This window comes from Fusarium proliferatum, assembly GCF_900067095.1.
Source record: "Fusarium proliferatum ET1 genome assembly, contig: FPRO_scaffold008, whole genome shotgun sequence".
In the NCBI taxonomy this organism is placed as follows: domain Eukaryota; kingdom Fungi; phylum Ascomycota; class Sordariomycetes; order Hypocreales; family Nectriaceae; genus Fusarium; species Fusarium proliferatum.
Window position 1 is genome coordinate 2,162,247 of NW_022194797.1, and position 460,403 is coordinate 2,622,649.

General features: G+C 47.1%; 204 protein-coding genes and 2 non-coding genes across 206 annotated transcripts; 115 read left to right on the forward strand and 91 right to left on the reverse strand.

Moving 5' to 3' along the window:
• Window positions 1-1,316: 1,316 nt before the first annotated feature.
• FPRO_14549 (uncharacterized protein) lies at window positions 1,317-1,775 on the reverse strand (the record flags this gene model as incomplete). Its single annotated transcript, XM_031219588.1, has 1 exon — window positions 1,317-1,775. The coding sequence occupies one exon, from the start codon at window positions 1,773-1,775 to the stop codon at window positions 1,317-1,319; it is 459 nt and encodes a 152-aa protein (XP_031085331.1).
• Window positions 1,776-2,509: 734 nt separating this feature from the next.
• Window positions 2,510-3,871, reverse strand: FPRO_14550 (uncharacterized protein; the record flags this gene model as incomplete). The annotated part of the gene is made up of 5 exons (XM_031219589.1): window positions 2,510-2,710; window positions 2,774-2,913; window positions 2,979-3,226; window positions 3,284-3,600; window positions 3,653-3,871. 5 exons carry the CDS (start codon window positions 3,869-3,871, stop codon window positions 2,510-2,512), a joined length of 1,125 nt encoding a protein of 374 aa, XP_031085332.1.
• Window positions 3,872-5,238: 1,367 nt separating this feature from the next.
• On the forward strand, window positions 5,239-6,823 carry FPRO_14551 (uncharacterized protein; the record flags this gene model as incomplete). The annotated part of the gene is made up of 3 exons (XM_031219590.1): window positions 5,239-5,551; window positions 5,601-6,164; window positions 6,231-6,823. 3 exons carry the CDS (start codon window positions 5,239-5,241, stop codon window positions 6,821-6,823), a joined length of 1,470 nt encoding a protein of 489 aa, XP_031085333.1.
• Window positions 6,824-6,845: 22 nt separating this feature from the next.
• FPRO_14552 (uncharacterized protein) lies at window positions 6,846-9,129 on the reverse strand (the record flags this gene model as incomplete). The annotated part of the gene is made up of 3 exons (XM_031219591.1): window positions 6,846-7,285; window positions 7,359-7,702; window positions 7,757-9,129. 3 exons carry the CDS (start codon window positions 9,127-9,129, stop codon window positions 6,846-6,848), a joined length of 2,157 nt encoding a protein of 718 aa, XP_031085334.1.
• A 1,110-nt stretch (window positions 9,130-10,239) lies between these two features.
• On the forward strand, window positions 10,240-10,758 carry FPRO_14553 (uncharacterized protein; the record flags this gene model as incomplete). The annotated part of the gene is made up of 3 exons (XM_031219592.1): window positions 10,240-10,470; window positions 10,519-10,593; window positions 10,651-10,758. The coding sequence occupies 3 exons, from the start codon at window positions 10,240-10,242 to the stop codon at window positions 10,756-10,758; spliced, it is 414 nt and encodes a 137-aa protein (XP_031085335.1).
• A 1,510-nt stretch (window positions 10,759-12,268) lies between these two features.
• Window positions 12,269-14,014, reverse strand: FPRO_14554 (uncharacterized protein; the record flags this gene model as incomplete). The annotated part of the gene is made up of 2 exons (XM_031219594.1): window positions 12,269-12,617; window positions 12,666-14,014. The coding sequence occupies 2 exons, from the start codon at window positions 14,012-14,014 to the stop codon at window positions 12,269-12,271; spliced, it is 1,698 nt and encodes a 565-aa protein (XP_031085336.1).
• A 1,241-nt stretch (window positions 14,015-15,255) lies between these two features.
• FPRO_14555 (uncharacterized protein) lies at window positions 15,256-15,914 on the reverse strand (the record flags this gene model as incomplete). The annotated part of the gene is made up of 2 exons (XM_031219595.1): window positions 15,256-15,600; window positions 15,651-15,914. 2 exons carry the CDS (start codon window positions 15,912-15,914, stop codon window positions 15,256-15,258), a joined length of 609 nt encoding a protein of 202 aa, XP_031085337.1.
• Window positions 15,915-16,793: 879 nt separating this feature from the next.
• On the forward strand, window positions 16,794-17,495 carry FPRO_14556 (uncharacterized protein; the record flags this gene model as incomplete). Its single annotated transcript, XM_031219596.1, has 3 exons — window positions 16,794-16,902; window positions 16,959-17,083; window positions 17,130-17,495. 3 exons carry the CDS (start codon window positions 16,794-16,796, stop codon window positions 17,493-17,495), a joined length of 600 nt encoding a protein of 199 aa, XP_031085338.1.
• Window positions 17,496-18,307: 812 nt separating this feature from the next.
• FPRO_14557 (uncharacterized protein) lies at window positions 18,308-19,340 on the forward strand (the record flags this gene model as incomplete). The annotated part of the gene is made up of 5 exons (XM_031219597.1): window positions 18,308-18,349; window positions 18,400-18,564; window positions 18,625-18,731; window positions 18,786-19,102; window positions 19,150-19,340. 5 exons carry the CDS (start codon window positions 18,308-18,310, stop codon window positions 19,338-19,340), a joined length of 822 nt encoding a protein of 273 aa, XP_031085339.1.
• Window positions 19,341-19,504: 164 nt separating this feature from the next.
• Window positions 19,505-21,250, reverse strand: FPRO_14558 (uncharacterized protein; the record flags this gene model as incomplete). Its single annotated transcript, XM_031219598.1, has 5 exons — window positions 19,505-19,769; window positions 19,818-20,188; window positions 20,243-20,643; window positions 20,703-20,893; window positions 20,946-21,250. The coding sequence occupies 5 exons, from the start codon at window positions 21,248-21,250 to the stop codon at window positions 19,505-19,507; spliced, it is 1,533 nt and encodes a 510-aa protein (XP_031085340.1).
• A 540-nt stretch (window positions 21,251-21,790) lies between these two features.
• Window positions 21,791-23,667, reverse strand: FPRO_14559 (uncharacterized protein; the record flags this gene model as incomplete). Its single annotated transcript, XM_031219599.1, has 6 exons — window positions 21,791-22,244; window positions 22,309-22,682; window positions 22,732-22,890; window positions 22,947-22,982; window positions 23,032-23,274; window positions 23,326-23,667. 6 exons carry the CDS (start codon window positions 23,665-23,667, stop codon window positions 21,791-21,793), a joined length of 1,608 nt encoding a protein of 535 aa, XP_031085341.1.
• Window positions 23,668-24,675: 1,008 nt separating this feature from the next.
• Window positions 24,676-25,761, forward strand: FPRO_14560 (uncharacterized protein; the record flags this gene model as incomplete). Its single annotated transcript, XM_031219600.1, has 2 exons — window positions 24,676-25,583; window positions 25,641-25,761. 2 exons carry the CDS (start codon window positions 24,676-24,678, stop codon window positions 25,759-25,761), a joined length of 1,029 nt encoding a protein of 342 aa, XP_031085342.1.
• Window positions 25,762-26,234: 473 nt separating this feature from the next.
• FPRO_14561 (uncharacterized protein) lies at window positions 26,235-26,955 on the forward strand (the record flags this gene model as incomplete). Its single annotated transcript, XM_031219601.1, has 2 exons — window positions 26,235-26,431; window positions 26,487-26,955. The coding sequence occupies 2 exons, from the start codon at window positions 26,235-26,237 to the stop codon at window positions 26,953-26,955; spliced, it is 666 nt and encodes a 221-aa protein (XP_031085343.1).
• A 1,114-nt stretch (window positions 26,956-28,069) lies between these two features.
• Window positions 28,070-29,464, forward strand: FPRO_14562 (uncharacterized protein; the record flags this gene model as incomplete). Its single annotated transcript, XM_031219602.1, has 5 exons — window positions 28,070-28,271; window positions 28,331-28,716; window positions 28,765-28,920; window positions 29,038-29,141; window positions 29,203-29,464. The coding sequence occupies 5 exons, from the start codon at window positions 28,070-28,072 to the stop codon at window positions 29,462-29,464; spliced, it is 1,110 nt and encodes a 369-aa protein (XP_031085344.1).
• Window positions 29,465-29,922: 458 nt separating this feature from the next.
• Window positions 29,923-30,976, forward strand: FPRO_14563 (uncharacterized protein; the record flags this gene model as incomplete). The annotated part of the gene is made up of 2 exons (XM_031219603.1): window positions 29,923-30,821; window positions 30,865-30,976. The coding sequence occupies 2 exons, from the start codon at window positions 29,923-29,925 to the stop codon at window positions 30,974-30,976; spliced, it is 1,011 nt and encodes a 336-aa protein (XP_031085345.1).
• A 763-nt stretch (window positions 30,977-31,739) lies between these two features.
• Window positions 31,740-32,913, forward strand: FPRO_14564 (uncharacterized protein; the record flags this gene model as incomplete). The annotated part of the gene is made up of 8 exons (XM_031219605.1): window positions 31,740-31,771; window positions 31,825-32,046; window positions 32,099-32,280; window positions 32,329-32,401; window positions 32,452-32,467; window positions 32,528-32,591; window positions 32,648-32,704; window positions 32,756-32,913. The coding sequence occupies 8 exons, from the start codon at window positions 31,740-31,742 to the stop codon at window positions 32,911-32,913; spliced, it is 804 nt and encodes a 267-aa protein (XP_031085346.1).
• Window positions 32,914-33,612: 699 nt separating this feature from the next.
• On the reverse strand, window positions 33,613-34,598 carry FPRO_14565 (uncharacterized protein; the record flags this gene model as incomplete). Its single annotated transcript, XM_031219606.1, has 4 exons — window positions 33,613-33,869; window positions 33,923-34,193; window positions 34,260-34,507; window positions 34,562-34,598. The coding sequence occupies 4 exons, from the start codon at window positions 34,596-34,598 to the stop codon at window positions 33,613-33,615; spliced, it is 813 nt and encodes a 270-aa protein (XP_031085347.1).
• A 946-nt stretch (window positions 34,599-35,544) lies between these two features.
• FPRO_14566 (putative polyketide synthase) lies at window positions 35,545-43,271 on the forward strand (the record flags this gene model as incomplete). Its single annotated transcript, XM_031219607.1, has 9 exons — window positions 35,545-35,683; window positions 35,752-36,223; window positions 36,277-36,585; window positions 36,633-36,843; window positions 36,902-37,025; window positions 37,088-40,092; window positions 40,141-40,353; window positions 40,403-41,995; window positions 42,048-43,271. The coding sequence occupies 9 exons, from the start codon at window positions 35,545-35,547 to the stop codon at window positions 43,269-43,271; spliced, it is 7,290 nt and encodes a 2,429-aa protein (XP_031085348.1).
• A 301-nt stretch (window positions 43,272-43,572) lies between these two features.
• On the reverse strand, window positions 43,573-44,986 carry FPRO_14567 (uncharacterized protein; the record flags this gene model as incomplete). Its single annotated transcript, XM_031219608.1, has 6 exons — window positions 43,573-43,653; window positions 43,704-44,076; window positions 44,125-44,578; window positions 44,630-44,666; window positions 44,715-44,740; window positions 44,797-44,986. The coding sequence occupies 6 exons, from the start codon at window positions 44,984-44,986 to the stop codon at window positions 43,573-43,575; spliced, it is 1,161 nt and encodes a 386-aa protein (XP_031085349.1).
• A 1,466-nt stretch (window positions 44,987-46,452) lies between these two features.
• Window positions 46,453-48,540, forward strand: FPRO_14568 (uncharacterized protein; the record flags this gene model as incomplete). Its single annotated transcript, XM_031219609.1, has 4 exons — window positions 46,453-46,898; window positions 46,949-47,426; window positions 47,477-48,000; window positions 48,054-48,540. 4 exons carry the CDS (start codon window positions 46,453-46,455, stop codon window positions 48,538-48,540), a joined length of 1,935 nt encoding a protein of 644 aa, XP_031085350.1.
• Window positions 48,541-49,121: 581 nt separating this feature from the next.
• FPRO_14569 (uncharacterized protein) lies at window positions 49,122-50,087 on the forward strand (the record flags this gene model as incomplete). The annotated part of the gene is made up of 1 exon (XM_031219610.1): window positions 49,122-50,087. One exon carries the CDS (start codon window positions 49,122-49,124, stop codon window positions 50,085-50,087), a length of 966 nt encoding a protein of 321 aa, XP_031085351.1.
• Window positions 50,088-50,260: 173 nt separating this feature from the next.
• On the reverse strand, window positions 50,261-50,350 carry tRNA. Its single transcript is given in 2 exon segments — window positions 50,261-50,296; window positions 50,314-50,350. It is a non-coding gene; the product is annotated as a tRNA-Arg (tRNA).
• Window positions 50,351-50,773: 423 nt separating this feature from the next.
• On the reverse strand, window positions 50,774-51,436 carry FPRO_14570 (uncharacterized protein; the record flags this gene model as incomplete). Its single annotated transcript, XM_031219611.1, has 1 exon — window positions 50,774-51,436. One exon carries the CDS (start codon window positions 51,434-51,436, stop codon window positions 50,774-50,776), a length of 663 nt encoding a protein of 220 aa, XP_031085352.1.
• A 953-nt stretch (window positions 51,437-52,389) lies between these two features.
• Window positions 52,390-53,268, forward strand: FPRO_14571 (uncharacterized protein; the record flags this gene model as incomplete). The annotated part of the gene is made up of 1 exon (XM_031219612.1): window positions 52,390-53,268. The coding sequence occupies one exon, from the start codon at window positions 52,390-52,392 to the stop codon at window positions 53,266-53,268; it is 879 nt and encodes a 292-aa protein (XP_031085353.1).
• Window positions 53,269-53,720: 452 nt separating this feature from the next.
• On the forward strand, window positions 53,721-55,116 carry FPRO_14572 (uncharacterized protein; the record flags this gene model as incomplete). The annotated part of the gene is made up of 2 exons (XM_031219613.1): window positions 53,721-54,348; window positions 54,407-55,116. The coding sequence occupies 2 exons, from the start codon at window positions 53,721-53,723 to the stop codon at window positions 55,114-55,116; spliced, it is 1,338 nt and encodes a 445-aa protein (XP_031085354.1).
• Window positions 55,117-55,378: 262 nt separating this feature from the next.
• FPRO_14573 (uncharacterized protein) lies at window positions 55,379-57,607 on the forward strand (the record flags this gene model as incomplete). The annotated part of the gene is made up of 8 exons (XM_031219614.1): window positions 55,379-55,474; window positions 55,524-55,633; window positions 55,681-56,442; window positions 56,488-56,574; window positions 56,620-56,906; window positions 56,955-57,159; window positions 57,205-57,357; window positions 57,409-57,607. 8 exons carry the CDS (start codon window positions 55,379-55,381, stop codon window positions 57,605-57,607), a joined length of 1,899 nt encoding a protein of 632 aa, XP_031085355.1.
• A 361-nt stretch (window positions 57,608-57,968) lies between these two features.
• On the forward strand, window positions 57,969-58,760 carry FPRO_14574 (uncharacterized protein; the record flags this gene model as incomplete). The annotated part of the gene is made up of 1 exon (XM_031219616.1): window positions 57,969-58,760. The coding sequence occupies one exon, from the start codon at window positions 57,969-57,971 to the stop codon at window positions 58,758-58,760; it is 792 nt and encodes a 263-aa protein (XP_031085356.1).
• A 655-nt stretch (window positions 58,761-59,415) lies between these two features.
• FPRO_14575 (uncharacterized protein) lies at window positions 59,416-59,757 on the reverse strand (the record flags this gene model as incomplete). Its single annotated transcript, XM_031219617.1, has 1 exon — window positions 59,416-59,757. The coding sequence occupies one exon, from the start codon at window positions 59,755-59,757 to the stop codon at window positions 59,416-59,418; it is 342 nt and encodes a 113-aa protein (XP_031085357.1).
• A 1,258-nt stretch (window positions 59,758-61,015) lies between these two features.
• FPRO_14576 (uncharacterized protein) lies at window positions 61,016-62,440 on the forward strand (the record flags this gene model as incomplete). The annotated part of the gene is made up of 2 exons (XM_031219618.1): window positions 61,016-61,578; window positions 61,633-62,440. The coding sequence occupies 2 exons, from the start codon at window positions 61,016-61,018 to the stop codon at window positions 62,438-62,440; spliced, it is 1,371 nt and encodes a 456-aa protein (XP_031085358.1).
• A 461-nt stretch (window positions 62,441-62,901) lies between these two features.
• Window positions 62,902-65,098, forward strand: FPRO_14577 (uncharacterized protein; the record flags this gene model as incomplete). Its single annotated transcript, XM_031219619.1, has 2 exons — window positions 62,902-64,893; window positions 64,937-65,098. 2 exons carry the CDS (start codon window positions 62,902-62,904, stop codon window positions 65,096-65,098), a joined length of 2,154 nt encoding a protein of 717 aa, XP_031085359.1.
• Window positions 65,099-65,527: 429 nt separating this feature from the next.
• Window positions 65,528-66,484, forward strand: FPRO_14578 (uncharacterized protein; the record flags this gene model as incomplete). The annotated part of the gene is made up of 2 exons (XM_031219620.1): window positions 65,528-66,181; window positions 66,236-66,484. The coding sequence occupies 2 exons, from the start codon at window positions 65,528-65,530 to the stop codon at window positions 66,482-66,484; spliced, it is 903 nt and encodes a 300-aa protein (XP_031085360.1).
• A 161-nt stretch (window positions 66,485-66,645) lies between these two features.
• FPRO_14579 (uncharacterized protein) lies at window positions 66,646-68,344 on the reverse strand (the record flags this gene model as incomplete). Its single annotated transcript, XM_031219621.1, has 5 exons — window positions 66,646-67,389; window positions 67,441-67,608; window positions 67,662-68,065; window positions 68,116-68,210; window positions 68,271-68,344. The coding sequence occupies 5 exons, from the start codon at window positions 68,342-68,344 to the stop codon at window positions 66,646-66,648; spliced, it is 1,485 nt and encodes a 494-aa protein (XP_031085361.1).
• A 331-nt stretch (window positions 68,345-68,675) lies between these two features.
• Window positions 68,676-72,851, reverse strand: FPRO_14580 (uncharacterized protein; the record flags this gene model as incomplete). The annotated part of the gene is made up of 7 exons (XM_031219622.1): window positions 68,676-70,908; window positions 70,961-71,560; window positions 71,610-71,634; window positions 71,691-71,864; window positions 71,913-72,176; window positions 72,231-72,423; window positions 72,480-72,851. 7 exons carry the CDS (start codon window positions 72,849-72,851, stop codon window positions 68,676-68,678), a joined length of 3,861 nt encoding a protein of 1,286 aa, XP_031085362.1.
• Window positions 72,852-73,201: 350 nt separating this feature from the next.
• FPRO_14581 (uncharacterized protein) lies at window positions 73,202-76,381 on the reverse strand (the record flags this gene model as incomplete). The annotated part of the gene is made up of 1 exon (XM_031219623.1): window positions 73,202-76,381. The coding sequence occupies one exon, from the start codon at window positions 76,379-76,381 to the stop codon at window positions 73,202-73,204; it is 3,180 nt and encodes a 1,059-aa protein (XP_031085363.1).
• Window positions 76,382-77,705: 1,324 nt separating this feature from the next.
• Window positions 77,706-79,676, reverse strand: FPRO_14582 (uncharacterized protein; the record flags this gene model as incomplete). Its single annotated transcript, XM_031219624.1, has 1 exon — window positions 77,706-79,676. One exon carries the CDS (start codon window positions 79,674-79,676, stop codon window positions 77,706-77,708), a length of 1,971 nt encoding a protein of 656 aa, XP_031085364.1.
• Window positions 79,677-80,073: 397 nt separating this feature from the next.
• On the forward strand, window positions 80,074-81,271 carry FPRO_14583 (uncharacterized protein; the record flags this gene model as incomplete). Its single annotated transcript, XM_031219625.1, has 5 exons — window positions 80,074-80,260; window positions 80,313-80,573; window positions 80,619-80,857; window positions 80,915-81,168; window positions 81,217-81,271. 5 exons carry the CDS (start codon window positions 80,074-80,076, stop codon window positions 81,269-81,271), a joined length of 996 nt encoding a protein of 331 aa, XP_031085365.1.
• An 861-nt stretch (window positions 81,272-82,132) lies between these two features.
• Window positions 82,133-83,256, forward strand: FPRO_14584 (uncharacterized protein; the record flags this gene model as incomplete). Its single annotated transcript, XM_031219627.1, has 2 exons — window positions 82,133-82,235; window positions 82,286-83,256. The coding sequence occupies 2 exons, from the start codon at window positions 82,133-82,135 to the stop codon at window positions 83,254-83,256; spliced, it is 1,074 nt and encodes a 357-aa protein (XP_031085366.1).
• A 464-nt stretch (window positions 83,257-83,720) lies between these two features.
• FPRO_14585 (uncharacterized protein) lies at window positions 83,721-85,182 on the reverse strand (the record flags this gene model as incomplete). The annotated part of the gene is made up of 2 exons (XM_031219628.1): window positions 83,721-84,811; window positions 84,873-85,182. 2 exons carry the CDS (start codon window positions 85,180-85,182, stop codon window positions 83,721-83,723), a joined length of 1,401 nt encoding a protein of 466 aa, XP_031085367.1.
• A 590-nt stretch (window positions 85,183-85,772) lies between these two features.
• On the reverse strand, window positions 85,773-86,013 carry FPRO_14586 (uncharacterized protein; the record flags this gene model as incomplete). The annotated part of the gene is made up of 2 exons (XM_031219629.1): window positions 85,773-85,803; window positions 85,859-86,013. 2 exons carry the CDS (start codon window positions 86,011-86,013, stop codon window positions 85,773-85,775), a joined length of 186 nt encoding a protein of 61 aa, XP_031085368.1.
• A 551-nt stretch (window positions 86,014-86,564) lies between these two features.
• Window positions 86,565-87,895, reverse strand: FPRO_14587 (uncharacterized protein; the record flags this gene model as incomplete). Its single annotated transcript, XM_031219630.1, has 2 exons — window positions 86,565-87,672; window positions 87,726-87,895. The coding sequence occupies 2 exons, from the start codon at window positions 87,893-87,895 to the stop codon at window positions 86,565-86,567; spliced, it is 1,278 nt and encodes a 425-aa protein (XP_031085369.1).
• A 263-nt stretch (window positions 87,896-88,158) lies between these two features.
• FPRO_14588 (uncharacterized protein) lies at window positions 88,159-89,931 on the reverse strand (the record flags this gene model as incomplete). The annotated part of the gene is made up of 2 exons (XM_031219631.1): window positions 88,159-88,602; window positions 88,663-89,931. 2 exons carry the CDS (start codon window positions 89,929-89,931, stop codon window positions 88,159-88,161), a joined length of 1,713 nt encoding a protein of 570 aa, XP_031085370.1.
• A 463-nt stretch (window positions 89,932-90,394) lies between these two features.
• On the reverse strand, window positions 90,395-92,551 carry FPRO_14589 (uncharacterized protein; the record flags this gene model as incomplete). The annotated part of the gene is made up of 11 exons (XM_031219632.1): window positions 90,395-90,524; window positions 90,578-90,720; window positions 90,775-90,863; window positions 90,919-90,963; window positions 91,018-91,109; window positions 91,163-91,266; window positions 91,321-91,458; window positions 91,508-91,925; window positions 92,030-92,130; window positions 92,186-92,266; window positions 92,330-92,551. The coding sequence occupies 11 exons, from the start codon at window positions 92,549-92,551 to the stop codon at window positions 90,395-90,397; spliced, it is 1,563 nt and encodes a 520-aa protein (XP_031085371.1).
• A 542-nt stretch (window positions 92,552-93,093) lies between these two features.
• Window positions 93,094-94,418, reverse strand: FPRO_14590 (uncharacterized protein; the record flags this gene model as incomplete). The annotated part of the gene is made up of 3 exons (XM_031219633.1): window positions 93,094-93,857; window positions 93,912-94,087; window positions 94,135-94,418. The coding sequence occupies 3 exons, from the start codon at window positions 94,416-94,418 to the stop codon at window positions 93,094-93,096; spliced, it is 1,224 nt and encodes a 407-aa protein (XP_031085372.1).
• Window positions 94,419-94,855: 437 nt separating this feature from the next.
• FPRO_14591 (putative aspartic proteinase precursor) lies at window positions 94,856-96,089 on the forward strand (the record flags this gene model as incomplete). Its single annotated transcript, XM_031219634.1, has 2 exons — window positions 94,856-95,172; window positions 95,228-96,089. 2 exons carry the CDS (start codon window positions 94,856-94,858, stop codon window positions 96,087-96,089), a joined length of 1,179 nt encoding a protein of 392 aa, XP_031085373.1.
• Window positions 96,090-96,690: 601 nt separating this feature from the next.
• Window positions 96,691-99,948, reverse strand: FPRO_14592 (uncharacterized protein; the record flags this gene model as incomplete). Its single annotated transcript, XM_031219635.1, has 5 exons — window positions 96,691-98,201; window positions 98,260-98,453; window positions 98,502-98,638; window positions 98,698-99,457; window positions 99,509-99,948. The coding sequence occupies 5 exons, from the start codon at window positions 99,946-99,948 to the stop codon at window positions 96,691-96,693; spliced, it is 3,042 nt and encodes a 1,013-aa protein (XP_031085374.1).
• A 679-nt stretch (window positions 99,949-100,627) lies between these two features.
• FPRO_14593 (uncharacterized protein) lies at window positions 100,628-102,721 on the reverse strand (the record flags this gene model as incomplete). Its single annotated transcript, XM_031219636.1, has 2 exons — window positions 100,628-102,641; window positions 102,693-102,721. The coding sequence occupies 2 exons, from the start codon at window positions 102,719-102,721 to the stop codon at window positions 100,628-100,630; spliced, it is 2,043 nt and encodes a 680-aa protein (XP_031085375.1).
• A 442-nt stretch (window positions 102,722-103,163) lies between these two features.
• On the reverse strand, window positions 103,164-105,623 carry FPRO_14594 (putative isp4 protein; the record flags this gene model as incomplete). Its single annotated transcript, XM_031219638.1, has 4 exons — window positions 103,164-103,361; window positions 103,415-104,676; window positions 104,728-104,794; window positions 104,844-105,623. The coding sequence occupies 4 exons, from the start codon at window positions 105,621-105,623 to the stop codon at window positions 103,164-103,166; spliced, it is 2,307 nt and encodes a 768-aa protein (XP_031085376.1).
• Window positions 105,624-106,322: 699 nt separating this feature from the next.
• FPRO_14595 (uncharacterized protein) lies at window positions 106,323-107,799 on the forward strand (the record flags this gene model as incomplete). The annotated part of the gene is made up of 4 exons (XM_031219639.1): window positions 106,323-106,378; window positions 106,432-106,651; window positions 106,704-107,253; window positions 107,309-107,799. The coding sequence occupies 4 exons, from the start codon at window positions 106,323-106,325 to the stop codon at window positions 107,797-107,799; spliced, it is 1,317 nt and encodes a 438-aa protein (XP_031085377.1).
• Window positions 107,800-107,888: 89 nt separating this feature from the next.
• Window positions 107,889-108,841, reverse strand: FPRO_14596 (uncharacterized protein; the record flags this gene model as incomplete). The annotated part of the gene is made up of 2 exons (XM_031219640.1): window positions 107,889-108,270; window positions 108,318-108,841. 2 exons carry the CDS (start codon window positions 108,839-108,841, stop codon window positions 107,889-107,891), a joined length of 906 nt encoding a protein of 301 aa, XP_031085378.1.
• Window positions 108,842-109,940: 1,099 nt separating this feature from the next.
• Window positions 109,941-111,290, forward strand: FPRO_14597 (uncharacterized protein; the record flags this gene model as incomplete). The annotated part of the gene is made up of 1 exon (XM_031219641.1): window positions 109,941-111,290. One exon carries the CDS (start codon window positions 109,941-109,943, stop codon window positions 111,288-111,290), a length of 1,350 nt encoding a protein of 449 aa, XP_031085379.1.
• Window positions 111,291-111,827: 537 nt separating this feature from the next.
• FPRO_14598 (uncharacterized protein) lies at window positions 111,828-112,580 on the reverse strand (the record flags this gene model as incomplete). The annotated part of the gene is made up of 1 exon (XM_031219642.1): window positions 111,828-112,580. The coding sequence occupies one exon, from the start codon at window positions 112,578-112,580 to the stop codon at window positions 111,828-111,830; it is 753 nt and encodes a 250-aa protein (XP_031085380.1).
• Window positions 112,581-114,840: 2,260 nt separating this feature from the next.
• On the forward strand, window positions 114,841-115,179 carry FPRO_14599 (uncharacterized protein; the record flags this gene model as incomplete). The annotated part of the gene is made up of 1 exon (XM_031219643.1): window positions 114,841-115,179. The coding sequence occupies one exon, from the start codon at window positions 114,841-114,843 to the stop codon at window positions 115,177-115,179; it is 339 nt and encodes a 112-aa protein (XP_031085381.1).
• Window positions 115,180-115,410: 231 nt separating this feature from the next.
• On the forward strand, window positions 115,411-117,023 carry FPRO_14600 (uncharacterized protein; the record flags this gene model as incomplete). Its single annotated transcript, XM_031219644.1, has 3 exons — window positions 115,411-115,630; window positions 115,679-115,779; window positions 115,830-117,023. 3 exons carry the CDS (start codon window positions 115,411-115,413, stop codon window positions 117,021-117,023), a joined length of 1,515 nt encoding a protein of 504 aa, XP_031085382.1.
• A 347-nt stretch (window positions 117,024-117,370) lies between these two features.
• Window positions 117,371-117,453, forward strand: tRNA. The gene is given in 2 exon segments: window positions 117,371-117,407; window positions 117,418-117,453. It is a non-coding gene; the product is annotated as a tRNA-Lys (tRNA).
• Window positions 117,454-118,143: 690 nt separating this feature from the next.
• On the forward strand, window positions 118,144-119,089 carry FPRO_14601 (uncharacterized protein; the record flags this gene model as incomplete). The annotated part of the gene is made up of 2 exons (XM_031219645.1): window positions 118,144-118,275; window positions 118,346-119,089. The coding sequence occupies 2 exons, from the start codon at window positions 118,144-118,146 to the stop codon at window positions 119,087-119,089; spliced, it is 876 nt and encodes a 291-aa protein (XP_031085383.1).
• Window positions 119,090-119,730: 641 nt separating this feature from the next.
• FPRO_14602 (uncharacterized protein) lies at window positions 119,731-120,241 on the reverse strand (the record flags this gene model as incomplete). Its single annotated transcript, XM_031219646.1, has 2 exons — window positions 119,731-120,180; window positions 120,233-120,241. 2 exons carry the CDS (start codon window positions 120,239-120,241, stop codon window positions 119,731-119,733), a joined length of 459 nt encoding a protein of 152 aa, XP_031085384.1.
• Window positions 120,242-122,186: 1,945 nt separating this feature from the next.
• FPRO_14603 (uncharacterized protein) lies at window positions 122,187-123,495 on the reverse strand (the record flags this gene model as incomplete). The annotated part of the gene is made up of 5 exons (XM_031219647.1): window positions 122,187-122,401; window positions 122,513-122,621; window positions 122,677-122,811; window positions 122,870-123,086; window positions 123,179-123,495. 5 exons carry the CDS (start codon window positions 123,493-123,495, stop codon window positions 122,187-122,189), a joined length of 993 nt encoding a protein of 330 aa, XP_031085385.1.
• A 569-nt stretch (window positions 123,496-124,064) lies between these two features.
• FPRO_14604 (uncharacterized protein) lies at window positions 124,065-124,580 on the reverse strand (the record flags this gene model as incomplete). Its single annotated transcript, XM_031219649.1, has 1 exon — window positions 124,065-124,580. The coding sequence occupies one exon, from the start codon at window positions 124,578-124,580 to the stop codon at window positions 124,065-124,067; it is 516 nt and encodes a 171-aa protein (XP_031085386.1).
• An 871-nt stretch (window positions 124,581-125,451) lies between these two features.
• On the reverse strand, window positions 125,452-126,867 carry FPRO_14605 (putative D-lactate dehydrogenase (cytochrome); the record flags this gene model as incomplete). Its single annotated transcript, XM_031219650.1, has 1 exon — window positions 125,452-126,867. One exon carries the CDS (start codon window positions 126,865-126,867, stop codon window positions 125,452-125,454), a length of 1,416 nt encoding a protein of 471 aa, XP_031085387.1.
• An 828-nt stretch (window positions 126,868-127,695) lies between these two features.
• On the forward strand, window positions 127,696-129,494 carry FPRO_14606 (uncharacterized protein; the record flags this gene model as incomplete). Its single annotated transcript, XM_031219651.1, has 4 exons — window positions 127,696-127,905; window positions 128,015-128,170; window positions 128,258-129,219; window positions 129,293-129,494. 4 exons carry the CDS (start codon window positions 127,696-127,698, stop codon window positions 129,492-129,494), a joined length of 1,530 nt encoding a protein of 509 aa, XP_031085388.1.
• Window positions 129,495-130,205: 711 nt separating this feature from the next.
• FPRO_14607 (uncharacterized protein) lies at window positions 130,206-132,098 on the forward strand (the record flags this gene model as incomplete). The annotated part of the gene is made up of 1 exon (XM_031219652.1): window positions 130,206-132,098. One exon carries the CDS (start codon window positions 130,206-130,208, stop codon window positions 132,096-132,098), a length of 1,893 nt encoding a protein of 630 aa, XP_031085389.1.
• A 597-nt stretch (window positions 132,099-132,695) lies between these two features.
• FPRO_14608 (uncharacterized protein) lies at window positions 132,696-133,970 on the forward strand (the record flags this gene model as incomplete). Its single annotated transcript, XM_031219653.1, has 1 exon — window positions 132,696-133,970. One exon carries the CDS (start codon window positions 132,696-132,698, stop codon window positions 133,968-133,970), a length of 1,275 nt encoding a protein of 424 aa, XP_031085390.1.
• A 1,629-nt stretch (window positions 133,971-135,599) lies between these two features.
• On the reverse strand, window positions 135,600-135,903 carry FPRO_14609 (uncharacterized protein; the record flags this gene model as incomplete). The annotated part of the gene is made up of 2 exons (XM_031219654.1): window positions 135,600-135,759; window positions 135,827-135,903. 2 exons carry the CDS (start codon window positions 135,901-135,903, stop codon window positions 135,600-135,602), a joined length of 237 nt encoding a protein of 78 aa, XP_031085391.1.
• Window positions 135,904-136,244: 341 nt separating this feature from the next.
• FPRO_14610 (uncharacterized protein) lies at window positions 136,245-136,508 on the reverse strand (the record flags this gene model as incomplete). The annotated part of the gene is made up of 2 exons (XM_031219655.1): window positions 136,245-136,375; window positions 136,430-136,508. 2 exons carry the CDS (start codon window positions 136,506-136,508, stop codon window positions 136,245-136,247), a joined length of 210 nt encoding a protein of 69 aa, XP_031085392.1.
• Window positions 136,509-137,496: 988 nt separating this feature from the next.
• Window positions 137,497-138,945, forward strand: FPRO_14611 (uncharacterized protein; the record flags this gene model as incomplete). The annotated part of the gene is made up of 1 exon (XM_031219656.1): window positions 137,497-138,945. One exon carries the CDS (start codon window positions 137,497-137,499, stop codon window positions 138,943-138,945), a length of 1,449 nt encoding a protein of 482 aa, XP_031085393.1.
• Window positions 138,946-139,596: 651 nt separating this feature from the next.
• FPRO_14612 (putative thiol-specific antioxidant) lies at window positions 139,597-140,378 on the forward strand (the record flags this gene model as incomplete). Its single annotated transcript, XM_031219657.1, has 3 exons — window positions 139,597-139,703; window positions 139,770-140,263; window positions 140,365-140,378. The coding sequence occupies 3 exons, from the start codon at window positions 139,597-139,599 to the stop codon at window positions 140,376-140,378; spliced, it is 615 nt and encodes a 204-aa protein (XP_031085394.1).
• Window positions 140,379-141,198: 820 nt separating this feature from the next.
• On the reverse strand, window positions 141,199-142,782 carry FPRO_14613 (uncharacterized protein; the record flags this gene model as incomplete). Its single annotated transcript, XM_031219658.1, has 1 exon — window positions 141,199-142,782. One exon carries the CDS (start codon window positions 142,780-142,782, stop codon window positions 141,199-141,201), a length of 1,584 nt encoding a protein of 527 aa, XP_031085395.1.
• A 1,247-nt stretch (window positions 142,783-144,029) lies between these two features.
• Window positions 144,030-145,706, forward strand: FPRO_14614 (uncharacterized protein; the record flags this gene model as incomplete). Its single annotated transcript, XM_031219660.1, has 1 exon — window positions 144,030-145,706. One exon carries the CDS (start codon window positions 144,030-144,032, stop codon window positions 145,704-145,706), a length of 1,677 nt encoding a protein of 558 aa, XP_031085396.1.
• Window positions 145,707-147,235: 1,529 nt separating this feature from the next.
• Window positions 147,236-148,544, forward strand: FPRO_14615 (putative histone acetyltransferase GCN5; the record flags this gene model as incomplete). The annotated part of the gene is made up of 2 exons (XM_031219661.1): window positions 147,236-147,427; window positions 147,480-148,544. 2 exons carry the CDS (start codon window positions 147,236-147,238, stop codon window positions 148,542-148,544), a joined length of 1,257 nt encoding a protein of 418 aa, XP_031085397.1.
• A 549-nt stretch (window positions 148,545-149,093) lies between these two features.
• On the reverse strand, window positions 149,094-149,711 carry FPRO_14616 (uncharacterized protein; the record flags this gene model as incomplete). Its single annotated transcript, XM_031219662.1, has 5 exons — window positions 149,094-149,181; window positions 149,303-149,361; window positions 149,421-149,461; window positions 149,593-149,646; window positions 149,708-149,711. The coding sequence occupies 5 exons, from the start codon at window positions 149,709-149,711 to the stop codon at window positions 149,094-149,096; spliced, it is 246 nt and encodes an 81-aa protein (XP_031085398.1).
• Window positions 149,712-151,403: 1,692 nt separating this feature from the next.
• Window positions 151,404-152,855, reverse strand: FPRO_14617 (uncharacterized protein; the record flags this gene model as incomplete). The annotated part of the gene is made up of 1 exon (XM_031219663.1): window positions 151,404-152,855. The coding sequence occupies one exon, from the start codon at window positions 152,853-152,855 to the stop codon at window positions 151,404-151,406; it is 1,452 nt and encodes a 483-aa protein (XP_031085399.1).
• Window positions 152,856-153,874: 1,019 nt separating this feature from the next.
• On the reverse strand, window positions 153,875-157,855 carry FPRO_14618 (uncharacterized protein; the record flags this gene model as incomplete). The annotated part of the gene is made up of 4 exons (XM_031219664.1): window positions 153,875-157,239; window positions 157,290-157,412; window positions 157,457-157,668; window positions 157,719-157,855. The coding sequence occupies 4 exons, from the start codon at window positions 157,853-157,855 to the stop codon at window positions 153,875-153,877; spliced, it is 3,837 nt and encodes a 1,278-aa protein (XP_031085400.1).
• A 2,804-nt stretch (window positions 157,856-160,659) lies between these two features.
• FPRO_14619 (uncharacterized protein) lies at window positions 160,660-161,740 on the forward strand (the record flags this gene model as incomplete). The annotated part of the gene is made up of 3 exons (XM_031219665.1): window positions 160,660-160,965; window positions 161,016-161,136; window positions 161,187-161,740. 3 exons carry the CDS (start codon window positions 160,660-160,662, stop codon window positions 161,738-161,740), a joined length of 981 nt encoding a protein of 326 aa, XP_031085401.1.
• Window positions 161,741-162,593: 853 nt separating this feature from the next.
• FPRO_14620 (uncharacterized protein) lies at window positions 162,594-164,268 on the reverse strand (the record flags this gene model as incomplete). The annotated part of the gene is made up of 4 exons (XM_031219666.1): window positions 162,594-163,158; window positions 163,209-163,411; window positions 163,462-163,965; window positions 164,011-164,268. The coding sequence occupies 4 exons, from the start codon at window positions 164,266-164,268 to the stop codon at window positions 162,594-162,596; spliced, it is 1,530 nt and encodes a 509-aa protein (XP_031085402.1).
• Window positions 164,269-164,657: 389 nt separating this feature from the next.
• On the forward strand, window positions 164,658-165,698 carry FPRO_14621 (uncharacterized protein; the record flags this gene model as incomplete). Its single annotated transcript, XM_031219667.1, has 5 exons — window positions 164,658-164,760; window positions 164,808-165,092; window positions 165,145-165,360; window positions 165,408-165,518; window positions 165,568-165,698. The coding sequence occupies 5 exons, from the start codon at window positions 164,658-164,660 to the stop codon at window positions 165,696-165,698; spliced, it is 846 nt and encodes a 281-aa protein (XP_031085403.1).
• Window positions 165,699-166,168: 470 nt separating this feature from the next.
• FPRO_14622 (uncharacterized protein) lies at window positions 166,169-170,139 on the forward strand (the record flags this gene model as incomplete). Its single annotated transcript, XM_031219668.1, has 3 exons — window positions 166,169-166,382; window positions 166,435-169,658; window positions 169,717-170,139. 3 exons carry the CDS (start codon window positions 166,169-166,171, stop codon window positions 170,137-170,139), a joined length of 3,861 nt encoding a protein of 1,286 aa, XP_031085404.1.
• A 591-nt stretch (window positions 170,140-170,730) lies between these two features.
• On the forward strand, window positions 170,731-172,388 carry FPRO_14623 (uncharacterized protein; the record flags this gene model as incomplete). Its single annotated transcript, XM_031219669.1, has 4 exons — window positions 170,731-170,970; window positions 171,021-171,072; window positions 171,128-171,388; window positions 171,439-172,388. 4 exons carry the CDS (start codon window positions 170,731-170,733, stop codon window positions 172,386-172,388), a joined length of 1,503 nt encoding a protein of 500 aa, XP_031085405.1.
• A 415-nt stretch (window positions 172,389-172,803) lies between these two features.
• Window positions 172,804-173,943, forward strand: FPRO_14624 (uncharacterized protein; the record flags this gene model as incomplete). Its single annotated transcript, XM_031219671.1, has 1 exon — window positions 172,804-173,943. One exon carries the CDS (start codon window positions 172,804-172,806, stop codon window positions 173,941-173,943), a length of 1,140 nt encoding a protein of 379 aa, XP_031085406.1.
• Window positions 173,944-174,531: 588 nt separating this feature from the next.
• Window positions 174,532-175,020, forward strand: FPRO_14625 (uncharacterized protein; the record flags this gene model as incomplete). The annotated part of the gene is made up of 1 exon (XM_031219672.1): window positions 174,532-175,020. The coding sequence occupies one exon, from the start codon at window positions 174,532-174,534 to the stop codon at window positions 175,018-175,020; it is 489 nt and encodes a 162-aa protein (XP_031085407.1).
• Window positions 175,021-175,246: 226 nt separating this feature from the next.
• FPRO_14626 (uncharacterized protein) lies at window positions 175,247-176,802 on the reverse strand (the record flags this gene model as incomplete). The annotated part of the gene is made up of 4 exons (XM_031219673.1): window positions 175,247-175,527; window positions 175,576-176,146; window positions 176,221-176,510; window positions 176,559-176,802. 4 exons carry the CDS (start codon window positions 176,800-176,802, stop codon window positions 175,247-175,249), a joined length of 1,386 nt encoding a protein of 461 aa, XP_031085408.1.
• A 1,208-nt stretch (window positions 176,803-178,010) lies between these two features.
• Window positions 178,011-179,171, forward strand: FPRO_14627 (uncharacterized protein; the record flags this gene model as incomplete). Its single annotated transcript, XM_031219674.1, has 1 exon — window positions 178,011-179,171. The coding sequence occupies one exon, from the start codon at window positions 178,011-178,013 to the stop codon at window positions 179,169-179,171; it is 1,161 nt and encodes a 386-aa protein (XP_031085409.1).
• A 532-nt stretch (window positions 179,172-179,703) lies between these two features.
• FPRO_14628 (uncharacterized protein) lies at window positions 179,704-180,276 on the forward strand (the record flags this gene model as incomplete). Its single annotated transcript, XM_031219675.1, has 1 exon — window positions 179,704-180,276. One exon carries the CDS (start codon window positions 179,704-179,706, stop codon window positions 180,274-180,276), a length of 573 nt encoding a protein of 190 aa, XP_031085410.1.
• A 232-nt stretch (window positions 180,277-180,508) lies between these two features.
• On the forward strand, window positions 180,509-181,906 carry FPRO_14629 (uncharacterized protein; the record flags this gene model as incomplete). The annotated part of the gene is made up of 1 exon (XM_031219676.1): window positions 180,509-181,906. One exon carries the CDS (start codon window positions 180,509-180,511, stop codon window positions 181,904-181,906), a length of 1,398 nt encoding a protein of 465 aa, XP_031085411.1.
• A 506-nt stretch (window positions 181,907-182,412) lies between these two features.
• FPRO_14630 (uncharacterized protein) lies at window positions 182,413-183,231 on the forward strand (the record flags this gene model as incomplete). The annotated part of the gene is made up of 1 exon (XM_031219677.1): window positions 182,413-183,231. The coding sequence occupies one exon, from the start codon at window positions 182,413-182,415 to the stop codon at window positions 183,229-183,231; it is 819 nt and encodes a 272-aa protein (XP_031085412.1).
• A 489-nt stretch (window positions 183,232-183,720) lies between these two features.
• FPRO_14631 (uncharacterized protein) lies at window positions 183,721-184,089 on the forward strand (the record flags this gene model as incomplete). The annotated part of the gene is made up of 1 exon (XM_031219678.1): window positions 183,721-184,089. One exon carries the CDS (start codon window positions 183,721-183,723, stop codon window positions 184,087-184,089), a length of 369 nt encoding a protein of 122 aa, XP_031085413.1.
• Window positions 184,090-185,313: 1,224 nt separating this feature from the next.
• On the forward strand, window positions 185,314-185,783 carry FPRO_14632 (uncharacterized protein; the record flags this gene model as incomplete). Its single annotated transcript, XM_031219679.1, has 2 exons — window positions 185,314-185,490; window positions 185,637-185,783. The coding sequence occupies 2 exons, from the start codon at window positions 185,314-185,316 to the stop codon at window positions 185,781-185,783; spliced, it is 324 nt and encodes a 107-aa protein (XP_031085414.1).
• A 105-nt stretch (window positions 185,784-185,888) lies between these two features.
• On the reverse strand, window positions 185,889-187,787 carry FPRO_14633 (uncharacterized protein; the record flags this gene model as incomplete). Its single annotated transcript, XM_031219680.1, has 1 exon — window positions 185,889-187,787. The coding sequence occupies one exon, from the start codon at window positions 187,785-187,787 to the stop codon at window positions 185,889-185,891; it is 1,899 nt and encodes a 632-aa protein (XP_031085415.1).
• A 1,044-nt stretch (window positions 187,788-188,831) lies between these two features.
• FPRO_14634 (uncharacterized protein) lies at window positions 188,832-190,166 on the forward strand (the record flags this gene model as incomplete). The annotated part of the gene is made up of 3 exons (XM_031219683.1): window positions 188,832-189,810; window positions 189,856-190,006; window positions 190,073-190,166. The coding sequence occupies 3 exons, from the start codon at window positions 188,832-188,834 to the stop codon at window positions 190,164-190,166; spliced, it is 1,224 nt and encodes a 407-aa protein (XP_031085416.1).
• A 256-nt stretch (window positions 190,167-190,422) lies between these two features.
• Window positions 190,423-191,205, reverse strand: FPRO_14635 (uncharacterized protein; the record flags this gene model as incomplete). The annotated part of the gene is made up of 1 exon (XM_031219684.1): window positions 190,423-191,205. One exon carries the CDS (start codon window positions 191,203-191,205, stop codon window positions 190,423-190,425), a length of 783 nt encoding a protein of 260 aa, XP_031085417.1.
• A 2,457-nt stretch (window positions 191,206-193,662) lies between these two features.
• On the forward strand, window positions 193,663-194,328 carry FPRO_14636 (uncharacterized protein; the record flags this gene model as incomplete). The annotated part of the gene is made up of 2 exons (XM_031219685.1): window positions 193,663-194,060; window positions 194,109-194,328. 2 exons carry the CDS (start codon window positions 193,663-193,665, stop codon window positions 194,326-194,328), a joined length of 618 nt encoding a protein of 205 aa, XP_031085418.1.
• Window positions 194,329-194,960: 632 nt separating this feature from the next.
• On the forward strand, window positions 194,961-195,907 carry FPRO_14637 (uncharacterized protein; the record flags this gene model as incomplete). The annotated part of the gene is made up of 5 exons (XM_031219686.1): window positions 194,961-194,991; window positions 195,059-195,425; window positions 195,480-195,582; window positions 195,683-195,789; window positions 195,844-195,907. 5 exons carry the CDS (start codon window positions 194,961-194,963, stop codon window positions 195,905-195,907), a joined length of 672 nt encoding a protein of 223 aa, XP_031085419.1.
• Window positions 195,908-196,505: 598 nt separating this feature from the next.
• Window positions 196,506-198,196, reverse strand: FPRO_14638 (uncharacterized protein; the record flags this gene model as incomplete). Its single annotated transcript, XM_031219687.1, has 3 exons — window positions 196,506-197,647; window positions 197,703-197,882; window positions 197,941-198,196. 3 exons carry the CDS (start codon window positions 198,194-198,196, stop codon window positions 196,506-196,508), a joined length of 1,578 nt encoding a protein of 525 aa, XP_031085420.1.
• A 528-nt stretch (window positions 198,197-198,724) lies between these two features.
• Window positions 198,725-201,220, forward strand: FPRO_14639 (uncharacterized protein; the record flags this gene model as incomplete). The annotated part of the gene is made up of 1 exon (XM_031219688.1): window positions 198,725-201,220. One exon carries the CDS (start codon window positions 198,725-198,727, stop codon window positions 201,218-201,220), a length of 2,496 nt encoding a protein of 831 aa, XP_031085421.1.
• Window positions 201,221-201,260: 40 nt separating this feature from the next.
• Window positions 201,261-203,611, reverse strand: FPRO_14640 (uncharacterized protein; the record flags this gene model as incomplete). Its single annotated transcript, XM_031219689.1, has 5 exons — window positions 201,261-201,502; window positions 201,555-201,758; window positions 201,815-202,437; window positions 202,490-203,347; window positions 203,400-203,611. 5 exons carry the CDS (start codon window positions 203,609-203,611, stop codon window positions 201,261-201,263), a joined length of 2,139 nt encoding a protein of 712 aa, XP_031085422.1.
• Window positions 203,612-203,883: 272 nt separating this feature from the next.
• FPRO_14641 (putative D-lactate dehydrogenase (cytochrome)) lies at window positions 203,884-205,911 on the forward strand (the record flags this gene model as incomplete). The annotated part of the gene is made up of 7 exons (XM_031219690.1): window positions 203,884-204,427; window positions 204,478-204,586; window positions 204,637-204,733; window positions 204,783-204,817; window positions 204,866-205,485; window positions 205,540-205,712; window positions 205,765-205,911. 7 exons carry the CDS (start codon window positions 203,884-203,886, stop codon window positions 205,909-205,911), a joined length of 1,725 nt encoding a protein of 574 aa, XP_031085423.1.
• Window positions 205,912-206,376: 465 nt separating this feature from the next.
• On the forward strand, window positions 206,377-206,862 carry FPRO_14642 (uncharacterized protein; the record flags this gene model as incomplete). The annotated part of the gene is made up of 1 exon (XM_031219691.1): window positions 206,377-206,862. One exon carries the CDS (start codon window positions 206,377-206,379, stop codon window positions 206,860-206,862), a length of 486 nt encoding a protein of 161 aa, XP_031085424.1.
• A 421-nt stretch (window positions 206,863-207,283) lies between these two features.
• Window positions 207,284-208,324, forward strand: FPRO_14643 (uncharacterized protein; the record flags this gene model as incomplete). The annotated part of the gene is made up of 1 exon (XM_031219692.1): window positions 207,284-208,324. The coding sequence occupies one exon, from the start codon at window positions 207,284-207,286 to the stop codon at window positions 208,322-208,324; it is 1,041 nt and encodes a 346-aa protein (XP_031085425.1).
• A 118-nt stretch (window positions 208,325-208,442) lies between these two features.
• Window positions 208,443-210,351, reverse strand: FPRO_14644 (uncharacterized protein; the record flags this gene model as incomplete). Its single annotated transcript, XM_031219694.1, has 3 exons — window positions 208,443-209,826; window positions 209,874-210,239; window positions 210,287-210,351. The coding sequence occupies 3 exons, from the start codon at window positions 210,349-210,351 to the stop codon at window positions 208,443-208,445; spliced, it is 1,815 nt and encodes a 604-aa protein (XP_031085426.1).
• A 1,087-nt stretch (window positions 210,352-211,438) lies between these two features.
• Window positions 211,439-213,173, forward strand: FPRO_14645 (uncharacterized protein; the record flags this gene model as incomplete). The annotated part of the gene is made up of 6 exons (XM_031219695.1): window positions 211,439-211,622; window positions 211,691-211,776; window positions 211,831-211,915; window positions 211,968-212,223; window positions 212,272-212,530; window positions 212,583-213,173. 6 exons carry the CDS (start codon window positions 211,439-211,441, stop codon window positions 213,171-213,173), a joined length of 1,461 nt encoding a protein of 486 aa, XP_031085427.1.
• Window positions 213,174-213,494: 321 nt separating this feature from the next.
• Window positions 213,495-215,030, forward strand: FPRO_14646 (uncharacterized protein; the record flags this gene model as incomplete). Its single annotated transcript, XM_031219696.1, has 1 exon — window positions 213,495-215,030. The coding sequence occupies one exon, from the start codon at window positions 213,495-213,497 to the stop codon at window positions 215,028-215,030; it is 1,536 nt and encodes a 511-aa protein (XP_031085428.1).
• A 550-nt stretch (window positions 215,031-215,580) lies between these two features.
• FPRO_14647 (putative Maltose permease) lies at window positions 215,581-217,489 on the forward strand (the record flags this gene model as incomplete). Its single annotated transcript, XM_031219697.1, has 6 exons — window positions 215,581-215,796; window positions 215,853-216,152; window positions 216,206-216,631; window positions 216,684-217,146; window positions 217,198-217,368; window positions 217,425-217,489. The coding sequence occupies 6 exons, from the start codon at window positions 215,581-215,583 to the stop codon at window positions 217,487-217,489; spliced, it is 1,641 nt and encodes a 546-aa protein (XP_031085429.1).
• Window positions 217,490-218,175: 686 nt separating this feature from the next.
• FPRO_14648 (uncharacterized protein) lies at window positions 218,176-219,632 on the forward strand (the record flags this gene model as incomplete). The annotated part of the gene is made up of 4 exons (XM_031219698.1): window positions 218,176-218,331; window positions 218,388-218,715; window positions 218,766-218,939; window positions 218,992-219,632. 4 exons carry the CDS (start codon window positions 218,176-218,178, stop codon window positions 219,630-219,632), a joined length of 1,299 nt encoding a protein of 432 aa, XP_031085430.1.
• Window positions 219,633-221,551: 1,919 nt separating this feature from the next.
• On the reverse strand, window positions 221,552-224,012 carry FPRO_14649 (uncharacterized protein; the record flags this gene model as incomplete). Its single annotated transcript, XM_031219699.1, has 2 exons — window positions 221,552-223,690; window positions 223,743-224,012. The coding sequence occupies 2 exons, from the start codon at window positions 224,010-224,012 to the stop codon at window positions 221,552-221,554; spliced, it is 2,409 nt and encodes an 802-aa protein (XP_031085431.1).
• A 929-nt stretch (window positions 224,013-224,941) lies between these two features.
• FPRO_14650 (uncharacterized protein) lies at window positions 224,942-227,873 on the forward strand (the record flags this gene model as incomplete). The annotated part of the gene is made up of 11 exons (XM_031219700.1): window positions 224,942-225,086; window positions 225,142-225,312; window positions 225,359-225,510; window positions 225,564-225,922; window positions 225,973-226,133; window positions 226,187-226,447; window positions 226,501-226,609; window positions 226,663-227,028; window positions 227,080-227,443; window positions 227,493-227,631; window positions 227,689-227,873. The coding sequence occupies 11 exons, from the start codon at window positions 224,942-224,944 to the stop codon at window positions 227,871-227,873; spliced, it is 2,412 nt and encodes an 803-aa protein (XP_031085432.1).
• Window positions 227,874-228,442: 569 nt separating this feature from the next.
• On the reverse strand, window positions 228,443-230,055 carry FPRO_14651 (uncharacterized protein; the record flags this gene model as incomplete). Its single annotated transcript, XM_031219701.1, has 2 exons — window positions 228,443-229,859; window positions 229,919-230,055. The coding sequence occupies 2 exons, from the start codon at window positions 230,053-230,055 to the stop codon at window positions 228,443-228,445; spliced, it is 1,554 nt and encodes a 517-aa protein (XP_031085433.1).
• A 413-nt stretch (window positions 230,056-230,468) lies between these two features.
• Window positions 230,469-232,437, forward strand: FPRO_14652 (uncharacterized protein; the record flags this gene model as incomplete). The annotated part of the gene is made up of 3 exons (XM_031219702.1): window positions 230,469-230,486; window positions 230,543-230,636; window positions 230,714-232,437. 3 exons carry the CDS (start codon window positions 230,469-230,471, stop codon window positions 232,435-232,437), a joined length of 1,836 nt encoding a protein of 611 aa, XP_031085434.1.
• Window positions 232,438-232,493: 56 nt separating this feature from the next.
• On the reverse strand, window positions 232,494-234,938 carry FPRO_14653 (uncharacterized protein; the record flags this gene model as incomplete). Its single annotated transcript, XM_031219703.1, has 1 exon — window positions 232,494-234,938. The coding sequence occupies one exon, from the start codon at window positions 234,936-234,938 to the stop codon at window positions 232,494-232,496; it is 2,445 nt and encodes an 814-aa protein (XP_031085435.1).
• A 360-nt stretch (window positions 234,939-235,298) lies between these two features.
• Window positions 235,299-237,224, reverse strand: FPRO_14654 (uncharacterized protein; the record flags this gene model as incomplete). The annotated part of the gene is made up of 1 exon (XM_031219705.1): window positions 235,299-237,224. One exon carries the CDS (start codon window positions 237,222-237,224, stop codon window positions 235,299-235,301), a length of 1,926 nt encoding a protein of 641 aa, XP_031085436.1.
• A 305-nt stretch (window positions 237,225-237,529) lies between these two features.
• On the reverse strand, window positions 237,530-238,144 carry FPRO_14655 (uncharacterized protein; the record flags this gene model as incomplete). The annotated part of the gene is made up of 2 exons (XM_031219706.1): window positions 237,530-238,072; window positions 238,133-238,144. The coding sequence occupies 2 exons, from the start codon at window positions 238,142-238,144 to the stop codon at window positions 237,530-237,532; spliced, it is 555 nt and encodes a 184-aa protein (XP_031085437.1).
• Window positions 238,145-238,742: 598 nt separating this feature from the next.
• On the reverse strand, window positions 238,743-240,058 carry FPRO_14656 (uncharacterized protein; the record flags this gene model as incomplete). The annotated part of the gene is made up of 6 exons (XM_031219707.1): window positions 238,743-239,154; window positions 239,202-239,373; window positions 239,415-239,486; window positions 239,547-239,724; window positions 239,772-239,974; window positions 240,010-240,058. 6 exons carry the CDS (start codon window positions 240,056-240,058, stop codon window positions 238,743-238,745), a joined length of 1,086 nt encoding a protein of 361 aa, XP_031085438.1.
• A 671-nt stretch (window positions 240,059-240,729) lies between these two features.
• FPRO_14657 (uncharacterized protein) lies at window positions 240,730-242,166 on the forward strand (the record flags this gene model as incomplete). Its single annotated transcript, XM_031219708.1, has 1 exon — window positions 240,730-242,166. The coding sequence occupies one exon, from the start codon at window positions 240,730-240,732 to the stop codon at window positions 242,164-242,166; it is 1,437 nt and encodes a 478-aa protein (XP_031085439.1).
• Window positions 242,167-242,762: 596 nt separating this feature from the next.
• On the forward strand, window positions 242,763-244,148 carry FPRO_14658 (uncharacterized protein; the record flags this gene model as incomplete). Its single annotated transcript, XM_031219709.1, has 2 exons — window positions 242,763-243,357; window positions 243,424-244,148. 2 exons carry the CDS (start codon window positions 242,763-242,765, stop codon window positions 244,146-244,148), a joined length of 1,320 nt encoding a protein of 439 aa, XP_031085440.1.
• Window positions 244,149-244,273: 125 nt separating this feature from the next.
• FPRO_14659 (uncharacterized protein) lies at window positions 244,274-245,894 on the reverse strand (the record flags this gene model as incomplete). The annotated part of the gene is made up of 4 exons (XM_031219710.1): window positions 244,274-245,050; window positions 245,104-245,314; window positions 245,365-245,576; window positions 245,634-245,894. The coding sequence occupies 4 exons, from the start codon at window positions 245,892-245,894 to the stop codon at window positions 244,274-244,276; spliced, it is 1,461 nt and encodes a 486-aa protein (XP_031085441.1).
• A 1,954-nt stretch (window positions 245,895-247,848) lies between these two features.
• Window positions 247,849-248,722, forward strand: FPRO_14660 (related to glutathione-S-transferases; the record flags this gene model as incomplete). Its single annotated transcript, XM_031219711.1, has 4 exons — window positions 247,849-247,927; window positions 247,977-248,023; window positions 248,070-248,107; window positions 248,161-248,722. The coding sequence occupies 4 exons, from the start codon at window positions 247,849-247,851 to the stop codon at window positions 248,720-248,722; spliced, it is 726 nt and encodes a 241-aa protein (XP_031085442.1).
• Window positions 248,723-251,229: 2,507 nt separating this feature from the next.
• FPRO_14661 (uncharacterized protein) lies at window positions 251,230-253,007 on the forward strand (the record flags this gene model as incomplete). Its single annotated transcript, XM_031219712.1, has 3 exons — window positions 251,230-251,399; window positions 251,460-251,956; window positions 252,013-253,007. 3 exons carry the CDS (start codon window positions 251,230-251,232, stop codon window positions 253,005-253,007), a joined length of 1,662 nt encoding a protein of 553 aa, XP_031085443.1.
• Window positions 253,008-253,255: 248 nt separating this feature from the next.
• On the reverse strand, window positions 253,256-255,425 carry FPRO_14662 (uncharacterized protein; the record flags this gene model as incomplete). The annotated part of the gene is made up of 5 exons (XM_031219713.1): window positions 253,256-253,293; window positions 253,576-254,777; window positions 254,829-255,204; window positions 255,261-255,274; window positions 255,334-255,425. 5 exons carry the CDS (start codon window positions 255,423-255,425, stop codon window positions 253,256-253,258), a joined length of 1,722 nt encoding a protein of 573 aa, XP_031085444.1.
• A 431-nt stretch (window positions 255,426-255,856) lies between these two features.
• Window positions 255,857-256,936, forward strand: FPRO_14663 (uncharacterized protein; the record flags this gene model as incomplete). Its single annotated transcript, XM_031219714.1, has 5 exons — window positions 255,857-256,033; window positions 256,103-256,183; window positions 256,238-256,351; window positions 256,406-256,730; window positions 256,782-256,936. The coding sequence occupies 5 exons, from the start codon at window positions 255,857-255,859 to the stop codon at window positions 256,934-256,936; spliced, it is 852 nt and encodes a 283-aa protein (XP_031085445.1).
• A 606-nt stretch (window positions 256,937-257,542) lies between these two features.
• Window positions 257,543-259,606, reverse strand: FPRO_14664 (uncharacterized protein; the record flags this gene model as incomplete). Its single annotated transcript, XM_031219716.1, has 4 exons — window positions 257,543-259,077; window positions 259,139-259,267; window positions 259,335-259,455; window positions 259,523-259,606. The coding sequence occupies 4 exons, from the start codon at window positions 259,604-259,606 to the stop codon at window positions 257,543-257,545; spliced, it is 1,869 nt and encodes a 622-aa protein (XP_031085446.1).
• A 1,215-nt stretch (window positions 259,607-260,821) lies between these two features.
• On the forward strand, window positions 260,822-262,226 carry FPRO_14665 (uncharacterized protein; the record flags this gene model as incomplete). Its single annotated transcript, XM_031219717.1, has 5 exons — window positions 260,822-261,025; window positions 261,072-261,543; window positions 261,598-261,936; window positions 261,987-262,112; window positions 262,177-262,226. 5 exons carry the CDS (start codon window positions 260,822-260,824, stop codon window positions 262,224-262,226), a joined length of 1,191 nt encoding a protein of 396 aa, XP_031085447.1.
• Window positions 262,227-262,807: 581 nt separating this feature from the next.
• On the reverse strand, window positions 262,808-263,735 carry FPRO_14666 (uncharacterized protein; the record flags this gene model as incomplete). Its single annotated transcript, XM_031219718.1, has 2 exons — window positions 262,808-263,490; window positions 263,543-263,735. 2 exons carry the CDS (start codon window positions 263,733-263,735, stop codon window positions 262,808-262,810), a joined length of 876 nt encoding a protein of 291 aa, XP_031085448.1.
• A 512-nt stretch (window positions 263,736-264,247) lies between these two features.
• On the forward strand, window positions 264,248-265,376 carry FPRO_14667 (uncharacterized protein; the record flags this gene model as incomplete). Its single annotated transcript, XM_031219719.1, has 4 exons — window positions 264,248-264,331; window positions 264,382-264,516; window positions 264,564-265,179; window positions 265,243-265,376. 4 exons carry the CDS (start codon window positions 264,248-264,250, stop codon window positions 265,374-265,376), a joined length of 969 nt encoding a protein of 322 aa, XP_031085449.1.
• Window positions 265,377-266,186: 810 nt separating this feature from the next.
• On the forward strand, window positions 266,187-268,338 carry FPRO_14668 (uncharacterized protein; the record flags this gene model as incomplete). Its single annotated transcript, XM_031219720.1, has 2 exons — window positions 266,187-266,442; window positions 266,468-268,338. 2 exons carry the CDS (start codon window positions 266,187-266,189, stop codon window positions 268,336-268,338), a joined length of 2,127 nt encoding a protein of 708 aa, XP_031085450.1.
• A 457-nt stretch (window positions 268,339-268,795) lies between these two features.
• FPRO_14669 (putative general amino acid permease) lies at window positions 268,796-270,771 on the reverse strand (the record flags this gene model as incomplete). The annotated part of the gene is made up of 6 exons (XM_031219721.1): window positions 268,796-269,251; window positions 269,306-269,439; window positions 269,491-269,549; window positions 269,607-269,918; window positions 269,982-270,255; window positions 270,315-270,771. The coding sequence occupies 6 exons, from the start codon at window positions 270,769-270,771 to the stop codon at window positions 268,796-268,798; spliced, it is 1,692 nt and encodes a 563-aa protein (XP_031085451.1).
• Window positions 270,772-271,293: 522 nt separating this feature from the next.
• On the forward strand, window positions 271,294-272,291 carry FPRO_14670 (uncharacterized protein; the record flags this gene model as incomplete). The annotated part of the gene is made up of 3 exons (XM_031219722.1): window positions 271,294-271,571; window positions 271,626-272,142; window positions 272,205-272,291. 3 exons carry the CDS (start codon window positions 271,294-271,296, stop codon window positions 272,289-272,291), a joined length of 882 nt encoding a protein of 293 aa, XP_031085452.1.
• A 103-nt stretch (window positions 272,292-272,394) lies between these two features.
• FPRO_14671 (uncharacterized protein) lies at window positions 272,395-273,003 on the reverse strand (the record flags this gene model as incomplete). The annotated part of the gene is made up of 1 exon (XM_031219723.1): window positions 272,395-273,003. One exon carries the CDS (start codon window positions 273,001-273,003, stop codon window positions 272,395-272,397), a length of 609 nt encoding a protein of 202 aa, XP_031085453.1.
• Window positions 273,004-273,574: 571 nt separating this feature from the next.
• On the reverse strand, window positions 273,575-274,531 carry FPRO_14672 (putative gEgh 16 protein; the record flags this gene model as incomplete). The annotated part of the gene is made up of 2 exons (XM_031219724.1): window positions 273,575-274,197; window positions 274,252-274,531. The coding sequence occupies 2 exons, from the start codon at window positions 274,529-274,531 to the stop codon at window positions 273,575-273,577; spliced, it is 903 nt and encodes a 300-aa protein (XP_031085454.1).
• A 1,248-nt stretch (window positions 274,532-275,779) lies between these two features.
• FPRO_14673 (uncharacterized protein) lies at window positions 275,780-277,238 on the forward strand (the record flags this gene model as incomplete). The annotated part of the gene is made up of 5 exons (XM_031219725.1): window positions 275,780-275,951; window positions 276,011-276,149; window positions 276,219-276,466; window positions 276,522-277,147; window positions 277,206-277,238. The coding sequence occupies 5 exons, from the start codon at window positions 275,780-275,782 to the stop codon at window positions 277,236-277,238; spliced, it is 1,218 nt and encodes a 405-aa protein (XP_031085455.1).
• A 917-nt stretch (window positions 277,239-278,155) lies between these two features.
• On the reverse strand, window positions 278,156-278,509 carry FPRO_14674 (uncharacterized protein; the record flags this gene model as incomplete). The annotated part of the gene is made up of 1 exon (XM_031219727.1): window positions 278,156-278,509. The coding sequence occupies one exon, from the start codon at window positions 278,507-278,509 to the stop codon at window positions 278,156-278,158; it is 354 nt and encodes a 117-aa protein (XP_031085456.1).
• A 579-nt stretch (window positions 278,510-279,088) lies between these two features.
• On the reverse strand, window positions 279,089-280,049 carry FPRO_14675 (uncharacterized protein; the record flags this gene model as incomplete). Its single annotated transcript, XM_031219728.1, has 3 exons — window positions 279,089-279,136; window positions 279,186-279,473; window positions 279,543-280,049. 3 exons carry the CDS (start codon window positions 280,047-280,049, stop codon window positions 279,089-279,091), a joined length of 843 nt encoding a protein of 280 aa, XP_031085457.1.
• A 1,595-nt stretch (window positions 280,050-281,644) lies between these two features.
• FPRO_14676 (uncharacterized protein) lies at window positions 281,645-282,277 on the forward strand (the record flags this gene model as incomplete). Its single annotated transcript, XM_031219729.1, has 1 exon — window positions 281,645-282,277. One exon carries the CDS (start codon window positions 281,645-281,647, stop codon window positions 282,275-282,277), a length of 633 nt encoding a protein of 210 aa, XP_031085458.1.
• A 395-nt stretch (window positions 282,278-282,672) lies between these two features.
• FPRO_14677 (uncharacterized protein) lies at window positions 282,673-283,738 on the forward strand (the record flags this gene model as incomplete). The annotated part of the gene is made up of 2 exons (XM_031219730.1): window positions 282,673-283,150; window positions 283,203-283,738. 2 exons carry the CDS (start codon window positions 282,673-282,675, stop codon window positions 283,736-283,738), a joined length of 1,014 nt encoding a protein of 337 aa, XP_031085459.1.
• Window positions 283,739-283,844: 106 nt separating this feature from the next.
• On the reverse strand, window positions 283,845-285,754 carry FPRO_14678 (putative general amino acid permease; the record flags this gene model as incomplete). Its single annotated transcript, XM_031219731.1, has 7 exons — window positions 283,845-283,975; window positions 284,030-284,107; window positions 284,172-284,252; window positions 284,300-284,730; window positions 284,791-285,295; window positions 285,348-285,561; window positions 285,608-285,754. 7 exons carry the CDS (start codon window positions 285,752-285,754, stop codon window positions 283,845-283,847), a joined length of 1,587 nt encoding a protein of 528 aa, XP_031085460.1.
• Window positions 285,755-286,187: 433 nt separating this feature from the next.
• On the forward strand, window positions 286,188-286,612 carry FPRO_14679 (uncharacterized protein; the record flags this gene model as incomplete). The annotated part of the gene is made up of 2 exons (XM_031219732.1): window positions 286,188-286,371; window positions 286,422-286,612. The coding sequence occupies 2 exons, from the start codon at window positions 286,188-286,190 to the stop codon at window positions 286,610-286,612; spliced, it is 375 nt and encodes a 124-aa protein (XP_031085461.1).
• A 35-nt stretch (window positions 286,613-286,647) lies between these two features.
• Window positions 286,648-288,732, reverse strand: FPRO_14680 (uncharacterized protein; the record flags this gene model as incomplete). The annotated part of the gene is made up of 5 exons (XM_031219733.1): window positions 286,648-287,082; window positions 287,136-287,667; window positions 287,751-288,176; window positions 288,227-288,514; window positions 288,566-288,732. The coding sequence occupies 5 exons, from the start codon at window positions 288,730-288,732 to the stop codon at window positions 286,648-286,650; spliced, it is 1,848 nt and encodes a 615-aa protein (XP_031085462.1).
• A 444-nt stretch (window positions 288,733-289,176) lies between these two features.
• FPRO_14681 (uncharacterized protein) lies at window positions 289,177-291,078 on the forward strand (the record flags this gene model as incomplete). The annotated part of the gene is made up of 6 exons (XM_031219734.1): window positions 289,177-290,019; window positions 290,074-290,244; window positions 290,296-290,439; window positions 290,488-290,574; window positions 290,630-290,713; window positions 290,764-291,078. 6 exons carry the CDS (start codon window positions 289,177-289,179, stop codon window positions 291,076-291,078), a joined length of 1,644 nt encoding a protein of 547 aa, XP_031085463.1.
• Window positions 291,079-292,327: 1,249 nt separating this feature from the next.
• On the forward strand, window positions 292,328-293,603 carry FPRO_14682 (uncharacterized protein; the record flags this gene model as incomplete). The annotated part of the gene is made up of 3 exons (XM_031219735.1): window positions 292,328-292,749; window positions 292,808-293,456; window positions 293,505-293,603. 3 exons carry the CDS (start codon window positions 292,328-292,330, stop codon window positions 293,601-293,603), a joined length of 1,170 nt encoding a protein of 389 aa, XP_031085464.1.
• A 1,729-nt stretch (window positions 293,604-295,332) lies between these two features.
• On the forward strand, window positions 295,333-297,176 carry FPRO_14683 (uncharacterized protein; the record flags this gene model as incomplete). Its single annotated transcript, XM_031219736.1, has 6 exons — window positions 295,333-295,735; window positions 295,786-295,987; window positions 296,044-296,589; window positions 296,643-296,806; window positions 296,859-296,927; window positions 296,980-297,176. The coding sequence occupies 6 exons, from the start codon at window positions 295,333-295,335 to the stop codon at window positions 297,174-297,176; spliced, it is 1,581 nt and encodes a 526-aa protein (XP_031085465.1).
• A 247-nt stretch (window positions 297,177-297,423) lies between these two features.
• Window positions 297,424-298,773, reverse strand: FPRO_14684 (putative endo-1,4-beta-xylanase; the record flags this gene model as incomplete). Its single annotated transcript, XM_031219738.1, has 1 exon — window positions 297,424-298,773. The coding sequence occupies one exon, from the start codon at window positions 298,771-298,773 to the stop codon at window positions 297,424-297,426; it is 1,350 nt and encodes a 449-aa protein (XP_031085466.1).
• A 1,019-nt stretch (window positions 298,774-299,792) lies between these two features.
• FPRO_14685 (uncharacterized protein) lies at window positions 299,793-301,328 on the forward strand (the record flags this gene model as incomplete). Its single annotated transcript, XM_031219739.1, has 1 exon — window positions 299,793-301,328. One exon carries the CDS (start codon window positions 299,793-299,795, stop codon window positions 301,326-301,328), a length of 1,536 nt encoding a protein of 511 aa, XP_031085467.1.
• Window positions 301,329-301,886: 558 nt separating this feature from the next.
• Window positions 301,887-305,982, forward strand: FPRO_14686 (uncharacterized protein; the record flags this gene model as incomplete). Its single annotated transcript, XM_031219740.1, has 3 exons — window positions 301,887-302,928; window positions 302,978-303,812; window positions 303,861-305,982. The coding sequence occupies 3 exons, from the start codon at window positions 301,887-301,889 to the stop codon at window positions 305,980-305,982; spliced, it is 3,999 nt and encodes a 1,332-aa protein (XP_031085468.1).
• A 248-nt stretch (window positions 305,983-306,230) lies between these two features.
• Window positions 306,231-306,789, reverse strand: FPRO_14687 (uncharacterized protein; the record flags this gene model as incomplete). Its single annotated transcript, XM_031219741.1, has 3 exons — window positions 306,231-306,251; window positions 306,315-306,494; window positions 306,544-306,789. The coding sequence occupies 3 exons, from the start codon at window positions 306,787-306,789 to the stop codon at window positions 306,231-306,233; spliced, it is 447 nt and encodes a 148-aa protein (XP_031085469.1).
• A 1,070-nt stretch (window positions 306,790-307,859) lies between these two features.
• Window positions 307,860-308,573, forward strand: FPRO_14688 (uncharacterized protein; the record flags this gene model as incomplete). Its single annotated transcript, XM_031219742.1, has 2 exons — window positions 307,860-308,031; window positions 308,083-308,573. The coding sequence occupies 2 exons, from the start codon at window positions 307,860-307,862 to the stop codon at window positions 308,571-308,573; spliced, it is 663 nt and encodes a 220-aa protein (XP_031085470.1).
• Window positions 308,574-309,076: 503 nt separating this feature from the next.
• Window positions 309,077-309,727, forward strand: FPRO_14689 (uncharacterized protein; the record flags this gene model as incomplete). The annotated part of the gene is made up of 1 exon (XM_031219743.1): window positions 309,077-309,727. One exon carries the CDS (start codon window positions 309,077-309,079, stop codon window positions 309,725-309,727), a length of 651 nt encoding a protein of 216 aa, XP_031085471.1.
• Window positions 309,728-310,643: 916 nt separating this feature from the next.
• Window positions 310,644-311,768, forward strand: FPRO_14690 (AAD14-Putative aryl-alcohol dehydrogenase; the record flags this gene model as incomplete). The annotated part of the gene is made up of 1 exon (XM_031219744.1): window positions 310,644-311,768. The coding sequence occupies one exon, from the start codon at window positions 310,644-310,646 to the stop codon at window positions 311,766-311,768; it is 1,125 nt and encodes a 374-aa protein (XP_031085472.1).
• Window positions 311,769-313,631: 1,863 nt separating this feature from the next.
• On the forward strand, window positions 313,632-314,168 carry FPRO_14691 (uncharacterized protein; the record flags this gene model as incomplete). The annotated part of the gene is made up of 1 exon (XM_031219745.1): window positions 313,632-314,168. One exon carries the CDS (start codon window positions 313,632-313,634, stop codon window positions 314,166-314,168), a length of 537 nt encoding a protein of 178 aa, XP_031085473.1.
• A 260-nt stretch (window positions 314,169-314,428) lies between these two features.
• Window positions 314,429-314,977, reverse strand: FPRO_14692 (uncharacterized protein; the record flags this gene model as incomplete). The annotated part of the gene is made up of 1 exon (XM_031219746.1): window positions 314,429-314,977. The coding sequence occupies one exon, from the start codon at window positions 314,975-314,977 to the stop codon at window positions 314,429-314,431; it is 549 nt and encodes a 182-aa protein (XP_031085474.1).
• A 432-nt stretch (window positions 314,978-315,409) lies between these two features.
• Window positions 315,410-316,245, reverse strand: FPRO_14693 (uncharacterized protein; the record flags this gene model as incomplete). The annotated part of the gene is made up of 2 exons (XM_031219747.1): window positions 315,410-315,978; window positions 316,032-316,245. 2 exons carry the CDS (start codon window positions 316,243-316,245, stop codon window positions 315,410-315,412), a joined length of 783 nt encoding a protein of 260 aa, XP_031085475.1.
• Window positions 316,246-318,503: 2,258 nt separating this feature from the next.
• Window positions 318,504-319,567, forward strand: FPRO_14694 (uncharacterized protein; the record flags this gene model as incomplete). Its single annotated transcript, XM_031219749.1, has 4 exons — window positions 318,504-318,606; window positions 318,676-318,986; window positions 319,042-319,152; window positions 319,208-319,567. The coding sequence occupies 4 exons, from the start codon at window positions 318,504-318,506 to the stop codon at window positions 319,565-319,567; spliced, it is 885 nt and encodes a 294-aa protein (XP_031085476.1).
• A 64-nt stretch (window positions 319,568-319,631) lies between these two features.
• On the reverse strand, window positions 319,632-322,194 carry FPRO_14695 (uncharacterized protein; the record flags this gene model as incomplete). The annotated part of the gene is made up of 5 exons (XM_031219750.1): window positions 319,632-320,958; window positions 321,007-321,117; window positions 321,181-321,411; window positions 321,465-321,671; window positions 321,725-322,194. 5 exons carry the CDS (start codon window positions 322,192-322,194, stop codon window positions 319,632-319,634), a joined length of 2,346 nt encoding a protein of 781 aa, XP_031085477.1.
• Window positions 322,195-322,812: 618 nt separating this feature from the next.
• FPRO_14696 (uncharacterized protein) lies at window positions 322,813-323,350 on the forward strand (the record flags this gene model as incomplete). The annotated part of the gene is made up of 2 exons (XM_031219751.1): window positions 322,813-323,193; window positions 323,234-323,350. 2 exons carry the CDS (start codon window positions 322,813-322,815, stop codon window positions 323,348-323,350), a joined length of 498 nt encoding a protein of 165 aa, XP_031085478.1.
• A 208-nt stretch (window positions 323,351-323,558) lies between these two features.
• FPRO_14697 (uncharacterized protein) lies at window positions 323,559-324,938 on the forward strand (the record flags this gene model as incomplete). The annotated part of the gene is made up of 1 exon (XM_031219752.1): window positions 323,559-324,938. The coding sequence occupies one exon, from the start codon at window positions 323,559-323,561 to the stop codon at window positions 324,936-324,938; it is 1,380 nt and encodes a 459-aa protein (XP_031085479.1).
• A 750-nt stretch (window positions 324,939-325,688) lies between these two features.
• Window positions 325,689-327,356, forward strand: FPRO_14698 (uncharacterized protein; the record flags this gene model as incomplete). Its single annotated transcript, XM_031219753.1, has 4 exons — window positions 325,689-325,912; window positions 325,970-326,137; window positions 326,196-326,547; window positions 326,616-327,356. The coding sequence occupies 4 exons, from the start codon at window positions 325,689-325,691 to the stop codon at window positions 327,354-327,356; spliced, it is 1,485 nt and encodes a 494-aa protein (XP_031085480.1).
• Window positions 327,357-327,510: 154 nt separating this feature from the next.
• Window positions 327,511-328,208, reverse strand: FPRO_14699 (GLO1-Glyoxalase I; the record flags this gene model as incomplete). Its single annotated transcript, XM_031219754.1, has 2 exons — window positions 327,511-327,558; window positions 327,630-328,208. 2 exons carry the CDS (start codon window positions 328,206-328,208, stop codon window positions 327,511-327,513), a joined length of 627 nt encoding a protein of 208 aa, XP_031085481.1.
• A 1,008-nt stretch (window positions 328,209-329,216) lies between these two features.
• On the reverse strand, window positions 329,217-330,406 carry FPRO_14700 (uncharacterized protein; the record flags this gene model as incomplete). The annotated part of the gene is made up of 4 exons (XM_031219755.1): window positions 329,217-329,484; window positions 329,544-329,626; window positions 329,680-330,255; window positions 330,311-330,406. 4 exons carry the CDS (start codon window positions 330,404-330,406, stop codon window positions 329,217-329,219), a joined length of 1,023 nt encoding a protein of 340 aa, XP_031085482.1.
• A 1,825-nt stretch (window positions 330,407-332,231) lies between these two features.
• Window positions 332,232-332,954, forward strand: FPRO_14701 (uncharacterized protein; the record flags this gene model as incomplete). Its single annotated transcript, XM_031219756.1, has 1 exon — window positions 332,232-332,954. The coding sequence occupies one exon, from the start codon at window positions 332,232-332,234 to the stop codon at window positions 332,952-332,954; it is 723 nt and encodes a 240-aa protein (XP_031085483.1).
• Window positions 332,955-334,971: 2,017 nt separating this feature from the next.
• On the reverse strand, window positions 334,972-336,674 carry FPRO_14702 (uncharacterized protein; the record flags this gene model as incomplete). Its single annotated transcript, XM_031219757.1, has 2 exons — window positions 334,972-336,358; window positions 336,415-336,674. 2 exons carry the CDS (start codon window positions 336,672-336,674, stop codon window positions 334,972-334,974), a joined length of 1,647 nt encoding a protein of 548 aa, XP_031085484.1.
• Window positions 336,675-337,622: 948 nt separating this feature from the next.
• Window positions 337,623-338,088, forward strand: FPRO_14703 (uncharacterized protein; the record flags this gene model as incomplete). Its single annotated transcript, XM_031219758.1, has 2 exons — window positions 337,623-338,018; window positions 338,074-338,088. 2 exons carry the CDS (start codon window positions 337,623-337,625, stop codon window positions 338,086-338,088), a joined length of 411 nt encoding a protein of 136 aa, XP_031085485.1.
• A 1,056-nt stretch (window positions 338,089-339,144) lies between these two features.
• FPRO_14704 (uncharacterized protein) lies at window positions 339,145-341,707 on the forward strand (the record flags this gene model as incomplete). The annotated part of the gene is made up of 5 exons (XM_031219760.1): window positions 339,145-339,888; window positions 339,942-340,145; window positions 340,197-340,723; window positions 340,793-341,304; window positions 341,364-341,707. 5 exons carry the CDS (start codon window positions 339,145-339,147, stop codon window positions 341,705-341,707), a joined length of 2,331 nt encoding a protein of 776 aa, XP_031085486.1.
• A 2,176-nt stretch (window positions 341,708-343,883) lies between these two features.
• Window positions 343,884-345,526, forward strand: FPRO_14705 (uncharacterized protein; the record flags this gene model as incomplete). The annotated part of the gene is made up of 4 exons (XM_031219761.1): window positions 343,884-343,934; window positions 343,986-344,211; window positions 344,264-344,616; window positions 344,675-345,526. 4 exons carry the CDS (start codon window positions 343,884-343,886, stop codon window positions 345,524-345,526), a joined length of 1,482 nt encoding a protein of 493 aa, XP_031085487.1.
• A 17-nt stretch (window positions 345,527-345,543) lies between these two features.
• FPRO_14706 (uncharacterized protein) lies at window positions 345,544-346,131 on the reverse strand (the record flags this gene model as incomplete). The annotated part of the gene is made up of 1 exon (XM_031219762.1): window positions 345,544-346,131. One exon carries the CDS (start codon window positions 346,129-346,131, stop codon window positions 345,544-345,546), a length of 588 nt encoding a protein of 195 aa, XP_031085488.1.
• Window positions 346,132-346,757: 626 nt separating this feature from the next.
• On the forward strand, window positions 346,758-347,675 carry FPRO_14707 (uncharacterized protein; the record flags this gene model as incomplete). The annotated part of the gene is made up of 1 exon (XM_031219763.1): window positions 346,758-347,675. One exon carries the CDS (start codon window positions 346,758-346,760, stop codon window positions 347,673-347,675), a length of 918 nt encoding a protein of 305 aa, XP_031085489.1.
• A 453-nt stretch (window positions 347,676-348,128) lies between these two features.
• Window positions 348,129-348,623, forward strand: FPRO_14708 (uncharacterized protein; the record flags this gene model as incomplete). The annotated part of the gene is made up of 1 exon (XM_031219764.1): window positions 348,129-348,623. The coding sequence occupies one exon, from the start codon at window positions 348,129-348,131 to the stop codon at window positions 348,621-348,623; it is 495 nt and encodes a 164-aa protein (XP_031085490.1).
• A 523-nt stretch (window positions 348,624-349,146) lies between these two features.
• On the reverse strand, window positions 349,147-350,351 carry FPRO_14709 (uncharacterized protein; the record flags this gene model as incomplete). The annotated part of the gene is made up of 3 exons (XM_031219765.1): window positions 349,147-349,647; window positions 349,702-350,277; window positions 350,343-350,351. The coding sequence occupies 3 exons, from the start codon at window positions 350,349-350,351 to the stop codon at window positions 349,147-349,149; spliced, it is 1,086 nt and encodes a 361-aa protein (XP_031085491.1).
• Window positions 350,352-351,304: 953 nt separating this feature from the next.
• On the reverse strand, window positions 351,305-353,342 carry FPRO_14710 (uncharacterized protein; the record flags this gene model as incomplete). Its single annotated transcript, XM_031219766.1, has 3 exons — window positions 351,305-352,918; window positions 352,979-353,058; window positions 353,114-353,342. 3 exons carry the CDS (start codon window positions 353,340-353,342, stop codon window positions 351,305-351,307), a joined length of 1,923 nt encoding a protein of 640 aa, XP_031085492.1.
• Window positions 353,343-353,711: 369 nt separating this feature from the next.
• FPRO_14711 (uncharacterized protein) lies at window positions 353,712-354,777 on the forward strand (the record flags this gene model as incomplete). Its single annotated transcript, XM_031219767.1, has 4 exons — window positions 353,712-353,900; window positions 353,966-354,040; window positions 354,110-354,404; window positions 354,473-354,777. 4 exons carry the CDS (start codon window positions 353,712-353,714, stop codon window positions 354,775-354,777), a joined length of 864 nt encoding a protein of 287 aa, XP_031085493.1.
• A 775-nt stretch (window positions 354,778-355,552) lies between these two features.
• FPRO_14712 (uncharacterized protein) lies at window positions 355,553-358,205 on the forward strand (the record flags this gene model as incomplete). Its single annotated transcript, XM_031219768.1, has 8 exons — window positions 355,553-355,866; window positions 355,923-356,131; window positions 356,200-356,694; window positions 356,772-356,964; window positions 357,016-357,174; window positions 357,232-357,704; window positions 357,756-357,959; window positions 358,012-358,205. The coding sequence occupies 8 exons, from the start codon at window positions 355,553-355,555 to the stop codon at window positions 358,203-358,205; spliced, it is 2,241 nt and encodes a 746-aa protein (XP_031085494.1).
• A 178-nt stretch (window positions 358,206-358,383) lies between these two features.
• On the reverse strand, window positions 358,384-359,796 carry FPRO_14713 (related to cytosine deaminase and related metal-dependent hydrolases; the record flags this gene model as incomplete). The annotated part of the gene is made up of 1 exon (XM_031219769.1): window positions 358,384-359,796. One exon carries the CDS (start codon window positions 359,794-359,796, stop codon window positions 358,384-358,386), a length of 1,413 nt encoding a protein of 470 aa, XP_031085495.1.
• A 643-nt stretch (window positions 359,797-360,439) lies between these two features.
• Window positions 360,440-362,493, forward strand: FPRO_14714 (uncharacterized protein; the record flags this gene model as incomplete). Its single annotated transcript, XM_031219771.1, has 6 exons — window positions 360,440-360,725; window positions 360,787-360,952; window positions 361,006-361,265; window positions 361,321-361,510; window positions 361,568-361,721; window positions 361,783-362,493. The coding sequence occupies 6 exons, from the start codon at window positions 360,440-360,442 to the stop codon at window positions 362,491-362,493; spliced, it is 1,767 nt and encodes a 588-aa protein (XP_031085496.1).
• Window positions 362,494-363,010: 517 nt separating this feature from the next.
• Window positions 363,011-363,514, reverse strand: FPRO_14715 (uncharacterized protein; the record flags this gene model as incomplete). Its single annotated transcript, XM_031219772.1, has 1 exon — window positions 363,011-363,514. The coding sequence occupies one exon, from the start codon at window positions 363,512-363,514 to the stop codon at window positions 363,011-363,013; it is 504 nt and encodes a 167-aa protein (XP_031085497.1).
• Window positions 363,515-364,194: 680 nt separating this feature from the next.
• On the forward strand, window positions 364,195-365,096 carry FPRO_14716 (uncharacterized protein; the record flags this gene model as incomplete). The annotated part of the gene is made up of 4 exons (XM_031219773.1): window positions 364,195-364,281; window positions 364,336-364,556; window positions 364,612-364,745; window positions 364,801-365,096. The coding sequence occupies 4 exons, from the start codon at window positions 364,195-364,197 to the stop codon at window positions 365,094-365,096; spliced, it is 738 nt and encodes a 245-aa protein (XP_031085498.1).
• Window positions 365,097-365,288: 192 nt separating this feature from the next.
• On the reverse strand, window positions 365,289-367,207 carry FPRO_14717 (uncharacterized protein; the record flags this gene model as incomplete). The annotated part of the gene is made up of 6 exons (XM_031219774.1): window positions 365,289-365,501; window positions 365,598-365,855; window positions 365,916-366,095; window positions 366,169-366,775; window positions 366,847-366,942; window positions 367,005-367,207. The coding sequence occupies 6 exons, from the start codon at window positions 367,205-367,207 to the stop codon at window positions 365,289-365,291; spliced, it is 1,557 nt and encodes a 518-aa protein (XP_031085499.1).
• Window positions 367,208-368,714: 1,507 nt separating this feature from the next.
• FPRO_14718 (uncharacterized protein) lies at window positions 368,715-370,763 on the forward strand (the record flags this gene model as incomplete). Its single annotated transcript, XM_031219775.1, has 3 exons — window positions 368,715-369,305; window positions 369,370-369,570; window positions 369,627-370,763. The coding sequence occupies 3 exons, from the start codon at window positions 368,715-368,717 to the stop codon at window positions 370,761-370,763; spliced, it is 1,929 nt and encodes a 642-aa protein (XP_031085500.1).
• A 98-nt stretch (window positions 370,764-370,861) lies between these two features.
• Window positions 370,862-372,832, reverse strand: FPRO_14719 (uncharacterized protein; the record flags this gene model as incomplete). Its single annotated transcript, XM_031219776.1, has 2 exons — window positions 370,862-372,655; window positions 372,743-372,832. 2 exons carry the CDS (start codon window positions 372,830-372,832, stop codon window positions 370,862-370,864), a joined length of 1,884 nt encoding a protein of 627 aa, XP_031085501.1.
• A 396-nt stretch (window positions 372,833-373,228) lies between these two features.
• Window positions 373,229-374,942, forward strand: FPRO_14720 (uncharacterized protein; the record flags this gene model as incomplete). The annotated part of the gene is made up of 2 exons (XM_031219777.1): window positions 373,229-374,162; window positions 374,215-374,942. The coding sequence occupies 2 exons, from the start codon at window positions 373,229-373,231 to the stop codon at window positions 374,940-374,942; spliced, it is 1,662 nt and encodes a 553-aa protein (XP_031085502.1).
• Window positions 374,943-375,093: 151 nt separating this feature from the next.
• Window positions 375,094-375,930, reverse strand: FPRO_14721 (uncharacterized protein; the record flags this gene model as incomplete). Its single annotated transcript, XM_031219778.1, has 1 exon — window positions 375,094-375,930. One exon carries the CDS (start codon window positions 375,928-375,930, stop codon window positions 375,094-375,096), a length of 837 nt encoding a protein of 278 aa, XP_031085503.1.
• A 780-nt stretch (window positions 375,931-376,710) lies between these two features.
• Window positions 376,711-377,269, forward strand: FPRO_14722 (uncharacterized protein; the record flags this gene model as incomplete). Its single annotated transcript, XM_031219779.1, has 2 exons — window positions 376,711-376,776; window positions 376,823-377,269. The coding sequence occupies 2 exons, from the start codon at window positions 376,711-376,713 to the stop codon at window positions 377,267-377,269; spliced, it is 513 nt and encodes a 170-aa protein (XP_031085504.1).
• An 861-nt stretch (window positions 377,270-378,130) lies between these two features.
• On the forward strand, window positions 378,131-380,242 carry FPRO_14723 (uncharacterized protein; the record flags this gene model as incomplete). Its single annotated transcript, XM_031219780.1, has 1 exon — window positions 378,131-380,242. One exon carries the CDS (start codon window positions 378,131-378,133, stop codon window positions 380,240-380,242), a length of 2,112 nt encoding a protein of 703 aa, XP_031085505.1.
• Window positions 380,243-382,469: 2,227 nt separating this feature from the next.
• FPRO_14724 (uncharacterized protein) lies at window positions 382,470-383,514 on the forward strand (the record flags this gene model as incomplete). Its single annotated transcript, XM_031219782.1, has 4 exons — window positions 382,470-382,616; window positions 383,053-383,130; window positions 383,183-383,222; window positions 383,285-383,514. 4 exons carry the CDS (start codon window positions 382,470-382,472, stop codon window positions 383,512-383,514), a joined length of 495 nt encoding a protein of 164 aa, XP_031085506.1.
• Window positions 383,515-383,763: 249 nt separating this feature from the next.
• On the reverse strand, window positions 383,764-384,435 carry FPRO_14725 (uncharacterized protein; the record flags this gene model as incomplete). The annotated part of the gene is made up of 2 exons (XM_031219783.1): window positions 383,764-383,907; window positions 383,971-384,435. The coding sequence occupies 2 exons, from the start codon at window positions 384,433-384,435 to the stop codon at window positions 383,764-383,766; spliced, it is 609 nt and encodes a 202-aa protein (XP_031085507.1).
• A 652-nt stretch (window positions 384,436-385,087) lies between these two features.
• Window positions 385,088-386,822, forward strand: FPRO_14726 (uncharacterized protein; the record flags this gene model as incomplete). The annotated part of the gene is made up of 4 exons (XM_031219784.1): window positions 385,088-385,393; window positions 385,450-385,821; window positions 385,878-386,654; window positions 386,718-386,822. 4 exons carry the CDS (start codon window positions 385,088-385,090, stop codon window positions 386,820-386,822), a joined length of 1,560 nt encoding a protein of 519 aa, XP_031085508.1.
• A 230-nt stretch (window positions 386,823-387,052) lies between these two features.
• On the reverse strand, window positions 387,053-390,007 carry FPRO_14727 (uncharacterized protein; the record flags this gene model as incomplete). The annotated part of the gene is made up of 5 exons (XM_031219785.1): window positions 387,053-387,985; window positions 388,042-388,635; window positions 388,688-389,426; window positions 389,647-389,733; window positions 389,790-390,007. The coding sequence occupies 5 exons, from the start codon at window positions 390,005-390,007 to the stop codon at window positions 387,053-387,055; spliced, it is 2,571 nt and encodes an 856-aa protein (XP_031085509.1).
• Window positions 390,008-390,701: 694 nt separating this feature from the next.
• FPRO_14728 (uncharacterized protein) lies at window positions 390,702-391,902 on the reverse strand (the record flags this gene model as incomplete). The annotated part of the gene is made up of 6 exons (XM_031219786.1): window positions 390,702-390,913; window positions 390,968-391,120; window positions 391,177-391,370; window positions 391,419-391,546; window positions 391,593-391,798; window positions 391,860-391,902. The coding sequence occupies 6 exons, from the start codon at window positions 391,900-391,902 to the stop codon at window positions 390,702-390,704; spliced, it is 936 nt and encodes a 311-aa protein (XP_031085510.1).
• Window positions 391,903-392,286: 384 nt separating this feature from the next.
• Window positions 392,287-392,951, forward strand: FPRO_14729 (uncharacterized protein; the record flags this gene model as incomplete). The annotated part of the gene is made up of 2 exons (XM_031219787.1): window positions 392,287-392,571; window positions 392,631-392,951. The coding sequence occupies 2 exons, from the start codon at window positions 392,287-392,289 to the stop codon at window positions 392,949-392,951; spliced, it is 606 nt and encodes a 201-aa protein (XP_031085511.1).
• Window positions 392,952-393,102: 151 nt separating this feature from the next.
• Window positions 393,103-396,057, reverse strand: FPRO_14730 (uncharacterized protein; the record flags this gene model as incomplete). Its single annotated transcript, XM_031219788.1, has 7 exons — window positions 393,103-394,150; window positions 394,197-394,321; window positions 394,383-394,433; window positions 394,485-394,607; window positions 394,719-395,802; window positions 395,865-395,913; window positions 395,967-396,057. 7 exons carry the CDS (start codon window positions 396,055-396,057, stop codon window positions 393,103-393,105), a joined length of 2,571 nt encoding a protein of 856 aa, XP_031085512.1.
• Window positions 396,058-396,374: 317 nt separating this feature from the next.
• On the forward strand, window positions 396,375-397,297 carry FPRO_14731 (uncharacterized protein; the record flags this gene model as incomplete). The annotated part of the gene is made up of 3 exons (XM_031219789.1): window positions 396,375-396,542; window positions 396,601-396,949; window positions 397,008-397,297. The coding sequence occupies 3 exons, from the start codon at window positions 396,375-396,377 to the stop codon at window positions 397,295-397,297; spliced, it is 807 nt and encodes a 268-aa protein (XP_031085513.1).
• A 463-nt stretch (window positions 397,298-397,760) lies between these two features.
• On the forward strand, window positions 397,761-398,788 carry FPRO_14732 (uncharacterized protein; the record flags this gene model as incomplete). The annotated part of the gene is made up of 4 exons (XM_031219790.1): window positions 397,761-398,016; window positions 398,075-398,211; window positions 398,262-398,462; window positions 398,513-398,788. The coding sequence occupies 4 exons, from the start codon at window positions 397,761-397,763 to the stop codon at window positions 398,786-398,788; spliced, it is 870 nt and encodes a 289-aa protein (XP_031085514.1).
• A 339-nt stretch (window positions 398,789-399,127) lies between these two features.
• Window positions 399,128-400,643, reverse strand: FPRO_14733 (putative glutaryl-CoA dehydrogenase; the record flags this gene model as incomplete). Its single annotated transcript, XM_031219791.1, has 6 exons — window positions 399,128-399,174; window positions 399,222-399,281; window positions 399,335-399,363; window positions 399,415-399,435; window positions 399,484-400,398; window positions 400,441-400,643. 6 exons carry the CDS (start codon window positions 400,641-400,643, stop codon window positions 399,128-399,130), a joined length of 1,275 nt encoding a protein of 424 aa, XP_031085515.1.
• A 999-nt stretch (window positions 400,644-401,642) lies between these two features.
• FPRO_14734 (uncharacterized protein) lies at window positions 401,643-403,489 on the reverse strand (the record flags this gene model as incomplete). The annotated part of the gene is made up of 2 exons (XM_031219794.1): window positions 401,643-403,419; window positions 403,473-403,489. 2 exons carry the CDS (start codon window positions 403,487-403,489, stop codon window positions 401,643-401,645), a joined length of 1,794 nt encoding a protein of 597 aa, XP_031085516.1.
• Window positions 403,490-404,681: 1,192 nt separating this feature from the next.
• On the forward strand, window positions 404,682-405,594 carry FPRO_14735 (uncharacterized protein; the record flags this gene model as incomplete). Its single annotated transcript, XM_031219795.1, has 3 exons — window positions 404,682-404,793; window positions 404,841-405,078; window positions 405,132-405,594. The coding sequence occupies 3 exons, from the start codon at window positions 404,682-404,684 to the stop codon at window positions 405,592-405,594; spliced, it is 813 nt and encodes a 270-aa protein (XP_031085517.1).
• Window positions 405,595-406,147: 553 nt separating this feature from the next.
• On the forward strand, window positions 406,148-407,694 carry FPRO_14736 (uncharacterized protein; the record flags this gene model as incomplete). Its single annotated transcript, XM_031219796.1, has 5 exons — window positions 406,148-406,248; window positions 406,303-406,591; window positions 406,645-406,825; window positions 406,881-407,143; window positions 407,194-407,694. The coding sequence occupies 5 exons, from the start codon at window positions 406,148-406,150 to the stop codon at window positions 407,692-407,694; spliced, it is 1,335 nt and encodes a 444-aa protein (XP_031085518.1).
• A 1,128-nt stretch (window positions 407,695-408,822) lies between these two features.
• Window positions 408,823-410,562, forward strand: FPRO_14737 (uncharacterized protein; the record flags this gene model as incomplete). Its single annotated transcript, XM_031219797.1, has 4 exons — window positions 408,823-408,981; window positions 409,037-409,251; window positions 409,305-409,889; window positions 409,947-410,562. 4 exons carry the CDS (start codon window positions 408,823-408,825, stop codon window positions 410,560-410,562), a joined length of 1,575 nt encoding a protein of 524 aa, XP_031085519.1.
• Window positions 410,563-410,999: 437 nt separating this feature from the next.
• Window positions 411,000-411,908, forward strand: FPRO_14738 (uncharacterized protein; the record flags this gene model as incomplete). The annotated part of the gene is made up of 1 exon (XM_031219798.1): window positions 411,000-411,908. One exon carries the CDS (start codon window positions 411,000-411,002, stop codon window positions 411,906-411,908), a length of 909 nt encoding a protein of 302 aa, XP_031085520.1.
• A 781-nt stretch (window positions 411,909-412,689) lies between these two features.
• On the forward strand, window positions 412,690-413,949 carry FPRO_14739 (uncharacterized protein; the record flags this gene model as incomplete). Its single annotated transcript, XM_031219799.1, has 1 exon — window positions 412,690-413,949. The coding sequence occupies one exon, from the start codon at window positions 412,690-412,692 to the stop codon at window positions 413,947-413,949; it is 1,260 nt and encodes a 419-aa protein (XP_031085521.1).
• Window positions 413,950-414,532: 583 nt separating this feature from the next.
• FPRO_14740 (uncharacterized protein) lies at window positions 414,533-415,821 on the reverse strand (the record flags this gene model as incomplete). The annotated part of the gene is made up of 3 exons (XM_031219800.1): window positions 414,533-414,559; window positions 414,616-414,830; window positions 414,879-415,821. 3 exons carry the CDS (start codon window positions 415,819-415,821, stop codon window positions 414,533-414,535), a joined length of 1,185 nt encoding a protein of 394 aa, XP_031085522.1.
• A 1,583-nt stretch (window positions 415,822-417,404) lies between these two features.
• Window positions 417,405-418,850, forward strand: FPRO_14741 (uncharacterized protein; the record flags this gene model as incomplete). Its single annotated transcript, XM_031219801.1, has 8 exons — window positions 417,405-417,701; window positions 417,753-417,779; window positions 417,827-417,904; window positions 417,956-418,115; window positions 418,165-418,235; window positions 418,284-418,532; window positions 418,580-418,697; window positions 418,753-418,850. 8 exons carry the CDS (start codon window positions 417,405-417,407, stop codon window positions 418,848-418,850), a joined length of 1,098 nt encoding a protein of 365 aa, XP_031085523.1.
• Window positions 418,851-419,032: 182 nt separating this feature from the next.
• On the reverse strand, window positions 419,033-421,078 carry FPRO_14742 (uncharacterized protein; the record flags this gene model as incomplete). The annotated part of the gene is made up of 8 exons (XM_031219802.1): window positions 419,033-419,359; window positions 419,413-419,626; window positions 419,681-419,827; window positions 419,888-420,127; window positions 420,187-420,524; window positions 420,604-420,692; window positions 420,750-420,760; window positions 420,813-421,078. 8 exons carry the CDS (start codon window positions 421,076-421,078, stop codon window positions 419,033-419,035), a joined length of 1,632 nt encoding a protein of 543 aa, XP_031085524.1.
• A 506-nt stretch (window positions 421,079-421,584) lies between these two features.
• On the reverse strand, window positions 421,585-424,007 carry FPRO_14743 (uncharacterized protein; the record flags this gene model as incomplete). Its single annotated transcript, XM_031219803.1, has 4 exons — window positions 421,585-423,054; window positions 423,107-423,687; window positions 423,737-423,817; window positions 423,872-424,007. 4 exons carry the CDS (start codon window positions 424,005-424,007, stop codon window positions 421,585-421,587), a joined length of 2,268 nt encoding a protein of 755 aa, XP_031085525.1.
• A 318-nt stretch (window positions 424,008-424,325) lies between these two features.
• On the forward strand, window positions 424,326-426,500 carry FPRO_14744 (uncharacterized protein; the record flags this gene model as incomplete). The annotated part of the gene is made up of 1 exon (XM_031219805.1): window positions 424,326-426,500. One exon carries the CDS (start codon window positions 424,326-424,328, stop codon window positions 426,498-426,500), a length of 2,175 nt encoding a protein of 724 aa, XP_031085526.1.
• A 1,512-nt stretch (window positions 426,501-428,012) lies between these two features.
• FPRO_14745 (uncharacterized protein) lies at window positions 428,013-429,327 on the forward strand (the record flags this gene model as incomplete). Its single annotated transcript, XM_031219806.1, has 3 exons — window positions 428,013-428,338; window positions 428,390-428,749; window positions 428,802-429,327. The coding sequence occupies 3 exons, from the start codon at window positions 428,013-428,015 to the stop codon at window positions 429,325-429,327; spliced, it is 1,212 nt and encodes a 403-aa protein (XP_031085527.1).
• A 206-nt stretch (window positions 429,328-429,533) lies between these two features.
• FPRO_14746 (uncharacterized protein) lies at window positions 429,534-431,132 on the reverse strand (the record flags this gene model as incomplete). The annotated part of the gene is made up of 1 exon (XM_031219807.1): window positions 429,534-431,132. One exon carries the CDS (start codon window positions 431,130-431,132, stop codon window positions 429,534-429,536), a length of 1,599 nt encoding a protein of 532 aa, XP_031085528.1.
• A 997-nt stretch (window positions 431,133-432,129) lies between these two features.
• On the reverse strand, window positions 432,130-432,486 carry FPRO_14747 (uncharacterized protein; the record flags this gene model as incomplete). The annotated part of the gene is made up of 1 exon (XM_031219808.1): window positions 432,130-432,486. One exon carries the CDS (start codon window positions 432,484-432,486, stop codon window positions 432,130-432,132), a length of 357 nt encoding a protein of 118 aa, XP_031085529.1.
• Window positions 432,487-436,295: 3,809 nt separating this feature from the next.
• FPRO_14748 (uncharacterized protein) lies at window positions 436,296-437,240 on the reverse strand (the record flags this gene model as incomplete). The annotated part of the gene is made up of 3 exons (XM_031219809.1): window positions 436,296-436,738; window positions 436,787-437,035; window positions 437,096-437,240. 3 exons carry the CDS (start codon window positions 437,238-437,240, stop codon window positions 436,296-436,298), a joined length of 837 nt encoding a protein of 278 aa, XP_031085530.1.
• Window positions 437,241-439,831: 2,591 nt separating this feature from the next.
• FPRO_14749 (uncharacterized protein) lies at window positions 439,832-440,242 on the reverse strand (the record flags this gene model as incomplete). Its single annotated transcript, XM_031219810.1, has 1 exon — window positions 439,832-440,242. One exon carries the CDS (start codon window positions 440,240-440,242, stop codon window positions 439,832-439,834), a length of 411 nt encoding a protein of 136 aa, XP_031085531.1.
• Window positions 440,243-442,205: 1,963 nt separating this feature from the next.
• FPRO_14750 (uncharacterized protein) lies at window positions 442,206-442,924 on the forward strand (the record flags this gene model as incomplete). Its single annotated transcript, XM_031219811.1, has 3 exons — window positions 442,206-442,422; window positions 442,514-442,759; window positions 442,824-442,924. The coding sequence occupies 3 exons, from the start codon at window positions 442,206-442,208 to the stop codon at window positions 442,922-442,924; spliced, it is 564 nt and encodes a 187-aa protein (XP_031085532.1).
• Window positions 442,925-443,853: 929 nt separating this feature from the next.
• On the forward strand, window positions 443,854-446,694 carry FPRO_14751 (uncharacterized protein; the record flags this gene model as incomplete). Its single annotated transcript, XM_031219812.1, has 1 exon — window positions 443,854-446,694. One exon carries the CDS (start codon window positions 443,854-443,856, stop codon window positions 446,692-446,694), a length of 2,841 nt encoding a protein of 946 aa, XP_031085533.1.
• Window positions 446,695-448,723: 2,029 nt separating this feature from the next.
• FPRO_14752 (uncharacterized protein) lies at window positions 448,724-449,173 on the reverse strand (the record flags this gene model as incomplete). Its single annotated transcript, XM_031219813.1, has 2 exons — window positions 448,724-448,800; window positions 449,140-449,173. 2 exons carry the CDS (start codon window positions 449,171-449,173, stop codon window positions 448,724-448,726), a joined length of 111 nt encoding a protein of 36 aa, XP_031085534.1.
• Between the last annotated feature and the right edge of the window lie 11,230 nt (window positions 449,174-460,403).

Consider the following 460,403-nt stretch of genomic DNA (forward strand, 5'->3'; position numbering starts at 1 on the left):
TAGAGGACCGACGTTGGCGTGAAGAAGCTGGAATAAATACTCCTAGCGTGGTATGATCATGACTTTTCTGCCAAAGTGTTACGAGATGTCGGAGATGCAGATACCTGGAAAGCATAAGGCAGTGCCAAGTCGAACGCTTTGATATTCCCATGCCAAGATGGGATCTCGTGGTAGACTAGGCTGATTGAATGAAAGCGGCCGCTGAAGCGAGCACTAGAGTGTTTGCGATCTCGCCATGATTCAGCCGCATCTCTTGGCTGTCTGTCAATTAGTAGTAACATGACGATGCCTCACTGTGAGAAAGCTACCCTAGGCCTAACCAAGGGATCTCATGTTTTGGCTCCAATTGGCCGCTTACGAATCATCGCAATGCAACACAACTAATGTCAATTAAACTTTTATTTCTTGATCTAGACCTTTTGTCGTGAGATGTTATGATTTGCTACCGGAGAATCGGCATCATCAACAGCAGTCGCGTATTGTAAAATACCGCGCCCAACGTCCCCCATCCAATTGCACCGCAAACCCACAAATCAACCTTAACACTTCCCCATGGCGAAAGTCCATGCGGAGACGTAGGTATGTATTCACCACGCTCTGTCTCCATCTCCAGGGTAAGAACCTTGGATAACCGACTCTGCTCGTTTCGACTGTCGGCCCGTTGCCCCAAGCAGATGACTCCAAAAACTCCACCATCTCCAACATCGCGGAAAGATACGGACCTAGATGTAGCTTCTTCGCGTGGTAGACAACGCGATTTGGGTAGAACGAGGATATCACGGGGGCGCTATGACCCCCGCGATTCTGGGTAAAGGGCCGAATTCCTCCACAGAACAGAACCCCAATTTTTGCAATGGCAGGGATTATCAGGCAGACGTTTAACAGGAACTCAAAGTGGTGATCACATTTGCACTCGATTGCCAGGAGAGTAATCGAGTCATGGGCCTTGCGGATCCGCGTGAAATTCCTGCTTGGGCAGCGAAAGAGTTGGGATTTATACCGCTTTAGGAATTAACGAGTCTCCACTTGTAATCAAACCAGAAAAAGAACACTGATATCTTGTGCCAGGGCGGAAGAATGAAACAGTAGCAGAGAGAAAAAATCCAGTCATTAGTGGGGTCCTGTACAACACTGGAAAACTCTTCCGATCCAGGAACTGGTGTCTTGAGGTCATCGTGAGTCTGCGGCGCCAGCAGAGCCTCAAACTCCCGCTTGCTAACCCAACCCACGAACACGAATTTAGCCATTCTCATTCCCATCCGCCACCAAAATCTCATCTCCCTCAGCCCTACCGGCTGTGCCTTTTCTTGGCTGAACTAGGCCCTCTTGGCTCTGCCCCTCGTATCCTTGACCCCAACGCTCAGCACAAACGCGATTCTGAGAACTGTACAAATACCCGTGACTACAATACTGAACCAATCTTCCCAGCGCCAATCCGCAAGTGCTAGATTCCCTGAGATACGCATGCCAATGTATATAGCCGTGAGCATGGTAAAGTCAGCTGGCAAGATAGCTAGCTGCACTGTCTTCCAGATGAAGATGTCGTGCGTGTAGCGGAGGAGTACGACGAGGATGATTAGATATGACGTGCCCATGCCGCCGATCTGGTAGATGAAACAGCGGAAGTGGTCGGTTGGTGGGTAATTTGTGAAGAAGGCCTGCATGGCGAGATCGTGGTCGATAAAGTTGCCATACATCCCGACAAGAGTCAGGATGGGGTCGACCCAGAGGAACCAGAAGCTGTAGATCGGGTGGATTTTATCCGTGATTGCCATTTTGATGATGTTATAATCATGCGACAAGTGTTTTGCAGAACTGGCATGGTCGCAAAAATTGACCTGTCGAGGTTCTTATACTCGTTGAGAAAGATGTCAGCAGTGTCAGCGCAGTAAGCTTATCCTCAACCCCGCGTCAGCATCATCGGCAATGGCTGCCATTGGTTTCCCTTCGTTGTATTGACATGTTTGATTGGTATGCCAGAGAGAAATAAGTATAATTGGTGTGATGCAATGATTATCCGGCTTGGTAATCGCAAACATTCGCGGGAGATCGCTAAACAAATTTTGGGGGGATCTGGAGGAGTGTTAGATAAAGATACTGTACTAACAGATATTGGTGTATTTCAGGCACAATCATGTTAAGATGGTAACTAAATCAATCCTATCAGGTCAAATGCAACAGCCTGGGGAGGAAAGGAACCCAGGACCTTGATCCCAAATGACAGGAAGACATGTGTAACTTAGTATAAGTTTAAGATACCTCTGCTCAGTTGAATTTAACATTCTATACCAAGGTCTGATGTTTTCTTGCTCCTTGAGGGTTAGGTATTCATTTCAGACACTCACTGGGCCCAAAACGATATCTAGGGACACTTAATTTCTATTTTCGCATTTATTCTATTTACGTATTTCTATGAATTCTCTAAACTTGAGCCGATAATATCGTATAACGTCAGTTTTGGCCAGCATCATACGTTCTCATAGCGAAGGTCGCGCAAAATAATTTCAGGTTACGAGTTAAACCTCGATGAGCTGACTCTGACCTCCGTCTTCCTTATGATTCCTTTACTGCTCGAATTATCATCGTCTGTCTCATGGTCTCGAGCCCGTGACGGAACACGTTGGGCGGAGGCGTGGAATGTCCCTTTTCGACCAGCATTGATTGAATCCAGCCTGATGCCCTGACCGGAATTCTGAAGGATGTTCTCGCTCTGCGACAATTAGCAACTGCATGCAGATACTGATGTGTAACATAGTGGATTTGAGGAACCTACTTCGCCTGTGTACTGATAGTTGGCCTCGTTGGAGGAACCGTAATAGAAATTAAACAATTTCCGCAGCGGGGGCAGAGAACATGCGATGATGCCGAGACAGCATTCGACGTTGGAGGTGATACTGACGACGCCGAGATGATCTAGAGAGCAAAGTTAGCAAATGCATTTATAGATCAAAGGAAGGGATCAAGGTGGTCGAACGTACATGCAATCTCATTTGGATATTTCACCGTGTCGTAGTATTTTAGGTAGGGCATCCGAATACAAGTTGCAATACTCGCTGAGACACCGAGACCCAGAATAGCGATGACGGATATCTTTCTTCGTCGAGACATTTGTAGTCCTGCTACAATAAAGAACGGAATGATGGCACACGCCCAATCAGTCGCCATCTGGATTGCCGAAACGATATAGCTCACGGTCTGCAAGCTGATAACCTTCTGGCACGTTCCTCTAACACTCCCATTAGCTAATAAAACATTGACGGTGGCTCAGGGGATTGTAACCCACAAAGCTGGATTCCATGTCGCATTAAAAGGCTTGCAGTTGGCGAACACGAATGCCAACGCCAGAACGGTAACGATGACCATGATGGACATGTTGACGCATATCGGGAAAACAACTCGCTTCCGACGATCGAGGCGTATACATGTAAACCCGATTGCGCACTTAATAATAGTCGATGAAACAAAGTATAAAAGCTCCCAGTAGGTTTGGTACTCCACGGCGCGAATAAGGTACATCTGGTTCGGAATATTCGCATCGCGAGAACCGACTCCATAGCGCGCTGCAAGGATAGCGAAGACGACGGCTGGTATTAAGAGTATCTTTGATCGAGTTAGTCAATTTCAGGTGAATCAGAAAAAGAGGGCGACTCACTGTCGCAAGAACAGCTAGGTAATCTTCGAACCCAAGAAGGCGAGGCGATACGCCAGATAGACCGGCGCGCACGTAAATCCTGAGACACACGACGATGACGCTTATAACTCCGAAGGCGATTGCGAAGCCTTGAACAGCTGGTCCAAGGTTTTTCGGCGTCAGAGGTTCAAGTGCGTCAGCGAGAGCTTGAATCTGCTCTCCTGTCATGGAAGCCGCCATCTTGAAATCGTCAAATTACGAACACCCAAAAGATGCGAGAATTGAACCTAGCACACGCCGTTTATTTGAAAGGGGCGGGATCTCTTTATTGCCGTGCATGATGGATCTGGTCTAACCCTGGCAGCGGCTTGTTGCCACGCAAGGTGTCGATTCCTCCATGGCTGTCGGTTGTAGACCCCCAGGAGGGGACGGGAAAACTTATGGCGAGTGATGAAAAAGCTTAGGTTAACTTAGTCTCAATTACCAGGACTTTCGACCGGTTTATTCTTGACACCGCAGAATATTTCTTGCTCCCCTCAGGGCTCCCCATGTCTAGGTTACTTCTGGATCATGCACACGGGACGTTTTACCTCGCTAGTCTTGATCTGTTTTCAGCTGTTAGGGGTCTGGTAGGGCCAAGACACTCATGTCGCTTTTGTTTCGAGTACGTGGGGTTCTGATTGGAGTGATTTATGTGGTGGGAGGGGGGAAGAAGCAAGTTCTTGGTATTAAAATACGACCTTGAAGACCTCGGCATACAATGCCGTGGCTTTTTGTCCCAAAATTATACGAGAATGCGAGCCGTCCTACGGAGTAGTCTTCCGTGTAATGCAAGTCATCACCTGTCAGCCCGAGTGTAGAGTAATAATACATCATCTCACTGCCTCATGCGCTTTTCTCCTTATAAACGGAAATGCCATATCAGGACCTCAGGCAAGAAATGTCTGATCTGAACAACACGTCCACTTCCAGTGGTAAGAGGGAAGAGACGACAACTGGGGACCGTGTTGGTCCCCTGCTCCGGGGAACCCATTCCCCTGGACCTGAACGTTGCGCTAGAGCTTCATATCCAATAAAAGCAGCGCGAATTGGAAATAGCGTTTGAGCTACTGCAAGAGCCAAGGAAGAACATGATATGAGGGTTCAGGGACGAGAATTTTAAGCGAATAAACACTCGTGAGCAATTACCTCAGGTCTTGTCCTAAAGTCTTTTGTGAAGAATGCCCGAGTTGGGAGGGCAGAAGTTCATATACATAGACTGGGCCAATAATGAAGAAGACAGCACAAAATGGCCGCAGTTTCAGCAGACAGGGCGGTTCCAAATACATGATACCTATTTTGATGAAAAATTCTTCCTGTTTCATTTGCGCTGGCCCTGGCTTGAGTGCCCACCTGCAGCGCAACGCCGCTAAGGATCGTTTTTACGACCAGGGATGATGCAGAAACGACCCCTAGGGACTCTATGATGTTGGTTACCTGTCAGTTTTCCGACAAGCCAGTAGCCGCCAGTCACCGCCCTCGCCCAAGATTCCTTCTTCAATTACCTCTCTCTCCTCCTCGGCATTTGCTTTTTCCTCTCGCTACAAAGGCCTATTGTCGCGTCCACAATGGGACCTATTCTCGCATTCATAGCCATTCTGGGCTTGTATCTTCTCGGCAATGCAATTTATTATGTCACGCTGCATCCGCTAGCCAACATCCCCGGCCCAAAGATCTGCGGGATCACCCGCATTCCCTACTGGTTGGCTTCGCTCAAGGGCGAGGATGTCAAGTGGATGAAGAGCTTGCACGATCGGTATGGACCGGTTGTTCGCTTTGGCCCGACGGATGTGAGCTATACGGCTAGCGAGGCTTGGAATGATATACATGGTCCTAAAGTCACGGAGAAGGCGCAGGAGTTTTCTGTGCAGCCTGTCAACGGTAAGCCATTGATATGAAAGTAATCGAGCTTAGCTTATACAGATGTTAGGCGTTCCTAGTATGCTTACTACTAATACTGAGAACCATACTCGCGTGCGACGGCTATTCTCACCGGCCTTCTCAGAGCGCGCCTTGAAACAGCAAGAACCTCTCTTCAAGAAGTACTCAGAACTCCTCATGTATAAAATCTCCGAAGTTGGAAACGACGGTGCCAAACCAGTTGAGATGACGCAGCTGCTTAACTTCACAACCTTTGACGTGATGGCTGAGTTATGCTTCGGCCATCCTCTCAATCTTCTAGCACAGAACGAATACTCCCCTTGGGTGAGGTCTATTTTCGAATCGCTCAAGATGTTGCCTATTGCGTCTATGATTAACTACTACCCGATTCTCAATGCCATATTCACACGTTTTGAACCAAAGTCAGTTACACAACAGCGCGTCACGCATTGCAAACACTCAGAAGATCGTGTGAATCACCGTTTGGAGAATGGTTCTGATCAGCCTGATGTTTGGAACTTGGTCATGTCGGCAAAGGAGGGCAAGGGACTTACACTTCAGGAGATGCACTCTAATGCGGAGCTGTTTATGCTTGCTGGATCTGAGACGACGGGTATGTAATAGAGGTGGACATCCGGCAGACTTGAGAAAAGACAACTAACATGATCAAACTCTCCAGCGACATTACTAAGCGGTTGTCTCTATAACTTGCTTACGTACCCTGAGAAGATGAAGACACTACTTGAAGAGATTCGCGGCAAGTTCACGAATACCGACGACCTTACGTTCGAACGCCTAGCCGAGCTAAAGTACATGAATGCCTGTCTGAAGGAAGCTCTGCGCGTCTACCCCCCAGTCCCCATCGGAAGCCCACGAGTCGTCCAACCAGGCGGCCAGCAGATCCTGGGCAAGTATATCCCACCAGAGACGCGTGTATCAGTCCACCATTACTCCACCTACCACTCTGAATCAAACTTTAAGGACGCCGATACCTTTGCACCAGAGAGATGGCTCAAGACGGATTCGAAGTATGCTGGAGATATGTGGGAGGCTCACCAACCCTTTGGATTTGGGCCTCGGAATTGTCTGGGTCAGAACATGGCTATGCATGAGATGAGGCTCATTTTGGCGACGTTGCTGTTCAAGTATGATCTTGAGTTGTGTAAGGAGAGTCGGAATTGGGCGGATCAGAAGTCTTTTGCGTTGTGGATCAAGACTCCGTTGATGATGCGGGCGAAACCTGTCGCTACGCATACTAGGCTTAATATTTGAGCATCGCTGGAGGGAATAAATATCAAGAATCACAACCTCCTCCACTGTATTGTTTCCCCTCAATCGGTTCAGTGACGCCCTGCTCCTCAACTCCAAACGCAAGATGGCCAGTCTCACTATCTGCGTTTGTTGTTGATACCTCTCCCCATCTCAGTTTCATCGTCGCCATTCGATCCAATGGGCCGGCTCCGCTTTCCGATATCTCCAAGGGATGGACAGTAACCGCGCCAGCCTTTCCAGTTGTGTGGCTCGAGCTGATGGGAATACAGTGACAAGCAGCCGAGATGACCTTGGAGTTGCTTCCTCCTAGAACCATCTGGCCCGGCAAACTGCGCTTTGCCAGAAGCATCGGACTGAGAGCAATTACCACTGATATCGAGAAACCGATCAAAATGGCCACGGACGAGAATTGAAGGCCGCGATCAATTTCCGCGATTTCATAAGGAATCATGGGGTCATAGACTAATTAGAGTTTGTCAATGATCGAATCCAAGCACTTATTGCCAGCTCCCTGGCACAGCATAAAACCACTTACATTCGTAGTTACTCAAATAAAAGCAGTTCGAATAAACCCAGTGTAATATACTGCTAATTGCAAGAAGTGGAATGGACCAGCGATAAGGGAGTTGCAGTCGATACGTTGAACGTTGGCTACCCTCAGGGTTCGTCACTCTTAAAGCCTTGAATTTAATCCCATAGCTAGCCCATTCCAACTCAGCAAGCATTCGAGTTATCAGCCCATTTAACGTCATGTAGCATAGAGATAATAGGAGTTGCGGTGTATTGGATATCATCGTAAGGCCAAGCAGCGATGCTGACTTGAGCCCCGCATCGTTGACGTCGGCGTTCTTCTGATGATGTGCGAATCGTGACTCTCGCCTACATACCGACGTGTTAGACTTTTGACAAGAGTCGAGTTGAGTAGTGACCTACAAAGACTGCGTTTGCAGTGCAGGTGCAAGGAGGAGCCCACTAAGAACCAACAGACTTCCGATAAGCATATAAGAAAGGATCCAAATTCCCGGATTTACTGCATTGCCAGCTACCAACAGTTTCTTCTTCCAGGGCCGTGAACTGCCGAGTCCCCTGTCTGGATCGAGCTTCATATGCAAGTCCTCAGCGTTGAGCGTGCACATTCCCTTTGTGCAGGCATCTGGCTTGGAGATGAAGGATGAAACCGCATCCCCGACAGTCATGAGAGGATTTTCAGTACTCCAAGACCTGACCTTCAAGGTATAAGCGCATAGTAGGCACTTGGAGATACACATGATGCAGACAATAAGAAGAAGAGGATTTGCAATGCTCAGGCGACAGGGAGCATCAAATCGTTCGGAGAGACAGTAGTCAAGCTTCATCGTTTGAAACGCGGGCTTATACTTTGTTTCGTTCATGTGAATGATTCCAGTGTCTGGATCGAGTTGCATATAGTAACCAGGTACCGTATTATTATTAGTAGAGTTGGTGATGAGCCCGCGTGAATCTCTCAACCGTTGATACTGGCCTGCGAACCAGAGGGAATTTGGTTCATCGAAATCGTACCAGCCATTATTTTCTTTAACGACATTGGCTCGAGTCCATTGAGAGCTAGGCGTGTTATTCTGACTGCTCATGATCATAACGACATGCCGATGATTTAGCATAAGAACGTCAAGGTCATTATATCGTCGCATACAGTCTTGAAATTCCAAGCGCTCCCAAGACTCTTCATCTAGAGAGCTCTTTACACTCCTGATAGTTTTGTTGGGGGCGCTGTCGCTGTTCATAAGATATGTGTAGTTGGACCAAGTCGTCACAGACGGAAGGGTGAATCTTGCACCGTCCAGGAAATCCTCCGAAACCATGATGGCCACAAATCCATTCGTCGCCTTGGACTCCAGAACAGAACCGTTGAAGACCAAATGTAGAGGAATACTGGTCAGTGAGAAGAGCACCCAAAGGAAGATCCGACGCTTCGAAATAAAGCGAAAGTTGTGAAGAGAGTGAACGCCTATTTCTACCCAGCGCTTTGAAGCATGAGCGCGATCGACATCTTGCCTCGTTGGAGCAACGAGGACTTGCATGAAGAAATTCGATGAGCCGAGGACGCCTGTTCCGATGACGTTGATGGCGAGATGGATCCAGAGATTTGCACGGGAAATTTTATCGCATGAACCGTTCAAGATGGCCGTTTCTCCAAATATAGATGCTCCGCCGCCGTTGGCTACATGGAGGGATACGATGAGTGCTGTGACTAGGAAGACTGTGAGGATTGAAGCGAGAATGGTAAGGTAAAGAGCCGTCGTTCTCCAGCCAGAGAGCTTCTTCATGACGTCCATGAGTTTCAATCAAGCTGCATATTGGATTTGTAAAAGAGCAGAAGAAGCATGAATTAATAAGAAGATATAAATGCTAAGGGTAAAAAAAGACAAAGAAAAGGGAGCATCTCAAGAGTCTGGCATGAGTTGGCATCTCCAGATTTGGTGGCGTTCCAGCTGAGCCTCTAGTCTATCAGCCTCAGCGTCGTGACCCAATAGCAAACGGAGAGTTTCGCCATCGAACGCAAGGCCGTCAAGAGTGTCCAATTACAAGGAGGAATTTCTGAATCGGTTATAAATGCCAAGTTACAAGGCATACTTGAATCTCAAAACATCAAGATGCGCATGTCTTGCCTGGTCTACCTGATTGACAGTTTACCCAGTGCGAACATTTGAAGTGGAAATGGCTGATTGAGGGCAAAGCTGGAAGACAGGTGTTTAATACATACTTAATGATGCTATTGACATTGGATCGCCGATGACAGCCAATGAAGGCATGCCGACCGCGGCTGGCTGTACCCACTGCTAGAATCTAGCGACAACATGACTGCGCTCACAATCTCCGGACCCAAATGACTGTAGGTAAAGAGCCGATGCCTCAGTAAGCAAGAAAAGTTAAGACTGCAAGAGAGGATATATACTTATCTTGATGGGGGATTGATAGGCTCAGTTCCTCTCGGCCGTAATGACAGTTTTCCGATCACGTGGGGGAGACATCCCGAGTCTTGTCCGGGCGGCTACGCTAACCCCAGAGCCAGGAGAGTTCATCGGTCGGCATTTGATGTCAACAAAGGCCAAAGGAGCATGAAGAGAATAGGTAAGATTTATTTCTAGATAGAGATACTGAAGTGGCCGTATGAATAAAGACTATGTCTTCACCATTTATCTTAGCTGTCTTGTCAGAAATCGAACAACAAAGACAGCTTCAAGTCAAGATCAAGTTCACCTCCGCGCCGAAGTGGAGACCGGGAGTACATCCGTTCCCCACAAATCATCCCCAGCATCGGGGCAGTTACCGAAGTGTCTTACACGTGGAACTCTCAAGGTATAAAAAGCCCGTCCTTATCTTTCCGTATCTCTCCTCTCAGTTCCATACTCTTCATACCCCATAAACCACCAAAAATGTCTAAACTCGTCCCTCTCACCGTCATCAAGGGCGCCGGCCACGAATTCATCCCTCTGCCCAAGGGCGAGAACGCCACTGTCGCCGACTTCCATACCATCCGCACAAAGACCGATGCCCCCGCTCACATCACATCTGGCTTCTACAAGATCGAGGCCGGCCCTGCTCGCCCTGCGCACTATGACTTCGAGGAGAGCAAGTATGTGTTGAGTGGTCAGATTGACGTCTTGGTATGTTACCTGTAGAACCTTTCGCGAGGTGATACTAACGATTTGCAGGATGAGGCTACTGGTATCACTCATCATCTGGTTCCCGGTGATTTTGCTTTCTTCCACGTTGGCTCCAAGGTCAAGGTAAGTACTCATCCGTCCATCCCGCTTCCAGGAGACGCAATATTGACGCATATGCAGTTCTCTACGCAATCTCAGGGCTTTGCGTTCTACGCTGTGACTCGACCTGTTCGTGCGCCTCATCCCAACCTCAAGGGACGTGAGGAGGACACCAAGTCCCGCCTGTAAGATGTCTAACAAGGAAAATGGAAACGGAGTGTTTACGTTTATGACAAACGTCTAGTATGATAAAATAGACGATAATAGAGTTTTTTTCCCTCCCTGAATTATTACCTCGTTTGATGCAACTGTTGGTCTTTGGCCATCAGTCTGACCAAAGATCATCCCTGATACAGTGCAAGGCCTGATTTGCCCTGATACTTGAACATCTAACCACAGCAGAGAGGCACATCGAGGCGCACTGCAAGTATCGTCATAGCATCTATGACAATCTGAGACGTGACGCGAGCTGGGCTGAGCCGCGGATAACAAACACTGTCCATGTCGATGAGGTTGCGACAAACAGATATTCAGCTCGCACCAGCCCTCTCACATTCATAGCTCGAGGCTCAAAGGGAGCCATTCACAATGCATCGGGCGACACCTAAAGGAAATAAACCACGCTCGGTAACCCGATATCCTAACGTCGCACCAGAAATTCCAACGACAAACAGATATCCAATTAAGAACCTTCACCGAAACAACATATCATCAGAATGGCCACTTGCATCGGATATTCCTATCTTCTACCCAAGATCGAGATTTTTAACCTCGACTACCTTGACGTCGCCTTGGAAATAATCTACGGAGAGAATAAGGCATCATGGCACAGGGCTGACGACTTGATCATTTTTACATCTGAAACTGTTAATCTGGTTGGTTTGAGAGAAATGATTGGAGATTTGGGAGTCACGTTGACGTGGCCCGAGTTCGTGGCCAAGGAGCTAGACTGATCGCCCTATAAACAAAATCCCAATGACGTTTCACCTTCACTAAGTCTGTGTGAGAACATATGTAATAACGATATCTCGAAGCTCTGTGGTCTCAAGCAATTGTGTAGTTTGTACGCTTGACTTATCGTGAACTGTCACAGTTCTCTCCTGCGAATGTAACTGAGGTGTGAGTTTCAGAGGTGATTCAAGGCCAATGATTCATGTGTCGAAGACTGTTGGGATTGACACACATTCATAGCTCCTAAACACTCTGCTTCACGGCTATCAAAAGGCAGCTACACACTGCCCTTGAGCCAACTGAGCCAGCTGCGGGATACATAACCCTCCCTTTGTTCCGCCACTATACCTTTACAGCCCATTACGTTTGAACTTTATACCTCAATTGTCACAATGGCAGCACCTGAAGAGCCAGGAATTGTGCAGGTCGTTGGCGAGCCAAAGCAGTTCAAGCTTGAAACGCTAACCCGTGATCTTGAAAGGATTCATGGTAAAGGAAACGCTGGATGGAAATTGGTCCAAGCTCACAAAGTCAAACTCGTCTCAATTACGATTGAAACAGAAGACATTGCTGCGTTGGTAGAGCATTACGAGAGTCTTGGCGTGGATGTTGAATGGGAGCAAAAGAAAGGAGGCAGTCCTCAATACATCAAGTATTAAAGACAGTGGAAATTTTAGGTCCCGGAGTGAGGAACATGATGGCTCTATTAAATCTACTCTATAAGCAAGCCTAACCTCTAAAACACCATTTATGTCTGACAAGCAGAAAGGAAAACATCATCCATAAGAAGCGTAAAAGCAGCAGGGTTATTCTTGCAAGTGAGAACAAACGACAGCTCAACAGTAGAATGCGTGGGCGTGACATAGTTCATGCGGTTGCGGTACTGCCACCAAGCATTAGGGTCGTAGAAAGGATCAAAGTCATCAAAGTTGACACCGTCAAACTTGACGAGGATGTCACACTCGTAGTAAGGGAGATGGGCGCCGTTGCCCGTGTGGTGGCCGTAGCCGAGATAGTAGGTCTGGCCGGGCATGAGGCCTGTGATGGTTCGCTTGAAACCGGCTTTGACGCCATTCTTTTGGGGCCATTGCAGAGCCCTGAAGATCGTTAGTTTGGTGAAGCGGATAGCAGATGGGGGGACTTACATGGCGAGGTTTCCGCTGTTGGCACGAGCTTGAGGACCGTACTGGCCGTTGTAAGTGATACCAGCGTTTCCGGAGATCTCCCAACCACTTGATGCAGACTCAAAGTCGCCGTTGGGAATAAGGTTGGTGCCGACGCAGTTGTCTTGAGGAGGCTGGGCGCTATTGAGAGGGCCGATGGTAGCATCGGGGTCGAACGCAGTGACGGTTTGGGAGCCGACGGGAGTAGGAGTGGAAGGCTGGGTGTCGGGACGAGTAGTGGTGGAAGCAAAGTTGGCTTCAGTCGAGGCACCGCCGTTTGCAGAGGTGCTGGTCTGGAAGCCAGGATTGACTGTCTGAGTGGTGGCGTCGTTGGGGTTGGCAGGAGCAGAAGTAGACTCGGTGCCTTGGTTTTGAGACGCGGTAGAAGGGCCTTGGGTAGGAACGTTGGTGGCAGTAGAAGGGCCATTCTGAGTAGCAGGCTCAGACTCGGTAGCAGGTCCATTCTGGGTGGCGGGAAGAGTCTGAGTAGCAGGGCCGTTCTGGGTAGCAGGTTGAGATTGGGTAGCAGGAGGGGTTTGTGTAGAAGGGCCATCCTGAGTAGCAGGGAAAGTCTGGGTAGCAGGTCCACGCTGAGTAGTTGGAGCAATCCGAGTAGTAGGGAGGCTATTCCCAGGCTCACGAATATCACCGCCTCCAAAGTCAAGTCTAAAGTCATTGATGTTCTCCGGAGTGACCTGGTTAGAGATAAAGATCGAATCAACAAGCACCATGGCAGAACCTCCACCAGAGCAGGTAGTCTGGATGTTCAAGAAGCCCTGGCTAGCAGGCGCAGAAGTCGAGACCAGGACCTCGTTGTAGCTAACGCTAGCACCATTGGAGAAAATGCCAGTGGTGAAGAACTTCTGAGAACCGATGAATGCCTCGAGAACACAAGATGTTGTCGCCTGGGGAGGAGTGAAGACGAGGTAGAAGAACTGAACGGTGTACTGAGTTCGCACATTTAGACCAGTGAGCAACTGCTTCAGCGACGCAATCTCTCCGAGAGTCTGACGCTTGCGCGTTCCAGCAGACTGGGCACTAAGCGCAGCGCAGCTCTTTTCTGAGCTCCCACCGCCGGGATTATAACCATCGTTAGTGTTCAGGGTGACATCGCCGTCAATGACGAAAGGATCGAGGCTTGTAAGGCCACCACCGGTACAAGTGTTGGTAATGATGGAATCGACCGGAGGCGCAGGAAGAGTCGTAGCTTCAACAGCAGCAGACGAAGTCTCTGAAGCAACAGATGTCGAAGTCTCAGTGGTTCGAGGCTTGCAAGGCCCAGCGACGGCGCCAGAAATGGCTAGTGCCGCGATGGCGATGAAGGAGCGCATAATGAGCGTTGGGGTAAAGAGTGAATGGCGGATAGACCGAGTTGGACGGTTGAAGGTTCAGAGGAAAGTTCAAGAAAGCGGTATGGGAATCTCATCTTGTATTGTAGGTATTTTTCGGGTGCTTGGACCCCTATCGCGGAATTGGCCATGCGAAAGGTTTTCGATAGTGTACTGTGGCGTTGTCCATGTTGAGACGTTCAGCCTGCGCCGTTTGGGTCCGGTAGTTGAACTATCGGTGTTTAGTGTTTTGGTGCCTGGATTGGTGTTAGATGTGGACCCTGAAATTTGACGTCAACAACATGATCATGTCATGAGGGGAACCAACATGACGACAAGTCAATCACAAATTGAGAGACAGACTATGATTGGCTGAATGTTGATACATAGAACATGTTGTCTCAATTGATTCAAATGACATACTATCACTACAATAACTTGGATAATCAGAATTTCGGCATTTATCCGCTTCCCATGCCAGCATCACGATCCTACTCGATAGCGGGACCTCGTCAAGCATCTTTTGCTTCCACTTTCTAGTGCCGACCATGCATAAAAGGAACTTACCGAGATTTCCTCCTCATTCGACTTCTTTTCCGCTCTTTAATCTCAAATACGGTCACTAGCGCCACAGCGACAACTTTCCCGAGAGTCTGGAACTGAGTCGCCCACTAACGCGATTCAATAGCGTCAACGGTAGCGTCTTCACCTTTCAGCCCTTATTTTGCAGTTCCCAGTGTTATGCAGAATTATCTATTAGGACCGATGCCTGTCGTATCAATTAATTGTCGTGGCCATTGCCATTTGTTTCGATCGAGCTTATTGCCAGTGGTCTCCTCACTCAACTACTAGACCAGTAGCCACTACAACGTAACTGCATAGCAGGGTCTCGATCACTGGCAATTACGTTGCTAATCTCGGGATCGGCCATAAACTATCTGAAAGCTCTGCGATAAGAGCCTGATCATCATTGTCCAAATGAGAAGCCACAGAATAATGTAGCGCCGACCGTGGATCCTCAGTCGCCATTGTTAACTGAAGCTGAATAGCCTCTATCTCTATCCCTCCCTGAGACGGGAGGGGAATCTAGAGGGGACGTATTATCTCTATGCTAGCGGTACTTTACTATCGAAAAGAGCGAGAGCGTGGTCTTTCTGATGGCAGGATGATTCATAATCCATTTCTCGGTGCAGATTTAAATTCACAAGTATCAATTGAAGATAACACCAATGATATATGTTAGGTTAATAGTGGCCCCGACCCTGATACTCCTTCTCCAAAGTACCAAGATACCCCTCCACCTTGTTCCCACCTACACTAAGCTCTTCAGCATCAAGTAAAATCCACATCATTCGCCCTGGCATGGTCTCATTGCCGGTAATGTTCTTCCATTTATGTGCTGTAGCCCTTTGGACACAGACATCTCCCTGACGCATGATACGCATCTCTCCAGAGTCGAGCGTCAATTCGAAGACTCCCTCAATGACGATGCCGTAGTCAATAGTCAGAGACCGATGGAACGGCGACTCTACACCAGGACCAAAGTCGATCATGCGAACAATAGACCCGTTGCGGTAGTGGAAGGGAGGCTATGTTACGAATCAGTGGACTAAGTTTGTAAAAGCTTTGGGAGGCTTACCTCCTCTTTCTTGGCTCTGGCGACATCAACGTCTCCATTGAGATTGACGGGTGTTTCTCGAGTGGAGTAAATGATGTTGGCCACGGCTTTGTTCTCACCCATGAAGCGATAGTGCTCGCCATGGTCTGAACTCAAGAAGTGGGCTTTGCCATCTCCGCGGTGGCCAGTGATATGTCTGACAATCTGGCGTAGGCCGGCGGCAGGAAAGCTCCCGACATAGTACTCAGGAGTCTGTGGTGAAGCTGAAGAACTACTGTCTGCCATTTTGCAACGGATGTGCCTTTCGTGTGAGATGCTAAATGGCGATGGAGATTGAGCGCTGGAGGATGATGTGCCCGAGAGCTTAATGAAGAGCGGGGTTGTCAAAGATGTATTCTACTTACTTGCCCCTACTCTTGGTTTACTGCTTCTATCGCTGCTCTAGTAGAGCATGAAAATGGCGAAGTTGCAGACCGATCATGCTTCACGCCGTCAGATTGGTAATCAACGGATTGCAATTGCTCCTTGTGTAGCTGTTCTAGATAATTCATCACTCGTGACGCTGTCGACAGGATGACTATTAGGGACGCGTTTGGCGACATATCCACTATGTCATTGCCAAAGAGGTCTCACTACTTACTAGATGGCCTGTTACCAAACTATGGCATCGGTACTCGGATAGATTAAATGCCCGTTTCTGAGGAATCAGGTTGTGGAAAAAATACACTACCGACAATTCCACACCGCTAGAGGTAAGCTGATTGTTGCATCAACAGAGCGCAAGACACGCGCGAGATGCTGTACGAGGATTGCCAGTCAGCAAAGACATCGCTTGTGTTTTGATACCTGAGTTCAAGCGCGATGCTGTGGATGTAAGCAGTTACTCATGTACTGCTGAGAAACAAGTTCGCACCTCCTGCGTGTTATGGAGTGAGATCTTAGTAGATGGCACAAACTCACTACTGTGCTTGATGTAACCTGGTTTATGACAACAGTTCCGGACATGAACTGGTCTTCCTGATATCTGGTGGATCGCCAACCAGTGTTTTATTGTGAGCGAATATTATATCAGACTTCTCGCTACAACAGCCACGTTGTTTATGCTGCCTCCTGAATCAAAAACTACCTCATTTTATTCACATAGCCTGCTTCCAGTGAATCAACATGACAACTTCCAATCGATGCACCGAGTTTCCTGCCCCAGGACTTCGAAACCCGTTCCGCTATGTGACTGGCCATGATAGTAACGGCGAGCCAACATTCCTACTGGCAAGTATTACTCTCCAGATAAAATATGTCAAAGATCCCCACTCATGCCCTCCAAGACAGATCATGGAGACCACCGCGCTGTTATGTTAAACGGCGAAGGCGCTCAAAGCATCATGTACAGCAGCAACAGCAACCCAGTGGAGCTCACTAACGATGTCGACCTAGAATTTGCCAGACTTAACAGAGTATGTCTCCGGACCTCGCATTGATCATATAGCTAACTACTCTCAGCCTTCTCTCCACATCCCAAAAGGCTGTGTCGTCCGCATGGTAGACTTTGCGCCAGGTGGGGAGTCCAACATGCACCGCGCTTTGTCTCTTGGGATAGGGACTGTCTGCGAGGGCGAAGTTGAGCTCAGTCTGAGTACAGACGGAAAAGTCAACCGGATTCTTCGTCCTGGGGATGTTATCATCAATCGCTGTGCTATGCATCGCTGGAGAAACACATCCAAGGAGAAGCCGGCCCGCGTGCTCTTTGTTATGCTGGACGTTGAGCCGGTTTTTGTTAATGGCAAACCGCTGGAATTTGATATGGGTGAGCTTATGAAGGAGTATGGTGATTATAAGGAGGGCGAAGGCGCAAATAAGAAACCGTAGGATAATGGGGTTTCTTTGAGGTTTATTTCACATCCTTTGTTTTCCGCCATCAAACTGGCTGACGGGTAGTTCAGAGAGTAGTCTCGTCAAGGATGGTTCATGCCCCCCAGAGAGAATTATCTTTACATCTAGTCCTGTCATTTCGGAGAGATTACACTTATGTGTGCCAGAATCACAGTTATCAAAGTAGAACTGCCTCGATTTGAACCAGCAATTCATTGCTTCTTCTTAAATCATGGCAAGATTGAACAGGTGAGTGAAAGGCCGGCAATTTCCCATTAGGTTCTGCGAGTTATTCAGATCCAGTGGAAAACGCCAGCTGAAGCGTATGGTGCAAAAGACGTCGGCGCCTCCGGGCGTCGGAATAGACACAGACAAGAAGACACATCCCTCATACTACCAGTCGCACCATAAGAGTACCTGTGATACAGAAGCAAATGGAAAAATGGGCTTGGGTGATGACGCGTGCATTCGTATTCGTGCAACGCGACCAACACTCGTGTAGCCATAAATAAGACAAAGGATGCTTACCAATGTGAAAGTATCAAGCCACCAACACACAAGAGAAAGTACGTCACTTCCAGCATGGCAAGAGGGGCGCAAAGAGAAATAGCATTTGTCATGTCAAAACGCCATGCGGATTACGAATCACTCCGCTATCCATAGCAACAAGATCTCAGGGTGTTGAGAGAAAGCAATATTATAAAGGGTTAGCAATCTAATATACAGATGGGAGGTTGTGACAACGTAGAGCACGAAGAAAGTAGACGTTCCCAATCTCACTACCAACCAACACAATTTCCAAGCAAACGATGACGATTTACGTGATCACTGGTATCTCCAGAGGCCTCGGGGTAGGTATACCAATAAAGCTGCAAAGACAGCGCTAATCAGTTCACAACAGTACGAGCTCGCTCGTCAGCTTTCCAACGACCATAGCAACACCGTTGTCGGCATCGTGCGCGACAAGTCTGCAACCATCACCAAGATCTCGCGGGATGCAGAGCTCAACCGACGCTCCAATATCCACGTTATTGAAGCCGACTTGACCAACTACAACGCACTCAAAGTAAGCACCAGATATGAAGCAACTCGTTTTGTATCAACAGAAAACTAACGGGCAGTGTAGGACGCCGTGAACGAAACTGCTAAGATTACTGGCGGGAGCATCGACTACCTTATTGCCAACGCAGCATACGTCTCGAAATTCGATACCTTTGACCCCATGGGAGCCCTGTGAGTATTACCACGATATACACATACACTGTACAGCACTACTGACTCCATCAGGGGCAATACCCCCAAGGAGCTGGAAGATGATGTCAAGATGCTCTTTGACGTCAACGTCGTGGCCAACATTCACCTATTTAACCTCTTCATTCCCCTTATCCTCAGAGGCAAGGAAAAGAAAGTCGTGACTATCTCCACTGGCCTTGCTGACCTGGAGTTTACCAATAACTTCGAGCATGAGTTTACCCCACTGTACTCCATCAGCAAAGCCGCCATGAACATGGCGGTCGCCAAGTTTAACGCCCAGTACAAGAAGAAAGGCGTTTTGTTCATGAGTGTATGCCCCGGAATGGTTGATGTTGGACAGTTCAATCACGGTATGTTAGTGTCTCCCGACGCATTACAGTGTACTAACAGCCGACAGCGACCCCACAGCAGATGGAGGCGATGGGGGATATGATGGCCAAGTTTAAAGAGTATGCTCCGCATTTTACTGGCCCAGCGACAGCAGAAGCTGCGGTTAAAGACATGAGAGCAGTATGGGAAAACGCGACGATTGAGGGGGGTTATGGCGGTGCCTATCTTTCTCAGTTCGGAAACAAACAGTGGCTGTAACGAAATATGATAGCTGCAAGATTGGGGGTGTCGATTCTGCGAAACCAAGAGCTAGATTGCCACTTCTGTCTACTCGCTGGAATTCTACCGACGTCTTATCGCATGTCGTTTACTGAATCATAAGAAGACAAATTTGCCAGCCTCTGTAAAAATGCCAAGTCCCGTTAATCCGACAGAATCGGAACATAGAAACGGAACCGATTGTGCGGGTCATATTTAGCCTTCAGCTTTCGAAGCCTGGCCAAGCGCCACGACTCGTAGCCATAGATTGACTGGAGGCTCTCGTATTTGTTCCCAGAAGCGTAGTTGACATACGTCGCCGGTTTACGCGTAGGAGCTCCCGCATACCACATATCACGAGCTTCTCGAGCCCATTTCTCGGCGGGACCCAATAAATCGGACCCCTCAGGGACCACGGTCGCGAAAAATCTCATTCCTTTGTCAGTATCGGTGGTTAAGAGCTAGAGGGACACATACGCTATATGATACTCATCACGATGAGAATAAGCGGTGGACGCAGAATCAACGGCCTGCACTCCTCGATGGGCATATCCTTCATAGTATAAGCGAGCAGTCACCGCTAAGTCTGGGTATAATGCGACATTGCGCATGAAATGATTGTAGAGCGCTCGTTCTGTCGTGATGTTCCAAGTCTGCAGCATGACGCTGGCCAAAGAGAAGGGAGCAGAAATGCAATTAGATAGGTCTGTGTTTTGGCGCACGGGAATCTCGGGATACGGGACGTCGCCCATTTCATCCTTGATGGCATCGATGGCGTTGAAAGGGCGCAGGAGTCTTTCTGCCTCAGAGGCTGGGCCAGCATAGGCAAATGTGAACCAGAGGATGGCCTAAGTGCGCGTCAGATCTCGGACCTTGCTTCAACATAAAAGGACAGCACTCACCTCGTCACGTCGGATGGATGGGTCTATATAGATCTGTCCAAAAACCACGCCCAGCAGGGGGGGCGTCCTCCCATCATCTTGAAGCTTATTCAGTTCCCTAAAAACCCTTTCGAGCTTATCCTGACGCCAGTAGTAATTATGGTAGTGCCAGGTCTTTATCTTGGCGGGGTAGATCTTGAACTTCAGGTTTGTAACAATACCAAAATTGTGCCCTGCGCCTCGCATCGCCCAGAACAGATCTTTATTGCTCTTGTCGCTGACCGTAATACTCGATCCATCTGCTAGAACAACCTTCATCTCAACGATGTTGTCGCCAGCTAGGCCGTAAAGGCCCTCGTATCGACCGTGGCCTCCACCCAAAGCAGGGCCCGTGAGGCCGACGCATTGATTCGAGCCGGTACCTGCGTAGCGCTATGATTAGCCTCACAAGGCAGAGAAATAAATTGAGATGTGTGCTCACTCGTGACATAGCCGCGATCCCATAAGAATGGTATGACCTCATATGCATATGCACCGCCCTGAAACCAAGCAGACTTTCCATCTCGAGTAATGTTCATGGACCTGAGTTGTTTCATGTCAATCTGCATTCCCTTGAACGCACCAAGCGATTTAGTAAGCCCATGTCCGCGATTAACAACGAGAAAGTTAATACTATTCCGATTGCAGTATTTTACCTAAACAGTCAATAAAAACGGATATTTACGTCGTACACCATGCACTAACGATTTTGGGAATGTCAACTTCGTTTGCAGGCTGGACCACCACTTTGATATCTGGAGGTGCCATAGTATTCCATCTTTTCGTTGTATTCAGCCAAAGAGGATTACTTGGGAGAAGAATAAGAGAGTTTTCAGAGAGTAGTGCGCCTAGCTCTTGTTGGATTTGGAAGACTGGTACTTCGCGGCGAGTGAGATGGTATGGTTGGAAGTATGGGGGTACAGATAGTGGTGAGCTGACTGCAAGCGTTGTGAGGAGCATGAAACTAAAGATTAAATGAAGAGTCATCATTTTCAGCTGCGAATAAAGTTCTTGTGGGACTGGAAGGCTGTGAAAAGATGTCGCAAGCGCTGTAGATCTGAATGGATTTGGCCAGAACATTGCAGAGTCCTTGCAAATGTGTAGATATGATACAGCTTCGTGGAAAAGGTAGAATAAGAAGCTATAAAGCCATCCAGATGCAAGTTCTACAGTGTCTCCTTCATATAAAATCCTGCGCAGAGTCCTCCTAACTATTCTGGATCTGACACCCGTTCCAGTCCAGCCAAGACCACATTGAACAAACAGCCCCCAATACCTCGTTTGATGAGACTCAGCACGTTAAACCGTTTCAGCTCTGTTGTAGACATCCTGTCGGAGTCTGAGTCCTTGGGTCAGACTTTGGATGGCTGTCTCAGCTCTTTCAGCTTGTCAGCTGTGTTACACATCACATCTGACGCAGCCCCCACCAACAGCACAGAGCATGGGAATGATGACAGAGTAATGAAGTAGGCTAAATACAAACTTGGAAGGAATCTTGAGGCGCATAGTGGTCTTGTATGCTTTCGAGCACTACGATTCCGATATCGTCCAGAGAAGATCTTCGGGGACTGCTTTCCATTCTCCGCGCTCATCAAGCAGATCAGAAGCTTGGCTCCATGCAGAAGCCACAGTCTCTGCTCTCTCGGTGCTCCGCGGAACTATCCGGACAGGGAACGGGGATGGTATGGACATTATACCTTCTGTGACGTCCTCTGCATCGGGTATAATGTCCCTGCCCATCTCGGCGCTGACGACCCTGTCAAAGTCGAATGCCCACAAAAGGCGTGAAATAGCCAGGAATAATGACCGGTCAGCTATGTGCATGCCCTGACATCTGCGCCTTCCCGCCCCGAACACGTAGTGGTCTCGCTTGGTAGGGTCTGGGTTATTTGCGGCTTCGATGGATGTTTGCTGATCATCGATATAGCGCATGGGATCGAACTGTCGTGGTGACGGATGTCTTTTTGGGTTATTGTGAATGGCCCTGTGTATACGTCAGTGGGGGAAGGATGGATAGGGCTCGCTGTGAGGTTCAGGTCTTTACTGACCAGACGTTAATGATGACTGTTGCTCCCTTGGGAATGTAGTATCCGAGATAATTATCATGTTGAGCCGTTGCATGGGGTATACCCAACATGAACCCAGGCATCCAACGTAAGCTTTCCTTCATACAAGCATGGATATAAGGCAGATCAGGCATATCATCAAGACTTGGGAGGCGATCTCCACATACACGATCAAGTTCCATTTGTGCAGCCTTTGCGACTTCGGGAAATATGACCATAGCTTGGAAGAAACCGATGAGGATACTGGCCGTTGTTTCAGAGCCTGCCTGAAGCAATGAGCCACTGAGGTACGAGGCAAAAGTGTCCGAGAACCCTTCTTCTTTCTGTAGTTTGACGAGGTCGACACAGACACAAGGCTGGTAGGGAGGAATCAGTATTGAAACTGCCGTTGATGTGGGGAGCTACCTTTGCTGAGCCGTCTTCCAGACCCTTCTTGGCTGCAAGGTAGAACCGAAGAAAGAGGTTTTGTTCTCGTTTATGGATCTTGCGCCCTTCCTTCTTGATCGGCATGAGAAATTCAGGGATCCGTCTCAAAGCGGGTATGAGATCTAGAAGGGCCGCTGTCTGGTAAAGTTACATGGTTAGGATATATCAAACTGACGAGAGAAAAGGCAGCACACTCTTGAACCGATCATCTCAGAACTGCGATCAAATATCTGAACATAGATTAGTAAGTCTAATACTTAATCACAGTATGAAACAGACATCAAATGCTTCTTTGAATCGTTCATCTTTAATGCTTGTGGTACGAGACCCGAATGTTATTTGGGTAGTCAATGAAGCTGTATATCGACGCAAGTGGTCGACAAAATGATCCGGGCTCTTTAGAAAGTCGAACAGCATTGCTTTGCTCTCTAGGTCCTGGTACGGTACGTAGCTTCGAGCTGCCGTCGCTCCCAGGATGCGATGGACAAGCTTCCGGGCCATTTTCCAGACTTCATTATCCGGCTATTCTCTGTTAGTGATACCAAGCAGTCATGAAGCATCTTAGATATATACCATAAATAGTATACGGAAGCCTCCGCTGAGAACATCTTGACCTATGTATGACTCTGGTCGACTTGAATAGATCCCACCTCGTTTATCCACAAGTTCTTTAACAGTCTGATCTGTGTTTAGGACTATCATGACCTTTGTTCCTAGTATCAGTGAGTATATAGAGCCATACTCTTGAGCCCATTTTTGGAACTGAATATGGCGCTTTCGGTTTGGGATCTGGTGTAGGTTGCCGATTATAGGAAGGGTTGGTGGGCCGGGGGGATAACCCGCTGGCCGACGTCCGACCTTGCTCAGTCGCCAGAAGCCAAAAATCAAGATTGGAATCAAGAGATAGATGAGCATATCTGATTATGGTCAAGAGCTAGATTATGCGATTGATACGACTGGAATTTGACGTGATAGAGGATTGAGGTCGATACGATACGATGACTGTTTCCTTACAATACCGAAGTTACGGGATCTACACCTAATCATTGCAGGATGCATATTCAATGAGTGGAGTTTGCCTCCTCACACAACCTTCAAGGTACACCTCCCGCTACTAAAACACTCCCATTTCAAGTGAAGCACACCAACTGGCAACTACAGGACGATAATGACTGCAAGGCAATGCATATGATTTTCCCATGTTTGTAATCAGCGCATAATACTCCAGCTTCTCTCCATTCTTTCCTCGCCAATGACGCACAATTCTCTCTAAACCAGAGGAAAGCAGCACTTGGCGTACAGATGGGCATAAAAAAAAGTCGTACAGTAGATAAGGTAGAGTTACCGAAGAACTAGTATCGATGATGAATCAGAGACATTCGTGCTGTACGCCGTTGCACCATAGAAACGAGCGTTGTTGCAGTCGCAAAACTACTCAGATTGAAGGGAATTGTATCAATAATCAGTGTGCTGAGGTTACGAGTCATTTCAACCGACGAGAGTGCTACGGAGGCACAAAATATGAACCTCAACTGAATTTTCTTCCCGTTATAGTAGCAGTATTCAGTCAATCACGTCTTCGTACATAAACCTTAACCTTGCAGGCAGAAGTCAACTAAATAGACCACAAAGTTACATCGTATTACCATCCCGAGTACGTCGAAAAGCAACAACAAGGTACAAGCTTAGCAATCAGATGCGTAGGCAGTGATTCGTATTACCTTTCTCACACGGGATGAGCTCTTGCCTGTATAACAGCTCGCAAGTGCTAACCATCGTGGCCGAAGTATTTTAAACTATGTCTGTTTCATAGACGCGAGCTGATTATGTTACATTGTTTTCTCAAACTGCCCTTACCACGAATCAACTCTCTCTCTATTACTTGGCTTCCCCATAGTTGATTAAAACGAAACCTCAGGCATCATGACGTATGCATTCGACATCTCACCTGGGAAACGTGCCAGTCGCGCCAGCTTCGTCTGGCGGCAGCTCTTTGTCACACCACCGCCCGTCTCATCCGATGAAGTCAACCTGGCGGGGAGAACAGCACTTGTTACTGGCGCTACCGGTGGAATAGGTCTCGAGATAACACGCCAGCTACTGGGCCTTGGATGCAAGGTCATCATGGGTGTTCGAGATGAGCACAAAGGCGAGGCAGTCCGTCAAGATCTAATCAAGGAAGGCAACCTCACCGATGACATGGTTCAGGTTTGGAAGCTAGATCTCTCATCATACCAATCCATTACCGCCTTTGCTGCCAATGCAAAGAACTTGGACAATCTAAAGATCGCCATCCTCAACGCAGGTATCTACAAAGTATCAGAGGCTTTTAGCCCAACAGGGTACGAGGAAGGGATGCAGATCAACTACCTATCAAACATTCTTCTGCTCATCTCACTGTTGCCCATCATCAAGAAGAATGCACCCGCGGGTGAGACTGGTCACATCTGCCTTGTGTCATCCGACACAGCCGCCTGGGCTAAATTCGAGGAGAGAACCTCGACACCTCTCCTACCCGTATTCAAGAAACCTATGAAAACATGGGATATGGGAGAACGCTATGGTACGACAAAACTGCTCGGCCAGCTATTCCTCACCGCCTTATCGAAACGCGTGTCGTCAGTTGCACTGTCCTGCGCGAACCCAGGGCTTTGCGGCGGTGGCTCAGACCTTGCTCGTGAAGCAAAAGGTATACTTCGATTTGCACACAAGATACAGTGTCTTGTTCTCTGTCGGACATGTGCTATTGGTGCTCGTACAATTGTGCACTCGGTTACGACGCTGCATAAGCAAGCACATGGTCACTACATCGAGGGTGATAAGATACAGCCGTGAGTAACCAAAATTCTTTCTGTGTTAGGCCAATGCTAATCACCTTTTGGTAACAGCATGGCACCGATTGTGTATCAAGATGAGGGGAAAGAGATTGCTGAGCGACTGTATGCAGAGACACTGGAGGAGCTGTCATTTGCTGGGGTGAGACAGATTATAGATGGTCTACCAGAGTAAAGATTATTTACCTGGTGCCTAAATTTGTCTACTGTGTATGGTCATCCGGGATCCGAATCTTTGTGGAACAAGAGGCCTTGAGGCCCCTTCACTTAGGACTAATGCGGTGCTAACACCCAACAATGTCCTGCGTCGAACTTTTTCCAGGCTGCTGATTTGACAAACTGTATCTCGATACATCCTTAACTTAGGTGTGCCTTGTGTAACAGTGTGCGATTGTATCAAAGCCTGGTAACTTACACATGAATAAGCAATCGTCAGCATTACCAAGACATAGTCCTGTGTAAACAAAGTAAGTCCGTAACACATTGAGCGAGTTACAATAGCTTACGACCAAGAAAGAGTGCCACTTGAAGTATAAGACGCCCCATAGTCCCATTATTGGCGGTGTGATAGAACGAACATACACATATCCCCGGACCGTCTTTTCAATCACACAGCAAGACATCTCGTCTCACCCACCATTGTATAGTATGGTACGTACGTGGCAACTATGGCTCTCCCCCCGACCCGTGAGACGCACCGAAACGCCATCGGAGCCACGTATGCTCTCTCAAAATGGCGCAGCACTGTTTGAGTTCCACTACGAGCACGATGATCAGCTTGTGGTACGGGAGACGCATTATGCGGAGAACAAGCTTGTTCAGGATGGTCGTTCAGGCCCGCCACTGTACGTTGCTCGCCCCTCCTCGCTGAACATGCCCTTTATAGCTGGAATAATGAAGGCACATTCACTGTGGCCAAACAGAGTACTTCCAGGTTGAGAGCGGAACCTTGGCTGTCATCAGGAATGGAAAGAAGAGTATTCTTGCCAAAGGTGGTGGCATCATCAAAATCCTTCCCGGAACCCGGTACCGATCCCCTCATCTATTAACACAGATCCGTAAGATTGACAAAAGCCGCTGCAGTCATAGATTCTGGGCCGAAGCCCCTGTTGCGGAGGATCTGGTGTTCCGAGTCTGGGCAGAGCCACAGAACTTGGACAGAGGTTTTGATGAGGCCTTCCTGCGTAACTATCTAGGCTACCTTCGAGACTGCGAAGATCAGAACATACAACCCTCTGTCTTTCAGCTCGCATTACTTGGCTGGAGCGGCGACACCCTCTTATCGCCGTCATGGTGGGTGCCCCTGTGGATGCTGAGGCTGTTTCACTTTCTACTTGCTCATATGGTGGGAAGGTTTTTCTTAGGGTAAGCTGATTCTCCACAGTCACATCTGCCACTAGAACTTGATGCAATTATAGATACCAAGCAAGCTATGAAGAGTATAGTCCAAGAATGACTGGGGGTAGGGGAACATTGAAGAAAATGGCCTGAAAACGCGTCATTTTGACCCTGTCTATCGGAACGCATGGCTTGATCTGGTGTAGATGACTATTTGGAAGTATTTGTCTCTTGCAACGTCAAGATCTCTTAGTTCAGTAGCTCTTTCGAACATTGATCAACATTGCCATTTGAAGCTATCAGCTTTAAGAGAAAAGGATTATGCGTATTCCCCAAGGAGCTCAGAACTGCTCGCGATCTGTCTCTGCTAATCATCCTGCCGACCCCATCCACATATCAAGCAATTCCGGGTTCGAGAGTACAGTAATGATGGATTCCTTAACGGCCCTTGCGCCTCTCCAGTTGCATCTTTCCTCTTTCCTCCATTCTCATTTTCGTGATGACTACGATGGAGGCTCAGCCCCGCTAAGAAAAAGCCATTGTTTCATCCACGACAATGCTATTCTCAGCCAGCCCCAAAGGTTGGTGGAGGGGGGTAGCTGATTTTCCATCAGCTTTGAGATTCGTTTACTCATTGTGTCGGAAGCCGGCTCTAAATAGAAGAAATGAAGTTAGAAGAAATCTCGACATTTTGAAATGTGATGAGAAAATAAATTTATAGTGACTCGCAGCACTAGCTGCAATTAGCTGTGTATATGCCTTCAAAATGGTTTCCTATACTCAAATCTATACTTTCCACTCATCAATGACTCTTATGAGATTGGTCTGGCTAACAGGCTGGCTAACGGCCCTTTTCTACAGTAGTCCTATCAACGCCATTGCTCTTAACATATCACGATCTCACAGCGCCAACCTTCGCTATCTTTTGACTAATGAAGAGCACAGGTGGTCATTCAACACGTCGATCAACTTCGCTGGATCAAGTGACTTCTTCGCTTCTACGGAGAGATGGACAACATTCAGTGCGCCAACATATGCAGCTGTGATCAGTCCAGGAACAGAGGAAGATGTTGCCAAAATTGTATGTGTCTACCAGTTTTTATATACTTGGGAAGCTCATGTTGTCACAGATTAAACTTGCAACGATGCATAATATTCCCTTCCTTGCTACAGGTGCTCGTCATGGGTATACAACAACCCTGGGAGAGCTACATAATGGCCTCGCGATAGATCTCAGTCATTTTAAAGAATTCGAACTAGACGCGGATGTAAAAACTTTGACTGTCGGTCCTGGTGTTACCGTTGGCGAAATATTCGACCCGCTGTTCAGTGCTGGGTTTGAAATCCGTGAGTGATAATACCTATCAGCCTTAAACCACTATCATTGACATATATCCTGGATTTAGAGACCGGCAGCGCCCCTTGTCCCAGTTTCATCGGTGTCACACTTGGCGGCGGTGTTGGTCGCTTTCAAGGCGTCTACGGCCTACTCTCTGATGCGCTCATCTCGGTTCGTCTCATCACTGCCAACGGCGAAGTTTTAGAGGTTTCAAGAAATAGGTACCCCGATTTATTCTGGGCGATTCGTGGTGCGGGTGCAAACTTTGGCGTTGTAACCTCTGCCACTTACAGCGTTTATCCACTGACAAACAACGGCGACATGTTTATTGCAGAATTTATCGTTCCACCTCGAAGGTGGTCCGAGTACCTCCGAAAGATGGAGTCTATGTCACCGCTACCCGCTGAGCTATCTTCTCTATTACTGAATAGCTTTAACACGACCACGAACCAGGTATGACTTCAGTATTCTTTTGATGCCACTGCTGATCGATGTCGACAGACTCAATTGTATGCGCACTGGGCTTACAAAGGCACTGAAACTGATGCCCGGAAGCACTTGTCACCAATCTTGAACATGAACCTCACAGCAACTCAAATAAGGGTGCTTCCCTGGAACAGACTCGTGGAGAACACATTCGCTGGAGCTGCCGTTACTGTTTGTGAGCCCAACACCAACCGAAATCTGTACACCTTGAGCATGAGAAATTACTCAGCCTCGACTTGGGAAGCTTTGTCTTCCAAGTTGGCCACTTTCTACACACAGTATCCTCAGGCGCGCAGTTCCTCTCTTCTTTATGAATTCTTCCCAAATCAAGCTATGGCTGCTATTCCCCAAGACGATACTGCGTTTCCGCGCAGGGATACAACGGCATACATGTACGTCTACAAGCAATACTTGAGCCCCGCTCTTCATGACTGACGTGATATTTGCGAGCAGAAATCTTATCTTGACTTCGAGCATTCATAACAGTGAAATAGACAATGCTCTGGCAAGGTTTGGTGAAGAGATTCGACGTGATGTGGCCGCAACGTCAGGGTATCCAGAAATTACAACGTTTGTCAATTATGCCCACGGTGACGAGACACTGGATCAAATCTATGGCAAGAATAAACTGGCACGCTTAGCAGCGCTGAAGAAGATATGGGATCCTAAGGAAGTCTTCAGCTTCAACAATGGCTTGCCTACTAGGTATCCTTGAAGAATGGTTTAAATGCCCTTTTAGATATTTTCTAGGGATTTAGGAAATGGCATAGATACTCGGTCGCATACAAGGGTATCTTATTCATATGTCCTTGATATATACGAAGCAGGTCCACTACCAGCAATGTCCACGCACCATGCGTAGGTCTGGCCCATCACTTATATAACCAAGTGAGTGACTCTTCATGAAATAGTGCAAGAGCATAAGGTACAATCACATCATCTTCATATTTCTACAGTGTTAAGCCCTCTCCTCTGAATCTTGCTCAAAAGAATTGATTGCAATTGAGATGGCCCGCGAGACCAAGCCATATTTACAGAGTTTGTGGAACTTGGAGGAATAACGTCGGCAATAAAGGCTTATTAATGCATATTGTCTCCCCCCTCACTCATAAATCGACGCTTAAATAGTCAAATACATCTTACAGTGCATCTAATATGATTATAATTGCAAAAATGTCCGCTGAGCTCGAACATCTAGCTGCCTTCGAGGCCACCTTTCGAGGCTGGCTATCCCGCCAATTCACCACCCCAAAGCCCTTACCAACCACTCTTGAACTGGTAGAAAAGACCGCAATTATCACCGGGAGCAATACTGGCCTGGGCTTTGAAGCAAGTCGACAGCTCCTCAAGCTAGGCCTTTCCCACCTCATCATGGCTGTGCGCTCTCAAACGAAAGGCGACGCAGCAGCTAGCATCTTACGAGATGAATTCCCCCAAGCTACTGTATCTGTCTGGATTCTTGATATGGAGTCTTACGATTCTGTCACGGCATTTGCGGCCCGATGTGCCACGCTTCCACGTATCGACATTGTCATTCTCAACGCGGCGCTGATCAAACCATCTTTCACCAGAGCATCTACCGGACATGAGCTCACCATGCAAGTTGTTTACCTTTCCACGGCGCTCCTTACTATTTTGCTACTACCCATTTTGAAGTCGAAAAGGACTGCCTCTGGCACACGTCCCCCAGTCATCACAGTTGTTGGATCCGACCTCGCATATCGTGCTGACATGCACACAATGGGCCCTGTACTGGAACAGTTGGACAAAGATCAAGGTTACAGTCAATTCGTATGGTATGCGAGGTCGAAATTTCTGCTCACATTCTTTGTATCAACGCTTGCCGAGTCTGTCAACCCGAATCATGTAATCGTGAACATGGTTAATCCAGGGACAACGCGAGGAACGGCATTCCTCCGGGAATTCTCCCCCCTACTTGAGAGGCTTGCAGGATTACTGCAATTAATATTTGCCAGACCTGTGGATATCGCTGCTACTATTTATCTCGATGCTTGCCTTTTGCGTGGTATGGAGAGCCATGGATCATTTATTAGTGATTGGAGTATCAAGCCGTAAGTATTGCCTTTTTACCATCATAAAAACTGACGGCGATAGGTACCCCAGCATATGGTATAATTCTGTGGGTAAAGACTTTGGGAAAACGTTGTGGGAAGAGACAATGCGTGAGTTTGAGCCCTTTGGAGTGGCAAAGATCATTGAGGATTGAAGAAAACCCAGTTTGGAGACAGGGAGGCCAGTAAACCTAGGACCTCTATCCCTACTGAAAGAAGAGCTTAGGTAAACTTGACATAGTTCTTTGTAGACTTGGTAGATCTAGAATTTGACATTTCTGACACATTTATATCAGAAGTCTCCTTACTCCCTTGGGTGAGCTAGGTGCCGATATCTAGTTTTGTTCATTACGTTAACTAAGTACTTTCTATTGTTAAAGTCTTTCCTACTGTCTTTCTCTATTATCATGAATCTTGCTTTAACATCATATTGATACAATCAGTCAATCGACTCGCAATAGAAAGGACAACTGCTCTATCAAGGTGTTTGGGCTTACACCATGCTAAGACGCGCGTCGTTTTAACTCTTGGACATCGCAATGTCATGCTGTGCCATTCTTACTGGCCTGATGCCCCCACCGATTCATCCTTTACATTTGTCGTTCAATTCAAGTCTTGGGGAGCACCGCATATTACTCATTGACACCAAACAGTATGGTAAGCATCCTTTACCACTGTATAGTCCAGTCAAATGTGGAGTTTATGTCATTGTATTGCATATGTGGCTTACGTGAGATGATTAACGTTGTATCACCATCGATAGCCATGGCCGAAAGAAGTCTTCCACTCCTGCAAGATAAGGTAGGCTTGACAAGAGAGAAATGGGCACCCACATACTTTCAATGTCCTCAACTCTTCTGAGAACCTTTCGCTCATCTTTCTCACTTTTACCAACATTTTCCCCACTGAAATTCTATGATGGCTCGCCCTAAGTTCGCTCTCGTTACTGGGTACTGATTTAATCGCCTCAAAGCTCTACTGTATTATCACTGATACTATGCAGATGCGGCCAAGGTGGAATCGGAGAGGCCCTTGTTATGGAGTACAAGCGGCTTTCAATGCATGCCATCGCGACTGTTCTTCCCCACGAGTCAACTGTTCATCTATCGCAGGCTGGCATCACCTGCTTCCCTCTGGACGTAACAGTTGAAGATTCCGTCTCAGAGCTCAAACTCAAAGTCCAAGACATCACCGGTGGATATCTCCATATCCTCGTGAACTGCGCGTACGCATCAGTCCCTCCCAAATTGCATCGTTCAAACCTGACGATGTGTCAGAGGAATTGCATACACTATGACCGCTATAGACACAGACGTGATTGCTGTACAGCGTATGTTTGACGTGAATGTCTTTGGCCCCATGCGTATGGTGCATCATTTCCATGACATGATTATTGAAGGATCTGGCACCATAGTTAATATTGGTTCCATTGGGGGAACCATACCATTTGTATACGGATGTGGGTGTCCATGGCAATCGACGAATTTTTGTGCTGACAAACTCGCAGCGTCATATAATGCTTCTAAGGCAGCTCTGCAGCATTGGTCTAACACCCTGAGGGTCGAAATGGCTCCGTTCAGGTATGTGACTCCTCCTATAAACACTATCGCTAACGCCCATCTTTTTTAAGAGTCAAAGTAATCACGGTATACGACTCCTAGCACCATCCGTGACTCTACTTTTGGCTGATACAGATGTCTCACTAGGTTATCTCGGGAGAAGTAAACACCAATATCCTAAAGGCCGACGCCCAGAGAAGACTTCCAGAAGGTTGGTATATGGAATTAACTTGATAGAAAAGGACTCACTAATATTGTACTCTCAAGGGTCTTACTACTCCGCCCTTGAGAAGCAATTTGAACAGCATGTCTTGCGAAAGCCGAGTAAGATGAATATTACCATAATTTTCTGTTCTTGCCTACTCATATCTCTAGAAAATGCCACCGACCGTTTGGAATTAGCTGAGAACGTTGTCAAGGAAAGTCTGAAGAGCCGCCCGTCTGCTTGGTTTTGGTTCGGAAGCTTCAGCACCTTGACCAGATTTCTCGACACGTTTGCTTGGCGAACCATATGGGTCGGTTCTATCCGATAGATCTCATACTGCCTCAGCTATTATTGACTGCTTATTAGGACTCAATCCTTTGGAGAATGTTTGACATGAAAAAGTTGCAACGAGCTCACGCAGCTAGGCTTCGGGAGGAGGGAACAGGATGACTCTGTGGTATTTCTGGGAATACTACTGGCCTTTCCCATATCGTCAATTTCATCCTTGGTGTTTATCTAAGTTAGTAATTATCATTGATTGCTATCGATGGCCGAATCTTGGAATCTGCTATAGCTTCTTCGCTTCTCCATTAGTGCTCTCAACAATGATTATGCTTCTCTTCAAGTGTATCTCTTAACAATCGAGAGGTTTTTTTATTACACTTGCTGGCTATAGCTAAGAAATTGTCATCGACGCATAGAAAACGGTTTAGCCTTGGTAAACCAATTGAAGTTTCCAAGACTGGGCTTACCTATTCAGCCACGCTAGAAACAACGTTGCTTGTAACTTTCGTTCGACTTAGGTATCTTCATAGCTCTTGTTTATCACTCACTGACATACCTATACCAGTAATGTTTACAAATAGGGGGCTCCAAATTTAGTGTACCACGGGTCACCAAGCACAATGGCGGAACATCGTAAGCTTAAGGAACAAAAGCAGACAGTTTATATAAGGTAGACATGAAGTTACATTGAATCCAGTATCCTTTTTCTGCCAAAAGATCGAGTTCCAATCATGCCCATATCTTATCTCATGGCCGTCAAAGTTGTTCCACCATCAACAATCAAGGCTGTGCCAGTAATGTAGCTAGATCTCGAACTACACAAGAAGATAACAGCATCTGCCACTTCCTCTGGCGCTGCAATTCTGCCCATCGGCACCGCAGCATGTACAAACTCGGCAAGACCCTGCACGCCTTCCAGGGCCTGTCGTGTCATCGGGGTATCTGTCCAGGAAGGACAAACGCAGTTGACTCTTATTCCATGTGACGCGTTGTCAAGAGCTATCAAGATATCAGCTGGTTGTTGTTAGAAAGGGTTCTCGTTATCGACTGACCGCTATTCTTCGTCAATCCGAGGGCAGCGTGCTTCGACGTGGTGTACGGTAGGACACCTGGACTTGCAACCATGGAAGATGCAGAGCCAAGATTCACAATCGCCCCGCGCGATACCCCTCTACCAGCTGAGACTGCGACTGGCTCTTGAGCCCGCATGGTGATGGAAGCTTCTCGCGTGACAAGAAACATTCCTGTAGTGTTAACTCGAAGAAATCTCTCAAAGTCGGACAGAGATGTGCTGGCAATATCGACCGCTTGCCGAACTCCGATCTAGATACAACTCGTCAGCTATGCATGTCAGATCTTGAGGTACATTAGCATCCAATGATGACTCACGCCAGCCGAGTTGACGCAGTAATCAATGCGTCCGAAGGTCTGTACGGCATGGCTCATCATGTTCTGCACTGAATCTTCGCGAGTCACGTCGACGTGAATGGCTTCACAGCGGAATTCCTTGTTTACTGCTGCGGCTTTGCACTCGCTGACAGCATCTTTCGCCAGGCGGACGGTGATGTCAGCTATCAGAACACCAAGAGCCCCCTCGTTTGCGAAGGATATGGCACAAGCGAGACCAATACCACTCCCTGAAGTAATTCTCTTAGTTTTCGAGGAGTAGCCGGGGTAATGTCGTTACTTACCCCCTCCAACTACCAGAGCATATCCAGAAAGGTCCATAATTGTGATGTTGTCTTTTTATTGAAGCAGAATGCCGTGGCCTTTACAGGGGAGAGGATAACCGGCAATGCACTGAAATTAATACACAAATTGACTGCCAGTTGGATTACAAATCCAATTCGGATGAGAAAGCCCACCATTCAACAGGACCATGCACAAGGCAACGCCATATCTGTGTCTATTCTTAGAATTGTCATATGATTACTTTGGCCGCGGAGGTGAAAAGTTCTGACAGGCCATCGACGTGCCACGAAACCAATCGCTGCATCGCGGGGGTTATACTAGGACGGTTCGCCGATACTCGCACAAATATATCGTCTTGTGCTGTGGTCGTTCAAAAGGTCTTCGGACAAGATTTCTGTGATATAGTAACTCATCTCTCCAACCCCGCTCTATCGTATGACGGGTCATGTCGGGCTGTAATCAATGGCCCATCTGGATTCCATTGATGACATGCATATTGTGTAGTCCAAGATGTGGTATCTTGACCGCTATTGTTGTAGCTCAGAATACCTGGCGATGTGTTGAATTTTCCAATCCATAGAATGTATCCATGCCAGGTATTGATGTTCAAGAAGGCGGATAGCTTCAACTCTCCAGACTTGAATCATCTATCACTAGTCCTGTATACAGAACAACCTAGACTCGAAACTGGGAGACATTGCCTCACAATGTAAGCAGGCAGTGTAATGATTTCAGCTGATGTGAGGAAAGAGGAGAGAGTGTAAACGTGATACATGGACATGAAACTGAAATGCATGGTCCCTTCCATCAAGGAAATGGTGAATCGGAGCAGGTCTTCCCATTCTATAGCGACCGAGCCAGAGTGGTAGATTAAAGAAACTAAAAGTACTATAAAGTCAGCTCATGAATCTATCGCCGATTCCATCACGATTTGCATCTGCAAACCATCATTGCAAACAGAAGCAAATCAAGGCCAACCAACATGACCAAGTCCGAGACTATCACCATAGCTTCCACCTCTCAGACCCGTGGTAACGGTCGGGGATCTCAGACCGAGCAAAACATGATCCCTGTCGATACAGCAACCCCAGATGAAGATCCTCTATGCATTGTTGGAATGGGTTAGTATACTCAGAGGCCTTAATACCCCATTCCCATCCTATTCCACCGCCCGCTAACTCTGAGGTAGCATGCCGACTGCCCGGTGGTATACGCTCCCCAGATGATCTCTGGGATTTCCTAATGCAAAAGAAATCAGCCTACGCCCCTGTCCCAGCTGATCGATACAACATCGACGGCTTCTACCACCCTCAAAGCAACCGAAGCGGCGCAACAAACGTCCCCGGTGGATATTTCATCAACGAGGACGTCAGACAGTTTGACAATGCCTTCTTTGACATCAACAACCTTGAGGCCACATACATGGATCCTCAGCAACGCAAGATTCTCGAGGTCGTGTACGAGTGTCTTGTGAGCTCGGGCACTTCTATGGAAGCTGTCGCTGGCTCCAATACGGGAGTGTATGTGGCAAACTTCACGGTGGACTATCAGCCTCTACAGCTGAGGGATCCTGATTATCTGCATAGATATGTAACAACCGGATCAGGTGCCACTATCATGTCAAACCGGATTAGCCATGTTTTCAACCTCCATGGACCAAGGTATGTGTACTTCTTCATGATAGGTGGATACTTAGGTGTTGACTATTGAACAGTCTGTCAGTAGATACTGCCTGCTCTTCGTCGATCTACGCCTTCCACCAAGCTATCAAGGCTATCAAGGCGGGAGATTGTGACAGCGCAATCGTGGCTAGCGCCAATCTGATCTTATCACCAGAGCCTCATATTGCTGCTGCCAAGAGCGGAGTACTTTCATCGACAGGCATGTGTCTTACGTTCGACAAATCCGCCAATGGCTATGGTCGAGCTGAAGGTGTTAATTCTATCTATATCAAGCGCCTATCCGCTGCAGTCAAGGACGGAAATCCCATTCGTGCAGTCATCAGGGGGAGTGCACTGAATGCGTAAGTACTCCCCAAATTCCTCGGAACCGATCCTAATACTCCTGTAGGAATGGGAGGACGCCTGGAATATCCCTCCCAGATAGTGATTTCCAAGAGCTGGCGATGCGTAAAGCATACAAAGATGCCAATTTGGATGTTTCAGGAACTGATTACGTCGAATGCCATGGTACTGGAACTGCTGTTGGTGATCCTATAGAGGTGGAGGCCATTGGGAGAGTCTTTGATCGAGGCTCTGGCAGTCAACTTATGCTTGGATCGGTGAGCATCTCATTATCCAGTATAGTAGTGTTATTGCACGGCACTAACAGGATAATAGGTCAAAACAAACGTCGGACATAGTGAAGCAGCGAGTGGCCTCACATCCGTGTTAAAGGTTGTCCAATCCTTTGAGAAGGGTCAGATTCCTCCAACTCGAGGCATTCTTAACCTCAATCCTAAATGTGCGAAGCTATACATCTCTCCGCTGATGCGACATCCCGCTAACATAAACTCACACTTATAGTGGTTCTTGCTGAACGTAATTTAATGATTGCGCAGGATGCCCACGACTGGCCACGAAATCTTCGTCGTGCAAGCATCAACTCCTTTGGCTACGGCGGTGCCAATGCTCATATCATTCTTGAATCAGCCGAGAGCTATCTCGGCAGCAAAAAATCGACGGGGCCATCCATGAACAATGCGACGATATCAAGACAGCAGAGAGCTGTACTGTTGCCTCTATCGGCTAGCTCGCCGTTCTCTTTGAAAGCGCTAGTCGATGATATCTCCTCAAGGCTCCCTCGGCTGGGTCTTGCTGACGAAATTGACTCGTTGGCTTATACTCTTACCAAAGGGCGCGATCACCTCAGTTACAGAACATTTATTCTGGCAGATCTTGACAAGAGCGGCAAGATCGTACGATCAATGCGAGCAACGACGGGTGATGGTGACTTTCAAACTATGAAGCCACTGCCCCTTGGTTTTGTATTCACAGGGCAGGGTGCACAGTATCCAGGCATGGCGAAAGAGCTACTTACTAGCTCTGAGTCTTTCTGCTCAACAATCCGCCGCCTCGACTCTGTGCTTCAAGCTCTGGCTCCTGAACACGCTCCAGATTGGACGCTGGAAGAGACCATCTTAGACTCCAGCACAACGCTTATCAACGAGGTTGAGCGTAGCCAGCCAGTCTGCACAGCCGTTCAAATTGCCATTGTCGAGCTACTTCACAGCTGGGGTGTCCAGTGCAACGCAGTCGTCGGACATTCCTCCGGCGAGATAGCAGCAGCTTACTGTGCCGGCATAATCAGTGCCTCTCAAGCCATCACTGTAGCTTACTTCCGAGGGTACGCTGCAGGGAAAATGACGACCAGTGGGTCTATGATGGCAGTTGGACTGAGTGATGCAGCTGCTGAGCTTTTGATCGAGAGCAAGGGACTCGCAGATGAGATCCGTGTGGCATGCATCAATGCACCCGAGAGTGTCACATTGAGTGGTTCTGATCAAGGGATTCAAATACTCAAGCAGGCACTGGAGAATGACAACAGGTTTTGCCGTCTGTTGCAAACAGGCGGACGTGCTTATCATTCCTCCATGATGGAAGAAGTAGGTGGTTTATACGAAGATTTGCTCGTCCCTCTTTTCAGTGGGAAGGTTGTGAGGGATGGCATTTGTTGCCGACCTTCAAATACAGTCACAATGTTTTCGTCCGTGAGCCCCGGTACCCGGAAGAAGACACCCGATATGCCAGTATATTGGAGAATGAACTTGGAGCAGCCTGTCCAGTTTAGCTCCGCCATCTCAGGCATGATCTCAGACGAGGGCAATTTACATCTTATCGAGATCGGTCCACACTCAGCCCTTGAAGGGCCAATAAAGCAAATCCGAAAGAATCTTCAACTTACTGAAGCATCACTTCCCTATTCATCTGCTCTAGTCAGAAAGCAAGATGCCGACCAGTGCGTCAAGACGCTTGCCGGAAAGCTCTTTTCCCACGGTTATTCTGTAAACTGGGATGCCATCAACACTCTGCCTAGCACGGGGCTAAGGATCCTTCATGAACTCGCTCCTTACCCGTGGGACTACACTCGGAATCAAGGTGTACTCTGGAGTGAGCCTCGAGCCAGCTACGAAATGCGAAACAGAAAGTTTCTACGACATGAACTCCTTGGTACCCGTGCTCTTACAGGTAATGATATTGACTACACGTGGCGGAATCTGTTGCGTCTTGGCGAAATACCTTGGCTGAAGGACCACTGCCTAGAAGATCAGATTGTCTTCCCTGCAACAGGTTATATGGCCATGGCTATTGAGGCCCTTTCTCAGATCCTCGAAGCAAAGGACAAGCCAGCAGAAGAGGTATCTTTCGAGTTCCGCAACGTCAATATCAGTGCCGCGCTGCAGATCCCCAGTCAGGAGAGAGATGTCTATTCGAGGGACACTGACCTGGAACTCCATACCACCATGTCTGGCATTAAGATCTCCAACACTACTAGCTCAGTTGACTGGCATGAGTTTTCTATCTCGTCCTGGCAGGCTGGGAAAACCATGCTTCACTGCATGGGGAGCATTTGTTTGACCAAACCTCTGACAGCTCGAGATAAGCAAAGTGTTACGTTATCTGAGATCGATGGTTTTGACAAATGGTCCATGAACAAGTGGTATGTCAAATGGCATGAGGAAGGTCTGTGTTTTGGTCCTCACTTCAGGTCTCTTCACAGCTTACAGACTGATGGGGGACGAAGTCGACGGGAGGCAATTGGGATCACAAAACTTGAGCCTCCTCTTGACGGACACGGCGGCACGCCTTACACTCTTCACCCCATCACCATGGACGCAGCTATTCAAGCAGCTGCTTTGAGCACCGCGGCAGGTCATGTCGATTCTTTGAGGGCATGGTTGCCAGTCTTCATCTCGGAGTGTAGAATACAGGCTCCGTCAAGTAGTGTCGATGTTGACGTTGAGATTCAAGCCAGTTCAGAAGAAACCGGCTTATCCAGCAGATCTATCTCGGCTACAGTACGAGATTCGACTGGGAAACCTGTTATAGACTACACCGGACTACGAGTTTCTTTGTACACCGGAAAGACTGCAACTACGGTTGATCAGTCCACCATAAGCCAAGGCGGCAATAACCCTCCAACCGACTTGTATACACAGCGAAACCCAACTCTGAGAGTGACGTGGAAACCTGACATTCAACGTCTCGATCCGAGTAGAGAGGATAGTTTGAAGAGCTACATCGCCGCTTTCGTGGATCAACAAACGGAGGATGTGCGTGATGACGAGAGTCTATCCGTAATGAGCGCACTTCTTGATCTCGCTGGACATAAGAACCCACGGATGCGTGTTCTTGAGCTAGGTGGCGACGAGCTGGGCTACAAGGCAAGGCACTGGCAATCAGCCTTATCCAAAGATACGGCCTTTTCAAGGTGTCGGTCCTGGCATGTTGGAACCTTGACTGCGGATGGAGACGTATCGCTGGAACCAGAGGATGGAAAGGATCCATTTGATGTATTACTACTGCCTAGAGTATGGAACTCCACCCGTTGTCGAATATTCTCTAACAATATTCCATAGCACGATACTTCGAAGCAATTCTGGGATCGGTTGCCCAGACGGCTCAGTGATCTACTCTCAGATCAGGGCATCATTATCACTCGTACGACAAGTGTCACCGCGACCGAGTTCAAAGCGTCTGGCTTCGATCTCTTGGATGCCGGGAACCAGATCTCACTAGGGGTGCGTCCTCTTCAGATGCCAGGCACCGCGGCCAGAAATGTTTTCATCGTGGTAAGTCCGCACCTATAGCCAGCTATGACCTAATTACTAAATCTTCAAGCGTGCCGAAAATGCTTCCGCCACTGTTATAGAACTTGGCGAGGCTATATCAGCAACACTGTCGGGACAAGTCGGTATATCTCATGTCACCAGCATCAAGTTCCACGAGGTAGACACTGCCGAGATCACCGAAGTTGACATATGTATCTCCCTGCTCGAAATGGAAAACGAGTTCCTAGCTACTATGAACTCAGAGGACATGGAAAGACTACGCTCCATAACATCTACGACGACGGATCTCTTATGGATTACTGGCGCAAACATGCTCGGCCCTACCCCAAATCCCAACTTGACGCTTTCGAACGGTCTCTCCCGCGCGCTTATGCTTGAACAACCTGCACTGTGCTTCTCTATCCTGGACGTTGGGTCACTCGCTGATCTTAACACGGAGTTGATATGCTCAGATGTTATTAAAGTCCTTGGCCGTGTGCATGATAGAGATGACTGCGAGTTCATACAAAAAGATGGACTTCTGCATATTAGCAGATACTGTCCCGATAATCAGCTCAATTCACTCTTCCGGCGACGCCTTGGGCTTCATGCTGGTAGGGATTTGGAACCACTAGCGAACTCACATCCAGCACGACTATCGATTGATCGCATTGGCGCTATGGATTCGCTCTTTTTCCAGACGTTGTCTGAGCCTACTACTCATGCCGCTTTGGACCCTGGTTATGTCGATGTTGACGTGAGAGCCATCAGTCTCAACGCCAAAGATGTCTACACCATGAGCGGACGCGTGGATACTCGGAATATGACTACGGCATTTGACTTCTCAGGCCTCGTCACATCAGTTGGCCCAGATGTGAGCCATGTCGCAGTCGGCGATCGTGTTGTTGCATCAGCTCCCCACCATCTTGGGACATCAGTTCGTGTACCAGCCGGATGTGCACACAAGATGACATCGGAGGAAGAATTTACGGTGATGCCTTCCATGATGGTTATATATCCCACTGCGTTGTACGCCCTGAACGACCGTGCCTACTTACGTGCAGGAGAGTCCATACTCATACACGCTGGTTCCGGAGGTCTTGGCATCGCTGCTATCACTCTAGCCCGCAGGATAGGCGCTACTGTGTATACCACTGTTGGCTCTGACGTCAAGCGCGAGTATCTTATCAACGAGTTGTCCGTGCCTTCTTCACATATCTTCAACTCCCGCGACTCGACCTTTGTCCAAGGCATCATGAACGCAACCGGCGGCCGTGGAGTCGACGTCATCCTCAACTCCCTGGTGGGCGATCTGATGCATGACAGCTGGCGTTGTCTAGCTGACTTTGGACGGTTTGTCGAAGTTGGGAAGCGTGAGCTTGTTGATGCCGGAAGATTAGATATGAGCATGTTTCTTCGCAACGCCACTTTCACCGCATTCGATCTTTCCGAGCTGTTCTACTCTCAGGACCAGTTCTATAGATCTGTCTGGGACAGACTCATAAGCGAGACATTAAAGCTCTATCGTGACGGAGAGATTCAGCCGCCTCCGATCAAGGTCTTTGATGTTAGTCAGATAGCACAGGCATATCGAAGTTTCTTGGGTAAGGATCGGGTGGGCAAGATTGTGATTTCGATGGAGGACCAGCAAGCTCGAGTGCCGGTGAGTATAACCCATACCCTAGTAATATGAGACGAGCTGACGGAACTCATAGGTCGCCCCACCTCTGTATCTGAGTGTCTTTGACCCTGAGAAGGTATACCTTCTCGTCGGGTGCCTTGGTGGACTGGGACGTAGTTTAAGTCGATGGATGATGACACGCGGCGCTCGCAGGTTTGTGTTCCTGGGTCGTTCAGGTGCCGACCGACCGAGTGCACGCCAGCTTATCTCCAGGCTCAAACAAGCCGGTGCTACGGTGGAGGTAGTTCGAGGCGACGTCTGTAACTTGTCTGATGTCACGAAAGCAGTTGAAGCTTGCGTCAGTGCGGGCAGACGCATAGGTGGTATAGTCCAAGCAGCTATGGGACTTTCCGAGTCTCTCTTCACCAGCATGTCCAATGAGGCTTGGCACACCGGCATCGATCCCAAGTGGCAAGGAACATGGAACCTTCACAACGCACTCCAGGTCCATGTCGATAAAGACCAAACCAACGAGCCAGACTTCTTCCTCCTCACCTCCTCTGTTTCAGGGACTGTTGGCACAGCTACCGAAAGCAACTACTGCTCGGCCAACGGCTTTCTCGATGCTTTTGCTCGATGGCGTCGATCTCGCGGACAAGCCTGTGTTTCGGTTGGTCTAGGTATGATCTCGGAAGTGGGCTATCTGCACGAGAACCCTGAGATCGAGAGCTTGCTTCTGCGCAAAGGGATTCAGCCTCTCAACGAAGATGCGTTCTTGCAGATCGTCGATCTTGCGCTGAATAGCGAGCGAGATGGTCGAATTTATGACTCGCATCTACTAACAGGCCTGGAGTCTGCTGCAATCCGCGAGCTGAGTGCTCAAGGGTTCGATGTCACCAGCCACGGTGTCCTAAACGAAGCACGCTCCTCTATCCTACTAGCCTCCGTTTTAGCTGAAAAAGAGGCTCAGGATGTAGTTCCTCAGGATGGTCACGTAGCTGTTGTAACAGCTGCAGAGTGGTTCAAAAGCATTCCCTCGGCTCTGTCACCCGTCTTCGCCTCGGTTGCAGACTCTGCTACCTTGCGCATCGCAATCATGCAGCTGATCAAGACGCGCTTCTCTAACCTGATCCTAGTTCCTACAGACCAGATCAGTGAGGACAAGCCGCTGCCTAACTTTGGTGTTGATAGCATGATTGCGTCGGAGTTTCGCTCGTGGTTCTGGGCAGTTTTACGGATAGACATTCCCTTCTTGGACATTATGAGCACGAAAACGGCTTTGGGTACGTTGGCAGAGTTCGTAGAAGGGAAGCTTTAGCTAGATACGTCATACTACAGATCGCTTTAAGACAGAATGATTTGTATTCCAACTCAAACCCATTTCCCTGTGAAGCTTCTCAGAATCACTAAGCTGATGCTGGTGGCAAGTGCTTGGGGCGTCTCGCCAGTTTGATCGGCCACGAGATGATAAAATTATCAGAAGGTATAAAGCTTGATCCTAAAGTGGCCCGAAGCACTTTATATCACATTAAATATACTATACATAGTTGAACTCCCATTTACCCTTCACAGTTAACCAAGACACTGTGTGTACCCATGAGCTCTTTTCCCCAGACTTTTCACGGTGGCGTAGGTCCTCTCACGACTTTGTCCACTTGGTCAGTGTCTGTCGAATGTGCATCGCCATATTTAATATCCACCTGTACAAAGTCAGTGAACAAACGGTACGGTGTGCATAAGGGAGACTCACAGCAGTCGTCCGGAGAATGCCATTATATGTCATAATCTCCTCTTCACTTCCATTAGGTGAATATCCACGAATCTCAGTCTGTGTTCTGCTTCGATGCATATCCTTGAGATGAAAAGATGAGACGCCAGCGGTGCCATTTCCATAGCGACTTGGCGTGTTATATTTCCCAGTATCATTAGTACTTTTTCCGGAAAATAGACGAGGAAACATTCTGCGAAACAGTGGGCGCAGAGCAGGGCCACAACAAGCAATGATGGCGAGATTGACTTCGATACTGCTCAGAGTGTCACCAAGCGAGTGTCTAGAGTCGTATCCTTTGACGTAGAACTTCTTATGTAATTCGATCACACGAAGGATAGCGACAATTGTCACGCTGACGAAGGGTTAGTAATTGCGAATTAGGTGCTAGTTGCGTACTTACACGCCGCCCATGAGAAATACCACTATTAAACCAACTTTTGCAGCGATCCGCATCTTGAGACCCAGGAAAATCCAAAACGGAATCAAGAGAACAAGAAAATCCGTAATAATTGTGATGATAGCCGATGAGATGTAGAACGCTGGTCCATCGATCTGACGCTCTGGCTTTACAGACAGGTCCCAGAACGCATTGATAGGAATGGTTTGGAATACCACAGTCAAGAAGATCGCAATCATCAACGCCACATTAAATGCGTTTAGGCCGTAGATGGTCCATCTGATACCACGATTATGGCCTCCAAGTCGAAGAAGGAAGAAAAGAATCGATGACTTTACTAGAGCCAGGATAGGATTGTAAAGGACCTGCATTATCCAGTTGTAAAATAAGACAGGCTCGATGTCATAAGACTTGGGAAGATCTTTAGTATGGAAGCCGATGTATTCGTATCTGAAGACTATGGAGGATGAGTGCCCGCTCTTGGGGATGTGTTGCACATCGCACTTACAATAGTAATACGGAACATGTAGGCCGATAGAAAACAGCTACCTTGGTTAGTCATCAGGTTGATCCCATCGGCGCGGTAACATTACCATTGCGACTGTGACGAACCAGTCATCTATAGCTAGTCAGTCAAACTAACAGATCTCACATGCAGCGTTGCCGCGAACTCACCGATACCGATTTGCTTCTTACTAAATCGGGAGTACATGCGGGCAATCCATGTGACGAAAGCAAGAGACGTCATGAGAAAAATAATCGCAATTCCAGTTTGCTGAGTCGCATTCGTTGGTATTTCCGAGACCGGCACATAACCACGTCGGAAGACCATGTTGGCAGCTGTGCCGCTGTCATTTTGGTCCATTTTGGAGTCAATTGAGGGAGAGAATGCCATCGTCAGCGGTGGGGAAATTACTATATAAGTCGAGACATCGAGTGCATGGAAGCAGCCACTTCGTCAGTAATCTGGGCATTCCAAACGCCTTCCAGGCGAAGTGCGAGAACATTACCAGGGGTCTGCTTCATCATCAACAAGGGCCAAACTCTAAAATCAAAAGGTCATCTGCCAGCGTAAGCCCTAGTCGGTCATTGTAGGGATCCTACAGGCTTGGACTTTTCTAGTGTTCTTTAGCGACCTCCGGGGCAGCCACAGCTGGAACTGGGATGAGGGGTAAACCCTGCGTCGTAGGGTCGTATTATTGATTCCAGAGGCCAATTCCCCCATATTTTACAACAGGGAAATTGATCCGGAGCAGGGGACAGATTCTAGGCCTTCGTTGTGGCGTCGAGAGAATCCCTTTTTGTGTGTGTCTTGCGCAGCTTTGCAATTAAAAGTTGGAATCGTTAGCTCTTAAGAGCATTAAACTCGCGGCTAATGCCCAAAAACCGAAAGGCCACTAATTACGGAGTATACCATCGGTAATTCACGACTCTTGAACTACCGGCCGGCCCCTCCTCATCTTCAGTGTGGCTGTTTCTCCACCTCTTTAACCGATGTCTACAACGGGATCTGGCGGCCGGCTCCAGGATTTCATTGTTAGATCCCTGATCCAGCTACTTTAGCCCCGCCAACCGGATGAGATTCCAGTGCCTTGGCTGCTTGGCATCATGACCAACGACCAACAACCAACACTCTGCAGGTTTGAGCACTAAATCTCTTAAGGGAGGTGGTAGCGCCCTCCGGCCTCAGGGTTCAAGCAATGTCTGGACGACGAACATGTTCGTCTCGTCCTTCTGCACGATTAGCTTCACGATAGATTAAACCATCGGATGACATCTTGAAGCCTAATCCATCTCAGGATACGACTTATATATCCTATGCCAAGACCGTTATGAGTTCTATGCGTGCAATTTCTCGGGGAAGGCTAGGTTCTTATTGCACATCCTGGTCTATATTCCTGACTCGCTTTTTGTCGCCGACTTGTCGGATAAGCTGCATGACGCAGGGGTTTTTCGTGCCGCGATATCCAGCTCAGGGTTTTCTTTAGTCCTTTACCCCAGCTGCATAAGCTCAAAGACCGAACGACGGTGATAATTAATAGTTCTGGAGAGTATTCCAATGCAAGACCCTAGATAGCACATTATTCACCCATGGGCCCTTGTTCCAGCTGAATCCTGCGTTACCGAGACATCCTACAGGAGATTATGATGCGCTGACAAAGACGCATGCATAATACCATCTCTTATCCCCCTTATACTCATAAATATAACTCACTGTTGTCACATTTTGAGTTCCAATTGAAGCAGGCACTGTTTCGTGTGGTGGCTTGCATATTGTCACCTTCCTCCCATCGATCTCCCGCCGCCCCTCTCACTCCCAAAACAGACGCCATGCTCATCACTCCCAGCCTTTTGGGCAGCCTCGTCGCCCTACTGGTCTCCCAGAGCGGCACAGCCTACGCTGCTGACTCGGAGCAGACCAGTGAGGTCGGCGAGACTGTCAAGGGTGATTACTTGGCTGAGGAGAAGTTTCAGCTCACGGACGCCTCACTTCCCCAGATTGATGAGATCGATCCCGATCATGCCTCGCTTTTCTACCCTGAGAATGTCTCCACCAAGCGTCGAAGTCTAAGTTCTCGTACTGCGACGAAATGCAAGACTTTTCCTGGAGACTTTCTCTGGCCCAAGGAGCCTATTTGGAAGTTGCTTGACTTGATCACTGGTGGCGCTCTTGTCAAGACCGTTCCCATTGCAGCGTCATGCTACGATAACCTTGGTGTTTACGACAAGACTCGATGTAGTTATGTCACTGACAATTGGTTCAACTCGTCTCTGCAGTAAGTCGGTCATGCCCTACTCTACCTATTCTGTAGCTAATCTTGCCAAGTATCGCCGACCCAACCTCAGTCATGTGGCCCTTGTACCAAGGTCGCACATGCCAACCGGGCGAGACAGTCGAAGGAAATTGCACCCTTGGTGGCTACCCATCCTACGTCGTCGATGCGCAGAACGTTGCCCACATACAATTGGCTGTGAACCTTGCTCGGTCGCTTAATATGCGACTGGTCATCAAGAACACGGGCCACGACTTTAATGGGCGATCTGCTGGTGCCGGTGCCTTGTCGATCTGGACCCATCGCTTCAAGGGTATCCAGTTCTTCAAGAGCTACAAGACCAAGTCTTACAGTGGGCCTGCCCTTAAGGTTGGAGCTGGTGTTATTGGCTCTGAGCTCTATCAGGCAGCTGATAAGTATGGTGTTACTGCCGTTGGAGGTGAAGGTTTGAGCGTCGGCTTTGCTGGAGGATATCTAGCTGGCGGTGGACATTCGCCCATGTCCCCTCTCTACGGCATGGGTGCGGATCAGGTAAGAATCTTCCATTGGCCTAGACTCGACGACACACTGACACGACATAGATTCTCAGCATCGACGTCGTAACTGCAGATGGCCAATTTGTCACTGCCAACCAGAACGAGAACACCGACCTCTTCTGGGCCCTCAGCGGCGGTGGTGGAAGTACATACGGTGTCGTGACCTCGTACACCGTCAAGGCATTCCCCAAGATCAACGCTTCCATCATGACATTCTCTTTCGGTACCAGTGATACGGTCTCTTATGATACCTTCTGGAAGGCTGTTAAGGCTTACTGGAAGGCTATCCCTACTTTCAACGATGCTGGTAACTATGAGTACTGGGGTGTCTTCCATGGAGCAGGCGACGACCTCATCTTTTCTTTCTTCCCTTGGTTTGCGCCTAACCATACTCTTGCTGAACTGAAAGCTTTGACTGCACCTCTTTTCAAGACCTGGAAGGACCTGGGTATCGAGCCCGACGTCGTCGCGTCTGAGCATGATACTTTCTACGGAGCCTGGTCGGCTGGCTTCCCTCGAGAGGTTGTTGGTGGTGCTAAGACCAAGACTGCTGGTCGTCTCTTCCCTACGTAAGGACTAGCCTCCCATGTTCGTGTTGGTTATAGCTAACTGTTTCCTTTAGTGAGAACCTTGTTGACCCAGCCAAATTCGACAAGACCTTTGATGCACTCAAGAGTCTTTCCGATAAGGGTGGACAGGTGATTGGCTTTGGCATCACCGGAGGGCCAGGCCCTTACCCAGATAACGCTGTCAACCCTGCTTGGCGAGGCGCTGCTATGTGGGCTATCTCTGTCATTGACTTCCCCGAGGGCAGCTCATGGGATGTTGTTGCTGAGAAGAGCAAGACACTGACGAATGATTGGATGAAGCCGTGGAGGGATGTGACACCTGGCGGAGGTGCTTACGCTTCTGAGGCTGATGTGACTGAGCCCAACTTCCAGCAGTCCTTCTATGGTGCTGATAAGTATAAGAAGCTTCTCACCATCAAGGATAAAGTCGATCCCAATGGTCTGTTCTATGCGCTCCAGGGTGTTGGTAGCGAGCGATGGTATGTCACGGACCAAGTTCCTGGCGTGCCTACTCAGAATGGTCGTCTCTGTCGCGTATAGACCCAAGGTCACCTTCGCTTACCCCCTTGCTTCGTTGTACATAGTCGAGAGATCGTTTTTATATAATCTAGGAGGTTGGCTGACCAATTCCAACCTAAGCAATCAGACCCTGCGTGATCACGAAACTTGTTCCTTAATCTTCTAATTGGCGGCCCTGTCACTCTCCAAAGCCCGACAGTGCCAACATGCGAAAAAGCCCAGGCCAAGTTTATGCGGTCAACAAACCAATTGTTGAAACCCTTCCGCATGAATGGGACAACAGAAAACAACAATTATGCCGAAATACCATTCGCCTGTCTTATAAGCGATATCCACCATAATGGCAGGCTATGCTTATTCTGCAGCTATGCGCAGCGATTTACCCTAAAAGGAAGCGGTACCTTGCTCACTTTTAAAATTAGAGTGACAAATCTGATGTGATCGACAGCTGACGGCATGATCGACTGACGTATGGGAGGCTACGGAAACAAGGTAAGCAATGCAGATCGCGGGCTGTGCCTAGATCCTCTCGGGTATAAAAGCACGGGTAGAAACTATGCAATTGCTTCTTGCAGAGTTAGCAATCACATAGAAGATTCATCATGATCACTCAAGGCCTCATCTGGCCTGTCCTCGGGCTTCTTCTCAACTCCGTTTCAGCGGGTACCATTCGTCAATCAGCACTAAAGTTAACCGTCAAGCACGAGGGTACCCTAGACCCAGTCATAAACGCCGACTTTCCAGATCCATCAATCATCCAACTCGAAGATGGATCATGGGTAGCTGTTGCAACAAATGGCGGTCCACCAGACAACTACCGAAAGCTTCAAGTCGCCACAGCTAAGGATCTTCTCGGCGAATGGACTTTGCAACAGGAAGATGCCCTTCCCGATAAAGGCTGGACAACAGGCGAGAACACATGGGCGCCTGATATTCGCCGGATCGACAGCGGAGAGTACATTGTTTACCTGAGTCCTGAGATTGAAACTGGCAGACACTGCATTGGTGTCGCGCGTTCAAAGAATGCAACTGGTCCCTACACGTATGATGAGAAGCCTCTTGTCTGCGGACCAGATGATCTCAAAGGCGCCATTGATGCGAGCGGCTTTAAGGATCCCGACAGTGGCAAGAACTATCTCATCTATAAAATTGAAGGCGATGCATCAGGTCCAACAGGCGGTACACCAATCATGCTCCAAGAAATCGAAGGCGACGGCATTACGTTCATTGGAGATGCAGTCAAAATCTTCGACCGCATCGGTAGTGAAGATGGCGTTCTCGTCGAAGCACCAAACATCGTCCGTCTTGGGAACGGGAAATATGTCTTGTTCTTCAGCAGTCACGATTTTCGCGATCCTTTATATAATGTCAAATATGCGTACGCGGATAAGTTATCGGGACCGTATACGCGTGCGGAAGAGCCGCTGATTGCGGCGCCGGATTTCGGACTTGACGCGCCTGGCGGTGCGACGAGCAATGAGGCAGGAGATACTTTGGTCTTTCATGGATGGTGTCCTGATAACAAGAACATTCGGTGTATGTATAGCGTTGAGTATGAGTACGAGTGAGGGACTGGGGCGGGTAGATAAGCGATAACTTATTTATTCACTTGCCCTTCAATACCGTTCGTCAACAGGACCCGTTATCCGCCAAATAAAGTTTGCCTCGAGCAGCCCGCCTCTGGTGCATATATCGACTGGCAAAAATAACAACGTACAAAAGGTATAATGCAGCGAATTATCGACCACGCCAGGAGTCGAACCTGGAATCTCTAGAGAATTCGGGAGCTGGAAACCGAAATCTAGCGCCTTAGCCATTAGGCCACGCGGCCGGAACTGTTGATGATTGGCTCGCTTCTAGGAGAGGTCAAGTTGTCGACGCGTCCAGGCGCGTGACAAATTGAGGAATAGGGTAGTTGAACGCAACGTTAGGAGTTCTGTTAATTCTAATTACTCTTATATGTTAATCACTGCCCTTCTTAGAAATGGGTTTACTTAAAGATAGCTGAATTATCTTTATATCTAGAATAATATCTCTTTCTCTTTAGCATAACAATTAGGATTAATATCTCGATTTAATGTGACTAGATATAGAACAATTAACACAAGCAACTTTGCTAAACCAAAAGTAAATGCAGTCTGTTAAATGATAATACTGGACACCATAGCAATATTTATCCATCGTTATATAAAGATTATAACAGTGGCTTGCCTGTTGAAGGCAGAACTTCCCTTCCAACACGGTTTTGGTAACCCTACTTAGTCTCCTGGAGCTTCAGCAACTTCTGAACAGTCGGGCGCTTAAGCATATTTTCAGCCCATTTCTTAACGTACGGATAATCATCCTGGTTAAAGTCCTCATTGGGGATTCGCGGTTCAGCGGTATGCTGCCAGGTGAAGAACGCGATATCCACGTATGAGAGTCGACCACCCAAGAACCAAACGTTTCCATCCGCATCAGGCTCCTGCTTAGCCAAATGCCCATCCAGCACCCCGGTCACGCGGTTGACCTCTTTGACATAGCGCTCACGAGCTTCAGGAAGTGGCTGGTAGATGATGAACCACATTGCCTGGCCGTAATACGGTCCCTGGCCGGTGGTCTGGAAGAAGAGCCACTGGCGAGCGTGGTATACTTCCGCTGTGCCCGGTTTAAAGCTAAGTTTGTTGTCCTTGTCATAGGTCTCGGTCAGGTACTCGATGATAGCACCTGATTCCCAGAGAGTGAGGTTGGTATTCGGGTCCTGGATAGAAGGCAGTCTGCCATTGGGGTTGATGGCGACATACTTAGGGTTCTTGACGTCGGTGAGAGGGATGACTTCTGTCTCATAAGGGAGTCCCAGTTCCTCGCACAGGAGGATGATCTTGCCAGCATTGGGCCCGTGGACTCCCAACAGTTTGATAGGCTTAATTTCTGCCATAGCGATGAACGATGATTCGTATGATGATAGATGGAAGGGGAACGGATTTGAAATGTATATGACGATGTAAGTCCCAGTAGCGATGACAGAGTGTCGAGTGACCTTCTTCCTAAGGGAATTGTATCTCTTTAAATACATGACTTTGCCTTCCTACACCCAACTTAACTACGTTCTTTGGAGTTGAACAGACTTAATACTAAGCATGACCGCGGAGGGAACTGACAAATGCAAATAGGCAGTGGTACAACAAGTGATTAGTCAAGTTGTGATGAGGTTCGAGGGTTCATCATGATTGTCCTCATGTAAGCCGAGTAAAGTGCCTGGTTCCGCGGAACTGGTTGTTCCAATTTAATTGGCTGGCTTATGGACAGCGAGCAACAAAAGTCCCGACCCCGAATTGCTTTACAAATTGACAGATTGACAAATTGTTTCATTAAACTATTTTATGTAAAGATAACTTAAGCGTTAGGATAGACCAATGTTTCTTGCTTCGAACCTAGATATCAGAGCGATGAATTCAATACGTATGATGGACCCGATGTAACACGACAGGTCATGCGAATCCTCCGCAACCGCCACAACCATGCATATCCAGTCTAATACATATAAGTACACTTGGCAAAAGTTCTAAAAGTATTATATGAAGATCATCGTGAAAATTTCATTCTTTTACGAGGTCCTGCTCGTCTCCGAAGACTACATCCGATAGTCCGACTTTGAACCGAGACGGTCCCACTCTCTCGGTTTTGGTGATCGGAGTCCGATTCGGCTGAAGTCATCATCCTCGCAGGAAACTCAATCCCAGTTCGGCAAACGGCACGCGACCGAATAATAATATCAGTCACGACACTGGCTAATACGAATATAAATACGGTCACCGCTATCTAATTCATGCCAAGAACTGAACAACACTCTCCAGACTGACACTCCCATCAAAGAGTCTTCAATTGACAATGTCACGCGTCGCTTCACTATCACGACGTCATCTTCTCACCAGCCTCACTCAGCAACCCAAACGCTACTTCTCAGCTACCATGGCTTCATCTAAAGACAAGTGGTCCGCAGACCAATACGTCAAGTTCCTCAAAGACCGCACCCGACCTTCCACAGACCTTCTAGCCCACGTTCCCAACACGTCTCCCAGGCGTGTCGTGGATGTTGGCTGCGGCCCCGGCAACTCAACCGCCGTGTTAGCCGAACGCTATCCCAACGCTCACGTCTCAGGCTTCGATTCCTCAGCTGACATGATCAAGAAGGCGAAACAGACTCTTCCGAATGTATCATTTGAGGTCGCTGATCTTTTGACATACAAGCCTGAGGAACCTGTCGACGTTCTCTTCTCCAATGCTGTTTTTCAGTGGTTGCCTAATGGACAACGCCTTGAGATTGTGAGAAAACTTCTTGAGCATGTAGCGCCTGGTGGAAGTCTCGCTTTTCAGGTCCCATACAATCTTGAAGAGCCAAGTCACAACCTGATGCGAGAGACAGCTGATACACCCAACATGCCATGGACGGAGAAACTCAAAGCTGCCAACTACTCCCGAGACCAGTTTCCTTCGCCAACTGAGATATGGGATGGCTTGAAGTATTTGTGCTCTGATCTCGATATTTGGCAGACGACTTACATGCATGTTATGGAGAATCATGAGGGCATTGTTGAGTGGGTCAAGGGGACTGGCCTTCGACCGTATCTCGACCCATTGTCGGAGTCTGAGCAGGAAGCTTTTGTTGAGGCTTATTTGAGTAAGTTGAAGAAGGGTTATGCTGCACAGAAAGATGGGAAGGTTCTTCTGCCGTTTCCTCGGTTGTTTGTTGTTGCGACTAAGGCATAAATATGCAGCCGAAGGCCCGAAACATTATACATATTACTGTGGGTAGAATAACACAAAAATTTAACTTGAAAATCTACTGCTTGATAAGGGACAGACTTTGACCGGGTGATTGGACCAAGGTATGTGCGTGATAGCCGCTGTGGCGTAGGACATATCATAATCGATAATCCGTGGCCAATAAGCAATGTTTGTTTCACACATTGCATGCTGATTTATTATGCGACGCAGGCGCTAGAAGAAAACAGAACGCAGCTTTGGAACGGCGGTGTCTGCAGGCTGAATTGCATCTGGTCGCCTTAATCTGCCTTGGGCACGTATGCGCCGCAAGGCAACTGATATGAGGCTCAAGAGCATGAAAATGAAGTCTGTGCCAAGAAAAAACTTTCCCGATCGTACTTTCGCTTCTCTAGATTGTAAATGTTGCAGACAAAATTAAAGCAGATCTCGGCAGTATGTCTAGTTTTATCGAAATCGAAACCAGTCCTCTCCTGGCAGAATCCAACACTGATGAAGCCAAGAGAGTCCGAGACGAGGCTAAGGCTACACTGCAGCAGAAACACCCGACTCTTGTTGACATGGCTGCCATCGACATACTGAAGGTCTTTGGAGCTATGAGAGAGGCACGACTTGAGATTGCGGAATTATGCATTTCAATATCTTTTCCTCTCGTTATTCTACAGTGCCGTTCTTTAAGCAACCTTCTGGCATCTCTGTCTGCATTCGATGACCAAGGGAAAGTACCCGAAATGACGTGGCATGCACGGAATCTCTCCATATTGGGCAAACTGGAAAATGGATTTGGCTACTCGTGGAGATACCAGTGGTGTATTGTGTTCGAACGCTGGAGTAATCAAGTCAAGGATCATCACTGGCTCGGTGACAAGACCGGCGACTTGCAGAGCAACGTTGCCCACGTTCGGCCTATTTTCCTTTCTGTGAAAGAGGCGTTTATGCAGATTGACAAGATGGCTGGGACATCTCTAGTGGACTTATTGTCGGATGTACAGCACGCTTTTGACATGTTTGAGCATAGGTTGGCGGAATGTTCGGCGAAGGCCGAGGAATTGCGTGTCGAACAAGGTAAGATTGGGTTGACAACTCTGCTCGTCGTTTGTTAATTTGGTACTAATCTCACTAGAACGCCCCAAGCACCTCTCACCATTCGTCAATTCTTCTAGTGGTCAATCATGGTCGAGCGGCTCCAATATTCCATCTGGTGGCATTACCCAAAGAACCTCATTCGGGAGAGATGGTAACGCCACTGCAGTCCAGGTGGACAACAGTTCTACCAAGCCCAAGGAGAGGCGATTGACGAAGCTACGACAGCGCTTTAGCATCAACCCTGACGCACGTGAAAACCATTGGACAACTCTCTTTGGACTTAGCAAATCACCCGTTGTCCTGATCCTTACCGCCGCAATGCCACCAACCATCTACTCTACCATCCTATGTGGACCTCCGGATGCAGTACCTGCGTTAGACAGCAACTTCTACTCAACGCTCAGTCAGTTCATCTCATCACTCGCAGGACTGTACGTCATCGTGAAACCAATATTCAGCGGTAATAAGAAGGACAAGATCAAGACAAGCTTTCCTAAAACATTCTACACGATGCTCACACTGTCGTTGCTGACGAGCCTGACGAGCGCGGTCGCATACGCTTGGAGCCCAGCGGCTAGTATCCCGCTGGCATACGTGTCTGGACTGACGCTTAATATTGCGACTCTCCTGATTATTCAGGACTCGGGGAATCAGATCAAAGAGACTAACAGGTACAACGAGGACTTGGTATTTGCTGTCAATGAGTTGGAAATGGAACTGGCAGAGAATCGGGCGGAGAGATCGTAAAGAGTTTAGTTGGAGGATGAATTGATGACAGCCGGAGAAAAGCGTATGCGAAAACAAATCAATTAGTGTACACCACCAGGCTCTGAATTAATGCTTTTTTTATCACTGGAGGGAAGAATATCATGGTGAGTGCGACGTGTATGTAGCAACCGAGATATGCATCTATCGAAGCATCACTGAAATTTCTGCACGTGCCACAGCCGGAGTTTGCCATTCCTCCCCGGACAACAGTGCAATCGCTCTATAACACCGATAATCCAACATGGCAGAACGAGAAGAAGGCAGTCCTGCTATAGAAGCACACGGCTCAGATGAAGGCCCTCCTTCAAAGAGACAAAGAGGCTTCATTGCCAGACAGGTAAGCATCATAGCGTCTCACCGCGGATGAGATGACTCAAACATGATAGGCGTGTGAGTACTGTCGCCAGAAAAAGACAAGATGTGATGAAGATTTCCCATGTGGACTTTGCAAGTCCCTTGGTCTTCAGTGTAAATTCACCCAAAGAAAAGCAACCCGGTAAGTCTCATGCTCCCCCAATGAAACGCCAACACTAACAGCATCAGGAATGAAGCTTCTCTCGGCATGATCGTTAACATCCTCCGTCGCATCGAAGGTAAAATCGACGACTCGAAACCCCATGACTCACATCCCACGGATCATCGCTCCATCGCCGCCGCCTTACGACCATTCAATCCTAGGTCTCCCGCAAACTCAAGCGAAGTCCTCGGTGTCCCATCGTTTCTGCGCCACGAAGCCATCGACTCACCAGCTGCACCGACCGATCCTAATCCCGCTATTTCGTTCAGTGCGCACCAAGTACTCTTCTGGCCAGCTATTCAATCATCATTGCCTGAATCTGTAAAGTTGATGTGTCAGATGCAAGGCGGTACATATTCTACCCGCCTTGAAGCTTCACGGCCTAAGCTCCCGCACGCTGCGTCTGTAGACATATCATCAGATTGGTTGTCGAAGCTTAGTATTGCGACGTTGAAGCAGTTATCTGATGTTTATTTCACAACGTTTAACCTTGCAAACCCTATTCTGGACCAAAAGACGTATTTTCAGCGCACGCTTGGCGTTGCGATTGATGGGAACTTTGGAATTTGCATTGAGAGCTGTATAGTCCTGGCTGTGATGGCTCTAGGTTCGATGGGACAAAAAGCGCTGCAGGAAGCTGGGTTTGCTGGGACGCCGGCGTCGAGTCCGTATGTTGGACAAGACGCCGAGATGCCGGGGCTGGACTTTTTCAATGAGGCGAGGAAACGGTTTGGGTTCTTGATGTGTGAGCAGGACTTACAGGCTTGCCAGTTTTATCTACTATCAGGGTAAGATTTTATGTCGTGTCTCGGGATGCTAGCTGACGTTAACAGGTTGTTCTACGCTGAGGCTCTCAGACCCATCGATTGGTGGGCAATGCTCAGCAAAGCAAGCGCATGCAGCGCCTACTTCTGGAACAAGTAAGCCGCCCTTCATCATAAATCAAACCCATCTAACTATTCAAGTTTATCGCGGGATCGCGATGAGTGGATGCTAGACATGCAGTCCCGCCTGTTCTGGATAACAAGCATGTTCGAAGCCGTCCTCTCCCAAGAACTCAACCTCCCTCCCAGTAATTCCCTACATCTCGAAGAACACATCGCTCTACCAAAGTTCATCTCCGCTCAGGATATTGCATCATTCGGATCGTTTCGATATCCAGGTGATGACCCGTTTTTTCACTATCACTTCTTATCACAGCTTGCGCACCGACTTATCTTGACAAGGGCGAGGAATAGTTTGTTTCACTTCAGTAAGTTTAATAGAGGTTATTATTCGGTGGAAATACTGATCGTGGTAGATCCTACTGCAGACTATCCACCTGAGCCTGTTGAGGATGAGCTCATCAGACAGTTGGAGCAATGGCGGGAACGGCTTCCGCCTATGCTTCAGTTTGACCCGAAGTCGCCCTTGACACAGGCCGAGTCTCCTTCCGATGCGCTTGTCACGGCTTGGTTGCATGCTCGATACTTTGTCGCGAGATATCACATCGGTCGACCTCTACTGTAAGTACACCCATCCAGTAATCCTCAAGATACTGACCTTGAAAGCCACCGAGCCCTGGAGAGACCAGCATCTCTGACCGAAGGGCATCTCCGAAAATGCCGCGACGCTATAAGCGCTGTTCTTGCATGGGCTTCCGTAATTCAAGTCACAGACACAATGAGGAGCTGCAATCCTCTCAAGTTCTTCGTCTGCAGCCAGTAATGCTACCTAGCCCCTCCCATTTCATACCAATTCTAACCCGATCTCAGAATATTCGGCCAAATATGCGTCATATACGCCCTCAGCGTATCGCCATACCCCTACATCCGCGACACCGTATCAGACGTCAACAAAAAATGGACAAACTTTGCTCTAAACTATCTCGAAGCCGGTGCATTCTACAGCCCCGCAATAGAGCAGGACTTTAAAATAGCAAAGATTCTTTGTGAGGATATAGGAAAGATATGAGTATTATCGAATCGGTAGATCAAACTGCTTGCAGGGTTCGGGCTCGGCATAAAAAATAGACGTAAATCCGCAATCTTGTCGGTTTTACGTCACTATCATCTCGTTGATCGCTATTGGACTTCTTCGTGTTTATCGGACTTTAGACTATTGTGGAGAGTTGCCGTCCGGATCGCTAGCCTCTTTTGCATTTTGGAGTTAGTGCCTATGACGCGAACATCTGTCCGTTTCCACCGCCGGTACAACTACAGTGCCGAAGTTCCGTGGTCGTTTTCATATATCTACGCGTAACGATTGCGATATCCATTTCAGAAACCAAACTATACAATTATCCCGTCTTTAATCAAACTGAGAAATCATCAAAATGTCACAAGATGGTCTCGCCTTCAACTGCGCCGTCATCACTGGTGGAGGCGGCGGTATCGGCCGTGCACTAGCCGAGTACTTGATCTCCAAGGGCAAAAAAGTTCTTCTCGCTGGACGAACTGAGTCGAATCTCAAGTCTACTACTCAAGAAATCGGTGCTGCGGGTTACTATGTTCTTGACACGGGCAAGACAGCCGATATTCCTGCTTTCGTCAAGAAAATCACCAGCGAACATCCTGAGCTCGACTGTCTCATCAACAACGCTGGTGTCCAGCGCCCCATTGACGTCTTGAAGAACGACGATTTCCTCGAAAAGGCAGACCAGGAAATTGACATCAACATTCGCGGACCGATGCATCTCTCCTTCGCCTTAATCCCTCACTTCAAAACCAAGCCCAACGCTCTGATCGTCAACATAACCAGCGGTCTAGCCTACATCCCTTTCTCGGTCATCAACCCCGTATACAACGGCACCAAGGCTTGGCTACACTTCTTCTCCATGAACCTGCGCACTCAACTCAAGAACACCAAAATTCGCGTTGTTGAGATTGCCCCACCGATGGTGGAATCGAACCTTCATCGAGAGAGGGAGAACCCTGATGACAACAAGAAGGAACATGCGCCGCATACATTGACCATGGAGGAGTTTATGAGAGAGATTGTGCCTAAATTTGAGAAGGGTGATGATACGATTGGGGCGGGTATGGCGGCTAAGGCTATTGATACGTGGTATGGGGCTTTTGGGGGGCTGTATGAGGGCGCTGCTAAAGACTATAAGAGTGCCCTATGAGTGGCCTGAAAGATGGGACAGAAGTTGTATGCCAGACGTTAGACACGGTCTTTATCACTTGTTACAACTGATAAGTGGTCTCAAAAAGGCATCTAGATTCATATAAATGGAGGCCGAAATACATCGATGCCTTATATATAGTTTCGAGTTCATTACCTCGTAGGGCTGAGACTTTTCGACTTCAACCTTATCACAGTTCCTACAACTATCTAAAGAATCCCCACTACATAAGTGAGCGAAGTGAGAAAGAACCCATGTTCATCCATTCCGGACGGCAGGCGCAGTGACTTGAAATGGTGATTCTGCAATCCTAGGGATTAAGAAAAGAATGATTCAGAAATGATAAGCATTCTGTCTAGGAGGCATAAAGTTAAAAAAGTCTTTTAATGCGAGAATTATTCGTATCGTAAGATGATGTAAGCTAACATATAAACGCAACTGTGATAAGACTGAGAGTTCAAAGAGGCTTCAGCCCCAGTGCACACAGGCAAAAGATGGATCAAAACCAATAGGCAGTATACTTTTTGCCCCTCATGTAAACTCAATCATTCTGTTATCCTTGTATAATGAGCGTTGGGACAAAGGCTAGGAGGCTTAGTCGATTGAACAAAACTCGAGAACAATAAAGATATCTTACCTTGGTCCAACATCAGCACTAAGCATACCGAGGCGGCTTCTCATCGGGATATCCACCCAAACCCTCGTTAGGCCTATCCGCCGCCAACGGCTTCTCATCCTCTCTCTGCACATGCGCAGGTGGCTCAACGCCCTTCTTTTTCCATTCCCGACGAGCAATCATATCGTCAGCACCCCGCATATCTTGCTTTCCCTTTTCAGCGATAGCTCTATTGTCGGCGCTATCTTTGAGAGTCTCTGGGTGTTTCGGGTCGGTGTCGAAGGCTTGATCTGTTGCGTCGAGGACTTCGCCTCGTAGAGCGTCGCCGGCTCCACGGATACCCTTTAGGCCTGTCTTGACGTCGTCAATGATTTTTGACATTTTGATGGGTTTGATGTTTTTGATGGTTGTTGTCAAGGCTTGGCTTGATAGTCGGGTTATATCCTATGCTGAGGTATGACGTAACATGGGACATGACGTATCTCATCTCGGATCTTCGGAACAAACCTGATGCCACAGTGATGCGGCATGGCAACACCTGGGCTTAGTCACTTGAGATGATCCGGTTTCAAAGTGATTGGAAAATATCTAAACTATCAATGAGAATTGCCTCCCACGGACTGGAGTGGCTTGTTGAGGAGTCAAACCAAATTGCCAAATGCCCCTCAAGTACTGATTGATCGATAATTCAAGCTTGTGACATCTCAACGAGACATATCAAGCCAACGCACTGAATATTCCCAATTAACTCCTGGTTTTAGAAGATAATACGCGCTGCCCCCGAGTACAGGTCGTTTGTTCATCTGTCATCGGATTTGGTATAAGGGACAAAATAAGAATTCGCGGTGGCTTTGCTGGCTCTCATAATCGAAGCCTTTGCTCAGATAATTATGGAGTTATATGCTGCTGTTGATTTCAATAGCAATGCATGCCATAATTCACTATGTTCAGAATTATAGTATCTATAGAGATGCATTTGATGAATTTCTAAACGTATACTGCCAAGATATTGGCAGTGTCCATACAGATCTAGAATTGATGAATAACAGGGTTTTCTTCTGCTGACAATTATAGGTAGGAAGCTCGGAGAAGACAACAACACAAAAACACGAACAAAGAGATCAAGCACCACCATCCACCTCCGGCGGGGGATGAACGACAGGGATTCCGTGTGCTAAGGTGCCTAGTAAGTTATTTCATTTTTCTCTACGAAGTATAATCAGGCTGAATAGCTAGTCCGGGGTAAAACGTAAGGTTAATAGCTATAAGCGTTTCAATGAGAGCTCATCCAGACCAGAAAAGTATACAACAAAAGCTCCATTGAAGCTCTCCCCCGCCGGAACTCCCACCGGGCTTCTTTAAAAGACATGGTCCGGGTGGGAGCCTTGCATCCTTGCCTTTAATAATCGGCAGATCTTCCCCGCAAACAGGTCACAAGAACGAACAGCTTCCGCATTACCAGGGTCTCAATTGCCGGTTATCCGTTGGGGTACCTTTTACCCAGCGAAATATTGCAGGGTTCTCCAGGAAATGTACGTAGATCATGAGGATGGACTGTGTTATATAAAGAAAGCCGTTGACCATAGTCATTATCGTGGAATAGTATCCAAACGCATTCTTCTTTGAGCACTTCTTAACAATGTGGATCGTCAAGGCGTGCTCCATCCTCGCTGCTGTCTGCACCGTGACTGCTGACAGCGCTGGACCCAAGATCGACTTCTCTTCCAATACTGGCTCTCCTCAGCATCTCGCTGCTGGTATTCTATACGGTATACCAGACAACACGAACCAGATTCCAGACAGTCTTCTCTCTGGCTTCGGCTTCAACTATTACCGAGGTGCAGGTGCCCAAGTCTCTCATGGGTGGAGCTACGATGAAGCTAGCTTCCAACAGCGCTTTGCTAGTGCTCATAACAACTACATTGTCACGCGTCGTCACAATGGTGGCTTTGTCTTGTTGCTGAATGACCTCTGGGGCTTTGACTGCTCCTCCAATAATAACACCTCGCCGGGTCCAGGTGATAATGGTGATTGGTCGTCCTACGACAAGTTTGTTCAGGCTATCATTGCGAACGTCAAGAAGTATAACATGCAGGAAGGTCTGGTCATTGATATCTGGAACGAGCCGGAAGGGGGCTGCTTCTGGGGCCGCAGCATTGACCAGTGGCTTCAGATGTGGGGACGCGGCTGGCATCAATTCAAGTAAGTTATGACTTATCTCTATTTTACGACGTGGACTATATACTGACTATTCAGTGATGCATTCGGAAAGAACGTGTTGACGTCCGGACCAACTCTCGCCAACCAACCAGGAACAACCAATTCCTGGTGGACACAGTGGGCTCAATTCGTCAAGAACAACGCGTCCATTCCTGATCAATACGTATGGCACGAGGAGGGCGGTTCAGGCTCCGACTTTGAGTACAGCTACGGCGTCCTACAACAGATCCTCACGAAATACGGCCTCCCCCAACGTCAAATCAATATCAATGAGTACGCCACTTTCAATGAGCAAGTCCCGGCCGGATCTGGATTCTGGATCTCCCAGCTCGAACGCCGTAATGCTATCGGTCTTCGTGGCAATTGGCTAGGAGGCACCCAGCTTCACGACTTAGCTGCCAGCCTTCTCTCCAAGCCTGATCCTTCAAACTACGCTTCTACGGGATACTTTGCCAACGGAGACTGGTGGGTGTATAATTACTACTCGCACAACATGACGGGCCAGCGAGTTTCGACTTCTGTGTCTTCTGATGGTCGACTTGATGCATATGCTACGGTGGATACTACGGCGCGCACCGCCAGAGTATTGTTTGGCTGCTATCCGCCTACCACTGGTACTTACGATGTGACATTCTCTGGTCTGGCAAAGCTGGGCTTACCGTCTTCTGGAACACTTCAGGTTAGGACCTGGAAGTTTGCTGTGGGCAGTGACGTGCACTATAGCCAGATGGGGCCTCCTCAGGATTTGGGCTACTATGGTCACACTATCAGCAACGGTCAGGTTACTTTGCCGTTCTATCAGACTGATGATGTGACTACATACGCGTGGGAGTTTAAGTTCTAGTTCTTCTTGTGCGTCCTGAGTTGTCGGCATACTCTGGGATTTCGGGACGGTCGGTTTGCCTGTTGCAGGGGATGTGACGGAAGTGCTTTAGTGGAGAGCAAGAGTATTAGCCGGTAGTGAATTTGAACCATATTGCGACGAGTCGTGTCAACCAGTGACAATGCCGATCAGTAATCAACTACTGTATCTTTCTTGAGCCGAAATCCTATTATTGTTCCTACCTTGCTGATAATTGAAGTTGGCAGAAATTTGAAGAGCCCATAATCTAAACTTACCCTGTATCTGCCGCGCCCTGATTGGCCCTTCGAGCGTTAGAGCAGGCTAACGCCCACGTGGTAGCGCTCTTTGGCTGCCGGACCTAGCGGCATCAGTCAGCAATGACGCCAACGATTCAAGATGCGTTGTTTACAAACCTCGAGTTTCCTTCACAACCTTAACATGCGCCTTTAAAGGCTATAAAAATGGTCATTTTGACTTCCATTCGAAAGTCACCAGCTTACTTATACGCTAAAACATATTGTCTTTGCTCATTGGTCTCCCTCGTTCAAGCAACGCCTGTTTCATCGAGGGTTCGGGTGACTCATACAAGAACACGTTTTCGGAACGGTCGAGTGGTGGTTTCGTTGCCTGCGATAAAGGGACAGGGTCATACAGACTGTCATCGACCACCGTCTAAAGTCTCGTTGTCGCAAAAAAGTAGAGGGATCGTTGAAAGATGGTATCGAAGAGCTGTTGACTTAGCATCTGTCAAGACACTCCTGCAGAGGGACGAGACGGACTTTGCAACGTACCCGGAACTACAATGGGATGCTAAAGTACGGCAAAGCCCCTTTCTTCACCATGAAGAACAAAAGTTCATTGAGCTTCGCAAGTTGAGAATATCCTCACAAGGAGAAGATTATTTGCATCGCTTCCTAGACCTCTCACCTGATGAGAAAGTTGACCCCAGAGATGTCCCGCTCATCGCGCTGGGCGGTTCAGGTGGTGGATACAAGGTGATGTATGGCTTTGCCGGGTTCATATCAGCTGCCAAGAAGCATGGACTATGGGATTGTATTACATGGACTGCTGGCGTTAGTGGAAGCTGCTGGACTCTTGCGGCTTACTACACCATCGCTCGACATGACATACAACGATTGATCGATCATTATCTCACAGTGGCGAGTGAACTTGCACACCCTATGAGTATCCATGCCTTGAACATGGTTGCCCGAAGTAAAAGAGGAGTTTACTTTCTAATCGGTCCGCTGGTCAGTAAAGCCCAGAAAAGTATCATAGGCTTGGGAATCATGGATCTTTACTCGACTCTCACAGCAACATATCAACTTCTGTCCAGAGAGCCAAAGGGTAGAATGAGCAGAGCAACATTTCAGTGGTCCAAGATCTGGCACCGATCGGGTATAGATAAGGGTTTGGAGCCAATGCCGCTTCTTGCAGCGGTGAGGCGAGTGCCGAAGTATTCATACGAGCCAAAGACGATATCCGCAAAGGTTAGGGATGCCAAGAAACAACCGACATCTCGACAGCTTGACTCTGTTGAAGGAAATGATCAAGTAAACTCAACAGCATCTGTAAGCAGACGACCTAAGAAGCTCTTCCAGTATTTCGAAATTTCACCCCTCGAAGTGGGCAGTCCGGACCTCAACCGCTATGTCCCAACTTGGGCATGGGGACGAACCTTCATCTCTGGGTATTCTGTGGACCGTCGGCCTGAGCAGTCATTCTCGCTCTTGCTGGGTCAGTGCACTAGCGCTCCAGCTGGCCCTTTGGCGGAGTGTATCAAAGCCCTCTTGGTCACTATACCCAAGAATACAATGGTGGCACGATTGGTTACTGTCTTCAACAACCTACTCCAGTCGAAGCGCTTTGAGGGCTTTTGGGGAAATCCGATTCGTGCGGGGCATGATCCGAATCCGTTCTATGGACTTGAAAGACCTGTCGGGATGCGAGAGCATACGTCAGAGCATTCTACGTACATCTCACGAGCTGCTCATCAGCATCAAAGAGGGATGCATAGCAGTGACAAATCCGTTTCCAATCCTGAAGCCTTACAGTCACATTCTTTTCCGCCATGGGAAGCACAGGGACGTACACGACTCATGGACTCCGGTATGGCAAACAATCTGCCAAATCATATCCTCGCTCGACCAGAACGAGGCGTTGACGTTTTCATATCGTTCGATGCATCTTCGGACATTCACACTGGAGCAGCAGTTCAGCGACTACACCATTTCGCAGCCGACTTCGACATTGACCTGAGAGATGTGACGCGGGAGTTCCACAAGCCACAGCGGAATACAGCCTTGTGCTCAACTCATGCGTTGGAAGTAGAATCTCGATACATAGATCACTACGCCAGAGTCTTTCATGGCACGAGACAGAGTGGGCAAGATATGTATATCATCTACTGCCCACTGTTGCCGAATGCCTTGAACCCGGATTTCAATCCTACGGTAAGTGTTGATCCCATGCATATACCAGTGCTGATTAGTGTAGACTGCATCATTTTCGACATCCACAAACCTCATGTGGACACCGGATCAGATTAAGGGCGTCCTCAGGACAGCAGAAGCAAACCTTTCGATTTATGCTATTAATACAATGAAGCGGGTAATAAGAAAAGTTTATGAAGATAAAAAGGCGCTTAGACTGGCTTAAAAGATTATATTAGACTAATAGCTGCTCTTTTAACTTTTAGAACGCTGTGTAGTTGTTTGTTATTAGAGTAGATAGTATTACCTTCCTATGGTCTACATCGTAATTTGCTGCCCGAACTTAGAAGAGTTAGTCGATACTAAGTAAATACATAAGAGGAAGATGGAGCAAGACATACGCACGTAATGTCAGCACTGGCGCTTTTATCAGCAGGGTGCCCAAACGAGCCGGCCAATTATAGTTCCCAAACTTTAACACGCTAAACTAGTCAAGAGGCTGAGTGGGGACCCGCATATGCCATCTTGTAATAACCCCTTCAAAGGTATAATAAGTACAGTAGAGGGGCTTGCGTTTTCATTCCATTATCCTTTCTTCCAAGCTCCGTCGCTTTCTCCTTGATTAGAGGCCAGTACACAGCTATTTTAAGCAACCATGATGGAATGTCATGCTCTTCAAGTTCCAGATACGCAATGGAACTTCTGTCCCTCCGCAGCCGCGTCCATATTATTCATGGTCCTCTTCGCCATCACAACCATCATCCACCTCATCCAAGCTATCCACTACCGCTCCGCATACTGCTGGGTCATCATAATGTCGGCCTTCTGGCAGGTCTTCACTTACATCTTCCGTACTGTCAGCATCTACAACCCAGCCAGCTTTGACTACTACGCCACATGGTTCGTCGTCATCCTCGTTGCGCCGCTGTGGACCAATGCGTTTGCCTACATGGTATTTGGGCGTATGGTATGGTGCTATACGCCTAATGGGCGATTGTATGGTCTGAAGGCATGGCAGTTCGGATTCATTTTTGTTATACTCGACATAATTGCCTTTATTGTCCAGGTTTATGGCGCGGCCCAGGCTGCTACTGGGAAAGATAAGACGTTGCAAGAAAAGCTAGATGCCTTGCACGTATACATGGGCGGGGTAGGGATCCAGCTGTTTTTTATTCTCCTCTTCACTGTCTTTGGGATTCGCCTCTTCCGCCAACTCCGCAAGTCGAACGACAACATTAATTCTGGCACGCAGAAGAGGCCTGTCATGATGCTATTTTATGCCTTGTTCCTTGCACTGGCTCTCATAGTGGTAAGTAGAGACAGAGCCAGTCGATGAGTGAGTTCATTGACTGACGAGATGCAGCTACGTATTATTTTCCGCCTTGTAGAATACTCTGAAGGCCTTGACAGCACGATACCACGACACGAAGCCTACCAATATGCGCTGGACTCTCTGCCCATGCTGATTGCATTGGTAGTATTTAATGTTGTTCATCCGGGGCGTGTCATGGGTAGAGAGGAGAACATGCCAAAGTTTTGGCAGAGGAACAAAGGAAACGCTAAGGTGCGGTTACGCGATGTACCTCGAGTCACGCCCTCCGAGGATAACTGATATCCCGATCCTTTCAGGGCCGATTCAAGCGTGCACTGAGATATATCTCACGTGGATTCTACTTACAGACCCCAAGAGATTCCACTAGGAGACTCATATTCCTCTTCAGTTAGAAAAGAACTTATATCTCTAATATTCTATCATATATATCTGTGTGATATCTACCACGCAATAGGCTCTTCCCACTCTCTATCTTCTAGACCGTATCGTATCATGGCTTCTCTCTCCCTGGGTCCTAGAGATACAAGTACACTTCTCACCCTCCGCGGTCCAGGAACGTCTTTGCAGCTATGCACGTTCAAGTCTTCCTCTTCGGCTTCCATGATTCTCCGTGCGACTCTTCCAGTCAGGCGGCTGCTCCAAACGCCCTCTTGGGCCTGGTTGGACATCAACAAGGAGATTGCTCTCCGACGGATGGCAGGATCGCGGCACCATGCGACCGTCATGAACAAAACTGGTACAGCTCCAATATCGAGGTGAAATATTGGGGCGGCTTGTGTTTCTTCGAAGGTCAAAACTCGGCTGGCGCAATTTACCAACTCCTCGAATTCGCTGGTATAGCTGTCAAGGCTGAGCACGTATTGGTGGTTTTCTTTATTCTCCCATGGTAGGACGATGTTGAAGTACCGGCGGTGTAGATCTATGAGGGCAAGAGACCTCTGCCCGCTAGGAGTGAATGTGGCTTCATTACGAGAGCTAATGAATCTGTCGAGAGCTTGGGACCACTTAGAGAACATAACGACAAGCGCAGAGCTTGTTCTTTCCGCTAACTGTAATGCTAATATAGCATTAAGAGCTTCCCTGGCTTCCAGTAGGGAATTGAAGGAATAGTTGGTCATGGATGGCGTCAATTGGCAGCCGGAAATAAATTTGAGACAAAGTTCGGGCCTCATGTCACCCACCAGCTAAGGGTGGAATGTTAAAATAGTCACACTTACATCGGCTGATATACTTACCAAAGCTACCTGCAGAGCTAGCCGCGTGAACAAGGTTCGCATATGGTCGCGAATATCACTTAAATCGGTCGCTTGGCTATGCTGCACGTCGATCACTTGATGATGGCTCATCATCCGGAAGCCATCCTTGAATAATCGAATTGCTGTTCCAGTATGTCCCTGCAGGATCTGCTTATAGTGAGCGGCCCGGTGATATGATTCTAGATGATGTGAACGCTTACCTCAATACAAATGAAGACTAAGCATGACACTAAATGGACATGCGACAGCGACCTGTGAGAATCTCGTAGCGCCTTGATGGATAAGATGTAATGCTTCAGTGCAAATGGAATATTATTTCCAGGCACACCATTCGTGTAGGCCTCGTGGTATGCCGAGAATGAAACCAGTGCGTGGGAAATGCTGGGCTCGGACTGGGCAACCTGTAGTATGCTGATCCCCCAGAACTCATCGGGGAAGAAGGATGTCAATTGTGACAGGGTACGCTCCATAAAGAATTGAATAGACCGCGCTTCCTGGGAGTTTCTGTATCCGCATGTAAAGGCTTGTACTTGCGACTGGGCCTGTGATGGCTGCTCTAAGGTTGTTTCTCCATAGCCATCACAGGTGCGGCCGGTTGACGTGCCTATCACAACCATCAGCTTTACCTAGGCTAGCATTCAAAGCGTCACTTACACCTTGTGCATGCGGGTCGTGCTTCATCGCATTTGACACGACGGACTAGATGATGTAAGCAACCTGTGCTGATCTCGACGTCTGGGGGCTTACTTCTGCGTTGCCCGTTAGTACCTGGCTCTCATAAATCTCTGGCCTCAGCAGCGTCGACTCACTTGCAGGTTAGGCAGCCAAGCCGGCTCCTTGGTGCTCTGGCTCGCACTCGCTGCCCCGGCTTCACTCTCGTCATTGGTACGCTTTACTTGTTGATAGGATCATGTAGAATACTCGGCCGTGTGTTCCGTGTCTTGCACGGGCTGGGCTCATTTCATATGCCAGCTAGCACGGACTGAGGGTCCGGTGGAGATGCCCAGACGAGCGAGCCAATTACCTATCGTTGAGCGATTTCTAATCAAGAGCGAGAAACAGTCTATACCCTCATGAGATTAGTTTTCTGCGCCAAACATCAGGCACTAAGAAATGTTGAACTTGCTCGTTTCATAAAACAGGATGACATATGTGTTAACATAACAAGAACGAATAAAAGGTCCTCAATAATAGCTGACGAGACAAATATTAGTTTATAAAAATGCTATCGACGTCTTTGAAACCAAAGCCTTTGCTTCATTTTCAAGCATGCTACTATCAATGTTTCTTCCTATCAGATTCCAATGCACTGAGCACAGCCCATATCTACCTGTTGCCTCCGGTCTAGCGATGCGTCGGCAGTCGTCACAGCGAAGAGCAAGCTTGATATAAGACATGTCGTCGACCAAGTCTCTTTCGTTTGGAGAAACGGGTTGAACATCAACCAGGGACGTCGCAAGATCCCACAAGTTCAACAGGACTGCACGAGAAAGTATCCTGTCGTTTGCATCATCGAGACCCCGTTCCAGTGGCTCTCCGAAAAACACCTTTACCATGCCTTGGCTTATGGGTAATGGCCAGCGATGCCGTAGCAATATGTTCAAAAACAGAAGTATAACGGTTTCTTTATGCAGTGGGACAGACCCTCCTACCTCTAAGCACTTCAACAGAGAGCGTTCAACAATCTGTATGTCACTTGCTTTTGCTGCCTGCATGGTACCTAGAAACGCAAGAGTGTTGTCCAGTTGTTGCTGAAGATCGGCATAATGACTCTGATATGAATTGCTGAAGAATCCAAATAGGTCATCATCATGAATAGGTGATCTCTCTGGTGAACGAAGTCGTTCTGCTACGAAGACTTTCATACGCTCTGTGTCAACCAAAGCCCCATCGATCAAAATGTCAAAGAATGATCTCCCCAGGCGCGTCTTTGAAGAAAGGATCAACTCCATTTGGAACCGTTTGTCGTGATTGAAGCGACGCAATCTTTCGACTGATGAACCAGTACCGAGTTCTTCAGCCAAAACGGCGAAAAGATAAAGGTATGGTTGTTCATGTCGCCGATAGCCAGTCTCAAGAAGCTGACACATTTCTCCTCTTAAGGAATAATCGGCTTCCGGGGGACATGTACAGATCCGAAGCGCCTCGTGCCTGTCTAAGGGGGGAAAATATGAAATTCCACTGGCGACCGCTGCCCTCAGTTCTCGGACAACATCAGCGTGGTTCAGTTGCAGTCCTGCACGACGGAGGCATCTATTCTCACATGTCTCGTGATTCTTACTGACAGCCATTCTGTTTATGATGACAGAAATGTAGCCTTCAAGACGACGATTTGCTGCCCTTTTGGAATCCTCCACAAGCAGCATGAACACACGACAAGCAAGACCTGGGTTGTTATTTTGAATCGCGTACATGAAAACGTGGCACAGGTCCCTCAGTGTGGATGTATTCATGAGCCTTCCACCCTCATCTGTCTCGAGGGATACGGCGGTTTCTCGGTACGAATCAAACCCAGGACCAAATAAGAGGACATCATTACCAATGGTCTCGCTGACGCGTTCTTCCCAGGCTGGCTTAAACCATGGTTCGCCCTGCGAGTATTGACGCGGTCTTCGCAGAATCTGGCCTAGTAATCTCCATGTAGCCTCTGTCTTGACCGAGTCGATATAAAGCTGATGATTAAACCAGTGTTCAGAGGCATATTCGTAGAACGTGTATCCCTTTGTGCCCTGAGCGGGACCGAAACTATGCATTGGGATTGAAGAGGGTGAGGTGTCGGTCCATTGAACCTTGCCAAGGCGGGACTTTCTTGACCGCGAAGCCAAAACGGCTTGTCGCGTGAGTCGCCCAATTAGGGACCCGATGTTACCTCCCACTGCGGTTTGCATTGTCTGCTCAGCCAGTCCGCCAATGTCAATACTCATCTGCGAAGAGTCTTTGTTGAAGCTTTTTGTGAATCCTACTGCTCTCTGGAAGTTATCAAGGCTGATATATGTGACGCATAGTTCGCCCATGAATTGATCGCATTTGTCTGCGTCGAGATGAAAGTCCTTGAAGTCTGTCGAGCCTGGGGTGAGAAGGTATTTCTCAATCGAGTGGTGACTAAAGTGAACAGTATCTGACTCTTCCACGCATATAAGGTTCTCGCACCATGTAGGTAGGCGATCTATGCCACTAACAAGATCGTCCTGGTCAAGCGTCTGCTGTCCAACCTCGACCGAGAGAGCCTCGCGGAGTTGATCAAGAGATAGCGGCTCAAAGGAACCTTGGATAAGCTTAAATGCTTTCTGAACGATGGCTGTGTTGTTTTTCTTTGCTGCTACACGGCTAAGAGCACGGTCAAATGTGGCCGGGAGGTCGACCGGGATGTCTTGCATTGCCTGTCTGATGTCCTTATCAGACTTCCGGGAGCAGATGTCATCAATCGTGAGGAAAACCCATAAGAACCTCGCGCATTATTAGAGACTTCTGTTATGATCTGCTAACAGTATATACTCACATTCCCTTTTCCTTTCGGTGTATCACTTCAATGATCTGATTGACCAGCTCTGGATCGCTGACTATAAGCTCGCTGGCTTCAATTTTGATTCTGATGATATCCTCCGTATATAACCGGATATCTGAGCTCGTGGATTTCAATCCAGTGTAGAGGCGAATGGTCTGAGGCAGGATTCGGTCAATTTCGCTCGCGCATGTTTCCCGGGATGATAACAGAAGCTTTACTCGGTGGGGCTCTGGCAACTGGTCAAAGGTATCGCTAAGGAACTTCAACAGTCCTATCTGTCTTGCGACATCGACCTCGTCTAAACCATCAATTACGATAAACCAATCGTCTAGGTTCTTGGCTGCGGTAGTATAAAGTAATCTCAGTGACTCAATAGAGAACATCGACGATTGAGCTTGCTCTAGACAACCATCCAGCTCAGATATGGCACTTGAGTCCAAGCTTTGGATCAAAGGGGACGCCAAAAGCTGCTGGAGGCAAGACCGTATAACTGTCGAGGCAGAAAGGCTTTTCCTGTCGTCAAAACGAAGGAAAAAGAAAGAGGTGAATTGGCGAGATTCTGGAGTACGGCACAGCCGTTCTATAATTGAGGATCTATGGCTACTTAGAAAGCTTTCAACACTAGCAGTATTAGTAGACTTACGCTAGGATTGTCTTTCCAGATCCGACTATAGGTCTTGTTAGATAAAGAACGTCGTACATACAATCGTCATCCTTGACTTACTTTTGCCTGTGATATGGAGGACAACTGTTTTTCTGGCGTTAACCCAGTCTTGATATTCAGACGTTAGAAAGCACCATTCAGCTGTGCCCATGTGCCGTTTGTTTCGCGTGCTGTTAAATGTTGGCATGAAATTATAAGAGGTTAGCTCATTGATCAGCCTCCTTCGCTTCTTGTCTAGAAGATTGTTAGTTTAGTTCGCGGCGAGACTGTGCATAGACCTACCTCTGCCACGCTTTTCCTTGAGATCTTGCAAGTCTTTCATGGTGGCGCTATGCTCTGTTACCCATGCAGAGAGTTGCTGCCTATTACCTGAAGCCTTCTGCCTCTCCTCCGTCTGTTGCCGCTGCTCATGGAAATCAGCTTGCGCTTTAGCCAACTCAACCTCTTTTTGCGCATTGTCGGCTTTTTTCTTGACGTTCTCAACATAGCTTCGAATCTCAGTCTGAAATGAGCAGGTGATGGCTCTCCAGACTTGAGTGGTGAATGCTTGAAGGACGGGAATTAGCTTCAGAGTAATGAAGACGGTTTTGGTTTCCATACTGGATTGACGGATGAGGTAAATAACCCTTTCACAGCAGAGAATCACAGACGTGTGGAATTGGCAAATTGAATCATTCAAGCGGGTCGAGTCTTGGAATAGTATCTGGTAGTGGCCAAGTCTGGAATATAGAGAGCCGAAACCTTGCAGTAATTCAACGAAGGATTGGAATTGGGATAGGAAGTTTGCAAGAAACTAAGACAGAATAGTTAGGCGACAGACAGGAAATGGTGACTGTTAAGAGTATATACCGTAAATGTCAATTTGATTGAGCCCCAGATGATTGCGCTGATATCAGGATTGGATTGAATATATGTATCGATAACGGGAGTGAATTGCTGAATGATTTGTAGAAATGATGTAAGCCGCGAAGCTATGCTTTTACCTCTCCGCTTTCCACTCTGCTGCATATCCAGCTCCGCTGTGAACACAATGATCGACTGAGCATCATGCGGCAGGTTCCTCAAGTCCTGCAAGCGTTTGCGATCGTCATCCGTCAATGCAGCTTGGAAGCGAGCGACTGCATTTTCGAGTTCAGTGATAGCAACACTTCTAGTGGACAGAGTACAGTCGCCGGCTGAGGATGCAGCACGCGATGGATGCGATGTCTGATGAGGAATCATGGTCTACCAGAATAGCATTGACCCTAATATTAGTTGCCGATGGCAAGTTTTTGGGCCAAAGGCGCCTTGGGCTTTCAGAGCCTGATCTGAGACCTCACGTGCCACCACAGTCAGAATAACTGAAGTAGAGAGTTTAATTGGATGACTTCTTCGCAAGGCATATTTGGCTTTTAGTGACGTATTTTGCAGAAGGTGGCTTGATAGTGCTCTGGGATTGGATGCTTTATGCAACACAGCAAGGATAGGCGCCATTTTCCATTCGTTCTCTGTGTTGCTGAACTTCAAGCCAAGCCACGAAATTTATTGTTTTTGTCGCTCGCTTTTGACAATTATAAAACCACAGTCTTAATCTACACCCCGTAGTGTATGTAGGGCGCCCAATCAGCTGAGCCAAGGTTATTGTCTGTATCACCAATCAAAGATGCGTCTCTGACTGAACGCGATAGAGATCCTTTAGCGGCGTCGTGTCCATCGGAATCCGGAGCAGTTCTTACACTCTTGCTAGTCTCATGCTTCTCTATCCACCTTCTCCTCAACTCACGAGTTGCCCTGTGCAGCCCGCGGCAGATAGACTCATCCGATATATCGGAGTCGAGCAGCTCCTGATACGTCATCTGTGCCATCTCAACAGAAATATCATCTTGGACGTTCCACAGCGTACCAATTACATGCCTGAACCCGGCGATTTGGAACGCGCTGATGAGGTTGATGTTCTCATCGAATGATGTCTCATCTTTGATCTGGCCGGTGCCACATGCCGATAGGTATGCAAGGAAGGGTGACCTTTGTCGAAGATTCATATCTAAGAGGTCAGAAACCTTGAGTGAATCTTCCTTCCAGTCTTCTAGTAAGAGGCAACTCTTCGATGGGTCTTCTGTATGAGCGAGGCCGTGGCCAGCAAAGTGGAAGATCTTGCAGTCCGGCAGATATCGAATGACCTCCTCCTTGGTGCGGGTGGGTATAATTGACTCGAGTTTCATAGAGCGGACCATGCCGTCTATCAATTCCACCTCTCCATTGGCGAAAGTAAGCGTGTCGTGGCCAGGTGTATGCTCCATCGCAACAAGTAGTGCCTGATCAGAGCCAGACGACTGGGATGAGTCTCGACGGCCACGAATTATGTTGCGGATGGAAGACCCGTATGACGATATAACTGTATCTAGTACTGCTTCGGAACCTTGTTGTCTATGGTATCCTGCTGCATGAAGCGGAAGCTGAACCAAAGGGCCAGTTGGAATCCACCAGACATGCGGCCATGCATCTGTCGGCGGAGGTCCAGAAAAACCTAGCATGCTGAGTATGGGACTCATGATGGCATCCCAGAGCCACTCGAGAGTCTGCGAAGTTGCGAGAGCCCAAGGCTTTACCTTTCGCTCAAGTTCCTCCAGAGTTATACTGGGTAGCTCCAATGTATGAATTTGGCTGTCCGCGACAATAAGAGCATCGCAGCGAAGGCTACTGACATTGATCACCACGATCGGGCCGCGTTCTGAAGCACCGCAGATCTCATCTTCCGTGTGAGAGAGCATGAAGTCTTCAAACCCAGGCAAACTACGGATTTCAGCAGCCAACTCCGTGAACTCCTTGGCAGCAGCATGTCGTCTGTTAATCGAGGCTTGCCACTGCGAGTCTGTGGCTCTACCGTGCTCGGCTCGCCGGTTCAGTTCAGCTTGTAAAGAGCGATATCTCTCCGCTAGTCCCGGGTGCTCCTTCGCCAAATCTTGCACGTCGCTGCGCATGTCCTGGAGTGATGATCCAATGATACCCCGACCTTGTTCCAGCAGCTGCAAGGCCGTCATGGGGGATTGACCCGCTTGTAACGCTGCTGCAGCTGCGTCGGAGGCTAGCCCAACTACTTGACTGAGTACGTACTGTCTGTCCTGATTCTCGTGGGACCATGATACAAGCTTAGGGATGAGGCTTACAGCAAGCTTCGCAGTATCATAGAGCTGCTGACTATTTGAACAGTTGGAAAGAATTGTTTGGCCGGCTTTGACGCGATCTTCCGTCGCTGAGGGCTCGTGGTGAAGAGCTCGGTCGTAGTTTGTGATTGACAAGTCTAGGTCATGTTCGTCTCCGGTTGCGGTATAACGATCCAGATAATGGTTGCCAAGGCTGTTTAGCCACGCTGCCCTGAGCGCATGGTCCTCTGACATCAGACCCAACGCTTCCTCGGCGTTGCGAATGGCTTCTTCTAGATCGTCAAGATCTCCGGTGTACTTGTATAGATCGCCCAGCTGATTACCTAGAATATTCAAATAGTCTGCTCTCTCAGAGTGGTCCACTGGCATTATCTTTAACGCTTTCCTCTCAAGTTCGATAGCCTCATCGACATCATCCAGATCCTCCGTTCTTGAGAATCGATCACCCAGTTTTATAGCGAGGTTATACAGTCGCTCAGGCTTCTCAGGGTCCAGGTCCAACGACTGTCTGGCGCAGTCAATAGCTTCGTCAATGTCGGCAACATCATTTGTTCTCAGATACTTATCACCCAGACGGTTCCCTAGATTTGTCAAGGTGAAAACTTCTTCATCCTCATCACCATTCGGCGTTAGTTCGAGTGCCAATCTCTCTAGGCGTATCGCCTCTTCAAGGTCTGCCATCCCTTCAGTCTTGAGGTATTGACAGCCGAACAGTCGTCCCAGACAACGTAGCCATTTGGGTTTCCAATTGGCCTCGGGAACCAAGGCCAGTGCTTCGTTAGCTACCAAAAATGCCTCCTCGAGGTAATGTTCATCTTCGGTTCTTTCATGCAGAATACAAAGATAGTTAGCTTTCTTGATCATCCACTCCACCCTCCCTACATCCGTATCTGATGAATCAGTGATCTGCCGATGAAGCCTAACGCATTCCTCCAAATCCTGTACCTCGCTGGTCCATGTATACCGGTTGTACAAGGCTTGGATCAGTTTCTTAGCGCTTAGGTTCCCAGGCTTCAGTTCAACGACCTTTCTAAAAGTCTCGATACTCTCGTCCAAGTCGGCGATTTCCCCTGTTACTTCTGCCCTCTTGTCAAGCTTTGCGCCTAAAACAAACAACCAGGCCGCCATCAGCGAACTATTGGTGGGGTCTGTGGCGTCAACGGAGAGCCTTTGGTAGCGAATGACCTCATCAAGATCAGCAATGTCTTCCGTCTCCTCGTACTTTTCTTCGTACAGAAACTCAAGTCTTCTGAGGAATACAGTCTTTCGCGGATCGCCTTCTGAGGTAAGATCCAACGCCTGGATCCCAAGCTCTATGGATTCTTTCAGATCATCGAGATCGTCTGTCTCTGCAAACCTATCGCTGAGTTCATTGCTAAGCAGATGTAATTGAAGGGCCTTGTTCTGACGATCGTTAGGATGCGTTAATGCCAATATCTCCCTTCGCAGCTCAATAGACCGATTGAAATACTCTCCGTGGCCCCTGCTTGCGAATTCTTCTCTGAGTTGTTTGATGCGATCGGTTAACATGGAAATCCTCGCTTCGTTGTCTTGGGTGCTTGTCTCTGGCTTCCTCCCCGGGTCATGAATCGCTTGCACAGAATCCATGTTCTCAAGGATATCAGCTGAGGTCCGTAGGGCTATAAGAGATGTCAGACTAGGCGCTTTAGATTTTGGCGGAAAAGATTATATATAAAAAATAGACCTTTTAAGCTTAAACTCTTGGCTACATTGCAAGTTCAGACATTATTAACAAGGTACCAAGTACGCACTGCTGATTGAAATGAACTCAAAAGGCACTATTACAGTGAGTCTAGGCAGCCAAGCCACTCGCCGGCATTGGCATTTAGGCTATTACGCATGAGCTGATACCGTCTGCCACTCTGTTAGACAAGGCCTCCAGCAGGTCGATTACATTATCTTGGCGATAACCATCTATGCATATTTTAGGCTTACTACAGGCTTGGTAAGCGAGCCACTGGCTTTCACATTATGATAGACAAGGGTGATTACGGAATCGAAGGCCTCCAAACAGGCAGCAGCCAAAAGATAGCGAATAGCTGCTCTGTCTCAGCAGTTGTGTAACCACCTGCAGAATGTCATCACCACTAAAAAGAAGAGCCCTACCCTCCAATAATTCCGATAAGGCGGAAGAATATTAATCGCTGATTCGACGCAGAAACCTCGCCGACCAACCAACAATTCTAATAGGTGGAAAAATGCCCACGGTGCATTGCAGTCGCCTCTCTATTATTGCGTGGCAGCTCACTTAGATTTTGCTGGTGATCTGTTGCCTACCTATTCTTTGTATTATTTGAGGCCGACTGGGTCGCAAGACGTTTGAGCCGCATTCCCTGCTGGGCTCTAAAAATCCTAGCTTCTGGGCTCAGCCTCCACTACTTTAAATCTTGGATCTACTGCTAGTACTGTATTGGCCTAGGTAGCTACCTCAATTGGCCCCTCAGCTCCTAGTAGCAGCGAATCTGTTTGAGTTTACCTCCACCACATTCACCATGGGAGATGCGTCAGAGGATCAAAAGGCTCCAATCGAGTCAACGTACATTGTGTCCCCCAGCATCCCATAGCGCCACTGACCGTCGCATAGCCAGCAGGATGCGCCTGAAGTACAGGTGATTGATGGAGGTCGCCCCTCGATCAGAAGCTTTGCTACGGCACGTCACTCCTACATGAGGCCCCTACTAAACTGATATCTCGTAGGCTACAAAACTCAGGCCGAACGATATAGTCAGAGTACTCTCAAATGGATCGACATACACAGTATCGGAAGTGAGAGGGGGAAAGTATATCCTCTGCGACGATAGCGGCAAAGAGGTTATGCAGGGGCGCGAGTATGATGAGAGCGAGTTGGAATTGGTTGATGACCCTTTTTAAACCCTGTTCTGGGGCGGCATGTACCTTGAGTAGCAATATGTTAGTTAGTAGAAGTCCAAACTACGAAATTGTGCGTTATCCACGTCCCCTTATTTCCAGCACTCCTCATCCTTCCCCCAGTACTCAACTGCTTAATGAGGTCAGAGAGAATATCTGCGCTTGCAGAAGAGTTCCTGAAATTTGACTTGACATCCAGTCCTGGCAAAACCATCCCCGGAAAAGAAACCGGCTTGTCTGTGATAAAGACCTTGATGACATCTCGAGCCTGGCCCTGCAAACTCAGATGGCTTGGAACTGTCATCTTTAATTTCATCTCCTTCATGCCGAGGTTTGGGCCATGAGGTGGTGGGACAAGGATATAGTCGCCTCCTCCTGAAGCTGATATCAGGTTGCTTACAGCCCAAGAAGGAGAAAAGTCAAAGACGGCCATGTATAGAGGGTGGGTCGCATGGTTCTCGATAGTGAATCCAAAGGTCTCACCGTCTGAAATTTTAAAGACTCCATTTGTGGAGGAGTCCACTACTGGCTTGAGCGTGTACTTTGCTCTGAGCTCTGTAGATGGAATTAAATTGGCCAAGCCCTCGAAGAACTTGAACGTTGCAGCATGCTGAATAGTTTCCATCATTTTGGGAAACGAATCGTCTAAGCTAGCGTCGAGTGTTGGTAGCTGAAGCATGCTCCCTTGAGCTTCACCGACAATTTCGTATTTGTTCAATTTGTTGATGTTCAGTTCAAACATACAAAGACCCCTTTCTTCTTTGTCTGTAATAGTCTCGAAGTAACGTAACACCTTTGGCTTATCTTCCAGCTCTGTATTTCGTAGCAACTCTGCTGGAAGCCATACCCTGATGCGTTGCGATGAAACAGTCGATAACTGTGTGGCATTCAAGGTCTCTAGATCTTTCATACTAAAGGGGAAGGCTGGTGGCGTTGCTTTTCTGGCTTGAGCAACTGTCAATTCGGATTCGAAAGCCCAAACATTAGAGACTCTGAACTTGACCCTCGAATGAGAAGTCCGGCTCGAGGTAGCTGAAAGACTGTTCTGAACAGTGAACTCGTCTCCGATTGAGATGCCATGGACTCGTCCCGCCTTTATAAAAATCCTTGAACCTTCTATCTTGCATACCGGCAAGGAAGTGAGCGAGACTGGGGCTAGAAGTGTCCCAAAGAAGGAGAGGTGAGTATTGCCGTAGCGCATTGGCGTCTGACTACAGCCTGACGCTTGCATCAGAGAAACAACCGTTTCGTGGAGCGATTGGTGCGACACAACCTCTTTCACTTTTGCCAAGGTCGTAAGGGCTTTGAGAAGGTGATAAGTGAGGGCGCCTCGTTTCTGGGTCTTGTTGACAAGAACTTCCATGGCCTTTTCGTGGGGACCACAAGCCGTGATTATTGTGTAACCCTCGGGATTGACAAGCCAATCTCTACCAATCCTTGCATCGCGATCGGGGATTCCTAGGGCGTCTTTGCATTCTTGCTCTTGTTCAGCTCTGTCGGCATCCAGCGACGCGTCGTATTCCATAGCCCGTACTCGATCGCCTCGACTGACGGCGCCTGAGAAGCAGCAGTCCAGCGCGACAGTGACAACGAGACCTTTGTCGACCATTCTCTTGAGAGCCTGGGCTAAAAAGCGCCCGCGAAAATAGCTAGCACCATGCTCCCCATTTTCGTAAAGAACAAGACCTAGCTCGCCGAAACCAGTTTCGCCAACGCTGCCGTCTGATGGCAATTGAGCACCGTGCCCTGAGAAGTGGATATAGACGTGATCGCCGGGTTTCGCAGAATCAATGATTAAGCGAAGCTGCTTCAAAACATTTGCCCTGGTTGGCCTCTCATCGGGCGTCTCTGGTGGATCTTTAGTGGATTGATGATCCTTCGGTACAGTGGCTGTGAGCACGGATGTGTGAATTGCCGTAGCGCTGTGCTGCTCTAGATAGGCCCTGATGTCACTAACGTCGTCGACACTGCCATTAAGATGTCGATCTTTGGGGTAATAATTGATTCCAATCATGAGCGCCCAGCGCGCTGAGGATTCGTTAGTAGCTGCCATTCAAATGATTTCAAGAGATCACGATAGGAGCGTCTTTGTGTATGGTCTGATTGAAAAGGACGAGAAGTTGGACCGTTGGATGATAAGCATTGATAGTCATGCAAGTCCCGGTATTATTGGGGCTGAGCACACGCCCAGGGGACGCCTCAGCGGGCGGACCGAGCCTATGAGCTTGGGGTCGCAAAGAGGCAGCTCAAGACACTAAAAAGTACAACTTCAATCACAAATGCACTTTCTTGCAGCGTTTCAACCTTCTGAACAGTGTGGAAATTATTAGCTTTCTCCAGATACTTCGACCTTCTTACAATATCAGAGTTACCAGACTTTGGACAGTAATACAAGCTTACGAAGAAGAGCCATGTCTTCAACTACTTCTGATATCGAATTGGGCCAGTGCAGCACTACGCCATTGTCGAGGATAGGTACAAACGGCAGAAACTGGAGCTTCAGGTGGCCAAATCTGACATGGCCATCATCTGCCTGTTTCTCACTTCCGTTGTTACCTTTTTGGAACAAGAGTGCTCCGGTAATGCAATTACCGCAAAGTAAGCAAGGCTGTCAATAAATTGCTTATAAGCGAGGCTAACAGCTACCAAGTCGAGGACTACCCTAAGGGATACCCGCAGTTTTCGTCGTTGATATCTTCACATGACTCTTTTTTTGTCGCACGAAGATTCCTGAACGTTCGTGCACGGCTACTACTACTTAAACAAAACCGTGTTGTCGCGCTCGAGAGCAAATTGCACAAGATTGATAGAGATGAAGACAGGCCACTGTTCCTGGGCAGTTGTCAGCGGGATCAGAATACGGAACGAGCGAAAGTTGTTACGGAACTCGATGAAGCTCTGGAGGATCTAGGTGAGATTAGCTTTAGCGGTCTTGAAGTATGACTAACAAGCTTAGACAAGTTCCTATTGAGAAGTCGACAGATTTCAGAACTCGAACAAGCTGATCCTCAAGCCGTGACGAATCTGCAGAATTGGGTCAATGGCACCGGATCGATCGCACGAGCAGAAAGCAGGTATCTAAACTACCCACTGCAAGAGCTCCTAAGTACCAGTCCCCGGGATGAATCTGCCATGATAGGACTAGAGAACAACGTGGCTGAGAACCTGCTCCGTGTGCGAGATTACTTCTTCCCAGTATTTCAGCCCTTGCTGTACTCATTCGATATTCCATAATACTAATTTAGTTTACAGAGCTACTCCCCTAAAGTCTCAAGAGACACTGCCCATATTTACATCCCTACAAGATCATCTGCGGCTCTCATCTCTCGCGCTTTGATGATCCCGATAGTTGTCATCATGCTGCTGGCACCAGTCATTCTCTGTTCCTACCTGAGTAGCACATCGTCGCGGCTGTTTGCTGTTGGTGGTGCGACGGTATTTTTCGTTGCAATGATCTCTGGTGGCACAAGAATGAAGAGTCAAGAACTGATTATCGCGGGGGCAACGTAAGCTATACCTTATGCCCTTCCCGAAGCTCCCGCTAATGATTATAGATACGCGACTGTTCTTACAGTTTTCCTATCAGAATCTTCGGTACTACCTGGGTAAAAGGGCTATGTTGCAGTTGCTATTGAACCAGCAGGCAGATTCTTCCATTGGACTGTCGATCAGCTTGTGCAATATTGGCGGATTGTGGATAATATTAGTATTCATAAACCATGATAAACACTCTTAGCTTTCTTGCTTCTTGTTCCTATAAACCAAGGTAAGAACATTCAAAAGTCTTCACCGAGATTGAACATTATAAGGGGAAGTATCTCGTTCACTATCGCGTCGCGTGCACTGCGCCTGTGTATAATAGATAAAGCCTTTTGACATCACCTTGGGCACCAGGATTACAAATCTTCATGCGAGCACTCTACTGTCCCTGGAAGGACGGCACGGAGAGTTCCGTGCGGGTAAGTGGGACATATCGTGCTAGCTAGAAATGAGTAGAAACCGAGACCGAAAGTCAAAAACCCCACAACAATAAGGTGCTGACACGTAAATACGCGCATCGCCAACTTCACTCAATCTCGTCTCGGAGACATTTCGTCAACAAAAGTTGCATCGCATTTTCTTTCGGGACAATATTTAGACCGTTCCCAGCGCAATTGAACTGCTAGAGACGCATAAAGCTTCAAAGTCAAAGATTAAACGGGTCCCGGGCTCATGATTGACCCCGAGACCCGGAGAGTCTAACGGTTAATAGAAAGAGATGTCGATCCACTATCATTACTAATGAAGGTCGAATGCCGAGGAAATGAGGTCATGCATATCATGCTAGATGGCGAATTGTACTAGATAACGTTACTGTGATACTGTTTCTAGTGCCATCTATAAGAAACGCTCAGTATTTATATCACAACCTCGGAAGTTCAGCATTAACGAGACAAGAAGCAAACAAAAGAACATCAAACTACAATCATCATGAAAGAAGCAATCGTCAAGAAAGATACCTCCGTTGAGATCATTGACTCTCCAATTCCTAAGCCAGGCCCAGGCGACGTGCTCATCAAGGTTATCATCGCAGGTAATTCAACTCATACCTCGTTCTCGCATCATGAATACTAAACTCTCAAGGTACCAACCCCAAGGATTGGAAGATCCCCGTTTGGCTCGGCGAAGATGCCAACACCGGCGATGACATCGCCGGAATCGTCGAGGCCGTTGGCGAAAATGTCGTCGGCTTCAACAAAGGCGACCGCGTAGCCGCCTTCCATGAGATGAGGACCCCCAACGGTGCTTTTGCCGAGTACGCGACTGCGCCATACTACACAACCTTCCATATTCCTGATTCAGTCTCTTTCGAAGAAGCTGCTACCATCCCTCTCGCCGCGTACACTTCGGTCTGCGCTTTATTCCAGGAGCTTGAGATTCCGGAGCCTTGGTCGCCACTCGCCAAGACCGAGACCAAGCGTCCTCTTCTCATTTACGGAGCTAGTACTGCTACTGGAGCTTATGGTATCAAGCTAGCCGCTGCTGCGAATGTGCATCCGATTATTGCGGTTGGAAGCCAGCGCAGTGCTTTCATCAAACCATTCCTCGACGAGAGCAAGGGAGACGCACTCGTTGACTACACTGTTTTCAAGACTGAGGAAGAGCTAGTCCAGGCGATTCAAGAAGCTTTCAAGAAAGGCGGCGCTCCAGATGGTCGGTGCTGGAAGGCTTTCGACAGCGTCTCGGAAGATTCCACTGTTAAGACAGTCACCAAAGCCATCGCTGGTCCCCCGGACTCGACTGGCCGCAAGCCAAAGGTGACCAACATCTTGATGAAGAAAGACGTCGAGGGTGCCGACCCCAGTGTAGATATCGTCGTCTCGATGGTTGGCCAGGTCCATGATAAGGATGAGAAGAACAAACTACTCGGTGTTGTTTGGGGTGCAGCGTTTGCTAGAGGTCTCCGAGAGGGTTGGTTCACAGCCCATCCTTACGTCGTGGGTAAGAACGGCCTTGAGGGGTTGTCTGATGGTCTGAAGGATTTGAAGGAGGGAAGGACTCGGGCGCAGAAGTTTTTAACTGTTATTGGCGAGACACCAGGAGTCAGCGCTTAATATCATGTCTGTCCGTAAAGTTGAACGTCTTTTTGAAGTTGTTTAACTAAAGGGGAACTTGAGTGGGGTTGTTAAGATGTCGGCTTATGGTATCTCAAGATGCTGCTAAATTCATTTTAAGATGCTGCTAATTTCATCATAAGATGCTATAAGTTTATCAATCAATACTATCTTTGGATATTAATTTTAAGTTATTATCATATAAAGTTTAAAATTTCTTATAATTCTTATTGGTTTTATAGTAATATTAATTTATTTATTTATAAAATAAATAAATTTTGTCTGTAAGTCTTAATGCCAGTAAGGGCTATCTTTAGATACCTTTATTCTCATCTTACAACAGCACTCAGGCCATCCTAAGATACCGCTAAATTCATCACACGGCAACTGCTAGTTCATCCAAGATTGGTATTTGTTTATCTTAAGACGGTCCCAGTAAGATTATCTGAAGTTTAATCAACCGCTTAAACCCCATGCCTACTGCTCTGCAGCCACTCTTGCAATCCTCTCTGCGCAGCCTCCATTCCCTCCCGAACAATCTTTGCTGACTCCTCAGCCGCCTGGAACGCAGACTCAGACGCAGCGACAGCCTTCTTAGCCTCTTCAATTTCTCCATTCGTCGCCATAGTCACGGCCTCTTCAGCCCTCCTCGCAGCAGCGCCACCAGCCCACGCCGCTCTGCGCTCTGCATCTTGAATAGACGCGACAGTATCACTAACAGCCTTTGCAGCGTTAGTCGCATTCTCAGCGGTGTGCTCTGCGTGACGGCGGGAGACTTCGTCTTGTCGCGCTGCGTTTTCGGAATTCCGGACGGAAGCCTGTGCGGCGCGGAGGAGGGCGACTGTTTCTCTTGCGCGCTCATGGGCTGTTTCGGCGGATTGTCTGAAATATGTGGCTAGGCGCTCATTCTCAGCTTTTTGCTTATCATCGACCTTTTCGGTTTCTTCGACGATGATGGCGGAGGCGATGACTCTTTGAGCTTGAGCGACTGCATCCTCAGCTGGGGCCGTAGCTTCAGCGAGAGTAGACCATGCACGAGATGCGCAGTCGAAGAAGTCTGTCAATCTGACCGAGTTCGCAATGACAGCATCGCGTCGCACCTCAGCTGCAGCATTGACCATCTGTTCTTCGTACTTCTTTGCCATAGATCCAAAATCTCGCGCTTCTTCAGCGGCAGCCTTTGCCCGAGCGGCATTCTCGGATACTGTCCAGGCAATCGTGCGAACCTTCTCGCGGTATGCAAAGTAGATATGGACCCATGTACCGACAGTCACACTGATGAGACAGAAGCCAAAGACTGGTAGCAGAGTGGGGGAGAAGAAGGGCACTACGGCGGTGAGTGACCACCAGTTGACGACGAGCCAGTATGTCTGGGCATGTTCAAGGTAGCAGAAGCGGAGGGGTCCGTAGATCTTGCTGATGGGAGCGAAGAGGTATGCAGCGGCTGATACAGCCGTGGCAATGCCAACGAACATGTGTTGAACCCATGGTTGGAAGGGAAGTGGTAGGTCGTAGTAGAGGGTCAGGTAATAGGCCAAGGACATCAACGAGCCCACTAAATTCATCACGAACTATCAGTGCCTCATTTAACATTGACAAATAATGACTAGTCTCACCTTTAAAGTATGTGCCGACCCGACTAGAGATGGTCTTAAAGTCAAAGAACGGTCCTAGCAGCAACTTCCACGACAGAGTGCTGGCACTCTCCTGGCCATTAGGCAGAGTCCAGATACAGCCAAAGTACAGCGCGACGATGAGAATTAAAGGGCTCGATATTTGAGAAAGAATAACATTAAAGTCCGGAAAGATAGTAAATTGGTTAAGAAGAAGCGCGACGAATATCGCAGTCTTGATATGCGGCACGATTAACTTGGAGAGCGACTCCAGGGCAGGAAACAAGTCCTCGCTAGAATTAGATGAAGTCATGGCTTCTAAAATATTAATACAAGATGAAGATGGGTTGAGACACGATTGTCTCCGGAGCTGGCATTTTATTCTCCATTTTTGACCGAAAGTGAGGCGCTCAGTGCCCAACTCAACGTGCAGCTGCAGCATGCATAACGACGTGGAATGCAGAGCCGAGATTTTGATCCAATCGTAATCAGCCAGCTCTGTTTACTTCCAGACATTTGAATGGGGAAGTCCACAGATTTGCCTTTCAGATGATCAATTGGTATAGAACATGACAAATTTGTGATCTAAGCAGGCCGTATCCATGTCAGGCCGCAAGTTTTCTTACGCGGCTGGGCTCAGTGGAGATGGCCTCATTTTGCTGACTCCACTCGGGAGGATCATTGGGCAATAAATGGTTGAGAGTGTTCAAAGTGGCACGACGAAGAAGGAGAGTTTTTGATGAGAATTTCATAGATTCATTAGATTATTATTTTTGGTATCTTGTACGGCTCGGGTGGACTAGCCACCCATCCTGCAGTTCAACGCCTCGAGCGGAATTATTCAGGTCCCAATCCTCCGCTGTGAGAAGCCGTATCACTTCATTCATCTTTGCGTTCCATTGTTCATTTTGACGAGAAAGGATCATCTTCGAAGCTGCATGTAACGATTAGCACAGATACTATTTAATGGCGAGACTGCGTCGACTTACAAGGTATTTCCGAATCCATCGTCACATACACTTCGGCCTTGTACTAATGTGCAACCGGCACCTTCTTGTACAAGTCGACCGCCGGGGCCACGGACCAAGGGAGCTGCCATGGCTGTTGATAGGAACGACAGTAGGGCTACTGAGGAGAGTCTCATGGTGAGCGGAGGGGCGACGCTACCAAAAATGTGAAATAGGAGGTGTTCGGAGAGAAGAGGTTTGATGATGGTGATGTTAATTAGATATCTGGGAGCAAAAGCTGATGATTTAAATAGTTCTCAAGGCTGGAGCACCGATTCTAGCTATTGAAACACAACTGTCATACCGTGAGTCCCTGGTTTCAGCCTCGAGCAAAGCGACGTTTCGGCCTCAGTCAACATCCCTGTCAAAACAACACCAGGTTTCAGCTTCGTGTTGTCGCTACATACCCTAGATACCTAAGTTTTTAAGCATCATTTCAAGCTTGGCACCCTAACTCGTAACGTTTTACACTGCTCCTGTGTTCATATTAATTGGCAACATAATGAAACGCAACTGTGTAATAAATCTTTTTCTCATATAATGCAAATTCATCTATACTTCAGACAAAACGTACTAGCCGCTGAGTTATGTCTGCTGGAATAAGCTATTAGCCACAAGTCCCAAATGCAAATAACACATCTAGCCACGATAACCGTCAAACCACGTCAAATTACACAAACTGCTATCATCAATGCTTCAAAGATCGCTTCTCCTCAAGTTTGAACTTCTGCAGCACGCCCTGACAAGGAGGGCCCTTACAGACGGTGATCGCCCGCTCCACCAGATCGTATATGACAAAGGCCACCGTCATGTTCTGCTTGGATGTGTACCCAGTCAATACAGCGCTGGGCGTGTTCTTCTGATTGAAATTCGGATGATTGCACAAACTCTCAGGATACGCGAGGTGGTCCGAAAACGCCGTCCTGATCTTTTCAGGCGTCAATCTACCCGCTGCACAATCAGCCCTTACTCCCTTCTCGGCTCGGAGGCTTCTGAACCAGGTGCTCCCACCAGGAGAACGATCATACACATCATCACGGCTCAGAAATTCTGGACTGAGGAAGTGATTGCTGTGGATGAGGTAGTTATCGTCAACGTTACCGTAGAACTTGTACACGCGGCTTGGAGAGACTTCCATAGCCATTGCGAAGCCTTCGGCCGTCGAGACGTGAAGGTTTCCTGAGACGTGGCGGGGGAAGGCGTTAATTGCTACCAAGCCCTCAGCGTAGTTGCTGTACTCAAGGAAGACGCGCCTCGCGACGGAGAGCGGGAGGACAGGTCTGGGATTCTTGACCTCATGATAGACCCCGTCTTGGTCAACATGCGAAATGGGCACGTAGTCTTCGCTTGAGAGCAGGGAATTCGCAGTGACAGACATACCAGCCGAGTTCATCCCACTGCGGATCAGCTGACCAGCCTCGGTGAGGATAAACATTAATGGACGATCCTCTGATGGGTCCGGGTGTACTTCGAGGTAGATGATCAGATCCTGGTTGTAGAGATGGCTGGACATGTCCCAATTGTGTACGGCCAAAGCGCGACCAGATGCCACTGCTTCGGGAGGGAAGAATCCGCTCGTGCATTCATCATGCCCGTTTAGTTCTTGAGGGGTCTTGCCGCCGTCTTGCAGGCGATACATGCATCTGCCAAGGTCATATCGAGCATTGAGCATGATGACCTCTTCGATCGTAACGCCTGCCCCATCTGCGATTCCTCTGATCTCTTCGAGGCCTGTAGGGTAGAACTTCTCAAAAGCTGGGAGGTAGACAGTTTTGATGATCGTGAAGGAGATGGACCTGCGTTGAATGTTGGTTAATTGCGATAATAGTGGTATCAATGATCTACGCACCAATGAGGCAGCTTGCCAGGAAGCTTGTAGTATTCAATATTAGCACGGACCTTGTCGCTGACTTGTCTGCCATGCGAAAGGCCCCTCTCATAGGGCGTGCCCTCAACGACAATGTGCTGGTAGAATGAAGGACGAGGGACTTCCATGATAGAGGTTTCGGCAGAAGGCATGTTGAAAAGCAGTAGATTATAAGATAAGGATACTGAAGAATTACAAGTTATCACTTGCTCTACCACGAATACTTATAGGCCTGGCGGGTTGTCCCACCGGGTTCCGAGTTGCTGTCACCAATTTGTCGCGGCGGCTGCTAGCGCGCGTCGCCCGATTGTCCCAAATAGTCCAATTCGGCGATCGACCACGAACCGTCGCCCCTTGATCGCTTCCAAGGACGAAAATGTCTACCGCAGCACTGAATTCCATTTGCAGTCGCGCGCTAGATCACAAACTCATCGGCCATATCTTGAGCGATCTGGCAAAGATTAGCGCGACAGCACGTCCCCTCCTCAGCGGCATGCACCCTTTCGACAAAGCTACATGCATTGACGTAATGCTTTCCAGCCTGAGAGCAGTCCTTGATAAGCTGCAGCGCCCAGTCTCTGTAGATGGGGTCTTTCGCCTCAATCGCTGCCATGATGAGCGGGATAGGCCATATCTTGGTCGGCGGTGCTTCCGTCCTCGGCCGCTTCAGCTTGGAGTAAAAGCGACGAATGATGCCAATTATCTTCTCGGCATGCGCGGTTTCTGTATAAAGTGACTCTGCTTCTCGATATGTTCTCGAGCTGTAGATGTGTACGGCGTGAAAGAGGGCGTTTGCGGTGAGAAAGATGGATAGCACTTTGTTTTCTGCCGCTTTCTCTTCGCTAATACTAGAGAGCCCCTAATTTATCGTCAGTGGTCGGATTATAAAGCCCTAGGGTCGATTCATCTGCTAGCTTACCTCCTTAATGTTGTTTAATGATGCTGCCGTGCTTGCTTCTTGAATCTCTCCCACTGTGGTGCGGTCGTCTCTGGATACTGTCCCCAACAAAGCGACTAAACGACAAGTAGCTACATACAAAGGTCTATGAGCTTCATCCCATCGTCGCTCCTCCTTCGGGTACAGCAGAGTGTATTCTTCTTGCAGAAAATTGTAGGACTTGTCCACAGCAAACATTAATCCCAAGTCGTTGCCGAGACATTGTATGATGCGGTCATCCCCCCGAGAAAAGAGAGATGCGCGAGCATCGAGAAAGCAGAACCACACAGCCATTCTACCGTAGACTGACTGCGATTGATCACCGTGACCTCGGCTTTCGAGAAGACAAGCTTCAAGGCTTAGCATACGCTTTAACGAGGCCCTTCGTGAAAGCAGCAGATCGGTCCAAGCGAGGAAATAAAGCATGACTGAGACGGCATCCAGGTCATCGTCTCGGATGATGCGCTGAGGCCAAGTCTGGTCAAGTTCCTGATCCATGGCCCCAATCCCGAAATGGATGCCCAATTGATCCCCAAGAGCTGCGAGACTCTTTTCGTAGTGCTCCAAGGCGCTACTCTCCGAATCCAACGTCCCATTACAGTGGAGGTGAGCAGCTGTCCATGCGTAAAGTGCCGATATCACAAACGAATGGCTCGAGTTGAAGCGATTGAAGAAGTACGTGTGATTGTTCCAAGTTTGGCCCTTGGAGCTGTATTTCGACGCGAGATTCTGGGTGTAGTGCTGCGCCAGGACCCGTTCGGAGACTGTCTGAGGGGAACTCGAGGACAGGCTGCCGGCGTTGAAGTCAGTGGATATTTGACCAGGCGAGTCCGTCTGCGGCAGCCAAAGTTGCGCGGCACCATTGTAAATGATTGTAGATTCCGGACTCAAGTCCCACTGTTGGTCGGGATACGAGTCAAATACCCCATCCATCCAAGGCATCGCGGTCGCATCGAGCATTGCAAGTGATGATGGTTCGAATGAGTCCGACGCATCCGTATCGACAGCTGAAAAGGCAGCCTGGGTCTGAGGGTTCATCTCCACATGGATTCGTTGCCCACGAGTGGTCTTCTTCCTCCCACGACGCCTAGTATGTGTCCTGATCTGCTCTGTCTCATCTCTAAACTCGAATACAGCGTGAGGCGACGGTTCATAAGCACATTTGAGGTGAGAGCGTCGACAGGGTGAGCAGCGCGGCTTGAGTTGATCACAAGAGAGTTTTCGTCTTGCGCAGGTAGTGCATAGAGACATCGTGAGTCGTCGTGAAGGGCCGTGTGCTTGGATGAGGGGTGATTGAAGTGCAAGAGCGCTTTCGTCTTGGGAGTTTATCTTGAAAGCTGGGGTAACTAATGACTAATCGATGATAAGCGTGCCCAGAACCGCGCTAAGCTCAGCACCAGGAAACAGTCTTCTCCATGTCACTAATACAATCGTACACTATTCCGCTCTATCATTCTGTAATCCTATTTGCCAATGTGGTGCCGAGGCCACAATGAAGTCATCAGCATGCCGAGAATCGAACCGTTCGGTATTTATTCAGTGCATGTTGTGACTGTCTGAGTAAACGAAATTTGACAAACTATTCCTGGCCAACTTCGACGAAGTATCATAGATAGATCGACAGCATTAACGGCAAGCGAACGACCTAGCCAGAGTTCGAATTGTCTCGAGCAATCACACCAATATCCATCGCTTCACGCCTTTTCACCAAGGCTCACCAAATATATCTAAACGAGTCTTGCTGCCAATCCGTAAGATCTAAATCATCCCCGGAAATGTTTACGTTATGGATTTCTTGAACTTGGCGACGATCCCGACGATGGTTCTGGTACTTGATGTAGATGCTAAGAGGGACTGATTAGTTTTTTGGACAAAGTGGAATCCTAAGTTTTCTTACAGCAGAACGATTTCTAAAACAATCATGGCAGCGACTGAGGAGTAAAAGCCTTTGAAAGCAGTCTGGAACTGCGGTGCCTCGTGCGTGATGAAGAATTGGGGGCCTGTGAATTGGCCAAGACAGTAGCCCAGGAACATCATGACCTGTAAATGTTATCAAAACAGGTCTACTCAAGATTGGCATAGTCAAATACTTACGCTTGCGGTCGACTTCTTGGTAAACCCTGCGATATTCGAGGACAGCATACTCATGCCAAGTCCGAAAGGGACGGTATTGACATAAATGACTGGAGGCGAGTATAAGCGAAAGTTCTGAGCTACAAAATGACATCCTCTACGTACTATAAAAAGATGCAAGTCGGCCTTGGTGGTTAGATTGTGGAAGGTCTAAGTCAAGTCAGATACTAAAAGCAGATACCAACAATGGTAGTAGAGACTCACTATCCACTAACACGGCTCCTATCAAGACGATAATGTTCGTTGCGATCATGACGTAACACCTGGTGTTCTTGAAACGAGTGCAAAACCAACCACTGGAGCACAAAAGTCAGTAATGGGATATGAGGGTACAAAGTTGGATACTCACGCAAAGACTACTGAAACAAGGTGGATGGCGTTGGACGGCATGGCCATCAATGTGGCGTGGCGACTCGTGTAGCCGAGGGTCTGAGTCAACACGATCTTTGAAAACTGCTCTGTCATCAGAATATGATGCAACTACTGACGCAATCCAAGGTTCCTCACCGATGTTAGACCGCCTCCTTGTAGGCATTGAAGAAAGGCGTGTATCGCTAATATCCACGGCTGAGGATCCCTGAGGCATTCCCAGACCTGGTTCCATTTGTATTCGGTGTTTTTGATACCAGTATGGTTCTTAAGGACCTATAATTTGGTTAGTACCTCGATTGGCGTTGGTTAGCAGGGGATTTACCCTATCAGTAGCGATGTCGCGCTCTCTCTTGCTGAAGAACCATGCATTCGAAGGCGACGCCGGAACGCCAAGAAAGACAACAACACCCCAGAACATCGTCATCGGCCCGAAGACAAGGTAGACGACTTGCCAGACGGCATACTTGGAGCCTGAATGATCGCTACCCGAGAGTCCGTATGTTATCGCATCGGCCATGAAAGATCCGACAGCACTGGCGGACCACCATAGTGACGTGCGAAGAGGCTGCTCCTCACGTGTCCAGTACTGGGATATAAGGATCGTGAGAATGGGCAACATGCATGATTCGAAAACGCCGAGGAAGACACGGTTGACGCAGAGTGTTGCAAAGTCTTTTGTAAATGCCGTTGTGCAGGCGGTGAGACCCCAGAGGAAGATCAGCGCACCGAAGTATCGTCCACTATACCGTGGTCAGAAAGTATTACGCATCACAAGACGATCTTAGAGAGTGAAGGCACGAAACCATCCCTAATCTGAATCGTCTTCTGAGAAGAGAAGACGTACATGGGAAGTTTCTGCATCAAGAGAGAGCTGGGATATTGCCAAACCAGGTAGCCCAGGTAAAATATTGAGGATGACCAACTATACTGCTGCCCCACGAGGTTCTGTGCGGATGTCAGTCGTCACATGGAAATATCTTCAAGGTGCAGATTCCCTTACCAGATCTTCCTTGATGCCAAAGATGGAAGCCTCGGATAAAGCGACTTTGTCCATATAGTTAAGGACGTATGTGCACACCATCTATTTTTGCTGAAGTTAGTTCTCGAATTCTCCAGGTTCTGTAAAAAAAAAAAAAACTTCTACCATTGGCAGCAGGATCAGGTCAAGCTTCCATCGGACCCTCGCATCTTCCTTGGAGCTGTACACGATTCCATGTGGAGAAGATTCCAGTTCGTCCGAGTGCTTCTCATCACCATCCAAAGTAGCAATCGGTTTGCGACCGTTTGCTGTATCTTCCACAACTTCGCCCATCCCGACGGTGGAGTTTGTTGGGATGACGGTCACGGGCTTGAGGTCTTTATCCATTCTGTTGACTGGTGAATGTACGTGTTGACACCTTAGCACATGGTAGGTGTTGATTGCACGCGATTCGCTGCCATTTATACCGCGTGGTGTTGTTTGTATTGAGACTGGTTAAAGAACCAGGGATGGTGTTTGGCGGGGATGATAGCGTTCGCTGATATGGCTAAAAATGGTATAGCCTAGTCTGGGGTCGCCCATTTGACCGTTTTGAGCCGAGTGCGCGAGATGGAGAGATAGCGCGCCTGCGATCTCTAGGGAAGCCTGTTTTCAGTTTGGTGATTTCTGATTGTTGCAGAGGTCACGAGTAACTCTTGAGTGACTCTCTGATTACGTTTAAGCTACGAGGTGTCGCAACAGATAACGCGAGAGCGAGGATTCGACGTGACTGGGACAGTTACATCACAACTAAGAGATTGGAAACCATGTCGTTATATATCTTTCTATTTTACTCATATACTCAAAGCAGTCATCGCTTAATTCTCACTGCATAGGAACGACTATTTGTGCATGAATATGTTAGTCCCGCTTCGTAGCTTTCACCCTCTCTAGAAATGAGTTGGCTTGAAGCCTCCTTTGGGAAAAGGCACAATATTCTCCTCGGCGGTATGCTTCACCTTACCCATCGAGATGGAGAATTTCTCCTGGTCAAAGATGCTGTACACATTGCGCAGGAAAGGGTCACCGAAGGTAGACACAGGGTACCCACGAGAAGCGAGGAATACTCCACAGGTGCCATCAGGGAATTTCGACACCAAGCCGTGGAAGGGAACCTTGATTGTGCCGTGAACGCCAAACTCGACGGCGATGTATCCGTCGTTGCGCTTCGAGTCAGCGTACTTGCAGTCGACGACGAAGTATCGCTGGCCCGGGGCGGGTTCCTTGGTGACACCGAAAGCGCGGAAGACGGGAGCCATGGTCTTATCAGTCAAGTACCAGTTCGCAACGCCTGTGTCTAGCAGCACTGGGACACCGATGTTCTTCTTTCCATAGGTTTCCTTCGTATGGTTGTTACCCTTGGTGAGGACAACCTCGACAGAGGTGACGTTGACCGAGTTTGTCTGGCCACCGCTGAGATCAAGGTTATGCGGATCAACCATGGGAACTGTGATGAGATCACCGTCAATCTTGGCTTTGTCGTAGGCACCACCAAGGAGCATCCTGGCGTTGGCGGCCTTGACATCATCTGGTCCTAGGTAGATGCTCGAAGCAAGATAATTGATTCTAGAAGCATTCTTGAGCTCCGGTAGTAGGTACGCCGAGGTCCTGTCAGTGCATTTGGGGCCGGCGAACTGGCACTCCAGCGAAAGGCCTATTCTTATCAGTATTCTTTACGTCCAAGTGTTTTTGTATGGAAGAATCTTACCAACAATTGTACTAACGTCGCCGCTGAGCTTGTCCGGGAAAGCATAATAAGACGTATAACCAAAGTACATGTTCTTGGTTGAAACGCCGCCGATGACTACAGTGTCGGTGAGATAGTCGCCCTGACCAACGTAGCCTAAGGCATCCGCGAAGCCAGTCCCTGCGTAGTGAGATGTTCTATAATAACAATGAGCGACGAAAATTACAAGTCTGGAGGAGCATACTTGGAAGTTTTGTTGTTAAAGGTGCCGAACGTTTTGCAGTTATTTCCCTGCTTTTTGCAGACCTCGTTGCGAGGGTCAAGGAAAGAATATCGCGGGCTGCCAGTGTCGATCTTAAGATATTCCGTCTGCGGCGGTGTGCCAACCTGCAGCTTGGCATAATACGCTGTCAGGCCCTCATCGCGAGATAACGGGACGGAGATGACACCAGCAGGAGTCTTGGTCGCGGCAGCGAGGCCAGGAAGCGCGACAGCAGCAGCGACGGCGGCCAGAGTGATGAGAGCCATGATTGTAGGTTACTTTCGCTGTCGTTGATGCGCAACCAACTTGCCTGATGCTTATCAGACTATATATGTATAAATGGGCTAATCCGCCCACTATACGGTGTAGCCCCTGTCCATATGAAGTCATGAGGTCCGATACGAGTTTCTTAGCGGGTCTCATTCCTGATCTGCCGAGCCCGCTGTGATGCCATTGGTGGTGGAACTGATTGCTAGCCGGTTTTGGGAAATTAATTCGTATGCGGAGCTCGGCATTTTATCCATCCTCGCGTGGACAATCAAAGCGCGAACCATAACTATGTACGGAGTAGCGTAGCATTGAAACGGGGGAACGAACCGGAACGAGGTCGTGCTCTTGGCCATAAAACAGAGACGAGAGAATTACTATTTTTACGATACTTCCTAGCCAACATAGTCACACTGCGCCAAGTACTGCTCTCATTATGTCTCTCAAACTTCTTCGATTGATTGCAGCCTTGGCTGCTTCTGCGCATGGCCTTGCTGTTCCAGATAGCCAAGGCGCTGCTTTCAGTGTCGATGCTTTACCTTCGACATCAGAGGAGTTCGATCCTGCTGCCGAGAGGCAGATGCTCGAGGCGAAATACCCTGCGACGCATGGCGATATCAAAGAAGCGCGTAGCGTGAAGCAGTCAGGCTCTGCCAAAGTGAAGCCTGCCTCATCTGGCCTGTCCTTCTTCGTCCCTACAGTCGTCGGGAACCAAACTTTCAAGTTGATCTACGACACGGGCTCTGCCGATTTGTGAGTACTCTTTGATTCTGCAATTGCGCACCAAGACTGACATTTCACTTGGTAGGTGGGTATATTCCAACGAGTCTTCTCCCTTCCAGAGCCTGGACCACCCAACCTATGTCCCAACATCATCCGCAGAGCTTCTTAAGAACTATAATTGGTCCATCAAGTACGCATTTGGCAGTGAGGTCAGCGGTGTCGTTTACACCGACACCGTCAAGGCGGGCCCCGTTGTAGCCCACAAGCAAGCCGTCGAAGCTGCCACCATCATCCAAGCTGAGTTCGCCTCCGATGGTATTCTAGGTCTCGCATTCAGTACCATCAACACCGTCCAGCCCAAGAAGCAAAAGACTTTCTTCGAAACTCTCCTGCCTACTCTGAAAAACAAGGTTTTTGCTGCGAATCTCCGACTCGATGGCAAGCCTGCGACTTGGGACTTTGGATACATTGACGACACCAAGTTCAAGGGCAAAATCGCCTACACCCCCGTTGTCAGCCAGAAGTACTGGTCAATGAATGTGAGCACCTATGCCATTGGCAAAGGCTCTTTCACCAGCAGCAAGACGACAGTTGGAGAGGTCCTCGTCGACTCCGGCACGTCCCTTGTTTACCTCCCTGAAGCTGTGGTGAACGACTATTACAGCCACATCAAGGGCTACAAGCTCCTAGAGGGTGGCAGTCGCACATTCCCATGCAACAGCACCATTCCCGACTTCCACTTCAAGATCGATAGCACCACGCTCTCTATTCCCGGACGAGATGTTAACTACACTGTATATGACCCCGCTGAGCGTACCTGTGTTGGAGCGATCCAGACTCAGCTTAACAGCAAGTACTCTGTACTAGGAAACTTGTTTATGAGGAACTATTATGTTGTTCATAGCCAGGAGGAGGCTACTCCGAAGCTTGGATTTGCACCGCATTGATCCACTCAATGGGATTTACAAGAAAGAGCTTGCTCACTTATTTCCATCTTCCTTCGTCCTGACTAATTAACACTATATCTACCCGAGACTATTGATTGTCCGTGAAGCTGTTCATATGATTTATGTTACAAGCGTAGAAAGTCTTAGTAGCTAGCATCGGCTATCATTAAGTACCGAACTAGATCTCCCGGGCACTAATATAGTACTTGATTACTGACGCAATATCGCTGGTACAACGTCCAAATTGTGATCTTTGCGTGAGAAACCTGTCTACCCAGAACCGTCAGCGCCTTATTGATATTGCCAACTGCGACAACCTCGAGTCTTCTGCCTACTGAATATGAGAACAAGAACCACGAAGAAACAGGAAAAGATACTTGGAAATATCTTTATCTTTACATAGTTGAACTTGAATGCAGTCTTATTAGCTACCTGAGCCTTATCTAGGGTATCCACCCCACACAATCTGATAATCTCATAACCTCTGTGACTCTGGTTCTATTTCTCTTCATATGATTTGCTGATCAATCTCGCCGTCATTCTCATTACTATCTTCAACCTATTTCAATCAATCTAGACTAGAGTGGCAGGTATGCTCATCTCATTCTGACAATACCACCCCAGCAGCAAGTAGTCCTTGCCTATGATCATCCGCGAGAGACGCATCCAGTTCTTCATCCACTTCCAGCATCCTCTGATAATAATATCCTGCTATAAAGTCTACCACAGACTCATTTCGACTTTCAAACTCTCTTTCAAATTCTTCGTCGAGATCATGGAGTCTTTGGAGTAAGAGCCTGTCCTCGTCCAATACTTCTGCCCAGTCACTGACGTCTGATTCTCCCATTTCCTGATTCTCCCTATTCCTTGCACAAGGCCCAACATGCCTGATTCCTAGGAGTTCCATTGTAATTGCGTGAGTAGCACACTTGGCTAGATGGGATGTGTCAATGCTGGCTATTTTGTCTTCTATCAGAGCGACAAGAAGGAAAACCTTTCTAGTTATGTCGACCTCCCAAGGACCATCCCAATGCTCATTAGCCACAAATCCAGACAACAAAGACCCCAACGGTCGGTTGAAGCCACTTGATCCGCAGGGACATGGTAAGTTGGACTCGATCTTACTGTTGCATATTTTGGTTATCAGCATGATTCCTTCCCCCTGCCAAAGGTAATCCGGGCTGAGGTCCTCATAGAAGTAACCGAGTGGGGAAGGAAGTAGAAATCCACCAATTCTTGCTCCGATATCATGTAATGCCGATGTCTGGAAACCGTCAATGATGTATTCCAGCTTGAGATCGTGCTTCATCAGCCAACTCAGATAAGTAACGTCATAATAATCGAATCTAGTTCTCCAGTCATTATATGCAAGAACTCTAATGCGTGCAAGGAGAGGTCCGATACCACTCTCATCTGAAGGCCTCATGCCGAACTCAACGGCCAGTGAACAGAGTTCTGGACATAGTGAGTTTTCGAACAGACCCCCAGAGTAGTGGTTCAGATAGAAGGGTTTGAGGGCCCAGCTAACTTCAATCCTTCGCATTCTCACTTCATCATAGTTTGACTGTAGTTCCCCCCACAGGTAGGTTGCAGTAGCGTCAGGGACGCATTCAACCGTGATTCCATACCTATCTATGACTTGAGAAGGGAGGATGGCGAGAGAAAGATCTCGTAGCCGCTGCCGCCGGTTCTGAGAATGTTGGAATAATAGCCTTCGGCATTTGTATGAACATAATGACAAATATTCTACTGCCAGCAAATGGACTGGTATGCAGCAGTCGGCCTCTACCATCAGTTGAACTGAATCAGAGCAATGGCAGTTATGGCACATCTCCCACCGGTATTTCTCGGTACAATTGCGCCCGCTTAGCCTCATAGCAACTTGTAGGGGGCTGATAGTTGTTGATGCATCGTCGCACAATCGAGACACAGCTTGATGATGCAGAAGCAAAGCAAGCCCCTCCGGCCAGGTGATGCTCACATGCAATATGTTTCGTCCGTAAATATCTGTCTCAAAGATGCCAGGAGGGAGTTGGTCGTCCATTGTAATAGCTGCGAGCTTTTGCCGGTCCCGCTGCAAAACTGTCACGAAGACGTCGTTAAATCCAAAGGCTATATTTGACTTATTAGATCCGTGTGGTCTCATAGAACATTTAAAGTAGCTGAATACCTTCTGCGATATCGGGGTAGTCCTCCCAGGCTTGCAAGTACTCAAACTCATGTTCCGCCTTACACATAAGGTACTTTGTTTCCTTGTTGGTAAAGCCTTCGCTACAAAAGGACTTATCGAGTTTTTCAATGAAGTTATAGAAATAAGGAAGAGCTCTGATATAACGCGGTTCATAAAGATAATGTAAGATTGTGCTTGTCTCCGTCAGTCAAGTCGTGTAAAAAGTGTTTCCTAGCTCTTACTGCTGATAAAAGTTGGGGGCAGAGATGGAGACCCCAATGTCAAACAGGTAAAACAAAAGAGAGCAAATTGCTTCAAAGTTGATCTTGAAACTTGTTCCCTCTTCTACCTTCCAGTCTGATAAGTGGTTAAGATAGAACTCAAGACTCTGTTAATGTCAAAGGTTCTCAGAAATTCATATCTAGAATCTATACTTACATACAAGGACCAATGGGCGATGCTATTTCCATATACATCTACGTCAAACGGCGACGCAGCACCTGAGCTGTAAATGGTTCTTAGCTTCTGGATCACAAAAGATATCTGTTCCCGTATATCAATATGCTCATTGAACAGGGGTGAGGGAAGACGATTTCCTGCAAGGTTACGAAAGACTTGAAAAACCGGGCTTGATTTCACAACATTACAAGACTGTATTCCAAAGGAAAGGCTATATGCCCCGGCAGGATAATCTCGTTTCAGTGATGTAGACAAACTTCGGGCAAGCCAGTGTCGAAGCCCGAAATAGGTAAATGTAGTTTTTGACGTCCGAAGCGATTGACTGGAGAGAACGCAACCAGGGCGATGGCGCCGTTGTAAATGCTCATGTTTCGAAATGGCTAAACCCCACCATGATGGATCAACATAAGATGACTGTCGACGAATGGAAGTGGTGGAAGGATCAGAACAAGTGCATTCCGGATCATTCAGTCTTTTCACTATGCTTTCCTCCTTATGCGAGTTTTGTAGATACCGAGGCTTGGCAAAGTCGCCGGGATTACAGATGCTAGTGACAAGGGAGTTGGATTGCATATGACGAGATATTGCTGCCACTTCCATTTCAGCACGTTGAACAGCCGGACCGATGGCGTCGAGTCGCTTGGCAATGGTGCCTATCATGTTGTGCGTCATGTTATCGCTGGTTTTGGTGTAATTCCTCAAAACTAGCAAATCTTCGCTGATGCCGGTGTTGATATCACTTCATGAAATCAGCAAAAGCAGAACTGTAATTATAGTTGGAGTGCCTCACAGGTTGAGGTTTTGGACGAGATTACCCAAGGTGGCATTGGCACTGGAAAGCTGGTTCTGGAGTTGGATTAGCTTCTTCTGATTAAATGGATAACGAGCTATCGTCATTTGATTTCTCAGTTTTCCTTTAAGATCTGACAAGCTCTCATCCCTGGTGAGGTCCGATATCATTTGCTGCAGGGCCACAAGTTGAGATTTGCAATTGGCCATGCCTCGATTTACTCCGTCCGCGGACAAAGCGTGGCGATGGCCAAGCTTCAATGTGCTCGACTGAATGATGAAAAGGTTTGACTCCAAAAGAGTAACACTTTGGCTGGCAATCTCGATGTCTTGGTGTCGACCTTTGACGGCATTGAAATAATTATTAAGACCGCTGCAGAGAGTCAACCCAAGAGATACAAGGCCAGCGACGCCGCTGGCGATTGATAACGGGTCGGCCATATCGAAATTGACAGGTTTGCAAGAGGAAGAACCAAGAGACGGATACGAAGCGGGGAAGTTGACTCTTGAGTGTGAGTGGCTTACTGCAAGGCAGACTCACTAAGTTCTTTACGGTGATGTAAGCTCTCAGCCACAAGTCTCAACTGCGAATAAGATATCAATGCGAGGCAGACAAGGCAGAAAGACATTCAGATCAGGCGATCAATCAAAGCGTGCAGCCAACACATCGCCTCACCACAAGAAATTTCAATCCCCGATAGAATGGAGATTTAAGACATTTGCTGCTGTTACGGGGAAATTTTATGCCAGGCATCAGGGTTGATAACCGAAAGGCTGTTCGTCTTTTCCCATTCTCATGAAGCAATAGCCTGCTCAACGAAATAATTAAACTACTCATAATATAAGGAATCCAATGAGCTACGTTTGAGTGAGGTTGTGACAATGCTTGAAGAGAGATTATTTCGCAAGCTTTCTGTAACCGGCCAACACTGAGTGGCAACACTGACACCTTACCCGCCACAGTGAGGAGTGAACCAAGGGAAACCGAGGACCAACTTGACAGCCCAGAATATTAGCTAACAACTAGACATACTAAATTAATTTCAATCTGGTGCTGTTTTTTCACCAAAAGGGTAGCCTTTTCGGTTCTATGATTTCCTGACGGCAGCAGAACAACTCACTAAATGACGACGACCTTGGTCCACCCCATATTCAAAGCCAAACCATATGGCGAATCCATGTTGCCCTCCTTACGGGAAGCAGCCCTAACGGCAGGAAAGAAAATCCCATGTCGATGGTAGGTATATGAAACCGTAAACTCGACAGATTGTGCAACAGCTCCAAAGCTCTGCTTGACAAAATTACCTGTTCCTTCAAAATCGCACTGCGAGAAAACAACTTTTCCTGCGCCAGGAGGAACCCCGACGTGCACCCTAAAATTAACTGTAGTGCCTGCTTTGACTTCGACTTGTTTGCTACCATCGACGGTGAGGCCCACGACAGGCTGGATTCCTTTCCTCTCTGGGGCAGTGGCTGGAAGATGAACTTGACCGTTATGTATGGTGTAATTGGTCGGAGTACTTGAATATGTCCCGGTCTCACACCAGATACTCAAGTCTCGAAGATGCTGCTCATAAATGCCTGTAAACTCCACAACTCTATAGCTTTTGGGGCCTTCAACAGGACCCATTTGATGGTCCGCGTTCTCAGTGTAATGAAGATGAAACTTGTTATCGATATCATCCCCATAGACCTCTCTGGCTTGGTGCTTGTACCAGTCTGCATGCCACGGAAACGCGTCAACGTCCAACAGATTATCCATGACGATCATTTTGCCGTTGAACTTGCCCGAAAAAGTAGCGCCGCCACTAGCCGACCTTGTTATTTGCTCTGCAACAAGCACTGAGCGCTGAGGATAGATGGGAGTTCTCTTGGAATCACGGAGATAGTCATAGCCGTAGAAGCCTGCGCGTTTCGGTAGCGAGTAACGATGGAGTGCGTGCATGGCGAGGAACATTCGGTTCCTTATGTGGACTTGAGTCCCTTTTTGTAGAAGGGAGAGGGCTGCGGTGTCATTATTTGGGTGAAGGGTGACAGTCTTGTTATCACTGTTGTCCTGACCCTTAGCTGTGATCTTACCAATTTCCTCGCCATCTTTGGACATGATGATGATGTCCAACCAGTATGCTCTCGTTGATTTTGGTGCCTCGCCGACGGTCAGCTCGACAGGAACGTTGTTGACGTCATACTTGATAGAAGTGATCAAGGTTTCGTAATCAAGCATCTCCTCGCGAACCATATCACCAAGCTTAGACTTTTCAGTGCCCAAGTATCCCGGCTGGTTCCAAAAGTCTTCCACATAGGTCGGATCCATTCTCATCACAGCCGAGCCGGACACACTTCTTATGGACTCCCAAAGTGACTCAGACGCCCCAGTTTCGTAGAATGTCTCCCATCCTTTGATAGGGACACCAAGGGCCGTGGCCTCTTCAAAGACCTTTCTTTCAGTGTGACTGAAGGTTGAGTAGACGTCCCCACTACCACCAGGCCTAAGCGCTTCCTCGATCTCGGCACTCTTATTCTGAAGAACGAGACCCGCGAGAGCACGAACAGACCAGTTGTTGATAGAAACCGGTACAGCTTGGACAAGTGTCACAGCACCAGACCATATACCAATCGTATTTTCCATTGCTCCAACGGTGACAAGAGATCCACCACTACCTCCGTAGATATATCCATGAATTTTGTTGGCCTTGGGCTTGTAGTACTCACTGGCAATCACCATGCTGAACTTTGCTGTAGCAGCATCACCGCGATAGGTTGGTAGACCAGATGCACGAACGGTATATCCTCCGCTGTCTGCTCCAAAGCCAATCTCTCGATCAGATGCAGTTGAGTTTTGTAGTGGATGGACAAGTTGGAAAAAGCGACCCTCCCATCCATTGTCGGGTAGGTAGATGTTGAAGTCGACTACTGTTCCTTCGAAGTGCCCTGACACTCGAAGATGAGGGATCGGCAATGTCTCATGAGCTTCACTATCGATTACAGGCCGGGAGTATATAGGATCGATGCAGTCTTCGGTGATTTTCCATACTCCATCGACTTGGATGCAAGGATTGCCGGTCAGCTTTGCCTTGACTGAGTGGATGGGAGGTGAAACGGGCAAAATTCTCTGTGCCGAGTCTAACCAAGTCCTAATACAGATATTAGCAGTCTTATAGATCTTTCGGTCATCGAAGACATACAAGGCGCTGAGAATGTTAAAGGACACCATGATTGATACGATTGTTGCTGCAAGAAGCGCGAGCTAAAAAGCTCGAATAAGATTCGGTAGTTTTATCTATTCATTTATCTGTTCCTCAGATGACTTTATACATGGCTGCTTCGGATAGCTCGGACCTTGATGATCCTACCAACACGCGGAGTAAGCACCTCAGTTGACACTAGCGTTGGCGTACTCGTCGTATTTGACCGAAAATTATGTGATTGGGCAACGTCCAAGGGCCGAGGAGCATGAAGACATCTGGCCCATGCTTATGCACCAGAAAAGATTAGTCTCAAGGCTACTAAGCCTGTAATGAATTGCCTCAGTCTTCTGTCACTTGGGCTACACGTTCCAAGATTTGCCTCCTTTTACGAACGTCAATCATTCTTCTTTCTCACTACGAAGTAACAATACAAAAACTGAAACACACAATCCATCTTCAAACACTTTCTTAGTTCCAAGTAGATGGTCCAAACGTCTCATTGGTGCCCAGCTTCCTCCACGGAGTACCGAGGCCATCCGCAGTCGTGCCCTGGACGTTATTTCCCCACCAACTAAGACTGACACCCGGAAAGACGAGGGCGAAGAAAATCACAATAGCAGAAATTGCAAGACCAGAGTCTAACGCCGCGGACAGAACGTAATTATACTGTGTGATGTTAGCTAAGCAGAGCGTGCACAAATATTTTATCGCAGACTCACCTTTGCCCACCAATGCGGAAACTTACCGCGAATCCACTTATTGAAGATGAATGAGACTGCAAAAGCAGAGCTGTAGTTGATGCCTGTAGCGGGAGGTACGTTTCCAGTACCAGCAAAGAAGAGAGGCCAGTGAAGTTTACGCAGCAACTTGCTGTTGGGATACCTTTTCTTGAGGAAGAATGTGACTACAGGGAGAAGAGCTCCAAGCCAGAACAAGTGCAACAGTCCAGCGTAGATCTTGCCCACGCTGTAGAGACGGGCGGGGCCGACAGCTCCCCAAACAATACTGGAGGAGAAGTTGACTCGACCTTGAGGACAAGTGTACTTGTTGGGTTGGTCGCTCTCGCAGATGTCCTTGACGTGGTGCAACATCCACAGAACAACAGCGTTCTGGGTGAGAGACCCAACGATGCACGCCGTCAACTGTGCGACAAATAGAGTGCGACGAGGAATCTTCATGTACAACCCGAGCTTCATGTCCGAGGCAAAGATCATCGCTTGGCTTAGTCCAGTGTATGCGTAGAACTTGAAGATCAGCATGACGACTGGCTTTCCAGGAATGGCGTATCCAGAAATAATCTCACCAAGGACAGTGAGGACATTACTGTTGAGATTGGCGACAGCATAGACGCTTCCAGTGGGGATGAGATAGAATGCTGCTAGTCCAAAAGCGAGGAATACACCCCAGACAGGCATCTGTGTGTCGTACACTTCTTGCACCATGATTGTGAGACCAAGAACGATAGCGGTCAATGCAGCGTACCACCACCAAGGAGCATCAGGGTATCTCTCGATCAGCCGAGCATGAACATCCTTCTTTCTCTGCGGGTTGAAAGCGCCGACGATCTGCTTCCAGTAATTGAGGAAGATATACGTCGGAACGCAAGTCATTGTCGCGAAAGAGATACCGTAGCTCAGAGCGAAAGTGACCGGCATGAAGATGGGACTGTATTCCTTGTAGTCTTCTGGTGAGAAGTTTCCATGTCGATCAACGACGCGCGACGCGTTGAAGACATTGCCGGTGTTGTCGTAGATGTCGCCTCCAGAGAAGGGTATATAAGCGGTGTACCAAGTGTTTGTGTAGTACAGAATTGGGGTGACGAGGGCGAATGTTATGACCCATCCGGCGAAGACGTTGGCTTGTGCCCAGAAAGGCACGACGAGGGGGGAGCCGTTGTATGCGATCTGAGACCAGTCAAATGTGGTGGGGAGATAGGCTAGGCCGGTTGACATGCCGAAGAGGTTGTTGACGACGATGTTGTCTAACAGAAGTCAGCACGGCGAAGCAAGGGTGAATTGAGCGGTCAACTTACTTGGTGCAGCCCAGCAGATGAAGGCAAAGGTGCTTAGCCCAGTGAAGAGGAACCCAGGAAGCCAGTACTAAAAGGCCGTCAGCGGTGACACCAAATACAAGGAGACAATTGCTTACCCAGAGCCAACTACCAGCAAAAACGTAAACGAAGAAGCGATACCTCGAGATACTCCACCCATCAGCCTTCGGGTTCGCCCTCCCATGCAACGTCTGAAACAGCGCCGCATTAGCAAGCGTCGAAGGCCAAACCATATGCGGAGGCTCAACAATGAATCTGTACGCCATACCCGCCATTCCAAGACCAAACAGCTGCATCGTAAGCGCGAGCAAAAACTGATACCCAACAGGAGTCTTTAGCCCCAAGAACGCAGGCGCAACTTGCGCTTGGATGATATCCGTCGCCCAAGACGGTCCGAACGAAAGGTTCGACATGATGGTTATGAGCGCATGCTCCTTGATGTTGAAGTGATGATCGGGGTTAAGTGCCATTTCTCTTCCGAATAGTGTGATTCTCATGATAGGAAGGGCGTGTGCAAGGGCTCTCCCGGCTGGATAAGCGACTAATTGTGCGACGAGCGATGAGATAGTTACACTGGGATATCGCATTGAAAAGAATTGATTGATGCCAGTGCCGAGGATGGTGAAGAGTAGACCCAGCGTCCAAGCACGGAGCGTGTTGACGGGCATAGAAGGATCATCAACATTGGGGACATTAGCTCTGACTTCAGGTTGAGGTGAGTTGTCAGAGCCAATGTCGTAGTGTTCATCTATACCGCTGATGGCAAAAGCAGTAGCTTTGTCCGGATTGTCGATGATTTCTTCGGAAGTGCCCTCAATGGTGCCATCTTCCTGTCTTGAAGGCCCAAGATTGTCGGCGTATTCAACTTTAGGTGTCATGATGGCGGCTCAATCACAAAGAAATGCCTAACAAATTAAATCGAAATAAGGTCAATATTGGGATCTTCTGGGGACGCATTGTTTTCTTGGCGCGAAAGTCTCGGCATTTTATAACTTTGTCTTATCGCGAGTAATGTCACATTCGATACTACTCCCCTCCCCGGATTTCGGCAAACGTTAGTTTATCAAGCCCCTCATGCAAGAAGAAGGTCCAAGCGATGTTGTCCATTGAGCTAGTTTTTAATTGGTCGCCGGATCATCAAGTCCTTAGCTTCGGGGTTATGGAGAATAATTGCTACCCCTCGGGGGGCAAGAAAATAGCAAACCCTACTGCAGGGTGTCAAAATAAACTTAGCAAAAGTCATCCTAAACTTAGGCTATATTACCTAAATCTTTTTGTCATTTAGGATTGAGGTCCTGAGTTTTCTTTCCTCCCCTAGCTACCCTACCTTATCTTGACTCTTTGACTAGTTCTTGATTAGAGGTTGCCACTTCGAAACGATAGAGTGAGGTTGATTGCGGGGTAGTTGAGTGAAGGAAGGTCCAGCCCTGATTTGTCACGAGATATCATATCTGCTCCGGTTGCGGGCGTCATATCAGCAATAAAACGGCCAGCTTCAACGCCTGATAGCATAATTTTGTTCTTGAATCTTATCTTTCATTCTTTTCCATGATAGTACTAAGTTCTTTCTATCAACCATGGCTCGCACAGTAGCACCTCTAAACAAGGACTCGTCAATCCTCATCATCGGAGCGTAAGTCTCAGCCCCGCCAATACACCATCACAGGCTAATCCCCTAATGCTTAGGGGCACATTCGGTATCAGTACAGCCTACCATCTAGCCAAGCGTGGCTATACCAACATCACTTGCATCGACCGCCACCCATGGCCAAGCCTAGACTCTGCCGGCCATGACTTGAACAAGGTGATGCGTACTGAGTACGACGAACCACTTTACACGCGCCTTGCTCTTGAAGCACTCGACGCTTGGAGAGATCCAGAATGGCATGATGTATTTTTTGAGACAGTGAGTTATCGATCTCAATCGCCGTCCTTGGGGCTTAGACTCACAACAACAGGGACGTATCACTACTACGATGGGTGACAAGAAAGCAGAGTCTTTCCTTGAAAAGTCTTACGAAAATCTCAAAAGAGCAGGAAAATCCAATAACCTAGAGCTCATCAGTGGCAGAGATGAGATCGTCAAACGTGTTCCCCAATTGAAGAACGCCGTTGGGATCGAGCACTGGAAGGGTCTTTACAACAGTCTCGGCGGATGGGTCCACGCTCGAAAAGCCCTGGAGAAATGGGCATTTGAATCTGAGAATATGGGCGTCACATTCGCTTCAGGCCTAGGAGGTACGATGACCGGCCTTGAGCTCGATGCTTCTGGCTCAATGACCGGGATCCGCGTTGCTTCTGGTGAGGTTCTTCATGCGGATCACTACATTCTCAGCACGGGCGCTGCGTCGCCACAACTACTTCCCGAGTTGTCGCAGCAGCTATGGTCAAAGTGCTGGACTCTGGGCCATATCCAGCTTACTGATGAAGAGGCTTCTGAGTGGAAGGGTGTTCCAGTGATTGATAACTATGAGCTTGGGTTCATGTTTGAGCCAGATCCGGATACAAGTAGGTTACACTTCATATTACAACTGCCTGAAATACCGTTGATAATAAGAATCAGAACTGATCAAGATCTGCGACAATAACCCCGGCTATCAATACCAGAGAGGCACCTTCGTCGATGAGGACGGTAACACAACTAATTACTCCATCCCCCGCTACTCTAGCGATCACCCCCAAGACGGCATTCCCCACGAAGCAGAAGTCGCCATCAGAAACTTCATCAACACCGTCATGCCCCAGTTCTCCGATCGGCCCCTCCTCGATGCTCGTGTATGTTGGTGTACCGATTCACCGGATGCTCACTGGCTCATCGATCGCCACCCCATACATAAAGACCTTCTACTCGCTACAGGTGATTCTGGACACGCGTTCAAGATGTTCCCGATTATCGGAAAGTACATCGCCGATGCGTTGGAAGGTCGTGAGACGGGATTGAGGAAGGAATGGGTTTATGGAGGACGAGTTGCGAAACCGACTTCGCATCGGCCTGATACGGAAATCAAGGACTTGAGGGATGTCATGGGTATCAAGGCGGAAACGAAGTTGTAAATTGTTATTAGATGCGTAGCTGCGAAACTTCTTTCTAGTGCAAAATATATCATTTTGGTATGCACGCAGCTCCAGTCATATCGACTTCCTCAAGGACTTTCACAGCCCTCATAGTAGTCATAAACCGAAACATCATCAATCTGAATCTTGACCGTTCCCGCTGACGGCTGGCTTGTACAGAAGAACCCAATCGACAACCTCTGGTTATCATTCTCGGCAGTAATGCGATACTCCTGCTCATAATACTGATCCTGCACAATTGCCTGATCGCCATCGACGGCAAGAAACAGCCGGTTCGCGCCCCCCGAACCAGCGAATGTACCAATTCTGCATTCATCTGATTCAAGAGGCTGGCCTTCAATGAGCGCATAGTGAAACTTAAAGACGTATTCTTGTCCGGCGACGGTGTTGGTTAGTTCTTGAAGGATGGAAGAACTTCCTCCGACCGCGGCGTCGGGGTAAGAATATGCCCTGTATCAGTTAGTAGTGTCGTTTGTGGGGGAGAGGGGTGAGCTGACATAGAGCGGGCTCCAGATCTAGGGAAATTGGTGGTTAGGGTTGAGACACCCAGCAAGATCCACGGGTCGACTGTGGGGTTTCCATTGTCGTCTAGATCATCGAAAGACGGGTTCTTGACGTAGTTGGTGTAGACGCCCGTGAACTCGCACACCGGCGCAGCAGAAGTCGTCGCGGTCGCTGTTGTAGAGACATCAGTGCTGGTAGACACAAACTCTGTAGTCGTTGCGTCAAGCGTCGCGGTGGAGGTGAGCAAGGTCGAAGAATCGCCAGCAGTGGTCGAGGCCTCAGACAAAAAGGTAGTCGCCGAGCTCTCAACCGACGTAGCAACCGAAAAAGTTTCGACCGTTGCCGAGGTCTCAGCCGAGAGTGAGTTCGTCACAGTTGACGAAGCTTCATTCGTAACCGTGCTGGAGGTTTCCAAGCCTGAGCTCGTAGCACGAGTGACGGGCTTGCAAGGCCCAGCGCTAGTCTGCCCGTAAAGAGCAAAAGCAGCAACGACAGCTGAGTACTTGAGCAACAACATATTTACAAAGAACGAGTTAAAGAGCGGAATGGCGTCGAAACGCGGTATCAAAGAAGGAGTGGATGGTGATTCGAAAAAAAAACATTTTAGGGGCTCAGCTAGATTTAATACTCCTTTATGGAAGACTTTTCGTAATCTCCGAGAGGGCGCTATTGGCTTGGAAATTCGGTAGTTCACGATAGCGCGACATGGTGTTTAGTTAAATTTTTAGTCTATCCTATGTGATAAGATAAGGTAAAATGAGATCAGACTAGGCGTCTTTATACCAATTACAGAAACAGATATACTTACAGATCTTAAGTTCATTCCCGAGTTACTATTCTCCTTGCTTCGTTTAATAGTCGAATAAACAATCCATTCTCTGCTTCGCATAAACGTCACAGGGCTGGATGTTTGACACGCTCTGGAATGTGACGATGTGCGTGCCGTGCCTACTGTGATGGAGAGTGATGACCGCCCCAGTCTGTATCAGTGCATTGTCGGACGGATTACAATCGTGGCCTTGTACAAGTCAAAAGGTCTTGTTCGCGTGTGTCCTCCGCCACAATGCTCTGTATCCTGCTCTCATTGCAACACCTCAGCCCCATCTCACTGTCCTACCAAGCTTCCCCTCCTCGTCCTACATTCTTGCGACAATATCACATACCACCCGTTCCTTCGCGCAACGCAAACGAAAAGCGGTAGTTACCCCGCGATATGTGATATCAGCCAAGTCAGAACTCTGTGTCCCAGACAGTTCACATGCAAGCATCTCTATCGTCTATTATCTGGCGGAGTATTCGGATCTGTGATGTAATTAGCTGCGGCTGAGTGCATAAATGACGGCAGTTTCTGTGCATTTGAGCCTTTTGGGCAGGTATCTTGGAATTGTGGCGGGCTGAGCGATGTATGTCTCATTCATGCTGGGATGTCATTGGTGGTGCAGGTTCTGTGTCACGTCGGCTGGTGTTGATCCGTAAGAGACTCCGTATCTTCTTTCAGCTCGGCCTGCGTCGCATTTTGACGTCTATGTATAAAGTCGAAGCCATTGCACTTGCTCTAACGTTATTCCCTTCTTCAAAATAATCTCACTGTCTTCGTAACAACTTCACTGTCAACCATGACTTCACTCCCTGTCACAGCCCACCGCCCCATCGGCAAATGGCTCCCCAACCAGCGCCCAGCAATCCAAGACTGGATCGCCTCCAAGCTCCAGCAAACCAAAAAGAAGCACTTTGCTTCTCTTGATCCCAACCCCCAGATCGTAGCTTTCCAGAAACTCGTCAATGACAACCCCTACCTCAAGACTCTCGCGAATGACATGTTCACCCAGTCTTCCAAGCACTATGACCCCACTGGTGAACCAGCCCTCAAGACCTTTGACGAGTTCATTGATGTTGTCAGTCTCATTATTCAATCTGCCCCGCCGTTCTTTGATAAGCAGGATCCTCCTACTGCTATGGGCATGATTGGGTTTCCTATCAATGCTGTTCTTGATTGGCCCATGGGAACCATCGCTGGCTATGAGTTCTGGCTTCTTCCGGAGGTCAACGCCTCTTTCAAAGGTATTCTTGACTCTTGGGGTTCCTTCTTAGAATCTCCTGGCTCTCAGTCTGGTCTGGAGGGTTGGTTGTCCAAGGATGCGCTGCATATGCTTGCCACTGTAGCCAACACTGGTGAACTCGGCGGCCCAACATTTGATAAGATCTTCATCTGCAACCCCGCTGAAAAGTACTACGGCTACAAATCCTGGGACGATTTCTTCACCAGAGAGTTCAGAGATGGCATGCGCCCCATCGCCTGCCCAGATGACGCCCCTCCAACCCCAGAATACCCTGATCCAACCCTCGTCATCACCAATGCATGCGAGTCCGCGCCCCTTCAAGTCGCCGAGCACGTCAAGCTCCACGATCAATTCTGGCTCAAGTCCCAGCCCTACTCCCTCGACAGAATGCTGAACTCCAACCCCAACACGAGCAAACTCGTCGACGGAACTGTGTACCAAGCCTTCCTTAGCGCAAAGAGCTATCATCGCTGGCACGCGCCTGTCAGCGGTAAGGTCGTTGACATTGAGCTTGTCCCCGGTTCTTACTACAGTGAGAACTACTTTGAGGGTTTGGCGGGTAACCCAGATGATCCTGACCCCGCGGCGCCGAACTACTCGCAGCCCTATATCAGCGCTGTGGCTACGCGGGGCATCATCTGGATTCAGGCTGATAACCCAAAGATTGGACTTATGGCTATTGTGTTTATCGGCATGGCTGAAGTGTCAGGCTGTGAGTTTATCGTTGAGAAGGACGCTCATATCACCAAAGGGCAGCAGATTGGCATGTTTCACTTTGGCGGGAGTTCGCACTGCATGATCTTCCAGCCGGGTGTTAAGCTCCTGTGGAAGCGCCCGCCTCCATATGATATGGACACGGAGAATAATAGCCGCGTCAACAGTCTGCTTGCTGTTGTTGGTAACTAGAGGTATTTGGCAGTATAGTCATTGTTCATCTCGATAAGCCTCTCTTAGGAAGATTCACAGAGGCGATGGATGTGGTTGAAGTTACAAAGATAAGCCTCGCTCGCAGAGGCAGGGTCAATCATTAACTGTGAACGGTGGGTTTGGTAGCATGGGCTGGGGGGACACGGGAAAGGATTTGAAGGGGGCAACCAAATTTCTAGTCTAGGATAGGAACTGTACTATATAGTCTAGTACTTTCCGAGCCTTGACTTGATGCAGAGTAAGATCTCAATCATAAGTATCCTTCCTTCAAGGCCATCCAAACTTTCGCAGCGACACAAGAGCATGACCGGGACTGGTAAGAACAACATACTGTAGGTGTTTCCCTGCGTCTCCTTCAAACGAAAGGTTAGCTCATTCAATGCAGTGTGACATACTTGATGAAACCACTTACTTCTGTAAAGACGATGGCTCGCTTGCGTCAAAATGAAAATGCATGGCGGTCCTCAGACCACCCAGGCTCTGTGTTTCGTCATCAAACCGTGACGGGCGCGTCTCTCAACGGCTGTTCATGTCGTTGGTGAGGATCTCGTTCCACTTGCGATACCCAAACTCGTTCAAGTGAACATTGTCCTCGCTCATGATGCCCGCCTGATCATCTCCAAAAGGCAAAAACACGCATCCATGCTCATCGGCAATAGCCTTGAGCTTGTTGTTCGCATCTTCAATCACATCAAGTCCTAGACCACGCTGGATGAACAACGCAGTGATGACAAGAGTCATGTAGGGAAACTCAGTGCGCAACTGCTTGACAACCGCGCCGTACGCATCCGCATCGCCCTTTCGAAGACCCTGCTTCTTGAGATTGTTGGATCCCATGTGGATGTACATAGTCTTAAGGTTAGGCTGGTGCTGCTTCAGGAGGCGGGCGAGACCTTGATCCATGCGGTACTGAACATTCAATATCTTGTCGCCGCCAACGCCGAGGTTGAGGATGCGCGAGTCCTTGTTGATGCTCAGCATTCGGCCCGTGCTCTTGAGACGCTCGACACCGCTGGCGCCGAGGAGGGCGGTGGTGTACTGGCCAGGGTTGTTCTTGATCTGGGACGCGTGGGTGTTGTGGTGGGTCTGGTGAGAGCGAAGCTTGAACATTTCGTCGGCGGTTGGTTCGACGCTCACGAATTTACCGGTTGATTTAAAGCGCTCGAAGAGGCTATCGCCTAGAACAGCGACGGTGTACTCACCCGGGTTGGCCTTGATCTCAGGGACGTGGATGTTGTGATGGGTCTCGTGAGATCGTTGCTTGAACATCTTGGGCGATTTAGCGATGGTCGTGATGGATATACGTGGGGAGAAAGTGACGAGCAAATGAACGCGCAGGCGAGCACTTTTTTATTCTTGTCAGCGACAACTCAATCAGCAAAGTTTGATCAGATGAGGCTCTTTCAACGCGCAAAAGTCAGCACTGCCGAAGGAGTCATTCGGTCGAAGTCAACTTACAATGTCAAAAGCCCTTGTCTCGGGAATAACAGTTGTGGATTCGCGTGCAGGGTTGAGAGTGGTTAGAGTTGGGAAGAGGAGAGAGCTAAAGTGAGTCTAGCAGGGTTAAATTGCAGGGGATTGCTGCCTAAAGTCCAGTGGCATTCACTGTTGCTCCACCGCACACTGCCACTGTCACAAGCAGCCACTGGGTTATGCAGTGTTTGTGCACTGGCATAAAGTGCTTGCTACCCTGTGACGTGACACAGATGAATTTGCCAGTGCAATCAAGTGCAATCATCCCAATTCATGATGCAGCAGAGCATGATGGTAGAACACCTTTCCCGATTGTCTAGCAATGGCAAAGTCGATTGTATCAGCTATTGTTTATTGTTTGCCCAACATTGTCGTTCTTTGCCGATTGCACAACTAATGGATTTGCAAAGCACGCGCATTAGAACAATCAATAGTAAAACTGCACTGCGTACGCTTGTCACCGATGAATTATGCCGTTAAGATGCCTGATCCATCAACAAACCTCTTCCGAAACCATCTACCAAATTGTCTGCTTCACTGATCCGTTGTTTTTCTGCTTTGGCAAAATGATATCCTTGCCTGTTAGGGGCTATCGCGCCGTAGGTGACACTTCATCTCAGCAAATATCATTTTACGGTCTTTTTAAAACACTGGAACACAGTTTGCTCTATTTTACGGCCCATTTGCTACGCAGGATCATTTATTTGGAAGAGATAACGATTACTTTATGTCAATCTGTCCATTCGACTTACAATTGCAACCAGGAAACACCAAATTCGAGGTCACATAACGAGATACGATTGTGTGCAGTATTTGGCAGCTGCAAGACCCTCTTGCCACCACGGCCAGATTTAGGCCATTAGGCCATGAAACATCTGCAGATCAATCTCAACATATATACAAAAGCATGATGAACCTGACGCCTGTCAAGCCTCTTCGGTAGAAAACCGAGGTGTGCATGCCACGCGCGTTTTGCATCCGCCAAGACGGACATACATATCCTGATGGTGGATTCCTGATGCGTCGGGGACGGATCTCGAAGGAACCTTCTTGGCCCCTTGTTTTACCTGCTGGTGGTTTTCTCCAAATGATCTGCAAGACACTAGAATTTTCTGTTTGTCAGTGAAAGCGCATCCCCTCACGGCAGATGGCACGGGTAGTAAAACGCGGTGGTAAGATTACAAGCGTGATTCAATATCATGCAAAAGCCACATGGCAACCTACAACTTTGGCAATGCATAGTGCACCTCAAAACTCAGCTCAACATCACCATCAATTCACTCAAAATACATCTAGATTCCCCAGACTCTTCTTCCTTTCCCCGCGATGGTTCGACACGCCAAGCACATCCCCACGATTCCCGGGTTACCGGACGCCGAGAAAAGAGAAGACACAAAGCCCTCATCCTCAACAATGGAACAGGGAAATACCATGACGAGTACCCAAGAGATCGCTCCACCAGAGGGGAAAAACTCGTTCGACTTGAGTGCGCTTGGCAGACTTGGCCGTCTTGGCTGGCGCGTCGCAACGGCCGCATTCTCCAACTCGTCTCCATCTTCTCGTATGGGGTTCCCCGTGGGGTCGGTGAGAGCTTTTTCCTGTTCTTAGAGATTCAGATGCAGATGTCAGAAGAAGGAACAAAGTCGAATGTTGTGATCTGAGATGATCTGATGTGCCCCGTCTGTGCATTTTTACCCCAGACTTGGCTGATGACACCTGAATCACTATGAAGACAGGACAACAGATTGGAGCCAGCCAGGAGAATGGACTCTCACCTACTCCGATGATTCAACAAATTGCCCCCATTCCTATTGGTCATCTTTATTTTAAGCATGAATAAGTTGGGGCACAAAAGGCGGAGTATAGAGGAGACCACGTCAAAAGTTTGGGGGCCAGCATAGTCTCTCATCTCGCCTAAAACTGCACATCTCTCTCTTTTCTTCTCACCCCAAGTTTTGCATTCGGAGAGCCAAGAAACAGCCAAGATAAAAAACCCCATCTGCACCAGCTTGCCATCGATGTGGTAATTCTTCCGCTCGTCCGCCACGTGTCGGCTATGTCAAGTCCTGCAGCCTCAAGTCATAGCCGCCCCTTGAAATCGCTACTACTCCTTCAGCTTCATGGGTTGATCTGGCGATATTTTGAGCTGTCAACCCCAGAAAAAGACGCATTGCCAAAACGCGGAGCCGTTGTCACAGCCTTGGCGACAGCAAATCCGGGGTTATCCCCATATCTGCTTGCAAAAGATGCAGATATGGGTCGAGATTGTGAAGGAGATATGGCGAGCCTTGGCGGTAACCCTCGTGTGGATATTGTCCGATGCTGGCACACGAATGAGAGTGATTGGATAAGGCGTTACGGTTGCCAAGACAAGCCTCGCGTGGCAATAGCATAGGCTTGGCGTTGGATAACAGAATCTGCGATATGGAGAAGACACCTTGGGGTTTGTGGGGAGGTCCAGATATCTTTTCCCACGGGGTAAAAAATATCTTGGCTTGTGTATAAAACCGGTCCCTCATCCACCGTCCTTTCTCTCCCGTCGATCATCCAGCATCGTCTTCACGGGGTTGAAAATACTTCCCTTTCTTCATTCCCCAGCTTTCTTGATATCAGCTTGGTAGCCAAGATGACAGCCCACGATAATGTCTCCGCTCATCAAGAGCCTACGCGTCCCAACTCGTCTTCTGGCTCCGATATGAAGGCTGAGGCGAGGGGTATTGAGGAGGCGCGTGGTGAGAACTATGAGTATGTTGATAAGCAGACTGAGAGGGTTATCCTCAGAAAGCTCGACTATCGCATTATCCCGATGGTTATGTGGGTGTATCTGATGAATATGATGGATCGAGGTATGCCAATCTACTCTGCTCTCAAATGAAGGGTCTAACAGGTTGCAGTCAACATTGGAAACGCTCGTCTGTTCCGCATGGAAGAAGATCTCGGCCTGACAGGAAATGAGTTCCAGCTCTCTGTCTCCGTACTCTTCGTTACCTACTGTGTAAGCTCCCAAAAAAGCCCTCCATTCTTTATGAAACTAATGCCCTTCAGCTCTTCGAGTCCCCCTCCAACCTCATCATCAAGAAGCTCAAACCAGCCTACTATCTAGCCGGCCTCACCATCGCATGGGGGATTGTCGCCACCTGCAGCGCCTGGGTGAACAACCTTGGCGCCCTCGTCGCATGCCGTCTCCTCCTCGGTCTCTGCGAAGCAGGTTTCTTCCCTGGTGTCGTGCTCTACCTCTCCATGTACTATGGCCGCAAGAGTCTCGCTCTTCGTATCGCATACTTCTTCTCCACCGCTGCCATCTCTGGTGTAGCTGGTGGTCTTGTTGCTTATGGCATTAGCTTTATGGATGGTGCCATGGGCTGGAGTGCGTGGCGATGGATCATCCTTATCAATGGTGCACCTACCATCGTCACCGGCGTTGTTATTCCCTTCGTTTTGCCAAACAGCCCTGAGACTGCTAAGTTTTTGACCGAGGAGGATAAGATCAACCTGCAGAAGATTCATGATGAGCAGGTTGGTCGGGCTAGAAACAACCGAGAGCTTCTCAAGGAGGACGTTCTTGATGGTGTTAAGGACTGGACCACTTGGGTTTACTGCTTCGCTCTCTTCCCTACCCTGGCTATGCTTTACTCGTTCGTTGTCTTCCTGCCCACCATTGTCAAGGCTATGGGTACCTGGTCATCAGCTGAGGTTCAAGCGATGACTGTTCCCGTCTACGCTATTGGAGCCATCACGTATCTCATCGGCGCTCGTCTCAGTGACATTACCCAAAAGAGAGGCTTCTTCGTCATGGGAGGTATCGGATCCGCCATCATCGGCTATGGCATGCTTATCGCTGGCAAAGGCGCCGCTGTCTCATACGCAGGCTGCTGTTTCGTCTCAATCGGCATCTTCCTCTCATCCGGTATTTCCTTTGCTTGGGTTCCCGCCAACAACCCCCGCTACGGAAAGCGAGCTTTCTCGACGGGTATGCATCTAACCATCGGTAACGCTTCTGGCGTCGCATCCCCGTTCCTCTTCTCTAGCCAGTATGCTCCTCACTACCGCCCTGGCTACGGTGCCAGCATGGGAATGCTTGTTGTGTCGTTGATCCTGAATATCATCCTCCATCTTCACTTCAAGCGACAGAACAAGCTTCGTGACGAGGGGGAGCAGGATTACTTGCTTGAGGGTAAGACTGAGGAGGAGATTGAGTCTATGGGTGAGAGAAGCCCGAGGTTCCGCTTTACTGTTTGAGTTTTGTAATTGTGTTTGAGTTCATTGGGATTTATAATGGATATTGATGACCTTAGAAGCGAATTAGAATATGTAACCATGAATATTAGGATGATTGATTTGTATTACCTTTTGTCGCTGGTGCATGAACGTGTGATCAATTACCCACGACGTCATGTCTCGTGACGTACTACCTACAGAGCCAGCAGAAGATGAACGCTGAACATGAATGTCTGGCCAGTCTCTTGCTGTGTACACCGACAACACTACACATAAAATAGTAATGCGAAGATCTCCTGCTTCCCGTCAAATCTCTTAGCTAACATGAGAATAGATCTGAGCCTCCTTTCTTAACAATTAAGAGCCACGCCCGGTTAGCTCAATCGGTAGAGCGTGAGACTCTTACGAGTACGCGATCTCAAGGTTGCGGGTTCGACCCCCGCATCGGGCTGTTCCTATATTCGATTGCGAGCGTCAGCGAGGCTATCATTTTTTGCACATTGTAGAAAGATCCAACCAAGAGCTTGATATGTCGTATACGCCATGTTTTTGGCCATCTGCAGGTTGGTAAGTAATCTTGTCGATGAATGACCTGAAGTTATGCACTGCCATGCTATTCTTTTCTCTTTCCTCTCCGATAGACCAATCATACTCTGAGTCTCACCACCTCATTGCCCAACATCGCAAACGACCAACAGCATATCTCAAGCAACGCTATTGGGGCTAAGCTAACCGCCTAACATTGAACACCAATGGGCCATAGACACAACGCCCAAGTCCTACATCCTCGGCCAATTCTCGACCGTTTCCCCACTTACTTTTTACACTTGGCGCCTCCAAGGCAGAGTGGTTTACCTGGCGTGGCTGTAGGTCGCATCATTAGCCAGTTTCTCAGGCTGCGCCGATCTCCATTTGACCATTCTCAGCGGTAATATCTTTCGGCATGCTGTCGTCGTCTGCACGTTACCATCTGGCCTGGGGATGATGCCAATTCATCCTCGTACCACATCGAAGTTACTCCACGAATACTTTCATATAGCACAAAATCAATGCTACACTCGCACTTCTGAACCAAGTCCCTCTCTTGGCCATGTTGCACACTCATCCGCCCCGAGAATGTCCACATCTAGAAGGCCGAATCATGATGCTGCCCAAGAGGGTGGAGGTTGAGACGAGGATAACAACTACCGTGCCTATCACAAGCGGCATTTTCAACCATCCAGTTGTTATCCTCTCAAAGGAGATATATCATGGAAAAGTGGCTGTTTGTGTTGTCGGTCTCCGCATTTCCGTCGTTACAGCTTGTGTTGGCGTATAGAATTGCTAACAAACACCGCCGCTAGGTGACGAGTTTTGACGACACCCCAATCGAGAATCGTCATCCAGATCCCGCTCGACGACAATCCTACCTCCCAATACGTCCAGCCAGACACCCAGATACCCGCTGCGATCTCATCGCTGCGCACGGAAAGATGATGAAAAAGAGGTCCTACGTTAATATCAAGGATGTTCACGAAATTCCGTTTGTAGCACTTCGCTCCTGTTGGCGCGACAATGATCTCCACTTGGAGACAATATCGTACCAGATACTTACTTCAGAATTGTGGAAGCAGAATCTTGGGGGACTGGCTACTAGGTTGAAAGGCCATGGCATATTCGAGCGGACTGCCCAGTCGACTTGCAGCGAAGCTCCTGTGCCTGTCCGTATTGCCCATCCAGGTCAAGGGCTCACCCAAGACCTTGGTCGTGGTACGAATTTTGCCAGGATATCTAGCTCCCCTCTGTCAACATCCTATGGAACATTCATCCAAAACTCGACGGCGTCGGTTCCCCAATCGTATGCTACGGTCCATAACAGTGCAAACGCCGCGAGAGACTATCACTATCCAAGGATACATCAATTCCAGCCACCTGTGCTAGCGAGGCACGGCGATGCTTCATCACAGCAAATCTATGTAACAGCAGAGCAGCGGCGTTATGGTGAGGTCGATACGGAACCAGATTGGCCAGATTGGCTCGGAGTCTTAGCCCTCATATGTTTCCTGGCAGCTGTTTGGTACTGGCTTGCCGATCCGACTGTGAATTGACTTCCAGACGTTTATAAGGCTTGACCGAATAAGGCACCTGTGCGGCAGTATGCTTTTTATTTGGTGACGTTCCTGAAAGAATAGCCTGAAGACTTGGTAGAGAGGAAGGAAAGACAGAATTTAAACTCTAATGGCAAACGGATAATGGACAAGGTTAGGAGACCGACTAGTATGGGGCCCGTTCTATTATCTACAGAGGCATCTTGGTGGCTTCAGCATAAGGTAGATTATTCTTACGTTGGATTTAAATAGCGAGATTGTTATTATTGACCCGTACTCTCATGTCTTGACAGCGACAAGAATCACTGTGTTTCTATCAAATTGTGGACGCAAACTCTTCACCGGGCCACTTGTCTAGACTGGCTCGTTATTTGAGGATAAAGGTAGTGTGTTCCCAACGCTTGCTCAATCATCCTCCGAATTGCAAAATCGCGTATTCAGCTAGATCCAGCGTCGAACATAAAAGCAGGCTACAGTCTGGCACTGTCTCAATCGCCGCTCGTTATAGAAAAATTCCACTAATCGCAATACACTCAATCGCTACATACATATTTTTAGAGTAAGGCAATCGTGATCTTGAATAGTCATCTTCAATCTAATGAAGCCCTATCTTAGCATCATCTAAGCAAGCCCCCAGGGAATTAGTCGCACATAGGTACGTCGACATAGTGTCTCAAACCACCAATATTACCGAAAGCAATACCATTGTTGCATGTAGCACTGCAAGGGTTATCCTCCGCAAGCTCCTCAAGAACCTCGCCATCAAACTCCTCTCCATTGATGCTCAACTTTGCCCCACAGTCATTGAAGTCTGCATCATCGCCAATAGGCTCTCCAGCATTGAAGATGGTGGCCGTGCTGCCGCACATGTCGAATTGAGGGGCGCGGTTGGCAATGGAGCACCAATTCTCGTTCAGGGTGTCGGTCAGACTGGCCGACCGGCTTTCGTCACATGGGGATCCTGCGGCAAAGGCGACGTAGTATACGTCAGGGGGCGCATCGCCGAGACCAGCTACAGCAAAGACTCCGAGACAGACATTGCCTGCTGCAGCTAGAGCTGGAAGGGCGAGGAGCGCCAAAGAGGATCGGAGCTGATATCATTAGTCTCTCCTTACTTGTGACATGGCCGATTCCAGGGCTTACTGAGATCATCGTAGGTGTTGGAGGTAAAAGATGGTTCAGAAGTTCTTGTTTCTTTGACTTCGGGATAAGTTGATTGGAATGTTTGCTGAGCAAGTGAAAGCAGTGGGAAATCAACAGATATTTATAGTCCCTCAGATATCACTGTACCGGTCCTTCGAGAGCTGTAGGAGCAGCGTGATTAACCTGCTTCAACCCGCATTCGGCCTCAAACGGACTAAGGCAGCATAGCGAATCCTTCCACGGTTCTCATGACACACGATTCAAGAAGTAGACTGGTCATGCTGTGATATCTCACAAACTAATCTTCTATAGTAATCAGACTGCAACTAAGTGTAAGGTTAGACCTGCATAGCTATAAGTGGGTGAGATCTACATGGAGCTAAGTGCCCACATTCGCCATCGAGATCCTTGGCAGTCCTACGGCCCGCTCCCTAGACGTGATGTTGAGTCTCTATTGGCTGCCAAAGTACAGTGCAGCGCTTGATCTCGATATCCAGCTGCATCATCGGAGAATTGCCTCATTTCCCGATTTCTTAGTACAGGCTTTAATGCCAAGAGACGATAACTTGCCGACTTCCTGTCAGCAATCCTTCATTGCAACACAATAGAGGTCAGGATTAAGTGAATATAGCTCATGCAAGGTGATTGAGGTGATAAGGTTTATAACGGGCAGCAGCTTGTCGTTCAGAGGTCATGTGTTTTCCTTGCATACATGCTTTTGTGAGTACGCAGCTGGTCCGAAAGTCAACGGAGGCAATCCTCTCGGCCACAGGCAAAGTCGAGTCTTGCCATATGGTAATGCCGTCATGGGCGGGTAGCGGCTTTGTTTGAAACGAGGTTGTCTGGACTGCTTAGCAGCCCAGACACAGTGTCTGTCACGCTTCTGCTCGCCTACCTTAGTGGGCTGGTGCGAGGGCCCGAGAGCTGGTCCCCAGGGCATAGCGCATGGAAAGAGCTTGTTTCTCAGCGCGTTTGCTTGGCACGGCGGCATTTCAACAAGAGAGACATGGTACGTGATGACGTAGTCTAAAATCCTTCATTACATTCCAATCCTTTTCTGTCTCGTGTTGCGGATTATTACGGTTAAGGTTTGCCGGCTCGGGGACTATCTGCGGTTTGATTAAATTAATGTTCCTCTCTGGTGATGATATAAAGCTATGTCAGCCGCTCTGGTTTATCGCCATGGCTTTTACAATTACTTTCGCTTTAACAAGTCAACAGATTCTTTTGACAAAACAGACATAGATAATGAAAGTGGATAAACTAGATTAAAAAGTGCCATTTAAGCTTGAACTTAACATTTTAGACTTTTCACTTCACCAACCATAGACATCATCATAGGACTGGGGTAGCATCAGCAGAGTCAGCACTAGCTGAAAACACAGAGCGCGGGGTTCTATTCCCTCGATTAATTCCCAAACAAAGCACTGATCACCAAGGTTCCCCATTCATATTTCCTTCCCTGTCGATAGGACCATGTACGGCTGGCCGTCTAACACGGCGCTGCTTTTCGGACTTCTTCCCGCGGATCTACGAATCCTCGGATCCTGCCGTTCCAGCTCGGTCAGAGCCAACTCTGATTCGTCAGACATACATGCCCTTACGAGTTTCTCAACCGAGGTCCATGAGGGTAAGGACATGAGAGTCGGTGCGCACTTCGAGAATTGTGGGCTGCTTCACGACTCTATATCCGTCCATGTCAAATCAGCATCACAGACCTTGATAAAATGCTAAAAGGGACCTCAAAATCTATCTGTAGATTTGGCCACAGCTGTTGAGACTACGTGAATTCGAGCTCCTGCAGTCCCGAGGCGCGAGTGGCACATAAAGTAGATAAAATACTAAGCTACTATAGAACCCTCTCTCAAAAAACGTTATCGGATTGCAAAAGATGTTAAGGTCTTAAGGTCTGTCAATCTCAAGCTCTCTTCCAATGGTTGATCAGTCGATTCAGTCAGTTTCCAACCTTCTCTACAAACTTATCCAGAATTTCATTCACCTCATCTGGCTTCTCTAGCTGCAGCCAATGTCCACCAGTAATTTGCTCGACTGTTAGATCGGGCACGAATGGGTGCATTTGCTGCGGGATATTCATTGCGGCAGTAATGACGTTCGTGGACGCGATTAATAGCGTTGGGTGCGTTAGGATATGGGCAGCCGTTGTGATTTCTAATTTGGTATTAGTAAAATATGGAAGCGGAGGTGCCAGAGAGTAATCTCCAAGTATCGGGAGATGCAGAGAAGAGGAGGAGATACTACTCATGGAGGGGAATGACACACCTTGCTCATCTTCTTCGTTAATGTTGCGCAGACCAGCTCTATACCAGTTTATTGCAGGTCCATAGCCACCTTTCTCCTTTGAGAAGGCGTGTTCATAATGTTTATGATCCTATTCCATGCACGTTAATTTTCATGTGACATCACATCGTGAGTCGAACTTCTACCTCTGATGTCAAATATGCTGGCAACTTGGTAGTCTTGCCATCAGTCAACCAAGAGCGTAAACCCCCCAGAGCTCCCTTGTATTTCTTGGTGATCTGTTCGTCGGTACTAAAGTATAGGGACTCTACCGATTCGGACTGCAGTTTTTCCAATAGCTTAGCAAGTCAAAAGCCAATAGCTTTGGAAGGAACTTACATGTTGATCTAGAAGTCCAGGAGCATCGTCGTCATCGAATAAAAGGAAGTACCCAAGGATCGAGAACCCGAGTTTTGCTTCCACTGATCTATTGATGTGTTGTACAACAGCGGTAGTGAGACTACGACCAGGGGGCATGTATCCGTGGTCGATGTACACATAGCCTGAAAAGCGATCGGGATGATAATTTGCAAGTCGCGACAGAAGGAAACAGCCCCTGGAAGATGAAGGTTCAGCATCGTTACAGTCCTCTATTCATTTAGAGTGATTTGAATGCGATGACCAGAAAGGAAAATGAGCTTAACATACCAGTCATGTGCCACGCCGACCAACTTTTCAACGCGCTCTGATATCAAAATTTCAACAATATCATTAGCCATGTCCTCACCTTTGTACATCTCCAACTCAGTCGGTTTTGAGGTCTCCCCGAAGCCAAGTAGGTCTGGTGCTATGACGCCATAGCCCTTCGCTTTGAAAAAAGAAATCTGATGGTGCCAGTGATACGAGGTAGAGGGGAAGCCATGTAGGAAGAGAAGGTATCGAGTATTTGGGAGTTGGGGCTGGATATGAATGTAAGAGTAGGTGAGTGCGCGGTTTGTAGTATGGGTTGAGTGGGAGAAAACCATGGTTGATTCTAGTTATTGGGCAGGCTGTAAATTGCCGTGTGATGAGCGTGTAGTGATGGTAAGGTTGAAACTGCTGGGCTTATATATGTACGGTCTTGGAAGTGAAGAACGAAGGATTGGAATGTTGAAAATCAGACGCGTTCATATGCATATATTTATATCCCAATCCCCTCTAGCAAAAGACCGAAACGCTCGGCATTCACAGGTTCCTAGTTTTGTTTAACTGCAGAGGGAGTATCTTACCTACCAAGCTGTCAGCAGTGGCGTAGCAGGGAAAACAATGGGATTATGACACTTTTTGCCGATTGAGGTTAGTGATGCAACTTTTCTGTCTGGCTTGGGGTTTGGTCATCGAATCAAAACACGAAAGTTACGCTTTGAAGACTGCGATTGGTTACGGTGTTCCACATTCATGTATGCGTCGTTGACCAATGGTAGAAAGCTAGACCAGTAAGTAATTGCTGACCTTATATCTTGGAGTATTTTGTATGAAGCCTTTGTGGTCAGGTATAGTAGACCCAATGAATCGGTATTTCTTTAAGAATTAACTATTAACGAACTGTTATTATTCAATCAAATTGCCGCAAAGACGTCATTTGAGTTGTAAGCTGATACATAGCACGAGTAAGTAGATGATACTTCGTAGATGAACTGTCGACCTCAAGATTCGATCCGGCCTCATTAAAAGGTGCAGGTATTATATCTGGCCTCCTGGGGAGTTTCTCAAGCATGGAACAGCCTGCCTGCATATGCATCTCGATCCGACTATCGATATCCAGAAGAAATTCTATGTAACTGAAGAGAACGCTCGCCAAGACAGCAATCTCCATACTTCGGGGAGATCCATCAAGTCGAGCTTGGAGATCCAGGATGGCCATGCTATAATGTCGTATTGAAAAGACTAGCGCTGGGGTGCTTTGCCACACGTTAGGATGGTAACGCCTGCTAGCCAAAGCTCCGATTGATAAGGCCGCATGATGCAATGCTGGTTCAGTGAGAGTGCCCTGGAGGATTACGTCTTCCCACTCGGCGATTTCAAAAAATAGAGAAAATTCACCAGCGCACACGACTCGAAAGTACTCCATGTGCTGATACTCCCCAGCCAGTAAAGGCTTGGTAGAAGGGTATCGCAGGCTACAAATGAGAGGAGTCGCCGTGTACCGCGGTGCCCCGAGGGGAGCTGACGAGGCGAAGTCACATTTCCATCCCGCTCTGATACAGGGTGAGCAAGCTGGTCTGGCCTCGTCACACTTCTTATGCCTGCTTCTACTGCTGAATTAGCGAGATGTTGCCATGGCGTATGGTGGGGCCTCCTTACTTGCATGTCAAGCATCCCGTGGTGACTTTCTTATTACCCCGAGCACCATGGCGTAGTCTTCTTATCATTACTTATTCGTTTTGATAGCGACTTCAATTATGACGCTGAGTTTATTCATATCTGATAAAGTGGAGGATCGAGATGTCAGATCAGCGAGTAAGAATGAATTAAATAACGCATAAGCCTCGCTGAGAATATTGCTAAGCGTCATCGTTGTCCAATCACAACCTCAGCGTAAGTTAGTACATGTTAGTTTCTTCATTCTAGGAAAAGCGATGAGATTACCCGGATACAACCGCACGAGTTTACTACTCTCAGCTTGATTAAGATAATATTATCATCTTAGTTATCTCAATGCAGAAAAGAACTAACATCCCCGCCGATTTGACTGGCTACAAAATCCTTCGAAGAAGAGTTACGTGCTTCGGGGGACATCAAAGGCGAATAGGTTCTACACAGAGTCAATAAAAGTCGATTCTTCAGCAACAAATAGTTGAAGAGTCATAGTAAACCCTATCCAATCGTACAAGAGATACATCGCCTCCCAACTCGAGATCTCATTGGATTGCAGAATCCTCAGGCAATTAATTATATCCAAACACTTGGCTTCTCTTTAATATGATCTCGACCGGGTGGTATTATACATAGAGGTTGGACGGTGGATCGAAGACCTTGCCTGGGTTCATTAACCAATTCGGATCGACGGCTTTCTTGAGTGTTTGCATCAATCCAATGGTGGCCGGGCCAAGCTCGTCCATCAAGCACTCCTTCTTCCCAATTCCAATGGCGTGCTCTCCAGACACCGTGCCCTCCATTTCTAGCGCCCTCCTCATCATGATCTTGACTGCTTTGCCAACTTTGGCACTCTGCTCAGCATCCTGGGGATCGTAGAACATGGCGACGTGAAAATTGCCATCGCCCACATGGCCGACAACACTGGCAAAGATTCCAAGTTGACTGCAGTCCTGCTTTGAGACATCTATGATCTCTGCAAGACGAGACAGCGGCACCGCGACATCGGTGGACCATAGTCGGGTCCCTGGCGGGCGAATGCTCACCATTGTGAAGAGAGCTTCTTTCCTGGCTAACCAAAGGTCATGCTCCTCTTGTTTGGTCCGAGCTACTTGAAAAGAGTCGCTTGTGAACGGTTTGATAAATTGAGACACACGCTTGACGTCGCCCCTGACAGCCTCTGCGCAACCAGAGAATTTTAGAAACAAGGTCGGTTTCTCTGCCCATTTCCGCTTCTTCACGACTGCACTCCCGTGCTTGTTGAGAACCCGCATCTGTACATCGTCTAAGATCTCAAGCGCTGCGAGTTGGACCCCCGAAGACCGTATCAAGGCCGATGCAGCAGCTGATGCCGCTTTGATGCTTGGAAAGGACACCACTGCGACGCTCGTATCTTCTGGAATTGGCGCGAGCTTGAGCGTCACCTCCGTGACGATCCCAAGGGTTCCTTCAGATCCCACAAAGAGAGAGGTCAGATTGAAGCCGGCTGATGTTTTGCGAGGCCTCCTCCGCGTCTTAATTACAGAACCGTCTGGAAGCACGACCGTCAGGTTGAGAACCCAGTCTTTCATAGTGCCATAACGCATGGCGTTGGTACCGGAGCAATTGGTCGAGACCATTCCTCCAACAGAGGCGGTAGGAGATGGATCCATTGGCGCGAACAATCCTGACGAGGCGATTTGGGAATTGAGATCCATCCAGTTGACGCCCGGCTGCACAACGATATCCATATCCTCCGGGTGAAAGGCAATGACTTGGTCCATGTAGGACATATCAATGCAAAGCCCAGAATAAGGCTGAGCAAAGTTGCCCTCAACGCTTGAGCCGGCGCCGAATGGAATCATCGGCACCCTGTATTTACTGCAAATTCGGGCGATTGTCGAGACCTCTTCGGTTGAGCGAGGGTAAACCACAGCGATCGCTCTTTCGCAGGAGTTCGCCGTGCTCCAGTCCGAATGTCCATGATGTTCCAAGACCTCTGCATCGTACGTTACAGCGTCATCGCCCAGGAAGCCTGTGATTTCCTCTGCCGCTTGAAGCATCTCGTCGTGACTGGCATATTTAGGACTCTGCGGTTGCTGCGTCGTGGTTGATTGGACCTCCAAAAATGCTGCGCCGACCGCGAAGCTTGTGACAACCAGAGAGACGCCTCCTATGAGGCTAAGTTTGTTCTCATGGCGGCTGCGCTGGCTCGCTTGTGAAGCAAATGGACGCGACTTTTGCACCAGTGACGAATGACTTGGCCTCTTGAAGAATTGTAATGTTGCCAGACGCTGACTCCCGAACACCGGAGAGACGTTGCTTTGGAACCTGGACAACAACATGCTTGAGTCTGCGCGTATCCAGGATCAACTCGTCCCAAAGTGAAGATGGAGGTTGAAAAGCATAACGGGATCTGCACAGAATTTAGTTGTCGGATGGCTCCAGCTCTGATGAGAACGCTGGCGTATCAATTGCTCACACCAGCCCCAACGGGATAACTTACCTTTCTTTGTCTTGACTCGGCTAATCACCGCCAAGGTTGTAGCGTAGCTGCCGACTGATAGGGGATAATGGAGAACATGATAAGGATGTCCCGCATCCATCAACACATGATATAGCCGAGCTTGGTGATAAGATTAGCCGGCCGGTTTAATCGCTCATTGGTGTCAGTATCCAAGAAAGGGTACGCCACAATTCCCAACAGGGCGGATCTGGCCCCTAGGTTCTCGACTAACTTAGGCGTTATCGTGAATGTTGGAAACTCTACTTCACCTGCGGAGATAAGCCAGGCTGTCCTGAGGTGAATGGATCATTCAAATAACAAAGCATTACACGAGTGTGAATTCTGATGATCAGCACAATTATCATCGCTGTCTTTGAATAAAGCTATGGCACCTACACAAACAACGGACTCTGGAGATCAGAAGAAGGCGGCTGCGACGCCTTCTGAACAGATCAGTGTACACGATGGCTACTCGGAGAGTGTCAACACTTATACTACGGCTCTGAAGCTAGCCGCAGCCCACGAAGGAGATGAGATAGACGCTGTCGCTGAAAAAAAGCTAGTCAGGAAGATTGACTGGCTCCTGATGCCCTTGGTAGGTCTCTCCCGCTTTAATCCACTCCTGCGTGGCTATGGTCTTTCTTGACCAAAAGACGCACGAGAACGCGGCTGCCAGAACATGAGACTTACACAGGGTTATCTAGATGTGTGCAACCTATGCACTCCAATACTATGATAAGGCAATCATCGGCCATGCAGCCATCTTTGGCTTGAGGGAAGACTTGGACCTGATGGAGGGTCTTCGATATTCCAACACAACTCTCATTTTCTACTGTGGCTTCATTCTCGGTTGCTATCCTGTAAGTTGTCCCCAGCGTTCACCACTACTGTCACCAGGCGACCTGGCAATATCCAACAAGAGAACCCTGACATGAATGTGCTCTTAGATCACCCTGCTGGGCCAGAAACTACCCACCGCCAAGGTCTGCGCGGCCATCTGCTTCGTCTGGGGAGCTGTCGTTGCGTCGACGGTGGGATGTTCCTCGTATGAGGGATTCATGACAAATCGTTTCTTTCTGGGGCTCATCGAATCCGGTGTCTCCCCTGTATTCATGCTCGTGACATCGAAATGGTATACAAACGAAGAGCAGGTTCTCCGGTCTGGCTTATGGTATTCCTGCAGCGGCGGTGTTAATCTGATCTCTCCACTCATCAACTATGGGCTCGGCAGCATTCATGGACATCTTGCCGGCTGGAAAGCCATGTACCTATTCGCCGGTCTCTTCACCGTTGCTTGGTCCTTCGTCATCTGGGCCTTCTTCCCTGATTCGCCGGCTACAGCAAAACATCTCAGTGAGGAGGAACGTGCATTGGCCATTCTTCGGCTTCGGAGGAACAATACTGGCTTTGAGAATACGAAGCTGTCACCTCGGCAAATCTGGGACACATTGAAAAGCTACCAGTTCTGGTCTGTTTTCATCCTCTCCATGCTGTGCAGCACAGCGAGCGGTGCTTCCAACACATTTGCATCTTTGGTTTTTAAAGGCATGGGCTTCAATGTCTTCCATACTCTGCTACTTAACGTCCCTCTAGGCGCCATGGCATTCATCACAATCATCGGGTCAGGATGGCTAGGGCGACGATTCCAGAACATGAGACACCGCATCTATAGTGTTGCATGTATCCCTGTCATCATAGGGTGTTGTCTCTTATGGAAATTGCCCCGCGAAAACACAGGGGGAAGAATTGCAGGCGTCTACCTCGTCACGTTCTTTGGTTCGTGCTATGTCCAGGTTATCGCCTTTGGAACATGCAACTTTGCTGGATACACCAAAAAGACAGTGGTGGCAGCTGGGATCTTTGTGGCTTGGTGTCTTGGGAACATCATCGGACCGCTGCTCTTTAGCGCGTAAGTTTTCGCCGCCTCTTGAGAGTTATTGAAGACTCTGGAAGCTCAATCCTTTCTAACCTTTTGTCTACAGGAAATACGCCCCGGGGTACAATCAGTCTTTCACTGGTATCATGATCTGCTTCGCTATCGCTGTTGGTGTCTGTGAAGCGACAAGATTCATGCTAGCACGTGAGAATGCACAAAGGGATGCCAATTATGGCCGCCCCGGTGTTAGCCATGGCCTTGAAGATATCACGGAGAAGGAAAACAAGGACTTTAGGTACCAGCTGTAGGGTCATTTGATAGCCCGTGGAGATTCGTCAAGTGGGCGCAGGGGTCGCAATACGTTGTCAGAATAAAGTCCAGCCTCAATTTCAAAATCTGTTCTGACTTATAGTAAATTGTTCCTTCATTTTTCGCCCTGGTGACAGTCATGTTGTTAGTCGCGCATCTCACTCTAGACATGGGATCGAGGCCGTCTTTCAGCCTCCTGAATCTGGTCCTTAAAGCTCGGCTACAGCTTGACATTCGCAGAAACAGACTTTACATTGTCCGCGGCGAAGGAAGCGGGACTGTTACTTCGTCTCAATTGATACTGAAAGAACTGAAGTATCAAGCCGATAGGGGGCTGCGGGCACTGAGTCAGTCACATGTCCTGCCAAACACCTACTTCAATGGAATTCATTCATTCTACGGTAAATTATCCGGATCCACGGGTGAAGATATCGGAGCCAGCGGATCAAAACATGCCGCTTCCGCTTGACACGATGAACCTATCTTCCGTGCTATCGAGTTGATTATCTTGAGCTAGCCTGGAACTCTTGTTCTAGATCTGCGCTTATCTAAGGTGTGGATCAAGTCAGAGATACGCACGAGCAGAGCCCCTCGGCTACCGGTTATTTCTAATCGTTGCAACAACCAGAATCTCTAGATTTGCGTCGATGACAATTTCCTAATAACTCGGCAAAGGGATATTTGCGGATCGGCTTAGCGCGAAACATAACATGCAGTCGGTATTGTCGCCGTCGAGCACCTCGGATGGGCGCCCATCCCCGGATAAGGAACCTGCCCGACGTCAGCCTCTGAGATCAAGAGCGGGATGCTGGACATGTCGGGAAAAGAAAGTAAAGTGTGATGAAACCCGGCCGCAGTGCCGCCGGTGCGTTCGTCTGCACCGGTCGTGTGATTACGAGTCCCGGGCTCGAAAACCCTACACGCGGGGTAATCAAGGGTCCCTACGAGAGCAGACATTGCCACGTCGACAGCCACAGCGCTCTTCCAGTGATGGAGAACCCCCGGGCAATGCTGTGCACCCCACAGCTGCGGAGAGGACAGCTCCCGGTTCACCTGGTTCAGCTCATGGTACAAACCATCAGTTCTCGCCCAATAGGCCACCGGAAGTATCTCCTCTGCAAGCCTCGCAGAGCAATACACCCGTGGGAGAGCCATCGAACTTTGAGACACCACCAAGTGGTGTCGCCTTTGAACCGGCCTCAGAAGTCTCAGCAATATGTGCCGAGATCCTTCAGGCATCTGATACTGAGGCAATACACTGCTTCCGTTTCGTTCTAGCTCCTTCTATTGACCGGAAACAGCCTGAAACTACAGTCCTCGCGACAATGTGGAAGCTCGCGATACACAGTCCAATGGTCCTCCACATGATATGCGCTCTAGGTGCTCAGCAATCTTGTATTCTCGATCGTCAGAAATGTGAACTTGATGCATCCACGGAGCACGCACGCAGAGTCCGAGCAGCCGAGCACTATGGAGCCTCACTGCGGTTGCTCGTTATTGCTGCAGCAGAGGATACAGGTCAAATTGGGGAGCTAGATCTTATTCTGGCAACGTTATGGCTAATGCTCGAATACGAACAACGATTTGGAGATGGTTCCGGTTCGGGGCTGAGTGCACACCTCAAAGGCGCAGGGTCTATCCTTCAAGGTCGAATACATAAATTGCGAGACATGGTCGAAGACGATGACAGCCATATCTGGAGCCCTACGCAGGAGTATGGTTTGCAAAGCCCCACGGTCCATAGCAAAAATTGGACCATCTCTGACTTTGCTTCACGCATCGTGGTCTGGATTTCTTACAAGGACGGAGCCGCTGCTCTAAATGGATTTGGGGGTTTCTTCAATGAGCTACTCGGAGAGGTTTTGGCTGACCCGAACGAAGATTACGCACGATCTCTAATTCGTGGGTTTGATGCTCTTCAGAAGCGTGCGAATCGTGCCTACAGTGATAACTTTGATCGTGAACTTCCCCACGAGCTGCTACTTGAGGATGTTCACAGCCGGCCTCTGTTTTATCTCTACGGAAACACCGGCCAAATAAGATTCCTACTATCACGGCTTGTGGCGCTGAGGGAAAGCGATGAGTTGGTCTTTGAGGAGTCCCGTCGCCAAGTCGCACAGCTACTTAACGCGACGACCGATCGTTACGCCGAGTTCCTTGACATTGCTCATACCCTGCATGTAGTTCCATCTGGACCGCACCGCACGTTCGTCGTCAATACTAGAATAATCTGTGCACATTACCACGCGGCTGTGTTATGCTACTTCCGCATCGTAAGGGGCGATGCGCTGCTTGACAGCCGACAGAGAGCCGCGCTGAGTCGGATATTAAACATTGGCCACCAAACCTACGCTGACGAGGGAAAAGCTGACATGACTGCCCTCGCATGGCCACTGTTTGTCACGGCTTTGGAGACGGATGATGCCCTGCATCGGACCTGGATCATGGAGCGGTACGAGACCATGTGCGAGCAAGGGGAGAACTATCGCAGAGCCCATGCCGCGCTCAAGGCCGCTTTCTCAATGCAAAGATACCACGAGAGACGCGTTGATCTGTTAGAACTACTTCGAAACACGAGCCGACACAATCGCTTCCTTATCTGAGCGCATTGAGATTGATTTACCAGATTAGTGGGGTTGAAGGCAATGAAATCTTGTTCCTCGCCTAAATCGATTTATTCTCGATCGAGGACGCACTGAATTTGCCGAGCTCGGCTATTGTTCGTGCCTGTCTAATGAGGCTGAGGAATCTTATCAAGCGCCACTCTGTCACTAGTAATCCGTGGTCGAAATCTGAATCGTAAATTGACCCCGAAATACCAATCATGTTTCGCCTACATCAAGACTTCATATCTGTGGACTACTGTTGACTATCTGCCCGATTTTCAGGCTTCCTAAATTTAGCCCAAATGCCCATAGCCGACCACTTCGAGTCCCCCATCCGACGCTAAATCAATGGCACAGTTCTCTAAGTCTTATCACTAATTTAAGCTATTTATATCCGTTCTTCAAACCAGATCCTACCACCACAACTACTATTCACTATAGAAATTACTCGTACGTTACCAGGGGATATCGAATTTATTCTAACTTATCATCATTGGACAACCCAAGTTGCCAAGTTAGATTTTGATAATAGAACCAGGATCCAACCCGAAACGCCTCTAGAGATCTCAACTCGTTTCCATGGGGTCACTCGCCATGTCTAGCATATTCAAACCTCGCCCAGCTCGGCGGGTGGCAACGGAGACGCAGGATGTCTGGTCGATGATCAACGAGGCTGCAGCTAAGTCTTCCGTTCAGCCCATAGTCAACATGGGACAGGGATTCTTCGGATACAATCCTCCAGAGTTCATCATCGATGCGGCCAGGGATGCGCTCCTGCGAGTAGACTGCAACCAGTATGCTCCGACTAAAGGCAAGCCTAGCTTGAAAAGGGCCATCGCAGAAAACTACTCAAAACGTCTGGGAAGGCAAATCGATGCCGAAACAGAAGTAACAATCACTACGGGCGCCAACGAGGGTATCCTGAGCGCGTTGATGGCCTTTGTCGAGCAAGGCGATGAGGTCATTGTCTTTGAGCCTTTTTTTGATCAATACATCAGCAATGTTGAGATGGCTGGCGGAGTTGTACGTTATGTCCCTCTGCATCCTCCAGTCCAGGGTAGTTCGGAAACAACCTCTGCCGGTGACTGGCAACTCGACATGGAGAGCCTTAGAGCGACCATCAATGGACGGACCAGGATGATCATTATCAACACACCTCACAATCCCGTCGGCAAGGTATTTACCCAGCGCGAGCTTCAGTCGATCACACAACTGGCCATTCGCCACAATATATTGATATTGAGTGATGAGGTCTACGACAGCTTATATTACGCACCAATGACGCGCACAGCTGGTTTATCCCCCGAAGTCTACAATCTCACTCTCACCGTCTGTAGTGCAGGCAAGACCTTCTACGCAACCGGCTGGCGCGTTGGCTTCCTCATCGGCCCTCCTCATCTGATCAAATACGTCGCCGCGGCCCATACACGCATCTGCTACACCTCGCCAAGTCCACTGCAAGAGGCGTGCGCCGTGGGGTTCAACGACGCCGAAAAGCACGACTTCTGGAACAAGTCTCGACAGAGCATGTTGGGCAAGATCGACCGATTCTGCCAAGTCTGCGACGAGCTCGGACTGCCTTACTCAAAGCCAGAAGGAGGATACTTTGTCATGGTCAACTTTGCCAAAGTCAACCTGCCCGAGGGCTATCCTTACGCCGAGAATATAAGAACCCGACCTCGAGATTTCAAGCTGGCTTATTTCCTCATCATGGAGCTCGGATTGGCTGCCATCCCACCGAGTGAGTTCTATACGCCGCAAAACCAGCAAAGCGTGGAGAACTGGTTGCGATTCGCGATATGCAAAGAGGATGGTGTGTTGGAGGAGGCGAAGGATCGACTGAGAAAGGTGAAGAAGTGGATGCAGTGAAAGACTGTTACTGTAGTGATAACCCAAGGCACGCTGTATTTCTTAAATCATACTTGCCCACAATTTCTGGTAGTTAGAAACACTCTTCAATGTAGTCAGCTCAAGTCCCGGCAAGACTTTCATTTTTTATCTACTTCCAAAGCAAATATAAATATTCCGGAAGAAAGCAAGCTTACCTGCTTTTGAGCTAGTCAAGAATGATGATTTTCCCTCCACGGACCATAGCCCAAGCCAGGCTAAGAGCTTGTGTGTGACTGCCTGCAAGGGCGCATGACTCTGCTGCTATCGGCTAGTACTGCTGTTGGCGGTTATGTAGAATAGTCTTGATAGATGAATTGTCCGACGAAAACACCCTGTCTAGAGCTGTCCTGAAGCCAGGGCTTGTGTGATATCTTGCTGCGTGAAGAGTGAAGCGAATAAGGGGTCCCGTCGGAATTCACCACATATGTTGGCAGGCTTCACCGCCGCCCACTAGAAGCTTGGTAAGGCCAAGCTGACAATAACATCCCGAAGCCATCCGAGAGGCTCAAAAGATTGTACTTCTTTGGCTCTAGATAGAACTTGATCCTTGGAAAGTTGATCCAACTCAAGTGCTCGTACTCCCGATTGCTCTATGATCAGAGCGTCACATCGGTGAGAGCTGCCATTAATAATGACGATTGTCCCGAACCTTCCCGCACTCCACATCTCGTCTTCTGTTGCTGGAAGAAGAAATCCTTCAAAACCAGGCTTGGAGCGGATTTTCTAAGGAAGAGTGCCCGTGTCATTACTAGCTTTATGGCTATGATCGGGATCGCGAGGTGCTGACATAGCGGTGGATGCCGAAGCTGGTGTGTCAAGATGATTTCGAAGTTCGAACAATTTTTGCGTCAACTTGGGGTGTTATTGCTTCAGGGCTGTATGTCATGGAGTATAAAGACTCTAGACTGTTCTACAAAGTTAGCGATATATAATTTCTACACTATCAACTTACTAGACTTATTTTAATCTATTAGTATATATATTAAAAATAAAAGGGAAATCTGGTTAAATGAAGCTTGAATGTTACTATAATTTGTCTATTACTTCTTTTATATTAGTAATATTATACCTTATGTTGTTAATAATAGTTTAAAAGTAAATTTTACTAATACTTAAGTATATATAATCAGTTAGGTTGCAGTAAATATTTTATAAGGTAAGGGAGAGATAGGTAAGTATATTCCTTTACTTTTAGATATCTCTAGAGGCTAATTAAGTATAGTAATATTTAAGGTTCTAGTACTATTTGTAAGACTAAAAGCTAAAATAAGTAGCTTAAATACAGGCTAATAGAAAGGCTAATAGAGGGCTAATAGAGGGCTAAGAGGTGCCATAAAAGCGGCATATATTAGCATATTATATATGGGTTTGGTTTTATCTCAGGATACCTAATTAGCTTACCTCTTACTTTCCTAGCTCTCTTGTATCTGCTGTGAAAGTGAGAAAGTCTCGTTTTCAGAGACTTATAGGTTTTTCAGACCTTCTTCGATATTTCCCCCTAATCAAAACTTTTTCTCCTTGTGCTGAAGGACAGAAATAAGGCTTTTGAAGCGTGGCTCGTATGCTCTATTCACTCTTCATATCCACCTGGCCAGTACTCTGGGTATTTCAAGAAAACCACCAGGGAGGATCGAAGGAGAACTCTGACGGAGCTGCATAAACAAATTCCCAGTCGATAACGCCGACGACTTTGAGGTCCTTGCCGACCAAGACGCTTGAGGGTCGCGAATCCTCTAAGAAGAGCCGGAAGCCGGTTCCGCCGTTTTTTCTAGATTTGGCTTCCAGGCGTCCTTCTGAGGCGAGGTTCCGAAACAACTGACAAGCCACGTACGTACTTATCGCGAACATCATCCTCATCTTCAACAGCATTGTTTTGCTGAAAGGCCAGCTGTATCAGGTTCATTTCAGCCATGGCTAAATACCACTCAGTTGATGTGGTGAAAGTTTGATCTTTGTTAGGTAGCGGACTTGCCGGTGAGCCGGTGAGATCAAGGATGGAGTTCATGTTCTGCATAAGTGGCCTTCCAGATACAACTATATCTCCCTCTGTATCTTCAACCAGGGAACCACTTCTTCTGAAAGAGAGTGTTGAGAGTTGGAGAAGGATGTTGCCATTTGGCGGTATAGAAACTGAAGCTTCTCGATGCTGATGTTGGGGTCGATTGGATGGGAGTCCGTCGGGGCCAGTGTTCGATCATTAAGGGCGTGAGACGAAGCTTTGTCAGGCTCAAGGTATTCCATTATCATAAACGGTCAAAGTCCCAATGGGTTTTCTTCTGCCGTTCCCCAGTGGTATATCTTGGGTACTGGAATAGTGGTGTTGGCCGCGACATATCTCATTGTTGCGACTTCATAGCGAACCTTTTCGTCCGGGAACTTGGTTGCTTTTGTCACCTGTTAGCTTTCTCTGGCTGCCTTCGTCGGATGGCTATGCATACCTGGACTAGGAATTCTGACAGCGGCAGAGGTACCATCCTTATACTCCAATCGATAGAAGACATTATAGCCTCCCTTCATGATTCTATGCAGCTCCACGGCCTTACCGGGGCGATGCTCAAGGATGAAGTTTGCGATTTCGCGATAGATAGTGGCTTTGTTTCAAGATCGCTCCCATTGCTCCAGTTCAGTATCATTTCTCTCTCACGCGGGATCGTCCATGTCCATGCGGACATATCTCAGCTTGGGTGACATTTAGACATAAGTGGTGGAAGAAGCGGATTTATTACTCGTTAGGATGGCTTCCAGGGGCGCCTGTTGTGTCTTGGAGGACAAGAAAGACGAGAGGTGAAGTTTCAGCCTGATAGATACCTGAGGACTCTGAACCAATCAAAACATAGTGGTTAACCAACACGATGTCGAGATTGGCGTTCTCTCGTTACCAAGTAGAGTCCAATGAACAGCTTTTGAAACTTACTCATTCCTCTATTAAGCCCTTTCAATAACCACTCAGTGCTTCGGTCTGGGCAACGTTTGTGCTTAGTGCGATGCCAATGTGATACTTCGAAAAAGACCCACCATACGCCTTGAGATTGTCATCATCACCATAATACATATGCAACAAAACCAGCTCCAACGTATCGTCCTCGCTAACGACACCCTCGCCACTTCGCCATTCCATCAAGTAACATCCATAATCCATCCCCGCTTAGAAATCACTCCATCAGCAGATCTCGGATATCCGAACCTCTCCAAAAATTGCCCAAAACGGCAAGACGGGTCTCGTCAGATAATCCAACGTCGCTAGTTTCAAGTTTCACAGCCTATGACAGCTAAGCATTTGCCAAATGCTGACGGGATCTACAATTTCATCGAAAGGCGCACGATTGACATGCCAAGTTGAATGAATAGCCCCACTGATCTGGACATAGAGGGCGCGAGGGTAATATTGGTTGATGGAGATATATGCGAATCCAAAGAATGGAGACGTTATGGATGTAGATATTTAAGATGGCCGTGGTGACATCAAGAATTGAAAACACAAACAGCCAATTTCGCAGTTTACAACATGGGTTCTCTTTATCACAGCGGCGAGCTAGAAGCGGTATGCTCAGCTCTCCAATCCATAACCCCACGTTTAGCATCAACAACGCAAGATGTCAAAAACGACCCCATTATCAAAGTCGCACAACCCTCAGACGTTCCCTACCTCCAAAAAATAGGAACACCAGGTCAAGCTCACTCAATCGACCAAGTCCTCCAAGAAGCCTTCACCGCATTCGATCATCGCATGCGCGTCAACCATCCTCGCTTCATGGGCTTCATACCCTCGCCTACATCGCCCGTGGCTTGGCTAGGCGACATAGTAGCCAGTGCATTTAATGCGCTCGGTGCTTCGAAGCTTCAGGCCTCAGGACCTGTTGTTATTGAGAAGACGTTGATTGAGTGGTTGGCTGGGAGGGTTGGGTTTCCCGCGAGTGCAGGGGGGATCTGTGTCTCTGGTGGTTCAATGGCGAATCTGATGGGGATTGTGCTTGCGCGAGATCGTTTTGTGCCACATGGTGAAACGGGCAAGGCCGTGGCCTATCTCTCGGACCAGACGCATTATTCTGTTGCGAAAGCTATGAGGATGCTAGGGTTCGATAAAGAGCAGCTCCGACGACTGCCTGCAAATGAAGACTTTAGACTTGACCCGGCTCTTTTGGCCAAAACAATTCAGCAAGATCGCAAACAAGGTCTTGTGCCATTTTTGGTGGTTGGGACTTGTGGAACAACAAACACGGGCGCCATCGATCCTCTACCCGAAATCGCAGAGATATGTAAAAGGGAGCAGATCTGGCTGCACGTCGATGGCGCGTACGGGGCTTCAGCAACTCTATCCGCGACACGCCACGAGACAGTCGACGGGCTCAAGTACGCCGACAGCATGTCATGGGATGCGCACAAGTGGCTCTTCCAAACCTACAGCTGCAGTCTTCTCCTGGTAAAGGACAAGGCGAATCTGGTCCGAAGCTTTGCGAACGAGGGAGATTATCTGCGTGATGGCGTAGCGATTGAAGATGAGGATATTCCAAACTTTTGGAACTACAGCATGGAACTTACTAGACCTGCATCGCGGGCTATGAAGTTGTGGTTTACACTCAGGGTCATTGGTGTCGAGAGGATTGGGGAGATGATTGATCATGGATTCGATCTTGCTGAGCGGGCGGAGGAGGAGTTGAGAAAACTACCTGACTGGGAGATTGTCAGCGCTGCTAGCTTGGGCGTCATAACATTCCGTTATGCGCCTGAGGGCCTAACAGAAGATGAGCTTGAGATTATCAACACTGATATCTCAAAGAGTCTCATCTCGAGTAACAAGGCTGGCATCTTGACTACCAAGGTTCGAGGAAAAGTAGCCTTGAGGATTTGCGCACTGAGTCCGCAGTTAGCGCTGGACGACATGTCAGAGATAATCCACGAAGCCAATCTTCTCGCCACAAACAGTACAAAAACTAGCAATGGAGTAAAACATTAGACTTTTTCTTTTCATCAGATTAATAATTAAACAATCATGATCAACATTAGATTCCAAAGAGTTACAGCGATGTCGCAACTGATAAGATGTGTGCTGATAACATTGGTGTAGGGTGAGCTCGGTTTTCCGAACCGAGCTACTCCGAAGCCGGGCCGGATATAAATGGAGACGATTGATAAGCGCTGATTGGCGCTGCGGGTTTGGAATCAAATTGCACCGTCTCCGCAGACGCCGCAGGCACCGCACGTGTTTTTCTCTCTTCTGGAACGCGTTGTTCGGCATTCACACCGTCTAGAGATAAGTCAGTCCACATTTGCGTCACCGCCATCAGAAGTGCCACTAAGAATTCCGTGAGTCAATAGCACTAATTACATAAATTTACTTTTTACTTTAACTTGCTCAGCCGTGAACACCGATGTTTATCACGGCATCAGCTAATATGGCGCTAAAATTTGATGATTTCCACCTTGTTCCATGACCGGGCCCGGCCCCTGATAACGCGGGCTCCACAACTGATTGCTTTTTCCTGAGCCGTTCCGTTTCCTTTAGTCGCGTTCCGTCGAAGCTTCTCGTTTTTAAACCTTTTCTCCCTCCCCTTCTTTTCGTCCTTCTAGATTCCTTCAATCGATATCACGAAAACCAATCTTCACAATGTCTTCAGCTTTTGTTCAGCGCCCTGCTCCCGACTTCTCGGCTACTACCCTCTTCCCTGGAGGTGAGTTCAGAGACATCAAGCTCTCTGACTTCAAGGGACAATGGTACGATTTCACGCTCCCCTCCCCTGAGAACCTGGATGGACGGATATACTGACTGAGATTCTGTAGGGTCGTTCTTCTCTTCTACCCCATGGACTTCACCTTCGTCTGCCCTACCGAGATCATCCAGTACAACAACGCTCTCGACCGCTTCCGCGAGATCAACACCACCGTTCTCGGCGTTTCCACCGACTCCCACTTCACCCACCTCGCGTGGGTTGAGAAGCCCCGCAAGCAGGGCGGTCTGGGCCCCGACCTGGAGCTCCCCCTCATCGCCGACAAGTCCACCAAGATCTCTCGCAGCTACGGCGTGCTCATCGAGGACGAGGGTATCGCGCTCCGCGGCCTCTTCATCATCGACCCCAAGGGCGTCCTCCGCCAGATCACCGTCAACGACCTCCCCGTCGGCCGCGACGTTGAGGAGACGATCCGCCTCGTCAAGGCCTTCCAGTTCACCGACGAGTACGGCGAGGTGTGCCCTGCCGGATGGCAGGAGGGTGGAAAGACCATGAAGGCTGACCCCAAGGGAAGCCTGGAGTACTTCAATGAGCAGGGAGAGAATGGTGAGTCCCGGAAGCGACCCAGGACTGAGTAAAATCGGAACTGGACACCATTCGTGGACAGCGCAAGAACACTTGTTTGACTAAGATTTGTAATATTACAGGAGCTAAGGCATAGATGTTAGATTCCAATGAGACTCGAATTCCAATCAACACCCGCCAGTAAAGAAAGAGAAGAAGAAAACAGACCGCGCTGCTACCGGTAGCATATGACGAACGATCCAACGCGAATAATAACGAAACGATCCTTATGTTAATGGAGGGCGATGCACCTGTGTCGATTGGGTGCGACCGGTCGTCTTTGACGAGATACGATTAGAAAGTAGACTTAGACTTAGACCATAGACATTCCTTGAACAATGTACATTGATTGACTATACTTAATTGCCGATTTGATCGTGATCTAATGTATTGCACGGCATTGAGAATCGCACCGTTAGTGAATCGTGTTCCCACTGTGAGTGTCTGAAACGCGTCTTACTCAACAAACTCAAAATCATCACCCTGGTTACCGCATTCCCGTCGCAATATCCGGACCTGCTTGACAACGACACAAAATAGTTTCAATTTCGAGTCAAACGAGATATACTGGCCCATGATGATTCTTGATAAGTTTAGATAAACCCTGGGTTACATCTGAGGTTTAAATTTGACTGCTAGTAAGCATTTCTGACTGTCGATGGCAGTTCTTAGGAGTCGTTTATAGCTTCTCAATAATAACCCAGTTAGTTTGACAGACGAAGAAAAATGAGTAGCATCGATAGAATAAGATATTATACTCCATAAATGTATCCTATTTAATAAAGTTACTACTAAGCAATCCTAGAACTAGTCCTTCTACTGTTCCTGAAAAGCATACCTTGGTCCCGATTAAAGAATAGATAATTTAATATCTACCTAGGGTAAGTCTTTCTCCCCATACTAGATCAACAACGCGTCTACATATCTTCATTCAACGGATCCCACTCCCATATACGCGAAGGGGGTCCATACTCATACTGAATACGGTCAAAGTATGCCAGCGTATCGTCTCGCCAAATGTTTCGAGGTCCCGGCTGGGGTCTAAAATTCAGCCCTTGCCGAATCTCCTCCCTGCACATATCTCGTGTTTGTAAGATGTGTCCATCTCCACAAGCAACCCACTTCTCTTTATCTTGTAGGTCGACTTCAAGGGTGCGTTCCACTGGATCCAGATTGGTTATATGGTGGTACTCCGTGCTGAGGGACCTGAGGTGGAGGCTTTCTAATGCTGGCATGGTTTCGATGCATGAAAAGACGGATGACCATGGTCCGCCCACTAGCAGTATGCCATCAAGAGACAGCTTTTTGATAGTGGGGTGGTTTGTTAAGAAGAGAACAATATCATCTGGCCGCAGGGGAAGCCCGCGCAGAGAAAGGTCCCTCAGACAGCCGAGTCTAATGTTGTGGCTGATATGAGCGAAAGTTCTGGTGTATTCTGGAAGAAGGAGATTATCCAAATGATGGAGATGAAGGTCCAGGGATGTGATATTGGGCATATACCCAAGAATTGTTGCTGCGCCAGTGAAATCCTCCACTCCAGACTCAAGATGTTGACCAAGCCTGTAACGAAACTCCGCAGCAAAAGCATGACGAAAAAGACACTCTCCTTGAATAGGCGGTGTTTCAATGAGTGCATACGTTGAAAAACTTAGTCCGAAAGATTTGATGTTTTTGCAAGCATCTCTAAAGCCTTCCGAGCCTAGCGTTCTCAATTGGTCGTCGACATGTCTCATTTGTACACTGCATAGCGGTGTGTCGCGAAAGATCTGGAGCTTTTCAAGCTGGATCCTGCTGTGGGATATCGCTGAAGTGACGATGCGGAAGGTTTGAGATGCTGCTGTCCAGATTGAGGGCCAACTTGAGTTCTGGTGGGCGAATCGGTACCATTTGTAATGCTCAGCTGGTCTGCAGGTCTTGGTGCGACCTGCGATGATACAGGCGTCTAAACTGATAGCTCGAAGATTTGTAGCATTTTCAAAGATGCTTGACAGCAAGTCAGTAACCTGGCCGACATCCGTACTTGTCTCTTGTTCAATTCTTGTGTTTATCCATTCCAGATCTCGCTGCGCCTCTTGTACTTCTTCATCCGTACAAGCTACGTTTCTCTCGCGCAGATTCTCAACGCGTTGGCGATAATTCTCCGTATCACGCCTCAATTCGTCCTTGTCGAATCCAGACCATTTCTTTCTTGTCTGGACAGTAGCTTCGGCTGGCTGGCTATCAAAGAGCGTTGCAACCACAGTGAGCTCTCGGAGCACGGGTCCCAGTTGGGGATGGTAAGCTCTATCTCGGAGAGAGTGCAAGCTGTCAAGAGATAGATCGGTCTTGGCGGATCTGAAGAAACGAGAGTGGATGGTGTTGGTGGACAGCTGGCGTGAAGTGAGACGTAAGTGGGTGAATGATGCAAGATCGAGATGTTGGAGGATGATGTCAAGAGGAATTCCAGAGAGGCGGCTTAATCGATCAGATGGCGTCTGCGCCAATGATTCAAGACAATTCATACTGACAACGCGTCGTGATTGTTTACGAGATATTAGTCCGTCCAGGGATGGGTACAGAGGAATCGCACGGTGGAGTCCCGGACCGCTGTCAAACACTGGCGATTGATGATGATTACTACTTAGTACGAAGGATTACGGACAACTAATTATCGCAAGTAAGTATTTTACGGATGCTGGGGCTGGAATGCCATGCTTCTCAGCCGCATTTCATTGCCAAGAATACCTTAGCCTGCGAGCTCTCCAGATAAGATAACATGGCGAGATAAGATAACAAGCGAGGCAACCTACCTGTCAAGGCCTCGCAAGAACTACAGTTTACGAACAGTTCACCAGAAAAAAAGAAATATGGTTCGCAAGGAACTCCCAAGACTATTTATCTTACGTCAATTGACGATACTCGTGCCGCAAGACCCGTGATACAAGACTTGGCGGGGTTTTGTTTCAGGATAGTCAAGATGAGACCTTGACAGATAACCCAAAACGCTGGTGAAGGCGCCAACTCATCCCAAGTTCGTATAACATCAGTCACTTCTCCTCAATCTCGTACATAAAATCTGGTAACAAGGCTGAAACCGAGAAACGGGGTCTCCAAGGCCGGGACCAAGGCCTTCCGCTGCAGGGAAACATCGGCCAGGAGGTCGCCAAGCCCGCCAATGCGACGGTTTCAAACAGGGGTTCAAGACTCTATGTAAGGTTATCTGACTTAACGTTATGCCTCTTAAGCTTAACCCAACTCTATTGTGCTTTGATATCAGCAGGGGAGAGCAGCTGAATCAATGCCGAGACAAGTGCACATCGCCAAGATGCCTCCTCCAAACACGACTCCCTGCGGCGAGCCAACTTTCCGAGCTGGGAACGAAGGCGCGAGAAAAACAAAAATCATGACATTTTGGGGCGGATTCAACACCGGCCGAAGGGTAGCCACGTCTCATGTTCCCTGGATGGAGTGCGACGCCAAAACATCATGGCCAAGACGAAGAAAAACCTCGCCTTTTCCCGCGCTTTTAGCCTTTTTCATCCCTCTCCCTCTCTCTTTACACATTCTTTCTTTTCGCTCTATTTCCGCCTGGAGCGTGTTTTGTGATCGTCACTTCCCATTCGATTCTTTTTTGTCGTTTGTTTCTTCTTAATTTATTAACCTGCCGTTCATTTATCATATCAACCACGCGATCTGGTATCGCCGAGTCGACTTTCCTTCCTAATCGCTTATCCTTAATACTGCTTGTCCAGGGTTGAAGTGGCCTGCCATGCACTTTTCAACAATCATTTCTGCTTCCGCCTTTGCTGGTCTGGCGACTGCTTCTCCGTCGTTCTTTCGAAGAAATCCTCCTGCCGAGGAGGCTGCGCCTGTGGCATGCGAGCCGGTCACTGTTCATGAGACGGTCCATGAGACGGTGCACGTGACGATACCTGGGGAGGTTGTTCATGAGACTGTCCACGAGACTGTTCATGTGACCGAGGTTGTGCACCAGACCGAGACGGTGCATGCGACTGTAACGGAGGTTCAGCATGTTCCAGTTGAGAAACCAGTTACAGTTATCGAGACTTCGATCGTCCACCAAGAAGTCGAGAAGCCCGTTACGGTCATCGAGACAGTTCACCAAACGATCGAGCAACCCGTTACTGTGGTTGAGACTTCTGTTGTTCACCAAACAGTTGAGCTGCCTGTTACAGTCATTCACACCCAGCCCGTCGAAGTCGAGGTCGAAAAGCCAGTCACAGTTGTCGAGACTGTCCACCAAACGATTGAACAACCCGTTACAGTTGTCGAGACATCAGTCGTACACCAAACCATCGAGCAGCCCGTTACAGTCATCCATACCCAACCAGTCGAAGTGGAGAAGCCTGTTACAGTGGTTGAGACCTCAGTTGTTCATCAGACCATTGAGCAGCCAGTCACTGTCGTTCATACTGTACCAGTCGAGGTTGAGAAACCTGTAACAGTAGTTGAGACTTCTGTCGTGCACCAGACAGTTGAACAGCCTGTTACCGTCATCCATACACAGCCAGTCGAGGTCGAGAAGCTCGTCACAGTTATCCACACTCAGCCAGTCGAGGTCCCAGTCCAGGTACCAGTCACAGTTATTCACACCCAACCTGTTGAGGTACCCGTTGAGAAGCCCGTGACTGTCATCCATACATCCGTGGTTGAGAACACAGTTGTCCATACTTCAGTAGTCGAAGTCGAAAAGCCCGTCAACGTTGAGGTACCCGTCACAGTGGTGCACACTCAAGTCGTCGAGAAGCCTGTTCAGCAGATACACACTGTTGAAGTTGAGAAGCCTGTTGAGGTTGTTCACACTGTCGAGGTCGAGAAGCCAGTGCATGTTACTGTCATCCAGACAGTTACTGAACACGTCGCTGCTCAACCTACCTCTCATCCCGTCGAAGCTCCCCAAGAACATCCCGTCGTGGTTATTGAACAGCCCGAGCATGAGGCACCAGCCCATGAGGCACCACCGCACGAGACAGTTGTCGTGGAGGTGCCTGAACACACACCAGCAGAAGAGGTTGCAGCGCCTCACGAGACCGTTGTAGCTGAGCATCCCGCCGCGCCTCCAGCTCACGAAACACCAGTTGCCGTCGAACATCCAGCTGCCCCAGCAGCACCAGCTCATGAGACGCCCGTTGTCGTAGAGCACCCAGCAGCACCAGTTGCGACAATGGGCCACGAAGCACCCGCGGCCGAACATCCCGCTGCTCCAATAGCGACTATGGCGCACGAGGCTCCTGCAGCTGAGCATCCCGCTGCACCTCAGCCAGCTGAACCCCATGAAGGCGCAGGCGAGATGCCCATCGCTGAAGCGGAAGCCCTACAGCATCCCGACATCCCTGTTCTTCTACCCTCTGGTGGGGTGTCGGGTAAGAACGTAACAGTGGTGCCAACATATCCTGGACGTCGCGCTATTGTTCGCAGATGGTGATTTAACTAGATTGCTGTACGAGTAAATACACTCATGATACCTTAGAATGGAAGGGCTTGGAAAGGATAGCACAGGCACAATAATAATGATCTGGACATGGTTGGCCTGGGATAAGTCTTGGATAGGATAAATGACTACAAATTGAAATAAAGCTTCTGAGTCTTATTGTTCCGTACCCAGTCATTAATGTGACTAGGCTTTGTGCAACTGGATATCTACGTACTTTATGAGTGCCTGAGCTTTAGGCAGACTTATCTTTCCCCATGCTGTTGCCGCCCCGATCCACAAGTTCCATGATTGCTAGAAATGGGATCATTCATGTCGAGAATCCTACAGGCAAATGATATGCCCCCCATCTGTCCAACGCTTTAGACAACTTTTGAGACGTATCATGCGCATTCGTAACCTGAAAGATATGGTTTTCTACCAACCTCAGCACGGTTTTTTTCGCTTCCTCCAATTTATCCTTCGGAACCTTTCCAAGTTCGTCGAATCAGGTGTCTCATTAGAAGTGCCAAGTGAATCGCCATAAAAGCTGCAATTCACATTTAGTTCAAGATTGATGGCCTTGATGTCTGGACCACTACCTCTCCTGATGGCCTGTAGTGTAACTTTCGTTGTCCGATCGATTTAGATGTTGCTTCCATTTTCACACTAGCGAGCGAGACATCGGTGATAAGGCCCTTGAGTTCATGTATCACATGACTATAGACGTCAGATATGATCTGGAAGGTTCCTGTGCCAGGGACTGGCCTGTTAATACTCTCCACGCCTTGCCACAAAGCCCAGATTTTCAGGATGAAGTTTTTTACACAACAAAGTCTTATACCTGTTACCTCCTTCACCAATAGAATTGATTGTCAATGGGAAGTCAGCGAGACTTGGATCAGATCGGCAAGGAATGTACTTCAACTATTGTAATGAAAAGCGAGAGCTTTATCTGCACCAATACATTCTCTGTGGACTGTACTTTGGAATTTAGCAGGCCGTATTGGTACAAACAATCATCAAACCCACGTCCAAGCTCCGGATCACAAGTCATGAGATATTTTGACCAAAGAAGTTATAGAGCTTGGACATCGGCAATAGGTTATAGCTAAAAGGACGAAATCTAACTGACAAGCCACTTGATTCAGTCTCATGTGAGATTATTTTCGGAACACTTGATCGCAATTATGCAGCTCTATACTATCTGTGGTCAAAGCTCGAAGTTGATGGAACTTCGTCAATGAAATAGGTGTGAAGATATGGAACTCCTACACCGAAGTCGTTCAGCTTGTTGTTGGAGCTATTAAATGGTTCAAAGGGACAGGTAGGAAATGGAAAGCTTTTCTGAGTGATAATGGAGGCGGATGTATCACATGACAGGTCAGCTGATGGGAGCTGAGAGGGTCTGTCGGCCGGACAAAGGTTCTAGCGTCCCGGTCCATCGCCCCGCCCAACTTTACGCGTCGAGTCGGCCTATTGTTCGAACTCCTGCGTATGCATCACCTCCCATCGCGATCTAGTCTCCCCGATCTTGACTACAGATGGATGTCGAAGAGTCGCAAGCTGCGCCGTCCGAGGACGTGCCGAATCTCTTCGCCGCCAAGCGCCCGGCTTCTGAAGAACTAGAGACCGCATCAAGTGCGAAAAGAATCAAGACCTCGAATGATGATGACTCCATGGAGACTGATGCGCGACCTCAGGATACAGTCGCGAGAATCCCTTTCCCGGACAAGGTTGGTTTAGCTAATGCCTGGATGGATGAATTGATGCCCTGACTCTTCAAAGCCCGCTGTTCTTGAGGAGCGAAACGGCGATATTGAATTTCGAGTTGTCAACAATGATGGCGCCAGAGAGAGCATGATTATCCTTACCGGCCTCAAATGTCTTTTCCAGAAGCAACTTCCGAAAATGCCAAAGGACTACATCGCACGCCTTGTTTACGATCGAAATCATCTGTCTATCGCAATTGTTAAGAAACCATTAGAGGTTATCGGCGGTATATCATTTCGAGAATTTCGAGCCCGCAGATTCGCCGAGATTGTCTTTTGTGCTGTCTCATCAGATCAACAAGTGAAAGGTTATGGCGCGCACCTTATGGCTCATTTAAAGGACTATGTTAAAGCCACTTCCCCGGTAATGCATTTCCTTACCTATGCTGATAACTATGCCACTGGATATTTCCAAAAGCAAGGTTTCACAAAAGAGATTACTCTCGAGAAGTCTATTTGGATGGGGTATATTAAAGATTATGAGGGAGGAACGCTGATGCAATGCTCTATGTTGCCTCGAATACGTTATCTCGAAGTTGGTCGCATGCTTCTTAAGCAGAAGGAGACAGTCCTCGCCAAGATTCGACCTCTAAGCAAGAGTCATGTCGTGCATCGGCCTCCACAACAATGGGCTAATGGTGTTATCACCCCAATCGACCCGCTTTCTATTCCTGCTATTCGGGCAACTGGCTGGTCCCCAGACATGGACGAGTTATCAAGGCAACCGCGCCACGGACCTCATTTCAACGAGATGAGGCGGTTTTTATATCAAGTTCAAAACCACAAACAAGCATGGCCTTTCCTCAACCCAGTCAATAAGGACGATGTTCCCGACTACTACAACGTCATTACATCACCAATGGACTTGTCGACGATGCTGGAAAGATTGGAGCATGATTATTATGCAACCCCAAAGGATCTTGTCAGTGATCTCAAGTTGATCTTCAGCAATTGTCGCAAATACAATGACGCAACGACTGTCTATTCCAAGTGTGCCACCAAATTGGAAAAGTACATGTGGGGCCTTGTCAAAGACATCCCTGAGTGGTATAACTTGTTGGAGGAGGAGGAAGAAGAGTAAAGAGAGTAAGGGTGATATCGGCACGAAACTGAGTCTCGTATTGAAGCAACGATACGTGATACTGGAGTTCGGGGAAATCATAAATGATAATGCGTCTTGATATCATGGGGCTGTATTTCATTAATAGCATAAAATAATTCTTTTGCTTCGCGGGATTTTCATTTATCGGATAGTCCTTATGAGTAGCACACTAGAGTTAAATTCCCGGCCACGATATCGTCTTATTTCACTTTGCGTTAATTTTATTACCGAATTTACCCAACTTCGCAATGCATTGGGAGTCACCAAATAATCGTCTGTACGGATTCCCCAAAGGGATCGGCCATATATATATTTATTATCGGTAATGACTGAAGGTATAGCTTTACCTCAATAAGGCGCTCGACCAACACAAAGAAATGAACGACTATAGCTAGTATATCCCGACAATCGCATCTTCGAAACAACTCCATTCTACAACACCAAGCGCACTCCCAAACACCAAGCGCACTCCCAAACACCGCCACGCTCCCCAACACCGATAACGCGTCCAAATGCTAAGCACACCATTCAGACCCATGCATTTAAGCCTGTAAGCAGGCGCCGACCACATGACTGTAAGATGCCAGAGACTGGCAACTTAGAGCTGGTCACAGGGCTGTCCCTCATACGTTAGCAGGAGGCTCTAGTCGTTATTCGACATGTACGAAAGTCGGCCGTAATGGGACAGTAGGTTGGAGAAGAGATAGGTGCAAGAACATCTTGACAGGGAAACTTACATGCTCTTAACAACAGTCTTGACCGTTCTCAGTCTGTCCACCACATTTCTTGCACGTATCTAATAAGGGAAAGAATTGAGTATTGGTCTTTCAGAATTTCGGCCTGATTTGTACTTACGGTTGGGGCAGAAATAAGGACCCTGTCGGGCATTTTCGCATCTGGTGATGAGACATTTGCCTAAAGTTATATCAGTAATGCTTCTGGTCAAGGCACTGACTCAATCTATGCAGCCGGGCCAAGCTGTGATGGGGAAGGTGACCCTGTGATCAGATAGAAGATGCAAACTTACAGTTATTGCAGAACGCGAAGGTTCCCTGAACAGCGTTGCCACAGACACCGCAAGCTTCAAGTTATGTGATTAGTAGCTTGAATCTCATTGGCTGCTGAAGTTGAACAAAACCTACCCATAGTGATGGATTGATACGTAAGACGGTTTAAAGGGCTTGAGTATTGACTGCAGTTATGATACAGCGAAGAAGAAGTATGGGATTGCTTGCAATGATGAGAAAGATGAAGAAGGATACCGACCCATGGTGGCACCAACCGGCCTATTTATAACCATAGTGAAGCAAATTAACTTGTTCAAGGACTAGATAGAATGAGAGAATTTCAGATATCCAACATCTGCAGATACGTGCCGCATTTCCAGAAGCTAGCCGACGAATGCGACCTGGTGTTGGAGCCGGGGCAAGGATCAAGGCTTTGCAATTGGTTATGAAGATCATGATCTTCCTGTACCACGACCTGTCCTGGCACGTATGTTGGACTACGTTCCCTGACCAGGGTGAACTATCCACATGATGACCCACAGGATCATACGGTCACGCTGCCCGGCCTGAAACAATTTCAACGACCAACAGTTGTTACAACTGATATAAAGATAGCGCTACGCTCTTTAGATAGAGAAGAGTGGAAGCTCAACTTCTCATTGGTGATGCCTGTGAGCGTGTTGGTGACAGGTTCTCAGAAAAGCGGAGGTCGTTAAACACTATTGCTCTGGAGCGCTAACTCGTTGTTAGTGATTGGATTGTTGGTTGCGAGACCTGGAGATGATAATTACGGTAGAAGGCTTAGTCGCATGGTTCTCCTCTAGCGCTAGCTAAAAGTCTCCACCCCCGTTGTTCCAGTTCTCGACTCAGCTAATCACCATTAATTATTTTCGCATTGCTTTCCGCATCTGAAGCTTTGATTGAATCTTTAGCTGCACGAGCAGAAACGCATGCAAGGCTTTTTTCATATCACCAACACGTCTCCAAACTCCCTCTGCAATGCTCGGGGTTCTTGCCATAGGAGGCAGGCGGAGTGCATTGAGATGTAGAACCAACACTATCCTAGATGCGTGACTCGTTTAATTGGTGTATGCAAGGCGGATTTAGGCAGGGGCCTTTATCCAGTTTTGTCTGATGGTTGGAGTTCAAAAGTCAGTCCGAGCAGAGTGAACATGCTAGCTTTGGCGTGATTCTCAATCAAGCTCGTAGACAGCGAACCCTTGTAATGTAGTACGGAAGCCAATCCCTGCAGGTTGTGAGCGCTTTGCGGGGAAAACTCTGCTGCCTTTGGGCCTGTAAATACTCAAGCAAAACAGACACAAGCGAATCACATGGAAATAGAAAAGCCCACCAACAGACGTGTTGGTGGAGCTCTGTCAGCACGAAGTAGGGCGTCAGAGCCTGGTAAGAAGGGTGTTCAAGGTAAGAGAAGAAGGACATCTACACGATTAGACTGGTAATAAGCAGCCATTATTGATTTAATCACCAGGCGTATGCTGACATATAGGTAAGGGAAGATTGGTTTGCCTACATCTTCTGCTTACATAAATGCAGCTTAAATAATAAAATAGCCTTTTACGGGGAAAATGCCAGTGCCCACGTGCCTAAAAACGATCATCCTTATATCGGAGGTTTAGCTGACAAGGATTGCGACTTAGCCGCCGTGAAAAGCTAAGAATGATAATGACATTAAGGAAAGCTGAAAGTCTATATTAATCTACCTGATGCTCGACGTAAGCATCAATGCCTTGAAGGTCCTTGATAATTATAGAACAGTCTTCTCTGACATCCCAGTCAGCATCTTTAGATAAATTGCATAACTTGAGCATGCCTAGCAGAGACTACTATGCCACTGCTGTTGCGATATAATCTCACGTTTGACCGCATTGTACGAATTTTGGAGTAGCAACCAATAAGACTCGTCAGACGGACGTCCCCCAGCCTTTCTCCAGTGGGCCTTAGTATCACTTTTGACCTCAAATGGCCAACTGCAGTGGGCAACGACTTCAAAGCCCTTACTCTCAACGCGGTATTCGATCACGCAAGCTACCGAGTCGTTTTTGTTAAAGACACACAGGGCCTTGAGCTTTGGCATAGTAGAGACCGCCCTTCCAAACCCGCCAAAGAGCTGATTCGATGTGTTGGGAACTTCGTCGAGTAGTGCCTGGGAAGTTCTTACGCAGACGTTTTGAACAGATTGCAAATATTTCCGCATGCTAAAGAACTTCGCAACGTCGACACTAATGTCCAAGTAGATATTGGCGAGAAATGGACATGACAGGATCAGACGTGGACCCAGACCTGGGAGTTGTTCAGACGGCCCAGGACTAACCGGCGGCTTTGAAATGGGCTGCTGTTGGATCCTGACCTTATCCATATCCGGAGACAAAGCGGATAGAAGTAATTGCAAATGACGGTGAAATTTATGCTCGGTTTCCCAATGTGCATGAGGCCTGACCTCCCATCGGAGTGTCCTTAGACGCGGAAGTAGGCTTGCAATGTGAGCGATAGATTCCGGATCAAAATGACGAACAGTTCGTCGAAGAATCGATAGGCTTGAGATGACCTGGACTTCAGGACCTAACTTTCCTCCGATAGGCACGTCTAGCTTAAGCCAAAAGTGAAAGTCCAACTCGGCATCGTGCAACACATTACGTCCGTGATACGGAGGCGCATGAAAGACCTGGAGCTCACTTGAGAGACTGTTATAAAACGCCCCGTTGCCAATGTCGCTAGGAGGATCGAGTGCCAGGTATTCTGCAGCAGTCTTCTGCCAGTGACTTTTGGCATCGGCAATGAGCTCTATCTCAATACCATCGTGATGGCAATCCTCTCTTTTCCACTGGAAAAGCTCCATGAATAGACCCCGCAAGATGATCGTGAAAGAGCGGTTATTTTCCTCCTCTTGATGTCTCAGCCATGGATGTTCGCGGTGTAACGTAGGGGCTTTCTGAGCAAGGGCTTTCATTTGCTGATTTATGTTGACAAATTCGTTTCGATGAAAGGACGGATCTCGAATGTGTTTGTGAAGCGGCAGATCGAGTCTCACGCCAATGTATTGGAGGTACTTTCGACGTCGGATCTTTAGGAACGTGTTGGCGAAGAGCATGATATTGGACGGTGAGACTTCCACGCGCTTGAATGTGAAGATCTCGAACCAGTCCTGCCATTCTCGAGATACGCGGGCATATCGTCCGATAGAGCCTTTCTCATGGATGGTGGAATTGGCGACGAAGTCGAGAATTTCCAGTCGAGCCTCTGCGTAGAGGCTGTTCCAGCGCATTTTGTCTCTTGCTGGGAAGTTCATTATCGTTGTTTGCAGTGCTCGGTGTGTTGAACTTGGATAGACGGTCGGGCCAGGTTGTTGCTGCACGTGACAAATTCTCTGAATGAAGCTCACCCAATGGAGAGAGTGTGAGGGGAAAAGATCACTTATATAGATCGTTCTTGCATATGCTTTCGAATTAGGGCATAGGTGAGGGCTCCATCACGATTCACTTTAATGCTTGATTGCTCATCCAAACTATAATCGGCATATAGTTTTTGTCTATGAGGGGTTGAGCCGGCCTGCATGGAAATAATGCTCGATAGGGTTTCAGGTTACATCTTATTTCCCTTAGGTATTTGGACGAGTCCCATATTAAATTGAATGCTTTCTGCTGAGAGGAATCTAATAACACTATGAGAAGTACTCCCGCGCGAGGATCTGCCAATGACTATGTTATTATTCAGCCGCAAAGGTCAAGACAGTATACCGAACCTATTTGAGACTCGCACTGGACGAGGGAGTAACTAATGTCTGTTTGCAAATGATAAGCTCTGAGCCACATGCTTCAGCCCAAAATGATAGGTGAAGCTCTTGATTTAGACGTTGTGTCACAACGCCTCACCAAGCTTGAGAAGCATGATCCAGATATCAACCAATGTGGCATTGCTTTCCACGCAAGATCCTTTCATCGCAACCCCGCATGCCCTGAAGCTTCTGATGGACCTCGAATATCCTCCAATGTCTCCTCCAATGGGGAGCTGTGGGCTAGATATCTTATTTGCTGTTGAGAGCTGTGGCTGAGAGCTCATACTCACAGCCGAAGAACTTAGGTCCCCTAAAGGAGAAGGTAGGTAGAGGGATAACGCATATTCAGTTGTAGTCCAGAACTCATGTAGGCGGAAAGGGGGGGGGGGGGGTAGGGGAGATCTTTTATCACAATATGGTGCAAAAAGGGTTCAAAGTATACTTTATATTAGAATCATACCTTCAGCAACATGGTACTGTTGAAAATAGAACTAATAAGATAATGATAACTACTCAAACAAGAGAGTATAATCGCTTACCCACGGCTCAAAGAAAATATCATCATCGTCTAGCTCTTGTCCTGGCCCTTGACATAAAACCTCCTCACCTCCGGACTGGGATTCATCGTCTTCAATATCCTCCAATTTGCAATAATAGCAATCAGCAGCCCATTCCTCCTCTAGATCGTCAGGGTAGTAATGTATGCACTCATCCTCAATGCCATGTATCTCGTCGCAACAGAAACCTCGGCAATTCTTACAGCGATAGTCCCAATATTGCCAACAATCCATGCCATTTTCCAGAAAGTCCTCATCCTCTTCTGTCCAACCATAACGATTCTTTAACCAATCAACTGAAGCATAATGCGCATTCTCTAAAGCAACCCGCACTGCCGAGATAAATTGTTGATGTCCATAATTTGACCAGGCAGCACCCCTCTGAAGTAATAGCTCAAGCATATCAAGCCTTCCGTGTTCTGCTGCCCCTTCCAGAGCAGTTCTACCACTTTTCCGTGATCCCCTGGCATTAATACGGGCGCCATGGTCTATTAGTAGGTTCGCTATTCCCATATATCCGCCTATTGCTGCAAACTGCAGTGCAGTACCGCCTCCTGAGAATGATGGCGCAGAATTAACATCGGCCTGTTTTTTTATCAGGTAGTGCACCGCACCTAGGTCCCCTAGTTGAGCGGAAAGTTGTAGTGGAGATCGGCTTGAATCTATTGTGGCATTATAGTCGTTAACATCAGAGCCTGCGCCCACTAATCGTTTGAGTAACTCAATATTGCCATTTGCAATCGGGCCTAGTAATATTGAGCATAAGGTCGGCTGTGAGAGGAATAGGGTATCAAGCTGTTGACTGTGTTTTCTCAAGAGGTCGAGATATGCAGATGCCGATTCTTTCTGCACTATGACGGTAAAGGTGGTCTTGTCTGCACAACAACCATGTGCCAGAAGCTCTCCAAAACCTGACGTATCTGCTCCTAGCGCTGCCAATGCCAGGGGACTAGCTACCCCTCGCAATCCGAAGACTGGGTCCTTCCGCCAGAAGTCATTTGTATCATAAATCCATGGACGATCATTAAATGTTAGGAATTGGTCATCGCTTGAACGCAGTACTAATTGACCGTCCTTGATGTGGAATGGGATGAAACCGGACTGGATTGCGGATGGATGATGAAATCGACTCAAAAGCTTCTCCAAGACTTCCATCTGTCCAGCCCTAGCAGCTAGACCAATAGCTGTGCCCTCTAGCAAGTGGCAATTTGTTTCCTTGTGAGGTTGGGCAAGAAGCAGATCAAGTAGTTTCCAGTCTTCGACTTGTATGGCGGCGCAGATTGGCCCAGCATCAATAGGACTGTCTTGTGCTTCAAGTAGTGCCTGAAGAAAGTCTCGTTCGTCGGAGTCACTATCAAACAAGCTTGCTGCGCAAGTTGGACAAGCTATAGTAGGATCATCTTGGACTCCAAATCGAACGTTCTCATCATCTCTCATTGTTCCTCTGTTGCGAAATGGGTAGTGGTCGTGAAAATAATGACTGTCAGCTCCCATGAATCTAATATTATTAGAGTTCATGATTAGAGCCTCGAGGCACGAGGCTCCCCTCTCGTTGATATCCTTCAAGGTACCGCCATGTTCGAGAAGAAGCTTTGTGACATTATAATCACTTTCTCGAATGGCATTCACAATTTCACCAGCTTGCTCAGCCCCTGCTTCTAGGAGTAACTTGATGATTCTGTATCGTTTGTTGACTTCGCAGCTTGTGTTAGAATGCCTTGACCTGCTGATTCGAAGATACCTGTAGGGGTACAAGGCACATTGAATTGCGGTTCGGCCATATTCGTCTCGGTCGTTCGGGCTAGCCCCCCTGGCAAGTGCAGCTTGTAATGGCTCTTGAAAGCCAATTTCTGCCAGCCCCGCTATCTCACCACCCAGAAATAGGGCTCCTCCCTCGATCAAAAGAACCAAGCAATTTGCTTTCGACGCATTCCAGCACTTGAAGTGGAATTCGAGAAGAGTTTGAAGGATTGAGCCACAATCCTTAGGCATAGGCGGTGAAGAAGTGAAATACTCTAACCACTGCACATCACCTTTGCTGACCATCTCGTCGGGTGAAAGACCATGCTGGAGGAGTAATCTCACCATATCCTCATAGCCATAATGGGCTGCTATCAGTAACAGATCAGGCGATGTACAATCATTGCGCTCGAGGAGCATCTGAGCTACCGGTACGTTATTATACGCCACTGCAGCCCTCAAGCAAGTAATACCATTCCACTTGCAAGTAAGGCCAGAGGGAGAAAACTCTTGGAGTTGACCGATAATTTGACAATCTCCTCTGATAGCGGCTGCAATAAAATCTTGTCTTGTGAGTACTTGTGACGGATTATTTTGTACTGAATGGTGATTGAGTAATTTATCGGTCCAATAGAAGTTTCCCCCTAAGGATGCGGTAAGAGGGGATTCATAGCTCAAACAGCTGTCTTTATCCATTAGTCCATCTCTTAGACCGTGCCCCATTTCGATGTGAATCTTTGTGACATTAATGTCTTCTTGCAAAATCCCTTCGATGAGCTCCATATCGTCAAGTTTGAGCGCTCCGCAAAGGACTTCCTCCAGACTAACAGCTTTGTACTCCTTTAACAATTTGAGGAGCCGTGACTGAACAGCGTTGGATAGACGTCCGCGTAAAATGGCCTGGATGGCGTGGTGAACGTCGAAGCATGCCTGGGTATGGTCGATGCGGACGTTGAAGGAGAGAAGTAATTTAGTCAGGTTGATATGGCCTATGTTGAGAGCCCGCCCAATCGGTGAAGAAAACCTGACATTATGTCCTGCGACACAGTAATTTGGATCTAGACCTGACTCTGACAGCATCTTAATTATATCCAAAGACCATTCAGGGAGATAGTCCTTATGGTGATTAGCAGGGTCGTCAATCTGAGTTGCCCAGTAAATCTCCATCTGGAAGACTTTCTCCAAGAATGCTCTAATAGTGATGCTGTGATTCTGAAGGTGCCGTAATTTTGGCTTAAGGTCTGACATATTCTCTCTCAGAATAGAACTGAATATGCCCCACTGCTTTCTGTCAAGAAATCTCGTTCCATTTGACAATGCATACATCATGAGCTTGATGTATTCAGGTAAGATTTCGGTTGCTTGATTGCCTAGAAGGATACTGGCAGTATGCGTAGGTTCTCCAAGGTACCATTCTGGTATTGAAGCACCTATACTGACTGCTAGTTCCTGGAAGGAACAATGTAGCCTGCTTGTCCGAGACTGGCTTAAAGCTTGTAGCATCATCGAAAGAAGTACATTTGTATCCGGAGTTCGATAGACCCTGACGGCACTAGGGCTCACAAAACTGGTTGTGGCTGAAAGAAGGTTATTGGATAGGTATCAGAATCGAACTACGATGACTTACTATCCCAAAGAAGATCTCGAAGCATAAGCCATGGAATGCTGGGCGGCCAAACAGTGTCTTGCTTGATAGGCAACGGACTGCAAACGACGAGCTTTGGGTTGATTGGGCTCGGAGATCGTGGTCCTGTTTATTGTTAGGCTGAAATTTGACAGCGGAACACAACTTACGAAGGGCGAGTTCATGGTAGAAGCTCTCACAATGGCGTGCAGTTTCCTTAGTTACCCTAGAATGCTTAATTCGGTTGCCATTATATATCACTTCACTCTTCTTCCCGACGTCACTTCGCCTTTTCATCTTTCTTGCAACAGATCTCCAAATTTGTTGGTCAAGATTCTTCGAAAACTGCCATAGCTTGAGCCGGTATTCTAGCTGTGACTTTCTGCATTAAAATTAGCAAGTGATTATGACAGTTAACGGGGAGAAGCTGACGTTGTAGCAAGACCTCGGCCTGCCAATCGAACAAGTAGGTCTGTGAGAGATGTATTTCTCACAAGATACTCGTATCTAATGAAGTCCTTCTGTTGCAGCCATTGTTCGTTGTTTATTTGGGGCCGAGCGGTGGGCATAATGAAGATGAGCAAGTGATGCAATCCTTCGTTGTCTCGTTATAAGGTAGAGGGAGTAAGTCAGCTGCTCTAGTAAAAGACGAGTAAATGTAGATTGAAGCCAACTCAGTAACAGTTATGGCTGCCGGGATGAACTTAAATTGAGCTCTGTAGGACTTGAAAATGCTTTTTGTAATTGCTAAAGTGGCTTAACTTGTCAGCATTATAGTAAGGGCGAGAGGTGTGTGTTAGCTTGTGGCCAGTTAGGTACTTTATCAGTAAGCCTCCCTCCCGTTGGCCATGTAGTGGTAGGTTATAATTGGCTGGTGCCAGAATCTGAAAAGCATGCACCTGAGTGGAGTTAGCAGGCCTCATTTCAGCGTCAGCCTCATGTAATTAGCTATATCTATCGGCGACCCTATGGCTGGGCGTATGCATGTAATCATCCTGCTGTGCCCCAAATGGTCAGGTCTCACCAATAACGGAGCGAGTGGCCCTGATGGTGAGTCCGATAGAGTATCTTTGTGGCGCATAAAAACGAAAGGCTCTGTCACCCAATTTGCCCCATTCAAGTTGCAAGCCAGTAAACTTATGGGGTCACAATCTGGCGTTGGGTCCCTCACTCTCCATCATGGCTGATTCGCTGACATAAATGTCGAAACGAATTAGTGACAAAAACAAAAGACCGTCAACACCTAGCCGTATAAGTAATGGATTGTGGGGAGAGCCTAATTTAATAGTCCGTATTATTAAGACTATAGTTCAAAGAGCCCACCCAGATTACCGCAGCAAGAAGTTGCTCCAAGGAAAACTGGATCGCCATGTAGTTTAGCTTTTGATGGGCCGAGCTGATCTGTCACGAAAAGATAATTGACAAGGTTCCAGGACATGCGTTGTTCCCCTGTAGCCTTGAGACAGATTCTACCTGTTTGTTGGTCTTCATGGAAATGGATTCGACGATGGCCTCAAGAACTTCGTTCACATGAGATTTAGGCCCTTTTGTCTGCTTATTCGCAATGGTCAAGTCAACGTATCGAAACTACTCAAGCCTGCTTCACTGAAGGAGGTTTAGAACAGGTAGGGAGGTAAGTTTGATCTTATAAACCTTCAATTAATAGCATATAATATTGCATTCTTTCTTATACGATCAGCCACTATTGCAACTCCCCCGCCCACCATTGAATTCTGAAACATAGTATGATACCCTCTTTATCGACCAGGCCGCGTATGCTGAAGAGGGGGGGCAGCCCGATGGTGGCAGATTTTGACTCAGACTCTTGACATCTATGGCGCCTCTCGGCGGTCAATTTTGAGAGGGTAGAGTATAATGGTCGACATAAAAACATTGCAAGAAAATGAGATGCCTGTACTAAGTTGTGTCTGACGAACATAAGCTTCAGGCCTAGGCCTCAGCTACGAATGACACATCTAGCTGACAACCTAGACGTTGCGCCACGGTTCCTGACCAATCCCAATTGTATAAACACGTATAATGTGAAAAACAGTTGAGCCTTGTGGCTGAGGGCTTGAATCAGCAGAGAGAACTTGGTTAAATACACGTAATTGGGATTCACAAGCCCAAATTTGCCACTGGCAATATCTGCTGGAATACCCACCACGTTTCCGAACATCCCTCAAGATATAATACCGCCGCGTCATTAGTTATGCACTGATATAGTAATTATTAACTTAAGTATCACGAACCTCGGAGATTATGCTAGATAATAGCATTACCCTATTCCTCCACCATTTCGGAAATGCATAGCCCGCAGTATCCGACGGCCGCTGAACCCCCATCTTTTTTTCCGATCTCTTAAAAAAAAAAAGATCTGACCTGCGGCGTTCGCGGCCCGCAAAACGACCTGAACCTTAAGACGGTATTGGCCGCAAGCATGGAAAGCTCAATTGTATTCGGCCGCGAAGGTGCCATTTCAACATCAAATAGGCATTTGCGGCGTGGGATGCGCGGATAATCAATTTAAAATATTGACATGTATGATGACTTTGAAGTATGCTCTGTAAGGTGCAGATAGACCCTGGACAGACCGCCAGGATTAGCGCGCAAAGGTCAAAGTTTGCCTGGGACATGAAATGTTGCCGCGAATCTCGGGAATAGGAATACTGTAATTGGTTCTGCTCAATTGACCCTGGGGCGGTGAGGGTCGGTCAGCCCAAGGTGAACCCAAATCGTTCCATTACTTCCGCCCATTTCTCTTAGGCGAGAAATGACCGGAGCCCGCCGGGACGGTACCCAAAGATTAGGTTCCAAATAGAGCAGTGGGGACTCCTGCGGCTCTGCCCCATTCCAGCGCATAATTTCGGTACACTACAGGGGTCTAAACTATTCTGCAAGTCAGGCCACTGAGCAGAGCTAAGAAAGTGGATGAGGGCCTGGTAATTGCCAGTGTGATAGGACCGGATAGCCAATGCTATACCGCTGTAGTCTTAGCACCCACTGCCGAGAAGTCAATAGCCCTGAAACAGCAGGATTTTCTATGCCCAACATGCTCTGACAGTGGAGAGACTCGCCGAGATCGCCGGGCCTAGCAGTGAGTCTTTTTCTCTGCTAGGGCTTGGTTCCTAGAAGACAGCGACGAAACCATCTCACCATCAGTTCAATGGTCTATGATTTCATGCTGATAAGAATCCATAACTCTCCTGACTTGGCATGATAGGGCAGGGCATAGACGGACTTGAGTCTGCGATAAGCTTGCATTGTGTTTATCAGCTCTAAATAAAAGGCTCGACTTACCTCAGTCTTCTATCAAGTCCCAAGACAATCTTCAATTTTATACTACTACAACTTTACGCTACATCAATTCATCATGAGCAACCCACTAGTGGTTAGCATCTCCAACCTGGCGGCCTACACGCCCCAAGAAACAATCGAGCTTGTTTCCCGCTCTGGCGTCAAGAGAGGTAACATGCGTCCTGACAAGGTCTTCCTCTCCGCCGTCTCCGCGGGATGTCTCCTTGGCTTTGGCTGTGGCGTCTCGCTATGTGCCATGACAGCACCCTGGTATTCTGAGAACGCGCCCGGCCTGGTAAAGCTCTTTGGCGCTGGTGTTTTCCCTCTGGGTCTAGTGCTTGTTGTGCTTACGGGCGCGGATTTGTTCACTGCTACTACTATGGTAAGCTAATTTCATGGCTTATTGTTACACTGTGGCTGATGGGGTTTTAGTTTACTTTGACTGCTGTTCTGCAAGGTCGGCTTCCGATACGAAAGATGCTGCTGCATTGGTTCCTTTGCTTTTTCGGCAATCTTGCAGGATCGCTATTTGTCATGTCTATCATTATGGGATGTAAGTCATCGAACCCACAATGTTAAGTTCATAATTGACGTTTTATTTAGATGGCGGTGTCTTTGATGCGTCCCCGTATAAAGAAGTTGCCATGTCGTTCGCCAGCAAGAAACAAATATCGCCTCAAGTTCACCAGGTCTTCCTGAAAGCCATCGGGTGCAACTGGCTCGTATGCCTCGCCGTCTTCCTCGGCATCCAAGCCAAGGATCTCGCCTCAAAGGTCATCGGTATGTGGTGGCCCATCTTCGCCTTTGTCGTCCTCGGCCTCGAGCACGTTGTCGCCAACATGTTTTACATGTCTCTTGCCATTTGGCTCAAGACACCTGATCTTACCGTCGGTCTGTACATTTGGAAAGGCATGATCCCAGCTACGATTGGCAACATTATTGGCGGTAGCATGTTTGTCGGCGTGTATTACTGGTACATGTACCTGTTTGACGAGGATCCTGTCAAGGTTGATGGTGTTGAGTACCAGGGCCCCCACGTGGACTCTCACATGCACATGCATTTCCTTGCCAACAGGAATAAGAGTACCGTCACCGACGAGGAGAGTAGAATCGAGTCAGTGCCTGTTTCAGTGCCGGCCAGCGTTCTTGCGAAGTAGGGCATTCATGGGTGGAATGAGAGATACGAAATTGTTACGATTCTTAGACTTAGAGTATCGCTACTTAATTAGACATGAACTTATACCATTGACAAATCCTTTTACCACAAGCCTGTCTCTAAGTGATTAAACCCAATGGGGATTCCTAATTCTTGTGTTGCATGGGTCAGGAAGCTCTGGGCGCGGGAGTGGTGGGTTCACTAGCCAAGGATATCGCACCAGTACAGAGTACATCTTCCATTATTCCCAGGACTCATCGCTAGAACCTTGCAGCTAGCGGACATGCCCGGTGACCCTTCGCGATATTGCTTCGCCCGATAACATGGCATGGTACATGTCTCGGTGAGAGGCAAAGCCACGCTGGCGTACATTTCAGCCAGCGCCTCAACTCAATAACGGCCCGATGAAATCAGCAGCTCTTGAAGTCTTCTACGAGGTTGAATCGAATGGTTTTACATCAGATCAGAACGAGCTGTCATGTCATGGCGTGGGTGACATTGTCAGGGACAGAGATTTGCATCTCCGCGGGGAGACCATATTTCTCCACAGCAGTCGAGACATCTCCACGGAGTCACCCCGCCAAGTCCTCCCCTGGCCCATTTAAATCTTCTGGAAGGATTACCTAGCGATTTGGTATTAAGACGGTCGGTAGAGCGCAGCAGTTGGTGTAGGGTTTCCGGGCCCCCGTGATCCTTGGATCTCGTATGCTGCACCTCGTAGACTTCATTCAAGATACGACGGATCATAGTCTATTAATGGCCGGGCCTTACTCTCAATTGCAATTATAATTGCTAGATTTGTTGTTGATGTGCAGTCAGACTCTTGATTTGGGTGTGAAACTACAGAACAATACTTAGACCTCAGTCACCTCATCCTCTCTGTTAGTCACTATAACCTCCTTCTGCCTCCATCGCTGCACCAGTGGTAGACCGACACCAGTCCACAGTGTCAAAGCCACAACCCAGGCTAGTGCACTGCCCCATCCATGCGTCTTTGCAAACTCGGGAGCCTCACCAGATGCCATCTGAATCTGTTGGAAGGGAATGACCACCGCAGATCCAACAGAAACCATGAAGCTTAGGACAAAAGCACGCTTCTGTTGGTCTCCACCACAAGCCTCGTTGGCCCATCCCGCAATTAGAGGTGTGAAGCATCCGTAGCAGCCGTGCATGATGAACGCCGCCATTCGAAGCTTGTGAGGAACGTCCCAAGCTGTGAGGATGGAGTAGTTGAGAATCATCCAGCATCCTACAACGCCACAGACCAGAGCACGCCCACCGAGCTTATCGGCGATATAGCCTGTTGATACCATAACGACAAAGTTGACGGCGCCGATAGAGGTCGGAATGTTATTGATCTTGGGTACCGTATACCAGCCGGTCTTCTTCAAGTAAATTCCGAAGTATTGCATCACGTAGCTGCTTTGCATTAGACGCAGAATATGCTAGGAACATATGAATCGGCTTACCTTCCACATGTCAAAGTCCAGAAAGAGTATGCTGCCGTGAATGAATAGACCTGCCATGATCCAAAGATTCGACGTATAACACTACAGTCCATCTTTCCCACAGGCTTGCGGCCCTCTTCCTCGATACGCTGGCGGGACCTTTCCCTTTCCCATTCATTAAAATAGAAGGCTCTTGTGGTATGTGGAGTATCAGGGAAAGTGATCTGAACATGTCAGCAAGAAATCGGCATGATAATAAGAAAAGAGAACTCACAAATCCATAGGCCGCAACTGGGATAGCAAGGATGAAATCGAAGACAAATAGCCATCGCCAAGCTGACATGCCGCCTTTGCCATGCATGCCAGTAAACAAAGCAGCTTGCAGGTATCCAGAGAACATCTGGCCAATAACACCGCTCATGACGAACAGCCCGCTTCGACGCGCTAACTCGCTCTTGCGATACCAGGAGCCTAAGCAGTACATGACACCAGGCCAAGCGGCAGACTCAAATACACCGATGAAGAACCGGAGTACATAGAATTGATAGGCGTGGTCGCATTTAAACAGAGCCAGGACGAAGACGGACCAGGTTATGAGGCAGCTTGAGAGCCAAATTCGAGGGCGCAAAACAGTGATGATCAAGTTGGACACGAGACCGCCAAGGATCGTTCCGATAGAGAAATAGGTGTTCATCCACGAGAGTTCGTTTCCAGGGCCAAAGCCGAGTTCATCCGCCATTCCTGACACATAAGCATTGGAAATATTGTTTTGATCGAGCTACCATAATCAGCACAGTGCATGGGCTGGAGAGATAAAACTTACCTGCTTGATGAAAAACATTAGACATGCGAAACTTAACATGAACCAATCAAGCTTGAAAATGAGCTTCTTTTCCTCCGGCGAAGTCCCAGGTTCATGCCAGCTGAACCATCTCCTGTTGTTCGCCAATGGAGCAATATCATTGTTCTTCAAGCTTGCAGGTGCAGGCCCAGAAGTGATGGAAGCACGATTCTTAGCATCGATAGCAGCGGTTGAGGGTTCTGTATTAATGGCGTTGTCGCCAACTGCCTGACTAGCCATTGCGATCATTTGCAGTGGAATGGTTGTGAACGCTGAAAGCGGACGCGAAATTGATATGGAAGAAACGCCAGTGGGAGCATCAATATTTCAGTGTTACATCCATGTGCGTCAAGCTTCATCAACCATACAATTTGCCATTAGATAGGCAATTGCGTGCTTCGGCGAACCCTGTGCTATTCGCGCAATGAGGCCGCAATCATTACTCAAATAGGCAAGTTTGTTCCCTGTCGGGATAATCCCGCCTGTTGAAGATCGGTGAACGAAACCAGCGGCTCAGGCTCAGATCATCCTTGGCGTCTTCGATCACCTTGACCTTGAGGGAAGCACTTCTGCTGGTTGATCTGTCCTGTGTTATTTGTGCCCTTGAATAACGCTTTACCGGGGGCAAAATGGTTGAGTTCATCACAGCAAATGGAGCCCAGCTCGCTTACGAGCTGAGTGGACCCGAAGATGCGCCGTTGATGATTACCCTTCATGGCGGAAGAGGAATGGGTAAGTTCCGATGACTTGGACCGAGACTACAAGTCTGATAATATTAGGTGATCATAGGTCCGACTACAAAGTATACAGTCGCCTCAACGATAGGATTCGGGTGCTTTCGTTTGACTTTCGGGGCCACGGCCAAAGCTCTCGTACTAAGCCCTATACATTTAATCAGATCGTCGATGATATCGAGGCTGTACGGCAGTATTTCTCAGGACCTGATGACAAAGTTATCATCTGTGGTGGAAGCTTTGGAGGGTTCCTGGCGCAGCAATACGCCATAACCTATCCTTCGAAAGTCTCGTACTTGATCCTGCGAGGGACTGCAGCCTCGCATCATCGTAGGTCTCATAAGTATCTAGTTTCATCCTCCTTTTCTTACAAGTCTTATAGATGAAGATGGTGCTATTAAGACCCTCGAAGCCAGGATCAGCAAAATACCCAGCTTTTCTAAGGAGATGCTGCGAGAAAAGGTCTTCGGTGCATATGACGACGACGAAGATTTTCGACTAGTCCATTTTGCAATGATGCCTTTGTATCGGGAAGATTACGATGCAAATGCTGGGCTCAAGGCTTGCCGAGATACAGTTTATGTCGCGGAGTCTCACAGTATGTCACATACGCCATGTTATCGGAGTATGACACTGACAGTATAGATGATCTTTATTCTGAGGACGAAAAGTATTTTGATTACGTCGATCAATTGGATAGCATTCAGGCAAAGACTTTAGTTATCGTTGGCGACCAGGACTGGATTTGTCCAGCGGGTTAGTCTGTCAGTTGACCTATTGGGTGCTCATATACTGACAGTCTTAGATAACTCGAGGTTAATTGCTGATCGGATCAGGAATGCGGAATTGCTCGTGGTTCCCGGCGCAAACCATAGCGTGCATATTGAAAAAACAGACTTGGTCATTTCCAGGATCAGGCAGTTTTTGGAATTATAGGTTTATTCTAATATGAAATAAGCTGTGATTATACACTATCTCGTGCGGCCTAGAGACTGATTCGATATTCACTGATATAGAGCTGCGTTATTTCTGATTCGGCGTAGCTAGATGAACTTCCTTATGCTGTTTAGTCTAGAATCAACCGTTTCCAGTATTAATAAGCATTGGTCATGATAAGACACGTTGCGAATGAAACCATCCATTAAGCGATGCTGGCAACGCGACAGGGAGAATGCCAAAGTGATCGGCGAAAGCCAGTTCGGAAGAGGAGCGATATGAAGAAAGTTTCTTCATACGGAAAAACAAGTCGGGGCCAGACCGATCATCGACGTAGATCACCATTGCGCCATATCGGAAATAATGGGCCTTCCTTAATCAAGCATGTTGTTTCAATCAACGATACAATACCAGCCTTAGAGGATATTATGTGCCTATGCGGTGCAGTTTGAGAAATTAAAGTCGGTAGAATGGGCGATATTCGTGTTTCAATCGATAGAGGCGGCACGTTCTGTGACGTTATCGCTACAGGTGCAGAGGGAGACAAACCATTCATTTTCAAGTTGTTATCAGAAGACGCCTCCAATTACCCCGATGCACCAACCGAGGCAGTCCGAAGAGTCTTAGAGAAGTACACGGGAAGGACGATCCCCGTTGATGAGAAGCTCGATGCTTCAAGAATAGGTAAGCTTAGCAACTACGGTGCTTTCTTTCTCGGGACTCATAGAGATCATAGCATCATGCCGTATCGGGACCACGGTTGCAACAAATGCCCTCCTGACGGGGAATGGTGAAAGGTTTGCTTTTGCAACGACAAAAGGCTTTAAAGACGTCTGTGTTATTGGTGACCAGTCTCGTCCTGAACTGTTCAACCTGGAGATCCGCAAACCGGCCGCCCTGCACTCTACTGTTGTGGAGATTGATGAGAGAATCACCATGGAAGACTACGATCTGAACCCTCACAAGAAAGCAACAGTCAACACAGAGGGCGATCCGGACTTGGTCAGAACTCCAAGCGGTGAAGTCATTCGAATTCTCAAGAGACCCGATGAAAGAGTTGTTCGACAGCAGCTCGAAGCCCTGCGCAAACAAGGCTACACATCGCTCGCAGTATGCTTCATGCATGCCTACCTCTTTCCAGATCATGAGAGGATAGTAGCTCGGATCGCAAAGGACGTCGGTTTTATATTCATCGCTATCTCCTCCGAGACCAGCCCAGTCATCAACTTTCTCAGAAGAAGCAACTCGACTTGTTCAGAAGCTTACTTGTACCCCATCATCAGACGATATGTCGACAATTTCGAAGCAGGTTTCAGGATTCCTCCTCAGAGGGTAGACTTCATGTGCTCCGACGGCGGTCTTAAGCAATCTGACAAGTTTCGAGGAAATGAGGCACTCTTGAGCGGACCAGCTGGCGGTGTTGTGGGTACAGCAAAGTGTTTCGATGTTAATGAGGGAACACCTCTTATTGGATTCGACATGGGTGGTACAAGCACTGATGTCTCGAGATACGATGGAAATTATGACTTTCTTCAACAGACGACGATTGCCGGGCGAACCATCAACTTATCCATGCTCAATATTGCAACTGTTGCTGCGGGAGGTGGATCCATCCTGTTTGCCCAGAACGGACTGTTAGCAGTCGGACCGGAGTCTGCTGGAGCGCACCCTGGTCCTGCATGCTATAGAAAGGGAGGTCCTCTGACGGTTACAGATGCCAATCTGTTCCTCGGACGGCTCGTACTTTCCTCATTCCCTGCCATCTTTGGGGAGTCTGGAGACCAAGAACTGGACATGGAGGTCGTGACTCGCAGGTTTGAGCATATTACGCAGGACTTCAACAGACAGACGTCTCAGAATCTCACACCCCAGGAAGTAGCGTCAGGCTTCTTGAACATAGCCAACGAGACGATGAGTCGACCTATTCGAAACGCAACCGAGGCTAGAGGCTTCGCTCCGGAGAGCCACGATCTCGTGAGCTTTGGCGGTGCAGGTGGCCAGCATGCCTGTGCTATTGCTGATAAGCTCGGCATAAAGCGTGTGATGATACACAAACTGTCATCATTGCTCTCAGCACATGGTATCGCGCATGCAGAGCTTCAGTATGAGGTATTCGAGCCGTTCGCAGCAGAGCTCGATGCAAAAGCCATGGAAGGGGTGAAAACACTCTTATCAGCACTGAAGAGCAAGGTAACTGAAGAATTGGTGTCTCAAAAGGCTGCACCGGAAAGCTTGGTCTTCGATGAGGCACTTGTGTTGAAGTACTTTGGCACTGACACGAATCTCTCCATCTCTAAACCAGCTGATGGCGACTATGCCGCAGCGTTCACGGCTATGCATCTGCGAGAATTCGCCTTTTCTATGGAGAGACCTATAATCATCGAATCTGTTAAAGTTAGGGGTTCGGGAAGCACCGGCGCTCCGAGTCATGAGACGTCAGCATCCGAAGAGTTAGCTTCAAGTAAACGGATGGTGTTCTCCGACTATACTACGAGGCAGAAGGTATACCTTGATGGCTCGTGGCAAGATACAAGAGTTTTCAGACTGTGTGATGTTCCCGAGGGAAGCCTTATTAACGGCCCGGCAATCATCATCGATGAGACACAGACGATCTTTGTTGAATCCCTCTTCAAGGCACATGTTCTGGCCAACTATGTTGTGTTGGAAAAGAGACTTCCTGAAGAGCAATCACCCAACCCTTCTATTTCACGGATCTTATCTACACCCAAAGAAACCCTGAGTCCCATTCAACTATCCGTGTTTGCGCACCGTTTCATGGCCATCGCCGAGCAAATGGGCAACACCCTCCAGCGAACATCCATCTCAAGCAGCATCAAAGAACGTCTCGACTTTTCTTGCGCCATCTTTTCCCCTGAAGGCAAACAGGTTGCCAACGCTCCTCACATCCCTATCCACCTCGGAAGTATGCAATTTGCCGTTCAAGCTCAGCACCGCCACTGGAACGGAAAGCTCAAGCCCGGAGACGTTCTCCTTACGAACCATCCCTCTTGGGGTGGGACACATCTACCTGACTTGACAGTGGTTACACCTGTTTTTGTTGGAGATCGAATTACTTTCTACGTTGCGTCGCGGGGTCATCATACTGATATCGGTGGTATCGGTATCACTAGTATGATGCCTGAGTCGCGGTCTCTTTGGGAGGAAGGTATAATCGTATCCTCTATGAAGATAGTCAGCAGCGGCGAGTTTCTCGAAAGCGAAGTGCGGGCCGCTTTCGAGAAAGTTAGTACTTATCCTGGCTGCAGCGCAACACGCCGTATACAAGACAACATCTCAGACCTCAAAGCACAAACCTCAGCAAACCAACGTGGTATAACCCTTCTTAAAAGCCTGTGTAATGAGTATTCGCTAGAGGTGGTGCACAAGTACATGACCGGTATTCAAGATAATGCAGAGCTGGCAGTGCGGGCGTTCTTTAGGAAACTGGCTCATGAGCATCCGACTCCTCTTTCAGCGACAGATTACCTGGATGACGGGACTGCCATGAAAGTCAAGATCAGCATCAACAAGGACACAGGCAGTGCGATGTATGACTTCGCTGGCTCGGGTCCACAGACGTGGGGAAATTATAACTGCCCCATCTCTATCACTCACTCGGCGATTATCTACAGCATCAGATGCTTGGTCAATCTCGACATCCCCTTGAACGAGGGCTGCCTAGCACCATGCGATATTCGCGTGCCTACTGGCTCTATCCTTAATCCCACACCGACAGTGGCCATCTGTGGCTCAACACTAGCCAGCCAACGGGTGATTGATCTAGTCCTCCGTGCTTTCGGCCGCTTTGGTGCCAGTCAAGGTTGCGCAAATGCTCTCGGTTGGGGCATGGGAGGCAAGAATCTAGTGACGGGTGAAATTGAACCCGGCTGGAATTATGGAGAGTCGATTGGCGGAGGAGTTGGTGCTGGTGAAGGCTATAAGGGCGAGAGCGGCGTGCATGTAAGTCCTGCTTTGCTTCTTTCGCGTGAATGTTGAGCTGTTAACTCGCGGTATTTAGGTTCACTCTACAAACACTCGTCAAACCGATAGTGAAGTGATAGAAAAGCGCACTGCCGTCCTTGTACGAAGATATGGTATCCGGAAGGGTAGCGGCGGAAACGGTCGTTGGCGTGGAGGCGATGGTATCGTTCGGGAAATTGAGGCCCGTGCAAATCTCAAGTTCAGCATCTTGAGTGATCGGCGAGTGTATAGACCTTACGGAATGGCTGGGGGTCACGGCGGCCGACAGGGCAAGAACCTTGCTTTCAAGTTCAACGAGGATCATGAGTTGGAAGCAATTAATCTGGGTGGCAAGGCAATTGTGCATCTTCAACCTGGAGAGTATATCCAGGTCAATACGCCTGGAGGAGGAGGCTATGGAACGCCAGGCGATGAGGAGGTTGACCAAGAGTTTGATAACTTTCATAAGGCCTTTACCTAAAGGGTGAAAGGTGCATCATCTGGCAATGCGACTTTACCAGTTTGACTCAAGTCATAGAGATATGTGTCTCCATTGGCGTTTTAAAAATCCCTTACTTTGAAAGCCTCAAGCTAGTAACTCAAGCAAATCACAGTAACCACCGAGGATGGGCTCCAGTATATGATGAATACAATATTTATCTTTCATCTAAAGGCAATTAGCCTTTAAACATAGGTCTTGGCATTTGATAGCCGGGTTACAAATCTGCGCGCCGGTACATGTTATGCTTATCTTGTCGCCTTTAGTTTCCCTTCCTCAATAAGCTTAAGGTTAAATACCCCCGCACTATAGTTCCGCACTGTGCAAAGATTCCTTGTCCTCACGAGTCATCCTCCAGTCTTGGCACGAATGGAGCGGAGCGAATCAATGCTTATCACGAGAAGGAATGAACCGGGCAATAAGCGAGTTGTTCCATCCGGCAAGATATTCGGCGATCGGAAAAGTATCTTGATTGCCGGGTCTGGAGATATAATGCTTCACGTTCCCTGACAGACCATTCTCCTTCGCCCCATGCATCCAGCCTTCTTCCTCTAAACTTATATCACGATCACGATGGAGTCTAAGAATGAAAACAAGCCTATCCCTCAGCAACGCGTCTCTAAAGACCTTGCAGATGGCGAGATCGTCAAGCCTGGCGATGCACTGGCTGACGATGAAGAGCTCACTATTGCGATGGCCAACTATATCCCTGGTACAGCTGAGGAAAGGCGTCTTGTTCGCAAGATCGACTTTACACTTTTGCCTTGCTTATGGTGGATGTATGTTCTCGCATACCTGGATCGTGGAAATATCGTAAGTCTATTCGTCAACAGCGACGGAATAACAGTGGCTGACTTGAATAGGCGAATGCAAATGCAGCTGGTATGAGTGAGAGTCTCAACATGAAAGACAACGGTATGACCCAAGCTTCAACATCCAACCATGATACTTTCTGACCTGCAGACGCTAGACTACTCGCTCCTTGTGTACCTCTTTTTCGTCGGCTACTTCCTCTGTGAAGTCCCCTCCAACATGATCATGAACAAGTGCCGCCCCTCAATCTACCTCCCAACCATCGTCTGGGTCTGGGGCTGCATCGTCATTGCCCTCTCACAAGCCAAGAACTACAAAGGCTTCCTCGCTGGACGCTTCTTTCTTGGCTGCATCGAGGCAGGTCTCTTTCCAGGTGCCATCTACCTTTTGACGTGCTGGTACACCAAGAAGGAAATCGGTAAGCGTGATGTACCTCGGTTATCTTTTCAGCTTACTGACACACAGAAGGCAAGCGGTTCTGTATCTTCTACACCTCTGGCTGCATCGCCCCAGCTTTGGGTGGTATCATGGCTGGTGCCATTGTCAAAGGTCTCGAAGGAGTCCGGGGCATTCCCGGCTGGCGTTGGCTATTCATCGTCGAGGGCGCACTCACAGTGTTCTGCGGTTTCGGGCTATATTTTCTTCTACCGGACTATCCCAGTAACGCGCGCTACTTCTCCCCCGACCAGCGCCGCCTCGCCCAGATTCGCATCCTCATCGATCGACAGGTCAGTGTCGGCAGCACAACACGTCGTATGACTTCATGGCAAGCCTTCAAGGCTGTTGTCACTGATGGGAAGACATGGTTCTTTCTCATTGCATACAGCATCATCATCCTCGGCATGTCCATCTCTTACTTTGTTCCGACTATCCTGAAGACCATGGGCTATACCAAGGTTACCGCGCAGTGGATGACTGTCCCCATATGGATCACCGGCGCTGTCTGCCAGCTGGCTCTGTCCTGGACTTCAGACAAGCTCCAAGACAGAAGGTGGCATAGTTGCGGTCTATACGGACTTGCGGCTGTCGCATGCATAATCTCGGCCTTCGCTCACTCTGCCATAGCCAAATATGTCATGATGTGCCTGCTTGTCGCTGGCCTGTACACCGGACTTCCTCTCATGCTCAATTGGACCAGCGAGTCGATCCCATTCCCCGACCAGAAGCGCTCCATTGCTATTGCCTTTGTCAACTCATTTGGCCATCTGGCCATTATCTACGGAAGTTATTTGTGGCCCAGCACCAACGCTCCACAGCACTTGGTCGGGTTTGCTACTCTGACGGCTACCTGCGGCTTTGGATGTGTTATCGCGATTGTTGCGCCATGGTACTTTGGGCTTCTACCCAAGGAGCCTGTCACCAAGGCCGAGCGAGACCTAGTAGCTCTTCAACAGCAGGATCAGCAACATGAGTCATAAGTATCTATCTGCATTAGTGATCATGTCAAGTAGAACGTCAGCGCCTGTAGGATGTGACTAGGTAAACAGTTATCAAATAACCAGATAAATTCACTTCTGGCTTTTTTCAAATGAGTGTATGCAATTGCCTATCGTCACATTTAAAATTGACTTGCTACAAAAAGACAAAAATGAACTAAGGCGAGGTGAAAAACTCCACGTAGTAATGCAGCATTTGAACCAATCAGCGCGCAACACGTCCTGTCCCTGATCTCTTGAGGCAGTGATTACATCTCTACAGTAATGCCAGTGAAGCTTACATTCGCCAAGACTGTGACCTTCACACGTAAGCTGAAGATCCGAGTCTGTTCTCTCGGATCGACAGTCCTTTGTCGCCTTTTCCCATTCTCCTTATCCGTGTTCCTTTCTAATCACGATGGACCAACCCCAGTCAATAGAGTGGAGCGAGCTATTTGCGCAAAACCCCTCCTATGAGCCGACCACGTACAAGGCACTCGACAACCTTGCGTCGCATGACGACCTCGCTTTTCTGCATGCTAAGTTCTGGAACGAGATCCGAGAATGGACACGGAATGACATCACGGATATGTCCCGCATTGTCCACCCAGACCTTACGGGACCCGGCAGCATTTTCATCGGGGGCATGAACCATGCGCTCAACGAAGATACCCTTGCGAAGAATGGCATTCAAGCGGTTATTGCTATTCATCCCAAGGACTCGCTGGCATGGGACGAGGATGACGCTTCCTACGGGCTGCAAAGGTTCTACCCTGACAAGAACGGCGTGACGAGCAGTGTCGTGAAGTACCCGCTTATTATTCCACTCGAGGACAATGCCAACTCTAATCTCATCGACCACTTCGACGAGACTAATGCTTTCATCAAGCGGTATAGCGGCGAGGGGAGGAATATTTTGATCCACTGTAAATCAGGGCGCTCACGCTCTGTCGCAGTGCTGATCGCATATCTGCAACAAAAATTCTGCTCCGAAAAAGGCATCGCGTCCATGGAGGATAAGACTGCGGCGAAAGAGCAGTTGCGAATGCACCGCGAGGAGATCACAGAGGCGATCCGCGCGCAGCGTCTCCCTGTCATTGTCATCATGGAACGTTTTGATGAACTGTTGGCGCGGTACGACCTTAAACTCATTGAGGATCCAGAGTATAGGAGCCAGAAGGCTAATGGGCTTCCTGCCTCTGAGATCATGGAATCCAAGGCTCCCAAGGCAACCAAGCAGCCAGAGCTTATAGCAAAGAAGGAGAGTAAGGTTGTGCAGACAAAGGGAGGCGCGGCAGTGCTCAAGTTATGTGTTGCTGTAGCTTTCTTCAAAAACAACCAGAAGCCAACGGAAGCAGTGGTGCATCAATTTTTTGAAGTCAATGAGGCCTATTTCTACGAGCTGGAAGCGTTAGAGTACAATGGAAGGTCTTATATTGGCTCTCAACATGCATGTCTCGGCCTCGTGGAATTTTGCTTCAGGTACGCTAAAGATGAGTATGGTCTCATGCTGCCACCGAATATAGAGGAGCATGTTAGAAAGGTTACAGCACAATAGAATTACAGTTCAAATCTGAAAAATCATCTAGCGCGTAGTCTAAACGATTTTAAACTTTTATGGTTAATAACAGGTAGTTTCATGTCTAAAAAGACCGCCGTCAAATATCGGAGGTTGATGTCATACCGTCTTCACCATCCGCCCTGAATACAATAAGATCACAAGGTAGAAATATTTCCAAAACACGCAATTCAGATCAGCTTCACGTCTAGAGCTGGCAAGATGGAAGGACTTCGACCGCGGGGAAACAGCCCGACTCACATGCATGAACCTGACGTTGTCCAAGGGAAGGCACTCAAGGATACTACTGATGCACAAATTTGCGGCTACTTTTCTGACAATCCAGGTAGGCACCTGCAAATATGACTGGAGTACGGAATCAGACTGACTAACTGGTGCCATTTACTACTGGAAAGACTACACAGCAGCCTGCGCTCCCCCATCCACCTGCAGTACTCCCAGCGGCGGCAAGTCATGGGGCTGTTGCGATGAGACAAGCTGTTACATCCCCGCTACATGTGAGGATGCTGCAGCTCCCGACTGTGGAGGCACTGCTGCCTCACTCTGCCCTTATTATCCCATCATGAAATGGTAAGATTGCTACTGAGTCGATATCCGAGATTGACCACTACTTCCAGCACGTACGGAGCTTCATCACGGTGCGTCAACTTCATTTATCAAACTGCGTCCGACGACCACGCTAAGATTACGTCCTGGGGTTGCGATAAAACACCGACGACATACATCGTCGGACCGCTGCAGGCTGAGCAAACTTCATCAACGACGACAGCCGCGAATGACGAAAGAGACTCGAACTCCGGTCTTTCAAAAGATGCTACGATTATCCTCGCCGTGGTTCTCCCCGTTGTAGGGTTGGGGATTGTTATAGCTGCAGCCATGTTATTCCTCCGCCGGCGGAAGAAGAGAGTAGCTAACGGGCCCAAGCGAGTGGGCGGAGGAGTAAGATCTGAGATGGAGCAGACTACGGAATGTGCGCCTGTCCCTGTAATACCGCCGTATGAGATGGGTGACAATGTCTTGAGGCCTGAACTAGACAGCCGCGAGGTTCGTCAGTGATAAATTAGTTGGCAACCTTGCATCTCGCAGAAAGGAAACCCAACGTGAAATACTGAGGCCACTAAGCCCAAGTCAGCAAGTAAATGGAGACAAGAGATACGGAATTGCAAAACCATCATGATGTCTCCACCTACACAGTGTGAAGAGATAAAAGAATCCGTAGTACGACAAGCCTCCGCTTATTACCTTGCTATCAGTATCGTAGTCTCGTCTACGCTATCAGCAACTAAATCTTAGCGAGGCTTGGCTGCGCATCCATCATCTCCTTCAAAAAGTTCTCATCACTCGTTAACCTCGATTCCGACTCCTCGAAAAGTCTAGGAAGTCCGGTCTCGGAAAACGCTAGATCCTCCAGGACCATGCGGCTGATTCCCTTGCCGGTCAGGAAGACTTGCGGCATTCCGTGACCGGTGAAACCACCCATGATGAACATGTTTTTTCGTCCGGGCACACGGCCGATGTGGGGAAGTCCATCTGCTGAATAGCCCATGACTGCAGGGAAGATATCTGGTTAGCAAAAGACCAAAGGAGTTCAAGATAAGCATGGACACTCACTTCCAGTCCAGACTTGATCTGTGTGTGCACCGCTGTTCTCCCAACCACGGAAGTGTCGCTGCATATAGCCTTCAAAGTAATCCTTCGCTCTTTCGATGACCTTTGTATCATCCACGCTGCCGTACCAATCCTCTGTATATTTGAAGTAGGCCGATCTAGCACCACCAACAATAATGCTGCCGTCTGGCCGAGGGATAAGGTAGTCAAAGTCCGTGGGACTAAATCGAATAGCATAAGAGTCTGCCAAAAGCGGCGGATTGGGAGCAACGATCCGGCTGCAGATGGCACGGTAGGGAATAATCTTGTCGCGATACTCGGGCAGAAGCGCGGCGGTGTAAGCGTTAGTGGCCACAATGACTTTACGGGCCTTGATGGCGCCACGAGTTGTTATGACACTCCAACTTCCGTCAGCTTCTGGGGAAGCAGAAATCGATGTAGCAGGAGTGTTGGTTTGAAGATTGAGGTTCTTGTGTTTCAGAGCGTCGGCGAACATGTGGTGGATCAGCTTGTAAGGCCAGAGATGACCGGTGGTATACTTGAAAGCACCCTTTGCGCCTTTCACGCCTGAGACCTACCTCAAAAGTTAGAATTCTGTATGTAAAGCGGAGAAGTAGCGTATAGAAGAGCATGGTAAAAGACGCTTACTGTTTCGGCATACTTGCCATCTACATAAAATGCGCTCTTTGTCGCGCTCACACCAGCATTGACAAGCTTATCATATCCAGCCTTAAGCGCCGTGTTGTGATCTGCCGATAACTGCACATCAACAGCATTCGTGATCATCAAATCGCAGTCCACGTTCTTCTCAAGCACATAATTCTTAACAGCATCGACATTGGCGAGCTCGAACTCCGCAATCTCAGCTCCCGCGTCGATACCGTGCTTGGAAGCCATTTTTGAGCACAAGTTGTACACATCAGGCTTGATGTGTCCTCCTACATAGCGTCAGTATGGGTATCGATGTCGGCAAAGGGTGAACCAACCGTTTCGTCCTGTCGCTCCAGAACATAGTTGCCGAGCTTCCAGAACGACGATTGACTTGTCCTTTGACTCAGGCTGTGATAGCATATGCGTCACGAGTGAAGCGCCGGAGTACCCTGCTCCGATGATGAGAATGTCGCATTGCGAGGGTAAACCTTTCGTTGATCGGTGATTGTCAAGCGATCCTGGGGAAGAGCGCCAAAAGGAGCTCATCCCGTTGGGTGGAGGGAATGGTCTTGAAGACATGTTTAAATTTTCCTTGGGTTGCACAGAGAGATCTAGAATCTTAGTTCAGCAGTGCCACTCACACAGCCTTCTTGAAGTATGAGAGAGCAAACAGTTCGATGCGAGGTCGGGGGATCTCAGGCGAACCCACTTGGACTGGATTCGCTTCCCAGCACACTACGGAGTGGAGAGCCGATGTGGAGCTTATCTTCACTAATAGCGGTTCTACTTCTGAAGCCCGCCATTTTGCCCTGTTCTTAGTCAGAATTATACTTTGAAGTTCATTCATTCATTTGGTCGACTATTTCAACATCCCGTAGAATAGACCCAAGTCGCTCGGTCAAAATAACACATCAATTCTCTTCCCTCTTTCAAGCAGAAGTATCTAGATATATATGTACTCCGTAGTAACTGCGGGATAGCTCAGCTTGGCCCAGAGAGAGCATTCGGCATCATCTGGATGGCTTAGCCAATCCTAGTTCTGAAGTGGCATCTTCTAGACATAAGAGAAAAGAAAGAAAACAAAAAACCATTACAAGTTGCTGCTAATAGCTCGTATAGATAATGGTCACCTCTATGGGGCAGCAACTTAAATGTTGGCGACATTTTGCAAGACTTGTTCTGATTTGACCTGGTAGGTACGGCCGCTAGTTCTGAGGCTAGACTCGAATTTACTTGCCTACCTGGGCTAGACCGGGCAAGAGGGTGATGATGCTAGCTCGCGGCTTCCGCCTGTTCAGCCCCTCAATCTGCTCTCCGTCTATCAAGAAACTTATTTCTAGGTCCGCGGCCTGCGTATTCTGATCACAATCTGTTCGAACATCATCTCGTGCTACGGGATGCGACCGTGTAGTCCTTATCGATCGCAGAACATTACCTAGGTACCGAAACCAGTGCGCCAGCAACTATTAGGGCCTCATAAAAGTAACCGAAGACTACGTCATAGGCCTTGTCGCCGACACAACTTCCAGATTTATTCGCTACTCCCAGGAAGTCGGGGTGTCGAGCATAAAAGATCCATTAGAACTTGGAGTTTCTGTAAAGAGTAGGCTGATAAAAAGTTAAATATGCATGATGCGCCGCATACTAACTTTGCAGTACAGCAGACCGCGAAGAGTTGAAGGATCAATATCATTACATGAATTACAGCTGATTATTCGAATATCTATCTCGTAAGATCTGTGTTCCGCCGCTCACACAGAGTCTAACTGCAGAAAGTTGACTTGAGAATGGTCTCACTCGAGTATGTCTCGAAGCTGCTCCCGTCGAAAAGCCTACGCAAGCTGGCCTCAGACCGCTTGACTGTCAACGTGCAATGGAAGCTACAGACACCGGTGCCCTTGATTCTAGAAAGCAGCGAGCTTTCCCCTGGTACACCACTCATAGGGGAAGCCATACTCGAGACGAGGAAAGATTTAGACATCAAGAGATTCCACCTAGCGTTGCGTCTCCATCGCCACTACAAGAAACCCCTTCATTCCAACTGCCTTGACTGTGCTCACGATTATGTTCAGCTTCAAAGTTGGACGTTCGTTGAAAGCGAAATCCTCCCAGGCAATGGAAAACATCCTTTCATGTTCACTGCGCGGCTTGACAACAACACGCCTCCTTCGGTGGCCACACCTTTATTGGACCTGACATATGAACTGACTGCAGAGCTCGTTTTAGCCACTGGAGAGCCCATTGTCTGGAAGCACAACCTCGAAGTGAAACGTTTACTATACCGACCCGAAATTCTTCGTGTCATTTCTCTAGCAATTTCAGGAACCCCGCTAAACGCGCGTTTGTCGTCGGAACAAATTATCAGACTGAACAAGAAAACTCAGGTAGAATTTTCCCTCTCGAAAAACAGGCACGGACAAGGAGGTGAGATCTACGCATGGGAAGCAATCGGAGTGGAGTGGAGGCTTGAAGAGCGCGTAGAGGCCCCACTGGGTATTTGTGAGCGACACGCGGACCAAGATGAGAGCGAGTCTAGCAGGCAAAGGCAAAGCGTCTCTCACACAATAGCAAAGGGACGGCCTCGTAACGAATGGAAGGTCTTCCAGAGTGATCAGGAGACGACCTCAACAATAAGTTTCGAGTATGGCCCGATCGCAAAGATGATTGCAAAACGCCATAAGTCATGCGCGTGCGAAGAAGCCTCGAACAGCACCCTCAGGATTTCGCACGACTTTGTCCTGGAGGTTTCGTTGTCAGTAGTAACAATGACATTTGATAAGACCGCTGATACTGCAGCCTCCAACAGTTCTCGGATTATAAGAATTCGTCGACCGGTCATCATGACAGAGTGCCAAGATAATACTTTTGATAATGTTTTTGAGAACCTTGGCGAGGTGCTACCGGTGTATACAAGGGTCGAGTCTGATTTACCCGTCTACTTAGTATGATGAACTATAACAGCTTTTAGTGTATGAATATCTTGATCAGGCAGGGCTTCCAAAAGCGTACCATCTAAAGCTATAACCATGCATGCTATGGAGTTCATGCGAACCGATCGAACCGAACCGAACCGATAATGGAAGCCGTGAATTAGTCTTTGGGAAGAGCACCACATCAATTTTAGTCGGAAGATAAATATGTAATAACCAGCTAATTTGCACCGAAGTAAGCAGATAAACGAGGTTTAAGAGACCTTAATCCGGTAAAGTTGAATTTGTTGAGATAAGGCCAATTTATATTGGGACCTTTATGCAGTTCAGCAGATAAGGAAACTCATGCTGAGATACGCACAGTCAATCGGATCTAACCCGTAGATTTCCCGACAGAATCACTCTTGCTGGTTATAGCCGTCTTACCCGAGACACGTCACGATGGACTCTTTATTCTTTGCATCTCCAAAAGCAAGTGTGCGATTGGATATTATCAAGTTTTTGAAGTTGCGCAAGACGTATTCTTCGATTAATTTTTGACCACGAAGCCATGCCGGACATCCCTTCCCCCACAATCATTCTAATCGGTCCTGAAGGCGCTGGAAAAACAACTATCGGAAAAATCCTGTCAGAGAAACTCAACAAAGAAGTATTCAGCCTCGATCGACACCGCAAAGAGCTATATGCACCGTTCGACTACGATGACGCCCATGCCGATAAAATATACGAACAAGATGGTGTCGAGGCTCTGCTGAAGTACTGGAAATACTTTGAATACAGAGCTGTCGTGGACATCTTGCAAAATGCGTTAAAGCCTGGAGATAGGTTTTACGGCAAGATACTCGATTTTGGGGCGGGTCATTCCATTTTTGAGAACAAGGAGGAGCTGGATCGTGTTGCGGAGCTGATTTCCCCATATAAAGGGGTCTTCCTCGTTGTTCCGTGCGAAAACGTGGATGAGGCTTTGAGGATCATGGAGGAGCGGAGAGGCCATGAGTTGAGCTACAATCGACACTTCCTGAATCACCCAAGTAACAAGACGTTGGCAAAGCATATTATCTACACGAAAGACGTCAGTCCGGAGCAGAGTGCTCGTGAGATATCGAGGTATCTAGACGGTTGACCATCTTAATGGTGGCTCAAAGGAAGCCTCATGGGGATTTTATAACCGACATTATGTAAAGTTTGTCACTCCTCGTACGAAATGACAACTTTTGAAAATGTTCACATGCAAATGATCTCTTTAGTGGGCTTCTGCCTGCCTAGTGAGATGGTCCGACCACTGTAGTCAGATTGACCATGACCCAATTTGGTAGGTGTGAATAAGATTAGGCCAGTCATGGCAAGCTTCAAATATGTCACAGTTCCTCAATTGGCGTTCAATAGATTCATGCATTATCGATAAATACCGTATGATGTCTTTAGACACGTTGGACAAGCCGATAGACGATATGGTTGTCATTGATCAATCATGCCTCACCAATGCAATCCTGGCACGAGATGTCGACGCTGTAAAGTTAATGCTATCCTCTGGTGCTGATCCAAACGCTCGAAGAATCGGAAAAGAAACACCAGCCTGGCGCTCAGTGGATGGGCGACATATAAAGCCGGATAGGCAAGACCCCAGTTCGTGCCATGAGCTGTATCCTCTTGATCTTGCAATGACGAGCCGCCCAGATTGCCGACGTATCGTTGAGCTACTACTCAGACACGGCGCTGATCCAAATTCTCGCTACCGTCAGACTACAGTTGCTCATCGAGTTTTGGAAAGAAGAGACTCAGACCCCAATATTTCATACAACAAGCGGAATGCGTACCTCGACTTGATCCTTCGGCACCCACTGCTCGATGTTAATCTTCAAGATGGGGAGGGCATTCCATTGCTACAAATTGCTTTCGAAGTGGGGGATGCAGAAGCTGCACGAATACTGATAGACAGAGGCGCCGATCTTCGTTGCAGGGACGATTCTGGTAGGAATATCCTGCATCTTGTATCTGCCGATGATTGTGGAATCGACCTCATTCAGCATATAATTGGTTTAGAACCAGAGCTCCAGTATCAGTTCGACAAGCATGGTAGAACCCCACTTCAATATGCGATAGATTACCAAAAGCCAGGAAACCCAGGGGATGAGGTTAAGCTTTTGATCTCTGCGGGTGCCGAAGTCACAGCCAGAGATGCCAATGGCGATACACCGCTTCACATACTCTTCAGAAGACCATTTCTTCTCGTTGCAGACCATTATGGTGATGCAATCTGGCAGGGCTTCGTCAAGAATACGATTGACTTACTGCTCTCGAAAGGAGCAGACATCAATGCCCAGAACGAAGCTGGGGAAACATCTGTATTCGCCTACTTCCGTTCGAGCCGTTTCAACGTTGATACCACCTGGGCGAAGATGGATGAAGAGAGGCATAACTTGTCTAAGAAATGGGGCGGTGATAGATGGAAGGTCAATAAGGACATAGAAGAGCAGATTGTGGAGGGGACTGAGCCGAAGATCTGGGCATTCTTTGATACGATGGGAGTTGAATGGTCGGTTATCAATGTCAAAGGAGAGTCCCTGCTTCATGTCGTTGCTGGCCAAGAACGGCCTTTTAGAAGGGTAGCAAGATTTCAGTTCTTGGTGAGTCAAGGATTGGATCTCATGGCAGAAGATATGCAAGGTCAAACTGCCCTCGATATCGCAGCGCATGGAAAAGCAGACGACATCTTGGCTTTGTATAAAGGTTCCCTTCCGCCAGATACATGAGGCTGAAGTCAATGTCCGTCTCGCCTAAAACGCCGTCTCATGGCTGTGGACCTGTGGTTAAACTCCGACTACTTTAGCTGACACTTTTGTGGGGAATGACAAAGCCATTACATACCGTCAAAACTCAACAAAACATGGAACATCGACCAATGACATCCAAGAGACACCAGAGCCCTTACCTTCCCGCGGGAAGAACCCACATTTTGTCGGAATTTACCCGCAACGGCTGAGACCTTAGCCGGGACTGCAATGCGGCGATGTTTTGAAAAGGGAGATTTTGAGCGAAGTGCAGCAGGTAGGGGCACTTGGTAACATCGTGCTAGATTGGCAGTAGCTTAGAGTCTCATTAACCGAAACATTAACTGGAGCTTTTCGGCCCTCGCCCTATTGGTTATGTCGTATGCGTCAGCCTCTAGAATTCAACATACCCTCAGAGAAACGATCTAAACACCAACATTTTCACAACTTATCATATTCTTACCGCTCTTCAGATACCCAAGATAGCGATGCTTTATACCCGGACCATAAATGGCGTCGAACTATCCTTCGAGGACCGCGGCATGGTCACATCTGATCCAACAATAGTCTGTTTACCAGGCTTGGGTCAGGACCACCGCGGCTATCAACACATCCTCCCCTTCTTGGTGAGCAAGTACCGCGTCATCAGAATTCTATGGAGGCGACACGGCGCCAACAGCGAATCCACAGGAAGATGGAGCGTGGAGGACCAAGCCAACGATACGATCGCGCTTCTAGACTCCCTCCAGGTCCAGAAATTCATCCCCATCTCTCACTTCCAAGGAGGCTGGTGCGCTATGGAGATGGCTGCGCGTTTGGGGAAGCAAAGAGTCCCGGCTGTGCTGTTGACCGATTTCATCCTCACTCGGCCCCCTGCAGAATTCATTAAGAACCTGCAGATGATACAAAACAAGGAGACTTGGCAGCAGGGTCAAGAGCCCCTCATCAAGAAATGGCTCAACAACACCTCCAACAAGAATGTTCTAGATTATTGTGAAAATGACCTAGACACCGACGGATTTGAGAACTGGGCTTATTTCTGCTGGCTGGTGGAAAAGAATTATGAGCGCTGGGGCTCGCCGATAGAGCGGCTTGGGGCTATTGAAGACCCTCCTTTAGTTCGACATGTCTTCAGCCATCCCAGAGAGGGGCCTTATCTTGCAGAACATGAGGAGTTTGCTCGGAAACACGCTGATTGGTTCAGTTTCGCCAGGTTTGATGGAGAATCTCACTTCTCCATTGTCGAGCTACCAGAAGCTGTGAGTCTGCAATTATCACATCTTGTCGGCCAGATAAAGAGCAAGTAGTAAGGCGAGCGAAACGTTATGTTCAAGTAATTATTAGATTCAGGCTCAACATCAGATAGAATGGGCTCGGTTCATGAAACAAATAGCAAAGGATGATCCGGCAGATTTTTCGGAATTAGCAAGACTTTTACTCGCTTTCGTGTCTTTTATAGTGTTTAGTTCCACTATACAGCATATAAATAGAGAAATATATCAAAGATCATTACACAATTAACAGTCTATATAAATTAGATTGCCTCCTCGAGCTTGGGTTCGTGGCCTACTGTTGTCCTACCCTAGTCTTGACCCCGCAGGCTGGGACGCTAACGGCGCACAATGCTCGTTCAACTGACTCCTAAACGAGATGCTCAATGTCGGGGAATCATCGGCCCAGATCACCCGGACCCTGCTTATCTTAGCGTACTTTCCCTTATCTGAAAGCGAGTTGTGCCATTCATTGGGAAGGCCTTGGTACGGTAATCTGCAGTGTGATCGCCAAACGATGCCATTATGGGCCTGGTTATTGCCACTTTGCGTAAGTACTTCCTCCTTACCCCAGTTATTCTCCTGCTAACCATTGAAAATGGTGTTCTTCAAACGACCGCAACCACAGCTGTTCAGCTCCACCATCGGACGCTTCATCTCCTTCGCCATGACAGGCATGATCATCGTTGTCGTGCCCATCTACCAAGCAGAGATCGCCCCAGAGGCCCCATGGGGCCTGATAACCTTCAGCTCATGATTCTTCTTGGCTCTCTAGTGGCGTCGCTTGTTACCTGCGGCACTAGTTCGATGAAGACCCGCTGCATGGCACATTCCAGTGGCCTTGCAATTACTCGTACCGGCCTTCCTACTCGCTACATTGTTCTGGGTCGCTGACCCGCTGGTTCGCGTGCTCTCCATTGAAGACTATATGCAGCATTAACCATAGTAGGCTCTTGGTTAAAGATTGCGTAGACGAAGCTACCAAGTACCTTCGCAGAATCCGAAAGGACAAGTCCGAAGAAGACATCGGATTCGAGATTCAAGATACTTGGCATGTCTACTTCTAAGGATCGCAAGGGTCAATGGTCTGAGCTCTTCGATGCCAAGAACAAACGCCGTACTATGGTAGCCATACTCGTCATGATTGGACAGTAGATTATAGGTCAGGTTTTTGCCTCGCGATACTCCGTCATCTTCTAACTGTCGCAGGGATTAGGCGTGGGAAGCTTTGTGTTTTCTATGCTCAGCTTTGTCAATGATTTTGCTTGTCGCAAGTGGACAGCCATTGGGTAACCTTGGTTTTCTGAAGACAAGGACGGCAGAGGAGGCTCTTGGAAAAGACCTAAAAGAACAGCCCAGGGTTGAGGTGAAGGAGTTGGTGCGGCCATCAAGGCAACATGTTAGATAGCCTTTGACAAAGTCATGAGTAGCTCCATTGGTTCCAAGTCTCCTACTTCGATAATCAGATCATGTAGCCATATACTAGTCGATATTCCTGACTGACTATACGGCCGCGCATAGAAAATCGACGATTCATATCCCCCACATAGAGAGAAAATCCATTTTAGGCCATCCATGAATCCTACCTACTCTTTTCAGCCAATTTGTGTTACGACTCCAGCGTAGCATCAGGCCGAGGCTGCCCAGGATAAGTATGCATAACCCCGCGTCGTCCTATATCCAGCAACCATTAAGGAGTACTCCGCGAGTGACGATTGGTGCGGTTGGTGTCAACGACGGGCCGGTGGCAATGACCTACCTACTTGGTTGTTTATGTCAGGGAACGCGTGTGTAAAGTCCGGAAACGGACTTTATACTCCGCGGACTATTCTTGCTAGATATGAGGTGCAGTGCAACGCGAGGAGGTTCCTATGCAAGGAACCTGTCATGTTATCAGGCAATGCTTAATCAACGTAGTCTCGGATGAATCTCTAAATCAGTATGGACGTATGTTTGTAATGCTTACAATGAGCATTCGGATGCAACGTCCAAACCTGCCAAGTAGTCATCCACAACAGTATAAAATAGTAGTCATGCCGTTTGTACAAACCATTATTCACTGGTTGCCAGCACAGAAGTTTGTTTGTATTGTTATTGTTCGCAGCATCATCCCTCAGAATGAAGACCTTCTTTACCATCCTTCTCGCTCTTCCGGCTGCCTTTGCCGCACCAGCAGCCAAGGCTGGAAGACAGGTTAAAGCTTGCGCTTGTGCCAACGCCGCTGGCCAAACAAAAATCGACGGCTACTGTCCATACATCGCCGGCAGCAATGTCAACGTCGATGGACAGGATTATGTGAGTTACCCTTCACCCGAGTCCACTACGACTCAGAGCGCACCAGGCGTGTTTCCTTCAAGCTCTATCATTTCTATCCACATGAGGGACTTGATATGACAGCTTGATCGTTCTACTGAAACAAGTGCTAATAAGACCCTTTGTAGTGCTTCCCCGCTGCCACTTGGTCGGAGTACATGGACACCCGCTTCACAGCCGAGTTCTGCCCCGGCTATTACCCAGGCTACCCCAACCCGGTCTGCAAGACTGTCACAGTCTGCCCGTTGATTGGCGACTACCAGAAAATCTGCTAAATATGTCGGTGTTAGATGGGGATATATATCACATTCACTTATACTTCAACTGTACATAACACATAATATTGTTCATTAACTCGCATACAAATATGGAGCACCGGATCAATTGTCAGCACCTTCGTCTGACGAATCTCGACCATAATGCTGCAGAATTCCCCGTGATGTCTTGTTACTATCTTGTTGTAATCGTAACTCTTCCATCATTTTTTCTCTGTCAAAGATAATCTGAGTGAGTCCTATAAAACGAAGCTCGCGACCTGCAGCTATTGTTCTGGGGTTACTAGCTATCTTCTGTACCGTAACCAATGTGTTGGCATCAAAGTCAGCATCGGGAAAGGTAGAGAAATCAACGGCTTCCAAATCCGCGTCTTCAGTTGGTGACCAGTTCGGGATCACCTTGCCTCTAGGCTCGAAAACCATCCTTGCTTTATCCCGCTGCGCAATATTGGACAGGAAGATAGCAACGAATCTTGGTGGTTTTGATCTTTTCTTCTTGAACACAACCACTGCAGCGTAAATGTCCGTTTCGACTCTTCCAAACAGGTCAACATCGGGCGCCTGGTGGATGCTTCTGTGAATACGGCGTGGCATTATCAGTGGCAGTACAGGCGGTGTCTCCAATGCCCACGCGGTATCAGACTCGACGCCGGGGAAAATGCCGTATAGGCGATAATCTGCTGTTCCTCGGGGAAAGCAGAGGAGAAATGGACTCCCTGCTTCACGCGGCTTCCATGTAGGGACTGAGAGGATAGTCGCAAATGGCTTCTTTACCAAAATACTTCTTTGCATCGCTGTCGACACTGTATCCATGTGATCGGACGGTTCGTCTGAATCATCTGATGCATGATCGTCTCTGGGGAGAAGTTCCTCTTCGTGAAACATTATGCTGTCCTTCCGAGCCATCTTCACCGGGAAAAATGTTTGAGGCCAGATCAATCGTAGATACCGCTGCGACTCGCCAGTTCCCTTCCTAAGGAGTGGTATCCATATCCGTGATACATGTCGCGTTGTCCTCGTACTCGTGGTCTCAATGTCCCAGCAATCAAGCACGCCAAATACAAAATTAGGAACCAAGGTAGGCACAATGGGCAGAGTGATCTGCAGTCCGGTGTTGGTCAGATGAAACGAGTACGAGTGATCCCCTGGTGTGTAATGCCTCTGCAGCTGCGGCGAGCTACTAACAACCACAGACTGAGAGTCGGAGAACTCCCAAGGCGAACGAGGGAGAAAATCGACATATTGCAGTCGGGACGCAAAGAAGCTATGATCTGCGTATTTATGGATGATTTCTCCAAGTAGTCTTGTGAAAGCTTCAAACCCTTCTCCATATACAAGCGGCATGGAGATGTCGAACAGTCCGAGGAGAGAGTAGGCCTGATCCTCAATACGTGTCGTGGAACGACGGGAAGCCCAACCCATTCTCTGTGCAACACTGTATCTCCGTAGTGGATGTGCTTTGGACAGCCTGCCCTTGAGTAGACATGACCAAGGAATTCCTGTGATCTCAGTGATGCAAGGTGCCAACTCGGACTTTGTGGCTATCATGGTCCAGTTGCTGGAGAAGAAACTGACATTTGGCGGTGCGATCAGTTCCTGGAGAGTCCAGCCTCTTGTGAACCATCTTGCATTCCTAAATGCACTATCCGGCTTGGTGCATTCGTCCAAGGTCACGGCAGGGACATCCTCCAAGTATACATAACAGACAGCAGATCGTCGATACCATCTAAACATGGAATTAATAGCCTCAGATAACTCTGCAGAGCTGCTCTTGTCGATGCAGTTGGTATCCACCCATACGTGACTTAGCTGGTCTTTGTCAGCTTGAGTACAGGCCCAGACGATCTTCTGGAACCCGGGCTTGAAGCGACGGTTCTTGCGATCGGCCCAGTCTTGCAGTGAGACTTCACCGTCGCCACATGTATGTGATAATATAGCATATTCCGGAATGGATACATCAAAGAATTCTTCGACCTCGAGTGTCGCGGTATTGATGAGTCGCATGTTGACTGTGACATAAATGAGATGCAAGGGTGAGGAGGTGCGAGATTATTTTGTCGTCAATTGATACAGCCTTACGATCAACTGGAATCAGCCCTCTATGGCACAGCATTCAGTTTCAACTGGTCTGATTGGGTGATGATGACACAGCCGCTAGGCTTAGACTAGACGGGTGCAACCTCTGTCAGCTTACCCTAAGCTTAATGGGGACGGGCTTTCAATTGCTTCGTTCCGTCAAGTAATATGCCACTATCAGGCACAATATCAGATGCATCGATGATAAGACGGACCAGCCTGGCAGTCATAGAGAGTCTCAGCATAGTCTATCTAGGATCTGTTAAGAAACGCAGTCAAACGCACGTGCATACAATGTTAATTTGGTGCCCTGAGGCTTGAACTATGAGATGTGCGTTGGTTATCTTTGTCATGTCAGTACGCCAGCGATAGATGCCAAATGACATTTCTTAACTAATTGTTTCTGAGTTTCTATATATCCTGCATTACTTTACACAAATTAGACCTGAGCGACGTTTCGACTAATGCTTTAGACACCACGGATTGTGATTTACAATGCTGTATATCCCAACAGTGCACACTCTACTTCGGGAGAATCATATTAGCATTAATATACATACTTCTTCTTGACCTTTCCTCCTTCACTATAATGCTTCAAGCGAATAAACCTTCCATTGCGTACAATTATGACACTTGACGTTGCTAGACGCCGACGACTGCAGCACGGGCCGTGCTTATGGGACGGCGCTTAGGTTATCCAGTCAGGGCTTGTCCCTGCGTCCATCATTGGTCTGATGTCTATTTTGTGTCATTTCACGGCGCAACAAAACTACTTTCAGTCCAATGATAGAGCTACGACCAGATGGATATCTTAGAAGTACACGTGATAAACCCGGATCAGTTCAACACCCCTCATAATTTCTCCGTGAGGTCTTTTTCTGCAGCAATCAAGTTAAGTCACAGCATATCATCACCAGCAGTATGATTTCAATACAACCTCCTAAGCACCGCGATGAATTCAGAGTAGCAATCATGTGCGCTCTATCTCGTGAAGCGGATGCAGTGTTGTTACTTTTTGACGAATTTTGGGATGAGGCGGGTGATCCATATGGCCGAGTGAAGTCAGACACGAATTTCTATATCACTGGACGCATCGGAAAACACAATGTCGTCTTGACGATCATGTCCGGAATGGGTACAAATAGCGCGACTTACGCAGCAGTCAACTTGAGGGCAAGCTACACTGGTCTGCAACTGATTCTCCTTGTTGGCATCTGCGGTGGCTTGCCACGCATAGGCGACAAAGATGCATATCTGGGAGACGTAGTAGTGAGCAAGCAGATTGTCGGATATGATAACATGTTTGACGATGGCACTGGAAGACCTAACGCAGATGTACGACCATTGCTGGCAGCACTGGATACAGAGTTCATGGAGAAACGATTGAAAATGGCGGCTGCAATCCATCTGAAGGAACTACAGCAGGAGGCAAAGGAACGAATGCGTCGAGCCGAATATCATTATCCCGGGGCAAAGAACGACGCTATTTACCCGCCCGAATATTCGCACAAACATAAAGACTTATGCCGTGCATGTGCTGAAAACCCCGACTTCTTTTGCAGATCAGCTTTCCAATCTTCATGTGCTGAGATTGGATGCGAGCCGGATAAATTGATCCCAAGAGAGCATAGAGAGGATCTCCCCAAAGGTGCTGACTTCGCCCCTGAGATTTTCATCGGTCGACTAGGTTCGGGCAATACTGTTATGAAAAGTGGCTTAGACCGTGATCGAATCGCCGCTAAATATAACGTTGTTGCATTTGAGATGGAGGGCGCTGGAATAGGGGAAGAGTTTCCCTGTATTGTTGTCAAGGGCATATGTGACTATGCAGATAGCCACAAGAATAAGATATGGCAGAACTTTGCTGCTGCTACGGCTGCATCTGTTGCTAAGGCCATTCTTGCATGGTTTCCAAGCAGCAGTGACGGCCAGTATGAGCCTCCACCGAAAGGTATGACTTGGTACTCTCTCTTCAGCAAATACTGACGTATAATAGCATATCACGAATCAAACGAGCTTAGCGTCGCCAACAATGCACTTGTAGACACCGCCTGGGTCAGTCAGGGTGATACCGTAGGAAGCTTGACATACAACTCTGAGCCGGTACAAACGCCTGAACAGTTAAGTATAATTGAGGTTCATCGCAGGTATCTAGATAAGAGTGCTGGGTCCATGAGGAATAGAGCTAACAATGACATGTGCACTCGGAGTAGAGTCTACATAGGATATGAACGTACTGCTTTCTTCGTTGTACTGCATGCAGTGTGGCTCTGGCTTCTTCTCATGGCTCTGATAGCTGTCGAATAAGAACTTATCTAGTGGTTTCAATTACATACTTATTATTGCGGGTATCCATGGAATCTCACTTTAGCATACAGCGAAGGGATCAGGTCATATTCAGACATGTACAACTTTCAATTTATATATACTTTGAAGTACCGACTCAAAACAACCTCTCGTCTCTTTCACTTCCATAATATGTACCAAACTCTCCTCATCTTATCTCATGCAACTATTCCAAGTCATATCCAGTCAACAGTCAAGCTAGAGCCCTTTGAGCTCTCTAGTTACCGACATACTTGACAGTAACAGAGTTGCTGGTGATAGAACCAACAGCCTGGACAGTCTGGCCCTGATCAGGAGAGATGTCAATGATCTGAGCACCAGAAGGACCAGAAGTACCCCTGGTTCCAGAGACAACAGCGTTGGTGAAAGTAACAGTGCCAAAGTCGGCAAGGTCAACCTGGCTACCACCCTCCTGGAAAGCCTCAACAATCCACTCAGCGTTGGTCTCGCAGAGAGTAGAAGGAGTGTTAGTGAAGCTATGAGTGACCTTCTGGTTGGTGGTCAAGTTCTCAAGAGTAGCGACACCCTTGGTCTTGGAAGAAGCATCAACGGTCATGCGGATCTGGTCGCCGACAGAGACGTCAAAGTTGTTGAAGCTGTAGGCATAGTCGGGAATCCACTCATACCAAGCATCGAAAGATCCATCGGCATAGAAGGAGATACCAGTCTGAAGGATGGCAGTCTGGCAGGTATCTCCATCAATACCAACCCAAGCGGAAGCAGCAGCGCCATCGGCACCGCTGACCTCAGGAACGGTGATCGTGCCCTGGACTTTGTTGTAGCCGCTGCCGATCTGGACAGCGCCAGCCCAGTTGCCAGAGTACTGGTCATTCTTGGTGCGAGCGTCAGAGAGAGAGACCAGTCTCTGGTTGGGGTGAGAGCTGTACTTGGCTCGGCGGGCAGAGCGAGGGACGACGGGGGAAGTGTCACGGGGAGTGAGCTTGGTGCCAGGAGCAGCGAGGGCAAGGCTGGCGGCAGCGAGGAAGAGAGTGAACTTCATGATGAAGGTTGAGTTGAAAGTGTTGGACTTGAAGAGATGAGATGAGCTTGATTGTTTCTGATGCTTCTGAATATTCTTTTCTCTTGGCATTTCCTTAGACTTATATAGATTCTGCGTGTATAGTACTTCCTATGTGCTCTACTATCTATCCCATTAATCCAAATCGACTATTCCTCAAAGCGTAGGTCCATAACTTCAGATATCCTCGATGCCGTACTTCCGTATAATCAGCTGCAAAGTCCACAACTACTAATGTGTATCGTGAGTGCGGAATATTCTATCACATCTCTATAGCTGCAGTTCCGCAAAACCTCCTCCCTTTTCTGGACATTTCACCATTAGCCCCGGCAGTCATGTCTATCGGGGTTTATACCACTTGCCTATCTGAAAGGGACCTTTTATAATACCGCTATCACTGATGCAGCCTGGTTTCCGAATGTGGGCATGTCCGCGGCTTCGTGTGAGATGATTGGGGGTGAGTTGCGTCTAGGACCTGATTGTAATCAAGCTTGATCTGGTAAGTGCGCCGAGCCCGGATGTAAAGCGGCATCTCTTACAGCTGGTCTGCGGGAGTTGGCGTGATGTGCCGTATAAAATGACAGGGGTTCAATCTCCGACAGCTACAACGTAGGAAGTAATTACGTTATATATAGAACTTCAACACTTGTAAAGATCATCTACAGTGGTAAAGAGGATAATTAGGCATTTAACTTAGGTTTTGAGGATGAACAGACCCTGATGATCTCTGATCTTGACACGACAGTGCCATGCATGAATATCAATGCTATTCTGTTATCAGTCGCGATCGGCGCTAAATTCGGCATAAAGATGCCGTGCAACTGCTTCGCAATAACTGTCCCCTACAAACACGGCAATGATGTGCAGCAACCCATTTATTGCAACTGGGTATAACTCATGAACTTTTGTCGATGCTAAAGAGCCCTTATCACATGGGTCTATGCGTTGGTATTGCGCTATTTTACAAGATCACTTGTTACGGCTCAGACCACTCCCTCTTGCACTTAACTGATCCTGATGCTGTTGTCAAATCTCGGATGGGCGGAATTTGAGTGGAATGCACTACTATGTCAAAAGTCTCCGACCTCTACCCGTGGTCCCTTGGCCGGCTCTGTAGCAGCCACCCGGGAGAAAAGTGCAGTAATGATAGTCAAACAGAGTCAACTATTGAAACATTAGGTTAGACAACAGTGTATCAATCATGGTAGTCAAGAAATGGAAAGGCTTTTGTTAATACTTGCCAATTCGATGGGGCTTTTGGTGAAAGCCAGCACTAAGTTCTAACGACGTAGCACGAAGACATAAGCGGGGTGAAGGGAGGAGATGAATGATACAAAAAGGTTGAATGTCGCCAGAGGGAGTAACCTTTGGCGACACAGGGAAAATTACCTTTCGGGCATTCAAAGTAGTGGCAAATTTGATATCTAATTTCAGGTCGCATATGTGGGTTTAAGCCACAGACTTGTCACCCAATGAGAAGCATCGTCTTGAATTGAATAAAACGTCATCTGCCGTGTATTTTAAGCTTATTACTGATTCTAAACGCTCGATTCATCGGTCGCGGCCAACAGAGTCATGAAGATACTGTCAATTGGTCAACTTCATCAGCTGAGCTTTGGTCAACAAGTGAGAGCCAACCGTTTGCCGCCGGACTCATAGCGAGTAACACATATGCAGACAGATATTCAGCCGCAACGAAAGCTGAAAATAAGGATTCGTGATTGAAAACGAAAACATATCAGTTGAGTTTCGTTTGGCGGTTCTGACGAGCCTCTCAGTGGATGATGTAATTGCCGATGGCTGCAGTTTGATCCCACCTTCAGTTGAGGCAACAAGATCCTCAAATCGGGATTGAGGATTTCTTTCGAGGCTTGGAAAGTGGCGACGCGGTGTGACTGTCTTCGGTAAACCTGAGACACTTGGCGTGGGTGCTCGACGAGGCGAAGCCAGCAGTAGCGAGTTGAAGATGAGAGCCAAGATGTAGACTTGACATTTGACAAGTTGAAGTTATAGCAGGCGAGAAGAACTAGAAAATCGATTTGCGCTCGGGAATCAAGTCAACAATAGATAGTTTCTGAAAATACTTTCGAAGACTTTCGATCCGATGGCGCTGTATGGCAGAGAATGAGACGCGCACGTCTGCTAACTGCGATATGCGTGTCCCATGCGCTTCTTCATGATATGATAGATGAAATCAGCCTCGCGGCCTGCCAAGGCGACCACCTGAAAGGGTGCTGCTTCGACAGTCAAAAAAAGGATGGTTAATGACCGCTGCAGACCCGAATTATGCCTATTGCCACGTCCAGTATCGACAGCAAGCACCCTCTTCCTGAATACTTAACAGAGCCATCACGCCCTCTTCAAACTTGAATCAAAATACATTCTGCCTCCCAATCTACAATCATTCAGCCCTTCTCAAAACTAAATCCATACAATACAATGGAAGCATACTACCCTTCCCAGCACACTCACCAATTCCCTCTCAGTCAACCCCCAGACTGCCCTCTTTGCCCCAACACGCCTAAACGCAGCAGAGTTGATCCTGCGAAGCGCAGCGCTACCGCTGGTCGTCCCTACTACTACTGTCAAGCCGACCACAAGCGTCAGTTCATCACCTGGGATGACATGGTGGGCATTTCCTCTACCAACCCTCGATGCCGATGCGGTCATCGCAGCCGACGAAACGAAGGCAATGGACCTGTGCCAAGTGCGTGGTACAATTGCTCTTCACGAAGATGTTCCTTCAATCAGAACATCGACGACGATGAGAGCGATGCATCTCCTCACTCCAGCCCATCAAGCTGGAAGGGCAGTACCGCTTCTTACACCACCGCCGGGTATGTATCGCCTCGAAATGAGAAGACAGGCGATCTAATAGTATTCAGTTCAACATACAGTGGGCATGGCAGAAAGATGTCCGCTGGAGAGGACAAAAACAGCGGACTTCTTGACAAGATGAATGCTATGACTGTCAAGATTGAGCAGCTCGAGACTAACCTTGCCTCTCAGCCTTCAACCACTGCAAGGCCTTTCGACCACAACTGTTCTCTGCATGGGTATGGACGCCGGTCGCTTTTCGGCCGTCGCCGCTGTACCTGTAAATAGGGTTGGCTTCTTGATCCCTCATGTTGCTCCTGTTATCTTCTTTGTCTCATCGTTTGCCTTGTTTCTTTCCTTGATACATTCCTTGAATTTCCGTGGAAGCGTCGCGCTCCTTTTAAAGCTCATTTATTAGCTTACAGGGCGTTTCCGAATGGTTGTTAGTCGCAATGAGATCGTTATTATGTATAAGAATATGAAGAGCGTTACCGAATACAAATCACTTTGTGAACAAAAGGAAGTACGTAAAACTGGCGACGCTGAAGGTACAGTAGACTTTCGTGGCACACTTAGAATATAGGTGGTGGTTGCGTTTCGACATTGGAACTCTCTTGACGGTATGAGTCTGGGATCATATCAAGACTACTTGCAGATATCAATACGAGGGGCGCAACAGAGGAAGGTAATTAGCTTGTGTGATTAGTAGAAGGTGACATCCTGGATTTGCTCATTCGTCAAGGAGTGAGGAGAGCGGCCGTTGCCTGACTAACTGCGCTGTCTTCTGGGCGATTTGCCACCTATTACCGCCCACTAGTCACACCCAACCCCTCATTAATCACACGTCGTTATCCCCACGTACATACCGTGCGAATAGTTTCGCCGCTACCAAGAACTATTCGCTACCAAGATAAACCACAATGGCGCCCTCAGTTTTTCTCATAAGACACGGTAAGCTGGATATCTAAGCGCGTAACGTTATCGATTCTAGTTGCTAATGAGTCTGTGTCGAAACCAGGACAGACAGAATGGTCGAAGATCGGAAAGTATACTGGCAAAACAGATATAGAGCTCACAGAGGCTGGGAAGAAGGAGGCAATTGCTCTTGGAGATAGCTTTGTCGGTCCTAACAAACTAATCGACCCATCACACCTCGTGCACGTTTTTGTGAGCCCAAGAATCCGAGCCAGAAGAACTTTTGAACTCGTCACCGAAGAGCACCCAGAAGTGAGGCAAAGAGCTACTTTCTCGGAAGATCTCAGGGAGTGGGACCATGGAGATTACGAGGGAATGACGACGCAGCAGATTAGGAATTCGAGGGCAGAGAAAGGACTTGATCCATCGTCCGAGTGGTCAATCTGGGCTGGCGGATGTGAGGGTGGAGAGTATGATTGCACCCTTCTATTTAAGCATCGCTAACTCTTGCTTTTGTTTCACAGATCAGTACAAGACATCGCACGGCGCGCCAAGGATGTAATTTCCTCTATTCGAGACATTCAAAAGGACTACATGAATGATGAGAATGGTGGAAATGTCATGATTGTGTGTTTTTGCTACCCCTAAGCAACATTCGCGTTTTCAATAGTTTATGAAATGTTATCTCTGGCCGTCTGTAAATTAGCAGGCTAACATGAGAAAATAGGTCGGGCATGGTACTTTCCTTCGATGTCTTTGGAAAGTCTGGGCACATCTCCCGGTTGATGCGCCTATAGATATCCAATTTGAGACTGGGTCAGTTGCGACTCTGAGGTATGTTATACCATCACTTGCGATTCTTGCTGTGTAGATACTTATGATATCAAGCTACAAGGGCAATGACATCGACAGTCGAACTGCTGTAATCGGCCTTAAAATGCATTCCGCCTGAGCTAAAGTCTGTCATATGCGGAGTACTGATCTCTGGTCCGACCATTGGAGACATTCGTTTCAACTAAATAACGCGACGAAGAGTGGACAAGAACGGGCTGCAATATGTAATGGAATATTTTCGAGGCTTATAAGGGTCATATATGCACGTTGGATGTTAAGAACAATGATGGAGACAATATTACGTTATTCCTTAACCATGGGCTGCGATAACTTGACCGAAGCGACCCTGTCGTCAGAGTACCCTTGCTTGAAGAACAATGGATCTGTTGCGACTTTGAGGTGCTTAGTACTATCTCTCACAATTGTAGCAATGTAACTACAGCTTGACGATATTTTTAAGTCTCAATCTGAGCAACGAAACGCAAGATCAATATAGGTCTTTGTGGCTTACGTTAGTAGAAAACAGTTCTAAAGTATACCACTGATGTGTTAAGCTAACATGTCCGAGAGAACTGCGACGTGTCAAGGATGTTTACTATGAAGGCATTGAATTGTAAAGAATAGATGCGTTTCAAGGAAGTGAGTATTTACTACTTCCAACAGCCAAGGCCACTGCCTGACACATAACATAACTGAGTTACACATAGAACCATGGCTCAATCTTCCTCCAACTTCTTCTGCTTCAAGTCTTGCGACTCATGCTCAACCGCCGTGGCATGACCGTCGAAAACGGCAGCAATAGCTTCGAGACTCGGGCCCTTTGTCTCGACAAAGAACTTCCAAACCACAGCAAGCTCAATAGCAAGCCACGCCACGTAAACAAAGTAAAACTTCCACGCCAGTGCCTGAAGACCGATGGGGTTGACCATGGTGTTGATAAAGTTACTCGCCTTTCCGAAGAACATGAGGAGCGAGAAACCCTTGGCACGAATGGGATACGGAAGGATCTCTACAGGATAGGAGTAGAGGAGCGCGTTGAAGGCCAAGTTGTAGAAGAAGTAGAAGAGGAAGAGCATAGCGATGACGGCTTTTCCTGCGGCGGTGTTGTGATCTTCGTTGAAGAGGCCGGCGCAAAGAGTCTGAGATGCGAAGATGGCGAGCATGCCGCCAACAGAGATGAGGAACTGGGTTCGACGCTTCATGTAAGCAGTAAGGAAAGCCGATGCCACCGAGGTGAGCCAGTTGAAGATCATGAGGCAGCCGTTGAGGATGTTACGCTCCCGAGGGTTGGTGACACCAACAGTTTCGAGCACACGAACAAGGTAGTAAGAAACGAGGCCATTGCCCGACCACTGACTGAAGCAGCCGAGACAGACCAGAATAAAGACTCGCTTTCGATTACCAGGCGATGTCAAAAGGTCCTTCCAACCGGTCTCGTTGCTCACCTCGGCTTCAATGACATTTCGCATCTGGATAAACTCGAGCTGGACAAGTTCATCGTCCTCGTTCCCATTGGCATGCCACTTAACCAGCACAGCCTTTGCTTCTTCACTACGACCGTTGGCGATGAGCCATCGAGGGGACTCGGGAAGAAGAAAGACGCATGAGATGGGAAGCAGAGCAGGGGCAGCCTGTAGAAGAGACGGGATTCTCCACGCCCATTCGCTCTTGATGCTAAAGGTTCCAAAGGTCACCCAAGCAGCGAGGATAGCACCGATGTACCAAGAGGTCTGATATAGGGATGTGATGACTTGTCGTTCTTTCGGGTGGGCGAGTTCGCCGATGAGCATGGGGGCGTAGGCGTTTGCGAAGACGAGGCCGAAACCGATGATAAAGCGGGAGATGAGAAACATGGCGACTAGACAGCCATGGGTCAGATTTGCCAGACAGTGATGGCGGGAAGGAATACTTACAGTGAACAGAAGCACCTTGTATGGCAGCACCGATGATCATAATTACAGCGCCGACAAAGATGCCCATGCGTCGTCCCCAACGATCACCGACCAAGCTGATAAAGGGCGTCGCGACAACACATCCGAGGGGGAGGATCGCAGACATGATACCAAGGAGCGCGCCACGAGGTTGACCAAAGTCTAGAAGGTTTCGTCAGCTACAGGTACAAGACCAGGTCGGGAGCAGGAGAGCACTTACAGTTATCCCAAGAAGGCACAGCTTGAAGACCAGACATCATACTCGCATCGAACCCCAGAGTGATAGCAGCTGCTAGACAAGTTGGGATGATGAGAAGGTAGAGACGGAGAAGATTCTTGTTCTGGTAGAATGGAGGCGCCATGGCAACAAGATCCCGGATTCTCTTGTCGAGATCAAGGACCTGTTCGTCGACGACATGGCCTGCATTCTCCGCCATAGCGACGTCCGCCTTAACTTCCAGACTATCCTTGCCCATGTTGTAGTGACTGTGAATCAATGAGACAGAAGGCGAGTGCTGTTGATGGGGGGAGTAGTAGTGCTTGAAGCTGATGATGTGCAATTGGTACGCCAACACCTTGACCTTTAATATACCTATCTGCCTGCTCATTCACCGTTACTCCGCACGACAGCATGGGCTTCTCACCCCCTGGGAATGAATGGCATCTGTGCTGTATTATGGGGTCCCCAAGAAAAGTCTGCTTGACTCAACGACCCCACGGGGCTGGATCTAATGTCACGTCGTCCCCACAGCCCGTGAAGCGAAACCTTGGAGAGAGCAAATTTTCGGATGATGCCCGCAGACCCATGACTCGAGCAACGGGTGCTTCCCGTCAACGCAATTTTCCCTTCAAGCCACAAAACCTGCGCTACCAACTGAGCCCCAAAGCTCACTGCACTACCATAAACTAAGGCTATTCCCTTTTATTATAGAAGGTATACCAATGTCGGTCAGTCATACTGTCATTACCTAACCCGACCGCAGCCTGGCAGTGTTGTTCCCATCATGACACCCACGAACGATCTCGTCTCCAAGCTCACAGTAGAAGAGAAAGTGAGTCTTTTGGCAGCCGTTGACTGGTGGCGTACACCAACCATCAAACGAGATGATGTCTTCGTTCCCCATATCAAAATGTCCGATGGTCCCAATGGCGCTCGTGGGGAGAGCTACGTCAGCGGTATCACAGCAGCTTGTTTTCCCTGCTCCACCGCCGTCGGTGCGAGCTTTGACACAGAGCAAGCATATCGCTTAGGAAAGGAGATCGCAAAAGAGACCAAGACAAAATCTGCCAATGTTCTGCTCGCGCCAACTATGAACATCATCAGATCTCCGCTCGGCGGGAGAAACTACGAGACCTACTCTGAGGATCCGTACCTCATTGGGACTCTGGCATCGGCGTTTGTTCGAGGCTGCCAGAGCGAGGGCATAGCAGCCACGCCGAAGCATTTCGTCGCCAATGAATCTGAAAAGTCAAGGACCAAGATGACGTCTAATATCGATCGCCAGACTTTGCGCGAAATTTACATGCTTCCCTTTCAGCTGGTGATGCGCGATTCAGATCCCTGGTGCTTCATGACCTCGTACAACCGCCTCAACAGAGAGTACTGCGCCGAGAGCCACTGGCTACTGGAGGAAGTGCTGCGTAAAGAATGGAGATTCTCAGGTCTTGTGGTTTCAGATTGGATGGGAACATACTCAACTGCTCAAGCCCTCAACTCTGGTCTGGATCTTGAAATGCCAGGCCCGACGAGATGGCGTGGCGAGAAGCTTCTGAAGGACATCGAAGCTGGTACTGTGACATTAGAGACTCTCAACAAGAGTGTCAGTAGGGTTCTCGAACTTGCGCAAAAGACTGGTCGCTTTGAAGATCCAGTTGAGAAGCCAGAGCGTTCGGTAGTAGACCCAGAGCGTCTTGAGTTCATCACCTCCATCGCAGCAGATGGAATGGTTCTCCTCAAGAACGACGACAACATCTTACCGCTCCCCTCAAAGGCTTCAGTTGCCGTTATAGGTCACCATGCTCTTCATCCCAGCATCGGCGGTGGAGGCAGCGCCAAGGTCCTGGCTCAGCACATCATCTCACCCCTTGAGGGCCTAAAGGCTCAAGGCGTCGACTGCCGTCATGCACCGGGAGTTCCGGTCTTTGGTGCCCTACCCCACGCTCAGCCAGAGATCATTTCACCTGTTCAACTGCGCTGGTTTAACAGCTCGGCAGTTGGTGAGAACGTCGCTCATGAGCAGACAATCGTGTTGCCTGAGTATATGATCAAGGAGGCTTGGCCTGCGTATCTAAGCAAGGAGTACTGCACTAGTATGTCTTTTACTCTACGCCCAACGACAAGCGGGAGCCATGTATTCTCGGTCATCACCACCGGCAAGGCAGATGTGTTTGTCAATGGCGACAAGGTCTTCCATCGTCCACAGGAGCCGGTCCTTCTTCCCGAGTCCTTCTACTTCTACAAGGCCAAGATTGAGCGACGCTTCACCCTCAGTATGGAAGCTGGTAAGGAGTACAAGATCGAGCTGCACTCTTGGGCGACTGATCCTGAGGTTCTCTCCAAGATTGGGGGAACCATGTTTCAGGGCGCTAGCCTTCGCTTTATGGAGCACGTTGATATTCCAGGCGCTATTCAAGACGCTGCAGAGATCGCTGCATCTTCTGACGTAGCGGTTGTATTTGTTGGCACGACGAATGAGCTTGAGTCTGAGGGTTATGATCGCGATACGATGGACTTGACGTCTGATCAGTACGAACTGATCGACGCAGTGGTAGCAAGCAATCCCCGCGCAGTTATTGTCAATCTCTCAGGATCTCCCATCACAGTTTCTCCCATCATCGATCAAGTTCCGTGCTTCCTCCAAGCTTGGTTCGCAGGTCAAGAGTGTGGCCACGCCATCGCCCGCGTTCTGCTTGGACATGTGAATCCATCGGGCCGATTGCCTATGTCATGGCCGAAGCGGAATGAGGACAACCCAGCGTATCCAAATTTTCCATGCGATGATAATCTCGAGCTTAATTACGAGGAGCGTCTCAAGGTTGGATACCGCTTCTACGATGATGGGGATGCCCCAGAGCCTCAGTTTCATTTTGGAGAAGGGCTTTCTTACACGACGTTTGAGTTGGCTGGGCCGGTTAGTGCGAACTCCAAGTTCGGTAGTCCGGACACAACGGAGACTTCACTTGTGCTGGAAGTGAAAAACACAGGGACAAGGGATGGTAAGCAAGTGGTTCAATTGTATGTGACTCCTCCACCATGTGACGGCAATTCACGACCGGTCAAGGATCTCAGATCGTACTGCAAGGTGTTTATCCCAGCTGGACAAACAGAGGAGGTTACGTTTAATCTGGACAAGTACGCTTTCAGCTACTTTGATGCTGATGTGGACAAGTGGAAGATACCCCAAGGCGAGTTCCTTCTTCACGTTTGCTTCAGTTCAGCGGAAACACCCCAAACCGTCAGCATTAAGAATATGGAGACGCAATACTGGACAGGCCTGTGAAGCAGTCAAGTTGACATTATACGGTTAGTGTTTACAATAGTTAAGCTAGTCCGCCAGGCAGAGGAAATATGAACTCGTCTCCAAATCCGAGACCGCCATAAGTTGGCATACCGCCGTCAAGGCTCCAGTCCCAACTATCATTAAACAATGACGCCATGAAATCAATAGGTTCTGTCTGTCCCTCTGTCCCTTGAGGTATAAGTCCATCGCAGTTCTCACCCGCAGGGCTGACAGGTGGTCTGGGAGATGATGCCCGGGACGGCACTACAGAATTGCGCATGGCTGATAGGCATTAGTGATAGGGTCCTGGTGGTTGAAATGTAGCTTTACTTACAGAAGTGAGCAGACCGTGCTTGGTCTTTCAAAAGTTGCAGATGGTCCAAGTATCCCCTGGCGCGGGCATTTTCCCTGCCAATATCCCGAAGAAGTACTGTAGTGTTCTCCCAAGTGGCGTCGAGCTGCTGCTGGTTGAAGTGCGTGCTTCCTCCGGCTTGGGCACACTCGGCGAGGATGATTATGCCTCCGCATGTCATGAGGTCTAGAAGAGTGACATGTCAGCAGTGCAGTTGTAATAACGGTGGAGAATTGCCATACAAAAGAATCTGAACCACCATGCTCCTGTCGCTTCCACTTCCCACGCGGCCCGCAGGGATGCCGATAGTTCGTAGGCAACCTGAACACACGTAGTGGCGCACTGAGCCTGGAAGGCACCCTGCAGAGTGTTGGCTTCGATGCCGGCCTCGTCTAGGCCGGAGCCCGCACCCCGGCGTTGTCGTGGTCGCCTTGCTGCCGCGCAGAATGAACTGAAACTAGGCCTGTACAACAAGATTCTGAGATGAAGGAATCTGGCGTGAAGCACATTTGTCTGCCGCTTCAAGATGTGGCCTCTGGCTCCTTGGTGCCTCGCTGCGTCGACATCCCACCATCTTAGATCGTTCACCAGAGAGCTTTTGAAATCTTCGAGCAGACCGTCTAGACGGACAAGCGCACTGAAGTCAGAGGATGGACTCGGCCAGTATATCGAAGAGAGGATCTTGCCGAGAATCTTAGCTAGTCGAATGTTCTCGACTACGAAAAGGTTTTGTGATACTTTTCCCTCTGGTTGGACGCATGAGGTGTTATCAGGACAGATGAACTCATCGTCGACTGCAGCAGGAACCGGAACGCCGTCTGTTACTTGCAGAACTGGTGGTCTCCCTAGAGTCATGCAGACTGCCCTAAGATATTGTTAGCCAGTAGCCAGTACTTAACTCATCGAATATGACTAACATCTCCAGGTGCAAGCATCCGTACCAAACCCTTCGACGCACTTCATTCTCCATGACAGATCTCTGATCAGCATGCCTGTCTGTGTGCAAACCCAGCCCCACAGCGATACGACACGCCAGGCCGACAGTGTTGTAACACCTTATGGGGTGCTCACTCGAGTGCGCGTAGTCGCCCGCAAGGAGCAATGCCTGCACATGTGACAGGTCGCCCTTGTCAAGGACATCCATCTGTAACAAGCTTCTCATTCTTGAGCTGAACATTGCCGAGGCCGATTCCTTCTCCGGTAGGTCCGAAAGCTCACACCCCAGAGCAAACATGGCATTCAGAGCACAAAAGAACGAGGTTTCGGAGCACTGGTCTCCTCCTAGGCCAATATCGCCGGTCTGACCGGTATCCGCACCTGGATATCCACCTGGCGTCCATAAGGACTCATACCGTTTTCTGAACCAAGTAGAATGCGTCCAAGGATAAAAGATGTGCACATTGTCGAAGTACAGATTCAGGAATTTATCGGCTACTTGTCTTGGTGGCAACGCAAATTCGGCTGTTAGAAATGACGTCGCGGAACTCTGGTCCCGATTCCGAGGCGGGGCCGTTGACCGGCTGCTACGGCGGTCGGGATGAGGAACCTCTCGGAGAAGGGAGTGGACCGAGGATTGACCAAAGAACTCGTCTTCCTGACGGTCCAGAGTGAGTGTTGTAGCGCCCATTGTACTCACGGGGCTTGGGCCGTTTGTTGTGGCGTGGATTGTACCTGGTATGCCTCTGGGGCTTTTGGGGGTGAGTTCTGCATCTTGGCGGAGCTGGTCGATCACCAATTGCATGTCCTGTACTTGTTTCTGCAGTGATGCAATGTACCTAGAAAAGCAATCAGCAAAGAAACAGCGCCCCGGTTAGATGAAGGACTTACTCTTGCTCACTAAGCTGTTTTGCCGTTCCGGCAATGACAGTATAAACGCATCGTGCAGACGGTTCCCCCCTCTTTCTGCAGGGATTACACAAGGGCTTCGACCCATCGCACTTGATCTTCCGTTCGCGACAGGTATCGCATGCCAACGCGACTCTTTTCCGCTTGGCCGGCCGTACTACTATTTCCTCTTCCTGTGCTTGCGGCATGTCCATTGCGAAGAAAAGAGCGGGGGAATTGATAAACCCGAGACTGAGGGGAGGATCTCCCTTTTTCACGGGCTGTACCCGGTGTTTTTCGGTTGGAATGGGATGGGGAACGGCAAATATCCGTTCGACACTATGCGCATTCGGGTTAGAGGGTTGCAGAGTCTACCCGGGACTTATATTCGGCTCATGGCCCGAATACTATGAGAAGTCTCACCACCTGACTCTAGGTGCTGATTCGTTTTTTGTTTTTTTTTAAATCCCTCCAATCTAATCTTATCATGCTCAAGACACCATATCGTGCCCTGTCGGGGTGTTTGAGAAGACTTCCATCACAATGTGTGGTGGGGCGGACAGTGAACCGCGCACTTCCAACCGCACGGCGTTTCAGCAATGGTAAATCTGAGCACAATGGTAAAAGTCGGACACAGGAAAAGCGAAAGAGACCAATGTTTCTTGCCTCGGCATTATCTGCAACTGCAACGACGATTGGAGGAACATTGCTATATACCGTAGTAAGCCACGAGAAGCAGAAGGACGATGAGCCCCATTATGCAAGCCGAGCAGGGATGGAATCGGTAAGCAAGCATTCACAATGGGTTCCACCAAATAAATCTAATCGAGAGAATCAGGCAGTTGAAGAGATAAGAAAAGCACTTGGAGAAGATGCTGTAAGCATAGAAGATGAAATACTTCATTCTCACGGTTATTCGGATTGGTCGACGATAAACATCGAGCGGCTACCAGTTGCCGTCGCGTTCCCCAAGACGACGGAGGAGGTTGCTGCAATTGCAAAGATATGTCACAAAAGACGCGTACCGATGAGTAAGTCTGACACCAACAGAAATTGGAATGGTAGATCTAACAGTGACAAGTTCCATATTCTGGAGGTTCGAGTGTTGAAGGCCACTTCTCAGCACCTTTTGGTGGCGTGAGTGTTGATTTTGTCAATATGAACCAGATCTTGGAGATGCACAGTGACGAGTGAGTTACTAGATATCGTGACTGGTTTGATATTAACGCTGAATCTCTAGCCTCAACGTGGTTGTTCAGCCATCTGTGCCGTGGATGGATCTAAACGAGAAGATTAAAGACACTGGTCTTTTCTTCCCCATAGACCCAGGCCCTTCTGTCAGTTCTCCCGCTATCAGAAAGAGACTTTCACTAACCCGCCCCAAAGGCTCAGATTGGCGGCATGGTTGGAACGAACTGCAGGTCAGTAGACTCAACTGAGAAAAGCATCCAGGCCTGACAGTCTGTTAGTGGGACGAATGCTGTCAAGTACGGTACCATGAGAGACTGGGTAGTCAATCTCACAGTAGTACTAAGCGACGGCACAATCCTCAAGACCCGGCGACGACCGAGAAAGTCATCAGCAGGCTATAACCTGAACTCACTATTCGTAGGATCTGAAGGCACCTTGGGTTTCGTCACCGAAGCTACGCTGAAGCTAGCTCCCATCCCTGAACACACAGGTATCGCGGTAGTCACATTTCCATCAGTCAAAGCTGCAGCAACCATGGCCATTGAAGTCATCCGTCGAGGGATACCGATCAGTGCTGTTGAGATCCTGGATGAAGTACTTATGAGCGTTATCAACAGAATGGGCGCAACATCTCGGAAGTGGAAGGAAGAGCCGACGCTGTTCTTCAAGTTCAGCGGTAGTGATGCTGTTGTCAAGGATAGCATTATACAAGTTCAGACTATATCGAAGAAGCATCATGCAAATGGCTTCCAATACGAAAGTGATCCAGAGAAACAGAAGGCTCTGTGGTCAGCTCGGAAAGAGGCGCTGTGGAGTATGATGGCATTGCGTGAGACAGATGGACATGTTTGGTCCACGGATGTCGCTGTTCCTCTATCCCGAGTTTCCGAGCTTATAGGTCAGTTCGCGTGCCCCGATTGCTCCCTTTGTGGATATTAATAACCTTGAATAGACACATCCAAGAAAGAACTTGTCGAGCTAGGATTATTTGGTAGTATTCTTGGACACATCGGCGACGGCAACTTCCACGAGACTATCCTATTCGAGGAAAAGCAGCGCAAAGAAGTAGAAGACTGTGTTCACAAAATGGTGTCACGGGCGATTGAGATGGAGGGAACATGCACGGTAAGCGATGCAACCTAACTGTAAACTGACTTATCTAACAATAATGCCCCAGGGTGAGCATGGTGTCGGGCTTGGAAAGAAGGAGTTTCTTCGGGAGGAGGTTGGAGAGGTACCGATCCAAGTCATGAGAGCTATCAAGACGAGTCTGGATCCGCTGTGGTTGATGAACCCGGGAAAGATATTCGATCGCAGAGATTAGACCACTGCACAATAGAGGGGTTCATGATGATCTGATCTCTGTGTTGTACTTTTTCGGATGGTCGGCGACACAATAAGCGGCCATGCCTGCTGTGACGATCAGCAGGTCTCAGCCATAAGCGGCGACAGTAAGCGGCGTGTCCAGTGTTAATCTTATAACCCGATTTGTTGCATATTACTTCTCCAAAGAGCCTTTCAAGGCACCTTTGTGTTGCATCGCTTACGGCGATCCCGCAATCCGAGCGGGCCGTACCGGATACTGTAGAGTTATTACTCCGTAGTGTCTATCTATCACTTCCAATCATCTACGCCGAGTCGTATTCGTGCCTTACAAGAAGACACACAAAATTGACTATATAATCTTGCAGGCCACCTAATATTCCACAGATCCAGACCAAACATCAGAGTCTATCTCATCAATTCTGCCTCAGACATCTATTCCTAACGACATACCTACCCTCACACAATGGTTTCTCTCCGCGACATCGGTCTTCTGCTCCTTGCAGCCCCAGTCGCCATGGCAGCTCCAAAAGTCCCTGCCGAAGTAACCGTCAAAACCCTACCCTTCTCCCAACCCGCCGACACCTCCAAAGCCCCCTCATCCTCAGCCGTCGCCTCCCCCGCCTCCGACGCCGCCCAAAAGGCAGCTTGTCAACTCCCCCTCCGCTTCACCAACTTCGCCCTCTACTCCGACACAGGCTGCCAGAATGTTATCTACGATCCCTTCATGCTCACCTGGGATCCGTGCAAGGGCTATCAGTGGACCAATGCGCTGGCGAATGGGGTTATCTTTCAGAGCATGAGATGGACTGGTGGGAGCAATGCGCAGGACATGTACGCTTGTCAGCAGGGATTTTCGTGTAATGCGAATGTTGCGAGGATTGTGCAGCAGAGCAATGTTTGTTCATCTGGTGGAGGGTTGCACTTTGATAAACTTGCGGTTAACCCTTAGATGATGGCGATAAGAAGATGTTGCCCGCCGATATGAGAATGGGCTTCAATAGTGCAAATACATTCCTTCATAAATAAGAGGCCAATTAGGTGCATGAGATGCGGTCCACTCTCGCAAATACTTGCCCAGCTTTGTTCACCAGCCAATCATCTGGACTCTTGATCCCCTCGATTTTGCTTTGTCATTCGGTCGAGTATCGGACGAACCTCGACAAGAGCCTTGAGTTGATGTCATATTAGAGCGAGTTGAAACCCAATATGACAAATGGTTCTGAATAGCATAGCTGCATTTGAGAGGCTTTAATATAAATCAAGGCACAGGTCTGATCCTTCCAGCAGATGTCATTGAAATATCTACTCAAGTATTCAGTATTACTACCGAATTATTGTCCATCAATCAACTATCATACAATTCTTACAGCATGTCTCATACCATAGAGCCCAATATCGCCGCCGTCCTTCCCGTTAAACAGGGTCAACTGACAATCCAGCAACGTCCTGTCCCAACCCCGAAGGAGGGCGAACTACTGGTACGCAATGCCGTGGTCGCTGCAAACCCCTCAGACTGGAAATTCCAAACCCTCGGTCTTTCCAGCAAATTCCCAGCCGTACTTGGCAGTGACCTTGCCGGTGTCGTTGTATCCGTTGGCTCTGATGTAACACGCTTCAAACCAGGTGATCGCGTCATCGGCTTTGCACTAGGTGTTATAAGCGAGAACATCGACAAGGCAGCGTATCAGACCTATACTCTTCTCGATGAAGTGGCGACGACTCACTTACCCGACAACATCAGCCTTGAGGAGGGCTCTGTGCTTCCCGTTGGAATTCTCACTGCGTCTATCGCGCTGTTCGACGGTCTCGGGCTGCCAATGCGGGAGAAGACTGATGAGGAAGATGGAGCTATTCTGGTTTGGAGTGGCGCTTCGGCTGTTGGGATATCAGCAATGCAGATAGCGCATTCGCTGGGATGGAGTGTCTACGCGACTGCAAGTCCGAAGCATCACGAGTGGCTCAAGGCTTTGGGGGCGAAGGATGTAAGGGACTATCTTGACCCTCAAGTCGCGCAGAAGGTAGCTGCAGCCTTGAAAGCTTCCGGGAAAAGGATTCGCGGCGTTATCGATGCCAGAGCAGAGGGTAGCTCGTTCGATTCGGTTGCGGAGATACTGACTGCGGCTGATATAGCCCTAGGATGTAAGGCCACAGCGCTGATGCCATGGCCGGAAGAAACGTTGATGCCAGCTGGAATTGAAGGACACCATACCAACTGCGTGGGGTTCACAGAGAACTATCCAGTCATAGCAAGCTGGGTTTTCGGCGGCTGGTTGACCAAGGCTCTGGAAGAAGGGAAGATCAAGCCTACACCACGGGCTCGTGTCATCGAAGGTGGATTGGGAGCCACGCAGGAGATGTTGGATCTTCTTAGAGCTGGGGCAAGCGGTGAGAAGTTTGTGTTGAAGGTTTAGATCATTAACGGGCACATACGTCATAATAGCGAAAGTTTTTGACAAGCAAGGAAGGCGTCTATCTGCCATTAAGAGTGCGATGTGTATTTTATTATTATCTATCGTGCCTAGTCGCTTTTTAAATCGCCACGTCCAACACAGCTGACACGCCTCTATCCAAGCTCTCAACCGCCCCAACCAATGCACTCTGAAACTCCTCAACATCAGCAACTCGCGCACCAAAGATCACCCCGTTACTAGCAGCCTTCGCAATACCCGCATAATCCGGACTCGGCGCAAACGAAATATTCAACTCCTCATTCGTCGCCCTCGAAGCAGGTCCATCAGGGTGAACCAACAACATCGATCTCTTTGGCGCATTCCATCCAAGGTTGTTCAACACGATGGTAAGAACAGGAATACCATAACGCGCAGAGATCCAGTAAACGCTTGAAGGCACGGAGAACATGTACGACCCGTCGCCTACGATTTGCACGACGTAGCGTTTGCGCTTCCCGGGGACGAGAGCGTCTGCTGCGTCGGCGGCTAGTTTGATACCTAGTGCACCGCCTCCGCTCCAGCCGAGACCGCCGCCGCCGCAGTGAATCCATTGGCCGGGGATGGTAGCGCGGATTTGATCAGCGACTGAGATCATGTTTGTGATGGCCTCGACGGCCCAGATTGTATCTTCGGGTAACTTGGCGCGTAACGTTGAGCAAACATAATCAGTTGTGAGCTTGCCTGAGTCAAGAGGCTTGGCCTTCGCATCAAGCGTTTGGATACGTTCCGCGTATGACTTTTGCAAAGATTGTTCTCGGCGATCAAACTCGGCGGTAGCTAGCTTCTCAGATAGCGAGGCCCGGAGATAGTCTGTGATCTGCCTCAGAGAAGTCTCGGCATCAACACGGTATCGCTGCTCAGCATCAATATAAAACACCAACATGCTCTCCTTCAACGGATCAACATCAAGATGGAAGATCCTCGCGTCCTTCTTTGGCTTGCAGAGCTTGTTAATCCACGGAACATCACAGTCCAAGATGAGAAAGACATCCGCATTCTGAATCGCCGAGTCAACGCCGTACTTCATACCCAACCATCCAGGATGATCAGCAGGGAAGCACATATCCGAGCATCCCGTATCAAGAACCCTCAATCCCTTGATAGTATTCGCCAGTGTGACGAGAGGTTCAACAGCTGCATGATTTCGTCCGGTAAAGCCGACGATTACCAGTGGGTCAGACGCGTTGACTAAAGCTTCTGCAATTTCTTGCACGGCTTCTTGGGGGAGGGCTGCGGGTGCGACGGGCTTCCAGAAGGCGGAGTTGATGGTGTATGGTTCGATGGTTTCTTCCATGACTTCGCGGGCGCCCATGAGATACGAGGGTCCTTGGGGATGGCTTGTTGCAAGTTGGAGGGCGCGACGGACCATTTGCTTGACGTTCTTTCCAGTCTTGATCTCCCCTACATAACGACAGTATTGAGAAACAATCTGCTTCTGATCAGGAACATCTTGAATCCAGTGGCTTAATGGCATTAGTCAAGCTCCCGTAATGCGTAAGAGTAGGCTTACATAAACTCAGTTCTTGAGCCAAGAAGTTCTCCCTCGATAGAATAAGGCGACAAGCCCGCAAAGATCAAAACCGGCGCTCTTCCCATAGCAGCGTTGTGAATAGCCGCCGCAAGAGCAGAGGTACCTACATCAACATGCACAATAACACATTGTGCCTCGCCACTCAATCTCGCATAGCCATCTGCCATGGACAGCGCTACCATTTCATTCGGACACGTGATGATCCTGGGAAATTTATCTTTCAGTTCCCGCTGGCCCCTGACCATAGCCTCAAGAATACTAGGATGGTCAGACCCGAGATTGACGAAACAGTTCTTGACGCCTGCTTCGACCAGGGCCTCAAAAAAGGCGAATGATGTTGTGTACCTGCGCCACGTTAGTCCTGCGTAGTGTCGTCTTGGTGGGCAACGTACATGCTGGGCTTTGCTGGTGCAGGATCTGTGCGATCTGCTTCTGTGGTTTGAGCTTCCAATCTCATCTTGTCACGGGTCCGAAGTGGTCGATGGTGAGTAAATTGGGTCGACTTCGCGGGGTCTTTGTTTACGTTTAATGTTGCAGCGCGGGATTCATCCGAAGAGGAGTTTCCCAGTCACGGCTGGTACCCGAGCGGGGGATCGGCGCTGGCAACTGACTTCGGTAGCGGAGACATGATCCCCGCTTCCGGCACCAGAACATTTCCCGAATTATGGGGAAAGGGGCGAACAGGAGATGAGTAATTACTTATCGATTACTCCGTACCGTCTGTACATAATAATTCCTTACCATGGAATTGACTGTCAGCATCATTGTTTACATTCATCACCACGCTTAGTCTCAATTGAATACTGGGTCAAGTTTACGAATCCGTAATTTCCGAATGATTCAGCATAGCAGGTATCCTCAACCAGTCCGATTTCTGGCTTATATCGACTTCTCTCAGCTCAGCGTTGGTAGTACATCCTCCAATGCACTAAGCGATAAAGCACGGGATATTTTGTTAGCGGATGCCTACTTATGCCAGTTAAACTTGTTGGTTTGCAAATCCTCATAGACAAGGGCCAAGAACTAGGTAGTATTCGCGAATGAGGGCCAATAGCTAGGGATCAAGCCACATGGAGGTCTAGATCTCGTTCATTCATGACCCAGATTAACCTTGGCGGTAAATACCCTTTCCGTATCCTGTTGATGCCCGTAAAAACCCTCGGGAATGACCCGTCCTGTTGAAACGTACTATCAGACAGTCAGTATTTGGAATTACCAGCCAGGATAGCCTAGTCAATACTATTGCTCTGTGTCTCGGATCTCATCCAGAGTGACATAACCTACCACGCCGTCTAACTATGACCTTGTTACCCCGGGATTGCTCTTCCATCACGCGGGGGGACTCCGGGGTGCATCCCCAGGCCCCCGCACTTGGCTTTACCGCTTCGAACTAGATCCATTCGTCAATGCCAACCCTCAAGTTACAAGACCTACCGGGTCGACAGCCAGGGAGTTCATTCCCATAAGAAGGCAGGGTATGCACCACCCTGCTCGATCCGCATCACACAACCCAGCACCATCAATCCACACTCTCCTCTTTCATTATGGCTGACCTCAACGAGAAAGCTGCCTTTGACCATGCTTCACTCAAGGGTGCTGAGTCTACTGCAGAGCAGACACCTGAGGAGTCAGAGGCTACCAAGAAGCTTCTGCGCAAGTGTGACTCTAGATTGCTTCCTCCCCTGATGGTAATCTATTTTCTTTCCTTTATGGACAGAACTAATATCGGTATGTCATCATGACGCGACAGACTCGCTTGAGAAGGCTGAAGCTGATAAGACCATCTTCGAATCTAGGCAACGCGAAAATCCAAGGAATGACAGAGGATCTCAAGATGACTGGCGTCGATTACAACATGGCACTCTTCGTCTTCTTCATCCCCGTAGGTCGATCGACCCGATATAGTTATACCACATTCTGACTCGAACTTTTGCAGTACATCATCTTCGAAGTCCCATCGAACATAATAATCAAGAGAATTTCGCCTTCTCTTTGGCTAGCAGGAATCACCGTTCTCTGGGGTAAGTTACAGTAGTACTGCGACTGCGCTTAACAAGTGGCTGATCACAATAGGCATCTCAACTGTCGGCATGGGCCTCGTCAAAAACGTACAAGGCCTTATCGCCTGTCGCGCACTTCTCGGCTTCTTCGAAGCTGGTATCGTCCCAGGTTGTATCTATCTTATCAGCATGTACTACAAACGCTACGAAGTTCAGTGGCGTATGTCATTGTTCTTCAGCGCCGCTATCTTGGCGGGCGCTTTTTCTGGCCTTTTGGCCTTTGCGATTGCCAAGATGCATGATGTTGGTGGCCTTGAAGCATGGCGCTGGTATGTCTCTCGCCCCTCAACGGCTACACTCTTCTAATGCTTGAGTAGGATCTTTATCCTCGAGGGACTTCTCACAGTAGTTGTTGGAGTCATTTCCAAGTGGTGGATCCCCGATTGGCCAGAGACCGCGTCGTTCCTGAACGACGATGAGAGATCGAGACTTGTGGCTCGACTGGCTGATGATTCTGGTGATGCCAGGATGGACCATCTCAACAAGGCAGCCTGGAGGAGAATCCTGACTGATTGGAAGATTTATCTCGGCACTCTGGCATACTTTGGCATCGTCAATAATGGCTACGCTGGCTCGGTATGATCAATTCCCACTGAGACATAAAGAGCGCTGACACTGACTTTCACAGTTCTTCATTCCTACCATCCTCCGTGAGATGGGATACGCTGCCGAGCGCGCACAAGTACTCACCATCCCAGTATACATCGTTGCCACCATTGGTTGTCTTTCATCTGCATACCTCGCCGACCGTATGCGTCATCGCTATGGCTTCACCATGTTTGGTGTCGTCATGACCAGCATCGGCTACATACTCCTTCTCCTCCAACATCAAGTCCCCACTGCGGCACGATACTTTGCGCTCTTCCTTCTCGTCACAGGCGGTTACATCACACAGCCCGTCGTTCTCGGATGGTTATCCAACACCATGGGCGGACACTACAAGCGCTCCATCGCCTCAGCTTCGCAAGTTGGCTTCGGTAATCTTGGTGGTATCGTCGCTTCCAACGTGTATCTTACACGTGAGGCTCCCGAGTACTGGACTGGCCTGGGAGTCAGTCTTGGTATGGTGTGGATTTGTGGTATTGCCTGTACAGCGTTTTACTTCCTTGCTATCAGGGAGAATAAGAAGAGGGATCGTGGGGAGAGGGACCATAGGCTTCAGGCTGCAGATGCCGATAACTTGGGTGATGATCATCCTCATTGGAGATATGCCACTTAGACTAAGAGAGCATAGGGATCTTTTGCTTTCATAAATCTGGCTGTATCCTGTCAGCCTGAGTTTGGGCCCCTTCTAGGCATCGCAAATAAATTGTATTTATCTACCAAGTATTGGTTAGTGATGTTTGGCTACTGAAGGTTGCTTTGTGCCGTCTTTAATCGGATATATCAGCCCCACCACACACACTTTGGCGTATTCGTAATCCCTCTCTAGGCTTCCCTAGGCTAAACCTCAGGATATTAGCCGGGCAAGGATTGGTCTCATTTCAAGTCCACCTTTTTCCTCATACACCATGCGCTTGGTCGCGTTGCATCTCTCATAATGGACTCAGCATATCAAAGTCATAAGAGTCTCAGTATTCTCAATCGCCTACCCCTCGAGCTTCTGAATCAATTTATCTACACTCTGCCTAACGCCGACATCAAAAATCTCCGCCTGACGTGCTCTTATCTCGGGAACAGATCTCTTCCCCGCTTCAACCGTGTGTTTATATCTACCAATCTGCGCGACATCGAAGTTCTCACCTTGATTGCGAACCATGATGTCTTTCGGTTCAAAGTGACCGAGATCATCTACGATGATTCGCGCTTTGGCCACCCTTGGAGCAGTCGGTATAAAGAGAAGCATAGAGACCCGGAAGATCCCATGAGAGTGCCGTACTGGTTTAGAAGATTTTTCCATTGCACCATAAATGTTATCAACGCTAAGGAGTGGGAGTTCGTGTCCATACCTCATGTCAAGGAGGCTTTTAAGAAGCGCCGCACCATGGCTGAGTCATATCAGGTATATCGCAAGCTCAAATCACAGCAAGACGAAGTGCTTGAGTCAGACCGGGACGCTGACGCTCTGAGACGTGGTCTCTTACGCTTCCCAAACCTAAAAAGAGTTACTATGAGTCAGGCTGCTCATGGGATTCTTGGAAGATCTCTGTATCCCACGCCTACCATAAAATCTTTTCCAGAAGGCTTTATCTACCCTCTGGAACGTGAATGGCCTAGGTCAGCCCCATATGAGGAGCATCCCCTTACGGCCTGGAATGAAACATCTAAAAGAGAATGGCGTGGATTCTGTGTCATGACGAAGCAGATCGCTCAGCATATCCGACAGAACCCGATGTTCAAGCTCTCCGAGTTTGTTATGGAAAGCCGGATTCTTTGGACAGGAATTAACTGCCGTGTCTTTGAAAACCCCAATAGTGATGAGTACCACGATCTTGTTACAATCCTCAGTCACCCTCCCCTGAGACGCTTGGAGTTATCACTTGCCTGCGATACTGAGTCCAGGCAAAACTGGCCCTCTTTCCGTTCCGGCCTCCTCTTCAGGGCTCTAAGCAAAGCAAAGAACTTGCAAGATCTGCGCTTTGATACTAGCATTCCGATTGTGAGCAGGACGTGGCACAACTTTGTGGAGTATGAACAGAAAGGAATGCCACTACGGAGCATGTTCCCCGTCAAGGACTGGTCTAACATACGGCGCTTTGCCCTTTCTCGATCTTTTGTCAAACAGAGAGATGTTATGGCCTTCATTTCTACGCTTCCATCGTCACTAGAGTCGCTTGAGCTGAGCTTTCTGAGCTTCCTGCCCCAGGAGGGAACTTATAGGGACTTGTTACGGGACATGCGGTATAACTTGGGGTGGAGGGAAAGGTTGGTGCGTGATCAGCCAAAGCTCATTGTATTTGTCGTTGAGAATGAACTCACGATGGATGGCGTTGTTATAGACTTGAGTCTTGCGGCGATGGACTATGTGTATCGCCACGGAGAAAATCCATTTGTAGAAGAGCAGATCATGGAGGTTCTTGAGGGTGAAGGGAGAACAGTAGATCTTCTTGATCCGGCGTATGACGAGAGATGGTAATATGGTAGGATCGCGCGCAAGTAATGATTCTGTTGATTTGGTGGCGCTAGCTACAGGATTGCTGGATATTCTGCAGAAGTAGCATTATTTACGTACCGGGCAATATCGCCTCAGATGCAACGAGTTGTTGTATAATTCTACAACTGTCCCTCATGAGGAGGCGCGTCTCCGGTGGGATGGATGAATGTCTTGAATAAAGTTCGCGGTGGGATGGCTTGTCAAGTTGGACTTCCGGTGGGATGGGGCCACGAGGCTTCACCTGGGAAAGATGCCAATTGGCTCTGCTATTGTTAGACCCTGTTTCTTCAACAGTTGTGGCACCACATTATGTCAAATACGGTCCAGACTTCATGGTTCTCCGCACTACGTACTTTGGGGTCAAAGCGACGCGTTGAGTTCCCCATGGGGTTGACACTCTACAGTATTGACTTATAAGGGAGATGCCGACCCCTCATGCTGAAAACGGAGGATCAGCAGCAGCGATTCTGAAGATTGAAACATCTCCAACTTCGGTCCACAAGTTACTCATTGTCAACTTCACGTCGCAATCATGGGTGCTGACAACATCGTCGTGAATAAGCACACGCTTGAGGGTCTTGACCTCGGCGATCCTCACACCATCGAGCTCATTCAACGCGCTCAAGATGGAAACGCCGCCGACAGAGATCTCACCATTCGCCAAGCCCTCAAGAAATACAGAAAGGCTGTACTATGGTCTTTGGTCCTGTCCATCAGCTTGGTCATGGAGGGTTATGACCTGGTGATGGTACGCAGCAGACCTATGCCTAGCTCCTGGGACTTAGCTAACTTCGATTGTGACAGCTCGGATCCTTCTACGGCCTAACCCAGTTCCAAGACCACTTCGGCGAGTACAGCGCTGTAGAGGGCAAGAAGGTCATCTCCCCGGCCTGGCAATCCGGTCTCTCCAACTCGTCGCAAGTAGGACAATTGGCGGGTCTTTTGATCAACGCTTGGGCGCAAGATAAATTTGGTGCTCGAACTACAATGATGGTGTTTATGGCTTATCTTGTGGGCACCATTTTTATCCTCGCTTTTGCGCCATCGCTGTCTATCCTTGCGTTTGGTGAAGCACTTTGCGGTGTTGCGTGGGGTGTTTTCCAGGTAAGCACGAGCCAATTCTACTTCATGAATCTACTGACGGATTATCCGTTTAGACGCTATCCACTACCTACGCCTGCGAAGTCGTCCCCACGATCCTCCGTCCATACGTCACCGCATGGGTTTGTATGTGCTGGGGCCTTGGCATCCTCATCTCATCAGGCGTCGTCCGCGCATGCCTAAACATTGAGGGTAACTTAGCCTGGAAGCTACCCTTCTATCTTCAGTGGGTCTGGCCCGTACCGTTATTCTTCGTGGCGTACTTTGCCCCCGAATCCCCCTGGAACGCCGTCCGTCGGGGTAAACTCGAGCTCGCTAAGACATCCCTCCGACGACTTGCATCAGACGATGGAGATAGAGAGGGAGAGATTGAGGCGAGCTTGGCGTATATCCAACATACTACTGCTTTGGAAAAGGCAGAGACTGGTGGAGCTTCTATCCTTGAGTGCTTCAAGGGCACCAACCTCCGTCGAACCGAAATTGTAAGACATCTCTTTGTCGCTTGTTTGTCGCTTCACTCTAACTTATTTACAGAACTGCGTTGTCTGGGCCGCCCAAATCCTCTGCGGAAACGCCATTCTCGGCTTCGTCGTCATCTTCCTCCAAGCCGCAGGCTGGTCCCAAGTCCAGTCATTCAACCTTAACATCTCCCTCTCCGCATGCTACATCATCGGCGGTATGATCTGCTGGGTTCTCTTCCCTCGATTCGGGCGTGCGACTATTTATATGAGTGGTCTTGTGTTCATGTTCTGCTGCCTTATTGCTATCGGAGCTCTCGGATGGTCCACCAGCAAAGACGCCTACCTTGCTGTTGGCCTACTGTTTGTGGTCTCGACTCTTTGCAACATGATCACCATTGGCCCTGTGTGCTATCCCATTGTGGCTGAGACTCCTTCTGGACGGCTTAGGTATAAGACTATTGTCATTGGAAGGTTTGTGTATAACCTAACCGCCATCTTCAACAACTCGGTGACACCAAGGATGATTTCTGCATCCGGTAAGTTCATCCACGTTACAGGTTCAGAGGAGAAGCTAACGATACGCGCAGGATGGGGCTGGGGTGCGAAAACAGGGCTTTTCTACGCCGGAACTAACGCACTTTGTCTCATCTGGTGCTGGTTCCGTCTTCCCGAGACAAAGGACCGCACGTTTGGTGAGATCGACATTCTGTTCGAGAACAGAGTACCAGCAAGAAAGTTCAAGTATACCAAAGCTGACCGTGAGTACTCCCTTATTCGATTGTTTCTGGAACAGGCTTGCTAATGTTGTCGCTAGAATTTGCCCTTGAGAGTGACTATGTATCGGAAAAGGTTGGGCCTGCTGTCGATCATAAGGATTAAAACAGCCTCTGCATCATCCCGAGTATGGCTGGAAAGTGATCTAGCAGTGGGTTGGGCAGATCGAAATTGGCGGCCATCTAATTTGGATCCATTGGGCTTACCTCGCTCCTCAAAATTGAGATAATTAGTTCATCTGTACGCCTACTCAATGCCTAATTAATTCCTCTTTAAATGAGTATACTTTTTCAACCATTTATCCTGCCTTTATTCCAAAAGCACGGCGACATTTGCTGGCTTGCTGCGTCTAGACCGCCAGTATGACGTGGCCCAGTGCACAAAATAAATTTGATGAGAGAGTAGCGGCGTGTATTTTCTGACACCTTATGGTTGAAATAATGACAGTGGCGAGACTGTCGTATCTCCTTCTGGGCGCCATTCTCAAGAGAGATATAAGCTACAGTAATAGCCCATGGTAAGCCACTTCACATGGAATCACATGTGCAATCGTTGTCAAATTTGATCCGTGGAGGTTTTGTTGTTGTTTACTGGAGTGAAACCGATGAACAAATTGGATAGTGCTTGACCCGCCCTGTAACACCTCGACGTAACCCCGCCTTTTCGGAGTCCGCCGAAGGTTGTTTGTTATCTGTCATATCTTATCAGCAGCATTTAAACCAACAACTACAACAACAAGGCAGCACAAAACAAACACCAAATACTTGAACTACTCAAAAACTTACTTCAAAATGGATAGTGACCTCAAGTACCTTCTCTCTCTTCAAGCTGTCCGAGACCAAGCGTCCAAGGTCTTTGAATCAGCAAAGCAAGGGAATCTGAAGCACTTCGACTATGAAGAAGGCCGGATGGGAGCGGTCGCTGATTACGTATCCAGAGTGATCGATGTAAGTAATACTAGATAATCAGAATTACCCCCAGAGCTAATACGATCAATCTCCAGCGTGATTTTGGGCCTGACAAGTACGACACTATTCCCCCTCATGGTCGCTGGCAGCATTTCGAGGTTGGAGACGTCGCACGCGTCAATGCCCTCGTCAAGCGATGGTCAAACGAAGATGGGGTCGACCAGACTGAGATTACCCGGCGTTTGGTCGACTTGTTCTTTGTGTCGGTTCTTCTTGACGCTGGAGCGGGTGATGTCTGGCGGTTCAAAGAGCCTGAGACTGGACAGGTTGTTGTTCGGAGTGAGGGCATCGCTGTGGCGTCACTCCACATGTTTACAGCTGGATCATTCAGTTCTGACAGTTCTCTGAAAGAGAAGGTCGATGGTATGCTTTGTGAAACGTTCTTATTTTCTTGGACTAATTGGCTGTTGTAGCGAAGGGCTTGATTGAGCTGCAAGACACCAGCTTCGAACAGCACTTCCAGGTATCTTCTGAGAATCCTATGGTTGGAGTGTCATCGCGGGTGAAGCTACTTCAAGCTGTTGGCTCCAATTTGTTGAAGCACCCTGCAGTCTTCGGAGAGCTCGGTCGCCCAGGAAACTTAGTCGGTGAGTAAGCACGAGCAGATAGTGAATATTCGAGGCTGACGTTATCCTTTAGACTACCTCACATCCAAGGCCTCCGGATCCAAGACTCTTGACTACGAACAGCTCTGGTTCTGCTTGCAGGACCTCCTCATTCCTTCATGGCCCGGAAACCGTACCGTTTTTAATGGCCAACCCATTGGAGACGCATGGCCTCTCCAACTTCTATCCGAAATCGCCGACAGCAATAGCGATAAGGACCCCAAGAGCAAGATCCAGCCATTCCACAAGCTCACTCAATGGTTGGCCTACTCGCTCTCCGTCATCTTCGAAAGACAGCTAGGCTTCACCTGGAAGAACATGCATCTGGGCACCGGACTGCCTGAATACCGAAACGGCGGATTATTTGTTGATCTCGGTGTCCTAAAGCTGAAGCCTGACGACTTGGAGGCTGGAAAGGAAAGCTCAGGACAAGAGCTTCCGCAGTTTGAAGCCTCTGATGATGTTATCGTCGAGTGGCGTTCTCTGACTGTCGCACTGCTGGACGAGCTTCATAAGATGCTCAAAGAAAAGTATGAACCTCGTGGAGTCAGTCTGAGTCTTCTCCAGATGTTGGAGGCGGGAAGCTGGAAGTCTGGACGGCTTTTGGCTGCCGAGCTGCGACCTGAGACTAGGTGCAGTCCCATTTTGGTTATTAGCGATGGTACGCTTTATTAGTAGTGGCCACCCAAGAATACTCCCCTGGACTTCGAGCAGACCAGAAAAGGCTCTCATAGGATATAGATCAACCAAATTGACGTAGAGTGTCTGTGCCAAGATTGCTGATAAATTGATGCGGAGAGGGCCGTCGGACGTTGCCGGGACCCGCTCGTTGTCGCTGAAGGAGCTTTCGAAGGAATAAGAGATAATAAAACAAATTCATTCCATGCGTATAGTACAACAAGGAATACACGACAGTAAGGGCCATTCGGACTACTGTCCATGTACTGAATACCTTGCATAGAAGCATGGAGACTCTTGTGGTGACAGCTGGGGCTGTTCAGATAAATGTGAGACGTGACCAATTCCTTCAACAATCCTCTAATGATCTTCTTGTGAGGGAACATTTTCCGGTACAGATACATGCCAGAACCTCTGACTGCTCGAATTGTTCCATTTGCCAATATTGAGTTAACTATCTACAAAAATCAATTATATGGCGTACATAAAAAGTAAGTTACGCCTGTGGCGCAGCGCCCAACGACAGACTGGGAGCAAGAACTCTAGAACAGACTTTAAGGTTAATTCTTTAAGGTTAATTCACCCAGTCATACAACCAAGTATGAGTCAAACCGTCCGTTCTGTATTGAAAATGAGTCATAAAACGTATTTATTATAAGCCTGCGACAAGACGACGAAGGATGCTTCTTCCCCCTTGCAGGCTTTATTCCATCCCAGTCAAGATGCCGCATCAAGAGGCCACTCCACGGGCACTCGACAGCTTCGGCAGTATTCCGCCGGAGATCAACGTCAATATCATGGAGTCACTTACCCTCCATGACTTGCTCTCTCTCACTAGAGCTTCCCCTGCAGCCTGGCGGTATTTTCAAAAAGACTATGCCTTTATTATCCGGTCACATATCGCACGTTTATATGATCATTATGCCGATCCAGCAGCTATCCCACTACTTAGACTTCTCGCCCGCCTTTGATTACTACGGTCACAGGTCAAGCGGAAATCCAAAGACGCGGTTGAGAACCACCTCAAGCCTGTCTTTGACTCAATCCTTTCTCTGCGCTTTATTTAGATACCGTCAGGATGGGAGTCAAACCTGCCTGTACTGGTAATGGCAACAGATATGATTGCTGAATTGAGGGAGGTATTCTTTAGGTGGCGCGGTCACCGGCGGAACGGTTCTTCAAAGAAGCTCGACAAGGTACCTTACTGGGGGAAATGGAGATTTACTGAGTTCTTACTACGGTTTGAATATTTCTGCTGCATCTTCTATCACCCTGACGGATTTCTGTCTCAAGATATGTGGAACTTGAGAAATATGTTTCTCAGGCCCTTGATGACGGGTGAAGAAGCCCTTATTTCAATCGATCTTGCACCATCATATAGACGAACGGTTCACGGCCGTAGGCCATATAAGTGGATGACCTGGGACCCATATGAGGTCACAAGGTTTAATTCCAAGGCTCCGTATGAATTCAAGCATTGGTTCACTGAGCTCATCACGTCTGTGAACATGTCGCTTCGTGCAAAGCAAACTAGGACCACAAGTTGTCACAAGAAATCACCTCTTAACACAGAACAGTCCGAAATCTGTGACTTTCTCAAGAGGAAACGGAGTGAGGATAGACATTTTTGCTTTCGCCTTGCCTTACAGGGCAAGATGCTTCTGACTCATCTTTTATCTATCAAGACTGAAGCCTTGGAGGATTACATCGTAGATGCATATGCGAATCATTCCAAAGTGTTCTGCATTTTATATACAGGAAGTCTGTGGTATATGATGACTCTGCTATTAAACAGCCTAATGGCGGCCCCCATCTATTTCACAGTCTACTAAAAGAAGATTAAGATTGAGCATGGATAGTTACCAGTTTATAACACAATACTCAGAGTGTGAGTAACTACAATGGAAGCCCATGAATCAAGCACGGCTCTGCTTGATAGTGACCTTCTGTCCACAAGATACTGTGAACCTCTCCCCCTTGACAACCTTTCCGTTCACCTTGATGACACTCTTCTCAAGAGGAGTAGGCAGAGGTCGAGGAAGGTAGACAGTACCTTCTGTGTCACCATTCTTGGGTCCACGAACAGTCATCTGTAGAAGACCAGACTTGAACTTCCAATCAACCTCAATGTTTCCATGCTCAGTAGGAACCCGACCCTTAGCCCATTCCAGACCCAAAGTAAGAGGCTTCACATCCCACTTCTTGTAACCAGGTTCGACAGCCTGAACACCAAGAACATGTCGGCTCAGCTCAGCAGTAGGTCCAGAAGCCCAGCCGTGGCAGAGAGAAGTGATTATGCCAAGGCCAGGTGTACCATCAGGGTCAAGAGTCTCCCAGAAGCAGTTGGTGTAGTTGGCGTGGGCAGGGCTCGCCATAGGAGCCCAAAGACTCTTCAACAGACGCTTGACAATCACGTCATCGTCTGACTCGAAGGCTGCGCGGAGATGGTAGGCGGAAGAGTAGGGGCTGATCTTCTGAGCGAAACCAGATTTGGCGGTAGCGTTGCTGAAGGCCAGAGGTCCAGCCTTGAGCTGAAGTTCCTTGTTCATGGTAGAGAGCAGAGAGGTGGCGGAGATGTTGTGGCTCTGAGGAATGCCAGCGAGGATAGCTAGGGCGTTGGCATCTTGAGCCAAACCAGTGGTGATCTCATTGGACAGAACATAAGCTTGAAGGGTATCGTTCCAGAGGTTGGAGTGAATAGCCTTGCGAAGGTTATCGAGGCGAGTCTGGTAGACAGTCGTGTTGACACCAGCGTCCTTGAGTAGAGGCTCAGTCTGCTGCAGACTGTAGGCGTAAAGCGCATTGAACTTGGAGCTCGCGCCGGTCTGGGGAGGATCATAGTAGTTCCAGTCTCCAGTGAAAGCAGTGTCGTCAAGTGTGAAAAGACCATTTCTCAACTGGGAATGCGCCCAATCCAGCATAGCCGTAGTGCGAGGAGCCCACTTCTTGGCAAACTTCTTATCACCCAGAACCTCGTAGTTCTTAGCAAGCGCGTTCAGGAAGTTGAATGAGTAGCCAATCAGGCCAGTAATGTTGACGTCGAGAACTTCCTTGAGGGGCTCCTGTTGGATCTTGGCGGTCGGGATAAAGAATCCCGGTGTTGCTTGATAAGAGCCGAGAAGATCGAGAGAGCCCTCAACGAAGGACTTGCCGTAGGTGCTGGCGTACGTCGAACCAAGTGCAACGTCGAGATCACCAGTGTATGCGATTCTATCACGTCTGGAACCATCAACGATAGTATCGGCGGGGTTCGTTCCCATGAAAAAGTCCTTCAAGAAGCTAGGATCGGTCAAATTGTTAGAGTAAATCTCAGTGCCGTCGAGAGTCGCAGCCTTGAGATTGCGGAAGTAAGCGGAGTGACCGAGAGGAACGCCGAGGCCGAAGGATCCGTAGAACTTGTCTGTCTGGGTGAAATCGAGAACAGTCTTGTTGTTGACGACAACAGAAATCTCGGTCATGTTCACCTTGGCATGCACAGACATCCACTCTCCAACCTTGGCATCAGCAGAAGACGGGATCGATCCGGACTTTGAAGCACCCGTAGCCGTGACCTTGCCAGTCTTGACGTCGCAAGTAACGATAATTGCTTCATTTAGAGTGTCTGACAGGACGGAGAAGGTGAATTCACCAGTGACAGGCTTGACCTGGAAGTCTAGCTGGTAGGCAGTCAACTGAGCGGCGGCAGCACTACCCAGCGCTTGAGGCGCTGAGCTCTCAACCAGAGATCCCTCCTTGGAAACCTCCCAGAAGTCGGGAATAGTGTTCTTGGGGATCTCAGTAAGCTGAGCGGTTCTGGCGCCGGTGAGCCAAATACGGTTAAAGTCCTCATCAGAGCACTCAAACCCTCCGGGGAGCTTGGTGAGAGGCGTGGTGTGAACGGTTGGTTTCACACCGATCCTTTTGAGACGTAGCTCTCCATTCGAAGAAAGATTCAGCTTCTGGTAGCGGAAAGCTCCCTGGACAAGACGGTGGTTGAAGGTCTCGCGCTTGGAGATGTTGTATCGGTTCACGCGGTAGGTATCCATAGCAGCAGCCAGAGGAAGAGGTCCATCACTCTAGATAGGAGTTAGTCTGCTAATAAAGTAGTCACTCACTGCATTTGCGTACCTGGTAGTTGCTAAATGCGTACTTGGACTCTGCATAGGTGAGTTCAAAAGCCGAGGTATCACCAGAGGCAGAGGCAACCTCAAAGGTAGGATGACCCTCGACATTCTCGCCATAATCGAGGATCATGATATGGGGTTTCTTTCCGTCAGATGAAAGAGACACCGTTCCTTTAGAACCGTAGATAACTACATTCTTGTCCGCTCTTGCAGCTGGCCCAGCCAGGGCTGAACCTGCTACAAGCAGCAGCGATGCTGTAGCTTGGAGAAGCATTAGGATGTATTTTTCTTAGAATATAGACAGTATAAGAAAGCAGTAAAAAGAGAGAAAGTAGTTGAGATAAAGAGTAAAGAGATGTTTAATGAGTGGTGTTGTATTAGATCTACTTACTTGGGATACTAACTCTACTTATAACTAAACTTGTCTCTGCAGCTCGGTATTACATCTTCCATCTCTATTTTTCTTGCATGATGTAATGTGCCACTGTACGGAGCAAGTCGAGCCCTTTCATTTAAGCTTTGACCGTTCTGGTGGATGGCCAAGAAGTGAATCTCGTGAACGAGGGTTTCGCAAAGAGCGAGGTTCGTTGCTGAAATGCTGAACGAGAACGAGGTTCGCTCCCTTTAGTTCGAAACCTAAACAAAGCGGGGTTTGCAGAAATTTACCGTCTTCTGATGGAGTCTTGAGTCAGTTTTCATTTTTGAGATCTCGTTACTGAGTAAGTTGGTTTGCCGTGCCTCAACTGCATATTTGACATACGAATGCGAATTTCCGGTAATTTTGTGCCGAGAATTCGTAAGTCTGACCAAAGTTGGACCCCTGTTTTACTATGATTGCTTGCGTACTGTCAGCGCCCTTGTACTCCGTCGGTCTTTGGTCTTTAGGTCAGCGCTAAACTCCAATATCTCCAAGTCCGGTCTAAGCCACATCCTTCGCGAAGGCAGGATCAGCAGAGGCGGTACGAAATTTCTCGGTCTTTTCCCCACAGCCTCTTATGATTCGCTACCAAATTCGCTCCCGCTAACCGAGAGCGAGGTTTACTCAGCCTCGGTGTTTTAGCTTTGACCATCTTGCCAAGCTGTCCACCTAAATTGGTCTACACTAGCTTAAGGTCCTCTGCCGTTGGCCCCCGCTCGTCATATATTACCTACCGTACTTTGCATCTCCATCTACCGAGTTTCTATGCTCAATTAGATTTAACCATGTCGAAGTCAGGATCTCAATCTCCGCCCAAGGGCAAGGAAGTGCAAGACACTGACAATGTCTTGGACATTCCTTGGGATGCACCACCGCCGTACGAGCTACATTCCTCTGGGTCAGTCCTGGCTAGCACGTCGCGCGTGAATGGTATGATCCCTTTTTATCCGCTTTTTGAGGCTATCGTGATACTAACTGCGCCAAGACTATGGAAAGGTCGATATTGAGTTCTCGTCGCTGCAGCCCGACGAAGTCAATCGCCTTCTTCCTCCCGACAAAGCCCAAGAAATTGAACCAAGCGGCAGCTTCTCCACCGCTGCTCCCTCTGGGCCGTGTCCAGCTCTTAATGTCGTCATTCAAGTTGTCGGTAGTCGAGGTAGTTTGACCATCTTCTCATTGCGGTCCAGGACTAATCAGGTTAGGCGATGTTCAACCCTTCATTGCCCTTGGTGTTGCTCTCCAGCGATATGGCCATCGCGTGCGATTAGCCACTCATGATACCTTTACAGATTTTGTTCGTTCATCTGGTCTGGAGTTTTACCCTGTCGGAGGAGACCCTGAAGATCTAATGGCTGTAAGACTACCAACTGATCCCACAGCGCCTGAGTGCTAATCGCGTGGCTATAGTACATGGTCAAAAATCCCGGCTTGATTCCTTCCATGGAAAGTCTTCGAGGAGGCGATATCGGCCGAAAACGCGTCATGATCCATGATATGCTGAGAGGCTTTTGGAGTTCTTGCGTCAAGCCAGACACCGTATCAAATCGTCCCTTTGTCGCCGATGCTATCATCGCAAACCCGCCCAGTTTCGCCCACGTCCACTGCGCTCAAGCATTGGGTATCCCTCTTCACATGATGTTCACAATGCCCTGGACAGCGACGAGGTCATTCCCTCATCCTCTGGCCAATATTCAGTCTCAAAATATGGATCCCAGGGCTTCTAACTATCTTAGTTACGGTGTTGTTGATCTAATGACTTGGCAAGGGTAGGCCCCGAAAGCGATTTCTTTTGTCGTGCTTATGCTAACCTTCACAGACTTGGAGATGTCATCAACGCATGGAGAGTTAAGGACTTGCATCTAGACCCACTAGCCGCTGCTGTTGGGCCCGATATTGTTGGCCTGATGAAAGTACCATACACGTATTGCTGGTCACCAGCTCTAGTTCCGAAACCTAGTGACTGGGGAGAAAGCATTGGTATGCTTTTACAGGAGTTACGGATTTAAGTAACGTGCTAATGTATGCCCTAGATATTTGCGGATTCTTCATGCGAGACGAACCCGCCTATACTCCTCCCCAAGACCTAGCAGACTTTCTGGCACGAGGACCACCGCCAGTCTATATCGGCTTTGGAAGTATCGTCATCGATGACCCAACAGCTCTAACAAACATCATAAAAGAGTCGTGCAGGGTTGCAGGGGCCAGGGTGATTATATCTCGTGGCTGGAGCAAGCTAGGTGGTAATGACCCTAGCACTGACTCTGTCTTCTACTTGGGCGATTGCCCTCACGGTAAGTAGTTAGTCATCCCCAAGTCATGGGTCCATTATCTAAGCGTTTGGCAGAATGGTTGTTCAAGCGCGTTGCTGCTGTTGTCCACCACGGTGGCGCAGGCACTACGGCTTGTGGCCTCGTTAATGGTCGACCAACCACCATTGTACCATTCTTCGGCGAGTAAGTGTTATATCCATTCACTTTTCCCGATATTCGTACTAACACCTCCGTAGTCAGCCCTTTTGGGGAAGTGTCGTTGCCTCCAACGGAGCAGGTCCATCACCTATCGCCTACAAGGGCATCTCCGTAGATAAGCTCAGTTCGGCAATCAAGTTCTGCCTCAGTCCCGAGGCTCAGGCTGCTGCCAACAGGATTGCGACACAGATGAGAGAAGAGAGTGGCGTTAACACTGCAGTCAACTCTTTCCATCGGCATCTACCCGTGGCCAACCTCATTTGCGAGCTCATTCCGCACAATGCTGCCAAGTGGCAGTACGTAGGCAAGTCGAAGAAAGGTGATAAGGGCCATATCAGGTTATCGAACGCAGCCTTGAAAGTTCTTTTGGATGCCAAGAAAGCCAAGTTGGCAGACTTTGAGCCGTAAGTTGTTGTAATATGGGTTTTCTAACTTCACTGACCGATTTTTTCCAGACTTCGACCGAAAGAGTATCTCGTCGAGAACGAACGCTGGGATCCTGTAACAGCTGGAGCATCCTCCGTGCTAGGCACTATGACAGACTTTACCTCTGCCTTAGGCGGTGCATTTATCGATCCCTTCAAAGACGTAAAGCGCGTCCGACCAGATGGCACGCGTCGCTCAGCCGGTACAGCGACAGCAGTTGCAAGCGGGAAAGCTCTGCAGGGCATGACGACCGCTGTGGTGAAGGGATCGCTCGTAGATGTCCCGTTGGCATTCGCTGAAGGATTTCGCAACACACCGCGACTGTACGGAGAAAAGGTCGCGGATTATGGCCCTGTCACTGATTGGAAGAGCGGTGGCACAGTTGCCGCAAAGGTATGTGACACTACCCTTGAAGTTGATATGAGACACTTACGGGGATTAGAATTTTGGTTTTGGCTTCTACGAAGGCTTAACTGATATCGTGACGAAACCAATGAAAGGGGCCAAAGAAGAGGGAGCTTTGGGCTTCTTCAAAGGTGTTGGAAAGGGATCTCTCAATATGGTCGCAAAACCAGGCAGTGGTAAGTTTCGGATGCGTACTTGACCTCTTTGAAGCATGTCAGCTAACATCAATTTAGCAACGTTTGGATTGCTCGCGTACCCGGCCCAAGGAATTTATAAGAGCATTCAGTCTATGAAGACGAACAAGGCGAGGGACGCGGTAACAGCTGGTCGGGTTGAGTCATTGTCTGATGGAGAGCAAGGGGCGGCATCACCAGATGCTCCCCAAGTTGTTGAACGATTCCAGGAACTGATAGGATAACAATATTACATGGCGTTTTCGAATCGCTTTGATATGTAGTCTTAAGCTTATTGAATTTGAGCTTTCTTAACATATTGCATCTTGTATTTTCATCTTATGATATAGCTATGTTGCCTGGAAGAAGTGCATGTTCCGACTGTATTGGCTGTTGGTACAGGGTGAGTGCTATCCGCTTCAGCCCCTGAGGCTCTTAAACGAGTTTTCTCGTTTATCGTTTAGCAAATCTAACGTGAACGACATTAGTGGGTCCTGTCGATGCACTAGTGAGATCCTCAAGTATTTAGTTCCGACGCCAGTGCCAAAAGAGGGCGACACTTTTAACCCTGTTTATTAATGTTTTCATTCAACATTGGCCATAAATATCGATCATTTTTACATTAAAGTGCGAAGCTTGAACATGAGAACAGGAGAATCAATTGGAATCTCTTCTCTGCCTATACTACCTGGTCACTCCACATCATTATCCACTCAACATTACCACGAAGTCCCTCGCTGACATTTGTGACGCGGCTGTATGGCTTCATTCTGCTTCTGTCCCGGAAAAATACCCAGTTCTAGCAGAAAGCATGCTAGACAGATTCCTTTCCATCTGTATGCTCAACAGTGGTCGAGTTCTTGCCTTCAGCTCGAGCAGCATGCATATCAACTCCACTATTGGGGCCATCAAAGATCCAGGCAATCTCTTCCAATGAAGGACCCTTTGTCTCCGGAAAGACGAGATAGACTCCAACAAACTCAACCATGACCCAGCCGACAAATATGATGTAGAACTTCCAGGTAATATCCTTAAGACCAATAGGAACAACAAAGGTTGAAAGCATCATGAAGCAGAACTGGACGAAGTAGAAGAATGACAGTCCCTTGGTTCGCATGCGATAAGGAAGGATCTCGGGAATATAAAGACCAAGGTTACCGTTGAAACCGAGGTTGTAGGCGGGAGAAAAGAGGTAGAGGAACGCAACGACTGTATACGCGGCAGCTTTGTTGGTGTTGTCCTTGGCGAATACCGCACTTCCTGCCGTGATGCAGATGTCGATGACCCAGATGGCAGCCAGCGACCAGAGGAAAAGCTTGCGACGACCGACCTTGGCTGGCAACGTGGCGAAGTAGATGGCGCTGAACCAAGACAGCATCTGGTTGGTAGCGTTGATAAGAGTCTGCTGAAGATCCGAATTGAGTCCGACAGAGTGCAGGATGGGCGAGAGGTAGTACGAGACAAAGGCGTTACCGGACATCTGCGAGCAGATAGCTGCCCAGATCATGATGAACATGCGTCTGCGGTTACCAGGAGTGCTTCCCAAGTCCTTGAGGAAGACAACGATGTTGTTATGTTCAGATGCCTCTGCACTCAACGTCTCAAGAATCTCATTGTACTCGAACTGAACAACAGGGTCAGAGGAGTCACCTTCACCATGGTACTTAGCGAGCATCTTAAGAGCCTCGTCGTTGCGGCCCTTGCTGACGAGCCATCGGGGCGACTCCGGGACGAACCAGACAAAGAGGAGCTGGATAATGGATGGAAGGCCCTGTAAAGCTGAAGGAATACGCCAAGACGCAGTGCTGTCGATGCGAAAAGTGCCAAAAGTGCACCAGCCGGCGATGATAGATCCGACAGAGTAAAAGGTGAGAAACAGAGCTGTAGCCGTACTGCGCTGAGCAGGGTGCGCAATCTCGGTGATATAAGGAGCGCCAACACCAGCGACGACGACGCTGCCTGCACCGATGATGACTCGTGAAATGATGAACATTGCGATATTCATAGCAGCTCCCTGAATAGCGGCACCAATGCAGCAGAGTGCTGCGCCAGTAGCCAGACCCCATCTTCGTCCAAAGGTATCGGCAGCGGGGGAGATGAGAAATGTGCCCAAGATACCGCCGAGGGGATACGCGGCGTTGAAGAAACCGAGCATAGCGCCTGTTGGAGTGCCGAAGTAAGTCTGCCAATGGCTGACGGACTGCAGACCGTTCATCATGCTTCCATCGAAACTATAGTCCATATTAGCTTTAGTCTGGCGGAGGGAGTAATCATGGGGTCGTGGACTGACCCTTGGGAAAAGATGGACAGAAGTGGGATCATCATGAGAAAGTTGAGGGTGCGCAGATTGGGTGACTTCCACCAACGCTTGGTATCGACAGGCGATGGCGGGAGAGCCATAGTGGTGGTTACATCAGGTGAAGCCATTGCGCATACAAGACGTAACAAGATAGACTGTAAAGGGTGGCCAAGGTCAAGATTGAACGACTAGGATGAGAATAAGAGTTTCATGCTGGCTCAGCCCATGGCTATATACATCTCTCTTACTCGCCACGCCCTGTACTCGGGACCACTTCGACCGAGACCAGCCTTCCCCCCCTCCTCGGCCCATTCCCACGGGGTTCATTGGGGAAAATCTGGGGTACGCTAGTAGAAGGGGTTCTGGACCATCACGTGGGAAGACTGGGCCGGCATTTAAGGGCCAACATGCCCCGAAGTTTCTGCACGTAAAATGCAACCCTGACGGCGAAACATAGACCGAAAAACAACCATGGCCTCGTATGTTACTTTCATCCCTTTTTTATCGATCGCCCCGGAAATAGACAGTGTGGAGAAGGTCAATGACTGATCGTGCAGATGTGAGAGGTGCAAGCAGCGCAAGGCAAAGTGCGACCGCCGCTTACCGGCGTGTCAGCGCTGCGAGAAGGCAAAGGTTCAGTGTGAGTACGGGGGGAGGCGGAAGCCGGGGTTTCCAGCTGGACATCGCCAGATGCTGGAGGACAAGATCGGTCAGTCTCGACTCGTTTCTTTACGCCATCTTGTGGTTCTGTGAGGTAAGGTGACTGTCGACTGACTATTGGTTCAGAGAAGCTGGAGTCCGAGCTACGCGCTATTCGCAGCACGCCGCGAACGAGCACATCAACTGATCAAGCACCTCCACAAGTCACAGTCGAAGTCGGGACCAAGTCACCCAATGATCAAGCAATTCGTTCAATGCCCGTCGGTGAAGCATCACCTACCTTCGAGCGCACACGCAGAGTCACTGAGCGCAGACCCCCAACTGACCTCGTCGTTTCTCTCGCCTCTCTTTACTTCCGCCATATCCACCCATGGTTTCCCTTCCTAGACGTCCAGCGCGTCTGCGCCGACATGGGATCTATGGATGAGCCTGCGCTGCTGTACTATGCTCTCTTTGGGGTCACGTTGCCGTACTCGTTTGACTCGCGGCTTGATCAGGCGTCGAGCGATTCGTTTTGGAAGTACTCTAAGCGCAGCATATTCGTTGATGTGTTGGAGGAGCCTTCGTACAGTTCGTTGGAAGTTCTTACGGTGCTGGTTTTGGACCTTTCGGGCATGACGCATGGACCTCAGGTCTGGGGTCCGTTGGCTGTAGCGACGAAGCTTGCGGTGCAGCTTAAGAATACTGACGGGCTTGTATTTCGCACTTCGACTGAGGCTGAGAGCAGTGAATCGCTGAGCAAGAGTGATGGTATATTCCGACAGCGGTTGTTCTGGGCTATCTACGCTCTCGACTGCACGATCTGTATTACCACGAACCATCATTCGACTTTGGGCGATGATCATGTTCAGCACTTTCTACCAGCGCGACAGCAAGTCTGGAGGGAGAACCTCTCAGAGGGAGACGAGGCATCGCTTACTCCTGCGTCTGTGTTCAGCTATCAACTCGAGCTATTCGATCTTTCTCGAAGAATTCACAGAGTTGGAATGGAATGCAGCACGCTCTACAACAACCAAGAACTCGAGTCAACTTGGCTGAGCGAGTTTCATAATATCACTGCTGAGCTTAATTCCTGGATGGACACAATGCCTTCTCGGCTGTTCTGGCATAACCATAATATTGTCGAGGACCGAGTTCCCGGCGCTATCCGACCAGCTACATTTATGCTGTACGGATACTATTACGCCTTGGATATCTACCTCAATGGCTTTCTCGCCATACCATGCCATTTCAACTTCCAGTCCGATTCGCATCTCGAGCTCCGTCGCGAATGCTTGCAACGATGTCTCAACAGCGTACAAGTCTTGGCTCAGATCGTCACGAAAGTAGCCGACCAAACTGTCGATAAGCTCGGCTGGCCATTTGCCTGGTCCGTCTGGGTAGCCGCTCGTTTCCTCATAGCGCAGAGGTACTTCACAGGCGAGACTGATCCCGAGGCCGTAGCAAAGGTCTCGCTCTTCACGACGTTTCTCAGTACCATGGGCCGCTTCTGGCAGATCAGCGCTAGTTACGCAAGGATTCTGCGTCGAGCGACTTCTGATCTTGACGCAGGCACTGAGCCGGGACAAGGGACCATTCTTCAGCTCATGGCCGATCTTCGCGTCCCAACGTCTCATATTGAGGATCAGTTTAGACCAGATTCTATGCTGCATGGGGTCATTAGTCCGGGGCAGTCTGTTTCAACGTATGATAACCCGACCTACATGGACGTTGAGAGACTGGATACTCTTCTACCCGTGTTCGCCGACGATGCGTGTTTTGATATGTCCCAAGATCAGGATAATTGGTTCCGCATGCCGTTGTTTGCCTCGTCAGCATATCAACAGTTCAACGCTCCAGAGCAGGAGTGACGTTTAGTTCTAAATTCGATAATGACTTTCTATTATCTCAAATAATAATCTACGTTCTAAGATCTGTTCCATGTAAAGACCATGCTCTGCGAGCTCTTCTCAACCATTACCGGCCACCCTGGTAATTTGACATGCACCGAAATTGACTCGTCTAGCCCCTCAATTCCCAACGTGACTCTCGTCTCTCCATCTAAAGAGCTCCAGCCAACCTTTGCTAGCACCATCTTCCCCTCTCTATAGAACGGAACGGTCGCTTCAAGAGAAGGATAGAGCCCGAGGCGCGGTGTAAACTCTATCTCCTGCCATCCTGCCTTTGCAGGCCGTATCCCCGCAACCTCGGCCAAGAATTCGTAGATGGGAGCGCTGCCCCAAGCATGGCAATCTGAACGGTGTGAAACGTCGTCTTCTTCCCAGGTCGTCAGACCGAGGGATAGTTGGTGACGCCACGGCTGCCATAGAGCATGAAACAGTTCGTCATACAAGGATCCTCCTGCGATGCTGATGGCTCGAAATGTGTAGAAAGACATAGATATTGAGGTCTTGATGAGCGGTGAACCATTCTGAGAACTTCCTAGAGCGCGCTTAAGCAATGCCTGAGCGCTGTCGCCACACACAGCACCACTGAGAACTGCCCAGACCTGGTTGTGCTGGCTACGGTCAATTTGAGGGTCCGAGCAAGCGGCAATACTGTCAGTAAAGTATTGCCCATCAAAACACTGGCGCTTAACCGCATCGACAATTAACCCAGCCCGGTGAGAATACTCATCTGCAAGGGAAAGTCGACCTGCAACCTCTCCCTGCAACTTGGCAGCCAGCTTGAGCGTGTACGCATATAAGCTGTTTGTGTATGTCGAAACACCAGATTTCTCTGCTGACGGCGGAATACCATACGGCCTCCACTGCTCCGCCCAGTCATGAAAGTTCCAAACACCCTTCTCATTCCTTAGACTTACAAGATCAAGACGGTGATCAATGCGTTCGTGGAAATACCCCAGGACAGCGTCAACAACGGGTAAAAGCGGCCTAACAAATGCCTTATCTTCATAGTAGAGAAAGTGATCATGTAACATGCAGATCCAGTAGAGGGAAAAGTGAGGGATAATCTGCAATTGAGTCGATGGCGCTCTACTGGCTGTAAGTCCAATGCGAGGCTGGAACGAGCTATGGAGCTGTATGATTGCTTGTCTGGCCAAGCGATCATCCCCAGATACGTGATAAGTGAACAGGCAAGAGCTGCGTGTGTCCATGGCGTATTGCAGCTGTTCATAAAAAGGGCAGTCTTCGTAGCAATCGTGCATGCAGTTTTGTAATGTTCTGATACTCGTGTTGTACAGCGCTCCTAAAGTCCCGTCATCTGAGGTCGTGCTTATGTTTGATAAAACGTCCAATGGGTAGCTCACAACGTCTATATCGATGCCGCGCATGATCAGATCAGATGATCCAGTCTCGATGTTGAGTCTCATGAAGCGAAAGGTGCGCCAGTGAAAAGGCATGTATACTTCCTCCGTCTCTTCATCTTCATAGTAGCCCAGACGTGGATTCCCATCCTTTCCCCGAAAAGTATAAACATCCATGGGCCCGATGAGGAACTTGCTTGTATCGCATCTATTTCCTTTGCGGCGAAGATATGGAACGACTACTGGAGTGTTCTCATAACTTTCGGAATACGTTATCGTAAGACAAGCGCCTCCAACTTCCGGTCGGACAAAGCGGAAGCGGATAAAAGCAGTTGTATGGATGGGAGTCTCAAGGTCGAATTGATGGCTTGAGCGAGCGGGAAGAAAGAGATCACTCTCTCCAGACTGGATACCCAGCAGTCCTGCACTCCAAGCTCCATGAGATAAGCCGCTTTTAACGTTGTGAATAGCGCTGAAGTAAGACCTCTGGCTTCTCATCGGCGGGATGAGACGCGGCGACAGTTTCCACGGCGCTGTGACACCAGTAGAGTTCTGGAAACGGAGCAGTATCGCTGGAATCCACTCCAACTTAGTATCATGCGATGCAGAGACCAGTTCGTATACATGAAGAAAGTCATCCTCCTCGTCGTCAATACGAAGAGTCACACTGTGATCTATCGCCGTTTGCCAAAACTCACTACTTCGAATCTGCGGTGCCCAGACCTCATCGTCGACAGCAGTCGCAATCCTGACACCACCTGTTCCCAGACGTGGAAAGCTAGTGCCATACGACGTCCCGTGGAAGAGTCGAAGGATATGAATCGCAATATGATTCTCTCCCACACGTAAACACGGACTGATGTCGACCTCATCGTAGAACCAGAGATTCGCATCTCCCTTGACAGGTCCAAATGCGACCAATTGTTTGTTGACGTATAACTTATATCGCGTATCAGCCGTGATCTGAATCGGAAGCGATGTCGGTATCTCCGCATTGACAAAGAATGTCTTGCGAAAATGAACGAAGCGACCGGCAGTAGACGTGGCTTTTTCGATGAAAGCAGGATTCCACATCCAAGATGTGTCGAATTGTTCGGCGGCCATGATGGAGATACTCTCGAGTTGGAGGCGATGACAAGGAAGGAGGAACTAAGCTTTTGGGGGGCAAACGGACGATTCCTCAGTCATTGTCAAGCGTAATTTGAATGTGTTGGCGCTCGCATGACCCACGTTGAGCTGGGGGGCTCTTCGGATCTTGTAAGACCGAGACATAGCTCGTTTAACGGAGCGAGCGGGTTGACATGCACCGACCAGTCCTAACCGATTCTTTATGCACGCAAATTTAATTGGTATCTTGGGGATATGATTAGCGAGACTCTGTAGTCAAAGCTTTATGGTTCGATCCTTGATAATTATTTACCCAAAGATTCGGGTCGAATGGATCGAGAGATGGATCAAATTATCTCATACCGGCACAACATCATACTTAGTACCTGCGACAAAATCCTGCCACGACGTGGTCAAAGCCCAAGATGGATTCCTGTCCCGCCAGTTCCAATACTCGAGACAGATTGAGCTCGCCAAACTAACATTAGCGAATGCATGGCGGTCCTTTTTCTTAAACCAGCTCAGCGCACGCGTTTTGTGCTCTTCGTCATAGCATTCAGTGGCTACAACCATGCACGGCCAAAGAACAATGCATCCATCGAGTTCAGTTGCAACATCTTCAGCTGCTTCAAGATGAGCTAGTGCTTCAGACACAATGTCTTGTAGCTGCTCTGCCGGCTTATGACGGATCCGACGTTGGAAGTGTATTATAGTGGCATAGTGCCAGACAGAGGCATAGTGTTGATTGATGAAATTGACCTTTTCACTGCGGAATCGATTGTGTTGAGTTGTTGGATTGACTTGAAGATAGATCTGGAGTTCTAGCTGGTCGACCATAGCGAGATCTCTCGTAGCATCTTGTTTAGAGAGCGTGTTGATTTGAGATATGATACTGACGATGTCTTTTGTGACACTGTGGTGCTTAGAGACATAGTCCTCGGTCCGAGGGAGTTGAGACACCATATCTGCAAGGTCATGCTGCGCATCAACATCGCCGAGCACGACGAGACAAAGACATTGCAGAACCACAACGTGCAATTCAGATCCCGGATGCAATCCTTGGTAGAGCTTCCCCTGCACTATTATCCTCAACGCAGCTTGGATATGGGTCCTCCAGCCACGCGGATGTCCCGTCATGGTATCCTGCATGATGCACATCGCAATGGCAGCCAGAACAGAAGCATGGTTCATGCCTTTGGGCTGTGAAATTGACTCTTGTAGATTCTGCAGTGCCACCTGCGCATTCCATGCTGACTGCGTATTCGTCTTGTCGTGGCGCAGGGTATTTAGATTATGCGCGGCAGCAGCGCATACGCCATGTAGCACTGCAATGTGGCTCTTGGATGTGCCATTTACGCCTTCGGAAGCGAGGCGTAGATAGGTTACTCGGTATGGGTTGTCCAGTGTATCAATGGGGACCATATTTCTGCACATGTGGACTAGCCAGTGATGGATCAGTTCGGTCTGTTGTCGCGACATGGGGATGGGGGTGAGACTGGTCTGTGGTGGCGGCACTTCATGCCAGAAGTTGAACGGTATATCGTTGAATTGGGCGTGATCCGACGTTGCACAACCCTCTAGCGACGTCTCGACATCGGAAGTGGAATCGCTTTCCATGTCAAATTGAAATATCTCGAGTCCTGCCCATAATGACGCCTGTGACTCTGGCTCAAAAGAGCTTGGGCCAAAGAAACATTCTGTGGAGAACAACTCATCCAGTACCAGATCGTCGTTACCATCAACATAACCACAATTCGAACTGGTAGCCTGACGCGCAAAGTTGTCGAATATGGTGACATCTGATAGTACCTCATTACTGGACTCTGGCAATGAGGGCTGACATATACCTATCAACGATTCGTGAGAGGAGGGTGTATATGGGTTCTCGGTTGCTGCCTCTCCCTGCAGCCGTCGATCTTCTCGGCCCTCCTTTTTATCAAGATGCCGCTGTTCTGAGGACTCAAAATTATTGCTTTGGCCAGCGGAGAACACAGAAAAAGGACCGAATGTCTGTGTCTCATGACTAGCTTCTGTATAGCCGCACTTATGGATCATATCATCCAGGTCCTCCGGCGGTATCTCTACGGCATCCGTATCCAGGTCGATAAGTACTCTGAATGGGATGTCCTTCTCGTCGCTCGTCCACGTAAGGCGAACCCCATAGCCCTCACAGATTCGACGTGCTTTGGTGCAACGATTGCAGACCGGCTGGACCTCGTCGCATTTCACTCTGCGGGCCCGACATGTCCAGCATCCTGTAAAGGTCTTGGATTTCTTTCTCATAATGTAAGTTGGGGGTTTTAAAGCGGAGAGTGTCGGTGACTCAATATTGGGTACAGTAGAGACTCAGAATTCGTCTTATTCAGCTGAAGGGCCCCGATGTGCTTGACTTGAAGTTGTTGAAAACGCGGGGCAACCGAGCTGTTGATGTGGAGTCCCCTCATCTGTTATGCTTATCGGCCTCCGCGGACGATGCCTAGTGTAAGATGGGGTATCGCCTTTCCCGATATGGTATCAATTCACTGGCTAGATTTACTGGATTGGTAACCAATTTCATCATGTTAGATATCGTATTAGAAGATCATTGATTACAGTTTCCCTGCTGTAGCCGTCTTTGCAGCATTCATCAGCGCTGTCCCAGTGGAAGAAACCCTCTCAAGGCTCAGACTCATGATCTCAACTACATTGCCCCACGGGTCCTGTGTATATATCCCCTTATGCCCCTCGAGCCCGAATATCGAATAATCCATCCATCCTCCCAACGTCTTTCCACCCTCATCTGCAATTTTCTTTGCCAATTTTTCAGGATTTCTATCAGTCACACAGGTATGGAAAATGCCAGCCCTCGTATATTCAAAATCCTCATGTCGCGGCTTTGGCGGTGGGTCGATGAATTGGAAACATTCGATGCAGACGCCATTACCAGTCGTGAGGATGGCGAATTTGAGTTCTTTGAGTGCCGTTGGGTATGAGACGAAGATTGTCTCAAATGGCGCTAGGTCTTTTGCTCTGATGCAATGCTGGATGTCGCCAATGACCTCGAAGCCAAGAACGCTCTTGTACCATTTAACAAGTCCTTCGATATCGGCGCAAGAAATTGCTATATGATTGATTGGAAGGTTTGTGGGTTCCTGGAACGTTTTAGCTGTAACTCCCAGTGACATGTTATTTTTCAAGCCTGAAATACTTACCAGTTGAGACATTTTGGGCATTGAAAGAATAGTAGAGGTCGTTCATACAATGGGCCTCCATGCTCGATCTTGTACACAGGTGATGAGCTTTGATTATATATGTACCTTCTTCCTTCCATATGTACAGACCCATCACCACTCGAGGCAACGTGCTAGCTTGAGTTATGCCATGAAGATGTCCCGGACACGAATCTTGGAATATTTGTTCCGAAATAGGCAATCCCAAACGACTCGGCTCATCGGCGGGTTGGTCAGATGGGCAAAGTGTCCGCGGGTGCCGATGCGGGGTTCGAGATGGCAGCCACCCTCGGACCACTCTAAAGTTAAGGCCAATGACTGGGGGCCCATTGGCTTTTACTACGGAACCGTGCAAAATTCTAGTTCGTAAGTACAGATATTACAATATGCAACGGGGATGAAGAAAAACTCTAGATAAGTGTGAGGGTCTGATTGGAAAGAGCTCTACATAATACAAAGACGACACTCTGAGCAGTATATCACCTACTGATACAAATAGCAGCAAACACAACAAATTACATTGTGCCAAGTACTATATGTGCCTCTAGGATAAAGACTTTTCAAAGTGCATTCATAAAGCTATCTAGATTACTTATAGGCTTGCAACTAAAGCCGTCCCTTTGATAAGCTTCTTGGTCTCCTCCTCGCAGAAAATAAACATATCCAAAGCCTCCTTAACCATACGAGCGGCTTCGGAGTCTTTTTCCAGAGCTTGATCTAACACCTTTCCTCCATCAGCCAGTAAGTCCACTGTCAGGTCATTTGCCAACCATCCTCCCTGTTCATCCAGATGGCGGGTAAGTAGCTCACCCAGCCTAGGCGGTGGAATAGGTACATCGTCAGCATAGGGGCATTTTAGGCTGGCTACTTTGGGAGAAACGGGCAGTGTAATCTTTCCAGGTGTCGAAGTCTTGAGCTCTTCCAATAGATCCTGGGAGATGGTTGCAGAATGGCACCCGAGTTCAGACGAGGCGAGAACTTCCTTGTAGGAGCGAAAGCTGACACTGTAAGCTTCAATAGACTCGGCGGGCGTGGAGGCAAAGACTCTTACCCCGCATTCTTAATCAATGGCTGTTCTTTGCCTGTGACAGTAAATAAAGTCTTGTATGCGTGGACCATCTGGGCGATGCGATGCGAAAATGGATGCTCCAATGCTGGGTCCTGGACATCAGGCCACAGTGATGGATCCAGGTGAGTTCGTATCTCTGATGGCAACGATTTAGCTAAGGAAGTGTGCAAAAAGGAAAGCCTTCGTCCCTCTTACCATTGTAATATGGGCTGATATACAAGCAACCCGCCTGACTGCATGCCACTGCCTGGATCACGCTGAACACGCCTGTTCCCAGAGTCGAAATGCCTTCATCTTAAAGAATCTTGGCTGCATTCAGCCCAGGACCCGTAGCCATAATCTTGATATAATATCTGTTCTTCGGGATCCCAGCCTTTTCAAACTCAGATACGTAGATGCGAGCATGATCCAAGGTCTCTTGGAAGTTACATACAGCTGAAGGGCTGGTCTGGACCAAGACACGACCTTTAATCAGATCAATGCTTCTTTTACAGAGATGCACGGCCTGCGATAGTTAGATTTTGAAGGGAGCATCGGGAATACGCAACTTACAAGTCGCGAGAGTATAGCAAGAAAGCCCTGGTCTTGAAGGTCAAGGGCTGTAGTTCTGATCAACTCTGCGTTAGATGGATCCTGCAGAGCTAGAGACAACCATGCAGGATTGCAAGTTTGATCATTCGGCATCATTGGGAGAGATCGTATGAACTCAGTGTTAAGCGTATCAACATCAACATTGACAACGCGCAGTGTTAATGCTAGTCATACATCTAGATGCACTCAGAGAACTCACTCTTTTTCTCAATCTCTTGCAAGAAGCTATTCTCAGTGGGAGGCGCCATGGTGCTGGATGGTCAGGATCACAAATTGTGCAACTGAAATAAAAGTCGGATTATGAAGCTGAAGGCTACGTATGTCGTTGTTGGTTGGAATATAACTACTTATAGTAACACTCCTGCCGAGGTTTATCTCTGCTTGAATTTTGGGAGAGTAATTGCCAGTTCTGCAGCAAACTAATAGCTGCTGATGATCATAACTCACAATTGCTCATGCCAGTGAATGCTGCCCAAACAGGTTAGTCGCATAATTTGTGGATCTCGCTGTGAACTGCCTGAAGGGAGAAGTTGGTGGAGTGGAGCTTGAGACCTCATCCTAACCCTCGGGGAAAATGGTTACGATAATATCGATAATATCACATTGCAGGCTCGGTCCCTTATTCCCTATCAAGCATCATGCTTCAAACTGGGATCCTTTGTCATCATACTTTACTTAACCTGAACTCAGCTAATTCTGACTTCCCTGGCAATCCACAAATGACTGAATACGTAGCCCTCCAGATCCATCTGTAAATAAGAGAGATAGCATTTTAGCGCTGCTACGATCTATAAATTCAATACTTGGCCATATATATTTCTTCTACCTTCTATTAGAGTAGCTCAACCTAACTACAGATTCTTTGCGGGTCTATTCTCCGAACTCTCCCATCATCTTATATTCCTACCCTTTGCACAAAATGACAGTATTAACCTCTTCGCCTACCACGCAGTGGACCCAGGAGCCTGTTGATGTAGCCATCGTCGGCGGCGGCTTCAGTGGCCTTGCGGCTGCCAAAGATCTCGTTGCTGCCGGCAAATCAGTACTTGTCCTTGAAGCCCGAGATCGAGTCGGCGGAAAGGTCTACGACGTGGAGGTGAAAGACGGAAATGGCCAAAAAGTCGAGGCCGGGGCTGAATTCATCTGCAAGAACCACAAACGGCTTCTCACTCTTGCCAGTGAGCTTGGCATCAAGACGTTTCCGACATACATCGAGGGTAATATGCTCATGTGGATACCTGGTCAGGGCCCTCTGCTCTATGATCCTGTCAAGACACAGGGATTGCCACCGCTCTCTGAAGAGGATATAGCGATTCTGGCTGATATCACAGTCCAATTCAATGAGATGGCAAGTGAGATCGACGTGCATCAACCTTGGACGCACCCTAAAGCAAAGGAATGGGACCGTCTCACTCTGTCGTCATGGCTCGATGGCTTCACGCGAGATGGGGTAGCGCGAGGCGTGATTGATATGACAAACAGAGCTGTCATGTCGGCAGAAGGGGAAGACGTTTCACTGTTGAGCGCTGTGATCAATGTTGCCCGAACTGGAGACGCAGAAACTAAGGGCCGAATGGAGATGTTGACCAACGTCAAGAATGGATCTCTCGAAGAGAGGATTGAAGGCGGACCACAGAACATCGCTATCAAATTGGCTGAGCGTCTTGGTAGTGACAGAATCCGCCTTCAGGCACCCGTTCGACAGATTCTCCAGAACGGCGACGGATACCTCCTCGTCGGCGACTCGTTCCACGTTCAAGCACACAAGGTCATCATCGCCATCCCGCCCACGCTGGCAGGCCGTATCGTCTACCAACCTCCCCTTCCTGCCGCACGAGACCAGCTCTGCCAGCGCGTCCCAATGGGTTCAATCGGAAAAGCCATCGCAATCTACAAGACTCCATTTTGGCGTGATCAAGGTCTCAGCGGCGAGGTCGCAAGTCTCGAGGGTGTATCCCAGTCAACGTTCGACAGTTCCCCTCCTGATGGAAGCTTCGGTGCAATGATAGGTTTCCTGGAAGCCAACGAGATGCGAAGACTCGATGATGCCTCTGAAGAGGAAATCTTTGTTGCTGTGACGGAGGACTTTGTTAGATACTTTGGTCCCAAGGCGAGGGAGGTTCAATCGTGGGTTCTTCAGAGATGGGATAATGAAGAGTTTTCTAGAGGTGGTCATACAGGATTGTTCCCGCCGAATGTCTGGACTCAGTTCGGGCCCGCGCTGACGAAGCCGGTTGGTGGGATTTATTTCGCTGGGACTGAGGCGTCGAGCTATTGGGCTGGATTTATGGAGGGCGCTGTCATTGCGGGTGAAGCTGCGGCCAAACAGGCTCTAGAGTCTCTAGGACGATCGTAGAAACCTGCTTTTATGATAGATTCTTCATGCCAAACGCTATATAAGATTTGTCCTTTCGGTATCACGACATGCTTCCATTCAACTTGGAGCACTGAGTATATGCCAGTCGTCCTTCCTGTGGATGGAAAGGGATACAGCTCGATGCCCCTCATCTTCCATTCTGAATCCTGCATAATCCACTAGGGTGCCATCTCTCGGCACAAGTAGAAGTACGCCACCTTGCCTATCTGGATTGCTCGATTTTCCACAATAGACGGTGATGTGGTTGTCGGTGTACCACCTAACGACGTCTACCTATGCGGGTTGCAACAGATATGCGAGTTGGTCTATGATTGCAATAATTGGTTCGGGCTTAGTCATGTGGAGTCGTTCAACCCACTTGGCCTTCACGCCTGACGTTACCTCGCTGCCACACAAATCGATGCGACTACTTTACCATTACATGACCTGCCGCAAACCCTCCCTCAATGGGCCGCTGATCACCGTCTCTCATCGATTCTCTTCATTCCGTAATCATTTTTGCATTTACACTCCCATCAAGAGCCCTTTCAATACCCAACTCTGAACATTCCAGCTTGTTGCAGCGCATCCAAATCATGGGCTCAGGATGTTCACGTAGCCCGTCACCTACGCAAGGCGGACATCAATTTGACGACGATATCGAACTCGACTACCATGAACTCGACCATGCCCCAGCAACCTCGCAAGGCACTTTCCTCAAGGGTTCAAAGGAGGGCATGGAACCCTTGGAGGAATACCAGGAAGGCGGTTATCACCCAGTCCATATTGGAGATGTGCTTGGCCCGTCGAATCGGTATCGAGTGATACACAAGCTCGGTCATGGTGGTTTCGGAACAGTATGGCTCTGTCGAGACTCTGTAGAAACCAGTTATGTTGCCCTTAAGGTCATGGCTAGTGATCTGAACTCCGATGAGATCCTGGATCTCAGTTTGGCGAAGCTGGACCAGTCGATGCCCGGTGCTCAATACATTGCCTCTCCGCTCGGCTTTTTCTCCGTTGAGGGGCCAAATGGAACCCACCACTGCCTGGCACTGCCACCACTTGGGCCTTGTGTGTCACCCCGGTTATGGATGCGGCTTGAGAAAGACCCTGCTACCATATTGCGGAAGTTTGCCTATCAGACCACGCAAGCGTTAGCCTTCTTGCACAAGAATCAGATCTGTCACGGAGGTATGTTCTGTTCCCAGTTCATATGTTGAGTCTAGCTTAGTACGACTACTAACTTGCATTTACTAGATTTCCGCGCCTCTAATATTTTAGCCAAGTTGTGCAACCTGGATCACCTATCTGAGGATGAGCTCCTCTCTTTACTAGGGCGCCCTGAGGAAGTCCAAGTACAAATGGAGTCAGGAGAAGATCTTCCAGCATCTAGCCCAAGATACCTTGTACCACCAGCGGACATCTCCCGACTCGGAAACGAGTTCCTAACAGAGGAGATTTGTGTCATTGACTTTGGCGAGTCGTTCAAATTCTCATCGCCGCCAGAGGACCTCGGTATCCCCGAGAACTATCTCCCACCGGAAATTCTTCTAGAGTGCCCTGATACGATCGGCCCAGCCTGCGATCTCTGGGCTCTTGGCTGTACACTGTTCGAAATCAGAGAACAGCTCCCACTATTCTACATGATCTACGACAAAGATGAACTACTATCAGAGATGGTCAGGTTTTTTGGTAAGCTTCCTGAGGATTGGTGGGCGAAATGGGAGGCACGGGGGGAATACTTTGATAAAGATGGAAAATGGCTTCGTGAAGAAGACTGGTCTCTCGAAGTGGCGCTGAGCAAACCAATCGAGATCTTCGAATCGGGTGAGAAGTGTAAAGAGGGGCCTAAGAAGTCGTTACAAACTCCTGAAGCTGAACAAAGGTTGATGGCGGATCTGCTGTATCGGCTGTTCAAGTATGATCCTAGCGCCCGGATAAGTGCAGAGGAGGTTCTTAGGCATGAATGGTTTAGACTATAGCTGTCCTCCTAAAAGACTTCGGTAGAGCAAAGAAATTGTGTAGTAATTACTCATTAGATCCAGTGCAAGAAAATGTCTATCTATCATCAGTATCATCAGGTGCCCAATTCGGACATCAGCCGCTTCTAGATATGAGGGATGAACTCTGCCCATTCCACCGTCTGGTACGCACTTTGTGGAAGCGCTCTCAACCCAATGAAATCTTCAACAAAGATAAATAGCCGAAACACACAGTAAGAGGCGCACAGGAAAGACGTGACGATTAGAAATCCGACCTGAACGCCCAAGTGAGGATCTTTGCCCTGCGAAATGTTATATGTCCTGCTCAGAAAAGCAAAAATGCCCTTCTTGGGTCGTTGCGACGTCAGCCCTTCTCCATCAGGATCCCCAGTACCTCTAATCTTGCTGAACCGACTTCTCCTCCAGTTCTGGAACCTATGGTGCCAGTTCCTCACAGGGTGCGGTCGTTGATCAAGGGCTTGCTCAACAAGGCTCAGCTCAAGACCCTCAGCGAGGCGATACTGCGGTATGAAGATCCACATACACAGCTCCATCCATAGTGCACCAAACATCCCGTAAGCTAGCATGTAAGCACTAGCTACACGCCAAAAGTCTCGTTCTACAGTGCTGGGAAACGAGAAGTTCCAGGCCCCCAGGAAGACGGCGCTGAAGACGAAAATGAAAGCGACGCCGACTAGTTCGAGATCAAAATCCATTCGGAGGAAGATGTCGCCGGGGTTCCTGTCCCATGGGACTTGCTTTACGCGTCGTGAGAAGGGAGAGAAGAGGATTTTGCGGGAGAGTTCGTTATAATATTGCCAAGCAAGGTTCAACGCTGTTTCGTCTCTGCTGATGAAGTCTAGGGGGGTCTGATAGTATGGCTGATCTGGCTGACGTCCTTCCTATACCTGTGTAAGTCTGGTTGGTGAAGCTGCTCAGGAGTTGAATTACTTACGCGTATCAAGATGTCTTCCATCGTGGTACGGCAGGGGACAGTAATCGTGGTCCCTACATCAGATGGCTTGTCTTTCCAGCACCATGCTGTTCCAAAAAGAATGATTACAAACGAAACCGCTGTGAGCTCCATGGTCGTCACATGAAGTCCCTGAATTAGCCGTGCAATAAATGTTATAATGAACCAAGTTCCTTGCCAAAGAGTTATGAGTCTGGGCGTGTTAGTGAGAGCTTCGGAAAGATGCAAAGTGGATTGACAGACCTTGCTAACCCATCTGACTTGTTCCTGTCCTTGAGCTCTCGATCACTGGTGCTAGGATAATCGACATACGAGTTGTTAACCAGGTAAAATAGTTGTTCAGCATTGAGGGGGATCGGTTGACGGAGATCCGAGGCTTCAAGTACAAATCCACCCATGTCGGCGAAGAAACCATGCGTGATGGTCCATTGTGTATATCCTGCCTGTTTGAACTTCTGCATCAAATTAGCTCATGGTCTTGAATGGTAATCAGTCACGAGTGCGCAACATACAACGACAGATCTCCGAGCCGAAGACTTTTGCCCAATCGCCAACACTATAATAAACTCAGGTCCTAGCAATCCCATACATGCAAGACCCAGTTTATCCCTAATTGAACTCCAAAATCCATCTCCAGGCGCAGGAATGTTGGGATAAACCGAGGTCCAACAGCATAAGAATGTTGTGACGAGGCATGTCGCTATGATATCGTAGGTGCCTCTGCCGTCCGGCGATGGTGTCCAACCAACGAATTCGGTTCCATTCGATGTCATGGGCGTCGCGGGAGAACGAATAATTAGATCGCAGATTAGAGAGATCAATTGGAGACGAGAATTGACTGAACCAACAGCCTGTGCTGGGTTACTTATGTCTTGTGCAAGGTCACGACCAACACGCACACGTCACTTTTCTTCATGGGTGACAGGAAAGGCTACCTGCATCCCCATGTACAAATGTCTCAGCTTTGCGGCAAAGGCATGGCTGTGCTTGACCTGCTTGCCTGCCTGTCAATCTAGTCAACCGGCACTGACTAAGTAGTAGTTCTACGATGCCATTGTATTTTCTCTATTATGTAGGTATCACACTTTCAAATCATCACATTCTCATCACTTTTCGTAAGGTGAAAATACGTCGATGTAAGAAATAACTTAAGCAACTGCCGGCGCCATTCAGTTAGAGATTCAGCCGACAGACACGGGTACCCACAGCTGGGCGGTAACAGAATGCGCGTAACTGGCTGTGCTCCAGGCACCTTACCGGGGTTTGGTGGATCTGGCGGCCTCTGATTGCTTTGTTATGGTGACATGATCTGATCTGCAGGGGTCACGGCGCGTCGGCAGGTCGTGGGATAGCACTGTTTGGGAAGCAAAAACCATTATGAATTAAATCCTTTGTGAAAAGAAAGACCCAGACTAACTCTCATTAACTTAGCATATCTTATTTTATGTATTTCGGTATCAAGTTTCACAACTAGAAATATATCGGCTCTAAGGCCGAAACGCATCATAAACATGGTCTACTTTTGGATGCTTGAATGTAAAGACGTATTATATAAAGGATAGGCATAAGCCTAGATAGCTATATGGCATATATTTATTGTATTCTTATGCCATTACCTCTCGCGATATCACCCTTTTTAAAGTAGTACCCCTTGTTTATAAATTCCATTTCTCACAAGTTGAGCCTAAATAGCTACATAACTGTGAGTAGCAGGACTTTTTCGTACACTCTGGCTCCTCCATATCCATAGTTCTGAACAATTAATCGAGGAAATACATTGGGATTGAAAAATCTGAATCAATAAATTCATACTGGGATAAATACTAACAGCTAGTCACGGAAGGGGCGAGTTACTTACTGACAGGTGCACCAGTAGGGATTGTTAATGCCTAGGATTGTCGGACACCGCTCATAAATGCCACCGAAGCTAGACGCGAAGTAGTTATAGAATAATTACTGGCTAGAAGCAGAATAGGTTCAGGAGTAGATAATAACACTAGATTGTCAACCATAGTATATGCAACAAATCGTAACTATAATGGAGCGGTTTGGCTGCATTTATTAACTAAACAGGCAGATACAAACAGACATGACTCTCAACCCACGATTCTTCTATTGCAGCAGAGTCAGGTCACGAAGGGGCTTTTAGATTCATGCTTAAGACCGAGAAAGTGAAGGCCTGCCAGATATCGATGATTCGAACCAGTCCATCCCTGTGAAGAGCGCGTCATTATTCCTGATAAAAGGCTCTGGTGATAGTGAGATCTTAAAACTACTACTGTCTTGCAAAACAACCTTTGCCTTGGACATCAATGTCCATATTGGCTATATGGGACATGGCAGATGGTAAAATAGTTGATGAGAAATGTTCTTGAAAGGTATATAGATAAACATCTATAGCTATAGTCTCAATACCGCTATAAATAGATTCTTAATCCGAGACGCTCTTTGTGTCTATTTTCAACATCGCCGACTTCCTACCTTCTGCTTTTGGCATTGAAGGATTGTGCTAACATCCATCGTGTGAGGGGAAGATATGATGCCCTTGTGTTATTGGCCCGAGCTCGACCTGCTGATTAATCTAACGATAACGATCCTGTTACTATTTATATCCTAAAGTACCTTATCAGCCAGTCAATTCCCTCAATTATACCCGTGAATTTACATTGGCATTGAGCAGACAGGCCAACATTATATCGCATACTGAAACCAGAAACTAACAGCAGCATGTCCGAATACAAGATCACATTTTTCGATATCCCCAGCAAGTCGCCTCAGGTTTGCTGGTCGATGAATACCTGGAGAAGTCAGTCCCCATAATTAACGAACTGCATCCAGCACTAACAGGTTTACAGCAAGATTGCTTCTCAATTATAAAGGCCTTGATTACAAAACAGAATGGGTAAGCTTTTGTAGCTTTGATACAGAACTTTCACTAACTTGAGTAGCTCGAGTATCCTGAGATCAAGGAACGCCTGAGCAAGCAGTATGTATAACCAGTCACGTCATTTGAGCGTTCAGTAACAGGCCTCTACTCAGTGTATCCCCAAATGAACGAGGCGCACCCTTCACATGCCCAGCCGTTCAAATGCCAGACGGCTCATACATAATGGACTCTTACAAGATCGTCGACGTCATCGAGGAAAAGTATCCTGAGCCAAGTGTACACCTAAACAACCCAATGCAAGAACGTCTCCGCGCATCAATGATTAAATTCATGACAGAAATGGTGCCAATCTACGTCCCCGGCGTCGCCAAAAACATAATCGGCGAAAAGAGCATCGACTTCTTCCTCGAAACGCGTTTGCAAGACGTAGGAATGCCTCTTTACGAGTACGGAGAAAAGAACTCCCCAGGTGCATTTGACAGAGCGGAGCCGTTTGCACGGGAGATCACAGCCCTGCTCAATGAGAACGCGTCAGGGCCGTTTTTGCTGGGCGATGTGGTGAGCTATGCTGATTTCATCTGGGCGGGTATTCTGCTGTTTTTCCAGTGTCTTGGCGAGGAGGAGTACAAGGAGGTGCTGAGAATAACCGGTGATGGAGACGTTCATACAAAATTCCTGGATGGACTGAGACCTTGGACGGAGAAGAATACCTGATGCTATCGATAAGGGATGGATGCGAAATTATGGGTGAATTTAGGCTAATTGCCCTGTTTAAGAGGACTTTTAGTACAGCTGATTGGGCATTCAATACCTTTATATATCTTGATGTATAGTATTTTGCAATATGTTATATATCTATTGACTATAGTTGTTACTGTTTTTCCCCAGGTTTTTGTTAAAGAAAACCAGTTTAATTCTTATGTTTGTTAAGAGATCCGTGTGGATCGCGTTTGCCGATCTCCATTCCCCCTGGGGTCGATGTTTTCTCCACGCCAAGTAGATTTCTCACGTCCACAAGCTTATCCACAAGCTTGCTTGGCTTCTTGGCAACCTCGATGTTCATTTTGGATAAGGTCAGAGTCGAATCATTAGTCTTGAATGACGATGCGCTGACTGTGTGCGTGAGACACCTGGGTAAATCCATGGTTCCCTGAGGGCCAAGAGTCTTGGTAATCGCCACGCACAAGAAGTCATTAAGCGTCAAGGACAGTGGCAGTGGCTTATTATGGATAAATTAGCATGTTTCAGCCTACGGAATGTTGGAAGACTGTTTCTCAAGAGTGGATATTCGCGTAGCCTCCACGCGATGAATCGCGTTAAAGATATGTCTACCCTAGATTTCGAGGTTTTGGTATGCATTACCACTTTACAGAGTTGGCGACTACCTCACAGAAGTACTACACCAATTAAAATCAAGAAATCAACTATCTCAGATTTATCTTGTATTTTCTAGATATACTAAGTTCCCCGTCTGTCCACAATTACGTTTCCAACTACCACTGGTGAAGTTTCCCGCTTCTCAACGGTCCATCACCATTAACAACGCAATGACCCAAGGCATTGTGCCGACAGACATGGCCCCAAGCCCAGCTGTTGCAGTAGCTGAACAAAGTCAAAAACCATTTCTATATCAGCGCATGGCACAATACGATCGGACGCCGGCGACATCGTCAGCTGAACCACCTATTCCTCGTGGCGGAGTCGACTCGCTTCATCAGTCACGTTTGACAGAGAACAGTGGATATCTCAGAATCTGGACCTGGGGAATTTCGGCCCTCGGTTCCTGAACTCCACGTCAAACAAGGGCGGATCGAGCTCAGGACAAGTCTTGTTGAGTGGAGATATCGTCGCGAAAAAGAATTGGGTTCGGTGAGTGCCAAGGTCTTGGTCGACGGTTGAGAACTTGTGTTGGTCTCCAGTTTAGACTCTTGGCTCTGGGCTGTTCTGGGATCATTATGCGACGCGCAGGTTCTAGGCCGACTTTTTATCTGTCAATCGGCTAAATTCCATGCACATGACATCGAAGCTAGGTATAACAGTTGAAGGCTATTTCAGCTGATATGCCGAGAATAACTCGGGATTTGCATGTTTCTTTTTAAATATTCGGGTTTTACGAGAGAAATCGCATTGAAATCGATCAGGAGAAGAATTTGGAACGGCTTGTGATTGGCGGACTGATTAAGGTTGTTTATTTACCCGTATTTATCCGCATTTAGCCAAATGTGACTCTAGGCCAAGACTGGAGAATATCCCCGAAGCCATCAGAGCAAAAAGTCACGGGTCATAATTCCGCCCACGAGGAATTTCATTCTCGCCGCGGTTTCTTCAATTTTTGATGTTGAATGGCTCATCAAGAACAAAAAAATGGTCTTGGAAGATGGCAACTATTAGAGGCACAGCTCCATTGATGGCTGCCCCAAGAAGGGCTGGCAACAGGCAAAATGGGATCTTCAGAGCCCAGCCCCGTAAGCGTAAGCATCGGTGATGGCCATGATGTTATGTCTGACCCGACGATTCTAGACAAAAGATCAGATCAGATTGCAGAAAATCCAACAGACAAAATACGATGTTGTAGCATGGTGTTCGTTCCTCGCGAAAAACCCCCGTGGCGAGATGAAAGGGCCCCCTTTCGGTAACAGGCTAATAGCGAAAATCACCCCCATGGGCGGCTTAATCGCAGAGCCCCATTATAATAATGCTTCAGTTACGGGGTGCTCCGTGCAACAACATCAGTTGGAACAAGTGCTCAGTGGAGATCCCCCAGCTTGTGACTGTCGATTTCACTCTTCTCCATTCTTCATCCCTGCTGAAATGAGCGCGGCCCGGCCTCCATCTTGGCTCGAGACTCATGACTACCAAGACTTCCAAGGCAGCCAAGGTGGAACAAGATCGCCCATTCCGAACAAATGAGTGGAACCGCATGCTAAGCGGACGCCTGTCATTTGATTCAATCGCTGTTTGTCTTTTGCCTGCTCGGTTCTTCCTTTCGATCTGGGGTCTGTCACCCGGTCCGCACGCCCGTTACATTTCAGATTGGCTTCTGGCCTCACTCGACGCGTTTTCTATATCTATCCAGGGACCTCCCCCCATTTTTTCGTCTTCCCGTTCACTCTCCACCTCAATAACAATCTGCTAAAGCCACTGAGTGCTTCTGGCAGAAGAAGAACAAACTACACTCTATTGTCTCTTTTCAATAAATTCCCCTCGATTGAGAAATCGTCATGGGCATCAAGGAAATCATCGGCCTCGGCGTCGATGAGAAGACGAAGAAGCTTCAGGACGAAGCTCCCAAGTTCGAGCATGTTACTTGGTACAAGGACCCCGGCCTGAGGGTCTTGACCTTCTATGCATGCGTTCTTTGCGTTTCATCCATGGGAACTGGCTGGGATGGGTAAGCAAACCCCAGATTTTGTGATTCCAGTCACAGTTTACTGACCCGGCGCGTGTTTAGTATGTACATGGGTGTCGTTCAAAACTTTGATACCTGGAACGACTTCTTCGACAAGCCCGAGGGTAGCAGACTCGGTCTTTTGGTCGCTCTCTATCAAATCGGTTCAGTCGCCTCTATCCCTCTTGTCCCTGTCATCGCCGATCGCTGGGGCCGTCGCCCTTGCATCGCTCTCGGCTTCATCCTCATGGCTATCGGAGCTGGTCTCCAGGCTGGAGCTCCCGACTACGCTACCTACTCTGGCGGTCGTGTTCTCCTCGGTTTCGGCAACTCGTTTGCTCAGATTGCCTCTCCTATGCTTCTCGCTGAGCTGTGCCATCCTCAGCACCGTGCTCGCTTCACCACTGTTTATAACTGTCTCTGGAACATGGGCTCTCTGCTTGTTTCTTGGACTTGCTTCGGTACTCACTACTGGGGCGGCGGCAACAGTGACTGGTCGTGGCGATTCCCCGCCATCCTCCAGGGTGCTCCCGGTCTCATTCAGCTCGTCATTCTCTGGTGTAAGTTGATCTTCTGATGGAATCGTTCAACGATCTTGCTAACGAACATCCTCTAGGGATCCCCGAGTCCCCTCGATTCCTCATCGCCAAGGACCGCCAGGACGAAGCCCTTCATATCCTCTCCAAGTACCACGCCAACGGCAACGAGAACCACCCAACTGTCCAGTTCGAGTATCGCGAGATTCGCGACACCATCAAGGCTGAGCAGCTCGCCAATAACAGCTCCCGATATACCGACTTCTTCAAAACCAAGGGTAACCGCTACCGCCTCCTCGTCCTCTTCTCCCTCGGTCTCTTCTCGCAGTGGTCAGGCAACGGTGTTGTCTCCAACTACTCTGCCCGTCTCTACATCAACGCTGGTCTCGATAGCGAGAACGAACGTCTCATCATCACCGCTGGAAAGACAATTCTCGATCTGTTTGTGTCTATCGGCTGCGCTCTCCTCGTCGAACGCCTCAACCGTCGCTTCTCCTTCCTCTTCGCCACTGGCGGTATGTGCTTGACTCTCCTCTTCTGGACCCTTACCTGCGGTCTCCACGAGCAGCATCAAGCTCCTGGCGCCAACAACGCCATGATCTTCCTTGTCTGGCTTCACGGTGTGTTTTACTCAACCTGTTGGTCTGGTCTCTTGATCGGTTATGCTGTTGAGATTCTCCCATACTCCCTCCGTGCCAAGGGTCTGATGTTCCTCAACATTTCGGTTCAAATTGCTCTTCTACTCAACAACTACCTCAACCCTCTTGCTTTCAAGGCGTGGCAAGCCCCCGCCGTTCCCGAGGGCGAGAAGGAAACTGGATACGGTGGCAACACTTGGAGACTCTACCTCATTTACACCATCTGGGTCGCTGGTGAAGTTCTCTTCATCTTCTTCATGTATGTCGAGACTCGTGGACCTACCCTTGAGGAGTTGGCCAAGGTTATCGATGGTGACAACGCCGCTGTGGCCGATGTCGATCTCGAGCACGTTGAGAAGGAGGTTCTCAGCAAGGAGACAGAGAGGGTTTCTTCTCTGGATCAAGAGGTCCACGAGGTTGCTCCCAGCAAGGTCTAAGTAACGTCTTGTCACATTCACACGAGGAGGGCACTGCGATGGCTGGGAAACGCGCATCTGCCCGTCTACGATAATTGCTTTTGTTCTAGTCTTATGAGCTAGCTAAATGAGTTTAATGCTATACCTTTATTGATGAATATCACTGCCATTACTTGTGACTACTCTGATCTAGACTGACTCCTAGGCAGTTTTTATATGATAAGTGCTAAACATTGAGTTTAAAAACAATACAAAAGGCCGATGCCATCTCATGGAGGAGTTTCATAGGAGGAGATGAGCCATACAGCTGATGTGATGAGACAAGTATTTATGCAAATAAGAATAATTCTCTGCAAATGTGGCTTCAAATGCCATTGTCCCATATCACATTCTGGAGATGCGTTTGAGCAGATGACAAGAACTGTAACCATCTTGGGTGCAAAGGACTCTCGAACCGGGACAGGATAAGTTGGATGTGCGGATAAGAGAGAGGACCTGTGACCGATTCCTTGAAGCTCTTGAACGACACTGAAGCCAATCGTCAGAGTTGAGATTCTACGGGTAGACAAAAAAAGAGGGTTGTACTTACGGATTAGTAAACTCGGAAGTTTCCAATGAGCCGAGAATTGCTCAAGTTGGAGCAACAGAAGAAGTTCGCAGTTCTCAATCTCGGATATGAGATGTGTGTTTGTACTCTCAGTATACTTCTTGTGAATATCCAAAAAGACAAGCGCCGTTAAGCTGATAAGCGAAAGTGCTGGGTCAACGGTGAGAGTGTAATTGCTGTCCCACTTCTCCGCTACCCCAGCTATGTTCTGACAGGTTTCCAGAACACGCTGCCAGCTAAGCGTCCAATCATCACCTTCTGGAAGATAGTAGCAGCTCGCAAGAGCAGCCAGTAGTTGAGCCATATGTAGTTGAAGTACTGGGACTAATCTCGCGTGGTGATTTGTGTTTGATTCATTCATGAAGGCGTTCCTTCCAGGGTTCAAGAAGTTTCGTGGTAAGGCTAGACGTATTGCAGATAGTGTACGTTCTGCGTCGAGTAAATTCGCCGTGAGGATCTCGTGAGGAACTAAGTAGCGCATACTCATTGCCCGGCCGAATTGCCGTAGGACAGTGACGGTGATGAGATGGATGTTGAAGAGGATACTGCTTTCGCTCCCGGTCTTGACAAACAAGAGAAGGTCAGGAAGACTACGCGGATCGTGGGGTAACCTGCAAGGAGCGACGAAACCTTGAGAAAGCTGATCCTGGTGATTTAAAGATGTGTTGACAAGGCGTTCATCAACTTGGTACGGTGTTCCGGATGAGAGATTGGCGTACGAGTCAAGACGGTACACACACCACCAGACAAGCTTCCAGTTCTGAAGGTCCGCGTCACTCACATTGGACCATTCTGGGGAGACGGATTGGATTATGTCTAGACGATCAAGACCCATCCAATACGCCAGCCGGACGATCTTTCCTATGCGCATCCAGGCTTGCTGGCCAGGGAATTGGTGGAACTCATAAAAGACGAGTAGGCAGAACTTGCGAAAGAGGTCAAGGCTTGGAAAGTCACCGGCTGTGTCTTCTTGAAGAGTTGTATTGCTTAGGATTAGGTCTATACGACCGTCAAGGTCAAAATGAGGGGATGAAAATTTGAAGCCAAGGAGTTTGGCTGTGATGAGAAGCAGAGCTTCGGCGAGTTCGGGGCTGCATGTAGATAGAGTGTGTTGGATGTTTGATGCTGCGGCCTCGGAGAATAGTGGTATGGATTCATTTATTGATTTAAAGTATTCATCGGCCCTGACATGGTTAGTGCATGAGGTTCTATGACAATACAATATCGTCTCTTACAGATACGTTTCCTCTTCGGGCAAGATGTTTAGATTTTGTGTTGATCGATTGCCAATAGATGTATGGGAAGTGACAGGGGTTTCAGGGGTTTCAGATGGTAGATCCGAAACAACTGGAACCGAAAAAGTGATGTCCTCAAGGATAGAATCGGCCTGCTGGGTGGTTTCCTCTATGTCTTCAAAGCGAGTGATTAGATAGCGCGATGCTTGAATAGTCAGTTGACGGCTCTTACCAGAATGCCTCCTCTCTCGATTACGGATTGCCCGTGGGGCCCTACCGGAGCCAGGAGCTGGCCCTGGCCGACGACGCGTCGTAGAGTAGCTACATATTTTGCCGCGGTCCAAGCACCGCGAGCATGACGGCTGTCCTAGATCGCCTGTACCAGGCCGGTCGCATCAGTACTAGAGACAGGGAAATGCCGGATCATCTCACATCGGACTTTAGAGCTGAAGCACGGCGATTGTCAGATGCTGTACTGCCGAGAATTGATGCGGGGTCTACGAACCGAATGCAGTTGTCGCAGACTCTGGTGCTCAGCCGATGAGCAGAGGGAGCTGCGCCGGATGTTCCGCCGCCTGAAGACGGTGACGCAGACATTTCTTGGTATCGGAAATACTATTTATCGGATACTATCGCTAGATACGCCGCTTGTAGGTGTACACTAGCATATGAAAAGCCAATGCGGGGCCATTGCTTGGTGTAATCAGATCATCGGAGGTGAGAGAAATGGACGAGATTGTGGATTCACAAGATGCTCCGAGGAATTATGTAGTATTTCCGATGACTAACCAACCTCGGCACTTTCAATGCAGCTAATCCCACGTCGGAGGATCTCAAAAGTTAAAAGCTTGAGATCTGCCGTAGTCTTTATTTCCCCGCATTTTAGCATCGTAGAACAAGTAGCTTATGGATTCCATCCTGGGACATTAAAAATGAGTGTTATTGTAGAGAAGATGTATGATGTATTTAAGGACTGATATCAATGCAGATCCATGGGCTGGCAACACACCCTGTGACATACCAACACGATGGCTAGTTTCTCAGTACTGATCAAGTTTGAGTCTGAAGAGGACGGGGAGATATATTTCGCCGACCTGGGTTCCGATGCTCAAGGCCCGCCTGCTCTCGGCACCAAGGTCGCCGCGGTCAAGTCTTTACAGGGCTTGACCGATAAGCGTGAGCCCAAAACAGTGACAATTCGTCGTGTGAGTCTTTCCGTGTCATAACTTACTGAGATAAAGCTCTGACCAATCCAATTTACTGATTGAGTACAGCTATTAGCACCACTTCCAAGAGATGAACTACCTCTGTACTGCGTCGGGTTGAACTATCGTAGCCATGCCAAAGAAGCTTCAGTATGTCAAAAAGGAACAGAAAACCCTCTCTGTCAATGGCTAATAAGTCTGTAGCTCACCCTGACGTCAGTTCCTCCTCTATGGACCAAGCCAGCTGCATCCCTTGCAAACCCAGATGAAGACATTCCACTCAATGACTTTTGCGCAAAGAGTCTCCCAGACTATGAAGTACGTGACCACATGCTTTGAAACGATGGTATCTTATGCTGATTGAGCTGTCAGGGCGAGCTCGTTTTTGTAACCTCTAAACAGTGCCGTGATATTTCTCCCAAGGAAGCTAAGGACTACATCCTAGGGTACACCATTGGCAATGATATATCTTGCCGCATGTATCAGCTTCCTAAACATTCAGCAGGTCAATTTTTCTTCGCCAAGGCTTTCGACAAATTTGCACCTGTAGGACCTGCATTAATCAGCCCAGCTGTATTTGGTGATGGGTCAGGCTTTTCTGTAGAAGCAAAAGTCAATGGAGAGGTTCGGCAAGTAGCAGAGTTCAGGAAGGATATGGTCTTCTCGCCAGAGCAGATTCTCAGCCATATGAGTCAAGGTACTTCAGCATTGCTTATGAACGGAATCAATGCTGACAGACTTGGTACAGGAACAACCATACCGGCTGGTACAGCGGTCATGACGGGAACGCCTGCTGGAGTGGGTGCCTTCCATAGTCCCAAGGTATTCCTCAAGGATGGTGACGTCCTTGAAGTCACCATGGCGCGGGTTGGGACGTTACGAAATGTTATCAAGTTTGAGTAAGCATCGTTCGTTCACCTACGAGAGCCTGGAACAAGAAGCTTTGCTAACTGCGCATTATACAGAGTTGGACTTTTGACGCGTCTGATAGTCTCCTTACAGAGAGTTGCTATCTTCCTGTTCAGTAGATTTATGTAGAAGTTACTTACGGACATTTGTCGTCGCTGTCAATAGATATTTTGTCTGCGTGCTTCAGGCCATTACATGGATTCCGTTCTTACGAGGTTCTTTTAATTTGATAAATCAGAAAAGTGACACTTGTATTGCGCGCCTTACCTTGCGTCCTAGTGACCATTTACATATAGAGGACTGAAGACAAGAATCATATCCAAAGGTTCACTTTGTGTTGAGAAACTACAATCAAGTCCTCTTCCACAAGTATGCCGCATGCCAAAAGACAGGGAGAGATGCTATAAACTCTATAATATTTGTGCTAAACATCACATCAAGTTGATTGACTATAGGCATTAACCCAATTTAGTACAGGGAGTAAATATATCAAAGTCCATAACTTATTGAGCTGAAAAGGTCAGACGTAATGGAAATACGTTAAAGACCTCTAAGTGGCAGCCTTGGGGAATAGCTACCTGGCACGCCTTACCATGTCAACTATTTCTTACCCCCGAACCCAACAAAACCTCTCAACGACTCCAGAGAGCTGACCAGCCCAGCGTAGTCAGAAGAGCAAGCAAAGATAAAGAAGTCGGGTCGAATAATCGCAAACTTCGTACCTCTTCCAAGACGCTTGACAAAGACCGAGCTGTCATATCTATTCGCCATGTGCCCACCAGCTGCGGCGATCTCTGAAGGTGAACAGACCGTGAGATGAACAACCCTCCCATTAGTGTCTGAAAGCGTCTTTTGACCTAGTGATGAGTCGTCTGACTGTGCATCGTAAACAACGATGGCCTCCTTTGAGATGATGGATGCAAGTCCAGCTTCTTGGACTGCAGCCTTTGCTTCAGCGTGCAAGCTTTGCTGGTTAGCGGGGTTTCCGTCGGTCACAACCACTAAAGTGAAGATTGTATGATCCTTGCGTAAAAGTTCATCCGATAAGAATGATTCTGACTGGCCCTTGAATCTCATATGTATCTGTGGAAGACGAGAACCGCCTTGTCGCTCCTTGACGAAGAACCCGTTCTCAATACTCGAAAAGCCCTTCTTCTCCTTATGGGATAAATAATCTATGTACCGAAAGACAGGTGTGCCGTGCAGGAACATCACAAGTCGGAAACATAACCGTGCCCATAGAGAGGGCTCATTATTGCAGATGTGGCCGTTGATCATAGAGAGCTGCGCTGCGTCGTTGATGCTCTGACGCCGCTCAGATTCCCAGCATTTGAGCAACTTGCCGTGGGTTTCGGGCTTGGAGTTTGGGTGCAGCATCAGGGCTAACCTCCATGCAAGTTGGTGAGCATCTCTAACGCCACTTCCAATACCTTGACCAGCGAAAGGAGGAAAGACATGAGCTGCGTCGCCAATGAGGATAGTTCGACCACTGAACCAGCGGTTAACAACTTTGTGAACAAAGTGAAATGGACGACATCGTAGAATTTCGATACAGTCTCGTGGGTAATGCACAGGCCCGCCGAACTTGTGATTGCGGCTGCTGTCTTCCTCAAGAGTGATCATCGGCGTGATATGCTCCCAGAGTAGCTCTTCCGAGTTGTCCTTGATAAGTGCCTCCTCCTGGGCAAACTCATGACGCCAGAGTCTTTCCTCATAAGGACCAAATCTTCCAGAAGCAGTCGCCTTTCCAGGCGGAGTGCAAAAGTGCCATCCAACAGGCCAGAAGAGATCATAAACCTCTTGCGGCGAGTAACCAAACTTCCAGAGTGGAAAGTCAGGATGAGTCTCTGGAGTAGGAAGCTTCATCTTCAAGTTGGCGGCTATCCAGGTGCCGCTGTAAGGATAAAGACCATCTTCCTGCTTTATGCCTACAGTAGGTTCAAGGAAGTGTTTTCGTACGATACCTAGTTTTCCATCGGCGCCGATGAGCCATTCTCCTTTGATCTGCTGTCGTCTGCCTTGGCTATCGTTAAAGTCGATCACTGGTGGATCTTGTTCTGACCGTGCGACCACTTCGCAAGCGGTACGTAGTGAACAGAACTTTGACTCCTCAATAGCCTTTCTCAAAGCCCCTTCTGTATCTACAGTTAGCATAGAAGACATGTACGTGTCTTTTGGACTAAAGAGAAGGCATACCTAGACGGGGTTGCATTTGCAAAATGCCTTCTGGTAAGGCTTGTTCAAGACTGTTGATGTCCCCAATGCGAATTGAGAAGAATGGAGGAGTATTGAATGCACCGAGATGGAAATTAAGATGTGGCATTTCTGTATCACTAGAGATGAGTACATGATTTGACCCAGTTTGCAGATTCATTTGCTCTTGTGGACCTACCATGACCTATGCCCGTCAGGTCGTTGATCCCGAGGCTGTGTAGTACTCTGACCGCATCTCCCGTGAGGAATACACCTCTGGGGTCAGTGGTGATCTCTGCTTCTTTTTCAAGAATCACGGACTGGCGAGAGTGCATCGTCAGTACTGAATATGAGGGTGCTGTACCTATCGAAGTGGTAGCTACTGACATGAATCTTCAATCGGGCTAGTGAGAGTCCCAGGGCAAGACCTGCTGGTCCACCGCCAACAATGATGACTTGAGTTTCATCCATTGCATTATCGGAGAGAGATGTGCTTCGTCGTATAAGTTGGACTATACAACTCATTTGCAGGACTTATATGGACGACAGCCAGCCCAATCGTTCGACTGGAGTACCATGGGCCTATGCCCGCGATCCTCGGTAATGATACCCCAGACTCCATTAAAATGTCCCTTGTAGCAGACACCGCAAAACATTGAATGCGGGGCCCACGCTTCGAATTGAGCTTGGCCTCTCGGAAGATTTGTGGTTTGCTTGAGTTCCTCCGCCGCTAGTTTGCAGATCCTCCGAGCTTGTTGCAACAGGAACAACTAACAAGAGAACAAATACCATGATGCAGAGTTGTTATTTTAGGCGCTGTTTAATTTTAGAGATTGTTGTTACGGTCCTGTAAAGTACATATCCTGCTATTGACTTTTTAAGACCCTTGCATGTCTGTAGTCCACCAGACTCAGCTTAGTACAAACAGCGGTCGCTAAAGCATTTGCATTACAAGCAACTGTTGTGTTGTAAAGAAAAACAATGGGAAAATGATACCCAATAAGAGACTTTCTTGTAATACACCGTATTACTGTGAGAAAGAAAGTAGTGAGCAGTCCAGCGTATTGTCCCAGACCGCCTTACCCTCCGCTTCCCCACCTGCTAGTCTTATCAGAGGCCACACACAGCACCCTTCCAACAGAGAACACCTTCAATATTCTATATGTGGCTACTGGGGTCTTATCTAAGTGGCTATTTCTACTTGTCTCAGGCATTATCTGATAAACTTCTTTAGGAGATAAAGCCAGACACATGTGGCCAGCCACGGCTTTGGCGTAAAATACATCCGCTTTAGGAAAATGAATCCCCTCAATTTAACGCATATGATTGGCCATCGCTACAGCTAGTAGCGTTGCTATCAGAACACCACATGACGATATTGTTCAAAGCGAAATGTACCCACCCGAGATGGACTAATCATTGGCAATAACGGTCGAGGCTATTCGAGACTTGCCAATTTGCGTTTTGCAAGGGATAGGATATCCAGAAGTAGATCTCATCGGCTGACCAACCAAGTAGATTACTCATATGATAACCATGATACGTAAAGAAAAGAGCGCATCTTTAGTCGAATGCAAGAAAAAACATAATGACAGAAAATCTAACAACTACTTGACCAGTATATACTCTAAAGAATTGTTATCCGCATGACCCAACGACACTTCTAGCTTCTATGCATCCCAAGCCATGTTTATGCTTATTGACATGTCTCCTTATATTCTTCCTGGCACTCTCTTTGCCTTAGCGCTGCCTCTTTTCCTCCTAATCAAGACCTTTTTATCCTCTCAATCCACAGCAGACCAAGTCTCTGCCAGGCCATTCAAGCCACCGAAAGGATGGTGGACTGATACCAAGCGGTTTAGCGTTGAACAGCGTGCCATCTTCAGCCAGGTATGTCATCGGACTATACATGTTGGATTCAATTTGACAAGAGTAGAGTTGGATTTGTGTCAGCCATCGCAGTCGGTTCTCAAAGGCTGGCGACTACATCGCATTTGAGATTGCCGGCTTTAGACTCCTTCTGATGCTAGGCAAGGACGACGTGGTTCGAGCATTTCATAACGTCTGTCGGCACCGCGCATTTCCAGTCACTAGAAAGGCTTCTGGGTCAGCATATATACTTGGCTGCAAGTATCATGGGTGGAGTTATAATAATAAAGGGGAACTTACCAAGGCTCCTCACTTTGAAGATGTGATTGGTTTTGATAAGAGCCAGAATGGTCTTTTCCCCGTGCACACCAAGATGGATGATGAAGGATTTCTACACATCAACTTGAACAGCAGCCCTAAAGCAGGCGATACCAAGCTTGAGAAGGCGAAGGCTATCGGAAGGTCAGCACCGACTGGCCAGACCCAACAATATCTTGGATCTTGGGAAGTAAAGGGGAAATTCAACTGGAAGGTTCCTGGTAAGTACCTTGGTTTGCTAGCACCAAATGCGACGCATGTTTACGGAGTTCTAGGGAATGCATTAGATCGGGAACTATCGTCTGCCCACTATAAAGGTTCTCTGTCACGCTTGTTCGGCCCTTCTGTAGCGGGAAAGCTTCGATTCAGCCCTCTCAGCACCGTTTATTCGCAGAGGGGAAGCCCCATCTGGTACCAGCTCACGTATTCTCCGGGATCTGTTAGACAAACCACCGTACGATGTGACGTGTACTCAAAGTCAAAGCAAGATAGCTCCGACTTTGAGAAACGCTTGAAGCCCGATCTGGAAGTTGAGATCAATTCGATTATTCGGCAACATGAAGAGCTGTATGAGAAACTCGCAAGCTCTGCTAATTCCCTATATCATGGTGGAGGTAGGCTGCACGCTCGCTTTTGGTAATTATAGAAGACTAAACATGTCCAGATGAGCATGCTGCGCTGGCTGATATGGTGGATAAGCACGCCGAAAGAGAAAAGCGTGAAGGAGCTGAGATCAAGCCAGCTGCAGCGAATCAGTGCCGAAGTAATGGCTATGCAAAAGCCGAAGGGAGTAAGTTCAATATCACTAAGCTTCCATTAATATATTGAAATGGGCAGCTAATATATCTCCACAGTATGTATGGCTTTAGAGGGGCTTGATGACTCTGGGGATTTGGAATGGTAGCTAGCAAGCTGGTTTAATTAAACTTCTAGCACATGATCTGCCGTGGCTTCTTTCTAAATTTTTACATCCTAAACTATCTTGTAAATGAGAATGAACGAGGTTTAATAGATTGCTGAGAAAGCCTCTGATGAAGGCTGATATTATGGAAAAAGAACTAATCACTTTATTATATTATATAACTGGCCAGCGCCATTATCTCTCATTCACTCTGTAATTACAGAGATGAGAGCTATTCTAAGTTATACTGATTAATCGATTGGTTACATCATTGGATGTTAAAGAAATGGCTTTTGTATTTTCTGAATCGGGGTTGAATCAGATTTATTGTAATAATCTAGAACCTGTGCACCCACGAACAGTTCTGAAATACATTATTTTGTCATCCTAAAACTAAAACACTTTTCTTAAACCGATTTACGTTGTTGCATTATTCCGCTCTGTACAGCTTGGCAAAGCGAGTAAATCATCGAGATAGTCGGCATCGGAACCCCAAGTCGAAGCCCTTCACGCATTGGTTCCCCCACTAGATATTCGTACTCGATTGAGTTTCCCTAGAATTATTTAATCATCAGGCTGAGTTCTCAAAGATTTTGAGGAATTGTGCACACCTTTCTGAAGTCCTGGAGCATACTGGGCTCAAAGTTATCGTCCACAGCATCGTCACCCAATAACTCCTGGGCAGTTTCTAAGGGGAGTCTGTGTCCAGCTGCAGCCGCAGCAGCCATGATCTCTTCCATAGCAGCCTGTATTACCTTTCTCATCGCTGGACTACCTTGGCGGAGAGAACCAGAGTCAAGGTTAGTGATGGCGCAAAGTGGGTTTATTGTAGCATTGTAAACAAGCTTTCTCCATCTCTGTCTCATGGTATCGGCGATGTAGAAGCACGAGGCTTTTCCTGAAGCTGCGTATAGTGAGACAAAACTCTTTGCGGCGGCCTCACCGCATGTCTTGTTGATCTCTGGACTCGGAAAGGCGCCAACAAGTAAATGATCGTGGCTCGTATGTTGGATCCAGCCTGGTCTTGTCTCTTGCGAACCGGCAAAGCTGATGCCAGATAGAACGACATTGCTAGAATACCGCTCGATGTATTCCCTCTCGATATTCAATCCATTCTGAATGAGGACAATAACGGTGATGCTCGGTGAAATTGCAGGTGCAATTAAATCCGCCATACTTCGGCCAAGCCCAGGTATATTTTTAGTAGTAATAACGATGTAATCATAGACCCGGTCATTCGAAGGCGGATGAGCAATTTTGGTCACGACTACAGAACAGGTGTGGGTAGCTGAAGGGATATCTTGATGGCTAACACTTACTTTTGGTAGGGCGCCATCCCTCTATCTCACCATGGTCACATGAACTGATTTTGTACCCATTCGCACTGACAGTTTCGTAGTTTGAACGCAACACAGCTGTCACTTTGGCCCTTGAACTGGCCTCGAGGCTCAAGGCAGCAATAACACCAAGCCCACCGCCTCCAATCAGTAAGATATTTGAGGTTTTAATCATGATCGCGAATGTGACATAAGAACTCTGCCAATGCTGAACAGTGACGGCAGACAAGATTTCATCGAGGTATGAGCAGGATAGCAATAACGGCAGGACATAACATATAATCTATCTCTGTTATAGTACCATGGATTCTACATTATGATAAGCTTTCAACTTATCAATTCTTTCAATTCTCAAGAGATTTTTAATCACAAAGAGAAACATCAAAGATAAAGGCGGGGTTGCCCAGCTCGGAATTGAGGCAGCGGAGGCTTGGATATTATTGGCCAGTAGCAGCGGATCGCTTTTCCTAATCGAGGTAAGGAACACGATTCGCTGCTTGAGGTTAGCAGAGCTGTTAGTCAAAGAAAGACCGTGACTTTGATACATGCACTCCATATGTCAACGCATGTTTGTCGAGGCATGGATACATATCTAACCATTCGAAATTCCGCGTCTCAAATTCTCATCACATCAGAGGCCTTGAAGAGACATTGATTTATGCGCCTTATCAAGGTTGTCTATCAAAAATGTCTTGTCCAAACACACTCCCTGCCTCATGGTATACCAGCAAGGCCATTGCTGCCTTAGAAAGACGTGCTATATTCAACAAGGTATGGTCGTGTGTCGGCAATCTATCGGGGCAGCCACTGATGTGTTCTAGACCTGGATTTATCTTGGTGTTGTCACGCGATGGTCCGCTGACGTCGAGGATTGTTTTTACGATCTTGAGCAGTTCAAATTTACTGTTCGACGCGCGTCAGAAGACTGGAAGAGCATCCAAGTTTTCACAAGTGACGTACGAGATGGCTCCTATAGCTTCAACCTGAACACTAACACTCTCAGGGCACTCAAATGCGTCACCATATCACCCGGACCGGCCTCCTCTTTATAACCTTCTCCGATTCGACGCCTGAGTTCAACGAATACTTTCCTGGCCTCGAAGAGCTCATCTCAACAGTTGACTTCACTGCCTTCCCTTTTAGAACAAGCCTCAAATATACCGGCAAGTATAATTGGAAGACTCTTATAGATGGGTTCCAAGAGTGCCTCCACTGCCCCTTTGCGCACCCATCATTCTCCAAGGTTTATGCGCCGACTACATACAAGGTGCTTAACGAGCAGCACTTCTCACGTCACTTCGCAGAAGCAGATTGTAAACGCGACAGTCCAAGTGACGGTCTTTTTCTTTACTTCTTTCCTAACTCTACATTGAATTTGTATGGTGGTGGTATCTCCTCGTTCCGTACCTGGCCGACAGATGATCCGTCCAAAACTATCATGCAGTTTGACTACTATCACAAGTCATCTGTCGAAACGCAGGAATTTCAGAACTACTACAAATTCGCCCGAACTGTCGCAACGGAGGATAACGATCTTTGCGAAATGGCTCAGATGAACCTGAAGGTGGGAATTTATACTGAGGGCATACTGAATCCAAACAAGGAAAACGGCGTGATCCGTAAGTCGAACATATTATGACACCTCAAATGCTTTCATCGTACTGATGTGTGTTGGGTATTAGATTATCAGAAGCGGGTCTTCGAAATGTGCCTGGCCGAGTTCAACAAGGAAACTGCAGCGAACCACGAACGGGAAAAGTTGGATTCGAGCCTGGATTCAAATGTCAGCTTAGAAGCTGCTCAGGGGATTGTCTAGCATTGCCCCAGCAAGAATTTGCAGTTGAGACGTATGGCTGAGGGCATAAATCAGCAGAGAGTACTTAGTCCCAGTAAGACTTCGATAGTGCAGAGATATAATCAACATCATTTTGTTTGTGACCTTATTGCGATCATGTAGGGAAACTGAACTATTGGGATAAGAACACTCTAACAATGCACGGAAATGAAGACTCCTAGACAGAAGCTATGCCATGGCTATTCTGGCCCTGCTGGCAGCTAGTCTAGCCTGTAGAAGAAGCTTACAAGCTATGTAGGGGATTAGCTAACCTGATTGCTACCCGAGGAGTCGCAGTGGTGGACAGCTTTGGTCTGTGATTGGATCCCCACGATGAGACTTATTTCGACCGTTATAGTAGAGAAATACCTTGTTTAAATGTTAGAGATTATGGAACACATGTAGGAGATATTCTCGCCCAGTTTCCCTTTGCCTCTGGGGGCGTGGACATGCACCTAGCTAATCAATTGCATCTTATTGGTCGATCTGATGTGAGTTGGTGGTAGAAGAGTCAAGGCTAGTCTAGAAAAGGCCTCTCCAGCCCACTGTGACCTATTATGGATAGTTCTCCACATTCCCCCGCTTTCTTATCTACTCTCTGGTCTATGTCTACATGTACCGTGATCAAAGTCCCCATCTCCTCAGGCACGTTACAAGCATTGCACAACATCTCATCCTGATATGCCATGACACCTCCCGAGACATCTCAGCTGCGTCATCTGTTGCCAGCTTCCACAGGAAAGCAGGTGCATACAGCGCCGCCAAAACGAGCACCGAACAAAAAAAGCCGGAATGGTTGTGCAAAAACCCATGTCAAATAAGGCTCCATTGAGGAAAGTGCTAATCTTTAGTACAGGGTGCGTTACGTGTAAGGCAAGAAGAAGGAAATGCGACGAGAAAAAGCCTTCTTGTTCCCAATGCCTTCGCCGGAAAACGGCATGTGGAGGCTATCAAGCAGAGTTTAGGTGGAGGGAGTTCGAGAAGCCCGGTGCAAACAGTATTTCGTCAGGTAATAATAGTAAGCAACCTGATCCTTTCCTGGCTCATGGTACGATGCTAAGGATTTTATCCAGATGGCAGAGGACAACCCAGGTCGGACCGGGCTCATACTGGATCGCGAGCTTTTCACTTAGACGAACCCGAACTCCCAGGGAGACGTGAGTCTGATGACCATGACTACGGAGTCATAAGCGGTATAATCAGCCCCTCCGAATTTCCGCCACGAGATCTTGTCTTCCAGCAGTCCCATACTGCCCAAACTCCATTTGATCTAGGGTCTCGATACGAGTTTGTTGACTGCGGGACCGACTTTGATGGTCCCCAGATCAATGATCTCTCATTGGAGATGTCCTTCGATGTATCCGAAGATCTGGACGACCTCTACGAAATTCTTGCCGGTCTTGATTCCTTCGAAGCGCCAGCAGTCCATCACAATGCCTCACCGCCAGATTGCCCAACATTGCCTGGCGGTATCATAACGGGGTCACTAAACACTGAACCATCACAATTTTCGTGTGTCAACTTACCAAATGAAGATATCTCCTTAGCGCCAGGTCTGCAGAAAGATACTTTACAGCTTGTTGAAGGAACGACAGCATCTCAGAGAGATGTTGAGTTTGGAGAAATAAGTATTGAAGCTGATGAATCTCCATCAAGTTCAAGGAGTCATCCCAGGTCGCCTCTTTACAGGGTTCCTCAGCTCGATAGCGACTCTCCAGAGAACATTTCCGTGCTTTTCGACCGTCGCATATGCGAGGTTTTATGCATCAAAGACAGTGCAACCGGAAATCCATGGCGAATGATCGTCTGGCCCCTGGCCAAGGAGCACACTGCGCTTTATCACGCACTTGCTGCCATGACGTGCTTTCAGGGGTTCAATAATCTCCCTCAACATCGCGCCATAGGATTAAGGCACCTCAAACATGCAGTTAAACAGCTCACAGTCATGGAAACTAGCGATTGCAAACCCGAGGCTACCATTAGTACGGCGCTGGCCGTGAGCCTAGCTCAGGCCTGGTGCCATCCTCGATCTTCTACTACCACGAGTTACATACGGAAAGGAGCTGAACTTCTTCGAAAGGCGCTAATAGAACATCAGTCTTCTCAGCGTCCCAGAGATGAGTTGATTGGGTTAGGATTTCTTTCAAATACCTGGATATACATTGATACCATAACGCGCGTTACATGTCATGACGGATACGTTATGGATTTACCGCTCATGTCGGATTGCAGCTTATTCAGCTCTAAGTCTTTAGGTGCGACGGTAGATCCTCTCATGGGATGCGCTGGGCCACTATTTCCTCTTCTCGGCGGCGTAGCTGATCTGGTCAACCGCGTTCGGCAAAGGCATGAAAAGCTTAACTCGCCAGCAATTGTCTCCGAGGCAGTCCGCCTCAAAACTTCAATTGAGCGATGGGAACCCTCTACTGAATTGGATCAAGACACCCACGAAACTCAACTGTCTTCGAGTACAATTGATTTGATACAAACAGCTAATGCGTACAAGTGGGCGACTTTGCTGTTTCTTCACCAGGCAGTGCCAGAGCTTCCGACACAAGTTCCGTTACAGGACATGACCAGGAAGGTCCTGACCCTTATAGCAACTGTCCCAGTAGACTCTCATGCAGCCATATTTCCCGTAATGCCACTGATGATTGCGGGGTGTGAGGCTACAGAGATAGAGGATCGGACCTGGGTCTCTGACAGGTGGCGAGTTCTAGGTTCTCGACTTACCTCGGGACTTGTCAACAGATGTTTAGAGATTACAGAAGAGGCTTGGAAGAGACGTGACAGGTCTTCTAAAGCAAATCGTACTGAAACGGCTTCCTCTATCCCCTCATGCTCGCTGGTGAAGAGCGAGATACATTGGATGACTGTCATGAAGGACTGGGGCTGGAAAGGTAAGTTCATGAGTCCACAAAGCCAGAAAAAGAAAAAATACTAACAAACGAAAGTTATGCTAGGATGAATGGATCATAGCCATCTGTCTTGTAAAGGTCATGTAGGCGTCAAATCTTCTCAAATGGTAAATAAATGAATACGGCATATTACCAAACAAGCCGGGCAGTTAGGTTTCCCATGTCTAAATCTTTCCTGCTAATGATATCATAACCAAATATTAATACAAGTACCCTTCTTGATCTTTAAGGTTTCCAAAATTGTCCGAATTTACTACCAGTCGGCTTCTAGTATTTATGAGGTCAAAGAGTGGAGGCTATATCCCTAACAGAACAGCTGTCGATCTCGACACGCCGTACTATCTCCAACCCACACAAAATATTTGGCCCAGAAGGGCAGATCGTTATTCCAATCGCGACATAGGTTTATGAGGGTAGAGCAGTGTGCCGTTTGCTTAAATAAATTCTGGACAAATGAGATAGTGAATCAACCCAGCTGCATATCTACCAAAGTCTCTCCCAGAATCTTCGAAGCCAGTTCATGTGTTGCAAACGTAGCCTCTCCTTCTCAATTGCAGCAGGATCTTCCCATACTTGGCACTCTTCGTCAACTTCGGCTTTTCCACTGATAAGGTCCGCTTGAGAAGGCTTCACCCATTTTGTTTTCTTCAAGAGCTTTCCGACCACAAACATCAATGGGCCGAACGCAGTGGCGAAGTAGTAGGTTATCCACCCTTCAACATCAAAGGGCGAGAATGTGTCCCAGCCGATAAAGAGAAGAAATATACAACCCAAAACAAAAGCAAAGTAAGCACCATAAGGCCTGAACGGTGATAGGTACGGTAATGACGACTCCGGCACAATGTCTGGCTGAGCTTTCAAAGCGCGATGCCACCCGATGAATGTTAAGAGCATGCAAGTGTAGACATAGACAAATCCACCGGTAGTAAGATCAACGAACTATCAAATGGCGTCAGAACATGAAGCGTAGATAAATTGAAAGACGCAACTTACCCAGTAGAAAACTGTAACAGAGGAATTTGAAACGACGAGGAATGAGAGGCAAGAGAGTAAAGTGACAGCTGTGACTGAGTAGATAGGCACACCTGACTTGGTGCATTTCGTGAATACCTTGGGAGCGAGTCCATCTGAGATGTTGTTAGCATATAGTTGGTTGTCCGTCTTTGAAGTGGACATACCGCGAGCAAGCCCATACAAAGAGCGAGACGTGGAGTATAAGTACGCGTTCCCACAGGACCTGCGGCATACGGTCAGCTTATCTATACAGGACCCCATTCACAATAGGTATACTCACCAGCCGGAAAGTAATATGACAGCATTGATCACATCAGGTAAACCATGAATACCGAGATTCTGGATGCCAATAACCCAGGGCGAAGCTGCAGCTCCGGAAGCGCCACTGCCCAGAGCATTCAGTAATCGCTCATCACGACTTGAGCAGATGATTCCGACGGCAAACACTCCAACAACGTAGAAGAATGCCAGTCGATAAAATATTAAGCGAGCGACTCGGGGTATAGTTTTCCGGGGATTCTGGATTTCGCCAGCCGTGAAGCAGATTAGGTCGGGGCCACCAATGGTGAATGCGGCGTAAATGACTACAGACCTGGATTTAACAAGTCAGCACTTGTATAAAGAAAGATGATTCATGTATGCCCGTGTAGCTTACCAGAATCCGAGGAATCTTCCAGCTGCCCCATCAGTATAATAGGCATGCATCGCGTTCCCGTTGCCCCAGTATCGAAAACCGTAAGCATCGCCTCGAGGGTTACCGCCACACATGGTGATCAGAGTAAGCAGAATGAGGCCGATGATCAAAATAACCTTCGTTGATGCCATAACGAACTCAGACTCTCCATACCACTTGACGGCAATCACATTCAGCAGGAAACAGACGACCAGAGTCATGGCAACCCATACACCTGCGTTGATGCTAGTATTCCCTATATCGCGAGGTCAGAAGGACAAGAAGCAATTGACTCCAGGTGAAAGCTTCACATACAATACTGCATCACGGTGGCAACAGCACTATATTCCACACAAACCAGCATGACACCACCGTAGAAGTACGTCCAGCCCATGGAGAAGCCAAGAGCGGGATCGACAAAGCGGCCGGCGAGCTCAAAGATACTTCCGCGGATAGGAAGATACGCGCACATCTCTGCAACACTGAGTGTGCATGGCAGAATAAAGAACATGCTCCAGAATAGATATCCAAGGGACAAGGAGAGCGGGCCAGCTTTGGAAAGTGCACCACCAATACCAACAAAAAGGGCAGTGCCAATGCTGCCGGCAATAGCCATTAGTTGCACATGACGTGGAGATAGACCACGTTTTGTTTGCGCATTGGTCATGTAGATTGAAGCTCTTTGGATTGAACTCGTGTCGCATGCATTCGTTGGTCCCGAAGTATCAAGGGCGACTTTCTTGGAGTCATCTTGCGGTAAGATAGAACCCATTTTTGGCAAATGAAACAATGTTGTTTGTCGAAGCAGTATAGTTGAACCGTGGAAGGATCTAGGACTATGTTTGCTGAAGCTGCACTGGTATATATATCTTGTTTTGCGCTTGTACCTCTTGTCAGGAACATAGATTGGCTATGTATCAAAAGAGTTATGGATTGCACAGGCATTAATGGCTAATCTAGAAGTAGAGAGGCTATCGCTACAGTACGAATTTCCCTAGTCCGTTCTAGGTTATGGAATCCACTGCCCTCTTGCCAAGGTCGTATCATTTTACTACGTTGGGTTAGTTAGCTAGGCGCAATCTGATAAGTCAACGGGCGCAAACGTGGAGAGCATGTCGCTAAGCTCTGTAGATGATTGAAAGTCACACGACTATATCAATGCATAACTCATCCAAATGTGTTGTTCTAGATCACTGCTTGATTAGAAAGTTCACCAGCAGCGACCAATGAAGTAACAGCCAAAGTCGACAAATTACACTTACATCCTTATCTTAGGGAAATACGCAACGCCATCATGTCTGTCACAGCCACCGTCCAAGCCGTAAGACTTGAGGACGATCAATTCTCCACTACCGCACAAACGGAGGAGAGACCCGAGGAGGTCTGCGCAACTGGAGGGTATCCGGCCCCAAGTGTCCCCGAGTTCAGCGACCCGTACATAAAGCGACAGTGGCAATTGGAACACATGGCTGCTGTGTTTCGAGTATTCGCGCGCAAAGGCTTTACAGAAGGAACAGCGGGGCACATTAGTGTTCGCGACCCCGTGGAACCAAATACCTTTTGGATCAACCCGTCAGTGTATTCTTCTGCTCTCGCGCATAGACTTTGATTCTGATCTTTTCTCAGTCTCGGCATACACTTTGGCTTGCTTAGAGCAAGGGATATGGTACAGATCAACGAGGATGGCCATGTTATTGGTGGAAATCGCGTCGCGGTCAATAAAGCTGGTTTTCAAATCCACGGAGCCATCCATAAAGCTCGGCCTGACATTAATGCTATTTGTCACACCCATTCTCCTGCTGGAAAGGCTTGGTCAACATTTGGGCGTCCTCTTGACATTATCAATCAAGATGCCTGTACCTTTCTTGGTATCCAGGCTGTCTATGAGAACTTTGGAGGCATTGTCCTAGAACGCGATGAGGGTGAAAGAATTGCCGCGGCACTGGGCAAGAGTAAACGTGTTGCGATTTTGCAAAATCACGGGCTTCTCACTACGGGATCCACTGTTGATGAAGCAGGTTATCTGTTCACACTCCTAGAGCGATCTTGTGAGGTGCAGATTATGGTGGAAAGCACCGGCCTTCCGAAGAAGATTATCGGAAAGAGAGAAGCGGAATACACCGCCAAAACTTACCAAGATCCAGTAAGTACCAGAAAAAGTTTCCGACTATTGAAGGAAAGCGAGTGGCAAGCTAATTGTTTTAGAAAACCCTATATCTTGAAGCTCAACCAGATTTGACTTATGAAGCTACTTATTCTAATGGTGGATTAAATCTCGGTTTTCAATGTTGACATTGGAATAAACTATAAGCTTATATTACTTATTTGTTCAAAATCATTTGCCACTAGCGATGTCCCCAAGTGATCGTTCCAATGTGCAGCCCGAGCCATGGTGTCATCGCTTTATCGAGTTCAGGCCGTGAATAGCCCCGTCGCACGCTGCCTTTACATTGTTTTCCTCCTTCGTAAGCCCAGACCAATCGCCCTTCAGAAAGTCACCCAAGTAACGCGTACCGATAGCCCCAAGGTCACTTGATACCTGATTAACAGTGTTGGCGATAATGTCCATGCCATCGGTGTAAAAGTCGGCGGCCCCATCTTGCTGTGCTTCGGGCAGACGGTTAATTACTTCAATAGCATCATCTGTAGCACTGTCCAACCATTTATCAAAGCTTTTCTTAGCGGTCTGGTGAGCACTATTAATAGTAGCCCTCCAGACGGCTGGGTCGGGCTTTGTATTTTTCAGGTCTTGGATGGAATTGATGCATGTCCCAGCAGCAGTTCGAATGTTCTCGACACAGGCTACAAGGATGCTGAGAAGTTGGTCCGTGCCGTTCTCTTGCCCCCAAAGATTCTCCCTGGACATTGGTGCCGCGAGCTGAGCGCTCTCGGTGGCTTTCAGAGAGCTCATTGACATGGTGCCGAGAGTTGGAGCTGAGAGCGCCGCCACCTTGGCACGAATTTTCTGTTGCCAAGCAGGTATATTTGCGCTTGTCGAAGACATGATTGCACTCCTGAGGAATGGTGGAAAATGATGTTTTGGACTTCTGAGAGTTCAAAAGGAATACCGGATCTTGTTTCTTTTGCGTTTCTAGGTCTCGGGAGTGGCAAAGGCTCGGTATATAAAGAGCAATGGGCAACCTTGTACTCCGTAATAAATACTTCATATATCCCACATATTTCTCACCAAGTCCACTGCCGACTTTCCGCTCATGCGAGGCTCCTGCAGTTCCTAATGGCTAGCTAAGCTCTGTTGTAATTTCAGCTTTCAGCTACAAGCCAGAACTGCAAACAACACATCTCTATTGGCTAGTTAAGCGGGACGATTGGTTTGAGTCAGCAAAAGTCAGCTCTTAAAGCCATCTTGTCTTTTGACTACCAATCACCCAAGCTCCTCAATTACCAGCAAGGACAGAAGAAGAAGAAGCGTTACAGTAAAAGCTTATTATACTATCTCCCTTCCAAATATACTATGTAGGTATCCTGCTTCCATCTAACCTCTTGTCCAGTCTCATGTGTCGGTGATCCAGTCTTCAATTTCGAGCGTGCGTTGTCAGTCATTATCAGCTTATTCTTTAGGCGGAGAAGCGGGTAGCACGGCGGTTGTTGCGAGTGCCAGCGTCGGTCTCATCTTCATCCTCCTCATCATCATCATTCCCATTACCATTAGCGTTGCCATTGCCATTGCCGTTGCCATTGGCGTCGCCATTGTTGTTGCTGTTTGCGTTGCCGTTGGCACCGCCGGTGGTGGTATCATCAGCGGTGTCGTTGGTGGCATCATTGGTGTTGTCATTGGCGTTGCCGTTACCAGCAGTGCCCGCGTTTCCAGTGTTTCCAGCGTCAGTAGCATTTCCAGCATTGCCGCTCGCCATCTGCACCGGGATCACACCACCAAATGGGCCGGCACGAGCCGGATTCTGACAGCGGACAAGACACACGTTGTCCTCGCCTGCGACTGTTCCCGTACAGTTTTGACCGGCTGGGATAGAAGCCACGAGAGGGAAGTCTCCCATCTCGCCGTCACGGTTGCGACCTCGCTCATTACCCTCGACATTAGTCGTCACCTGGATGTTTTCCCAAGATGTACCGGTGCCGTCCGCATTGATCATGCAGGTGTATGGACCAGCACCGTCTGAGTTGACCTGATGAACCGTCATCTCGAGGCTACCACCGGGGTTGACCTGAGGGAGCTGGCTTCCTAGTTTGAGTGTAAGTTTATGTAACCATGGCCACTTCAATGGGTATAGTTTACCTGTCTCTTCCATGATATCCAATGTTCCTTGCTCGATGTCATTATCACCACCAGACAAGGTTTCGCCGACAGTATCAGCAGAGTTGCCTCGGAAGCGGGTTGCATCTTGCTGGAAAGGGCGTCTTCGAGTTCCGTCTCTGGGAGTTGAGGTATCGACTCCAAGAGCCATTCCAGAGCCACCGGCATCACCAACGGCGTTGGTGATGACGCTGTGAGCCGAGACTGCTGCGAGATCGGCAGCGACGAAAAGGGCGAAGAGGAGGTTCTTGATGGGAGCCATTTTGAGAGTGTGATATTATTGTGATGTGGGTTGAGAAGAAAAGTGGACAAAGAGATGAGGGTGAACTAGTCAGAGACTGTAATAGAGACCTGACCGGCAGGAGAGAAGTGATTAAAAGGGAAGAAGATGATGTTGATGCTGATTGTTGATGCTGATGATTAGAACAATGAAGGGAAGATGACCAAGCTTATATACAAAAGTCAACGAGTCTGTTTCCTCTTACGGCCTTCTTAAAATGCACATATATCACCAGCAAAGAAGCAGCCAAGTAAAACACAAGACACTCTCGAGACAGTCAACAGCTTCACGATAGCAACCTCAGAATCTGTCAAACATCACCAGACAAACATATCACGCACCGCACGGCTTCTTCACCTACGCTTTGACGCTTCCCGCCCAGCCAAGACCCGGAATCCTCGTCTCCCGAAGAACACAGCCACTCTGTCAAACAAAACGTCAAACAGCCATTGCTAAACTGCGATTTGCTCATTAACCATAAAACGCTTGCACTTAAAACACAGAAACTGCTTCTGAGCTCTGTGCACGGACCATGATCGGCAAACAGGTCATGGCGAACGGCGAAAGCGGCACGTTTGTAACTGATTCCAAGACCTCGTCTATCTTCTGAGGAGCCAATCGTATCTCTGCGTCGTCAAGTTCCGAGATCTGTGGAGGGCCCTTTTGTCAAAGAGCCAATTGTTTGTCGGGGATTGTGTTTTGGGAGAGAGACGTCGCAGGTGGTGTTTCAGGGGAGAGGGCTGAGCACAGGGCCAAGAAGAGGACAAAACGGGTGTGTTGAAGATTCAAAACTGTTTTGGGCTATATCTAAGCTAATTATTATGTCTATTTTTTGAAAAGGCGTGCATGTGATGGCGGCCGAAGGGTTGTGGAATGGGAATGACCCTTGCTGAGTGTTGTTCCCGGCCGAAATCCTCGGCGGCACTAACACGGAAGTGATTGTGGGGTCTATGACTCCAATAAATTTAGCGTCGGAGGATCCAGGCTTCATTCACCCTAGAGTTCCTCCGCAGCCAGCTTAACATCTCATAATGCTCATCTTGAGCGATAAAAAATGACTAGGCGGTAAATAGATTAATACTTACTAATGGGAAAAATTTAAAATTATTACTGAAGCCTAAGTCTGATCGATATTTTACAAGAAACGCAATTTATCCTAATTAAGCTCTCATACTTATTCCAGTTCAGCCACGGGATCCAATGAACCTAACACCACGAACAAACTCAACAATGAACTCCGCAGCTAATTCTCAGCTTCGACTTCGATGCGGACTTGTCCTCAAGAACAGGCTTGTCAAAACTGGAATGTCGGAAAAGATGGCACAGAACTTACTGCCATCTGCTAATCATGGAGCATTGTATAAGCGATGGGCAGAAGGTGGATGGGCAGCTCTAATCACGGGTAAATTGCGGCGAAGAGCTACCTTCATACGTAAAGAAGCTTCTTCTGACGATGAATAGGTAACATCATGGTCTCGGACCAGTATCTTGGCAGCAACGAAGACGTCGCAGTCACCGGGACAACATCGAGCTTGCTTGAAAGCTGGTCACAATGGACAGCTTCTACCAGAAACCAGAATTGCCATATCATTGCCCAATTGTAAGACCAGCACGCGAGACATGAAGTGAAGGCTGGAAGAGGTCGATACTAAGTGGAGTAATGTAATAGGAATCATCCAGGACGCCAATCTCCAATTGGAGCCGGCAAGAGAAGCATCTTCTCAAAGACAATCGCCCCGAGTGCTATTCCCATCAACCTTGGAGACAACGCTGTAGCAAAAATGATTCGCATGTTGGTATTTGGAACCCCAAGAGCTATGACGCGACATGATATCGATGTTGTCATCGCGCAGTTCACTGAAGCTGCTCGACTGGCTTACCAAGCTGGTTTTCAAGGCGTTGAGATTCATGCAGCACGTAAGTCTTTTGGTGTGTAAGCGAGAACAAGTACATATACTGATCGGGATAACAGATGGATTTCTATTATCTCAATTCATGTCACCAAACAGTAACCAACGCGATGATGAGTTTGGTGGCTCAGCAGAAAAGCGCGTCGAACTAGTTCTTCGTATCATCCAATCCATCCGCAAAGAAGTCCCCAAGTCATTCTGCGTTGGTGTAAAGATCAATTCGGCGGACTTTAAGGACGAAGAGGGTATGGCCGAGATGCTACGACAGATTGAGTTGATTCAGCAGGAGGAAATTGACTACATCAATCTCAGTGGTGGATCTTTTGAGGACCCTCAGATGATGAGCACCGATTCGTCCCTGCAGCCAAGTTCTGCCAAGTCTCGCTCCGGTATTCGTGAGGGATTCTTCATCCGCACGAGTGAAGAGATTCGCCGCAGGTTTCCTGATCTTACACTGCTTGTGACAGGAGGGTTCAGAAGCCGCAATGGTGTTGCTGGAGCTCTTAATGATAACGCTTGTGATCTGATCGGACTTGGGAGACCAGCTGTAAAATATCCAGAGTTACCAAGCAAGATCATGTTCAACGAGGATATTAGTGACGCTGAAGCTAGATTTGATGTGGAGTCTGCTCCTGGCGGTGGATGGTTGGCTTCAAAGGTCCGCTCTGTTGGAGCAGGCGCAGAGACAGTAAGTTTACGCCGGCTCATTGAGACAGTCTTGTGATTCCCTGACTAACAACATTTAGAAGTACTGGGTAGCCGCTATGAAAAAGATCTAATGCACAGGATGCTGCACCCTAACTCGTTCATAATATGTTCTTGGAAATTATTCCTGCTGTACCTTTCAGCATGCCAGCTGACTTTCTCGTCATCTAGTACAGTATGGTGTAGGTATGCTCTTGTCGTCCGGAAAAATAATGTTATAAACATCCCTCCATTTCTGTTCTTCGACAGATCCTGTATCAGATTCTGGGTTGGCCTTTCTAGCTCGCGCATGTAATGCCCTGGATTGGGTTCGATCAATGCCCTCCTGTTCTCGAGGCCTCCGATCTAGCATCTCACAAGGCACAGATGCTCTCCAATGAAGTTTGAGATCCTTTCCTGTCTTGAAATCATGGAAGCAGCGCTTGCATATGCTAAACTGATACTCCGCCACACTGCCTCTAGCAGCAAAGAAGGGAAGGCTGCAAGAACAGGTCATAAAAGTTGCTTGTGTGTATATAACGATAGAGAAGAACCACAGGCAAAGCGCCAGAGTTCTTAGATAGATTCAGTAAGAAAAAAGAGCAGGACATGGCCTTGTTTTTATCTAACCTCTCGGCCGCCGATCCTAGGAGCTGAAGTCAGAAAATTAGCATCTGGTTTGATGAGAAATTCCATGATAAATTATCTCAACAGAGAATATGGTAAGCGGATAAGTACAAGCAGAGAGAGAGATTGCTGAGTCTCCCGACTTTAAGGCAAGATGGCTTGAGCCATAGCACCCCACACGCCATTTCAGGACGACTATATCTGACGCTTTTATCACACAACCAGGCCCGAAGACGCTTACAAACGAATGTTGCATTCACACCCGAAAGATATCTTGGATGGACATGTCGCAGACAACATCTCCGTCGACTGGGATGTGGCCGCAGTCCAAATAACATGCTATCTTATTCCAGAGTGACGCAGCCCTTGTACCTCCGGAAACATATCATTTTGCCGTACCAATAAGCAACTCGGCAATTTGCTCGCCCGTCAGATCATCAAAGTCAGCCCGCCAAATTCCACGAGCGGCTAGCGCTTTGTTGGTCCAGTCAGCGCAAACCTTCTCCTGTTCTTCGGGATCGTCTTGTGTTCCAAGGAATACCAGCCTTCGGCACGCACGCCGATAAGCGGAGGCGGATGTCTTAGGGATGCCGAACTTGGATGTGAACTGCTCGACTATACTGTTCGGTGTGGCATGTTTGAGCTCGCGATAATCACTATAACCAGCTTTCATCAGGAGAGAAGCTGTTTTGGGCGTGATGGTCAGCTTCTGTTGTAGTACTGCCTGCGCTGTAGACATTGTGCCGTCGTGAATGCTGGGCCGAGTGCTATGTGAGATGGGTCCAGGGAAAGAGCACTATGGGGCAGAATGAGGTCAAGTGTAATGACAATGGAATGGGCTGATGCGATCGCGTATCCAGAGATTGAAAGCGATTTTGGGGCGATAGTTGAGGCTTCAGAAGGCTTGAAGACTGCGATTGAAAGGAAAGATTGATTCACGGTCAGATGTTGTTTCGTGTTCAGACTGTGAGTTAACACACCGCGCTAAAAACGCCACAGTTTGATCAGGAATGAAACTTATTGAGCAAGTTGGGCAACATGGAGCGCGTTTGTGGTAATAAGTGGGGAAATATCCTGGCCTATTTTAAGCACGGATGAATACAAAGACTAGATAACGAAGGTAAAAGAAGCATGTCGGAAGGAAGGGCGTGTAATAATAACAAATTTGTAGTTACTCGGGTTGCTATTTAAGTTTTTACACGTGCTTTAAACAGTTATGTCTTACTCTGCTTATAAATATAGGCAGACATCTCAGTGCTTGGGGTTACATATATGCCAGGCGCCTCAGCGACCCGCTGCAATTTACCGATCCTTTAGCTTAAGACCTCACAAGATGCAACTTGAAGGACATGAAAAGGGTAAAGTCCTATCAATCATGTCAGCAGTCAAACTTGGAATTGATTATGCTCACATACCATTAACCATAACGGGAAAAATGTGACCATGAAACGTAATATTCGCGACCGATGACCTTCCCATACCTCTCGCTTATAAGTCTTGCCAAGAATTTGGCGCACCACAGCACGAGCATATTCGTCTGCGGGCATGCCGTTCTTGTTTCCTCCATTCTTAACATCCTCGACAGTACTTTTAATAGGTCGGTATAAAGAGTCTTCAGAGATGAGAACACCGTCGCGAAGGATGTTGCTGCGTACAAAGCCGGTCACAACCTCTATAACCTCGATGGAAAGAGGCCTTAGTTCCTAGACTCAATGATCAGTGTCAGATCGCGTGAGATACTCTCAGTTACAAATGAAGCGAGGCCAACTAACTACTCGAAGAGTCTTTGTATACTGACTGAGAGCCGCCTTGGAAGCATTATACACCGACTGACATACAACAGGAACATCGCGTGTAACGCTCCCAATCTGAACAATGCGAGGTCGAGGAGCCTTTCGCAAAAGTGGGATGAAGACCTGGCATATGTGCATGACAGCTACAACATTGATCGTGAATAGCTTCATGACTTCGTTGACGTCAATGTCTGTTGCCGGTGCCGCGTAGTGCATCCCCGCATTGTTGAAGAGTAGGTCTAGGCGTCCTTCGGTGTATTTGGTGACCGAGTCTCTAAGCCTTTCTATGCTCGTTGAGTCACCAAGCTCTAAAGGTAGTGCGATTATGTTTGCATGTTGACCTGTAAGCTTGTTCAAAGACTCAGCACGTCTGGCTGTGGCGAAGACTGTAAAGTTGTTTTTGGCGAGGGCGATGGCAAGTTGCTCGCCGATGCCACTGTTGCAGCCAGTGACTAGGGCGAAAGGCGGTATGTATGAGGCAGTCATAGTAAGGTTACCACGTTTGCGAAATAAGGATTAATTGTATTGTTTGCTATCTTATATGCCATGCAAAACTGGAACTCACGAGGTGAATTTACCCTACGGTTGAGAGTGTGCCCCGGATTTCTGCAGCGAGTTTCAGATATACCGAGGCTAAAATTTCGCAGGAATCACAAGGCACAGAATCACGGTCAAGCACGACTCTCCGATTGAGTCTTGTCTGGAGGTTGGACGGGCTAGACGGGCCCGACTGCTTTCAGATCCTCCGACGCTAACTTTACGAGCCGTTGGCCCCACTCTGATGATATGCAGGGTGTGTTTTGAAAAATGGACCGGGGCTGTAAAGAGAGCGCCTTGCTTCTCCCTTGCTTGCGTGATGTCCGTAAACCCTTCCAAGCCTAGTTTTTATCGCAGCTTTCTCGTTTTGGTAGTCCTCATCTGGGGATAGGTAATTCAGGCGCCTGAAAATGGGAGTTATGGGATATCATGCTGAGTTCAGGTATCAGTCAGCCTGGGGCTAGCGGCCTTTGTGGGGACACGGGGACGCCGTTTTGTAAGACACGGAATTTAAAAGCCACAGAAAGGCAAGGATAAGTGTGTGCCACTAATATGTATAGAGTTGACAGCAATGCCATTCTGGGCTTCTTCGGCCTAGAACCTTAGAAATATGTAATTAAAATATGAAAATAGTAAAGTATTAAAGTCTTAAGGCATTAAAGTATAAGAATATGAAGCTTTTATTATATTTCTAATAGAATATTCCTAGTATATAATTAATAAAAGGAATCGCGTAAAGAATGGAGAAAGGTTTTTACAAATAGCATTTTAGATACTAAACCTCATAGCGAGATGGCAAAGCGTTGTTCTATACTTTTGCTGTAGATGCAGGGGGAAATAAAAAACTTATAATATTACATCAACATGAAACCGCAAAAGAGCAGGGACAGCTGAAAGACTAGAGTGGCAATCAAAACTTATCAGTGGCTAAGACAAGGCGGCCAATCAACAAGCGCCTCTGCCGTGTTTCTGATCTTAGCTGTTACTAATATTCACTGACCAGACTCTGGGACGAGGTAAAGGTGGCGTAACCTCCAAACCTTCCAGTTCGAGACCACAAGAGCTCAGAGTCTAGGCCTTGATCGTAATAGCTGAGGTATGGACTCAGAATCGAAGAGGGCATCCATGGTTCGAAAGCTTTGAATCTGATTGTAGTGTAGGGTCAGGCTTTGATTGCATAGATAAAGAGGCTACAGCCTCGTTCTGCGAAGACATCAACGAGCTTTCAAGTCCTCAAATTGATACATTACTTGAATCTCCATTGGAAGCACTTTTATTCTGATATCATCAAGTTATATATCGCTTGTCATTCGTTAGTAAATCGCATACTAGCGCATAAACCCACCAGAGACCTGCATCTTTTGCACCTTCACAGATCAGAGATCTCGATCGCTTGCATGATGCCGCAAAAGTCCGTATGCAGCACTGGTCCCTTCCTGGGTGCAGCCCGATCGAGGGTTTCGTTCCACTGTTCATGCTGCCAACAGAGGAAGAGCCACACGGCAGAACCGTCCATCACATCACCCAGTCACTCTTCATCGCCGATGTCTACTCGCTATTCAGCAACCTCTTCAGCAGGAACACGCAGCAGCTCTCCTCATCGACAGGGCTCTCTTTCTGGGTCCTGGAGCCCAACAGCCCGAGCTCCATCTCGATTGCACAACCGGCAGTACCTTGCCACGCATGACATCAACACTGCGCCTCCTAAGACACATAGCACAGGGCTTGCTGGTGAGGCGCGCTCACTGAGCGAGCTTACTGCTCATGACCGCCACGACGTGGGATACAGTAGCTATGCACGTTCGGATGATTGTCCTTCTCTGGAGCCTTCATTTTCTACACCACCAGCCAAGTCGCGGTGGTCGCATTCTGCCTCTAGCATACAGAGCATAGATACCCCGCAACTCGACCAAAATTCTGAGACACTCAGTGAAAGCTCCGACCTGGCGGATGAAGATGAAAGCGTCATGATCATGGATTTATATCGGATATCATGCAACACAAGAGTGTCGACTCCGACTCTTATCGAAATTATCAACAACCATGAAACTCATTCTCAGTATGAAGATGCGTGTGCAGATGCCGATAGATCAATTTACAAAAAAGCGGATAAGAGACATGGTATGATATTCTCGGATATGGAAATTGGTAGTCTATATACATTGGCGCTCCTGTAAATATTCAAATCATTATAAATAAAATATCCTAAGAAAGAAATATTTCTCCGATTGACCTTTTTCTCAATGTGAGCCGGGACTGGCTTATTCTGGCCGGCTCATGGTAGATCCTCCGAAGCTTACTTAGGTTCCTCCGAAGCCAGCAACAGTGGCAGTGGGTCACGGAGGGTCCAGAGAGCGCCAAAGGTTGTCCCCGCAAGTCGCTAATTGCTGCCCCAGGTTCTAGACAGGAAAAACTTAGACCAGCAGGTTCTATAAATGCCATCGAAGAATAAACACTGTAATCTGTAATGTAAAGGCAGAAAGTTGTTTCTAGACAATCTACTATGTCGCTGGTATTAAAAGTTGCATTGACTGTTCTTACCAAACTGCCCAGGTGTTTACGAGAAGCCATCATGCCTGACATGCGGATCCCCGCAATCATCAACGACCCCTCCAAGGTGCAGCTGTCCCGCATCGCCCACGTCTACTTCGAACACCCGGACTTGGAGAAATTCGACAGATTTGCAGATGATTTCGGCTTTGTCAAAGAAGCTCAAATTGGAGACACCATTTACTATCGTGGTTACGGTATAGATCCATTTGTTTATGTTGCAACCAAGAGTAAAGATGGGAAGCAGAGATTCATGGGGCCAGCTTTTGTCGCTGCTTCTGAGGAGGAGTTTGAGAAGGCAGCTGCTCTTGAAGGAGCTGAGCGAGTTTCTCTGGAGCATGCACCTGGTGGGGGGAAGATGATCAAGTTCATTCGCCAGGATAACACGTTCTTTCATGTTGTGTATGGTCAAGAAGAGAGAAAGATTGACTCCCAAGAACCGACTGCAACGCACGAGCAGCAGGGACCATACAACAAACCATTCACAAAGCCAAGACGAGGTGGGAACAATATTTCACCCTCCCCAGCTTTTTATCCACTGACTCGGGATAGGAAAATACCAACGATATCACCCTGGCCCAGCTCTCGTCCACAAACTCGGCCATTTCGGCTATGTCGTTCCCGACTTTGACAACGAGTTAGCATGGTACACAAACAACTTCAACTTTGTCCCCTCAGATATCCTGTACCACTGGGACTTCTCCAACATGGACGTGCTGACATTCATGCACCTGGATCTCGGTGATGAGTATTCCGACCATCACTGCTTCTTCATGCAGAGAGCTGAACCCCATGTCAAGAAGATATACTGCCACCATACCTCGTTCGAAGTGGCAGATTTCGATACTCAGCTCCTTGGACACGAGTATCTAGCTAGCAAAGGCTGGAAGAGTGTCTGGGGTGTCGGACGACATGTTTTGGGCAGCCAGATCTTTGACTATTGGGCTGACCCTAGCGGCTTTAAGATTGAGCATTATGCGGATAGCGATGTCGTTAATCGGGCGACAGGTACCAATAGAGACGTCGTTGGACCATTCTCGGTTTGGGGTCCAGAAGTACCCAAGGACTTTGGAGAGAAGGGTGCATAAACAGGCATGATCTAGCGAGAGACTAGGGAGTATGTATTATTTTGGATATCGGTAGTATTAAATTGAATCCCTTAGAAGTAGCTGCATATGAGAAATTCAAAGCGATTCATTTCTGTTGTTGATCAGTTTCCTCCGCCTGCTTCTCTTCCCGAATTGATCGAAACTCTTCACTAAGCTCGATTTCGGAAGTTGGTATTACTTTTGACCTCAGCCGGAGCTTGAAGATTGCGTAAAGCACTGGAGTCATGTTAGCCTATTGAATAGCTGCGACAACCGCGAGTTCAGACATACCAGCAAAGATGGCGATGTTGATGTAGCATGTGATGAATCCCTGAGCAGTGAAGTGACCCTTAACGAAGACGTCAAACCCTGAGGTAAAATTAGCCAAAACATTCGTCATTCGTGAGAGATTGATGGGGGAGCTATGACGTACCACAAAACAGGATAACCAAGGAAACCATAAGTAATGTTGCCCAGGCCACATATGGCTGGAAGGGACTCTTGTAGGGAAGTTCTAGACGCGTTAGTGAAGTCCTCGAGGAAACGTTCCGATAAGCATACCTTCTCTGCTGTAACCCTGTTTCTTGAGACCGGCAAAGAAACGGAGATAGGTCACCTGGATGACTACCCAGCCAATGAGACCGGCAACAGTGGTGATGTTCACAAACCACGAGAACACCACGGAGGTGTTGTTCACAACTGTCAAATACACAAGTGGTGATAAGAGACAGCTCATACCAACCGCATAATGAGGGGTGCCAAATCTATTGCAACGTTGGAAGAACTGAGGAGCATGACCATCACGGCTGAGACCGAAGAGAGTTCGAGAGGCGATAAAGATGCAAGCAGATCCGCTGCTTATTGCCGAGGTACACACAACAGCGTTGATGATCGATGGCACGACTGAAACGCCTGATCGTTGAAAGGCGATGACAAATGGGGATTGTGAAGCGGTTCCGGTAGAGACGCCGAGAGCTGGGTCGTTGTATGGTCTAGCATGCTATTGTTAGTTCCTGATCGTTCTACCAAGATATTCAACATGAAGGACTTACACAATAAGACCAACGATGAAGATGCTGCAGAAGTAAAAGAAGAATATTCTGTAAAATGTCTTCTTTGTCGCAGCTGGGATTAGCTTCCGGGGGTTACGTGTCTCGGATCCTGAGATAGCTACGACCTGGATATTACCGTAGCTGAAAGCAGCAGGAAGCATTGCCTTCCAGAAGGCGAGGAACCTTCCAGCTGAACCGTCCTTTATATACGTATTGAAGGCTCCTGGATGGATCCAGTACCGAAAGCCCAGCCGTTCATGATTCGGTGCTCCACCGAGATCAATGACCAGACCGCCTATGATGAGACCGATAATGAGCATGATCTTGAGGGATGCAAAGACAACTTCGGACTCGCCGTAGAGTTTCGCTCCGCAAAGATTGGCGACAATAATGAAGAGGAGGAAGATGGTGATCCAGACACCAGGGTTGATGGATGTGTTCCAGAATTGAACGAGCGTCGCTGCGGCGCTGATCTCGGCGGGCATGTTGATTGCCATTGTGTACCCTACTCCAGTCAGAACATTGCTATGGTCATCTGTATCTGGGATGTAACTTACAGAAGTTCCAGCCCGTGGCAGCACCAAGTGCAGGCTCAACAAACTTGGTCGCATGACGAACGAAACCTCCAGTCGATGGCATGAACGCCGTGATCTCTCCAGTCGTATAAGCAACACCCGCTGTAACGAACCCCATGAGGGTATAAGCTAGAAGAGCTCCAGCTGGGCCTGCTGTCGCGATGACCTGCCCAGAACTGAGGAAGAGTCCCGTTCCCTACCAGAGTCAATTATGCGAGAGGGAGAGCTCGGGAGAAACTTACAATCATGCCAGCGACGGCAATCATGTTGATGTGTCGAGAGCCCAATTCACGCTTGAGGCCGCTGGACGGGATGACCTCCGTGTTTCCGCTGGCCATTTCGACGTCCGCTGGCATGTCGCTGCAGACAATCTTTTCGTCTTTATCCATTGTCTATCTGTTTGTTGTCGAATGATCATAAATTGAGTGCCATATAGGACCTTGGAGTCAAAGAGTAGTCAGAGAGACTTCAGTTATAATTGTCGATCGAGGGAAATAATAATAATATTCTCTCAATGCTACAGTGACTCAAGTCATGTTATCTGAGTCGGCCGATCTTCCCCATTATTTATGATGGAGACCGACTCCAGTGGCTTATCGTAATGCAGGGCTCGTTTATGATGAGGGGAAACAGGGGTTCAGCTTGAGTCGCCGGTAGCACTTTAGAACGCCGGTGCGTGTACGTGGGGAAATTCGCCGGTGGGCAATAAACCGCGAAGCTTCCTAGTCTAGACCATTCCAGAGCTTAACTATAATGTCTTCATGCGTCGATGCAAGCAGGTATCGTCTTGGATATTTTTTTTAGTCCCTTTTCTTATCAGCCATGACTTCAACCAACACCAACCCTACCCATGACGATTCCTTCGAGCTATTTGACTTGAGAGTCGAGGTCGTTTGTCCGCCAGGCAAGAAGATAATGTGTGGAGCGAAAGAAGGAGACTACTTCACGCTGAAAGGCGAAATGCTTTACCTCCCGCCCGACCAAGGGATCAGTATCTATAGCCTCGGTAAGATACGAAATACTACACCATAACTTGGGCCGGACTGACTGCAGCAGCATCCGTCCTTCCGCTTCTCCCGGCCAAGCAGAGAGTGACGTCTCCCAACGACTGGATGACTACAGATGCGCTAATAGCTTGTCCCGATCCCAATTGCCCCTCGCAGCTGAAGATAGTAAAGGAAGGGATTCGGAAGTTCAGTCATGCTGAGACTACTGTTGTTCCATTGAGTGGGAACTCGGGGTCATGAGGCATGACGGAAAGGGTAGCTGTTGTATAATTTCATTAATCTGTTTGTGGAAAGAATGTAACATCCTGAGGGTTCATTCCAAACATTTCTGCCCACATATCATCACACTCGAATGGGAAGTCCAGGTTTTCCTGGGCTAAAAAGGATATATCGAGAGTTGCTAGGTCGGGAGGACGTCGTGAGGATGAGCTAATTTCCGATTCTGCACAGGGCCCTCCGTTTATGTCAGACTGGCCCATCGTGTACGGTGCCGGCCCTGCAAGTCCAGTAGGACCGCCTTCCTTGGATGCCTTGTTCGTTTGGTTCTCTATAAGCTTCATCGCGACTCTTTCTAGGAACGATGCTTGCAGAGTACAACTAGAGCTTATACATCCAGATTGATTGGAGAAGACCCGTGCAGCTTGCTGAATAGCATCTATACAGCTTGATTCGAGCTGGCCAGATATAAAGTCGGAAAATACAAGAGTGATCTACAATGCAAAGCTGTCAGTGTTTTCCGGTCAAGCAGAAGAAGTAGACCAACCTTGACGAGAAATGCAGCGCTATAAGCTGTCATGACATGGATGGAGTCTTGAGCAAAGCAGACATGCTCTGAGAAGCGTGATATCAGCTGCAGCATGTTGAGAGCGCTGCTATATGCCACCCAGACTGTGTCAATATGATGGTTGATATCCGATTTGTCGGACACGAGGATGCCATGAAGTGGTAGAGTATGCAGCTGAAGGCGAAGGTGTGTGCCGTAAAAGCGTATGAGGAACTCATGGCAGGATTTCTCAGTCTGTGCTGCGATCTTCTCAGTCCATTTCTTCTCCCATCTCTCTATACGTCCATCCAGTAGGCTGACAAGAGGCGCACTCTCACTATGCGACAAGGATCGCTGCCGTGACTTGGTGGCAAGTAGTGGAAATGCGGAGGACGTGATAAGTCTCAAGGTAGTAAATGCCCCTAGAAGTTGATCGTTTTCAATTGTCAAAGCGTCGTTGCACCAGTTCTCTATCGATTCGATAAACTCGCTGCATTCTATCATCCATGGTCGTCCAGTCTGTAGACTGATACTTTTATGGTTGTCAGTACCTGATTTCTCGCACTGATTTCTCGCACTGCCACAAAATGAATAGCCAGGATAGAGGGATCATACCTCCGATCGTAAACGAAGAGAACATACCACGTTCTCTCAATATTCCGTCGTTCTCGCCTTTGAGCTTCAGACTCTTTCGCGGCGGCTACAGAACGACAATACGCCAGCTTATGCCATCCCAAGTCCATGCATATGCGAATTGCATACCCAACAGAGGTCCACACTCTTGTGTCTTGCGGCTCTTTCCAATACGTAAGGATGAGGATTGCCTGCACGATTTCGACCGATTTGCTGCCTCTCCGAAAAACACTAGAGAAGAGGTCCTGGGCGTGATCGTAAAGTTTAATGTAGAGAACATAATTGAAGGCTTTTGCGGCCATGGCTAAAATGGAGCTTAGGAGAAACGTAGACTTTGCACGGACGTAAGGAAATGTATGGAGACGGGGATCGAGCTGGCTGATGTAGGGATTTAGAACCGTCATGAAGCTACTTGGATGTCAGTATATACGGTCTCATGGAAATAGACGATTAGTTACCTATCAAACAGAGACTTCGCCAGTGATGGAGTGATGAGTCTAAGTTCAATGGGATCCTCAAGTGACTCATCGCGGCTTCGCTGTCGCTGAACAGGTTCTTGATCCGCGTTAAGAATGTTGCCGAGAGAGAACCTCCCCTCTAAAGCCTGGTGATTGAGCAACCCGGATGGCTGTAGGTTATTTGCATCGTCTTCAGTTTCTGAGATATGGGCCCCTGCTGCTGCTGGACTCTCGAGGCTTGGAATCGACTGTGGTGAGATGGTAGGGACTTTCTTTACTTTTGAGATTCTATACTCCATGTCAACAAGAATTACAGGACAGCGAAGCTACATTGCATACTTTGTACCTGGCTTACGACCCCGACGATGCTCCCTGAAAATACACTCAAGGGCTTTTCGGGTACAACGTTCACATTTAGACGTGTCCTGTCCCATAGGACGGCATCTCATCTTTACTCTTCGACATTGTATACACGCATTAGCGCTCTGAAGAGACGGGCTTGACATGTTGGCGACCTGGGGATGCGTGCTTCGTTCAGTGTCGTGCACCTGGCTCTGGTACGACCCTGGTTGAAGAATCGTCACCAAGTCTGCCTGCCCAATCAATCGCGGTTATCGCCCAAATCCGGGGAAACTGGCGTAGTGGATACCCTTGATAAGACGACGATGCTAATTGGTTGCGAAGCTGATAAGCAGTCAACTGATATCACGCCGGCTATGTCGGCATTCTAAGCCGTATCTAAAACGCCGGTGCCGGATTCATGAACGCCGACGATAGCCTTGAACACCGGTGGCGTGTTTCCACGTCGTCATATTCGAGACTCAAGTACTCATATCAAGCTCTATCAGGACTAGTAATTTAGTTATCTTTGACTTTGCAAGTCACAGAGATATCCAACCCGATCAGCATTTTTCAAGCCTCTGCCACTTTATTTGGATCAACCAACCACTATGGCTGTTGCTCGCAATGGCAGCAGCAATACCGCTCACGTCAATATGATGACGGACAGCGTTATAGCGAACCTACCACCCGATGGTCTGAGGGTCATCATCCGCTCACTACTGGCATCGCACCCTGATATCACCGCGAGCTTTGAAGACGCAACGCGACAATACCTCGCTCAGGCACAGACAAGGACGTCAAAATCCCAGCTTACCGCTCTTGATGTTGGAGGATTGGAGAAGACCCAAAGGATAGCTCGCTGTATGCTTGGCTCTGGACAAGCGTTTGATGGTGTTTCAATTCTCGAGAGCCTGGTTATTCGCGGTGTTCAGATCGCTCTCGACTCACCGGAAACAGAGAAACAAAGAGTTAATTCACTCCTCGCTTCTTTGGATGGTGACTTGGTCCAAGCCATGACAGCTGTGACGAAGAAGCTTGCTGTGAGCTCCGGGGCACGAGCGCTTTCTCCAGGAGAACATGATATCATCCAAGCACTGTTTGAGTCTCTTGCGCAGTGTCAACGGATGCTGAAGGACACAGGCATAGATTTTCCCTATGGAAGGGGAATGCTGACAACGGCAAACATCCTGGGTGTTGATTCGCCGGAGTCGCAAAAAGGAAGATTGAATAAGATACCTTCGGAAATTTCACGGCCTCTGCCGGCCAAGGAAACTTTTCAACTTGGCGATAGAATATTGCCTCGCATTTTCTCGGGCTTATGGCAAATGTCAAGTCCAGCCTGGGGTTCCGCGCAGATATCTAAGATCATCGACGGATTCTCAACGCATGTTCAGAATGGATTCACTGCGTTCGACATGGCTGACCACTATGGAGATGCTGAGGTTTTATATGTAAGTTTACAAGATCCTACACGGCCTTTAGACAATTGACTTACAGGACGGAAGGGCCGCTTTAGACGTTTGTATCCATATAAAGACGACATGTTTACTGCAACAAAGTACTGCGTGTTTCATCCAATGACTGTCTCCCGGGAAGCAGTACAAGCCAACGTTGGCGAGAGGTGCAATAGATTACAGCAAGAGGTGATCGATCTCCTTCAGTTTCATTGGCAACTTGCAAGTCATGATACCCATTTGTCATAAGAGATCCTACTAACAGAGTACCAGTGGGATAATTCCCAGTATATCGACGCGCTACAATATTTGGCTGAAGACAAGCGAGTGGCTCGGATCGGTTTATGCAACTTTGATACAGAACATCTTGAGCATGTTGTTGAAAGTGGAGTCAAGATATTCACGAACCAAGTCCAGGTTGGTACTTCAGCAATCACTGATGTAGCCGGTCCTGACAAGATGCAGTTCTCACTAGTTGACTCGAGACCTACGTTCAAAATGGCAGATGCATGCTCGCGCCATGATATTAAGCTTTTGACATATGGCACTCTGGTAAGCGTCTTCTCATATATATCGCCAAGCAACCAATAACAACTGATTCCCCCAGTGCGGTGGATTCATCGCAGACAAGTGGCTCAATGAACCCGAACCAGATGTCTACGACACCAACATTACTCCCAGCCAGAGAAAAGTAAGCAAAACAGCCATATTCTCGCATCAACATACTGACGATATCGTAAGTACTATGGAATGATATGTAGCTGGGGTGGCTGGGATCTCTTCCAAGAGCTGCTCAGCGTTCTTCGCACCGTCGCGACAAAACACGGAGTCAACATCTCCAATATAGCTACGCGCTGGGTCTTGGACTTTCCCTATGTTGGAGCAGTCATCATCGGTGCCAGGATCGGCATGAGTGAGCATACAAGTGACAATGCTACTACTCTGGGCTGGAGTTTGGATGATGATGACCGTGGGCTGATTGAAGAGGTCTTGGATAGGAGTAACAGAGCCGAGATGTTTGAGACGATGGGTGATTGCGGTAATGAGTACCGGTAAGAGAGCTCCATCTGTTTGTGGAGATATCTGTTCGGCGCTGGTTCCGGATTTCCAAAATGGGATGGGAGGGAGCATGTAACGTCTGATCAATGGGACATACACCTCGTGTATGCAGGCCGCTCGGTCGGGACTGGCGAGCTGATCTCCCACCGGGAATTATTTCCTGTGATGTGAGGTTCTTTTGACCCATCTCATTTGCATGACTATCCTTTGCCAATCATGAAACCTTGTAATCATTCTCAAACATATCATAACCTGATATTGATATTACCTCAACACATGTATCGACTATAGCCATGTGACTTTGCCAGCAAACGCTTGAGGAGTTGAATAGTTAAGAGGATTTGAGATGTAAAAGGTAGAAGATCGGGGCTTTTTCCGCTAAGCGACCAACCCAGTTAATGATCTTCATCCCACCACAAATCAGCCCTCGTCTGTAGGTCACTACGCGTCCCAATCAACGCCCCCTCTATATCATCTCGTGATCAATAACTACCCACACGGGTACGAAGACAATGCGCCTTCTAACGGCTTTCATCCTCCACACAATAGCCACAGCTGCCGCAGGAAAACAGATCCACATCACTCACTGCGACGACACCATCTGCAGGCCATATTCTGGTCAACTCGAAGGATGCCAATGATTACATGGCCCAAATGAATTACCTTCGGGATTTTAAGTGCAATACTGCAGCGAGCTTGGCCCGTAAGATTGAGTTGTTGCAGGAGATTACGATATATGTGACATTATATCGTACACAATGATGTATTGCCATAATTAATCGCATTCTCACTACTTACCCTGTAGAACTCATTACATCACAACATCCCACTTGATACAGGGCTTTAACGACATCCACTTAACACTGACCAGAAAGTAATATTAATGCTGGTAGCATATCATATGTTCTTATGCATAAGGATTTATTCCCGGCTTAACTGCTAGAATCTCATTGGTACGATGGTGCGTTGCAACCTACTACATATTGTTTCCCCTCATTGGTGACCTCACAAAGCATGAAGAAACAAGGCTTTATGAAACAACAATTGATCACAAGTGCACAGTCACAGAAACTCCTTGAGCGACCGACAGTATGACGCTTGGCCGTTGGTACCTGCCTTGTTGGCGACACAGTCTTGCTGCTATATGAGCGGCGAGGCTCGTCATGATGGGCCTGATCGATCAATCGACGTTGGAGGTATCCAAACAAAACCGTTCTAGGCCGTAATTTCATTGAAAACACTCAACATGTTTACAGTGTGTAACAAGTTGTGGCCCTTCATGCGGACCCTCGTCATTATGCTCATTGGAGCTGAGTTTGGCCTTTGTTATCTGACAGAGATGGCAGATACCATGATCGCAAAGGGTATAACACCCGACCTTGGGTATCAAGATGCTGTTCTTTATCTAGGATTCGAAAAGGTCTACGAGCTTTCTGGAGATAAGAAATACCTGGACTGGTATATCGGCCAGATCGATGGCCCCGTCGTTCAAGAGGATGGCTCCATCAAAGGTCTCAACACATCGCGGTATATCCTTGATGAGTACCGAATGGGGCACAACTACCTTTATCTTTTCAATCAAACTGGAGAAACAAAATATGAGACGGCTGCCAATACAGTCAGACGTATGCTGGACAATTATCCCCGAACTCCTTCCGGGGGCTTCTGGTAAGTGAGACATGTCAAACTAACTACTGCCGCGTGACAAATGCTCAACGGCTTTTAGGCATCAACAATTCTTTCGTAATCAAATGTGGCTAGATGGTATTTATATGGCCGATTCATTCTATGCCAGATGGACGCATCTCTACGACTCAGACAACAACACAGCTTGGGACGACATACTTCTACAATACGAGCTCATACACGAGCATACAATCAACGAGACGACTGGTCTTCATGTGCACGGATGGGTCGAAGGCCAAGCATCATGGGCCGATCCAGAAACAGGCCGAGCGCCCAACGTATGGGGACGCGCTCTTGGCTGGTACTTCATGGCCCTCGTCGAGGTATTACAGTACTTCCCCACGTCACATGCCGGGTATGACCAGCTACTCGGATACCTTGGGTCTGTCGCAAAGGGTCTAAAGGACTCCCGCGATCCGGATCTTGGCAGCTGGTGGCAAGTCATGAATGAACCCTACCCTGAACGTGAAGGCAACTTTATCGAGAGTAGCGGCTCCTCCATGTTTACCTGGGGCTTACTGAAAGCCGTTGATTTGGGATATCTCGACTCAGATGATTATCTCGAAACTGCTAAAGATGCTTTCACAAGCTTGATTCACAACTTTGTCACCGAACCCGACGATGGGTCACTGGTGTTGAATAGCACGGTCGCTGAATGCGGATTGACTAGTTCAAATGTCACATTTGAAGTGAGTATAACGTTTGCAATGTCCATGTTCATTTACTGACAGGAATAGTACTATGTCAGCAGACCGAAACTAGAGAATGGGCAGAATGGCGTGGGGCCATTCATGCTTGCTTCTTATGAATGGGAGTCATGGGCGAAGGACGCATGAGTATCTCAGGTCGCAACAAGGCGGTTGGATGGCAATCGGAACTCAACAATCCTCATTTTTCTCGTTTTGCAAGGGGACGGTAGCTGCAAAGTCAACCCAATATTGTCTTTGTTCGTCCTAGCAACTTCTGCAGTTCTGCTACATCACTACCGCGATACGCTTATAGTTTCAATCATTCCAAGACGCTCATTACCTTCTCAATTGCGCAGCTCGGTCTTGTCGTCGGAGAGCGAACATCCGAGTCGGACTACTTTGTTGCCAAGGGCAGATTGAAGCCAAGACAACAAGTGCCGGGTGTATGTAATCCAGCTGATAAGCTATGCGAAAAACATTAGCTTTTGTCGAGTGGCTTTTTTACTGTAAATGCCCTATAACTATGGCGGGCATGCGCTGTGACTACACGAGCTGCGCCACTAGGGTTTTCATCTCGAATTCATAAAAGAAGAAGAAAACTCTCCTTGACATTTGGGCAAAAAAAAGAAGTCTGATATATTTCGGCGATATCCATGCCGGCACGTATAACAGGATCTCAGAACTACTCCCGAAAATGCGAGATTCCTTGGTACACAAAGCAATCGCGTGCAAATCTCCCGCGGGATTGGCTGGGCACGGCAAAGTGTTGGATCCGAAGAACACCTGATCCCGCGGGTAACGACAGCCCCATCCGCCAAGGTCCTGAACAAGCTTAAGAATAACCTTTTCCCACCTCAAAACAACAACTTGGCGAGATTGGTTCCCATAATGCTTGGCCCTGACATGATGGTGGAGTAGCGCCCAGGCGGGAATAATCCACTATAGTGGGTAGTCATGCCCGGAGCTTCACAGCACAGGTCGCAGTAATCGACTCTCCGCCCTTGGCACGGGAAGACTCGGGCCTTTTTCTGCGTGTTTGGAGTAACATGCCAAGGCTGAACGGGAGAGACGGGAGCTGACCCCTCCTTGGGTTGAGAATTGCTGCGTAATTGGGGAAGAGGATGAACGCATTGCGATTCAGTGATCTTGGCGTATGGCTAGCTACAGAGAAAATAAAAAACATACGAGAGAATTCTTTCTCCGTCTTGCTTAGACGAATTGATGAAAGCGTGGAATAAGAATAGCACGCGAGATATGTTATGGGCATTTTTTTGAGAGACTAGAGTGATCGAGACTGGCCTGGCCTGTTGACCTACCGGTCGGCAATACAGCGCTGATAAAAAGAGCCTCATCCAGCCTCTTTAGCGACCGCCACGGCATCATAGCATAATAATTGAACTCTAGTAAAAGAACTCCAGAGATACATTGATTCAAAGTGATGTGATCTGATTATCATTTGACACCGCCGATCTCTGCAATTCATCTGGGGTCCGATCCAGTCTGTGTGTTTTCGCACGCGAGACCGTTTTGCCCCAGAACCCTTTTCTTCTCCAGTTTTTCATAGAGACGAAATTCTTCGTTGCCCCGGACTCTTGGCTCACACATGCAACCATCTGGGGGACACACGACTTTCCCCAGCTTGCCCAGCCATGCCAACGTTGGAGAGATGCGGGGTTTTTCCTTTTCCCATCGCCAATGTTTTTTTTCCCTCTTGTGTCTCGCTGATCTATAAAAAATGCCATCTACCTTCGTTTTTGTCTTCGGTCTTGTTCTCGTGTACTCAGCCTTTTGCCTTGGTTGACATCGCAAGCCCTCCCTTTCTCAGCCAATTAAATCGTCGTTATCCCCCTAGTTGTTACGCGTTATTTGTCAAGATATGACGACCCCCAATGAGAAAGCGGGCGGTGATGCGCCTCCGCAAGACATTCAGGCCCCGAGTTCAGATGTCAAGCCTCCCATTGACGAGAAGGCCGATACTGCTTCTGCCATTGAGAAGGAGCTCGGCATGGTAGAGGAGGGATATCTCAAGAATGAAGGTCGTCTTCCTAGCCCCGAGGAGCAGATTGACGCTCTTGGTATTCCGAACTGGCGCGAGCTGGAGAAGAAGATTGTTCGGCGTCTTGATATGACTCTCATGCCGTGTGTTTGGTGTCTTTACTTCTTCAATTACCTCGACAGAGCGTCAATTGGCCATGCTAGACTGAGCACCTTTGATGAAGATCTCAATCTTACTGGTTCCAATTTCTCTTCGGCTGTCTCTATTCTCTCTCTCGGTTATGGTAAGCTCTCTGCGTAGTTGGTGTTTTGAGATAATACTGACCTTTTGCAGTCCTTGGCCAACTCCCCAGTAACATGTTGATCACCAAGATTCGGCCCAGTCTCTACCTTTGCCTCATGGCTATTGTCTGGTCTGGTGTCAGTGTCGCGACTGTCGGAGTCAAGTCTTACTCTGGACTCATGGGCGTTCGCTTCGCTCTTGGTCTTGTTGAGGCGCCTCTTCTTCCTGGCGCTATCTACCTCCTTGGTTGTTGGTAAGCTCATCCTTTCACATGGCATCATCAGCCCGGAAGCTCACACAATATTCTAGGTATACCAGAAAAGAAGTCGCGTTCCGCATGGCTATCCTATACTCAGCCCAGACCATCGCCTTCTGCTCAGCCGGTCTTATCGCCGCCGCCACCTACGCCACTCTCGAGAAGGCCCACGGCCTTGCTGGCTGGCAGTGGCTCTTCATCATCCTCGCCACCGCTGGAGCCGGCTCTGCCATGATCTGTATCTGGTTCATCCCCGATTATCCCGACTCGACTACCGGCAGCGCCATGTGGACTATGACTGAGGATATGCGAAAGGTTGCTGCTGCACGTGTCCTCGCTGATCGCCCTTCCACTACCGAGGCCAAGACTGGTGCTTGGGAAGGATTGAAGCTTAGCGTTCGTGACCCTAAGCTCTACATCCTTACTCTCATGAACATCACCATCTCCGCTGCTTACGGGTTCTCCAACTTCTACCCTTCCATCGTTCGTGGTCTGGCTGCCGATTGGGGATACAGCTCTGTCATCGCGCTTGTTCTCACTGCGCCGCCTTACATCTTTGCTGCTATCGGCTCATATGTCAACGCTTGGCACTCTGACAAGTAAGTATCAACTGATTTCATGTATCACACAATTACTAATAGTTGCCTTGCAGGGTCAAGGAGCGAGGTCTGCATTATGCCATCCCTGTTGCGGTCGCTTGTATTGGTTTCATTGTCTGCTTAGCGACCACCAACCCCCAGGCTCGATACGGAGCTTCTTTCATCTACGTTGGTGGCATGTACATCGCCAACCCTCTCATCATGGGCTATGTCAGCGGTATGTTATCCATACTCTTCAACTACTGAATATGGTCCTGACTATCTCTTAGGTGCTCTTGCAAAGACTCCCGAAAAGCGAGCTGCCTCTGTTGCACTTTGCAACCTTCTATCTCAAATCGGTAAGTTTACTCCAACCCAAATCCCTGAACCATAGCTAACAAGGTCCGATAGGAAACTTCACTGCTCCTTTCATGTTCGTGACGAAGGAGGAGCCTCGCTACATCAGCGCCTTCATCGGTATGATGGCCTTCGGTTTGACCTCTAGTGCCTGCGCTATCGTCATGAAGATTTGGCTCAGCCGCTCCAACAAGCGGCTGTTGCGAGAGGCGCAGCAAAATGGTACTGCCTACCAGCCTTATGTCACCTAAGCCTCCAGCAAACCTTCACAGCCTTCATAGTATTGGGTTGATGCAAAGATGTATGGCTTCAGTTGTTACTAGATGATGAAAATATTCTTACCGGATGAGAAGAAAGATATGGAATGGGAAATATTACGATGCTGGAATTTGTGGCAAATGGCCACCCGTCGTAATGAATGAGAGTTATATGCTATAGCCATCAGAGCAATTATGTACAAGAAGTGCGAACTCTCATATCATCCAGATCTCAAATCATTTAGCTGAACTGCCACCAGTTGAAGTTGAACAAATAGTCAGATCCAGTCCCCGTGAAGACAAGGAAGAGATCACTCGTGCCAGTAGCACCACTAACAGGGCAGTCCACAGTCTTGTACGTCTGCCAGTTTCCAGTAGTCGTTACCGTGCAGGTACCAACCAACTTGCCCGTCTTGCTACCAAGTCGAAGCTCGATCTTACCGCCGCTGCTGTTTGAGGCAACACGAGCGCTAAAGGTCTTTGCACCAGTGCTACCAAAGTCGACACCCTTGACCTTGATGTAGTCACCATTGTTGATGAAAGCAACGTTGAGGCCACCTTCACTGCAAACTTCAGTCTCGATGCCCTCAGACCACGCGATGGTCTCGGCCTCTTGCTTGACATATGGGTTCAGAGATTTGACCTGAGCAGGGCCTTGCGTAGTCATTTTGATCTCAGGGATCAGACCATCGGAGCCATACTTGAAGCTTTCAACAGCCACAGATCTAGTATAGCCGCTGCCACCAGTAAGAGCACCATTGTGGTAAAAGAAGTACGAGTTGTTCTCAAAGTCTATGATGCCAGGATGGTTGGTGAAGCTTCGGCCCTCCTTATTCATTACGATACCGCGGTAAGTCCAAGGCCCAGTGGCGCTGGGTCCAGTCGAGTAGCGGATATCCTCGGAGCAGCAGTTGGCAGCGTAGATCATGTAGTAAAGATTGCCACGCTTGTACAGCCAGGGTCCTTCCTCAAAGGTTGTAGGGCGTTGCGCGTTGTTTGGACGGCTGCCGAATCCAGCAGTTGTGAGCGAAACCTTGTTGACGCTTCCACTGTAGGAGAGCATGTCTTGGTTGAGCTTCACATAGTACAAGCCAGGGTTACCCCAGTATAGATAGGCCTGGCCATCAGTGTCGATATACACAGTTGGGTCGATCTCATTGTTCTCAACCAATGGCTTCCCGAGGGCATCCGTGTAGGGCCCAAGGATGTTGGTACTAACACCAACGCCAATAGCCATTCCTCCCGTTTTTGCATTGCGGACAGGAACGTAGAAGTAAAACTTTCCGTTTCGGGCAACGACTTGTCCAGCCCAAGCTCTGCTGTTGGCCCAGCTGAATGTCTTCAAGCTCATGGGTACACCATGATGCTGCCAGTTGACCATGTCTGCTGACGAGAAGAGACGCCAGTCGGTCATGTTGAAGTCGGTAGAGCCGTCATTGTCATGGCCAGTGAAGAGGTAGACACGGCCGTTGTAGACCATTGGTGCTGGGTCTGCGGTGTAGATGTCTTGGACGATGGGGTTGTCTGCTAGAGCAAGACCAGTGAAGCCCAGGAGGGTGCTGACAAACAGCAACGGGGGGGTCAACCACATATTGGAGAGGTCTCGAAGCAACTGCTAATATGAATCAATGTCTTGCTAACTTGGGCTCTTGACCAAGAGTAATTCTATAGTGGAATTATTATAAGCAGTTTGAAGTCACCTTTAAATATGTGATCCTATGCTGACATGCAAAACTCAGTTCCCCGTATGGGGAAGGTGACAACTCAAATTCGTTTAAGAATTGCTAGCGTTGGGGTAAACGATGATAAACGAGCAACTACCGTATTTAGACAAATTGGCTGTGATGTTTTCGTACGATAACCACAAACAATTTGCGCGCCTAACTAGTATGCGGACCTAAGGCCGTATTTAACACCGACCTTAGGGCTTCTATTTGCGCGCATCGTCAGATTGCAGCTGTTCCTTGAAGTAGAATCCGGATAATCGGAACAAGGCGAATCATTTACTGGAAACAGACAGCACATCGGCGGAGGCTCATTGATTGGAACGCATACGAGAGGACACTTGGATCATGTTTCAGTCAAGGGTGAGATGAACGCAAATCATCTGGTGTATCCATACTTCATCTGGGGTAACGGAAGAGGCATTCCGTTTGTCAAAAGGGAACATGGTGACATCTAGCAAATGCCGAATGCTGCAAGTGCCGATCTTCCGTTAAGCGATCCATATAAAACACGCCCAAATTAGGCTAATACGACTAGTCATGGCCTTCAGCTCCCCTTAATTACTCGAGTAGTGACGAATAAATGAAGCGTCTGCTGATTTGTTTGACCACGTTTGTTTCAGCCTGAAGTTGTCGCATCGTGCATAATGCGGGGTCCAACCCTGTAATAAACATTGGCGCCCTGCTACTCGTGGCTCTAGAGGAGGATATATTTCCGTGAGAACTCTAAGAAGTCTGGACGCTGATCCCTGCTCAGCTAAAGCGCGCCAATCGTTTCATGTCAAAACTCCAATTTGGAATGTCGGTCATTTTCTTATAAGTTAGAGTGAGAACTACTGTAATAGGTTCTCTTTAACAAATCTCTTTGGTTGTACACGACTTCAAAATGCGTGCTATTCTTGGCCTCCTCTTCTCGGCCGCTGCCGCCATGGCAGAAAAGTTTACAAACCCTGTTATTTGGGAAGATCTCTCTGATGTTGAAGTCACTCGGGCTGGAGATGCCTACTTCATGACAGCTTCGACATTCCACTACTCCCCCGGCGCTCCAGTCCTTCGATCCTACGATCTCGTCAACTGGGAGCACATTGGACATTCCGTCCCTGTTCTCGACTGGTCCTCCAAGTACAGCCTTGAGAACGGGCAGCGAGCTTACGTCAAGGGTATCTGGGCTTCTTCTCTCCGCTACCGAGAGAGCGACGGAAAGTTCTACTTCGTTGCTTGCATTGAGTTCGGAAAGACTTATGTCTACAGCGCGTCGAGCCCAACTGGCCCGTGGTCTCAGATCACAACCATCAACAAGTGCTATTACGATGCTGGTTTGCACTTCGATACTGATAACACTCCTTACGTTGCCTATGGGCGAGGTGATCTTCACATTGCCCAGCTCTCCAAGGACATGAAGACCGAAGTCAAGGAACAGGTTGTCCTCTCACCGCCATCGACACTTACACTTGAGGGATCTCGCTTGTACAAGAAGGACAACAACTGGTACATCTTCTTGACACGTCCCGCCACCGGACAATACATTGCAAAGTCAACCAACGGGCCCTTCGGATCTTATGACCTCCGCATCATCGCCGATAACCTCAAACTAGCTACCGCGCCTCGAGCTGGAGCACCTCACCAAGGCGGACTTATCGATACACCCAACGGCAACTGGTACTACATGTCTTTCGTGGACATGTACCCTGGGGGACGAGCACCAGCTTTGGCGCCTATTACCTGGGGCAGCGATGGTTTCCCCAAGATCACCCTCGTCAATGGCCAATGGGGCAACTACGACTACCCACTTCCTAAACGCACTGTTCCCAGCCCTATTGGTACTGATACCTTCACTGGTCCCAGCCTCCGAGCAGATTGGGAGTGGAACCATAACCCTGACACCAAGAGCTTTACTGTCAACAACGGCTTGACCTTGAAGACTGCTACTGTTACCAAGGACTTGTATCAAGCTCGTAACACCCTTACCCACCGAATTCGGGGTCCTCAGGGAACCGGCACAGTCCTCATCGACTTTTCCAAGATGGCCGATGGTGATCGTACTGGTCTTGCAGTTCTTCGCGACTCATCAGCCTGGATCGGTATCGAACGTGAAGGAAGCAACTTCAACCTCGTCTTCAACACTGGCCTCAGCATGAACACTGACTGGACCACCAAGTCCACTGGAAGTGTTTCAGCTCGACAGAACAATGTTTCCTTCCGCAAGGTGTATCTCCGTGTCACTGCTAATATCAGCCCTGGTGCTGCTGGATCTGCTGTGTTCAGTTATAGCACCGACGGCAATAGCTTTACCAACTTCGGGTCCACAGTCTCGCTTGGTAATGATTGGCAGTTCTTCCCCGGACATCGTTATGGTATTCTTAACTATGCTACAAAGAGTCTTGGTGGATCCGTGCTTGTTTCGCGATTCGATAACAAATAATCGCCATGTTTGAGCTTCATCGTATATAGTTACCAGGTACATATGGAGAGAATAATAAATACTTATCAAGAAACCTCGGTGTCAGGCTGTTCATTCTTTCAAGGTGATCATGACTTGCAAAAGCTTCAATTCAGCCAGTCTCAGTGCTACAAAGCGTTGGGCCATCACAGGGCGCAGGGAAATTTACAGATTTAAAACAGAATATCAAAATGAGCTGACAACGGTTCTTCTAAATTCAGGCTTCTTAATCTGAATTTGTCTCAACTTAGGGTCCCTTATCTAAGTGTTTTTCTCGTTCGTTATCGTCTTAAGTTTTGCTGTTTCCCCAAATTCGAGACCAAGCTAGTAAACACCCCTATATAAGGATACAAGGGCACATGTGCAAGCTGCAGGTCAGTCCAGACGGCCCGAGCTTACGATTGGTTCGGAATCGCATCTGCTGATGGCGGGCGCTGGTTATTTCGTAAGCCCCATGCTGGCCTTCTTTTTCTTTTCTCCATATGTCTCTTTCGACCAGTTCATCCACGCTTACCCATAAACTCAGGACAAGAACCTCCGATGAGTCAAGATGGGAATAAGGACCTCTTCACACATGATGACTATACCGTGGGATGGGTCTGCGCGTTGCCCAAGGAGCTAACGGCCGCTACAGCCATGCTGGATCATCAGCACCGCCCACTATCGAAACCCCGAAACGATATCAACTCGTATACTCTTGGTTCCATTGGGCCTCACAATATTGCCATTACTTGCTTACCAAAGGGTATGATTGGAAATGTCCCAGCAGCAACAGTTGCCAGTCATCTAGTCACGACCTTTCCCTCTATCAAAGTCGGTCTTATGGTAGGTATTGGTGGTGGTGTTCCATCCAACAAGATCCGGCTGGGAGATGTTGTTGTCGGGACATCCTCTGGTGACTACCCGGGAGTGGTGAAGTGGGATGCTGGCAAGGTACATGGGCAGGGAAAATTCGAACGAACTGGATCACTTAACAATCCACCCCAGTCACTGTTGACGGCTCTTACACAACTAGAGACGCAACACAACCTGGTCGGGTCTAAGATACCGGAGTATCTGGAAGCACTGAAAGACAAATGGCCCAGACTTGCTGCTACATCTCTACGGAGAGAGTCTCTCAAAGACATATTATTCAAGTCATCTTACGATCACCTTGATAACACTACTTCTAACACGGACGATGAAGACCTAGATGGCGATGAGGATGAGGACGAGGAGCAGGGTCCTTGTCGGCTTTGTGATAGATCCATGATTGTGAAGAGAAAGGACAGAGAGATGCGCATATTCTTTGGTCTGATCGCATCAGGTGACAAGCTGATCAAAGATGCTGCATCACGGAATAAACTCAACAAAGACCTAGGGGGACAAGTCCTCTGCATCGAAATGGAGGCTGCGGGTCTTGTGAATCACTTTCCTTGTCTTGTCATACGGGGCATATGTGACTACGCCGATTCGCATAAGAACAAAGATTGGCAGGAACACGCAGCTATTGTAGCCGCAGCTTTTGCAAAGGAGCTCTTACAGTATGTACAGCCAACCGATGTGAAACGGGAGCGTCCACTGAAAGATTTGTTGAACGATGGTAAGATTCTTGTCTTGTCGGCTAGCTATTACCTACTAATTTTGAATAGTCTACTGTGTTGTCTCCGAAACACGCGATGATGTCGCCGAGATCCGAACCAATCAGAATAAGAAGGATGATATCAAGATTCTCGACTGGCTCACAGCAGTTGACTACGGCTTGCAACAGAGCGAGTTTCAGAAGGTTCAAGAGCCAGGAACTGGCAGTTGGCTTCTCAATACCACCGAATACCGAGATTGGGTCAAGACACCTGGGCAAACTCTCTTTTGCCAAGGTATCCCAGGTGTTGGTAAGACTATCCTGACATCAGGTCTGATCGCACACCTAAACTTAGAGCTCGCGGGAGACTCTGCTGGCGGTTTATCATACATCTTCTGCAACTTCCAGAGGCAGGATCAACAAACCAGTGACGGCCTCCTTACATGTATACTGAAACAGCTTTCTGCCGGCTTGCCGTCCCTGCCAGAGTGCTTACGGTCTCTCTACACAAACCATGCTATCCAACGAACACGGCCATTACCCAGAGAAATAATTTCTACTCTTGGGTCCGTGATCTCTGAACACTCGAGAGTATTCATCATAGTTGATGCGCTTGATGAATACGGGAGTGTTCCTGGCGCAAGGGAGTCCTTTCTTGTGCAGCTTGCTCAATTACAGGAAGAACTTGACGTCAATATCTTTGCCACTTCCCGATTCGACACCACAATCTCTTCTGAGATCAGATCCAGCTTCCTGAACAATACGAGTCTAGAGATCAATGCAGTGAGGGATGATATTGGCACATACATCGAAGGAAACTTCAACATGTTGCCATCTGACATCCGGCAAAACAAGGATCTTCGCCGGGTTATCATAGAGTCTGTTCAGGAGTCTGTAGACGGAATGTGCGTTTTCCCCTAACAGACATAGGACCTATAGCTAACAGCTTGCAGGTTTCTTTTGGCGCGGATTTATCTGAACTTGCTCAGTTATAAGGTGTCTGAAACAGAGATACGAAACCAGTTAGCCATGTTCAAGCGAGGCAGTAGGAAGGGCAATGCTAAAGCCTTGTCAGATGCTTACGAGCAAACCATGGCCAGGATCAAATCCCAGGAAGCAGATCACGCGATGCTAGCTAAAGGAGTTCTCCTTTGGCTTACATACGCAAGAAGTGAGTTGACCGTCGAGGATCTGCAGTACGCCCTGGCGACGAGATCCAAATACCGTATGGTTCGCACACAAGACTTACCCTTCGAGTCCACCATGATCTCTGTCTGTGCGGGACTTGTGACCTATGATGAGTCAAGTAAGATTATTCGACTCGTTCATTATACCACGCAAGAATACCTTAGCCAAAATCCCCATGAACTATTTGCGTTGACGGAACAAGACATTGCAAGAACCTGCATGTCACATCTGTGGGTTGAAGAGAATGAACGTTACCGTTTTCTCGACTTTGACCTCGCTACCAGATCCTCGTATCCATTATGGTGGTACAGCGCTGTGAATTGGGGACACCATGGGCGCGATTCCTTACTTTCGAATCGCGAGCTTATTGAGTTTTTGGATGATGAGGCGACCGTTAGTCTTGCCATGAGGAACGCCCTGCAGAAATTCAAAGTTGGTTACTTCTTTATGAGACATCTTCATATAGCGGCATATTTCGGTCTGGCCGAGCTTGTTGAGTATCTCCTTGATATGGGGGCAGCGGTAGACATAACGGACCGGACCGGGAGGACTCCACTATCATATGCGTCTGAACAGGGGCATGAGGCTATTATGGTGGTACTCCTTGAAAGGGGAGCAAAAGTGGATTGTCAAGATGGTGAGATTATTCCTAAGTGGCATTATGATAATGAGAACGCAGGACGCACTCCATTGTCATTTGCTACGGAGCAAGGGCACGAAGCTGCAGTTCATATCTTGATTGCTAATGGCGCTTCTGCTTCAGTAAGGTCCAAATCTGGACGCTCACCACTATCTTATGCTGTGGAGGACAAACGAGAGAGTCTGGTTAGGTTGTTCCTCGAGACGGAACCTGAGGATATCAGCATTGAAGTAGGCCGTGCAGTTGACAACGAGCATGAGGCTATCGTCCGACTGTTGCTTGAGAATGGCGCCGACGTCGATTTCTCAATAACCCCAGGTTTCACACCACTACTTCGTGCAACACGCGCCAACAACGAGGACATAGCCAGGCTGCTACTGGAGAATGGGGCAAATCCAGATCCTCTTCACAGTATGTCTACACCACTTTTGTTTGCTGCAGCAAGAGGGTATGAGAGAATTGCGAGACTGCTTCTTGTGACTGGAAGAGTTCAGATCGACCGACCAGATAGATTTGGGCGTACCCCTCTGTCCCATATGGCACAGCATGGACACAAAACTACAGTGAAAACACTGCTTGATATGGGGGCCAACCCTAACACTACGGCAAAAGCGACTTTCGTTGGAGCACAATTCTATAATGGAAGAACACCTCTTTCGTTCGCAGCAGAGAAGGGGCATCAGGAGATCGTTGAGCTTCTTATCGCCAGTGGGGCAGACCCCAATCTAATATCTACCGCTCAAGCCGAGAGTACCAGATTGACACCAATTTTATATGGGGCAAGAAACGGGTGCGAAGGTGTCATTCGAACCCTCGTGGAATCAGGCCGAGCAGACCCGGATTCCCCTGATGCCAAAGGGAGAACACCTCTTTCATATGCGGCAGAAAAGGGTATGAAATCTACCGTCAAACTGTTGCTGGAAAGGTATAAGGCGGATCCTGGTCATATGGATGAGGATGGGCACACCCCTCTTTCATACACTGCCCAGAAGGGTCACGCTGATGTTGTCTGTGAACTGCTGGAAACGGGCAAGGTTAGCCCTGATTCTGCTGACGGCTGGGGTTTTACACCGCTTTGTCACGCTGCATTATGGGACCACAAACGCGTTGTGCTTTTGCTAATTGAAAAGGGAGCGGATATTGACTATATCATTCCCCATGGGGACTGGAAAGGAAAGTCCGCTTTAGTAATTGCTACAGAATATGGGCATCAGACAATCGTAGACATTCTAAACAGGAAGGGGTAGTATTTCTAAAATGAATACACATAGCATAGAAACCTGTTGTGTTTTGTATGACCATTGAATATTGCTAGTATTGTGATAGTTATCTGTTGTTAAGGAATGTATTGCCAAAAGCCTTGGCTTAGGCCTAAGGTAAAGACAGTATCCTAGCTAAATATGTATCCTTAGCATTCCTCCAGCATTGCTAATTTGCCACATAGGATTCCACAGAGAAGTATATAGAGCCAATGCTATTCAGTAACTTGCTTCCTTCAACAATAGTGGTCGCCGTTCTAAACATTCAAAAGGTTAGACATGTACTAGGCTGATAACAAATAGAGTAGTACTGGACTTACAAAGGTACGGCCGATGCTGAGATCGTTGCTGCTCTCGTAACCACCTCTGCCACTGCCGCACTTGCTATCGAGATAGCCATCCTTTCGAAGGACCGACTGGACCAAATTGCCGTTGATATAGCTTCCCTTTCCTCCACTCTTGTAATCACAAGCAAAGAAGGTTACGCCCTTGTGAGTTTTCTAATTCCACGGTTAGCTGTGAAATTCGAAGGAAGGGATGATAACATACCGAAATCTGGCCTTTGAAGTTACCAGAGAGGTCAATCTTTCCATCAGCACCCTGCTCAACCCACAACTTGAACCCTTCAGCGCCAGCAGCTGCATCTTCTTCGTTAAGGGCAAATTTGTCACCACCTGGACAGGTGGCTGGTCCAAGAAGGTCATCGCGAGCTTGAAGGCCAACCGAGTTGGGTCGTGTGGGTGAACCAGCAGACAGAGCAGTGAAAGCTGCGATCAAGACAGTCAGGGAGTACATAATGGTGGAAGGAGTTAAGATAGAAGATGAAGGTCTTTTGAAAGTGTTAATAGTTGATGTTTTCAGGTTGTGAAGATAAGATGAAGATGAGAATGGTTTAGAATTGAATCAGTGGGTGGACGAAGGACTTTAATACTTCTTCAGGGAGCCTATCTTAACAGAAATGCCCCCCTTCAACTTGCAAATTCTCATAGACTGAGGAGCCATTGCGCAGGAAGTTCTGACACTGCAGTGGATCTTCAGATAATTACGTCAATGTTTCTATCTGTAAACTGGAAACTCGCCTCTCAAGGAGATGCCGACCTTCCATTTCAGAGAGTCAGAAAATCCTTTGATCCTGAGATATTCCTTCTTGATGATCTCTGACATAGGATCAATAATCAGGCAGCGAAGGAGCCTCTTCTCTAGATAATTATGGGTCGAAAGCATTCACGGGCCTTTCATAAGAATGTTATTCTGAGTTGATGTAACTCACAGCTGATGCTTACTTCATGCGCCTAAGGATCAATTACGTCAGTATATCTATTTAATCCTCCATGAGAAAGGGACATCGGGTTTTTGGCAAGTTCCGGGTCTAATTTCGGAAACTTAGTAAATCCTTCGGTCCTGAGATCTGCCTTCCGGGTTATTGATCGTCATTGACCTGCATGTTGCGGGAATTCCCTCGTCATCCGAGTGCTGACATTGGGGGCCGTTTAACCCTGCATACGAGCAACTAGATCCTTTGCTTATGGACAAACTCTAACAAAACAAGGCGGAGCAGGCTGATCATCAACCTTGGAAGTTTACTGATGCCTAGGAGGAACTCGCGAAGGATGGATTTCAAAACTATAGCCAACGATCGGCAGAAGAAACGGGATTCCGAGTACACAGTCAGACACCTGGGAGCAAGGCATTGCGTTGTGATATTCGTCTTTGACTTTATTATAAATTATCTTGAGTATAAAGGAAAACTATTTAAAACAGCACAAATATGGCATAACTTAGCATTGGAAATCATCATCATCCAGTGTCACTCATCCCAATATTCTATCATCCTCTCTTCAAAAACTGTCTCAAACCTAGCCACTATGTTTTACACACGATTTCTCACTGCTGTCGTAGCCGGTCTCCTTGGAGCCCAAGGAGCTCTCGCTGTCAAGCACGGCGAAATCAGCGAGTTTGATGGCAAAAACGTTCGCTGGCAAGAGCTTGCCAAGGGCGTCTTCACAGGTGTCCCTGAGAATGAGTGGGACGATAAACGTAAGAAGACCGCATCTCGATACAATCCGCTCTGGCTCTGACAACACATAGTCCATAAGAGGTCTGCCGTTGAACTCGACATTAACGAGATCGTCGGCAACGTTACAACATCTGATGGCACTCAACTTGAATCGCGCGACCTTGCAGGCACGTGCAGAGCTGGCCAAAAATGCGTTGTCAAAGCCACCACTTACGTCTTGCTCTCGGGTTACAACGCTTGGGTCAGTACTGCTGAGTACGTCTCCAGTGGCAATCTTTGGGAGTTCCTCAACAAACCCTTCGTCGCCAACGCCGGTGGCGTTGCCATAGCTGGTATCATCTCGGGCCAGATCAACGAGGCTACCAAGAAGGAGTGCAGCACCGAACCTCCTGACACTTCCCAGGCTGACATTATTCGCACTGCCCTGGAGAAGGTTATTGACCAGAATACCGAGGCTGGGGAGGTATCAATTGATATTAGTGGACCCAGTGGTACGGTCAACATCAAGATCAAGGCTGGCCCTCCTAATACCAGCCCTAACCCAGAATGCAACCAGGGGTAGCTTCGCCGTAGAGCGGCGAGTTCGAACCAGTAATTCATAGCTGGGTCTCACGATAAGCCTGAGACGTCCTGAGATCTAATCGGTCTGAGGTCTGGTGCGCCTTAGTGCGTCTCGGTGCGGTAACAAGGGTCGCACGTAGGAACGCCAGGGTGTATTTGGTAACTCGGTGAATTTGACACCTGGAATTGTTATTTGGGTACGGGAGATGTCACATTCATTTACGTGGCGAAAAGGCAAGGGGCTGAGTCGTTAAGTCTCTTTATTACGTAGCAATTAAATGTATAGCTAAATCATCCTTGACTGCCATGCTGACTGTACAGCCCCATTGCTCAACATTTGAAGCCAATCACAACAAGCAAATCAATGGAATGTGGGGAATCAACATGATGCTCCAGGCAGCCATTTAAGTATAAGCTCTGATAATAAAAGAACATACTCTCCCCTCCTGTCTGATTCGTAATTCATTTCAATTCCTCTTCCTATCATCTAGATCAATTGTCAAGATGACTGCCACGCCCAGCTCACATTATGAGTCCTGGTGGTACTCAGACACCAACCGCTACGAGTATCTCAAGAGCGACCTCTTCTGGACACTCGCAGTCCTCGTCATAGCCAATTGCTGGTGGTCAGCCAAGCAGGTCGATTCATTCCCCGATGAAGACAACCAAAATGACAAAAAGGACGAAAAAGAGACTTCTATCGTCAAGCCCAGTACTGCAACCCCGCAACCTCGTCCTGGCTTTTGGCTCAAGGATCGCATTACGTCACCACTCCGCAAGTATCTTGCGCTTTTGGCCTGCACATCTGTGTTCCCTCTCTTGCTTATCCATGGTTCCTGGGTCATCAAATCTGCCTGGCGAATTTCTTTCGGGCTGGCCAATCGCACATACCCAAGTTCCCTCAAGCCGCGGATACTAGGCTTTATCATCTACTCACCAGTTGCTACTATCATATTGCTAGCCTGGGTAGCGGTCTTGGGTGCTGGTGTCTTTATTCTTGCGACGCAGATTCTCTTTTGGATCAAGATCTGGGAAATAAATACCAATGCGCAACCTGTCATTCCTCTGCCAAAAGATGTCGCGAAGAAGGTCGATGGTGATGGGGATTGGGATGAGGTCAAAGACAGCCAAGAAGAGAGCATCGAGGAGACTTAGGGCAGTCTAGATGTCGAGTAGTTTTTTATAATCCGGTTTACTTACAAGAACTGCTGAGTTTACAACGATTTACTGCTATCAGCCTCTTGAAGTACAGTTTAGCCTAAAGTTACCTCTACATTCACGGATCTGCGGACCGGATTTTGGCATTCGAGGGGATAGTGGAGAAACCAACCTCAAAGAAAGGTTTAGGTTTGGCTTGGACATTTGCAGATTTGGCCTAGTCGTCCCTGTACTGGAACTATGAGTCATGCCGCCATGATCAAATAGGCATGGGAAGTTAACTACATCACCTTAAACTATACTATCATGGTGTGCCAAGAGATGAAGTTATCATGGAACCAATCACACTATGTCTGATAACCGACCGTTGACTCATCCGTGTACCTTGACCTGGCTTGAGTTCAACCTGATTTATCAGCACTGGCTTCAGCGTTCCCCTGCAATTTAAACCTGATTCAAACAGTATGTATATGCCAGGAACTCGTTTAATGAAGTCTGGCCAATCAGTTTCAAAGATTTGCCCCAAGGATAGAGTTAACATGCATTGTTACATGAATCACATGGTGCAAATTATCATTCCAGCTGTTTCCAATCATCTTCTACGTATAGATCTTAGGTCCGCTATTTCCGAGGAGTGACATTCTACACCGCTAACTATCATGATATACAGGGTTGGAGCTATAGCTGTCTATTCGGATAAAAGTCTTTCTTAACTCCGGGAGCTCAGATTCCAGGTTGGAGGAGGCATAGTGCATTGCAGCTAGCTGCATTGACTGAATTCTATAAGTAGAGGGAAGCGTCCTTCCTTTGACATGACCCAAGACACTTACAGTTCATACATCCTTCCGTCAATCATCCCTATTGACAATCTTCTTAACCGTCCCCTCACATCCACATTCTTCCAACTTTCACCATGGACATGTCACTGCCCCCAGAGCCAAAGACTGAACTGGGTCGCTACCGCATCCTGTCCAGCACAGCCGGAGTACGTGTTTCTCCCCTTGTGTTTGGTGCTATGTCCATTGGACAAGCCTGGGGATCGAAGTTGGGCTCTATGAATGAGGAGGACTCCTTCAAACTTTTAGATGCATATGTGGATGCGGGAGGAAACTTCATTGACACCGCCAACAACTATCAAAACGAAGAGTCAGAGATATATATCGGCAAATGGATCGCTGCGCGAGGCAACCGGGACCTCTTGTTTCTTGCCACAAAATTCACCAATTGCTACCGTACACACGACCTCGGACAGGGAAAGACTGTCAACTACGGCGGCAATCATAAGAAATCTTTAAAGTTGTCTGTTGCCGACTCGCTTCGCAAGCTACAGACAGATTATATTGATCTTCTTTATGTGCATTGGTGGGACTGGACTACGTCCATCGAGGAACTGATGGATTCTCTCCATATCCTCGTAGAACAGGGGAAAGTGCTCTACCTCGGCATCTCAGATACGCCAGCTTGGGTCGTGTCTGCTGCCAATACCTACGCAAAAATGCACGGCAAAACCCCCTTCTCTGTTTACCAGGGCCGCTGGAATCTCATGGTGCGCGATCTAGAACGGGATATCATTCCCATGGCCCGTCACTTCGGCATGGCCATTTGTCCCTTTGACGTTCTCGGCGGTGGTCAACTACAGACTGCCAAGCAGCTTGAGGCACGTAAACAAGCTGGCGATAAGGGCCGCGGCAACAACCAGAGTGAAGAGGCTCGCAAAGTCAGCGAAGCCCTGGAAAAGGTAGCCGCTGAGCACGACACAGACAGTATTCAAAAGATTGCGCTGGCATACGTCATGCAAAAAGCCAGGAACGTGTTTCCCATCGTTGGCGGACGCAAGATCGAGCATTTGCACGATAACATCGAGGCTTTGAGTATTCACTTGAAGGATGAGCAGATCAGCTATATTGAGAGCATCAAAGAGTTTGACGCCGGCTTCCCTTCCAATTTCATTGGCGATGATCCCAAGGAGACAGGTGGGCAGAAACACATGATGGAAGTTTTGACTGGTGCCAAAATCGCATGGCAGAGACATCATTGAGCAACTGAATAGTCTGCAGATAAATTCAACTATAGAGCTTTCTTCAAATAGTTGACTAGTTGGCAAACGCAAGAGTCACTTATATAAACTTCGCCATGCTACTCTACAGTAACCCCCTCATGCGCGTAACTAGATCTTCTCTTACAAGTTAGTTACTAAGATCTCTCTACTGATCTAAGCTCTCAGCCGTAAGACTAAAATGTTGCTCACAGTATACGAGCATCGTATTTGCCCGTACAGCCAGCATTGAAACACCAATGCCAAGAAGGAGAAGCATGTCCAGAAGCGCAAGTAATGATGCAAACTAATAGTATTCTCTCATTAAGAGAAGACAGGGATATTACCAAACGGCTTATTGGGGGTTTTGTAAGGCCTGAAGTCGGCAGTTGGCTTGGAGTAAGGTGCCTGGCCCCCTGGGCAAACTCATTACTTGAATAATAAGTAAGAACTGCTGCTCTATTTCTTTACTTCCGACATGACTGAGGGCCTACATGGATTACTAAGCTATCCATAAAATCCTCGGCTTCCACGTTGAGTCATAGGCTGTACGACAATAAATATTTCCCTCACACAGCATATGCGTTCCCCTTGTGGTACGGTGCTTCCAAGCTTCAAAGAATATGCAATAGCAGATATCTACAAAAAAAGCAACCATAAGCCCGTTTTTGGTCATCAAAAGCACAAAAGGATACCGGACACTAGCTCAGGCTTGCTCCTGAATCTCGAACCTTCAGTGAAATATCATGCGAGGAAGGTTTGAAAAGCGGTTTATATGTCTATCTTGAGCAAGTGGCTGCTTATTTGCATGCAGGGTTTAAAATAATATGTAATAGGATCTTGGGGTCTGACATTCTATTACATACGAAACGGCCTATGGAAGGTTGCCTTTGAACATACTGGCATATAAATTCACCAGTGGCATCTCTTCTCATAGTATGCTTCGATTGTATCTTACTACAGCCCATTCAACTTTTACCACACTTCTCAAAACTGAACGCTGATTCTTCTCACCACTGCAGAATGTCCTCAACCGCTCGTCAAATTGATCTATCATATCCCCCTGCCTCACCAAGTCAGCGCTTGACTACATCTTCACGCCGCCAGTCATGTGATAGATGTCATAGACAAAAGCTAAGATGCAATCCTCCTGGAGGAAGAAGAACGGGAGCTTGCAGTCGTTGCTTTCGACATGGCACTCAGTGCGTATACAGTCTCAGCCGCCCCAAGGGCCGTCCGAGTTTGCACCACTACCAGGGCAAGACGGTGCTTTTGCCTCCGATAAGCCGCATGGAAGCTGCTGTGCAACCGCTTACGCCTGAGGAGTATGACTGTGCGAGTATCCAGGAACCTGGACTTACGTATAGTCTTCAGCTGTCAGCCCCACCTCATGCTTCTGGAACCATTACTCCATGCCAACCTAAGTCGGAGCCGATCTTAGCCCCGGGACCGCGTTTTGAGTTGATGCCCGAAGCATGGCCTGGTCATGCACTGCAGCCGGAAGTTTATTCGTGGGACACTATGCATGCGAGATACCAAATCACAGACCCATCAATATCAATGTTCAACACCTCGATGAACATGCAAATTGGGTTCCATGATGATGTGGGGGATTTATGCATCCCTGAACTTCAAGTTGAATGGCACTTGGAAACGGGGGGAAATCTGTCGCAAGTGGAACAACTACCACTAAGTTGCAGTTTCAAGAACGCCACGGAAGTCCTTGGTCACCTCACACCTAGAGTCCAAGCCCTCGACAATAAGAGCCAAGAAGTCTTCAAGAACTAGGGGCCGTCTCACAAGCAAAGAGTTTTTGACCAACGTTTGCCCATGCTGTTACTCAATGATGCTGTACTCAAGCTTGTCATGGCATGGCTCATGAAACCTTCTGAAGACATGAACGATGAATGCAGCATTCTCAATTCTCTTTCGAGTGCTACAAATGAGTTACGTACCGACCAGGTTGTCGTTGAGTTGCTATCGTGCTCAGCCAAACTCACAAAGGCGACTCAGTCACTCCACGAGGAACTCGGAGTCCGAACCAATAAGGCTGTTTTCGACAACATTGTGGCGCAACATCTAGTGGTTGTTTGCCACATGCAGCTACTCAGCAGCTTTGTAGCTGTACTGGGTGCCTTGCAGGATGGCGCTGAGGTCATCCAAGGAAACATGACGCCAGGACTTGCGGATCTCCGGCTGGCAATGGTGGTACAGGTGAGTTCTTACTTATTCGTGCGACAATGCCGCGTAGTCGACGGTTATCTGGAAGTGGAATCGGGACCGAAGTCAAGTACAGGGTATTCGAACCAAAGGACTGAAGATGGGAGGGTGATACAAGAGTTGAGGGCTGGAGTTCACAGCCGCCTTGCATGGTTTCAGAGGTTTTGGTATGGTCCTACGTAGATCGGTGAAGGATCGAACGTCTGTACGGTGTAGAGGTGATATTATATACATTTGACGCTGATTCCGGATTGCTTGAGTCTTTTGATGCCAGCAAGTTTATTCAGGCTCTTTCGTCCACGTCGCTAACGGTCAACGAGGTTAAGCAAGTAGAAGATGGGTCCTGAAACAGGACTATTATCTGCTAATTGCCCCTGGGCTCCAAATCATAAAAAAGTTCTTTAATTACTTAATAAGACCGAACAAGAAATATGAATTCACCCTTAGTCATACCCTAAGCCTGACTTCCCATAGGTCGGATGCCCTCTCCCTTTGCTCTCCATAACAGCAAGTCCTTCGCCCCTCTTTGGCTCAACCAAGCTCATGCCCAAAAGCTTCTCATAAAACGGTACAGACCTCTCCCAATCTCCCGTAAGCAGCATTGCCCTTCTCAAGTCCGGCATCTCATCCAGCACTTCTCGCATACAACGAACAAGCCAGCTCCCCAAGCCTTTGCCTTGATATGTCGGATCAACCCAAACGTCTGTGAGATATGCAAAGGTGACGAAGTCGGTCACGAGCCGAGCGATTCCAATCAGTTTGCCTGATGATTCGCGGCCGGAGGACTGAGGCGAGTCATATACGCCGAATGAAAGGGAATTGTGAAGTGCTTCTTTGAAAGCTTCAGGTGATAGAGCGCTGGCCCAGTAGAACTCGCTCGAATTAAAGATATCTGCAAGTTGGGAGATAGGGAATTGGTTGGGGTCTGTTGAGATGGTGAATTGATCTTTTTGCCAGGATTTTGACTGAAACTTTGCTCTAAGCGACGTCATAATGGGCTTAAGATGTGTTGAATGTCTTGTCGATGGAAAGATAGATACTTAGAGAGAATAAAGGTTGGATGAGTATTTATGCTTATAAATACGCTACCCGAACAAAGTGACTCATTGGTTTGTGACGCGCCCTTCACCCTACGAAACGAGCGAAGTGGGTGTTGAGAAGGTTAGTCTCGGCGTTTCACCAATGATAAACTGTCCTTGCTATCACGACTTCGCAGCCACCAATACCAATCAATGAATTTAAATGACTCAGACTATGGACGCAGTATTCAATTGCAGTTTTTATTTTGACAATATTATTATACATAGATCACGGTCAACATCGTCCTCCCTCCTCAACTGATGATTTTCAATCACCGGAGCGATCCCCCGAGCTCGGAACCAGGCTTACCCTAGGGCCACTCTTCGGATCGGATCCCAGCCGAGTTAGAACGTAAACATGGCCTGCGCCTCGGCCATGAACCCCGATAGAGTCGGGTTATCAGGTTCTGTCTTGGTGACAGACCCTTGCCAGCCTTGCTTATAGACTCGCGTTTCCAGAAACTCAAGTTGCATACCACCAGAAGCGCGAGACTGCAAAATCTCCGATAACCCTCTGACCTTGTTGTCGCCTTGGATAAAATTTCTCAGGGCATCAGCATTAAGATAGCGGTACGCCGCGCAGTATGATCTGCAGTCTGAGCCCCATCCTCCAATTGAGTAGCTGGCTACGACAGCACCTGGGCTTAACATGATAGCGCGGTCTAGCTCTTGGAGTACGGCGTCCAATTGCTTAACTTCGCTGGAAGTGAGCGCATTTGCGAATCGGAAATTGAGGAGAGCTGTGACTGTGTCGTAGGTGCTGGATAAAGCCGTTTGCCTAGCGACATCGCTAGAGGTGAATTTGTAGGTATCTTTACTGGCTGGCGCTACAGTGACGGATTTCCAGGTGCTGGCAAGCTCTGTTGCTTGTTGGCTGGCCTCAAATTGAGCCCGACCAGCTAAACTCTTCCAATCTTGGAGATTCTCGTTAGCACAGTTTCTTATCGAGCTGCTTCACGGTACTTACCGATAAACAGCTTAGCTTTGTTCGGAGCGTCATGCACAATCCCCCACCAGACGATGCCCGTTTCTGGATGGTCGAGATACGTCTTTAGCGTGGCGGCCCAGATCTTGCCGAGCTCGGTACTCTCATCCGAGAGTGACGCTGGGTCAGTAGAATTCGAGAATTGGAAGCCAATGACTTCGGTGCCCTCGTAGGGAGGAAACTGAGAGTTGGCCATGGTGTTTAAACATGCAAATGAGGTTTTTATTTAGCGACAGCAAAGATTACACGTGTATGGACTTGGCCTTTATAAAACACTGGAACCGCTGACGTAACGCGACGGGGTTACCTGTCATTTTCAAGCCGTTTATTAGCGACCGTGCCCACTGTCAGCCGCTGAATCCGTTGCTGAATGTGAAACGAAGCTCATTAAACCCTTGTTATTTGTCCTCCTTTTCATATGGATATGTCTGACCAGGCACTCGCAGTGCATCTTCCTACCCGATAGTAAGTATATGTATTGCAGATTAGGTTATGGCTTTCCAAGCTGATGAAGCTTGCATCGCGCGGATAATTTGCTGCCCATTCGCTTGTGTTTGGAGTCTGTTCTATACGCTTTCAGACATAGACGGCTTTACTGACTTACTGCTCCGTCGTCTGAGGTCCCTCGCAATGACGTGATGCCCTTGATGCTCCGCCAAATTTGCAGCCTCCTGACAACGCCACTCCTAGCCAGGGCTGGTTGCCATTATCAAGAAGCAATTGTACGATACAAAGTCTTCCATGCTCTGCAGCACCTTGGAGAGCCGTACGACCATTTCTCTCAGCCCATTCAGCATTTACATCCACTTCGTTCTCATAGAGCAAGTGTACTATGTTGAAATGGCCCATTATAGACGCATGTTGTAAAGCTATCATGCCGCCTTCGCGATAGGCTGCCGCGTTGACATTTTTCGTCATTTGAGATCAGGAGTCGGGTATGTTCAGCATCTCCCGAGCCCGCTGCGATTTGTAGTTTGGTGACTTTTTCGCGTTCTGTCATCGGTTTCAACGACTTTAGGGGTCGTCCAGGGCCTGCGCCAGCTTGTAGAAGCGGGTCCGAGCCTTCACAGTAGCCGTCTGTAGCGGATGCCCTGCCACGACTGAATAGGCATTGACATCTGCTCTCGAATCAATCAGGGCTTCGCAAATCTTGATATCAAATTCAACTTGTCCATGCTTGAGAGCAAGATGTATGGGTCTTACATCAGACCAGGGTGAATATTGATTTGGGGCGGTACCACACAAATGGCTTTGGTAATGCTGTAGATACTGCGTTGAATACTGTTCGATGCTTCATTCCTTTTCAGTGATGGCTTTGACCAGCATCGAGGTCCCGGAAAACAGCGCGGCCTCCAGCTTTTGACAGCAGACCTTCCCGCCGCAAGTGGTGAAGGTTTGCAAAGCCGTCTTGGCTCCCATCATCATGGCGGAAGTGACATTAACATCAGCTCTAGACTCCAAGAGTACGCCTTTTAGCTTCTTTTGCACCCAATAGTTCCTCATACCGTTGGAAACGTCTTTCAGAGGCTTGTTGCAGAGGGGGTAGGAGAGATAGATCCCGTTTTTCTGGACTAGCAATGGCTGTCCTCGTAAGTCGATGTGTCTTTTGCGATATGTTCTATAGACCGAAGGAATTCACACATGAGCGTCGGAAAAGTTTAGATGTATATATCCTCACCATCCTATTGGTTTACGCAGCCTTTTCGGCGAGATAGTCCCTCCCGAGTAAAGGAGTAGGGTTCGTCAGTAATGTAACCAATATCGAAGTCTATCTTTGCTCTATTAATAGTCCCGGAATTGCCACTGGATCCGATTAAATGCTGTATATTCCAACCGCATTTTAAGGTCATATCTGGCCAATGGAGAGTGGTAGGTCTGCTCAAGGTGAAGATGTCAAAATTGGCAAAGGCGAGCTTTGCTTTTCGAGATCTGGAAGGTAGTTACCCCGCAAGATATCTTGTCAAGCAAGGGCCAACAACCTCCACAAGTTTGCCCTTACTCTAAATGGGGCTTAGTTCCTGATGGGATACCATAGAGGAGAAAAATTAAAAGACCCCAAATACACCAAAACTCGCTGGCGTTTCACCCATCGAGGGGTCTTTTTTTATTTCCCTCTTAGGGTATCCTCGGCTGGGGGTCATCAAGCTCAGCTTACATTTACAGACCCTGGTGTATCCACACCAATGATTGTTGCATGTGCCTCGAGACGAGGTCGAGATCCACATAATATCGCGTCTCGAGTTACTGACAAGGTTCCATAATCTTGCGCTCGGTGTTTAGATGGTCAATGGGACGATTTATGGGGGAATAAAGAAGTATAAAATAAGAGCTTTCCTGATTGTCACAACTAATGACTTGATATCATTTTATGCCGGAGCGCAAGCACTATAAACTGGTTGTTTCATCACTCCATAATTTGCCAAATCACCAAAGAAGCCCCGCACTTTAGACGACATGGGCACATCAGTCACTGAGGCTGAGGCCGCTGGAAAGTCAACCACTACTGTCGCCCAGCAGCATCAGACCAAAGTCACCCTAGTTGGCAAGGTGATTGCGAGTGAGTAACCCAGGCGCCATCTGGTCTATTTCTTTCATCAGGGCCACAGTTAACTTTTGTCCGTTCAAGTTACTGGTGCCAATCGTGGTATCGGTCTCGGCGTTGCCGAGGCTTGCCTCGACAACGGCGCTCAAGTTGTCTACTCAATCGACTACGCCGAACCAGGTCAAGATTTTGCCGCAGCGCAAGAAAGATGGCAGGGAAAGCTCAAGGCGATCCAAGCCGACGTCACAAAGGAGGCTACGGTCACAGCGGCGGTCGATCAGATCGTTGAATCAGAGGGTGCTCTTCATGGTATGGTGGTCAATGCTGGCCGAACAAACCATAAAGCTGCTTTGGATTTCACCGAGGAAGAGATCCGTAATCTTTTCGACATCAACGTGCTTGCGACCCAATACCCAGTGCTACTGTCTGGGCAACGCTGATGTATCATAGGTCTTTGGTGCGTTTTACTGTGCTCGAGCGGCAGCACGCGCCTTCATCAAGCTAAACATCAAGGGCGCTGTTGTTTTCACGGCATCCATGGCTTCATACCGCCCGAACAAAGTCAGTACAGTATAAATCTTCGCATACACCGAATAGTAGCTCACTGTAACACTAGCGCGTACCGTCGGCTCCCTACGGAGCAAGCAAAGCTGGCATTCGAAACATGACTCACACCCTGGCCATGGAGTGGGCAAAGTATAATATTCGTGTTAACTCAGTGTCTCCAGGCCTAGTTGATACCGCTATGACATACTGGGTCCCGCAACAACCTGACTGGGAGCAGCAGCTCAAGTACTATGGCGGTATGCCCCGACTAGCTCAGATCCAGGAACTGGGAGGTGCCTATGTATACCTCCTAAGTGATGCTGCTAGTTATACCACTTCGATTGACATTCCCGTCAACGGTGTCATTGGTAGTATGTTGCACGTCCTACCTCTCTATTGGAAATCACTAATGTGTTTTAAAGTCTGCTAAACAACAAATTGTGGTACTATTGAAGTAGTCTTCAGCTGAATCCTTGATAACGGAATACATAAATCTAAGAAGCTTGATACGTGTCCTTCTTATCCACTCCCAATTCATAAAAACTCTCAATTAAGCTCAAAACAGCCAGAGCAGCACCGTAGGTCATCTGAAAGCCATCCGTGCTAGCCTCCTCCTCAGGGCTACCAGTCAAACCCGTTGGCTTGGCCTTCTTAAGCTGTGTTGTAGGCATCTCTTCCGGTAAAGGATGGAAAGGTAGTCCCGTGGGCATTTCGCCGTTCCTCTTCAAAGGCTTGGTATCATTCTTGACCTTACCGGACCCAGTGCTGAGCAGTTTCAGGACAATGTCGTAAGCCTTGAAGTCCTCCTTGCCTTTCTGAAGACCCTGAAACATGACGTACACCGCTCGGATGACGCTTTCCAGTGCACCTACGATCCATGCATGGTGGGACGAGGCTGCTTCTCCGACAAGATACAGTTGGCCTAGTGCGTTAGGCTTGATGATTTCTTGCCACATGTTCGAAAACTGCCCGGGACCGAAATACGCAAATGCTCCTGACATGTGTTGGTCTCTATACCAGTCGTAGCCATGGTGGTCAATGTATTGGTTTTCAAGGAATGTGACCAATTTATCAAACGGATATTCAATCCGTGCATGAAGTCGGGCGAGGTCGTGTATTATGAGTCGTTTGAGCTCTGCATCATCTTGTGTTGTGTTGTTGGAACAGAGGGCGCCAATACGCTGGGCATCTTGACCCCAGGTATACGAACACAGAAGTACGGCGGGCTTTGTAGGATCCCACTTGTCCTCACCCTCGTTTGACTTGATGTTATACGATGGGTAGACGCAGACACGCAGGGACAAGTCCGTTCTGGCTACACCACCTTTACTAATGTTGAAAGGCTCGGTTTGCCACCATGCAGTTCGAAATTTCATGCCGACTTTAGCAGAAGCGCCATAGCCAAGAGCTCGTATGGCCTGCTTAGTACCCCATGATAAGCCAGCTTCACGAAGTTCCATGCGCTGCAGGGCACCGAGGGTGGTGCTGTTGAAGATGGCAAAATACTCCCTGTTTCTCGTCTCGACCATCTTGGTCTTGGGATCGGTCCTGGTGGTTTTTATCTTCATTGCTGTGTACGTGCCGCGCGGGCGTTGTTGACGAAGCGGAACTTGGGCATTGATTGATTCAACCTTGGTGTTGTATTCAATGCGCTTCTTGATCTTCAAAGCCATGCGCCTGGCGATCTCTTGAGCACCGCCATCGATGCACCACCAGTACTGAACGTCCTTATTATCGGGGTCGTCGTCCATATCGGGAGTGTGGAAATCGAGTTCTTCGAGAACACATTCTGTGAGTGACTGGTCATACCAGCCTGTACCGCTACCGAGGTTGAGCTACTGCGAAGGGAGACTCAAGTGCAAGACTTACTAGGTCATTGTCTCAAGCCACTCGATAGTGTTGTAATTGTAACCAGGGCCTTCAGGGAAATCACCTTCAACCGAAACCTGGGGTTCTTCTCCGCAGGGTTTCAGTTGACCTCTTTAAACTCAAATCAGTTTCTATCTATTCCACGATCATCTTAAGAAGGCGAGGAATACTTACGAGCTAAGGAACTGTCGAACGCTCATATGATCGGCCCTCATGAGAAGGTCCCATAATTTTGTAGCAGCTGGCCCTCTCTCCCTACTTTCCTCGTCTTTACCGGCCCTCTTGAATCCTTGCTTCTCCTCCTCTTTCTCTTCATCGATTGCTGCCTTAAAATGCTTTAAGGCGACGTCCGTAAAGGGTCTAAGCGCTTTCCGGACTAGCTCGCTGGGGTCGGTCTTAAGCAGGCTATAAAACAATCAGAAGTAGTTCTATCGTTGCAGGTTCATCAAGCATCACACCATGGCGGGATCTGGCCGTTCTCGGGGAGGCCCTCGTTAACCTTGTACGGATCATTTGGAAATCTGGTGTCTTCCCAGACATTGCCTCTGGTCGTGATATCATTAAAGTAGGCTGGGCATTGGCCTTCCTCGTCCTTTAAGTAATAAGGAATAAGGCCGGGCTTGCTTTTCTGGGTGATTCCGATGTAATCGAATAGCTGAAATGTTCTTGAAAAAATATCAGCCACAAACCACAGCGTTACGTTATGAGTGTAGCTTACCTCGTCATGATAGTGTTGTTGGGGAAGCGCATAGCACCGACATCGTAGTAGTCATGCTCTTCATCAGAGAAGTGGTGGGTGTATAGACGTCCACCTAATCTTTCCGCACCAGCGGCCTCAAGGATGTCGTAGCTGATCTTGAGACTTTCGCCCTTGAGGTCCTCATGGTCATTCAGCCAATCAAAGAGAAGGGCGGCGAACAAGCCAGCCACACCAGCGCCGACAATGCCTACGCTGATCTGACCTGGCTTCTCAGGGATGTAGCCAGGACCAGTCAACTCCTTGGTCTTCTCTCGGATTGAACCGATGCTATCTTTTTCGTCAAACTTGGTAGGAACAGACTTCTTCAGGCGTTGGATAACACCCTTGAGATCATAGTTCATCTTCGTTTTGGCGACATCACGGGCCCACATATGCTTGTAGGACGTTGTGAATTGATGAACTTCTGTAAAGGTGCCTTGCGAAGACATGATGGAGAACTGAATGCTTGTTACCTGAAAAATGATGTAAAGTGAGTCTTGTAGAGAAGATTGGTTTCATCCTTCTAGCACAGGATCTGCCTTTTATAAATCCATGCCAGCAGTACTAGCATGGAAGGCTTAAGTTTTGATATCTATGAAGAGCGCCCCCTAGCGACTTGTACAGCAGTATCAAACACATGTCTCGAAAACAACACGAAGAAGACAGCTGATTATCCTCAATCTCCCAATAGGCCCTCCCCATTCTTGCAACTGCATTCCTAATTAACAAATAAGCTGTCGAATATCTCAAAAACAGCGCGAAGGTGGATACCCAGTCTCACTAAGCTTTCAGCAGCATTTCTCCTCTGAGCTGCTACATATCTCGATGGGCTAGCTGTCGACCTACAATGGCTGGCTGACTTGTAACACTGCGGTGCCAATTCTATCCCTATTCGGAGTCAACTACGGAGAAGGTCAAAGAAGACTGCCTCCTACAGGTCACTTCTACCTGGAGACGCCCTCCGGCAGAAAGATGGCTGGCTGAAGTGGAGATAGGAATGCTCAACTCCTTCCTCGCCGCTCACTAAAAATGCCACATTTCTCATAGCTCATATGCCTCTCATAACAATGCCTCAGTGGTTGTTTAAGTTTCATGCGTTTACGGCGACTCAAAGTGTGACGATTATGCCTATGTGGCTGGCTGAGGAGGATGAATGTGATAGAACAAGATCTACCTGTGTCACATATTCAATTCTCATAAATCATGTCTTAGACTGCGGTTCAGTAAGCTTTGTGGATTTCGCACTTCGGCCAATGACCTTCTTGATATTTGTGATATGTGCACTACTGTATCCAGCCTGCATATCTGGTCAGAAGAGAGCCAATTACGGTACTTGGAATTATGCAACGCTATCGATATTGCTTTCTGCGCGTTTTGGCCCGGTGACACGGCTAGCCTTAAAGGTCATAAATATGGCGTTAAAAGAGACAGCTGAAATATCTACTCCAGTAAGGTCAGTCTGCATCCTGCTGTCTTACCCCGCAATAGTGCAAAGCTATTACCATGCGGCGTTTGGTGATTATTGTTGCGGCTGATGTGCAGAAAAGAGGTCTGGCCGCGGAATGGCCCGGATGTGATTGGCAATGTCTCACTCCCGGCGGCTAGCAAACGACTCCCTCCGGGGCAAAACCCCTAAGAAATTCGGGAGCTGCTTTAAGGTGTTTGAAACTTATTAATGGTCGCCAACAAGCAGAAGTTCATGAATGTTAATGTGTAGATAAAAGGCCAACCAATTCCCATATAATTGACTCCTCACTAAGCTGGTACCTTAACCAAATTCCACCAATACTATCTTTCTTCTCTTATCTCCACCATGGGGATCTCTCTCGATGATCTTGCCCCTGATGTTCCCGTGGTCAGTATCCAGGTCCCAAAGGGCTTCAACTATGGACCTACTGTTCTTCAGCCGACTCTTCAACAGTATGATGAGACTTCGAAGAACGGGGGTTACTCAGACGTCACTGATGAGAAGGGCAATGGGCTCGGGACTCCTCTTCCTCCTTCTCTCGATATCTTAGAAAAGTTCACAGGCACTTTCAAGGGATTTGGCTTCAACACTATCTTCAGGCCTTTGAGCCGAAACCCAAAGACCAGAACCAAGTTCCCCAAACCCCCAACCGATAAAAGCACCAGCAATCTCCTGCAACTCAACCTGACTGGCGAAACTCAAGTGTTCAGCGAGGTGCTACTTAAGGAGGTCCCCAATCGTGGTTTGTTCGATCAGGCGGACATTGACCTCATTGGTCGGCCATACACGCAGTCTATCGTGGATGCAATGCCCAAGGACGACGGGACATTCCCTGATCCTCCACCGGTCATCCACTTCGAGCCAGGACTGTGGATGCGCGTGCCTCAGGTAGAGGACATGCCGGAACTTGCAGCCTCTTTCTGTCGCATGGGGTCTATTCCCCACGGCACGACCATCAACGCTCAAGGATTCGAAGCTGCTCGTACTTCCAAAGGCGCCCCCGATATTGATCCCACTGACATCACTCCACTCGTGATCCCGCAGCTTGGCATCCCTCCCATCAAGCCCCAGAAGACAATTGATGAACTGGAAAAGAAGCGATTTGAGAACCAGGACGCCGACAAAGACACTACTCGCCGCCTTCCCCAAGATCTACGCAAGTTCATTACCAATGGGACTATCACCCAGCAGATTATTGATGATCCAAACACTATCCTGAGACAGGCCAACGAGGGCAAGGATATCATCGAGAACACCATGTTTATTGTTTCGACCAATGCTCCTCCCGGTGCCTTTGGCGGCGGCACATCAAACATTGGGTTCAACATCGGCTCTGATGAGGGCCAAAAGGCAGACGCGTCGCGCGAGAAGAAAAGCGGCAACGCCAACGCTGTCGACGTGTCGGCTCAGTACTGGGTCTCCAAGATCCGTACTGAGGTCGAACTTGATCCTTCCATGCGTGTCGGCCAAACGGTTTCCCCTGCTTCTCAAGGCCCCAGAGACGCTGTGCCGGAGTTCTTCATCGACAAAGACGTCCAGATTCCATCATCCAAGAAGTCTGTCACTGTCGCGTATGATCAGATCCAGTACTCTCAGATGGTGATGCTTGACTTCAATGGACTCAAGTGGCCTCATGTTACTGTTGCAACTCTTGCTCCAATTGTGAGCCTTGAAAAGCCAACACTCTCTTCTGCTATAAAGTATGTTAAGGAATCATCTAGATGATATAAATCTCAGAGAGTGTGCTTTTGGGGAATAGTTTCTGATTTGAGTTCGTGTTACAATCAATAAATCATCCTTTTTGAAGGGTTTCTTCAGTTCCATCTATGGGACTGTCATTGGCTGTCGAACGTCTTTCACTTCACTGTGAAAGGACTGTCGCAAAGCTGGGCGATAAAGTCCATCCGTCGACGCATTCAAGAATTGCAAGTATTAGCTCTGCTGGCACCCCAGCTGGACCATCTACAGCCAATGCGGAAGTCAATTCTTGAGATATCATGGAGACATTTGATAAGCTTGACCTATCAAATATGTGATTATGGCTGTTACGTATGCTACACACTTATCGCAAATCCAATAATTGAATGGATATCCGGCACCTGTATCCCTATCTTTCGTTATCGGGCCTTTGTGACTCGTTGATGTGTTGATTGTGATGGAACAAACTTGCGCTAACGGCTACGACGGCAGACTTAGAAACTTGTACTCCGTTCTCCGTGGACCTTATCAAATCGGTGACCGGCCCACTCCGTGCACGTAACTCCCTTGCCACCGCAAATGGCCGACAGACATATATTTCTCAACTTGAGATCGGAGGTGAATCTAGTATATCCTGTCCGATTCTCCCGGGTTCTGATGTCCAATGTTCTGGCGGGGTTGAACATTCACATTACTGTTCAACGGAGCCCTACCCTCCTGCAACTATCTTAACATTCAACACATCGCTTGAATCTTTTTCTAGTGACAGTCACAAAAATGGAAAAGTCAGAAAAGACAAATGTTGCCGCGGCTGATCCGCCCGTAGACGTGTCCGAGGCGGAGTCCCAGGCACTAAGTCGATCAACCATCTGGCTCGACCGACTGAAGAGATGGGGATTAGAAACACGAGGAATTCAACCAGTACCCTTGGAAGAGAGAACTGATACTCGCTTTATCAACATATTTTTCTTGTGGTTCACCATGAACGTCAACATCCTGCCGTGAGTCAAGGAATGCACCTCATAACTACCAACTGCTGATCAGAAGGGCTATTACAGTATCGTCACAGGCATGCTTGGAACTCTGGGCTTCGGTCTGTCACTAAAAGACTGCTCACTTCTCATCTTGTTCTTCAGTATGCTATGTTGTGTTTTTCCGGCGTACTGCAGCACATTCGGGTCTCAGACTGGTCTGCGACAAATGCTTATTTCGCGCTTCACCTTTGGGTAAGTAATGAGTTTCACCTGGCGGCCAAGGTCTATCTTCTCACACCTACTGCTTTAGATACTATTTGATCGTCATCATGGTCATCCTCAATCTGTGTACAAATGCCGGTTTTGGCATAATCTGTTCTGTCACAGGCGGCTCGACTCTTGCTGCTGTTTCAAGTGGCTCCATCAGCAGCACTGTTGGAATTGTCATCATCTCCATTATTGCAATGGTAGTATCTTTTATCGGATACAAATTCCTCCATCAGTATGAGCGCTACTCGTGGATCTTTAATCTGGTAGCCATCATTATCGCCACTGGTGTTGGTGGAAAGCACCTAAGCAACCAAGTTGAACAGCCAGCTGCATCGGCATCTACGATTGTTAGCTACGGCGGTGTTATCGCAGGCTTTATTATTCCCTTTTCTGTAAGCTATACACAAAAAAGCTCGCCGCTGCCTGTGTGACAATGAGCATAACTGACTCTTGATAACAGGCCTTGGCTGCTGACTTCTCTGTTTACTGCCATCCCAAAGTCTCTACGTGGCGTATTTTTGCCTACACGTATGCCGGGATATTCTTCCCTGTCGTGACCCTTATGGTCCTGGGAGCTGCCATTGGCGGAGCAACACCCAACGTCGTGTCCTGGAAAGACGGCTACGATCGATTCACCGTGGGCGGTGTCATGCAGGCGATGCTTCTCCCCGCAGGAGGTTTCGGCCGATTTGTCGCCGTGTTGCTGTCGCTGTCTGTGATTGGAAACCTCGCAGCATCCATATACTGTATCTCACTCAACTTCCAGCTGCTGGCCCCCTTCATGCTCAAGGTACCGCGCAGCTTTTTCACCATTGTCTACACTATTGTAGCCATCCCGGTATCTATACAAGCCGCCAAGTCGTTTTTCGATAGCCTGGAGAACCTGATGTATCTCATCTCCTACTGGGCCGCTGGCTATGTGGCTGTCATTGCTACCGAGCATTTTGTGTTCCGAGGAGCTGATTTCTCGAGGTACAATCCAGATCACTGGGACCAGCCTACTAAATTGCCGACAGGACTTGCGGCAATTGGTGCTATGGGAATCGCGTTTGGCTTGACAGTTCCTTGTATGTCGCAAGAATGGTATACTGGTCCTATTGCTAAGACAACTGGGGACATTGGGTTTGAGGTTGAGCTGGTTCTTGCCGCCCTTCTCTACGTTCCGCTGCGATGGGTTGAACTTAAGTTCCGTCCTATTTAAAGTGAAATCCTTATTTAGATGCTATTATAAGACAGTCATTCATTTATTGCTTAAACTACTTTTCAAGTTGCTACTTTCTGAGCATGAAATCTAAAGTAACAACCCTCTACCTTGCCGACTGATAAGGGAGTGTGATACCCGTCAAAATATCGGATCATTGCGCTTGAAGCTTCTGAGGAACTAACTCGACAGTATATCCATCCTAGGTATAATCGTCAGCTATTTAACTTTGAACTGTACTGGCTTGCCGTGGTGGCAGGGGTTGTCACCCACTGGATCTTTTACGAACGCAATCTGTTCAAATACATGCTGGTAATCAGGATGAAGATCGCCTAGTCCGATCTCCTTTTCCGCGTCCCATTGGCTTAGTGGAACATCTTGTCGCGTGGCGGAACCCAAATCTTTGATTACCGCTACACCGTGATTTCTCAAGCGTTCGACAGCGCTGGGAACATCAGGCACGGAGAACCCGATATGTCCGAGGCCCAGATGAGGCGGCTGATTTCCAGTACTGTAGTAACCCTCAGGCTCATTTTCTGACCCGTGCACGTGGTATAGTTCAATAAGTCCTGGGGTATAGGCTAGCTGAGATAGAGTATCACGGCCGAATTTGGCCGGATCTGCACGATGCTCTTCTGTTTGAGGGTAACCAAGATAGTAAATTGTAAAGGGGCCAGTGTTCATGGTGAAAACAGTTCGCATGCCCATTAGGTCGATATAGAAGTGCAGAGACTTCACAGGATCTTGGATGCGTAACATGACGTGAAACAACTTGTAGCCAATTGTAGGATCATCTGGCGTCAAGGGTTGATCAGTGCCAAGGCCATTAGGCATAAACTGCCCAACAGGCATATCTGTAGATGAGGGTAAGGGTGATTGAGACATAGACTGAGATGCACGGAATTTCTGGATCTGTTTAGTTATCCTAAGGTTTACATGTCAATCCAAAGCACCATTTAATACGAAAAGGTTGAAAGCCGACATCAGTACGCTGCCGCGGTACGTTGCCGCAGATCGCTGCCGCTGCGGGGGACCATCTTAGAACTTTTCACCAAATAATCATCCGAACTTGTAGGCGCAACCTCAGCTTTTGGGCATATAATATTGAATGCCTGTCCTTGTTTCTCATGTTTACCACGTTGAACCTTATCACCCATAATAAGGTGTCCAACCAAGAATGCTTCCCAAGTCTACAGTCCACCTTCACACAGTCTCCCCTGCCAAAAGCCACGACGCCGACTGCTGCGACTGCTGCGACTGCTGCGACTACTACGACTACAGCATTTATTACACATACAAATTGAAATGCTCACCGAATCAGACTTCATTCACAGCCAGATCTATATTTATGTTATTTTCAGCTGACTTCAGAAAGAAATCTGTTGCTGTCGGTAACCTTTTCTTCAGGGAGCCCTCCATCTTTAGCAAATCGGGGAACCTTTGTGAGGGTCAATACTGAAAGATAGGCTGCCTAACAATGCCTAACAAGAAGGAAAGCAACATGTTGCGTAAGATGCTTCGTTCAACTACAGTTAGTCAAGCTTGGATTATTTCGTCGGAACACGCCATGGACGGGTAAAACGGCCATAGATTGATGAAAGTGATGCCTGCTTGATGTTTAATGGAGTTTTAACATAATAATGCGCGGTCTTGTGTTCGGCTTGTAAGCTTTGCGTGGTTCTTGGAAAGAAAGTGAGGGTTAAGGAGACGTAATGGGTCTACTGGGGATAATAATCGAGAACTTTCGCAAGAGTAGTTTGGTTATTGTTGTAGATGTCAAGGCTACGAAAGATAAATTCGGCCCAAGTGGAAAATTTCTAGTGCTCAAATACTTCATTTAATCTAGTCTTACTCCTTTTATTACCAATGACACCAAGTATCCTCAAGCCTCGCCTTGCTTACATCCTCTCGGTTCCTTTTCCACCCATTCTGAGACGGCAGAGGGTAAAATTCCTTGAGTATTCTGTTTGCCTCTTCCAGGGTCTCCCTGTCCTCCTGCTTTAAGAGAAGCTGTCGATCCTCTTGATTGGACGCTCCGTGCTGATTCTCCCACCCAATGCGGTCATCTTCGAGACGAAGAACAATCGAGGGAATTTTCTTGAGCTGCATTATGTACCGGCGGTACGTGCTTGCATCATTCATGTCAAGATTGTTTTTTGGTTTATGTATCTGGAGATGTAAGCTTACTTAAGAAACGTAGGAGGGCTAGTTAACCTTATGGCATGTTCTTTTAGCCTTTTCGCATTCCTGGCATCGATGTGTCGATCGGTCTGACAGCTGTTAGTATGTGGATGATGAATTGATGTTCAAGCTTTCCTTTCACCTGCTTGTGGCACAGAACTTTAAACTTGCTGGCCTCAGCCGACAATGTTGCATTGGCCATGAGGCTGATGCATCGAACGCACGGAGTGTCCATCAGAGAACCCAATTCAGAAGCGTCGCTTCCTGATGCTGGAAGGGCTCTGGGTTCAGGTGCAGGTTTAGAATTTTGCAGGGCTATCTGCTGCTGCGAGTGCTGTCGCAGGGAAGCGATTTGTTGCTTTAAAGCCGCGACTTCGGCGAACAGTTGCTCAACATGTAGTTGCTGAGGTTGATGCGTGCCAGGAAGGTTGATAGTTTGGGTAAGATCCTGCCCTTGATCTTCTAGGGGATGGAACCCGTCACTCATGTCCATGCTCATGCCATCATCTGACTCCAGCACGTCTATCGATTGCGTATCGAAAACATTCTGGGGACTTTCGAGATCCTCGACTCGATTTACGGTCTGACTGTGCTCTGGTGGTGTAACAGATCGTGTCGCTGACAGCGAAGAATCCGATCCTCTATCCACAGCACCGTTTTCCTCACCGCCAGCATCGGTCTGCCCTTCTAACGAGTTCATCTGTAGTCGCGTCTGATTCTGAAATCAATGAATTATGAATGGTTTGTGCAGCAGTCTCGTAAGGCGAACTTACTCTGGTACCGTGGCTACCCATATCTGGACCTGTAAACATATTCTCCTGTTCCATGCCCGCCAAAAGTTTGGTTCCACGCATGCGCTTGGCTGGCATCTTGGCTGGCATCGGTGATTGGTTGCCAGGTTGTAGGCGGATAAAGCAATGGTAACAGATGATAATCTGGGAAGCAAAGGGTAGAAGATGTTGAGGGAAATGAGTAAATAAATACAAAAAGCCAGGTTGTACACTACTCACCGCTGCTGAGGATGATACTATTGGTCTCAGATGCCTGCATCACCAATTCACTTTCGAGCCTGCGAAGGTTCGCACTGATTCCTGCGCTGGCTGTGAATTCTTAGGGGTTCAGACACTGCTAAGAGGATATTGTGTGTGCGGTTGAAGCAGAGCATGTCGCGTGGGTCCGGTTTAAGTAACTGTGTAAAATATCACAGTCAAAGCCAAGTTCAATTAGAGTGAATAGGTAATGAGAGCATTTAGTCGTTGGTAATGAATAGGATGTAATTCAATACGTTGCGTTTTGTTGCTAGCTTTTGTTGCGGTATTGCTTCGTGAATATTGGCAGCTTGAGGCGGAGAACTGACATTTATTCGAGCCCATCCGCAGCGAGCGCTGCGTTCATAGCAAGTAGAGTGGGTGCTGTGTGCCTTATCAATTTGATAAGGAGTGCAAAACCTTAAATCGGGTATATGCTTCAGGTCGAACCGTATTCTAGGGTAGGCTTTAGTACTGCCAGGTTATAATTACACCTTTATTTATTAGAATAACTTAAGGAAATATAGTTATTATAAGATAGTATATTAATTTTCTCTTATCTTTACATATATATATAGGAGATTTATTATATATAGTTAATAATTTATTAAAAGTTTATACAATCTATAAATTAATAACCTGTGAAGTTTTCAACAAAAAGCAAAAGAAAAATACTCACACCATTAGGAAATTGTTCCCCCCCGCCTCCCCTCCACTTTATTCCCCGCCCCTTTGTTGGGATAAAATTACCCAGGAAGGACCTTGTTGGCACAGAAGCATTTCTCTCCGCCATTCCAGCATCGCGAACGCAGCTATGTGATTACGGTTGGGTGACTATGGGAATGGGGATCAAAGTGCACGAGACATAGCTTAATGATACATCACTCTTGTCGAGGAGGAGGATTCAGAGAGTAACGGTAGGAACGGGAACGATATGATTGGAAACTTTCGACAGGGAACTTTTGGCGACCTTTGCAACAAGGAAGCCCTACCGAGACAACCGAAACTTGCTCTACTTTCAGCTCTGGATGTCCTGATACCATTCCAATCGATGTCTTTGACGTTTCCCATAGAAATGATTGCCTTAGAGTGGAAAGGTGGCTCGAAAAGACATGAATTCTTGGCTCGTTTCCGTGTCTGTCGATGCTGAATGACGTCGATGGCACCATGCTTCAACTGATAGAGGGACTACAAGCCGTACGAACATACTGCAGGCTTACAACTCATGTAACTGGGAATATGACATGTGATGACACTATGCACTAATGCAGACATTGTTTCAAGGATGTCTAAGAGGTGGAAGTAAAATGGAACGCTTTCGGCTCTCGGCAAAGGGGCTGCGCACCGCATTGAGATGATTGCGGCATGTCTGTAGCTATTGCAAAGGCACTTTGAAGGGTGCCTTGGAAATTAGTGTGAGCAGTTGGTATGCTTCCTGAAGTGTATTCTCAGAAGTACTATTTAGAATTGATTCCGGCTAAGAGCTGACACAGACGGCGCGCTTTACCTCGTTACCCCAAGAAGGCACTTTATTACGTATGCGTAATCTTACAAATAGAAAACAACAATCCATATCAGTAAGATGAAGCATAAATACTCCGTTTGTTAGTACAAAGTAAACAGAAAAATAATCTATCCAACTCTCACTTCGCTCGCTCGCTCAATCATGCGGTCCACTCCCCTCTTTCTTCTGTTTCCTGTCGTTAGTCTTGCTTCTTGGCTTCCTGTAAAGCCAATGCAAGCCTCGGGAGAGGATGAATGCACTTCAACAACGCGCATATTGCCCCCTATCACACAGACAAGAATTTATCCTACATCTACCAGAGTGGCCATAGGCTGCCAGGCGCAAGCAACTGGCGGTAGTTCCCTCATTTACACCACTGCTGTTCCCGCTACCAACCTACATGGTCCGGATATACATACCCATACAGTCACTTCTCATTGCGATGAGACTCAGTGCCAGCGGCCTGCTTCTGGTAGCTGCACTCCTGGCTCCATTGTGACCACTGTTGTCTGTCACACATGTGGCGAGAAGCCAATTACAACAACTCTGACTCTCCCTATCGAGACAGTCCCAAAGATTCAGGGCCCGTCCCTGGAGAGTGTTGCGTACACAGCTATCCAGAGACATCCAGGATCCCCAGAGTCTCTTGAGTCCTCCACACCTCCTGCAGGCACCTCCCTGCAGACTACGATGGCTGGTGCTCCACACAGCATACCTACGGGAGCTGAAGGAGGATCGGATTCTTCTACAGTCCCCATACCAGTGAGCCCAACGACTACCAACGTTGTAGCCGTAGGGAACGCGCCAGAAAACAAGGTCACCACATCTACACTTCTCAAAGTGGTAGCTTTTGCCATTATTCTTTCGTTACCTCTCTATGCCTAATTGTCCTTCTTCTAAGCCCTAGAGATAGCGGTGTACTTATTCTTTATAATATTTAGTCTGTATGCTGCCTGTATGTTGATTTTATCCGGTTTAGGAGGTTATTCATATAACCACAGCAGTTTAATTAATTATAAAGATACTAGTTAGGACAAATAGCTAATTAGCCTTTAATAATTCTTACAATACTTTTACCTTAAAATAAGTGTGGTTATCTTAGTATAGGCGCCCAAACGACTTACACTAAATGTCTCGGCTGTCACCTATTAACCAACCCGTTCTAAGTCTGGTTCAGCTTGGTAGGGATCTGAGTCAAAACTAGCTACCGGTGTGGAACCAATAAAATATCTCAAACAGTGGGGTATTTTCCTCTCAGGTTTCATTAATTGACTTAGCCCGGCATGGGCTTGACTCAGCTCGGCATGGTGTTGAGTCAAAACTAATTACCTGCCTTATAGGGCAATCATCAATGTATATCAAACAATCACTTACCTTATTCAGCAGTAATCAATGTTTATCAATCAAGATTGGTAAATATAATGCTAATGTTACTTGACAAACCGTAACCAGAGACATGACGAACAAAAGGCTCCGGGGATTTTGCAACCATCTCAAAGAATGAATTATAACATCTCACCACAACTGTTACAGTGTTCTCTTGTCTTCTAACTGACATTTTGACTCTGCTTATCTGACTCTCCATTCAACTCAGCTCTGTCAACCTCGTGTCCCCGACCATGCCCTGCACTACGACAGTAGATCGTCCAAAACAGACTGTGCACAGGTATATGTGTGAAATGTTATGTTGTTGTCATAGCTACTGTGGCTACTGGTGCTAACTGCCGACCGCTAACATATCCGCAAACTAAACTCTAATACCCCGCCATCCTATCCTATTCATGTGGCCCAAGCTCCTTAAGTCTCAACATCCCGTCCCCACCTCCCAGCGGATGAGCAGTACCGCCCCCGGTCATTGATGGTTGGCCCGCTCCGCCCTGGTTCAGCTCTCGGCATGTCCGTCTGCTATGCCCTTAGTAGGGGATCTTCATGCCTTTGCCCTATGGGGCTAATTAAATTGTCTAGCCGCTCCCCTCTACGCACTCGGTTAGACTTAACAGTGACAGCTGTCAAGATGATGGTGTAAGACATATGCAGTCCAATAAAGAAACTAAGACGTTGATCACCATCTCTACTGCTCTCGGCCTCACTAACATTGAGATAATCGTAAGATAAAATGTCTTACGAATTCAGTCTCCCTTGGCGAATGGCGAATTGTCTAACAGCCAATTCTTCGAATGGATTTACCCAAGTTGGAGCATTGACTAGTTTTCAATGGTAGTCTCAGGGATACCTGTTGGATCCAGGATTAGGCATTTGACCCAATACTTGGGTGTTATCATAATAATCATCTTATTCTGAGGTTTCCACTAGTTTCGTTTAGCATAGGAAAGGTCAATGTCGTATTGAGACTTAGCAGGAGGAAGACTTCGATCCAGGGTATGTAATGATCAAGGAGCAAGTTCCCGCCGCTTAAGAACTACAAGTATGTATATCCATTCGTGGTATGTATGCTGTAGGGAGCGTAGACTGGTCTGATTTCGATTCCCTGAGCAGCAATCACTATTACAAGGGGCGAAGGATTCTATACGAATTTGTTGCCATGCTACTGACGCAACGTTGGCGGCGATGTACCGGTGCTTGCCGCCCTCCGATAGCTCCGCCTCCGCGTCCTCACAGTTGATTCATCTGATCAGGGAAACGTTTTTGGACTAGTCATGGGTTTGATTCTGACACTTCCGGTACTGCCGGGGAAAGCGATCAAAGCGATGCAAAAAGGACCATTATTATTATTAAGAGTAGAAAACAGGAGCGAAAAAGAATGTCCAATGAAGTTGCCGAGCATCCGGGCCGCCATGGTCCGTGTACACAGTTCAAGCCATGTTATTATCCCTTGACTATTTGCGCCCTATATCTTGTCTTTTAGGCATGTGTTTCGCTACTTTACCAGTCCTTGATTGTCTCATGGGCTAGTAGTTCGAGGGCATATCTCTCCATCAGTGATTGTGACCGGACCAGATCGGAAACCATACGCAACCTCCAAACAGTCAACAATACTCTGGCCCTGAGTCTGATTAGTGATATTATCCTTATCCAGGCATGGGGAGGCAATCCCATGAACAAAGGGCCCGAGTGCATGACGACACTGGTCAGCACCATCTACGACGGCAGAATCGGTCTTGCCTCGAAGATCGCTGCAGGCTTGAGGCAGCGAGGTAATGCAGCAATCCTCAAGCTCGTAGAGAAGGCAGTCTGCAATATATTGTCCTCGGGATTGATCTGTAAACTCTCCTGCCCAGCACTCCTTCATGTCGTTGGTAATGTAACTTCCTAGAGCGTTCTCACACTCTGGAATGATAGGCTTGAGAGCCACCCCATTGGTAGTTTCTAAAGCCTGACATCCATCAGGGAGCTCGTTTAAGCAACACTCTGGAACTGGCGTTGCTGTGATGATACATAGGCTAATGGAGGTAGTAGAGCTTTCTTTCGTTGATGAAGTGCTGCTTGACTGGGTTTGCGTCGTTCCTGTAGCAGAGCTTGAACCGTCCCCGGTCGCCACTGTGGAGCTTGGCAATGAACTACTAGTTCCTGAATAGCCCCCTGGGCCCGTAGAGCTGGCGGGAGGGCTGCTAGAACCTGAGGAGTCTTGGCTTGTAGACCCCACTTGACCTGTAGAACTTGTAGGAGGGTTACTACCTCCGGAGGGATTTCGGTCTGTAGAGCTGACAGGGGGGCCTTGGCCTGTGGAGCTGGCGGGAGGGCTACCAGTTTCCGAAGATCCTCCTTGGCTTGTAGACCCCGCTTGACCTGTAGAACTTGTAGGAGAGTTACTACTTCCGGAGGGACTTCGGTCTGTAGAGCTGACAGGGGGGCCTTGGCCCGTAGAGCTGGCGGGAGGGCTGCTAGAACCTGAGGCGTCTTGGCCTGTGGAGCTTGTAGGGGAAACTTGGCCTGTAGAGGTGGCAGGAGGGCTGGCAGAACCTGAGGAATCTTGACCTGCAGAGCTAGCGGGAGGGCTGCCAGAACTTGAGGACTCTTGGACTGTAGAGCTTGTAGGGAAACCTTGGCCTGTAGAGCTAGTGGGAGGGCTACCAGTTCCAGAAGGCCCTCTCTGGCTTGTAGACCTTTCTTGGCCTGAAGTGCTACCGGATTTACTGAGTGAACTGCCTCCCGTCAATGAAGTCTCAGCAGTTGAAGCCGTCCCAGTCGGAACCGGGATGTTGCCTGTATTCGAGAAACTACTGGAAGGAGATGGTTCACCCGTGCCTAGAGTTTCGGCTCGGACTCTTGATTCGGTGCCAATTATATTATTGGATGGTTGGTTGATATTGGGCTTTCTATCTCGGGATCTTTGCCGGTGTTAGCCAACTCAAATCTGGTCTGCTCCCATTGATACTGGACTTACACAGTAGCAGTTGAAGTGAAGGTTGTGACTACTTCATACGTTGCTTCCACAATAGTCGGCACAAGATTGACAGGGAATATTGTATTACCTAGTGTGAGAATGGTCTTCTCACATAGCTCAGTACTGAGGAGCACTGGGGTCTTCCTTATGAACACAATTGGCTGCAAAACAACTGGAACAGGGCAGACCTCCATCTCAAGGGCTAGCATCTGGCAAGCTACCATTGACAGAGCCGAAAAGAGTAGTAAGAGTTTGCTCATAGTGAATGATGGAATGATAGTTGGTAGGTAAATCAGTTATTGTGGTAGTCATAAACGCTCTCATATCCAGGGTTATTTTGAACATATATATACAGGATGTAGGAGTGACTGCCAGAGCACGATAATTGATGAACTGATGGAACGAATGCAATTAGTCGTAAGTTTACACTTCAAGCTATCAAAACAGGTAATTGGCATACGGCACACTCCATGAGTGAGCTGGTTTCGTTCTCGGGAATGCTTGGACATCCTTGCAAAGCTGAAGTTCATATTTACCATGCCATAAGAGAAGCAGTAGTCTTCTGTGCGGCACGATCACATAGCTAACATCGGTATTGGTTACTCTCGGAACATGAGCTTAAACCCGTAAGAACGGCCGAGTAACCGTTGCCCTTCGGTTGCGAGAACAGTAGGATGAGAACTCTATTTCTTATTCCGGAACTGGAATTTATCATGTTTCTCCTAGAGTCAATAGGAATCTATTAATTAAGCAAAGACATAACAAGATGCGGGGTTACTAGTGAGAGTTCCTTAATACAGCCTTTCCTGTGGCAGATCCATACCATACAAGGCGCTGACTGTGTCGAGGATAGTATCCCTAGACAAAAGACATATTGGAAAGCAATCAAGGTGAAGCTGAAACATACTTTACTGGGCTGAAAGGCTATTTGGATTGGAATGCTGAGCATGAATTGACCGTGTTGAAAGTAAATAACTCCTTTTAAAAAATAACTCTCTCAGTCAACAGGAATATTGTCCTTAGCCTCTAAAATGAATATTTAAGAGAGTGATTATGGCCGGTTAAAATAATTTCTTTAAGGCAATCAAGTTTCTCAGTCTTATCACTTCACAGCTTAATCCTTTATCGTCCTCCTCTTTCACTCAGAAGACTTCCATTGTTTCTACTCACTCCTTTGTATTACCTAAAAAGACACTGCCAGCATCAAAATGAAGGCTTCTATGGTCATCCTTACCGTCTTTGCTGCCATGATTGCGGCCACCCCTGTGCCGCAGCCGGAGCCGCAGTGTGCCGGTTGCGAACCTTCAGGCAAGGGGGCGTCTGAAGCTGGCGCCAATGCCAGCAACAATGGCACGAACACCAATGACAACAATGCTACCAGTGGTAGTGACAGTAGCAACAACAACACCAACACCAACAACAACAACGTAAGTGTTGGTATTACCAACCCTGGGGGCAGCAACGGTGGTGGCAACGGTAACGGCAATGGCGGTGGCAGCGGCGATACTGAGCCCAAGGGCTCCTGCAAGGCCTGCATTGACTTCTGCACTGGACGTGGCGATCTCATCGACGGTCTCTGCAAGGCTGTTGTTTGCGGTATTGATGTGAGCACTATACTAAGCCTTATCGTAAAGAGCCTCTGCGACTAACATCCATTAGTGTATCGTTATTTGAAAACATCATATCGAAGCCGGTCAATCCGCTCAGCCCTCATACTAAGATGATTTAGTAGGGCGGTGGACCGTGGACCGTGGGGCGGGTGGGGTCTTTTATTTTCTTTTCTTGATTTGGAGGGTGAAAGGGGGCGGAAAATTATTGTGTGTCAATCTTTGTAGCAAGTACCGTACCGCAGTCAGTTCAAGTACAAGTATATCTACGGGAGCGGGTCACTTCTATCACGCCTCTTTCGGCCATGCACCGGTTTGAAGAAGTACAAAATAAAAGCTTTTGTCACGCAACCCATCTGGTAAATCTCGCTCGGCCTAACTGTTCTCCTCCATAGAAGTGTTACTTAGATTTGAACTTGGCCATGAGCAGCCGCACATCGCACACCTTGCCTCATTGTCATCCGAGACCTTTCTTTCCGTACTTCTCACCCCAGTCACACTCCCAAATATGAAAGCTAGGTCATGATTTATCTACATCTACCTGACTGGAGTGCTCATCCAGATCCAGAATTACCCCTCTGCGCAGGGATCGTCTATGACATACTAAGCATATGAACCACATTGTTTTCCCCATTATACTGTAGACGCCCTGTCGCCCTGCTAGGGCGGCCGTAGCTGACGCGCGCCATCCCTCAAGGTTACAACTAAGACAATTGTCTAAGGTTCTAGCTGGCATATCCTTCAATAGATATGTGACATGACTCCTGCATACAATGCCGTGCCTTATCACCCCATTTCGAGAAATGAGAAACTGCAAGCGACCAACCTCTTGTTCCGGATGATAAGACACTCGGTTTATGAGGCATTTATGTCTATGCAAGGGCTGAATAGATCACACCTTACTGGTCATGTTAAGCTGCACCAAGACTTACAACATTCCTGATGTCATGTTACCTTACGCAGCAACGCGCAAACGAAACAAACAAGGGCGCCAACTTATATGCAGCAATGGCACATATATATTTCCATGTAATCAACCATTCTTTTTGTTCAAGTTATCCTTATTCTTTACCCACTCTTCCTTTTCATTCAAAGCTATTATCACTACCTACTGTCTTAAACCATGTCCAATGCCGCGACTACTGTATCCTCTGGCCATGATAGCCTTCCGTTCGTTCCGCAGAAACATAAAGCTGAGACAAAAGTCACTCCCATCCACTCCGTTACCATTCTACCCGATAGTGATACCTTTGGACGGGATGTAACTGACTGCCCCGACCGATATATGGATCCCCGAATTACCGACAAACCACAACTTGGTGCCAAGACAGAATGGTACTACATACAGACACATCTCCATGGTGCTATGTCTACCAACAAATCTGGGGATCCTATCCATACTGTTATTGTTTGTCTTTTCCGTCAAGCGGCCGACATCGAGTTAGATTCGAAGACAAGGGAGCATAACTGGGCTGTCGTTTATGCGACCCTAGACTGGAAGACGAGAAAGTATAACACCTATTCAAAGGTACCCTCCAACCTACCCAAACATCTTTTGAAGTCGCTGCAAGGTAAACATACTGGCCTCAGCAAAGCAATCCAAAGTATGCTTGACGCTGGGCCTAATTGCAAAGATGTGCCCTTATTTATCCCCGACGATCTGCTATCAAGCCCTGTGCAGGTCCATCAACATGACAAGGGAGTTGGGCCAGCATTGCATCTTGAATGGGACAACGGTGCGATTCTATTTGGCGAAAACGGCTCATACCACCTCAAGGTTCCTGAAATCGAGCTTGAGATTCAGGTCCACGCAACAAAGCCCGTCATGCTTCATGGCCACGACGGAGAGACACTCAACGACAAGACCGTATGTACCTTCCTGTAATGGTCTCGGAATATATAAGACTGACTTATTCGTAGGGAGCGATGTTCTATTACAGCTGGCCCCGGACCCTAGGTGCTGGGGTGTACAAGGGGGAAGCGGTGACCGGTACAGCCTGGGTAGACCACGAATATTCTTTAGCAGGGGAGGAAACTAAAGAGCAACCGGCAGCCTTGGGATACGGCTGGAACTGGATCTCCCTGGTCTCAATAGTCAAAGATATGGAGGTGTGCATTACTCAGGTTTGTCTATCTATCCTAATTACCTTGCTTTTCTAATCAAATTACTCACAGGTACTTGATGGCAAGGAAGTTCTTGAGCAATATGTTCTGTACTACGACGAATTTGGTCAGCGCCACCAGCTGACTGAATTTACACTTATATCGAGCGAGCCTTGGGAATCAGGACATACTTTCCAAAACTTTGACACCTGCTGGAAACTTGGGATACCCAGCCTTAATGTTAACCTGGAGATTGTGTCGGTCACACAGAACCAAGAATTCCAGACTTGGTTGCGCATGCCCTCTTTCTACGAGGGAGCCGTTCGATTTTCAGGTACTTGGCAAGGCGCACCCATCAACGGATTTGGGGCTATGGAGCTCGTGAAAGGGACAGATATGTCTAAGTCCATGGAGCAGATCTTGGAAAATGCGACCTCAGTCGTTCGACAAGAACTGGAAGCCTGGATCCCCTCTTCGATTCGTCCAGGTCACTTCAAACATATTACCAGAGTGCACTTTGATCCTTACGAAGAAGAGAAGATTCAGCAGAACATCGTTGATGGATTCTATATGCTAAATGACAGAGGCGGCAAGAACTGGTGAGTTTCCTCCACTGCTGGACCCTCTCCGAGAGAGCTGAAGATATGGCTGACATGACGCGTGCGCAGGCGACCCATGCTTTTTGGTGCTGCGGTTGGAATAGTAGGTGGTAACGCGAACGACTGGAGATCCTTTCTGGTTTTGCCGGAGCTGATCCATACGGCTTCGTTGATCATTGACGATATCGAGGATGATAGCGACACGCGTCGCGGAGGACCTTGTGTGCACAAGGTCATCGGGGCCCCGACTGCTATTAATGCCGGATGCGCTATGTATTTCTGGGGAGAGACCATTATTCGAGACAACGAAGCCCTGTCTGACTCACAGCGTCGGGACATCTACGCAATGTATTTTGAGATGATGCGAGTCGGCCACGCCGGCCAAGGACTTGACATTGCGGGAATGAGTATGGACAATCTCCCAAGTATCCAGGATGCTGAGAGAATGCTGGCTCGGGTTATCAATCTGCATCGATGCAAGAGCGGTATTCCCGCATCCTTTTGCGGTTTTGTCGGGGCAATTGTTGGAGGAGGAACTCCCAAGCAAATTGAAGCACTTGGGGCTTACGTTCAAAACTTGGGTAAGATCTTCCTTGCCGTTATCCATATCAGAAAGGAAATTTTATTAATATTTGTTTAGGTATCGCTTTTCAAATTCGAGATGACGTCTTGGATGTCCTTGGCAAGGTCAAAGGTAAAAGTGCAGCAGACGATCTCTACAACCACAAGATTACCTATCCAGTTGCTAAGATGTTCACACTGGATCACCCCGACCGTGAAAAGTGGTTTGGCTACTGGCAAGGCCACAATGTACCGGCTCTTGTCGATGCTCTTAAGTCCTCTGGTACCTTGGATAAGTGTAATGAGGATATTGAATACTGGGTGCGAAAGGAATGGGATCTCATTGATGCACTTACCCCCAATTCATTCAGCAAGGCTTTGTTAAGTCTGTTTGCTGAGTTTCTTATCTCTCACCACTATTAATTGAGTTCTACGACTACTAAGCACTTCGGGTATCTAGAGCGTATAGCTTGACATACAATAGTTATCCTAGAGTCTATTAGGTCTAGGATGGGAGAGAGACTTACTCTATCGGGGTATTATAAGTTATTTACAAGAGGTACAGGATTATATGTGGCATGCAATACGAGATTAGGTTGTCTTTGGACTCATATACGTGGATATAGAGTTATGAAGGAGATGTGGATCATGGAGACTAGAGAATAAATGATTTTGGATTCTTGGAGTTTATGAGAAAGGATATCGGTTGAGATTTCTTTTGTCTATGTGAGTGCGAAAGTATACAACATGTCTATGTCGCAAATACTAAGATACTAGAGATGTAGTTGTGAATAAATGGCTGGACAATCGCTGCTATTGCCGTACATGAATCATGCATCAGTAGAACTGGTTATTTAACTGAGTTGATGTGCATTTATTTGGCATGAGGGACAGTAGGTAAGCAGCAATCACTGCGTCCGCAGCGGTTGTGGTGGGTTAGTGGTGCGAAATACCGCTTCTTACACTGTTAACACCATTGCCATAAAAGGGAATAGAATGATCATCAACTTGTTAATATATAGAGGAATTGTGCACCGAAATGCAAAGCATGTTCATCGGTACAGGGGCCGGTTTCGAAGCAGAAGAATGAAACACCAGAGCGTACTTACTTAATCAGAGTTAGATGTACAGAGAGATGCTTGCAGCCATGGAAGTCCATAGCACAAGGTAACCGCTTACCGCGACAAAACAGGCCTGGGCAGGGTTTTGTGTATACCACGACTGCATGTCTGTAGGGTCGGTGGCGTAAAGAATCTTGAGTGGATCTAACTGGAGGATTCCACTCAGGTCGCGGGCAATCAGTTGATCGCAAATGCGTTGGGGACGATAGGGGCGCATGTTCGGTAGATGGGGCAAATTTACACCAAGCTGCTTCCACTCACTGAACGCCACTGGAGTCTGTCCGAGGTCTAATCGGCCGTTGTTGAGTTCAAAGCCATCAGGTTTCAACGTAGAGGCGCGCAACTCGGTGGGGTCGATACGGCGCGAAGTTGCGGGCAGAGCGTAGAGAAAGAAACGCTACATAAGCTATTAGCTGTAGGGTCTATTAACTTAAAATGATACTTTTATTAAAATTAATTAAGGCAATATATTAGCTATTTAGTATAATAGCTTAAATTAGCTTTGTAAGCCTATTTAATAATAAGTATATATCTTAGATAAAAAGAACTTTAAATATATTTCTGAAGAAAAAAAAAGAACTCTTTTAAGAGTTATATTGTAAAACTGCAATCTATAAAGTTAATCTTTAAGATATAAATATAAATAATAAATAAAGATATATTACTTTTTTTCTCTTTATATAAGCTTTTATTTATAAGCTTTTATAATAACTATTATATCTTACTATAAGCCTTAAGGGATTATAAAGAAAACAAACTAAGAGGTATACATAACAATATAACCTTCAGCTTGTATCTCTACATATATGCTATAATATAACTCAATAAACAATAGGGCGCCTATACATTTCGACCTTTAAAGGGATAGATGGGATTTAAGTCTAGGCATCAGAGGCCTTCTCACCGTAATTGGATCTCGGGCCCACAACAACAGGGCGTCATCGGGTTTGAAAGCCGAGGTTGTGGTAATCATAGACTACGAGTACACCACTTCGGTTTCGCTGTCCGGTGGTGGTGCCAACGGTTGTGACGAGGTGATGCGAGAGGGCTTAAAAGAAGCTTTAGCCCCAAAATAAAGGCTAAGGGCTGCGAGCAGCAACACTTCTGGTAGAACTGGACTGCAGCAAGTGTAAATATAAGCTTAAATCCTCGATTAGATATATTTGCTGAGGAGACTCTCTAATAGTTATAGTATTTACTCTCTGTATAGGCCTTTACTTAATGTCAACCTAAAATCCCTAATTGTAGTAGCCTTCTAGCTTACGCGCGCGGTTATGACATCAAGGCGCAGACTAGAGGCGCAAGGCTGACATTTGGAGCGGGGAGACTCAGTACCGCGAATGCCGATGGATTCTTCAGCAGAGAAACTTGTGACCTTTCCCACAATTAGAGGTAATCGCAATAATCTCTCTGACCTAAATAAGTTAATAAGACTTCACTGGAAGTATTGGCTTGGATTACTCCGCATGTGAAGCTGCATGATGGTTACTTCCCGCGCTTGTTTACCTTGCAGAACCGCCAAGACAAAGGTGAGAACCACTGGGTCTACATTGAACCATCCTGGCTGACGACTATCATAGTGCGACCTTAAGAGACCGACATGTGGCCTCTGCTCGAGGCGTGAAATCGTTTGTGGCGGATATGCGTCGGATTCTGACTTCATGTTTCGTGATCAAAATGCAACGGCCAAAGTCAATTCTGAGCGAGCACGTCGTGGTATAAAACATACGACCAATCGGCTTTGCCTCTATGATACCAATTCTGTCGATACTTTATGCGTCCTGAACGTCGACGCTCTGCAAACTTGTGAGCCCCCTTCCTTCTCTTGCCAAAGAACGGAATCCAGCTAACCAAAAAGCTTGGCTGGCCATTCCCAGTCCCGTTCTTTTCAAGCTGGAGGACAGGATACTGGATAAATTCTACGCGGAATGGGTCTCGAGACCTTGCGCAAAGCTGAAGAATCCTGGATACCTTGATTTACTACCCGAGATGAAAGCCAAGGCTGCTCCAGCCTCTGCGCTGAACCTTGCAGTTGAGGCTTTTGCGTTAGCCAATGCAGGGAAGTTCATGATTTGCAATGGAAACCTGAAGCAGATGGCATTTTCGAGATACGGTGCTGCACTGGCGTCTATTAGAAACGCGATTCTGCACCATACCCTCGTCGCAGATGATGCTACGTTGATGGCGATCATGACTATCGACATGTTTGAGGTAAATATATCGTCAACTGAATAGAACATGGCATTGGGAAATTAACGAACAACTCTAGGTTGTTTTCATGGTCAGAGAAGAGCCCCTTAAACTTCACAACAATGCGATCGAGTATTTGCTTGCAGTCAGAGGAGCTGAGCAGATCGAATCCGACGTTGGACTTGCCATCTATCGAATGGCAAACCATCGTTTGCAAGTGAGACAACTCGGCCTCGGACTCGAACCTTTACCAGTACAGTTGGCCTGTGTCAATATGCTGGATCTATCCACCCCAAGATATAGTCTCAGCAAGATGCAACTTGAAGCTCAACAAACCCTCTCAATATCCCAAGATCTCGGTTCCTTTCACTTGGTAGAGTTGTCACATTTGATTTACCAAATCCAAATGAAATTGGACGAGTATGAGCATTGGAAGGCCTGCCTTCCTGCATCCTGGACGCCAAAACGTATCCGCCTTGCTGATCATAGCGAGGTTCTTCAGGCGTTGATAGCGAGTTCTTTGCCATTTACAGACTACATTTTGATTTACGAGGACTCATTCATTGCGCATCAAATGTCGTTTTTCTACCATGGACAACTAGCCTTGAGGTCGGCATTGATTGACGCTCTTTTTGCGATGAGAAACATGTCTCTGGACCAACTCGATTTGGATCGGGAAACTGAGATACATCAAAAGGCTACATCAAACTTAGCAGATATCCTTGTTGAGTCGAGCACCTCGTTATTGGCCTCTATCCAGCTTGATGATTGTGGCTCACTCTATCTCACTCAGGAAAGGATCACTCTCTGCTATACTCGTGCGGTATGCTGGGCTCTACAGCAGAATAAACGTGTATCGGCTAGAAACAAAGACTTTACGTACAGACTTGAGAATTGGATTCGACAACAAATTGCTTTGGCCTGCCAATAACTCAACAGACCCGTTACCTAAGCTGGGACAGTATCTAAGCTTCGTGGCCCGCTCGCCGGCCTCGCTTTCAGACTCTTCTCACTCTCCCCGCTTCTAATCCTCTTGATCAAATCCATCATATCAAAATCTACACCCAGCGGATTCGTCAAATAGGCCTCTGACTTCATATACTCCGCCGCTTCCTCCAACGTATCAAAATTCTCAACCTGCAACTCAAGCGTATTCCCATCAGGATCATGATAGTACACACTGGTAGTAGGGCCATGATTGATGCACCAAAATGGCTCAATACCATTTTCCTTCCGCTGAAGATAGGACATGGCGAGGTCGGTGAGGGATGAGTAGGAGAAGGCGATGTGCTCAAGACCGCATGTCTTTGGGTCTTTGTTGGCGATGTCCATGTTGACTATACCAATGCGGTGATGTTCATCATCGTAGGTAAGGAGATGCATGAAATCATTTTCAAAATTGATTTGGGCTTGGAGAAAGGTCTGATAGTAGGATGAGAGACGGAGGAAGTTGTTGGTACGAAGTACCACGTGTGCTAATTTTACTGGCTTGAGGACAGTCTTGCCTGGGTTGTCGAAATCAACGGAATGTGTCATTTTGATGAATGTGTCCGCGTGATGAGAGAGATGTGTAGATCGATAGTTTGAACTCAATTCCTATGGATGCTTTATATCCCTACTCGCAGCCCCCACGGAAGGCCTCAATCGTCCTCAACACAGGTCAAAACTCATGGCCTAGTACTGTAGAGGTTAGCGTCTTCCTGTCCCTCCAGTAAACCTAAAAAGGCCATGCATCCGATGTGAGACCTAGACCTAAAGAGGTCATGCGTGCGTAAAAGTGATCGACAATCACTTTTGTCGATCACCTTTCCAGCCTCTGGCTCCTACCAACATCTTGGTAATAGAACCAACAACACATCGCTGGAATGCCGACGATACCGACTCCGACGTTCCCGTTCAGGCTTCAACACGATACTGCAAGACCTAGGATCGAAGCAATGTTGACCAGATATAATGCTTCATTATGACGTCAGGCAAATGCGCTACAGCTATTGGTGGTTGTGACTACCCAGGTAGGGCTGACTATGTTCGTCTCACAGCAGACGTAGTTGCACTCACATAAAGGCCAGGCCATCATCACGTTCGGCTGTAGTGCCAAATCAACTTAAGTCAATACATTATCTGCCTACCGACAGAGCAAGCTGCTTCAATACCTACCAGAAATGTCCCCCAACAGAGTATCATTTGGACTCGCTACTATTCGCAACGCAGATGAAAGCCTCGAGGCTGCAGTTGTAATCAAGCAATGGGTGTACCCACTGTCATCCCTTGATGAGTCTTTCCACGGTCGCACCGTCTGTGACCTGCTCCAGGATTGGTCTCGGGCGTACTCTTCGCTGCAACAGTTTGCATCACGTGTAGTCAACGGAGATGCACAAGTCGTAACAGACCGAATTCAGCTCAAAGACGCAAATTTTCATACGCCAATCCGCTACCCCAACAAGCTTCTTGCAGTCGGGGCCAATTATTCGGGTCATCTGAAAGAGATGGGTCTGTCTGTGGAGAAATGGGACCCTATGCCGTTCTTCAGTTGTCCGCCTACCAGCTCGATCGTGGGACCCGGAAAGACAGTTCCTCTTCCACCGACGACCAACCAGTTTGACTGGGAGTGCGAGTTGACAGTTGTGATGGGAAAAGGGCTCAGAAACGCGACTCAAGAGCAGGCTGCAGAAGCTATCGCTGGATACACTATTGGCCTTGATCTCAGCTGTCGCGATCTCTTCCAGACTGGTCCCCAAGGCTTGGTGGACATCATACGTGGCAAAGCACAGCCTGGAATGAAACCTTGCGGGCCCCTCTTTTGGCCTAAGGAGTGCATTGGAAATTTGGATAATGTGCCTGTCAAATTGTGGCTTAACGGTGATTTGATGATGGATGGGTCCACCAGCGAGATGATTCGGAGCCCAGCAGAATGCATTGCTGAGATGAGCCAGATACTGCCTCTGGACCCTGGAGATATGGTGATGACTGGAACGCCTTCTGGATCTGCTAGATCGCATGGAAATAGATGGCTGGTGAAAGGAGACTGTATCAAAGCTCAGATAGGTGATATGGAACCCCTAAATGTTGAGGTTTACTGAATCATCGCGGATGGTATCGCCCCCGTTCGCTAGACGTCTATTTGAACAATCTTCTTAAGGCTATGAACAATATTTCTAGTCTTTATTATCCACATAGCATATCCACAGATCATTGTCAAAACCAGTGAGAATGATAAAACGCTAGTATAATCTTAAAGTTACAAGAGATGTGATATTTGCGACAAGGCCATTAGCTAGGACCTCAGATCAGCACCCAGAACTTAGATTGAATAAGAGGCTTTCTGATGTCATCGTCAGCGCACTAAAACAAAAGCTCGGTAAGTCGGGTTCGGCCTTATTGATTGACGCGAGTGGCAATCATGTTACCCTTGCCGATCTGAACACCTTTCGGAAGTATCGGCTTGGGAATTATATAAGAGCAATGGGTGAAGCAGCAGATTCAGCTCATCCAACTTGAACAAACAGCATTCAATCTTACCTTTAGCTGCCGCAATGGCGCAACTGCAGCCAAAAAAGCCACAATCTTTTAGTGGCATCAATCATCTAAAGCTACCCTGCCACGACATCCTCGAGACTGGAAGGTTTTACGAAACTATCTTTCCTATGACGCGCATCCTGCAATACAACCATTACACGCCAGACCACAAGCTCTTTGCCATCATGCTCACGCACGAGCCCACAAAGCTCATCATCGAGCTACGCCATGTGCCTGGACAAGCTGAAGCGCAGAAGGGTTGGGACCCTATTACATGGGGCGTGGGTACTCGTGCAGACCTGGAAGAGTGGGGGATGTGGCTGGATGGGCATGCGGTGAAGAGGAGTAAGATATTCACAGGGATAAAGGGCTGGGTCATGGCTTGTGAAGACCCTGATGGAAGGATTGTGAGGTTGTATGTGGAAGACGAAGATCATGAGTGGACGGACCACCCTGATCAGGATGAATATTGGCTTGGAACTATTGTGGCGAATCCTACACAGGAGTCCTAAACCTGAGATATTTAGAGAAGCTGAACATCTGTATATTCACAGAAAATAAGAGAAAATATCCTGCCGGATATAGCGGCTTTATTGGATTATATATTGAAGCTGGTGATCTTTTTAAAAAGTGAGAGGACTGTCAGAGGCATCTCCTCTCTGCCAAAGCGCGGCTTAATATCGATCCCCGTTTTAGATTGACGGGAATGATCTGCAGGATCCCAGAAAACTTACATCACAAACGGCTAAGCCTAAAACCGCCGTGCATCCGAAGAATAGATGCAGCTATGAGGCTAAGTGAAGAATCACACTATTTTCCATCGCCACTCACACTTGCACACAGGCAAATCCAGTTATTGTCCTCCGTTGACCAAGTCTCCGCAATCCTAGGCCAAACCCTGGGGGCAAATGCGGATTGATCATCAAAAGCGGGCTTTTGATGTCACATAGCGCAGGCCACAAGCGAAGTAACCTGAATTACATAGCTATCAAAAGTAGAATAGTTACCAATGCTATCCTATTCTTGGAGGTTTTCTTAATCAAGAAAACCATCTGGCACTTCTGGGCCCCAGACTGCTAGGCTCTCATTTCCTGCCGGTAAATAAGAAACTGGCGTATCCTTATTAACCAAGTCGCCGTCTGCATAATGCTCAATCATGTTCCCCGTAGTATCCCACCAATAGTCAAAAATCTGGCTTCCCAAGATATGACGTCCAACACCCCAAACGCTTTTGTACCCTTTTTTCGCTAGCCACTCATGGCCTAGCTTCTGGGTATCAAAATCATGAACTTCGAAGGAGCAGTGATGCACATGAGATTTCTGACCTGCTGGAATGGTACTCAGGAAGATTGTATGATGGTCGACGCAGTCGTTTCCTCTGTCTATGTGAGCGAAGAGTGCTACCTCGCGTCTGCTGTTGCTACTGTCTTGGACGTAAAGCATATCGGTGGGTACAAAGTTGAAATTTCGAGTATACCAGTCAAGCTGCTTACCAAAATCCTGGACGCAGAGTCCGTAATGACCAAGCTGTTTTCCCTATCAGTACTGGTGCAAACAGCTGGATTTGAGTAAATATTTATGTCATCTGACCTTGTGCACCGCTGCTGGTCCCTCGCTAAACCGCTGGAATCTTCGTTTGCGTGGCTTCTCATCTTCAAAGTTGACTATAAGCCTGTCGGGCATCTTTCCCACTTCGGCTGGTTCCTGTCCGTGGATGAAATTTATTGGCAAGCCTTCGGGGTCGTAGACAGTCACCAGCGAGCCGCCTCCTGGTGCATCAGCAATCTGTTGAATTTCACTAGCTCCCTCGATCTTAGAGGCTTTGACAAGATCATCATAGGTCTCGACCTCGAATGTCCCGCCGAGGAATTGTTTAGGCCCCTTCTGCGCATAGTAGACATACTGGTCGACCCCATAGCCTCGGAACCAAATGGCGTCCTCGGTCTCCTTGGCCGTAATCATGCCAAAGTCGTAGAGAAAAGTGCGGATGTTTTCAAGGTCTGGGTGCTGGTAACGCATATGCACCAGCCTGGTCGTGCGGATCTGATCCAACGGGCTGATGCCGTGTTTCTGCTGCCACTCGGCGGTAGTAGTCTGTCCACTGGTGTCATTGGCCTCAACATCCAGCACCGAGGCGCCAGTATTGAATTTCAAGATAGTTGGAGTCTGGTAGGTAGCCAGTTGTTAGCAGCGGTGGCGGTTCAACAGCCCCACAGTCATAAGATACTTACGCTAGTCATTGTGATCTTGTCGGGAAAGTCGCTGCTGTGTTTTGAAGATATGATATATTGGCCAATGTGTTGTTATTGTCTCTAAGAGGAAGCGTTTTAGAAGGTTGTATTTTATATTATGATATCTTAATGTATTTCCCCGCTACCCCACACATCCCTAAACCCCACATACCTATATGCTGATTAGAATGTACCTTCTGTAATATAAATAATACCCTAAATACAGAGCTATATAGCCTGTAATAAACTAAATTATAGCTAATATAATTTTTAAGTCTATACAGTAAGGTATCTTTTTAGCTTTCTTGATAGACTTTTCAACTTAAACCCTATTTTATAGTTATGAATATAATAGGTACAAATTTAATAAAAAAATCCTTTATGTAGGTTGAAAAATCTATAAATTGATAACTTTAAACTTATTTCTATTGATAATAAAAAACGCATTTAATTTAAATTCTATAAAAAGGAGTAAAGTAGCTTATTATATTAATGCATTAATGGCATTATGGTATATGGGGTCTAGGGGTGTATAGGGTGGTGGGGAAATACGTTAGGTTTGTACCCGATGCCGATGTGAATGCCACCCGGTATACAGCCTATGCGGGGCAACCAACCGGCTCTTATTCTGTCTCCCGCAGCTTGCGGGGCCCTCTTTCGTGCTTGCGGGGACGTCGCCTTTGGTGTACTGCATTGCTTCTGTCTGCAGGAAGAACGTGTGGAGAAATGTTCAGAGGTTTATCTCTGCAAATAACGTGTTCGCCTTTGGGTGATAATGGTTCTATCAGTGCAGAAGCCCCCGCCGGGTGCTACAGTATGGAGGGAAAGTCATTGAAACATGAACCCTAACTCAGTCAATGAAAAGTGTAACTCGATTCTCAAGCCTACTGCAGTCTTCATATCACGAATCTAGAACAAAGCAAATATCAAAACTGTCTTCAGCTCTGAGAGCCATAACAATATTAAATAGCCACCCAGCCAGTTGTAACAAGATACCGGAGCATTTCTGCCGCGTACAATAGTTCTGATCTGGTATCGCAAGCCGCGAAAACAAACCTATCGGGACGTAAAATGACAAATGTCTTTCCACCCACTTCTTTTGACATCCTGTGTGCATCATATCCTACGGGCTCTGGTCGCCCTGCACATAGTCTTGGCTCCCGAGCGAACTCCTCGGCACTAGCAAGTCGATAAATAGACGGACCCTTCAGATGGGAGGGAGGTGAGTCAGTGCTGTCCAAGAACCATGTGGCTTCTCTATCTTGCAAGGCCCCCGCCGAAAGCTCTTGGAGGCCATCCAAGGCGGCGTCGATGCCATCTATACTCCCGCCTAGCTGCAAGATTACAACAACTTGGAAAATCCCCTTCTTCTGCCGGTTGAAGATAATATCGTCGGTAAAGAAAACAGGTTGACGTGGCAAGGAATGAGTGGTAGACGCTGCGTAAACCTGAGGGAACATGACACCTCCGCCAAGGCTAGGCAAAAAGGCCATCCCAGTCCCCGGCTTCCACTGGTACTTGGTCATCCCATCCCTCCGGTTCCCTAGCTGTAACCAGTGTTTCCAGCTGGGGACTAGTTGTGCCAAATAGAAGTAGCAATCGCGTAGGAAAGCTTTGAATGTGTTGGACTGGGTGACGTATTCTCCGTTCTCGACAGTTGACCGGAGTGACTTGTCGAGTTGTTGTTTTCGTTCCGAGTACCATCCTTGTAATAGCTTCTGAAAGCCCAACACATGGGGCTTAGACGATCCATCAACGGCTATACGCAACCTCCAAGCAAGTGATATGGCATCACGGAAGCCTGAAGCAATTCCCTGGCCACCAAAGGGCGGAAATACATGGGCAGCATCCCCGCATAGCATCACCCGACCAAGAGACCATTTGTTGCAACTTCTTGCCGAGAACCGAAATGGCCGACATCGAAGAACTTTTATACAGTCTAACGGATAGGTGATTCTTTTGTCATTGATACCATATCGGCTGCCCAAGTGGGTGATATAAGGGTGGACAATTGCAGCAACCTGATCTTCTTTGGCCATCTCGATTGGGTTCTCCCCAAGGAGGACGACAAACTCGAAACGCCACAATCTATCACTAATGAGCCCAAAGCGGCCGCACACTGCAGCACGGACAGGATTGCACAAGAACCGAAAGTCCCGAGGAAAGAATTCATCGTAGACTTGCTGTGGTGTATATCCTTTTTCCCAGAGGGGAAAGTCAGGGTGCGTTGATGGCGTTGGGAGAGAGATTTCCCAGTTGAGGGCTACCCAGTCTTGCTCATATGGCACATCTAAAGCTTGGTCCATGGTAACTCCCTTGGGCTCAAGGTATTGCTTACGTGTGAATCCTGTCTTACCATCTGCCCCGACAAGAAATCTTGCCCGAACAATGCCAGTTTGATTCGATTTGTTGGTATAACGGGCATAGACCCAATCTTTGTCCTCTGTAATAGAGTTGACTGTTGAACCCAAGCGTAACTTGGCTGTACCGAGGGCTGTAATCTGAGACCTAAGGTTCTGCTCAATGCATGGCTGTTTGTGGCATATGAAGCCTGGATGGCCGGTACCCCCCTCGGTCTACAGGTAAAAGTCAGGTTAGTAACGTAGCGCGTCACCCTCGAAGAGTTTCTCACTTACTGTGCCATAGTTCATTATTAAGAAAGGCTCCCTATTCAGGTCTGTGTAATTCTTTCCGATAAATCTAAAATTCTCCATACCTAAGGTCGCTGGTGTCAAAAAGCAAAACGCAGAAAATACAATGAACAAACTTACATTGCCCAATTTCTGTGAATATCTTGTCGTAGATGCCGCATGCCTGGAGGTAGCGTATACCGTCTTCGTCAAGTGCGATTCCCCGCGGATCACCATTAACCTCCATGTCTTTTTCGAGGATGACATGGGGGATGGAGTATTGACTCAATAGCACTGAAAGCATGGCACCGGTTGGCCCACAGCCGCATATAATGATGTCAGTTGTCTCTTGGAGGTCGTCGTCCACCATTTTTCTTAGTCTCTCAGGTGTCTACGCTCACACCTACCTTTCTAGGGCTATCAACAGTTCCCTAATATATTCAATCTCCTCTGCAACCCATGTCTTGGACTCGACGAGGATCCCCGCTAGGCCCTCGTTTTTGCAGGACAAGTTCGACTTTGTGGGGAAGTTGTGGGGGAAGTTGTGGGGAACTTGCGGGGCCGTTCGCGGGGCATTGTTAGTGGGCGAGGACTTGGTAATTTCAACAGTATCTAACTAAATATCATGGCGGCGTTAGTGTTATTAATTACAAGATTCTCTCAAGTTCATTGCTATATCATCAGCGAGGGCATAAACCAGCCCTTCTAAGTCTTTTTCACCCACCATATAAACACCAACATGTCATCTTGGACCCATTTGATTCGGTTTAGAGCCAAAGAGGATGGCCAGATTCACCTGGGCCAGTTGGTCGATCCCACTCGGGATATCGGGCTCGACTCTGTGAATGGTGTTGAGGTCAAGGCATTCTTACTCAACGGAGACATGTATAACGCCACCATCACAGACCATGTGCTTACTGTAGACCAGGTAAGTTACGGACTGAAAAATAAACAAGACGAATAGAACGTATCAATACTGACAAATTGGCAAAGTTACTCGCACCGGTCGAACGAGGGCAGTGCAACTATATCAGATGTCTTGGGCTGAATTATAAGGACCATGCAAAGGTATGTGAGCTAGCCCTCCCTTCATATTTTGCGCGAATACATAGACAAAATTACTGATATAAAAAAAAGGAAGGCGGTTTCTCAATTCCCAGTGACCTAGAGGTTTTTACTAAGCCGCGCACTGCACTCGCCGACCCTTTTCCGGCGGCAATCACTATCCCAAAATGCGCTCAGGACGGATCGAGCGATTACGAAGCAGAGCTTTGTGTTGTGATTGGAAAGACTGGCCGAGATATTCCAGAGCATAGAGCTTTGGACTATGTCTTGGGATATACAGCGGCCAACGACGTTTCGGCCCGGAATCTCCAGCTGGCAGTGAAACAGTGGTCTTTCTCTAAAGGACTTGACAACAGTTGCCCAATCGGTATGTTTTCAAGCCGGTTATTGGTCACCTTTGACCAACTTGGTTCAGTCTTATTAATAAGCCGATAGGCCCTGTACTTGTTGCACCTTCAGCGATTCAAGATCCCCAATCGCTTGGTATAAAAGCTGTCTATGATGGCCAGACTGTGCAGAATGGAAATACAAACAATATGATCTTTTCAGTGGCGAAGCAAGTTTCATATCTTTCCAGAGGAACAACGCTGGAGTCTGGCTCCATTATACTTACAGGAACGCCCGCTGGCATTGGATATTTTCGGAAGCCTCGTATAAGCCTGGAGAACGGAGGCAGAATTGACATTCAGATCGAGAAGATCGGGACACTGGTAAACATGGTTAAGTTTGATACTATGTAGACACTATTATAAAGACAGCTTTAACCACTACGGGAACTAGACTCATTGATATAGATGACTGGGTGAGTTTAGGATGTTTCAAATACAGTTCGTGTCTGGTTACAGGGAGTATAGCTTGACCAAGCCACGAAAGATATATCAGAGCCACCCGAGACAAGAACACAGAGACACGTTGCACCCTCACCGGTCCTCATATTTTTCCCCTGCCCCATAATGGACGCATGATAGAAGATAAAACTGCAGAAGCTCAAGTACAGATGGAGATGCTGCTCCCAACGCGGCTGTTTCTTGAAGAAAAGAGAAGAGCTAGTGTGCAGAGAGAGCTTGGATACCTGCGACCCCAAGGAGACACCCTTTGCTTGCGACTTCTTTCCTTTTCAAGATGTTGTGCGCAAGTAGGTGCGTCTTGTGCTTAAGCTAGACTAAGCCTTTCAATAACGTAGATTGACCCATTGACAGCGACTCAATTGATCCGCCATCCACGGGCGAATGTATTGTGGTGCCACAACATCCGGATAATTGAAAATCTCCGGTGCGGGGTTGGAGCACTAAGTAATAGGCTTGTAGGTACGCTACCGCTACCTACTGACTCACCTGAATGTCGTTAGTTTCACTGCTGCAGGGATTTCGCGGTTTCGATGCCGGTCAGACAGACCTCCTGATGCAAATGCGGGGTTCCCATTGTTCCTTTATCAATAAGGTCGTGTTATGCCCTCCCACAGTTACTCCACGGAGTTTCAAAAGCACCATCGCACAACTCTATCACTCGCACATAATGGACATGCAACCATCCCCACGGAACAATGGCAGTGGCTCGTTGGAATCAAATCTTGCTCGAAAGCGAGATCAAAGTGGTACAGATATGCCTGCACCTAAAAGGCAACGAACAATCCTTGCCTGCAACCGTTGTCGCGCAAGGAAAGTCAAAGTCAGTGCTCTGTTTAACCCTACCCTACCCATTAATCTTGGCGCTAAAATGTTCCATCAGTGCGATGGAGGGTATCCTTCGTGCTTCCATTGCCAGGATACCGATGCGCGTTGCGAATATCGAACACCTCATCGCGAACAACAAGAGGCTATTCCAGACAAGTATTTGCGGAAAGAAACAACTAGTGGTTGGCGGAAGTGCTAATCGTAACGAGCAGCACCCTGATACTTGAGCAGCGGCTCAAGGCTTTGGAAGATACTGTCCAACGACTTCGAAAGACATCATGTTCGACGGCAGAAGAATCCGATGAATCCGACACTCCAGAACTAGTTATCCAGGACCTGCCTGAAGACTTTACACAAGTTCAGTATCTATGTTCCAGTAGTGCTCAAGATGGCATAGGTAGCACTGGGGAAGAGTTCTACGGTCTGTCTATTCCCCGATGCGTGATATGGTGGTGTCGTGCAAAGTCCCATGATCTAATCCAATCATAGGTCCTTCTTCCAACATTTTCTATCTTAGGCAGATACTGGGAGAAGTTGATTCCACGACCCTGTCTTCCTTCCGTGGCATGGACAGCAAGATTTCAGAGTTCATCAAGCCAGAATGCTCCCCTCCAGCAGCAGTGTTTCACATGGAGTCAGTCCCAGTAGCTAAACATACTGATAATGAGGGTCTTTATGTCCTTCCCCCAGATCATGCAACCAGGTCCCTGGTCGAGCTTTTCTTCCGGGACTATGGTTCGATGAACCCATTTCTCGACAAAGCTACATTTTTCCACACTCATGTTGATCCCATCTACGAGTCAACACTCCCCCCGGACGCATCTAAGCTGGCGTTGCTCGATATGGTCCTAGCAATAGCTACAGCGTCGAGTATTGATTCGATAACGCCGACTACAAGGAGATTTTTCATTTCGAGACTTTTCTTTGAACGGTCCAAAAGTTTGTTATCAAAGGATGACTTAGCATGTGGCAATCTTGAACAAGGTAAGACCTGCATCCACGGTGAAGATGAGTGTCGCGTTGACTGACTTACGGCGTTACTTTTGCCTTTATAATCACAGTCCAGTCCTACCTGTTAATGAGCCAGTATTTGCAAAGTACTGATCGGTGTTCGGATTCATGGTCGACATATTCCATGGCCGTCCAAAAGGCCCTCCGCCAGGGCCTCCACCATGTGGATTACCTAGCCAAGGATTTTGCCGCTGAAAGAGAGGCCAAAAGACGAACTTGGCAACTGTGTTTGTTCATGGATAGGTGATGCCCCATGGCAGCTTAGTCTTACAGCAAGGCTAACACATGGTGTAGCGCCTTTTCAATGCATTTTGGCCGTCCGTCTCTATTGGGGCCTTATGTACAACGAGCTGATTACTTCGTAAACCAACCATTACCAGCTTCTGCTCCAAGACCTTCACCATCGGATAACTGGCCCGAAGAAAAAAGTTCAACATTCTTTTACCTATCTTTGTGAGCACATCTTGACCACATTACTCAATATTGAGGGCTCGCTGACCCGTTTCGCAGCAAGCTGTACGCAATCCTAGGACAGATTGTTAACACAGAATATTTCCAGAGCCCGAAGCCTCTCGACCTATCTCGATTCATGGATATTATAGCATCCATTGCCTGTATGAGCCAAAAGCTTGACGAATGGCTTGATTCATTACCGGAGGAATGGCGGGCAGCGATCATAGACTCCTCAGCTGCCCCAGAGGATGAAGCTAATTCCCAAAACAATTTATACAGGGTCCTAGGTTTGCGGTATCACAACGTCCGCCTTATGCTACATAGGCCAGCTCTTGTACTTGTGCTATCGGCTGTGGGGAAATTAGCCAACTCTAACGACATAACCCCAACGTCTAGACGACAGATTCTTATGTTCTCCAGGCCTAGTCTTGAAACAAGTATCGATTCGGCCGAAGCTATTGTCGCCACGATCAACGCGTTTGAAGGCGGAAAACCTGGTCCAGGAATGTGGTGGACATTGATCCAGATTGGTGAGCGTGACATGTTTGTCAAAGAAAACTCAAATACTGACAGTATTTCAGTTTACAACGCGGCACTGACATGCTTCGCTTTGATATGCCTGCAGACAAGGGATGCTGCTTTTGGAGGATCGCAGGCCGCCTTCAAAGCCTGGATATACGTCGACCTCGCCAGACAGGCGTTCTGCAAGTTAGTGCCTGACCATCCTGCTGTGGAGAGAGCCTCGAGCTTTCTGCGGCACATAGCTCGGCTCTGCGACCATATAGGTGCGGTATTTCCTGCTCTATTGGATAATTTCTACTTATTGATGAAATGTAGTCCAGCAGAATGTCAGCACAGTCTTGATAGACTCTGTCCTAAACATCCCATTAAGTCAAGCCGACACTGAATACCTGGGTCCCGAGTCATTCCCATTCGACTTTTCGATGTTCGAACACCTTGATGATCCGTTGTTCACGAATCATCAGAGTACTTCTGAGGGAGACACTGATGTGGGCATCGCGATCAATTAGGCTCGACTGTGTCGTCTTCAAATGATGTTACTATATGGTGATATATTAATTCGAGCTATGGTACAACGGCTGTCTTTGCAAGCCCCTCAGCTGATGGCTCATATCAGGCGCCTCACACGTAAGATTTTGAATGAGTCGTTCCAGCGTCTGGGACTCTTGCTGGAGCTAAATCCTTTTCTTACTGCATTGCCCTCATCATGGCATTACGTGCTTCTTCCACTTCCTCCTCTGGGGCCAGTTTCGACATATCCATGATTTTCGCCGCTGATTTGCGTATTTCTGCGCGAATCTTTGGCCATTCCACGTTTACTAACTTGCCACCAGACTTGAGGATTTCTCCATTCACCATGACCGTATCGATATCGGAACCATTTGCATAGTTAACCAAGGCAGCCACAGGATCATGAACTGGGGTAAGCCTCGTAGAATCGCACTTGGTCATGATGAGGTCCGCCCGTTTACCTGGAGTGATGCTCCCAATCAGGCTTTCTAGGCCGACAGCTCGGGCGCCTCCAATAGTCGCCATCTCAAGAACTTCAGCACACGGTCGTGCCATAGGAAGCGGGAAAGGGGACTTTTTTTGCTCCTCGTATCGTTGGGCCTGGAGAACAAGTCGCATCTGTTGAAACATGTCACCGGGACAGTTGGAAGTGATATCGACGCCGAGCCCGACTCTGACACCGCGCTCTTTCGCCTTGTATGCGATAGGATAGCCAACGCCCATCTGCATCTCGATCTCTGGAGTCGCAGAAAGACCCAAGTCGTACTTCTTGACAAGCTGCAGCTCCTCGTCGGTAAGAGAATTGGCGTGGCTCCACAGTATGTCCGAGCCCAATAGGTCCAACTCCCCAAACCTCTTAGTTGTCATGTGGCCACTGTCAAACTTGCCCAGGGCGATGTGCGCTGTAATTATGGCAGCGCCGATGGATCTTGCCGCCTCGAACTCGTGCAGAAGCTGTTGGAAAGGAATTGCCTCTGCCTCAGACGGCGCGACTCCGAATCGTAGAAGCTCATCGGGTCCGTTGACGGGAAAGTGCTCTTGACGAACCCGTGCAGCATCTTTCAACCGCCACTCAACATCCTTTTCCCTTTCAGCATCTACGTTGGAACCCGCCCAGGCTGGATTTGGGTAGAAACCATAACAAAAGGTTCCTCTGATCTTTGCGTCGCGCAGCCCTTTGATAGCTGCATCCGCGTGAGCGGGGCTGTTCATGATATGTGAGTGGTCAATGAGATAAGTGATGCCATTGTCGATGGATTCGAGAGCTCCGCAGTAGTTCCCCATATAGGCATCCTCGGCTGAGTAACAGGATCCGTAGATGTGTCGCACGTTGAGCAAATAGTCAGAGAGGACAAAGTCGGTGCAGATAGTCCTGAGTTGAGTTTGCCACGTGTGACGGTGAGTGTCGATGAAGCCCGGGGACACAATAGCATCCGTCCCGTCGATGACGATGTGATCAGAATGCTTCAAATTTGGGCCCACGGCTTTGATAAAACCATGCTCAATCAGAACGTCACAGTCAGCGACGTTTCCTATGCTCTCGTCGATGGAGAGCACGGTCGCATTTTTAATGATGTATTTGAGAGCCATTGGGAGGGATTGTCGTGGCTGTCTGTTGACCTTGGTGAAAGAATCAGTATCAGAAAATGTAGATATTTGTGATAATGTTGACCATGTATGAATATTTCAATGCAGTGTTGGGGTGATGTGATATATTTGCTCTGTATTGTTGTTGGATCCACGAGTACATGGTGTATTCTAGGGTAGTCGTGAGTACAAAGTGCTAACTTATAGTACTGTAAGCAGTAGTGGGTGGATGGGTGTGCTTCATCCACATTCTTCGCCTGTCTTCTGACCACTCCGATAGAAAGCACTGTGGGGAATGGAAGTCTTTAGCCTAATTGGTCCGGAAAAGCCGAATGCAAAGCCCGAGAGTCGGCCTTTGAGGGTCGCCTCCGGAATACCAAGAATCTCCGCCTCGAAGTTTATTTTCCCCGCAAAACGGAGCGGAAGCGAACTTAACGCCGAGGAAGTGAACTAACCAATGTTCATTCACAAGAGGATCACCAAGTTATTAGCCAGGATCACCCATAAGTTAATAGGCCAAGAAATGCTCATCTATACCTTGCCGAAGCCCTATCTAATATCCCCCCGAAAGGATTAGGAATCACCACTCGCCATAGTTTCCAGCAATTTTACCTCTCTTTCTTGATAATCTAAGGTTCCAAGCGCAATGCCGCTCAAGGTCGGATCTGTGGATGTACTACAGTCGTCTCTTCCGCCCCCCGAGCAAGATGACAAGTACGACAATGCCCATCACAGCGTTACTGTGCTTAAAAAGGGACACAGAAAGAACCAAGAATCAGCCCCCTTTCAAACTGATACAGTATTTGAGAAAGATGTTCAATTTACTCTAAGAGATGGCGTGCATATCAGGGCGGATATTTTCCGTCCCGCCAATGACGCTGAGAAAGTACCTGCTCTTGTGGCCTGGAGTCCCTACGGAAAGACCGGAAGAGGTAATAGGAATTTTGACGCTAGTAATCACTATGGGTAATCATGCGGCTAACCTAATCACAGGCTTTTTTTGCCTTGATTTGGTGCCAGGAAGAGTAGGCGTGCCTAAAAGCCGTCTCTCCGGCTATGAAAAGTTCGAGGCCCCAGATCCTGCCGAATGGACTGCTCGTGGCTACGCAGTCGTCAATGTGGACATTAGGGGTTCTTGGGACTCCGAAGGCGACCTCTTGTAAGAAGCATATACACCAATTCTTTATCACCTTTTGTATTGATTCCAATTAGCTGGTGGGGGATAGCCGAGGGAAAGGATGGATACGATGTTGTTGAGGAACTTGCGCGGCTTCCATGGTGTAACGAAGCCGTTGCATTCGTCGGCAATTCGTGGCTGGGCATCTCTCAGTGGTTTATTGCTGCTGAGAGACCCCCCCATCTGAAGTGCATCGCGCCGTTCGAGGGGGCCAGCGATATTTATAGGGAAATTATCTGCCGCGGTGGTGTACCATGCAAAGCGTTTCTTCGATTCCTAGCTCAGCAAAACTTTGGTTTGTTGTCCCCATCGCCTCAGGCTATCAGCTTTGCTAATAGAGCGGTACCTAGGGAGAGGCAAACAGGAGAACCTTGTGTCAATGATTGAAAAGAATTCCTTACTGAATGACTACTGGGCAGACAAAAGAGCCAATGTCAGCAACATTAATGTGCCAATATACGCAGTTGCTAGTTACTCGACCGGATTACACACCTTTGGGTCATTCAGAGGCTACACTGAGGCGCCAACAAAGCACAAATGGTAGGATTGTTCTTACAGACAACGGTCCAGATTGCTCTTACTAAACCCTTCCACTAGGCTCCGAGTGCATGCTACTCAAGAGTGGCATGATCTTTACCAACAAGAGACGAATGACGAACTCCAGCAGTTCCTGGATCGCTACACTAAAGGCAAGGATAACAGCTGGGAACTGACTCCAAGAGTTCGTGTCTCTATCTTACGCTACAACAAGGTAATGCATCTTTTACTAATTGTTTCTACTCTCCATTATCTTGACTGACTTCGCGTTGAAGGAGCCAATCATCAACCATGTCTTTCCAGCTTGGCCAATCCCGGCCACCAAGAATGAGCAACTATACCTGTGCCCGAACGAAATGCTTTTGAATGTCCCCCCATCGGCAGAGTCACAAGTTTCTTACAAGTCCGATGTTCCGTTCATGCAAATGGACAGCGACCCTGAGGAACTGAAGTTTGAGTACACTTTTAGAGATGCCGTTTATCTTGTCGGGAATGCGCAAGCAACCTTGTACATGTCGTGTCTAGAGCATGATGACTTTGATGTCTGTGTTCAGCTACGGAAGATTGATCGGAATGGAAAAGTCCTTCAAAATATCAATATCCCGTCAAAGGACTCGGGGATCCAAGATAACGATGTTGAGAGGATCAACTCTCTTGTCTACCTGGGACCCAGTGGGTACCTCAGAGCCAGCCACAGGGCACTCGACTCTGAAACATCTATCCTCAATTTTCCTGAGCATGACTACACTGAGCAGCGCAAAGTCAAACCAGGTACTATCGTCAGGTTGGATATTGGGCTTTGGCAGACTGGAATGGCCTTTGAAGGGGGCGAGGGGCTTATGCTGAAGATTTCTGGCCATAGCATGACACTGGCTGAATTCCCTAGTCTTCGTGGCAACGAAAGCATGGAGAATTTTGGCACACACCATGTCCACGTTGGTGGTTCTACAGCTAGCTACCTTACCATCCCCCTTGTTACAACCTAGGCATTGGCCAACTCAACCTTCATATCAATCGAATGACCTATTACCGATATCACTGCATAAGGCAATAAGAAGTATGCTACTCTGGGGTTTTGAATGTAGATTTAATAATGAGGAAAGCGAAGAAAACTAAGAGATAGTCATTACTCACAAGACAGCTCTCTATTACACCAGTATGCCGCTCTTTTATTTCAGTTCACTCAAAAACGTAAATTACTATCTATTTCATAAAGGAGGCCGGGTATTGATGAAAATTCGTCGAGCAGGAGACACAACTTTGTTATGGGCAAGGTTCACGGAATTAAGAAGAGAACCAGTCCTGGCGCATTGTTAATGAAAGCATTCCAAAATGGTATCGGGGGCTAGAGTCAATAGTTGGATAGAATTGAAGGATCTCAGATCTGTTGTGCAGCTGTGGCAACAAAATGATGAGCACTAACATATTGATCTAATTAATCTTGAAATTGCAACTGAATAACCAAGACTTGTCTAAATCCACGTATTTCTAGGTAAAGTATGGTCACGAAAGCCCAATTGAGTGAGAGTCATCCCCCAGCTTTTGGCCATTAATCACTGGCTCAGTTGCTGGAAGAATAATACACACGATCCGAGCCCACTCATCCGTGTTGTTATCCCAACGGTGCATTGTTCCTTGTTGAACCAGAACGTCTCCTTCATTGACCGTGGTAGTACTGCCATCGTCCGTCCAATGCACAAGGCTACCTTTGACCAGAATAATATAGTCCAAGGACACTGTTCGATGTGTTGCACCTTGCGATTGCGGAGGAAAGTCCACGACTCTGATGAGAGAACCTGGAGCCATAAAGCCAGAGTGCGATTCCGTTGGGTCTCCCACAATATTTGTGTTGGCTGGAAATGTGTCGGTTATCCAAAGAGTTTTGACTTCGACGCCCATGGTCAGATGCTCCGACATGAGCTGGCTATCATACTTGATGGTCGAGTGCGCGTTGTTGTCGTGGCCGATGACAATACGCCTTACAGGCGCAAGCTTGGATGATGGCATAGCTGACGTGATGATAAAGCAGCGAAGACACAACAGAGTACAGAAGTGATTTGCGTTTTTTTCAACCAAAAGAGTCTTGAATTATGCCTAGCTTTATTGTATAGTTGTCCGGACTGACGAGGACGTCTGGCTTAGACTGTCGGATATGCCGAAGCGCGAAGCCGAGGACAAAACCCAAGCTCAGACACCGGCGTGGGCCCCGAGTGCCTAGAGCGTCCTTAAACCTATCAGAAGCCTACTATAGCATTGGAAAACCGAAGAACCGCGTCTTCCGCGGCTTTGCGGGTGCTGCTCAGTTTCCGTTTCGTGATGAATTGTTCAAGGCACAAACCAGGCAAAGCCTCTAGTGTCTCTGGTTACCGGCTCGGCTTCGCGACTCGTGCTATTTCGGCCTCTAAAGTGGATAATCCTAGATTGCTGGCGATCCTTTTGTGTATTCTCAATTATCCGCTGCCAGCAGGAAGGGAACAATGGAACCCTAGTAACAGAACGGCTCGGCTTTTGCATACAGCTCTGATACCGTCTAAAAAGTTCGGTCCGTAAGCTCTCTTACCCCTCAAACCAGTGGAGATATCCACATTTTTTGTATATAAGGATGCAAGAAGTGCTGCAGTTTGTTAGAAAGCTTTCAATCTCGTACTAGAACCACCAACAGACAAAGAGACCAAAGCAATAGAGAGATGGCAGCATCACTGGATTTCTTGGACAAATACCGTCAGGCAGAATCTGACCTTGACATAACTGATCAAACATGGTACCTTGCTGCAGTAAGTTCTACCAAAGCTCTCAGTATGCCAACGAGCCGCTGATTAGTCCCCTAGGCCGCAGCACTGGCCGGAGCAAATGCCGGTGCACGCCAGGCAGATCTGTACCGCATTGCCACGAAGGATCTGCCTGTAGAAAAGGAATTGATCGTGCAGAGACGCATAAAGGAGGTTATACTCAAGCTTACCCTTATGATTGGAAATCCGAGGTCATTGGGATCGCTTATTCCCCTGTTTGGGGCATTTAAGCCGGGTGTTGTGGATATGTTTGGACCAAGGTGAGAGCAAATCTCTACTTCGTGTTAGGGTCACCCTGCTTAAAGAGTCTTATAGAACCGAAGAACAGGGTGACGCAGAAGCACTCGAGCGCCGAAAGAAGCGGGCAGCGGACCACTTTGCAACCCTCTGGTCACCAGATGCGGCTCGATCCAACAACGAAATTTTGAAGAAGAACCATACAGATGCTCGTATGATCCTTTCCCGACGTGATAAAGCTCTGGAGTATTTACTGAGAGAAACTAGACCTTCTTCTCGCTGAGTGGGGATATGCCTGGTGGTTCAGCGAAGACCGTATCCTGAGCCTTGTTGAGACCCAGATTGCTCTCGCAGGTGGCATCACCCTCAGCAATGCGCCTATGCAGGCGACGTGGCATACCCGAGGCATCGTTCGCTGTGGCGGATCTAGGGAGCTTGCTGAACGATCGCAGAATCTTTACTTGGAAGTAGGCCGTAGGTTTAACGTTCTTGTTGGAGATGTGCAGCTGGTACAGGAGATGGACTTCGAGCAACCTGGCTTCCTTACAAGCTTTGCTAAGTAAGAAGTATTAGACAAATACTGTTATACCAGTTACAATTACAGCTTAAGTTATATCTTAAATATAAAATAAATAAGTATTGAAAGATTTTTATTAATTACATACTTACTTAAATAATATATATTTAGTATTTTAATATAAGTATAAAAAAGGATTTATTTTAAAATTATTTTATATTTAACTATATATATAAACTTACTCTTTAAACTTCTTAAGTAGTTCTAAACACTTTAAGAAGTCTCTTTTGATTACTCTTTCTCTGTCTGCTGACCGCAGCGTAAGACATAGAGGGAATTTCTTTGGTGTAATAAGGAAACCTCCAGTATACCCTGTCTCTATCGAGCTGTCAATCTTATCTGCAGCAGGCTTGATATCGAACGCCCAAACCAGTTTTGCCATGTTCAGGAGCTATTCATTTCATTAGCTTCTTTGAGTGTCTCTTTAATTCGTTTTGGAGCTGGTGGGTACCAATGAATTTTCTGCTAGCCTCTGACCAGGGCATACCCGTCGCCCAGCACCAAATCCATAAATTGGCCGTCTCTTGTTGTCAGAATGAATAGAATCATGGGCAGTCCCGAGCTTATTTTGTAAGAACCGGTCAGGATAGAACTGGTCCGGAGCATCGTAGTCAGACGAGCGGTGTATCGCCCAAGCATTCGCGAATAGAATGGTCCCTTTTGGTAGGTAATAGTCCTCGTAGTAGTCATCTTGGGTCAGTGCATGCGGGATCCCTCCAGCGGCCACGGGTCTCCAGCGGAGAGTCTGCTCGGCGGGTTAGGTTGGCATACAATGCTAGGAGATTAACATAGATTGAGTCCTTACCTCTGTCATTGCAGCTTTCAGGTATGTGAGTGACTCGAAGTCGTCGAAAGTTGGTGATCTCCCAGCCCCACAGATAGAGTCCACCTCTGCTTGACATTTCGTAAGAGACTCAGGGAAAAGCGCCATGGCAAGAATGAAAGAGAGCAATGTGGACGCTGTCGTGTCTGAGCCAGCTTCCATCTGCCATCATTGCACCACGTTAGCCAACAAGCCCTTTGATATGTGGCTTTGTAAGAAGAAGATAATCACTTACGAGGCTTCCTCCAATATATGCCAGATGTTCGTCGTCAAGGCCACTCATATCTTGTTCTTTCAACAGTCGCACCATGAACGAATCTTCTGGTGCCTTATTTTTGGCAACTAACTCTTGCGTCTCGCTTAGCAGTTTGAAATAGAGCGCCCGATGCTCTTTTCTAATGTTTCGAGCCCATATTCGCCAAGGTGACAAGAAGTCGGGCAAGTACTGGAGTATTGGAAATACATCAACTGGTGGTGTAGCACCAAGTTCAGCTATCTGGGTAAGTTGGTCTTGGACATGGTAGAGCGACTTGACGCGGGGATGTTCAAAGGTTGGACCTCTAAGGCCATATACAGATGCGAGAATTACGGATGTTGAGTATCTCCGGACATGATCATACCAGTCATCCGGGGATTGAAGAAGCTGATGCATCATCTGTGTGGCCTCGGCGTTCTGAATGGGAAGTAAGCGATCGACAGCTTTGATGTTTAGGAGTCCCTGAAGTGTTTTCCTCAATTTTCTCCAGCTGTCTCCATAAGGTACAAACAAGATGTGCGTGTCGTTCGTGAACATAATGTCATTGGCGATGTGACTTGGCGGACGATCAGAATAAATCGAGCCCCTTTTGTCAAAAAGTCTTACAAGAATATAGTCAGCTCTCTTTGCGTCTTCACCAGCCCCGCCATATCTTACTCTTGCACATGTTTGTGATCGTTTAAGATGACTACATTTTGGGGACCTAGCTTGAGACCAATAATGGTACCATATGTACGTCCCCATTCACTAAACCTAGTGGACATAAGTTAGTTCTTAGGCTTCATTTTATGGTTCGATAAAAAGGGCATCAATACTGGATAAAGGCCTTGGTTCGGGAGAGGAGATGCAGGTTTCCTATGATGGGAAGAGCTCGTGGCCCAGGAGGGAACTTGCTTGGGCGTTGGCTCTGCAGGGCATACTTGACAACCATATAGAGTATCAGTCCGCCAGCAGCAAGTGAAAAGAGGATGAGAAGTTTGGAGACATGCGAAATATCAAAATGTGAAGATGATGCCATGATGTACTGCGGGTGCCAGGCTGTATTATACAAGACAATGGGTTCGATTCTAATACCGGTATCCGTACAACAGCAAGGGGTCTGCAATTCAGGGAAATGGTACTGAGAGGCGCGGTACCCACAAGGCTTTATGTAAAAGCAATTTCATTTAATTGAGTTTCCTTGAATCACTCTCGAATTATCAACTCAAGGCTGCGAAGCCCCATTTTCCTGTTCTTCCACGCCTAGCCATTCCGTTAGCTGCGGGGATGCTGCCCCGGATTTTTCATGGGCCCCGCGTCACCGATGTGGATGTCCTAGACTTCTGTCTTTCCATTGCGGGGATTGTCATAATACTACTGAAGATCTACCATTAGCAAAGCCCCTTTGCGGGGTATGGAGCGAGACAGCAGGACTGCCTCTTCGGCAAAACCAGCCGCCCGCGGGGAAAGCGTTTCAGAAGGCCGAGGGTCAATGGCGAATCCGGTATGCCTCGCCCTTTGCTTTCGGCTTTGCCGACAGACTGATAAGAGAGGCTGGTGCTAAAGGAATGTATTTATCTCGACTAAAGAATTAAAATTTTTTAAAAATCAATACAGAATAATATAGAATAACTCTAAAATATTCAAAAAAGTATATAAGTTAATAGAACTCATTTAAATTAAAATTAAAATTAAAATTATTTATAAGATGTTTTAAAATAAATATTTCTGTAGTTTAAAAACCTTTATACTTATTTCTATAGACTCTTACATGTGTCTACTCCCTACCTTCAATCCTAATGGCTTGGGTTTCTTCGGATCTAAAGGCCAGATGTCCCCGGTAGATTAAGACCATGCCATGAATAGGCCGGGGCAGGAACGAATACGCGCTATGACCCCTGATTCGTCGATGCGGAAAGTAGTGAGCCCTGAGGACCTATGGCTGTAACGCGCGGTACAAGCTACGTCACGTGGTTCTCCCCTCACGCTTGAGATCCCTCCCAGTTTCGGCAAATCACCTGGGTCTACCTTCATCACGACGCTCACCTGTGATGCAGTCGGAGTGTTCCTGCGATGATGGATGTTGCGTCCAATGAGAGTCCCTGTGCGCAGGCGCTGACCTCTACTACCCAGCCGAGACCACCAGCACGCGACAAAGCCCGCATATGGCATTGCTCGCAATGCCGTCAAGCGTTTAAAAAGAAAGAGCATCTCGTCAGACATACTCAATCACACACAAAGCAAAAGCCTTTCGTATGCACTCATTGCCCCAAGGCTTACAGCCGAAGGTATACTGTCCGCCGCTTCGGCGCATCCTGTCATCCTCAAGCTTGACTACTTACTATTTAATCTTCCAGAGACTCACTCATGCGGCATGAGCGAACAAACTCATGCGTTAGACGTGGTATGCACGTAGGTGGAAAACAAAATGCAGGTAAGCCTAGCCCAGATGACCCTCACAAAACCAGGACTGTCCACAGCTCTGGGGTTTGAATGCTTCTGCATATACTAACTTCTAGTCTCCTCCAGTCGGCCAACGACATGCAATGAATACCGATTATGCCGATGTAGAATCGCGCAATATTGAAGAGTCTGAATCTATCAATCTGAGACGTTCTGAATGCTCTCCCAGCACTTCTGGATCACTGATTAGTGACACGGAGCCTCTAGCACAGGATAGTGCCGCATTCTCGGCAGAATCCTATGATAATTGCCTGGACATCTCATTGACAGATCTTCCTGGCTCTCCATGTACACAGCTGCATGGATCTAGCGGCACCGATTATCTTTGGTTTGATGATCAATTCGATCTGGAAGCCATGGAGTCGGCGATTATGGAGGCTAACAAACTCCCTGGCCTGAGTAATGACCAGTTCTTGGGTGTATCTCTTTCAGCAACAGACAATACTACTGGGGATGCTCTCACAGCGACTTCAGGTGCTATCAAAAGGCAGATGGAAGTTTGCAAGGCTATCCATAGCCGATGGTACACTCGGCCGGTACCTGAGCCAGGCATACCACAACCCTCAGTTTCTTTTATGAATCAAGAGGAAGTGGATGAAGAGTACCGTATTGCCTTATCAACTCGGCTCGCACCGAGTCCGCAGGATATAGCTCTTCCTTCTACCGAATTTCTCGTATGACTCGGCAGCCAGCTCACAACATCTTTGGCTATTCAGCTAATCGTTTTTGTTGTCCTAGAATCTATGCGTTAAGCTTTACTTCTCCAAGTTCCAACCACTATTTCCCATCATCCACTCCGCGTCATTCCGACCGACATCAGAAAGGGCACTCGTCCTCCTGTCCATTTGCTCGATAGGAGCTCTTTTTGTGGGATCAGACGGGGCCGCACGGTGTGCGAAAGCGATTTTCACCAAGCTGAATAAGGCTATCTTGGCATCTGTACGTATTATCCAAACCTGTATATATAGTTCAATGAGCCTTTCTGACCTGGCCAGTGGGAACGTTATATCCACAAAGGCGGATGCGAGGCGTTGGCGGTTGCCCAGGCTGCAACAATAGGGCAGACCTACGGAATTCTTTCCGGTCAACCTAACGACCTGCTTTTGACGGAATCATTCCATGGTACAATCATCGCTTGGGCAAGGCAAGCTGGGCTTTTCAGAGTGCGAGAGGCGCTCGAATCCACTGACACCATTGACGTGACTGATATGGAGGGCAGTTGGAGGCGTTGGGCCCAGCGAGAGGAAACGTTGCGACTTATCTTAGCTTTACAGATACACGATTCAGAGTTCACCAAGATTTTCCACCACGAAGGCCTTCTGGGGTATGACCACAATAGGCTACCCACTTGCTGTTCTGCCGAATTATTCTCAGCCACAACGGCCTCAAAATGGCATGCTGCTGTTACGTCCATGACTCAGACGGCACGTCACGGCGAGAATCTTGTTCCGGTGTGTTCCCCGAGCCAGGCTGTGTGCAAAAGTCCTTTTTATGCATACGCACAGCTCGCTGGATACTATGCTCATATTTCCGAGGCACGATGCCGTGGTTTACTCGAGGATCACGGAACCACAATTCGACAACGCCTCACATTGTGGCACGAGGCAATCGTCGGGAGTGTCGTTGACCTAAACCACGATCCGTTTAGCTTGATGGGTCTGTGGCATCAAGCGTTCATGGCGCTCTACGTAGATTTTGACTTCCTTGAACGGATCATAGGTCGGGACGAGACGCCGCCCACCGCGTTAGAAGAGGATGAGGTTAGTCGCTGGGTCCGAAGCAACGATGGATTCCGCTGCGCTGTGCACGCCGCATTCATCATAAAAATACATAGCATGCAGGCTATCGCCGATGAGTCAGCTATCCATGTGCCTCTGTCCCTCTTCTATGCTGGCGTTGTCGTCTATTGTTACATCAAGTTCGGAGGGCTGGCAATTCAGAGAAACGTCGAGGTTACAGAATTGAAGCGAAGCGAGTCATCATCCATTGATGTAATGGAACAGATGGGTCCTAATACACTCTATAACGTCACGGATATTCTGCGAAGACATGGACATTGGGATATTTCAAGGCGGCTGGCCTTAATACTCAGCTTTCTCATAGAAGAAATCACGAACTCCGAGATGCAGTAGGTATAACTCTTTACATATATAAGTCTGACAGTGTCTGGCTTTTGAATCCAATATTATATTAGCTGCAATATTGCTCTAATTCTGAATGGAGTCTAATATCAAGCTGACACAACAATGCGGCTAAAAGACCCCAAGGTGTTCCGGCCTACAATAGCAAACTTCTGCCCAAATCGTGCTATTGGGCTGGAAATAAGGTCTTCTGTAATTACAGAACTTGAGGAGCATAGTAGTGGCAATATGCCCTTTTGCAATTGCGACTGTATGCACAACAGCATATCTTTCACATTTATGAAAGTTATAAGCACCGAGCCACGGTGCGCGTACTTCTCATATCTTGGCAGGATGGTCTCAAGTATCCAAGACACAATGTGAGACTCTGGCACGCACAGCGCCAAAGTGACCAGGACCCAGAGAGGCCCACTATCATACACGTCGTAACGGATAAGCTCCGCTGAGTTAAGACCTTCAATGACCGAAAGCAGGTGAGCAATAACGGCGGGAACCTGTGTTTTGGGCGCTCTTGGCCGCGTTGCGAGAACATACATACCCAGGACTTGCGGCGATGTAATGACCAAGCTAACAGCATAACGCAAATAATCGAACGCGGCTTCAGGAGTCTGAAACTGTAGTGGTGTGATATCTTCGACCAAGACCAGCCGGTCCTCGAAGCTCTGATCAAGTGCGGGATGTAGAGATGCCTGGGAAACAGGGAGCCGTGATTCGTCAAGGCTGCTATGCCATTCCCGCAGTGCCTGTTTAGTAGCATCAAGGCCGCTCATCAACTCCTTCATGGTGACAGCACATCCAGCCTCAGAAGAGAGCTCCTCTGAGTATTTGAAGTCAAAGGCATGCGAGTACCATTGTCGAAAATGGCTTAGTACAAGACCCTCATCTATACCTTCACAAGCCACGCACACTTGCAAGACAAGCCGATCCCTCATCGAAATGGCATTTGTAAGGGCAGGTGCGATGAACGAGGAAAATTGCAGAGCATGAGACATCAAGACTCTGTGTCGAGGATCGGAAGCTCTGCTGAATTCGACCTCTAGTGGTCTAAATGCAAGTTTCTGTCTGTTTTTGCGTGCCCGCATGTCGGCCCAGCTCTTGAGAAGAAGGCGCCCTGTTGATGTTTGGCAGAGTTGTTTCAGAGAAGATATAACGATGGCATCGGCACCATCCATATGGACGAAACTCCCGTGGACACTGCCAGATTGCGATTCGAAAAGAACTAGTAAAAGAGTTGATGCAAGGTTCAGCTGCGGGGATTTGTTGCCGTTGGAGGTTGTGTCGCTAATGGTTCTGATGGCATGGTTGTAGTAATTGATGGCGAGACGATAGCATGACTGTGTTAACGCATCGATTTTCCTCCCCTTGATGTTGCGCGAGGCTAAAGTAGGATCTCGGCGAAAGATATACTCTTGGAATAGATTGGAAGCTGAGATGGCGATCAATGCAGGTTGGAGATAAGGGTGGTACAACAGTTCAGTCAGCCAGTCACCCATGAGGTGCATCAACTGTCCATGCACACACCGATTGAAATGGCTTAGTAGATATGCTTCGTGGTCAAGTAGTAAGAACCCTCTCGAAAATTGTGGATTATTAACAGCATTCGCGAGAAGTTGCTGTAATTGAGTATCATCTACAGTCGTGGCATCATCAATTGTAGCATCCAGCCAACGATCCGACTCGTCAAGGTAAGAAACGGATGTGGCGGTATTGAGGGATATAGAGGGAGGTGGTATAACTTTCTCCGTCGAAGTCTTGCGTTTTGGCCGTTGTGGATTATGCCCAGTGCCGAGTGAGGCTGGCAGCCATGTGAGCCGCAAGTCATAGCCTTCACAATCCAAGCCATTGCGTGTGCAGTTGGAGCATGACGGTTTGGTCAGATCGCACTACGACCGAGAAAGATCCATCAGTTCAACTCCACGATGCTCATGTACGAGTGCATTAGACGGGAGCGAAAGTGCGGTATTACGTACCTTGCGGTGTTTACGGCGACAAGTATAGCAGCCATCGCGTGAACGGCATATTCTAGTCTTCTTGGGTCGAGGGGGAGCTGGGCGGTACATAGCACTGATCACAAAACAATTTTACACTCAGCTGTGTGCGCATTTGCCGCGATGGTAATTGAGAAGAGGAAAGTCAAGTAACAGCGTTATACATATCCGTAGAAATAACGGAGACGTGGCCTACGTGCCTTTGATTAGTGCAAATTTGAGCGATGTGGGGTTTCTTAGTCTGCTTGCTCGTTCTCGCGCACTTCTTTGGGTATAGTCTACTAGTGTCGTGACGAATCCACGGAGCCGTAACTGACTTCAATAATAACTAGGCCCAAATGTTATCAACCGACTTTTGCAGCTGCTGGGGCCTATGCCCATGAACGTGCAGCTCTTGTCTTGAATTATAAATAGCGAGTTACCCAACCCCATTACCTCGTATCTATGTCGTTCTCACATCCTTACAAGATGGCAAACTCTGAAGATCCCTCAATCTATCTTTGCCTGGCTCCCCATTTTGACAAAGACGGCGTCAGCGCACTCTCTGTACTTCTCAAGATAGAGAACCCCTCTATTCGAAATGACCAGCCTATGTTTTTGTTTGACACCTTCATGGACAACGTCCCTGGGCATCCATACTGCGAGAGCGACATCCAAGCTTCAGATGATAACGGACCACTACCGCTCGTCTTCCGCGACATTCCAAGTCTGGACAGTAACACGCAGCAGCAATGGTGCCCTACTCGACAAGTCAAGGGTCATGTCTCTCTAAGATTTGATGCCTTTCCCCGCAAAGTCTCAGAGAAGACTCCATTGGGGGCCCGTGTGGACCTTCGCAGGGATCAAGGTGGCCTGCAGGGCGTTGGCCGCTGGTTTCTCCCCCTTCTCATATCTGACCGCGTTCATAAAAACACGGTCGAATGGATCTTACCAGAGGAGGCACCACTGTCAACAAGATGTATCTGGAGCCTCGGAGAAGGCCCTGACCATGTCGTCGTGGTTGGTCGTGCTGATACGGTGTGGAGAACCGTCTATATGACAGGCCCTATTTGCTCCTATCCAGACTCAGTCGCCCAAAAAAGTGACACTCTCGCTGCTTGTTACTGGTTCGGCAGCCTACTTCCCAATCTCGATCGGCTCAAGGCCTACAATACAAGTCTTTACCCAAAGATGGCAGAGCACTTCGGCGTTTCAGGGGAGTCCTATCGTGTTTTTATCCGAAAGACGAAAGCCGGATTTGGAGGCTCTGGGTTCATAGGAAGCTACGTGCTAGAGTACGATGAGCAGGTAGCCGACGAGTCTGACGACTCGCTTTTGCTGCTATTTACACATGAAATGGTACACAGCTTTTCTGACCTAAGCCATGAAGAGGATGGCTATGATAATGACTGGTTCAGAGAAGGTAGTGTTTCTTAACCTTGCTGTGTATCTATATCAAGCTAATATTGGTCCAGGAATCGCAGAGCTTTACTCAGCCTACCTACCATACCGGTTTGGATTTAGAGGCAAAGTCTTTCTGATTGAGAGCATTAATCGTCATCTGCAGGGATACTTCTCTTCTCCGCGAATTAGCATGGATATTCGCGAAGCAGGTCGAGAGATGTTTTCTGATTGGTATGCTGAATGGATCCCGTATAAGAGAGGTTGCATTTATCTACTCTTCATTGACTGCTGTTTGCGAAAGCAAGATAGCCGATGGGACTTATCGTGCAACGGAGGCCTGGATCAGATCGTTTTGGACCTCTCCCGTCGTTGGAGAGCCGGCGAAATTGTACGGGCTAGTGACTGGCTCGACCAAATCCGCAACAGATTGGATCCCCCCAGCTTCTCTTTGGAGAATTACTTCTGGAATATGCTCAATGGTAAACAACGCATGGACTTTACTGGGCTCTCTTTCCATGAATCAGCGACATACTTCATCCCTGTTGAGATCCCAATTCTTGAGTTTGGTTTCAATAAATGCAGTCGGAGCACGCGGGTCATTACAGGTGTTGTTCCTGGCTCCAACGCGGAAGCTGCTGGATTAAGGGACGGCATGAAGCTCCTGGAAGCATCGAGACCTTCTAACTGCGTTGAGAATGTGAACGAGGCATATCGAGTTGAAGTAGACGATGGCAGTATCAACCGGACTATTCAATTCTTGCCCAGAACATCAGAAAGGACATTGGGTTGGCAAGTATAGGATAGCGCACCTTGAACTCAAATAAGCTTCAGAAAAAGACATAGATCCTTTCAATGCAAGATGAGAATTAATTATAGGCTATAGTATATTAGGCTACTGCTATCTCCTGCTAAGCTCTGTAGTCTAGCCAGATCCTTATCCATTTTGATCTTTACTCAACAACATCTCTGGTAATAACCCAAAGCTTCTTTGAAAAAGGTCCCTTCGAGACCCAGGTAATATGCATTCCTGAAGCCAGGCCAATTGCATCACCTGCCCTGAAGCTATGCTTCTTTCCGCTGACTGTTTCAGTAACCTCAACTTCACCCTCAAGCAGAAGAATTGTTTCGTCACCAAGCACCCCAGTATAAGGCGTCGTCATGGTTCCATCTTCAGTCAGATCGGAGGCCGCAATGCCTTTACCAGATCTCCACACTCCGCTCAGCATGGTTCCAGTTGATCCTCCGTTACGAATGAAGTACAATTCGCCAGCCACGAGATCTCCTTCCTTGGGCTCGGTGAAGTTGTAGTCAACCCAGTCGGGGCTGTCACTGACGTGATTGATGAGAAGATCAGTTGGTGGGTTGGCAGCAGGCTTGGTGCCATTCCAGATACACCAGTACTTCTTGAAGAAAGGAGCATCAATCTCCCAGTAGACCTCAAGTCCTTTGGGAGAGCTGATGATTGATCCAGGGCCAACTTTGTATTTCGCACCAGTCGAGACGACTGTCAAGGTGGCGGACCCGTCAATAACGCATGCGGTCTCATCGCCCAAGGGAGAGGAATAGGTGAGTTTGTGCGACCCGTCGCTGCTGGCACCTGGGGACGTGGCGCCTGTCCTCCAGAATCCAGAGGTGAGATCACCAGAAGTGCCAAAGGTTCGGGCAATGGTCACCTCGCCATGGACCTGCTTGCCGAGCTTGGGCTCTTCCCATTCGAAGTTTGTCCAAGTGCTGTTGGGGTCGGACTGTTTGCCGCCGTGGACAACGTGAGTGGATGGTTGAGCCATAGTGATAGTAAGATAGATTGGTAGGGTTTGTAGGAGTTGTAGGATTAATGTCTTGTGGTTTATTGATTGCTACTCAAGAAAAAATTGACTTTGAATAATGGACGTCCTCGAACCTATTTGTACTTAATCGTGGCTATAGCTATGCTCTCCAATACCCTGTTGAGTGCGTTACCTCTGGCAGGTATTCCATTCAGAACGTCAAAGCGGTTGCTCTGCAGCTGTTGAGGTTAAGGGTGTGTTCAATGATCGCCTGGCTGTATCTGGGACAGTATTGGTCAGATTTCCGGCCGTTCATATCCGATTGCCGAAGTCCTGATATAAAGTTGAGGGGAACATGGGGTCACTTGGGATATCCTATCGGTCCGGGGAGCAGAGCTTGGATACTATTTGTCCAGTCTCCGATAGCCAGAAACATTGCGATAAGACATTTACGTTTTGTTTCGGTAAACACAGCCAGAGCGTGTAGATCCTGATGACTTATTTTTCCCAAACTGGAAATTACACTTGGTTTGTGGCAGAACATGCATGCCGTCGGAAATGCAGCCAATGAAATCGAGTGGAAAACAAATACCCGAATCCACTGGCGTGGCCGGCAGCCGATATGCCCAGACCATTCCACTAATGGAGTAGGTCAAGATGATCTTGACACCAGTTGAACGAGATGGAACGAGGTAATACTTATAGCAGGCCTTTTCTAGACTTTATCCAACACACAATTACACATCTCATCACGTTCCCTTTTACCATATCTATCCAATTCTCGAACAACCGGAAAACAAAATGCCTATCTACCTAAGCATGCAACGGGTTCGCTTCTCGAGCCCAGACGCCTATGAGAAATTCAAGGTATATACTACATACGCTATGGTTTGCATAGACTAATCGACTCAAGGTGTTATTCGCTGATACTCGCCGTCACCTCATGACGCTTCCCGGTTTCTTGCATCTGACCTGGTGGGAGCATCCTGATGATCGAAGCTGGTACAACGAGTGTAGCTTCTGGACCAGCCGAGGCGCCCTTTATGATTGGCATAAAAATACGTATCACAAGTATTGCAAGTCATGGGCTGCCAACGGCGCAATCATGGAAGATATCATTACCAACTTTGAACTTGTCGGCACTCGTCTAATCCGAGTCTGCCCTGTATGCAACAAGGCAGAGGACAAGAAGTACAACTTGGCGGAGGAACAGGCTGTGTTGAAGGAGACATGCCCTCAGTGTGGATTCCATTTCCCCATTCTGGAGGAGACGCCTTCTAGCTTTGCTGTTTTCAAGGATGTGCCTGGTCTGCTTATGAATGATAAAGAGGAGAAGCCTAAGGAAGAGGCTAAGACATAGGGCGATGGAGGACTATGTTTATAGATTTAAATAAAGAAATATATATTAACTTGTATTTTTAAATATTTTTCTTTAGAGAAAAACTTAATTTATAGTTGTACATAAAAGGTAGTTGAAAAATATATTATAATAATATATATAATATAGTTAAGAAATATATTATAAAAAAAGTTCTATTATAAATATTTTCTAATTCTTTTTATATACCTTATATATACCTTTTTTAAATAATAGTTTATTAATTTAAGATATATAGTAAACAGTCCTTACCTGCTCTATAACTATCCAAACAGCCGGAAATATTGCCAATTATAAAAAAGATATTTAAATTAGCCATGACATCACAATCGGTCCACCTCCTCGGGCTCACATGATAGAGGCGAGATAAGAGAGAACTGGATCCTCATATCAAGCGCCCCCCAGATAACTAGTCAAACTCAAAACAGGCTGTCAAGTGATAAGAGAGCGCCCTGAGTGCCCATTCTGCGAGCGATGATTCGTGAGTATGTGCATGGATCATGCAAGTTAACCCCTGTTGCGGGGTTTACCCCGCGTTATCCAGGTTCTAGACTGTGATACCGGTCCTAAGATGGCTTAGGTTATCTGTGCCATAGCTACCATAGCTGAGGTGCGGGGTTGCGGGCTTGATCGTGTGCCAGTTCGTCTCAGTATCCATACCGAGAAACCCCCGAGACAAGATAGGTAGATGACAGGGAGGCACTCGCGCCCCCACAGCGAGCTGTGCATTTGCGTTGGTGTGAGTACCCACGAGGGACTTAGAGCTGACACTTTCAGAAACCTTGGTCTATCTTCTCTACATAGTTTTCGTTCCAATCTTGGTTGTATTTCTCTTGACGCACAATGGTGAGATCCAATACGCCTTCGGCTCAGGACTCCCTACATCAGCGACCTGGTCGAGGTAGAGCTGCGCCTCGGTCCCGACTGGGGTGCGCTACTTGTAAGAGGCGACATGTGAGATGCGATGAGGCATATCCATCATGTCAACCTTGTTATCGGTTACAGCTCCAGTGCTACTATCCCCATCGCTCAAAACGAGCACCTGGACCACCAAAACATCGAACATTGCTTCCTTCACCTAATGTATCCGGACCTTCGTTCATCAATCCATCCAACACCTGCATTTCAGGCTTCTCTGGACCAAACAGACAAAGCTCTTTCGTCTGCCTACGGGAAGGGCACGAAGATGTGGATGAACTTAATTCGTTTTCGTGGTCGGAGAGCAACTTGGCCACCGATATCATTACCCTTTACAATAATTGGGAAGGGGAACTTGGGGCTTTCGGTAGTCCCAAGTCCCTGCTGTGCAACATTGGCCAGTCAAACGGTGATCGAGATCTGATAGCAGGTTCTTCGGTGCCAATGATATCCGAGCTTTCCGACCTTGGAACTTCCAATGACGCGGCGACTCTCTGGAGAGCGGTCATTGGCAGTCCTCATGTTTCCAGCACAGCCTCTACGCATACAGACGATCAATTCCATCTCGACAACCTAATGGCTTCTGAAGCGTCAGAGGATAAGCAGTCGTTAAAAGTCTTTGGCAAGATCATGCAGCCACCTGCGGCCATGCTCATGGGGGGCATTAAGAAGTGGCGACATCTGCAACAGTACCTGATGAACTTGGCATCTCAAAATGAAGTTGTCATGGGTGCACTGCTGGGCCTCGATAGGCTCCTTGAGTGGGATAGTATGCGTGACTCGTCCATGACGAGACATGATATTCAAGACCACATACGGGATTCATTCAACACAACAACCTGCGCAATTCAGCAGGACCTTTCTCAAGTTCAATACAACAGTATCAGCTCCAAAATGGATGATTGGCTCGCTGCTATATTTCTGTTAGCCTGGACTCATGTTCTCCGCGATCGTGCCGAACACGACAGTGGGTGTCTATTTCCAACCGAACTTGCCGAAACTATTATTACATGCTCTCATGAATGGAACTGGTACTCGAGGCAACTTCTCTCATGGTTCAACTCCCTCGATAGCAAAGCCTCTCATATGAGCGGCCCAACTCTTTTATCATCTAGGGCCCTCCAAGTTGTTTCTCAGTATCCTATCCAGATCATCAGTTGTGACTACGAAGAGTCTAAGTACAGAAGAGACTCGCTCGACGAAGACGAAGATTTCCAATTACTCTCTCAAAACCCGCTGTCTGCTGTTTCTGAACATGGCGATAGCGGCATCATCGTCCCTGCGAGGAGTCCTTGTGATATAAAGGAGATCATACTCCGATCCATTCTGCAGCCAGCTGCGGAGTGGTATCTGAAGACTCAAGCGTATTGCCGCCAGATCAGCTCCCTTGACAAGCATCACTGTAATCGGTTTACCCCAGATGCTGAGATGAAGGTTTCTCTAGAGGGGAAACGAATTCATGGCAGGCTTTGGGACTTGTGGGCGCAGTGTCCCTCTGTCACATCCTTATCCACGGCTGAACTGTCGATGTCAGTGGCTCCCGATGTCGCTATGAGGGTACGAGAGGTCTCCGGCATATATCTAGCCAGCTTCTGGATCCTATTTGTCTATCTCCACCGCATTTGTTGGTGGCATCTTCCGCACACTAAAGCAGTAACGGGCGCACTGGAAAAGACGTGGGAACATATGAAGAACTCTTACGGAGAGTCAGACGACAGAATTCAGGAAAAGACAGTACACCCTGCTCTTATGTGGCCAGTGTTTCTCTTTGGAGCAGAATGTAAAACTGTCGAGCACCGCACTTGGGCTATTGAACAACTGAAAGCCTTAGGAAAGGAAAGGCCGGTGCTCATGTCTGAGGCACAGTGTCTTGAGAATCTACCAGCATTTCGTATTAGTCACGGAGCCACAAGGAATGCAAAACGGGCTGCACTTTTACTTGAGGCGCTTATACAAAAGCAAGAGGAAACAAATTGCAGAGTCGATGAGAGGGACCTGTCTATGGACATGTTTAATTGTTATTTCTCAATAGTATAATCATCGTGAAAGCTTCTGGGTAAAAGCGTATATTGAGGGGGAAAATACCATGGTCTTATTTGTCACCTGTGTTTGCAGCCTAAAGGCTAACCTGATAGACGGCAGTCAACCCCATAGTCCCAATAGTGTAAATCCCAGGTCAGCCTTTGAAGACACATTGCAAATTAATAAAGTACTTGGCTTCTACAATTTGTTTCCAACTAACCTATAGCATTAAGATGAAATTGCCTCCCAATAAGCTGCATGTTCTATAATGCTTTTGTAGCTTCTAAAGCCTGGCATACAGGCGTATCCGCGACTATATCGTCGATACTATAAAGCCCGCCAGGTCAAATGTGAAGTTCACCTAGCACTCCGTGGTTCCGTAACTTAGAAGCAAGCCTACTGGCTCGTTGCGAGTTATATCACGGGAGCCAGCACTTATGGACCTAGAGGGAAAACCACTGTGGTCCCCAGCTCAAGCTGCCGTAGCCATTTTAGTTACATCCAGACTTATGTACCTATAAGGACAGCAATGCATACAGTCTTCCTTAAGCCTATTTCTGTATCTACATTAAAGTTATTTAGTCTTGACCTTGCGGTGCTTGTGATGTAGGCAAACTCGACTTCATTAGGTTACTTTGCTGTCTGCAAGCTTAGTGACTTTGATGGTGGGCTAGAATGTGTGCCTTGATGGTTGCATGTATAAGTGTTCCAGAATGAGCTGTTTTCTCTGTTCTCACCTGAGAAGTATCATTAGCTGCCGTATCTATACTTGGAAGCCGAAAGTCTATTTCAGCCGCCTTCACCTAATTGGCCCTAACGGGCAACTTTAAAGTGATCTGATAGCCGATTGGAGTTTTTGCTTTCGGGAACGATACTCTAGAACCTCTATGGACTTGAATGCTTTATTATGAGCATTAATGGTGCCATTGTTCCTCAAATCTGTTATCTAACAACGTGTATACCCTCCACACGGGCCTATCCAGACCTCGAGCCGAGCCGAAAGATGCTTGTCCTCCGCGATTTTTAGTTTCAGTTGGAAGGATAAGTCTCACGCCAACTGCTTCTTTGTCTTCTCCGAAGCCCGGAGACTGGCTCCAACTTCTCTTCTTCTCAGTGATCGACTCGAGATCGGATGCCGTGCAGAAAACGTAGCAAATTGCGGTTATGTTGCTTTCACCATCATTTTAATTGGACTTATGGGGAAATGCTCAACTTAATGGCCATAACGAATCCAAAAATTGATACTTGGCCGTGGTGATTGGATGACAGTGCGTGGGTAGAAGCTCGTGGTGCACCTCCGGCTACGCAGATGTTGCCTAGAACAGGCTTGTCGGTTCCGTCTTGTCGGCTCCTATCGCCCTTGTCCGTTAGACAACACATGCTGCGACGGCCGTCGCGCCCCCTGAAACCCACAAATAGACATACATTCCCTGGTAAAGCGTATAATATGGCGCGGTAAGTGGTTACATTGACTTTTCGTTTGACGTTTTCAAGATGTGTTCTGACCGTCTCTGTAGCATCCTATCGTTCTCGTAATCCTGTCTCTACTGCTCAAGAGCGGTACGTAGCAATAGCCATCGGGTTGCCTGAAAGTTATGATTGGATACGCTCCCTGTCGATGCGTAGGTGAGGACGCGGTGATGGTGAGTGAATAAGTTGACTTTCAGTGTGCCGTATCCGAGATATGTTCTTGGCCATCCAAGCCGCATCTTGTGGTTCTAGTAAGTCCATCTCTGCCAAGTCTGCTCCTCAAAAGTAGTATGCAGGTCGCGACTGTTATCGGTCCACCTGAAACCCATAAGTGGGTATAAACCCTACTGATATATCGTATCTGCGTGGAGAATGACATGCGGACGACGCGCGGCAGGTAATTAACGCGTTCGATCGTGGCTCGTGAAGCATCTGCCAAGAGTTCGAAAAATTGAGATCGCGCATCTACTGTGTTTTGCAGATCGTTTCCATAATTATAGCCAAAGGATTCATTAGGAAGATCATACTATATCAGAGTTATGTCCTCCCGTAAATCTTGTTAGCCTATTTATAGAATCTGGCTTCTACATTAAAGAAGGCTACCAGATCATTTCATACATTCCTTTTTGACTTGACCAAGATTGACTGCTCCTTCAACTATGCTCTTCTTTTTATTTGCAGTATTGGCCTGATACTCCCTGCACCGGCTGTATCATCCAGCAATAGTACATGCACATCCAAGAACATTCAGACACGCATTGAATGGGCAAATATGGCAAGCGATGATCAGCAATCCTACCTGAAGGCAGTAAAATGTCTAATGCAGCTGCCTGCTCAGACAGGCATAAAGGGCACGGTCACAAGGTTCGACGATATGAATGCCATGCATCAGGTGCAAGCGAAAATAATTCATCTTGTTGTTAGTATTTCCCAAACCGCATTACCATGGTGAAAGTATATGCCTTACTAACTGAGATGTGCATAATTATAGGCGCAGTTTCTGCCATTTCACCGTCTCTATATATATGTGTACGAGCAGCTCCTGAGAGACGAGTGTGGCTACAAAGAGCCAACGCCGTGAGTCCTGCTACAGCAATCTTATTATCCTATTCCCGTCACTGACAAAGGCAGTTGGTGGGACGAAAGCCGGGACGCAGGCAATTTTATGGACTCGCCGCTCCTGGATCCCGACACAGGATTCGGTGCGAACGGGACCGGTCCGCATAATTGTGTCACTGAGGCCCTTTTGCAAACGCCACTCTTCACATTGGCCCGGGCCAAATTTTGAGTGACCATTTCTTATCCCGCAAAGTCAGCGAGTTCAATAGCACTCTCGGCAACAAACCTATGTTCAGGAATGCCATAGTAAAACCACGTACCTCGATTTCTGGGAGACGACCGGTTACACAACCCATGGCGCTGGTCACAGTGGGGTAAGTATGCCGACAGGAGCTGTATAGAGCGTTCCACTAATGGGTATTGTAGGTCGGTGGAGTCATGGAGGATATCGATGCAAGCCCTGGAGGTAAGCTTATACTTTCGGAATCTAGCGTCACTCCTACCTTGAATACAAACTAACCAGCCTAGACCCGCTCTTTTATATCTACCACGCTTTCATCGATCGTCTTTGGTGGAAGTGGCAGTCCGAAGACCCTGACAGTCGCTTGTACCAACTGGGAGGCCCTTCTACGCAGGGAGGAACCGAAGAGTTGACTCTGGGCTATGTCATGACTACCTATGAAATTCGCCCCAATGTTACTGTCAAGGAGGCTATGGATATCCAGGGCGGATATCTCTGCTATAAATATGACTACTAGGAGGTGGAACAGGGATTGCAACATTCCAATCCACTGATGTGTTGGTGTTTATATAACCTTTGGAGTTAGTAATAGGATGTCTAGCTCCAGCTACAGGCGATATTATTGGACACCTGGGAGGGCAGAGAGCACATTGCCTCTAGCTTTTCATTTCTATTTTTGCCGTTTTACTCAGGTTAACGCGCTTTATATTAAGTTTATAAAGGGTTATTATAATCTAGCTCTTACCTTGCCTCAATAGGCTATTAACTATCCAAGCCTATGCTCCTCTGCTATGCATTGACCATTGACTTTGAATGGGGGACATGGAAGAAGGACTGCAATTACCCGAGCACGATGCACCTTCGAGGCGTTAATCCATCTATGCATGGTTGCCCGCTGAATAACATGATCCTGAAAGACATAAGTGTTAGTGGGGTTCTACGAGAAGGCCCTGCATCAATCATGAACGCTTACCCCAGCTTTCAACAGCACCTTTTGGCCACTATCAAGTTCATGGTATACCTCTCCCATCACGCAAGTCGAGATATCCAAAGACACTGTTCGATGCATGTGACCCACTGCACCAGGGTCAATATCAAGGTTTATCACATTTGCGCCTCCCAGCTCAATGTGTCCTATTTGGGTATTCGACACCGATGAAGGGACGAGAAAATCCGAACTTCGGGTGTAGCTGGTAAGAGAGTCATGTGAAAGATGTGCCTCCAGGTCACGATCATCTGCCAGCTCTGCAGGTAGCTTTAGAGTAGCATAAGAGCGTGATGCTATCCCAAAGCCAGGCACAGCTGCAGTGCATAGCTCAGGTGCATCCACGTAGATACTTCGTCCAGTAGTAAGGTCATGCCCTGTTATGTATCGCTTGACAGGACCAGTAACTTCCGTTATTCCCGCATTATAGCCTTCTTGATTTGAGCTACTCATGACGTAAGAGGACAAAGCAGCTGTTCAACATATGTGGATATAATATCTTGTCTATTCATAACATTTATTAGCCTTTTGCAATCAAAGGACGTGGTGAAAGCTTACTTGACCTGACTTCTGAAAGTCCCAAGGAGCGTTGCTGATGCCAGAGACTCAGCGGAATTAGAAATTCTATCCGGGGACACAGCGACCGGTTTAGCGAGGGAACACAGTATTAGAAGTATTCCGGTCTGAGTTCCGCTTAAGTAAGCTAGACGGCGCCTGGGTAAGAGAACTAACTAGACGTATTGCCACGCCCCTGCATATAAAGAACAGTCAATGACTGGCAACGTCTCTCAACTCACGTAGAGTTCAAGCGCGATGAGGATTGCTAAGTCCAGCGACTCCCTTATCGACTTCTATATGATTTATTAGCTTTCGGATTCTGCTCTAGTTACTAGCTATTGAACAATTGACATTCCATCCGAGGAGCGGTGTTGTCTTCCGGAGCCCCACTACCAGCCACCGGCAGTACCTCACAGTGTTCCGGGAAAATTCCGAAATACCGTCGACAAATGTCCTGTTAATGATCTTGAAATATCATTGGAGTCTTTCAGTTCAGTGCTTATCATAGTTGCCAGCAGTAATTCTGGTTTCGCACTCACACTTCACAATGATCTTGGAACGCCTACTACCTCAATCCTTCAGCACTGCTGTCCTGTGGCTCACCGGAGTCATCTTGACCCGGCTTCTATACAACAAATACGGACATGGTCTGAATCACGTACCTGGCCCTTGGCTTGCTGGTTTTACAGATCTTTGGAGACTCTTCGTTGTTCGTGGTCGTCGAGCACAGGAAGTTCATATCGAGCTACATAAGAAGTACGGGCCTGCTGTTAGATTGGGCCCTCGAGCAGTATCCATTGCAGATACAGATGCTTTGAAGGTTATTTATAGTCCAAGCGCAGGATGGTCCAAGGTAACTTGTAGAATTATCGAATGACTATTCCCTGGCTAACTGATCACGTCTGGTAGTCAAAGTTCTACCCAGTACAGCAGGCTCTTGCTAAAGGAAAGAGACTCGAAACAATGTTCAATACAGATAACGACAAATACCACGCCAGACTTCGAAGATCGGTTTCGAATGCCTATGCAATGAGTACCCTGGTTACATTCGAACCCTTTGTTGATTCGACATCGGCTGAATTCATCAGGCAGCTCAAGCTTCGCTTCTCCGACCGGACTGGTGGCGCAGGGATATGTGACTTTGGGGCGTGGCTCCAGTTCTACGCTTTTGACGTGATTGGAGAGTTGACCTTTTCTAAGCGATTGGGATTTGTTGAGAAGGGTGTTGATATTGACAACATTATCCGGGATCTGGAGAGTTTCTTAAACTACGTGTCATGGGTAAGATGACCCTCCCCAGATATCTGATGCAACAGCCACTGACACATCCTCTATAGATTGGCCAGATCCCATTCCTGGATAATCTGTTCATAAAGAACCCAATCAAAATATGGCTGGTCAAATATGGGTTCCTCAATTCCAGCGCCCCCGTTGCCGAATTTGCGAGAAAGCACCTTGTCGAACGTCAGCATGAAGAAGCATCGGATACGCCGAAAGCTCCGAGGAGGGACTTCTTGAATCGTTTTAAAGAGGCGCACAGCAAAGACCCTGAATTTATTACTGAGCAGCTTGTCCTGGCCCTGACAGTAGCTAACATGTTTGCGGGCTCTGACACAACCGGTATTACACTGCGAGCTGTCTTCTACCACCTGCTCAAGAATCCTCCAAAGATGGAAGCCCTTCTCAGAGAGCTCGGAGCGGAGAGCAAGGCGGGCCGGTTCTCGAGAGATGACGGACTCGTGCAATGGGAAGAAGTAAGAGATCTACCATACTTGAGCGCCGTCATCAACGAGGCCCTTCGCTGTCATCCGGCTGTAGGGCTTACTCTAGAGAGAATGGTGCCTCCGGGTGGGGTTACACTTGCTGGGTACTTTATTCCCGGAGGGAGTATCGCTGGTTGTTCCCCGTGGGTCATCCATCAAGACACCGAAGTGTATGGTGATGATGCCGCAGAGTTTCGCCCTGAACGCTGGACCGAAGCAACACCCGAACAGCGAAAGAAGATGAATAGTTGTCTATTGTCCTTTGGCGCTGGTGCTAGGACGTGTGTTGGCAAGAACATATCATTATTGGAGCTCTATAAGCTTGTACCGACCATTCTACGGATTTTTGAGGTAAGGTTTATGTATCCGTGCTGCGTTTTGTTTATAGAAGCTAATATCCTTCTTTTCTTTCAGCTTGAGCTGGTCAATCCAGAGACTCCATGGAAGCTTCACAATGCTTGGTTTGTGCGACAAATGGACTTCAATGTAAGACTCAGGGAAAGAAAGAAGATCCTTTAGATCTCTTACTGCAGGCTTCGGGATCTCCAGATAAAATGCTTAATTTGATAGACGACACAGGAGAGGATTAGAATTGCGCAACGTATGTGAAGTAGTAGGTAGCCTGTAGCAATTTCAGAGATTCTGGATAGGGCATCGATGTTAGTTGAGAGCTGCAACGAGATAAAGCAATGCAGAATCCACTTTGTTAATTATATTGACGTATACATGGCTCTTGCGTGTAAACTACGCTAACTTCCATACAAGTTCATCATAGTAGGAAACATATCCATATCAAGATCAAAAACACCATTAATACCCAGAGTGCCTAGCCTCGCCTCAGCAGACCCTCTCTCAATATTCGAAGTCATTCCCATGCCTCGGGTAAAATCAAGGCTATCACTCTCCATAAATGATGCCAGCTCGGCGTTGTTGGGACCAAAGCGCTCTCCCAGAGTCTCAAAATTGAAGTCCGACATGATCCAGCTGTTTCGACGGTCAAGGTTCGAATTGCCCATCCAGGATGTGGGTAGCTTGTTGAATCCGGCAGTCGATCCTTCAGGCATTGGGCCCAGAGAGTCAGTGTTGAATGAATAACAGTCTAATTCTTGATCCTTTTGCATCCTTTGAGCAATGTCGATTCTCCTGTCCTTGGTCTGGGTTCGGTATATGCTGGAAGTCCCTGTTCTGTATCGCACGGAGTCTTGATCTTCAGTTTGGGGTGGCGTCAGGTGCTGCGTCAAAGTATCTGCCATTGAGCTTCGCCTCATACCCGGTGGACTCTGGCGGTCCAGCCCTCCTTGCGAGTCCGAAGCCAGAACACGCCCAACAAGCCGGCTGAGTCTAGAAACACAACGCATCATCTTGCCAGAGACCCAAATCCTCTGGCAATACTCGTTCAAACACTGGGTGGCTGTGAGTATCAGACCCCCGTACCTTCTCTTGGAGCCCGGTTCCCTCGACACCAAGCCGACCATGACAAGTGCACAGCTGGTGACGTAGTGGCTGAGTGCAAAGCTGTACTTGAGTCCATCGTCTTGTATGCTTTGATGAGTGGTAAGAATGCGGGCAGCGAGGCTAGCACACTCGATCGAAGTCTCAAGGTCATCCTCTTCTGTGTGGTGAATAGCGCTGGAACTCGGCAATAGTGGTCGTCTTATCAAGAGACGCAGGTATGTGCAGCACTAAGTATTGTCAGTCCCTGAGCCTATTAAGGGTTTCACCATGGATCGGTACCCACATTATTGAAGAGAAAGGTTTGCTTTACTTGCCACCGACCATGGAGGCTAAACTGAGACTCGTAAGGAGCATCGAGGTCATATTTCAAGCATATCGGAACTGTGTTGAGCAACTTTCCGATAGCCGTATCAACATATTGGATCATGGCTGGCATTGAAGCAGTAGACGACTTAACGCCGTATAAAACCTCCCACGTCTTACCAGCTATACGGCAATAACGCACCATGGCAATAACATAAGGAATGCATGAAGGTGACGAATCCCTGCCAGTCTCAACAATTATTTCTTGGTCAAGGTCTGCTATTGTCTCCTTTCTCGACGCAAATCGCGTCATCCACTCATCGCTCAGATCCAATGGCAAAGCCGTATCAACGTTGCTGTCTTGGATCATGTATGGTTTGCCGGACTCTAGCGCCAGTCGTCGATCCAGCAGATATAAAGACCACCAGGCACGTGAGTATAATTGGTTGTAATAAGCCGGCATTTTCTCGATGGTGCTCTGACGATGCAAGCCTATTGTCTGCGCAACTGATACACTCAAGGCGTGTACTCTGGCTGCTTTCTGATTGGCGTCTAGTCGGAACATGTAAATTATCTATGCAGGGTCAGAATGCTTGTAGGATACAAGGACCGGGGTATCAGCTCACCCTTACTATCAGTACTTGTAACATGAGCAGTGACTTTATAGCCGTGTTAGTGGTCTCGAGCAGATCACCAAGCAGACTCATTCCCACACTGTACAGACTCCAGCCAGAAGATTCAACGCCGCTACGGTCACTCATTCTTGCTGACATACTGCATCTTCCAAGAGCTAGGCAAAAGCACACCAGGGCAACGGAGACCCGGAGCTGCTCACTTTGTGCTGACTCGACCGAGGAACTGATCGCTGGGTGCTGCCACATTTCGTTGAAGATATCCCAGACTGCCGGGGGATGAACGACCGGATACATCGGGTGCACCTCGTCCATGAAGACTTGTAGGTGATATCTGCACTGTCTCTCATCGGTCATGACCCCGTGCCGAGTTAATATCCGCTCAAACCATCCGCCTTTTCTACCAGTCGTATCATTTGGTGATGTTGCTGTTGCTGGTGGAAGAAGAGAGGATGCTGGAGAAGTGTTGTCTATTCGCATTGCCGGCGATACGGAGCTTTGATAATCCATTGGGTCGTTCTCGTCTTCAAGTGTCGGAGTCATAGTCATCTCTCCTGCAAACGTTTGTCCCTCTGTCTCCAGGGCACTTTGTAGTTTGGCTGCCGAAGGCTTGAGCTGGTCTTCGACTGATGCATAGTCATTCGTTGATCTGGACAGATCGGGAGTGGGTGGTCTCATCAGACGTAGATGGCGTTCAACAGCTTCTAGGCGAACTAAGACCTCGCGGTTGATGCTACCATGGTTAGTCAAAGAAGTTCATGTCACCGAGGCAAGCGCAAAACAGATTACCTATCGTTTGAGGGGTAGCAGACCTGGTCTTGACCTCCAGAGAGACCTGACCTCAAGTCCTGACGGGCTTGTTGCGCGCCCCTTGGAGCAGAGGGTTGACAAGGTAGTTGTTTCGCAAGGCATTGCCGGCATGGATCTCCTCCTTCGCACTGGTGGGATAATACTCGTCAGGATTGCCTTCCATATCGACATTGAAGGAGAGCAGCTGGAAATGAACACCAACCTTGATTTTGCGCTGCTGGCAGGAAGTACTGTGACGGTTAGGGACACCGCTTTAGCGGTTATGCAAGTCGTGGATCTTCCTTACCAAGCTCTGGATATATATTTCCCTCTCTTCATCTTCTTCGCAGGCGGTTCCGTTGGCTCAGTATTGACCACTGGGTTGTCTTTGGCGGCGTTCCTTTTGTTGGCCCCATCTTGATCTTCTGTTGGCGGCGTGGTCTCGCGGGCATCGTCAGTTGCGGAACTGGTCTGGTCTACAGCCTCACTGGCTGGCTCCCAGTCCTGGACATCAGATGGAAACATTATGTTGACTGAACCTTGAATGCGGATGGAAGTCTGCCAGGTTCCATAAGCTCAGTCAATTCAAGACTGTTGTACGAAGCTTGGTGATTCAAGTGCTGGACAGGTTGATGCACGGGGCCTGGGCTACTGCGGGGACAGCCCCTCTTCCCCAGACGCTGTCCCAGGTCGGATTTGATCTAGCCACCGATGCCGAGATGATTGTCAGGGTTCCCCGCGAAACTGAGTCTTGGTCGCTCGCGGTAGTGTCTGGGAGGCATAGCGTCTAAGCTGCTGGCTTGCCACTATTTGGACGGAATTTGGCTGGAATTTCCGTAAAATGGGGCCGCGACCTGAGTTGATTGGCTTGTCATGGGTGTAGTCAGTGTCATAGAGTTCGGCTAGTGTTTTTAGTCAGCAGCTAGCTCAATTTGTTAATCTCCAAAGTCTAGACTCCGTGCCATCCTTGTCGTCCCATAATGCACTCGCTTTGTCTCTTGATTGGCTACCATATTAAAGCGGATCGCTCCGACAAGAGGGAGTCTAGGGTAGGACATCTCGCTATGGTTTCTTAGAATTGAAGCCATCCATTTTGAGAACGACACAGTAAAGCATGGTCTTCTCGGGAAAGCAATTTAATTTTAAACAAACGGCACGAAGCTTTCCTAAATTGTAACCATATAATCATTCCGAGGACTACCATTCGATCTACGGTATTCTAGTCACGTTGGCCAAGTTCAAGGTGTGGGAGCAACCTCTCCCGGATGAATTCCTCAGCTTTGTGCAGCTTCACACCCAACATTGCCACCTCTGGAGTCGGAATATCAACCCCGGGGTACATTCCTACATTGTTGTAAAGTTGCAACATGATATCGCGATCCGGAATACCACATGTTGGCTTGATATTGTAAATGACCCTTTTACCAGACACTGTATCACTCAGATTAGTTACGTGTGGGTGATTCCGAAGGATTGGAGGCATACCTTTCTCAAGAATGGCATTGATATCACCCATTGTCTCCCGAGCTCCACTTGCAAGAAAGTATTTACCATCAAGAGTATCCTTCTTCTCCTCCCACTGATCAAACAGCGCTTTGGCAACCGCCCCGAGGTCTTTCTCGACGTAAAGTGAAGTAACTGTATTACCGTTTGTCAGCATAGATATTTGGCAAAAGTTATAGAAGGGGACTAACGTTCAGCATCGGGTCCGATAATGGGTCGCGTCATGGTAATAACATCATTCTCCTTGTCATATGCAGCGTACTTTCGTGAGATCATGTTCTCATAGAAGTTACCAGTACGAATGAAGGCACCCTTGAGGCCTGCATCGCGAATGACTGCATCAACAGACTGTTTTCCTGTAGCAGCCAGGTTAGCCCAATGCCCTCTAAGGATGTTTCAGCATGAAATACCTTCATACAGCCTTGTGACAAACTTGCCACCAGATATCTCTTTAGAGCTCGGCAAGGTGCTCCAAAGGAAACATTCAACACCAGCTGCCACTGATGCCTCGACGATATGTTGTCCTTGTTTCTCCTCGCTCATAGGATCATCAAGAACAGCCTATAGAGTAAGTATAGATTGTGGTGCGAGTCCATTTGAGACTAACCGTATCGTAAAAGTCAGTGACAGCAAAGACACCCCAGACTCCTTTGAACGCCTCTGGCAGGGTGGAAGGGACAGTCAAATCAGCCTTCACGAGCTGCGCTCCCTTTGCGGCCAGGGCTTTTGCCTTGTCCGAGCTGGGATTTCGTGTAAGGCATCGTACCAGATATTGGTCCGGATATTGAACTAATAGATTGGCAATTGATCCACCTTAACAGTCCATCAGTTTGTCCTGCTAATAGTCATAAGCAAAGATGTTGCTTAGGCTCACCTTGAGTTCCAGTGGCACCGAGGACTAAAACAGTTTTCGACATCGTCAGAGGATTGGGACTTAAGACGGTTTAGACGAGAGTGGGAGCTCCAAATAAGACGACGGATGATGTAGAGCTATGATGGTGACAAGACGGATGGATTGAGATGGTTGACTCAAGTCACTGTGTCAAGATAAATACAAAAAGACAGTAGACATGACTTGCTAGTATATGATGGGGCCATGGGGCCTCGACCTCGCAGCGTGGGGGACATGGGGCCTCCCCACTTGTGGGGCCCCGAACTTCCAGGACGTTTGCCAATCTATTTGTATACATTAAGTAAATCTCCATATTGCTTGCTGTTGAAAGCCTCCCAGGTATTGCTTGTTGACTGTCGCCCCTTTACGAATGCCACCAATAGTCTCTCACAGCCTTCTACTTCACAAAATGGCCGATCAATATCTTGCCGAGATCAAAAGACGTCGAACTTGTTACTCGATTGAGGCCAAATCCCCAATCAGCGATGGTCGTATCATCGAAATAGCCCAGGAGGTGGTCAAGCACACGCCCAGTTCTTTTAATTGCCAGTCTACTCGACTGGTAGTCCTTCTTAAAGACGAGCATGTCAAGTTCTGGGCTTTGGCAAAAGAGTGCTTCAAGGCCACCATGAAACCAGGAACCTACGCTGAATATGAAAAGAAACTACTACAACGCCAAGCGGGCTATGGAACGGTAAGCTATTGATTCGTGTTAATGGTTTTCTTAGCCTTTTCTGACGAAAGGCATGGCAGATACTACTATTTGAAGACTTGGATGTTGTTCGCGAGTATCAGGCCAAGTTTCCTCGATTCGCAACGCATCTTTTGCAATTCTCTGAGCATAACAATGCCATACAGACTCTCAACTTGTGGACCGCCCTGTCGCTTGAGGGACTCGGGTGTAATTTGCAGCACATCAATCCCATCATTGATCAAAGGCTCATTGGAGAATGGGATATCTCACCACAATGGTCACTGAAGGGTCAATTAGTCTTTGGCAAGCCGACCGGTAGCATCCTGCATATGAAAACCTCCCTTCCAATAGAGGACCGGTTATTTGTTCACGGGGTCTAGTAGAACCGCAGGGTTGGCTGAAGTGGGATCTTTGCACCATGGCATCGGGAGTAGTGCTGATGCGATGGATGCAACAACTTTTCAAATACAGCACAGCTAATAACGAAAGCCGAAAGCGATTCCCAAGTTGGCATCCAAGTTTTATTCCTCACTAAGATTCATGCGTGAACCCACTCATTACTCTCAAGAGTTGAGAATAGCTACATCCATCCCATCTGCCAAAGCCATCCATGAGATGAGCAAACTTCCTGGCAATCTTCTTAGCAGACGCACTCCCAAGCTCTTGTAATTCTCCCGCAAACGAAACAGAACCACCTTTGTTTATGAACTCAAGGACGGGGTTTGACTTTATTGTTTCGCGTTCAGTGATTGGCGGCAGATGCCCGGCGACTCGCCCAAACCCTTCGTCCCCGATGGTACTCCAATCTACGTCGCGCAACAGCTCAAAAACAGGTCCACCAGAGCCACCATTCATAAAGCTCGTAACTAGAAAGTATTGACTTATAACCAGTGCCGAGACAAATAGCACCAAGTCCGGCCGAGTCAGGTATGATTCGCGGATGAGGCACGAATCCAAGATGCTGAATACTTGTGCCGCATGGAGAAGTGCCCTGCGAGCACTACCTGACTGCGACCATCTGAAAACATGAATTAGAGAGTCCTCAGCAGCTTCCAACCCACCACGGCCACACGCAATTTCCAAAAGGTTAACGTCCGTTGTCAAGAGAATGCACAAATAATGCCAGCCTAGCGCATTGTTCTGATGTCGTTCACTCAAGAAGCTGGCATGCGCCTTTGGCAGAAATACAACGTCGGCAATGATGGTCTTGTAATCCTCATCCGTTGAAAAGCTCTCAGCAAGGCTGTTAGACCGGAAATGGTCGCTCCGCCCATTCCTTTCTGAAAGTCTGGCTGTGGCTGCTATCAACCTGAGGTAGAGAGAACGGAGGAGGATCTGAGTAGAATTCCGATTGAGCTCAGACGGTGACAAGACGCTAAAACTCCGGGAATTCATTCGAGGCATTGTAATACGTGCACCTTGCTGCACCGAGCGCAAAAACGCCGTGGTTGTCGTTACATCTTCGAAGAGAGCATCGTCACACGGCAAGTATATTTCGACCTTCTCTATTGCAATAACCCCGGATGTGCTCATCAGCCGGGCATAAGCCATATCCAAGTAGAGAAGGCAGCATGTAAGGCTGTACAGAGTTAGAGAAGTTGGTCTGAGGTGGCAGGTAGACTTACCGTTTAATAGATTCAACTCGTGCCCATGCCTTCCAATGATTGTTTGGGTTTTGTGCCACTTGTCTCACTTTGAGAATCGGATCGTCACCATATCCAGCTATGAAGAGGCCTTGTACATCAGCCGTCTATCAAGAACGCTCAGTCAGATATGTTCACTGTAAATGATGTCGGCTATGGTAGACCTACACGAAGCATCTGTGTACAGACTGTGTATGATTCATGTATATCAATCTCATCCTGTGAACACTCAGTGACTGCTATAGAGATTCGAAAAGGGTAACTATGTACGCGAAAGCCCAAGGATAAGTAGGCTGTGATGAGTGCAGTAGCAAGGGTGGTGAGGATATCAGGTAATGCACTCTTCAGCAGTGTATGAGACATCAAATCGTGGAGGCAGGCGGGTGACAACTTCTGCAACAGAATTAACAATCACTCTCATAATTTGCTCGATTGATAACTTGCCCTGAGGTATCTGGTGAGGAAGTCCTTGGTTTGTGCTTGGTCCAAGTAGGACATACCAACTAAACACATTGCCAGCAACAGCGAGCTCGGCGCATCTCTAGCATCAAAAGTGCTCCTGTGTATGAGTGGCAAGACCGGATGGAAGAATTGGAAATACAAGTCCAAACTTGAGTCGAGTAGATCCACAGAAGGCACGAAAGCCTTATCAGGAGTTGTTGACGTGCCATATGATCCGTCAAGATTGTCACAGTACCGAATTAGACGATTTCTACATGCTTGATCCATATTGCGTCCCGATGGTGGATAGTCTTTGAGGTTGATGCTCTGCTGTGGCTTCGTGAAAATATTATCGGCATCATGCTCAATCACTGCATCCCATAAACGACTATGGATAGGTTCAAGCACCTTGGGTCGCTGTCTCGCCCAGATTCGTTGTACTTTCTGCATCTGACAGGCTGATATGGTCATGAGCCCACCACTTCTGGATACCTGGCTACATGAGGTAGTACTCGTGGTTGGTATCGAATATGGGAAGCCAGAATTATTCAAGTCGGTGCCATCTATTGCATCGTAGGCAAAGTGCATGTCACCGAAACCTGGCATCTGTCCCATCCCGAACGAAAACATGCTAGAGCTGTCAAAACTTCCAGGGATACCTTGTTGGCTGAGTTCTATAGACCCTATCCCAGTAAAGGTCGAGACTTGGTCGATGTTGAGCTGCGGTAGAAGCATGTCGGAGATTGTGCAAGTGGGTTGAGCCATTGAACTTCCTCGGCTATTTTCTGGAATATGCTGAAAGTGCGGTGAAAGCCTTTGTCGCTTTTGTGGCCCCAGAATATCATTTACATGAGTTTCGGTAGTTGGCGATGGCATCGCGGAGCTTGGAGTGGACGACAAATGCTGAAGTGACGCTGTGGAGTTGCGGTGTTGGGCGTCGGAAACGGCTGGGTTCAGAGATCCACTTATTTGTCGCTCTGGAAGTAAGATTGAAACGTTTTCATCATCGCGGCATGGTTCATTGACATGGCCAACCTGAATACTATCTGAAGATGGGCGTCCAGGTCCATGTTCGCTTTGGCCGTTGTTGCTTTCGCGGTTGTTGCTTGTCGAGAAGTGTGTTTGAGAGTGCCGGAATAGAACGTCACTGCACCTGATTATTAGCCATTATCCATCCACAAGGTACATATGCAGTTGTTTGCGAATCACCTTCTAGCATAGCTCCTACCGCAGTTACAGCACTTGAAAGGCTTCTCACCTGTGTCTTTAGCTGTTAGTAATGAACCTCGATGATGTCGTGAAGCAACTCACGACTTCTCTCATGCCGCTTCAAGTGTTCTTCTTTGGTGAATACACGTTCGCAATACGCGCATTTCCTGGGTCTGCCCTTGGGGCGCGTCATGTGGCTGGTTAAAGCGACGTTATCGACAGTTCCAGTTCTGCACATAATCATAGTGATGCGCATTGACTGAGACACCGATAGCTACAGAAGGCAGCGGATAATGGTTGCTGGAGCTCATGCTCTCTCGACTCGGACTCAACCGGAATCGGCTTCCCTGAGCCATGATCTGGAATTTCCGGCTGCTTTCCGAAAGTCCCGGCCGTCTCCACGCTAATCCCATCATGTTAAAATATGCTACCTTGGTCTGGATTTCTAAAGTCTTTAGTAATTTATTGGTCACAAATGTCTCTTCTCCAGCTCTGGCAAAGATAATCAAGATGCTTGACTGGAACGACGACTTGTTCATGTCAGAATGGGACGCAAAATACGTCTCCACCAACGTCAAGCCCCAGGCACGAAAATATGACAGGGGCATGTTCCTCGAACTCAATTCAAAGCTAGCTTCGTCTCATCCGGAGTTGAAATCTTGCAGTCATGCAATCATAGTACGTCAAAAAAATTCAATTGGTCATCGTCTTGCTTCAAGACTGCTAAGTTTGGCAGGCTGCCGTGTGTTGTGCTGTCAGTCGTGCAGATGTCGTAGGCCGCTTCTTCGATGATATCACATTTGACTCAACAACAGAAGCATCTGAGAAGCTTTTTCTTTCCATTAGAGAGGCCATCACCATTGTTTTCCCATACGTCGGAATGCCAACCTGTATTCCCGCATGCTATGGAATGATTGGCGTTGTGCAGCGCAAGGGTCCTGCTTATGCATCTAGCAGAGTGCTCAGAAAAACGACAATTGATGAAGAAGACGTCAAGAAGGGTACTGAGCTCAAGTCTCGCATATACAGTGGTGTCGGTAATTCAGGCATCTTTAGTCTGATGGATAAATACTTTACTGATCTATGTAAGCCATTCCCAGTACATATCCTGCTTACTTTATTTTGCTGACTTTCCTTCGTCAGTTACTTGCTCGACGGTTGTTATATGGGGCTACCTTATCTCAAAGGCGAACGAGGAAGTGTTCCAACCAAATGAGTCTCATCTCATTATTGCAGCTTCTATCGCTGCATTGGGGGCTACTCGACAGACAAAGAGTCATATCAAAGCTACTTTGGGGATAGGAAACGCAGTGGAATGTGTCAAGACTGTGTTGGATGTGGTGAAGAAGATCGCGGAGTGGGCTGATCGACCTATTGGAGATTTTGACGTAGAGGCGCTTTCCCTGGAGATTCAGAACGCTTTGAAAAATTAGCAGATCGCTTAGCATGACTATTGGTTGTCTAGATCATGCTAAGCGATCTGCTAATTTTTCAAAGCGTTCTGATTTGTTATGTTGTAAAAAGGCAGGACGTAGTCCTAGCCGAATTGTCCAGCAAGCCTTTCATAAGAGGCCGGAGTGCTTCGGGCCGTTACAGGAAATAAGAGCCAGTATGATTTCAGTTAAATCGGTCATACGGTATTTCGGTACCTAGAAATTGGCGTGATAGACTACAATTCCGGTTCGGCCAAAATGGCCCGAGGCAAGCCTTGGAACAGATCTGGCCTATATGGTGCAACTGGTGTAACATACTGGAAGCCCCACCTTCGAGAAATGCGCTACATTTAAGTACATATTGATCCATTGTGTTGACTCTGTGACCTTGACCTTAACTTTACATACCAGTGCTCTACCATTATCACCCCTATCTCATAAACCTGACATCCTGTAGCCTAACATGAGCTGGAGCCGCTTAATCCGATTCCTCGATGATGAAGATCAGGTCTGTCTCGGCGATGCAGTTGCAAACTCTGCCCAAGACCTTGCGAGTCTTTTGGAAGCTGGAAGTCTCACTGCCGAAAAGTTAGCTGGAAACGACATATTTGACGCAAAGCCAACGGGCAAGATAGTCAAAGTCAAGTCGCTTTTGGGGCCTTTGACCCCTCGGGACGTGCCCATTCTACGCTGTGTTGGTTTGAATTACGCAAAGCATAGTACTTCCTCACCATCATTCTTCGCTAGTACTCTTGCACTATATACTGACCATAGTAGTCAAGGAAACAGGGAGGGCACCACCTCCGCATCCCACAATCTTCATCAAGCCATCCAGCTCAATCACAGGTTGGAACGATGGTATCCCTATCCCCAAGATCGCACAGAAAGATCAACTTGACTACGAAGGTGAACTGGTATGTCTCTCAACCATGATCCAAGGTTGAAGAATACTGACTTGTCTTAGGCTATTGTAATAGGTAGGGAAGGAAAAGATATCTCGGCTGAAGATGCATTGAGCTACGTGGCAGGGTATACCGTTGCGAATGATGTTTCAGCCCGTACATGGCAAAGGGACCCCAAGTTCGCTGGGGAGGTCCCACAGTGGTGTTTCTCTAAAGGATTCGACTCTTTTGCTCCTCTGGGTCCGGTGCTTGTGTCTCCGAGCGTGAGTTCTATCAACGGCGAGGTTTCAGACCTAAGTTAACCAGAGCATAGGTCCTTGACGCAGCCGGGGATCTCATCCTACAGACCAAGGTGAATGGGGAGGTTCGCCAGGAGGCAAATACCAGTGATCTAGTGTTCGACGTAAAGAGGATCATTGCGTTTGTCAGTCAGGGTACAACACTCGAAAAGGGCTCGGTGATCCTGACTGGCACACCGGGTGGAGTAGCTTTGGGAATGAAACCGCCCAAATGGTTAAAGGATGGGGATGTTGTACAAGTTTCCATCAGCGGGATTGGAACTATATCCAACCGGATGGTCTTCCAGTGAGACTTAAGATAAAGAAGAGAAATTTATAGTCAAGATCCAGGGTCTTGATCCGCGATGTTTACTGCCTACCAACACTTGTGATTTAAACCTCTTTTAAGTTTGCCACCTTTACAGCTCCATTTGACGCTTGGGCTTGTAGGTCGCGATATTACATATCTTGGGTTACTTTCACTCCCCAATATTAAGCCATCACTTTTGGGTGAATGGTACAAAATCTGTATTTGTCCTCTTTATTGGTTGAGTCTAGCTACTGTGTCTTTCACAAAGCCATACCGCTATACTTACTGACGGATAGACACATAGTCCAATGTCTGCGTTTAAAGCCATTACTTAGATACTCTAATAGAAGGCATGCAAGTCTGTAATACCCTTTCCAACAATCATAGCTACTTCCATATTAGAATGGTGACTGAATCTCGGCAATGAGTCTTACAGTGGATATCGGACTGTCCTTCGTATGTTTGCACCACGAAGAGATTTGCGACATGACGTCCTTCTAGAGTCAGCACCAGTGAATGCGGATAAGGGATGTTATAAACCGCTGACCTATATGATATTCGTCTGAGGCAGCATTCCTAGCGAATATCGTCAGTGTTAGTCAAGATGAAAATGAACAAGAGCCTCACCCTCCAAAGATCTCTTGCAGACTAGTAACGGTCAGTAAAGTATCATGAAAGTGACGTGGTTTAACTTACGTGCGGGCACCAGCCAGCGCCCGATCGCAATTCTGTCTCTTGATGATCGAAATCATCTCAGGTGCCAACGTGCCCTCATCCTTGAGTCTTCCCACTTGAATAGCTGCTAGAGTGCCGTAAGCTGCATCAGTGAGCGCGTCACTGAGTTTCTTCTGTACAAGCTGATACTTTGCAAGTGGGTTACCAAACTGCTTTCTGTCCAGTGCATATGTCCTTGCGCGGTCAATGCAGTCCTCCAGAGCTCCCATTGTACCAAAGGCGATGCCATATCTGGCTGAGTTGAGACAGCTGAAAGGTCCCTTGAGACCTTCCACCTGAAGCATGTTTTCTTCGGGTACTGGGCAGGAATCGAGCTGGATCATGCCGGTAATGGATGCTCTCAGGCCATTTTTCTCCTTGATAGCAGGCGTTTCAAGAGTTCCAGGAGGGCACAGTTGTCGCTCTATGAGGAACCCACGAATCTTACCCGTGGTCTCTAGTTTGGCCCAGACCAGAAGCAGATCAGCTATGGGAGAGTTGGTGATCCAAGTCTTTGCTCCGGAAATTGACAAGTATCCTTTCTTTGTTGGATGTGGACGTGCGATAGTCTCCATTGACCCAGGATCAGAGCCGTGATTTGGCTCTGTCAAACCAAAACATCCAATCATGGTTCCGTGACCTAATGAGGGAAGAAAGCGGTCCTTCTGCTCTTCTGTGCCATGTTCGGCAATGGGACCCATAACAAGAGAGCTTTGGACAGACATGCCGGACCTGTAACCAGAATCGACGCGTTCGACTTCTTTTGTGATGAGACCTGAGGCCACACTGCTAACACCCGCGCATCCATGGGTCGATATTGTGGCCCCAAGAAGGCCCAACTCTCCCATTTCCCTGAGAATGTTCCGGTCATAATGCTCACTTCGGTAAGCCTCTTTTCTTGAAGGTCAGTGTAGGGTTCAAACTACGAGGCCGAATTACTTGCCGAGGACTCGAGGTAGCAGGCGCTCTTGGCAGTATGCTCGAGCAGTCTCCTGAATGTCAAGTTCTTCCGAGGTGAGCAAACTCTTTGACGAGACAGGATCCTCCCAATCAAAGCTTGCCAACGAAAGGGTTCTGCGGCTTGCTGCGGCAACTCCAAGAATGTTCCGAGGTTGAACACGTCGGAGCAGAAGAAAGGACATGTTGGCTGTTGGTGTTGGCTCGGAGTTTCTTCAAAACAGAGAACGTGAGCCTAAGTTGGGACCTGAGCTGGCGATATAGAGCAAGATTTAGTCTGTTGACAACAATCGTTATGCAGAATTACTATTTATTGCACCATTTGGTGCCCCTTCAGTCTTCATAATGAAGAATTATAGACGACTCTACTTGGAGTCTATGGGGCCGAACTCAGGAGCAATTCCGATCTGCATGATGGAGTCTGTCGGCAAGATTCCCAATTATGCCGGGTCAGCTTTTGCTGTACTCAACGTATAAAAGCCTGAGACCCGCGTTCTACAAAATGATGCGGGGAAATCTAGACCCGCGAGATCACTAGGCGAGATCACGATTCCATGATCTCCGGACTGGACTCCACACTAGCTCGATAAGTACTAACCATCTTGGCGTTCTCACGCGAACTCGGTATTTCGGACGGAATATCCGTGGCTTGCAACGAGAGATGGGAACGGCCCAGCGAATGATGCCGTAATACTTCATTTTGTTCTGCCACTCTAGGTTTGTTAGGGTCTCTCACCGGTCAGGCTCTAGTGGGTAGAAGATGGATTTGGGACGCGCGAGCCCCAACATGACTGAGATTGACGTAGAAAGGAACTAGTGCTTGTTTGTACTAGCGTTAGGAATTAAATGACAAAGCTAAGATGTGGAGATATCATGACGAGTAAACAATCTGAATTACTTTATCCTTTTTTCTTGGGAATTACTCTAGTAGCCCGCCAATCCTTGATGCGTCTAGCAATCTTGGAACGCGATTTTAACTGACATGAAGCCTTAGACCTCAGAGGAAGGTGTCACTGAACAGTCGATAGGAAGGCCATGAGTATGAGACAGGTAAATACAAGAAGAATCAAATACCAGATTAATGGGACTTCTTATATGGCACCGCCAATTTCACATCTCGAGACAACCTTGGGTATAAATCAGGATTCATTCTATTTTGCTACTTCGGACTGACTGCCTAGTATCTAGTGGCGTGAAAGAACCTGCTGAAAAGCTGATCGCAAGGTCGCGGTAGGGTTTTGGGGCCGATCAAACGATCGCCAGCCAATATGACGATCAGGTCGAACCAAAAGAGCCCCACGGTCACTAATCTCACGTCGATTCGTCCATTCAGCCAAGACATCGGCATAAGTACAACCCTGGCCAACAAAGTACACAGGTAACTTGACACCAAGCTCTTGGCTAACAGCGGCAGCAGCCTCCTCCCAAGGCTTTCCGCCAATACCAACGACAAGACCAAAACTGCCATGCTCAAAGATATCCAGGACCGAGATGCGCTTTTTGTTGAGCTCTATCCAAGCATGCGGGATGTAGGCGCCTGGGTGAGTCGTGGGGTGATAGAACAGAACAGGGTCACGCTCATGTTCAGGGAACGGTGTTCCGTCATCAACCACAGCAACCGAGTTGGAATAACGATGCCCCAGATGTACTCCAAGAGGGTTGGAACGACGATTACCACGGTCTATCGTCTTCCTCAGAAACTCGCGGCGCTCAGATGCGCCATCAGCGTCGGAGAAGAGCTCCTTGAGCTTCGCAAAACCATCATCTCGGGACTGACCTCGCTCAAACCCGAGGGCGCCGGGAAGAAGTGCCATGTCGTGAAGTGTCTCGATTGCGTGGTCCACAATCTGTTTGCCGACAGGCTGTCTCTCCTGGTTATAACTCTCGAGAATACCTTCACCGGCCTGTCCCTTGATGACAGCGGCTAGCTTCCAAGAGAGGTTGTAAGCGTCTTGTACACAGGTGTTGCTTCCGAGTCCACTTGCGGGGGGGTGACGATGGGCCGCATCTCCAGAAAGGAAAATCCGGCCGTGGCGATACTCAGTCGCGACAACATGGTTGACTTGCCACTTGCCCTTGTGCTTCACCCGGATCGGAAGAGAGTCTGGAATGGCCAGCGCGCTACGGGCATGGGAAATGATGGCTTCGTCGCTCATGTCGGGCTCCCCATCTGCGGCGTTGTACTGCCGATTGACAATCCACTCGTCCCAGGGCTTCTTAAGGATACATGTTCCCGAACCAACCCAGTACGCATCGCCGGGTTGTAGCATCAAGTAGATACAGGCTGGGCGATGAGCGACATACTGGGCCAAATCCATCTCAACCCACGAACTTATCATATGCATAAGTCCGGGCTCCCCAACGAAACCAAATCCGATTTTCTGTGCCACCATCGACCTAGCTCCATCCGCACCAACGGCGTAGCGGGCACGGACGATGTACTCTCCTTGGCTGGTCCTTTCACGCACTCTAGCGACGACACCCTCATCAGACTGCTGAATATCCACTAGCTCGTGGTAGAAGCGTATGTCGGCTCCTTTCTCTCGTGCCCTATGCAGCAAGATAGGCTCCATGTTGTTCTGGGGTGTGTTCCACATCTTGCTTGGACTAGCCTTTGCGAAGTCTGTCAGCTGATGATCACCTCCACCGTAGCAGCTGTAGCGTCCAATCTCCATGCCCGTGAGACTAGTAGCCATGACCATGTTACCAATCTCGGGCATGCAGGTCCCTGCGGCTTGAATGAGCTCTTCGATTCCCATATCGCGGAAGATCTCCATGGTCCGCTGATTGGTGACGTGGGCGCGCGGAGCTGGCGCGGTACCGCTGTGCTTTGCGATGGCGAACACTTTTATGTCCAGAGCCGCCAGCATGGCTGCGAAGGATAGCCCAGATACGCCAGCGCCTACGATGAGGACATCGGTCTCAACCTCGGGCAATTGTGATGACTGGGAGTCAAGAAGACTGGTGATACTTTAGTTTTTTTAAACAGCGAATGTAATACCATTCAAACTTACGCTGACTCAGAGTTCATGGTTGTAACCATGGTACCGGTTGCGAGATTCTGCTTGTTGAGAAGTAGGTTGGGTCAATATGTGTGAGCTCAAGCCAAGTCGTCAGGTGGATGCAAACTAAAACTTGGTATTGGCTGAATCGGGATAGCTCTTGATCCAATCCTTGAACCTTTATTTTGTGTGTAGAAGCTGACAATAATTAACTCCTAATATACGAGATTAAACGTCGACTCTACTGGTGGTCAGCCGGAACAGGGGCCTCAATTTCCGCCTATAGGTCGGGACAGAGTTCTGCAAGTCTGTAACTCAGGTACTATACTTTTCTCGTGACTCAGCGGGGTAGGTCTCCATGGAACCTCGGCCTGCATCTGCCGGGTAGAACAGACATTCCTATGTTCATGACATGAACGGAAAACAAGTAGTTCCTAGCCACACAGTACTATTACATTGTATTTCTCTTCGACATGCTAGGTTTATCCAAATACATCTTCAATAACTCAAGTTGGTTTATTCAGTAACGCACTTATATAAGGCTTGGTCTACCATTAGTTCGCCATCCTTAGCTTTTAGGAAGCGCAGATACTATGGTGCCCACGACCTATGCGAGTGACTTTCGTCCTTTGCAGTCAATGATTGGCATCCCGTAACAAGTCAAGCTTTCTGCTCTTTTAAACCTCGGGTTACTGTTTCTGACAATTTTGGAGCCCATCTATCGCTGAAAGAAGGCCATGCCACTACGAAACCTTGTGGATCTCGACTCGTGATCACGGCTTTTCGGGATTTCGGAATTTCTGCCAGCCACACAACAACCACCGTTGACTGTCCATATTCAGACAAGGGCAGTCTGATCTTAGGGACTCGAGAAGTGATTTTCTAAGGAATCCGCCGTTGCGCGGAGGGCGTCATTCGTTCCTGGACAAACCTTCGGCAGAATTGTGTATAATGCCGTTCCTAAGTTTGGCAGTGCACTTCATCTTGTGTCGCGTTACGATGTTAGCAAGCAAGCAAAATAAAGAGTGATTTACATTTCCATTGGCGAGAACAACTGGACTTCCGACCCTTTCGTAATTTTGTTTGATGTTTATGTTCAAGTTATTGTGAACCATTTTCCCTTTCTCGTTCCTCGGGTAAACATCGTCAAGACACATGTCAAACCTCTCTACTCAAGAAGAAGAAGATTATGTTCTCAAGTCTAATAAAATGAGGATTACGATGAAGCCTTCGTCGTTGGATGCCTCGTCGCCTTCTTCCAACAAGTATCTCTTCTGGTTTGGAGGCAGCGCCAGCGCAATGGCTACCTTGCTCACCCATCCGCTGGACCTAGGTCGGACTTTACACTCGCTGAGCGTCATTTTACTCACATACTTGCAGTAAAAGTCCGTATACAGTCCGCAATCACGCCAGCTCGGCTCTCTATGACAGGGATGACCGCTCGTGTCATCACCAATGAGGGCTGTAATGGTCTTTATGCTGGCTTGAGTGCAGCCATTCTCAGACAATTCACCTATTCAACCATCCGCTTCGGAGTCTATGAGGATCTCAAATTACGTCTCAGTCATGATACTAGGACATCTCACTCCCCCATGGTGCTGTTCTCTTTATCAGCTCTGTTGGTAACCCAGCAGACATTGTCAACGTGCGGATGCAGTCTGACATGACAAGACCGCTAGCAGAGCAAAGGAACTACAAGCATGTGTTTTATGGTATAACACATATCACCAGGACTGAGGGTTTAAGTTCTCTCTATCGTGGAGTAGGCACCAACGCCCTTCGTGCATCTCTCATGAACTCCTCGCAGCTGGCTTCTTACGACATGGCCAAGGCATCATGCATAAGGACATTTGGGATGGATGATGACATCATAACTCATCTAGTGGCTTCTTCCCTTGCTGGTGTTGTAGCGACAACTGTTTGCTCGCCTGTAGACGTGGTCAAGACTCGCATTATGGGCTCAACAAATGGGGAACATGTATGGCAGATCATAAAACGATCAATCTTGCCTGAAAGTCCATCGTGGGTTTTTGAAGGATGGGTTCCTAGCTTTCTGCGTCTTGGGCCTCAGACTATCCTGACGCTTCTGATTCTTGAGCAACACAAGAAGCTGTATGCCAAGATGGGCGTTTGAGCGAAGTTGCGCTGGACCTTGCCAATTACTGGTGTCTGAAGTAGAAGCTAGATTGTGTCTTCTTGTATTTGTTGTTGTTACTGTAGTATAGGTATCTTGGAATAGTGCATTACGTCCAAAATTATGTCGTACGTTCCGTCAAGCTCTGGTTCTTTCTCTATGATTGAAGTGAAAGTTGAATAACTTGATATGCTTGAGCCAAGTGGGAATAGTGGATGACACACTTCTTGCTTAATTCCTTCTATCGCGTGTATTGTTCTAGGTTCTATTGCGCTAAGCTTCCGCCGACATTCCGTCCATACTCCGCACACTATTAGTTGTTGTCGGCGATCGTAGGAGCTCGGGTTAGGCGAGAATTCCGGCCTCTGACAGGTAAGCTGAGCACCAAGCTCCGGGCATTATTCCTTTACTTCCGCAGAGCTCATGATAAGCTCCATCGAATCTATACAAATAAAAGGTAGACTTACAGTTACCAATATACACCTTGATTGTCTATCTAAACTTTCTAGCATTTTACCTATCAGGCTATCATACGCATTACACATTCAGAATCATGGCTCCTGCTAAAGGGAAAGTCGCTTTCGTTACGGGTGCCAACGGTATCACTGGTAATGCCATTATTGAGCACCTTATCCGCAAGCCAGAGTCCGAATGGTGAGTCCCTCAGCCCATAGTGTCAAAAGGGCATAACTGACGAGGGTTACGCAGGTCCAAGATCATTATCACATCCCGACGAGTTCCCAAGCAAAGCCTATGGCAAGACCACCGAATCAGGTTCATTGCTCTCGACTTTTTGAACCCCGTAGAAGAGTTGATCCAAAGTATGGCACCTCTGTGCCACGACGTTACCCACGCATTCTTCACGTCCTACGTTCACACAGCCGACTTTGCCAAGCTGCGCGATAGTAACATTCCTTTGTTTCACAACTTTCTCGTCGCTATAGATATTGTTGCAGCAAGCACACTGCAGCGAGTCTGTCTCCAAACCGGCGGAAAGGTCAGTAAATGTCACTCAACCATCTCTTGTCGCGGACTAATGAGAGTGTTTAGTATTATGGTCCGCACCTTGGACCAACTGAAGTCCCTCTTCATGAAGAAATGGGCCGGTACGAGGACAAAGGCGAGAACTTTTACTATCCGCAGGAAGATTTTCTCTCTACTCTGGCAGCCAAGCGCTCCTGGAACTGGAACATCATCCGCCCGAATGCCATTATCGGCTATACACCTGCAGGTATGGCTGTAATGCCAGCGATAACAGCGTAATAGCTAGCTAACTCCAATTATAGGAAACGGCATGTCTATGGCGCTCACATTGGCGATCTACATGTTGATCTGCCGCGAGATGGGAGTACCACCCATGTTCCCGGGCAACAAGTTCTTCTTCAACCAATGCGTCGATGATTCCTCCTACGCTCCCAGCATCGCTGATCTGAGTGTTTGGGCTGTCACTGACGAGCACACCGAGAACGAGGCATTTAACCACCAGAATGGCGACGTCTTTGTCTGGAAACAGCTTTGGGGCAAGCTTGGCAAATATTTTGGCATCGAGGTAAGTCAATTCACGTGTACCCTTGTTTTCCTGTGACTAACTATCTTCAGGTTCCCGAGTTCACCGAGTGGGCAGCCGAGGGAGACCAACAGCGTATGGAGAACAACTTCCTCATGACTGAGTGGCATAAGGACAAGAAGCAAGTATGGGAGAGAGTAGTAGCCAAGTACGGCGGCCAACTCAAAGCTTTCGAGTGGGGTACTTGGGACTTCTTCGATTGGGCCGTCGGAAAGGCCTGGTTGACCATTGGCAGCGTAGGCAAAGCGCGCAAGTTTGGCTGGAAGCGCTACGACGATACTTACGACACGTACGTCGAGACTTTCCGCGCCTTTGAGAATGCGGGTGTTTTGCCGTATGCGGATGTCTTGCGAGCTGAGAATAAGGGTCAGACTGCGCAGGCCAGTCTTGCTCCTCATCCTTATGATGCCGTCACTCTGATGAAGGCAAAGGTCAAGAAGGAGCAGAATAGTGTAGCGACTAATGGTGTCAACCACGATGGGTTGAAGAATGGGCTTGAGAATGGTTTCCAGAACGGGCATGTTGAGAATTAGGATCTGGCAGTGAAAGTCTGAGGCTGCGATTGAAGAGTTTGCGTTCCACGTACAACTCCAATTTGTGTTCTTTTAGTATGATAATGTTTGCAGTGTTGAATCGCGTTGACTTCTTCTTCTCTTACCGTCAACAATCGCGTTTTCTCATACAATTACAGTTTATCTTATTTATTTGCAGCGACGCATCTCAAGCTGTGAATTACTCTATTCAGACCCAGCTTTTGCATCGCCATGTCCTAGCAATCTTTTGTCCCTCCACTCGATGAAAATGGCCTGTTGACTTCAAATTCACCACCTGACTTGGACTCATGCTCCTCCTTCGCTGCCCTCAGTTGACAACCATCATGAAATATTTCTGTTGGCATCCAGCGATCCTGACCATTGATCGATCTCCGTATGATGAACGTGCAAATACTGTACGTGGCATCGGATTTTCCATTGTGCACCTATTCGCAAGCCGGAATTGCTATTCCGCCTAGAAATTGGTGTACAACTGTGTTGAATAGATCCTAGTACTCTTGGCTCACATGCTATGTTAGTGTGGCAGTCCACAGTCGTCTGGCCTCGTGGCCGCTTCGCCTCAAGATAAGCGATCCCCGCGTCTTGATTACCTTTTTACAGACCCTGGATCATCAGTCTGGTGAAAAACAGTCTCAGATTAGCAACTTACCAAGAGTCACCCAAATCAGACACCAATGACGTCCTGCATGTGAAGTACTTACAGGTATAACGTAGAAGGAACTGCATTCAAGTGCGTTCCATCAAGCCAGAGACCTCACTAGGTACTAGGTACTAGAGATGTGGTGGCGCACACCGGAGACAAGATTTGAGCTTGGCGCTCTGGACTGGCCGGGTCGCCGGAAGTCAAGGGGCTCTCCAGAAGTTCTGAACAGGCTAGCCGAGCTAGCCTTTGGCTTCCCCGTCACACAACGGGAAGCCAACTCTACCCCACGGGGCCCCGGATTTCGCAATTTCGGAACTTCCAGCCTGCGTTTGTTCTAGACTGCCATGACTTTAGCAACGCAAATTGTATTTGTATAGACAGTTGGCGGCATCAATGTCCCGCAGCATTCGACTTGCAAAGCTCGAGATCTTCCATCAGCAACCATACACGACTTCAAAGCCATCATGGAGAAGCCTGAGGTCGAGCACATTTCCAACGACGAGAAGTCAGACGGCTCTCGCGTTATAGACAAGTTCCCGCCAGAGGCTCGAGCTGAAGCTGGAGTTCTCCTCCAGGTTGAATGTACTGAAGGGACCTCTCTGCGTCTTGCTGAAGATGGACATGTAAGTCTTGCAATTCACAGGCTGCCATGACTGCTGACAGTCGCATTCAATCTAGACCGTGCTTTTGCCCCAGCCGACGGACGATCCCAACGACCCCTTGAACTGGTCATCGCGAAAAAAGCACCTCATTCTTCTGGTTGTGGCGTGGGCTGCTCTCACTTCAGATTTTACATCTGCTGCTGGTAGCGCCCCGGTCATTCTTCAGGCTGCCGAATGGCACAAGTCTCCAAACTCGGTTAATCATAATAACAGCATCAACGTCCTCATGATGTAAGCAGCCCTTACCTTGCTTCTCGTCATGACGTTTACTCATTTGTTCCCAGGGCCATTGGTGGTTTGATCTGGGTTCCCATGACTTCCATCATTGGACGAGCACCGACCTTGTTTTGGTCCACCTTCCTCGGTCTGATCTTCTCGATCCTTTCATCCGTTTCCACCAACTTCGAGATGTTCATGGGCGTCCGAGCCATTCAAGGCCTCTTCCTTACATCTGGCCAGACGATCGCGATCGCCTTCATTAAAGATATCTTCTTCTTCCATGAACGAGCTCGAAAGATCGGCCTTTGGGCTTTCATGTACATCACATCTCCGTACTGGGGCCCACTACTTGCCAACTTTGTCATTGGTGAGACCCATCAATGGCAGGATGCCTTTTGGCTGGGGGTCGGGGTCAATGGCATCAGCTTGCTTCTCATATTGGCTTTTTTGGATGAGACTTGGTACAGTCGTGATTTGCCTTCATCTGCTCAGCCATCCCGAGGCCAAGGTTTCTTCTCTCGGCTACTTCGGCTTACTGGTCTATGGCAGGTCAAGCATCATTCTGAATACTTCGAGTCTGTTTACGATGCTTACAAGAGAGTTCTCCTAATCTTATCGAAGCCTGTTATTCTCCTTGTACTCGCTGCTTAGTAAGTTTGTTATGCTTCTCTTCTGTAACAACCCAAGGACTAACAAAATGTCCCTAGTTTCATGTGCTTTGCATGGGCGATCGGTGTTAATATCTCGACTGCCATTCTCTTCGGTCTTCCTCAGGCTATGGGAGGTTATGGCTACAGCTTTACCCAGCTGGGATACCTACACTTTGCCCCCATCGTGGGCGTATTCCTAGGCGAGATATTTGGTCATTTCTTCAACGATCACCTTACTCGACGCTATGTTCAAAAGCACAACGGTGTCTTTGAGCCCGAGGCTCGTCTTGTGACCATCTACATCTCGGCTGTCCCCATGATCGCCGGCCTGGTCTTGATGGGACAAGCCCTGCATAAGCATCTCTCTGTCGCAGCAATCGTCGTAGGATGGGGTATGCATGCTTTCGGAATCATGCTCACATCTGTCGCCGTTGCTTCATACCTCTTGGATGCGTACCCATCTGCTCCTGCAGAAGTCTGTGGCTTGACTAACGTGTTCCGAGCTTTGAGTGGCTTTAGCGTTGGTTACTACCAGCAGCCGTGGGGAGCCAAGGTTGGCTACGATGTAAGCTTTGGGACTCAAGCTTGCATTGTGGCGGCAAGCATGATTCTGATCGCGATTGTTCATCGCTTTGGCCATCAGCTCCGTTCGAAATTTGGCCAGGTTAGGTGATCGGGAGGGTGCAGACAGTCGATAGCCTGGGGGCGGTGATTTCGGCGTCATTGTGTCAGGTCTAGCTAGAGAAGTTTGGTAAGATCAAGGTTCACAATACTCCGCGCTATCCGGCTAAGATTTATCTGCCGAAGGTTATCCCTTACTGAACTAAAGGAGGGGAGAGATCTTCTTCTACAAGTAGGGATTATGCCAGTAAACCTTAATTACCTTTAACTACTAATGGAAAGAGAGGCATTTTATTTGATTGATACTAAAATACTACGTTTTTGTAATTAAACTCTATGTAATTAAAACTATATTTATATATCTCTAAAAATGCAATTAATATATTTTATATATCGAGACTTGCCCCCTCTTCGGCGAAGCTTTTCTTTACACCATTCTCTTTTGTATACATTGTTTTTTTCTCAGTCACTCTCTCAATCATCTTCATCATGAAGTCACTCTTTTTAACCCTCATGGTGATAACCACCGCAATGGCTACCCCCGTTTCCAAAATCACTACACTCATCAAACCCGGGTTTGCTCCAACATTCATTGAAACATTCGTCGGCTTTCCAGGATCACTTCCCTCATCCTCCAACTGGATCTTTGATCTCGGAACTTCGTACCCAGGCGGAGCAGAGCGATGGGGAAACAACGAGTTCGAAACCTATACCAACGACCCTTCCAACATACACATAACAAAAGACCACAATTTGGCTATTACCCCGCGACTCAAGAAGGGTAAATGGACATCGGCGAGGATCGAGACTCAGCGAAGTGATTTCGTTGCTAAAGAAGGAGGGAAGTTGCTTGTTGAAGCGCGCCTCAAACTCGGTGGAGCGCCAGCCTCAAATATGCAAGGCATCTGGCCCGCCTTCTGGGCTTTGGGCAGCGAGTTCAGAGGTAACTACACAAACTGGCCGATGGCTTCCGAGTGGGATATTCTCGAGGCGATAAATGGCGAATCAAGGATGTATTCAACCATACACTGCGGGTTTGCTCCTGGTGGTCCATGTAATGAGTATAGCGGAATTGGAAGCGGAGGCAGGGACTTTTCCAGGGGCGAGTTCCATACGCTAGGCTTCATGGTCGACAGGAGCATGTGCGGCGAGGGAAAGAATGCATCTTGGCGGGACGAGTCGCTCAACTGGTTCCTGGATGGAAAGAAGATCTTCAATGTCACAGGTGCGACTGTTGGGGACGAGCCAAGCTGGGTGAAGCTGGCGCATAAGGAGCATTTCCTGCTGCTCAACGTGGCCGTCGGTGGAAACTGGCCTGGCCCGCCAAACAATGCTACCATTGATGGGCCCTCAGTAAATATGGAAGTGGATTATGTGGGTGTTTGGAACTCATTGTAAGATAATTATATTATCGATCTTGTTTTATATTCTTATATCTTGAATATGTAACAGCCATTTATTTGATACGTTTTATTCGGAGTTCAAGTCTATTAGTATTCTTAAAATTTATATTATAACAATTACAATGCTGTCAATACCTCTATAATTAATTTCACTGCTTAGCAGTAAATTATAAAAAGTAATACAATACATAAAGACTGAAGGTTATGTTAATAAAATTTCTATCAAGTACAGGGTATGCATAAGGCAAACAGACATCGGGCATCGCTGCTGCCTTCGCTTCCGTGGCTGCGGGGTGCATTGGCGGGATTTCGGAACAACGCGTTGTGGACACGCCCAAGTCGTAACGCGCTACCGACCGCGCGTCTCAGTTGGTGCGTGGGGACAATCACCTATTCGCTTGAGTGTCAAGAATTCGGCCGTAGTGATTACCTCGGAACGGAAGCAAAAACGCGACATGTCCGTGAGAGCTTGGCGACTTCTCAATTCTGGACAGTAGCACCCTTTCCGTCTGTGTTCCGGCCGCTGCCGAGGGCTCAGAATTATGAGCTGATCAGAAATTGGCAGGCCTTGGTCTTGTAGTGAACGAGAGCTCCTGCGAGCTCATAACGAGCCTGTTTAAAACACAACGTCCACAGTAAGAGTGATGATTAGTTCGTTTTACTCACTCCCTCAGTCCCCATCTGTGTCATCCACGTGCGCATACCATAGTGAGGCTTCTTCATTGCCATAATCGTCACAGACCTCTTCCCCATTGATTCGTGTCGACACCGAAAACATGACACAAATTCGCTCTCCTGCAGGATTCCGCAATTATATCCCGCCTGCGGATATCCCAAGAAGCATACAATTGGCAGAGTCCGACACTTACCAGTGGGCTAACCATCGATGCTCTGAGCCATTCATGATGGGATGGATGAAGGCTTGGAAGGAACGGTACGGCCAACCTTATAAGGGTATTACAACAGATGGAAAGGTAATTCCCAACCTGTTCCGTCTGGCAAACAAAATCGAGAATTTCGGAGCGCCAAAAAATGCTGTCAGGGCTGCCCAGAACGCCATCAATGTTGCATCAGAAGAAGAGAGAGAGAAACTTCTCAGACCAGTCGATGCACCAGAATGGCGCTTTTGGATGAACCCCGAGATATATGTCTTCAAGCATGGTGTTCGACTGGAAGAAGCCTCAAAGGATCTTATCGCAGCTTTGCATGGTCTCATGCAATCAAGCCTCTCAGCAAAGGGCTATGAAAAGGCTCATGGCTGTATGAAGGTCAATCAATTTCTCGGCGAGGTAGTCAATGGCACTAAGGTTCTAAACGAGAACTCGTATAACTTTGTCATCTTCGGGACACCTTCTCCAGAAGAGCCATGGGGCTGGCAGATATTCGGCCACCACCTCTGCATGAATTTCTTCATGGTCGGAACGCAGATGGTGGTATCACCTGTCTTTATGGGCGCTGAGCCAAATATTATTGACGCAGGTCCTCATGAGGGTCTTGAGCTTTTCGTTGATCAAGAACAGACTGCCCTTGGCCTCATGCAGTTGCTTGATCCCGAGGTTCAGAAAGACGTTCAGATCTACAAGAAGCTAAGTGGCGATGAGTACCCACCAGAACGATGGCACCGAGCAGATCAGCGACACCTCGGAGGTGCTTTCCAGGACAATCGCATAGTCCCATATGAGGGTGTCAGGGTCACAACATTCTCCGAGCCTCAACAAGACGCCGTCCGCAAATTGGTCGAACTAAGTCTGAACTACCTCCCGGAGAACGCACTGGCCTCCCAACTGGAACAAATTGCTAGCCACTGGGATGACACGTGGTTCTGCTGGATTGGCGGATTTGGAGACAGGGATGCCTTTTACTACAAAGTGCATTCTCCAGTCATTATGGTTGAGTTTGATCATCATTCTGGCGTCTTTCTCAACAATAAGGAGCCTCTTCCCTTTCACATTCACACTCTGGTTAGAACCCCAAATGGCAATGATTATGGGAAGCAACTTTTGAGACAATACCAGGGGCGGAAGGATAGAATATAGTCTCTGTGCTCCAATTTCGCTATTAGGAGTGAGCTGGAAGGAAATTACGGAGTTGGGGGGTTTTGAACATCGGACTCCGCATATAGTCAGTGCTTCAATTTCCACTCGTGTTCTATACAAAATAGCAATGCTTTTTAAATAAAGTTTTCTATCCTCCCCGCTGTCCACAATTAGCCTCAATGTCCAAACAACGCGGGATCCAGCCTCCATACTCCTCTGCCCTTCCACGAGAACCTATTGCATAGATGTAAGCACCGAACAGACGCCTGTCAGGCGTGTACCATTAAATTTTGACCTGAAACTCCAGATTCCAACTCATCTACTCCTGGCTGATGGTCATCAAACACTAAACTAACAACGACCGGGAAAGACTGGAGTTGGAAGCTGCCTTGGTGAATAGATTTGGGCAGAAATTCCTGCCATGCGTGGTTCAAAACCTTGCTTTCCCCATTATTTTTAAGATCTCAAAAGCAAGCACTACCGAATGATCAATATGGTTCATCTTCTATAGTGCGAGCATCTATAGTTTTATTTTCACTATAAACTCCTACACTGAGACTCTTAAAAAGTCACGCAGCTCCTGTTACATGAGCTTTTTCAGATAATGCTCCTAGTTACACTCGTTAGCAAAAGGGGACTTGTATAGGCATAACGCAATGAGCTTACTGGCTTATGGCTAGTTTCGTAGTCAATGTGCACAAAGGCACGTTCGATGACAGGAAGCTTCTCTAGCTTAATCTGAAGATCCTCCGCCACGTCATGTGCTATTTCGACTCGCTCATTGCGATCAATAACTATGTCAACCTCTGCAACAAGCCGTGGGCCCGAATAGTAGGCCCTGACTGTATCGACCTGTTGAATAAGCGGCGAGTGCGTCATAGCTGAATAGTTAGCATTCATGCTATCAATCGTTGGAGAGGCTCACTAACAGATATATGTGATAAGTTGTAAGAGATCCTTATCTGCAGTGACACCGATCATTAGTTGGAACTCATCGTAGGCTGTATGGAGCCAGAGGCCAGCGATGAGAACGGATAAGATGATGGCACCCATCGGATCAATCCACCACTTCAATTTAGAGCCACCGACAGATGTGAGAATACCGAAGCCGTTAATAAAGAGATCATTTCGATGATCGCGCCAGAGGATGTCAACTTGACTATAGATGTCTTTCACAGTCCAACACAGGAAGAAAAGTCCCAGCTTGGTAGCAAAGGCGACAGTCACGGCAATGACCGAGGGCAAATGAAACTTGTTAGTCTCCTCCTCTGATCCGGCAGCGAGGTCACGAGCAGACATGACGATGAGGACCAGCGAGACGGAAAACATGATGAAAGAAAAGACGATATTGCCAGCGGTCGAGATGCGGGCTCGGCCTGAGGGGTATTTAGTCGGATCAACTTTGTTGACGGCCCGGTGTGCCATGTACAGCATGATGCCGGACATGGGGTCGAAGACAGAGTCGGCCATGGTAGTGAAAAGCGATAGGGAGCTGGATGAGATAGCGCCATACAGCTGGAGACCCGAGAGTATGATGTTGGCCATCAAAGAACCTTTGACGCAGATGCCATACATGAGTGTGTTGGCGCCGTGAGCGTCTGTAACCTCCTGCTCGTGCTCCTCTACCGACTTGAGCATTGCCCGGATGCTCTGATTCTGCGTTTCATAGAACTCCTGGAGCGGGTGATTCTTCTTAAGGCCTAGATGACGTTTGCGTGAGGTATTGGCTCTGGGCATGTCGGATTCGAGCTTGATGTGTGCGGAAAGACCCAAAGGATCGTCGATATCATGTTGAGCCTCGACATCCTTGCCTTGGACATGAGCGCGAGTATGAACTGAACTCATAGCGATCTTGTCTGTCTGGCCGGACATGTTATGTATTAATAATAAGAAGGCAGAAACGAAATAAACAGACGAGATAAGGGTGTAACAGATGGCAAACAGAACGAATCAAGTGACAGGCGATTGCAGGTTTTGTTCCATCCCAACGGAGCCTTCTCGCCGGAGATTCATTGCTGCCCACATAATACTGGCCTCTGGGCACGGTGACCACACCGACGTTAGCATGTACTATCCGTACTCCGTACGCTAATCACATTAGGCTGACTTGGTTGATCAGCGCGTCAAGCGCGTAATCGTGTCTGCTCCACAATTAGCCGGCGTTACTAAGATTCCAGATAAAGTCTATCTCAATTAAGGATATGTCTGCCTATTAATAGTTAATAGTATAAATAATTATTACCTGGAGTTGTTATGTACTGCTTCTGTCACAAGTGAGTTTTTATTCCTTCTTTGTAGCATGACAAGTCCCAGAAGAGGGGGTCTGAGATGGAAAAAGAGCGATCTGCAAATGGTGGGCTCGGGCTTCAGGCAATTATTTGCCCGGTGAGATTTAGATCTGACGGAAACAGTCAAACCGCTTAGTAATAGGACAGCTTTGTTTCCGGATCCACCATTCCACAGAATCTAGGCCAGATCAGGAGTAGTTTGTTCCAATCAAGCTTCTTCTTGGCCCGTTTAATCAAAGGGTGATGCATCCAAGTTTTGGAGATGACGACAATCTCACATCTCGGTGTCTTGCGATCTTCTAGATTTTTTGTTTTACGAGGCTCTTGATTTTTCTAAAGGGCCATCTGACTCACTATGTGCCTGACAAGCGGTGTAGACCAAGTTTTACACTGTACTTATGAGCCCCTATTTAAATCAGCTACCCTGTTGCCACTTTACTTTCATGTATTTACAGTCAATAGAGGTTATCAAAATCGTGATTTCAGTACAATCTTTGCTCTAATACTCATGCAATAGAGAATAAATATAGTATATCGGTATTCAATGCCTTGGCCTCATTGCCTAAAGCCAAAGCCGGCGGCGCGATTGAACAAACCAACTTGTTTCGCAGAGAAGTAATGGCTATATAAACACAATTCCACAGTCTCCAATTGATGACAGCGTTGATAACACGTTAGATCTCTCGAATTCAGGCTGTGCATAATAAAAACCCACTGTGTCATCCCAATCAAAGATAACTTAGGCATATTTTCTCCGTGTAATATTCCTTTTGGGGCTGCCTTATTGGCTTCGGTTGTTGGACCAGGTTCTAGCTCGCTAGGATCTACCCCCGCGTTACGGTGCCGGATAGCCGAGATCTACTTGCTGTGCAACGGTTCCAGATCATTATAACACGTAGCTAGCGAGATCATGGACCACCATTGCTTCGGCGCAATAAAAGCCACACGGCCGAAAAAGCCTGCTTTGAGTTCGTCTGACCAGCTGTTTGTATATCTAGATAGCTCCCCTCCTGGAATTGCTAAGAAATCGGTTTTCTGTGGCTTATATCCAAGAGCTGTATATGTTTTGCAAAAGCTTCCAAAAGGTTAGAAGAATACCCCTATCGAAGACTACTCACAAACGTCAGCGCACCATCCTCCACGACGTGTTTATTCCAACACTCCATTATGGAGGAAGTTAGCGACCCTTTTGACCTCACATCCCGACGACGCCAAGACGTGACAAAAGAACAAATCAAGAATGACTATCCACAAGGCGATGCGCGATTGCTTCGAAAGTACTATACCCGACAGAACAAGCTTATAGACCAATTTCTTGGCGTCGATGATGAAGAGAGGGCCCAGGCCGAAGAAGAGGCTCGAGTAGCGGGCAAGATCAAGTTTGCAGTCAACGCATCCTTTGTAGTCAACTTTTGCCTTTTTGTCATTCAACTGTACGCCGCTATTTCGACGGGATCACTGGCGGTATGACTATACATCCTTCTCAAAATGGCTGGCATCTAATTCGGTTTACAGCTTTTTGCCACGGCAGCAGATGCTTTTGTAAGTAACGCTTGCTCGTCAAGCAATGTGATCTAACGTTGGCGCAGATGGATCTTGTGTCATCTTTTGTGATGCTCATCACCTCATGGCTAGCAGCGCGACCAAGCATCTACAAATATCCTGTCGTATGTAGTGTTATTTTCCAAGTCAACGACGCCTTGCTGACGGTATCCTAGGGTCGCACGCGGATTGAAACAATTGGCGTCATCCTTTTCTGTGCCCTCATGACAACCGTCGCAGTCCAGCTTCTGATAGAATCGGCCAGAACATTGGGCACTGGCAAGACCGAGTCTGAGGAGCTACACTTAATACCCATTATATTTGTTTGTGTTGCTAGTGAGTTGATCATCCAAGGCCCAACACGCAATTTCTGATGGTGTTCCAGTCTTCAGTAAGGCATCTCTCATGCTGTATTGCATGACGTACCGCAAGTATCCATCGGTTCATGTGTTCTTTGTAAGTCTGATGTAGACCGTGGCGACTACTTTGCTGATCATCTGGTAGATCGACCACCGCAACGACATTGCTGTCAACAGTTTTGGCCTCATCATGTCGGTTGTAGGCGACAAGTTCATCTGGTACTTGGACCCTATCGGTGCTATCTGCATCGCACTTCTCATCCTCTTCTCCTGGATCTCTAATGCATTTGAGCAAATATGGCTGTTGGTCGGCAAGGCGGCGCCTCAGGAGTTTATCGCCAAACTAATCTACATGAGCATAACACATGACGACCAGATCTCCATGGTTGAGACGGTAAGCGGAAACACCAGATACACTCATAAATAACTAACAAAGGAAAGTGCCGCGCGTATCATGCCGGGCAAAAGTACTATGTTGAGGTTGATATAGTCATGGATGAACAAACGTCCCTCAAGATTAGCCATGATGTTGCTCAGTCACTACAGCGAAAGATTGAAGGTAAATTTGTTTTATTGTCCTTGCAGACCGGACAAATATGCTAACGTCTTTGCAGGGCTTGGGGATGTTGAGCGGGCATTTGTACACGTCGATTATGAGTGTGAACACAACATTCACGAAGAACACAAGCCACTTTATGACAGGAAGGCTTAATGCAAGGAAGATTTGGGCATTGAGGCAATCTGCATTCATCGAACGACGAAAAGCCTCGTGTATTTATAACTTCATCCAATATACCCTGCTGCTATGCCCTTTCTTATTCCTCAAACAGCCCCCCCACAAGAGATAATCGTGCCTAGATACAGCGACCAGCATTTGCAAATGTTCTGCCAGGCTTACTTGATCTCCTTGATCCTCTCATCCTCGGCGTTCTTGTCCTCAACATGAGCCTGTCCAACATGTTGATTAGTAGCCTTGTCATCCAAACTGTCTGACCCAAGCTTCTCATTCTCTGCCTCTTCATTCTCCTCTTCTTCAATAGCCCTCTTATACAGGCCAGCTTTGATATCCCGTCTCCAGAGAAATTGACCTGCCATAAATAGAGTAAGATAACAACAGGTGAGACCGACGTTTGCTGAGAACCCCTTGGTCCAGCGAGGACCCTGGGTGATGGGGAACGCGACAATGTTATACCAGGTGAAGAAGGCCCAGCCGACAGTCATCTAAGCACTCGTTAATCTCGAGAAACAATGGGTTGCAGGAATGATCAACTTACCATGGCACCAGTAGTAAAGCTCCTTGCTTCATTGTCGTCCTTCATGATTAGATGCACCCAGGGGAAAATCATGGGGGTAATGCAAGAACTCATGCCAAGGAGGAAATATGCAGCAAAATGCAAACCGAGAGGAATGTTCCAAACTAAAAGGGTCGAGTGGCAGAAGAGAAGGACAGTTCCTGCGAAACAAAAAGGCACCCAAATCGGATATACCCTGTAGAAAATGTGAGCTCGCTACGTAGAGGCTGGTAAGGCTGATCGAACTAACATAACAAACGAAGGTACAGTGATACCAACCACAATGGCCAGTGCTTGGACTCCAGTTGGTAGGATGTTAATCATCTCCACAGAGTACTGGCCAGTAGACTTTACCCAGACAATCATCTGGCCGGCAACCCAAGTAGTCAGTTGAAAGCTAGGGGTTTCGTTAGAACAAGAGGTAAAGTGGTCTGTGTCAAGAAAGTATGTCACTCACCAGACATAGGTGCCAACAGCGATGTAAAAGTGCCACTTACGGAAGACACGCTTCAGCATCCTCTTGCCAATCTTCTTGCTCTTCCTCATCCCATCGTCTTGCATACGTGCTTGAGCAAGTTTTTGGTCGTCTTCACTGAGCCACCAGACACGAGGACTAGTAGGCACACCTGGATAGAGAAAAAAGCCGGCAATAGCAATAGGTAGGGAAATGATGCCATCAATGATAAAGACCCAGCGCCTGAAGTTACAAGAGTCAGAGAGCCGCGAGAAATAGGGCACGGATTCCCGTCAACTTACCAGCCCGCCATGCCTCCCTTCCCGTCGAGACCGGCATGAGCGGCAGCTTGCATATAGCCACTAAACATGGCACCGATATTGCTCGAAACATACCAGACTCCAGCACGTTTGAACACCTCATCAGACCGATACCAGGATGAAAGAACGTATAAAGAGCCAGTAGCAGCAGGAGTTTCGAACAGCCCCATAAGGAATCGCATGCCATATATCATCGGTGCGCTGTTGTTCCGGCACTGAATGAAGGTAATAATGGACCAGAGAGTTTCGCAGATGGGCAGAACCCAACGAGCGTATTTGGGACGAGAAATGAGCAGCATGCAGGGAATCTCCATCACCAGCTAGCCTATGTTGTAGAAGGTAGAGAATAAGTTGTACCTGGATCGAGTCAGACTTGAAACTTAGAGGGATATGACCTACTGACTCGATCCCTTTGAGATTAAGCTCTTCTTTCATACCCGAGTTATAAGCATTGTTAATATTCGACTGGTCAAGCCACTTGATGAAGTCTATCAACTCTTAGCGCTACTCTTACTAATAAATCCCAATTTCATGTCAGGACTCACACATAGAACAACTAAAAGCGAGTCATCAGCCAATCGTCTCAATTAAAGAATGCTCGGACGTACATCAGGGGCAGAATGGTACGATCTAGCTTTCTGAGAAGTCGCTTCTCCTCCTTGCTGTAATGACCAGGGTACCAATTGAAGATGTAGAGCCAGGCGAGCCAGACACTCTTGGCCTTGGGCTTGGTCGCCGAACTGACGACAACCCCATTCTTGATTACTGGCTCAGGGATCTCTTCGGGGCTACCAGCGACATCTCGGCGAGTCTCGACCTCCTCATTCCTGGACTGGGTCTCGAGCCTATCGTTCGTCCTCGATTGAGAGTTCATGGCGATGAATGCAAGGTGACACTGTTACAATGTGGGCAGTTTAGATCATGCCCTTAGATTGAGACATGAGCTGATGCAACTTGACTACAATGATCTTCTTGTCCGTCTACTTGTATCTGTCGATCGCGTACTTATCCGCATTACCCCGCATGCCCGTCCCCATGGGGTCACCCCAGTTGGAGGCTGGTCTGTCACCAAAAAGCCTTCGGGGCAAATGCGTCGGGGCAATTTTCTCGGGTAACGGAGGATATACAAGCTTTAACAGTTGCCAAGTCTGTGGAAAATCTGGCGTAGTTTACCGTAAGCCGAGTTGTGAACTGGACTTCTATACGAAAATCCTGTTCCGCTGCTGCTGTCGGTGGATGCTACACCGAAAGCCGACTGCTGCCATTCGCGACCCTCAACACACCAAACCCTGATTCTTTGTAAACAATTGGCCATTTGTAGTTGCTGGAATTCAATGGGAATAGATGAGAATTACATTGACTATACTATACTACAAACCTTCAGAAGCACCCGCTCTCGTGTTCAGTGCCAAAGATACCATCATCAAAACTAATAATGCGATCCATATCAATAAACTCGGTATCAAGGAGCATCTGGGAAATCATCCCCAAATCTCCGCTTCCTACACTACATCTTTGCCCTTCTTGGTCATTGGCTATGCTAGAAGTCATACCAGGGTAGTACGCGTTGGCTGATACATTCCCCGTGAATGAGGGTCCCCCATTCTCTTCGGCTGGATGTCTAACGGTTTGATGACCTTGAAATCTCGGAGCCGCATTCAATAGTTTTGAGACTGACCGAGAGTGCTTAACCTCTGTTGTATAAGCCGAAGGGTTGATATTGAAAGATGCTTCTCGAACGCATCGAGTATGCAAGTCAACAAGAACAGCCTGATACTTGGATGCAAGATTCTCCTTAGGCCCGAGCTGATGGGGCCCCGCCCATCGTTCAGCCATGGTCTCTAGGTTTTGTATCAATACCCAGAACTCGGATGATAAAGATTCAGTTGCATGACACCGCCAAAGTAAAAGCAGAACTCTGGCCGCAAGGTATACACAAAAAGAATATTGATTACTGAGAGGCCCTATATGCTCAGCAATCTGCAAGTAATGATTCGTTATGGTGGCGATCTCGATAGCAGCCGCTTGGCAAGTATCGAGGCTACAGAAACTTGGTAGTCTTGTTCGGAAAGTCCAGTTTAGAGGAGGAAAGGCGATGGGCTGATGGAGTAGTATCATAGATGCATTGTGCGTGACATGCGCTAGCGTAAGGTTTGGATCCATCCTTGGCGATTGCTGAGCAATATTCACTTTCCATTTCTTGGGGAGAAGCATCTTCCAGTGTACCAGTCGTACGTCAAGCTCCTTAAAGCGAGTGAGCCAACCACCGAGATCATTGTGATCCTTGATATTAACTTTCTGCTGGAGGAAATAACTCGTGACGCGACTCAATGACTCGGTTGCCTCGATACAATACGCAAAAGCCCCGACTGTCGACATATCAACAGAAGAAGCTGCTACTCCCGGTGATGCCATTGCTTCGGAAGGTGTAAAACCACCTTCATCAGTGGTAGCTGGTACAGTGGCAGAATGTGAAGGGAGAAACGCAATGGGGTTTCCAATGCGTGCGGCTGATTTATCCCAAATCCCAAAGTATGGGGTCGATACAGACTCTTCTTTCCTCCATGATATTCCGTCACAGGGCAATCGGCGGTTTACATCATCTGAGGTAAGGCTAGTATTCCAGCCTGTGGTGAAGGAGCAGAATCGATCTAGGTTGAAGACACACCAGAAGACTCTTCTTCTCTCTTCAGCTTCTGTCCATCCTTGTGGCGGATTTAGGGAAGTATTTGGTTGAGAAAATGAAGTGCGGTCTGCTTCCTCGCTTTCTATTGTGAGTTGGAGATATTCAACCATACGAGTCAAAGCACCGATGAGTGACCAAGCTCGACACTCCTCTCCGTCACCAATCTAAAAGGCGAATCAGTCATGAGAGTCAATCAAGGACTTAATATAAGCTTACATCCCGAAAACAAATAATTATTAGGGCCTGTAGGTTCTCCACTGTCAGACTCTTGGTAGCTTTGGATACCACCCAGTCTCTCACAGCTTCTTGGTCGCCAATGAGACTCTGTGTTATTTCGGCGATGTCTCTCCTGGGAACGTGGTACGAGGCACTTAACATCATGGCCTGGAGGACAGGGAGCAGACATCGGTCGTCCCCATGATCTTGACATCTTTGGCGAAATCGGGCCTCGTGTATCATTGGAATCCATGGGTGTATCTGCCGAAAGTACGCGTCTATGACCAGATCTAGGATGACATCATCGGGTAAACCTGGCTGATTGACGGCATACTGAGACCTTTCTCGATACCCGACATGTTCTTCTGTTCGACGACGTTTACATGTCGAATCAATAGAAGCTTCTGGAGAAGCGGTAAGGGTAGGATTGCCGAGTTTGCAAATCTCACGGGCAAGAGAGGATAGTAGACTCTGTCTATCTACAGCTTCTTGTCGTGAGCTCGCCTGAGTAGTTGACGCCTCTTTGTCGCGAAGGGTTTCTAACTCTTTCTGTTGTTTTGAGATCGTCCGTTCCAATGTATCTTATATCTGATCAGTCATAATATCGTGGTAAATGGGCACTGACCGCACCAAGCCGTTTGTGCACGTTTTCGATGGCGCCGCCTTTCATGCCGGGTCTGGCGCGCTTTGTCTCGTAGACGCAATCTTGTCCTGGCAGGACTTGTCAGATATCTCGTTGTGAATAGGAGCATTATGTCGCCATACCTGTCTTGCGACAGTGTTCGCAGATTGGCGTCTCCCGTGAGCATCGAAGCTTACGTTTCCGACAGCAGTTGCAAGCAAGCCCTGCATCGGGGGCTTGAGCAGTCTGCTCCGGCTGAGTGGGGTCGTCGTTATCCATCCTATCGCCTTGCAAAGAGTGAAAGCACGCCGTACAGTTGTATGTGAGTGTCAAAGATGAGAAGACGGGAGTTCAATTCTCCCGAGTTATTTAGCCCGGGGGCCGCTTGAGATACCCCGAGGTGCCGAACATCCCCGCACGTTGATGGTGATTGGCTTATGCTAACCTGGATCGATAATCGGACCAATATTCACCGAGCTCATCTAAATTAATCCAGCTCTCTCAAAACTCATATTGTTCTTGATCACGATTGGTAATCTGGGTCACCCTTTTTCTCTTCGACGACATCATAATTCGTGTCTCGCCCATCAGCCTGCCATGCCTGGATTACCCGGCTTTTCTGATAATCCCTTCCGGGATCGTCATGATCTTATACGTGCAGCCACCGCTATTATCAAACCATTGGGGCAATACAGGTCCAAGTCCAACGCTCGCGTGAAGCTGTTTCCATCGACTGCTGCGGGCTTTGACGATGTCGCCGCCCAGCTTGAAGGTTTTGCTCGTCCACTATGGGCAATATCAAGCCTCGTGGATAAGTCCACGGACCCTTCACTGCGTTCCTGGCTCCGCGGCATTGAGGCTGGTGTCGATCCAGAGAATCCCGAATACTGGGGTCATCTCGGATCTTTTGACCAGCGCATGGTGGAAATGGAATCAATAGCTTTCGCCTTACTGACGGAACCTCATGTGATTCTGTCATTCTTAAACCCTGAGTCTACGAAGAACCTGGAACAATGGTTGCAACAAATTAACAAGTTTGATATGCCGCGAAACAATTGGCGGTGGTTCCGAGTTCTGGTGAATTTGGCACTGACGAAGGTACTGGGGTCCGACAAAGAGAAAGCGAGACAAGCCATGGATGCCGACTTTGAATTGCTCGATCAGTTCTATCTCGGAGAGGGATGGTCGTCGGATGGTGTTTGGGGGGACGACAGGAAGCAGGCAGATTACTACTCTGGAAGTTTCGCCATCCAATTCGCACAGCTACTGTACGTCCACTGCGCAGTAGATGACGTGAAAAGAGTCGCGAAATATCGACAGCAAGCGATAGAATTTGCGCCTGAGTACTGGAGATACTTTGACACAAACGGTGCTGCTATCCCCTTCGGTAGAAGTATGACTTACCGATTCGCCTGTGGAGCTTTCTGGTCTGCTCTTGCTCTCTCCGAAGTCCATTCATCCGAGCTTCGACTTAGCCTGGGTACAATCAAGGGACTTCTCCTGCGGCACTTGCGATGGTGGGCGAAACAACCAGAGATCTTCAATTCAGACGGTACAATGAATATTGGTTATGCATACCCCAACATGTACATGTCAGAGGATTATAATTCCAGACAGTCTGTGTACTGGTGCTTGAAGTCTTTCGTCGTGCTTGGGCTACCATCAGACCACCTATTCTGGACCGTCCAAGAAGAACCCCATCCAATCTATGGCGTGATTCCAAGCGCCAGACACCCCGACACTGCAAGGACCTTTCCAGCACCTCACCAGATAGTATGTCACTCTGAAGAGCATCATTATCTTCTATCAGCGGGACAGATGACTACTAAAATGTTCAAAGCCAGAGAAGCCAAGTATGGAAAGTTCGCATACTCTTCTGCCTTTGGATACAGCGTACCAACTGGCATGGAACTCCACCAAATTGCACCCGACAGCACTTTGACTGTGAAATTGGATGAAGATGGCCCGTGGAGGGTCAGGTCGCAGCCGGTCGATGTTCGTTTCGACACTATACTTATTCACTCTGCAAAAGGCCGTGGTCATCTTCCTTCCACTACTAGCACGTGGAGACCAGTCGAGAGCGTGGACATAGCAATCCAGACGACTCTGATTCCTTTAACTTACCACTACCCGGGATGGCATCTCCGTATCCATCACATAAGAGGCCTTGGAGCAGTCAATGGCATCCCGTGGTTTAACAGCTTCGAAATGGTGGACAGCTCCTTCGCAGTAGACGCGCTCACGGATGCGGGGTATCATATTTCCGCGAAAGACACGTCAAAGATTAAGCATCACGGGCAGTTCGCTGAAGGTTATGTTACTGAGCAAGCTAGCGTCCTGGTCAAATCTCGACGCGGAGTCAGTGGCATTGTTGATCTGACACCAAGCATCCGCCTCAAAGAAGGCCTTGCCCGTGATCAAGCGAAGCTAGGACGCAGAGGTTATCTGATTCAAGCAGATCCCAACACAAATCTAGTCGCACAGAAGACGTTGATCCCGTCCATTCGGTGTTCTGGTGCAGGTGCCATGGGTGATCAGTCCAACGTGCCCGTCGCGTCGGAGGCTCCACTATCAGCTTTTGTTGCAACTGCAGTGTTTGGCGTTAGTAACGTGAATCAGAGCATGGAGTATGTGCCTAACGAATGGTACTATCTCCAGGACGATTGGGGCTATATGAATATGTTAGAGGTTGATATAACATCAGCTGGTGAAACACATATCAGCATTCAACAGGCAACACCTTCTCAAGCGCTGGAAAGACAACCTCTATAGGCATTGAAGAAATATCTTCATGTCCACCCTAAAATTTGAGCATTGGTCTTAGACGACGAAAAGACCCAGATATGGGTTTTGTTCCGCTTTGAGAAGCAGCCCAGCCCTCTCTGATTGGCCAGATCAAGCCCACTGCGCGATTGAGGAGCTCGATAAGGTCAAACCGACTGGCAACTTCAATTAGACAACACAAGGCTCTTTCAATTCAAGCTGGAAAGCTCGTTGTGACCAATCTACGCTTTGTACAATAGGTTCTACCTGAGCACATAGTTGCGTCATGTCGGCATTGGCGCCTCGCTTAGGTAGCCAATTAGAAGCTTGTAATTGCAGCCTTCAGAGGGCAAACACGCTACGCAGAGGGGTTAGCAATAAACGTTGTTTAGTTTCCAAACCCTTAACCATTTTTCCATTCTGTGAATTTCATTGCAAAGGGCGTAACTTAGGCCACAATAATGCCGCCTACCGAGAGGCCACTGCCCTTTATCTTACCCAAAGAGCCAGCGGCTAATGAAGGCGGGGTAAGCTCCAGAGCATCCCTATCAAACTTTTCAGGGCTTCCACGCAAACGTCAAGCGGTAAGCCAGGCATGTGAAGGTATCAGTGTATCATGAGAAGCATACCCCTGGTTCCATTTCGCTCCTGTAAGCTAACGGACTGGCAGGCTGTCGAAAGCGAAAAGTCAAGGTAACCCTCCTGACTTCGTCGCATCCGTTTTGAAAGATAGCTGACAGAAAGGCTGATGATAGTGTGACGCTTCTCGGCCTCAATGCAGACGCTGTGTAGAAAAATCGGTGGAATGCCACTATACGTCTTCACATACTGACCAAAAAGGTCAAGCTGCAAGTTATCGGGCCGTTGTTGACTTACTTCACGGCCGAAGTCAAAATGAGTCATTGGAGATTCTGAACAGAATCCGAGAGACGGATGATGTCGAGGGACCGTCAACTTGATATCTGAGGCACGACTGTTACTACCGGACAACCCAGGATCGATAACAATCCCCATCATCAGACACAGTGGAGAAGCAATGGCTCCAGCCGTTGGGCATCTGCCATCTAGAAAGAGGCGACTTCATTCACCGTTTGACTCCCCCTCAAATGGAAAGTCTAGGACTATCAAGCTGACTATCACTATAGACAGGATGATTCCGATTTCATGTTCGAGAAACAATTTGTGACTCACGCATCAGAACAATATGCTGACAAGGACATCTTTGTGGACATCTCTGACGATAACCTGCCTTACTCAAGATGGACTAAAGTGTCTGACGATAACCAGCTGATGAACCACTTACTCAGAATGTTTTGGACTTGGGATAATATCGTGGAAAGGACCCTTTACCGTCCAATGTTTGAAAGAGACCTTGTTACCATGGATCCAAACTTAGCAGACAACGGCTCCGGATCATTTTGTTTGCGATTCCTAGTTAATGCATTGCTTGCCCTCAGTTGCGTGAGTCTCCCACCAGGCACTTTCTGCTACATATTTTGACCAGTCTTCAAGCTGTACACAATGAACTCCAAGACCTTTCAAGATACGGGGGATCCCATAACTAGGGGACGCTACTGGGCTGATGAGGCCGAAGCTCTACTGTCCACCATCGAACAAGGCACAGTTTCGTTTCCCTTACTCCAAGGGCTACTGGCCATGTTCTGTTACGAAGGAAACCTTGGTCTAGGCACCAAAGCCCTGCCTTATTACTTCCGTGCCATGGATGTCTACAAGGGACTCAACAACGTAGACATCACTAAGCAACAATTAGGTGTCGACGAGGAGCGTACTAAACAGGGAAGAGTAGCTAGTTCATGGTGTATCTGGGGATTTTATTGTTGTGAATGGTAACCCTCAAATCTTCCATGGTGTTCATGTTATCGCTAATATCCTGGCAGGCGGGGAACCCAAGCGCTCGGCCTCCGAAAGTTAACACGCAAACCTGTATTTCCCAAGGTCTGGCGTGAACCTGACTTTCCTCTTCTGTTACCGACCTCTAGTAATTACTGGTGGTACCCGTATCCAATATCCCTCCAGGTCCAAAAGTCGCTGAAGGTGGAGATCAGGGAGGTTGATGCTCTACTCTCTGAGGTAGTCGAAGAAGCTTTGGACTTCATCTATCCAGACGAGAACGAAGCACCGTCAAAGAACCCACAGCTTGCATTGCAGTTTTATAGATCAATAGTGAACTGGAAACAAAACTGTCCGAATCAGCTTCGGCTTGAGGATGCCGTTCTGCCATCTGCAATACTGTTACAGTGAGTGAGAGGCCAAGAAGGGCTGGAACAGGTAGCTAAAAAGACATGACAGTATATCGGCAGAGGTAATGCTGACAGCCATCTTGCGACCTTTTACCAACATGAACAAAGCGCAATTTGGGAAATTCGACCCCAGGGAACGATGCTACGCCCACGCCAGCAACCTTGCATCCGCGATCTGGACCTACCGTAGCTTTGCCGTTATTCGCTTCGAGTATTGGCTCACCCACGCATTGGGGACAGCGGCATACATCGTTGTAGGCGGGACCGAGGACGCACCGGTTCAGATGGATACCCTAACCCGAGCTTGTCAGTGTCTCTTTGAGATGCGGAGCACCTTGCCTCTGGCAACAGACATCTTGTGCGGCATTCGTATTGCGCACAAGCAGTCGAAAGAGAAAATTCCGGCTTTTATGGATAGGTTCTTTGACAGGATCATTCACAGGAAAGATGGCTTGATGCATCATTCTGTGGCCTCCTTACTGCCAGACTCGATAGATATGACGCAAAACAGTAGCAACCAAGACATTCAACTTCAGGAACTTCTCAATAGATTAGAGGACATAGGTGTTGATTAGTCGTTAAAGCTTATGACATCTCAACGAGACATCTCAAGCCATCACACTGAAAACTATCAATTCACTTCAGGTGTTGATTGACGAGTCCATTGGAAGCAAACGATAGGTCGTGTCTATAAGACAAGGACGCTCTTTATGTTCTAGTACCTAAGAGGATCTAAACAGGTATAGAAGGAATCTATTAGTCTTAGTAACAACCTGATATATTAGACCAGCCCCATACTCAGAAGAAGATTTCCAAACTCGACAAGATAATAATCGCCATATACCAATCCGTGATTAGCATATCGTCTCCTCGCGTTTTCATTGTTGTTAGCTGTCCCATGCTTCAAAAGAGCATCAAAGGTGGTCCCTAGGACAGCGTCTTCCACTTTGACGGACTTTCCACCGTCTTCAGAGGTAGTCACCACGACTTTCTCCGTAGCGAGACAAACATCTAACGTGTCCTTGATGATTTCAATAGATGCGTCGAAGAAGTGGCCTGACAACGTGTATCTTCCCAACCCAGCAAGCGCCTGAGATATCAATAACATTCCATTGGCAGCAATGACACCAGCTGACGAATCACGAAGAGGCTCTCCAGGATTCTCAATGGGCGCATCGAAGTCCCAGAGCGGCACATGTCGCCCTCGGCGAACGCTTTTGTGTCCTGAACTGTACTGAACCGGAAGCTCCACACAAGAAGGGGATGTCTCTAGTCTATGCAGGAAGTACTCGGCGCATCCGCAAGTTGCGTCGAGGAACCTTTCCTTTTTGGTCCAGTTGTAAGTTTGTGCATAACCAAGGATAGCCCACGCTTGACCCCTCGACCATGTCGAATCATCCGTATAGCCCTGGGCTGTCCGTCGCCATTTCAAATCTCCTGTTTTGGGGTCAATGTTGGCAACATGGCAAGTTGAGTAGAGTTGCCCCTGATATCCGCGCTTGAGAGTTGAACTCGCAGTCTCTTGTCGAAGATGCGTCTTCAATAATGTTGTTGCATGGGATGAAGCAATGTCAGCGAGTCTCTGTTCACCCGTCTGTGCAGCAGCATAGAATAGCAGGTCAAGATTGCACATGCTATCAATGATGGTGAGTAGATTGTTCTCCATATCTGTGACGGTGATGTCCTTCTTCAGAAGGCAGTCCCAGCTGCGAATGGCACCAGCAGCTAACACATAACGGGTAGCCAAGTTGTGAGCTGCTTGTATGATAGAACCTAAACTTCTTTCACTTCCGAATAGTTCAAAGTCTCTGCGGAGGGCCGGCATGATGATAAAACCAATGTCGTGGGTGTCTGTTCTGCTAGCCATGGCATGAAGTGGCTCAGACCATGACTTGCATAACGGGAGTAAATGGCCCCTGGTAATCATGGATGATCCGTGTCCGGGGCTGCCGGCCCTAATCGATCCCGGGTATCTGATGGATCGCTCGAGCAACGTGTACAGTATTCCCGGGAAAAAACCACATGTCCAGAACTCAGGTTCGCGAATTTCCCATCGCCCTAGCTTCGGGCCCTGCTGGGGCACGATTTCGGGGAAACCACGGTGTGCCGGGTCAAAGCCCTGCAAGACCCTACTCGCTGCACGATAGGGTTTGGCAAAAGTATTCTCATCAAAAAGATCTGATAGAACTTTGTGTAGAGCAGGTCTCTCATGACTGCTTTCTGCTGCTTCTTCTGACCAGGAGGTTTCACTCAAAGATGCATGCTCATACTCGATCGTGGATGATACAGACGAATCGCTGCATATCATGTCACCACGTTTGGCAGTAGCTACAAATGGTTTGCTAGCTGCAATTGAGGTGTCTTGTAGTAATGGAATCATTATGGAAATTGCATGAAAATTCAAGGATAGAATCTGCAGTCGCAACCTCCAAGTTCAAGGCCAGATGTTTATCTAAATGAGTTCTCACTTGTAGTCTAAATGCTAGCGCTTACTAAAATGGCATTGCAGGTCATTCCCATAGTTGAAGTGGACCGACCGTCTGAGATAGCCCGCTTCCCTCTGGTGGCGGAGTATCTAGCTCGGTCTGCGGACGAATTCGGATGCTGCCTCACACTAATTAGCTCTTCACAAATAAGGCAACCAACACAACCCATAGTTGCAGTAAGTTTAATTTTCTCGCGGGGAACCAGGACTATACTCTTCGTGACCTAAACTAATAGGCAAATTTAATGATGTTATAGTCGAGGTGAGGCGTGCCATGCAAGCATTAGCTTTCGGTCCACTCAACTTAAAATAACGCTCCCGCGAACCTATCCCATGCAGCATACTAATTAAAGGCATAATTACCTGAGATGCCCTAATGCCTATCAGAAGTCGGGGTCAAAAGCGTTCTCATGCCCGATTTGCATTTCGCCCCTACTCCCCCATCCTTTCTAACCAACCAGCATCTAACCCAATGTCCATCCTCCCAGAACCTTTGTCCGAAAGGCCAATCATCAGTCCATTCACCCTGAAGAAACTCTATACTGTCGAAGTTCTTGCCGACCTTGGCCTTTATTAGACCTTGGAACAAATTAAGACCTTCTTTGACATCTAAAATGGAATCTAATGTATGTGTCTTCTTATCTTTATAGCCAGTATTGTTTATCAGTAGCTTTTTATCTAACAAATTTAGATTAACAACCAGCCTTCTTAATTCGGGTAAAGTCTCAGTAAGGATGTTCAGCTCTTCTTGAGGTAAGGTCCCGTTTCTTCGTTCGAGATTAATTGTAAGGCTGGTTAAACCAGGTGTCCATTTACAAAGGCTGTGCAGCTGATCCTCACTTAGTATTGGCCTGGGCTTGAATCCCCTCTTATGGTTCGTCCACTGGAGATGTTATAGCGAGGATCCGTGATGCTTTAAAACAGGGTTGAAGATATCCTCATGGACAGTTTCACTCTCCTTCCAGATAAGCTTCTTCAATGTTGGAGGTAATGCCAAGATAAAATCGAGGGCAGGAGGAGGCGGTGAAGAAGACCACTTGTTCTTTGGTAATGGCCCTGGGGCAGCTTCCCAGTCTGCCAGATGTTTTCTCCAATTTAACCACCGAACTTGAATAGAGAGATTCTCGAGACCTGTTAATGCTCGGGGAAGATTAACGAGTAAGCTTTTCCCTTCTGGCCGAGTGTTCCCATACTCGATTGACAAAGTGTGCAACTTGGAGAAGTCCATAGCGTCCAACCAGAGCTGCATGTTGTCCCTTGATAACCTTACAATTGATGTATGTCGTCGATCATACCTGCTTCGTGCAATTCCGTCTCCATGCCATGCAGAGTAGCCTGTCAGGCCAGCGGGATATTTGAATTTGTACGACAGCTCATCCCATTTCCATCGGCCGCGATAACATATTTCTGTTGCCCATCTTATAACAGCATTTGTGGAACTCGACACTGGTCATGTGCCATCATCGTTTGCCCAATGTGGTGTTCCTGACCGCATATATTCCAACTCAGACTTTTGAAACTCGTAGTCATATAGCGATACTACTTGTGGCGGCGAGAGATAGCGATCGCTTCCGTCGGGCCGGAATGGCAGATTGTAATAATCGGGAAACTCTGTTCAACTTGGCCCACCGTTCCTCAGGTCGAGCTCAGTGATGTTGCTGCATGTTTTCATGGCGTTGTGCACAGCTTCCCATCTGCCGAATGGCTGGTATGATGGCACGATTGATCGAAGAATCGAAGGATAGGGGTCTTTGCCAGTCCACAGTGGTGGCTCGGGCCATCTGCTCGCGAATGCGGACAAAAAGGAACATGCAAGGAGCAAAGACCTAGTTAAATACCTCCTGGCTGTTACTTGCGACATTTCTCATTAGTTCTGTTAATATTGTAGAAGTAAGATTGCGGATTTTCGAAGGATTTATAATGTTGCTGACGACGTGTTGGCTAAGAACACGGCGTTGTCATTTATTACCTATTTTCACAGCCTAAAGCTTAACCTTATAGGCGACTGTTAAATCACATAGTATATTGCTTGCAACTCCTGTAATATAGAGATACACTACTCCTTTGCAGAACCTTGCCCTGGAACTGAAAACAGATTGAGGTTGCATGGACCGTAAAGATACTAACGGCCAGGTATATTATGGCATTTTGCGGGCCACTCAGTTTGGTCCATGGCTGGATAAAAAAGCTAGGCACGCCCCCATCAACAATGCGCACAAAGTTGGACAATTGACTTGTGATAAGGTTAGGGTTTTAAAAGAGGTTTAAGCCCCCAGGGCACAAATGTAATGGACACTAATAAACAAATACGGGCAAAATACCCCTTGCCCTCACTATTGCCTAGGATCTAGATTTTGGCTGGGAAGCTAGAAATCCTGATGGACAGTTGGACAATCCCGTCCTCCAGCTCAGGATAGGAGCCAAGAGCATAGCCTAGACCAATGGGAGGGCAAACATCGGTCTAGAAGCCGATGAGAAAAAGTCCAATACATGGCAGGATAGAGTAGACATCTGTGCTGGCGCCGACGCCGTACAGAAGTCAGCCAGTTGCTGCTAGAAGTGGCACTAGGAGGTACACTCAAAGCTTGTTTTCGGGCTCGCAAATTCCATTCCTCTCGCGGGCCTATGAATTAGTAGCTAGTCGGTCAGTGTACCGCCAATAAGCACTTTCATAAAGCTTCCAATCATGGGAGGGTATATACATAAGGACCATTCGGGCAGCTGTGAAGTTATAAGGTGGAATGGAGAAGAAGCTTGCTTGAGTGGTCATAATGACACTCGTGACAAGAGTCGATATGGTGATCTGGCAACTTGCCCATAGGGCATCAGGAAGGCACTACTAAGACATCCATTCAATTATCATTGCGATATTTAAAATGAACGTCCAGGTGATATAACGCCACCCAGTTAGAATTAAAGGTGTATACCATATAGCCCTAACTTTATAAACTTATTTAAAAGCCTTATTAAGTAACGTTCTTAGATTACACTAAAATACTTAAGGGGCTCAGGCCAGTAATATTAAAAGCTATAATGCCAGAAAGGATTATAGGTAGGAAGTTAAATGGCTTTCTAGAGTAAATATAAATATTTTTATATATAGAATAGCAGAAGTCTAGCTATTATTAATATTAATAATATAATAATTTTTCATATTTTAATATAACCTATTATTTAAGAAAGTAATTAATATAGATATATATAGTAGTGCTAATAGATATCTTTAAATTAGGCAATTAAAAGGTTAGGCTTTCTAAAGGTATCTATAAAGGCATTAAACTTCTACTTAGGAATAGCTATTACAGCCTGTAAGACTCTATAATAAATATTATCTTTATTGATATTATATCAGTACTTAACTACCTTATCTTAAAGATCTTTTGGCTGTTTGTTGGTATTTGGTGTAGATTCCTTAACTTGTAGAGGTTTTGGCTCATCTCTATGCCTGCCTAATACCCTATTGGGCCCTAACCTATAGTTTATTCTCCCTTAGCCTTATATTAAGTGTTCGCTTTATTAGAAGTCTACAGGCCTGTTGGGCCTAGGAGGGCAAGATGGGCTGTGTTTTGAGTCGAAGAGTTCGGCTTTAGAGAAAAGAGAAACGTCGAACTTACCTAGGGTATTATTCGAATTGGTTGGACTAAGTGAAGAGACTGTAATGCCAGCCAGGAACTTGCTACGGTGAACCTGAAGCCCGGGGGTTGAGGAAGTAATACCAATAGTCAGACTGCCTCCTGCCATGCTGACACAATCGAATGACATAACGGGATCGGTAACTAACCCACACTGCGCGAAGACAAGTTTCTCAAGTCTTAGGCCACCACCTTTCGGTGAAGATACAGAAGCAATAAAGTCCATGTTGGGCAGCTCATATGTGTACAATGTCTCTGTGCCCTCTTGATATTGGCAATGAGACATGGTATCTTTGATCCTACCTAACCTCGACTATGCTATCTTGAGGATATTTTTTGGCTTTAGTTACTATCTCATTACTGAAAGAACTCGTAAGGTCCATGATGTACCGTTGATTAATAACTGAGTGAGTTATATAGCTCTCGATTGTGTTCAGTTGCTTATACGGCGTACAGCTAGTCAGAAAGTAGATGTGGTCGGCGCTATCTCTTTTTGAGGCCCCTATATGCCTTATCACTAATGAGAGCTTTATGGAACTAAATCCACTCTCATAGTCTCTGATATTATGGGTGGGAGAAATGCAGATAAGAGAGTGGAGCAGGGCTGTTAAAGTGCTGCACTCTTGAATGACAACTGAAAGCTCTTTGGTAGGAATCGCAATAATACGAATACAAGATTGAAATCGGTTACTGGTGTTGTAGACATTGCGGCCCCAGCCCAGATTGGCTTTCCAAACGAGCTAGGCCCATCGCAAAGGCCACAACTGCATGACAGACAATCGACGGGGTTTTTCATAGCTGCTGAAATATTTGGCCTTGCTTTTAGCTTCATGGGCCGATGAGGCAGTTGCCTTGAATCTGAAATGTACTTCAGATTGTCTTATAGTGAGGAATGAAAGGTGACGGCGCTCATACCATCAACAATGACGTGATGGGCGAGAAACGCGATACCTAGCCTCGAGAGAGACACATACTGGGGATTTGGAAAATCCGAGTCGCGGACATGCTTCACCATAACAATTCTCCAGTCTAGTTTATCAGGAGAAAACAACTCAGCATGCTCCTATCTAAGAACTTAGGCCAGGTGTTGGGAAACGGGACTGTGTTTATATATATCCTTCCTGCCACTTCGCAAGACTACAGTTGCCGGAAGATCCATATCGCCCAAAGGATCATGGAAACCGGGCTCACACTCAAATCAATCGGGTTGGTTTGCCAACAAGACAGGGGCCTGTCACTTCCTTGTCAGCTTACGGTTCAAGCATTTCAAAATTTTATTCAAGGAGGCTAGAATCTGTCTATATCTTAGCAGTATAACCGTCTATTTTTATTCACTGAAGGAATGGACCTACAGACTGAAAATCTCTATCTTAAAACCTCCTCGAACTATAACTATTTATCGCGCCGAAACTATTGTTTATTTTGACTATGACCCAGGGCGCGGAATATGCGGAAAACCCAGCGTCATCTCGCTCTCTGACTCGCAAAGACTTTTTCTCCTGCTATTAAAATACTTTGAGGGATGAAAAACGTGAAAGCCGATGCTGACAATAGCCATGGGAATTGCATCGAGGGCATAGAGATACACCTCTTTAGATTGCAGCTCTCCATCACGTCCTTCAACGTACTCAATCATTCGAAAAAGCGATCGTACGAGGATGAGTGCGCTTGCTACGGAAATGACGACCATGAACTTTTGCCAGCCGTAAGGCTGTACTAGAGACTTGTTGAGAAATAGGAAGTGGAACGATGTCGCCAGCGCAATAAAGAGGGTGAAAAACACGAGCTGTACCATTATGCCAGCAGTTACAACGCTTTCTACTGTCGTCTCGTTGTCTGCGGTGTCAACCTTGACGAACTTTCCACCATCTGAAAACCATTAGTCATGGCTATTATTTGACTGATATGCAGACTTACCAACCGCTTGCAGCGCAATTGATACTATGTCGCCAACGAGGAAGACTTTCGTCAGCCAGTTCGGCTTAAGCAACGAGAACTGCTCCCCCTCCAATTTTCGGATGTATCGTCCCAGACCCATGTAGATGGATGCAGCATAGCATGTGGGTCCCAGAAGAAGAAGTAAATTCTGTACAACACAAGGACCAAAGGTGTAGTTCGGCGATTCCTGGGCACTGACTGCGCGACTAACAAAAGCGATGGCCTCGACTGATGAGTAGACTCTGTTAGCCATCGGTCGAAAAGAGCGGGATAAATAGGCGGACTTACACAGTGAGCCAACTAGAAATGGCACGAAAAACCATGTTCTTGTTCTAATGGTTTGGAAGAGCTGAACAGCAAATGACAGGATAAAGATGACTGCAAAAACCGTTGCTACAGGAAGAGAAGGTTCGTAATAATAATAATTTACCATTATGTCGTCAATCACTAGCGACAGGAAATAAGTATAAAGTAAACAGAGCGAAACAGGAGTTCCAGTTGTTAATGCAAAGAGGCGTTCTTATGAAGACAACAAGACAAAGAGATATCTCAGTCCTAGGCAACTTCGGACATATCCCTAGGTATAAGTAGTGGAAGCGTCAATAAAAGTATTTTGATTCAAAATGAGAAACTCCTGGACATTACGTATATCCCTGCTATCATAAAGACGGAAAGTTATTATGATACACATTAAGTATGTGTTTCATACTTACAGATGCTCTGATTGGTTTCCTAATGACCAGATAATCATCAGTGTGGAGACGCTCTCGGCAGAGGTGACTTTAGTTAGCGCAGATCCATTTTTCCTTCACCCTTCATTACCGAAACAGGCACGATCAAGCTTTGGCTCTGGGCGCCATGCCTCCAGATAAATGGTAGCTAAGGAATGTCTGATATTTGTTGTAGCCACTAGTCTAGCTCTGCCGTGTTTGCACTCAGTATCTGAGGCACGGAAAATTGTTCTTATCTTATTTAAATCTGGGTTTCTTACCGGGACTATATATTTAGCGGCAGGTTGCATTCCTTCCAACCTTAAAACTGCACCTTTACTAATAATAAAAAAAATCAGAAGTCTTAAATTAAATTGGCAAGAAGATGGTATTTCTACCCTTTAGCAGTAAAGTTCTATAATTAAACTATTATTTAAATACCTATATAATTATAGAGCTTTTTAAGATAATAGCAGGAGCTAGTATTAAATTAAACTCTTTAAGGCTATTTTTCTATAACCTTGCCTGTAAAAATTGGGTTTAGTCTTTTCCTATAGTATTCTGGCAGCTATTTGCGTTAAGTCTGGGTTTCACAGCTTTCTGCCTGCTGTCTTAGGCCAAACCTAAAACTTGGAATCTAAGCCTAGCCAAATAACAAACTTTAGTTGTTTGAACTTGGGTAATGTCTGTATCACCAAAGTCCTCAATTCCTTATTGGATGGTGGGTTGGATAGGTCCTCTAATACAGGTTCCAAAAATGCGCATAAGTAGAACTACTTAACTGGCACTATCATTAAACGCCATCTAAACCAAATACACATAACGAATAGTACAACACTGTTACCTTACATTCGACCAACCATCAAGCAGCCTCGGTGCAGTGTAATTCTCCTAGTGGCATCTGCCACTAAAAGTCTGATATTAAGGGCGTTTTGGCAATTAATTCACTCAAAAGCCTCTCAACACCGCCTTGTTAGCGAGAAGTGTAGTCTTTATGTCCGTTTTGGTACATGCTCTGTATTCCGAGGCTTGATTTCTCTTCGAGTAATTATCAGTCTAACAAAGTGCAGGTTCCCTCCTATGTTTACCAGCGTTGACGTTGCCGCACCTAGTGTGACTGCTGCCAGTCTTATTGTAGCCGTGAGTATCTTTCCTATCATGCTCATACAATGACACGGCCAGTTACACCCATGATATAAAAACAGTGGTTTGGTTTAAGCCATGGCTATTAAGTATATAACTGGTCTGACTTATCTAATAAAATAAAGCCTATTATAACAACTGCATATAGCATTAAAAGAATAAAGCCTTTAAAGTAATTGCTTTTGCCCTCATTCTGTATGTATACATGTAAAAATACAGAAAAGATAATGACAAACATATCCCACTGAGGGAACACTAAAGAAAAGATTTAATCCTTTTGCGTAGGCCTAGGTAAGAGAAAGACCGCCGAAAAGAAGACTAAAGCAGGTATGGAAGGAGAGAGACTGGGAGAGCGTAGGCCGAACCAATCTCTAGGGATAACGTAATGTCGTCATTGGCGGCAAATAAAATGGCGTTCTATATATGTGAGCGTGTGACGAGCAAGCAGTAAAGAGAACTTGCCCAGATATCAGTTGCGTTTGTTATCAGTGCAAATACAGTCAGCCCCAGAGACTTTTCCTCGATGTAAAGTTCTGGAAGAATAGTATCCACGGCATCGATAAGGATGACCGCAAGAATATAATACAGCAACGTTGCAGTAAGCATTATGAACAAGCTCTTCCTTCTGCTCCCGTTTGGGACGTGTTGCGTCGTATCTTAGGGGAATTAGTGCTTTTCTGTAATTCTAGAAGGATGAGTCGCTGGCAGTGCCTGATCAGTCTGTTGACTGAGTTAAAGAGCTTTAGAAGTCACATTACACCTTGTTGGGCTGATTACTCCAGATGATGACGCCCTGTGATTCTTTCTAGAACATGATGGCCTTCGATGGACATATTAAAGGTCCGCCGTGTGTCTTTGGTGGGAAGTAATAACCTCTCGCTGGGCAGAGGATCTACGAGCATGAGTGCTTTCGCCCTCATTCCAGATCACCGCTGAATGCGTGCGCAGAGTGAACCACAGCCTGATAACATATGCTAGAAACAGTAGAACGGAGCAGAGGTAGCTGAATGGTCTAAGCATTTCAGCGTACAGAGTATCATTCATGTCCAACGGCTGTGATACAGAACACGTACGACAACCGCTGCTGGGTGCCAGGGCATCAGGCATGTTGTGTGAACAGCTTTCACAACTCATTACATAAGTCCCGTAAACTGTGTAAAATAGTATAGGGTTAAACACCTCCATTATTGTAAAGAGCAGCATCGTTGAAGTAAACACTGGGAGACTTTGCATTGAATCGTTGTGTCTTCCGCCTGAGTGCACCAAAGCACATAGAAATCCCAGGAAGAAATAGGACACCTGCCAAGATACTTCGGATGATGCAACCCTCGACGAGCTTGCCTTTTCTGCATCCGATTGCAACGCAGTAGAATACGACCTCGAAAATGGTAGAAAACATGGCATTGAGGGCCGCACTAATGCCCATGGATGACTGCGTCGAAATCGAAGCCACTACTTGACCAATGATATAGACTAAGGGAATAATTCCTAAAAAGCTACCCAGGAAGAACATGCTAAGTGGGTGAAAGACTGAGCGGTTCAAATCCTTGGCTAACGTCGCAACTATGATGACCACGATCATAGCATAGGTGCGGATAAGATAAGAGTTGGTCGTTGTCAGAGCTGGCACAAAAGGGTGGATGGCTGTTATATGATGTCGAGGCCTTTCTTTGGCTGTCCGGAGCTCGAAGATTGATCAGGGTGCATCTTACTGACTTGCTAAAAGGATAGAAGACGAATCCTGCTAATCCATAGAGAACCCGTCCATATGTTGGTTGGGTGTGCGCGCTCGAAAGTGTCACGCAGATGATCCCGCCCAAGAATATCAGGAAACCTAACCACCAGCCAGAAAATAGTGTCCGGAGAATGTTGAACACGAAAGTGCAATTATAAACATCGTGGTCGGGTACCGAATCATCCTTGCCATCAGCTGCGGAATTATCTTCATGATAGAGTGGTGGATTCCAAACCCTAATACCAAAGGGTTGTATTCTGTTGATGGCCTGTTGGCGATCCTCTTCAGTCGCAACGTCGTCTTGATCCCCGTCTGACAGGCTCTCGTCGATTGTTTCGGATGAAGTCGTTGTCGATATTATTCTCGTGGGTCGACGAATGTGATGCTGTGTGGATATTGCTCCTGAGGGCGCGAAATGTTGACTTTCGGCAAGTTGAACGACGACGAGGATAGTAAAGAAGGCTACCAGTACTGGCGGATGTGGAACTCACTGTCCCAAGCTCATCGCCACCCGAAAATGGGTAATTAAGTGGAGAGGTCACGTCCGCGGTAGGCGGTGCATGGGGTGACATAATGACGTTCAAACGACAAGAGACAGTATTAATAGCTGCATGAAGTAAACTGAGTTATATAACTATAAGGCTATTAATAACCGCTAGTACTTAAAGTGACCTAAAAGGCTCTTAGTAAAGGAACTTTAGTAAGTGCTTTATTTACAGTTATGTTTCCCTCTGGCTCCCTAGTTTAATAGATAGGTATTCTGGGCATATGCAAGTATGAGTTCCTAGCTGATTAAGCAGGCCAGTTGCCTATACTTCGTACTAAATAGCAGTAAATCCAGTTTTCCAGTTAGTAAAGATGTAATTTTATGCCAAAATAGGGAAAAACTTATTAAGAATTAGCAAAACTATAGTGCCTGACTTTAATAATAGAAAATAAATATAATTTAAAAGTAGAAAATTAATATAATATAAAATTATAAAAGGCAATTTAATAAAATTAATATTATTAAAATATTATAAATCTAAATAATTTATTATTTTTATTTTAAATATATTAGTGATTTATTTATAATAATAATATAAACCTAATATTAAAAGTTAATTAAAAGGTATTATAAAAGTAAAGAAAGTTAATAGTTTAATTAACTATATAAAGTCTTTTTTTATTTTTATATAAAGAATAAGTAAAATATAAGTTTTAAAGAAAAAAAGAACTTTAAAAATAAGGTTTATATTTAAATTATAAGATTTTAAAACTTTTATTAATATAAATTTCTTTTTATATTAATTTAAATTATTATATATTTACTAATATTACTTTTAATAAATTCTAGTAATAAGTTACTATTATCTAGCCCTTATAATATATAATCCTTCCCTTCTTCCCTATTCCCTACCTTATATATTAAATTTTACAATTTCCAAAGATCTATCAGCTAATATTAACCTATCAGTCTTTTTAACACAATCGCTTCGAGGTCAACTCTATTTAATTATTATCATTAACTGTTTAAATGGCTACGGGCACCTTCTACTCATTTCCCCAAATGCCCATCTAACTCCGGCTCCAAATTTGGGCCGACGCTTACGTCCCTCACAGGTCACGTATTTGTGACGTTCACTACGTTGACATCGATGACAGCAATGGCGATCTGGTTCCCCTCTCTTTCTAAGACTCTGACCTGGCCAGCCAATCCGCTTATCTGAGAGACGGAGGCCTGTGGTCTGCATGCTAAGAGTCAAGGGACATTATCGCCCGGCACTTTCACTTGCTTATCCGCGAAACTGGAATGCAGCATGCTATCCCAATGGGGAGCGACAGAGCAGGATGGTTTCGTGCTTACCCAACTCATGATATCTTCTGCATCAAGGCCAGGAGCTGGAAATCTTTGCAAAAGGATTCACTAGTTATCAACGCTGCCATTGGCGGTGGTGCGCGAAACATTGCATTTGAGTACGATCCATCCTGGAACGTCAACCTTCCCAAGACCTATTACGATTTTTTCAAGGAAGATTCTACGCGGAGTACTCGCGCGTGCCCTCTAGGATTAATTTATGCACAGCAAATATGACCGACTAAAAATCTGGATTATTAACAGAACTACTGAATGGTCAGACCACTACTGCTGGCCTCTCGAAAAGAACGCGGAACATCACGATTGCCACGGCGACTATGTCGAAATAAGCTTGGGAAACATACACGTTCTGAATCAATATAGCCCATCTCGTTGGTTCAAACAGTTCAGATACAAGCTCAACCTGCTTGGCGAGAATTGTGAGCAGGATCACAGCAGCTACCAACCCTCGTATGATGATGATATCCTCGATTCTGGATTTAGCTCAGTTTTTGAGATCACGGAGTGTCTGAAGCTTCTAGTGTGCAGAGATAAAGAAGTAAAGTCGTGTCCCTACGATGATCCGTGCAGGCGCCTTTGAGGCGGTGGATAACGGCAATGGAGTCTTCAAATGTGGTGTCCTGGTCAGATGGAATGAGGAAGGACATCTTCGTATCTTTGGTGTTTCTTAATGTTATTTACCTTTTGGTATCTGTCACGACCTTCTCTCGCCACTCTTCCAACTGACAGTTTGGAATGTTATAAAATTATTTCAATATAGTAAGAATCTTCCTTCCGTCTTCAGTGCTGCATTGTTGGAAAAGCAAATTACATGGTTTGACAGTAGTATTTCCATTATGCCCATGTTATAGTAGCATTCTTCACCGATTGAAAAGGTCCCGGGAACGCTTATGCTTCCCAAGCTGCAGAGTACAAGTGCGGAGGAGAAATGAATTAATCTTGGATGGCTTAACCCGATGTCTTTCAAGTTGGTCTACAGCCAGGCGCGGTATGGTTATTCAGTGTTTGGAGCACTAATTGGCTATTTGCCTAGACAGAAAGTGTCGGCCCTTTCTTTGGTACAATGCATTAGCCATATCAACAAAACATCTTAGTATTACCCCTTTGGCCAAATAGTGCCGAAAGTCCATCTCTGCACAACCTGGCCAGGAAGACGTTATTAGATGCTGAACTGTAAGTTGAAGTTGTGATATAGGCAATACAAACAGCTAATAATTAAGTTTATCAAAGAAAACAGTATTAAAACCTTCTAGGTAACTATTTATAATGTGTCGGCCCCTAATGATAAAAACAGGCAGGGGATTTTAAATACTATTCTATTTCTAGTAAAAGAGAAACTAGCAGGGGTATGTACAAGCTAGTAGGCAGTTGTAAGTTTTACACTTTTACCGAATGTAAGCTACGTAAAAGGAATGTATATAGTCCTACACTAACCCTAAATAGGGTAAAGAATGCGAGATCTTATTTATACATTTTACCTTCCTATTCTGGTACTGCTATGAAAGCTAGCACAAAGACCTGGGGAGCATTTATACTTCACTTAACGCCATCCAGCACCGCTGGATAACTAACGACTCTTTGTAGTACTAGGTGAATCATCATGACTACATTCGACTACTTTTCCCATGTTGAACTACCCACACCAACGCTGCCTCTCGAAGAGGCATGTGCCCTCTTACACCAAGAGTTTGGCATTGCTGCCAACTTGCGGCCACTTGGCAGCCAGCAGGACCAGAACTTTCTCGTCCTAACTGCCGCCGATACCGAGCCGTTGGGCGTGCTCAAGATCAGCAACCCCGTCTTTAGTGGTTTGGAGATTGAGATGCAGGATGCCGCCGCCATTGCCGTTGCCCGTGCAGAACCATCCCTGCGTATCCCTCACGTCATTGAGGGACCGCAGGGTGTCATGTCGGGGTGGTGGCAGACCAGTCAGGGACGTCTACACTGCCGCATCATCTCCTTCGTGTCAGGTACCACACTGACCGGCTCACACTACCTCAGCCCGGCCGTGGTGCAACGGCTGGGCGAGCTATCAGCCGCGATCAGTGTGGCCCTGGCAACTGAGACCCATCCTGCTTCGGGACGTACCTTGCAGTGGGATTTACGACATGCCGAACGGGTCATTGACGCCATTACCGCCACTGAGCCCGATGTCGACGTGCGAGCGCTTACCGCCGAAGCCAGCCAACACGCGTTAACGTTGCTACGCCCAATATCAGATCGCCTGCCACGTCAGTTGGGCCACTTTGACGTCACTGACGATAATGTCCTGCGTCCGGATGGCAATGTCCTCAGCCTCCCAGATGCCGTGATCGACTTTGGCGATGTGATTGAATCGTGGGCGGTGGCAGAGATTGCCATCACCGTTTCCTCGATGCTACACCACGCCGATGCCTGCTTCCGCACCGTGTTGCCGGCTATCGTCGCATTCAATCGACGACGCCATCTCAGTGATGATGAGATTACCGCGCTATGGCCGTTGGTGGTCCTGCGTGGGGTCGTTCTGGTGCTCAGTGGACGTCAACAGGTGCGTCTCGACGTTGATAATGAGTATGCCAAGCGAGCGCTGGACCGCGAGTTCACGATCCTCCGTCGCGCCACTGAGGTGCCATTGGAGGTGGTTACCGCCCAGATACGCCATACGCTGGGACGCCCCGACGCTATAGCGCCGCGCTGGAGCGGCAAGTCGATCCTGGCAGCGCCACGATCGGCGGTAGTTCTAGATGCCTCTACTCTCTCGACGTTGGCCGACGAGGGAGCTTGGCTTCAGAATGATGCGATAGAGCGTGCCGCACAGCACTTACTGGCCCAGGGTGCTGATATGGTCGTGCTACCGGCCTTGCGACCAGCGCTGCTGGGTGCCCCAGCCAGGACACCAAGCCTACCCTCCACGGTCCCTACTTCGGCGGCCGCCTGGTTCGCCGCTGCGACCACCCTTGAAATACCTGCCAATCTATATGTACGACAAGGTGGGACGGCTCTGCCCGTGGGAGTAGCGACAGTTGCAGCCGGCAGCCGCATTGACGTGCTGCTGACCGCGCTTGATCCAGTTAATGTGCCAAGCGCGATCCCTGCCTTCGATCTGCCTGGGTGGAGCGTGGTGATTGGAGATGCAACCGCAGCGCTGGGCGTAACGCCGCCCACAAGTGATGTGGACGATGAAGGTCTGCTGGAACGGCGCGAAGCAGTGGTGGCAGAGGTACAGGAGCACTACTATGCCCGTCCACCACAGATCGAACGGGGCTGGCGCGAATACTTGATGGACGTCCACGGTCGTGTCTACCTCGACATGGTCAACAATGTCGCCTCGGTAGGCCACGCCCATCCTCGCATTTCCTCGGCTGTCGCACGGCAGACCCGACTGCTCAATACCAATTCGCGCTTTCACTATGCCGCCATCACGCGCTACGCCGAACGGCTCGCCGCTCAACTGCCTGATCCGCTTGATACGGTCTTCTTTGTTAACTCGGGCTCTGAGGCGGTCGATCTAGCCATTCGTCTGGCGCTAGCGGCCACTCAGCGTCACGATGTAGTGGCCATGGCTGAGGCCTACCACGGTTGGACTTATGCCAGCGATGCCGTTTCCACGTCGATCGCCGATAATCCGCACGCGTTGCAGACACGGCCCGACTGGGTGCACACCGTCGAGGCGGCCAATGCCTACCGCGGACGTTATCGTGGAGCCGAGGCCGCGAAGAACTATGCCACTGACGCGGTGGCACGTCTGCAGTCGTTGGCCGCCGAAGGGCGTGCGCCGGCCGCCTTCCTGAGCGAGACCTACTATGGCAACGCCGGCGGCATAGCGCTGCCTTACAGGTACTTGCGCGAGGTCTATACGGCAGTACACAATTTGGGCGGAGTGACTATTGCTGATGAGGTCCAGGTGGGGTTTGGCCGTCTGGGCTCTTGGTTCTGGGGCTTCCAACAGCAGGATGTTGTGCCCGATATTGTGGCGGTGGCTAAGTCTATTGGCGGTGGCTTCCCGTTAGGCGCCGTAATTACCAGCCGCACTATTGCTGATCGATACCGTAGCCAGGGGTACTTTTTCTCTTCTACTGGTGGATCACCTCTGTCATCAGTGGTGGGACTCACGGTGTTGGACATTATCGAAGAGGAGCAGCTGCAGGCGAATGCGCGGATCGTTGGTGCCTGCCTAAAGTCGCGGCTGCAGGGGTTGGGCAAATGTCACCCCCTCATAGGCACCGTGCATGGCGATGGCCTGTACCTGGGCCTCGAATTTGTGCGCGACCGCACCAGCCTGGAACCGGCAACGGAGGAGACCAGGGCCATCTGCAACCGGCTGCTGGAACTGGGAGTCATCATGCAACCCACCGGCGATCACCAGAATGTGCTGAAGATCAAACCGCCGCTCTGCATTACACAACAGTCCGCTGACTACTTTGTCGACATGCTGGACCAGGTACTCTCGACAGGATTCTAGAAGGGACACTTTCTCAAGAGAATTAAAATAGTTATAAGTCAGGGCCTGGCAACGAAGTGGTGGCGTTAACTTGGTGAGACTGGATATAGCTATGTTGAAGTATCTTGCGTGCTTGAGTGGTACTGCATGTAACGGTTGGGGTTCTGTTAAACCGAAGTAAACATGTGTATTCTATTACTTAATCCCGCTTTTGGGATTAGCACTAAGTCAATGACCATATGGCTTAGATTGTCTCAGAATCAGGTCATGGCTGCAGTTTTCCGGTTATCAGGACACTACAGCATAAGCTAGAAAGAAAATGTTATATTCACCCCCTAGCTATTAGTACCATAGTACTGTGACATATTTCCAATCGACATCATGTCCTCAAAGCTAACAATACGATCAAGCCCAAGGAAGTCGTTATTCATTAAAGTTTAAGATATAGTGAATAACTCATCCTTGGATATTGTAGTTAAGGATTGTGAGTCTACATGCCATTGGTTGTCGGTCAGCTGGTTTGGATAATCCATTCTGGGTGTCAGGTTATTGACAGTTGGTGGCAGATTGGTCTTCGTGGAGGCGTGATTATTTCGGGAGGGTCCGGGGCTCTCGATTCTCGAACTGAGAACAGGGCCTTCAACTTCAAGTTCCAAGACGGATACTTGCATGCTTTGGCCAGTAACTGCTGTTTAGGTATGTTGGTGCTGACTTTACAGACTGTTAAATAACTGGTTAAAAAAGTTAGGAGTTTTACTTATTTGATCTACCTGTTTAAGGCCAGCCTATCAATTAGATATATCTTTTAAATTATTTATTAAATACTTAAATTCCTTAGCTAAAGGTATATTATAGTATTAAGAGTGAACTGCAAGACTGTATTAAATATAGTTATATAAGTATTCTGGTATCTTACCTAATAGGGTTCTAGCACTAATAAAAGCATATATTTTTATTTATAGTAATATAGTATAAGCCAATAGGTAACCCCTAAGATACTAGGTTATTATATTTACTATCTTTATAGTAGCATTAAGGCAGTTCTTAGCATTAAAACTATTAGGGAGATTTAAGTTAAAAAGCTTAAAATTTAGGTATATAATACACTTATAAAGGAAAATAATAGATATATTATATATTGCATTAGCTAGTATTATACTAAGGTCTATAATGCCAGGTATTATTTTATATAATATACTAGAATCTTTCTACTACTAAGGTAAATATATTTTCTAACTAATTTTATTAGTAATAAATATAACTTAAGAATAGCACCTACTATACTAAATAGAGATTAAGTTCCTTAAACTTAATTAGCCAGAGAGAAACCTTATATCTATTAGTAAAGTCTACAGAAGGTTATAGAAAGCTATTTAATATCTAATAAAGTAAATTAATTAACTAAATATAATAGGCTAAGGCGCCAATCTTAAATATATCTTTAGTTACCTTATTGCTAGCCTAAGTATTGCCAGTCTTTATTAGTCTATTAATACTACTAGTATTACTTTTAATAGAATAAGGACTTATCCTATAACTATTCTATATTACTAGCTTATTTTAGTTACTAAAATAGGATATAATAGCTAGCTTATTATAGAACTAGCTTCTGCTATATATAGGCAGTCTTTAGTAAATATCTACTAAATTAAGGCCTAAACTTTAATAGGTTAGTAGTAAGAGAATAATAAGTCCTTACCCTTTAATAATAGATAAGATTCTATTAAGAATAAAGATATTCTAAAAGATCCTTCTTCTTTCCTCTTCTTCTAGCTAATCTTATGGCTTTATTAATAATAAACTATTTAATAAAAGTCCTCTCTTATATTAATATACTTTAGGTTTAAGAGATAGTCCTATATATTTAACAGTCCTTATTAAAGACCTAATAATAGGCCAGGCCTTCTTTAAGTTGCTATTTCTAATCTAAAATCTTAATTAAAGTGCTAAAAAGTTAAGAATTACAGTATATCTTAATAAATATAACTATAATAAGTGCTTAAAGATTCTCTATCTTAAGGCCCTTTATTGTATTTATTATTATAGTATTTTATAGCCTTAATATCTCTTTATCGATAAAAGTATTATCTAGTAGGTTAACATTAATCTTAATATAATATAAAGATGCTATTATTATTACCTTAAGTATAATTATTATATACTGCTTAGTCTCTTAATAAAGTTAGTTATAAAAGCCTTTTATAATAAGTATTAATATCTATAGCTAGATATTATTAAAATATACCTTAATTAGCTTATTTAAATAGTCCTAAATAATATTAATTCTATATAATAAATCTTAACTAGTCTATTATTAAGTAAAGTCCTTATTACTATATTTAGGCTAATCCTTAGCTTTATCTTGCCTTTATCTTTTAAAAAGTTTAGTAACCTTTCTATATAGATTATACTTATACTATCTTTTATAAGTTAGCCTAATATTCTAATTTAGCTTTTATAACTTACTAATAAGTATTAAAAGGACTGCCTCTAGAGACATTAAGTTAAAGTTATTTATCCTACTGCCAGAAAGATTATACTTTATGCCTTTAGATTCTTATATACTTTAGGTATAGCCTAAGCTAAATAATGCTTTCTTAACCTTTTCTATTATTTTTAATAAATATACTTTCTTATATAGCTATATACTTTACTTAATATATACCTAATTGCTAATTAAGACTCTTAATAGCACTACCTTTTAAGCCTGGCTTTATTTAATAGTTTTTATAATAATAAGGTATACCTAAATAACGTAAATAAAAGGCCTATAGCCCTGCTCTTTATTATAAACTTATCTAATTGCTTATAATTAAAGTAAGTTAATCTCTATTTAGAATACTTAAGTTTCTATTTTTAGTAGCCACTATAAGATAGAAGCTTGGCTTTAGGGAAGTTATTATATAATAAATCTATAGTATCTAGAAGTAATATAAAAGTTAGAATAAGGTTAATTTATTTTTACAGTCGGCAAACTTGCCGCTAATATGGCTGGCTAGCTGCCTTGGCTCCAATCTGAGTGGAGGGCGTCTGGTATTGTTTATTCCCCACTTGACTTTGCTGCGATTCATTTGCTAGCTGTATTACCCCGCAAACCGACTCGTGAGTCATTATTGGCGACGATGATTGGCGGTTATTAAAGTGGAATGCTGTCATGAGGACTGTGGCAGGGGACCAGTTCTTGTGCTAGAGCATATTAGGAACGATCCTTACATAATCATCGGCCGATACTTTAACCGAGGATAAGCAAAGCTCTTCAGGGTAATTCTTGTGCTACCTATTGCTGCCATGACTCTCCAATCAAGGAAACTTATAATCTGGTTTAGAGATTAAATTGCCAGTTTGCAGTTCCACAGGATAATTAGAGATCGGATACCTGTGCGGGTAATGGCTGCTTACTCTAAAGGATCCCATCCCTACCCAGTAGAAAAAGGTCCATTTCCAGGATTTTATTAGCAATATGTTCTCTCGATTAACATTTAACATGTTTTGACATGACCGCGAATTCGGCCGCAGCACCTTGTTCATTGCAAACTTTCACTATACTTAAACCCCAGGCTAACGCTTCTTAAGAGCTTATCTTACTAAATGGCATTTAGAACTTTACCCTCACTAAATCAGTTAACATTAATGCTAAAAGAGCCTAAAAACGAAATATACCGCTAAAACTCCAAGTTTTTATTCCTGCTAACTATAATAATATTTTTATTAATTTAAATATTTATAATTATATTAAATAGGTTTACTACTAAAGGCACTTTACTATCTTATTAAACTGGTTTTAATAGTATTACTTTCTATATTTTAATGCTACTATATATTAAGGGTATATATACCTTAATAATTAGTTTATAGCTAAATATATTAAGGGCTATATACTATTTAAAACTAATATCTTAGATATTATTTAGCCTAGTAAGTAAGCTTACCTTACTATAGCAGTTAATAATAAACTTAACTGGTATACTATTTTACTAAAAAGAATAAAAATACTTAAAAATAGTAAGTAAAAGTAATATTATTAATATAACTTCTTTAACTATATAGGTCTTATAAGATCTATATAGCTATTTATAGTTCCCAGTATCTCTATTAATAATATTATAGTTATTATAAAGGTAAAAGGGACTATTAGTATTATAGACTTTTATATTACTATAAGTATCTTTTTAGACCACTACTTAATTAAAGTGATACTTTTAGATAAAGATAAATATCCTATTAGTTACTATTTTAAGTTAAATAGCTCTTTAATTGCTAAATTAGTTTATTTTTAGTAATTAGGAGTAATATATCTTTACTAACTTTATATAGAAGTATTCTTTAGGAGTATAGTAATAGATATTTATAAACTACCAGTAGGGATAAAAACAGTTAAGGTCTCTAGAAATAAGTTTCTTATTAATAGAAAGCTATTTTATTTTATAGGATTTAATAAATATAAAGATATATTAATCTAAGGAAAAGGTTATAATTTAGCCTATATAATTTATAACTTTTAATTAATATAGTAGATAGAAGCCAGCTCTTTCTAAACTTTTTATTACCTATATATAGAAGAAGTTCTTAAGTATATAGACCGTTATAATATTATTATAATTAATAAGATAGCTGCAGTTAGTCTTAACCTTACTATTATTACTAGGCTCTTTAGGCATAAGCTAATATCGATATTTTTACTAGAGATAATAAACAATAAAATATATACTTTTTATACTTAAGCAATATATAAGCTAATTACTTATAATAAAAATCACCTTAATATTATAATATAGATAATTATAAATAAGCCTGCAGCCAGTAAGCCTAATATAAAAGAGTATATAGAGCTACTTATAAAACTAAACTGTAAATTAGATCTAATAAGGCCTATATACTTTACTAATAAGAATTAAGTAAATATCTATATTAATCTTATTATAGATCTTTTTAATATAATATACCTTAATAGATACTATAGCTAGTATCTTAATATAGATAACCTTAAAGAAGTAAAGTAAGGTCTAAAAGAATATTTATAGAGCTAGGAGGGTAAATATAATAAACTAATTATTATAATAGAATATAGCGCTAATACTATAGCTAGGCTATATACAGTTAAAGATATTCCCTAAAGTAAGGAATATTAAAGTTAGGTCTTAAAAATATTATATTAAGTATTTAATAGGGTAGAGAGTATTATTAAAAAGTAAGTATAGAATTTTATAGATTTTTAGACTCTATCTAGCTTTATTTTTAAGGTAGATAGTAATAAGAAAGGCGTATTTATGCAGGATTAAAGACTAAAGAGTGCTATATAGGTACTTAAAAAGAGGTGGACCGAGATGGCAGCTGTTAGTTAGAACTATATTTTAAATAGATTAGCATGATTATCCATAAGCATTATTAAATTAAAAGTTATCTTAATTGCCATTTTCCTATTAGGAGCAAATCCCAAAGTATACTACTAGCTCCTTAAGCGCAATACTAAATTAAATAGATATTGTTCTTTATAAGGCAGGCATTTCTATTAAACCTTACGCCAAATCGTTTTATATTACGACCCTAGCAGTTATATTATATACCTAAACTATATCCCACTTTTTTATTTAATCCTAAATATCTTTAACCTTAAGACTAAGGGATATATAAGAAGACTAATTAAATAAGGACTAATAGAATAAGGAAATAATAGCGCTTTAAGACTGTATTATTTTAGGACTGATAATAACTTTATATTATATTACTTCTATATAGGCTATTTAAGTATATATATATTTATTTAGTAATAGATAGAACTTAACTTATTAGCTATTAATAATACTTTTTTACCTTAATAAGCCTTACCTATACTATTAACTATTAAGAGATATAACTAAAACTAATATATTTAGTATAATGCCTTATATAACCTATAAATATAAAAACCTAATATAGACTAGTTTCTCTATTTAAAACCTTAATTATTATATATTAATAGCTTTTATTTAAAATATATTGCATTAAATAACTAAATAATATTATACTATTAAAATATCTAGTAATACCGGTTTAATACCTTTTTATATTAAAGCCCTATTTAGTAATACTAAAATAGCAGCTAAAGTTTAATAGCTTTATAATTTAATTTAGACTCTATAAATATAGATAAATAATTAGTAAAATGCTATAATAGCTAATAATAGTGGTAGTAAGTAATAAGGCAGAGACCTTAATAAAGCTTTAAAACTACCTAAACTAGAACCCTTTAAAGGATAAATAACTAATATAATCTTATTTCTTACCTAAATAAAAGGATACTTTTACTTATTTCTTAATAAATTAAATATTACTACTAAAAAGCTTTTATTTATTATATCTCTAATTTAAAAAAGTATTAAAGAATAGTTTAAATTTATTATAAAAGACTATCTTAAGAATAAAAAGAATCTTTAAGACTAAAATACCTAAAATATTTTTACAGATTAAAATAACTTTAAATAAGCACTTAAAGATAATTTTAAAGTAATTAATAAAAAATAATAAGTTATAGCTAAACTGCTTATACTTAAATAATAAAAGTTATATATTATATATTTTATTAAGTTCTATTAGCTAGTAGTTAAGATTTAGTAAAATAATAATATCTTTATAGAGATTTATTATTAAAGCCTTAAGGAAAAAGTTAAAAATAAATTATACCTTATAGATAGACCTAAAGACTTAATTATTTATATTATTATAGTAATTAAAATTAATAAATAATAGTATAAATATAAATAAGAGAAAGTAAACTATAAATATAAAGATAATTTTAATCTATATTACTTTAATTAATAATATAATAATAATTAAAATAACTTTTATAATTAAGGATAATAATAAGGTAATTAGTAAAATAATATTTTATATAGAATATATTTAAGATAGATAATACTTAAAGTAATATAGCCTAAAAATAACTAATAATAATAAGATATATTTAAATATAAATACTATAACTATAATTAGTTTAAATATATAGTATAATAATACTTAAAATTATATAAATTATAAGACCTTAACTAAAGTAAGTAAACTTTAGAATTAACTTAATAGCTTAAACTGTAGATAGCCTAAAAGACCTAGATATTAGGAATAATATAAAGTATATATAATATAGTAAAAATAACTGCCTTATATAAAGATAATATGCCTAAAAAAAGATAGAACCTAAATAAAGGAAGCTTTATTAAGAAACTATAAGATAACTTCTCTATATATAAAAAAGCTAGTATAGATAAACCTAATAAAAGAACCTATAAAAAGTAAAATTAGATTTAATAAAAATACTATATATAAAGAATATTACTTAAAGAAGAGTATTATAAGAAGCAGGCTATCTATAAAGAAAATTAAAAAAAGAAGATTTAAAATAATATAGAACTTAAAGAATAAATTAATACTAAATAAAGATAATAATAATAAGAAAAGAAAAAGGCTAAAAAATAAAAAAATATAGTAAAACTATAAGTTTTAGGAATAATAAAATAAGGAAGTCTAGCTATCTTTAATTAAAATAAATAGAAATAAGCCTTATAAACTATTAATAATATTTTAATTAGGACTATACTTTAAGAGATAGAAAAAGCCTAAAAGATAGAATATAAAGCTAGAAATTAACTTTATATATAGAAATATTAATAATTATAAGCTATAGGATATAGAGGTAAGGCAGTAAAAGTTATAGCTTAATATCTCTATTATAGAGATAAAGAAATTAAGTAAAAATAGAAATAAAAGTATAAATTACTTTATAACTAAAATAGAATAAAAATATATTTAAACTATAAAGATTTTTATATATAAAAAGCTAGAAAATATAGAAATATTAATATAATTAGTATAATATTAATTAAAGCCTATTATACTAAAGATACTATAAATCTATAATATAAAGAAAAAGAGTTTAATCTATAAGATAATATATAGATACTTTCTATATATAAATAATATTAAGATATTTTATAGATCTCTTATAAAGATTACTAATATAATATATATAAATAAAAAAAGCTTAATAATAATTATTTCCTAATTATAATATTAAAGACCTTTAATAATAAGCTATACTTTAGGGAAGAAATAAAAGGATATTTACCTTTTATATAGTATAATAATCTTAAAGTACTAAAGTTATAATTTAATATAGCCTACTATTAATAGATCTATAAAAATAAGGATTTACTTAATAGAATTAGATAATTATAATATTTAATTAAAAAAGTAAAAAAAGAATTTAAAAAATTAACTTAAAGAAAATATATATATCTTAAAAAGAAATTATTAATTAATAATATTAATTTAAAAGATATAAAAAAACTATAAGGATAATAGGAGGCAGATAGCCTATATCTAAATAATAATAATATACTATCTAAATAAATAACCCTAAAAGAGGGTATTAGTAATAAACTAAAAGAATAATATTAATAATAATTATTTAATAAAGAGTTTATTAATAACTATACTGACAGTAAAGAATATTATAATAGTAACTGTAAGAAGGTTTATTATAATACCTTAAGAAAAGCTAGATACTATCTATAATAGAGCTATAAATATATAAAAAGTTAAGTCTATAATAAGATATAAGTACTTTAGAGGTAATATAAATAATAAGTATATCTATATACTTAATACTACTTATTTAAATTAAGGAAAGATAGCTAAATACTTAAGTAAATAATAAAGTATAATAAAACTTTATTAACCTAAAAATAGTTATAAAGCTAAAAATACTATAGAGAAAGAAATTATTGCCTTATTTATTAATTAATATAAAAAGATAACTTTTTAATTATAATAATAATATTATAGACTAAAAGATTAATTACTTTAAAATTATAGCTAAAAGAAGAAAATAAAAAGTAGATTTTAATATTATACCTTTAGGATAGAATATAGATATTATTTTAGGTATAAAATAGCTTAAATAAGAAAACCTAATTATTAACTAAAAGAATAGCCAGGTTATATTTCTTAATAACCCTAAAAGTAATAATAAAATAATTATAAAAAATAATAAAAGATCTTAAATCTTAACTACTAAAAAAAGTAAAAATAAATATAAAATAAAGTATTTACTACCTCTAAAAAGAATATAATATAAATATAAAAAAGGCATATAAATTAAAAAATAGATTTTAAGTATTCTTTAATAATAAGACTTAAAAAAGAAATAGTAATTAATAATAAGCTAAAATAGATTAATAAATATACCTAAAAAATATTAAGTTTATAATAAACTATTTATAAAAGATCTAAAAATAGAAATTTCTAGTCTTTAGTCTAGATATTATTCTGGCTAAATAAATATTTAGGGTTAGTAAAATTATATAGCAGTTATAGGTAGTATATAGGCCATTTACTTAAAATAATATTTCCCTAAAATAGCAGTAATAATTAGGTCTAAAGTAAATAAACCTTAACCTTAAGTTAATAGAGAACTAATACTAAATATTAATAATAAAGCTAGAAAATAGTAAAAGAGAAAAGGGTTTAATTAATTAATTAAATATAGGTAAATAATAATTTAAAATAGAGTTTATATATTACTATAATAATAATAAAAGTAAGTTTAATAGAAGTTATAATAAATAATAATAGTATTATTATTTAGATTTAGCTAGATTTAAGTATTATATTAATAGTCTAGTTATTACTATAACTATAATAGATAATATAGTAAACTAAATAATCTAGCTTTATAAGTAACTTAATATTTTACTTTATTTAATTTATAAGGTAGCTATTAAGCCTAAAGTAGATAAGGTAAAGTATTATTACTATAACTACTATAAAACTGTTAGGAAGTAGTTATAAGCAGTAATTACATTTATAGTATTATTTTTACTATTAGGATAATGCCTTTAGATACTATAGGACCTAATAAATAAAAATATATAACTACTACTAAATAAAAGTATATTAATTTTAAGGCTAAAGATATATAAAAGGTTTAACTGTAAAAGTAAAAGCTATTACTTTCTGACCTATAATAAGTTAAATTTTTCTATATATAAGACCTATAATAGATACTAAATATAGGTAAAAGGTAAGTATAGCTAGAAGTATATAATACTTTAGTTACTATATAAAGCCCTATATATAAGTATTAAATTATTAATTTAATATAAGGCACTAATACTAATAGTAGTCTGGCTATAGAATATATTAATAATACTGTAATTAGAGATACTTTATTACTATAGACTATTTAGATATATAAAAAGGATTTAAAGAAGGCAGAGATAGAATAGTAATATTAAATAGAGGTATTAAATAGAGTTAATATTAAGTTAAAATAGATATAATTTATAAAATAGTTAATATACTTATAGTAAAGAGATAAATTAATGCTATATTAGGTAAGACTATTACTAGCTTTTACTGTAGTTAAGCAGTAAATATAGCCTTATAAGTGCTATAAAGTAAACTAAAGGCTATATAAATTAATTAAAAGCTTTTAGTATAAATTTAGCTACTATATAAAGAGGCTAGATAGGGTATTAAATAAGATACTTAAGTGGCTTAGCAATATTAATCTAATTAAGTTAGTATTAACTTTATTTAACTAAAAGTAGTAATTAAATATAATAGATAGGTATAATATATACTAATAGTAGTATTTATACTATTATATTTAAATCTAGCTATTTAGGTATAATAGAGCTAAAGTAAAGTATAGTATTTAATTTACTAAAAATTAATAAAATTCTCTAGCTAATATTATTTAGTAACTTAATGCTATTATAGATAAGAGAAAGAAATAAAGGCAGTAATAGGTCTTAAAGGTCAGTAAAGAAGGTAATAGTAATAAAAAAAGTACTAAAGGTAGAAAAAAGGAAGACCTTAATAAAGAGGCACTTAATAAGGCTATCTTTAACTTCTGTATTAAGTTAATTAAGTAAAAGCTTAAAAGGAAATAATATTATAACTTACTGCTTTATTTTATAGCTATATTAAATATTAAGGAGAATAGTATATAAGTTTTATTTTATATATATATTTAGTTTCTTATTAGCTTTTTATAATATAAATAGATTTTAATATTAAAGTACTTTTTTAAAGATAATCTATATAACTTTAAAGACTTAACTTATAATATAAGTTTTATAGCTATTAATTAGTTTTAAAAGGGTTATTATAATTAGCTTATAACTAGCTTATATATATTATTTAATGCTATTATTTAGTAGATAATATATAGATAGGGCTACTGCAATTAAGAAGGTAGGTAAGTAAGGATACTATAAGATAGTAATAATATAATGCTTAACTATTTAGGCAATAAGATTACTGTAAGCAGCTTTTAGTAGATAGTATAGGTATTTATATAAAAAGCTAAAGGCTAGCTAGATAAGCTTATAGGCAGGCAATAGAGTTAAATCTATAAAATAATATAGCTATAGGATATTATTAATAGTTTAGTATTTAAGGGCCTAAGGCAGTTATTTATAATAAACTAAAAGAATATATAGCTAAAGCTAGATACTAAAAAGTTAATAAGGCTAGTAGGTATAATACTATAGAAAATTATTAATATAGAGAATAGCAGTAATTAAGTTAAGTATTAAAGATAGGCAATAAAGAAGTATTTTAGCTAGCTATAGCAGTTTTAATTAAATATATTTTTAATTATATATATATAGAGAGAATAGCCTAAATAAGGTCTAAAAGTATTAATACTAAAGTATTATAATACTAAATAACTACTAAAGAATATATTTATCTTTAATAGATAGGTAGTACTTATTATAGACTAAAATAAAAATAAGGGCTTAAATAGTAAGTAAGGCTAAAAGGTAGTATATTTTTTGCCTAAAGGCCTAAGCTTAATAATAGTAGTATATATTATATAGCTGCTGCCATTTAAAAAGGTATTATATTAACTCTTTAATATTTAAGGCCTATTTAAGGCAATTAGCCTATAGCTATAGAAGTTAGCTAAAAAGGGGCTATAAAATACAGTAAAGTTAAGTAAGTAGCTTATGCTAATTATTAATATACAGATTAAGGTATAGCTTACTGTTTTAAGCTATTAATATATAGCTATTAAGATAGGTTATTAAATTAAGGGATTAATTATTTAGTAAGTTAAGCTAAAAGTTATTATAATAGATAGTAATAATAAGGCAGCTAATTTATTAACTAAAGAAATATATTAATAACTAAAAGTTAAGTATATATAAGATATTTAAGTAATATATAGAAGTTAGATTATATAGAATTATTATACTATTAATTTTTAATTCTTAAGTTAGCTATAGCTAGAAATACTATTAAATTTCTAGAAGATTAGCTATCTATAATATTAATTTCTAGCCTAAACTAATAGTAATTTTAGTAATAGAAAATACTAGGCTTATATTTATAATAATAATAGTATACTAATTACTAATAGAGCAGTAAAGAGGCAATAACTTATTATTAACTAAAAGGTATATATAATAATAGTATTTATTACTTTACTATTTTATATATAATATATTATAATTAAAATAGATTAAGGTTAGTAATAAGATAGAAGAGGGCATACTATAAAATAAAGTATAAAAGTAAGCTTATAATTAATATATAATTACTATTAGTAGGTAACTTTATTAAGACTTCTGCTAGATAGTAATATAGCCTGCTACTATAAGGATATAGAGATTAATATAGGGCTAAAATATATATTAAATAAAGATATAGGATAGAAAATACTATAACAGTAAGATAGTATATACTGCATTATATAACTAAAAAATAATAGTATTTAAAGTAAGCTACTTATTATAATACTGCTAATAAATAGTAGTAAAAGTATTTTCTTTATACTACTAGCTTTTATAAAAGATAAATAAAGTAGGGATAAAAGACTGGTTAGTATTATAGTTATTCTATTTATATTTTTTATATAGAACTTAATTTTAAGAGTATATAAGCTTAATATTAATTATATAAAGTAAAGAAGTAATATTAATTAAAAGAGGGAGAAATAATAGTAAGATATATAATTAGTAATAATTAATGCCAATATAGCTATAAATAAAGGATTTACTATATATATTAAGAGCATTTAGGGTTAAAAGTTATTAAAAAGAGTATTTTTTAATAAATATTATATTACTATTATAGATATTAGCTATTAAAAGTGGCTAAGGCTGCTAATAGGGCTATATCGATTTAAGTACTTATTAATAATACTTACTGTAATACTGCTAGTTTTAATAGAGGATTAATTTTAAGAGTAAATACTAATATAAAAGGTAATAATAATTTAAGCTTTAACAATAAAGGTAAATATTTAGTATTAAGTAAAGTAAGTAAAGCTAAAAAAAATAGCAATTAAAGATAAAATAATAACTGCAATAAAGGCAATTAAAAGGCAAATAAAGATAATATAGTATAAAGTAATATATTACTGCTTAATTAAGTAATATAAGGTAATAGCTATAATAATTAGCTATAAAGTATATTATAGCAAGTTAATACAGAAAGTATAAGTTAATATACTATAAGACTAAATTAATAGGCAGGATAGTTAGCAGTAAATTACAGTAATAACTAGACTAAAGATAGGTATTAATATTAAGGATATTATTAATATAATTTATATAGGACTGCCTGGTCTCTAGTCTAGGTATTAGCAAAATTATATAGTAATTACAGGTAGTATATAGGCTATTTACCTAGAATAATATTCTCTTAAGATAGCAGTAATAATTAAGTCTAAAGTAAATAAACCC